The 576,716-nt window shown below is 37.6% G+C and overlaps 19 protein-coding genes and 4 long non-coding RNA genes across 38 annotated transcripts in view; 14 read left to right on the top strand and 9 right to left on the bottom strand.

The window, feature by feature from the left end:
- avl9 (AVL9 homolog (S. cerevisiase)) overlaps positions 1-25,972 on the top strand; it is a 71,559-nt gene extending 45,587 nt beyond the window's left edge. Inside the window, exons 10-16 of the mRNA XM_082152752.1 lie at positions 1,615-2,081; positions 2,938-3,072; positions 5,653-5,872; positions 7,430-7,547; positions 10,263-10,316; positions 11,683-11,771; positions 25,322-25,972. Coding sequence (XP_082008878.1) covers positions 1,615-2,081; positions 2,938-3,072; positions 5,653-5,872; positions 7,430-7,547; positions 10,263-10,316; positions 11,683-11,771; positions 25,322-25,434 — 1,196 coding nt within the window. The 3' untranslated portion in view covers positions 25,435-25,972. The remainder of the gene's footprint in view (positions 1-1,614; positions 2,082-2,937; positions 3,073-5,652; positions 5,873-7,429; positions 7,548-10,262; positions 10,317-11,682; positions 11,772-25,321) is intronic.
- LOC309485895 lies at positions 11,778-24,949 on the top strand. Its single transcript, XR_014201316.1, has 3 exons — positions 11,778-14,899; positions 19,332-20,038; positions 21,390-24,949. It is a non-coding gene; the product is annotated as an uncharacterized lncRNA (long non-coding RNA).
- A 9,954-nt stretch (positions 25,973-35,926) lies between the features above and the next one.
- On the bottom strand, positions 35,927-42,073 carry kbtbd2 (kelch repeat and BTB (POZ) domain containing 2). Its single transcript, XM_082152749.1, has 3 exons — positions 41,682-42,073; positions 38,299-38,464; positions 35,927-37,849 (listed from the first exon to the last, which is right to left on the bottom strand). The coding sequence occupies exons 1-3, from the start codon at positions 41,852-41,854 to the stop codon at positions 36,284-36,286; spliced, it is 1,905 nt and encodes a 634-aa protein (XP_082008875.1). The 5' UTR covers positions 41,855-42,073; the 3' UTR covers positions 35,927-36,283.
- A 2,356-nt stretch (positions 42,074-44,429) lies between these two features.
- On the top strand, positions 44,430-61,744 carry LOC309485727 (uncharacterized protein). 4 transcript variants are annotated; one of them, XM_082152706.1, is made up of 5 exons: positions 44,430-46,409; positions 56,921-57,153; positions 57,587-59,974; positions 60,066-60,146; positions 60,444-61,744. In XM_082152706.1, the coding sequence occupies exons 1-5, from the start codon at positions 46,405-46,407 to the stop codon at positions 60,488-60,490; spliced, it is 2,754 nt and encodes a 917-aa protein (XP_082008832.1). In that variant the 5' UTR covers positions 44,430-46,404; the 3' UTR covers positions 60,491-61,744. The 4 variants fall into 4 exon arrangements, with proteins under 4 accessions (XP_082008832.1, XP_082008833.1, XP_082008834.1 ...); XM_082152707.1 differs by lacking the exon at positions 44,430-46,409 and adding an exon at positions 56,475-56,563 and having other exon boundaries at positions 56,926-57,153; XM_082152708.1 differs by lacking the exon at positions 44,430-46,409 and adding an exon at positions 56,475-56,563.
- A 126-nt stretch (positions 61,745-61,870) lies between these two features.
- LOC309485764 (alanine aminotransferase 2-like) lies at positions 61,871-91,945 on the bottom strand. Its single transcript, XM_082152790.1, has 12 exons — positions 91,821-91,945; positions 88,609-88,788; positions 78,133-78,222; positions 77,936-78,044; positions 71,689-71,822; positions 70,978-71,221; positions 70,275-70,354; positions 70,050-70,186; positions 68,667-68,841; positions 68,426-68,581; positions 66,978-67,090; positions 61,871-64,079 (listed from the first exon to the last, which is right to left on the bottom strand). The coding sequence occupies exons 2-12, from the start codon at positions 88,744-88,746 to the stop codon at positions 63,989-63,991; spliced, it is 1,467 nt and encodes a 488-aa protein (XP_082008916.1). The 5' UTR covers positions 88,747-88,788; positions 91,821-91,945; the 3' UTR covers positions 61,871-63,988.
- Positions 91,946-97,343: 5,398 nt separating this feature from the next.
- aclyb (ATP citrate lyase b) lies at positions 97,344-177,632 on the top strand. 3 transcript variants are annotated; one of them, XM_082152697.1, is made up of 29 exons: positions 97,344-97,497; positions 105,631-105,807; positions 105,886-106,008; positions 111,182-111,244; positions 117,379-117,569; positions 118,943-119,022; positions 135,292-135,422; positions 135,517-135,635; positions 136,817-136,953; positions 138,337-138,398; positions 138,495-138,612; positions 139,662-139,816; positions 140,944-141,037; positions 144,890-144,946; positions 145,991-146,132; positions 146,288-146,456; positions 155,689-155,793; positions 156,299-156,495; positions 158,910-158,991; positions 160,577-160,687; positions 160,996-161,123; positions 161,977-162,070; positions 162,907-163,061; positions 163,188-163,338; positions 163,647-163,790; positions 174,371-174,484; positions 174,582-174,664; positions 175,895-175,971; positions 176,832-177,632. In XM_082152697.1, the coding sequence occupies exons 2-29, from the start codon at positions 105,649-105,651 to the stop codon at positions 176,924-176,926; spliced, it is 3,336 nt and encodes a 1,111-aa protein (XP_082008823.1). In that variant the 5' UTR covers positions 97,344-97,497; positions 105,631-105,648; the 3' UTR covers positions 176,927-177,632. The 3 variants fall into 3 exon arrangements, with proteins under 3 accessions (XP_082008823.1, XP_082008822.1, XP_082008824.1); XM_082152696.1 differs by lacking the exon at positions 97,344-97,497 and adding an exon at positions 99,361-99,518; XM_082152698.1 differs by lacking the exons at positions 97,344-97,497; positions 144,890-144,946 and adding an exon at positions 99,361-99,518.
- Positions 148,253-148,563, top strand: LOC309485593. The gene is made up of 2 exons (XR_014201243.1): positions 148,253-148,328; positions 148,396-148,563. It is a non-coding gene; the product is annotated as an uncharacterized lncRNA (long non-coding RNA).
- Positions 177,633-179,996: 2,364 nt separating the features above from the next.
- klhl11 (kelch-like family member 11) lies at positions 179,997-186,167 on the top strand. Its single transcript, XM_082152741.1, has 2 exons — positions 179,997-180,584; positions 182,759-186,167. Exons 1-2 carry the CDS (start codon positions 180,052-180,054, stop codon positions 184,344-184,346), a joined length of 2,121 nt encoding a protein of 706 aa, XP_082008867.1. The 5' UTR covers positions 179,997-180,051; the 3' UTR covers positions 184,347-186,167.
- A 1,907-nt stretch (positions 186,168-188,074) lies between these two features.
- On the bottom strand, positions 188,075-199,175 carry fkbp10b (FKBP prolyl isomerase 10b). The gene is made up of 10 exons (XM_082152758.1): positions 198,933-199,175; positions 198,106-198,251; positions 196,808-196,997; positions 195,561-195,706; positions 194,599-194,788; positions 194,359-194,504; positions 192,397-192,586; positions 192,121-192,263; positions 189,949-190,112; positions 188,075-188,480 (listed from the first exon to the last, which is right to left on the bottom strand). The coding sequence occupies exons 1-10, from the start codon at positions 199,124-199,126 to the stop codon at positions 188,292-188,294; spliced, it is 1,698 nt and encodes a 565-aa protein (XP_082008884.1). The 5' UTR covers positions 199,127-199,175; the 3' UTR covers positions 188,075-188,291.
- A 5,038-nt stretch (positions 199,176-204,213) lies between these two features.
- Positions 204,214-230,135, top strand: dbf4b (DBF4B-CDC7 kinase regulatory subunit). 2 transcript variants are annotated; one of them, XM_082152718.1, is made up of 12 exons: positions 204,214-204,364; positions 206,952-207,067; positions 207,194-207,322; positions 216,610-216,660; positions 217,314-217,380; positions 218,765-218,814; positions 218,904-218,940; positions 219,098-219,143; positions 223,759-223,896; positions 223,991-224,129; positions 226,345-226,478; positions 226,609-230,135. In XM_082152718.1, the coding sequence occupies exons 1-12, from the start codon at positions 204,346-204,348 to the stop codon at positions 228,248-228,250; spliced, it is 2,568 nt and encodes an 855-aa protein (XP_082008844.1). In that variant the 5' UTR covers positions 204,214-204,345; the 3' UTR covers positions 228,251-230,135. The 2 variants fall into 2 exon arrangements, with proteins under 2 accessions (XP_082008844.1, XP_082008845.1); XM_082152719.1 differs by lacking the exon at positions 226,345-226,478 and having other exon boundaries at positions 226,609-226,793.
- Positions 230,136-230,730: 595 nt separating this feature from the next.
- adam11 (ADAM metallopeptidase domain 11) lies at positions 230,731-297,792 on the top strand. Of its 2 annotated transcripts, XM_082152731.1 has the most exons (27): positions 230,731-231,046; positions 231,345-231,514; positions 237,024-237,100; positions 237,205-237,271; positions 238,564-238,646; positions 240,517-240,580; positions 245,419-245,479; positions 245,935-246,041; positions 253,997-254,071; positions 254,170-254,241; positions 254,349-254,515; positions 254,977-255,061; positions 257,914-258,004; positions 258,103-258,154; positions 259,365-259,464; positions 261,312-261,383; positions 261,564-261,656; positions 263,605-263,685; positions 263,780-263,830; positions 264,491-264,554; positions 270,409-270,514; positions 270,636-270,755; positions 271,474-271,642; positions 288,563-288,677; positions 290,226-290,316; positions 292,061-292,078; positions 293,186-297,792. In XM_082152731.1, the coding sequence occupies exons 1-27, from the start codon at positions 230,986-230,988 to the stop codon at positions 293,199-293,201; spliced, it is 2,328 nt and encodes a 775-aa protein (XP_082008857.1). In that variant the 5' UTR covers positions 230,731-230,985; the 3' UTR covers positions 293,202-297,792. The 2 variants fall into 2 exon arrangements, with proteins under 2 accessions (XP_082008857.1, XP_082008856.1); XM_082152730.1 differs by lacking the exon at positions 293,186-297,792 and having other exon boundaries at positions 292,061-293,132.
- Positions 297,793-304,044: 6,252 nt separating this feature from the next.
- On the bottom strand, positions 304,045-325,906 carry ppp1r16a (protein phosphatase 1, regulatory subunit 16A). Its single transcript, XM_082152769.1, has 11 exons — positions 325,545-325,906; positions 314,444-314,924; positions 312,967-313,037; positions 312,111-312,256; positions 311,904-312,007; positions 310,584-310,708; positions 310,381-310,506; positions 308,338-308,413; positions 308,130-308,259; positions 307,633-307,795; positions 304,045-306,149 (listed from the first exon to the last, which is right to left on the bottom strand). Exons 2-11 carry the CDS (start codon positions 314,676-314,678, stop codon positions 305,664-305,666), a joined length of 1,662 nt encoding a protein of 553 aa, XP_082008895.1. The 5' UTR covers positions 314,679-314,924; positions 325,545-325,906; the 3' UTR covers positions 304,045-305,663.
- Positions 325,907-330,752: 4,846 nt separating this feature from the next.
- foxh1 (forkhead box H1) lies at positions 330,753-335,746 on the top strand. The gene is made up of 4 exons (XM_082152803.1): positions 330,753-330,783; positions 332,109-332,547; positions 333,823-333,927; positions 334,023-335,746. Exons 2-4 carry the CDS (start codon positions 332,182-332,184, stop codon positions 334,968-334,970), a joined length of 1,419 nt encoding a protein of 472 aa, XP_082008929.1. The 5' UTR covers positions 330,753-330,783; positions 332,109-332,181; the 3' UTR covers positions 334,971-335,746.
- An 893-nt stretch (positions 335,747-336,639) lies between these two features.
- Positions 336,640-389,417, bottom strand: oplah (5-oxoprolinase, ATP-hydrolysing). 3 transcript variants are annotated; one of them, XM_082152681.1, is made up of 27 exons: positions 389,209-389,417; positions 383,820-384,003; positions 383,464-383,655; positions 379,192-379,306; positions 378,516-378,639; positions 376,797-376,992; positions 375,922-376,087; positions 371,387-371,525; positions 364,177-364,244; positions 362,247-362,533; positions 360,593-360,705; positions 358,784-358,954; positions 358,503-358,640; positions 358,282-358,420; positions 357,433-357,545; positions 354,152-354,303; positions 353,861-354,021; positions 350,965-351,066; positions 348,964-349,138; positions 348,366-348,550; positions 348,110-348,256; positions 346,686-346,820; positions 344,156-344,305; positions 342,776-342,933; positions 342,526-342,686; positions 340,716-340,813; positions 336,640-339,810 (listed from the first exon to the last, which is right to left on the bottom strand). In XM_082152681.1, the coding sequence occupies exons 2-27, from the start codon at positions 383,988-383,990 to the stop codon at positions 339,691-339,693; spliced, it is 3,876 nt and encodes a 1,291-aa protein (XP_082008807.1). In that variant the 5' UTR covers positions 383,991-384,003; positions 389,209-389,417; the 3' UTR covers positions 336,640-339,690. The 3 variants fall into 3 exon arrangements, with proteins under 3 accessions (XP_082008807.1, XP_082008808.1, XP_082008809.1); XM_082152682.1 differs by lacking the exon at positions 389,209-389,417 and adding an exon at positions 388,733-389,197; XM_082152683.1 differs by lacking the exon at positions 389,209-389,417 and adding an exon at positions 388,134-388,726.
- On the top strand, positions 340,790-341,448 carry LOC309485877. Its single transcript, XR_014201295.1, has 2 exons — positions 340,790-340,917; positions 341,034-341,448. It is a non-coding gene; the product is annotated as an uncharacterized lncRNA (long non-coding RNA).
- A 2,838-nt stretch (positions 389,418-392,255) lies between the features above and the next one.
- stat5b (signal transducer and activator of transcription 5b) lies at positions 392,256-413,928 on the top strand. 4 transcript variants are annotated; one of them, XM_082152726.1, is made up of 20 exons: positions 392,256-392,522; positions 395,284-395,419; positions 396,339-396,495; positions 399,261-399,350; positions 399,452-399,620; positions 400,787-400,917; positions 401,011-401,162; positions 401,958-402,113; positions 402,208-402,387; positions 404,084-404,174; positions 405,197-405,319; positions 405,432-405,524; positions 406,152-406,358; positions 407,778-407,872; positions 407,946-408,088; positions 409,577-409,732; positions 410,763-410,820; positions 412,411-412,515; positions 412,602-412,673; positions 413,506-413,928. In XM_082152726.1, exons 2-20 carry the CDS (start codon positions 395,292-395,294, stop codon positions 413,627-413,629), a joined length of 2,430 nt encoding a protein of 809 aa, XP_082008852.1. In that variant the 5' UTR covers positions 392,256-392,522; positions 395,284-395,291; the 3' UTR covers positions 413,630-413,928. The 4 variants fall into 4 exon arrangements, with proteins under 4 accessions (XP_082008852.1, XP_082008853.1, XP_082008854.1 ...); XM_082152727.1 differs by having other exon boundaries at positions 392,260-392,522; positions 404,087-404,174; XM_082152728.1 differs by lacking the exon at positions 412,602-412,673 and having other exon boundaries at positions 392,265-392,522.
- A 146-nt stretch (positions 413,929-414,074) lies between these two features.
- LOC309485860 lies at positions 414,075-418,404 on the bottom strand. Its single transcript, XR_014201271.1, has 2 exons — positions 414,740-418,404; positions 414,075-414,218 (listed from the first exon to the last, which is right to left on the bottom strand). It is a non-coding gene; the product is annotated as an uncharacterized lncRNA (long non-coding RNA).
- A 3,816-nt stretch (positions 418,405-422,220) lies between these two features.
- Positions 422,221-425,303, top strand: LOC309485828 (uncharacterized protein). Of its 2 annotated transcripts, none has more exons than XM_082152885.1 (4): positions 422,221-422,448; positions 422,649-422,808; positions 422,907-423,134; positions 423,829-425,303. In XM_082152885.1, the coding sequence occupies exons 1-4, from the start codon at positions 422,348-422,350 to the stop codon at positions 423,853-423,855; spliced, it is 516 nt and encodes a 171-aa protein (XP_082009011.1). In that variant the 5' UTR covers positions 422,221-422,347; the 3' UTR covers positions 423,856-425,303. The 2 variants fall into 2 exon arrangements, with proteins under 2 accessions (XP_082009011.1, XP_082009012.1); XM_082152886.1 differs by having other exon boundaries at positions 422,588-422,808.
- Positions 425,304-426,611: 1,308 nt separating this feature from the next.
- Positions 426,612-438,770, top strand: ghdc (GH3 domain containing). The gene is made up of 11 exons (XM_082152753.1): positions 426,612-426,766; positions 427,222-427,485; positions 429,097-429,293; positions 429,652-429,846; positions 431,347-431,466; positions 432,086-432,383; positions 435,319-435,508; positions 436,269-436,340; positions 436,887-437,020; positions 438,094-438,182; positions 438,266-438,770. The coding sequence occupies exons 1-11, from the start codon at positions 426,691-426,693 to the stop codon at positions 438,485-438,487; spliced, it is 1,857 nt and encodes a 618-aa protein (XP_082008879.1). The 5' UTR covers positions 426,612-426,690; the 3' UTR covers positions 438,488-438,770.
- A 9,724-nt stretch (positions 438,771-448,494) lies between these two features.
- On the bottom strand, positions 448,495-497,064 carry kcnh4b (potassium voltage-gated channel, subfamily H (eag-related), member 4b). 2 transcript variants are annotated; one of them, XM_082152686.1, is made up of 17 exons: positions 496,535-497,064; positions 475,879-476,108; positions 473,779-473,910; positions 473,249-473,379; positions 467,615-467,855; positions 467,037-467,194; positions 466,508-466,715; positions 459,440-459,634; positions 458,051-458,250; positions 457,082-457,331; positions 455,432-455,646; positions 454,167-454,573; positions 452,527-452,627; positions 452,380-452,456; positions 451,622-451,883; positions 450,517-451,485; positions 448,495-449,798 (listed from the first exon to the last, which is right to left on the bottom strand). In XM_082152686.1, exons 1-16 carry the CDS (start codon positions 496,663-496,665, stop codon positions 450,797-450,799), a joined length of 3,627 nt encoding a protein of 1,208 aa, XP_082008812.1. In that variant the 5' UTR covers positions 496,666-497,064; the 3' UTR covers positions 448,495-449,798; positions 450,517-450,796. The 2 variants fall into 2 exon arrangements, with proteins under 2 accessions (XP_082008812.1, XP_082008813.1); XM_082152687.1 differs by having other exon boundaries at positions 475,879-476,112; positions 496,535-497,063.
- Positions 497,065-504,023: 6,959 nt separating this feature from the next.
- On the bottom strand, positions 504,024-540,497 carry drosha (drosha ribonuclease III). Of its 2 annotated transcripts, none has more exons than XM_082152684.1 (31): positions 540,345-540,497; positions 538,134-538,876; positions 537,351-537,657; positions 536,112-536,253; positions 534,612-534,772; positions 533,409-533,489; positions 532,371-532,457; positions 531,562-531,648; positions 530,890-530,961; positions 530,521-530,602; positions 530,349-530,420; positions 528,369-528,538; positions 527,180-527,304; positions 526,009-526,108; positions 525,682-525,789; positions 524,916-525,023; positions 523,639-523,777; positions 523,492-523,552; positions 523,248-523,307; positions 522,950-523,049; positions 522,334-522,436; positions 519,935-520,005; positions 517,723-517,767; positions 516,380-516,537; positions 514,331-514,436; positions 513,575-513,716; positions 513,279-513,361; positions 510,521-510,624; positions 508,620-508,712; positions 506,191-506,237; positions 504,024-505,876 (listed from the first exon to the last, which is right to left on the bottom strand). In XM_082152684.1, the coding sequence occupies exons 2-31, from the start codon at positions 538,874-538,876 to the stop codon at positions 505,761-505,763; spliced, it is 3,873 nt and encodes a 1,290-aa protein (XP_082008810.1). In that variant the 5' UTR covers positions 540,345-540,497; the 3' UTR covers positions 504,024-505,760. The 2 variants fall into 2 exon arrangements, with proteins under 2 accessions (XP_082008810.1, XP_082008811.1); XM_082152685.1 differs by having other exon boundaries at positions 534,612-534,769.
- Positions 540,498-542,199: 1,702 nt separating this feature from the next.
- On the top strand, positions 542,200-548,212 carry lsm5 (LSM5 homolog, U6 small nuclear RNA and mRNA degradation associated). Its single transcript, XM_082152908.1, has 5 exons — positions 542,200-542,342; positions 543,343-543,438; positions 543,784-543,811; positions 546,895-546,967; positions 547,979-548,212. Exons 1-5 carry the CDS (start codon positions 542,297-542,299, stop codon positions 548,009-548,011), a joined length of 276 nt encoding a protein of 91 aa, XP_082009034.1. The 5' UTR covers positions 542,200-542,296; the 3' UTR covers positions 548,012-548,212.
- Positions 548,123-552,812, bottom strand: psme2 (proteasome activator subunit 2). The gene is made up of 11 exons (XM_082152875.1): positions 552,654-552,812; positions 552,251-552,283; positions 552,098-552,160; positions 551,815-551,901; positions 551,689-551,734; positions 550,478-550,575; positions 550,323-550,391; positions 550,150-550,217; positions 549,769-549,823; positions 548,861-548,947; positions 548,123-548,709 (listed from the first exon to the last, which is right to left on the bottom strand). The coding sequence occupies exons 1-11, from the start codon at positions 552,699-552,701 to the stop codon at positions 548,629-548,631; spliced, it is 735 nt and encodes a 244-aa protein (XP_082009001.1). The 5' UTR covers positions 552,702-552,812; the 3' UTR covers positions 548,123-548,628.
- Between the last annotated feature and the right edge of the window lie 23,904 nt (positions 552,813-576,716).

Genomic DNA, 576,716 nt, shown 5'->3' with positions numbered 1-576,716 from the left:
GATGCCCTAAATGAAAATGCACATTCATCACTCTCTGACAGCAACTCTGCTGATGGAACAACAGAAAGTGTGATGCAAATAGTTGCCTCAATTTTTTTGAGTAAAACCAAGGCAATATTTTTTACAGTGTACATTATTCAAATTAAAAGTTGTATCTGCTAATATTAATGGACTTGAGATAACATGAACTTTAATATTGTTTTTAATTAACGTTAACAAAGAATAATAACTGATAATAACCAAGCTTTTTCTCATTGTTACTTAATGTTAGCCTACTTAATGCATTAACTAACCAACTAATGGGACCTTATTGTAAAGTGTTACCTATTGTTCTTTATAGTTATTTTGCACTTAAAACTGTTTGGAACATTTGTTTGCTTTATACATTTTTTGTGTATTGTTTTATTGTATATTGAAATGTTCAGAGTTGTTTTATTGTAAGAAAAAAGTTATTAAACCTGTTTAGAGGACAACACTTTATTCTAACCTAATGCAATACATGATACCATATAGGCTACCATTGTAAAAGCTTCAGCAATTATTGTTAAATAAAAATTTGATAACGTCACATGCCTATATATATATATATATATATATATATATATATATATACATACAGAGTTTAAAGTAGGACTATAAATAATACATAATGATTAAAAACAGTTTGAAGCAGAAATACCTTTTCTATTATTTTAATGTCTCTTTATATCCTCTTATTAAGCTAAAACACATTTGAAAAATTAGCATTGTGCCCCTAAAGTTTTTAATGCGCTCCTAAATTTTTCAACTTACGAGCACATATGCTCCTTGGGAAAAAAAAAGGAAGCGGCAATCCCTGAACATCTATTCCAGATAGACCCACCCCTAAAAGCAACATTAAAAACAAAGTGAAACAATCTCTTCCTGTCTAATTTGGCCATTCTTGGCTAGAGTAAACTGCAAAGTAGATTTTATGTTGGTGTTTATGTAGAAGGAATTATTTTAAAAAGTAAACTGAATTCTTTATGAATAATATTCTTAAGTAGGGCTGCACAATATATTGAAATTATCAAAATATCGCAAATGTATATATCGCGATATGCATATTGCAACTGCTTGCAATAACTAGGATCATGAACAAAAGACAAAGAGAAAATCACTTACTGCTCTTGGCTGAATAACTTTTGTAGCTTTAAATAAGAATCAGTATATTTTTAATTCATACAGTGAAAACTAAGCAGTGTTTTATTTTTACATTTGATTATTCAGTTTCTGTTGTTAAATAAACCTAATGTAGGATAACCTGAAACCCTAAACCCCGTGGTTTACACTGATGTTAAAATAACACTTCTTATGCTACAGTAAAACACTGCTGTTCACTTTCAGAAGTTTAGGGATGTTTTCTTGTCACAAAAAGAATGTGAAACAACTATGTAGGCTATATAATTTTTAATATATTTTAAAGATAATTTGTTTATTTTACACACTTTAAGTATTATTGTATCGCATACCGAATATTGCATTATTTAATGAGTTATCGCATATCGCATTTTTCTTCGATTTCGTGCAGCCCTATTCTTGAGTTATATAAAGTGACTCATTAAATTATTATTTTTTATTTGTATTTTTTTTCAGGTATAATAGAGCATGGGCTGGCAGATTCCTCTCACTATCAGCCCCGGAGGAGCATCTCAGAGGACTTCAGTTCACCAGAAATCATATCTGCAGATGAAGAATCATTCTCCATGTCTGCTACAGATGTTACTGACATACCAAAAGAGCTTGAGGGCAGGTATGATGTCAGTGACCAGCCGGATCAATCAAAGGCTTGTAACACTGCTTTGGACACACACTACCTTCAGCCTCACACAGGAAGCTTGCTGGACTCCTCAGAGTGTGAATGGGAGACCCTGGAGCCTCATGTGATGGATGAAATGGAAGAGAATGTGGACATAGATCATTCAGAGATGTTTGACACAGATTCAGGTCTGCCAATAACAGTACAGCCACAGTCAGCCACAGGACAGGGAACGTTGACCTCAGGCATTGTATCTGGATTGCAAGAAGACCAGTATGGACTACCACTCGCTATCTTTACAAAGGTGTGCACACAAGACACATTGTCACATCTACCATACTCTAGAGTAAAACTACACTTGTGCAAGTTCAGTAATTATAAAAAGCTTGAATATATTTGTTAAAACTGTTTATACTATAATTAATGAAATTTGGCATGCTTTTATTTAATTCAGATTCAGAATTTTTATTGTTAATTAAACAATAGGGAAAATGACTGTGAAGATACACTTGCATTTTTTTATTTTAGTCTAACGCAAACATTTTGCAAACGAATGCAAAAGAATTGACTTTTTTTCCCCCTCCCATTTCATATCACCATGTCCCTTTAGGGGCTCTGTAAAAAATGCAGTCGAGGTTAGTTTATAAAGTTTGCAACGTTTTTTGCACCAAAAATGTCCAATATTTATAAAATTCACTCTCTGGGAAAACACTAGGGATCTTACCACTTGCAAAAATGAATGTATAGTCCCACTGCTGTGATTGGCTAACTTCATCGCACTCTATCCACTATCCTCCTTTACAGTATCCTGTGTGTTTTAAAACTTGAGATAGCAAGTACTGTTATAGAGCCATATTTATTGTATCGCCCCAATAAAATTAGTTAATCATAAATATGCAATATGCAATTTAATAAAGTGGCAACAAAAGAAAAACCCCTAATGAAGTAAAAATGTTAGCAGACATGCACATTGAGTAGCAATGTAGTAACTGACAAAATTTCAACAAGAACGAGAATGCAGAAAAGATGCTTTTTACTCCAGAAAGTTGTTAGAACTTCTACCAACAGGGACTAACTGCTAACCAACCGAACCCTGACCACTGGATTAAACATGCAAGTTTGATTTGCATGACCTTTTGACTTCTTTACCCTGTTTCCAGGGTTACCTGTGCATGCCATACATGGCACTCCAACAGCACCACCTGCTATCAGACATAAGTGTTCGAGGTTTTGTTGCCGGAGCGACCAACATCCTCTTCCGTCAACAGCGCCACCTAAGTGATGCCGTTGTGGACGTGAGTCCATCAACTTTTTTTTCTTTGTTCTGTAAACACTCTAATTATGGAGACAGACATATGAGATATTATTAGGTGAATCTCACAAAGCCTGTCAAGAATGTGTGCAGCTCATTTCTTTGCATTGTGACGTTATATTCATGAGAGTTAAGTCTTCTCAATTCTCAATACTTTTGATTGTAATTCTCTTAATTCACGATGATATTTCTCAAGATTAATGTAATATAGTCAGGAAAATCATCCTGTCCAGACATTATAAATGATGAAAAAACTATTTAAAATAATATACATGACCAAAAGTGGACACTTTTCTAATTGATGTGTTTGGCTACATTAGCTACAGCCAATATAACGGGAGCATAAAATAAATACCTCAGACATACATTTTCAGAAGAATGGAGCTTATGACTTAAGACGACATAAAATAATTGCCTAATAGTTTTCTACAGCTATATAGCAGTTTTGTGTGAAAAACAGGCAGAAATTTAAGTTGTTCTTCACTGATACTTCCCCTCTGATGAACTTTTAACTGCTGTAGCTAGGTCTCTGAGAAGATCTGATTCAAATCAAATTTATCTGATTCAAAATCATTCATCCACAAATCAGACATTATCAGAGATGTCCTTATGATGGGTAAATAACAACCTACACGGTTCTACCATCACAGAAATGATAACGGTCAACTTGGATCATGTTGTCTAACCACTTTATAACATTGATGTCACTGAATCGCTTTCAGAGTGCGACATTTAATCACTGTTGTGGAAACCATAGAAATGAATGGGAGGTTGAATATAAGCCAGTAGGCTGTAGATAAGTGATAAGCTGTTTCAAAGTCAGTTTATTCAGCGTTTTGAAGCCATCCGTTAAAATAAAACAGTAAAACAGCATCTTGTCTCCCCACCCCAGTGTTTCTTTTTTTTTTTTTCATGCAGGCTTGCTTTAAAGCAAGTCTGACATTACTATTTATTTTTACAAAGATGTAAAGAATAGATAAGGCTTATTTGAAGATTTTCAGTGAACAATGACTTAAATTACCAGTATGGCTTCAGGAAACTTGGAATATAGCACAAACTGTTTGGCCACTTTTATTATGCTTTTAAGGTACTTTAGCATCCTTTCGAAAACTTGAATGCTTTAGTCCCCATTCATTGTGACTGCTTTGAAAAGAGCGACTGGCAGTCACAGTGATGACCGAATATTTTGTTAATTTGGGTAAACTATTCTTGAACTGTCATAAAAAATTATGTCATGATGCAAAACACAATACGGTGTTAATGGCCCAAACCCCTTAACTGTCACCTGCCCGTATACAGGCAACCTAAATTTACTTCACTATATTACTATTAAATCCTAATCTAGTCATGACAAACTATATATCGTTGGAAAGGTCTAAGACTCCTTAATAGATATTTCAGCATTGTTTTTTGTTACAATTTATGCCGGAACAGTAATAGATTAATTTATGACAAGAGCGCACCTACATCATAACAGGCGTTTCTGGCGTTTGTCACAAAAAGTCGACGCACACACTTTTAATAATTTAAACTTTGGTTTTCATGCTAAAAGTTCATAATAAAACATTGAATCTAGTATTTGTCAATAAAAAAAAATTATAAAATAATATTATCCTCTAAAAAGTATAATATACATATTATCCTCTAAAATATAATATAATCTTTTTTATTGCCTTTTTATTACATCACATATTTTAGTAGTTATCATAAATTAGGTATCATTTGAAAGCTTACGATCTCAGAATTCATCCTGTGATACATTGTGTTACCATAGAAACGGTACTCTAAATTATTTGATCAGGCTCCTCCCCCTTTGGGCGTCATCATGTTTCATAATTTATGATCAAAATATTTTCTAATCTTGACAAAACACATATTGTCGGAAAGGTCTGAGTCTCAAGGTTGCATATTTTGTGACAGAAGTGATATTTGGACAGAAATTTATTAATTTGTTATGGTAGAATGCATACAGTTAAATTCAATGGAATTCAATGACAGCCGGTGGCTATTTTTGGTAATACGCCTAAACAAAATCTCATGGGAACTTCAATTTTTGTGATATCAACTTCAAATTTGGAACACAACTTGGTTAGATATATGGCTTTGATTTTATAGTAATTTTTTTGTAAAATATATATTTTATATAAAAGAAAAATATTAAATAAATTATATTTTATTTAATGTAAATTTAAACTTCCATAACTTTTTCATACTTACATTTTTTGAAGTGCTTTCACCTCAGTAATAATCTGCATTTTCCCCCCTTTAAAACAAGACGAAACTTGGGTCTATACTCCAAAGCATTCTTGAATTACAACCATTTAAGCTTGATAGTGCATTTTAATGTCCATTCTCAAAAAGGGGGGTGACAGCTAAGGGGTTAAAATAGGCTTAATTTTTGTTTGCAATGTATACACATTTTTATTTCCTTATGTTTGAAATATGAAACTGGTCTGTTTTGTAGGGAGAGGTGTTTAAGTTAACCCATGAGGCTGTTAAACCAAATATCTTCTCGGATGTACAGCTGTTGAGAGTTAATTGTTTTAAATTTGCCTGTGTGCAGGTGGATGAAGCCCGTATTCAGATCCATGACCCAGAGCTGCGCAAAATGCTGTCTTTAAGTACAGCTGATCTGCGATTCGCTGATTACCTGGTGAAACATGTCACTGAAAATAAAGAGGATGTGTTTCTTGACGGGACAGGCTGGGAGGGTGGAGACGAGTGGATAAGGGCGCAGTTTGGCCTATATGTACACTCGCTGTTATCTTCTGCTCTACAGCAAGGTGTATTACAACACACACACATTTATATTAATTTGTGTAAAATGTTTTAGAATACCTGTTTGTATTATGAATGAACATGAATTAACAATGAACAATAGTAATTAAAGTGATGGAATAAGGGTGCATATGATGAAATGTTTTGAGTGTTGAAATGGAGACAATCTGTTATCTCGAACTTGTGATGTGATACAGTGACCCAACAATACAGCGCAAAACATCCATGCATCTAATCTCCTACAGTATGTCCATGGATGGATGGCCAGTTGATGTAACACACACATAAACAATCACACTCATATCTAGTTTCCAGTTCACCTAACCTGCATGTCTTTGGATTGTGGGGGAAACTGTAGTACCCAGAGGAAACCAACACCAACACGGGGAGATACAATCTGCACACAGAAATGGTCTCTTGGCTCAGCCAGGACTCAAACCATTGCCCTTTTTGCTTTGAGGCGAGAGTGTTACCCATTGCGCCATATATTTGTTTAAAGGGATAGTTCACCCTAAAATGAAATTTTTCAATTTGAAAAATGAAGTTATAATTTACTCACCCTGGTGTTGTTTGTAATGCCATATGCCCTTCTTTCCTTTTCAAGGAGAATTTCTTAAAAATGTCCCACTCTCTCTAGTCCATACAATGGCTGTGAATAGCGACCAATATCAAGCTTTTAAAAAAGATGCAGAATTATGACAGAATGATCCCATGCGACACGTTGCATGTATTCCATATTGCATATGTTCTGGGGATGTACGATAGGGTTTGGTGGAAAAACAAACCGAAATTTTCCGAAAATCACCAATTTAAACATATCCGAACCAGAACTCCAGGTCTCAGGTGACAGTCAGAATTGACAGATGTGAATGCGATAAAACAACAGATAAATTCACCTCAAAGAAGAAAGTACATGGATTGTATTTCATGTCGTGCTTTTATTCATCTTGATTTCTTGTGTGATTTTTCTGGGCGAATCTGAGTTAACTGCGGCACTAATAAGTGTCATGAACGCTTGCCAATCAGGATTTTCATTAAATAATACAATAAATTTTGATACAATAAAATGTAGTGTTTTTCACCAAACCCTATTGTACACCCCAGAACACTTGGGATGTATTACACGTGTCGTATCACCATTATGTGATACTTTTGCATCTTTTTTTTTTTTTTTTTAAAGCTTCATGCTGGTCGCTGCTCACTGCCATTTTATGGATGAGCACAAGCGAAAAAAAAAAAAAAAAAAATCTGTTTCTGTGGTCCGAAAAAGAAAGTAGGCCATATTACTTTAGAACAACACCAGGGTGAATAAATGATGACTTAATTTTCATTTTAGGGTGACCTATCCCTTTAAATCATCTGTTATCTTTGCCTTAGAGTATCACTATTTTACCACATCCAGGAATTCAGTGCCCCTTTTGTTTAATATTGTTTTGTTTTTTTATAAACAAGGTCAAGTTACCAACTGAACACATCACTCCAGGTTCATGTTCGTGTACTGTTGTGTCGTTGTGACTCTGAGGTTTTATTTAGTTTTTTTGTTGAATATTGTTTGTTATCAGATCATGAGCGGCTGTTGGCGGATTATGGAGCTGCGTTCACATCTGCCTGGAAAATCACACACAACTACAGACTGTGGATCAGCAACAAGCATCCAGCAATGGCCGAGATCACTCCAGGGTATGAGAATTGAGACAAATCAGAATAGATTACTTGCAGTAATTCTGCTACTGCTTAAATAATTTTTATAGTTTGCCAAAATAAAGTCAACCATATTTTAAAAAGGAGCTGGCTCATTCAGAAAAATATGTGAGACTTGGGATGGTGGTAACACATTTTGCTTTAACATTTGTAAATCATTATTGTTGTTTTTTTGGTCTCAAACTTTGATATTAATATTCCCACTATCAGGAGTTGTAACAGAAGGCTGGGTGGGTTGTAACCACCCTAGTGAAAAAATAGTATACTTAAGCACAATTTATTTGTATGTACTTTAGTATAACTAAATGTATTTGTGGCACGCTATAAATTGGTATACTTGAAGTCTGTTAAATTGGAAAAATAATTTTGTACTAAATGCATTTTAGTTGTCCAAAAGCATTGCTGAACTTCAGCTGAAGTTGTATTAAATATACTTGTTTGTGCTAAAGTAAAACTATTTAAAATAGGCTACAATAAAGTAATCTTTATAAATAATGGCACAGCAATGACACGCTTCTAGTATCTGTAAAACCGCATTCTTCCATCTTAAACATATATAAAAATTACGTCATATGCTCTCAATGACAAATGCGGAACAATTAGTTAATGCGTTCATGACATCAAGGCTAGATTATTGTAAAACTATTATGGGTGGTTGCCCTGCACGCTTAACAAATAAACTACAGCTGGTCCAAAATGCAGCAGCTAGAGTTCTTTCTAGAACCAGGAAGTATGACCATATTAGCCCGGTTCTGTCAACACTGCATTGGCTCCCTATTAAACATTGTATAAATTAAAAAATATTGCTGATTACTTACAAAGCACTAAATGGTTTAGCTCCGCAGTACTTGAGCGAGCTCTTAATGCATAATAATCAACCTTCACGTCAATTGCAATCTCAAAATTCCGGCCAGTTGATATTACCTAGAATATCAAAATCGACTGCTGGCGGTAGATCCTTTTCCTATTTAGCACCAAAACTTTGAAACAGTCTTCCTAACATTGTGTCCGGGAAGCAGACACACTCTGTCAGTTTAAATCTAGACTAAAAACACATCTCTTTGGCCTAGCATACACAACACATTATAAACTTATAATTCAGTGTTAGGCTGCATAGATTAGGTCAGCCGGAACCGGGAACACTTTCCATAAATCCTGATGTATTCGTTACATCATAAGAAGAATGGCGTCTATGCAAATATTAGTCTCTCTGTTTATCCCGAGGTTTAACGCACTCCGCCGGAGTGAAGTGTCAACTGGTCTCTCCCCTCTGAAGACCTCCTTCCCTTCCCTTTACCTCTGTACAGATAAAACGTTGTCAAAATAGTTTCAGTTCACATGGCTACGCGGAAGTTATTTGTTGAGGCCAATTTGTAAAGAAAGACTACACGCCTGCGCACATATATATTCAAACGTGCATACCTATAGACTAAACATGTAATACGCATGTAAAACTAACTTTAGCTGGACAATAAATTTATTCTAGAGCTGTTACTTTAATTTCCTATTATCACTGTAAAGCTGCTTTGAAACAATCTATATTGTTAAAAGCGCTATATAAATGAAGGTGAAATGACTTGACAGCTTAAGAATTTGCTTTTTACTGACATTTTTACAGACACCCCAGTATACCAGTAACTCGCTTATCCAGAGAACATCAGTAAGACAATGGGAACAGATATATGTTCATTGAATGTAGGAACCACAACGGACTGGATTCGAACCCAGGTCGCTGCCACACAGCACATTTGGTTTACTAGTTGCGCCACCGTGCAGATATGTATCACGCAAACTGGGGTTACTTTGCGTTCTTTCTATACTGTTACAAGTACTACTATAAGCAAACAGATTTTTCCATCAATGACAGCACAAATTATATGTATTTAAAGACTGCGAATTGCTGAGAAAAGTCTCACGTATCTCAACTTGAAGCTGTTAAAGAAAGCCAGCAGAAACAATATTAAATATCATCTGCAGAATGTTTTGTTTCCCTTTTATCTGACATGATCTGTCATTAACGCTGCAGGAAGCAATTGCATAAATCGGCATAACATTAGGTTTATTCTTGTTTATTCACTGCATTGCAAATTAAATATTAAACCAGATTTTCCCTTTTTCAAACTTCTACTGTAACCTCAAAAGGATGATGGTCATGTTTGATAACAATTTCATCCCTGTCACTAATTTTGAGTATCTAAATTGGTCAAATTGTGTTACAATAGTCCCTGGCCTCCACTATTCAAACATGGAAGACGTGCATTATTATATAAGCAACTCAGAACACTTGGTCACAAATTGTAAGGAACGTTTAAAGAACTGTGTTGTAAACTACCTTCAGTAAAGCATGTGTGGACATGAATGTACTATACAAACATAGTTACAAACTTACTCATTTACAAATGAAAAATGTGTTCAGTGACTTCATGTTCATTTACAAAACATGTTTAACTGCACCCTCGTTCACCAACTACCATTTTACCAATTTCTGGTATTAAGTTTTGTCATCTTTTATGCATCATTAGCACGTGTTGCTCAGTTGGCTTACTTTTCAAATAATTTTGAGGTTTTTAACTCTGCCCAATACAATTTTTTTTAACTTTCGAAGGGAGGTCAAGCATGTTTATCTCAAAAATAATTTTCAACAAATGTTTTACCATAACACAGAAAAATTTAACTTTGACTCTCTGTTCATAGACATCCATTCCAGGGTCAGTACAGTGTGGCCGATGTGAAGATCCGCTTGTCACAGTAAGTGTTACACTACGCTCTGTATACGCTCTTGTTTACATACTCCTTCATAGAGTAGTTTTAATATCCATTTAAAATGTCTGTAGAACTTTACTAGTGAATATGCAGTACTTATAAAAGGTGTTCTCCCCACTTGAGCTTTACATATTTTTTTCAAAGTGGGCCTACGTATACAGTATTGGCCAAAAGTGATGTCCAGAGGGAATATTTGTTTTTAATGACCCTACAAGTTCGATTAAACCATCAAAAATGTGGAAAATCAATATTTTAAATATGAGGAAAGAAAAAACTCTTAACTTGGTTGAGGTATTTATCTGGCAAAATTATTTGGCAAAAAGGCAAAGCTACAGATTTTATTTTACTGTGCAAAAAAGAAAATGCATAGAAAAACTAAAATCTCTCTGGAAAAAGTTCATTTCAGTAAAATGAAAGCAAACCCTGTGTATCATGATGCATTTTGGATCTTCTCTACAGCAAGCTCTTGAAGGCTTTTGAGAGTAGAAGGTACAATAAATGTAATAAAATACATAAAAAATTCTGACAAAGACTGCAAGACACCTTTCACTCAGAGGAACATATGTTTTCAATAGTTCAGTGATGCAAAGTCACTTCATACCACATCTCTAGATATTACTAAAACATTGTCACTAAAACCTGCAGTATTTTCTGTGTAAACATACATATTCTGTGCTTGAAGTGGGTTGGTGCGCACCGGTACGGGGCTTTTCTATTCACCGTTCAGGAAATTCTTCTTCTGAATTAAATTGTGACAACAACCATGTCCTTTTGTACAAAGACCCAACCTTTGAAGACAACAAATCCAAAAGTGAATTGAATGTGTACAGGGCCAGAGTTGCTAATGTATTTATTTATTAAGCTTTTTTTTTTTTTTTTTTTTACCAATTTCGAAATGGGGAACATCACAGGCAATTTTCATAAGAGCAACAATATTCATAGTTGGCCAGTTTAAAGTATAAGCTGCTAGATTAATACAAAAGCTAGAACAGAAGATAATTTAATTATAGTTAGAGTAAGTGCTTTGTTTATGGTTGTGGATTAGTCAAGTGCTTGTGGAAGAGATGTTTCTTCATGAAAGTTGTGGTGGTCTCAGCAGTTTGGATGGAGGTTGGCAGCTCATTCCACCAGAGAAGAACAGAGACAAGTTACTTTGTGCCTTGTTGTGAAAGAACAACCAGGCGCCACTTGTTCACTGGTGGGAGGCGGTAGGGAGCATACAAGTATAGTAGTGCACCCCCATGTATGACAGCTTCTCAGAAGTCTCAGTCTCAGATGGGGTTAATCATGGAATTGTACAAGAAATTGTAAAATTGGGAGTTTTTGTGATGGCTCACTCCTGTTATTTCAGTTCAATGCAGAACAGCGAGCGTGGGAAGAAGATTGGGAATGCTGTGATGTCAACGAGCAGAAGTGTCGTGCAAACAGGAAAGGCTGTCGGTAAGATTAACAATAGATTCATTAGTTCACTTGTTAATTCTTTCTTATTTCACATTGAATTTATTTCCCATACAATCTGTTCCAGCAGTACAAAACAGCCACACTGTGCATGTAGTTCATGCCATTTACAGTGCCTTGTGAAAGTATTCATACCTTGCATTTTTTCCCCCACATTTTGCATGTTGCAACCTTATGCTAAAATGTTTTGTTTTTTTTACATCAATCTGCACTTCATAGCACATAATGACAAAGCAAAATACAAATTTGTGAAAACGTATTGCAAATTTGTTAAAAAGTAAAAACTGAAATGATTACAACACTTAACTCATTGCTTGGTTGAAGCACCCAAACTTTGCATATCTTAATTGGGACCATCAGTGAACAGCCATTTTTAGGTCTTAGGTTTAATTGGGTTCACCTTCAGGATATGGCTTGATAGGATTGATAGGAGTTCAGCCAGAATTAGGGATGCACAATTTAGGGAAATTCGATTAAAAAAATTTATATAAATATATATTATTTTTATAAAAATCTTTGACAATAATTTCTTAATTTTTTGTCAAAAAAAAAAAAAAAAAACTTCTGTAAACCTCTACACTAGAAAAAAACGTATTGATTCGCATATGTCTAAATTCACATATAAATTTATTTAGAGAGAAGTACTATTTTTCCTATTTTCACCCAAAATAGGGTGATGTGATTGTGAGCATTATTGAGTACACATATGTAATGTTTTGTGGGTTTCATTCATGCTGGAAGTCCACAAGTGAGACCCCTTGAAGTCATAAAACTTATGAGGTTTCAGGAAATCCCTTTTATGGACAAAGTCATGCAGATATTGCTGCAGCAGCAGCTGAATAAAACACAGATAGAGACATATTGAACAATGAAATTAAGACAATAAACATACGATTGCGTCAATATATGGTTTATCTTTGTTCTTCAAGCCATCTGGGGTATTTTCATAAGAATAAAATATATTTATAATACAATGCTAATCAACATAGCCTTTATCACTGTAGAATACTTTAAAATAATATAATCTCTGCCTCTTTCTGTGATAGGAAGCCACATCTGATCACAAAAGTTATTTAAAACACTTGACTGATGTTATAAAGTGAATGGAGTAAAAACGTCATTAAATGTTCTCTTTTGTTGGACAACAGGCTTGTAAATGCTTCTCATCACAAGTTGGGATCGATGTTTGGTGCATGTTCCTTTTTCAAATAAATGCACATTGTAAGTGACTTAATCTCACAGGGCTTGCAGAGATGGTGCAGCCTTTACTGCGATCGAGCCGCTCTGAACAGAGTGTTGCGCATATATTTAAAAATCACAGCCTTTGCGATTTTATTATCGCACTAAGCTAAATCACTATTTGGATTTTATTTCGCTTTAATCGTGCTGCCCTAGCCAGAATGACCATCAGGTTATTGGTCACCTCTCTTTCCAAGGCCCTTCTTTCCCTGTTGTTCAGTTTGGCTGGGCAGCCAACTCTTGGAAGAGTACTGGTTGTTCCATACTTCTTCCATTAAGAATCATGGAAGCCACTGTGCTCTCTTCAGTGCAGCGGAAATGTTTTTTTGTAACCTTCCCCAGATCATTGCCTTGACACATTCCTGTCTATGAGCTCTAGACACAGTTCTTTTGACCTTGTGGCGTAGTTTTTGCTCTGATATATGCCTTTTCATCTGTTAGACCTGTATAGTGTCAACATGGTTTGCAAATACTCACAAAGAAGACGGAGTACCAATAAGCAGTCTTTATTATTAACCCACATAAGGAAAAAGCATAGGGAAAAAACAAAAGCATATAATCCATAAACGAGAAATGACCAAAATATGACTGGGGCTATCCACCTTATTTTTTAATGTGGAAGTAAGCTATTTTCTGTGGATGTGCGAGACTTCCAATTCATTAGCTGCTATAGGGAAGTAACGAGAAGAATAACAAAGTGCAGTAAACGGTAAAACTATTTGCGCTACAAAACAATGTGTTTATAATTATGGCAGTACATTAAAATAATATGGTAAGAAATACAAGTTTGCAGTATCAAGCAGGATAACGAGCTGTTTCGTACAGCTAAAAATAATTGTAAGCAGATGACACCGAAAGCCAGACACGACTGAAGGACCGGAAGGCCAAGGCGGAGTCGCTGGGAACCATCTCACAAGGCCTAGCTGTTGGTGGGGAAACCGGAGGCAGAGCCGGAGAGCTGGAGGGAGTTAGCGGTGAGGGCAGAACCGAGGATCTGAGAAACACCAGCAGAGAAGGTGAATCCACATAAGTGGACAGAGAGAACAGAACCAAGGTGTCAGACTGGACCAACGAAAGAGCTAGGATCATAGGAGGAGGAAGGACTCCAGGCAGAACCAGACCATCCAAATTGCTGTGCAGGACCAGAGGAGAAGAAGATAGTTTGAGGGTGGGGACAAGGATGAGACCTGCATCCGTGGACCAAATCAATAAAGGAATTATCCTTCCCTGGCTCTGAGATAGACTGGGGCCACAAGCTCTGATTACTGGATAGACGTAGGCTCTGGCCCCGGGACGGAAATGGTTGGCGGTTCTTGCTCCAGGATGGAAATGGTGGCTGACTCTTGAGTCCATAGCAAGAGTAGGCACTAGTGTGGGGTCCGTGGCAGACTTGTGCGTTGTCTCTGGGTCCGTGGTGGGCGCGGGGCTGACGGAGCTCTTCCTTCTCTGCCTCACAGATGCTGAAGGGATTATTATGTAGGATCACCCACTCTACATATCTAGCAAACATCCCTCAAGGACCTTCTCTAGGCAGGCGTGCCTTGGACCGCCCGTTGAAGCTGGTATTAAAAAACACACAGAGGGAGCAGTCTGGATAGTGTGTTAGGCACACCAGGTCTAAAAAAATCCCTTGTGTTGTCCTTGAGGAAACGATCCTCTGGGTCAAAGAGTAGGAGGCAAGTGGCCGGTAAGTCTATCTTTATATTATGTCTTTGTTGGTTAGTTCTTCTGTCAGCATGGTTTGAAAACACTCACAAAGAAGATAAAAGCAGGAGATCTCAGGAACAAACAAAGGGAAAATGCAAAACCACATAATCCATAAGCGAGAACCGACAAATCACGACTGCAAACCAAGGGCTATAAACACAGTAGTGCAGCAGATTAGTAAAAAAATCGTTCACATTGGTATAGAAGCATGAAATTTGGCACATATACTCTCTAAGGGCCACTATTTTGGAAAAAGGCGTTGGCCACTCAAAAATTCAATATGGCGGCCACTTTTCAAAATGGCCGCCATTGCTATTCAATGCTTAATATAAATTATTCAAACAGTGATCCAAGCATAAAATTTGATACAAATACTCTCTAAAGGACATAGAAAAAGATGAAAGTTAATAGAAAAGTTAATAGAAAAAGATGCTTGTCCCTCAAAAATTCAAGATGGCCGCCATTTTTAAAGATGGCCACCGTTCCTGTCGAATATTAATTATTTTAAGTGTTCAAATGGTGATGCAAGCATAAAATTAGGCAAAAATACTCTTCAAGGAACACTCTTTTGGAAAAAGGTATGTGCCACTCAAAAATTCAGGATGGCCACCATTTTCAAGATGGCCACCATTTCTGTCAAATAGTCATAATGTCTGCTTTGTCTGCCTCCTCTCCTTTGACCTGTCCAGCTTAGTTAAACTTGCCAGGGATATAAAATCCCCGCCGGCATAGGTCTCAGGTTCATTGGAGCACACAAGCCTCTCCACCACGGCAAGGTGTAGTCCACAGAGACGAAGTGCCACTGTTAAAAAAGGATACGCTGCTGGTACAGGTTGCACATACAGTGGGGAGAACAAGTATTTGATACACTGCTGATTTTGAAGGTTTTCCTGCTTACAAAGCATGTAGAGGTCTGTAATTTTTATCATAGGTACATTTCAACTGTGAGAGACGGAATCTAAAACAAAAATCCAGAAAATCACAATGTATGATTTTTAAATAATTAATTTGAATTTTATTGCATGACATAAGTATTTGATCACCTACCAACCAGTAAGAATTTCGGCTCTTACAGACCTGTTAGTTTTTCTTTAAGAAGCCCTCCTGTTCTCCACTCATTACCTGTATTAACTGCATCTGTTTGAACTTGTTACCTCTATAAAAGACCTGTCCACACACTCAATCAAACAGACTCCAACCTCTCCACAATGGCCAAAACCAGAGAGCTAAGGACATCAGGGATACAATTGTAGACATGCACAAGGCTGGGATGGGCTACAGGACAATAGGCAAGCAGCTTGGTGAGAAGGCAACAACTGTTGGCGCAATTATTAAAAAATGGAAGAAGTTCAAGATGACGGTCAATCTCCCTCGGTCTGGGGCACCATGCAAGATCTCACCTCGTGGGGCATCAATGATCATGAGGAAGGTGAGGGATCAACCCAGAACTACACGGCAGGACCTGGTCAATGACCTGAAGAGAGCTGGGACCACAGTCTCAAAGAAAACCTTTAGTAACACACTACGCCGTCATGGATTAAAATCCTGCAGCGCACGCAATGTCCCTCTGCTCAAGCCAGTGCATGTTCAGGCCCATCTGAAGTTTGCCAATGACCATCTGGATGACCCAGAGGAGGAATGGGAGAAGGTCATGTGGTCTGATGAGACAAAAATAGAGCTTTTTGGTCTTAACTCCACTCGCCGTGTTTGGAGGAAGAAGAAGGATGAGTACAACCCCAAGAACACCATCCCAACCGTGAAGCATGGAGGTGGAAACATCATTCTTTGGGCTTGCTTTTCTGCAAAGGGTACAGGACGACTGCACCGCATTGAGGGGAGGATGGATGGGGCCATGTATCGCGAGATCTTGGCCAACAACCTCCTTCCCTCAGTAAGAGCATTGAAGATGGGTCGTGGCTGGGTCTTCCAGCATGACAACGACCCGAAACACACAGCCAGGGCAACTAAGGAGTGGCTTCGTAAGAAGCATCTCAAGGTCCTGGAGTGGCCTAGCCAGTCTCCAGACCTGAACCCAATAGAAAATCTTTGGAGGGAGCTGAAAGTCCGTATTGCCCAGCGACACCCCCGAAACCTGAAAGATCTGGAGAAGGTCTGTATGGAGGAGTGTGCCAAAATCCCTGCTGCAGTGTGTGCAAACCTGGTCAAGAACTACAGGAAACGTAGGTTCTCTATAATTGCAAACAAAGGTTTCTGTACCAAATATTAAGTTCTGCTTTTCTGATGTATCAAATACTTATGTCTTGCAATAAAATGCTAATTAATTACTTAAAAATCATACAATGTGATTTTCTGGATTTTTTTTTTTTTAGATTCCGTCACTCACAGTTGAAGAGTACCTATGATAAAAATTACAGACTTTTACATGCTTTGCAAGTGGGAAAACCTGCAAAATCAGCAGTGTATCAAATACTTGTTCTCCCCACTGTATCTGCGAGATGGAAGGCGGAAGGACCATCAGAATTGAGACTGGTTTCAACAATATAGGCGACCAGTTCAGAAAGAGCCATAGGAAATATGGCTGGTTGAATCGTTTCACTCTGTGACTCTTTCTCAAGCCTTCTGAGGTGCAGTTTCTATCTGTTGTAAAGATGAATGAGACACAAATGATGGTATTTCAGCTCCTGTGTAATGGCATCAGCACCACTTAGTTGAAACAATTTAGCATCATTCCGTGTTTGTGCACATTCATGTAGTCTGTCATTCAGTTGCAGTGTCATTACCTGACGTAGGTCAGATTCAGGAGATATGTTATCACAAAGAAAGCAAACCTGATCATCTAGACTTTTCTGCATCATGGTTCTGCGATGCTTTGTTTGGCCTTCATCTGTCTCACTACATTGAGCATCGGATTGTTGCTTCTGGGCACGAAGTAACTTTGTGTTGTTGAACCGAAGTCGACAATTGTGGTGATACTTCGCTTGGTTCCTTCTCAAAGTAGCTTCTATACCCCCACCTTCATCCAGTCGTTCCAGGTCCAGGGTCATTGTCATTTTGTTCATCTTGTGAAAGAGTGGAATGTTGGTGGCAATCATTTTATAGCCATCATGTTGAGAAACATGATGGGTAGGTGGTGATTGGAGGGTTTCCTTTGTGTCTGTCTGACAAAGACAACATTTCATCCAATCAGTTGGACTCTTGGCTGACATGGGATTTTCATTTGCCATTTTGGGGGTTTGTTGTCTGATTAAGGCCGAGGGGTTATCCTTTTACCACCTCAATCATAGACATAGTACACATTCAGGTATGGGATACCATAGATATCATATAATAAAGGCTAGATGTCTCGTGCGCACTGCTGGCCAATGGAGGTCGACGTCCGCACGTGGCGGCCATCTTACCACAGGGTGCTCGCTCACTCGTAACATGGTGCATGTACTTTTAAATAACCATAACTTGCTCAATTTTCTACCGATTTTCAAACGGTTTGGTTTGTTATAAACGTCAGAGATGTAATTATGATACTGCATACATATGAATAATTATAACAATGGACTTCCATATGAAAGAATTATAGCCACTTTAATAACGTTTGTAAGAAACCAAACCGTTTGTAAATCCGTCAAGATTTCAGTGAGATAAGAGGATTTGTGTGCGTGCTGATCACTCACCTTAATGCACAGCTTCCCTGTGGTAAGATGGCCACCGGTGATGCCGGAAGTGACTCCGCCTTAAGACATCTAGCCTTTATATGGATATCTATGTGGGATACAACTAGGTACGGGTCACCTACACCTAGCCCGATCATTCATCCAGTGCCATTTAAGTCCTGTGTGATCTGTACACCTTCCAGGTAAGCATACATGAACAAGTCATATATTGCCCCGCTTACCCTGGGCTCGGCTCTCCCGCGCTGGCACAACTTGTCAATTCAAATGCAGCTATCTAACTACGTCTATTACTAGCTAATTGATGAGGGACTGTTAGGCAGCATTTGGGACACTAAACTTAGCTATACTATTACTACTAGTCAAGAACTAGTGTAAGTAAAACTAGATCAGCTGACACTGAACCCCATGCTGAGTTCCACAGCAGTGAAGTCACCAGTGTTCCCTGGTTGTGTAATGACGTTCACTCTATTAAACAAAACCTTCCTTAACACATTAAATTGAGCTCTGACAGAAATGGTGGCCATCTTGAAAATGGTCGCCATCTTGAATTTGAGCGGCACACACCTTTTTCCATGATAATGTTCCTTGAAGAATATTTGTACCAAATTTCATGATAGCATCACCATTTGAAAAAAAGATGTAAGGATTCAAGAGAAATGGCGGCCATCTTGAAAAATGGTAGCCATCTTGAATTTTTGAGGGACAAGCACCGTTTTCCAAAAAAACATTCTGAAGAGAGTATTTTCACAAAATGTTATGCCTACATCACTGTTTTAACAATTGACATAATGAGCATTTTATAGAAATAGCGGCCATCTTGAAAAAATGGCCGCCATGTTGAATTTTTCGGTGGCCAACGCCTTTTTCCCAAAAAGTGACCCTTAGAGAGTATCTGTGCCAAATTTCATGCTTTTATACCAATTTGAACGATTCTCTTGAAATATGCCATTAATCTGCTGCACTACAGGGCAAACAAAGAAACTGAACAAAATACTGGTGAAATGGATAAAAATGGAAACTAATGTTACGACTGAGACAGATCAGACACACATATTTGTTATATTTAACATATTTACATTTACATTGTCATTTAGCAGACGCTTTTATCCAAAGCGACTTACAAATTAGGACTAAATTAAGCGAGTCATCATGAAGAAGCAAAAACAACGCAAGAAGTGCTCAAAATACAAAGTTCAGCCATTAGTCAGAGTAGCATAAACCCGATAAGTGAGGTTTTAAAGGGAAGGGGAAGGGATTATTATTATTTATTTTTTTATGAGGTTAAGTGCTCACGGAAGAGATGGGTTTTCAGCTGTCTTTTGAATGTTGTCAGGGATTCTGCATTCCGGATGAGGGTGGGGAGAGCGTTCCACCAGCATGGAACTGTGAATGAGAATGTTCTGGAAAGTGATTTTGTGGCTTTCTGTGATGGAACCACGAGACATTGCTCTTTGACCGATCGTAGGCTTCTGGTAGGGATGTAGACTCGTAGGAGTGAGTGAAAGTAGGAGGGAGCTGAGCCTGTGATAGATCTGTAAGCAAGCGTCAAAGCCTTGAACTTGATGCGAGCAGCAAGAGGTAGCCAGTGCAGAGAGATGAACAGAGGAGTGACGTGGGCCCTCTTGGGCTCGTTGAAGACAAGACGAGCTGAAGCATTCTGAATCATTTGTAGAGGTATAGGCTTGGGCGGTATTCGAATTTTGATACCGTCAAACCTCCTCCCTATTTTACCGGGGTATACGGTATTACCGTGACTAATTAAAAATTATGACATAATGGGCTCAGACGGCGTCACCAAACTGTTGGCTTGTGCCTACACCGTTCAGAAACTGAATGCCAGATCGGGCAAAAAATAAATAAAAAATCAAGCCCAACCCCTGCACGTTGTGTCTGAGTCAGGCCGACGGCATTAACTGTTATTATGAGCCGGAGCCCACCATTATTCAACATAATATCTGTGTGCGTGCAACAAGCAAAAAGTGCCTCTGTAATCCGGTGACACGTGTCCATTGATTTTTATTAATACAACTTTTCTGCAAAGATGGAAGTTGACGATCGCCATCTCTGTAGTGAACGCGCCTATAGAGAGAAATGCACATCATTACACAATCAGAGAGTGGCCTTTTTTTTTTCGTTTTGAATTGTTTCGTTTAAAGAAATTGACGATCGGCATCTGAACGCTATAGAGAGACATGCACATCATGGATTACAGAGAGTACGTTAGGCTAGTCTATTTATTTTCGTTTTGAATGGTTTCGTTTAATGAAATTGACGATCGCATCTCCGTATAAACGCGCCTAGAGAGAAATGCACATCATGGGTTACTCAGCCTAATCAGTGAGTAGCCTATTTCTTTCGTTTTGAATTGTTTCGTTTAAATACATTTCAAGCTTTATTTATATATATTTGCCATGTCTGTGAGGCATAGCCTACACTGAGTTTTGGTTAATTTATGAGATTTCAATGCAAGTGACCGCGGCATGCCCATCATGTCATGATTATCCAGGAAATTGGTTGATGAAAAATGTATTAAAATTAAGAAACAATATATACAAAACGAAATTCGTTTTAAAGAGGCCTTTTACAAAACGAAATTTATTGAAGTGGTCAAATCGTCTGACTCCCGATGCATCCCATCTTATTTGTGCCGTTCACTTTTCATAATCAACAAAGATGGAAAAAATAACATTATAATATTTTAACAAATACGAAACTTAATGCGCTTATTTAATGAACTCGAGAACAAAATGCATCCTGGCAGCAGTGAGTGGGCGGTTGTTTCGGAGATGCGACATTAGGTTAGAGGTGTTTACATCTCTTGTATTTACCGCCTCTCCCTTCTCATGCGGTTGGAACCAGAAATATTGCCAAACTGCAACCACACATAAGCAGTTTTTAGGCAATAAATAAATTATATATATTATAGGCTATATAAGTGCCGGTAATGACGGTATTGAAACTGATACCGGTGCTATTTTAAGATCCCGCGGTATCCGATATTACCGTAATACCGCCCAACCCTAAGTTGCACATGATGGAAGTCCGGCCAGAAGAGCATTGCAGTAGTCAAGCCTAGAAATGACCAGGGCCTGGACGAGAAGTTGTGTTGCATGCTCAGTAAGGAAAAGCCTGATCTTCCTGATGTTGTGCAGTGCAAACCTGCATGATCGAGCTGTCTTTGAAATGTGATCTGTGAAGGTCAGCTGGTCATCAAATGTTACTCCAAGATTTCTGACCGACCTTGATGGGGTGATTGATGATGATTCTAGCTGGATAGTGAAGTCGTGCTGTAGAGACGGATTGGCAGGGAGGACGAGAAGCTCAGTCTTTGCCAGGTTGAGCTGCAGGTGATGTTCCTTCATCCATGTGGAGATGTCCGCCAGACAGCTTGAGATCCGTGCAGCTACTGTGGGATCATCTGGTTGAAATGAGAGGAAGAGCTGTGTGTCATCAGCATAGCAGTGGTAGGAGAAACCATGTGCCTGTATGATGTGTCCCAGTGATGTGGTGTAGATGGAGAAGAGGAGGGGACCAAGAACTGAACCCTGAGGAACCCCTGTGGTCAGTTGATGTGCTCTGGATACCTCGCCTCTCCATGCGACCCTGAAGGACCTACCTGTGAGATAGCCCTCGAACCAGCGGAGGGAAGTTCCTGTGATGCCCAGTGATGAGAGGCTGGACATAAGGATCTGATGATTCACAGTGTCGAAGGCAGCAGACAGATCCAGGAGAATGAGGACTGAAGATTTGGAAGCAGCTTTTGCGATCCGTAGGGCTTCTGTGACCGACAGTAATGCAGTCTCAGTTGAATGCCTTTTCTTGAAGCCAGATTGGTTGACATCCAGCTGGTTGTTTTGAGACAAGAAGGATGTTACTTGGTTGAAAACAGCTCTTTCAAGTGTTTTCGCAATGAATGGTAGGAGAGAGATAGGTCTGTAATTCTCTACAGATGATGTTTAGTGTTGGTTTTTTAAGCAGTGGAGTAACCCGAGCCTGTTTGAATGCTGTAGGGAAAGTGCCAGTATGTAGGGATGAGTTTATGATGTGTGTGAGTGCTGGTAGAAGTGTGGGAGAGATGGCTTGTGGGAGAGATGGCTTGTAGAAGGTGTGAGGGGATGGGGTCTAGAGGGCAGGTGGTAGGATGACTGGAGAGGAGAAGTGTAGATACTTGTTATACAACATATAATCCATCAAGAACATCAGCATTGCGTGACTACATTTAATGCCCTTCCGATATTTATCCTTGTTTTCGCATGGGCCCAGTTGCAGTCTCTCTTTTTTCTGTAGCCACTCCGAAGTCTTTTGCATTTTACAACAGGTGAATCTCCAGTTGTCACTGGTGATTGTCGTTTGAACCTTTCTGGATCCGCCATCAAATTGATAAGTTTATATCAAGTGCTGTGAGAAAAGGCTATAAATCTCCACCTCCAACATCCTCGCACGCAATATAGCCTACTAGCCGAGACACTTTATGTGTACAGATGTGATGTAATGACGCAAAGACATGCTCGAATTTCCCACGAAAATCCACCAGTACCTCTGGAATTAAAAACATTATTACTAGCTTTCCATTTTGAATTGAGCTAAGGCAAGCAAATAGTTTTGGACACTGGCTGGTTATTTACTTGCACCCAAAAAAGCTACGGACTGCAGCTTTAGGTATCCCTACCTCTTTTAAGAAGGGTGTGTTAGAACTAAAAACCGATGGTTTGCTCAAGGCTGTTGATCTGCTGAATTTCAAACAATGCTATAACTTATTGCTTTCCTGTATTCTGCTTCAGCTCTCTCTCCATTGTTAAACTGTATGCATTTATGTGTGTGTATTTTAGATTAGTCTAAGTGTTAAGTCTAGTTAATAAAGTCTTGTTCGTGTCACATGTAAAGTTGTTTGTGGTTCGTGCTCATATACTGGATCATGCAGATTTTAGCTACATGCTCTGAGTAGTACTGTACAGTAAGAAAGTTATTTTCCTTACGCCGGAAATAAAAATTTCTTAAAATTAATAAATAATTTATACTGTATGTCTGCTGCTGGACAAACAGGTTAATTGATTGTGGTCTTAATTCTGCTACATCAAGTTAATTATATTTACTGATCCAAATATTTATAATTAGTTATAATTAATTATTTATAGTTCTCTTGAGCTAATTAGCTACACTAACAAGGAAGTAATGGGTAACTATGGCCATATACTAACGTTATTTTATGGAACATGGAAAATCAGCGTTCTTGAGAGCATCACTCAGCTCACTCTGGTTTTCTCAATATGTATATTATTTTAGACAACAATAAACGAAATATGTAATAAAACACCATTCTGTCTCTTTTCGTTTTCATTAAAAAAATCTTAAACATATTAATAGCCACACAAATGTGGTTCAGGCAAATGTGTACATTGATTATCTTCACTGCTGCATGTATATTATTTATGACAAAATAAAGTATAAAACACAACCCTGACTCTTTCCGTTTACATTTGTATTAAAAAAATATTAAACATATTAATATGTGGTTCAGGCCATGTGTGCACATGTACTCTGATAATCTTCACTGTAATAAAATGAAATATAACATTAAACACAACCCTGTCTCTTTTTGTTAAATGTCAGTTTTAATGATCAATAATAGCCATTATAAAAGTTGAGTAAAGGGTATAAGCTATACAATAAGAAATAAAGACAAGCAAACAATTAAAAAAGTCAGAGCTCTAAGTAGGCTACAACGGTACAGTTAAATAGCTTAAATGTATAACATTATTACACTTTTCTTTGCCCTCAGCCAAAACAATTTGACAGGGAACAAATGATAGATTCATGAGCCCACAGATTGCCCATTAGATATACACAATACAAATTATATCTCATGTTCAACCACTACAGAGACATCGGAGCCAGCGGCAAACGTCAGAAGCACTAGCAGAGGAACGGCTGTTCTCGGTGGGGTACATGAGTGCTGAACGCCTGGTGATCGCCTGGATCTCATAAGTCCAAAAACGTCAGATAGAATTTTCAAAAAAGTGCTGTCTTTCTAACCACAGATTTGAGCTTTAAACAACTATATTCTTGCCTGAAAAACTCTTAAAACTACATTTTGTGACACAATAACAGTAGTATTTTTAAATTACGTGGGTTTTCTCCTCTGCTATTGCTGCATGCTGGTAGGTGCAAGATGCATTCTGGGATACCTGGCTGACTCAAGTCCGCACAAGTCACCTCTCGAATGCATCTTTGATAAAAGGGGCGGATCAAGAACACATCCGGGGATTTAAACTGGACTTGGCTAGATGTGAACTTTGAATTGAAAGAGTACTTGGGCAGCGATTGATGACATTTCACAAGAACACAAGTACAGACAAAAACTAGTATTGAGAAACGGCTTGAAACTAAACAGAGTGGAGAAACAGGAACTAAAGGAAACCGAACAAAATGTCAAAATAAAACATAACAGAACATAATCATGACATTTAAACGCGTGTCTTTTTCAAATCATGTCCAATTAATAGAATTTGTAACAGCTTAACTCCAGTCAAAGTTTGCAATGTAATTATTTTTGTTTTTTAAATACATTTGCTAAGTTATCACTAATCTGGTATTTGCTTTGTCATTATGGGGTATGGAGCGTATATTGATATGAAAAACAAAATTATGATTTAAAGCATTTTAACAAGGTTGCAACATGACAAAATGAAAACAAATTTTTTGAATAGTGCTGAATTGAATAATTCGCAAGTTGCTGAAACAAGGAAAAGGAAATTGTTTGATTTTGAATGTATTAGAATGTGATGCTTTCCATATGTGCTATATAACAGGTCTTGGCTCATACTAGTTGTGATCCTAGAACTTTAAGTAATTATTGGTTTAATGGTTTTATTTATTTATTTATGAGCAACATGTTTTGTAGCTCCAGCAATTATTTCTTGCTTGGCTTAAATGTATTATTATTATTATTATTTTTAGGTCAGTCAGTAGGTGGAGCTTTGACCGTCGCTAAATCAGCCATGTCGTCCTGGTTCTCCATGCTGGCTCAGCCGACCGCAGCAGTCAGTGCATCTCCACAGTCTACGGACTGACGTCTACTTCTAAGTTCTAAAGAGAAGACAATACTGCAGACATTGCACACATCTCTATTGTTAGGAAATATAACAATGAAGATTTTTATAGAGAAAGAGAAAATGTAAAATAAAAAGAGGATTACAGCACCTTGATTTTAGATTTAGTACTCATTGTAGTAGTTTCATGGTAATAAATACTGTAATAAAAGCATTTACCTCTGATAAAATACACTATTTTCAGGTGTTCCGTTTGGGATTGTTAATGGTTATGGGACTGGGAAGTTATGGGAAATCATAAAACCTGTCTATTCTGAGATCAGGTTACCAAATGTTTTATAGGTATTTTTCCTATATGGCACACTGATTATCTCTAATGGCAAATGAAAAATAAACATTATGGTCACAATCGGCCTCTGTTACTTAAAGCTGTCGCTGTCCACTTTTCTCACAAATAAAGAAACAGTGGCACTATAGAGTCCTACAAATTGGACCTACATTGTGTTTAGATCAGTCCTATAATGCAATAAAGAGAATGCTTTAACAAATATAACACAAATCTGTGTGGTTTTCATTTATTGATGAAAATGACCCAGGAGTTACATTGTCCTAACCAGAAGATATGTGATAAGATTCCTGTGACAAGCAATTTGTCTGTCCCCACCTGTGGTCCACACCAGACTCCACACAGCAAAATCATAAAAAAATCACAGCCAATCAGAAGAACATGTGGGCGGGCTCTCTCTGCAAGCACACTGTAATAGATAAGTACATAGTCAAATTCATAAATATTGAACTACTTTAACATTATTAAAAATGCATACTGACTGAAAATATTTTTATAGAATATACTTGTTTGTTCACATAACTAACGTTTATCAGCATTTATTTAAAAACAAATCCATTATGAGTTCTACAAAGAGAAATTGTTGGATAATGTTAGACTAAGCCAGTTTTCCTTGCAAGTATAGATAGATAGATAGATAGATAGATAGATAGATAGATAGATAGATAGATAGATAGATAGATAGATAGATAGATAGATAGATAGATAGATAGATAGATAGATAGATAGATAGATAGATAGATAGACAGACAGACAGATAGACAGACAGACAGACAGACACTCACTTTGTATCATCTGCTGACAGTTATCCAGATAACTTTAATTCTGTCAGGACTACTATTGTCAAAGATGACTGACAATGAAAATTTGTTTACAATTTGGATTGGCGGTATGTTGTGGCAGGAGAGCAGCGATTACCCTCTCTTAGGGTAATCAGAACAGAACCAACATAAATGTATTGCAAATATTATTAATGTTCAGTGATTTATGTACAACATGATTCAAGAAAAAAAGAGTCTGATTTGAAGAGGAATATCAGAAGGACAAGTCCTGATTGGACGAAAGGATGAGTTGGGGAGGGAGGAGGGTAATTAGCTCCTGAGCAATGCGATAAAGCTGCTGATAATACTGAATGGACCTTATAGAGATGCTGTGATAAGCATCATATTCTAGGTAGCCATGGATCAGCTGAGATTCAGCGCATGCTTGAAGTTTCTAAAAAATATATAGCCTTTTGAAACCTCAATCCAGAATATCCATTGATCTCGGCACCATTTTAATTTCACCAACAAATCCTCTCTTTAAGTACAACCAAGTATCAAGTCAGATTTATTTGTATCGTGCTTCACAATACACATCGTTTCCAAGCAGCTTTACAGAAAGTCCTAATAGGTGTGTTCGACTTCATGTGGCTCCTGCGCAGACCGATTGGTATATGAAATCAAAGTACCGTGAGAGCGATTAGAGAGCAGATGGTTTCGTATGCTTTCAAATCGCTCTCGTGGTACTTTGATGTCATACACCGCATGAAGTCGAACACACCTACTGCTATTTCCATAGGTGAAGCATGTGTAAGGCTGGGCCTTCCCCTGGCTACGGGCTCGAGACTAGCGTAGAATTTTCTCACTCAAACCACTGACTGCTGCTACTTCTGATTGCTTTTAGAGGGAAAAGCTGCCCATAACTGCTGGTCTAGGATCAGTTTTCTCTGTAATAATAGCATATTGGCAAAACAAATTTGGTGGTTGTGCTCTTGAGAGCATCAAAGGTTTCTATTTACAACGTTTTTTGCTGTGTTGAGCAATGTAGCCAATCACATCACGTATCTGTTGGAATGTATCCCACCTTAGTGAAAAAAACCTAATTAATAAAACCTAAACCTGTTTAATACATTTATTTCATACTAAGTATACTACAAACCCATTTACATATTTACTAACATTACAGACTTACTGATATAATTATAATTCAACTTTATTTGGAGTACTTCTTTATTGCACAATGCACATTTCTTGATAGTAAGCCTTAAATTGTGTTTAATATTACTATTAGTAAGGATAGTATGATCTCTGTATACTATCAGTCTATTTAGGCGAATTCCAAACGGAAGTGAGCATGCCTACTCCCTTGAAGTGGGGACTTTTGACCGTTTGGAACTCACTTGGTGAAGAAAGCAATGAAAGACAACGTAATTTCTCTTCACCTGAGATGTTCCCATGACAACACAGTGCAGTGTCCATCAGCTGATTAGCTGTTCTTATAAACAGAAATTTCTTATTATTACTGTTAACATAACTGTTGTAAATAAATAAACATTTTATATAAAGTTTTTCAAATGTATGTTATGTGTGTGTGAGTGTATTTCTCTGTGCTCAACTCTAAAACTTGCTGTCTCATCTTTGGACTCTGCATTACCAAACACATTTCTTACCTATGTAACTTATTTAAACATAACATGGCAAAAATGTGTGAAATATATCACAAACAAAACAAAACAACTTGAATTACTTCCTTGAAGTGACCATCGCATGTACCCTTTGCCAACAGCCTTGTGAAGGGCCCTTCGTAAAGGGATCCAGTTGTTGTCCACTTTCATTTGGAACACCCCAACAAATGGTGTCCCCTTCCCAAAGTGCCCTTTAAGGGTGCAAAATGCAGTTTGGAATTTGCAGTTAAAGTATAGGGTACCTAAAGTATACTTGCAATAGTTCCACTTTATCACAATCAAATATAGCCTACTTAAGTATATCTTTAGTTGAACTTCAGCACTATTTCTGGATAACTAAAGTGCATTAAGTACAAAAGTAGTTGTTCCAATTTAGCAGACTTTAAGTATACAAATTTAGTAGGCCTATACAAAAAGTACAATTGCAGGGTATTTATATTAAAGGGATAGTTCACCCAAAAATGAAAATGCTGTCATCATTTACTCTTCCTCAAGTTGTTCCAAACCTGTATGACTTTCTTTCTTCTGCTGAACACAAAAGAAGATATTTTGAAGAAAGTCGGTAACCGAACGACTGATGGACCCCATTGACTTCCATAGTAGGAAAAAAAAAATACTATGGAAATCAATGGGGACCAGCAACTGTTTAATTATTAACCTTCTTTAAAATATCTTCTTTTGTGTTCAGCAGAAGAAAAAAAGTCATACAGGTTTGGAACAACTTGAGGAATAGTAAATGATGACAGCATTTTCATTTTTGGGTGAACTATCCCTTTAAGCACATAAATATGTAAATGTATTTGTAGTATACTTAGCATAAAATAAATGTATTTCAAATACATTTTAGTATATTTTTTTTTCACTAGGGCAATCAGACGTGTTTAAGTTCGAATCACCACTCAAAACGCCAGAGTTTTTGTCCAGTGCGGTGTTCTGCACGCTGCATATCCTCTCCTTATAAATTAACACATAACAAACAAAGTGTCTACATTGTAGTCTAAATAAGATTCATTATGCAGTCAGCGTAATCGATTAGCGGAACTTTGTGAGATCACGATGAACTGAGATAAGTGACAGCATTTTAGTGATTATAGGGAGCGCTCTTCGCACCCTTTCTTCATTTTCCAGTGAATTCCATTCAGAATGTGAAAAAAAACTTGGTTTTGCTGCATTAGGTAAGGCAATGGTTATTTATTATCGGAACTGGCTGCCATGCCTAATCACGCAAACAGTATGCTTGCTTTTCTGTTCAAATTATAGTTTGTGACCATAGCCACAAATAATTTATTAAGAGCGTTTATGCTGGGATGTGTTCGATAGACGACACATATTTCATGACATTCTATTTAAATGCGTTTTTATGGAGAAAGCACATCTAGCCTTGCCGGCATGTAAACCGTTCATCTCTTCCACTTTAATACTAGTTACAGCACCAAATAAACATGCATGAACATCAGAAGGTATGTTGAAAGAACTTACTGAAATGAATCATGTCTCGTGTAATCGCTTAATCGGCAAACAATGTCACGTAACATCACATTTACCTCAGAAAAGCCATTCAGTGACCATAAACTCGATAGTCAGAAAAATGAATTCTACAGAGGACCATTAAAAAAAATATATTTGCACTATACATATTCATTGCCATATAATCTTGAGAAAACAACACCCTGACCATCCTTGATGTGCAGAAAGTGTACAGTACATATGCAAACAAGAGATGGGACATTTGCAAAACATGTTAAATATGATCCAACTGCACTCCAGTAAAAATTTAGGCACAGAGCTGTATTGAATCTCTCTACATTATTTTATCATATGAATAGGTTAGTTAATGTATTTGCCATCCATGTGATCTGATTCATTAACTGGAAAACAATGATTTTACAGTACAGATGTTGTATTTTACTGTTTTAAAATAGTTTTTTGGAGGCGGGCAAGGTGTGTATTAATATCTGTCAAGCAACTGTGCATATAGCCCAGTTAGATTCCTAAGGGTAGGTGTTATGTCTGACTGCCTTAGTGATCACTCGATAGTCTATTGTGTATGGAAAATCAAATTACCTAAATCACCACCAAAACTTATCAGAATCAGACAATATAAGAAACTGAACTCAGATTTATTTATCAATGATTTGATCGCTATAAATTGGGACAGATACCAACTTATACCTAATGTACAAGATGCTTGGGATTTCTTTTATAACGAGTTTATGGATGTTCTGGACAAACATGCTCCTTGGAAAACAGTTATGGTCAAGGGTAAACATCTCCCTTGGATTGACTCGGAACTTATTAGGCTCTTCAGGCAGAGGGATAAAGCATGGTCAATATTCCGCCGTACAAGGGCTAATGTAGATTGGGAAGTATACAGGCAGTTGAGAAATATGACCAAGACTAAAACCCGTAATGCAAAATCCAACTACTATAAGGATAGCCTCAGTAATGATTTTAAGAATCCAAAACAATTCTGGAAAAAAATTAAAAATATTACCAATACATCAGATAAACATTGTATTAATCAAATACGAGCTGCTAACACAATTCTACATGACTCTCTATCTATTGCTCAAGCATTCAATCATCATTTCTCTTCTGTTTGTTCTACCTTAATACCCGAATCTAATCCACGTAATGGTTTTTTTAATAATACTTTGCCCAGTCACAGTTCTTTTCATTTTAGGAAAATTCAACCAGATGAAGTTCAGAATATTATTAATGAATTAAATGTGAACAGTGGTGCTGGACTTGATGGTCTAGAAAATAAGTTTATCAAACTAGCATCCCATATACTTATGTATCCTCTTACTGATTTATTTAATCTCTCTTTGACGTCATGTGAGTTACCAGCTATTTGGAAATGCGCACGCATTACTCCAATACATAAAGGAGGAGATGTATTAGATCTTAACAATTATAGACCCATATCTACACTGTAAAAAAAATCCCGTTGTTTTTACGGAAAAAAAACTGGCAGCTGTGGTTACCAGAACAATACTGTAAAAAACACATCAAACCGTAAACATACTTACGGAGTTACATGTAAATTTAACATTTTAAACATGTATATTTAACATTGGATTTCAGTAATATGATATAATGTTAATTTACCGACCTATTGAAGTATTAATATCTGTGTTGTACCATAGTATTACACTGACAAACCAACATTCTCAGCAGTAATGAGAATCACATGATTAATCAAAGCTCATCACAAGTAGTTCTTCCACAAGACCATTAATATTAATATATAGAAGGTGCACAGTGTCATTCACACAGACATTAAACACCATCATGGTAACACACATGAAATTTTAAAAATACAATAAACATTAATTTAACAACATTAAATGTAATCTAAAACCCTAATGTACATACTGATTATAAAAAAAACTAAGAAAACTATGACGAAACATAGTTATTTCAACAAAAATACATCAAATGTGAAGTGTCACGCAGGGAATTGTGGGAATGTCAATTTACGTTTTTTCACTGTAAATTATATTTAAATTTAACGGTATTTTACAGTAAAATGACATTAAATGTACCATTAGATCTATCACAGTTATTTACCGTATATAGTACGGAAACTTTCTGTTAACCAATTAACAGTTTTTCACTGTAGCATTTTTACAGTCTTTTACTGTTAAAATCACGATAATTTTTTACAGTGTATTATATGCTCTATTGCTAAAGTGTTTGAAAAATTAATTTATAACCAACTCTCACATTTTCTTAGTGCAAATAATATCTTATCACCATTTCAATCTGGTTTTAGGTCTAACCACTCTACATCTACTGCCCTTCTTAAATTCACCAATGATGTGTTCTCTGCTGCAGATAATGGTGAACTTACAGGTGCAATATTTATTGACTTGACTAAAGCATTTTATCTTGTTGATCACTACTTACTTCTAGATAAACTCTATGTTATAGGCCTGTCTAAAAATGCAGTACTGTGGTTTAGTTCATATCTCCACAATAGAAAACAATGTGTCTTCCTACATGGAATTAAATCTAATTTGTTGATTCAACAAAGGGGTGTGCCCCAGGGCTCAACTTTGGGACCACTCCTTTTTTCTATCTATGTTAATAACTTACCATCAATTTTTAATAAATGTTGTGCTCAACTTTATGCCGATGACACTGTCTTATATACATCTAAACCTGATCTTCTACAAATCCAAGCGTGTCTTCAGTATGATTTCAAAATTTTACAAGATTGGCTTTTTCATAACAAATTATTGCTTAATAAAACTAAATCATATTTTATGATTTTTGGTACCAGACAGAAACTCAAATCTGAACCCGATTCTTGTATAATAACTTGCTCTGACTGTACTCCTTTGCTTCAAGTTGAAAAATTTAAATATCTGGGTGTATGGCTCGACTCTGAGCTTTCTTTCAAACCACATATTGATCATGTTTATGGAATTAATGTTCTTTATCGATCGCGTAACTGCTTTACCCAGAGTGTGCGCAAGAAACTTGCCTCTCAACTTATACTTCCGATTTTTGACTATTGTGATGTTGTCTATCAAAACTCCGTAAAATATGATCTTTGTCGTCTTAAAACAGCATACAATAGACTGTGCAGATTTGTCCTTGGATGTCCCTTTCTCACGCATCATTGCACAATGTATAATGCCCTTAATTGGCCATCTCTAAATATAAGAAGACAAATTCATTGGCTTCAACTAGTATTCAAATGTATTCATTTCAATTACCCTTCTTATCTGAAACAGTATTTTGTTCCAATTTCTTCAATTTCTTCAAACTATCAATTGAGGCACTCTGTTCAGCTTTATTTTTCTGTCTGAATATCGACATGTATAATTGTATTTTTGTTTATTTGATTATTGTTCTTTTGTGATGGTTGTGATCATGATTGTGATGTATTTTAAGGACCCCCTCGAAAACGAGATGGTGCATCTCAAGGGGTTTATCCTAATAAATAAATTTGAATATATACAATCACAATGCAGCCATCAGGTTTTAGAACAAGAGACTTTATAGATGTTTTTCTAATAAATGGGTAATTGCATAGTTCCTATTTTAAAACTCAGCCACACCAGGAGGAAATTGTCAGCTGTCAGCAGTCGAAGTCTGGGCCCAATATAATATAAATATGCAGAAAATCTGTTCATGCAAACTTCTTTTGTTGAACACAAATGCTTCAAGGTACACAAGCTTGATTAACACGTTTTCGCATTCAAAAAAATGCTGCGTGCTTACAACTCATATTGACTCGGGTTTCTTTCTTTTTAAAATAATATATTACCATTCATTGAAAAAACACAATGCTGTCAGGAAACACCCATCCATGTGAACCTGATGTTTTGGGCCCATACTCACATGAATGTCCCAAGCAACAGAGAGTCTGCAATATTCTTTTATAACAAGTTATTAAAAACAGTAGTATGAAATAATAATAACCAAAAGTGAGGGTTCAATCTAGCAGGAAAAAACATTTTTGTACACTATTAAACAATAACTGCAGAAAAAAAGTATAATATACACTTATAATATAAAAATATACACACACACACACACATATATATATATATATATATATATATATATGAGCAGCAAATCATCATGTTAGAATGATTACTGAAGGATCATGTGACACTGAAGACTGGAGTAATGATGCTGAAAATTCAGCTTTGACCACAGGAATAAATTACATTTTACAATCTATTCACATAGAAAACAGTTATTTTAAATTGTAATAATATTTGGTGAGCATAAGAGGCTTCCTTTAAAAACATAAAAAATCTTACCGATCCCAAACTTTTGAACGGCAGTGTGTGTGTGTTTTTTCCCCCAGAACATTTCTTAACATATGTAAATATTTGTATGTACATAAAAAGACTCAACAACCAAGACATAAACTGAACAAATTCCACAGACATATGAACAAAAGTGGAATAATGAGTCCTTGAACAAAGGTGGGGTGGGGGTCAATATCAAAAGTAGCAGTCAGTATCTGGTGTGGCCACCAGCTGCGTCAAGTACTACAGTGCATCTCATCCTCATTGACTGCACCAGATTGGCCAGTTCTTGCCGTGAGATGTTACTCCACTCTTCCACCAAGTCACTTGCAAATTCTCGAACACGTCTGCGACTGCCACTGCAAGGACGATCACCTGTCCTTCCTGTAGCAGTTTTAGGTGTCTTACATTACATACACTGCAGTTTATTGCTCTGGCCACATCTGCAGTCCTCATGCTTCCCTGCAGCAGGACTATGGCATATTCATGCAGGTGATCAGGAACCCTGGGCGTCTTTCTCCTGGTGTTTTTCAGAGTCAGTAGATTCCAATCGAGCTTCTCTTTAGTGCCCTAAGTTATTGGAACTGTGACCTTAACTGTATACCATGTGTAAACTGTTAGTGTCTTAAGGACTGTTCCACAGATGCATGTGCAATAATTGTTTAATTAAACATTGAGCATAAACAACATTGTTTAAACTCTTTCAAATCTGTACAATCTGTAAAGCTTAATTACATTTTACAAAATTATCTTTAATACAGTATCTTTTGAAAAAGGGACGTTTCGGATTTACTGAGACTATGGTGGTTGGACATCGGTCCCTCTAGGGTTGCCCCAGAAGACAATTTTGTACATTTTCAAGTTAAATTCAATATCGTGCAGTTCAAATGAAGAGCTCCAACCCATGTTCAATGTGAAAATTTAACTCTATGAATTTTGTACCTGAACATCAAAGGGAACTCAAACCTCTTTTTAGTGCCTCAATCTACATTATGTTCACACTACCTCAATCTACATTATGTTCACACTAGTGTTTTAAGAAGCCAAACAATTAGAATATAATAATAGTAATTTTATATTATTATTATTCCTATGACTGTAATAGTAATGTATTGTAAAGCAAATGCACTGTAAAATAAAAGAAAATTTCATAAGTATGTTATATTACTTTACGCTACAGTAGGGAAAATACAATACTTTTGACCTAATTTCTACACTTGAAAGAGATTTTAGTTTGACGGAAATTGCAGTGGAGCTTTGATTTTGGCTGAGAACTACCGTTTCCGTGAAAATGCGTGTCATTACAAATCTAGTCAAACGCTGTAATCATCTTCCCACAAAAATGTGAAAATAATGTGTAACTGGTACCCGCTACATGCACGCTAAATTCACAGCACATGCAGAAAATGAAGTTCACTGCATTCATTCACTGTGAACCGAGCCGTTCTGAGATGCAGATCACAGACTACATAATTAAATCGCAGTGTTTTTGTGATTTAGTAAGGGCACAAAGCCATATTGTGCTTTTGATTTTAGTTTGGCTGACAGATATGTTGCCAAAGCAATGGCGCAAATCAACGATAGCAACCTTTTATGTTATTATGAGAATTTAAAAAATATTTTCGATTCATTATGAAGCTGTGGCGACACAGATAAGACTATGGCGGGCCACAACAGTGTAGGTAATTAATGGGAAACACTGTATGCATGCATGCATATGCATGTATGCGTGTATATAACATGTGAACTATGATGATACAGACGACAACAACAACAACAACAACAACAACAACAACAACATCAATGTCAAGCAAGTCACCAAACCAGCGGCGAATCAAAACATCAAATAACATTCAGTACGAAATATCTCACCAAACCCTACTGCACCCTGCTGACATTTGGGAGAAAGGTGAGCAATACATTTCTGGAAAATGAACCAGACAAAAGAACAGTGATAAATTTAATAAGTCGGGTGTACAGTTGTCATTTTCCACCAAAGGAGGTTTAATCGCATCATGATCCATTTACACCATCAAATTAAACAGTATGCCAAAACAGAAATGCCGAAACAGAATACCAAACTTGTAATGGTGACAAATGAAATGTTCTCAAACTTGCTATGAGAAAATTAAATCTACACATGTCTGAGGCGGGTCAAAATTAGAAATGAAACGTTTCAGATTCCAATTAAATATTTGATCTTCATGAGCACATTAGGCATTAAGGGAAGTCTGTCCATAAGCTCAATCAACTTTCAGAACAGTGGATAAATTACAGGACAAGTTTCAAAGATGATGCCATTAACTATACATGAGGCAGTAACACCATGCCCTCATCCACCTCAAACTCCTCAGCTCCATCAGGTGAGAAGAGGTAAGTGGGTGGCTTCCAGGGCGATTCATCAAGGCAGGACGGGTATAATTTACCCACGGCACAGCGGAAATCTTTGCCGAGGTCCCAGAGCACACGCTCTGACACAGGCTGCCGCAAGGACCAGCAGTCGAGCTCCAGGTCGTACTGATACAGAGCATACTTTGCCCGTTCGTTTAAGTGCGTCTCGCGTATGAAGATGCATAGCGTATTCAGTAGCACCACAGCACGCACACAGGGGTCAGAGTACCGCTTGGCTGGGATGTTGGCAGCTAGACGCCATTCATTTTTGTTGACATCGTATATCTCTACCGTAACAGAGGACCCATCGATAGTGCTCGTCGGCAAACGCAAACCGGAGTTGCCCACCACATGTAGACCACCAATATAGAAGAGGAGATCCCCTAACGCAGCAGCGGAAGCAAAGCAACGACTTGTCTGCCGCATGGCCATTTCCACCCAAGTGTCAGCACGAGGGAAGTAGCAGTACATGAGATCGTGTGTCATGACGTAAATGCAGTCCCGGGCTGTTACCGCTGTGCTCCAACTCCACGCGCAGGGAAGAGGGCTGGTCACACTCCATTCATCCTGCTCGCAATCGTATCGCTCCATTGTGCGTTTATTCAATTCGCCGCCCACGTTATCACCGCCTATAGCGTAGATGAAACCCTGACAATACACCAGCGACGGTTTAGTGCGAGCGTAAAGCATGGGTGTTTTAGCCACCCATGCATTCTGCTGGGCATCCAGCCAGTAGAAGGTGTCCACTGAACAATAGGCAGCCTGCAGCTTGCCGCTTTTGCTGCTTTTGCTGCCGTGGGTAGCTAGCGCACTCTTCAGTGGTATCTGTCCACCGGCAATGTACACATCATTGTCTGGGGTGACTAATGTCCCAACCTTCTGCAAGTCTCCAGGCAGGCTACACAGTTTATAGACTTTCTCTGCTTGAGGACTATAACAGACCACTGTGTGACGTGGACCTATTACGACCGGGTGGCTTTCAGCTGGCGGTTCGGCCTCCACAAAAATCAGCATTTCTTCCTTGGTCATGCCCAGTCTGGGCTTGAAAAACTTTGGCATTGACTTGTACAGGCCTTGCACTACCACTGATTTGTCATTCGGTGGAAGCCCTTGGAACCAGGCACGTTGGGTCACCTCAGAAAGCGCATCAATTCGAATCTGGCTGAGGACGGAGGAGAGATACTGAGAACGTGCTTCCATGTTGTATTCCAGCCACAGCATGGCCGCCTCACGTACCGTTTCCTCTTTCTCCACGTTGAGATTATCGCTGCTCAGAAGGTCCAGCAAGAGCTCGTGCGAGAGCTGCAGAAAAGCTTCCTGTCTGTAGACGACAGAAAATTTGTGCTCCACCATGCGCTTAGCACTTTGCTTCAACTCTGTGCAACTGAACAGGTCACCGATGCTTAGCATGCGGACGCAGTTTTCAGCTGTGATTTTCTTGACCAAGTATTCTCGACACTGCAGTAAAACATCTTCCACCTGAGAGGAAATCAATGAAAGACAAAAATAAGTAGACATAAAAATTAAACAACTGTACTGTAGATATTGAGATTCTCTAACTGGCCCGCTTCTAAAAAGTAGTTGGTTTTAGTGAGAAACATTTATTGAAAAGCTCCTTTTGGCCAATTCTCAAAATAATTTGGTACACAATGCTTGAACATCCCAAATTTCACGATGATCAGCCATTCACCTTATTGGCTGATGACCATTTGTTTTGTGGACATTTTAGAGACCTCTAAAAATGCCAGACTGTGCTGCTCAAAGTCTGCAACTTGCATGTTGTAACAGTAATATGTGACCCATAGGTTTTGTGATTGAAGCAAATGGAAAACTTGTTAAAACAAGTCAGTGTGAGCATTGTGCGTGTAAACGGATATATTTAACGAGTTAATCTGTGGAAGACTGTGTTGTGTGCATGTCTTTCTAACCTGAAGAAAACAGGCCGTCTCGTACAGAGGTTCCACAGTGGTGTCGTTGATGACCAAGTTGCCGGTGTAAGCATATGTTATGATGGTCTGCAGTGTGATGGGGTCAACGTTTCTAAGATGAACATGGGTCTGTTTGCTCTCACTGAGCCCGCTCATAAACATGGCCCTAGAGGAACACAAACAAAAAACAACACGGGTCAAAACAAATAACTACATTTCATATGGAAAAAACTTGACTCATCAATTAAAGTTCTTCTTTAAATCTGGAGTCTGAGGAAAAAGTTTCTGTAATTTACAAAACCTAAATATTAGGCTACTAAACAAAACATGTTATTTACTAGTAGGCCTGTCACGATAACAAATTTTGCTGGACGATAAATTGTCCAAGAAATGATTGCGATAAACGATAATATTGTCGTTCGAGACCATTTTCATCTAATATAATGATAATGGCATAATAATGCAGGTACACCATTTCAAAGATCTATAAACTTTTATTTCTTAAGAATATTAAACATTGAAAACGGAAAACATTTTAAATATCCACAAAAAAAAAAAAAATAATAATACAATAAAAGCAATGGACTCTCAGTGTCTGTTAACAAAAAAATTCACTTGAATAAATGCCAAAAACAATAAATAAAATGGATGTAAACAAAATTGCACTTCAAAAAATATTAAACATTAGGCTCAGACATAAATAGTGATACATTCCATAACAGGCAAAACTGCCGGTTAGGACCTTTGTAAACAAATAATAAAAAAGCCTCAGCCATATCACACCATTTTGCACTGTTACTTTGTCGACTAAACGCCCGAGTGATTGTGTAACTTACTGTCGGGAAGACGGAGACGCACTTTATTGCGTGTATATGCTACGCACTGAAAATACTTGGTTAGGATTAGGGGTGAGGAGTGCGTGCGTATTACACGCCATAAAGTGCGTATCATATGCACGCAAAAACTATTTTTGGCGTATAAATGGCACGAGAAATAACATTCGTGGTATAGATACGCATTTTCATGAGATCGGGCTCGCTGTCGCGTTTGGCTTTGAAACAAATTCCATCTTTTTATTTATTTTTTTCCCTCCAACTCACAACTAGCGTCTTTTCTCTCTCCCGGCAGTCGCCGCAAGCAGTCGCTTTCCCATACAAAGACCATGTGACTGACAAGCGCCGTGGAGCCGCCTCCCCACACAAAGACCATGCAACTGACAAGAGGGTTCATTCCTCCTATACGCTAAGGAACCGAGAGTGGTCATCCAGTCTCTTTGGTAGAGAGAGAGAGAGAGAGAGAGAGAGAGAGAGAGAGAGAGAGAGAGAGAGAGAGAGAGAGAGAGAGAGAGAGAGAGAGAGACGAGGAAAACAAACCACTCACTGCTCTTGACTGTATAACTTTTGTAGCTTTAACAAGGATTAATCTATTAACCCATGTTAAAGTAAGCTATTTTTAATCTATTTAATTTATAATGTATACATTTAATTTATAAAATCTATCTTTAATTTATACAGTGGAAACTATGCTGTGTTATTTTACTTTTTATTATTCAGTTTCTCTACCTGAATACTGTTAGACATACACTGTATCTTTTAATACTCTCTTAATATTAGGGCCTGTCCACACGGAGACGCGTTTTCGGAGACTGAAACCGCTATTTTTTGAAACCGGGTCCCAAGGTGGATAAATCTGAAAACGCCGCCCTTGCGTTTTCGTGTGTACGGCCAATCCGTACATTTTGTGAAACGATGATGTCATCACACCAAGTGTCAACTAGTCAGACACCGTTAAGTCACAGCAACTACATTTATGGTTTTTCATATTGTTCAACAAAGTTCTTGTTTAAAAAAGAAAAAAGAAAAGAAAAAAAGAAGCTACTGTGCCTAATATTATTGTTGTATACAGCGCGCAAGGTTTATGCTCATGCTTTAAGTCTTCTTCTCCGTTTTTAGTGTATGTCTGTGGCAGAATTACAGCGCCACATACTGGTCTGGCATGTATACTACATCGTTTTGAGTCGGTTTCAGTGGTTTCGTGTACGCAGATATTTCTTGAGACGACGCCGTGTTTTTGGAACGGGAAAAAAAAAAATCGGATAGGGAAAGCTCTGGCTTCGTGTGGATGTGGCCTATCAATTAAAAAAAGGATTGCACTATAGCCTCTAATAGTTAGTGATATGCACCAAGATGTAAATTGCCAGTTTGTTAATCAAATTAGAATCGAATCATGAAATTTGTGTCAATGCCCAGCCCTAGACTTTAATAGAGACGCTGCTGCCGAACACTGTTGAGAGACGCACGCACGCGCACGCGCACGCGCACACACACACACACACACACACACTTAAGTAATCTATCAGTGTCTTCTCTCCAATAACAGCATATCAAAATGCTCAAGCCTCTGTTACCATCTTTTAAATTATGTTTTGGAATTGGCAAAGGAGGCTTGGGATGAGATGCGTAAGAAATTATTACACAAGGGAGTTTAAGGACAAAAACCTGACAAATGTCTTGAAATAAAACATCTGCACAATTTCATGAGCTGTGGTAACCGTAGTATAAAGTGGAATAATTGACTCCGGGCCGTTGTAATATTAGATAAATAATGCAGACCTAATAATAAAGTCCCGTCATCAATTATTCAGTTTGTTAAAAAAATATATATATTTTATCATTTTAATATTTTCTTTACTTAAATTATCATCATCATCATAAACACATTTAATAAAAAATATATACATTTTAAAACAGTTAAATAAAATAGTTTCAACAGTTTTTGCTATGGTACCGAAATTAGTACCAAGAACCATGAAATTGAACTGCCATTGGACCGACTACTGGAATTTTGGTACTGTGACAACACTAGTTAACTTTGAGGCTGGTGAGAGCTGATTAGCAAAAACATTGTCTTCATTTTTGTATTTAGACTAGAGCAACATTTCTGTGATGCAGAAAACTCAAAATTGTGAAATAGCATAATTGAAACCTGTAACACTTTTATACATGTACACAAATTCTAAAGCTTTCTTTTTTGTTTGTTTACAGTTTAACACCATGCCAGCTACCTCAGCTATTTTCATGGTGAGCAAGATGTATTAAAATAGCGATTAAAATAGGTTTTTAAACTTTATCTTAGATAAAAATTCAAAAACTAGATCTGGTCTTACTTCATTAAAAATATTTTCATAAGAGTCAAATAAAAAAATAACGGAAAGTTCAATCTATCACAGTCCATCAAAAATGCTTCAGTAATAATGGATTCTAGCATGAGAGGCATAAAGGAGGATCTTCACCCTTTAATAGAAATATGAGTTAATCTGGAGAGTAGCCTATATAAATGTAACAAATTATTATTGTGTATTCACAAACCCCTGCTCTACCCACCTGAAGTAAGAGCTGCAGGTGGCCAGCACCATCTTATGGCAGGGGAACTCATTCTCCTCCACCAGCAGAGTGATGTCAGTCAACAACTTCTGCTCGTAGAAATACTTCAGCTGTTCCAGCACAGAAACTGCATAATCTGCGTTGACTGGCCGACGCTCTCCAACCTCCGACATGTTCGTATCCCATGAGTTTTCAACCAGCTTTCTGATGTCAAAGCGTAAAGGTTCCTTTCTGCAATGGCCTGTTCCCAGAATACTTAGAAATTAAGGTTATGCCTCTACCATGCTGAGTCACAGCTTTTACAGCACTCCCCGGTGTTCAGCTGTCTTGGAGGATGTTGGGATTTAGAGAAAAGGAAGCATGAGGTATAGGGAGATATCTACATCAGAGAAAAAAAAAATATTTGTTTTTAATAAAAGTATTCAATAATAATAATAATAATAATATTTTATAGAACAAATGTAAAATTACAGTACTAACACTTAATTACATTTTTTTTTTTGCTTTCAAACACTAAAACAGCTTTTTATTTTGGTAGAAGCTTCTCTTTCTGATACAACAGACGCTAAAACACAACATGTGTGGCAGTCCACTCTAATACGTTTTCGTTTGAAAATCCATATTTTGAAAAATTCATATTTCTACTTCCGTCCACACTGAGACAGCGTTTTTGTCCTGTGAAAACTGAGCTTTTTGAAAACGCAGTTTTTGCGTTGTGTGGTATTTGAAAACAATGAAGCATGTTAAGTCACGTGACACATATTGAACCAACAGATACCTCTGTTTATACTGCTATTGTGCCTGTTATGTGCAATTCACTTTCACGCTGTTGCTAAAGATGTTACTTTGTACACTCTTCATATCGCAGTCCTGCAAAGATGACAGAAAATTTACTTGCAATTGCGGTCCTGCGGCAAAACATGAAAGTAGTTGCGTTTAAGACCAAACATATAATGGTGACTGAGTGCAACCTGGACGCATCAGTGAATGGGGAGATATTTTGCTTAAGAAAATGATCCTACCAGAAGAATAGCATGAGAACTTTATAATGTCTGTTCCATCTGTATCATGGTTGTTAATGGAGCACAGGTATGGGGGCACAGTGACTGAGGTGGCCGGGCCCCTCATGGCGCAGACGCTGAAGAAATGGCAATTTTTTCCAGCCGCTGAATGTCAGCTTTTTCTTGTTCCATTAAATGGTAAGTCAAGTGAACATGCAAGTTGAACTTTTTAGTGACAATTACGAAAATGAATCTAAAGATTATTGGATTGTTGCATTTTATATCACAAGGGGTTGAGACAAAAAAAAAAAAAACTGGTTGTAACAAGCTATTTTGGGGATACTAACTGTAATATTATTACTAAATTTTTATTAGTGATTCATTGCATATTTCTGGCTTAAGGCCCTGATATACTTCATGCAAAATTGAAAAACGAACTGATGTAATTTCGAACAAAATCATGCCAAAACGAATTTCGTTTGGAGTTGGAAACAGCTTGCCAAAGCGAACTTTACAGAAAAGTTTGCTTCAGCTGGTAAACACCTTTGTACTACCATTGGTCCATGACGATTACGTAATAGGTAGGTGTGCGCGGAGGCTCTGCCTTTTCACATTCCGTCGAGGTGAGACCGACCCGCGAGTGAAAACATGAGCACACTGCTGTTATACTTCTGATGAAACGAGACACTGAAACCACTTTTCATGTTTAATACGGTAAAAAGCTGCTTGATTTTAAGCAATCTATAAAGTGCTATATAAATAAACGTGACTTTACTAGAGTGCCGAATTGAAGAGCTTTTGCAAACATATCCACATTGCTATGATCAGATGTTTTTCTTATGCTTTATTAAAAAATGCTTGCTGTCAATTTTGTTTTGCGTTTATTTTGATGTTGAGAGGAAAGCGTGCAGCACATATTTACATATTCATCTAAACACTGCTCTCAGCAGTGTGGGCGGCGTCTGATGTTCGATGATAACCATAGACAGTAAAATAAATGGACACAGCGACCCCATAGACTTCAACGGAGACAAGTTAAGTCAATTAGAAGCACTCACTTCCTGATGGCTGAGCGTACACGCAGCCTCAAACTGAGCTTGACGACGTGGATGTGACGTGAGCAACCTGTCTGACAGTTGTAAGTCTTCTAGTAGCTGTGCTAAGAGAAATCTGAATCATTCCCTTCCAAATCTTGCAGAGACGGAGAGCTTGAGTAGGAGCTGTCCATGAGCAACTTTATGACTCTCTATGGGCTTCTCCCTTGCCTTTATCGGACTTTATGCCTCCACGTCCCCCCGATTGCCTGCGAGCTTCTCCTCTTGTCTATCCGGTAATTTCTCTACTCTGTGACAGAGTCTCACGTGGTTATGACACCTATTTTTACAAAAACGGCTTCTACATAGTGTAAGATACAAGGTAATGGAGCCTTTTATACATTGTCGTGTTTCTTTAGAAATAAACAATGGACAAATAGAGTCTTTAAACACCTCAGATGTAAAGTTATTCGCTGTCAAAGTGACGCCAAAATGAATGGGAGTCAATGAAATGCTAACAGCAGGTGATGGCTTGTTAGCCAATGGATGCCCCCATAGAAGGTACGCTTTCTGGGTGCTGGATTACCCCCTTGATGATAACACGCAGCTTTGATGCGTTGACGTAATTTCCACAGAAACAGGAAGCTAAGGCGGGACATATTGAAGTGCTCATGATACGTTGCATTCAGTAGTAGTAGAGGGGGGAGGTTGCTATACAATTAGGGTTGCCAACCGTTCCGTATAATACGGAATCGTTCCGTATTTGACACATAAAAGTCTTGTTCCGTATTGAACTGATACGGAACGCACTTTGTTCCGTATTTTTGAGAATCAATTCAGTGCAAATCCATGACAGACACATAGCTTCTAATATATGTCAGACTATGAACGAAGACATTAGTAGGCTATGATAAGAAAAAAACCGACGGTGCGGTAGATACTAATTTCTAATTTAACATCTTGGAACATCATCAGAGAATGCCCTTTTAATTGGTCGTTTCAGTCATTGTGAGTCACGTATCGTAGCAACGATGACGACAAGTGACAACAGCGGGAAATGTAAAAATGACTACCTCCGAGCGCCTCCGAGCAGCAGGCGAAAAAGAAAAGAGCACAAACATATAGAATTGCATGGGAAAATGACTGCCCGTGGCTGGAATGCGTGAGGGACAATGAATACAAGGCCGATTGTCCGGGCACAGGAGGGAGCGATGTCAAGGTTCCTTGTCCGTCAGACGTCTCCAGAGGCTGATATGGTAGGCTATGTAACGTTAATCATGTGGATTTTTTAAACTCAAATATAGTTGTGAAGAGTGTGATTATATTAAAAGAGATAGTACAGGTTTAGCCTGACATTGTAAAGAAATCAAAAAAGTACACATGGAAAAAATAGCTGCACAATGTGCTTAGTCTGAAGGTTAATTTATTTCTGTGAGATTTTCCATGTGCATACATACAGGTGTTGTATTGCTTGAATGCAGTATTTGAGTGCAATATTTTAGATTTTCTTTATTAGCTGTTTTTTTATGTATTATTGTTTTGCACTGGAAAGAAAGTTAACTATAATGGAAGTATAATTATATAAATATATTTGCACTACACTTCCTTAAAATGTTGTCTAATTAAATTAAAAATATAATTTTTTGCACTGGAAAGAACATTCTAGAAGTCTAATTCTATTGAATAAGTTCGCACAAGGCTACAGAAAACTGTTGTGTTTATTTTTCTTCAAATGCAGTCTAAGCCGATGAGTTTTGAATGTTAGGCTATATGTTGTATTTGTTTAAGTAAAAAATAAAACGTATTATAAACTAAACAAATCCATGGTTCATTGTTGGCAAAATGATCATGATAGCCTTTATAGCCTAAATTTTCTTCCATGGGGGCATGTCACCGTGGATCCGAATTCCCGTGAATAAATGCATAGATCCGCCGCAAGTGTAGATAGATTGTGTATTTTCATGGTCTAGTGATAGAACTTTTGCCAAGCGTGTCAGAGGTTCTGGGTTCTAATCCGCACTCGTATAGGTTTTTTTTCTCTCATCCAAACCGAATGTGTTTAATTAGTGGTTGTCTATCAAGCAGGGACACATTTGTGTGCATATTGTGCGCGAACCACAAAACACTGTATCCATGCCACTGTTAGCAGTGGCAATGAGCACTCTGCAGCTTGATTTAAAAAACAACATTTCAGCGACTTCAAAAAGTGGTGGGGACAATATCGACCCTGGCAAAAATCCATATTGCTCCGTGATGGGTCACACAAGGTGGTATTTATAGCATAGGGGGCGGGACGCTTTACATTCTAGAGAGCATTTGATTGGACAGAAGATGTGACGAAGCTGAAGTTCTTGTGATGTCATAAAAATCAGTGGTCCATTTTAGCTGAGGTGAGGGACTCTAAGTTTTGAATACTTAAATATCTCCTAAAATGCTACATTTTGTCATTGATTTGGATTAACTTATTCATAACCTTAAGGCTAACATATTCATACTAAAAGCAAAAAAATAATTTTGATTTCAGGGGGCCTTTAACCAACCACTGCACCAAACATAAACTAATATGACGTTGTCAGTCGTCGTAGTTATCGACCTCCACTCAGCACGTGAAGGAGAAGTTATGAAAACGTGAGATGCAGCCTATGAAATAATACGTTACATCAGTCGGCATCATCTGCCTCTCTTATCATGAGGTAAGGTTTGTAAATTGGCGGGACATGAGCCTTTTCCGGTGAAAGCTCATTAGTTCAGAGATCAGTAATGTAACAACATGAACTCATTACACCCAAATTTCTCAGTCTCCCCTCTAAATATATGAAAAGCAGTTTAGAAACAACTAGATACACACAGTACAGTAAAATATTATATTATCTTAAATACAGTTTAAGATAAAAGATTAATGTTATATTAGCATAATTTCTTAAGTGATGAACGTGTTTTGCTCCGGCATCATTGCTGATCTCCGATTATAGTGCTTACGCCATACTACAGCATCTTACTGTACTACGCAAACATGCTGAGTTTTAGCTTCAGTAAACATTTGATCACAACTGGAGCCTAGCAGGGATGCTGTTATCCGGATCTTAACCACACTACGCTGTTAAACAGGCCTGCTAGAGGTCACCTTACCTGGAACTCCGGCTGCTGCTGCGCGTTTCTGTCGGATCCACAACACACAAAGACGAAGCTTTTTCTCAGACAGCAGTCGTCTAGAAATGCTCAGTCCTTCCAGTATCGAAACCCGGTGCCTACAACAAACACCTTGACGCCCTGATCATGATTTCAAGCGCATATTACACACTGATCACTGATATAGCATTATGCTGCTAAATATATTAGCAAATCAAGCTACGAACAGCAATACCTTCCTGCAATTAACCAGATCGATATCAATGTATCGAAGATCACTCGTGCACTTAAAACATTTGCATTCAGTATGCAACGATGAAGTGACTTATCCGGGCCTTTAGACGTCGAGTGAGCTACGGCAGCGTTATTTAAGAAGTCGCTTCGATCGGGAAAGCTAGCTGCATGCTAGCAGCCCGAGAATTAAACCAGTAGATAGGAACCAGCGACATGCGTGTCACCGAAGGGGGCGTGGACAAGCTTCTTCCGCCTGGCCCTCTGGATGATCTGCTAAATTATGCTTATACACGTCGTCTGTTTCTGGCATCTTACAGTTCGAGCTATCATTAAGTTGGCAATTAAATCTAATTTGAAATCGAATATATTAAGGCTTATACCACTTACGTGCATGTTACCTTTAGTTCGACTTAAATAGAGTAGCAGCAACCTACAACCTGCATTCTACGTTCGGGGATTTCTCAGTTATCTGGATTTTACTGTTGACGATTTGACATGATCCAGACTCATCCTGGAGTTACTGTCATAGGCAGCAAAAGGAGCACGCTTATTTCATGCAAAAATAATTAGATTGTATTTTTTAAGCGGAGCTGCGAGTCCCAGACTCTGCTACTTCCTTACAAGAGTAGGCCACCTTATTGAACCAGGGAAGATAATAATTTAAAATAATAATAATACTAATAATTATTCCAAAAATAATTGAAAAGAAATATATAATTCATGTAGGCTAGTCTATCATAATATACACTACCATTAAAAAGTTTTGAAACATTACTATTTTAAATGTTTTTTGAAAGTCTCTGCCTTTTTCTGGTAAAAAATTTGACTATTTTGATAAAAAAAAAAAAAAAAATTTGGTTTCTATTTTAAAATACTTTAAAATATAATTTATTTCTGTGATGCAAAGCAGAATTTTCATCAGCTATGACTCCAGTCTTCAGTGTCACATGATCCTTTAACAATCATTCTAATATATTACAGTTTTTGGTTTCATTTTATTTTGATGGTCCATTTAACACATTATATTGACTATAAGTAATATTGCACCTGTCAACTAACTCTCATTAGAGTGTTAGTAGAGTAGGCCTTTTAATAGACTGGTTAGTAAGTTGACATGTAGTTGCAAAGTTACTTATAGTCAGTAGAATGTCTGTTGGAGGAGCATCACAATAAGGAGTTAGCAGATATTAAGCAGATAGTCTACTAATAATCTAATGAGAGTTAGTAACTATTTTTGACAAAAATAAACTAAGTGTTACCTGATCATGGTTTCGAGTATCGATCTATTAGCCCTTAATGAACACAAGAACGTGAAGTAATCTCATACAACTTAATCCAGATATTTTAATCAAATCCACAAATTCGTTTGAAGAACGATATTAGCCAGAGATCAGTTATCACGATTATAAGATCTGGCAGCTGTCAAATCATCTCAGATGTATTAAGTGAGGTACGAAGAATGGACCCCAATAGGATTTTTCCATTGGCTTTTGGATTATTGCAGAAAATAAGCTCTGTGACTAACAAAAGTTAATGATACTCACACGTTTTGTATAATCTTCACAAATGAACACAACTTTTATTAATTTTTTAAGCAAAAGCTAAACACAGGCTATAATAACTACGGAACCAGGGTCTCATGACTTCAATGTCACCATCCCTAAGATTCTGACAACTTTTTCAGTCTTTATTTAAAAAATAAATAAATTTTAAAAAAAATTCCCTGAAAGATGGAGGTAGAGCATGATTATAAACACAATAAGGCTGTTAAATGGGACTAGTTGAGATAGATGAGTTAACCTGTTCAGCGTGATGACGTTTAATGTCCCAGACAACCTCTGTAGTCCCATTTAGCCACTTGTTAGTAACTGCCTTTTTTAAGACAAAAATATATATTTTTAAATCACAAGGGGTGTTACTAATGTATTTTATGTCGTTGAATAAAACTTGAAAATATATTGAGCTTGTGTCCACCACAGACGGCACTTAACCAAAAACCCATTAAAAAAAACCCACTGATTTCAGGACAGTGGAACCGGAAGTGCTAAATTGCTAACTCGTTTCCGGATTTTGGCCTACAAAAATATGTCTTCTCTGCAGCACTCTATAGCCTTGATGTCAATAAGTCTGTGAAAGGGCCTGTCTCTACCCATACATGCAGTCTTTGCACTTGACCACTTGTCCTCTTACGTAGGTTGTATTTCCTGTATTTGGCCCAAGTGTTTAAATGGGAGTGAAGACCGCAAGTGTGTGTAGAACTTTTGATTAGGATTGATTGAATTTATTTAATTTTTTTTGTAAAGGTTTTTATAGAGCTTTATTTACACATTTTCATATTCAATAGTTTGCACTTAAATAAACTTAAATGTCTATTTGTTAGTTTATATGTAACAGATGACACAATGTAGCCTAATTGTGATATTTCTAAACACTAGGTCTTTTGTATAAATTCTAGGGGTGTAACAATACCCTTATGTCACGATTCGATACATATCACAATACTGAACTCACAATACAATATTGTTGCGATACTCCATGACATATGGTATAAGGTTAACAAGATTTTTATTGTTGATTAAAATGTTAAATTTGATATTACATTGTGGGTTTAAATGAATAGGCTTGGACTTGGTGCTGGTAACCCAATGCACAGGACAATGGTGAGACCAAAATAAAAATATTCATGATTCTGAAGCTGAAAATAAAGAATTATTTTAGACGAATATGCTTGCACTCTGTCACTGACTAGATATATATATACTGGAGAGGAGAATCCGGCCGATAGTAGAACCTCGGATTCAGGAGGAACAGTGTGGTTTTCGTCCCGGTCGTGGAACCCTGGACCAGCTCTATACCCTCTACAGGGTGCTGGAGGGCTCATGGGAGTTTGCCCAACCAATCTACATGTGCTTTGTGGATTTGGAGAAGGCATTCGACTGTGTCCCTCGCGGCGGCCTGTGGAGGGTGCTCCGGGAGTATGGGGTCCGGGGCCCTTTGCTAAGGGCTATCCGGTCCCTGTACGACCGGAGCAGGAGCTTGGTTCGTATTGCCAGCAGTAAGTCAGACTTGTTCCCGGTGCGTGTTGGACTCCGGCAGGGCTGCCCTTTGTCGCCGGTTCTGTTCATAATTTTTATGGACAGAATTTCTAGGCGCAGCCAGGGGCCGGAGGGGGTCGGGTTTGGGGACCACACGATTTCATCTCTGCTCTTTGCGGATGATGTTGTCGTGTTGGCCTCATCAGACCAGGACCTCCAGCATGCACTGGGACGGTTTGCAGCCGAGTGTGAAGCGGCTGGGATGAAAATCAGCACCTCCAAGTCCGAGGCCATGGTTCTCAGTCGGAAAAGGGTGGTTTGCCCACTTCAGGTTGGTGGAGAGCTCCTGCCTCAAGTGGAGGAGTTCAAGTATCTTGGGGTCTTGTTCACGAGTGAGGGAAGGATGGAACGGGAGATTGACAGGCGGATCGGTGCAGCTTCTGCAGTAATGCGGTCCCTGCACCGGTCTGTCGTGGTGAAGAAGGAGCTGAGCCGCAAGGCGAAGCTCTCGATTTACCAGTCAATCTACGTTCCTACTCTCACCTATGGTCATGAGCTGTGGGTCATGACCGAAAGGACAAGATCCCGGATACAAGCGGCCGAAATGAGCTTTCTCCGCAGGGTGGCTGGGCGATCCCTTAGAGATAGGGTGAGAAGCTCGGTCACTCGGGAGGAGCTCAGAGTAGAGCCGCTGCTCCTCCACATCGAGAGGGGTCAGTTGAGGTGGCTCGGGCATCTTTTCCGGATGCCTCCTGGACGCCTTCCCGGGAAGGTGTTCCGGGCATGTCCCACCGGGAGGAGACCCCGGGGAAGACCTAGGACACGCTGGAGAGACTATGTCTCCCGGCTGGCCTGGGAACGCCTCGGTGTCCCCCCGGAAGAGCTGGAGGAAGTGTCTAGGGAGAGGGAAGTCTGGGCATCCCTGCTTAGACTGCTGCCCCCGCGACCCGGCCCCGGATAAGCGGTAGAAGATGGATGGATGGATGGATATATATATATATATATATATATATATATATATATATATATATATATATATATATATATATATATATATATATATATATATATATATATTCAACTTTATATGGCAGTGTAATGTATTACCAACACTAAAACTAAAAATTTGATTTTTTTCCGGCATGGGTATTGGGTAAACTATACACAATACATATTGTCACTATCCACGATTCATATTGTTATATTTTTGTATTGTGCTATATTGTGACAAGATATATTGTTTACCCTAGTAAATTCAGTGATTATTTTGTCCTGTGGTCAATATGTAAACATCTGTTACGTGAAATAGCTTATTCTAAAATGATTAGCAGATTCTTATTTTTTTTATATAAAAGTTAATGCTGCCTTTCAATTTACTTTTGGTGCAATAAACAAAGTAGTTTATTTTCTTTCTCAAGTCACATTTGAGAAAGCATTAAATCCTATTCAAATCTAATTGCATTTTATTATGATTCAAAGTTAATCATTCTGAGTTGATTTAAATTCAGAAAAAAACCCCCAGTTCTAGTGACTGACAGGTTAAGGAGAAATACCTTCCCTTCCCTTCAATACCAATACCACAGTCTGCTGCTTGGATCATGCTGGCATAATTTCCTCCATCGCCTGAGCACAGAGATAAGAGAGATGATAGCGGGAAAACACGAGAAGACACATGTGAAGACAGTCATCTTCACCGCTCTGAACGATTCATGTGCTTGGAGAGAGTTCGGTTTAAGTGGGTTTTATCTCAGCTACCAGATGATGAGACTTAAAGCTCAACAGACTAAGGAGAGAAGCGAAGAGTACTGACCATATGGCACATGTTCTGTTGGCTGTATGTTGCTGTAACAATCGAACAAATTGAGCTTTCTGTGTGGGAGAGCAGCGACAGCAAACCACAGCGGTGCACTTACACGTGATTCCACAATCTTTATTACTGGGGAATCAATCTTTATTCATTACCCAGTCTGGTTCCACTGCTCTCTCTTTCAACTACCTGCTCTGTCCAGACGGTGGCACTCACAACACAGCCTATCGGATCCTGTCTGACCTCATCTTCCTGTTTATGCCCGCTCTGGTGGCCTGCCTACATTTGTAACATTTGAATTCATCCTGTTTGTACATCCTGTTTGTCGCAGTTTGGTCCTTCTTGTTTGCTGTGACTGTGTTGAACAATGCCTTCATCTCTTTTTTTTTTTTTGTCTTTATGTCTGTTTTATCTATTACATGATGAAATAGTATGTGCTCAGTGCTCTTTTTTTTGTCAGTGATGTTATGTTTTTTTTATATTTGTACTATCCTAATACTTTGAAGGAGTAACACCGCACTCACGAACAACAAGGTGCCAGACAAACAAAACTGAAGATCTCAAAAAATAAATAAAACTGTCTGCACACTTGAATCCTTTCAGCAAATTTAATAGCCAAGCTTTCAGTCAAACGACCATCCTCAGGGCATACTATCCTAATACTTAAAATGTGCTACAGTTGCAACAAGATCACAGTCTCCATAAGAATGCAAGACAAAAGAACAGCCAATGTCTGCAACTACAAGATATTGTTTAGGGGTCAAATGTGAGATGTGCAATATGGTGAAGTTTAAATCATTAGACGTTTCATAAGCTTAGTTTAATATAAGGCTGGCATCTCCAAATATGGTGCTCTTCTTCTTGGCGTCTTCTTTGCTACTCATTTAAGATGAGCAAAATCTATGCAGAACCAGTTACGGGTAATCATTGTGAGATGCATGCCAGTTAGGAATGTGTCTGAGAATGGTCTGATTTGCTCTGATATTATTCTGAGATGTAGCCTCTCTCTCTCTCTCTCTATATATATATACACTCACCTAAAGGATTATTAGGAACACCATACTAATACTGTGTTTGACCCCCTTTCGCCTTCAGAACTGCCTTTTACGTGGCATTGATTCAACAAGGTGCTGAAAGCATTCTTTAGAAATGTTGGCCCATATTGATAGGATAGCATCTTGCAGTTGATGGAGATTTGTGGGATGCTGGTAATCCCAAATGTGCATCCCACAAATCTCCATCAACTGCAAGATGCTATCCTATCAATATGGCACGAAGCTCCCGTTCCACCACATCCCAAAGATGCTCTATTGGGTTGAGATCTGGTGACTGTGGGGGCCATTTTAGTACAGTGAACTCATTGTCATGTTCAAGAAACCAATTTGAAATGATTCGAGCTTTGTGACATGGTGCATTATCCTGCTGGAAGTAGCCATCAGAGGATGGGTACATGGTGGTCAAACAATGCTCAGGTAGGCCGTGGCATTTAAACGATGCCCAATTGGCACTAAGGGGCCTAAAGTGTGCCAAGAAAACATCCCCCACACCATTACACCACCACCACCAGCCTGCACAGTGGTAACAAGGCATGATGGATTCATGTTCTCATTCTGTTTACGCCAAATTCTGACTCTATCATCTGAATGTCTCAACAGAAATCGAGACTCATCAGACCAGGCAACATTTTTCCAGTCTTCAACTGTCCAATTTTGGTGAGCTCGTGCAAATTGTAGCCTCTTTTTCCTATTTGTAGTGGAGATGAGTGGTACCCGGTGGGGTCTTCTGCTGTTGTAGCCCATCCGCCTCAAGGTTGTGCGTGTTGTGGCTTCACAAATGCTTTGCTGCATACCTCGGTTGTAACGAGTGGTTATTTCAGTCAAAGCTGCTCTTCTATCAGCTTGAATCAGTCGGCCCATTCTCCTCTGACCTCTAGCATCAACAAGGCATTTTCGCCCACAGGACTGCCGCATACTGGATGTTTTTCCCTTTTCACACCATTCTTTGTAAACCCTAGAAATGGTTGTGCGTGAAAATCCCAGTAACTGAGCAGATTGTGAAATACTCAGACCGGCCCGTCTGGCACCAACAACCATGCCACGCTCAAAATTGCTTAAATCACCTTTCTTTCCCATTCTGACATTCAGTTTGGAGTTCAGGAGATTGTCTTGACCAGGACCACACCCCTAAATGCATTGAAGCAACTGCCATGTGATTGGTTGATTAGATCATTGCATTAATGAGAAATTGAACAGGTGTTCCTAATATATATAGCCAGCAGCCATATCGCCCTATAGCCCAGGACTGGTTGCCCACTGAAGCTAAGCAGGGTTGAGCCTGGTCAGTATCTTGATGGGAGACTCCTGGGAAAACCAGGTTGCTGCTGGAAGAGCTGTTAGTGAGGCCAGTAGGGGGTGCTTACCTGTGGTCTGTGTGGGCCCTTACACCCCAGTGTGGGGATGGGGACACTATACTGTCAAAGAGCACTGTCCTTCGGATGAGATGTTAAACCGAGGTCCTAAATCTCTGTGGACACAAATAATCCCAGGATGTCTTTCGAACGAGTAGGGGTGTAACCCCGGTGTCCTGGCCAAATTTGCTCAGTGGCCTCTGTCCACCATGACCTCCTAATCATCCCCATATATATATATATATATATATATATATATATATACAGTGGGGAGAACAAGTATTTGATACACTGCCGATTTTGCAGGTTCCTACTTACAAAGCATGTAGAGGTCTGTTATTTTTATCATAGGTACACTTCAACTGTGAGAGACGGAATCTAAAACAAAAATCCAGAAAATCACATTGTATGATTTTTAAATAATTAATTTGCATTTATTTGCATGACATAAGTATTTGATCACCTACCAACCAGTGAGAATTCCGGCTCTCATAGACCTGTTAGTTTTTCTTTAAGAAGCCCTCCTGTTCTCCACTCCAACCTCTCTACAATGGCCAAGACCAGAAACTTTGAAGTTTGCCAATGACCATCTGGATGATCCAGAGGAGGAATGGGAGAAGGTCATGTGGTCTGATAAGACAAAAATAGAGCTTTTTGGCCTAAACTCCACTCGCCGTGTTTGGAGGAAGAAGAAGGATGAGTACAACCCCAAGAACACCATCCCAACCGTGAAGCATGGAGGTGGAAACATCCTTCTTTGGAGATGCTTTTCTGCAAAGGGGACAGGACGACTGCACCGTATTGAGGGGAGGATGGATGGGGCCATGTATCGCGAGATCTTGGCCAACAACCTCCTTCCCTCAGTAAGAGCATTGAAGATGGGTCGTGGCTGGGTCTTCCAGCATGACAACGACCCGAAACACACAGCCAGGGCAACTAAGGAGTGGCTCCGTAAGAAGCATCTCAAGGTCCTGGAGTGACCTAGCCAGTCTCCAGACCTGAACCCAATAGAAAATCTTTGGAGGGAGCTCAAAGACCGTATTGCCCAGCGACAGCCCCGAAACCTGAAGGATCTGGAGAAGGTCTGTATGGAGGAGTGGGCCAAAATCCCTGCTGCAGTGTGTGCAAACCTGGTCAAGAACTACAGGAAACATATGATCTCTGTAATTGCAAACAAAGGTTTCTGTACCAAATATTAAGTTCTGCTTTTCTGATGTATCAAATACTTATGTCATGCAATAAAATGCAAAATTAATTATTTAAAAATCATACAATGTGATTTTCTGGATTTTTGTTTTAGATTCCGTCACTCACAGTTGAAAAGTACTACCTATGATAAAAAAAATTACAGACTTCTACATGCTTTGTAAGTGGGAAAACCTGCAAAATCGGCAGTGTATCAAATACTTGTTCTCCCCACTGTATATATACTGATTGGCTTCATCACTCTGTCTCCTCTCCACCAATAAGCTGGTGTGTGGTGGACATTCTGGCGCAATATGGCTGGCGTCGCATCATCCAGGTGGATGCTGCACATTGAGATTCCCCCTTCCATATGTAAAGCGCTTTGAGTGCAGAGAAAAGCGCTGTATAAATTTAATGAATTATTATTATTATTATATATGTGTGTGTGTGTTAAAAATCAAACATTTTAGAAGAGAACAAAACATCATGGTTGTTCAAACCATCTATAGATACATAGGCTATATAAAATCCATGTCTTTATTAAACAAAAAATAATAATGGGTGGGGGGTTGAATTTAACAACTTTTACTAAATCACATACAATTTATTAAAACATGGCAAAGGAGTATTAATCAAGAAATATCCACTTATGATCTCGTGGGTGGCTGATCAACTACAAGAACTGTCCATTTTGACTGCATTTTTTTTCGCTCCCCTGACTGCAGCTATCTACTCTTGTCAAAGGTGAGGCATTTGGAATCTCACACAAGCCTATCACTTTTCTGTGTTTGCAGTTGTTGTGCATTAATAGTAAACTAAACTAACACCAAACAACTTTTCTGGAATCAACAGCCTTTCTAATAGAGTCAGCTGGACTGCCTAATCAGCTCATGCTTCATCCTAATTAACGTCATTCTATTTAATAGGTCTAATTATTTGGGTGTGGTTTTCTCTGGGTTCGCAACACACTATTGATTTAAACTTGTGGAAAACTGTGGATTAACTTTTATTGTGATTATTTCTGGTCTGAAAAAGTTTTTCAACTTCAAGGTAAGCTCTATGTGAACTCTAAGCCACCTACTTTGTTTAATTGAAGTTTTAATAGTTTAAACAAACTATTCAGTTGCTATCAACATACTTCTATAATATATATAACATTTGATCACTGTTTGTCATAAAATGCTAAGCTTAAATGCATGTAAAATCAAATTCATAATAAGGTGTGGATTGATAAATAAAAGTTAATCTTGTTTTTGAAAGAATTATATAATATAAGAAAGGTCAAGTAGTCTAAAATCATCCCAAACAAAAATGAGAACTGCTTCAGTTCAACTTCAAAAACAAAACCCTGACTGTAAGGCTATTCTGACCAAATTATTAAAACTCTCTCTTGACTTGTTCTTCAAGTATAGCTGCTTTCGCTACCAACGAGCCCACTGCTGCAATGGCAGGTGTACTGAGTGGATCACTGTATGCACAGGCCCCTCTGCTCCCTGGTCCTCTGTCCTCCAGAGTGTTACACCCAGATGAGCAGCTCCAACAAAACCAACCCTTTTACGTTCCCAATGTCCAGCCTCTCTTCCCATATCAGTGGTCCATGCCAACACCATATGCTCCCTACGGTGGATTTCATGGATTAGGTATCTTCTAAAGCATACCTGTTTCTTTTCTCATTTTACCAGATATAGTTAGGGTTGCTATTTCTTTTTTTCTTCAGAGATGGATTTCAATTGAATTATACTGTTGAGCAATTTTTCAGGATTTTACTTTATTTGCTGTGCCTTTATTTCATTTTACCCGATGAACATGATGTTTTCTAAAAAGTGTTTCTAAAAGTTTCCTGATGGCTGCTTTTCTGGATCTCAAGCACATTAAGCTCACGATTGAAAGTATGGAGGAATCTGCATGTTTTTCATAATATGAAGCGTGATTTTTACTTTACATGATTTAAGTGTGTGATTTGAGGACCTTTGATTTAGGCTAGGATCCAGCTGTTAATGCTATCAAACAGTCTGTTAAAATGTATTCATGGAAACCCACATTTACGTAATATAACTGTTCTTTGTTTTCAAGGTTACGGCATGATGCCACCACTACTTCCCCCGTGTTTGGAAGTCCCTGGATACATGATTCCTCATGCTCAACTGCCCATATTGGACTACAGACGAATGACTCCCCATGTGGCTCCAACTATTGCCCACCAGACCCACCGATCCCATTTCCAAAACCGTGTGCCTGTTGGTCGTGAGATGGTCAGCTCAGAGGTGCAAACTGAACCCCTTTGTCATAGCATAGACTCACATGGACATGCAGCAAGGTCCCAAACTTGTTCTGAATCAGGTAGGGGTACTGGCTGTGGCAGTCCAGTGTCAACATCACCCTGCTCCTCAGATAACAAATCAGTAGCTTGCCCTGAAGGTGCATCCACAATGACTCAAAATTGCAATGCCACCAATACTATTGACATTACTGGTTTATCTGCGGTTCCCAAGAGTGAAGTCCTCCAAGCCGAACGGGTACAAATCAAATGCAATGAAATGCCTTCTGGGCTTAAGATCTTTCAGAACATGGAGCTAGTTAGTCAGAACGAAACTGACCTTTTGCAGTGCAGCTTGGCATCTGTACAATCTTCAGAGGATGTCGTCTTGTGCTCTTACCAGTCATTAGCAGTAAGGAAGGATAAACAGAAGGTTGAAGCTGGGATGTTAAGATACTCCAGTAAGCATTGTCTCCCTGCTTGTACAGAAGTTACTGTGGTGAAAACTTCTCCATCTTGTAGAACTTTTAAAACGTATCCTAAGCCTAGCAGATCTGTTGTTACCCAAAGCCTTAAACCAAAGAAAAAATCAGAGATGCCTTTTCATACAGAGGTAAAGGAAGATGGAAACTCTTCCAATGTTCCCTTCAAGATTCTGCGGCTGCCATTTGACATACAGTACCATAACCAGCCTTGTCAGCTCGAGGCTTCTATCTGGTCGGTAGAGTCTTTTATCCCGTATGTGCCGTCCAGTGAGTGGATGATAGAGAATGGCCTTCTAACCCCTCAGAAACCTTTGAGCCCACTGATTGAATCCAGTCATAGTATCTCAATGCCGAATTGTGTTCCTGTAGGGAAGTATCAACAAACTGATGCATCTACTAAATACCATGGTCTTCCACGTCAACTAGAGACCTCTATCTGGTCGGTAGAGTCTTTGATGCCGTATGTGCCGTCCAGTGAGTGGATGATAGAGAATGGTCTTCTAACCCCTCAGAAACCTCTGAGCCCACTGATTGAACCCAGTCATAGTATCTCAAAGCCAAATTGTGTTCCTGTAGGGAAGTATCAACAAACTGATGCATCTACTAAATACCATTGTCTTCCACATCAACTAGAGACCTCTATCTGGTCGGTAGAGTCTTTAATGCCTCATGTGCCGTCCAGTGAGTGGATGATAGAGAATGGTCTTCTAACCCCTCAGAAACCCTTGAGCCCACCGATTGAACCCAGTGACATAATCTCAAAGCCAAATTGTGTTCCTGTAGGGAAGTATCAACAAACTGATGCATCTACTAAATATCATGGTCTTCCACATCAACTAGAGGCCTCTACCTGGTCGGTAGAGTCTTTGATGCCGTATGTGCCTTCAAATGAGTGGATGGTTGAGAATGGGTTTTTAACTCCTCAGAAACCCCTGAGTCCACAGATTAAATTCAGTGATGTTCTCTCAAAGCCGAATCAGTCTTACACTAATGTTATTCCAGTAGGGGAAAGTCAACAAACTGGTGCATCAACTAAACGTGAAGACTCACCATACCGTCCCTCAACAAGCTGGCTGGCTGACTTTGGTAATGTGTATTACTACAGTAAGTTACCCATTGTACAACAACAGCCTAACATTTCGGAGAGGCGGCTACCAAAGATGTCCCTTGCCATTAGTCTTGAATCTTCTCCTCTCAGAAATGGGAAAGAGACCAGGAACCAAAGACCAGCAATTGGTGTCTCAGATCAGAAGCATAGTTCGTTTCATGCTTGCAAGTGCAAAGCAAAAAGCAGTCCGAGGCTTGCTGGATCTGCAATGACGTGTGGTTTGGTTTCTCATTCCACATTGGAGAAAAAGCTTCCCTTCTGCACATCATGTAGATATAACATGAAAGGAAAGGATCATAGAAAGCTTTCTTTTTCAGATGGTCTTTGCTGCAAAAGAGAAGAGATTGCTGAAATGATAACCTTTGATGATGAGAGGGCTACTGAGGGAGTCCATGATATCCAAAAAAAGATTTTGGGAAGTCATGTGGCAAAATGCTGTGCTGCTTATCAGCCTAAAATCAGAGATCAAACGGGACTGTTTGAAAATTACCAATGCCTTAATGCCAGCCCTGCTCAAGATAAATGTGTTGACCTTGAATGGAGAACTTGGGAAAAGAGTGGGAAAGACTGTATCAACCCAAATGAGAGATTGCTACAGAGACTGCAGAAAGGTAGGGCTGCCAATAGACTTGCCCAAATTCTCTACATTGTGTGTGTGCGTGCGTACATATACTCTATATTGTGACATATGTCTTCTGGTAGACGATGCATGGAAAGGAAGAATGCAGGCACCTAAAACTGAAAGAAGGATCCAGAAAAAAGAAAGAAAAGAGTACTTGCAAGGTAAGAAAGTTAATTCACTAGTTCGCCTGCCCATTCAGCCTTAAATATTAATAGCAAACTAACTTGGCTTGCTGTCCTTGGAGGAGGCTTGAACCCGCTGCTTGTTTAGTATGATTGTAATGATTATTGATAGGACTGAATGTTTAGGCTCCTCCCTAACCTACGTTTTGAACTTCATTTTGTGTCTTGAAAGAATTGTCCCTATTATACACTGTTTATGTATTTAATGCAAATTTCCTTTTATTTAATCACTTCATCTCTTGCTGTTATTTTGTTAATCCCACTTTCTCTCTCCAGAGCTCACACAACAGGGAGACCCAATGCACACCCCATGGAGAGAGTGAAGGCACACTAATGTCACAAATGTTCAAACCCTTTCAACACTCAAATACTAATTTTTACATTTTTATGCAGTGATTTAATAAAGTACTTATGACTGACAACATACTGCATATTGCCTTTTGTCATTGAATCTTCCAAAGTTCCATTTGAAATGAAATGTCACTAAATCATATTTTAATATGTTGTGTGAATAACTATGTATGTAATACACAGTACTGTGCAAATGCTTGTGCAGAATAGATGTGCCAGGAGGAAATGTATATATTTTTTTATATTGTAATATGTAATGAGTCCTACAACAGAAGGTATGATCCACACAGATCTGATCTCACCAACAAGACAGTCTGACAAAGCGGTGCTGTCTAGAGTGACTTAACCCTATGGTGTTTGGTCATTTTAGACTGAAAAAATGGATTATAAATTGCTAGCCTACTTTATCGGAATGGTACGAAACTTGGTGACATTTGTGGCAGTTGCTATTTATAACCTTAATGGTCGTTAAACAATAGTCACATGTTGGCGCAGTGCACCGACACATAGCTCAATTGCGCTTCGGGCGTCCCAAGGTAGAGTCCTGGCTAGTTGATCTTCACCGATCCTGTCCCCCTCTTTCTCTCCAACTTCGCTTCCTATGAGCTAACTGTCCTGTCATAAAGGCAAAAAAAGCCAAACATCAATTTGTATAAAAAAAATGTCATAGGAAGTGAATGGGGGAAATATGTGAAAATACAGAATTTTTCTGTGTGCAATCTAAAAAATCAGCCATGATGATGAAAGACTTGAAATACTTGTATGGATCATTTTAATGATGTTTTTTTTAAAATTTTTAAGCCCCTGGTCCCCTGGATAAGCATGAACATTCTTCAGAACTTCTCCTTTTGCGAAGTCATGCACATTTGTAATGAAAAGGAATTTTATTTAATATAAAATAATAAAATAGCTATTCTTCTAAAAATTTTTGCCAGTATTTGCATTCATAAATTTCATTGGCTGTTTAAATAAAAGCTTATGTGAGCATGATTAATTTGCTTGTAACATTAAAATAAAGAAAAAAACATTTTATTTTTAAATCATTGAGGAAAGATTTATGTTATGGTGACATTTGACATGTACTTTATTGTATTGGTGTAAAAAAAGAAAGCCTATTATTTTTTTCATTGTTAATGTAATGGAGTACAAAAAGTACAAGTATACCTTGAAAATTTACGATCAGAAATCCTGTTGTGTGGGGGGAACCCCGAGGAAAAAAGCGCATGCTCTCTTTCTGATCATGTTTTTTTTTCCAAGCACATTTTACTAATTCCAAACCACATTAATCTTAATAACTGCTATTCATTTTGTATTTAATCATTTATAAGTGATATATAATTATTCATGAAGGATGGAAATGAAAAATGGTTTATATTCAGGTGTGCAGAATTATTAGGCACGTTTTCTTTTACAGATAAAATAAGCCAAAAAAGAGATTTAACTCAGACTGAAAAGTCTTACAAAATTATTACATGCCCATGAGAAGGATGCAATACTAGAAATTGCAGTTAAGGCATGAACATTGGACAGTGAAATGCTCATTGGGTCAGCAGGGTCATACAAAAACAAGAGGAGAAGAAAGTACACATGTTAACTGCAAAATAATTACGAATTAAGGTGAAGCATTAAGTGTGAAGTTCAGCCAGCCTGCTTTGCCCTCTCCATGTAATATAGGCTACATATAGTTCAAAAGACAAAAAAAAGAAAGCTGAATTGACAAAAAAAGATTATATGCACTTTACAGTTTAGATGCACTTGATTCTTAATACTGTTGTTACCTGTGAAATTGGTGTGAATGTTTGTTTCTCTGACTGTTGATGGAACCACAGTTTTGTTTCTTAGTGGATATTATTGTATAACAGCTCTTGACTGCTCTTGTTATGATTTTTAGTTTGAAGTTCTGTCATGTTTCAATTCCCTCAAATTTTTCCAGATTGCAGCTGTTTCTCAATACTAAGAATGCAAAAAAAAAAAAAAACAGAATTGCATTCTTGTAGAGACCAGACTTGCAGGATACCTTAAAATATCTTATTTGGAAGGACAGGAGGACACAGAATGCATCTGTACAAGAATTGAGATGTGCTGTGATCTTCTGTTGCTTAACTGCCAGTCCTAGCACATTTTACTACACTCTTAGAAGAAAAGGTTCTATATAGAACCTGACTGAGGGAATAAAGGATCCTATTCCCATCATGGGATCATTTTATGGATTTTATAAAAAATTATTTTTATTACATTTTATTAATTGAACCACTTGTAAACATACTTTATCACTAGAAAAAACCCTGTTAAACATAAAAGTATTATGCAATCATTTAAAGTAATTTCTCCTTATAGAAACTTTTTGGCCCAATGGTCTATAAATAAACCCCTCTAAACTTTTTGTTCAAAGAGTGTGGCAGAACTGCTGGCAATGACAATGTGTGATGTGATCGTACCACTGTTCACAAGCTCAATAATGTTATTTGAAAAGTATTTAATTAATTCCTCATATTTAATTAAATTGTAAACATTTTACTCATAATAATAATAATAATTCATTACATTTATATAGCGCTTTTCTCGGCACTCAAAGCGCTTTACATGAAAGGGGGGATCTCCTCAACCACCACCAATGTGCAGCATCCACTTGGATGATGCGACGGCAGCCATATTGCGCCAGAACGCCCACCACACACCAGCTTACTGGTGGAGAGGAGACAGTGATGAAGCCAATCAGTATATGGGGATGATTAGGAGGCCATGATGGACAGAGGCCAAGGGGCAAATTTGGCCAGGATGCCGGGGTTACACCCCTACTCTTTTTCGAAGGACATCCTGGGATTTTTAATGACCACAGAGAGTCAGGACCTCGGTTTAACGTCTCATCCGAAGGATGGTGCTCTTTGACAGTATAGTGTCCCCATCACTATACTGGGGTGTTAGGACCCACACAGACCACAGGGTGAGCACCCCCTACTGGCCTCACTAACACCGATATATATATATATACTCATATATATTAACAAACTGCACAATCATATTTTGTAAATAAATGATGTTAACAGGCTGTCTTTTCCAAGTTCACAATGTAATTTTTTTTTTGGCACAGCAAGAATGAACTACAGTATACAGTAAACAAACAAACAAACATTCAATAAACAAATAGAACCAATCTTAATAGAAATGAATAATTCTGTGTTAAAATATTACTAGTAAAATAGCATTAATATTTTAATTGCTCACCACAAATGTAAGTTTGTTTTTTGTCCCCCAAAAACATTTGACATTGCTATTTATAGAACAGCCGGGGTGGATACAATACTGTCCTCTCAGCATGGCTTGTGTTCACCTCACATTTTTCATGCTGTGAGATAGGACTTAATTTGCATTGCAGGTATTTACCCATAGAACACATCTCAAAAGTGCAGTAGCTTTATGTGAGAAATTGAGGATTTGGTTAAGTCTGTCAGAAAATGAGATGGCAAGGGTTAAGAGTATTGGTCCGTGAAATGCTGGTGAAACTCCTTAATCTTGGCCAACACTATCTTCAGTTTCTCTTTTGAAGGAAGGATGGTCATTCTGTAGGAGAAGAATGCAAAAAACAGGTACAGTTAATCAACAAATGGATTGAAAGACTGAGGATGCCAGGAAAAAAACGGATGCTGCTTATTTACGTAAAATATTTTGTGTTATATGTGTTAACGTCATAAATGCGTTTCAAGTTATGCAGAGTTAGACAGACTTGTCACCAATCCACCTTTTCAGTTCCTCCGGAACAACGAGCTTATGCTGAATTCACACCATAACTACTGTAATTTTGAAGAGATGGAAATCCCTGACGTTCATGACTCGAATATATGCATTTCAATGGCAACACTATAAACGCCGAAAGTAATCTGCAGCAGTCAGGTGGTACAGGTCAGTGCTCTATAAGTTGTTTATGTGCATTATTATTGTAATGTTATGTGCTTTGAGACGAAGTAGTTTAACGCCATCTCTTGTGGCGTTCTTATTTGCTTCCTTCTGTACGCGTTCATGGGCTTTGGAGGAGGCATGGCTTTGGGAGCGCGCTGAAGGGAGGGTGGGATCTTATGCTTTCAAAGCTAGCTCGCTATTGCTAGCCTCTCTGAAAATTGCCTAACCTACCTAAATTCACATAATATTTTTATACATTTAATAAATATTGTCTTAATATTTGTTGTTTTTGTTTTTATGTTTGAGCTTATATATCTCAATATTAATAACAGTCTGGTTAATTTTGAGTCTTGAACTGTAAACTCTCAAGGGTTGGCTTTCTAAATATATGTTGGTTTTGTGTCTATTCAGAATGACTTGTGAGCAGCAACCTTTTTATTTTGGGTATGTCATGTATGCCTCACTCGCCCAAATTGGGGGTGATGAGGAAGGGGTTAAGCAACAGTTTGGTCCAACAGGGCCAGCTCAGAGCATAACTATTGTCTTTAGCTCAGGGGCATAATTATTTCCCCCTCCCTTCACATTAATCAACATGCCTTGTTCTCAGTCACATGGTTCCGAATTTTCCCGCTCTTGCAGAGTATAATTTAGACATAATTTCTGTAATGGGAAAACTTAACACAGACTTTATTAACTTGAACTATCATTCACACACGTATGCCCACCAAAAACCACATACTGTAAAGCATATTGTAATGGGTGGTTGACCTGCAGGCTCAAACAACAGCTGGTCCAAAATGCAGCATCTAGAGTTCTTACTAGAACCAGGAAATATAGCCGTATTAGCCCAGATTTATCAACACTGCATTGGTTCCCTATTAAACAAGCCATACATTTTCAAATCTTTCTGATTACTTATAAAACTCTAAATAGTTTAGCTCCTCAGTGCTTGAGCTAGCTCCTATTGGATTACAGTTCTTCACATCAATTACAGTCTCAAAATTCTGGCCAGTTGATAACACCTAGAATATCAAAATCGTCTGTGTATTCCAGACCAGGTGGTGGACCTGCACCCTGAGATGACCACAACACAGCCCTGAATGTCAGAGGATGCCATGACAACTAGACAGACAAGCCTTAGAGACAGATCACCAGCGAAGACCTCATTGACTAGACAACCCTTGGCAAAGATCCTCAGCAAAGACAATGAGAAACAGTCAAGTCCCCTGCACAGAACCTATGGTGTGATGTATCCCGACACAATACGGACACTCAAAGGGGGACATGCCTAAAGAGGAATAGTACAGGGTATTTTGAGCAAACTCAACCCTTGTTTGTCAGCGACCAGATACCTCAGTGGCAGTGTGGCTGCTTGGACTTTACTGAAAAATTCAAGGAGGTCCGTGTATTCTGGGGTGGCTCGGGAGGGCGAGGTGGGGACTTAGTAGTGACAGGTTCCATCCTGGGAATGGCCATGATCTCCGTGAACGGGGCTTTGAGCATTAAGATGGAGTTGTTCTTAGGGTTGTCTGGCAAGAGTTCTTGGAAAGTCTTAATTCGCTCAGAGGGACCGCAGAAAGCAGTATTCGAGATCTGGCAGTTGGTTCCCCACTCTCTGATGACTTTTCAGGACCGTCAATATGTGGGTTGTGAGCAGTCAACCATGGGAAACCAAGGATTATAGAAAATTAATTAAGAAAAACTGTATCCATTCCTAGTGGTCCCCCACCTGTAGCTGAAGAGGCGGAGTGAACTGAGTGATCAGACCTGACCCCAGCAGGCTGCCGTTGACTTCTGTAATGTACGTAAGGGGGTTTGGGAGAATCACAGGGGGAATAGTGGGACTCTGAGCCATCTTAAAGTCCATGAAACTCCCAGAGGCCCCTGCGTCAACAAAGGCACATTTTTGATGGTGTCGCTGGCCCTGGGCCCAGGGTCACAGAGCAGGGGATGGTTCCTAGTCTCACCCCGGCCTTCCTACTCTGGATCACCAGGGGGAGGAGCCAGTTTAACAGGACTTACCTGAGGACTGGTAGCCTCAAGTAAGCTGGTCTCCCACTGACGCTCAGGCTGGCATTCTCTGAGACGATGGTCGACCCGGATGGCCACGTCAATGAGGGACTCAAGATCAGGAGCAGGGTCTCAGAATGCTAAATTGTAAAATGCTTGTGTTTTACTGAGCTGTAGCATTTGCAGTTTCGTTTGGATTGCATTCTTCCTGGATTATCTCCTTGCAGAAGAACCAACCTCAAAGATTGACCTAGAAGCTGTTCAACTTCCTTCCACTTCCCTGACCTGAACTATTGAAGTCAGTTTCATGTGGCAATGTTTGTGTTGTGCTTGAGTGTTGTTTGTGTTGTGTATAGCTTTGTCTTTATTTGTGTTTGACATGTGCTCCGCTTGCCTTCCCTATATATTGTTCTTCCTTTCCTCTTGTGTTGCTGGACATTGTAACTTTGTATGGTCTTTCATTTCAGATGTTAATTCACTGTTAAATACAACCAAACACAAACAAATCAATGGTTGATTTTATTAATCTGGATTGTTTAAAGGGAGAGTAACCTGAAATGGTAGGTGCCATCTCGCTGTCCAAAGCCGCTGCCAGGAACCAAACAGATGCCTGTTTCTTCCAGAAGCTTCATACAGTAGAACATATCTGGAGATTGTCCCTTCTCCTAAATTTGAGGGGATGGAGGATTTCAGTTAGCGTTTTATGATAAAGTTTAATTCAACCGGATAAACAAAAAGAAGTAATGGTTTAACAAAGAAAATATTGTTTTCATTTACTTTAACTCATTGTCATCTATATTTCTATCGTTGTATAGGTCATGTGTAAGTCTTAATGCAAACCATCTTCTCAAATTCTCAATATATATCAGTATATTTCTCACTTTCAGAACCTGATTCTAACATTATACTGATATGAGAATATTGTTCTATTTGAGAAGAATCCTTGGCATGTATCATACTGATAAAGCCTAAAAAATGGATTTGTGCAGTGTTACAGGCAGCAAAAAGTGTGTAGGCCATTTCTCTCTCTCTCTCTCACACACACACACACACACACACACACACACACACACACACACACACACACACACATTGGTATTTATAAATAATAAACATCCACACAATCCTAACCATGTACATTAGTGGCCAAAAGTGATGTCCGGCCTAGGAAATTATTCAAATAAGATTAAAAAGGTGTTAAAGATTTAGTAAGCATATTGCGTAGTTGTGTTTGGAGTCAATACCCGACAAAGTTTCTTTGCCATCTGACGTTGTGGTGTGAATTGGCCTTTAGGGATAGTGTTGGGCTAATGAGCCACGGTTACTTGAAGTGAGTCATGGTAACTTAAAGGGATACTCCACTTTAAAATGAAAATTCTGTCATCATATACTCACCCTTATGTTGTTTCAATCCTTTATGAATTTCTTTCTTCTGGAAGATATTTAGAAGAATATCAGTAACCAGACAGTTTCTGGTCTCATTGACTTCCATAGTATATTTTTTTCCTACTAAGTCAATGAGACCAGAAACTGTCTGGTTACTGATATTCTTCTAAATATCTTCCTTTCTGTTCAGCAGAAGAAAGAAATTCATAAAGGATTGAAACAACATGAGGGTGAGTATATGATGACAGAATTTTCATTTTAAAGTATCCCTTTAAATCTGGAATATGCCCCATGAATCTCAAACAAGTCACTACAAAGGTTAGTTAAGGTGCAGTCACATTAGCACTTTAGCAAAAAAGGTCCATTGTAAATGGTGTAGAGATGTATGAAGCACAGCTCACACAATCACTTTCAAACCAGGCAGCTGTTTGTTAGTCAACATGGCAAATTCACATTGCCAACAGACTCAATGCAAAATCGGCATGGGAAATCTTTTGAAATGATTGGACTTTTCCCATGAAACTTTGCAGAACAGCGGTAAATGTAACCACACCTTTAGAGATGTCCATAAAAAGAACAGATATTAGATTAAACTGAGTACAGGCCGATTCTACCTTGGCCTCCAGGATAGCTTTTGGTGGGAGGTGGATACGTGGGAAAGAGTACATTGCACCCTGCACTGGGTTACATTTTATTCCTGGGACTTGATTCAAGATCTCTTGCGTCATGTTGGCTTTCTCTGCCAGTGTGGCCAACGTTTCTGTGCGTTCCTGAAGACAATGGAGGAAAGGTTTGATTACTTTCTTCTTAACTGGTACAGATCAACAAGGAAACAATCAACGGGACATTATATACCTTGATGAATGTGTCATATGAGGGTTCATCTGGTTGAGGTGGATTGACCACCACATCTAGAAGAGCCTGACCAGGCACTGGAGGACACAGCCGCACAGACACCAGCTTAGTGAGTTGAACTTTCACCTCCGGGTCTAGATTTACCACCTCCATATAACCACCACGAAAACCACACCTTCAAGAAGTAAGACAGACAGGTTTAGAGCTTAACTATTTACTTGACCTGTTTTAGGGCAGTACTAGCCTGGGAAAACCCAGACAACTTCCGGCAAATTTAGATTTGCTCTGCAAGTAGTCTGGCAAAGAGCTCATTCAAGCCCATTTCTAATCCCTCGAAATCGCGGCACCAATCAGAAACGTTGGGGCGGGCTTTACACGATGACGATCGCTCTGATTGGTTTTAGGTCTATCCAATTGCGCCCAGAGGCGCGTCCGTTGGTGAAGCGCAGCAACTTTTAAATGCATTATTATATTAAAATTGCAAACACATGAGGACAGTCTCCATGAAAGACCCACTGGCAGATGAACGTGCTACTACATTTCTCTCCGAAACGGTAGGAAATGAAATTAGATTTAATAGAGGATTTTAACTGTGACAAGATGATTGACAGGGCAGTTTACGTGACAGGATGCACGCGACAGATCCGTCCGATAAAGATGACGAAGTAGTATGTCCCAAAGCTTGCCTACTTTTTTGCTACACATTCAAAAGTAAATACCTTTTCTTCACAAAAAGAGTACATACTTTTATGGCGTAGTGTAACTTAGGCGAATTGGGACGCAGCATATGGCTTTACACGATGACGATCGCTCTGATTGGTTTTAGGTCTATCCAATTGTGCCCAGAGGCATTTGAGCGACATCCGTTGTTAATGAAGTTATTAATGAAGCTTTGCCAGACCATAACTCAGTTACTACTGAGAATGGTCTGGTTTTAACCAGGCTAGGGCACTACTATTTGGTCAAATCAAATAGAAAATACACAACATACACAATATACTTAAAAAAAAAGAGTTAAATGTGATTAAAAGTCTAAATTAATCTGTTCAACATATTAAGTGATCAAGTCTCTTCAAACATCTTGAACCTTTTGAAGTGTCACCTTTTGGTGTGATGGCTTTAGCTTTGAATGGAAAGACAGAAATCTCAGGTTTCAAAATATCTTCATTTGTGTATCAAAGATAAACGAAAGTCTAATAGATTTGGAACGACATGAGGGTGAGTAAATAATGACAGAATTTTTATTTTTAGGTGAGCTAAACCTTTAAGAACAAATAGTTATTAGGAGGAGTCAGATTCATTAAATTCTATAATATTATCAACAGAATACTTCTTCCAAAAAACCTGCAGATAATTTGCACTTCTCTTGTTTTGAACACTCACTCTCCCATGTAGCACTTTGACGTTGAGTGAAATGAAGCTAGTTCCACTTTCTCAGAGTATTCTGGACCCATTTCAAACAGCACCTTCTTAAAGGAGTGAAACTTACACCCGTCTGCATAGACATTGTCCTGATAGACCTGGATGAAGCAGGGCATATTGAAAACATTATCACTGTGTGTTTTATATATTTAAAAAGCGTATGTATAGGCCTATCATACAAATCACCTCGTCAGACATGAGGAAAAGGTTTTCTGTCGCAGCAAATCGGATCACATCTTCAATGCACTGCCGACTTTGCACTTGACCTGTCGAGTAAAGGTAGGCAGTGTTGCCAGATTATTTTTTATGTTTTCCAGTCCGATGATTGTTCACAGCTTTCACCACTGCAACAACAATTTTTAAGCAAATAAGCGCACACATACACTTTTATTTACCCACTCTTCTTATTTACATACTCAGGGTGCTTCTCATTTCTTAAATCGTGCATCATTTCCTTTCCTTGCTTCAAAAAATGCGAGGGAGGGATGCAAGGAATAGAAACAAGGAATCAAAGGTGTATTTGTTATTTCGATTTTTTCTGAATTTGCCTCCAATTTCAGGCATTTGTGTTTTGACAAAAAGAGACTATTTCCTCACTTCTCATCTCTGCATGGTGAATTTAGACAACTGATACATCCTTCATCGTGGTGATCTGTTTCAGGGTCGTCGACTCGAAGATGAAGGAGTGAGGAAAGAGGATGGACAATTTGAAGGGAATGAGAAGCACCCACAGTAATAAAGGAATATACAGTTGTGGCCAAAAGTGATGTCCGGATGTGATATTTGTTTTTAATGATCCTATAAGATGAGGTAAAATATATATCAAGTAACTTATATTGCAAACCCAAACTGGCCACCACAATAAAAGCAGACAGATTTGTCGTAACACCTGTGGGGTTGCCAGGATTGATAATGCACAGTGCTCGAGGGCTGCAGTGCTTCTTTGCTTCCTGCAGGGCGCGCCGTAACTCATTGATGTCCAAACTCCAGCAGTTGTCTTCTTCCAAATAGTAACTGATTTGCACAGCACCCAATTCAGCCAGAGCAGCAGAGTACAGTGGGTACTGAGGGATTGATATCATCACTCCCGTACGAGACATTCCTTCCCCTGACACTAGTAACTTAAGCATAGTCTGACACAGACAAACACAGGCATTTCATTTTCTCATTCATTCTCTAATGCAATGACAATCAAAAATATGAATGATAAGAAAAGTGAATAAATATGAATAAAACTTTGCATAGATTTCAGCATAAAGTTGCCTACTTTTTTTAAAAGGTAGCTTATGCACAAACAAAAAAGTTTTCATAAAGTTATTTGTACACCAGAATTTATGCAATTTATGCACTGTTCATGGACATGCGTATACACATTAGCCTTATGCCCCTGTCTGGTTACACTACGAAATAGGCATACATACGGAGCTGACAATGCCTTTTTTATATCCATGGCCTAATTTGCATATAACTACATTATGTATATTGCCATGCAGATATTTAAACAAGATATGTTGTCTGTGTCTATTTTTTAAAATGAATGTTACATTTAGCATTGTTTTGTCTTCACATTTCTTGTTGTCTGTTTGTAGTATCTGCTTACCACGATCGCATCACTGGCTCCTATTGAGAGGTAAATGTTGTCAGGATCACATGGGATTCCTCCATCTCGCCGTTCAATATAGCGAGCGACGTCCTGCCGAATTATTTCAATTCCCTGACTAGTACTGTAAGCCCCTGAAAGATCCAAAAAGCCAAATCAAAAACACTTGATCAATTGCATTAAAACACAGTGTTTATTAAAATTATTCTCTTGGTAACCCAATAGTTACTGCGTTTATCTAACATTAGCAAAAAATGTGTTACAGTATTTATTGATCTTTGTTAAAGTTAGTTCAAATAAATGCATCTGTTCATTGTTAGTTCATGTTAGCTCAGGTCCATTAAAAAAATATTAACCACTTTGATTTTAATTATGCATCAGTAAATGTTGAAATTAACATGACCTAATATTTATATATACTTTAGAATAATTTTTCATTGTTAGTTTATGTTTACAAGTGTAATGTTAACAAATGCCACCTTATTGTAAAGTGTTACCGTTCTATTAAAGTATTCATGACCTGTGTTTCAACCATAACAAAGTATTGTGGTTGTGCCATGGAACAGTGACAGTCTCAAATGCAAATTTGTAATGTCTCAAAATATTTTTTTAAAGCATGTTAATCTCTAGAAAGGTGCTCTTCTGCTTTTCAATAATGTACTTTGGAGTAGTTCACACAGTTACAGTAACTGATGTTCAAATTCCTCAGTATAGACTGCTTAGATATACTTGCACTGCAAAAAAAAGAAGAAAAAAACTTCCTTTCTTTTAGGCACCATCAAATTCTTGTCTTTTTTTTTTTTTTTTTGTCAAATAAGCAAATGCAAATATTGCATTTTTGTGAGTACATTTAAAATATTGCTGCTTTTACATGAAGATGAATATGATGGGATTACTTAATTATAACAAAATCTGTATTTTGTCATCATGCACACACATGTAAATATGAAATTAATGTTAACAGGCTAAAATGTTGGACTTCCCAGCATTGTTTATGAATCACACTTTGCTATCATATACAGTTTAACCCCTTCAGACCTGAATTATGTTTTAAGTTTCTGAAAAATATAAAAGTACATTTTCCCAGCTCATGAGGCTTCTATAAATGAGACCAAAAAAAAAAAAAAAAAAAATGTTTGGCTTTAATTGTAATTTTTTTTGTCCATTTCAATGGACGTCAGGTCAAAACAGGTGTACTTCACAAAAATGTACCAACATAAAATTAAATAATAAACATAAAAATTGTTAGTATATACTTAAAGCTTTTTCTCAAGGTCAAAAACTTTTCAACAGTATATCATTTCAACTTTAATTTTGAGGCTTTTGTTTTACAGATTGCACATTGTTTGTAACAAACTAAATATCTTAGAATCAATCAATATGGTCATGTTAGAGTCATTTTCTTTGCGCATCTTTCTTTTTTTAGATCAAAAACTTGAACATTACAACATTTCAACTTTAATTGTAAGGTTTTTGCTTTATAGATCGCACATTTGTTTATTCATAACAAAATAAACCTAGGAATCAATCAACGCATTCACGTTAGAGTAATTTACTTTGTGCATCTTTGAAACAATTTCTCTGTTAACGATTTTCTTGTATTTCTACAGTACATTACTGGCAGCACGGTTGCCATGCATGATGCATGTATTTCGATTTCCAGTAACTGTACTGTAATTCACTTTATAGTACACAAGATCAGTAATGTAAACTACCAAATAGTACTTTACTGTATTTGTACTGTATTTCGTCATTTGATCTGCTTTTGCTGTAATTAATTATACGGTATTGTACTGTAATATCTATATTGATACATTACTGATAAATATTATTATAATTTTCAAAATAATTAATAATAATTATAATATTATATCATAATAAATATAATATGTAGTTATTAGGAAATATAGGCTATAGTAGGAAAAAATATGGAAATCAATGGCTATACTGTCAACTGTCTAGTTACCGACATTCTTCAAAATATCTTCTTTTGTGTTCAGCCGAATAAAGAAACTCATACAGATTTGGAACAACATAAGGATGAGTAAGTGATGACAAATAGAATTTTTGGGTGTACTATACCTATAAAGGGATAGTTCACCCAAAAATTTAAATTGGCCCATGATTTACTCACCCTCAAGCCATCCTAGGTGTGTATGACATCGTTCTTCTTTCAGACGAATACAATCGGAGTTATATTAAAAAATGTCCTGGCTTCCAAGCTTTATAATGGCAGTGAATGGTTGTTTCTGTTTTGAAAGTCCATAAACGTGCATCCATCCATGATAAAAGTGCTCCATGCGGCTCTTGGGGGTAAATAAAGGCCTTCTGAAGCGAAGCGATGCGTTTGTGTAAGAAAAATAATTCATTTTCAAGTTACGCTTTAGATTTATGTCAAATCTGTATGTTTTGTACAGTTTCGCCGGAAGCTAGTCATTTTACTTTATAAAGTTTTAAATACGGATATTTTTCTTACATCTCCATCTTCCTCATCATCACTCCACATAAAGTCAACATCTGAGATACTTCCATCAGCTATATGTTCAAGCACTTCAAGAACTATATATTCTGCATATGAAAAAGTAAAAAAAATGTATCGGTACTGTGATATAGATAATTATATAAGAAATTTCAATCAGCATTACTGGACTTCAATTACTGGAATGTGATTTCAGTAACAGGCTTTTGAACCCACTGTCCATTCTAATGGACAGACACATTTGAAAAAATCCTGATTTAAAATTAGAAATTCTACAATCGATTTTTAACTTTAATTAATAAGTTCAATCTTTCTATTTTACATACAAACTATGAAATACTGACAAACATATCAAAAAATGTAAATAAAACCATAGAAAATGTTGCTTGCTTCTGTGTTTGGAGTGAAGTGCTGACATGCTTCTCTTCAAAGTAGTGTTTTTTTTAATAATTACTACATGCAGAGCTTTACTGCCATTTGATTGGATGACAAGCGTCCGATCTAATGGACTGCAGGCTTTAAACTAGGTGAAATGCTCCAGAAGTAAAAAAAAAAGGGGGGGGTTGACATGTGATGTCCATTGTAATGGACGCAGGGTCTGAATGGGTTAAGTCTAGACTGAAGATTCATCTCTTTAACCAAGCATGCTAATTCATCACCTAAACAGTTAGGTCGAATGGAACCGAAAACATAACATAAATCTTTAATATTTTATGAATCAGGCCAGAAGTTTCACTCAACACTACTTGTTACTTTCCATCTACATGCACCTTAGCAGACAATGAAGTATGGACCTTTGAAGGACTTATTCAATCAGTTTGATTAATATCTGTCTGTTGTACATGATTCCTACCAAATATACTGTATCTTACCAAGCTAATATACAACATACTGTATTTATACTATATATTATATCCTGTATACTAACCTTGCGAACTGTCCATGTTTTCTGTCCTTCTTCTACTATCCTGTTCTCACTAGCCATAAGAGCCTGGCTTCTCCAAAAGGTTCTTTCTCATTTATGGCGTTTATTTGTTCCTTACCAGTCATTATTGATCAAATGCTTGGTAAACAATGCTGATGTCATGATGGTCTCAGACACTGAGATGAACACTGCTGAAGACACACCTCTTCCTCAAGCACTTGACTAACCATAAACAAAAGGACTTACTAGGGGTGTAATGATACATTGTTATATCGAGATATTGTGATAAAAAAAATTGACATTTGTATCATTGACACAAACGATGTGATTTGCGATACATAGATTTAGTTTTATCTGAAGCTCAGCTTACTGTGTAATTATAAGGAATAATTCACCCAAAAATTTTAATTCTTTCATCATGTACTCACCACCCTCATATTGTTTCAAACCTATAAGATTTTCGTTCCACTTCCAAACACGAATGAAGAAAATTTTTATGAAACCTGAGAGATTTCTGTCCCTCCATTTAAAGTCCATTCCTCACAAATTTAAAAGATCCAAAAAATGTCATAAAGGCGTTGTAAAATAATCAATAGAGTGGTCTAATCCAAAACCTTCTGACGAGACATGATGACTTTATATGATGAACAACAGATTTACAATGCGCATATACTTACAGCGGGGGAAATAAATATTGAACACGTCATAATTTTTCTCAGTAAATATATTTCCAAAGGTGCTATTGACATGAAATTTTCACCAGATGTTGGTAACAACCCAAGTAAGCCATACATACAAAGAAACAAACAAAAATAAGTTCAGAAATTAAGTTATGTGTAATAATGTGAAATGACACAGGGAAAAAAGTATTGAACACATGAAGAAAGGGAGGCGCAAAAAGGCATGGAAAGCCAAGACAACTGCTGAAAACTTACAGTAATTAAAAAGCAATCCAGCCCCCTGTCAGTGGAAATTAATAACAGCTGGTTCAGTCCCAAATTATGGCCTACAAAAAGGTCTCATTGCCAAGGTGTCACACAAGACACATCTCATGATGAGTAAAGCAAAGAGCTTTCTCAAGACCTTCGCAACCTAATTGTTGCAAAACATAATGATGGCATTGGCATTCTAAACTTATGAATGGTCCAGTGAGCACTTTTGGAGCCATAATACGGAAGTGGAAAGACAATAATTTCACCATAAATTTGCCTCGACCAGTGCTCCTCGCAAGATTTCTGATAGAGGAGTGAAAAGAATAATCAGAAGAGTTGTCCAAGAGCCAATGATCACTTGTGGAGAGCTTCAAAAAGACCTGCAGATAGCAGGTACTGTTGTCTCAAAGAAAACAGTAAGTAATGCACTCCACCGCCATGGCCTGTATGCACGCTCACCACGCAAGACTCCATAACTGAAAAAAAAAAGCATGTTGAAGCTCATTTAAAGTTTGCTGCACAACATTTGGAAAAGCCAGTGAAATACTGGGAGAATATAGTGTGGTCACATGAGAGCAAAATTGAACTGTTTGGATGCCATAATACACACCATATTTGGAGTTGAAATGGCAGTGCACATTACCCTAAAAACACCATACAACTTGGTGTTGGCTCTTGGACAACTCTTCTGATTATTCTTTTCACTCCTCTATCAGAAATCTTGCGAGGAGCACTGGTCGAGGCAAATTTATGGTGAAATGATTGTCTTTCCACTTCCATATTATGGCCCCAAAACATGAGATGTGTCTTGTGTGACACCTTGGCAATGAGACCTTTTTGTAGGCCATAATTTGGGACTGAACCAGCTGTTATTAATTTCCACTGACAGGGGGGCTGGATTGCTTTTTAATTACTGTAAGTTTTCAGCAGTTGTCTTGGCTCTCCATGCCTTTTTGCGCCTCCCTTTCTTCATGTGTTCAATACTTTTTCCCTGTGTCATTTCACATTATTACACATAACTTAATTTCTGAACTTATTTTTGTTTGTTTCTTTGTATGTATGGCTTACTTGGGTTGTTACCAACATCTGGTGAAAATTTCATGTCAATAGCACCTTTGGAAATATATTTACTGAGAAAAATGATGACGTGTTCAATACTTATTTCCCCTGCTGTAAGTAAATATTCAAATGCTTGCGTGTCACATTGCTTTTTTAAAAAGTAATTAAACTCACAGCGTCATGGTTAGTAAAGACATGCACAGACGCAGGTAATTCACACATGCACATACAGTACATCTCTCTCCCTCTTTTAACTTTTGAGTTTTTTGATTATTGCTAAAATACTCTGTAGACCCTTCACACCAAACACAAATATTCACCACAAATGTCCTGCACCAGAAACAGTTTGAATATAAGCAATGGATTCCTATGGAGCTTCACGATTTCACACATGATATAATCATATATACAGAATATGCATATTTGGAGTGCTGTCTGAGGGGAGGGCTCCGAGCTCAGAATTTGGCTCAAACCCAGAGTACCCCGCCTACCATCACACCATCCCTGGCTGGGATAGGAATAATTAAGAGTTTGGGTGGAGGAGGGATGCTGAAAAACTGTTGTTGAACAGAAATAAGTTGGCTATATATAAACATGCATCCTCTCGTGCTGATTGGGTAGATTATTATGAACATACTCCTCTTGAATTTATAAAACATCATTATGTGTAAGCACTATGGTGAAGAGGAATAAAAGGAAGAACATTTAGCAATAACCTGTCCATGTAATGTCAGTCAAAAAGGAAAATCAGAGGCTTAGCATGATACTATGTTTTGGCAATAGGTAAATAGTAAATTTGAATTCATGTTTATTTAAAGTATGTAATATCTAATGGAAAGGATTTTCCAGTACCGAGACTTCCTCCACCACAAGCTTGGAGAATGCGCCGTGCTCTACTTTTGGCATCTTCTGGAAATTTGCTGTCTTCAAGAAGATCTGGATAAGAGCACAATGCCAAGACCTGACAAATAAATGGAGCATACGTACAGTATGTACAAAAACTACTGCTCAGAATACAGCATGACAAGCACAATATCTCATAAACACACCTGTCTGAAGAAGGTGATGGGTTTCTGGCCCATAGCGTGGCAGTCACCGATGTTGGCTTTAATGACCTCTGTGAATGGCTTATTTACACCCTACATTGATGGAGTAGTTAATGGGAAAGGTAGGAAAACAAAGAGAATGAAAGAAAGAGAGACAGGAAAAAGTACAGAAGATTTACAACTGGGTTTTTTAAATAATTAGAGAATTTGCATCCATTTCTTTGCGTTCTCTTAAAAACAAAGCTATGTGGTATACATTGCACATGTTATTGTATTATATGTAGTAAAAATTTAAAAAATGTTGTTGTTTCAGAATGGCAAAAGTAAAGATACAGTGTCAATTTAATATCTTATAAACACAACGTACACTACATTTCTGGATGTCTAAGTGATGTCCGCAGAATAACATAGGTTTTGTAGGTAATTGGAGAAGATTTTGGGGCAGACTTGATCCTTTAAAAATAGAAGGTCTCCATCCTGGGGTGATGCATCACTTTTTTTCTAGAAATCTGGTACATAGTCTTGGTATTAATACTTCACTAACTGGGGTCCAGGTCAGGAAGCATTATAGTGTAAATGATACATTAGTGCAAATGTAACATTAGTGTAAATAATTTTTTTAGACATTTGTACAGGCCTCTGTATACAGGCCACCAGGGCACCACACAGACTTCAGATCAAAGAATAAAATAATTTTCTAGTTAGTACTGGCTGCAGATAAAGTCTTAATTGCTGGTGATTTTAACATCCATGTAGATAATAAAAAAGATGCATTGGGATTGGAATTTACATTCTAAATTCGATTGGACTAAGACCGTGGGCCCTATCTTGCACCCAGCGCAATTGACTTTGTACACCGACGCATGTATCATTCCTATTTTGCACCCGCGCACAGCAGACTTTTCCCTCCACAGACGCACGTCGGTAAGCTAGGAAATGCATTTGCGCTCCCGGGGGCGGTTCAGCGCAAAGAGGAGGCGTGTTCCGGCGCAAACGTTCCCTGATGCTATTTTGCAGGTTTAGAAAACAATTCCGCCACAGACCAGGAAAAACCTAGTCTAAAGTCTATGCATGTTGCGCATGTTATTCATATGCTATTTTAAGGGCGCATGCTTGGCCATAATCAATGTAGCGTGTGCACAACGCGCATGCACTTTGCTTATCTCATCTACACACAGACACAGCAGTTCTCAATTTTAGAAAACCATACATTATAACAAGGAAAAATATTAACACACGAGGGAAAACATTGTTGTGTCCATGAAGATGTGAAAAAAATGTAAATATAAATCTAGCTTACACATTTCATTTACCCAAATTTTTATACGCCTGTTTAACCGAAGCTAATTTGGGTGGGTTTCTCCCATCTCCAATGTCACTTCTCTGTGTTTTACGGCCCTGACGAGAACGTCGGTCTCCTCGCATTAAACTTTCGTTTACAAAGACGTGAAACCCACCGAGTGGTCAGGGGTGTTCACTGATATGCTCACACAAAAATCGCTGCAAAAGATGCTTTCCAACAGGTTTTATCGTAGTTTTTCATCCAATACAAGTCAATGGAGATGGACAAAAACTACGATAAAACCTGTTGGAAAGCATCTTTTGCAGCGATTTTTGTGTGAGCATATCAGTGAACACCCCTGACCACTTGGTGAGTTTCACGTCTTTGTAAACGAAAGTTTAATGCGTTTTAGGAAGGATTATTTGTACCTATGCAACCATTGTGGAGGTGGGGGGGTGCTACCACAGAAACCGAAAATTCTCGGGCCAGCAGCATTTGTCCAAATTTCAATCTTAACCATTGTATTTCATCAGAAACGATCTGAAAACAGGGCTTTAAGTGTAAAATACCGAACTTGTCCTTTAAGCTTTTTGCAATTATTTAAAATGCATCTGATCAGTCTGCACAATAATCTAGAAACAACGTGAATCAACACCACAACAATTAAAGCAGCGAACTTCGCGAAACACAGCATACTCAATTTAACCAAGGCTCCAAAATCAGCTCCTTGTTACAAATATGGCAGAACTGTCACTACTACCACTAAAGATTGCTTTGTTAACAATCTTCCTGAATCGTCTCTACTCCTCAACATATAAGATAACTTAGAACTCGATATTGCAACAGAAACTATGGAGAGCTCTCTCTTTTCTAACACTTTAGACACAGTAGCTAAATTAACAAGAAAAAAAACATCAACAGTTTCAGACATAAAAAACTGAAACTATTTTCATAATATAATGATGAAAACGCATTAATAATGCTGCCCAGCAGCACAGCAGTAGTGACTTTGTTGAATTGCTTTACTTACAAAATTGACACTATCAGAGAGATAATTATAACCATGCTACTATCTGCTATCGCATCAGACAGTGCAATAGACCCCCTAAGAAACAATTATATTTATCTATAGAATAATAATAATTGCCTAAACTTATAAAATCATCTAAATAAATAACCAGTGTTGGGAGTAACGCGTTACAAAAGTAATGCATTACAGAAACGTATTACTTTTTGCTGTAACGCAGTAGTGTAAGGCATTACTAATAAATTTTCAGTAATATTTTACTCGGTACATGTTCAGTAATGCTTGCGTTAAAAAACACTTTTAGCCCAAAATTTAATTGTTCAAAAAAAAAAAAAAAAAAACGACAAAAAACAGCAAGACAAAAAAAGAAAAACAGCAAGTAAGTTATTATCTGTTCGTGGTCAGGCGTATCATGTGCACTTTGTTCATGACAGTTTTGTGTTGTGAACCTCTTGAATTCAAAGAGAATAAAATAATGGCAACAATAAGAAAAGAACAAATGTGCATCTTGTTGTCACATGCCTGTCCTGTCTTGTGCTGCACATGGGTGTTTTGTTATTTTGGGCCATGTGCTCCTGTCTATTGTCTAGCCTCTCCCATCTTGTTATCTCATTATTGGTTTCATTTGTCCCACCTGTTCCTTCATTATCCTGCCTGATTTGTTCCCTTTTATAAGCTCCTTTGTGTTTGCAGTCTTTGTCGGATCGTTGTCTGGTTTATGTCTCCTGCTTCATGTGTAACCCTGGTATGTGTGGTTTCTAAAGTTGTTGTTTTGTTGAGTTCTTGTTTTCCTGAGTTCTTGTTTTCCCCCTTGTGGGTTTTTGGTTTCTATTTCAGTTTGTTAATAAATTCTTTTTCTGCAATTGAGTCCGTCCCTTAGTTTTCTTTAGTTTTCATGACACTTGTCATGGCATTAGAGTTCACATACAGTTCTGTTGTGTCTAATATGAATAGACCCAAGCTATTCCCAGATATTGCCAGATAATCACATTACTTCTACATACTTTTAACAGACTTTGATCGTTTGTGATTCTGTCTGTCATCCTTTCTTGTATTGTCTTGAGCCTTCACTTTGCCAATTATATGCTTTATTGTTAGTAGCCTGGATAGCCCACAGTCATTATGCTACATCTTATTGCCTTTTAATGAAGTTCCTAAACGCAAGTTAGGGAGGAGTGAGCCCATCTAATCTTTCAATCAACAGCCTGAGTATATAAGCAGCCGCTTACCTCTCTCTAGCATCAGCTGTTCCAGTATCCCTCCACCTCCCCAAACTCCACCTTCATCTCAGGTACCTTGCCCTTCAATTATCATATCTTACATTTAGCCACTGGGGGGGTTTATCAGAGCTCGAGTTGAAGCTGCTTCATCGAGCCCCTCTTCAGTGGACAGCAAGCCAAATAAGTTTAACCTAATATTTTAAAGATTTTATGGGCAAGCAAACTCGTTAACTGGATGTAAAATGCTCTGTAGTACATTTTGTCATTTTAGAATTATTAGTTATTTTGGTGAAAGTAACTCAAAAGTAATGCATTACAATTCTGAGACAGTAATATTGTAAGGTAAAGAATTACTTTTAAATAACAGTGACAATTAGTCTATAACATAGTACAGTTTGTAACTTGCACACCACTGTAAACAACATGCATGTTAGACCCAATACCTACCAAGCAAATGAAAGAGATGCTTCTGAAAGTCGTAGATCTGATTTTTTATATCATTAATTTATAATTATCATAAGGATATGTCCCAAAATGTTTCAAGCTGGCTGTTATTAAGCCTCTCATTAAAACCATAACTTAATCCTAGAGAATTAGTCAACGACAGACCAATATCGAATCTCCCTTTTATGTCAAAAATATGATGCCAAATATATAAAAATATTATGTCAATATTCTGAAGGATATAAATCCACAATCTGACTTGTGATGCAGCATAGCATCATAATCAAACCATGTTCGTTCATTTGGCCAGAGGAGGAATGGTCCCCCGACTGAGCCTGGTTTCTCCAAGTTTTTTTTTTTTCTCCATCTCTGTCACCTGATGGAGTTTGGATTCCTTGAAACTGTCACCTTTGGCTCACTTTGTTAGGGACACTTAATATTCAGCAATATTATTGACTTGACTGCACTGACACTATTGGATGAAAAGTAAACAAACTAAATAGTGTTAAATGATGACACTGTTTTCCGCAGAGCTGCTTTATAGCTGTATTAAAATCATTTCATAATTGATTAACTTTTTAAAGTTCTCCAAACTGGCACAATCTGACATATTGACTATCGTAACAGACAAAACGATTGTGTCGTCTGAACCAGGCAAAAAGCGATACAAAACAACACGTTGTTCCAAGAACAGTAAACAAAGCAGCATAATGATATTCCATTGTTTTTGTTTCTTGTTCTAAACTTTACAAGCAATGACATATCCGCTACTTTTCTTCTAATATCATTCCGCGCGAATGCCCTCTAAATGGCACGACCTCAGTGCTACCCTTATGAAAAAGAAGTTTATTCAAGTGTTCTATTAGTATACTTTTAAACTAAGAATAAGAAAGTATACTTTCAGTCTACTTTTTATATACTTCTCAGAAATATACTTCAAATTGCACTTACTGTAAGTATACTTGACTTATACTGACAGAAAAGTCTAAGTATATTTGGCCTATACTTGTTGATCGAGATATACTTAAAAGTATAATTAAGTATTTTAAGTATTCTTGGCTTGTACTTGTGTTTACTATTTTGATTGAGTAGCTTATTAAATACTTTTTTAAAAACATAATATTACACACTGTCTTATAAACTAACATGTTCAGCTTTATATAGTAACAAACTTTCGGGTGGAATAGCTTAGTAAATAAAATAAGCATGGAAAATAAGTTTATTCAAGTGTTCTATTAGTATACTACTTTTCAACTAAAAAGAAGAAAGCATACTTTCAGTCTACATTTTATATACTTCTCAAAAATATACTTAATTACACTTAAGTGTACTTGACTTATACTGAGAGAAAAGTCCAAGTATATTTGGCCTATACTTGTACTCAATCTTTTGATCGAGATATACTTAAAATTTGAATTATTCAAAGTATACTTGGCTTGTAGTTGTGTTAACTCTTTTGATCGAGTAGCCTATTAAATATACTTTTTTTTACATCGTTTTTCATATACAGTCTTATGAAACTTTGTTTGAAAATATTGATTAAAATATTGATATAAAACATATGTTTCTAATTCTGCGTATCTGAATTTTTGTGTAGGCTAGTCCACTGGTAGTGTACATATTTACTTTAATTTAACTTTTCCCCACCATTGAATTAATTTTCCAGCTATCCATGTTTTCACTGTTATACGGTAGGGGGCGCTATGACACATCTTCTAGTACAGAATCTCTGGTTCAAAACACAGGAGAAGAAGAAGCTGAAACAAGTGATAGAAGATTGCTCACTCAAATGTAAAATAATGTAATATCAAACATTAAACAGCTTGTAAATCAAAACTGCTTAATGTTTCCAAATGAAATGAAGCGTAGGCCTAACCCATGAAGAGAAAACGACTGTGAAGCTTTGGGGGTGTTGGACTCGATCTACTCCACCTGTGTTTTGATCATCGTTCTGGATCTGATCAAGGCGTAGTCTTTGACAAAAATTTGATTTTCTCAACTATTTTGTTTAAAATGTTGCCTTTATGAAACTTACTGACATTCAAGTGTTGATAAAAAAGGATGCATGAAGCTAATAAAATGTTTTTAAAATTAAAGTAGAGTTAAAGGTATTTTTCAAGTATAAAAAAATTAAATTTGAACATAGTAGCATAGGCCTACTGCAACTGCAAAAATTTTATATAAATAGTAAACTATAAGTATAATGTTAAGTTCACTTAAAGAAAACTTGTAGAATAAAACTACTAAACTAGTAGTTTACTGGGAGTACATTAAAAGAAAACTTGTAGAATAAAACTACTAAACTAGTAGTTTACTGAGAGTACACTAAAAGAGTAAAAATAATATATAAATGGTAAACTATAAGTATAATGTTAAGTTCACTTAAAGAAAACTTGTATAAAACTACTAAACTAGTTTACTGAGAGTATACTTCAAAGTTGCTACAAGTATTAAAATAGTAAACTACTAGTATACTCATAATTTCACTTGCAGTACAAATGAGAAACATAATTATGAACTAGTTGTGCACTTAAAGTTTACTACTGTTACACTTATAGTACACTTAAACACATACAGTACTTCAAGTGGGCCAATTTAGTCCCAAGCGGTATTAAAATAGTACACTTACAAGTTTACTACTAGTACATATTGACATTAGTACTTACTACATAAAGTATACTTAAATATACTTGAACATTAAGTATACTTCATAAAATGAACTTGAAGTATACTTTTTTTCGTAAGGGTACCTTCTGTCATCTTGTAGAGTAAAGAAAAGCAATTGTACTGCGCATGCGTCAAACTCGTCCATCCGCGCTCATTCGCGGTTGAGAATACTTTGAAAGCTGTGCAGACATGCCTGTGCACGAGACGGAGCGGAACACGGGAAATGTATACCCTAGCCTTTACGCTGTCTCTTTCTAATTTAATAGACTGCTGGCAAACTGGGCTTTCAATACAACATATTAATATCTGTGCTACCTGACTTGAGAACACTGTTGTCTTCCCTTTTTCCAAATGGGTAGGAAAACTTTGACAGCCATAATGCACTGGGCAGTGGTGTAGTCTTTAAAAAAATTACTATTACCCAGGCGTACCCCCCAAATACTTTAACCATAAAATTTGATGTGTATCAAGGCATTATGGTTGTTCCATATCTTTCATAAAATATATTATTAAAATATTAACTTAATATTAAGCACAGATAAGTTTTTAAAAAATATATATAATATGTAAGAAGCAGGAGGAGTCATACATAGAACATGTGCTTGCAGCAGATAAGAGATTGTCATTTGTGAGAAACTGTCTGACAGCAGACAGCCAACAAACAAAGATAAACTACCATTTGCTTTCTAGAACACTGCAGGAATATCACACAAATGTCTAGCTTTCTAAGCAATGTAATATATAACGTAAACAAATAGTAGGTATGCTGCCATAAGCAATGAGATCAAATATATAACATAAACATAAAAACATATAGTAGGTATGCTGCCATTACCATTTTAAATCATCATGAACTCAATTTATGTGTATAAATAATGAGATAATGCAACAGTGCCTGGACTCATTATGTTGTTATTAGGTTCAGTTGTGTGTCATTAGCTTGTTAAGCCCTGACTATAAGCCCTGTGTTTTCAATCTTTCTTTATGATGTCTTCTGCCTGTTTCCTGGATTTCCCTGTTTGACTGTGTTTTCTGCCTGGTTGTTTATTTGGAATATCTGCCCTGTGTTTTGACCATTTGCCTGTTTTTGGATTACGATTCTAGACTACCCTATAAAGCTGCATGTGGATCCTCAACGTGTCAGAGCAGTTTGTGACACTTCTAGTGCTTCTGCATTTGTATGCAGGGCCTAAAATTAACAAATTGCCAAATTCGAGTAAAAATCGACGTTGGCGAGTATATTAACTGGTATCACTCGCCAGTTGGCCGGTCTCTTGAACAAACGTAAACGAGGCTCGGGACAGTTTACGTGCAAGCTCTGCATCTTCACAAAAGTTTAAGCCTTGGCAGTTTAAATATTACTTTGGTATTTTTTTCAAAATAATAAAACGTAGTCAATAAAATCCTTAATTTCTGTATTTATCATGTTATAAATAAAAATTTGATCTCGAAGCACTTGGTATAACCTATCATTTACAGCAATAAACACAAATTACTTCTTTTTGTAATTTTTATGACTACTTTGACTCTCTTAATCGCATAATTAGATTATGTGACTTTAGGCGGGGTTTCTCAGGCGGGGTCACATATTCTTCTTGTTATTTCCCTATAGCGGCTAATAAATCAGAAGTCTCGAACATTCACAAGAAACACCTTACTTGCACGCTGAAAAATAAGGTGGATTGCTAGACCAATCACAAGAGACTGGGCCATCTGGCCAATCAGAGCAGAGTAGGCTCTTGGAAAGGAGGGTTTAAGAGCAGGGGTTTTCAACCAATGCGCCCCCCCAACATTTATCTAATTTCACTCACAAACCCCACCCCCCAACCAATGCGAACATCATTGATATATTACTTGATGCATTCGAACATCATTGCAATATTACTTAATATGCTGCATATAGTATGCAAAAACCGTGTCAAAACCAGACGTAACCATTGTCGAGTCGCACCTTGCCGCAACAGCTTGAGGATGTCTACACTGGACGCAAAGTAGCATTGCAAATCCATTTGTTCTTCATGTAAAAAAGTAGCGCAGGCGCTTTGGAGTATGTCAGAAACAGAACGAGGCATCAGTTTATTGTGTGTTGCATCACGACACTTGTGTGCAGTGACAAATTGGGTAATTATGAGTTAAATTAAGTGTTAAATGTCCAGATATTAAATAAAAAAATTAATGATGTTCAGTTATTCACTTGATAGGCTATTAATATTATTATTTATTACTTAAAGGGGTCATATAATGCCATTTTCACAAGATGTAAAATAAGTCTCTGATGTCCCCAGAGTGTGTATGTGAAGTTTTAGCTCAAAATACCCCACAGATAATTTTTTATAACATGTTAAAATTGTCACTTTTTGTGGGTGAGAAAAAATTCACAGTTTTTGTGTGAGTCCCTTAAATGCAAATGAGCTGCTACTCCTGGCACAGAGGGTGGAGCTTCAAGAGTGTGTGTATTAGCAGCTCCGATTACCTCACATAGACATGCACTGAAAATTTCAAAAACTTTTAGCCTTTTATATTCAAACCAGAGTTGGACAAAGATGGAGAGACTCAAGAAGAAGTGACAACATGTAGAATGCAACAGGATAATTCTGAATGGTTAGTTGATGATTTTATGTAGCTGATAAATCTTCTAGTCATTGATTAGCATATTCTGTCATGATAATCTATAAATCACGTTCCCGGAGTTGGGTTTTATGTAAATTTTAGGGTTAGTGATGTCACTAACCCGTGAAGAAGCACATTGTAGTACCTTCCAACCGTTTGTTGTAGTCCTTTAAAAAGTGATTTCTGTAAAATAAAAGATCTCCCTTTGCTTTGAAAATTGAGCGTCATAACTTTGCAGATGTTGTTTATGCTCAAACAGCAACATACACACTAACTAAAGTTAAATAGTGACCACCCCTTTAACAGTTAATCAAGTGTAAGAAATTACGTTCAATTGGTTTTATTATAAACTAATGTGTTTTCGTACGCATTATATAGTAAGCTATGTGTATTTTAAATTAATATCATTCATATACTTAAGATAATCTTTAACTGACTGTTTGGGGAGACCCGATTTCGAGGAAGGGACCGATTTGTCATAACACCGGTGTAGACAGGGTATTAGTTAATGTTTCACTTTAACTAATAGTGGTGGTGGCGCAATGGGCGCAGTGGTGGTGGTGGTGGCGCAATGGATAAGACACATGCCTTTGGTGTGAGAGACCCGGGTTCGAATCCACTGTGAGACACCAATGTGTCCCTGAGCAAGACACTTAACCCCTAGTTGCTCCAGAGGCGTGCGACCTCTGACATATATAGCAATTGTAAGTTGCTTTGTATAAAAGCGTCAGCTAAATGAATAAATGTAAATGTCAATGTAATAGGTATTAGAAACATAAAAAGTAACAGTTTTATTTAGTGACTACAAATCTTTATTTCTCAATAGTCATTAGCAGGAAATGTATTTATTTATTTAATATGCTCATTCAGGCTGCATTTTATTCTTTCAGGATGTTCTCGGATTCAGACATGCTTACTGTTAACAATAATCCAAAATTGGTTTAAATAATCGAACTATTATTTTTGTTATGATAACTAAACCTGCAACAATGAGGTCAGCTACTGAGTGAATCGCTTGTAGCCTATATGCCATCATGGCATTTTCATACCATTTGAAAAATAAAGGTATTTAGACGGCGCGTCCACTTTTAAAAGCGACTTTAAAATATACAATTTCGATCTGATTGCATTGCATGGCTGTTTGTGACCGTAAGAAAAGAACATAGGCTCTTTGTTTGAACATCCTATACAATTTCATTAATTTTATGAGTAGATGAACTGACACTCACCATCTTGAGTTCTCTTTCGATCTGAGCTGCTCTCTGTACAATGGGACCCCGAACAGCGTATTCCACGCGTTTAATGTTCGGGTTCATCGTGTCCATCGTCAGCACCCTCTCACGGTGCTCACAGCCGTTTTCAGTCATAGTATCTCCGTGTCTTCCGCTTCAGACACTTTCTGGTGTGACCTGCAGATAACAGAACATACGTGCAATACTCAAATAAGACGGCAATAATCAGGGACGTCATGAACAATAAAAAAAAAAAGAAAAAAGAAAAAGTTTTGACCACGAGACATATGTTTCTGAGACTTAGACAGAAAATGTAATTTTTTAAAATATTTAAACCACTTCTATTATTAATTGCTTTCAGGATGTGAAGATTTTTTCATCCAGTAGGCTATAACAAAAAGTGTTTTTAAAAAACATTGCCTATCCTAGCTGTAAAGGTGTTGTATGTAGTTTTTTGGACTGTACTAAAGCATAAAATGGGCTACCATAATATGTTTGCAGATATTTAGGAAAAATGCTATATAACAAATTATACCCGACTGAAAAGCCTCACCATTCATTGTTGAGAAGTGGCTGAGTGACTCATTAATTGTGACTGTTTAGTGTAGCTTTGACAAAACTGTTCAACAAACTGTTGCTCTACTCTACTGTTTTAGCTACAGGAACACAAACAAACTAGGGTGAATTCAGGTTATTTGGGACAGTTTTTGCGATTGAGACTGGTAAAAGTGGGCCAATCAACCTGAATTAACTTTCTTTTCTTTTTTTACTAAAATGACTAAAAAGAGTTGTGGAAATCACAGCCATTTTGTTAACTGTTTTGTGTAAAAATCAGCCAGATCATCATACTCTCACAAAACAGGTAAGTGGTTCAGAACTGGTTGTAGACAGCCAGATCAATCCTAAATGCAAATACTAAAATCCAGCTAACTATATTGTTAATGGTTAGGACAGCACAGTAAATATGCTAATCCACTCCTGTAGAAAATAACTGGTAGAAGCTAGCCAAATTAGCAGATGTCAACATGGCCAGGCTGAACCTGAACATGATTTGAATGTGTTTTGTGCCGTGAATTATAGGACGAGATTAATATTATTTTATTTTTTACATTTACAGTTCGTTGCATGATTTTCTCTATAGAGTGCATATTTTCAAAACTCTTCACATTGTTACCACAAAACCTAGCTATATTAAGTTCCTGCAAGTGAAGGACTTGCATGTGATTTTCTTGTAAGAAAGTAAGACAAATTGGCTATTCCAGAATTTATAGCAGTACAATTTGAAAGCACTACCATCAGAAAATGCAAATAAACTGATAAATCTAAGTTAGAAAGGTTGAGTTAGAATGGTTTGCAAGAAAACAAGTATAAACAAAACAAGGCTTTAAAAGTGGACTTGTGAGTATGTGTTATGCTGTTCAGCATTATAAAATCTAATGTCAATAGGCCACTGCAATAGACCCACAGCCATTTGTTAGCAACAGCCTTTTTTTCAATACACGTAAAAGCTTTAAATGACCAGAGTAGGGTTGTATTTTATGTTGTATAATGAAATGTGAAAATATCTTGAACTTATCAGAACTTTATTTCAGACTTTTAACCAAAAACCCATATTTTTTTGTGAAGCATTGTTTTCAAATTTAATGTCTGTGACTGTACTGATGACATATTGTCAGAGTGTTAATATAACCATGACTCATATTGCTGGTATACTTCGAAAACATGTACAGGGAAATAGAGGGGGGGGGGGGGGGGGGGGGGGATTTCAGTGGTGTTTCTCATTAGATTCTGTAAAATCTTTGTTGCTATAACCTTTAACTGTTGAGGTTGTGTTCTCTTAGAGTAAGAATTCTCTGCCATTCAATCCATGACACGCTATAAACATGCAATAATTAAATTCTCTTTTCCAAGCCATTTCTGCTTAATAACTTTTAAACAGTTGGAGTAAAAATGACTTTAATGGATGTATATGAAGTCAGTTCCCCTCAAGTTGACACAGGAACCACATCATCACATGAACTATTTGGATGTTCCACTAACGTCTAGCAAACAATAATGTTACAATATATACAGGACATTGTATCAAAATATTAATTATTTTTACAAAATAAGAGGGATCATACAAAATGCATGTTATTTTTTTGTTTATTGAATAAGATATTTTACATAAAAGATGTTCATATATAGTCAACAACACAAAATAAAAGTTGAATTTATAAAAATGACCCCGTTTAAAACTGTACAATTGATTTTTTAATATTGTGTGCCGTTTCCTGGATGATCCACGGCTGTTTTTTTGTTTGTTTGTTTTTTGATGGTTGTACATGAGTCCCTTGTTTGTCTTGTTTGTTCCAACGTTCTTCAGAAAAATCCTCCAGGTCCTGTGAATTCTTTGGTTTTCCAGCATTCAATATTTGAACCCTTTCCAGCAGTGACTGTATGATTTTGAGATCATTTCACACCGAGGACAATTGAGGGACTCATTCACAACTATTACAAAAGGTTCAAACATAAACTGATGCTCCAGAAGGAAACACAATGCATTAAGAGCCGGGGAGAACAGGATATAGATGAGTCGATTTTTCTTCAAGATAATATTTAGTACTGCCCTTCCGGAGATACAGAAGATACTGGCTTGTTTCCCAGCAGACAAAATAAGTACATTTACCCTAATCTTCAAATTCAAAAAGTTTTCACCCCCTTGATTTCCAGCCTAAGAAAATGTACATCTTCAACCTTTTTTCAAATATTTGTGATAGATTTTGTGAGCATATTGCGTAGTTGTGTTTGGAGTCAATTGTTTTATTTGTGATAACGCAGTGAATCATGCCAATTATGTGTATATAATTTTTGGCCAGGCTGTCAAACAAGAGAGAAACCAACGAAATATTAATAACTGAGTCAATGTAGGCTTTTAAGACATTTGTTTTTTCATAGTAAAATAAAACCTGTTTCTGTAGTTTGCCTTTTTTGCCAAATAATTTTATCAGATAAATACCTTAACCAAGTTTAGTGTTCTGTTCTTCCCTCACATTTAAAATATTTAATATATATAATTGGTTGGTTTAACTGAACTTGTATAGGGTCATTAAAAACAAACATATCCCCCACATCACTTTTGGCCACTTCTGTATAATGACATTAGCCTTGAAAACTGAGGTGCAAACAATTCATGGTTGAAGCACATATAAAAAAAAATTGCACAATACCTTATTTGATACCCTTTGCTTCTTAATCTCTGTCTTCCAGTTATTTAATCCACTCTTGTTCCCTCTCTTCTTGTGTAAAGTTTGAATGACAGCTCCACAATGTGAAGACCTTGCGTTCATATATGACATCAGATATTTTTTTTCTGCCCACCCCTCTCATTCCATTCTATTCAAGGAAAGTTTCCAAGACATTTCCAAGTGGACATTGGCCTCTTTGGATTGTACCTTCTCATGGGTTAGTGACATTCGATCTTTGTAGACATGTGGTGTTTACCCAGATGACATTTGGTTGAAAGAACGTGCTGCACTCTGACAAAATGTACAAATGCTGCAGTCCATCAGCATAAACATATACTGTCCCATACACCATTACATAGTCTTTTTCAACAGCTGTTGCTCAAACATGAGCCATTAAAACACAGGGACCACTTTCTAAAGATAACACACAGCAACCAACATTTGCTTCATTACATCTGATGGTCATGTGTTGGACATGGAAGAAGAGAGTGTTGAGTCAAGGATTTGTTTACTTTGTTTGTTAACCCTCTGGTACTGTTCGGTCATTAAAAAAAATAACTTTTTGAATTTTTCGATTTATTATTATTTATTTATTTTTTACTTCATCAGAATGGTAAGGATCTTGGTGGTTTTTGTGGCACTTGCCATGTAAACAAAACAATCTTGGACGTGATTCAAAAAGGTCCTAAAAGTTAGGAGCCTAACACTTGTATTGTGTTTGGTCAAAAATGATCACTATATGAAATTAATTGGAAAAAATATGAAAATACAGAGCATTTATTGGGTACAATCTATTTCACAAACAAGAGGCTAAACTCTAAAACATCAATCGTGCAAAATAGACACATACTTATAGGTTTGCCAAAATAAGGTACGTTCTTGTAGTCTGGCTATCACCAGACCAAGCTCAATCTTTTAAGATTAAACATTAGTCTGGGGAGTCTGCTCTGTATTTTCTACAAGAGGCGTGATCAACGGGCATAGTTCAAATGACTCTGTACGCAATTGGATAGTCCTTCAACCAATCAGACCAACGATCCAGCTATCGTACTTTGGAGTGAAAACTCCAGGCAGGAAACGTGTCAACAAACGTGTCGGTTTGGAGCATTGATCAGTGGTTTGCAGAAGCAGCAATGGCATCGAGCAATTTTTGTAGGTTGTGTAAAAAAAAAACATGAAAGTGAGTGGTATTTACACCCACTGGAGCAATTTGTTTGCTAAACTAAAGAAGCCATTGAGCATCGTCGAGAGGTTAAAAGGAATTGGATTGGATTAAACCCGCCAATTGCGCGCCAGGTGGATAAGCCAGTTTGTGATTGGTCCCCGCAAATTTGTAACGGAAGCAGGATAGAAAAATGTACAGGTTTCCAGCCTGAGCTGCAGGACGAAATCAAATTGCCGGCAGATCGGGCTGGGTTTACCCAATCTAACGTTCTTGGTTCTTTAAAGGAAAATAAGGGACAGTATAAGGAACACTTAAAATATTTGTACTGTAGTGTCTCATTCAGTGTCTGCATTTTAGTGTGTATAAAATGTTTTTTTGTTGTTGTTGTTGTTGTCTGAATTAAATGCTAAAATGAATGTTTTGCTTAACATATGCACAATTTTATTTAAAAAAAGATTTATATATACCTACAGACACACACACACACACAAATATAATGTCTATTTCTGTGAGACGCTATACATAAGCCATCCGCCATATTGGAACAGTCAAATCCGGTCCATGACCACTCGAGAGCAAGTTGACTGTGCATCTGGAACCTAGTCATTCACAAGTATGAATATCTGCATCTGCAATAGACATTAGCAGATGATTTTCACAGCATTTAGTTTATAATTCTGTATATTGATATTGCATATTGAGTTACACATAAAAAAAACACAAACCAGCACATTCTCACCTCTGTAAGGTTATCCCACTTCGTTTGGAATTTATAGCTCGGACAGGCTGCACAATTCTGTGACATTTTCAATGAAAATGTATTGAGTTGTTAATGAGTTATGAACAGTGTCATGTTAGCCTACTTATAATATAGGCTACTTATAATTTATTTATATTATTAAATATGATAAAACACACCATGGAACGCAATAACAGCAACATGCAATAACATGATATGAACATTTTACATGTACAATAAAATTGTATTCCATTATTGAGATATAATCAAAATAAAAGATGAACAATCCAATATTCTTTTACAGCCTTCCATTAAACATTAACTGCACAAAGGCTTAGTTAAAAACCTCTCTTCAAAATAAGTACACTTTTAAAAGTTTTTTTTTTGCAACTACCACTTTGACGCTTCAAAAAGTTAATAGAGATCATAAAACTAATCCATATAAATTGAGTGGTTTAGTCCAAATTTTCTGAAGAGACGCAATCACTTTATGTGAACAGATTGAATTTAGGCTTTTATTAACATAAACATTAATCAGCGCACACATCAGTTATGATAAGCATGCATTCTCATGTGTTACTCAACATGTTTGAGCTTCCGCAAGAATCAATGAGGTTCATTCTTCTGTGTTACTCAGCAAGTTTGAGTTTCCACAAGAACCATTTAGGTTCAGTCTCGTGTTACGCAGCATATTTGAGATTCAGCAAGAACCAAGAAGGTTCATTCTTGTGTGTTAGCACGTTTGAGCTCCCGCAAGAACCAGTGAGATTAATTTGTAAAGAAGGACTACACGCCTGCACCCATATTCAAATGCGCATACCTATGGACTGAACACGTGATGCGCATGTGCGCGACATCGGTGTTTGCGCAGAGATAACTGATAATCGTTTGCACCTTGGAACCTATTTCCGGGAGTGCATTCTCGAGCCACCAGGCACTGTTTTGTGAGGATGGGCGGCCGGAGCGCGTTGAGGTTTTTCTGTTAGAACGGTCTCGTGTTAGCGGCCCCAAAGTTAATAACTAATGATCTTCGCAACGATAGTTAATCAATCAATCAAAACTAACTTTAGTGGACAATAACTTTATCCTAGAGCTGCTGTAAAGACAAAACAATCTCTGTTACTGTAATTTCATATCATCTCTGTAAAGCTGCTTTGAAACAATTCATATTGTTAAAAGTGCTAGGCCTATATAAATGAAGGTGAATTGACTTCCCTCAAGTAGATTGGATGTTTTCTTGCGTGGCTGGATGTTGGGCCCATGAACAGTAGCCTAGTTCAAAATGCGGGCAGTGAAAGAGAAATGCCACTTGTGATGCTGCGGTGGAGACAAGGAGAAAGCGGGATCCAAATGCAGTGTAATTTATTAAAGTAACAACATGTAACTTTTCAACCTTCATAATATATTTCCAAGACCCTTGTGATAGTACATCGACTTACAATAGGTTGAATGAGACGTCTGCCAGAGCCTGACGGGGTCTGTATCGCTTTTACTGGCACTATGTAACTTCGGGGTGCGGGTAGTAACCAGCGCTCAAAAAGAACTACAAAATTCGACTGCTTTACGGCATACGTCACTTCGCCCACCACTTCCTCAAATGTGGCCAACCAGCGCGTTTGTTTTCGTACGTCTGTTTTCGTCATGGCTGAAGCAGCAGCGAAACGTAAGAAGCCAAAGGTTTTGTCGGAGTAGAGTCGGAAGAGGAAAAGGGAGAGTGATAAACTGAAAGGCAGGACGAGGATCAATATTGGTCGAGCGTTTGCTCGCTGGCGTGAGCTTATGGAGGAGGAGAGTTAGCAGACCGATGCTGACTTGGCCGTCATGCTGTTGAACTAGTAAGTAACTGTAAATTGCTTGCATACTATCTATAGTTTTTCTAATCTGTTGTCTGCCTGGCTACGTTACGGAAACTATCTGGTCCTCCATTTATTTATCTTCATGAATCAGCTAGCTGCTAGTAGATGAGCGAATTATCAATCTGGTAGCTAGTAAACACTAACATGGTAGTTTTAGATGGTTAGGATGCTATCGCTATCATTCTCGTTCAGATTTGAGCATTGCAATCGACATGCAAATCGCAAATGTTTGAGTTAAAATGTTTAGTCTAATAAACATGTATAAATTATGAAAGGGGGAAGATTAATATTATCATTGCCCATATGAAAAAAACCTGCATGCTTCATATACAGTAACCGTAAATCATTTTACGACAGCGGTAATGGACAATTCCGCTTCCAACCTGTAGGGCGACCGCAGAGGAAAAGTTCCATGTTGTTGCTTTAAATAGACTCTAGACTTTACAAACATAGATTCCGGGAACATGACTCGGGACAGGACAACCTGGAACAGCACTCAACAATGAAACAAGAACTCAAAGACTGAACTCAAACACAGGGCTTAAATACAAGGACAAACAAGCTAAACAAGATAACAAGGGGGCGTGGTCAATCTGAAACACCTGGGGAGACTAATCAACATAATGGGGAACAGATAAACACAGGACATGACAGAGGAACACAGACCTGAATCATTACATAGCCCCCCCCCTTAAGAGTGGCTACCAGACACTCCCCAGAAAACAAAAGTCCAGGAGGGTGGTGAAGCGGAGGAGGTCCCGGGGGAGGGATGGAGGGCCAGACCCGCACAGGGAATGGGACCAAGACCTTGCAAAGGTGGGCCTGGACCATGAAACGGAATAGGGTCTGGAGACTGCGGCAATACGGGAGACCAGGGCGGAGCAGGCAAAGCAGGCAACCAGGGTGGAGCAGGCAATACAGGAGACCAGGGTGGAGCAGGCAGTGCAGGCGACCAGGGCGGAGCAGGCGACCAGGGCGGAGCGGACCCCTCAGGCCACCAGGGCGGAGCAGATGACCAAGGTGGAGTGGACCCCTCAGGCGACCAGGGCGGAGACGACCCTTCAGGCGGCCAGGGAGGAGACGACCCTTCGGCCGACCACGGCATGGCCTTATTGCCCCCCCCCCAAAATTTCCTTGGGGGCGTCCATGGGATCATGGGCAGGAACAGACACCGGCTCAGGAACAGACACCGGCTCGGCAGCGGCCATCTTGTCCAAAGACACCAGCTTGGCGGCGGCCATCTTGTCCAAAGACACCGGCTCGGCGGCGGCCATCTTGTCCAAAGACACCGGCTCGGCGGCGGCCATCTTGTCCAAAGACACCGGCTCGGCGGCGGCCATCTTGTCCAAAGACACCGGCTCGGCAGACGTGACGTGAACAGTCTCTGGATCGGCAGGACTGACGTGAACAGTCTCTGGATCGGCAGGACTGACGTGAACAGTCTCTGGATCGGCAGGACTGACGTGAACAGTCTCTGGATCGGCAGGACTGACGTGAACAGTCTCTGGATCGGCAGGACTGACGTGAAGCTCTGGCTCGGCAGGAATGTACTCAGGCTGGACGGACGGGACGTGAATTGGCTCAGGCTCAGGGGGTACTGTGAGCTTGTGGGGTTCTTCAACTACCAAGCCCACAGTAAATGATGAACCGTCCAGGAGAAGAGCCAGGTTGATATACCCCTCTAGGGTCCATCCGGCATTATCATCCGGCATCAGAGCGATAGGGCAACAGGGCTAGCTCACTCCAAAATATGTCCATGAGCTGAGAGTCCTCTAATGATGCTAAATGACAGCATGTTAAATAGTCCTTAGCATACCTCTCGATGGGCTGGCCATCCTGGAACAGAGAGGATAGCCAACTTCTTAGACCGTTGCTTACAGCTACTGGATCCATTTCGTGGTGAGTTCTTCTGTGATGCTGCGGCGGAGACAAGGAGAAAGCGGGATCCAAATGCAGTGTAATTTATTAAATAGACTCTAGACTTTACAAACATAGATTCCGGGAACATGACTCGGGACTGGACAACCAGGAACAGCACTCAACAATGAAACAAGAACTCACAAAGACTGAACTCAAACACAGGGCTTAAATACAAGGACAAACAAGCTAAACAAGATAACAAGGGGGTCGTGGTCAATCTGAAACAACTGGGGAGACTAATCAACATAATGGGGAACAGATAAACACGGGACATGACAGAGGAACACAGACCTGAATCATTACACCACTAGTGCAAGTCCTGCTGAGATATGTCTAACTGCAGAGTCATACTTCACAGCAGTTTCAAGACAGCAGCACTAGCTGGCAGTCTCAGACCAGAAGTTAGGGCAGAGCAGAGCACTACAACTATTAGCTCCACCCTAGAAAATGCCTAAACCCTAGCCCACAACTATTCCTAACCTTAATTGAGGCTATAATCTCCACTCTAATTACCCCAATTATTGCTGTCCTGAATCTGCTGTGACGTATAGTGTTGTGGCTCTGCAATAGAGTGCTGCAGTGATGATATATTTTTGTAGGCCAACCCAGAAGTTAGCAGCACCCTGTTACAGAAAAAAAAAAAAAAAAAATCTAACTTAGTAGACAGTTTTTGCTGGGATAGTAGGAGTCGTCTCACTGCAATTCAGTCAGATATGCTGATGATGGAGTTTATTAAGCATATTAATAACAAAATTCAGCAAGCTAAAATGCTGAAAATTGGTCTTATGAATGGGGTTTTAAAATATCACAAACAAAATCATGTTATATGATATTTACTAAAAAGAAAACAATACTTTAGACATTCTACTAACTTTGCAACTACATGTCAACTACCAGTCATTATAGTATTAGAAGACTTTCTGCTTAATATCTAGTTTAGTTGCTAATTAATGAGAGTTAGTTGACATGTTGCAAACTTAATTAGGCCTTCTTATAGTTAGTAGAATGTCTGGACTATTGAAAATAAGTGAAATCAAGTTATGAAATGAGATTGTCAGTGCTAATGAAAATATAGAAAGAATTTAAATAGTATTTGGGATTAAAGTTGAAAGAAAAATATACATGGAAAACAAATTGTAAAAATGTACTAAAAAAGTGATTGGCTTGATCACACTCTCTCCTCTCCAGCTGGTGTGTGGTGAGCGCACTGGCGGCTGGCGCCGTTGTACGGTGGCTGCCGTCACATCATTCAAGTGGTGTGCTGGTGGTTGAGGAGAGAAACCTGACATTGTAAAGCGCTTTGGTTGTAGTACATATGAAATACACTATAAATACAAAATTAATTAATTAATTAATTAATTCAACTACCCAGACAGCAACAAAGTGTTGGCCCAGATCCGGCCCACATCGCGTTGAATCCACATGTGCCAGATGTGGCCCGGATCTAGGCCGACACCATCTTGCTGTCTGGGTAGCGATGACTTTTAAATTTACTTCAGTTCTAAATTTAGACAAACTAGGCTAAATGATCAATTCTTTGAATTATCTAATGAAATGAAATAACTCACAAATTGGCAAAAACAGCATTAGAACAGCATTAGCATCAGAAACGTATTGACGAAACGATTCCCCTTAGGAAAGATGAAGGTAGCCTAAATCATTCATTAAAAGCAACATAGAAAAACACTGGCAAAAGACTTGGGATAGCCTACAGATAAAGGTAGAGAATACCACAATAACATATTCTAAAATCAATTAAAGTTAGAACACTTAGAAGAACACTTTTACATGAAACTGGTCTTAGGATAACCTAAGTATCAAGTAACCATGATTTGACACGCCCCAATGTAGGTGGCAGTATGCATCTTTTACGATGGTCCGTAACCCGCCAGGAAATTACAGAAGAAGAAGAACACATCACCATCCAGCAGCAGGAGTCAGACTGTAATCGCGTTTGACAGTTGCGAACTTCAAGAGCGTCAGACTTTGTGTTTTGCCCGGTAAGATTTGGCTTTATTTGGCCGGGCTTATATGTTGTTCCTGGAAGCGCGACAAACTCTATATTCGACGCGTGTCTACAGTGTTAGACCGCGTCATTGAATATAATGGGAGTGTTTGTCCCGTGGCTCGCAGTTAGGTTTCCTAATTTTTAATGTGTGACGGGCCATTCTGTGTCCATTAGGGGAAGTGTGTGTGTGTGTGTGTGTGTATATATGTATGTATATATATATATATATATATATATATATATATATATATATATATATATATATATATATATATATATAACTTTTATTCCAGAATACAGCTGAAATTGTCATTGTTTTGCCTTAATTCTGACCCATGATCACCACAAACAAGCACCAAACCTATGGCAGGGCTGAGAATATTAAAGATCAGATTCAGGAAGTAGCCTACCCTAAACAGGTTTTTTGGGCTTTAGCCTACATAATGTAGATGTGTTTATCAAACATTTCCCAATAAGTGCATACAGTATACATACAGTGTAAAGGCTATATTTTTAAATGCTATATTACAGATATCACTCTTTAATTATTTAGCACTCATGTACCTTGGTACCTGTACCTACCATGTTCATTGCCTACCATGTTCATGTGTTATGGTATTCACTACCTCAAAGCAGGGCCTTGAGGGGCAATACTTTATATTCTTGATGTTGCTCTGTTCAGAATGGAAAATACTTGTATTTTATGGAATATCAGTTTAAATTATTATTTTTTAAACACTTATAGGCTACATTTAAATGTAAGAATTTCACATAAAAGATGATGCATACATTTATAAAGATTGGTAAAAGATGTCCTTGAAAATTCAGTTTAAGGTGGCAAGTATCGCCCCGTAATGGAACATTTTATGTCTGTCATTAATCAGAATGTGGTTCTAAATTTTTCACTGTGCTCCCAATTTTTTAAATCAGGAGCGCAAGTGCTTCTAAAATAAAACATAGATTAGCCTTGCACCAAAGATAAAAAATACCTGTGAACCCACTCTGTGTGATTTACTTAATTTATAGCCTACAGTTTTAATTAGTTGTCAACCTATATATCACCAAGGCCGATATTATCTGACAACATTTTGTATTTTATAATTATTGGCATTGGCAGATGAGCTTTTCTGTTTGGCCCATTAGCAGAAGCGGGACTTTTATTTTTACAGTGTTGGAGAACCCAGCGCCTGAGTGCAGATGCACAGCATCGCCTTTTCTCCATCTTCATTAGTTTACTTTCTTTGTGTAACAGTTCTGTCTAATAATTGAAAGTAAAATGCTGTAATACTTTTCCATATTATCGGCATTTAGCAAATACACATTTTTAATAAGTCTTTGAATATTTAATGATAAACTGATAACATGTACTCTGTGTGTGATGGTCTGTCCATGCGAAGGATTATTTTATTAAATATTATATAAAATAAATACAAATTTAATTGCTGAAATTATGCATGTGTTATTTATTATCTTTAATATTAAATATTGCAATATCATATAGGCCTATATCAGCTTTGTTGTACTGTATCTGCCATGGGCCAGACATCCACACTGCTAGATATTGGCATCGGCTATCCCAAAAAAATCCATATCGGTTGACCTCTAATTTTATTTATAAAAGTAATATTTTAAATAATTTAACATTTATACTTACATGTACACTAAAGGCCCTGATATACTCATGGATAAGTTCTTATTCGTTTTTCGCTTGGGGGGGTAAAAAGAAGTTTATGACCACATATTAACATATTCATCTAAACGCCGCTCTCAGCACTGTTAGAGAACATCCCGACGCCGCCCTCAATGCAGAGCGAATATCAATCCTTACACACCTTAGGTACCTTCTTAAAAGGCCTTGGTAGTTGTCACAACTCTTCTAAAAACACTCTTTTTCCTGCCCACTACAAACTGATGCCTCCAAAAACAGGAATGTCTTTTACTTCAGTTTCAAAGAGATTATATCACTTTTTCAAGCCTGAATGTGATCGCTGGCTAAGTAGCTTTATTTATTTATTTATTTTTAGATTTTATTTTTGGCATTTTATTTTAGATCAGTGGTTCTCAACTGGTTTGGCCATGAGACCCACATTTTCCCATGGTCATTAGGTCACAACCAGGGACGTCACTAGGATTGGAAGACAGGGGGGCTTAGCCCCCAGGGTATTTGTAACTTGCGTTTATAGAAAATCTTACAGTGAATTTGAGTAAAAAACAACTATGTACAGTATATATTTAGCTGTATTTGTCTCTTCAACCCCATTACCATCTTCAACCCTGTTACCCTAGTCTCAACCCCGTCACACCTACATTTGTATTAATTATTTTTTTAAGTTTATGAATAAGTAATTTAATGTTTGTTGAACTTAGTCAGAAATGTTCAGAGCAATCATAAGAATACTGATTTTAGTTCAAATTCTGACGTTAAGCCACATCTTTGATCAAAAATGATAGGGTTGCTGTCACAAAAAGTGCCCATTTCAGGCATTAGTATAGCATAAGTGTAAAATTATATGTAAATTTTATGGTGCATGGTACAATTTCTGGTAAGCTACGCTTTTTTATTATTTCAATTCAATTATTGTGATGTGATTTAATATTGACTCATTTGGATGAATATTAGGTACTCAAGATAGGCGTTAATTTTTCTCAAGAAAAAAACAATTCACCTAATGCTGTAAACATACAGACAGCCCTATCAGCTGGTAGTATTATTTAAGGTTAAAAATAACTCAAATTAAATATAATGCGTTTTTTTTATTATAATAACAACTTTATTTAATGATATAAGTAAAAATATAATAAATATGTAATATAGAACACATATTTAGCAAAATACTCTCTATAGCTCTTTTTTTCTTGCCAACTATATACGTGCTATAGCCTATATTATGTTCATTAAATGGCTTTCACAACCCAGATTTTGAACCGAGCAAATTTAGTTTCTCAAAAATGGTTGACACTTGACACACACAAGTACCGTCCCACTTAACGTACACAAAGAATATTACTAACATTACTAATAAGGCTATTACATAGCAGTCCCAAACTAGTTTTTGTTAATACAATAAAGTTAGTAAGTTGGAATGAACCACCACAGTCATCAAAAATATAGCAAATAACACAAAATGAAAATAAAGTGGTATTTTGGGTTGAGGTTACGGAAACTACATTTACCATGGTAAATACACAATACTAACATGAACTATTCATTTAAAACATAGACACTGTTCCTGATGAATAGAATGGACATCATAAATGCATGCAAATCCTTCCCAGCTAACACACAATGAACCAGTTATGTAATTTATTGGTACTTTTTGGTAATTCCATGTAGTGTTGTCAAAAATATCGATATTTCGATAAATATCGATACTGAAATATCTGAACGATACCAATACTAATTTCCTGAAGTATCGATACTAGCCGAGCTGTCACTTTCACTTCTCTCCAAAGGCGCGTTGACAAACACCACAAGCGCACTCGTCTCATTCGCTCTGGTTAAATAGCAAAAGTGAAGTGAATGGGGCCGATCACACTTGACGTGTTTTTTGCAGTGAGAGGCGCCTATTTTCAATTGGTTTCCAGCGAGCGTTCTGCGCGCTGGTTATGCGCCTGCTGCGCCTCGCGGGCCTTCCGTTTTAATGATGAAAGCTAGTTGCTTGAACGCCCGGAGAGTGCGATGATGGAGGATAAACTTGTGGTGCTCTCGCGGGTTACCAGGAGCTTATAACGACTTCACGAACCGTAACTACCACAATGTTAACAGAAAGTAAATAAAGTTAATAAAAGGCTGATTTGACGTTTACTTGACTGACAGGACAGCGGTTTCAGTGGTTGCCGAGCAACATAACAAACGCAGCGCACTGCTCGTTCTGTGTGATGAGTGCTGTGTGCCTCGCGTGTTCGAACCTGAAAAACGCGTTAGGTGTGATCGGGGCCTAATATAGCTAAGCACCTGAAAGACCGACACCCGGATCTATATAAATAATTTCGAGAGGTTGGTAACTCTTCTCATTTTAACATTTCTGAAACATTAACCAAGATGGCCTAGTATTGTTGTTGATATGAGTGTGTGTTGTCTCGTTTTTTCACCGTAATTCTTAAAGTTAATATAATCTGACTGAGAAATCTTAGACAAGTAACGTTAAATATTTTAACTGTGGTCAAATGTAAATTAACTTGTGCTTATTTAACTTTATTCAAAAATTAGTATTTAATTCTGCAATTTGCCTTCATATCTTATCATCAATTTGATTACACAGATACTAATTAAACTAAACTGAGCTATTGAATGACATCTTTGAATTCAATAATGAAATGCCTTTAACTGAAAATGTTATGTTTTATCTTATTATTATACATTACTGACACTATATCCTCCAATTTGATACTGTTAAGTGCTTTGACACAATCTGTATTGTTAAAAGCACTAATAGTATTGTTTTCGCGTGTAATGCACACACGTTTGTGTTTAAATCTGTTCATCAAATAACGTTAATGTATTAACCAGCATTAATGCTTTTGAACAAGTGCACTACTTCAGGACATTTTTGTTCATGTAAAATATCCCTCATTGTCATGTTCTAGACTTGTTATATTTAGCTTTAAATAATAAAAAAAAAAAACTTAATATTGTGGCAGTTTTTTTCTCCGTGGTATCGAAAATGGTATCGAATATCGATATTTTTCAAGGTATCGTATCGAAGTTAGAAATTCTAGTATCGTGACAACACTAATTCCATGACTTACTAACTGTCAACGTAAGTACGATGCTGTATGCCTGTAATTTCATTAGCTTTTAATATATAGTGAAGTGATATACAGCTTGCGCCAATTGAAGAATGCACACCGTGAACACAGTGTAGTGTCTGACAGGACAGGAAAGTTTTTTTTTTTTCTGAGGCGAGAGACTTTTTATTTCATAACAAGTTACAAAAATAACATTAGAATAATGATCCTGATATATTGTATAGCCTGGCAACATCTCATCTGGCAGCAGATACTGAATCAGGACAACATGTTTTTCTCAGGCACTCTACATAAATTGCGTCTGACAGAAGAGTCAACAGCTTTCACACTTTCAAAATAAAAGTCTCGCATCAGTAAAACATTTGGTAATTTTTGTAGCGAGTTCAATTGAGAAACACTGATTTAGATAGTATAGCTAGGAGTGGGAGAGAGTGAGGCAGGATTGGGAAAAGAATTCGGGTCGGCCAAAGTGCAACCGCGCAACACGATAGAACACTGCCCACGAGGCCTTCAGCTCCGACACTAGGGCTGCACGATGTATAGTTTTAGCATCGATATTGCATTGTGTGCATCCACGATAGTCACATCGCAGGATGTGCAATGTCAAGTATAGTGATCGTAGTTGATCGGTTCCGGTTCGGAACACGTGATTCGCAGATTAATTGCAAAGTTTAATCATCATAGAGTGAAAGTTTATCATTTGCACGCAAAAGTCAAAGTCAGAATGCCCGTCTCGGCGAGTATCCTTGTAAACACAGCCGGTTATGTGTTGTAAACAAGAAAATGGATGCATATCATGATTATATTGGGTCCGTGCATTTGTCTTAAAGTGACAGCAGCCCATTAAAACCGCAGCTGTTTGTGTCACCAATGTTTATCAAACAACAAAAGAGAAAGAGAAAATCACTTTTGTAGTTTTAACAAAGATAAATTGTATTAATTAATTATATTTAATATATACAGTGAAGACTATGCAGTGTTATTTTACATTTGATTCAATATCTGTACCTGAGTACAGTTAGATTTACCTGAAAAATATAAAGCATGCTTATTTAATTTGTATCTTTGTTCTGTTGTATTTATATATACTTGTAATTTGTTTATGATTTAGATAATAAATAATAAAGATGCACTCTCCAAGCTAGTTGACTCCGAGTCAAGTATTCTGATACAGAGATAAATGAGTGTGTCTGAGTGCTTAACGTGCATTAGACAGATTGCATACTCAACAGTATTGTGGACAAAATCACATCAAATGTGCCATTTTTGGCAGTGCAATCCTAATTAAAAGGAGTGGATTTGCAGTTTAAGCTTGAGTTTGTAAAAGCCCTGATTTTTTTTCTGTCTTTCTGTAGTCAGTGTTCTCGGCTGTGATGTCTGCTAAGGCCATTTCTGAGCAGACGGGAAAAGAGTTCCTGTATAAATACATCTGCACCACGGCAGCTGTGCAAAATCGTTTCCGCTGCGCCACCTTCACTGCAGACACCGTCTGGGACCGCCTTGCACAAGACCACCCATGGCTGCTAACAGAAGTGAGTATATGTCTTGTTTTTGGTTCCGTAAAATTGTATCGTTTTCAGTGTAATATATTTGTGTGTCCCTCTGTGCAGAGGCTGGTTGTGAAACCAGATCAGCTGATCAAACGCAGAGGGAAGCTGGGATTGGTGGCAGTTGACCTGAACCTCGAGGGTGTCCAGGAATGGCTGAAATCACATATGATGACAGAAATCACAGTAGGCCTTTTAAAATGTTTGTATTTGTATCCAACTGGAGGAACTGCTTTTCACTCAAGTTTATTATTGTTGTAATTTCACTATACCTATTACTAGGGCTGTGTGTCACCAAGAATCTGGTGATACGATACGTATCACAATACAGGGGTTACTATATGACATATTGAGATTTATTGCAATTGCAAGAAAGGCGATTGATTGTGATATTTCTCCTAGAAGATCTAATAAAAAAACTGTCATAAAAAATACACCACTATATGCATAAAACCTGAGCAAAAAACTATGCATTTGCATTTAAATCACACATTTTTTGTGCAATCTATATATATCATCTATCTATAGATCTATATCTATCTATCTATCTATCTATCTATCTATCTATACACTGAATAAATATTGAGTAGTGTTTTTGAGAAACGATACAGCATCACCAAACATAATATCGTGATATTCACGTGCATTCTGACACCCCTACTTATTACACTAAACTATATCTACAAAATACAGAATACTTTTTCTGGGTGACATTTATATATTTTTAAAACATTACGCATTTTAAAAATCTGCTTTGCTGGTAAAATTAAATTAATTGCTTCTTACATAAAACTTATGACATTGAAAAAAAGCCTGATGAAAATTCTTAGATCATTAAATTAAAAAAACTAAAAACTAGGAATCATGCAACAACCTTGAACTTATAAAGGTCTTATCATTTTTTTTTGATGATACAAAAGGGGGCAAGAAGGCTGAACCCACCTCGTTCCCTCGCTGTTGCAATATGGGACCTGTCTACGGTTACTGTCTACTCCCTTCGAGCCGCTCCAGTTGGCCGAGCTGCTGCCCCTTTCGCTAAAGACTGCCCTTCTGCTAGCCCTAGCATTGGTCAAACGAGTGGGTGACTTACAAGCGGTCTCTGTGAGGGCTTCTTGCCTGGAGTTTGGGCCTAACGACTGTAAAGTCGTCGTTAAACCAAAACACTGCTATGTAGCTAAGGTGCTCTCTACTCCATTCACAGGTCATTACTCTCTCTGCTCTTCCTGCCTCAGAGGATGAGCTAGAGTTGCACTTACTCTGCCCTGTCCGGGCCTTAAGAGTATATATCGAGCCCAGTTCAGGCAGTCAGAGCAGCTCTTCGTGTGCTTTAGAGGACGCACCAAAAGGCATCCGGTCACAGAGCAAAGACTATCCCACTGGATAGTGGACGCGATTGCCCTAGCTTATGCTTCGATGGTCCTTCAGCGCCCCATCGGAGTAAAGGCCCTCTTGGTTCAGCTTGGTTGGGCTTGGTTCAGCGGAGTGTCCATTGTTTAAATGGGCTTTGACCTCTATGCGAGCTCAACCCACTAGAACCCTTTCTTGTGGCTCCGATATAATGGTCAGAGTCTTTTAGTCTCGGGCCTCGCACTACCTTAGCCTTGTTTCCCCTTAGGGCCCTTATTCTCAAGTGTCTTAGGCCAAGGCCATAGAATGATTGTCGTTCCGCTATCATAGCACGGACTGCATTGGACTGAGTTCCCAATACAAGGGATCTATATCGATTGGAAAAGTACTCGGTTACTAATGTAACCTCGGTTCCCTAGGATAACGGTAGCGAGTATTGCGTAGCTGGCAGTGCTGTTATGCTGCACGACTCTGCGTTTTGTCGCTTCAGTCGAATTGATCTGAGATCCTACAGCGGAATGCCCGCTTCTATGGAGGGGTAGCCCCGCCCATTTCAGAGGCCTTTAGCGCCATAGTTTTGTGCAGCTCTGCTGTGCAGCTATTGATTCGTGCAATTCCGTGGCACAACCATTGGCTCGTGCAGTTTCACTGCGTGATTCAATAAGGCTTCAGTAATCAAAGAAAAAGGAGTTTTCCCCATTGCTTCTAGCGACGCAATACTCGTTCCCGTTATCTCAGGGATCCGAGGTTACATTAGTAACCAAGTACATTTACAGTAGGGGTGTAACGGTTCTCGGTAAAAAATCTAACTTTATCGTTCTCCACCCACGGTTTGGGACTCACTTGCACCGCGGTTGATCTCAAATCTGATGACGCATCTATAATATGGTTTGTTGAAAATAACAATATGTAAAACAGTCAGTTCCTCTAATGTATGTTTCTGTCGATTGATGCACATGCTGGCTCCCCAATAATACATTACAACAGCTATAATCAAAAAACGTGGACAGTCACTCTTTGTAAACTTTGTTCAATCCCAGTGCCGTTTGCTCGAACATGACCAGTCATTTACGCAGTGTATGCGCACGCCTGCATGCAACATTGACAACACAACCATCAGCGTGCGCATACACTGACACACACACACACACACCCCTCTCTCTCTCAACAAATCATTTGCACACACATTTCTGTCATTTTTTGCTATCAGAAGCTTTGCCTGCATGCAACATTGACGGTCTCTGTGTTTAGCGCGGAAGCTCACGTGATTGCTGTCGGCTCGGGATAAAATTCGTGCAGGACAGTCGTGCCGTGTACCAGCTGCTTTGACGCGATTATCAGTTAAACTGACTCGCAACGTGTGCAATATCTCACGACCTCCCGAGTGTCCGATCCTGGTCCGAACTCGCACCGTGTACGCCCGCCTTAAGGGAATAACATAGTTTAATATGAAAAAACGGTGGAGTATCCCTTTAAAGGAGAGCGACTTGATTAAATTATGGAAATAATGGATGATGAACACAGAACGGTAACAAAACTCTGAGACATTTACAATTACACACCCACCACAGGTGTAGAGTGCACTGTGCTGACTCAAAATACCTCTGTTACATACCTCAGTTTAAATAGATTTTGTGTGTGGGGTGGGTGGGGGATGGGGTGTTTGGGTTCAAGAATGTTTTGATAACTATAAAGAATGTTCACTTTAAAAAAAATATATATATATATATTTAGCTTATACATCTCAGTTTAAATGTTTCAGTTTGTTTTATATTATATTATATTATAAAACCTGGTAAATAATTTATCTCACAAAGGGGAATTCATGAGCAAAAAGTAAACATTTAATGTTGATGGTTTTATGCTGTCTGTCAATAATTGACCATGCAAAAACACATTATGGTTGTCCCAAACCATCTCAGTGTAACTGCTTAATTTTTTTCATATTATATTATTATATTTAGTGCTCTCAATCGATAAAAAAATGTGCTAATTAATCGCACACTTTTCTGTAATTAATCGTGATTAATTGCACTTAACATTAAAGTTTTTGATATATTTTTGTTGTAATACTTTCACATTTAATCTCTAAAATAATGTAGAAACAACATAAAGACAGTATATTTTAAATATTTGTTAAATGGCATCTTTTTACTATGCACTATGAATGAAGGCCAGGATCACTGATACCAATACTGATGTCTCTATTGCATGGATTTTCTTTCTCAACTTTAGCCATTAATAATAGCCATTAATGAAAGCTATTGATTTTAACATTTTAATAGGCTTTAAATGTTCAAACAATTGTTTTTATTAAAAGTCACTGGATTATACAATAATAAAGAATAATAAAGACTTTGTTTGAACACTTTATTACCTGGATGTTTTAGACATCATGAATCTACATAGACAACTGGCTTAAAAAAAAAATGACAACATTAAATTTAAGTGAACTTAAAGGTGCAGTAGGACATCTGCGGACATCTGCTAACTTTAGCATGATAGCACTAAAAGCGTACGTCCCACCCTCCAAAGCCACGCCTCCTGAAAGCGTGAACACGCACAGCCCAGAAGACCGGAGACAACGTTACTGCAGTACATCATTTGGGGCAGTCATGGCCTAGTGGTTAGGGAGTTGAACTGGTAACCCAAAGGTTGCTGGTTCGATTCCAGAACCGGTGGGAAATGACTGAGGTGCCCTTGAGCTAACCCCTAATCGCTCCCCGGGCGCCACACAAAGGCTGCCCGCTGCTCTGGGTGTGTGTATCCACGTTTGCAGTGTGTGTGTGTTAACTACTCACTACTCTGCTCCTAATGTGTGTGCATTAACTTGGATGGGTTAAATGCAGAGGTCAAATTCCAAGTATGGGTTACCATACTTGGCCGTCACGTGTCACTTTCACTTTCACTTTCATCATGTGTCATTCACCGTTGAGAAAACTTTATAGTACAGTTAGTAACAGTACTACAATACCAAACATAAACAAATTCTTAAAAACGGAATTAGATGCAGCAAGTTTTCGGTTTGTTTAGCTAGCAAAACTTGTCAGGGTGTAATAATATTTCTTGCATGCCAGGGGTTCCACGGTGAGAGTCTGGTTGTTGTTGCTGTTTACCTGCTATTCTTGCTCTGTTTGCAGTGCGTACGTGAAACACGCTGATGACTTATTATGTCTGCGTGAACAGCCTGCACAGTGGTATGCAAACAAACATTGATCGACAGGGAACGCGTGCTATAGGACCGCTCGGACCGAATGCAACGATTAAACGAACATTTTGTGGTCTCATTCCTTCCACAGAAGACATATATATTATAAAAATATATTTAGACCGCTTAACAGAGTGATTGTTATCAGGATACGAGGAGACTTTCAACCAGCATAACAAACAAAATAATTCGGCTGATAATCACCTACGGCACCTTTAAAACAATCTTCACATAAATGTCACATTTAGCTGTGTCTTTAATATATCATGGTTCAACACTAAGGTTTTTTTCCAGATGGGACAGAGATTTTTACCTTCCCTGTTAAAATGCACACATTTTGTTTTTTTGTTTTTTTACCCATGCAACCTTGTAAACAGTGCTTTAAGATTTTCAGGTAGGTCTAACTAGTAGGAACAGAAATTGAATAAAGTTATTAAACACTTCACAGTCTTCATTGCATAAATGATAAATTAAATATAGATGAATCCTTATTAAAGCTATAAACGTTATTCAGTCAAGAGCAGTGAGTGATTTTCTCTTTGCTTCCGAAGCTCCTCCGTGAGAGATACGAGAACGGTGCAGCGTGCATGTGGCGCTCATCATCAATCACGCCACCGGCCTCGCGCCGTTCTCTCACGGCTCTCGGCCCCGCCCTGCTTACCACAATGATTTTAAGGGCTTGTTGCATTTCTATTTAGGTGGTATTAAATTTAGCTTCATTAAACCTGCAATAATCATGAAGCTTAAAGAGTACATAAATAATTTGACATTTGATTGAAAGTGTTTTTTTTCCCTGTTCCTCAGGTTGGGAAGGCGAAAGGGATTTTGAAGAACTTCCTCATTGAGCCGTTTGTGCCTCACTCTAAGGTATTACAAATTCAGTGTAATTTTATCTTTATCAATATCTTTATAAAGTCATTCCACATCGACTCAGTTTCTCTCATTAAAATGATTTGTTTTGTTTTTTTTACATAAATGATGATAAAGTCAAATGTTTCAGCTCATTCATCTATATTTACTAAGTTTTAAGCTAACTAACAAGCATTTAGCTGTTAGCAACAAGTCAACTCTTTCCTGAGGGAAATGTGATGTCAGGTGACATGTTGCTATTAATGCATTTCTGTGGTTGAAATTCTGATTGGGTGATTACATGGGAGATGATGCATTTCAGTTAGGTGTACTGTATCTTTCAACATATCTTCTGATGTTCATTCTTCATGTGCTGTACCTAGTAGTCTAAAGAAGACAAGATGACCGGTTCACACGCACTATGCTGCCACTTGAACTGAGGGACTGCAGCAATATGGCTCACCACATTAAAGAGTGTCAAAATGACATTTATTGTTTGAATTTTGAATAATGAAATTAATCATTTCAAAGTTGAGACTCAAAAATAGCATAAATCACAATATAGGCATTGGTTCAAACCAAATTTTTTATTTAAATTTTACTGCAGTGTCTTAGAATGTGAAGCATAGTCGGACAAGACTGTCCTAGAACTACTATCGTGGAAAGCTGAATTAAACAACCCAGGTGTTAGATCATGCCAGAATGTTAGATCGGATGGATCTCCACATCAGAAATATTGAATATATTAGATATGACCCCAGATGCCAAAGGCATACGTCCAGAAGACATACGTCTTCTATCAGCCTGAGAGTTTGGCTGAGAAAGCCAGGGAAGAGCAGAAGCAGGAGACGAAGTGATGATGATAAAAAGAGCAGAGACACTTACAATTATAACAGATAGTTCCAGCCAGATTTATATTGCGTGACCTCCAACCTTGAGTCAGTGGCAGAAAGGTCTGATATCAACCATAGAATCAACAGAAACACTGAGACCTCTGACAAAACCTGAGGTGTCCAATCAGGGATCTTAACATTAATTAAAAACAAATGCAAATGTGCAATATGGATGTCGCTATAATTGCAATATTCTAATACTGCAATACTGACAGGCCAACTGCAGAGAAATGCAAGTAACCGCGATTATCATGTTTTTTCTTGTTTTACACTTAGTGGATGTGTATTGAATGTTTAATAAGTTAATAATGATAAAAAGTCATTAAGTAATTTTTTTACTTAATTAACACTTAAGTGTTCCAGTGTGATTTTTACAGAGGCTCCGTAGATTTGCACTAAACAAACCTAAATAGACAGCGAGTGAGAGTTCGAGATCGATTGAGTCTTTATTTTTTATAGCGCTTTTTACAGTACAGATTGTTTCAAAGCAGCTTTAGGGCCCTATTTTAACGATATAAGCGCATGGTCTAAAGCGCAGGGCGCAAGTGCACTTAGGGCGTATCTGAATCCACTTTTGCTAGTTTAACGATGGGGAAAATGATCGAAAATGGTCTAAAGGGGTTGTCCCTATTCTCTTAATGAGTAATGGGTGTGTTTTGGGCATAAAGTAAAATAAACCAACCAGAGTCTCATCTCCCATTCCATTTAAAAGCCAGTTGCACTTGCGCCATGGCGGATTGCTATTTACATGACGAAATTTGTAAGCTGAAAGACTGAACGAGTCTCCAGAGCATAAACGGATCTGATCATGCGCGAGGTGAAGCGCGCAATCAGACCATATACAGGACAAGCCGGATTCCACCATATCTTTATGTACACAATATTAATCTTTTACATTGTAATCCTTTTATTTTCTAATATTTGGCTAGTTTGTGTGCTGCTGCTAGTGATGGGGACGAGACCGCCTATGCCGAGTCCGAGTCAAGACCGAGTCTTTGAAGGGTCGAGTCCGAGTCGAGACCGAGTCCGTTGGTTTTCAAATTTAGTCGAGTCCGAGTCAAGACCGAGTCTTTGAAGGGTCGAGTCCGAGTCGAGACCGAGTCCGTTGGTTTTCAAATTCAGTCGAGTCCGAGGGACTCAAAACGGGGGTTGGAGGTAACGGAACAAAAAAATAAAAATTACTTGCGTAGCTTCTCTGCAGGGGCGGCACCAGATAATTTTTAACGCATGTGCTGAGGAGGTGCTAGATCATTGACAGGGGGAGCTGCGCAAAACTTGGCCACTAAATATTTAATATTCAATTATGATTATTAAATTATTATGAATTATGAATTATTATTAAAAGATGTAGGCTATTATTAGTAATAATAATGTTATTTCAACATAATATCTCGTTATTTCGAGATATGTGTGCGTGCAACAAGCAAGATGTACATTTGTAAATCCGGTGACGCGTACATGATTTTTATTAATAAACTAGTGTTTTCTGACACTGTCGGCTGTAAAGATGAAGTTGACGATCGCCATAGGCTATTCATAGTGAACGCGCCCATAGAGAGAAATGCACATAATGGATTTCATAATCAGAGAGTAGCCTTTTTCTTTTTTCGTTTTGAATTATTTCGTTTAAAGACATTTCAAGCTTTGTGTATTTGATGTATTTCTCATGTCTGTGTGAGGCATACACTGAGTTTTGTTAAGTTAGGATGAGATATGCGCGCCAGTTAACGTGCAATGCAAGAGACCGCGTGGGCGCCTCCATGATTATATTGTCTGTTATATTTGCTTATTATTCATTAAATCCAGGCAATTGGTTGATGAAAAATTTATTAAAATTAAGATACAATTTATACAAAACGAAATTCACTTTAAAGAAAGGCTTTTTACAAAACAAAACTTAATGAAGTGGTCAAAATTCACGGATAATTGTGCATGCATTTATTAATCATTATGATACTAAAATCATAACAAAGTAGGCTATGCTATGTACAAAAAATCAGATGAGCCCAGAATATGAACGCAATTACACGTTAAGCATTTTCCTCCCATAGAAAACCATTATTAGAACGCTTAATGTGGCTTAATGCAAATTAGAATGTCCCCTTATTATGTCGAAATAACAAGATATTATGTCGAAATAACAATTCAATGTAATGCAAATGCAAACACAAGATTTTTGTAGAACTTTTTATTTGCTCTGCATGTCCTAACTATGATTAAAAAAGTCAGGGTGGGCTCACATGTTGATGACAGCTTCAGCTTGCGACAGCTTGATCGCAACTTCAATGGCGAAGAAAGACTAACCAGACAAATAACAACATTGAACACTACACAAACAGTAATTTTATTTTTTTCATTTAGGCAATTAATTTTCCATAGTGACACAGGAGGTGCCGGATCCAATAAAAAAGGTTCCGGATCCAACGTCGGAGGTGACGGAACATGTTCCGGCTCAAATTAAGCCCTCTGCCTATTTTTCTAAACTGCTTCAACAGTGCTGCTCTGTCATCAACAAGTTAAGCCCACCCTGACTTTTTTAATCATAGTTAGGACATGCAGAGCAAATACAAATTTTCTAGTGGTATGTATTCTAGTGGACTAGTGATGGGGACGAGACCGCCTATGCCGAGTCAGAGTCAAGACCGAGTCTTTGAAGGGTCGAGTCCGAGTCAAGACCGAGTCTTTGAAGGGTCGAGTCCGAGACGAGTCCGAGAAAGCAGAAATCGGTCTCGAGTCCGAGACCGGACTCGAGTACTACATCACTAGCTGCTGCATGTCCCTGTGTGTGTAATAAGCAGAGTGTACGCGTGTTGTGGACCCGACTATAGGCGCACATTACTAATGTGCTCTTTAAATAACAAAAAAAAAATACTGCGCCATTGACTTTAGACCAGGTTTCAGTTGGTCAATGGCTCAGTGTATTTCAGTTGCCTCAAAATAGCATTGCGCCAATGCGCCTGAGCACACCTCGTTTTCAGACCAGTATGCCCATGGGTGCACAGATGGCCGCAAATGCATTTGCTATTTAAACAACATGGCACCGGACGTAAAATGCAGCACCAAGCGCGACGCAATTGTGTTTTGCTAGTTTACTAGCAAAACACACTTGCGTCGCGCTTGGTGCTGCATTGCGCCGGGTGTATGATGGGGCCCTTACAGTGATAAACAGGAAAATAATGCATTTCAGATGTTGTTCAGCTGAAGTCAGTTCAGTGTTGATTCAGTTCCTTTGTAAAGATCATCAGTTATTATATTAGTTTGTAAGGGTGGTTTTCCTACAGTGGTTCAGGCTGCAGGACTGCCGAATGACTAAAGAAACGTTATCAGCAAGATGGTAGAAAACTGTACATTTCTTGTCTATTACCAGCCACTGCTACTTATACCAACAATGGAAATAAGTACAGTTACAATAGCTAAATATGTGGGAGAGCTTTGCTATAGTATAGACGGTATTGTATTGCAATAGGTAGCACTTCAAATTCAATTCCAAATCAAAACTAGTTGGCACATTATTTGTAATTGAAAGGGTTTAATGACAATATGGTTATGGTTACACCTAAAATAGTTACAAAATGATAAAAACTTATACCATTAATTGTACCCATTATATATGTAAAATTCTATCTGAGGGATATGAGAGAGAGAGAGAAAGAGGGTGAGAAAGTGTAGAGAGAAAGAGACCAAGAAAAGAGGAGGCAAGTTAATTTCTGTTTCCTTTAGTTCCTGTTTCCCCACTCTGTTTAGTTTAAATTTCATTGGTTACTGATTATGTCCTTGTTTGTTGCGTATTAGTTTCACGTATTAGTTACATATTAGTTTCACATATGTCTATTATATAGCATATTAGCCCTATATCTTTAAAAAAGGCAAAAAATAATTAAATTCAAAGGACATCGAAAATGTACACGAAATTACCCGATGTGTACCATTATCTTGTAAACATTGAGTGTATCAAACCAAGAGGCTATGAAAGCATATTATATCGGGGTGGGCAACTCTGGCCCTCAAGGTCAAGTCAAGTCACTTTTATTTATATTGCGCTTTATACAATACAGATTGTTTTAAAGCAGCTTCACGGTAATAAACAGGAAGATGATAATTCAGTGATGCAAACAGAATTAAATTCTGCAGCTCTAAAAAGACATTAGTAAACAATCAGTGTGTGAAGTTAATCAATTATGGAATGAGTTAAATTAATCTATAAAGCAGCTCTGGAGAAAACAGTGATGTCATCATCCAGCTCAGTTCAGTTCTTATCCAATAGTGTCAGTGCAGTCAACAATATTGCTAAATATTAAGTGTCCCAACTAAGCAAGCCAAAAGGCGACAGTGGCAAGGAACCCAAACTCCATCAGTTGCCAAATGGAGAAAAAAAACTTTGGGAGAAACCAGGCTCAGTCTTCGCCAGTCCTGCTGCACTCCACTGGTCCACTGCAGAATTTAGCTCTGGAGCTAAACTCTGCAGGACAGTGGAGTTGCCCACCTCTGGTTAAGATGCTTATTTTATCAGAAACGTTGGGAATATTTATTCGCTCCCATTATAATTAATGGTTGATTTAATTAATTGGTTGTCAAAACTGCAAGCGTGCAACTTTTGCAGCTTAATTTATTATAAATACTTTTAGAGCCTGTGAAAAGAAATATTCTGACTTAACTAGCCAACAAGACTACATTATCAAACTAACAATTACTTGGCAAAAACTATCCCTTACCAGGGATAAAATTGAATGCTATATATCCTACAGTTGTCAGTACTGCACATTCAAACATCTCTCTTCACTGCTGCAGTGTGAGAGTCCATTTGTTGTTTAATTTTTGGAACTTTAAATGTTTTTCGTTCGAGCCATTTATGAGCATCCAGACACCAACATTTTAATGATGACATTTGAATGATGACAGTCATGTTACTGCTACAAGTCACTGTAATTGAATTGCTTCTCTTGAATGAAATGTTCCAGGAACAAAGACGTCACATGAAATACTATTATGAAATGGCCTATACATATCTCTGTGTAAAATAATGATGCTGTGACTTTTCTATAGGACTTTTACACCAAGTCCTATGTGAAAGTTTTGTTTCTGCTTTTCAAAATAATGTATTACTCAGTAAATGTTAATGAATGGCATTTAATATTTTGGCTTTGATCATCGTTTATGTATCTTCCTTTAGAAAAAGTATTAACAAAATCATACATTTCAACCCGGGATTGATTTGATGTTTCTTTATTTATTTGAGCGTTTAATTGTTCTCTTTCACAGGAAGAGGAGTTTTATGTGTGTATATATGCAAGCCGGGAAGGGAGTCAAGTGCTGTTTCATCATGAGGGTGGGGTTGATGTTGGAGACGTGGACACAAGAGCCCAAAAACTATCAGTGAGAATAGATGATAAGCTCACGGAGGAAATGGTTACCCAGCAGTTACTTATACATGTTACAGATGAGAAGAAGGAGTAAGTATGCTGATCAGTTTGAAATGTTCATGTTCAGTTTCTAAATATTCATGAGGGATGAATGGCTTTTATTTCACATTTGTTAGTTTTAAGGTCATCAATGCTAGTGTACTTCGAAACTTATTGCAGACACTCATTTCAAAGTCTTTTCTTCCTGGAAAACTGAAAAAATATTGATAACCTCAAAGCACAAAGGAATTTCTAGCGTCAAGTAATGATAATACATATGCTTTTGTTGAAGCCACAAGTCACTAAGATGATGATCTTTTTCTTCGTATTTATTTTCTAGCTATATAACTCATCCTTTTTTCTTTCCAAACCATGTTTGCAATGTTGTCATTCATCTTGGGCTGTAACTGATGATTTTTCTGATAATTGATTAATCTGTTGATTATATCTTTGATTAATCAAAATGGTATTTTCTGTATTTCAAACAATTTGCAAAGTGAAGGCTGGAAAACCAAACAAATATAGTGTACGTACAATATCTAACAAGATCAGTTTAGAATTCGATGAGCAATCTAGTCATATATAGTGATCAGTGCTGTAGATATTGAAGGACTTAAAAAAAGACATTAAATGAATATCCATGAGTCTCTGTGCTCTGTTTTTAATGATCCTATTTTAATTGCTCCTATTATTATTATTTCACCGATAATTAGATCAATAATGAATCACACTGTATTCTGGGACTAAGATGGCATGCTTTTCTAAAAGTACATTCAAAATAACGAGAGCATAAATGTAATACTGGCATCTGCAAAGACAATGAAGATTGTTTGATTTATAGGTGTTTTGTTGTAATGTTTCGTGTGCATGGTAATTAAGAGACCTTTAGAGGAGAAGACTGGTAATAATAGGATTCACATTAATCAGTAGTATTGTATGCTAACAATTATTTTTTTTATTTTTATTATTTAATAAATACAGAAAAAGGTTTATTTAACAATGGTTTTGAGAATCAATATCAAAACCTAGTTTAAAAAAAAACGATATATATGTGGTGCTTTGCCAGACCCACATCAAGATGTTGGGTCTGGGAACTCACCATTGGCAGGGCTCAATCCGAGGGGCGGGATAAACGGTTGTCTTTCAAATTCCTTCTGCACGCAATAGGATAGTGCTACAACCAACCAGAGCATTTTCCCACCAGCGAAGCTAGTTGATAGATTCAACTTTTGCCGTATCCGGTCGGCAAAACAAAGTGCTCATATATATATATATATATATATATATATAGAGCCATCGCCCAGTCTTATTCAATAGAAAATGTTAAAACAGAAAGAAATGCTAATCTTTAACATAAATTACTTTGATGCAGAAGTTTAAAATGTATTAATTTTTTGTTTTGTTTTGTTTGTTTGTTTTTGCAGAGTTCTAGCAAGCTTCATAATGGGTCTCTTCAATTTGTATGAGGATCTTTACTTCACATATCTGGAGATCAATCCACTTGGTGTGTGCTTTCTTTTTGTCTCAGTTTCCTGTTATTTGAGTTAATGATTTTTAAGGCAAGCATGACTGCTAATATTTACTCATACTTAAAGTTCTAATTAATATGTGATGTGGGGTTTTGAGTCTACTCACTGACCATGTGATGCATATTACACAATTACTTGTCACTATTTTTGATTTTTGGCATGATCGTTTTCATAGTAACCCATCTCTTAATGGCATGTAAAGGTGACAAATATGGTCAGTCACTTTATGAGTCAGTTAGCCCCTTCCTGATGGTTCTTGTCCACAGTAAAGGCCACTCAAGCCAAATCGCCAAATCAAGCGAAATCGAAGAACAAACTGATGTGCATCATTTCACATAAAATGAGGCCAAACCGTAGCCTGGCAAGCCAGACCCACATCAAGATGTTGGGTCTGGGAACTCACCATTGGCAGGGCTCAATCCGAGGGGCGGGATAAACGGTTGTCTTTCAAATTCCTTCTGCACGCAATAGGATAGTGCTACAACCAACCAGAGCATTTTCCCACCAGCGAAGCTAGTTGATAGATTCAACTTTTGCTGTATCCGGTCTGCAAAACTACGAACACATCTTCCTTTTTTAAGAATGACTTAAGTGCTGTTATTTGTTCTTTTCTCAAAGAAAAGCTTAACTCCAAGTCTTTCAGAGTCGCGGCCAAAGCTAATTCAAAAGACCGCTGGTCGCCAGCAGTAGCCATTCTTTGTTTTCAAGTAGCAGGGAATTGTCGCATCTCTATCGTCATTATTTTAAGCCCGCCTGCCGACTCTATACACGATGTGATTGGCCTGACTTGAGTTTGGTTTTTCCAGCTGGAAAGCCAACAGAGAGTTGCTAGATCACCCTAGCTGCAAAATAAAATATGCTGCCGCTAGGGTGCGTCTAGATTTCTAGGCTAGCCAAAACGAACTTTGTTTGGAATTCGTTTGGGAGTTCAAAACGGCTTGCCAAAGCGAACTTTCTGGAAAAGTTCGCTCCGGTTGCTAAACACCTTTGCACCACCATTGGTCTGTGGCGATTACGTAATAGGTAGGTGTGCGCATAGGCTTCGCCTTCTTTCACATAGAAATCTTTTCTGGTCAATTAGTTCTGTTGAGTCTGTAGAGGTTAGACGTACGGAGGTAAAAACATGTACACGCTGGAGAGCTGCTTTATAGTAGAAGTAGTAGATAACTCGACACTGAAACAGTTTTTCATGTTTATTGCGGCAAAGCTGCTTGATTTTAAGCAATCTATTATCAATCACTCTCAAAGTGCTAAACGTGATGTGACTAGAGTGCCGAATTGCAGAGCCCATGCAAACATATCCACGTTGCTATGATCAGATGCTTTTCTTAAGCTTTATTTAAAAAAAATGCTTGCTGTTTTCTTAATTTTGTTGTGTGTTTGTTATTGAGAGGAAAGCGTGCAGCACATATTTACATATTCATCTCTAACCTTTGCTCTGATGTTCGATAACAGTATATCGCTGGTCACGTATTTCAAACTTCATTTTACCCCTTAATAAAGAACTTTGCCGTGAATATATCGGGGCCTTAAGCTGTCATGCAGCAGACTTCATACCTTTAGTCAAATGTGAGAGTACTCCGCACCATTTGAGCTATGGACAAAAGTCTGTTTTGACTTGGGCCAGGAACAGTGGCGGTTCTAGGGCCCCCTCTGGCCCCCCTAAATTTGGAATCGTAAAATCACACCAAACAACTGCGCATTTTATCAGTTGCGCCGCCTTCATCTATAGGCTACACTGCAGCACGACGTATATTCACATCAAATGTTAACGCAGAGGAACGGGACACTGCAGTTCACAAAAGTTCATTATTTGCATGTGCTTTAAAGCCTTGCCGGTTAAACATGTCATTCGCTGCTGATGCGCTGTTCAAATATGCGCTTTACTGTTCTTAAAGAGACAGTAGCCCTAATAATAAACATGCTGCCGCTTGTCCTTAAAGAGATAGTTCACCCAAAACCAAACAGTTGCTGGTCCCCATTGACTTCCATACATAGTAGGAAAAAAATATACTATGGAAGTCACAGGGGTACATCAACTGTTTGGTTACTCACATTCTTTCAAATAACGTTTATTTTCAACAGAAGAAAGAAACTTATTCAGGTTTAAAACAATTTAAGAGAGTAAATTATGACTTTTTGGGGGAGAACTATCCCTTTAATGTTAATAAAACAACAAAACACACAGAGGAAATCATTCACTGCTCTTGACTGAGAACTTTAAGTCTGTTGTGTTTTATTTTCATATTTGTTCATTTAATTACTTTCTTCAATTCTACTGTTAAATACACCTATAGCTGAAAAAATAAAGCACTGTTTATTTCATTTGTATATTAAGTTGTGTATGTGTAATATGTATCTCTGTTCTTAATTTTTAATAACAAAGAAAATAGTGACAAAGATTTTTATTTTCGCCACTTTGGCCTAAATGTCTGCCATTCTTTTTTATTTTAGATTTTGTTACCTATATTTTGTTACCTATAAGGCTTTGCTTTTAAAATAGGGACATTAGTTTGGCTGTAATGCTCAGTCACATGCAAAATAGTAAAACCAACATGAAAAAAGAATCGTGATAAAATCGTGATTTTCCTGAAAAAATAAATAAAATTGTGATATGATATTATTGCCATATCGCCCACCCCAGGTGTAAAAAAGTGCCTAGATGTGCTTAGATGCTAAAAATGTGTTATTATTGATCATTATATCACACTACAATTAAACATAATGAAACATTCATTTGAATTGAAATTGTTTTATTAGCTTAGCTAATATAATTTATTAGCTTTTTCTAGAGATTGCAGTCATGCATGACATGGTGAAAAATGACTTGAAATAATACTGAAAATAGGTTAAGATGAATGTTAAAGGTGTGCCCCCTAAAAGCACAAGTGGCCCCTGCCTGGCCCCCCCAGTTACTGTGGTCTAGAACCGCCACTGACCATCCAGAACGCCCTAGCACAAGGGCTGCAGAGTTTAGCTCCAGGCCTCCTGTCCTAATCAAACTCATTTAAACAAACTCAGAGATCTTCAGGTGTGTTTGATTAGGGTGCCCTTCAAGTGGAGTTGGAAATATCATAATTAAGTGTTACGAACACATGAATCACCAAGTGAAGTCATTTACAAGTGGGAAACTTTAGAATTCTAAATTATATAAACGTTGCTGAGTTGTGCGTTGGAAGGGGTGTGTTGATTGTAACGATGGGGGTCTATGTAGTATTATAGACCAGAGATGTCCAAACCAGGGCCTGTGGGCCAAAGTTGGCCAGTGATAAGCTTTGATTTGGCCTGCCATGCCATGAGAAGAAAAATATAGGCTAGGAAAAAAAACATGCCGTTAAAGTAGACTGCAGGTGTAGACTTGAAAATTAAGCTTTTTCCCCGTTGTGGTTGAATCACAGAAGCAACACCAGTCATTTTGCCAAGAGATCTCTTTTTTATTATTTTATGACAGACAAATGAAAGAAACCGACGAGATGCGGTCTTCATGCCAGCTTCTCTGCTGCTCTGGACACAAAAGCCCTATTCAGACGGGACTAGTTTAACATGGAGAGGTAGGGTAAAGTAATAATTACCAGAGCTTCTCTGTGATTTTAGTCCCATCCGAATGTGCCATCTCAGTAATCATTACGGACAATGTCAGTAAAGATTACGACGACTTTTACCTTCAGTAAAAAGGTCCGGAAAAATTACTTCAGGTAATACTAATCCCGTGCGAATAATGGAAATATTTTGTCATTTCCTGTTTTAAAGTAGTTTTCCAAATTTTTTCAAGTATGGAGACGCTTGAAAAAGCATTCAGTTGCGTTCTAGACGCTGGTACAAGTCTGTGGCAAAACTCACACATGCCATTCAGATCAGAAAGAAGATCGAAAGCACTTGTTAGAGGCACAAAACATCTTTTAGCATTAGGTAAGTGCCTATTACCAACACAATCCAATCTGAAGTTAATTAATACATCGTTTGACCGGACATAACTGTTTTATATATATATAAATATAGGTAATGTGTGTTTGCGCATGTGATATCAGGAAGCAACGTAATACGCACATGACGACAGGAGGGTGGCGGCGATGCGCAAATCGAGTTACCCCTCCCACTTCTGCTAGTTTTACTGAGATATATTATCCCGTGCGAATTGGCCATTAATATTACAGACATCCTGTGGTAAAAGTACATTACTCCATCTACCCTTGTAAAGTTAATCCCATCCGAATAGGGCTAAAGGCTGGGTTTTATAGGCTACTTATAGAAAAGAATTACATTACCAGAAAAACATGTTTACTTTTAACATATACCTCGTGCTTGCACACGGCACTATCATCATCTTTTCTTATAAAGAACAGGCCTGGTGTACTACAGTCGACAATACACATCATCATTGGAAAACCTTTGCATCAGTGGAAAACAACATCATGCTACACACTCCTTCCTTATAGAGAACTTGTGACTTGTGTCATGTGCATAATTGGAAAACATATGCTACAAATTCCAAAATGATCTCCTCTCAGTGTCTCTGCATGGATCCTCACACACATTTTATGTTCACTCTAACTCATGTACTTAAACTTCACAAATACATCTGATTATGTTTTGAACCATCATTTACTACAATTTCTAATTGTTTATATTACTACTAAATACAGCTTACCCAACCCTGACATCGCTAGCTTCCGTTACTACTAGAACAACACGCTAGTAATTCGCTAGCCTGTTAACGCGCCACCCGTGCGCTCAGCTATTTTTATTTATTTATTTTCTCTCGCGCCTTTGAGTTCATAAAAGCTCAGGTGAGTAAGAAACACTCAGCAAACACGGTGAGTAATGTCTTGTCCTGTTATTATCATGCGTTGCGTCTGAATGCGTTGTTGTTTTTGGAGCTCTATCGATTTGATTTATAATTCTTGATTTTTCTCTTTAAACTCGCTTACAACGCACATTTTCTACTTTTCCTCACTGAGAAGCACTAACGTTACTGCTCAAACCTCATAGTTACAACGCGGACTGTTGAGCAGACGCGTTAGTGTCTGCCTATTAGTAGGCAGTACTAGTACTCAAGCCTATTAGTGATCTAACGCTGCATACTCTTAAAGGTTACGTCCGTGGATCACGGCTGAACGCGTCTTCTCCACACTCACTTACAAACAAACATTTTATATCCAAGATTATATCCAAGACTTCAGTCATAAATTAGTATTAATATATTGATAGCATCACTGGTAGCTTCGTTGCTAACTCACTGTCCATCTGTTAAAATGGCGAATATATCAGATGTAAGTAGTCTACCGTTTGGTGCAGGTGAGGACACATTTGAGCTGCACGCACTGCAGTCTGAGCTGGAAGCTGTTGAGAAACAGATCCACGACCTTTTATTGAGACAGGCCGAGCTGAGAGACCGGTGTTTGGCTCTTGAAACATCACGCGCCGATGCACACAAATCAGTGTTTAACGTTACTAACCCGCTGACTCCGACCGTGTCTACTCCATGCGTTCCTCAGCATCGGTCGCGATCAGCCATGGTCTCGTTCACTCCGGCTCCAACACGCCACCACGAAGCCTGGGTGGTTCCGCAGCGGAAGACGCGAGTCAGGTTTAGACCAAGACTTTCTCCGACCCTCCCGGTTTTCGAGTTATCCACACAAAACCGCTTCTCCCCTTTACGCGAAACAGAACGCGATGCTGTGATCATCGGCGATTCCATCGTTCGGCACGTACACGCTACGTTAGGTAAAAGTAAGGTGCAAAGTCACTGCTTTCCTGGTGCTCGTGTTTCTGATATCGCTGCTCGCGTTCCCGAGATCCTGAACGGTGACGAGCGCGTCGGAACTGTGGTCCTGCACGCGGGAGTGAACGACATCAGGCTGCGCCAGACGGAGATTCTGAAGAAAGACTTCAGGAATCTAATCGATACGGTACGCAGCACATCGCCTGAAACAACGATCATTGTGTCAGGACCGCTTCCCACGTACCGATGAGCAGAAACTGCTCTTTGTAAATAATTGGAATCTGTTTTGGGAGCGTCCTAGGCTTTTCCGTGCTGATGGCTTACACCCAAGCAGATTCGGAGCGTATCTTCTGTCAGATAACATCTCCAAAATGTTAAATACCCTTTGACTAGTAACCAAAAGTCCAAATCATAGTCTCTGCTGCACCAATTCAACTGATATAAATACTAGTGTAGAACATTGCATAGAAACCGTGTCTATTCCTCGTTTAGTGAGATCAAATAATAAATCTACTACAGGATCTAGGAAAAATCAAATTGTTATTAAAACAGAAAATGTTGCTATTAGTAAACAAAAACTATTTCTAAAGCTAGGTCTTCTAAACATTAGATCACTCACACCTAAGGCAGTTATTGTAAATGAAATAGTCACAGATAATAGCTTCGATGTACTTTGCCTTACTGAAACTTGGCTTAAACCAAATGATTATTTCGGTATTAATGAGTCTACTCCTCCTGGATACTGTTATAAGCATGAGCCCCGTCTGATTGGTCGTGGCGGAGGTGTTGCAACCATTTATAAAGATTTTCTAAATGTTACTCAGAAAACGGGTTATAAGTTTATTTCATTTGAAGTACTTGTACTAAATGTTACGCTCTTAGATGTTAGAAAAACATCCCTATTATCTCTAGCCTTGGCTACCGTATATAGACCGCCAGGGCCTTACGCTGATTTCCTAAAAGAGTTTGCAGATTTTCTCTCAGACCTATTAGTCAATGTCGATAAAGCATTAATTGTTGGAGATTATAACATACACGTAGATAATCCAAATGATGCGTTAGGAGCTGCGTTTACAGATTTATTAAATTCATTTGGGGTCAAGCAAAACGTCACCGGACCAACACATCGTCTTAATCGTACACTCGATTTAATTATATCACATGGAACCGATCCAACCGATATAGATATCATTCCACAAAGTGAAGAAGTCACTGATCACTACATGGTAACTTGCATATTACGTACTGCTGTAATATGTCATGCGGCGTCGCGTTATCAACCAGGCAGAACAATCCTCCCATCCACCATAGATAATTTCTCAAATTGCTTATCTAATCTGTCTCAGCTGCTGCCTGAACCCAAACAAACAGATGAACTAGAAGAACTAACTAGCACTATGAGCAACATTCTCTCTAGAACATTGGATGTGGTTGCACCTATTAAATTAAAAAAGGTCAGAGAGAAAAATAAAACACCATGGTATAACAATACTACGCATGTTTTAAAGAGAGAAACCCGTATTTTAGAGCGTAAATGGAAACAAACTAATTTAGAGGTCTTTAGAATCGCGTGGAAAGACAGTATGTCACGTTATAAAAAGGCCCTAAAAGCAGCCAGGGCTGAGCACCTCCGCAAACTAATAGAAAACAACCAAAACAATACAAGGTTTTTATTTAACACCGTGGCTAGACTAACAAATAAACAGACGTCACCCGAACAAAATATCCCGCTACAGTTCAGTAGTAATGATTTCATGAACTTCTTCACTGAGAAAATAGAAAGCATCAGAACCACAATTGTAAACGTTCAATCTTCAATCGCGCCTTATAATTCAGCTTCAATTATCACCCCGCAAGAACAATTACAGTGCTTTACAACTATAGAACAAAAAGAGTTAAATAAACTTATCACTTCATCTAAAACAACAACATGTTTATTAGATCCTATACCAACTAAACTACTGAAAGAAGTGTTACCTGTAGTGGATCGTCTTTATCTTTAGGTCATGTTCCAAGAACATTTAAACTGGCAGTTATAAAACCTCTCATTAAGAAACCACAATTAGATCATAATAATCTAGCAAATTATAGGCCCATTTCAAATCTTCCATTTATGTCTAAAATATTAGAAAAAGTGGTGTCCGCTCAACTGGGCTCTTTCTTGCAACAAAATGATATCTATGAAAAGTTTCAGTCTGGATTCAGACCGCACCATAGCACTGAAACTGCGCTTGTTAAAATCACAAATGATTTACTTTTAGCTTCTGACCAAGGCTGTATCTCAATACTAGTTTTACTTGATCTTAGTGCTGCGTTCGATACTATAGATCATACATTACTCTTAGATCGACTACAAAATTATACTGGTGTTCAAGGACAAGCACCAAGCTGGTTCAAATCATACCTATCTGACCGCTACCATTTTGTCTATTTAAATGGAGAAAAATCGATCATAACTCCAGTAAACTATGGAGTGCCGCAGGGATCTGTGTTAGGCCCTCTGTTATTTTCAATATATATGATGCCACTTGGAAATATTATAAGGAAACATGGAATTAGTTTCCATTGTTATGCTGATGACACTCAAATATATATTTCATCACGGCCGGATGAAAACGCTAAATTTTCCAAATTGACAGAGTGTGTTAAAGATATAAAAGATTGGATGACGCGTAATTTTCTTTTATTAAATCCAGACAAGACAGAGGTAATACTTATCGGTTCAAAAAACCGCCCACAAAACCTCGCACAATACAACTTTAACATCATAGGATGTCCTGTTACTTTATCCTCTACAGTAAAAGACCTGGGTGTTATACTCGATTGCAACCTGTCTTTTGAAAATCATATTTCATATGTTACAAAAACAGCCTTTTTCCACCTTAGAAACATTGCTAAACTACGTAATATGCTATCAGTTTCTGATGCAGAAAAGTTAGTTCATGCATTCATGACCTCGAGACTGGATTACTGTAATGCCTTATTAGCTGGTTGTCCTGCATCCTCAATAAACAAGCTACAGTTAGTCCAAAATGCCGCCGCTAGAGTTCTTACGAGATCAAGAAAATATGATCATATAACACCGATTTTATCATCACTGCATTGGTTACCTATAAAGCTCCGTATTAATTATAAGATATTGCTACTGACTTATAAAGCCCTAAACGGCTTAGCTCCAGTCTATTTAACGGATCTTCTATCACCCTATAATCCATCGCGCTCTTTAAGATCACTAAATTCAAGGCTTTTGGTCATACCTAGGATATCCAGAACCACCAAAGGAGGGAGAGCATTTTCACATTTGGCTCCAAAACTCTGGAATAGTCTTCCTGATACTGTTCGTTGCTCAGACTCGCTCTCCCAGTTTAAAACTAGATTAAAGTCGCATCTCTTCAGCCAGGCATTCATATAATCTTATAGTTCAAACTACAATCCGGCCTCTAGCTCATAAATGCCAGAGGAGAACTGGCCCCCGACTGCGCCTGGGTTCTCCCAAGGTTTTTTTTCTCCATTAGGTCACCTGATGGAGTTTTAGGACACCATTAGGTCACTTGATGGAGTTTTTCGGTTCCTTGCTACTGTTGCCTTTGGCTTGCTCAGTTGGGGATATTTAATTTAATTTTATCAATCAATAAATTCCTCTTGAAAAAAAAAACTTTGTTGTATTATTTTAATTTAATACTGTGAAGCTGCTTTGATACAATCTGTATTGTGAAAAGCGCTATACAAATAAACTTGACTTGACTTGACTTGATTATGAATACTAATAAAGAATAATAATACTGATACATAATATTAAATAATACAATTTTAGTCTTCACCGGTATTAGATAATACTGTTTATCGCAGCAATTAATATGCACAATACTGTTACCATGGGCACACAAAATACTGTGAATAATTCTAGATAATTTTTTTCATTTCTCTTTACCTACTGTAGCTTAATTTCCATCAACGATTCAAGATTCAGAGCGCTTTAACGCAAGGCAAGGCAAGGCAAGTTTATTTATATAGCACATTTCATACACAATGGCAATTCAAAGTGCTTTACATAGAAGAAATTAAAATAATAAAAAGAAACAAGAATAATTAAAACAGTTTAGAAAAATAAAATGAAATACAATACAGTACAGTCGGACGAACAGCGGCACAGTGCTCATTCAGTAAATGCATAGCTAAACAGAAGTGTTTTGAGTCTGGATTTGAATGTGACCACTGTAGGAGCACATCTGATCTCTTCTGGAAGCTGGTTCCAGCTGCGGCTGGCATAATAGCTAAAAGCAGACTCACCATGCTTAGAGTGAACCCTTGGTATTTCTAGCTGATGTGATCCTAATGATCTGAGTGATCTGTTGGGTTTATATTCAGTGAGCATATCTGCAATGTATTGAGGTCCTAGGCCATTGAATGATTTATATACCAGTAATAATACTTTGAAATCAATCCTAAATCTAACTGGGAGCCAGTGTAAAGACCTGAGGACTGGTGTGATATGTTCATATTTTCTGGTTCTGCTCAGAATCCTGGCGGCAGCGTTCTGTATGAGCTGCAACTGTCTTATGGTCTTTTTGGGAAGGCCAGTGGTGATGAAAGCATGCACAAGTTTCTCTAAGTCTTGTCTGGAAACAAAGCATCTAATTCTTGCAATATTTTTCAGATGATAGTATGCTGATTTAGTTATTTCTTTGACATGACTACTGAAACTAAGGTCTGACTCTAGTGTCACACCAAGATTCCTGACTTGATGTTTAGTTGTTTGACCCCTAGAGAGAAGGTATGCGTTCACCTTGAGAACTTCATCTTTGTTTCCAAACGCAATAACTTCAGTTTTGTCTTTGTTTAATTGAAGAAAGTTTTGACACATCCAACTGTTGACCTCATCAATGCATTGGCACAGGGAGTCAATGGGGCTGTAATCATTAGGCGATAGAGCTAAGTACAGCTGTGTGTCGTCTGCATAGCTGTGGTAAGCAATTTGGTTGTTTCTCATTATTTGGCTCATTGGGAGCATATACAGGTTGAACAGGAGTGGCGCAAGAATTGAGCCTTGAGGGACTCCGCATGTCATGGATGTCCACTCAGACTTATGGTCTCCTATACTCACATAATAACCTCTCCCATCTAAGTATGACCTGAACCATTTTAGGACTATCCCAGAAAGCCCCACCCAGTTTTCCAGCCTGTCAAGAAGTATGTTATGATCGACAGTGTCAAATGCAGCACTGAGGTCGAGTAGTACCAGCACTGATAATTTGCCTGAATCAGTATTTAAGCGAATATCGTTTATTATCTTTATGAGCGCTGTCTCTGTGCTGTGATGCGGTCGGAAACCAGATTGAAAATTATCAAAGTATCCATTCGAGCTTAAGAATTTGTTCAGCTGATTGAAGATAACTTTTTCAATGATCTTGCCTATGAAAGGAAGATTTGAGATCGGTCTATAGTTGCTTAATATGGTCTTATCCAGATTGCTCTTTTTCAGGAGGGGCTTGACAACTGCAGTTTTCAGGGAGTTTGGAAAATTGTAATGTTTTAAGGTGCTGTACGGTTTCTTCCAAAATTTTGCCATCAATTTCTTTGAAATCAGACATAGTAACTACTTTCTCAGGTGGTCTGATCTGTCTGACCCCAGTGCAACTCAAGGAGCTGATCACCTTTCTGATATTATTGATTTTCTCTGAGAAGAAAGAAGCAAACTCACTGCACTTGTTGTCTGAGAGCATTTCACTGGGAATCTGGCTTGGGGGGTTTGTCAGTCTCTCTACAGTAGCAAAAAGAGTGCGTGTGTTGTTTAAATTGCTGTTTATAATATTTGAGAAGAAAGTCTGTCTAGCTTTGCCTAGTTCCATATTGAAAGCATGCAGGCTGTCTTTGTAGATGTTATAATGGACTACAAGTTTTGTTTTCCGCCACATGCGCTCTGCTTTTCTGCATTGTCTTTTCATAATTTGCACTGCTGTTGAGTTTCTCCAAGGTGCTTTTTGTCTGCCACTCTTCTTCCTGACTTTCACAGGAGCAATATCATCTATTACATTTTTAACTTTTGAGTGAAAAGAATCAAGGAGAAAATCAACAGAGTCTGCAGATATGCTTGGTGTTAAGGATATAGCCTTCATAAATAGTACACTAGTGTTCTCATTTAAGCATCTCTTCTTGACAGACACAGATCTAGCTTCAGTGGCAGGAGAGATCAATATATCAAAGAAAATACAGAAATGATCAGACAGTGCTACATCCTTAATAACAATCGATGAAATGTGTAGACCCTTACTGATAAGTAAATCTAGAGTGTGTCCATGATTGTCATGTAATAAGGTCATGAAACCCATACTGATTATTTCTTCATAAGACTTTTGAAAATTGTATCACGTAGCCTAGAATATTTGCTCTTGAACTATGTGAAAATCATCCTGCCTACTCGTTCAGATAAAACAATATATTGATTTAAAATTTGTAATACATGTTTTGTGTAAGAACGCTTTATGCGAGGAGGGCGTGAATCATTATGAATATTGATGTGTTTCACACCTGAGAAAGACAAAGACCTGCTATCAGGCCATATCATTATGAGGAACCTTGCACAAAGAATGAGGAGAGATTTAAAAAAGAATGGCTTTTCGATTGTTTGGATTTATTTACAACACAACATAATCCAAAGATACACAACAAATGACAAAAAAGCACATTATTGAACACACTGATCTAAAGACAGAGACTTGAACAGTCACACACCTTTGTGCCATTCCTGAAACATAGTACATACCTGTCATTTCCAAGGTGTTTGATTTTTCACTTTACCATGTTCATGTACAGAGACGTATTTCATACGTATTTTTATACATTTTAATCTGACACAAGTTCAACTAGTACAATGTAAAGTTTATGCAACAATAACACGATAACTATTGTAAGTGATAATGCATGTCTTACCTTAAAAATCCTATCTTCAAATCGCATTCTTCCTCTTGTGAGGTAAATCCAGTGTAAAGTCCCAGCGTGTCTTCCAAACTCGAAAAATGATAATGAAAAGCAGATGAATGAAGAAGTTTGATTCTTTGTTTTGAGGTAATGAGGGCATTTACAGGTTCGCGTTCCTTCACGTGGACTATTTGCATGTGAATCCCTCGTGTGCGCGTGGGTGTGGTCACATTAGAGCTAACGAGGACACGCTTGAGAAACTGTATATCTCGTTGCTTTCATACGGATTACTTAAACAGAGAATATTTGTTTTTGACATGATTTACATCATTTAAAAAAAAGACACTTCAAGCTTTCTAAAAACATATCTCTCACATATGTGTGGCAAGTATTCGCTGAGTCACAGTTCATTTTCTGTCGTGTTTCAGAATGATCTTCATCGTTTATTATCTTTATTTTACGAAAAGCAGAACATTTTGTTTTTATTATGAGTGTACACAAATAAAAGTACACATTTAACAGTTTTGAATGATGTATAAAACTTGCGTCTATGACAAAAATAGACAAAGTTATTTGAGTGTCTTTTGCACTGATAAGGAAAAAAGCGAGGTGATCGCACCGGCGCGACCTCCAACCCCATGGGGTTAAATACATCCTCACCCACTCTGGTATCCTAGCTCACTTGTACTCCTCTCATTCCTTCCGCATTGGAGCAGCTACCACTGCAGCCCAAAAAGGTCCGCCTGACTATCAAATAAAATTACTGGGTCGGTGGTCATCAGACGCCTTTCAGCCTTACATTCATTCCTACCTCATCAAACAAGCCCATCTAACTCGCTTCTCTACAAGATAGTTACAATCCACTCAAGACAGCTGCCCCACGAAACTCAATCCAACCAATGCCCGCCTAACTTGATGCTGCCGCTGCAGTGCCTCGCTTAATTTGATACTGTCACTGCAGTCAATGAATGAAACAAGATACAGTGTTGCCATGGGCACCAGTGAATATGTCTGACTACTAAAAAAAAATTACTATAGAAAGCCATGTAACAAATGCCATTTAGTTGTTGATTTAATTATCATGCTTATTTTAAAGATCCCTAATTAATAATAGACTTCATGTGAGTTCTGTTACATGAAATACAAATCTACTTGGCATATTTGCCAATTATAAATAATCATTTATTTGTGGATTAATTTAAACAATCATATAGTTTCTTAAATGTTCAAGATTCTTATCTTTATGTAATTTTTTTTTTTTTTTTTTTTTTAAAAGGTCAGTAACTACAATATCATTAAAAACAGCAATAAAGTTTCATTGTACTATGAAACTGAAATTGTTTTATTAATTAAGCCAGTGGTTCTCAAAACTGGGAGAGATCGGAAGGGGGAGCAAATTGTTTACAAGAAAAAAAAACACAAACAGGGCATTATTTGGCTACTCTGTGTATTTTAATGCTTTTCAAGTAGAATGTTCGTAACTGGTCTGGACTTATCTAGGTTTTTTCTATACAAGTGGTTGCACAGACTAGTCGACTTTAATGCTCTGTCATTATGCTTTAAGCTTGATGTCGACTTGTGGCCTATAGAGGGCTTCTTACAGGATAAGAAATCTTTGAAGTCCACATTTACACTGTTTCCAACAGTTAAAATGACAAATAAATGCATACTCCGAGAGCACTCCATCTGTGAGCAATATAACGACCCAAAGACAAAAGAACGTAACCTTAAGAAAAATAAGCTGTTATGTAGGAGCAATAGCCTTTTGGGCACCACTGTGTCATATCCCATAGCTGTACGTGTACAAGGCAACCCGCATTTGAGTCTCGGCTCGAGGTTCAGGCTTACTGGACTCAACTTTAATCACATAAATGTCGTTCAACCCCTATTCTATACTGTGGAAATTCTAGTTCTTTTTTTATCATCCTTTTTTTAATATAGAAAAAAAGAACATTTGTTGCTGAACTGAATTCAAATTTGTTATTAAAATTAAAAAGTTGTTTTAGCTCATTTTAATGTTTGTTTTGTCTTTGTATTTGTGTAAATAAGTCATGGAAGTTTGCTGAGGCCCCCAAGTGGGCCCTGGCCTTTGGTTGAGAACCACTGCTGTAGACAGTAATTTGTTCCATCCTTTAATTACAATAAATTAATATGTTTATACCATCCAGTGTTTTTGTTGTATTAGTCTTTACCTTCCTTAAAGGTACAATATGTAAGAATTTTGCATTAAAATATCCCAAAATCTCAAGGCCAGTGTTATATATTTTGTTAAGTTGATTACTTACAATATCCCAAATGTTTCCAACTATTTTTAAATCGTGAGAAAATTGCGATTTTAACCAAGGAAACGGGGCGTTAGAGCAGGGGGGAGCTGGGAGTCGCCAGTCAATTGCGTCATATCCGCGTTACCCTCGGTTTCCGCTCGTACTGCGTGGAGTCAGAGAATGTTGGAGTCCTGGACAAATGCGGAAGTTGTAGTTGTAGCGTCTATCAAGCTACAAACTTTAGCTTGTTTCTTGCAGTCGTTATGGTACACAATTATTCTTTACCGATTGCTGCTGGTTCTGTCGACAAAGCATGCTTAATTTTATATTTTCCAAATGTAGCATTCGGTAATAGTTATGTTTATGTAAGGAAAGTATTATTGCTTTAGATTTGTGTTTAGTTTATTGACATTGTTTATCACGTCTGGTGTTTATGGCCATGTAAATAAACATAGCATGTGTTATACATAAAGATTAATCAGTATTTTGGCAAATGATGTGGGCATGTTCGAATGTACTTTTACAACAATTGTTTAGAACATGTAAAACTGCACAGCGTTATCACAACAATGAATTCAACAAATACAGTAACATCTATGAAGTATTAAACCTTACTTTTCTTGCGGTTAATTCATTTTAATGAAATAAAAGTGTGATGAGGTTAAGAGTCAGGAAGGAAGAAGACGCGTCGTCGTGACTGGGACTCGTACTTTATTAAAATAAAGCAAAACAAACAAAAGCCGCGCACAACGCGCATTCACTGTGGCGACGGCTCAAAACAGTTCAAAAATGAGAGCTTGGATCCACCGGTTTTCTTCCTCTGCGTCCAATTTTCTCTCCAGTCTCTCTCTCGTTCCAGCGCGGCTTATAAGCGGTCTCTCCACGCCAATAATACTGCAATAAGACACAGGTGCATTTGCACTTGACCTACTTGCTCGTCTCTTCTCTCTCCCATCACAGACCGCGCTGAACCACGCCCCCCCTCGCCACAAAAAGCATGTCATTTGCAACATTTATAAAAATAGAACTTAGCCTCATCCATGAACATGATTTTTCGATTCCCGTCTGACTGATTTACATCCACGGTGGAGTTTAAAACGACAGTTCCCATCATTCCACGCTCCTTCACATCGTCATCAAGCTACGCCGTTGTTGTTGTTTGGAATGTAGCGCCCTCTAGCGGCAAAAATTCTTGCATATTGTACCTTTAAAAGGACTCAACCTTATAAACTGGAACTGAATAAAAAAGAAAACTAAGAGAAGCTGGTACTAAAATACATGAACAGGATGGTAATGACAGAATGCCAATCATATGTCATTTTCTGTGTCCATATATGCAGTGGTCACTAAGGACGGAGTGTACGTATTGGATATGGCAGCTAAAATTGATGCTGCTGCCGACTACATCTGCAAGCCCAAGTGGGGTGATGTGGAGTTTCCTCCTCCGTTTGGCAGAGAAGCTTATCCTGAGGTAAAAGCGGAATAAGGTCATGCAATTGCACACAACTGTCAGAGAGCGCATGTTCTGTGGCTCATATTTTCTGTGTGTTTTTCTGTGTGTACAGGAAGCGTACATAGCAGATCTCGATGCTAAGAGTGGCGCCAGTCTGAAACTCACCCTGCTGAACCCCAGAGGACGCATTTGGACCATGGTGGCTGGTGGCGGTGCATCAGTGGTTTACAGGTGGTGCTTCCAAAATCTTGTGCCCGGTTGCATAAAGCACCTTTAAGTGTCTAATTTAAACCCTTAAGGGTGAACCCTTAAGTCTAATTTTCCCTTAAAGGGATAGTTCAAACAAAAAGAAAAAATTCTATCATTGTTTACTCACCCTCAAGTTGTTCCAAACCTGTATGAATGTCTTTCTTCTGCTGAACACAAAATAAGATATTTTGAAAAATGTGTGTTACTAAACAGTTGATGGACCCCAATGACTTCCATAGTATGAAAAAAATACTTTGAAAGTCAGTGGGGTCCCAGCAACTGTTTGGTTACCTTCTTTTGTGTTCAGCAGAAGAAAGAAATTCTTACAGGTTTGGAAAAAATTGAGGGTGAGTAAATGATGACAGAATTTTCATTTCAGTAAAGTTGACAGAGTGGATCAGGTAGTCCGAGCTGCTGTGATGTGGGGTGGAGGCGGGGACTAATATGCATATTCATGCATCCGCTTAAACTAAATGAAGCAAGGGTGTAGAGTTATATTTAAGCTATTGTATGCAGACATTTTTTTCACAGGAAAAAAAACGTTTAAATATGTAATTTTGGTGAACAAAGATGAGTTTTAAGGGATAAAATGATTGACTACAGTGGGAGCTTTAATATGTCATCCTGTAAGAATTTTGTTAAAGCACAGTTACATATGTGAAACATTATTGTTATTTACAGTCATTTCATTCCAGGTAAACATGATTGTGTGTTCAATTGATGTAGATACAAATGACTTCTTCAGGTTCCCGCTAATAAATAAGTTCATGTTCCTTTCCTCCTGGTTCAGTACAACATTTTTAAAAGAGGTCTACATGTTCTTTTTGTGTTTTATAATATTTTAATATAAATATACATATTAAAACTGGGATGCATATGTGATCATTGTGGTTAACGCTTCACAATAAGGTTAAATTTTTTCAAGGTTTCATTCAATAACATACTTCTTTAGTATGTACTAATCTTTGTTTAATGTTCATTTCAACATTTAATAATAATTTTTTTAAATCAAATATTGAATCTGTTAACATTACTGAATGCACAGTGAACATGAACTATTTTTATAAACTAACATTGCTTATTGTTAGTTCCTGTTATCTAATGCATTAATGTTAACAAATCAGACCTTAAGACCTTCTAAATTGTTATCCTTGTTTGTTTAGTGACACCATCTGTGATCTGGGTGGAGTAGATGAGCTGGCCAACTATGGGGAATACTCTGGAGCTCCCAGTGAGCAGCAGACGTACGACTACGCCAAGACTATCCTCTCTCTAATGACCCACGAGAAACACCCAGATGGTGAGCTTTTGTGTGTGACAGAATAGCATGCTTTTTAGGACACTAATTGCTGGCATGAAAAATATAGAATAATAATAGAAAAAATTATAATAGTAAATTGTTTTATTTGTGATAATGCAATGAAACATGCCAAATAGTGTGTACATAATTTTTTGGGTAGGCTGTTGTACAAAGAATTTATGGACGCATGCCAAATCAAGAGAGAATCAACAAAATATTAATAATTCTATGCATTTTTTTGCATAGTCAAATAAAACCTGCAGCTGTAGTTTACCTTTTTTGCCACATAATTTTGTCATATAAATGCCTTAAACAAGATTTTACAATATACTTACAATGTATTTATTGTGTTCATATTGTATTGCAAAACACTTTAGCTGCTATTGAGTTGGGAAATGGGTAAGGTTAGGGACAGGTTTGGTGGGTTAAGGTGTAGAAGCTCAACAGTGTAATTATAGATTTAATTACAGAAATTAATTACAGCTGTAATTACCTGCAGGTATTTTTAAAAATATAATTACAATGTAAAACATGTATGTTAATGCAGTCGGGAGACAAGCGCTGACATAAATGCTGGCAGTGAGTGCATGGTTAATCCAGGATACAGGCGAGACTTCTGTCCTTACTCTGCAATGTTTTTTCAGTTGTCCATGCTTGTGCGACTTTCTCTTATTGCCGCTATGCTGCTGAGCTTATAGGTCTCCATTGTATGGAGTTCTTTTAGCTTGGTCAACGGCTTGGCTTGCAGCCGATCTGGACCTTCGCTATCAACATGGCGGGATTTTATAGATCCCCATAGCGCCACCTATCGGTGACGCAGTGTCAAGTGTCCGGTTACCTAACGTAAGCTCGGTTCCCTGAGAGGAGGGAACGAGACACTGCGTACACTGCCGTGCTACATATCTCAGAGTCATATATCTAGATCTTACAGCACTGAAAAAAATTATTCGTTGAATTTAATAAAAAAATTTATGGTAAGTGGTTGCACACAATTGATTTTAGCTACATTTAAACAAATGCATTAAGTTTAACTAAAATTGATTAAGTTCAACTTAATGCATTTTTTTAAATGTAGCTAAAATCAATTGTGTGCAACCACTTACCACAAAAAAAATGTATTAGAGGGGGGAGCCCGCCTCTATTTCGCACGCTTGAGTGCCATTGGTGGGTGAATCCTCTGATTAACCCCAAAGTCTTCAAAATGGAGCCAAACATCAAGTAGCATTTGGCAAAAAAGAAAACTTAAACAGAACATCTAGGAAGTTTTCCGTTGATGCCCATTCTGTCGGACTAATGTTGTTCCTGAATTCAGGAATAGGAATTTGGAATTTTAGAAATTCAGATTTCAAATTCAATTTGTCCCACCCCAATCTTACCTTACAGGAAAGGTGTTGATCATTGGTGGCAGTATTGCTAACTTCACTAATGTAGCAGCTACGTTTAAGGTACGACGACTTCTCTGTCTTGGTATTCATCATTATTAGATCATGTCTTGTTGCTCTTTTTTATCATGTTTCATCACATTTCATGACACTCATCAGGGCATTGTGAGGGCTATCAAAGACTACCAGGGGCCTTTAAAAGAACATGAGGTTACCATCTTTGTCCGACGTGGAGGTCCAAACTACCAGGAAGGGCTGAGAGTGATGGAGGAAGTAGGTAAGTGTTTTTTATTTATTTTTATTTTTGGAAGAGCAGCTTATCAAGGGTGCTGTTTACATCTGGTATTAACATTAACATTGCCTGAAACCAATTTGGATGGTACTAAAAACAGGTGTAAATGGGGTCCAAAATGAGATTTGTCTGGTGCGAACACATTTAGAGGTAGTAGAAAATGACCACCTAGCAGTTAGGGATTAGGGAAATGTGTAGTTAATTATATAATATTTATATCCGCTGTAAGAATTAACTGATGTAGCAGAGTTAATATTATGATTGATTATGATCGACCCTATTTATCCAGCGTACGTTTAGTTTAATTATCTATCAACTCTAAGAAATATTTTTTCTGTGCAAACTAATCTAACCCCAACCAGAGCGGTGCTGACCACATTACTTAATTCGTGTGTGAGACGCGCCAAATTAAATGGAAAAGTGGACAAAGTTTCCTTTTCAAGTGAAATTACATCTTATCAACTACCGAAATATTTGCTAATTTCAGTTATGCGTATGAATGAATTTCACTAAGGTTGATCAATGTTTTTCATTTCACTAGTGTTTGTAAGACAATTTTTTTCAGTAATGCGTATTAATTAATTTCACTAAGGTAGATCAATGTTTTTCATTTTACTGGTGTTTGTAAGAGGATTTTTTCAGTTATGCATATGAATGATTTTTACTAAGGTTGATCAATGTTTTTCGTTTCACTACTGTTTGTAAGAGGCTTTTCAATAATTATGGCCTATACGACCCCTCATACACACACACTCAAAGCACGCACACGCACTGAAAGCTGTCTCTCAGACAGCATGCAATCCTGAATTCGGTTCACTTTCGTGGATTCTTGTGCTTTAATGGTCAAATACACACACAATTATGTCAAAATGTGGAATTTAATTATTTTTGTCACTTTTTCAAGAATGTAATCGCAGTTCAGATTGGAACTTGACAAAATGTCCATGTGTTCACATGTGTGTGAATAGAAGTCATTACACACCATGCACGAGTAATCTCCTATTTCTCTTCTGGTTCCCTTTTCGTTGCAACAGGAAAAACTACTGGAATTCCCATCTACGTTTTCGGCACAGAGACTCACATGACTGCTATTGTTGGCATGGCGTTGGGTCATCGGCCAATTCCCAATCAGCCTCCAGCGGCAGCGCACACTGCCAATTTCCTGTTGAACACCAGTCCTAATGCAGCTGTAAGTGTGGTTTTGTAGTTTATCCCGATGGCTGATATAAGGCTGATTTTTTTCCAGCAATTAATTTACAGTTGGCAGTTTGTGGTGACGTGAGCGAAACCGGCCGTAGGTGAACTTATAAATGAGCAGCAACACAATGCAGTGACTACCAAAAGGAGTGAAGACGTTGGAGCACATGTGGTCTGTCTTTTGTTAGACACACGTCAGAAAATGCTCTGTGATTCATACACTGATAAGTGTTCGTTTCATTCATGTATGTGTGAATATTGTAATACAATAATCATTTCTGTCATTGGATTAGAATACAGTTCAAATTCATACATATTAGAACTATTAAATGAGTAATAACATTGCATTATGGGCTTGAAAACAGAAACAAAATCAGTCGGTTCACTCCGAACAAAATCAATATTTTGGCGTTTCTGTTCTTGCGTTCCTTCTGTAACATTACCTTTCCAAAAACGGTTGATTAGAAAAAAATCTGGTTAATAATTTTTTTTTTTTTGGGGGCTATACTTTATACAAGAGCTTGAACAGAATTGTATACTAAGAACTTGTGACTAAACCTCGTAGCTCTGTGGATCCGCAAACTTTGTAACCTCTAAGTTGATGAAATGCAATGCACTTACTGCCTCAGATGAATCTCCAACATTCACTGGTGAAAAACCTTGTTACTCCATTTGATCTTGATTTTAGTCAAATGTTAATAATATAATGACATATGCAAGTGTCATGGTCTTTGACTTTTATTTTGATATCCTGTTCCATTTCCATTGCTACTTACTTATGATGACTTGAGAACTGAGCGTGGACATTTCACTCAAGTTGGATGCAATTTTTATGCAATGTCACATTTGCATAATTCATGGTTGGTTGACTGCTAAAAAGAAAATATTAAACAGAACAATAAAATAACGTTATTTACCGGTTGAAGGTCATTACAAACGAGCGTTTCTGTTCATAACAATTAAACTTGATTTGGTTTTCGTTTATTTTCCTGTTAAAATTATGTTCGTTTACAGTTTTTGTTTTTGTTCCTTGAACCCTGATTATGGTAATAAATTCTAGATGGCAGTGGCCCATAAACCCTTCCAGAAGTAAGTTCTTTCTTTTGTTCTTTCTTTCAGACACCATCAAGAACCAGAAATCCTTCATTCTCTGAACACAAATTGAGCAATAGTTTCACAGATGTCATGACACCCACAGCAGGTGCTCCACCAGGTATTTGGAGCTCAGTTGATGTTAAAACAATCAGTCACAGCAACTTTTAAAGACAACTTTAGTAGATCCTTAACAAGCTAATTTGCATTGATTCAGAATTGTGCATTAATTCTTTTAACTGTAGCTCAATTTAAAGATGCACTAAGTAACTGATTTTTTTTTTTTTACTTTTAAGTAACTTTTTTGTTTAACTGAACTTTATACTGATGCCAATCAGTGTGGATGCAGATTCACACAAAATTTAAGATTTGCCAGCATCTTGTAATTTGGCATACCTCTAACTAACATGAACAAGTTTAAAATGTTTAAGAAAACATATTAGCCATATCATCTTCCAGGTCGTCTTCCAGGTTCTCCAAAAAGGTACAGTGCATGTCACAAGTGCAAAAAAACACTTTGAGTTGGCCACCACAAACCAGTTATCCCTGAGGTAACTTTTCTGAAAATCAAGATCAAGCAGGAAATTACCCTTTAGAGGTTTATTTTCTCTGAGCTCAACTAGGTTTCTTTTACATTTTTGCACTTGCCTAAGACATAGGCCTGAGCATTTGAATTTATATTTATTTTCAAATATATATTTATTTAATGTAAATTTTTTGTTTATTAATATAAAAGTTCAGTTATTTTCTTAAATTATCAATGTTCTTTTAAAAGTTACACTGTAAAAAATTTACTATAAAATTTACAGTAACTTACTGGCAATTTTGGTTGCCAGCAAGAATTATATGCAGGAGTACCGTAAATCATTAACTACAATTGTACTGCATAAAAACAGTGTACTGCTGTGTACATACTGTAAATATAGCCTTTTTTCTTTCTTTCTTACATTTTGTTTACTATAATATGGGACTGAAATAAAAATGTTCAATTAATGGCAAAATACAATTACAGTGTAACTAACAAAAACAAGATTTTATTTTAATATGTACAATATCTTATTTTACTGTAAAATTTACAGCAATTATTTATCTTGCTCCCACTATTCATAGCATAAAATACAGTAATACTGTAAATTGCAAAAAACAGTAATTGTCAAGTTTTACTGTAAAATTCACAGCAATTGTTTACAGTATACTGTGATTAGTTTAAAAGGCCAATGTAGTGCTTTAGATTTACATTTAGAAATTTAGATGCTGCCATCTTTCTTAAGTTATTTTACCCCCCTGTAATTTGGCTCCAAATCTCTGGGGAAAATTGACATTTTGACCCCCCTCTACAGAATAGTGGATTAACCCTCTGAGGTCTGAGCTGTTTTCTGGGCCATGGAGGTGTTCTGACATGCTCTGACATTTGTGTTTTTTTCTGTTACTAGTGACATTTTCATGGCTAAAGTCTGATTACACTGTATTCAGCACAAACTCTGCTACAATAATATATCAGCAGCATGTATGTAAAAGTTTGTAGTTTTGAGATAATGACATTTATGCGTGGTTTGTGAAAATACAAAAAAAAATTCTCACTGAAATAAGGCCATGAAACCCATACTGATTATTTCTTCACAAGACTTTTGAAAATTGTATGACATAGCCTAGAATATTTGCTCCAAAACTATGTGAAAATCACCCTGACTGCTCATTCAGATAAGACAATATATTGATTTAAAATTTCTAAGACGTGTTTTGTGTGACAAAGCCATATGCGAAAAGGCGTGATCATCTCATGAATATGTAAGGTTTTAACACCTGAGAAAGACAAAGACACTCCCCTAACTGCCCTATTAGGAGCGATCAGGCCCTGTCATTCAGAGCAACCTTGCACAAAGAATGAGGAGATTTAAAAAAGAATGGCTTTTAGATTGTTTGGATTTATTTACAACACAACACAATCCAAAAATACAAATGACAAAAGAGCACATTGAAAACAATGATCCAAAGACAGAGACCTTTGTGCCATTCCTAAAAACATTGTACATACCTTTAATTTCCAGGGTGTTTGATTTTCACTTTACCATGTTCATTGTACAGAGACTCATGTGAATGTTGAAGTCAGCAGGACTCAGTTGCATCTGGTCCCTGAAAGAAAAAAAAAAAGAAAAAACTGTGAACATAATGATATCAAGAGAAACTATAGGGCTGCACGATTTTGGGAATAGATTTGAGATTTTTCTGGTTAAAATTTCTTTTTAAAATTCACAGAATACACACACACACACACGTTTCCAACAATATATAATGAACACCAGGTTTGTTGTGCCTTGTAGGCATAGGCTACGCAGTGCTGCATAAAATAATAATAACAATAAATTAAATCTTCCAAAAGATTTCAAGAACAACTACGCTAGAGAAAAATATATTGATTATCATATGTTACTTCAAATGTTTCCATTCGTTATGATGATATGAAATGAGATAATAGTAAAAACATAAAGCCTAATGTTTGATGCATTTTTCCTTTCAAACGCAATCGCGCTCCAAAATATGATACATTAAAACCCACAGCGCGCTCCAAAATATGATACATTCAAACGCCATCGCGCTCCAAAATATTAAACATTATGGTTATACATATCTATGTTTGAGCAGATATCCACAAACAGTATTTATCAGGAAACACGGGTCTAAATAGTATAATATTCACCATATACAGTATCTAGCAACAGTTCAACTGCAATGTGAAGTTTATGCAACAATACCATAAACTAATAAGTAAGAATTTCTTACCTTACATCTTTCTTGTCTTCAAATCGCGTTCTTCTTCTTCTGGGGGTAAATCCAATGTAAGCTCAGACGTGTCTTCCAAACTCGACGAAAAGCAGAGACTTGTGAAGTGTTTTGGTGTTTTGTGTTTGAGGTAACGAGGGCGTTCGCGTTCCATGTGGAGATTTGCATGTGAATCACTTTTGCGCGAGTGGGCGTGTCGAATTAAAAAGTAATTAGCAAGCGTTTGAGATACTGGACATCCTGTTGGTTTTATACAAATTACTTAAACAGAGAATATTTGTTTTCAGTTTGAATCCGATCATTTAAAAGTACACACTTAAATGTGTATAAAGGTGTATGGCTCATAAATGTGTGAGAAGTATTCGCTGAGTTTTGTTTCAGTTTATAGACGTGCTCAAGAAAAAAAAGTTCACCGCGACGGAGAGGCAGAACGCACACCCTGTTTATTTTCTTTATTTTACAAAAGCACAATGTTTTGATTTGATTGTAAGTGGACACATACAAAAGTAGAAATATCACAGATTATTTTTTTATATTTCTTTTTTCTGTATAACCATAAATGACGGAGTAATTTAAGTTTATGTTGCTGCTATGTGAAAAAAATCCAGCAAAACGCGTCGGCGCGTTTCTCGACCTCAGAGGGTTAATCAGTAAATATACAGTACATCCATATGACATTTAATATTTTGGCTTTCTTCTTCATTTATGTATTTCTTTCGGCAGAAAAAAATTATCAAAATCAAAAGTTTTAGCCGGGGACATCTGGTTGAGTTGACACGGAATGACCCTTTAGAGTTTGGTGATAAATCGATTCATAGTGCTGGTTTCATTTATTTTCTGCTGAGTGTAGAAAAATTGGCTGAAAGTCTACTTGCACCTGTCCATTATGCTTACACGCATGTGATTGTGTGAATGCTGGGAGATATTAAATTCAGATGCTAAAAATGAATACACACTGTTTACGAGTTCTGTGTGAAACTGATAATAACATTTTTATTTATACTGTGAAAAGTTACTTACTGCACCTTTAATTATTTTCCATTTTCTTTGTACATTCTCTTCCCCCCCCCCCCCCCCCACCACACTGTTTTTGTCCTGTTAGTAATTGGTTTATTTTTATTTCACCTCCATTCCGTCTCTTTTCTCTCCTTATGCTGTCATGTTTTCTTTCTCTCTTCATCATAATAATTAGTTTCCACTCTTTGCCATTCGTGGTCTGTGATGGTCATGTTTAATGCAGCGGTTAAAGGTAAGAGCTCAGGGCTGGTCGAATGTTTAGTGTGTTTATTAGTAAATTATATAAAAGCTAGTTCTGGTCCTCTGATTTGATTTGTTCAAGATTGCTGATGTTCAGAATGAGAGAACAGGGACATTTTACTGTTTGTCACTACTCTTAACTGTGTTTGTTAAACCAACATCTGTGAGCAAAGTTGTGTGATTGCTTGGAGCAAAGTGATGATTATTGACTACTTAAAACTAACTGTCTGATGCGTAAATTAGGTGGTTTTCACACTGGCCGATTTTTCCCAGCGTCCCTTGCAGTGTTAAGATTGGTTTCAAACTCACTCGATTGCCAAATTGTTCATTATCTGTACATTACCTGCACTTGTGGTGAACAGGTCTCTGGTTTGATACCGTGGTCCATTTCCTGGTCTGCATGGCAGCTTTCACCATATCAATTGTTCATGCAAACCATGCTCTGTTCGAACAAAGTTGCCAGTGTGAATCTTTGAAAGACATCTAACTCTACATGTGGGCAGTTTTAGAACACCTCAATTTGTACAGTTTTTATTGAAATGTATGCGTATAACTCATGTTGTTCCAAACTTCTATGACTAACTTTCTTCTGTCAAACACACAAGACATTCTGAGGAAAGTTGAAAGTTGGACTCCAATGACTTTCATTGTATGAAAAAAATACATTTTTGTTCAGTTCAAATACCACAAGCTATATATTTGAATTAACATACTGCTTGCATACCACGATACTATCATAGCACCAATATAACACAGAGCAAATCAATGGCAAAACACTACTAGACCATAGACCAGTCTTGTCTCTCTTGTTAAAATGGCTGTCTGTAATTTGATTGGCTGTCTTAAAGCAATTTCAGTGCAGGTCTTTAGGGAAAATAACTAATTGCTGAATTTGTAAAAGCTGTTGCACCTCTCTTTGTGCTTGGCAGAACTGAATGGTCATTTATTTATTTACATAGTTTTGATTTGTGGAATTAAGTAGATAAATGACTGGGAGTTGAATCTAAGTGTAATGTTTGTCTCTCTACCCCTTTAGCTAAACCCACGACTCTCTTCAGCAGGCAGACCAAGGCAATTGTGTGGGGCATGCAGACGCGGGCAGTTCAGGGAATGTTGGACTTTGATTACGTGTGTTCACGTGATGAACCCTCTGTTGTCGCAATGGTCTACCCCTTCACGTAAATACATTTAAAAAACATCTTGTGCTGAGTTTTTACGATCAGACTGTCCAATGTAATATAACTTGTATCATGTCTAATACTTGCTTTATTCAGCTCATCATGGCACTGAGGATTGTCAAATAGGATTTGAGGGAATGTTTTATATGTTTCAGTGGTGACCACAAGCAGAAGTTTTACTGGGGTCATAAGGAGATCTTACTGCCAGTCTACAAGAATATGGCCGATGCTATGAAGAAACATCTAGATGTTGATGTGCTCATAAATTTTGCCTCCCTTCGTTCGGCTTTCGACAGCACCATGGAAACGTTGCATTATCCTCAGGTAAAATCCCATATTGACAGCCCTGGGTTTCTGTTTTCCTGGTAAATACAGCTAATAAAGTTTTTTCATTAGTCACTTCAATGCTGTGTGAGTAGCTAATGCTATGAGAACGCCTCACAGCAGTGATAATCTCTGAAGCCTGTTCAGAATCACATCAATTTATTGCCAGATTGCTCCTTGATGCACATATAAACTAAGCCCAACATTGTTTTATTTCAGAGTTTCTGAATTGATTTCCTTTCAATTTGTGAGTTTGAGTTTGAGTTGGCCACATCCAACTGGAAGTTTCGATTTGTTAAGCATTAGTTCATGCATTAGATATTGGGGATATTATATTAACAAAAAATGACTAACACTTTTAAAGCATTATTTAAAGCATTCTTGGTTGATCCTTGTCTATGTTCTAATAAATTAACAATACATTAATAACCTGGAATTTATAGTGAGCAGTTGAAAATAACCATTAGTTTAATGAATAAATGTAAATATATTTTGTTCATGAACTCACAATGAACAGTTTGTTTTATTTGTCTTGTTCTCTGTCCGTATGGCATATAAACCTCCAAACTTAAAGGCCTTTCAAATGTTTTTCAAAATGTTCAAACAAGGCTTTGTCTAGTTAACATTCAATGTTCAGGGCTCCAGACTAACTTTTTGCCTTGGTTGCACTGGTGCGCCTAACTTTTTTATTTAGGTGCACCAGCACAAAATTTGGGTGCACCGAAAATTTTTCTCGGCTCGCGTCACCTTTAACGCCACAATTTCAAGGTCACCTTTTTATCACGCTCTATATACATTCATATTATGTAAATGATTTTAAACAAGAATAAGGTGTAGGTAAATAAAAAAAATAAAAATAAAAATAAAAGTTTTTAAGTGCTTCACTGAGCTGCCAAACTAAATATTTTGAGTCTCTAGCTCAGGCGCGGTATAGGCTCTACCTCCGTCTCTGAGTCGGATGCCATCTCCGACGAAAGACCAGGGCTTGGCATCTTACCAGGGACTGGGGAGAATGGTGGCTGAAGTAGCTTCATGTCTGGGCTGTTGTCGGAGCATTGACCGGGGAGTAAAGGGTTTTAACGGTATTCCTACTCTTACCGATACTGCTTATCGATCCGGTACTTTAACTGTATTCTTATCGGTTCTTTTTGTTTTTATATATATATATATATATATATACACATATATATATATATATATATATATATATATATTAGGGCTGGGAATCGATTAAAAAAAATTAACTAATTAATTGCACAATTTCTGTAATTAATTGCAATTAATTGCGCTTCCCCCAAGCTTGTAATCATCAATATTTAAACTTAGAATCACCTAATTAAACAACACAGGAAAAAAAAGGGAACAGAAAATAGCCCTATATTAAAATATTAAACATCAATATATCAATATATTATTCTTTTTCAATAATCAATCAACATAATCAATTTAACAGATTATTATTATTATTATTATTTTATTAATTATTAAAACAAAATATAGTCCTAAAAAGCTATTATTACCAGAGCATGTGATCAGAGCAGGTCATTTTACCATTGTTGCCCAGCATGGCTATACCAGCTCAGCAAACAAGTCAACAGAGAAATTTCACGTTACTTGAGTGGACTTTACTTTTCCAGTGCTTAGTACATGATTGAAGCCTTTGGGCCGTTAACGACAGAGCCGCCGACACACACACACACACACACACACACACACACACACACGGAACGGAGAGCTCGCCGCTGCTGGGCCATTAACTATGAGGCGCCGGACTGGACAAAAGAGAAGCGAACTGCGCGAGCGAGCGACAATGCTCGAGAGAGACCGAAAGTGCGCGAGAGAGACCGAGTGTGTCTGCGCGCGCGAGCGAAAGTGCGCGAGAGAGACCGAGTAGTGTCTGCGCGCGAGAGAGACCGAGTAGTGTCCGCGCGCGAGAGAGACCGAGTGTGTCCGCGCGCGAGAGAGACCGAGTGTGTCCGAGCATTAGTTTAGTAGGCTAATTGGTACAAAGTAATATATAATTATTATATAAGAGGCATGGACGTTAGATTAATGGACAGCAATAATCAGTAGGCTGCCTACTACACACGTCTTGCTTTGAACTATTTAATAAATATAAATTATTCGAGCAAAAACTTTCATATACGATTTAATAAGATTGAATTCAGGCAGTAATAGTAAGATTTCATAACCTATATAGTTAATGAACACTGTACCACAACCAGGTTTTACGTTTCTTAAGCGTCAAATAACAATGACTGGATGTTATTCACCGAGATCGAGATCAGTACCACGAGAGCTGTGGAGAGGATAATGGCATCTAGATGGTATATCTGCAAAGACTCCCTTTGATAAGAATGCAGCAAAACATCTAATTGGTCTGATATGTAGCTACAGGAAATAAAGTGTTTTTTTCTTTCTTTTTCTGAGATGTTATCATCTTTAACAAAATGTTTGACATTATTTGACAAGCATACACACATGCACACAAAATACACCAGTGTACATAAACACTATGATTATGATCAGTTAAGTTTGAATTGTATTTTTTAATAAAATATTCGTTAAACTTTCTATTTAGCGTAAAGAAATACATTTGCTTTATCAGACTTAAGATAGCAGTGTCAATTTACTGTTAAAAATAAAATGATTTCAGCCGAAATTACCTGTGTTGTTCTATTTTTTTATATTGGCCCATTTTACCTGAAACTTAGTGCCTTTGCTCACGTACTGTATCACCTGTTGATATTCTAACTCATAATTTACTTTTTCGTGCTTAAATACATATGTTTAAGAGACCAATGCTAATTTATAATAATATCATTATGTCATGCAGGGCTTATTTGATATTATTTAAATAATAATAGGTCATATTAATTGCAATAATAATAATTATAACAGAAGATACTATCTCTAGTCTTTCCTAATATTAATTATAAATACAATGCATATAAAAAATAATTACAATATAAAATAATATTTTTTTTTCGAGCAAAATAGTAATGTTTCTCTGAGTCACTTAGAGTAGGCTAAAGAATGACAAATTCAGTGCTGCAAATTGTAGAAAAAATATTCCCTTGTAGTAGGCTACTTGGGACAGACAAAAAAGTTTTTCCATCTTCTATCTGATTCAAATCACAGTCTGCATAGTCTCTGTTCTCTTTCTTGGTATCCATGAGTTTATGTCGTCCGTTCTCCATTTCCAAGTCTTTATCCAAGTCATGGTCACTGAATCGATATTTTGAAAGAAGTTGTCTCTTTTAATTGTGTAATTTATCAGTAATTTGCCAGTTTTGTGGTTCTATTTAGGGACGGGTTACACTGGGGTTTGGTTTATTGAATAATAATATGAATTGAAGACAACAGTCTGTTAAGAGAGAAAGAAAGTATAAGCTACATCCTGCTAATTCAGTGGTAATAATTTAATTCTTGTTTTTATTTTATATTATATTACACTCGGTCTCTCTCGCGCGCAGACACACTCGGTCTCTCTCGCGCGCAGACACTACTTGGTCTCTCTCGCGCACTTTCGCTCGCGCGCGCAGACACACTCGGTCTCTCTCGCGCGCAGACACTACTCGGTCTCTCTCGCGCACTTTCGCTCGCGCGCGCAGACACACTCGGTCTCTCTCGCGCACTTTCGCTCGCGCGCGCAGACACACTCGGTCTCTCTCGCGCACTTTCGCTCGCGCGCGCAGACACACTCGGTCTCTCTCGCGCACTTTCGGTCTCTCTCGAGCATTGTCGCTCGCTCGCGCAGTTCGCTTCTCTTTTGTCCAGTCCGGCGCCTCATAATACGCTGATTTCACGCAGCCGTTATTTTGAAATCGAAAGCGAGGCTCCGGTGGGCAGAAAACCGGAAGTGTCGCCTTTAATCACAGGAGAGTCGTGAATGCGATGGCATATTGTTGTGTTTAATGATGTTGTGTCAATTCTAAAAATGTACATACATTTCTTTAATACTTTAGACTATATACAGTGAAATTCATTTATAAAGAAAATATTTTTTTTTATACATAATTCAGAAGGTAAAAAAAGAAGCAGGAATGAACTATATACATATCCTATATTGAATATTAACATCCAATAGTGTAAATCGCGGCAGCAGCTTCAGGTTGGTAATCCAAGGCATTGTTGTTTATCTTTACTTCCGGGGTTCTTCCCACCGGAGCCTCACTTTCGATTTCAAAATGGCGGCTGCGTGAAATCAGCGTATTAACGACAGAGCGAGCCGACACACACGCACGCGCGCGCGCGGAGCACAGAGCACGCCGACCAACCGACACACACACACACTCACGCGCGCGGAGCACAGAGCGCGACGCACATACCGAGCGGAAAAGACCCGCTCATGAAAGCTGCCCGAGAATGAAACCTGACCGCCGAACATGGAGGGGCGGGACGGCATATTTCTGCCTTTTTAATAGCAGACGCAACAGGAAATCATTAAAACGAGGCAAAAAAAAAAAGTGCTGCGTCAATTGCGTTATTTTTTTTTAACGCGTTAAACATTTCAAATTAATCGCAAAGATTAACGCGTTAATTCCCCCAGCCCTAATATATATATATATATATATTAGTCTAAAAAGAAATCTAATAAAGTAATCAAATGTAAAATAACACTGCATAATTTTTCATAAATAGATTAATGCTTAATAAAGCTGAAGTTATTCTTTCAAGAGCTTTGTAGTGATTTTTCTCTTGTTGTTTGATTCGCAGTAATGGCGCAATCGTCCGCATGTTTACTAGACTGCGGCCCCTTTAAGACCGAGTGCAGATCTGCTACTGATCTGATGCTCCATATTTTCCCAACTATTTCCATAACTACGTCCATTTAAGACATAAACTGTTTTTAGTGAATCTCCAAGCCGGTCATTTTGACATACTTTTGTGTACATTTGATCGTTTAGACACGCACATTAAACCCAAAGTAGGCTATAATTTGCTTGTCTCGGTTTCGGAGCGCGTGCCGCCTTGCGAACAACATCTCTTGCGCAGATTTTGTGCTTTTAATAGCTCTTTTAATTATTTAACGCGTCTCGCAAGTTAGCAACAGTAGCTAGACTGCATTTTACAACAATCACCGATCGTGCTGATTCTGTCGTTAGGTTTGAGTTTTAGGGAGAAATGACAGTGTAATGCTGCGAAGGGAAGAAGTTGCGCTAGATAGAATGCGGCTATAGTTTTTAATGGTTTTACCTCAATATATTATTTTTTATAATCTTTGGAAGCCGAAATCTAAAATAAAATCAGACTAGTATCACAGACCTTAAGTGTAACCAGGCTACGTTTGAATGTTTAATTCTGTCCTCCGTCATCACTCATTAAGCGTGAGAGAAGAGTGTGAGTTCCCATGAGTGTGTGAGTTCCGTCAAAGGAGAACAAACACTTAGTTCGTGGAGAGGCAGCGGATACGAGGACGTTAGGTGCACCGGTGCGACCTAGGAAAAATTTTAGTCGCACCCTTACAAACTTTGGTCGCACTCTAGAGCCCTGATGTTTATATTGATTGCTTTTCTACATAAAAAGATTAGTTATATGAATTTCTTTAAATCTCTATTTATTTTAATCCCACTTCCTTATATTCAAATCTAAATCACAATTCACCGTTTTGTTTGCGACCTGTGGCTTTTACAGGTAATACTTTTGAGTTAAAAAGAGGGGCAGCAGCATTCACCCTCTGTTATTCATGAGGAGGTTGAATCTAGCCCGCTTGGAGGAATCTATAGCCACTTTTCCACTGCCTGGCCAGTGTGAGCCGTGCGGGGCCAATAGCCTCAGACCTCAAGCACTGAGGCCTAAATTTAGTTCCGCTTCCACTGTCTGGTCAGTAGTCCCGCAGTGCTACCCTCACGTAACACAACCCCACTGTTTCACCAGCTGACTGAAAACTAACAGAAGAGAATGATTTTTACTTAAAGACTTAAAGTCCCCCTGTAGTCAATCATTTTATCTCTTAAAACTCATCTTTGATCCCCAAAATGTTATATTTAAACTTTTTTTTTGCCTTAATATAGCTTGTTAGTTACTCTACACCCTTGCCTCATTTAGTATACGTGGTTCTATGAATATGCAAATTAGCCCTGCCTCCACTCACTCACACCAGCTCCGCGATTTCAAACCGCGTTTTTGAGACTGTCTTTGGTTCACTGCAGTTTTAAGGAGAAAATGCTCAGCAATGGTGTTGACTTATGAATTTGCACATGGTTTGTCTTAAAGCATATTAAAAACACCACATAGACATATAAACAACATTAAAAACTTGATTTTCACCACTGGGGGACTTAAAGATTCCAGCATCGATATTTTACCAATGCTTTACAATAAAAATGTTACAGTAAAAGTAATTTATTAATTTGTGTCAGAAGTGCACATGCTGAATCAAACTGATATTTACCATTTCATATAAAAAGAGAACACATACCTATTCGGTTGCACCTGCTTCCATTTATTTGCTATGACAAGAATGCACAAAGCAACTCCATTAAGTCTTTTAATACAAAGGCTTACACATTTAGAAAAATATTGATAAAATATCATGTTTACGTCACATTTCTGAGGATTTCTATTAAGTTTCCACAGAATTATGTGACGATTGCGATCTGAGGAGGTTTGAGCGATCTCTCCATCTCTCTATATTGTTATCCTTTTAGCCAGAGCAAGAGAGGGAGCTCATGAGAAGAAAGCAGGAGTTATTAGTTATGCGAGTTAACCTTGCGAGTGCATGACATGAGGATGCATTAGTCTGGTATCAACAAAGGCACAGGGAAGAGACAGATAAAACATGAAAACAAATAAATACACGATTATAATCATATTTGATTTGTCTACGTTCTTCAAGCAGTCTCTGGTATTTTCCTTAAACATATGTATTTAATTTCGCAATGGTTAGCATAAGTAGCCTTCAGCATCACATATAGATATATTGTTGCCTCATACGGTGATCAGAATCCCCATCGGATCGCAAGGAAGTTATTTAAAACACTCGCTGGTGTCTGAAAGTGAGTTTTGAGCTGAAAATTGTTTAAAATGTTTTACATTTTGAAGTTAGCTGGTAGCCTGATATAATAACATGGAAAATGAGCAATGGTGTTGACTGTCTCCTGACTCCGCCTCTGTTCATTACAACTTCTCAAGCCCCTGTTGGTCCGCTTTGGACCAAGGTATTCAGCGGGCCAAAAATCCATGGCTGTTGGCCCAGAGGAAGCCCAAATGAGGCCCGATCAAGCCCCGGAACTGACAGTGGAAATGCGACTGGCCCTGGCACGCATTAGTACACTCGCTTTTGGCCCGAAAGGGGCTTCACATGCGGGGCTTAATGGCAGAAACTCCAGGCATTACCCGTTTGGGTAACTTGTCATTCTATAGCCGGACTTTGTGTTGAGGGATGCCTTTACAAAAGTAGTCAGTCCGAGGTCTTTAAGACAGCCAGGTAGACCTTATGGAACATAAAATGCCTGAAGCTTTTGGTAGTACACTTTGCCTTTGGTAGTACACTTGAGAAGCATTTAAGGCAGACATGCAGATTTTTCATTGTCCTCATGAGGACGGACTTCAGTGGTGATGTGCATAAATCGCCAATTGGGGTGCACACACATGCTGGTGCCCTCTTGTCCTTAACTTGTTCCTGTTTAGGACCTATTGCTTGTACTTGAGGCACTCACGGTCCCTCCATTCCAAAGGTTGCTGTCAGCATGTTTGTGGGACTGTGCTGCTATTGCCTCTGGCCTCTGAAAAGCACATTGGTGATTTACAGGTCTTGTCGGTTTAGTCTCCGTGCTTGGAGTGTGTGGACTTTCTAAGGTAGTCCTGCGGACTAGGGTGAGTTGACTAGCGGACATTAACCTTGTTTGGGTCGTGGGGTTGCATCTTTTTGGCCTTCTCCCTTTGGTTTAAACTAGGATGAGAGGTTACATTTATTTTGCCTGGTTAAAGGAGTACCATATTTTCTATAAGAAAGTCGTACTTGTCCTAAATATATATTGCACTGGGAAAAATGCATTGTTGAGAGAGAGAGAAAAAAACACAAGTTGGTGTATAAATCATGTAAATCTCTTAATAGACATTAGTCAGGTTATACACCATATTGAATTTAACGCAGATGAAAACGAGGCTGTGAGGGAAAGACGTGCAGTCTTTACAATGGGGCACAGCGTATAAAGCTCATAGATCACATTATTTTCTTTTTCTTTTTTTCTTTTTCTTTTTTGTCTACTGAAATTTGTTTATTTATTTATTTTTAATTTTGTAAGCTGAACAATCAGATTGTTAAACAACTGTACAATTCATTGAACGCACTGCATTCTATCCCTCACAGCCTCATTTTCATTCCTGTCAAAAAAAATGATATTGCGCTTCACTGACCAAGGTCTATAGCCCTGTACTGTACAGCAGACAATTTAAATTGAGACATTTCGTTTGATAATAAATAGGCTGTACTGTCAATGTTGTGTGTACTTTGCATGCTTGACGTTAATTTAATTTAATAATTCACATTGGAATATAATTCACATTTAACTGTGTGTGTGTGTGTGTGTGTGTGTTCACTATTCACTACTCCTAATGTGTGTGCACTAACTTGGATGGGTTAAATGCGGAGGACAAATTCTGAGTATGGGTTACCATACTTGACCTTCACATGTCACTTTCATTAATAAGAGATTAGGATGCTATGCTACTCTTCTGTGTTGTCTTGCTGCCAAGTGACGGAAAATCGATTCATAATGACACTTTACTCCAGTTACATGTTCATTAAGGCGCATGCCTGAGGGACGCTCTGCGCTATCCTGTGTCTGGAGAACACTGGTGTGCACTGCAGTGGTTTGCCCTCAAGGCAACTTACATTGTCTGAAATCACTATCTATAAATACGTAACATATTTGGATACTTTAAAAAGAAGTTACTTTTAAAAGTAACATTCCCCAAATCCAACATTAATAAATAGATCTGAAACTGTCAACCTTACTTTTCTGAATGTAATTAAATGCTAGCACACATTAGAATTAAGCTTAATGTAATTTATTAACACTTTAAGATATTAAGATATTTAAGATATTCTTTGTTTGCTAGAATGTTTGAAATCTTACATGAGTTTACTGTGAGATTTCAAACATTCAAATGGAAAAGGTACCTTTTAACATTGAACATCATAAGAGGACATTGTGTAAAAAGCGCAGTTGAGCCTGAGTTGTTGTGAATGTTTGCACTGATTTGAGTGATCTTGTGTTATTAGATACACACTATAGCTATAATAGCTGAAGGCATTCCTGAAGCTCTGACCCGCAAACTCATCAAATCAGCCGATGAAAAGGGCGTCACTATCATTGGACCTGCAACTGTGAGTGTTTCAAAATGTTTGAGTATTTGTATAGCTATATAATGTTTAATATACATGTGTGAATATTAACATTATGATAAATCTCAGAAAGCCTGTTGAAAAACATGTCTGTGTCATATTCCATCCCAAAATCAAATGAAAAGTAAGATCAAATACAAATGAGTGCTAATTATTTGCCTAAAGAAAATAAGACCTTTCATTGTGTTTTACTCCAAAACGTTCTGATTGGGGTTTGAACATGACAAAGCCTATTTAGCTATACATTCAACTAGTTGATCAGACAATACTCATATTAGTTGATTTATGAAAACTGGTATTGCACATCTTTACCTGTATTGCAGTAACAGGCAGATCACCACTAATAATAATGAGAATAACAAACAAACAAACTCAAAAGTCCATACAAACATCCATGGGCGTGTAGTAATGTTTTTCGTGGTCCTAAAATTGTCATTCGTTTTCATTTTTGTTTTTTCATGAGATTCTCTCAACCTGTGTGTTTTAGGTTGGCGGTATAAAGCCTGGCTGCTTTAAGATTGGGAACACAGGTGGAATGCTTGACAATATCCTGGCATCAAAGCTGTACAGGCCGGGCAGCGTGGCGTATGTGTCCCGCTCAGGAGGGATGTCCAATGAACTCAACAACATCATCTCACACACTACAGACGGGGTTTATGAGGGAGTTGCTATTGGAGGAGACAGGTGACAAACAGAGCATGTCCTGTCCTTGTGAATCGACCTTATGATAAATAAACGACTGACAGCCCAAATATCCAATCAGATCGCTGCTTGAGAAGCATTGTTGCTATCCGCCATTTTGTCCGTCGAGTTTACTGAACTGTCGGACACATACAAAACTCTTTGTCTAACAAATTCCTTTAACTATGGTTAAAAGGTGTTGTTATGAAATCCAGCCGTAATATCGAAATAGCAAGGATCAGACTTGTCATTCATTATGACTTTATTATCTTTATCTTTATTTTAAACCTTCATTTTAGACTTTCTGTATTATTATTTCTGTATTTTTATTTATTTTACTTATACATGGATTATTTGTTTTTATTTGAAAAACAGAAGTATGCTGAATGGGATCCTGTGTGAACAGTTCAACATCTCTGTGCTCAGTTATAAATAACATGACATGCAACCGAAGTACATTATTTTAAGAAAAATACACACCATTTTTTTTTTGCATAATTAGTGCATCCGTTACACATTTTTCCTGTGTGTTAATGTCAATATTTATGACTGTTCTTGACACTTGGGTGTACTTTTACTGTTTTCTCGTCTTCTACCGTTATATTTTGTGTTTCAGCATAACATCCTGATACAAAAGCTTGTGTTTTCTGATTTTTGCGCAATGATAAACTACAGGGTCCCCGCGGATCCTTAAAAAGTCTTAAAAGGTCTTAAATTAGATTTTTTTTATTTAAGGCCATAAAAAGTCTTAAAAATATATATATATATTTTTTAAATGTCTTATTTTTACTTATGAAAGGTCTTACATTTTAGATGACACTTTGACTTAGACTTATCTAAATGCTTTCGAAATTAAAACTATCTAATTAGCGTAGGCCTACTTATTATTTTTTTAATTCTATCTTTGTGGATTTGCTTGTTCACGTGACAATTCGCGTCACTTACGGCAGCATATTAGCCTACATCTGACTCCTGCACGCGAGAGGAGAGAAGAAAACGAGTAAATGTCAGTTCAGTTGTAAGTTCATTCTTTATGTGCTTAGGAGTGTGCGATATTGTCTATGAACTATGATGATATTGTAATCAGTGTTTTAACTATGTATGAGGCACTGCGAGTGCGAGCTGACATCGCGTTTCTCTCATGCTTACTTTCATTGCGTGATGTGTCAGTGCAGTTATAGATGTGCCCAAATGAGTTTTTGTCTTATATTTATATCATATTATGTTGTCATATTAGAATATCACATGAGCAAGAGTGCCGTTTTCCTGTGCACAATTGCAAATGTGCTATTTATTTTATACAGCAGTTAAATTAACAATAAAGTTAACATTGTGAGTTACTTTTTGGACACAATATTGTCAATTTTCACTTTATATCGCCGACGAGAATTTCATAATGAAGCCAACAGACAGCGATGATTTTTTGTTTTGTTTCACTGAAATCCGCGTTTTGAACGAATCATTTTAACGATTCAATGAACAATCACTTGTTTTTCTGAATGAATCAGCCGTTTGAACAAATCGGTTGAATAAATGACTCCAACAACTCGCTTATTCTTGCCGCCACCTACTGGTGGTTTTAGTTTCATATTTAAAGTATCCTTTAATTAAAACGTTAAAATTATAAATCATTTCATATTTAAATATTGAATAGCTTTATTTATGCAATTGTAAATGAAGTGTAAATATAGTAGGCTAATGCTAGTTTTGATGCCGCTTCTGTGTCACCTCTGCACTGCAAGGATGGATTTTAATTTAATGATTTAATTTGACATTGATACTGTGTTATTCTAATATAATTTAATTTGAATGTTAGAATTTGACATAAAAGGTGATGCATACCTCTAAATACGTTTAGAAACAATGTCCATATATAGGTGAAAATGCCCCTGGAAATCAATTTAAGGTGGCAAATATTGCCCCTTAATAAAAATGTTAATTTCGGTCACAACTGTGACCACTGCATAGAATATAAAAAATATGAATATCGTGGGTTTGCTGTCAACAACAGGCCTAAACCAGCCAGGGTACCAGTACAAAAACACAATCAGTAAAATATCATCGAATTATTATCAACAAAACTTTGAAAATATCGAGACATATTTTTGTCAATATTGCACACCCCTAATGTACGGTATTAATTTTGATTTCTTCAGGTCTTTAAAAAGGTCTTAAAAAGCCTTAAATTTTACTTTAAAAATTGTGCAGAGACCCTGAACTATGATAAACTGTAAAAAAGTAATTTATTCAAAAATCATCAGGTACATCAGCAAAAAAGCTGACTCGCGTCGTTATTTTGTTTGACGGACATACAGTAGATTAATTAAAGCAGGATTCAGAAAGTACTAATTATTACTTGATTGAGCTAATAAACGGATCAGCAACTAAGATGACTACTGTGTCGCTCTTATACTCAGATTCCCAGGCTCAACATTCATGGACCATGTGCTCAGATATCAGGACACTCCAGGCATCAAGATGATTGTCGTTCTGGGAGAGGTGAGATCATGGGAAAGATTTGAGCGCCTCTAATCACGATTAGGTCATATATTCTTATCAAACAAAAAAGCCATTTTCACATAAAATTTATATTTTACACAATTTGTATTAATTAAATGCTAAAACTCCTCAGTGGTCTTGGATGGACAGATTAAGTGTGCAACATGTGGACCTAGTTCTAAGAATTAAATACCTATGATATTGAAGAGACTCTCATAATAATAATAATAGTTCCCTAAATAATACAGTCTCAGAGGCCTGTACATACAGAAACAGTCACAGAATGTTCATATTTTGTCATTGGGGTTATATAAGCGTCTGTATTATTACACTCTGACAAATAACTTCTCAACATGTTATAATTTATTAAAGGGATTATGAAATGGAAAAATGTCCTTGATATGTACGCATATAAGAGGTTTCTCAAATTCTCTACATTAAAAACACACTGCAAGTTTCTACAGCTACAAGCTAATTCTACAGTGTAAAATATGAGTTTTTGTTTTTCACCCTTCTGAAATGCCAGGATTTGAAAACGCCTAATTTGTGACGTAACAATATCAATCAACTACATGTGCCTTAACATGCGTATGTAAATCAAGGAGCTCTTAATAACTCATGTTATCAATCAATCACAAGAATGATACTGCTGTCGAGTAAGACCATCCAATGTTGTTCTGTCCCTGGATGTAGACAAACTGCACCTCCAAAAACTGTGCATACCCTTCCAAAAGATCAAACTGTTAAAAAAAACCCAATGGCTGAAGTTTATTTTTAATGACGTCCCTGAGCAATTGAACGTGATTTTTATTTTTTTATTTTTTATTTTTTTGTCGTCTCATTTCTTAATCATTCTCAACATGTTGCCGATTTTTCTAAATATATTTTATTGAAAGCAATGCCAATGCCAAGTATTGTGTCCTTGGAGGCAATTCTTGTGGTTGTATCGGTTCATTTTAATCTGATACTGGCTCAAATATTTATGGCCCTAATACAGCGCTGGCCATCATGAGCATCAAAACACACATTACATGCTGTAGAGGAGGGCATGGATGTGGTGCGAAAATCAGTGTAGTGTAAGTTTACTTGCGTTTTTGAAAGCGGTAATGCTTCTTAAAAATGATGTGTTTGTGACAGAGTGCAAATGAGATAAATATTTTTTGATGCAAAAAACTTTATACTTTATACTTACTAACGCTATTAGCTAACCTCTAGAAACATAAAATAAAGACCTGAAAATGCATTTCATGACCCTTTAAAAAATGACACCAAAAAAACTCTTATCAATAAATGATTATCATAGACATATGTCAAAATCCAACAAGGTACTCTGACCTTTTGCATCTTTTTTCAATAAAATATCATTTCAAATAATTCACCCCCAATCCTTTTATTTCTCATTGAGATTATTTTAATGTCTGTAAAAAGGGACAGATTTGTTAACATATTCATGTAGAATCCACTGGTGCTCTGTTATTTGTCTAAATCTTTCTTATCATAACTATTCTGTAACTTATGACAATAATATAAGAGTTGAGTAATAAGGCACTGTAATTCTAATGATATTGTGTGTACTGTCTTTTAGATCGGAGGCACCGAGGAGTATAACATCTGCCAGGGCATTGCAGACGGCAGAATCACTAAGCCAGTCGTGTGCTGGTGTATTGGAACGTGTGCCACCATGTTCTCATCCGAGGTACATCTTTTACATGGCTTTAGAGACACTTTTTGCTTATTATCCCTGGCCCAATTGGCACCCTCAGCCCATGTGGTTCTCCACTCTTGTAATTCAAAGGAGGTGTTTGAGAGCACCCTTCTGTCTTAGTAAATGACATAAGGTCTTGTGTGCTTCATGGACATGCCAAAAATGGCAACATGAAGCGCTGCATTGGTGCAAGGCCATTGAATTTGTTGAGACATTTAATGTGTCTATACCTAACCAAGTTAGCGCAAGTTAACCGAATGAACTGTTAACATAGTATTGTGTTAAATTAAATGTTTTAGGTGCAGTTTGGCCATGCGGGAGCATGTGCAAATCAAGAGTCAGAGACCGCTGTGGCCAAAAATCAAGCACTGCGGGAAGCAGGTGCATTTGTGCCCAACAGCTTTGATGAATTGGGTGATGTCATCAAGTGAGTAACAGAAGGAGGAAGCATTAATTTCAGACCCCCTCATTTGAGAAATAAGTTACAGTTATGAGTTTAAATTGTTTAGCCATCAGTTAATGTTTACGGTAAAACAAAGACATTTTTATGTAATTTATAATTTACCTTATGTAATTATAATTTCAGTATTCAGACTCTTTATTATGTACTTTGCGTAGAATGGCTTTGGCAATATAGGAATTTCACAGCTGTATTTTTTTTTTTTTTTTATCAATTTGTTATTGTCTTTAGATATAACAAAATAACTCATTAATAGATGTGTTGGTAATACAAGTTTGCAGTCTGAATTGAATTGACTTGTTTTCTCACTTACACTCAAACAAAAACACTTTTTTTGAACAAATTACTAATTTGAGCTGGTTCTTTTAATGAATAATATTTATTTACATTACTGGTTTGAATCAGTCTGATGAATCCTTATGAATGGTTACTGAGCCAACATCTGCTAAAAAGAGAAAAGCTTCAACAATGGTGAAATATATTTTTTTTTTTTTTTTTTTAAGTAAATATTTATGTTTCTTTGAAATGTTCATGACTGTTAAAAAAAATCAATTGACCAAATTTGTATTAGGTCTACTGTTATGTTGGAAGTTGTCAAAAGGACAATTTCTTTTATATATCGTTATCAAACAAAATATTATTAGATTATTGTAGTAAACATTTTTTGTTTATATTTCCCACCCCTAGTAATCAAAATGTGATTTATTGTCAGATACATTTTTTTATATTTTTTTATATAGTCCAGCAACCATAATTAATACTGTCATTAACCTTTTAATGCTTTAACTAATTTGTTAATTGTCTCTGTTTTGTTGGGAAGGTTTGTGTATGATGATCTTGTTGCAAATGGAATCATTGTTCCTGCACAGGAAGTTCCTCCTCCTACCGTCCCGATGGATTACTCCTGGGCAAGAGTAAGATATGCATTATTGCCTTATTTCTGTACATCAATATTTTCTTTGACTGTAATAAGTCATGAATTGTCACCGGTTGTAAGAACAGATTTGCTTTTGTTTGTAGTATTATGTAAAGTACCTGTCAAAAGTTTGGAAACATAAAATTGTTATATATATATACATATATACATATATATATACAAATTAAAAGAACTGTTTTCTATTTGAATATATTTTAAAATGTAATTTATTTTTGTGATGGCAAAGCTAAATTTCAGCATACATTTTTCTGGTCATATTTTGCTCTCTGACAATATAAGTGTAGCCTGGAAATCCAGACCTAAATCTGAAAGATGAATGGTCTGGCATCGACTAATGAAAATCAGCCAGCTCGAGGGGCGGCACCAAGCATGCATTTTAAAATCTCACTGCACGCAATTGGATAACACTACAACCAATCACAACAATAAGCCCCTATACGCTTAGCTACCAGCGGAGCTAACTGGTAGATTAGACTCTTGCCGTATCCGATCGGCAAAACAGCAAAAACGCCCTTCTTTCAAAGGAACGATTCGAGCGCCGTCTTCTGTTCCTCTTTTAGATAAAAAAACAAGTCTAACTCGTTCATTGTAGCGGTCAAAGCCGTTTCAAACAACTGGTGTTCATCCATAGCCATCTTGCAATGTTAAATGACTACGACGTCACAGCGCTGTCGTCATCTGTTTAGCTCACCTCTGGCCCGCCTATATCAGATAATCCGATGTGATTGGTGCAGCTCGGATACAAGGGCATAATGAGCATCATTACTCGACGCCAGAGTAAAATCGCTGAGGTGTGTGTGTGTGTTTGTGTAGGAGCTGGGGTTGATTCGAAAACCTGCGTCGTTCATGACTAGTATCTGTGATGAAAGGGGTCAGGAGCTCATATATGCCGGTATGCCCATCACAGAGGTGTTCAAAGAGGAAATGGGTCTAGGAGGAGTGCTGGGCCTGCTGTGGTTCCAGAGGAGGTTTGTTACATAAAATTCCTTCATTATGTACATATTTATATTCATATTGAAATGCGTTGACCAGTTATTTGTCTACTTGCATAAAGTTCTGGCCTAGAAACATGAGTGCGTGTGTGTTTTTGACAGATTACCACGTTACGCATGTCAGTTCATTGAGATGTGTTTGATGGTGACTGCGGATCATGGGCCGGCTGTATCTGGTGCTCATAACACCATTGTGTGTGCTCGTGCCGGTAAAGATCTGGTGTCCAGTCTGACCTCTGGACTTCTGACGATAGTAAGATCAGTCACTGTACACTCAACTACAGCTTTACTAACTAAACCAGTTTTGCTACAGTCTGGCAAGAACAAGAGTTCAGTAAACCTCATATCAAATATGAAATATGAGCAAAAAGAGCATGGCCATATTTGATTTTGCTGATATTTGTAATCAATAAACATTAAGAAAACATTGAATTATTTGTTTAATAATAATTATATATGATATTTAACATTGATATGATAAGAAACATTTAAGAAATATAATAATTAAATGAGGAATGTTGTATTTAATCTGAAACTGAATTGTTTGTTCCTGTTCTGCAGGGAGATAGATTCGGTGGCGCTCTGGACGCAGCTGCTAAACAGTTCAGTAAAGCGTTTGACAGCGGCCTGCTACCCATGGAGTTTGTCAACAAAATGAAGAAAGATGGCATGCTTATTATGGGCATCGGACATAGAGTCAAATCAGTAAATACACACAAATACAGAGAGAAACACACTGCATGAGACCAGATTACTGATATGAAGGGATATCAGGGCAAAAATCTTATACCAAAATTTTAGTATTAATTTATTATTCCATGTAATGTTTCAGTTCCCTTTCGAAGTGGAACTCAACATTAGTGGTGCAACGGATCATCATCGATCCGTGATCCGTTCGGATCAATATCTTCGGTTCGGCACTCACGTGATCCGCGGATTGATTGATGAAAAAAAAGTTGTGCGCATGTTCAGTCCACACACAGCGTGGTCATGGCGAGCGTTATGAACCGCAGAGAGCGTGACGCCTCATTCGCGCCGCAAAACCTCCAGACGTGCGTAAACGCGTCTTTACATTGACTTCACATTGAAATCACTCGCGCCAGACGCTCTATTCGCGTTTGGTGTGAACGCAGCATGGGTGACGGCGAGAGAGAAAGAGTGCCTGCGAGTGCGAGCGAGCAAGGTAATACGTTGTCAAATATGTTTAAACTTAAATGAACTAGTCAAGTCAAGTCAAGTCATCTTCATTTATATAGCGCTTTTAACAACGTAGATTGTTTCAAAGCAGCTTCACAGAGATAAGCGTATAATTTAAGGTAACAGAGATTGTTTTGGCTTTATAGCAGAGTTAAGTTATTTTCCATCTAAAGTTAGTTTTGATTGATTTGCTTCCGTCGCAACGATCATTTGTTTTTAAATTAGGGGCCGCTAAGACGACACCATTCCCTCTACACAGACTTTAAACGCGAACCTGTGAGAAACGCTGATGGCGTTCACATGCGCATTTAGAATGGGTTCTATAGTTATGTGCATTTGAAATTACGCAGGTTTGGATTTTCCCTACAAGCCAAGCCTAAAAGCCAAAGTAAAAGTACTTGTCTTTCCTTATAAATTTTGATAAAGAATTTAATTTTATTTTGTCGCTTAGGGGTAGGAACGCGAAACGAATTTTCCCGACAACGCCTTATCTGTAGAGTGGTAGAGGGATCCTCCATAGGGACAGACTAGTTGGCACTTCAGCACTGCGTTGTCATCGGGTCCAGGCGAAGGTCCATCGTCAGATCTGGATACGGCCCGGATCCGGCAGGCTGCAGGAAAACCTCGGGATAAACACAGACACTAAAATTAGCGTAGATGCCATTCTTCTCATGATGTAACGAGTACATCAGGATTTATGGGAAGTGTTCCCGGTTCCGGCTGACCTAATCTATGCAGCCTAACATTAAATTATAGAAGTCTATAATGTATTATGTGAATGCTAGGTCAAAGAGATGTGTCTTTAATCTGGCTTTGAACTGACAGAGTGTGTCTGCTTCCCTGACAATGGTAGGAAGACTGTTCCAGAGTTTTGGTGCTAAATAGGAAAAGGATCTACCGCCAGCAGTCGATTTTGATATTCTAGGTATTATCAACTGGCCGGAATTTTGAGATCGCAATAGACGTGAAGGACTATAATGCGTTAAGAGCTCGCTCAAGTACTGCGGAGCTAAACCATTTAGTGCTTTGTAAGTAATCAGCAATATTTTAAAATTTATGCGATGTTTAATAGGGAGCCAATGCAGTTTTGACAGAACTGGGCTAATATGGTCATACTTCCTGGTTCTGGTAAGAACTCGAGCTGCTGCGTTTTGAACCAGCTGTAGTTTGTTTATTAAACGTGCAGGGCAACCACCCAGTAGAGCATTACAATAATCTAGCCTTGAGGTCATGAACGCATGAACTAATTGTTCCGCATTTGTCAATGAGAGCATATAGCGTAATTTAGATATATTTTTAAGATGGAAAAATGCAGTTTTACAGATACTAGACACGTGACTTTCAAATGAAAGATTGGTATCAAAGAGCACACCCAGGTTCCTAACCGACGACGAAGACTTAACAGAGCAGCCATCGAGTGTTAGACAGTATTCTAGGTTATTACGTGAGGACGTTTTTTGTCCAATAATTAGAAACTCTGTTTTTTCAGAATTTAGAAGTAGGAAATTACGAGTCATCCAATTTTTTATATCTGCTATGCATTCCGTTAATTTTGTGAATTGATTAGTTTCGTTAGGTTTTGAAGAAATATACAGCTGAGTATCATCAGCATAACAGTGAAAACTAATTCCATGTTTCCTAATGATATCTCCTAAGGGTAGCATGTACAGAGTGAACAGCAGCGGTCCTAGTACTGAGCCTTGTGGTACGCCATACTGAACTTGTGATCGATGAGACATCTCATCATTTACTGCTACAAACTGATAACGGTCAGATAAGTATGATTTAAACCATGCTAGTGCATTTCCCGTAATGCCAACATAATGTTCTAATCTATTTAAAAGAACGTTGTGGTCAATGGTGTCAAATGCAGCACTAAGATCGAGTAACACTAATAGCGAGATACAACCACGATCGGATGATAAGAGCAAATCATTTGTGACTCTAACGAGAGCAGTCTCGGTACTATGGTAAGGTCTAAATCCTGACTGGAAATCCTCGCAGATATCATTTCTTTCAAGAAAGGAACACAGTTGTGAGGATACTGCCTTTTCTAATATCTTTGACAGAAAAGGTAGATTAGAGATCGGCCTGTAATTGACTAATTCTGTAGGATCAAGTTGCGTTTTTTTAACAAGCGGTTTAATCATAGCCAGCTTAAAGTTTTTTGGTACGTATCCTAGAGACAAAGATGAATTAATGATATTAAGAAGAGGATCTATGACCTCTGGAAGCATCTCTTTCAGTAGCTTAGTCGGTATAGGGTCTAACATACATGTTGTCGATTTAGATGATTTAATGAGTTTAGTAAATTCTTCCTCTCCTATAGCAACGAACGAATCAAATTTTTCCTCAGGGAGGCTACAATGCACTGCCTGATGCGATACTGTAGTAGACGGTTGCATAGTTATAATTTTGTCCCTGATATTATCAATCTTATAAGTGAAGAAGTTCATAAAGTCATTACTGCTGTGTTGCTTGGAAACTTCTGGGCTTGAAGATTTATTTTTCGTTAGTTTAGCCACCGTTTCAAATAAATACCTAGGATTATGTTTATTTTCTTCTAATAGGGTTGAAAAATAAGCAGATCTAGCAGCTTTTAAAGCCTCTCTGTAAGTAATCGAGCTCTCTTTCCATGAAATGCGAAATACCTCTAGTTTCGTTTTCTTCCAGTTGCGCTCCATTTTTCTGGCTGCTCTCTTAAGGGCCCGAGTGTGCTCGTTGTACCACGGCGTTGGACTATTTTCTTTAATCTTCTTTAAGCGCAACGGAGCAACTGTGTCTAAAGTGCTGGAAAAGAGAGAGTTAAAAGTTTCTGTTGCAATATCAAGTTCTTCTAAGCTATCCGGGATGCTGAGATGATGAAACTGATCAGGAAGATTATTAATAAAGCAATCTTTAGTAGCAGAAGTGATAGGTCTCACATATTTGAAACACGGAGTCGGCTTTGAAGCCTTGGCTAAATGTAATTTACACGAGACTAGATAATGATCTGAGATGTCATCGCTCTGCTGCAGAATTTCAACGGCATCAACATTTATTCCGTGTGATAATATTAGATCTAGAGTATGATTACGACGATGAGTAGGTCCTGACACGTGTTGTCTAACTCCAATTGAATTTACAATGTCTTTAAATGCCAATCCCAATGCATCTTTTTCATTATCGATGTGTATATTAAAATCACCAACAATTAGTACTTTATCTGCAGTCAATATTAATTCTGATAGAAAGTCAGCAAATTCTTTGATAAAGTCTGTATGGTGCCCTGGTGGCCTGTATACAGTAGCCAGCACAAATCTCAAACGTGATTTATCGTTTACACTATATATTTTTACATTAAGCACCAATGCTTCAAAAGAATTATATTTAAAACTTGATTTCTTAGTGGTTTTGAAGCTATTACTATAAATTACAGCAACACCTCCTCCTTTGCATTTCAGACGAGGCTCATGTTTATAACAGTAATCTTGCGGGGTTGATTCATTTAAAGTAATGTAATCGTTTGGTTTTAGCCAGGTTTCTGTCAAACACAGCACATCTAGGTTATTATCTGAAATCATATCATTAACAATGAGTGCTTTTGAAGTAAGCGATCGAATATTCAGCAACCCAAGCTTTAGCATTTGCTCATCTGTATTATAGCTGTTTTTTATTTGTTGAACATCAATTAAATTTTTAACCTTAGATGGGTTAAAACGTTTTTTGGATTTCCAAATTCGGGGAACAGACACAGTCTCTATATGATGATAGCTAGGTGAAAGAGGCTCTATGTGATGTGATTTATCTGACCTGGGTGACGCGAGGCCGCTAGCAGACGGTCGGTTTAGCCAGTCTGTCTGCTTCCTGACCTGAGCCCCAGATTGTCATGTTTGAGCTCTAAGACTATGAGCCATATTACTAGAGAGAAGAGCAGCACCATCCCAGGAGGGATGAATACCATCTCTTTTCAACAGGTCAGGTTTGCCCCAAAAGCTTTTCCAATTGTCTATGAATTCTATATTATGTTGCGGACACCACCGAGACAGCCAACCGTTAAGCGAACACAATCTACTAACTATCTCATCACTCCTGCGAACAGGAAGGGGGCCAGAGCAAATTACAGTCCTTGACATCGTACTTGCAAGTTCACACACCTCTTTAATATTAATTTTGGTGATCTCCGACTGGCGGAGTCGAACATCATTAGTGCCGACATGAATAATGATCTTAGAGAATTTACGATTAGCATTAGCCAGCACTTTTAAATTTGCTTTGATGTCAGGCGCTCTGGCTCCCGGCAAACATGTGACTATGGTGGTTGGTGTCTCTATTTTCACGTTCCGTGTAATAGAATCGCCAATAACTAGGGCACAATCATTCTCAGTGGGTGTTTCACTGAGCGGGGCAAATCGATTTGTTATGGTAATCGGAACGGAAGAGTGGTTTTTAGATCCGCGACTAGAGCGATCCCTCACTGTCACCCATTTGCCCGGCTGCACAGGCTCTACTTCAGCCGGAACCGACTCATGTAAAGTGTTCACTATGCTATGCACATCCAAAACATCTGAAGCTCTAGCACTCTTACTATCCTCAATTAAAGTTTGGATGCGTGTTTCTAATTCTGAAATCTTCTCTGTCAACCTAACTGTCTCCTTACATTTATCACATATAAATCCTATATTGTCGACAGAGAAGGCTATGCTAAACATGTGACATGAAGTGCAGGTGACAATAACAGGACAAGACATTACTCACCGTGTTTGTTGAGTGATTCTTACTCACCTGAGCTTTTATGAACTCAAAGGCGCGGGCGCGCGAGAGAAAAATAAATAAATAAAAATACAGCAGGCAAGGCAACGAGGCAGACAGGAGCAATCGATCAGCGAGGTCTGAGTGAGAGCTGTTTCACCGACCAAGAAGGTTACCAGTCAGGATCAACTACACAAGTAGTTATGTCTCTTTGTATTAATTTGTCCTGTTATTGACATAGGCCTAATGCGCGTCATTGACAAAATGCGCAACCAGATGTTCGAATAATTCAAATATGTGTTTTTTAGAGGGAATATTCGAACGTAATTTTTGAGCAATTTTGACAGCCCTATATGACAGTGGAAACACATAAAGCATTGGTCCATGTTTAAAGGAAGGAGATGCCTTTTTATGTTGCACTTTAAGTTGTTTTTCATTAATTATGTTAAAAAGAAGATATTATGCCTTGTGCACTTTAAGTTGATTTTATATATTTTAATTTAACAATTTAAAAGTGTTAACCCTCTACTGCATAGCGTTGCCCCCAGGCAACGGAAAGTTTTCTTAAGCCCTGTGTTCAGTACATTTTTCTTTAAATGATTGCAACCAATTAGAATGTTTGAAAAAGTATCAAAGAACAGTCCAATAAGGTTTGGGAGTCACTATCAAGCACCATTTGAAGGCGGGACGTCCTTTTCTGACACATGGTCACAGGAGCACATAGTGTGAGATGAAAGCAAGATTATTTGCTTTAGTAATCATATTTAAAATGACATGAACTGTACATAAAAAATATGTGTGTGTGTATGAAGGTGTAGAGAAGCCTTTTGGCAGGTTTTGTGAATTTCTTTTTATTTTGCATGTTCACAAATTCAGTTTTTCTTTTTGTTGCCTCAGGGCAACGTTATGCGATAAGGGGTACTTTTCAAGGATGTCTTGGACAATACCTCACAATGGCAAATAATGTGTTACAAGTAGGGAAGATGTAGGGTTCCTGGGTGCACAGGAACACCCAAAGTCACCAAAGTGACACTAATGTGCAGCATCCACAGTCATGTTAGAACAGAAAGGGGCCATCTACAAACTGTTCCCACAAAGTTGGGAGCATGAAATTGTCCAAATTGTCTTGGTATGCTAAAGCATTAGGAGTTCCTTTCACTGGACCTAAGGGGCAAAGCCCAACCCCTGAAAAACAACCCCACACCATAATCCCCCCTCCACCAAACAACCCCACACCATAATCCCCCCTCCACCAAACAACCCCACACCATAATCCCCCCTCTACAAAACTTTACACTTGGCACAATGCAGTCAGGCAAGTACCGTTTTCCTGCCAAACCCAGATTCGTCCATTGGATTGCCAGTCAGAGTTATTTAAGTGTTTTTCCCTTTTTACTTAAATGGTTTCTTGACATTTTTTAATATTTTTATTTATTTTTGTATTGCTCTCTGAGAATTGTATAATGATCATTTTTCTATGATTCTTTACCATTGTTGCATAACGTTGCCCTCAGGCAACAAAAAAATATTTTGGGGTGGGGGGGTTGGGGGAGGGACATTTTTCAATAAATCAATAAAATGTTCCCAAATGAGCCAGGAAATGATGTGAAATAATTTTTATCATGTGTCATCAAAATTCATGCAGTAGAGGGTTAATAAAAAAATAAAATAAAATTTTGCTGATCCGAAAAATGATCCGATCCGTGACTCTGATCCGAGAAACGATCCGAACCGTGAGTTTTTTGATCCGTTGCACCCCTACTCAACATTGCATCTTGGATTGACACTATGGGGAACACCATCAGCATATCCAGTGTCTGAAGCATGTGTAAACACACGCCAATAAACCATAGGTGAAGGTTGTACTGTCTCCTGAGGCAGATCTAGCCATCTGTGCCCCTATGGTTGGGTCTTAAATTAGGGATAGCACTCCACTTGGAATGACTCTGGTTTGACAATGGTAATAAGTAGAGGAAGTTCGCCTACAGGGTGTCGCTCCTTGTTATCTGTCATCTCCTCTATTTAGTTTGCTTCTCTTTCCTAACTACCATTGGGTCTTTAAGTTGGGGCATTCATTCCCTAAGAGGAGTGGGTCATTGGACACCTTTAGCTGCCTGGCCTTATTTTTCCAATACAACTCTGTAATGGATGTGCCCTGGGTTGAAGCTCTGACTCCAGCTAAAGTAATCTGTTCAGTCAATGTATGTATGCCCACTATGCTTGTGCATATTCTCACCTAGTGAGGCAGGCATTCTTGCAGCATTGTGGAGTTGGTATTTGTTCCCCTTAGCCTCAATCCAAGACACAGTGTTGAGTTCCACTTCGAAAGTTAAAGTCTCAGGATATGACTGTAACCATGGTTCCCTGAGAAGGGGAAAGAGACACTGCGTCTCGTTGCCATGCATTTCAGTCTACCTACACATCTCCCCTTTATACTCATGGGCGATCCGCGTGTGATGTCATGGACTGCCGTCTACCAATGGTTTATTTACGTGTGTTTTCACATGCTTCAGACACCGGTCACGCTGATGGCGTTCCCCATAGCGTCAATCCAAGACGAAGTGTCTCGTTCTCCTTCTCAGAGAACCATGGTTACAGTTGTAATCTGAGATGTTATCTAGGGATGCATTGAAACTCTTGATTTTTAGGGCCTGATTTAAGGCGGGCATACACTGTGCGATTTTTCGTCCGATTTTGAGCCGAATTCTGACTCGTGCGACTCTTTTTCAGGTCGGGCCGATTTTCAGCTTTGTCGTGCGTCGTTTGTCGTGCAGTATTCGTGCAGTGTACAGGGGTAAACGAGAGGCGATTAACCTCTCCCTACCGGCAATCGGATGGTCGGATGAATTTCTGGCATGTCAGAAGCTACGAACCGATTGCCCTTAACTCAGTGTTTTTTCCCTCACTGCCTTTCGCCTGCGCGAAAACAAAAGTTTTGATCATTTCATCTGCAGCAAAAAAAAAAAAAAAAACGAAAAGAGGGAGATCTTTAAGTTCTGTAGTTCAAACTAGCTACAAATTACTGTTGCTTACTTACAGTTCGTGTTGCAAAATGGATGAACTTTTACCCCATGTCTTCCAAGCCACCTACGATGTATCTACGCCGTGCCTCTTTTATTAAATTGTTAAACAATGTTTTTGAAATAAAACTGTTTTTAATTTTCATTGATGACTAATTATTGCAGTGTTAAGGACATATTATAGACTGTTAATAATTAATTATATGCCTATAATTCATTGTAATCGACCTAAATGTTTTAGACAATTTTCAATAAGGAGGAAGCTTCTATGTAATATTTTATTATCCTCACAGCGCGTTGGTTATGCGGTGATGCGCTATGAAATTACTGCGTAGCAAATTAATTATAATAGCCTATCAGTTTAACAATAAAAGTAGCCTATAGGCCTTCCTTAATAATAATAATAATACAAAAATAATAATAATAATTTAATACATAAATTGGAAATGCTAAATCATTTTGATATTGATAGCTGATGCTTGTTTTGACAATATCTCTGGATACATGATATCGTCTATTGTTGCTACCCGGCACGGGGGTTTATCGCACATATTTCACACGTATAGTGTGAGCAGTGAAGTCGCAGCTCGATGATCGGACCATATAGTGTGAGCACATAAATCCCGAGCTTTAGCTTTACATCACATGCGATCTACTCGTTCAGTGTGAGTAGGTAACCTTGCTGAATTCACAGACATTGCACAGTTTATGCCTGCCTTTACTAAACAGGACAAATTAGTATGCGACCGCAATCCCATAAAAGCAGATGGGAGTTCTGCAGCTGATCTACTGACAATGCGCAATTTAAAGAACACAGACGCAGCAGCTCATTTCCATAATTACTAACACAATATACCAAGAGTGGCACAAATTAGTGTTGGGTCACAAACAAGCAAAGCCAATGATAAGCAGGTGCGGGTCATCTACCAACAACACAGGTGTAACAAATAAAAACTTGTCAAATGATATGTTCAGATAATGCCTTCCTCTGGCATTTCAAATACATTGAAACAAATTATCTTCCTTCTACCACATGCTCTCTGGTGTCTGCTGTGCCTCCTCTTACAGCAACTTTTGCAGCCTTGTCAAGAGCAAAAAGTTTTAAGACATGCTTTTTTTGAGGCGTTAAATGATACCAGTAAATTGGCTAGCGCAAACCTTAGTAAATCACATTGCATGGTTTATTTAAACTTTGCATCTGAAAGGGAAACTTCTACAAATGCAAATGCAATAATGTCAGGCCAAAAAAAAAAAAAAAAATCCACAGCTTTTTAACACTAATTTTTCACTGCGTCTTTAGTAAATCCTGACTAGTTTTTTACAGACAAAAGTGGTGCAAGCCCCCTGGCCCTTAGTGTTTAAAGGAAAAATTCCCAAAAAATTCATTCATAAAACAGCCCAAGTCAAAAATAGCTTTGTGTGAGCAACAGACCAAAATTCAAGTCAGAAGACAGTTGTTCAACCCGAAAAGGCATCACCAGGTATTCAGAATGCCCCGTGGGAGTGAGGAACACTGTCTTCCATTCCATTTATAGAGTTTATTTGTGAAGATAGTGACTTCCTTCAAAAAATCAAAACAGAAGAAATAAGAGCCAATGGGTGTATATTACCGTAATGTCATCTGAAGAAGAGGGTCAAATTAGGCCAGCTTGAGTAAAAAAAAAAGTCAGGCCAATACAGCTGTCCTTATATCCTAATGCAATGGAAAATGTCATTAAAGGAATGAAGTTATTGGAAAAAAAATCTAACAATTTGCCATAATATTCTATTAGTATTTCTAAAAAAAATAAATACAAAAATACTTCAGTGATTTGAAAAACCTTTGTCTGCCAAATCAAATTCATAGACAGCAAACAAATAAAATGAAACAAAACAGGAAATAGTCATAGAAAGGACCATTGCACACTCTCATTACTGTCAAAGTCAGAAAGCCTGTTAAAATATCAGAACATTTGACTGATGAGGGAAAGGCAAGGTTGGATCAAGATTTAAATGTGACTCAAAAACGTAAAGGGTCTGTTCACCCAAAACTGAAAATACTGTCGTCATGTATTCACCCTTATGTCGTTCCAATCCAAAACAATAGGACTTCCATTCTTCTTTTGAACACCAAAGATGTTTGTAATATTCTCTCATCATTTTTGTCTAACCATTGAAAGTCTACGCAATCAACAATTTCAAGCTTCAAAAATTATGTAAAGACAGTAAAAGTTATCCAAATCAATTGAGCGTTTTTTTGTGTAAAAATTTGTATTACTCGCAGCTCTTATTCTCATTTCCATACATGCAGCTGTTAATATGTTGTATGTGTTAATTTCTGGCCTTTTTTTGTGACAGATCAATAACCCTGATATGAGGGTGCAGATCCTGAAAGACTTTGTGAAGCAGCATTTCCCATCAACACAGTTACTAGACTATGCCCTCGATGTAGAGAAGATCACCACCTCAAAGGTGACGTTATTACTGATGCCATTTAAATGCATGTATGTTTTGTTGTGTGATCATTTCTCCTCATGATGCTGATATTAAAATCTTTCGCTCTCTGCAGAAACCCAACCTTATTCTAAACGTTGATGGTTTTATTGGTGTGGCTTTTGTCGACCTACTAAGAGCATGTGGTGGATTCACACGGTAAGTCAAGAGTATTGTATTTAAAGGTATTATGGATTGAACTCCATTCCCTAAATCTTTCCAGTGCCAGGATTCTCATTGTCATGGAAACCACAGAAATATCAGGGAGTTTTAACATCGGGATTTCCATTAGGCAGTTGTTTAGATTTAAGAAATGCAACTTGAATCTCTGTTACGCAAGGAGAAAGCTATTCATCAATTCTATGAAGAGATGCTGCTGAGTTCTCTGGGCCAGAGCTCATCTCAGATGATCCAAAAGACAGTGGAAATGTGTGCTGTGGTCAGATGAGTCCACATTTCAGCTTGTTTTAGAGAAAAACGACATTGAGTTCTCAGTCCCAAAGATCATCCAGACTTTCATCAGCAACAGGTGCAAAAGCAAACATCAGTGCAAACGGCATGGTGATTTGTATGTGTGTGAAGGTACCATTGACATGGAGGCGTATATTGGGACTATATTTTGTACAGAGACTTATAATGCCATCAAGATGACATCTTTCCTGGGAAGCAAGACAATGCCAGGCCTCATTCTGCACATGCTAAAACTGAGTGGTTTCTTAGACACTCTACTACACCATAGAATGGATATGCCTGACTGCCTTCCTGCAGTCCAGATCTGTCTCTTATTGAAAATGTATGGCACATCATGAAAAGGAGAATCAGACAACGATGACCTCAGACTGTAGAGCAGCTGTCTTAAGTCAGACGAGATTGGGCAAAAATTCCACTTGTAAAACTGCAACAATTAGTATCCTCAATTCCCAAACATTTAAAAAGAGTAATTAAAAGGAAAGGTGATGTGACGCATGCCGCTGTCCCAACTTTTGTGGAGTGTGTTGCAGCCATCAAAATGAAGATTCGTTTCAGTGACACTTTATAATAACATTCAGTTGTAAGTAATTTATAAGTGGTTAGTTAATGATGAACTAATCGGTTACAAAACATTCATAAATGATTAGTGATGTGCTAAGTCATTTACTAGTGATTAGTAAATGATTAACTAATCATTTATGAAACATGACTATGCGTTCATAAATGATTAATAGTAATATGTTCATTATTTTATGTATGTTTTGTAGATTCAGTTATAAGTCATTTACAATTGATAAGTTAATGATTAACTAATCATTTACAAAATTATAAAGTGTTACCCTGACGGTAATTGAATTTCATTGTACAGATCATGTATCTAAATTGAGTATGTTTATGAGAGCTGATTATGTGTTGCAGGGATGAGGCAGATGAGTTTGTTGAGATCGGTACTCTCAATGGAATCTTCGTTCTGGGACGGAGCATCGGTTTCATCGGTAAACCACTGAATCACCCTTCACTGTTCAGACACTTACATTCCCAACTATTCTAAAATTTAAGATCTGCTGGGAAAATAAGGTGCTTTTACACCATGTTGAGTATGTTTATGAGATACTCATAAACATAAGTCTCATTATACGGTAATGTTGGAATTACCGTAATTATGAGATTCTGACTTGTAAAAAGCATTCACGTCCTCGTAGAACAAGTAATTACAACTTATAAACATCGAATTTTCTGAGAGCTCTGACTTGTACCACCTGACCACTGCAACATCACACGGAAACACTCATGTGGCTTCAGCTGTAAAGTGTAGTAATGTAGTTATCTCATAATATTTATGTTCAATACTTTATATAATTAACTGTTGTACATGTCTTAATAATGCAAGAATAATCTAAAAAACATAATCGAAAGACACAATACAGTTGAATGTAGCTAACACATAAATACTAAAGTTTACTGAACTATAAGTTTGTTTAAGGCTTTTGCAAATGTTACATGATGTATTGTGGTTTTGTCTATTTATTGCTTAAAATTCATAGATTAATTGCAGTTAAGTGTTGACAGTCTGACGACTATAACAGCTCAGAGTACATCACAGTTTGTCATCTAGTAATTACGACATGGGATGAATGCGGCAATATCCTCTATTACCCAAAATGTCTGTTATTCATTTTTATTTTGTAATGTTTTTTTGTTTTTGTTTTTTACACCTAAAGGTAAACATTTGTGTTAAAATTGTAGCCTGTGGGGAGTGTATATAATTTGTGTGGGTCAGGGTATGTAAAAACAAGTTACATTTTATGATGTTTTTTTTCTTTTTCATATTTGTTTTCACTGTCAATCCCCACAGGTCACTATCTGGACCAGAAACGCCTGAAACAGGGTCTCTACCGCCACCCGTGGGATGATATCTCCTACGTACTTCCTGAGCACATGTCTATGTAAACCTGGAACCAATGAGTATTTTGGATAATGTAAAGCTGTGGAAACATGTCTATTTTATTACTTTACCTTAGTGGAAAAGGGAGGGGGTAAATTATTCTGTCATATCCAAAGAGATACACTAGCAAAATACTGAGAGGAGTAGGTAACTTGCGCAAAGCATGGCAATTGTCAAATTAATTTATAAAACAGCTGCTTATAAAGCAAACTTGTCATTGGCCATCTTACATTACTAACACTACCATGAACCTTCCTTTGCTCTGGTTAAAATGAACAAATGTCGTGTTGTGTATGTGTCTTCAGGCTGTGAGTTCTAATAGAATGAATGAAGACACCACAGCCTGTTATGCAAAGCGCCAAATTCTACTGCTTACTCTCAAGTTTTACATGTTACGTTAGCGTATATATTTAAGTTTTATAGTCTCAACAGAGTTTGTAATAAGATCTAAATGCACTTTGAAATGGGATTAGAGAAATGGCACATATTTGTGTTTGTATTTGTCTAAAATATTGGCGAAGCGTTTTTATGCATGACTTCCCACTGCTCTAAAACGAAAATTAAAGTCTTTTCACACTTAACCTTGAGTAAGCAAACTGCTAAGGGCACATTTATCACTATTTGGGAAAAGTGAAACTAAATCAGCTTCTATAGTGTTGTTTTTATGTGCAAAATTATGGTATTTTTAAGAATAAAGTTCTTTATTGGTTATTCGTGTTGTATAATTTTCATATTTTGTGTTACATTCAACCATGGTCATGGGTTTATTGCGAAAACATAATGACATGAATTGCATGTCAGAATTTTCTAAAATGTTGTGAATGAACTGATTTTAATAGAGACACTGCATCTTCACTAACAAATTGATGCCTTGCAAGGAATTGGACGAGTCGACTTGCTGCATTTACAGAGGATTTGTTAATGAATGTGGAGAAATGGACACAGATAAATAATTTAGCACTAAAAATATTGTTAGCACTCAAAGTGTTGTTTTTAAATGGCTCATGTTGGATACATTTCGGATTTTATTTAGAAATGTTAAATAAATTTTTTTTAGTTTTAAATCTAAATTTTGAAAGGGATAGCTGAACAAAATTGTTCAAATGAACAGTTTAACCCTCTGGGAGTCAGTCACACTTGTGTTGTTCGCAGTCAAAATTGACTTTTGACTTTTTTTCAGTTAATTCAGTGTAATGTATTTCTTGTTCAATAATATATTTATTTTTTTTGAGAGAATTTTATGTTACTGTTTAATATTTATGCAATAATTATGATTCAATCAAAGAAGTTGCACTCTTGATATTTTAGAGCGTCACCAAATTAGATTGTGGCTGATTTTTAGATGTAATCCCCCACCCACCCACCCACCCATAATTTTGCTCTCTTTTTTTCATATTTCTCGTATTTCCCATTCATTTCTGACTTCGAACAAGTGTGATTTTCTTTCTTTTTTTTACAACCAGCTTTATCTTTTACGAATGAAGTCCACGATTATTTGTTTTGTTTTTGTGGTCGCGTAGCAACTGCCAAAAAAGTCACTGAGTTTTATACCATTCTGATGAAGTAGCGATTTAAAAAAATTCTTAACTTTTTTTAGGTGTAAAATGACCTAACGACACCAGAGGGTTTAAATAAATTATTAGTAAAAATGAACAGCCGCAGCAGGTGGGGAAGAGGCTCAGAGCCCCACCAAAATATGAATCCAAACATAGACCTCTATATTAAATAATATACATATTATATTATAATATGTATATTTATATTTTGTAAATTTTGTATTTATAAAACGGTTAGTTCCAGTCCTTGATTCTGATTGGTCAATATCTGTGCACTGATAATATAATGTAACAATATATATTTATATGTATATATATGTGTGTGTGTGTGTGTGTGTGTGTGTGTGTGTGTGTGTGTGTGTGTGTGTGTGTGTGTGTGTGTGTGTGTGTGTGTTCAGCATTCTGCACAAATATTTTTCGGATTTTCTAGACTATTTTAAGTCATAAAGTGAGCAGGATATATACAAATTTAGCGCATGGATTCCGCAGGCATATTCATGATACTAGTGGGGCAGCCGGTCTCGGAGCCCTCCCTAGCTCTACAGCGCCCCAAACATTTCCTGTGTAAATCATGGTGTAAATCTGTGGTGGAAAATGGAACTGCAGCGCGCTCGTCTGGCTGCCCCGCTTATTTTCACGTGTCGTGACGTAACCTCACTTTGGCAAAACGTCGCTCCAGATCAGTCGCTTCAGATATGTGTCTGCATTAGGTCAGTTACTAGTTGGCATATCTGTTCTTTTTTTACTTTTTTTTACTGTCTATGGTTCTTCCTATGTGGAGTGGCGTATCAAATTAATCATAAACCTTTTAGATTAAACGCGCTCATGTGAATAGCTTTTATATACGGTAGTTCTGTTGTGTTTGTTTTATGTTTGTTCTAAGATTAGACATGACTTTTTTTCCTCACTGGAATTCCTAACTTGTAATATTCTAAACTACATTCGGACGCAATAAATAAATACTATAAATAAAGGCAATTCTAAGATGGCATTCTATGCTTTTGTGCGTACGCTTAAGTCTGCCAATCATCATTAGAGCGCCACCCTCAGGCTGAATAACGCAAGGACATTAGAAATCTGCCAAACGTGTGGCAAGGCAAACTGTCAAAATAGCGCTAAGACCCAGAATCTGCCCTACCTAAATGTATGGCCAGGAGCCGCTACTGAAAAGAAATAGTTTGATTTAGGAACTTTATCATGTAAGAAGGCAAACTGTCAAACTGTCCTGCTCGCATCTGATTGACAGCCATGCATGATGTGGTAACCATGCGATTTGTTCACAAAAAAATGTGTCAAAAACCAGACTTGTTTTTACATTTTAATTAGAATTTAGAAGTGTGTGTGTGTGTGTGTGTGTGTGTGTACATTACATACACATTTATATGCCCATGTTCTTTCTAAACAATATACCGTTTAATCATGCTTTGGATTTTTACTCTTTTTTTCTTCTTCTTTTGCTATTTCTTTATTTATCCGTTCCCAGATCTGCCCCTCATGTCTCGCGTCAGTTCCTGTAACGTCAACTCTTGCGTTGTATGGTGTATGTGTGCGCATGTGCATGTTGAGCGCTGTTTATGTTTGAGTGTGTGTGTTTGAGTGTGCTCCACCACCTCAAAATACTGCGCACTATACGAACCGACAGCGCGGACACCGAGATGGCCGCAGCCGCCCCGAACCCTGAGGACGCTAGCCGGAACAGCGGCAGTCCGAGCTCGGCGAGCTCTCTATCGGGAGACGGAGAGTCCGAGGAGGCCGAGGAGTTCGCCTCCGCGACCCACTGCTCAGAGCTCTCCCGACGGCAGAACGAGCAGCGGAAGCTCGGGCTCTTCTGCGACGTGACGCTGGCGTTCAGCAGCTCTCCAGGAGCCGCCAACAGCTTCGAGTTCACCGCACACCGCTCAGTCCTGGCCGCGGCCACGGATTACTTCACGCCGCTGCTCGGTGGTCAGTTTTCGGAGTCGGTGACGCGGCGGGTGGAGATGAAGGAGTGGAGCAGCGAGGCAGGCCTCGACCAGGAGACGGTGGAGAGCGTAATCCAGTTCATGTATACGGGCGAGATCCGAGTGAGCACCGCCAATGTGCATGAGGTGCTGGAGCTGGCAGACAGGTGAGAGATAGAGAGAAAGAGACAGGCATGCAGGCCATAGATGTGTCAAAACCCTGCTGGCTAACGTTATCTAGACAGCGTTTTTTTGGTATGTCTGATCACTCAAATGCACATTGGGCATCATAGAAAAAGTCCATGTCCGACGCATTTGGGCATCACCATGGCACCTTCAAACAGCTTCTTTTTTTTTTCTTTTTTTTTGGCATCGTAGCTGCTTGCGGTATTTTGCGGGGGGCAGGTGGGGTTCAAGGCATAAGCGACGAGGATACTCGCAGAGACGGGCATTTTGACATAATTTTGCGGAATTCGGTGATCTTACACTGCATTAAGAAAATCAAATGATCTACCTGCAGATTGTGGCTACCTTGTTATTCAGGTTTGTGCACCCTAGATGTGTATAGTCAAGTTTGGGTGGATGATATGACACATCTTATTTCACTATAACGTCATGATATCATTATTTTGGGTATTTTATCTTTTTTATTTAAAATAAGATCAAATAATAACAAACAACTGTACAAATATAATACAAAAAAATACAAATGAAATAAACAGTGCTTTGCTTTATCAAACTGCTATATTCAAGTAAGAAATTCAATAAGTGATTATCTTTGTCTTTTGCTGTTTGATTAATATTATCAACACAAACAGCAGCAGGTATATTAGGTGAACGTCTGCTGTGAATGTAAAGAGATGGGAAAGAAAAATAACGTGTGTCAGTACATTAGATTCATGCATTATAGGGCTGGATGTTGACAGATTTCACAATTCGATTCAATTCCGATTCACAGGCTTGTGATTTGATTCATTTCAGATTACGATTCAATTCAATATAGATTAATTGGGGTATATGTATCAGGTACAATACATGGGAAATTGAAACAAATGTCAACTAATCCTGTAAATTATTATACAGGGAAGGAACCCCAGTTGGTACATTACAGGTTAAAATTAACTGATTTGTTTAGGCTACTTACATTTAAATTACACAAAGGGAAGTTTTATAATAATAATGATATTATAATAACTTTTTAATGACATAATTTGAAATATAAACATTTAAATATTGTCTGTCATAAAAAAAAAAACATGTTGGATTTATTCAAACATGCATTAAATATTGAAGAGCAGGTTAAGTAAGATTACAATGAATAGCCTATGCTATATAGTGTATATATTTACCATAAGGCTGTGTATGTACGTCAAATTACTTTTCGGAGGTAAATGTAACATTACTTGACATATTTTTTACATGCTGTTTTATTGATGCCTTCCTGCAAATGAAACACCGATTGAGACATGATACAGATTTCTGCAAGTTGTACTGTATCTTCTGTACCTAAAACTTCTGATGTCCTTTCATGTTTTTTTCATGCTATAGGCTAACTAGCAGTAAAGAGGAAGAAATGATCAGTTCATGTATTCTCTGTGCTTTCGCTCGCACTACAGTCAATCCACATTAAAGAGCGTCAGAATTTGTATTTATTGTTTATAAAATAAAATAGATAAATATCATAATAAAATAGATATAAGTCTCAGCTTTCAAATTCTGTCAAAGTAACAAAGCACCAATCTTATTGCGATTTATTAGATTGGGAGTTTTGTTCATTCATCCACTGAAAACAGCATGGACTGAAATATCGATTCTTGGGATTTAAGAATCTATATCAGTTCATTAAAATGAGAATCGATTAAAATCGAGAAATCAATATTTTTATCACAGCCCTAGTGCATTATGTCTTAAGTGGCAGCAGCATGGATCTAATGTACTGAAACACATCCATTTTCATTTCCAACTCTCTACGTTTACACAACGTGAATACTCGCCAAGACAGTCATTTTAACAGTGTTCTGTAATGTTGACCGTTCAAACGCAACTGAATTCTGGATTGCATGCTTTCTAAGATAGGTGACTTTCTGAGCACTTAAAATGTGTGTCAGTTCTTTTCACAGCTTTGCATTTAATAACACTTATTTTAATCATCATATTCATACTGTGAAACAGTATAGCAAAATCTCTGTAAGTGTAAATGGACACTTTATCATTCCCTCGATGTCATCATAATGCCCAGCCCTAGCCGACTACTAGAACAAATATTATATGTCTTGCCTGTAATGTTGTGGGTTTTTTTTTTGTAAGACCTAAAACAATCTATTTTCTTTCCCACTCTCAGGTTCTTGCTTGTGCAATTGAAAGATTTTTGTGGAGAATTTCTTAAGAGGAAGCTCAGCCTTGGCAACTGTGTGGCCGTCCATAGCCTTGCACACATGTACACTTTGGATCAGCTGGCCTTGCGTGCTGCTGACATGATTCGTCGCAACTTTCACAAAGTCATTCAGGATGAGGAATTTTACACGCTTCCGTTCCATCTGGTCAGAGACTGGCTGTCTGACGCAGAGATAACAGTTGACTCTGAGGAGGTTCTGTTTGATGCTGTGGTCAAATGGGTTCAGAAGAGCTCAGAAGAACGCGTGAAGTATTTTGAGGAGCTTTTTCGTCTCCTCAGGCTGCCACAGATAAAGCCGACCTATCTTACGAGAGTTGTGAAGAACGAGCCGTTGGTTGCACAGAACGCAGCCTGCCTACAGCTTGTGTCAGAGGCTGTGGAGGGTCATGCGATCCGCTTCGAGAACCTCAAATCTGCAGATACAGAGTTCTGGGCCTCATACATGGCCACGTTCCAACCAAGATTTGGCCAGAACATGGATGTTATCATGGTTGTCGGTGGGGTCTCTGAAGGAGGTGACTACCTGAGTGAGTGCGTAGGGTACTTTGTATACGAGGACCGTTGGGTCAATTTGCCACACATTCATAACCATCTGGATGGTCACGCTATTGCTGCCACTGATACACATGTATACGTGGCTGGGTCCATGGAACCAGGATTTGCCAAGACGGTGGAGCGCTACAATCCAAATCGCAACACCTGGGAACAAGTGAGCAACCTCACAACACGAAAGCATTCCTTTGGGCTCACCTGCATCAAAAATATTCTGTATAGCATTGGTGGTCATGGCAACTTCAGCCCCGGCTTCAAGGATGTGAGCGTCTACGAACCTGACCAAGACAAGTGGCACAACCTAGAATCTGCCCCTAAGATTTTAAGAGACGTCAAGGCCATTAGTGTCGAAGATCGATATGTTTACGTAACGGCGCGAACACCCGTAGATACCGACAGTGATGACGGGTTGAAGACGGTCACTACTCGCTACGACACCGACAGTCGCCAATGGCAGGAAGTTGACTCCTTACCGCTTATCGACAACTACTGCTTGTTCCAAATGGCTGTGGCGTCGACTAACTTCTACCACACAGCTTCCTGCTGTCCCAAGAGTTATACCAACGTACGTGATGAAGCAGCTCGGCAGAAGATCACCGCAAGGATCTCTGATGATATTCTTGAGAGTCTTCCGCCAGAAGTTACCAGTATTGAAGGGGCAGCTATCTGCTATCTTGGTGATGATGTGTTTGTGATTGGTGGCTGGAAGAACAGTGACGATGTGGATAAGCAGTATCGAAAAGAGGCGTATCGGTATTGCGCTGAGCGCAAGCGCTGGATGCTTCTGCCGCCCATGCCTCAACCTCGCTGTCGTGCCACAGCGTGCCATGTGCGCATTCCCTACCGATTTCTTTATGGGTGTCAGCGCTACCCAATGCCACAGAATTTGGCACGGCAGAGGGACCGTATGCAGCAAATGCAGCAGTTGCATCGTCGCACGTTAACTCTACGCAGGCAGTTACAATCTCAGATTGAATGCTGAGAGCCCTTATTGCTCAATAGAAGAACTGCTGCAAAAAAATGTGATAATATAGCATTCCCATGATCCCATTCTCATTCAAATGTGTGTTATTTGTTTACTTGTGACATTTCATCACTGGGAGAGTGAATGAAATGGCTGATGCTGATAAAGAAGAGAGTATTTTCAATGTGACTGTTTGAATAATAGATTCCTATAAATATTTAAAAAAGATATGTTTGTTAATATCCGTACACATGAAACATTGTTTCATGGCGTTGCATGAATTTGCCTTATTCCCGTTGTCAGCAAGTTGCAGAGCGCTGCACTTAATTTACCTTAGTCATAACGTTCCATGTGGTGATGGTTGTCATTTACATTTGTGGGGTTTTCGATTATTTTGCAGGGAGTGACAGTGTCCTGCTGTAATGAATTGGCAGTTCAAAACCATTCACATTTTTTGAGCAAACCATGAGTTACTACAAGAACCACTGCATCTTCATTCTCCTCACTTTGTTTATTAGTTCCTGGTCTTAATTGTGATGATTTGTTTTTTTTGCAATTGAATGCAATGCTTTCACAGTCTTTGGCTGTATTTGCAAAAAATGCATTCTTCACAAACTACAAGCACTTAATTTCAGCATTAGCCTTCGTCTTAATCTATATTCTTATCATTTTATTTGATTATATTTGTTATTTTTCCTAGTTATGGAGTTATGGCATCAGTTATTGACGCATGAAGGCTACACATTACAGTTGCAAAACCAGACATGTTCAGAATAAAGTCAAGGAACCATTACCTCAGTGTGTGCATGACCATTACAACCTTTCAAAATTATTTTGTCATCAGTCTTACAGTCTGTGCCAGTTCAAGATCTCTCGGTTTTCTTAATTTCATGTTTTTTTTATTAATATTTTTAGCCACCTCTAAGACATTAGTTTGTGTTCTGTCATGCAATTCCTGCCAATAATTGTTATCGTTTGATTTGAACACTTTTTTTTTTCCATTTTTTTTTTTCAGTGAACTATTTTACATTCCCAATTATGATATAGTTCCTACAGATGGTACCATTACTGCATCCTTGTCCTTATTACAAAATATATTTATTATCATAATATTTTTATTCTTTTTACATTCTCTTATCTTTTTCAATGTGTGATGTTTAGTGTCTTACAAGAAATCTCAGTGCACTTCACTGGGAGAAAACTTGTGAAGCAATCATTGGCACCATCAAGACCAGCTTAAACATTCAGAATGTTTGCGTGAAGAACATTTTATGTTATTGTTGTCCATACCAAAGTCTTAAAGAATGTCATCTTAGCTGACCTAATGTTACGCTGCGACGTTAAAATCTTTACTAAATGCAAGATAGAAATGGCTTTTGACAATGTATCTATAGCTCTCGTCTTGACTTGTGCAGTTTCATAGTCATAGCATACGAGAAAAAAAAGAAAAAAGATTGAACATTCATTGATTGAACATGCATTAATAAGCCTTTTTCAAACATTTTCCTGCATATTGGAGACTGTAGAATCGTAGATATTGTATTTACTCAATGGGAAATGTACGTTTTGTGTCTCTCATGTTGAGATGTGGTTTAATAGTGTTTAAACTTATCAGTTTTCTTTCCTTCATGCACAGAGGAAAGGGGTGTGTGTGTATGTATGTGTGCGTGTCGATGGAGAAAGTGTCTGACAATAAGAGTAGCAAGGCTGGGATGTTCCCTTGTCCCGTTCTCGCTGTTGTAAAGTCTTTCAAGGGCGAGTATAGTTTTGTTGCATGTGTTATAAAGTATGCACATGTTGTGGATCTCAGTGATTTGCAATAAATATTTATTAAAAATCTGATATTGTCCATGAGTCGTTCTTCTGCCCAGTTGATTCTCACCCTTGAAGTGCTGTTACTTTTAGGTTTACTAAAATGTTTTATGATGCAGTGTAACTTGCACTACAATGTTAATTATGGATTGATTGAGGCATTTTCAGATAGAATATGATTATTTCCAAACTGGTTTGAGTATCAAACTAGTATGGGAAATAATATGGTGAAATGACAAAGAGAATAATAAAGTTGAACCTTTTCTACAGATGCTTAGAGAATCTTCTCTGTTACAGTAGTCAGGGTTCGACACTAAAAAATGTATGATTAGCAGTGTGAAAAACTTCAACTAGATTACTATTAGGTGCAAAAAGCTTCAGTCGGTTCAAAATGCAGCAGCATCTGAACATGTCAGCCCTCTTTTATCACTGTTACATTACATTGGATACTTGTTACGTTCCAAGTATAGAACAAATAGAGTAAGTCTGGAGTAACGTGCTGATGAATCAATCCATTCTATAAAACCAGGAAAGTCAAACAAGTAAATAGTCAGATAGTTTTGATTTTGTGATCATTCTATAATCCATCATCCTCGAGCAAGGTCACAAAGTTTGCAATAGAAAGTTAATTACAGCCAAAGGGTTTGAGTTAGAGGACCACAGACATTTGCCCGGTCTCACAGACAAGGTTTAAGCCTAGTCCCAGACTAAAATTCATGTTTGAACTGTCTTAACTGAAAGCAACTTGCACTGAAATAGCTCAGTGCCATATACATATTTAAAAAAAAAAAAAGGTCTCAAGATGCACACCAGTAATTTTTTTCTCTTTTTTTTTTCTAAGGCAGTGTACAAATCCTAATTTAACTAACTTCTACTCCTGGCTTAATCTAAGACCTGTCTGTGGAACAGTTGTGTTTGTGTTTTGGTGAACTGCAATATCAGTGTTGCCTGCTGGAACTCTATTTGTTTCTTCAACTACCTAAACATCTTAGGGAGTTTTTCCTTGCCACAGTCTGTTTCACATTAACTCATTAATGCCCAGACTTTTCCCAGAAATGTCACATGAGCATACTGAGCAGACCATTTGGCATTTAAGTGTATTTTTCATTTAAATATTTAATATTTGGCGAAAAGTGGACACAAATCTATATACAGAAAGTCCAACAGAAACCAATGCAAAGATAATAAGGCAGAATGGTACCGTATTAAACAACACTACATCCAACAGGTTGTCAAAAATTCAAATGTCTTCTTATAGGATTAAAACATTACATTCTTCCACTGAAAATATTTATAGCTGGAAAATTATCCATCAGAGAAGAGCATTATAATAGGAAGATTGAACAAATCCATCATCCATGAAGAACCCGTAAAAAAATTAACTTAAGTCCAATTATATTTACCAAGTATACTTCATGTAGAAAGTATTAGTATACTTGTAAGTGTACTATTTCAGTACTTATTTGGGTCTAAATTGGTCTACTTTTTTGTTTATAAAAATTTGTGTACTTTTTGTAAACTTTTGAATACACAATTAGCTTACATCCAAGTATTTCTTTTGTATTGCAACTATACTGTGAACTATACTACAAGGGAAATAGGTACTGTTAGCTATATACTAGCCCACTTTTTAGTTTATGAAAGTACACTTTTAAGTATACTCTCAGTAAACTACTAGTTTATGAGTTTTTATACTGCAAGTATACTTTCTTTAAGTGATTTTAACATCATACTTATAGTTTATTACTTATCATACTATTTTTTCCCCTATTTAGGTATTCATTCAACAAAGTATAATTTCTTTAAGAAGTCCATAAAAACTAGACAAAGTAAACTCACTTATTTTCAGTCCAAAAAATGTAAACAAAAATAGCTCACTTGAATAATATTTTTTTTGTAAGTGTAGTCGTGATGTTCCATTTCAAAACAAAATGTTTGCAAAAACTTTAGTGTGGAACTTTTATTCAATGGGACAAATGAGTTTAGAGATCAGAATTTTTTTTTATGTCTAAAAGTAAAAATATGTAACAATCAAATGTACACTTTTAATACTGGAAAGCTTGTTGGTCTGGTTTTCAGCCTCAGGATTTTGAATCTGTTGCTTTGTTCTCTGTCTGAATGCATGTACATTCACATGTGTTTGTGTATGTTTCACAGTTCTTCGTGACGTGCTTTCTCTGCGTCTTCATCTGATTTTAGTTTGAGTTCGTCCAGAGTGATCAGACCATCAGCGTTCCTGTCCTGGTTCTTGAACATGTCAGCGATGACGCTGTCTGCATCTTGAGCTGGTTTCAGACGACCTTTCCCTTCTGATACCTGCTGTTTGATGAACTGTGAAAACTGTGGAGAGACATGGTAGGAAAGTGAGGTTTAAAACCAAATCATTGCTTTCCTAACATAGGCTGTGACACTTTATAAAACAAGCATTTAAGTTCAAAGAACATGTACCCTAAATAGAAAACAGAGCCAAGAGGTATGAGAGCCAAATACAGTATGTCAGCAATAGTAAAGATAATGCTAATTTAGTAGTGCAAGAGACAAGTCTCATATCTAGCACTGTAACGATACTTACAGTAACTAGTCAAGTCAGTGAGTTTAGTATTATAATGTGAAAAATCAAAGGTCTTATAGATAACCCATCAAAATAAAAGTTCATTTTAACTTTAAGAAATTGTGACAGAAATATATTACTATTGTACAGTAGAATGGAATTGTCAAAGTAATAATATTAATTATAAAATCATTATATTTTATGCCTTCATTTGATTACCACCATTTATGATAATAAATCTGTATCAAAACATAAATTCAGAAACAGGAAACACAAAATTTCTGAAAAAATTTAATATTTAATAGGGCCTTATTGTTGTAAAAATAAATAATAATAATAATAAATTGTTAAAAGTTTTATGAATTCAATTGATTAGACATGCTTTTTGATTATTTACATTTATGTAACAAACAAAATTAAAACAAAATCCATTCTAAAAAAATATTTTAAAAATTGGAATTTGTAAAAAAAAAAAAAAAAATGAAAGGGCCCTAAAAATTTAAATTTTGTTATCTTTTTAATAAATTGTTGTAAAGTTATATAAATTTTATGATTTCAGTTAATTAGACATGCTTTATGATTGCTAAAATGTCTATGCCCCATGATGCTTTGCTCAAATTATGGGAGTAACTTAATATTTCAAAATGATTTCAGTCATTTTGACAGACAATAAATATTGTATTTACCTGCTTCAGAAACATTACAGTAAACAATAGGGATCAGAAGTGAAAAGGGGAGACAATTACATTTTAAAGCATTCGTGTGAAAACAAACCTGGAAAGAGACAAATGTACTGCAGTGAATTATTCATGGGATATATCGTAAGTTAAATCGAGAGAGCAGACCACAACGCTGTATATGTTGTCTTTTTTCATACTGTTACAGCAGAATACAGAGGAAAAGAATTTAGCGACTGAAAAGAGCTCTTGCCGTGTTATACAGTATGTCACATTAAGATACTGTTACGTTATAAACCATTACGTTAAAAAGGGTTACATGATTCTGCTGATGTCTGAAAATAGAACATGAAGGAAATTTTAAAGCTCATTCAGTCAAACTGATGGATAAGGATTATTTGTAGCGCAACCTTATGATTTGAAATTATTTGTTTCTGTCTTTTTGAGTGGAACTTCCACAAACCGCAAGTGCCTCCCATAATGTAAAACGCAGTAGGCTTATTAGGAAATAGTGGGATTAAACAGAGTCCAGAAAAACTCAAATGGATTTCATTAGGCCCTACAAGATCTGTAAACTGACCTCCTCTAAAGGGACCTGTTGGTCCTGGTTGATGTCTAGAGCCTCAAAGAGCTGAATTGGACTATCTTCGAGCCAAACGAACAGGTAGCCTTCAGGAACTCCCTTCTGCAGAGACACCAGCTCCAGTTCGAACCGGAGCACTGCACTGCCAGGGACAATACCAGCTAGGAAAACAAGAGAACAGGGCAATGATGTTTCATTTGACAAGAATTCATTAACTCTATATTACAGTGTTCCTTATTGTTTTGCTGTTTGAAGACTCACATTTCACACACACACACACACACACACACACTATTATATTTTATATATTATATATTTATTATTATAAATGATTTAGAATTGTATCCCCCTCTACCCTCAAATCTGATGACTTGGCATGTTTCAGTTCACCTCGTTTCTTCAGTCACATACAGTAATAGACCTTTATTTTTAGTTCTCGTTTCCACTGTTTCCACTTTCTGCTGTTTCTTGAAATTTTCCTCTATCCACAAATTGGTGGAGATGATCCAGTTTTCCGTCAGACTACCTCAGCCTCTTCTCCAAATCCTCAGTTCGTCTTCTTCACACAAGTATAGGAAATCGTATTTTTCCGATAAACGGCTTCAAATATCTTTGGACATTTCACATAGGAAGATCTCTGTTCTCAGAGCAGAGTAGGTTATTTTTCTCCCTATACTGATACTCTCTTGGAGGCAGTTTTCCTCTTAGCCTTTCATGGGTTTCTTTGTTGTGAGTACTTGAGATCTTCACTTCTCGTGTTGTAGGGTTCTCCAATATTCCTTTCTCTTCTAGCTTATTTCCCCTTTTTCTTAAAAATTCTATAACGGATGAATTGGCCCACAGCCACTTAATCATCATTAACAAAGTGCACACTCCTTTCTGTCCTTTTCTTTAATGATTAAAAATCTTAAATGTCAATCTCAGACCTCAGGTGACTCCACTTTTTCTCACTCTCTCCATGACTCAACAGCGCTTCAGTCAACGCCTCATTAAAGTATTAAAGATCTGACACTTCTCCTCATGACTACACCGGGGCACTCCTTTAGGATAGGTACAGCTACATCAGCCGCAAATAAAAGACTTTTAGAAGATAGATAAATAATGCTGGGCAGGTTGTCCTCTTCAGCCTACAAACATTATATTTGCACTATCTATATAATGTGCAAGCTCTTGCAACCAACAAGTCTCAACAAGGTTATTATACTACATCTCTGATGGGGCGTCCTTCTCTGTCATATTCACCCTTCTCAAGTTAATCAAGTTAAACTGTTATGTGTCATTTACTGATCAGCACATGGTGTTCCCATTATGGACGTATGTGGCGCATTGTCATAGCCCGCTCCCAATTTTACAGTGTCAAGTATATTTAACCGTATTCACTATTCTGTCAACACTGACTTTTACAATGTTTGAGTCCCAGACATAGTCCCAGACATAGTGTCGGCCCAGATCCGGCCCACATCTGGTACACGTGGATTCCACACGGTCCAGATGTGGGCTGGATCAAGGCCGACACTATGTTGGTGTCTGGGGTTTCACAGCACATGGTGGCTTGAGCTAGTGTTAAAGTGGCATTGTTCCTATTTGCAAAGGTAGTCAGTCAACACCGGCTTACATTAGAGTACGACATAAGCCCCTTTCACACAGCGCGTTGATCCCGGGAAATTGCCGTTAAATTTGTTAAAGTGCCTTCTGTGTTAACGCTAACACGTCCCGGGATTGATGCCGGGATGTGGACCTAGTAACATTGCCGGGATCAGTCCCAGAACGCGCCCTGTGTGAACAAAAGCCAGGACCAATGCCGTAAGGGGTGTGTCGTAGTGATGACACGATAACTACGTGCCATCGCAATGACGTAGTTATCGTGCGATTCTATTGCTCGTAGAATAAAGTTTGTGTTCGTCATCAATAAAGAAAGAACGAAAAAATGTCTGCAAACTGGAATGAAGCAGAGACCAGGGAGCTCCTTACTATCAGCGCTGAAGCTGAGATCGTTCGACGCGTACGTCACACGTCACATCCTGACATCACGTGTCTTTACGGGATGTGTGTGAACGCACTCACAGGTTCCGGAAAATCACTGGCAGTGTGAATGAACCAAAATCAAACGAGTGTATTTTCCAGAATCTCTATGTGAAAGGGGCTATAGACACACAAGATAAGACACACCTCCTTTCTCTCCATGTCCAAGGTGTGGCGGCACTAGAACTGTCCGTCTCTCTCCCACACACATGTTCCTAAGGGCCTCATCCAGGCCATCAATTATTTTACCCCCTCCAAGCAGGACATCCTGTGGGGCCTCATAGTCGCTCCTACAATGATCGAAGATCAACAAACAAATCACAAAACCATTAGCACATTGTGTTTTTATGAATTCACTTCAAAAACATGAATAATTTTATAAATATTGAAGATAGATAGACAGACAGACAGATAGAAACTCACGATGTAAAGAGCAATGTGCCGTCCAGCAGTGAGCAGTTGTAGTGGTACTGAATGAAGTCATTCACCTCACTGGTTTCATTACACCCTGAAGATTTATTCATGATCTCCACCTGCACAGGATCTTTGACATTGTGGAAGTCTATCACATGGATGTCAAAGACCAACACGGCCGAACCTGGGATGTCCTTACCTGGGCAAAACACAGCTTCACTTACTGCATATTCACATTTTGAATGCAAACGGGAATTACCAGTATCTATCTTCACTCAGTAACTCTCGCCTAGAGAAGAAAAGCAGGGCCGAGCCTGATCAGCACCTATATGGGAGACCTCCAAACATCCCTACATCTACTAACTGGCTTCATCCCTCGGTCTCCTCTCCACCACTAAGGTGGTACGTGAGATGGGCGTTCTGATGCAGTATGGTTGCTGTCGCATCATTGAGGTAGATGCTGCACTCTGGTGGTTTATTTATTTATTTATATACTTATATACTAATATAATTTTGAAATACACACAAGGGTACTAGCGCTTATGTTTTTTGTCTTTTTGTCTTTAGACCTTTTCTGGTTTTTTGGACGTACAGGTACTGATTCTCCCGTTGACTTCACTGTCTTCTTGGTAAAGCATGAAAATAAATGTGTTCCATTGTCTAATATTCACTTTTTGTATCACCAAACAACACTAGGCTACTAGTGGCAGCCAATGAGTGTGAGGATTCTCTCCAAACCTTTAATGAAACAGTGGGCCATGTCAAAATGGTGAATATATTTATAGAGATGACCCACACTATACATTATTAAAACACTTTTTTATAGAAAATGATACAGTCTTCATCTTATGTGGGTGTATACCAGGGCCAGAAATTATTGGTGCTTTGGGGTAAAAATGCCACCAAAATGAACAAAATCTCTCCCCAAATTCAAGATAAGGAAAAAGTCCCCACACAATTAAACTAAATCTCTTAGAGCTGACACAATTAAAGTGAAAATTAATGAAAAGTGCTGATTTGATTAGATCTGCTCACGTTGCATTATATTTATTTTATACCTTGAGCATTACAACCAATCACAAAGGTTAATGTTGAGCTTATGAATGCAATGGCCAATCAGAGGCGTTCAGATTAGTCAACGCTGAAAATGCCAAAGTTTTATGTCATAGAACATTATCACTGACAGAATTTTTAATCTGCACTCTCTTGAATTCTCTCATCATAAAGAAAGAGCAGATTCGATGTCAGCAACAGATTAGTTTTGCAGATTCTTTGATTCACGAGTTCACACTTACATATAATTGATTTTCTAATGAGTAAAAAGCAATGAACTAATTCATAAACAGATCATAGCTTTTTTTTACTGTATAGACAGAATATGACATACCCCTTCTCCAAAAGTGTCAATGTATTCTTTTAATCTACATTAATAATCATTATTATAATAGAGCAATATTTGACAATAATGATTTTTGTCATAATACTGCAGCCATAACCTGAAATGTTTTTATTTATTTACTTTATGTAAGGCATTTACATTATCCAATTGTGTGTATGCCACCTTAAACAGTATTAAACAGTCCGTGTACATAAACATAAATGCTGTCAGATGCAGCCTCTGTTCCACCTTTGCAGTGTAAAGATGGCATTTTTTGTGTTGATTGATAAAACTTAATTGGTAAATAGTATTCTGATTGATTGATTGATTGATTGATTGATTGATTGATTGATTGATTGATCAGTTCTGAAGTAATTGTTTAAATTGAAGGATTTGACATAAAATGTATAATATTGGCCATTAATGAAAAAGTAAATGTCTAACCCTGGTGTACACCACTGTCTTCACACACACAATTTTTTTTTTAATTGATATTAATATTTAAAACTTTTTAAATTAGCACCAAACAAGCACCAAAATGCACCTTTAAGGCACACACTTTCGTTCCTTTAAATGCATTAAGATCATCTAACCTGCCCCCTGCTGGCCATACGCAAGGTGAGGCGGCAAGATGATTCTTCTCTTCTCTCCTGTACACACACCCTGCAAGCCTTTATCTATGCCTGCGATCATGTAGCCCAGTCCAATGTACGTGTTGTACGTCTTGTTGTGCTGATAACTGTGATATTAGAGTTAATACATCAGAATCTACATCTACTGCAAAACCAAACACAAGGAAACAAATCCAATTTGAAAAAAGTCATGAAATAAACCTGGAGTCAAACGTGATGCCGTTGAGGAAGGAGGCATTGTAGTGGTAGCGGATGTAGTCGCCTGCAACAGATTTGCGTGTACATGATTCAGGCGCCTTCTTGAACTCCACAATGATGTCATCTTTAGGGTTGTGGAGGTCTTCCAGGAGAATGTGATACACCACTGATGCGTGAGGAGGGATGTCTGTGCCTGAGGGAAAGAGAGACGCAAGGATGAAAGAAAGGGAAAGAAGTATGAAAAGTCATGTTGTGTTGTGGGTCCATTTGACCGGCACTCGTTTTTTAAACTGCTTGAAACAGTTTAAACCATTTATTTCTTCTTGATTTTTTTAAATCGCCCTGGAAAAATTCACTGTTTCTTTATCGATTTGAGTTTCAAGGTCAAAGAGTCTGTGAAATGAAGTTTTTGGCTGTTAGTTGTTTGGATTGCAATTTCTAGTCTGTTGCAGCACTGAAAACAAGTGTGTGGAACCCATTTTACCATTTTAGGGGTTTGAGAACCAGACATAAAAGGCAGAGGCTATTTACACCAAGTACAAAAATTTTTAGATACTATTTATACTTTTTACATTTATGTGCAAGTAGTCAATCAAAATGTGTTCTAAATCTGAAATCCTCAGACTGAATCATAATCTGAAGTCTTGTTGTGTATTCCAGTCATAAGCATTTACTAAAACAGGTTGCGTTTTGTAATGTTATCCATCTTGTTGATAAACGAATAAGAACCCAGGGTTTACGAATGTGCAGTGTGAAATCTGGAAACCCCATTACCCAGGAATGAATGAACAAATGAACAGTGTGAAATATGGAACAAGATTAAACAGAATTACATTGACACAATTTCAAGTGTGAAAAGTCCAACATTAAAGAATGGAACCATTTCCAAGATTTTAATTAAAATCAACAATTGATACAGAATAGGATGTTCTTTATATACACATGCAAATGGTTTGCTTGCTTACCATAGCCCTTTTCTCCAAATGCCAGAAATGGGGGGATGATGAAGTGTCGTATTTCTCCCACACACATGCCCAGTAACCCTTCATCCAAGCCTTTTATGAGCAAACCTTCTCCAACCACTGAATCCTGCGTCTGGGAACGCTTGTAGCTGCAAGATTCTCATATAAGATTAGTCTACATACATCTGTGCAACAGTTCACACTGGGTACATCTGATGTATGGCATGTGTCCACTATAGATACTTTAGTTTTTAAATGTTAAAATACATTATCTTTTGCCAGTTTAATGTACAAAGACCACTACTGCTACGCCATATGTAAGGTAATTTGCAAGAAAAGTGTAAAGGTCCTTGCACACAGAGTCCAAAATTTTTGCATGTAAAAAATAAATACAACCTCACGTTGTGTCAATCACGTTTATACTCTGCCTCTGAAACTTTCATCCGTCATAAAAAAATTCTCATTAGGTTCGATTTTGAGAGCATTTTGAGAGGTGTTTTGACAATTCTGAGCCACTGAATGACGAATATGAAAAAAACGCAAACGAAAATTTTGGACCTTAAACCCTGTGGCTCTATCCAGCTAACAAAAAATGTTCTAAGAACGTTTTTCAAACGTTCCTATTAAATTATGCAAATATAATTTCTGAATGTTCACTGAACATTCAAAACTTCCAGTTTAAAACAAAAAAAAAAAAAAAATTTTTTTGCTTAGTTATGCAAACGTTAGGGGAACATTGCATTATTCATTTTGCGAACATAAAGGGAATGTGATTTGAATGTTCTCTAAACATTTTGAAACAAGTAGTAAAAATGTTGGCCAAACACCCAACTTAACGTTTTAGGTAAAACTCCATGAACGATGTATAAATAAAGTTTTATTAAAGACCAGATTAACTTTGTTACTAGAACCTTGCGAGAGTTCTGAGAACGTTCCCTGAAACTTCGTGAGCTTAGAATTATAAGGTTCTATCTCCGTTTAGGGTAGTTCTGAGATATTGAGCATCAAAGTTTTTACATCCCAGCTGGCAATGGAGAGATGGAACCTTTTTATTTTATTAATAACTACTAACAAAATATTTGTTTACAAAAATAACACCACACAGGCATTAATAAACACCTAATGGATCAGATTATGAAAAAACTCAATTTCGACCAAAAGTGGAGATAAAACCTTATAATCGTAAGCTCACGACTTGTTGAAAACAATCACTATTATTTGAGGTAACTGGGACATGAAGTAGCACTAACCTGGAGTCAAACACGGTGCCATCCAGCAATGACGCATTAAAGTGAAAACGCACAAAGTCAGTCCTCATGACTGAGCGCTTGCAGTCTTTAGGTGTACTGATGACTTTGGTCTGAACCTGGTCTGCCCTGTTAAAGATGTCTAGTAGAACCAGATCAAACACTAATGTTGTGTCCGGCGGCACTGTACCACCTAAAACGCCACAGAAAGAATACATATTTCAGTGATCGCAAATGCTAGTGGTTCATAACTTTCTGAATGGTGGTTTGCGAACCTCTGGGGGTTTGTGAGGGAGCTGTAAGAGGTTTGTGAGTTGATAAAAACGAATAATTATATCCAATGAAAACTGTAAATAAATAAATGGGGCTGCATGAGAGTCGTGATATTGTTTAGGGCAATAATCAAATCAAAGGATCTGAATATGAAATCAGATCTGAGAGCTTCTCTGTTCACTGTAAATGCAGCAAACTAAAAAAGTTCACTTTATTTACACATATGCATAATTTCCAATGTTTTTGTGGGCAGTTTACACCATTTTAGTAGTATTCCACCTTAATAAAAGGATTGTTTAAAGCTCAAGGCTTTGAAATTTTGAAAGTTTGTTTTGTAACAAGTAGTGTAAAATACAATTATTATTATTATTATTATTATAATGATCAAATATTTTAAAATATATATTTTACAGTACAATTAAAATTTACAACAGTAATATATTTCTGTATTCATTTGGTAATTGGAGTTAAAACATAATAATAATTGTTATTGATTGGGTTCCTAAAACACCAGTGTGAATGTAATGTATATAGTGTATACACTTATATGTATACACATATACATAATGTAATGAATTTAATTATAGTGTATACGCTACATACACTATAACAACTAAAAAAAGACTATCAGCAATAAAGTCCAAATAAAACAATAAAAGATTGAACATTTTATCCATTTATTTGCTTGTCATGAGACCATTAACCAACATCAGAGAACTATGAACATGCAAATGTGTCACTAAATTATTGAAATATGAACTTAAAATTTCAGGGGGTACTTTAACCAAATGTCAATTATTTTAATAAGCGTTTCACAAAAAGAAGAAAGAAGTGAAAATACAGGAGTTTAAGCTTAATTTGCTTGAACACACTTGCTTTGATATCTAATGCCCAGTCCAAAACATTTTTAAGGCTGTGTGTGTAAGACTTGTGTGTCCAAAAATAGTTTGTTGGTCTGCTTTACAATTTCAAGAAATGAACTATTATGTACATTTTATCAATGTAAAAGGTGTGTTTGGGTATATTACCTGCTGCTTGGCTACTGTAGGTCAGGTGGGGGGGTACAGTGATCCTCCGGCGCTCATTCACACACATACCCAGAATGCCCTTGTCCACACCAGCAATCTGCCACTTATGCCCCACCTGTCCAAAGAATGCAGCCCCCTTATCATAGCTGCAGTAAAAGAGAAAATTACCTTACTTTAAATGTATTCTCAAAGGGACATACAGCACATAAACACACACACACACACACACACTTTGTAAATCACGAAATACCAATCAAGGGTATTTACACAAGTATTTACACAAGGGTATTTACACAACCTGTTTTATTTAAGTAGCTCTTTTGACAATGTACCTCTACACCATTTCAAAGCAGCTTACAGGAAATAAATGCTGCAATGTCTATCATGTATTAAATCCTGGAATTTATAATTGGAGTAGTTGTATAAGTTTGAAAAGATGCATGAGGCTGAGGAGGCCCAAAACCAAGTTTTTTTTTTTGTCCACGTATGATACACCATGACCAAAAAAGCTGTATGAATGAAGCTCACCAGTGTCTGAGACACAGCCATAAGAATATGCAATATATAGTTTTAGCTAAATAGAATTGAGTAAACCATCTTGAACAAACCTAGTATTTGCATAATAAGAAAATTATGAGAAAATCATTTTTTAAGAAAAAAAAAAGCATAATGGTGCATGTCCAGAAAATCATGGTACACTGAAAACCAAAGCCAATTGATGCCTATAGCTTAGTTAATGACAAAAGCAAAAAGTACAAGTGAAATTGTAATGTGCAAGATGCAAAGAATGAACATCACTCAGTAAACACTTGGCTGAATCATCTCACCTAGAGTCAAACCGTTTTCCGTCAGTAAAAGTGCCGTTATAATGATACCGCACGAAATCTCCGGATTTCACTTCTCTGACGCACGGCTTGGGAATGAAATATCGATCAACTGCAATATCATCGATCGGCCCTGGATTACAGTCCACATAGAACCACGTCGCCAGCAATAAACTCAAAACAATCCTCTGTAGCATTTTAAGGAAAGTGTAGTCTGTGAGTGAGGCTTGTGAGGGCTCGACAGAGAGTTGTGGGCTCTTGTAGGAGGAGTTCGGATGTGTAAACGTGGAAGATCCTAAACTGGGATGTTGCTTGCGGGCACTTTTTTCCTTTTCACCAAGTTCTGTATTAGGCCTATTTTATAGGAGTCATCAATTGTTTACTGTACTTATTTTTCATGTTATTGATCAAAATGGTGGGGAAATGACGCATATTAAAGGAAAAATATTTAATGAGATCATATTTCGCGGAAGCGGATGGAGAGGAAGACTGCCGTTCATTAACTGACACACTTTAGCAGCTCTTGACCTATTTATCAGGGACATATGTGGCACTAGTATATTATTTTGTATTGTATCCTAGCTACATTGCTCAATTATGTTTGTTTCATTGAATAAATCTGATAATTTTCTGTCAAATAATGATTTCTGTCAGATAATTTATGACAACATTGCGATTAATATAACTGGATAAGTAACTCAAAATCGTGGTAATGCTGATTCTACAGCAAAATAATATTTCGGAGATTTTCTCAGTATAGTTGCACTGTTGCAGAGCCACTCCCCTATGGGAGAACCAATGGGTGGAGCTTGACGTCCAGCCCCCACACCCTAACCCTACCCATAACCCACAGTGAATGATATCAGAAATTATATTGAAAATGTATGGAACAACAGATTTCTGTGAAAATAAATCATAAATGTGGGTATGGATCACGGGGTAAAAGGCTCATCAGCATGGGGCAACAGGCACAAAGTATTGATGCAAATTCTTTAGCTAAAATATTTTTTTAATAATGTCTAACTTAATACTTGTTTAAAATAATCACTTTAGCAAAGTTTGTACTATTTTCTGTTCATTTTTTATTAAATAATACATTTTTGTTCATTAAATATACTGTCATTAAAATGTGAATATAAAAAATATATATTATATTAAAAAAATACAGAAACTAAAATTCTGAAAGCATTGAAGGAGATCCCATAATAATTTAATATATATTTACAGTGGCAACAATAAATTATATTTTATTATATAATTAATATCATATTTTTAATATATTTATAATTTAATATATCGTTTGCTAGTTACATATTCTGTGTAATTGGATTACTGTACTAATTACTCTAAAAAGCATTGGATTACTTATTACTTTCTAAATCCCATATCAACTTCAACCAGTTGAACAATACAAGGATAAAAACAAGACTGCACTCTTAATTCCTTCAAATAAACAATAGGCCTATTGTCAGCAAGGTGCAGGCAGTAATATTGAAGCAGCAGAAGATGATTCAAAACACAGAGTTTAGTAAAAATCCAAAAGGTAATCCACAGACGGCTTAGAACAAACACTGATGCTAACATAAACGTAGACCGAACAAACACTGAGTGAAGGTGAGGAACTAACATACACATGGTGAAGAAAATGACAAACAGCTGTGATAATGATTATTAGTGTCCATATAGTTTCTATAGAAACTAACGAGTGGCGGGAAATTCAAACAAAGGAACACATGTGACTAATGAAAAGTCTAAAAGTCTGTGACTAGCATCTGAAGCGGAGCCAGAGTGCAGAGGGAAGGAAGGAGGAACCCGCTGTAGCCGTAGGGGTGGAGAGACTGAGCGCAGGGGAAGGCTCGCAAGTCCGTGGCGTAGGCAGAATGACGACTGACCAAGATGGAGCCGGAGGGACGAGAGAACCTGGTGCAGCCGTGAGGTCGAGGGTCTCTGGTGGAGCCGAAAGGTGGGAGGAACCAAGGCGAAGTCGACGGGCCGAGGTGGAGTCACAGGGTCCTCTCGCTCGGGCAAGGCTGGTGGTTGCACGACCTGCGGCTTCACGTTGCAGCAAGGCGTCACTGTGGAAGGCAAAGGGCTGCAGGCATCCAGCAGAGGCAGGGCTGGAGGACTGACTGATCTTTGCAGCTAACTAAGGTGACCGAGGTAAATTGGACGTGATCAATAATGGTAATTCTAATTCCCAGCAGGTCGATGATATGGTCTTACTTCGGTCTTGAAACAGCAAGGATGACGAGCAAACAAATTCGCAGTCCATACAAGTTTCAGTGCTGTCTTGAAACAGCAATGATTTAGAACAGACATATGATACCAGGTGGGATAGGGTGGGTTCAAATCCATCAGCCAGTCCCCTGTGTCCGAATCCATCAGTATTCCCTCTGTTGCTGCTATCGCTGGCTCATACCCCTGGTCAGACTCACTCCTGGGGTACCGGCTCCGAGGCGATGTACGGCGATGTCCTTTCCTCTTTGGGCTCTGACTCACGGATCGCGGCGGGCCCTTGCTCTGCATTTGCAGGGGGCTCTCGTGAAGTCTCTGTGGTCGAGGGTGGTGGGCTGGGCTCAGGGTCTGGCTGTGTCCTGGATCGGGGACAGACACTCTCCAGACACCTGATGATGGCTTCCCTCCAGTTAAGGCCTGAGGTGTCTGGAAGGTCTACATGTTAGTGGTAGCTGGCCCCGATCCAGAACAGCGATTTCAGGGTCTCTTTGTCAGAGGGGCAGGTGACGGCAAGATGACAGAATAGTTCATCTGAGCCACCGCAGTAAATTTTGCAGCGTATTCCGTAATTGGGTCCGGTCTTCTGTCAGCAAGGTGCAGGCAGACGATGAAGAAGCAGAAGAATATGATGATTCAAAACACAGAGTTTAATAAAAAATCCAAAAGGGAGTGATGGGACGGTTGATACCGGGGCTCCGATGCTCCAACATAGTTTTCAAAGCACTATTGTATCACACACTACACCAATGCTTGTATCGAAATGACAGTACCACGTGATTGATGATGTTTGAAGTTTCGAACGTCACGCAGTATCGGAAGGTATGAACAGCTGGTTTGAAAAAAACGTGGCGCTTCACCACCTCATCTGATGCATAAAAAGGGAAATGATTATGAAGGAGGCATTATTTAAATTATTTAACACTACACTTCCCTATAACATAATTGATATATTTTTTAAACAGAACACCCCAAATATTTTTTCAATTACAATTGACCAGTTGACCATGCTACACATGACACGAGCTGTGGTCTCATTGGCACAAATTAATTTAGATGAGATTAGATAGAACTGTATTGATCCCACACTTGTATGTCACAGACTTCCGAAGATTTGCTTGGTCACATGCTTTTTCTGCTCTGCCATGATTTGTTAGATATGGAGAAATGTTGACCACCAGATGTCACTAATGTGCAATTTGATGAAAGCCTCAAATGCTTCAGAAAGCCTTGGTTTCCCACTACCAAAAGGTAATCCACAGATGGCTTAAAACAAACACAGCTAACACTGATGCTAACATAAACCAGACAAACACTGAGTGAAGGTGAGGAAGGAACTAATATACACATGGGGATGAAATGACAAACAGCTGTGATGATGATTAGTGTCCATGGAAACTGATGAGTGGTGGGGAATTCAAACAAAGGAATATGTGACTAATGAAAACAAACAAGGAAAATGTTACATTAAAAACATACATGTTAACATTAGATGTTGAATTTTGATGTTAAATCCACTATTGTTTAGATAGAATTGTTCTATACAGTATTTAATGCAAGTACATCAGAAGTAACTGTAATTAAATTACAGAAAAATTAAGAGTTATTAATTAGCCTACTTTACTTTTCAAGGGAAAATAAATTAAATTACAGTAATTAGATTACTTAGTAATACTGTTATTTAGGATACCGTTATATTGCCTGCCTCGCAACCCGTCACTGTTACTTGCAACAGCCACTCGACCCCCGATTGTAAATCTGACATTTTGAATATAGCGAAATTAAATTATTTTGAAGTGAAATTATACGTTAAATATGAAAGTAAAACAGTGGTGACAAGTTTGTGAGTCATTGAATCAATAATTCAAACAGCTGATTGTGCAATGCAAGTGAAGGGTTGCGTCTGAAAACTGATAAATGCTGCCTTCGGAGGACGCATTCCAAGGTCGGAAGGCATCAAGGCATGTCCAAATGCAATGTTAGTTTCACTTCCTGTCTCCTGAGATACCTTCATCTGATCGATTTTTGAAGGCAGCATAGCCGGATCCTAATTTTCGGGACAATTAGGGCCGGATTCGGAATTTGGGACAACAGCTTAGATTTCGGGACTGTCCCGAATTTTTCGGAACATCTGGTCACCCTATATTCGTGAGGTATACCTTCATGTGCAAACGCTGCCTGCAGGGTCATTGCCTGACAGGACAACGGGGCAACAAGTCAACTGCATAAGTTTTCGGATGCATCCAAGGTCTTTCTAAATGAGTCATTGAATCAATCACTCAACCCCTTCATCACAAATTGTGGATTCAATCAAAACAGTGTTGTGTTGCTAGGAGTCGCAACTGTTCTGCTGTGCCTTTGTTTTTAAATTAATTTTTTTTAAAGCGAAATAGAGCAAAAACAATCAATTTTCACAATATTGTGTTTAAAACTCACTGTTGTATAAAATCATTATCACATTTTCAATCATCCTGATATTCAGGAAAATAGCACTCTTGATCTTGTGATATACAAAAAACAAGTACTCATGAAGGGGCATTTTTATTCATTATGGTGGCATTTTTGCCCCAAGCCCTAATTCATTTCTATCTCTTGTGTCGATTACCACAGTGTAACAAAATGTAAATTTCGCAAAAAAAATAAAACATCACCCTCGATATCATACTGTAGCCTACATGATAGACAAAGCTAGAAATAACAATATGGCATACTGGCATATCTTACTCTTAGTTGAACTGTTGTGCATGAAAAATAGGCTTCATATTAGATTTGAACAACTTTTCTTGTGCAAAAAACAAGAATTGAAGAGGCATCAGTGTCATAGTATTTACATAGTATTTCACTTAAAAAATACAACAACAAAAAATCTAAAAATAGTAGGATTATTGCTTACTGCCGAGCCAAGGGCTACCCCTTACAGCCTCGTTTTCATTCCTGCCCAAAATATAGCGTTACCCATAAGGACCAAATAATTTTTGGAGCAATTGTACTGTAAACGCCAGTGGGTGGCGGTAACGTGTAACCATCGCGCGCTACAGCAGACAGGGAGCGAGCGAAGAAGAGATTCTGGAGGGCCGTTTGAAAAGATTCACAGATCACATTGCGTGTAATATTAGTAACGCTCGAAAACGATACATTTTAGGATGTTTAAATACATTAAAAATCACGACATTTTTTATTCATTATGAGCAAAGGACCTCAAGGTAATGTAAATCTCTTTCTTTTTGTCTAACCTTATGCGATCAGTTCGTGTTTAATGGTTTAACGTTAGCGCTTTTGTGTTTTATACTTTTATTACTAAAGTTACACACGCCGGATGTTGTCGTTTTTTAAAATGTGTTTAACAGTGCAAATGTCCAAATGTTTCACTCCATAATAATTCGAGAAATCGATCATAATATCCTTATGATTTAACATCCGCATTTTATCCTTATTCTTTTTATCAAATTATCAGGTATTAAGTGGCGTAACGTTAGTGTATTACTTTTATTTTTTTATAAAACATGCTAACATGTTCAACGTGTAACGTTATTTGATCATTATTGACCGATGAACACAATCACAAAAAAGGCAAGGCTTGCTTATAACAAGGAGTATGATACCGGTACATTAATACATCACCGTTGAAATGCAGCCTTTTGGGCATCTTGCCATCAAATTTATTGATACATTTGATAAAATAGGTTGGGAGGTGCAAGCTATAAAAGTCCATACAAAAAAAAACTGACGAAAGATCGATATTTGGATCTAGGTCAAATGTACATTGTAATACATCAGAATATTGTAGCGATATTGAATCCACCCCTAGTAACGTTAGATGAAGACTTCAGCTGTATGTAATGTATTATGTAGGGCTGGCTTAAAAATAACAATTTCTCCATTTTAATTTACTCATTTTGATGAGCCAATGTTGATTTTTAACCAAAGAATCGACTTGTTTGCAGTTGATCCTTTCAAATTGTCAATATCATCATGAAATTCAAACATTAAATACCATGAACTTGTTAGTTAGCTAGAAAAATGAACTCAAGAGTGGAGAATTTTGATATATATGATATATATTACATATTCGTTATATTTAACGCTTTTTAAGACCGCTACCATTTCAATGTTTATATTTTAAAAAACTAATTTGAGGAGACAAGAAACATAATCATGTTGTTAAAAATGTATTATAATGTTATTATCATAACAAAATCTTCCTTTTTTTGTAATTTAAATGTTTGTAAACAAATGTTTGTATACAAAGAAAGTTTATTTCTTTTACTTGAGAAATGTTTTACATGCACTGTAGCCTACTGTACTAGATATATATCTACATTTATTTAAATTTAATCAAATTGAATTGAATGAATAATCTTAGTTGTGTCTGTTTCAACTTTCAAGACTTCGTCTAAGCAGCACAAATTCAACATATTATGCCAAAGAAGAAAAAAAATACTGTTTCACTACATTGTCCCTTTAAAACCATAAAGGGATACTCCACTTTAAAATGAAAATTCTGTCATCCTACTCACCCTCATGTTGTTTCAAACCTGTATGAATTTCTTTCTTCTGCTGAACAGAAAGGAAGATATTTAGAAGAATATCAGTAACCAGACAGTTTCTGGTCTCATTGATTTCCATAGTATATATTTTTCCTACTATGGAAGTCAATGAGACCAGAAACTGTCTGGTTACTGACATTCTTCTAAATATCTTCCTTTCTGTTCAGCAGAAGAAAGAAATTCATACAGGTTTGAAACAACATGAGGGTGAGTACATGATGACAGATTTTTCATTTTAAAGTGGAGTATCCCTTTAAAATTGAGACATTCCCTTTATTTGTGAAGGCAACACATCACATAACATAAAATGAAACAATAGCAAGCATTGCAAGAGCAAGCAAAATAACACAGTGGCTAGAATGCATTTTGGAACTCAAGGAATGAGGAATTTGGGAATTACTCCTAAAATGTCATTTTATTGTTATTAATTTTTAAAGCTGCTGTCCGTAACTTTTTTGGGTTAAAAATTATCCAAAATACATTTTTGAGCAAGTACATAACCAGCCAGTGTTCAGAACTATCTGCTTGCCTTAGCTTGATTCAAAACGGTAAGCTTGTAATGTTTTTAATTCCAGTGGTACTGGTGGATTTCTGCGGGAAATTCGAGCATGTCTTTGCGTCATTACGTCACATCTGTACACATAAAGAAGGTGTCTCGGCTAGTAGGCTATAATGTGTGTGAAGATGTTGGAGGTGGAGATTTTTAGCCTTTTCTCACAGCACTTGACATAAACTTATCAATTTGATGGCTGTGCCGTGCCGTGCCGAGAAACAACCTACGTAAAGTTGATAATTCCGCAAATAACTGCAATTGCAGATTTCAAACAGAGATGGTGACAAAGACGAAAAACTTCTGACTGCAGCTTTAAATAAGTCTCTTATGCTCACCAAGGCTGCATTTATTTGACGAATAATACAGTAAAAACAGTAATATTGTGAAATATTAGGCTATTACAATTTAAGAGAAATTGTTTCTTTTTGATTATCATTTAAAATGTAATTTATTGCTGTGGTGGCAAAGCTGAATTTTCAGCACTTCAGTCTTCAGTATCATATGATCCTTCAGAATTGTCCAAGTTTCAAGTCTTTAGGTTTGGTTTTAGGTCACAAAACCAATAGGGTTTCTAGCATTTGCACTTTAACTTACAATAATAATAATAGTCATATTTAATAATGTTATTTGTTATTTTTTAAGGCCCCCATAGATTAACTAACATGCATGGTGCTCATAAACTTGTTTCAGTTAAAAAAATGACAGGAGATCTGTTTGGGGGTGTGAGGAGCCAATCCTTCTACCTGCATGACGTGAAGAGACATCAGTCTGCCACACTCACTGACATCATCATCCGTCTGGGAGGGGTGAGAGATATCATTTTTGTCATTCATCTGTACAGGACAAAGCAGGAAATTGTAGTAATGGTTTCCCTATATGCAAAGTGATTTTAAATAGTGGATCACATTCTGTCTTTTGATTGTTTCGTATAGAAAGTAGACAGTTTCCTCACTAAGGATGTAAATGTGGTCGTGACGGGCACTAAAGAAGCTCATAGTGATTTGCTGGTGGATAGTTCATGTACTGCAGGATGGAAACAATCTGGAACCCCCAAGCCTCTGGTATGTACCCAATCCAATACTTTATAGTGTCTTTAGCTACTTGCATAAGTGCATTGTACCTAGGGGTGGGCGATATGGCAAAAATATCATATCACGATTTTTTTCAGGAAAATCACGATTAACGATTTTATCACGATTCTTTTTATGTTGGTTTATGTTACTATTTTGTGACTTAGCATTACAGCCAATCTAATGTCCATATTTTAAAAACAAAGCCTTAGGTAAAAAAAAAAAAAAAAATGGCAGACAGGGGCGAAGATAAATATATTTGTCATTATATTCTTTGTTATTAAATATTAAGATCAAAGATACACATTACACATACACAACTTAATATACAAATTAAATAGGCTAAACAGTGCTTTACGTTTTCAGCTACAGTAGGTGTATTTAACAGTAGCATTGAAGAAAGTAATTAAATGAACAAATATGAAAATAAAACAAAACAGACTTCACTGTATAAATTATACATTGATACTTATTAAAGCTACTATTAAAGTTATCAGTCAAGAGCAGTGAGTGATTTTCTCTTTGCATTTTGTTGTTTTATTCAAATGATCATAAATTCAAATTATCATAATTTACTCTCTCAAGTTGTTTTAAACTCGAATAAGTTTCTTTCTTCTGTTGAAAATAAAAGTTATTTGGAAGAATGTGGGTAACCAAACAGTTGATATACCCCAGTGACTACCATAGTATATTTTTCTCCTATGGAAGTCAATGGGGACCAGCTATACTGTTTTGATAGCCACATTCTTCAAAATATTAATATTAGAAAAATATTAGAAACTATTAGAAGGAAATTAAAACAGGTTTGGAACAACATTAGAATGCGTAAATGATGAGATTTTTATTTTTGGGTGAACTATCCCTTTAAGGACAAGCGGCAGCGTGTTTATTATTGCTACTGTCTCTTTAAGAGCTGCACGCGACGCGTCTAATATACACGCATTTGACAAGCAGATTTTCTCTCAATTTTCTCAAGTTTGATTTCACTTTAGACATAACCGACTTTGTTTATGTAAACCTTGTGTGTATTTAACAGTATAAGCACAATAAGACTCGAAAGATAACTTAGTCCAGTATCAAGGCACTGGTAGACAGGCTTTTAGTGCATGTGAGCTTCACATGTACGCGCTGAGAAACGCACACTAGAACAGCGCATCAGCACGCGAATTAAATGTTTAACCGACAAGGCATTAAAGCACATGCAAATTGTGAACTGCAGTCCCGTTCCGCTGCGTTAAAATTTTATGTGAATATACGTCGCGTTGTTCAGTATGTTGGGACAGAGGCGCCAGAACAGATATAATGCACGATTCTACGATATTTCTTCAAAAGCAGATCGTGGAGACATTTTAATCGTCCACGATCAAAAATCGTCATATCGCACACCCCTAATTGTACCTAACATTTTTGTGTTTGTTTGTCTGTTCATGTTGTATTGCAAAACACTTTTGCTGCTATTAAGGATATGGGTAAGGTTATGGACAGGTTTGGTGGTATGGTTAGGGTTGAAGGGCTAGTTCACCCAAAAATGAAAATGATTTCATAATTTACTCGCCTTCAAGCCATCCTAGGTGTATATGACTTTCTTCTTTCAGCCAAACACAATTAGAGTTAGGCCATTAAAAAAAATATCCTGGCTGGCTGGCTCTTCCAAGCTTTATAATGGGAGTGAATGTTATCTTAGGCCCTGTTTACACCTGGTATTAAGATGCGTTTTGATCAATTGGATCACAAGTAGACAGAGGGAGACATACCCATTTACACCCATTTATACCGACTAGGGCATGAAAAGTTCAGCAGATTATTTGCGCTAAATGAATGGTTAATGTCATGGTGCAATGAGCAGAAACTGCTCTTTGTAAATAATTGGAATCTGTTTTGGGAGCGTCCTAGGCTTTTCCGTGCTGATGGCTTACACCCAAGCAAATTCGGAGCAGATCTTCTGTCGGATAACATCTCCAAAATGTTAAATACCGTTTGACTAGTAACCAAAAGTCCAAATCATAGTCTCTGCTGCACCAATTTAACTGATATAAATACTAGTGTAGAACATTGCATAGAAACCGTGTCTATTCCTCGTTTAGTGAGATCAAATAATAAATCTACTACAGGATCTAGGAAAAATCTAATTGTTATTAAAACAGAAAATGTTGCTATTAGTAGTGTTGTTTTTGGCAGCCTGTTTTAATTTTAGTTTTAGTCTAGTCTTTGTGTCAAGCTGTCGTTTTAGTTTTTATTAGTTTTAGTCACGTTCATACTCTTTTTAGTCTAGTCAAGTTTTAGTCGACGAAAACTGATGACATTTTAGTCTAGTTTTAGTCGACGAAAACTGATGACATTTTAGTCTAGTTTTAGTCAATGAAAATTGTATTTTAGTCTCTTTTTAGTAATGCAATTCTATTTAACCCAGTCAATATAGAATTTCAAACAAGGTTATCTTATTATATTTAGTATATTTAGGGCTGTGACGGTGGCAGTTTTTTTTTTAACACCGCGGTGGTAATTGACCAACTACCGGCGGTGGTGGGGTTATTTTAAAAAAAATTTAAACTCGTTTTATATTTCCACACAAAGACGCGTGATATAGCCTACCACTCTGCTCTCTGAGAGGGATGTGGGACACGAGCAGGAAAGAGACCATCGATCTCTTTAAATGATAACTTCGTGTTTTCTACTTGATGTAAATTGGTCTGAAGAGCGAATTTTATCCTTCACAAGGGCGAGATATTTAGGCTATGTTTGAGATTGCGCTGCCAGATGAAGTGAAACTAAAAATCACCCGCGCGTGTGAAGCGCGCTTTACAACTAAACTTGACGCGCCCTATGTCTAATATAACAAGCACAAACTGTGTTAAGAATAATTTGACATGCAAGTACAAATGTAGGCTATCTGTCCTACAGCGTTTTTCTACTTTACCACAGTAAATAATACGAATATAATAGGCCTAATTAAAAGCGAACCAATGAAGAAACGTAACCAGAGACGCTGCCAATAACGCACATAACAGCTGTCACAAAGAACCGGCAAAAGTAATGATTATGAATGTGTCAAATATATCAATGAGACATTTTAATAGAATAACTAATGGAGTAATATTGTTAAATTCGCTGATAATCGGGTGACCAGATCGCAAACCAGAATTTAAACCCGACAAAGCTATGGGTTCACACACAATTTTCTCATTCGTCGTGACGTTATAACATTTCGTCTCGTCTCGTTTTGGTCAACGAAAATGAAGAGACATTTTAGCATAGTTTTTATTTTGTAAACCACATTTAGTCTCGTTTTTATTCGTCAACGATATTGCATTATACATGTATTTTAGTCATCGTCACATGACCAGCATTTACGTCTCGTCTCGTCTCGTTTTCGTCAGGTGATAACGGTTCGTTGACGACAATATTTCGTCATCATTTTCGTTGACGAAAGCAACACTAGCTATTAGTAAACAAAAACAATTTCTAAAGCTAGGTCTTCTAAACATTAGATCACTCACACCTAAGGCAGTTATTGTAAATGAAATAGTCACAGATAATAGCTTTGATGTACTTTGCCTTACTGAAACCTGGCTTAAACCAAATGATTATTTCGGTATTAATGAGTCTACTCCTCCTGGATACTGTTATAAGCATGAGCCCCGTCTGATTGGTCGTGGCGGCGGTGTTGCAACAATCTATAGATATATTCTCAATGTTACTCAGAAAACGGGTTATAAGTTTATTTCATTTGAAGTACTTGTACTAAATGTTACGCTCTTAGATGTTAGAAAAACATCCCTATTATCTCTAGCCTTGGCTACCGTATATAGACCGCCTGGGCCTTACGCTGATTTCCTAAAAGAGTTTGCAGATTTTCTCTCAGACCTATTAGTCAATGTCGATAAAGCATTAATTGTTGGAGATTTTAACATACACGTAGATAATTCAAATGATGCGTTAGGTGCTCCGTTTACAGATTTATTAAATTCATTTGGGGTCAAGCAAAACGTCACCGGACCAACTCATCGTCTTAATCATACACTCGATTTAATTATATCGCATGGAACCGATCCAACCGATATAGATATCATTCCACAAAGTGATGGTGTCACTGATCATTACATGGTAACTTGCATATTACGTACTGCTAATATATATGTCATGCGGCGCCGCGTTATCAACCAGGCAGAACAATCCTTCCATCCACCATAGATCATTTCTCAAATTGCTTATCTAATCTGTCTCAGCTGCTGCCTGAACCCAAACAAACAGATGAACTAGAAGAACTAACTAGCACTATGAGCACCATTCTCTCTAGAACATTGGATGTGGTTGCACCTATTAAATTAAAAAAGGTCAGAGAGAAAATTAAAGCACCATGGTACAACAATACTACGCATGTTCTAAAGAGAGAAACCCGTATTTTAGAGCGTAAATGGAAACAAACTAATTTAGAGGTCTTTAGAATCGCGTGGAAAGACAGTATGTCACGTTATAAAAAGGCCCTAAAAGTGGCCAGGGCTGAGCACCTCCGCAAACTAATAGAAAACAACCAAAACAATCCAAGGTTTTTATTTAACACCGTGGCTAGACTAACAAATAAACAGACGTCACCCGAACAAAATATCCCGTTACAGTTCAGTAGTAATGATTTCATGAACAACTTCACTGAGAAAATAGAAAGCATCAGAACCACAATTGTAAACGTTCAATCTTCAATTGCGCCTTATAATTCAGCTTCAATTATCACCCCGCAAGAACAATTACAGTGCTTTACAACTATAGAACAAAAAGAGTTAAATAAACTTATCACTTCATCTAAAACAACAACATGTTTATTAGATCCTATACCAACTAAACTATTGAAAGAAGTGTTACCTGTAGTGGAAGAGCCTCTCCTCAATATTATTAACTCGTCTTTATCTTTAGGTCATGTTCCAAGAACATTTAAACTGGCAGGTATAAATCCTCTCATTAAGAAACCACAATTAGATCATAATAACCTAGCAAATTATAGACCCATTTCAAATCTTCCATTTATGTCTAAAATATTAGAAAAAGTTGTGTCCGCTCAATTGTGCTCTTTCTTGCAACAAAATGATAACTATGAAAAGTTTCAGTCTGGATTCAGACCGCATCATAGCACTGAAACTGCGCTTGTTAAAATCACAAATGATTTACTTTTAGCTTCTGACCAAGGCTGTATCTCAATACTAGTTTTACTTGATCTTAGTGCTGCGTTCGATACTATAGATCACACAATACTCTTAGATCGACTACAAAATTATACTGGTGTTCAAGGACAAGCATTAAGCTGGTTCAAATCATACCTATCTGACCGCTACCATTTTGTCTATTTAAATGGAGAAAAATCGATCATAACTCCAGTAAACTATGGAGTGCCGCAGGTATCTGTGTTAGGCCCTCTGTTATTCTCAATATATATGATGCAACTTGGAAATATTATAAGGAAACATGGAATTAGTTTCCATTGTTATGCTGATGACACTCAAATATATATTTCATCACGGCCGGATGAAAACGCTAAATTTTCCAAATTGACAGAGTGTGTTAAAGATATAAAAGATTGGATGACGCGTAATTTTCTTTTATTAAATCCAGACAAGACAGAGGTAATACTTATCGGTTCAAAAAACCGCCCACAAATCCTCGCACAATACAACTTTAACATCATAGGATGTCCTGTTACTTTATCCTCTACAGTAAAAGACCTGGGCCCGTATTCATAAAGAATCTTAATGCAAAGAGTAGCTCCTAGTGACAAAATTCTAAGAAAATTCTTAGAAATGTGGGCGTTTACTCTTAAAATTAAAGACAAAATCCTAGTAAAGAAAAAAGTAATTCAGAAAGCATCTTAACCCTTAAAAGAGGTTTTAAGGTCAAAATTGTTAGGAGCACGGACGAGGACTTTTAAGAGGCTTAAGAGTTTCTTTAGCAGAGGAGAAAATGGCAGAAAGATGAAGAGGGAGAAGAAATGTGTTGCAGACAATGAATAACAGTGAGTTAATAAGACGCTATAGATTAGATCATGCAGAGATCATGTTTGTGACTGATCTTATTAGAGACACGCTAACATCTCCGACACAGCGCAGAAATGCCATAGCGCCAGAAATGAAAGTAATCACTACATTACGATATTTGGCAACTGGGAAAATTCCATGTTTGATACATTAAAACCAACATTCAAACCACCACTTAAATAGACATGCCAGCAATCAGTGTAATTGGAAAGAGTGGAACAGTTTTTATCATTCTAAGCCAATCAAATACCTTATAGGAAATTAACAGCATGGTAAATAAAATAAAAAAGGATTTATATACACATATATAATGTGTGTGTGTGTGTGTGTGTGACAACGGTCAAATAGGAAAAATGACGCATGTAATTTCAAAGTGAAGGCTTAAAATCACTTTTCTTTTTTTTCCTTCTTGGACAACCAACCAATCACAGTCTTCAAAAGATTGTGTCATACATAGCAACGGGGTCAACCCCGCCTCCTTACTAAGATGAAAGTTTTTGTCTTTTCCTTACTCAGAGTTCCTCTCAGATCGATCCCGAATCGCTTTTAAGCTAAGACTCCTACGTAAAAGTTTTTAAGCTAAATTAAGAGTTTTCTTAGAGGATTCTTAGAATCTTTATGAATACGGGCCCTGGGTGTTATACTCGATTAGAACCTGTCTTTTGAAAATCATATTTCATATGTTACAAAAACAGCCTTTTTCCACCTTAGAAACATTGCTAAGCTACGTAATATGCTATCAGTTTCTGATGCAGAAAAGTTAGTTCATGCATTCATGACCTCGAGACTAGATTACTGTAATGCTTTATTAGCTGGTTGTCCTGCATCCTCAATAAACAAGCTACAGTTAGTCCAAAATGCCGCCGCTAGAGTTCTTACTAGATCAAGAAAATATGATCATATAACACCGATTTTATCATCACTGCATTGGTTACCTATAAAGTTCCGTATTAATTACAAGGTATTGCTACTGACTTATAAAGCCCTAAACGGCTTAGCTCCAGTCTATTTAACGGATCTTCTATCGCCCTATAATCCATCGCACTCTTTAAGATCACTAAATTCAAGGCTTTTGGTCATACCTAGGATATCCAGAACCACCAAAGGAGGGAGAGCATTTTCACATTTGGCTCCAAAACTCTGGAATAGTCTCCTGATACTGTTCGTTGCTCAGACTCGCTCTCCCAGTTTAAAACTAGATTAAAGTCGCATCTCTTCAGCCAGGCATTCATATAATATTTTTAATCTTACAGTTCAAACTACAATCCGGCCTCTAGTTCATAAATGCCAGAGGAGAACTGGCCCCCGACTGAGCCTGGGTTCTCCCAAGGTTTTTTTTCTCCATTAGGTCACCTGATGGAGTTTTAGGACACCATTAGGTCACTTGATGGAGTTTTTCGGTTCCTTGCCACTGTTGCCTTTGGCTTGCTCAGTTGGGGATATTTTGGGGATATTTAATTTTATTTTATCAATCAATAAATTCCACTTGAAACAAACCTTGTTGTATTATTTTAATTTAATACTGTGAAGCTGCTTTGATACAATCTGTATTGTGAAAAGCGCTATACAAATATACTTGACTTGACTTGACACCAGGGCCCGTATTCATAAAGAATCTTAATGCAAAGAGTAGCTCCTAGTGACAAAATTCTAAGAAAATTCTTAGAAATGTGGGCGTTTACTCTTAAAATTAAAGAAAAAATCCTAGTAAAGAAAAAAGTAATTCAGAAAGCATCTTAACCCTTAAAAGAGGTCTTAAGGTCAAAATTGTTAGGAGCACGGACGAGGACTTTTAAGAGGCTTAAGAGTTTCTTTAGCAGAGGAGAAAATGGCAGAAAGACGAAGAGGGAGAAGAAATGTGTTGCAGACAATGAATAACAGTGAGTTAATAAGACGCTATAGATTAGATCGTGCAGGGATCATGTTTGTGACTGATCTTATTAGAGACACGCTAACATCTCCGACACAGCACAGAAAATGCCATAGCGCCAGAAATGAAAGTAATCACTACATTACGATATTTGGCAACTGGGAAAATTCCATGTTTGATACATTAAAACCAACATTCAAACCACCACTTAAATAGACATGCCAGCAATCAGTGGAAAATAATTGGAAAGAGTGGAACAATTTTTATCATTCTAAGCCAAGCAAATACCTTATAGGAAATTAACAGCATGGTAAATAAAAAAAAAAGGATTTATATACACATATATAATGTGTGTGAGTGTGAGAACGGTCAAATAGGAAAAATTACGCATATAATTTCAAAGTGAAGGCTTAGAATAGACCCTATACTTAAAATCACTTTTTTTCCCCCTTCTTGGACAACCAACCAATCAGTCTTCAAAAGATTGTGTCATACATAGCAACGGGGTCAACCCCGCCTCCTTACTAAGATGAACGTTTTTGTCTTTTCCTTACTCAGAGTTGCTCTCAGATTGGTCCCGAATCGCTTTTCAGCTAAGACTCCTACGTAAAAGTTTTTAAGCTAAATTAAGAGTTTTCTTAGAGGATTCTTAGAATCTTTATGAATACGGGCCCTGGTGTTTTAATCCATCTTTTTTTGTCCATTTTCAACCACTTCTGTCCTGATTTCTTCAAAGGGGTGATCATAAACTGTCTTTTAAACCACACAGAATCGTTATTTCTGTATTACAAATATTCAAATGATCACAGAAGTACTTATAGTCTGGATATAAACACTGGTGCCTATGGTAGCGATCAAAATAGAGTAAATCACCTTTTGAAAGTAACTTGGTGCTTCAAATAACGTAATCATTATTGTTATCATTGTTACGCCACTAGGTGGCGACAAGTGACTGTTAAAAAATGTATTTGGCATCGACTTATTCATTCAAGAGATTCATTCCAAAACGCTGAATCATCCAGTAATGAAAAGTATTTATGAATCATTCATTCAAACTGATTTGTTAAAGTAATTTATTTAAATTAATTAAGAATTTTTAAATCCACTGCAGCAATTAATATTTTGTCAGAGACTCTAGTAAGTTACATGTTATTTTGTTTAGTTGTCTGTACAGAATTGTGGGAGAATCGGGATCTCTGTTTGAAATACAGTTTATTGAGGGCCCTCCCGCGCTGAATCCTGATTCCTCCCAAGGTCGCTTTTTAAAACCTGTTTTTTTTTGGGCCACATTCACCTTTGTCATTTTCCATAGAGTGTATGAAAGCTCAAAGTTTGCACAGGGATGTTTAGTAGCTAATAATGGCTTTTAAATGTCTTTTCACCTCAAGATTTGTGGCAGTCGTGGAAGAGCGTTACTGGAAAAAGCCATCCACAGCAATGTAAGTCCACACCTGAATTTATGTGTAGAAAATCCTTCTTTATTTTACTTTAATGCAATGCGTGCATTTGGTCCTACTTGTCATCTCAAAGTTAATCCTTCACAATCTTCATTATATAAAGTTTTTTTTTTTTTTTTTTTTTTAAATATAAAACAATGATGTGACAATAGGTAAATAGGTCAATTTGTGATGTGACCATGTATACTGTCTTGGACAGACAGTCAGATTTTTTTGCTTATATTCAGTCATGCTAGGAAACATTATCATCAGATTTTGCTGTTGTCATTAAAGCAAAAATGGGGACACCTTATACCAATACATTCTCAAATTCACAGTTTTTCAATATTCAGATTGTAATACTGATCATCATAACTATGTGTTATTTCTAATGAAAAATAATTGTATTAAGTTAGGGGAAAAAAGCTAAATATAAGAACATATAGTGGTCTATTCACTATTTACTATAGTGGTCTCTGCCTTTTGAACCCTCCTGAATTTTGTACCAAATGTCTGGTAGCCAGTACATTTTTTGATGTTTCAAAACATGACTAGTATAATAAAAAAAATTGTCTGCCTTTCAGTTTTTTTTTATTTGTCATCAGAATAAGCCAGTGTTATTGTTGTTGACAGTTGAATGTTTGTTGTTGTTGCAGGAGAAGTATCAGAGCAGTGTGCTGGCTAATGCTCGCTCATGGGGAGTCAAGGTCTACAGTGTAGATGGTATCCTTTCATGTAACTGCTGCCAGTGAGCACTTAACTATGTATATCAGTCACACAAGCTGCTTTTAGGCCATGTTCACACACAGCAGCAGAATACAGATGTCAGTCTAGTATTTAAGTCCTTAATACGGTTATGGGAGTAACAACCGCATTCTATAATCAAACTCGCATGCATAATCACAACCGCATTCTTGGAAAACTCTCGCTGAGTGAACGCAACCGGACTGGACTTAATTGTTGTTTGTTACATCATACAGTGTGATAGAGCCACTCTGCGCTGCACAAACTCTTTTTTTTAAAGAATTGACTATTTATGTTTCATGAACAAAGTCAAATGGTTTGAGAAGTATCAGCAATTTCAATATTCAGGTGTACTATTCTTTTCTTGACCCTGTGGCAACTGGAAAGCTTTCCATATGAAGTGTTGCGTAAAGGGTATCACTATTGCCAATTGTTTTAGATAATCTTCAGTCAGAGGTCTGTGACATACTATTTAACTCTTTCCCCGCCATTGACAGAAATGTTCGGCTTTCCGTGTTTTCACTGTTATACGGTAGGGGGCGCCTCTTTTAGGCCTCTTTTAAAAGAGTTCTGAATCTCCTGATCAAAAGACATGTGAAGTGGCAGCAGAAACGAGCGGTATCACATGTAAGCAGACGCATATGTAAAATAACGCGATCATCAACATTAAACAGCATCTAAATCAAAACTGCCTAATGTTACTGAATGAAACGTCGATCCAGGAGGATCGGAACTGGATGTAGTCTTTCACAAAAACACAATTTTCTCAGCTTTTTGCTCAAAATGTAGCTCTTTTAAATGAAACTTACCCACATTTAAGTGTTGATAAAAAAGGAATGAATGAAGCTAGAATAAAACGTGTTTTTAATAAAAAAATAAAATAAAAATTAAGCAGAGGGTCTGTTGTTTCTTTTGATATATTGCATATTCATAAAACAAAATATTCTGGCAACTTTTTTCAAAACCACTGGAAGTGTAAGAGTTAAAGGGGAATGTCATGAGGAATTACATTTTCCTGTTCAAAAGTTTACATCCCTGGCTCTTAAAGAAGTGCGTTTCCTTATTTTAAGCCTCGGTGTGTTAGCCAATGAGAACAGGGGGCATTTAAATATAGACAAATAATTAAAAACCACAGCATAGCAATTTCTTTGAGTGCTAATGAATGGTCTTCTTACTAGAAATCAACACTAGAGATCACTATATATACAATTTGATTTTAAAGTTCAGTGAATGTGATATACTAATATGTACTCATAGGATTATGTTGTGGACCTCCATTATTAAATAAGCTATGATATGAGTTAGAAGCACATTATTTTCTTATGACTGTACTTTCTGTTTTTTTCTTTAACCTAAATGACAGAATTTCTAAAGTTTATCAATCATCTAAATCAGAAAATGAGGACAGCTAAGGTAATGTACTGTACTTAATTTATTGTTTACTGTCAAACATGAGTTTCTTATTCGCACAAACTGATTTCACACACTTTCTTTCCAAACAGAAAAAAAGCAGCAAACTTACAGCTCCTCATGTTAAAGGTTCGTAAACTACATAAACATGTCCTTGTTGTTGTAGTTGTTCTAAAGTTAATATAAGACCAGCTTTAATATTTTTTTGCACACCTCTATACCTGAGAAACCTGAGTGTAGTGGTGGCATTTGCTGTGGAGTGATAATACTGAGTGTCTTCACACAGCTGGAGTCTTGAAGGGTCCTTATCTGAAAGTGGAAGACTTCAGTCGGTGAGTGTTAGGCCTCAGTCTTATTCTCTTAACCCTATTTTCAATTTAGATGGTATTTTATACTTGTATATTGTACCTAATTAATTTTTTTTCAAATGTTAACTGAAATATTACTGAGGTTGTTTCAGCCTCTTGTACTGTGATCAAACAATGAGTCAAGATAATATGATATCACTTTTGATATCATATCATGATATAGATGATATCACTTTTGGTTCTTTCAAGACTGTGGAAATGGGATGTCAAGTCCTGTATACATTGTGTGTACAGTTGTTTTTTGTAGATCATACAGTGTTTTTAATAGATCATACTGAAAACTGCAGAAATATTATGAGTAGTAATATGTTATTCCAATCACAGCCAGTGTCTCTTTAATTAAATTGGTAGGTTGTCTGTTGTCAGATTTTATTTTAATTCGATTATTTTAATATATCTTTATAATCAAAATCCTAATAACTGTCTGTTTTTAATATACACAGTTAGATATATTTGATTGTTTGCATTGTGAAACTTTTTTTTGGTCCCCATGCAGCCCCATTAACAAGGCTAATGTTTCAGCTCAGGTCACTGCAGTTTTAGTAAAGTTAATTATCAAAATGCACGGCGCATCCAAAGGGCCACCCTGAGGCCAGTCTGAAAGGTATCTCTTCCCTCCCCTGCAGAGGATCTGTGTGCACAGGGCAGCTCTTGGCTAATGAAAAGATCTATTGTGTTTAGCGCTGCTGCTGTTGTAGACGTTGATCCTATATATACTAGATCCTGATGCATATGGGTGATTAAGCACATATTATGCATTATATATTATACTGTATATATTACATCAACATAAAGACTACAAGAAATACTACAATGACATATAAATAGTCAGATGAAGTAGCATATCATTTTACTGTCTTCAGCAAAAAAAAAACACCAAGAACTTTTCTTACATTTTCATTATTTGGCTGCATGTCAGATTTTGTCAAACACGTTTAGGGAACCCTTTACAATAAAGTTCTGTATGTTTACATTACTTAAATGCAAAAACTAACACATGATTAATACTTTTGAACATTTATCTATTTTGTTTAATGTTAATTTCTACATACTTACATGATGTGAAACTTGATGTGTTATTGCACTGGTTTCCTGTCAATACTATATCAGTGGTATTGATTTTACTGCTGACAAAAAGTTATCAAAAGATTGAATCATTTTGCAGATGTGGGCCCATATATTTTTGGGATGTGTCAAGTTGCCAAGTTTGCCAAGTTATTAAACTCAAAACACAATAGTTTCACATGGCATTGTTTATTGGAGGCTCAAGTTTGATCATGACAGCAACACTGAGGAATCAGGCTGGTTTACAGGTGCACACACACAATCCTTCACCCTGGCTCTTACAAAGTTTGTGAAGAATGCAGTAGGTCATTACAATTGTGTACAATATCTTCAATATTACAATCACTGTGTTTCTGTGAGCACCACAATCTTACCTTATGGCTGCTAAAACCATTCATTTGCTAGTTTTGTGGTTTATTGCAAGGATTTATTTTGGGATGCACCGATACTATCGGTATCAGGCCCGATACTGCACTTGTGTACTCGTACTCATTAAAATGCTCCAATTCCAACAACCGATTCCACACAGCGTGTACATTACAGTGCTTGTGATAAAGAAACACTGACAACAGAACAAACAGACAGCAGAATGGATATATCAGAGAAGGATGTCTTTGAAGTAAATGTATGTAATTAACAGAATATTAAACAAATGAAATATTCACGCTATAGCTGCTATGCGTGAGCTGATAAGTGACAGCGGCACAGAGGCCCGAGCTTGTCGATCGCATCCCTGTTTCACAGACATCGGTGGAAAGTTTGCAGTTCGGTCGGATATGGCAATAGCAAAGACAGTAAAACGTGGAGCATATGCTAACAATAACTTAACGGAAAAGAGATAGAGAGCGAGAGAGAACTTCTGTTGCATGTTCTTGATTGTTAATCGCTCACTCAGCACACGTGTGTCAATTGGATTAAAACTAAATCTTATGTGCAAGTAAAAACATGAACTGTTACATGATTTATGTATAATGAGTGGTTCCCTACATTATTACAGGAAGGAGATACAGTAATTACATGACTGTTTTCAATACGTTTTCTGTGCGCAAACATCTGAAGAGCGTGTCCAGAAAGCAGTCTCTCGGACGGCACGCATATAATGTCTGCTTCCACGCACCTTGTGAGCTGGTACAGTCGCGCCAGTCCTAACCTTGCTTGAACGGACAAACTCACACAAAATTATGTCAAAATGCCTGTATAGGCATTAGGCAAGTATTGGCACAAATGGGCCAGTAGAAACAAGTTATCATTGAGCCCTGCTGGAGAGGCCCTAAATTTCTCTGTGCTATTAAATTAAAGATAAAAATGATAGCAATAATATGAACCGTGAAAGTAACAGGAGCTCCTACAATACATTTTAACAGGCATAATTAGGAATAAAAAGTAACTGAAGGAAATAACTATTTCCTAAGCCAACTAATTTGATTCATATTCTTTTGGTTTCTCTGCCCAATATTTGTAAAAATTAAAAATGCAATGAAAATACAGGCATCGGTACTCTGTATCGGCAAGTACTAAAAATGAAAGGATCGTATCGGACTTGTTCTGGAAATAGTGGTATTGGTGCATCCCTACTAGTTAGTCTGCACATCTTTTCCAAGTTAAGAAGGATAAAGAAAAACACAATCTTCCATGCAGTGGTCTGTTGTTTTTTGTTTCAAGATGAGTTGCTCAACTGTTGGCAGATTAAACTCAACTCACAGTTATAATTCGTCATATGATTATGTCAGCTAATTGAAATATTGAAGGCTGAGTCCGAAAGCTTAAAAATGTTGTCTTTGGAGGCTGCATTCAAAGGTAGGAAGGCATCAAGGGATGTCTGAATCCAATAGTTAGCTTCACTACCTGTTTCCTGAGATGCCTTCATCTGATCGATTTTTGAAGCCAGTATAGATGTATCCTTCACTATCTTTGATATCCTGTGTGTTGCATTCCGTGACAGTTGATGTGACATGAAAGTTGTGGTTGGTTGCCAGTTTGTGTGTAAATGTAAATTTTTGACTAACGTTTTCTACTTTTTATGTAATTTCTACCCAGAAAGTACTACTGAAGTAATTAAAAAGTCGCTTAGTTATTACCAAAGCTCTCTCTATTTAGTTATAGATCATTAAACCGTTACTCTGCCTCAGAAGTCTGTCCGAAATCAAGTCAAATTACCATTATTTATATAGCGCTTTTTACAATACAGATTGTTTCTGAAGCAGTTTTATAGTGATAACAGGACAATAATGCAACATAGTTTGTTTCTGCTGTACAGCAGATCTAGAAGAAAATAGTGTCATTCATTGTCCAGCTTAAGTAGGTTCAGTGTTGATTCATTTCTGTTGTAAAAAGGTCATTTATCCCTACAGCCGATCTGCTCAGTTCAGTTCTCATATAATGCTGTCATTTGCTCACCCTCAAGTTGTTTCATGAGTTTCTTTCTTCTGCTAAACACAAAAGATATTTTGAAGAATGTCGGTAACCAAACAGTTAATGGACCCCATTGTCTTCCATAGTATTTTTTTCCTACTATGGAAGTCATTGGGGTCCATCAACTGTCTGGTTACCGACATTCTTCAAAATATATTCTTTTGTGTTCAGCAGAAGGAAGAAATTCATAAAGATTTGAAACAACTTGAGGGTGAGTAAAGGATGACAGAATTTAGATTTTTAAGTGAAGTATTCATTTAATAAATGTGGATGCAGCATATTAGAGTCAACAGCGTGTCAGAATAGCTTGAAATGTTCTGTATCGTCACATGCTAAATCTCAACTCAAAATTACTGCCCGTTTGGTACGTAACTGACAATTTAGTCATAACTTTGTCAGCTGCAAAAAAAAAATGGATTGGTCTAATTTAAATGTGAAAAGACCAATTACCCCTTTACTTGTCAGACTAGTTCTTAATATACTGGCTTTATGAAACGAGTCTTTTGTTTAAAAAGCATTTATTTTTATTATAGTTATGCATGGTTTTCATATTACTCATAGTTCTTATAACATTTACATTTATGCATTTGGCAGACGCTTTTATCCAAAGTGACTTACAATGCATTTCTAGGTATACATTTTACATTCTTATCAGTTCTTGCTTTCCTTGGGAATCAAACCCATGACCTTGGCGTTTCAAGCGCCAACGCTCTACTGTTTGAGCTACAGGAAAGCTCAACAACTTTTGTAGTTATTATAGTTATTATAATAATTACAATTATACATAGACATTTTTTTTATCAATTTGAAAATGAATATGAAATGAAGACAAAAGTTGACTAAAAGTTAAATGTTTTCTCCAGTTACAGCAGGTTACGTGTTTTCAATACAAATATATACATTTTAATGTATCCATTTGTCATCTACCTAATACTTTGCAATTTAAATGTTATGTTGTTGTTTCTTAAATTTTCAAAAACAAAAATCTGAGATATGAAGATATGAGATGGGTAGACTTAGTGTCCTCTTGATAGAAAATGAGATGACTTGTTCAAAGAAGCTTGTCATTTTGTTTAATCTATGATTTTGGTTTTATAAACAGGAAGTTCAGACCATTCTATGCACAGACTCTGAGTTTCCCAATGATGATTTACTCAGGCAAATATAGCCCTTTTGAGCCCCTCATTCCTCGTCAGTCTGGTAGAAGCAAGGATGAAGATCCCAGCAAGGACAATTTGAGGTATGTTCTTTGCTTTTTGAGAAGTTGGTAATCAAATCTACATTGTCACTTAAATCTGTAAGGTGTTTTTTTATTTTTTTTATTCTTTTTTTAGGAAGAAGGAAGAACCCAGTAGCAGCTGCCTTAAGTTGCAGACTGTGCCACTTACAGCAAGCGCCACACCCAAAGGCCCAACTAAGAACATTTCAGGCTATTGCGAGTGCTGCCACATGCCATACAAAGACCAGTATGAGGTGAGTTAATTTGGTATTTTGTTTGCAAAAATTGTGATACCAAAAAGATTTTGCAAGACGCTTTAAAGGACAAGTTCGGTATTTTACACTTAAAGCCCTGTTTACAGATCGTATCTGATGAAATAGAACGGTTAAGATTAAAATTTGGACACATGCTCCTGTCCCGAGAATTTTAGGTTTATTTAGCTTTTGTGGACCTATTTTGCCAAACGCGTCACACCCGTGATTCTTCCGTTGAGAGCTTGAATAATAGACACTCCAGCCCAGTTGGTGGCGATAATGCACCTTTGCCAATTGCAAGCAAACCACGGGCATTTCATTGAATACACAGAAGCAGCAGAAGAAGAAGCGGCAGAGTAATACCGTAAAGGTGCTGCGGTCTCAGCACGTCCTATACAAGTCAATGGAGTTGGACAAAAACTACGATAAAACCTGTTGGAATGCATCTTTTGCAGCGATTTTTGAGTGAACATATCAGTGAACACCCCTGACCACTCGGTGAGTTTCACGTCTTTGTAAACGAAAGTTTAATGTGTTTTTAGGAAGGAATCTTCCAGTGCACATAGACAACCATTGTGGGGGTGGGGGGGGAAAGCGAAATAAACCTAAAATTCTCGGGACAGGAGCATGTGTCCAAATTTTAATCTTAACCGTTCTATTTCATCAGATACGATCTGTAAACAGGGCTTTAAGTGTAAAATACCGAAGTTGTCCTTTAATATCAATTAGGGCTGTCACTAATCTTTGATAAATTTCTCGATATAATCCTCTATCTCAATTTGCCCATGTCGAGTAACTGGCAAAATACCGGAAGTGGCACATTCAACGGACAAGAATCCATGAACCTCATCATTAGACGTGCGTCTCAGAGCGGCTCCGTTCACAGTAAATGCTGCTCCACGTGAACTGTTATTTACATGCGTGGAGCGCATCTCAAACTCCATCTCTGCATATCCTCCGAGTTTGGGTTGCATATAAGTTATAACGTTAATCTATGAACGCAATGTGCGCCATTTCATCAGATTTGTAAGGTAAATCATTTATAAACCTACGCAAACACAGGTGAATACATCAATATGTTTCTAAATATGCATCCTGTTCACCACAATTTCAAAAAATAAAGTTTAAACCTGTGTTTGCATGTTTTGATGTCCACATATTCTTGTTCAAGAAAATAAGTAGACAAATATTAAAGATTACGTAAACATTTGAATTAAATATTGTTTGGCCATTATTAAACACTGATTTGATCTGCTTTAAAGTATAACCACATCAGGCCACCGGCACCCTCTGCAAGCATTTCTTAATATACATAATATAAATAATCTTATGTACATTATGTATTATATGTATTTTTTTGCAGTGTTGTTCTATAAAACACTATGACTACTTGCTTTTAATACTTAATTTGAACCAAATAGTATGCCCTTGTTGTTATATATGTATTTTATGTCATTTTAAAGTCATTTTAATTAGTTACCACCCAAAAAAATCTGATTACTCAATTAGTCATCAAAATAATCGATGATTACTCGATTACCAAAATAATCGTTAGTGACAGCCTTAATATCAATTACCAGGAGGCACTGAAATTCATATCCAAACTTGCCTATGAGTGGTGCAACGGATCTGAAAAATTCAAGGTTTGGATCATGTATGGTTTTTGCGTCACGGATCGGATAATTTTTCGGATCAGAAAGAAAAAAGTTAATTCATTACTTAAAGCTCACTTTGGGTATGTCGATACCACAGCAAAAACTGCTAGCCTATCTTATAAAGTTCAAACATTATTAAAGACAAGTGAACAGTCAGTAATAAAATAACAAATACACAAATTACAAGCATAAATTAATTCTATATAACAAAGTTACAAAGTCTAACAGTACTATTCAGGTACATAAATTAATAAGGCCTAAATGTAAAATAACACTTTGTTTACTGTAGAAATTAAATATAGATTTTCTTTGTTGAAGCTGTATTTTGTTGTTTTATTAACATTAATGACATAGACAGCAACAGGAATATTAGGATGTTGTCACTTTAAGACTGAATGCACAAACCGAAAATACTGAAAAGCGGTTTCTTTCTTAACTGTTCAATTAATCTGCGAATCGCATGCATGCTGAACTATGGGGCCTGGTTTGTACGGATCACGGGTCAACTGCGATCTCATTTGATAGACATCAAATTCTTTCTTTCTTTTTTTTTTTTTTAGCACTTGCAATCTGAGAAGCATCGTTCTTTCATTCAAAATGACAGTAACTATGCTGTAGTGGACCAACTAACTGCTGGCATGAATGCTAACTTTGTTTGTAATTCAAATCAAGAAGTGGATCCAACTCTAATCAAGTAAGGGCCTATTTTACAAAAACTTTCTTTGATTGGAAGCAGTTCATGTGATTGACTTTCACTGTTGCCATGTTGACAGTACAACACTGAATGTTTCTCTGTTTTAACTCTGTTTACTCTTTTTCTTCAGGTCATCGGCAGACTTCTCTCCGTTACATTTGAATCATTTAACTGAGATGCAGAATACCGTCAGTGAGGATGAAACATTTCTGCAGTCTCCACTGGTTGAAGACTGTGGTCGTGTACCGCCAATTACTGACATATTTTCTTCAGCTTTAGACAACAGAGAAAACTTTCCTGAACCTAGCCACAGTCCATCTGGTCAACAAAATACGACCTCACATCTTGATAGAATTCAAAATAACTGCCCTGATCCTCTTGATCATGACAAATTAGGCCTTTACATCAGCTGCACCACAAAGGTTCAAGACTTTCAATCTGGTGTTCTCTGCATGGATATAGTCCCACATCAGTTTTTCTCAAAATCCCAGTCTATAGAGAAGAAACTCAAAAGCCTCTCTTCTGATACACCCTCAGAAACTCAGTCTAAAATGCTCATCCTAAGCTCCTCCAGAGATCACAAAATCCCATGCACCATCTCTGTTGATGAATATGTTCCTGAAACTCAGGATCGATGTGAAAGTGGTCATGGTCGACTTGCATTGCATATGTCAGAGAGTCTTACAGGTGCTGTTCTAAACACAGTCTGCTCACAAAATCAAAAACAGACCTGGGACCAAGGTTCAAAAATGTGGTCAAACAGCCCTAAAATGCTACTCCACGGAAGGGAAGATTCTGAAAGTTGTTGCCAGTTTGTGATGGAAAATAGAAAGTTGTCTTCAACAAAACAATCGCTAAAATTGGCCCAAGATATTGTTGGGTCTCCAGAGTTTGGCATCTCTTACTTTTCATTTCCACATTTACTACCATTTCCACATTTGTCAGATTACCAATTCTCTATAGTTAACTTTAAAAAGCGCTGCAGGTCCTTCACTCCAAGTCCAAAACTTGCAAAGAGAAGAAAGATTAGTCAAAGCGAAAAGCCAAAGCTATCCTGGAATTGCAGTGCTCCAAGGATAAGACGGTACTCATCTGTACTTTCCACCATTTCTTGTTTACCAGTCCCCAAGGTGGGTTTTGCAACCAAGATAAATAATCGAACTGGAGGTGCCTTACCGGAAACCCATGAATCATCACTGAAAGAATCTTCTTTGGCAAAGCAGATCCCAACGCAGCCTTCCCTAAAATATTTTACTCCTCCCAATACCCACTATTTGCCTCAAGTTGACCAACAGAACAATGACGCAAGTCAAACTTGTGTCCATGTTGAGCAGTCACATGAATTGTTTCCAATCAAAGATCCAGTGGAATCCCGAGTAACCACTTACTCATCTGATTTGGACCCTCCTCGGTTGGTTCCATTTTTCCATGAAGACCATCGACTCCAGTGCCGTCAATATCATGATCCTCCAGAATTGTTTCCCGAAGATACCTCTCATACACCAGTCAGTAAAGCCTCAAACAGCTCATTCCAGTCACACTCCGGAGCCTCTGTTTGCATTGAATCTGCTCTGCTCCCTAACCTCACGTGGTCCACGGCCTCCTCAGAATCAGATTGGGATTCTGGACTCTTGTCATGGATTGCGACTGCTGTTCCTCTTCAGGCTAAAGGGGGGCATGATGACCTGGGTCAGTTACTACAAAAACCACACACTGCCATGCAGGATGGAAGCTATACATCACGGCTGTGCTCCATACTGCAACCCTCTTGATTCACTTTTATAGGAATAATGTTGCCACAATACACACAATAGGACAATTGCAACTTGATGAATTCAATCCTAAATCGGTCGATTCCTTCACTCTACATTCTCATTAGTGACTCATTTTCTCTCATTTTCACTTATACAATTAAATTAAGATTACTATCACCATTAGTTGAGAAATAAGACTTATTGACTGAATTGTTGTGAAAACCTTTGTATTTTATGTAGAACATTTATTTATAGAGGTGAGCTTCTGTACACCTCTTTGCAGCGAATGTGTAAATAATCCCAGCGTTTTCCACATGTTCTATTTGTTAAAGATTGTAGTGATAATGAATCAGTCATGTCTTACATCAATATTTATACATATTGTCAAGCATATCAGACATTCAATTTCAGTGTTGTATGTTTGTCTCCTAGTATGCGATATCTCACCACAACCAAGCAAACATAGTATTAATCAACAGTTGACAAGTATTTCATGCTCTCCTCTTCGAGTGACCTCCATGACGTCTCTTTTGGCTCTCTCTTTCCCTCGGTTTTGACCATGACTTTTCAGCAGCAATATCCGGGAACATGTGCTGGTATTGAGACTTTAATGAGGCTTTGCTGGAGAGGGCATTATCCAATTAGTTTAAGTGCTGTGCCTGGCCTCTCTCCAGTTTAGAGGCAGTGTTGATGGTAGAACAATGCTGTGGTGGATTTTGAAGAACATGCAGGGTAGAATACACTGTGAAGGCAGAAATGTCCTGTGGTTTCATGAAGGTCTTTGAGGTCATTTTATATAAAATCTTTCCGATTTTCTGCAAATGTGCTTTAAAAGGTTTAGTGGTATAATGGACAATGTTTTAATTATTCGATGCTAATTAATGTTTAATGTCATCTATTAGTGACTGAACTATGTGCATTCATATTATTAGTTCTGAAAGGAGTATGTGGAGCATGTACCACTGATGTCTCTGTAGCATGACTAAAATCTTGAACTTGTATGATTTTCCATAAACACTGGAAATTAGCTTTATAAAGAAGGCCTATGGGCAATTATACACGTTTTAAGACCAATTCCTGAATAAATTTAGAGTTCTACAATATATATTTTTTATTATATAATTTTTTTTGGTGGTATTTGTACAGTTCTATATTAAAAGCTGTTTACTTCAAGAAGTTGCTAATTTACTAGTATTGAGTTTCATGCATTCTTATTAAAATCAGACAAAATCAGTTTGTGTGTTTATTTATGTAAAACATTAACTTGTGTTGAATGATGTTATCTCCTAATGTTTGCTAGTCTTTAGTTTCAGGTAGATGTGTTTGTTTATTACAGGGAGTTTTTTTTTATGAATGGGTCTGTTATGTTGAAGGAGCTATAGGGCAATGGCAAGTGTTTTGATTATTATTATTATTATTTACACAATCATTTCTTCTGTAATTTATGTAATTATTGAAATAAATAATCTGTAGAATAGTTATGTTTTTAGTATTTCGGATAATCAGTCAATGCTTAGTAATGCTGTAGTGACTCACAGGTACCACGGGAGGGCATGTTGCCATGTGTTTTTATAAATCATGTACTGTGGTAATAACAATGTAATAACAAGGATCTTTAAAGTTAATTTGATTGCCATGTAATTCAACTGTTCCTACGCTATAAGAGATAATGTATTCCACAATGAAGTGTACTTGACCTGACCTTTCATTTCCAATGTGACATAGGAACATTAGGAACTTCAGAGGTTTTTGAATTTTTCTTGACTCGTTGTTTGATCAGACAATGAAAAGTTAAGGCGTTTTCGCACAAGTGAATTGGAAATTGGTTTTTGATGTCTTAAGAAAACTGGATACCACTTACACCATATGCATATTGAAATGTGTCGTCCATACATCATTTTTATTTAATGAAAAAAAGTATAGGCAACATGCAGTGTATTGTGTGCAGTTAGCAGCATGCAATTGTTCCATTCAGCCATAGTTCTACATAAAAATGTGTATTCTACAATAGCAAATTCCTTGCCCATCAGATCTGTCTTTCCTATGTTCTCTAAATAGTGTGCCATGTGCTGTTCACTATATAGTCTATGAATGATTTAGAGTGTTGGAGATGGGAACGGTTTTTAAAGTAACTAAGGGTTAGTACAGATCGATTTAGTCCTCAGGCATGAGAGATATTGCTGAGGATGAGAATATTTGATATGCTTTTATCTCTCAGATGACGTGATCTCTCACTCACACATCGAGCTTGCACTTGACAGAACTGTAATATAGGCTTATATGCTATAGCCTATTAGTATAGTTAGGCTATATATATATATATATATATATATATATAACAATAAAATATTTCGTTTTATATTATTATATATGTGATGTGCATTTATTGCTGCGTTTTTGGTATTTGCATTGTAATATTTTATATTTTTTAACATAATATTTGTTAAGTGGAATCTGATGTTGCATGTGAGTGCGGTGTGAAGTGAAGGGGAGGAGAGGAGAGTGGGAGGAGGTGCTGATGGGAGTCCCGCAGAAGGAGCGTTTCAATCCCAACATGAATTCCGCCCGCAATCTCTGACCGACAAAAGCGGACATCACGGACACTTTCTAAACTCTTTCCCTTCAGCGTCGTCTTGTTTTCCACGGATGCCCTTAACGTCTTCCTCGTGACTTGTTGTGCAGAACGGGATGAGGCGGTAAATGTCGCGTTTCGAATCTTTTCGCTCCGGTTGAAGCCGCAGGAGTATGTGATCATGTTGGCGACGCGCTGCCTCCTCCTGTGGGCTGCGGTTACCGCGCGACTCGCCGTGACAGGTGAGCGACGGACGCCGCGTTGGGAGCGGATTCGTGATATTAGTATAAGCTCCATCGGTGTAGCTATTTATGTATAATGTGCGCCAACAGGTGCAACGAATTCTTCATTTCACGGATGGCCCCGTTTTCTATCACGGGCATGGCTGTGAATTTTCAGTGTCGCGTCAGAATACGCAAATGATGCCGCAGGCTAGATAAAGTGTAGCGGCTGTAAACGCATTAGAATTACTAATACATCGAATCAATGCTTTGACGGTTGTCGTGCAGATTTTTTTATGAATGTGTCCTATATTGAAAGGCTGGGGCAGCAGCATCAAACGGGACGGAGCGGAACGGGGACGCGAGCAGAACGCGTTTGCTGAGGAGCGCACGAAGCCTCAGCGCCTGCTGCAGCGAACTGACGCGGAGGAGGAGCTGCCGCACGGGCACCTGGGTACCCTAGTAAAGAGTGATGCTGATGGAGCGCATGTAAGTAACTCTCCACCGATACATAAAAAATAAAAACCGACCCCATTTACGTTCTTAATGCTCATGTTGTCGTATTGTTTACGGTCCACGTGGCTCGTTATTCCAGTGAAAAACAGACATCTAATTTCTTCCTAAACTTTAACCAAAATATAGCCTAATAACTTGTTTTTGAAATTACTTATTTGCCTCATTTCACCGAACCCCTCTTATTTTTCATCCCCTCCCTTCCATCCACCTGCCCCGTCCTAATTTGCGCATCATTGTCCAGCTTTTGATGAAGAACTTCTCGAGTGTGAATAATATAGTATATTTTTTTCAATGCCGGCATAAAAAGTTGCGATGTAATGTAGGCTAGACCATTTACCATGTTGGCAATGCCATCAATCTGTAACCATGTGATTATTTTTTTTGGCTTTTACGAATACATACACTTTCTTGGCCTCTGGTGATAGACAAGTTCCATTGTTCTGCTCATTTGAAAATGCCCCCCCCCCCCCCCCCCCCCAAATAGCCCCCCCCCCCCCCCCCCCCCCCAAATAGGCCTATCAGGCATATTGACATATTCAGATGCAGACCTGTCCAATCAGTTCCCCATTTTTTTCAAGTTACATGTTCTTTCTCACTTTGAGACATTAAAGGATGTTAAATGTTGTGCAGAATACTCTTTTATGTTTTATTATTTTTTAAAGAGGCCGTGAATTGAAAATTCTAGTTTTGTGGCTTTTGTGTGTGTGTGTCAATGAAATATTATGCTCAATTTGATTTTGTGTCTGGCTGCCAATAACAGAGTAGTATTCTCAGCTCTTTGCTCATCTCTCCATCTGGGCCTGCTGCACCAGATGCAATCCATAGATGTACAAAAATCTCAGAATCTTCCAAATACCATGGCATCTAATCTCTAATACTCATATTAATGATTGACTGATATGTTTTTTTTGTTTGTTTTTTTGCGATTGATCCCTAAATCAATGAATTTGACTCCCAATATCATGAAAATGCACTTATGGCCTTGATAAAAAAATAAAATAAAATAAAAAACATTCTTAGGAAACTCCATCTGTTATGAAGACTGTAGGGCAGAGAGAGAATTGGCATCAAGCCCTTTTCAGAGAGGTAAAGTGCACATTAAAGGTTATACTTGTAAATGTATACTTTAATGTAATATTGACTTCTTGCTGTAGAGGAGAGTGGAATGTAAACAGCTGGGGGAAGAGTAAACGGGCCTGTCTCAGTGCAGGTATAGACTGAATCTGTGTGACTGAATAATGAAGGGTTAGTTCACCCAAAATTTGTATCATTTACCTCATCTTTGAAACACAAATGAAGATAATTTAATGAAACCTGAGAGATTTCTGTCCCCATATTGAAATCATGTAACCAAAACTTTGCAGATACAAAACATTTATAAAAACACTCTTAACATAATCCATGTGAATGGATAATTCTTCTGAAGGAAGCTCAACAGTACTTGCTTGACACGTGAAAACAAACCTTATTGGTTCTTGTTAGGTGTCAAGCAAGCATGTTTGGAGCTTCCGTTTACCATATTTGTTGTCTTCTATGTTTGTGAGTCAATCAATGGTTATATGTGAATAAAAGCCTAAATTAAATCTGTTCATCATATAAAGCGATCGTGTTAATATCAGTACATTACATGCAGTTTTTTTCATCCACCATCAAAAAATAGTTTCAAAAGAAGGCAGAGCATCATCTTATGGATCATACAAAACAGTACAAAAGAGGCTACCACCAAAAACATGACACTGAATGCTGACACCAGACTCGTTTAAACTTCAATAAACCCATTTTATTGATTAGACCACTTACCAACAATTGTTTGAAGAGTTCTACCGTGGTTTTCCAGCTCGGCTCCTCATTCTCAATTTCCTGCTCCTCACTCACTGGTAAAAACACTCACATACTCTGGTCCAGAATGACACAATCAGAATAAAATGCAGTGATACAAACAGTGAAACAGTGTGAAGTCCCAGTGCTGTTGGACTGGTCATATCAGTACACGCTGCCTGGCCAATCAAATTAGAGGACTGAAACTAAGATTTAACCTTTTTATTCGAACCTTTCAGCATTCAAAGAAATACTGTATTGTACCCTTAAAGGGACAACTCTATACACAAAGCCCCTAAAAGGTTAATATTAGTACCTTAGAGTAGTAATATATAACCTACACTACTATGAACCTTTTAGGGGTTTAAGGTGTTCCTTAAGTTTATTTTTACTGTTTGGATGAAATTTTCTGTGAAACCACTAAAATCGCCATAAACCTCTTGTCTCGTAGCATTTTGCATAGTGATTCGATTTCAGATTCATGATTTTTGAACTGATAAGTGGTTCTGGTGGCCATCTTGATTTTTGGAGGTTGATTCATGATTGAGGGAGATTCATATATTTTTTTCCCCCCTGTTATTGATATTGAGGTTATGATTTTTGCTGTTGTTTGTTCTGATATTACTGATTTAATATTGCTGATATTATTGATTATTGGTATAATGCAGCTATAACAGACTTACTGTGCAAATTTAGTATGCAATGGGACCCGGGTTCAAATCCTTGTTTAACATTTAATTAGGGGTTCAAACACGTAACGCTGAAACACTATTGTGATTGTTAATAATTAATCAAAAAAGGTCAAAATTTCGATTCATGTCCACATGGGACACCAAAACATTCAAAGTAAGTGTGGCCACTTTGACTAAAATGGCTATTCCTCTTGAACGACATGAGATCATTTCACCAAACTCTGTACATCTATGTATGGGCTCGATCTGTGGTTCCGTGGAAAAAGGTGCTGCGACTGGCCGCTTGGTGGCGTTGTAAAATGAACTCCCCCCCCACAAAAACAGCTATAGCTGCGCAACAGTAAGTCCGATTGATTTGAAAACTGGCATGCGGTGTCTTTGTCCACAGTGCCACGATTGTCTATGAGGACTTTCGTGTATCTCGAAAAACACGGCTGCCGTCGGTCAGTGAAGTTTGAGCGACTGTCAGACGAGGTTAACGGAGGCCGTTCGGAACGAAACTCGCTGGGCCTGTTTGAGGCCCTAGAGGCCTATGAGAAATTAGAAAGAAATCGGCCACCGGGGGCGCCTTCGCATTTTGTATATCTCAAGAGTTTTTTGCACATGCCCACAACATTCATACCATATGGTAGAACTCCTCATTCTGAGCAACTTTTTCTCTAGGACCACCGCTGTCAATCGAATCGTCCGTTATATATTGGAGATTATTTCAAAATCCTCACATCACCTTCCGTAAACTAGAAACTAGGTTTTTGGCGCAACCTCGATAACTGTTAAAAAGTTTTAAAACATACAGTATATTTCCTTAGTAAATTTTGGCTTTTCCTATGATCTAGGTGGTTACAGGCTTGCTAAATAAAACATTATAATTTTTTTTGCATGTGCTTAAAGCGCCTGAATGCCTTGTTAATTGGTGCTTGTGACAATATTTATATATTTTAATTATAAACCAAGCAAAATTTCAACTGCATCGATCCTGTGTATTATATACAGTGAAGAATGGATTTAAACCATCAGCTTATCTCTGTGTTTGGAAGCGTGTGAAAACAGTTTTCTACAGAATATCCAAAGGAAACGCCATGTTCCTGTGTTTAACCATTCAGTCTGCCAAGCAAAGGGCATTTTCACGTATGGATAAATAATGAATATCTTGTTAAATGCTAAAACTCTTCAGTGGTCTTATATTGACAAATTAATCTTTTGTAAAATTTTGGAGAGATGTGCCCAACCACAAAAACAAATAAATAAATAGCTAATTTTGACAAAAAGCAATGAGTTTGTACCATTGATAATTTAACAACAAAAAAATTTGTAAAACTTATTTATCAAAGGGAACTGCTAGGAACTTGCTGGGAATAGTTTTTCTCTGTGGAAGCAAAGAGTTTATTGGAAGTGAGCTAATAAAATATATAAAACACGAATCAATATTTTGTGCCCAAATAGCTGTGCTATCGCTTTACAATGGGGTCCTGAGCATTTATTTGCTTTGACATATGGTTTTGTTTTACCTTCCCTGGCTGCATTTGATCTGACCTTGTGTACAGTGTGAGACTTAAGTTTTTGAATGATTTATTTAGTAAAATAAATGAGTGTGGATGCACTCCCCGCTTTCTTGCATTCAGATAGGTATTCGTTTTCATGCCTTCGACTGCAAGTATTGCAAGGTGATCACATTTCACACCCACACCGTTTCGTCTCCTGTAACCATGGGTGCAATATATACCACCTGTCTGTCAAAGGCCATTTTATATCCTCATAACCTTGAGCTGTCTCACCTGACACTGGTGCAGAGCACACGCCAACCCTACGTGACCGTCCTTCAGGCGCTGGACCCGATGACTTCTGTCTGAATCTGTCCTGTGACACCTAATCTCCATTGACCTTTCTCATTCTCATAAAGGCAAAAAAGTCTAAATGTAGGGATGGACTTGATTTTTAATCAGGAATTTGATTGGCTGGTGAATGTGTTCTCTATATGACAAGTATTTGGAGCGGAAGGGGTTTATGATATCTGTTTGAAACAGAAAAACTGTTTCAGAGGGAGAGCATTTAAAAGATTTGAAGAAAGATTTGTTGGATGAAAGCCAGTTAACTTGCTGGAGGTCGCCGAGTGTATACACTGTTGGTTTCTAGGAGGCATTCTTGTTTTGATGTATTATCCAGTTCAGAGACTCGCTGCAAATCGCTAAACTCTTATGAAGCATCTGAACTGAATTTAATCCTAAGAAGTTGCTGATTTGGAACACTATACACAGCTCTATGTGATTCCAAATGAGTGTCCTTAACTAGGTTACTATGTACTTACATTTTTTTTTTTTTATTGTTAAGTACAATGTACTTGTGTTTATGTTGTATTGCAAAACTCTTTTGCTGCTATTGAGGTGGGATACGGGTAAGAGTCGGGACAGGTTTGGTGGTATGGTTAGGTTAAAGCAGGGGGTTCAAACTCAGTTCCTAGAGGGCCACATACCTGCAGAGTTTAAATTCACCTGATCCAGCTAATAAAGTCCTTCATGCTTATTTGAAAACTCCAGGTATGTGTGTTGGGGCAGGGTTGGAACTTAACACTGTTGGACTTTAGACCTCCAGGAACTGAGTTTGAAACCCATGGGTTAAAAGGGAGGGTTTAGGAGTAAGAGAAGGGTCAACAGTGTAATTATAGATATAATTATAGAAATTAATTACAGCTGTAATTAGATGCAGGTATTTTTAAAATAAGTACAAATGTAAAAATGCATGTAGCCATGCACAACTGCATTGTATACAATTATTAATTTAAATGTTAGGCCAGGTTTGGAACTTTTCTTTTATTATTTTTTTTATTATTTGCCATTGGGCTAGTTTGTTTCACAGACTTGGCAACCCTGTTACATACTTTTTTTTTTTGATGATGTCCTGTCAACCCCAGTTGATGAGGAATGGCTCCTTTAATATGTAACCAACATGCCTTTATCTGTTTTTCTTTCTCTCAGCCCATTCATTTGGCTCAGATCTCATTCCTGGTGAAGGCCTTTGGAATCCAGTTTGTTCTAGACCTGGAGCTCAATCAGTATGTGCAAAATCACACACTAGCAGAGACACATATGTTCTCATTCCCTCTAAACTGTATATTAATGATGATGATGGTGTGTGTGTGTGTGTGCGCACCTACAGCGATCTTTTGTCGTCTAACTATGTTGAACGCCACTTCGATAAGGACGGGCGACCTTTTAAGAGTCCGGTAAGGAAAACAATCACTCTTTTTCTATTTGTATCCCTTTATATTGATTTTGTTAGGGATTGATATCATAATGACCAAACATTTTTTATTAATATTAGATCTCCTGTTACAAAGAGTATCTTTGTGTCTGTTTGTAATTGTAGTTAACCCCTAATACACACAGGATTGTGTACCATAATACCGTGGTAATATGGCTTTATCAGTTTTTGTTACACACACACATACTGTACAGACACACACAAAAAAACACTTCTTTGTCTTCTCTGCATTGCTCCTCTTCTCTTGCTTGATTCCTAGTCTAGTTGTCTAATAAACCAGGCATTGTTTATTACGAATATTGTTGGCTCTTTGACAAATTGCAATTGCTCCTCTTTTGTATGTCGCTTTGGATAAGTCTCGGATAAATGTATACATTTAAATGTTATTGAATAACAATGATTTTTGAGTAAAATGAGACATGTAATTAACAGATTCCTTAATATTTCTATTTCACTGGCACTCTTAATGAAAACTTCTGCGGTATCATCTGTGGGTCTGGGAATATACCCACTCCCTTTCTTAGTGCTTGACTTTGATGCAGCAAGGCAAAGGAGCCTGGGAAAGCATCCGCCCCTCCTGTTCAGTGTCAGCCGTGTTTGACCAATCGCAACGCTGTTGCCATGACAACTGATTATAGACAGTTCTAGTCCACTTTGGCCAACTGAGTCAGAGAGAGAGAGACACACACACGCAGGAAGAATGAAGCATTGAGTGGAGAAGCTGAAGTCATTAAGCAACTACACTGCAGCAGAGACACAGAGGATCCAGGACTGCAGTGCAGAAAACTACATCCAGACTGGTCAAATGAAATCCCAGCAACAGTTGCAAATATTCCTCGGATACGCCAATCACACCACTGCCATGAACGTCTCCCACGCGTTCAGTGTGTGTGGGTGCCCGCTTACAGACCCCACGGCTCTTAAATTTGATTGAGAGTGTGGCTGCAGAAATGATGAATGATTCTTCAAATCCTGTGTCTTGTCGAGTAGAGGTGTGCTGTTACTTTACTAAGCGATTAGATGCAATATTTTCACTATAGAGGCATATAGACCAGAATATCATCGAGACTTGAGCGAGGGGTGGGTGGGGCTCATTCTAAAAGCGTTTAATGGACATAGGAAAAGTGATCTGATGAATTTTAATGGGGGAATGTTGCCTTGGTTACTGTCATATTTGAGGGCTGTTCAGCATTCACTGTGTAATCATTTCACTTCGGTGCAATGTGTGATGGTTTGATGTGTGTGAGATTTCAGGGAGGAGAGCACTGTTACTATCACGGTCACGTGAGAGGAGTTCAGAGGTCATGGGCAGCTCTCTCCACCTGTCAAGGCCTACAGTGAGACGCAACCATTTAACTGTTTTAACAATACAATCAATGTGTTTATTACCCTTAAAGAAACACTCCATTACCTCAGCTGCTTTTTATGGAAGCTTGTTTCCAACACGGGCTATAAAAAAAATCTCACAATTCAGACTTTCTTTCCTTCCAATTGGGAGTTTATATCTCACAGTTCTGACTTTATTTCTTACAATTCTGACTTTATTTCTTACAGTTCTGAGTTTATAACTCACAATTCTGGCTTTTTTATATATAAACTGTGTGATATATAAACTTCCAATTGCAAGTCGCAATTAATTTTTTTAAATGTATTATTCCATGGTGGAAACAAGCTTCTATAATTTTTTACTGTTGTTTTCACACTTACACTTCAGTGACATCAATATCAAAATGTCTGTTTGGGCATTTTTGGACACTTATGCACTTATACAAAGCACTGTTCCACACTTGTTTTTTTTTGGTTAAATAGGTGCATCATCCAGGGATTTTAAGTTTTTTTTTTTTTACAATAGGCCTACACTATTTATACAACAAAATGATACAATAGTGCATAAGTACACAAATTGGGACACACAATGTGTTTTTTGTACATGTCCCATGTTAATACTATGTTTTTGTTGAACATGTAGCAACTTTTTTTAGTACTTACCTGTTTTTTTAAACATGTAACAGTAATTGCATGGTTTTCCAAACATTTCCTAAAGTAAGTCAAGAGAGATTCATTTTCATAGCACTTTTCACAATACAAATTGTTTTAAAGCTGCTTAACACAAAAGTCATGATGTTGATGTTTATAATATCTCAATATCTTCATGCCTTATAATTGCATTTAGCAGATTAGAGCTGTGCAATAATATAGTTTACACTTTGCGATGATACAAGCAATCAAAACATTAAAATATGCTATGTAGTTATCATCCTACACTAGTATACTGTATGTATCTGGATAAAGTTGGACATACTTATATATCCAAATTTAAATAAAGAGCTGGGCGATAATATAGTTCCATTTTAATTTCATTTCATTTTCTCTTGCTTGCCCTCTTCAATGACAATAAAGTTGATCTAAAATAAATAAATTTTGCAACAAAATAAGTCAAGCAGCAGTTATATATATATATATATATATATATATATATATTAGTATAAATGGCTATACACACTGTATGTACAGTTTAGTGTACTGTATGTATGCAGATATGTTTTATAACAATAAATGGTAACACTTTGCAATAAGGTCCCATTCATTAACTTTACTAATGCAATTTTTTACAGTATTTATTCATCTTTGTTAATGTTAGTTAATAAAAACACAACTGTTCATTGTTAGTTCATGTTAACTCCGGTCCATTCAATAATATAACAGATACATATGTCATGGTGGGTTGTAGAGAAGTGCATGACGTTTTTTATTAAACGCACACACAGGAGATCGTAGAAGAAACCCTAAACACAACCACGTATTACATAGACAATACCGGACACAGAACTAAGGAAACTCAGGGCTTAAATACATGGGAAACGTAATAAAAGAGAAACAGAACAGGTGTGTGGAAACCATTAACAGCCAGGGAAACTAACTAGGAACTCAGGCAAATAGGAACATAATCATAACAGAACATACACGTTAAAACAACTTACTTTTAATCGATTTCAATTATGTATTAGTAAATGTTAAATTTAACATTATCTGAGATTACTAAAAGTATTTTTCATTGTTAGTTCATCAACTTATTTTAGCAAATTAAACCTTATTGTAAAATGTTACCCAATAAATCCTTCTCATTGAAAGAGTCTGCATTTTTAGGCTTTATTGGGGTTGTTGTCGTTGGAGTGTCTCACATTTGTGATGTTGGTGTGTCTACAGAGGGATGTTCTCAGATGGCAACTTTTCCTACAGCATCGAGCCCTTGCACAACAGCAGCGAGCAGGTCAGTACGCAGCTGAAATATTCATCTCTCTCATCTTTCTCATCTGCATGTTGCAGCCTGGAAAAACAAATAGATACACAGTCCTGCTCAATGAGAGACAGAAGAGACAGCGAAGCACTGAATTTTAGCCACATGCTCAGAAATGTGCATTACTGCCGTTGACTGACAGGTGAATCAGCAGACGCCTGTATGTGGGACGGAGGTGAAGAGCAGAAGGAGGGTGTCGAGTGAGAAAATATGAGACAGAGCAGCTTATGCGTGATATTAGCAGCGCTGCATTATCATATAGAAATCTGTCACTTTAAAATGAATGAAGAAATTCGATTTAAAGGGATACTTCAGGATTTAGCATTAAGCTTTGTATTAGTAGAAAACCTGTAGTATTTTCGAATTACTTTGCTTTCCTCCCTCATATCCCCCTGAGACGAGAGATTTATGTATTTTTTGTCTGGAAAAAATCCTCAGATGACGCAAAAATCGTCATTTTGCGTCATCGGAGGATTTTTTGGCCAGAGGCTAAAGACTACAGCCAGTAGGAGGGGCTGTCCCGCATGTTCTCAACCCGCCCATAGAGGGTGGGATCTCACTCACATAATGTACACAGTGTTAGCCGTCTTTCTTTGGAAGCTAAGCTAACAGGCTCTTGTTCTGTGGAGAAAGCTGAGTTGTAGGAGAAAGCTGAGTAGTAGGGGTTACCATCCTCTTTTTCCCAGACATGTCCGGCCGTCGAGATCGTCCAAAATGTCCGGGATTCGGCTTTTGCTTTCTGCAGTCGCCATTCATTGTTTACATGCACACCTTTTGTTTCAATCTAACTGAATTCATTCCGATTGGTGAATCTGAATGTAGTGTTTACATGAACGCTAAACAAGTGATCGGTTGATGTGCGTTTTAACATTGCTAAGAAAATTCCCGCTCCTCCGTGAGAGATACGAGATCGGTGCGTCTCAGTAATCACGCCACCGGCCTCGCGCCGTTCTCCCGCGGCCCTCAGCCTCGTCCTGCTCGCCACAGTAAACATAATGAATGGCGACTGTAGAAGGCAAAAGCCGAATCCCGGACATTTTGGGCGATCTAGAAATCCCGGGCAAACTCGTCAGAGTCTCACTAGTAGCCTAGCCTTGTTGTTTTCAATTGCGCTCTCTTACCGGTAGGCGTGGCTTGGGAGTGGCCTCGTAGGGCAGCGAAGTAAGTGCATTCTGGGAGTTGTTGTCTTTCATCCACATAAGCCAAAAATACATTTTCTGGCTTTTCTCAGTCTAGAAAGCTCCAAATTAAAAAATAATTTCACATTTCTTCTACATAAATGACCTATTTTAAATACACATTCATCTTTCCAGAGGTGAAGTATCCCTTTAATAATAAGAATGCCTATTTGACATTATTTTTCTGTCAAGTAATTGATTCGTACTTTTTAATTTAGACATTAAAAGTATAAGAACTTATTTATGAGTTTAATATAGACTACTATTCCTGGTTAACTACAGGTTAAACTCTGTCGACAGCATCTGTGGTCTGAAGTCGAATACCAGAGAACATCATTCCACTCGTCTCTCAGTTCAAATACATTTACAGTCATGCCATTGTGATGGAAGCATAACAGGAACGGCAGGTGGAGGGTGTAAAAGCAGTAATGTGACGTTTGTATTTTGGTCAAAACAGCCTCATTCGATTTTCATTTGTCCTTTCGGCTCTGATGCTGTTTGAATGGTTGATTTGAGGCAGGGCTACTTTTTCAAGATGGAGGAATAGATCTCTGCAGTGATTCAAGATTTTCCCATTGGCTTTTGGATTATTACAAAAAATACGCTCTGACCAGCAAAAATGAATTTTATGAATTTTGAAGCCTAAACAAGAAGTTAAAAGGCTAAAAACGAACTACACCACGGTTGCATGACTTGAACATCACAAAGAATAGTTTGAAAGTGTGTGATTATAAACACAATGAGGCTGTGAAAGCAGACTAGTGAGTAGATGAGTTTACCTGTTCGGTTTGATGATAAAGTCCCCATGAGATCAAAATTGGCTTTTAGTATGAATATGTTAAACTTTACTGTTATCTCTTGAATCTAAAGTGTCCCGCCCTCTACATTATAAATACACAATGAAAATCGGTCACACAGTGTAATATATAGGGGATAGGGAACGATTCAGACAGTGTAAATATGCTTTCCATTGGGGTGAATGAACTCTGGTTTGACGTTTGTGTCACACTAACCGCTGCAGTGCATACACACAGTCTGCTCCGGTCCAGAGACACAATAGCACAGAGCAGATCATATGCAGGTCAGTACAGTGCAGAAAACGTATCGGACCCATTTGAATTCTGCACAGAATGCTATTTTTTTAAGCGATTCGATTTAGAGATTTGGAGGAAACTGCGGCTTTACCGAGCTCAACGGCTCTGGCCGAGCTGTGATAGAAACAAAATGTTTTTGTCTATTTTAAAAAGGGGGAGGAGCTGTACGATATGTCCTGCTCTGTCTTCCTCTTTCAGTGGAAATGACCAACCTTTGTAGTGCTATGTAGACACTTGTTAACAACTGCTTTTTTTTTCAAGACAAGTAAAAGCTTAAAAACAAATCACAAGGCAGTATTACTGGTGTATTATGTCGTAGAATAAAATGTGCAAATATCTTGAGCTTCTGTGAACTACAGACCTTTTTTCAGGCTAAAATTCATTCCAAAAACCCAATGACTTTGGGACGATGAAACTGGAAGTCCTAAATGCTGACTTTTGGCCTAGAAAAAAAGACATTATCCTTGCAGCACTCTATTCCAGTAATGTCATTTCTGTGGGAGGAGTTTGTTCCAAGACAATTAGAGAAGCCTCAAAAGTAACCAAGCTTATTTTAAGCATGATGAAGATGAATCCTTAATTTGTGTGAATTAAATTATCTAAGAATTACTATTGCAATTCTTGTTGCATTGAAATAGCATGTCAAATGTGTCTGAGCGATTCTCTCTTCTTTCATTTCACCTTTCTTTTTGCTGTTTTTCTTGGTCCTTTCATCTGTATTTGTTATTTATCTCTCTTTCACTCTCTCTCCACTCCTCTTTCACTTCTCTTAAATGGGTCATTTTCATAAAGTATTCAAAGCCACATGTAAAGTGTCTCTCTCTGTCTGGGTAGATGGGAGATTAATAATGAATAGTTGTGTAATAGCCTTACGTGGCAGAGCTCAGTACATCAGCGAGCCTTTCATCTGAGAGGAAACGTTACCCAACAGCAGGAAATAATTCAGCCAGAAATTAGCACATTTATCAACAACATTTTCATACAATTTGGTACCAAAATATACTGTATGTACCAAATATTGTGAGTTCAATTACAACATGACTTTTCAGCAGGACTAGATAAGGGTGTGGCCTACTTTTCTCAAAAGGCCACAAAAATGGTTATGACGAAGTTGTGATTCTGAGAATCCATGTAAAAAATGAATGCTGATAAAACAATGTGGTAAACGTGAAAAATGCTGCATCTGCCTAAATTTGGAAATCAAACACAAGGACATTATGAGGATACAAGCAACATTGTGTAAACTTTCACCCATAAGGCACACTACAACAACAACATGATAACTATGTTTGGGGATGTGCTTACATTCTAACTCAGCAGCTAATAAATATGTTTGAACAGGCTGATGGCTGATTTTAATGAAATTTGGCAGATACTATGTAGACGGCATGTAGAGTAGGTACCAAATTTGGATGAAAATTTGCCACAAGGTAACGCTATAAAAAGCGAATTTACATATGGACTGTGCCAGCAAAAATATTACCATTTATTTATGATTAACATTAAGACAACTGCAGGAATATTAGGCTGCTGTCACTTTAAGGCCGATTGCACAAACCGTACCTGACACACATCCGGTTTCTTTCTAAACTGTTCACTTATGATATAACCGAGAGAATACTTGCCGAGACGGGTATTTTGCCGTAATTTTTTGTATATGTGTAAGTTCAAGTTCAAGTAAACGTGAAAGAGGAATCAATTCTGTGTTCGCACACTATATGAAACGCGCCTCTCTCTCTCTGTGTGCATGCGCTTCGAGTAAAAAAACTGAAAACAGCTCGCAAAAAAATCGTTTGAATGTGTAAATTGGCAAGAAAAAACACGTCCAAATAATAATCTTTCACTCTATGATAGTTAAACTTAGCAGTTAATCCTCGAATCACATTGTGCCTGGTCTGTACGGATCATGGATAAACTGCGATCCAATGCAACCCTAATAATTAATGAACACGCTTATCATCGTGATTGCTATCTTACAAAAGATGGAGAAAAATCCTACTCCAGTAAGTAAAAATGTCCCTGTCCCCAAATATTTTTTGGACTCAAAAGCACTTCACTCCACATTCTGCTGCGCCTCGTTTATTTTTTACCATGCATGCACACCAGTTATGTGCACCCCTGGATATAACTATATTTTCAGACAAAGTCTGAAATTTTTCTTGAGTAACAGTATGTTCATTCACACTTATCATTACTCATAGATCCCCAAACCCTAACAATCCACAATCCACAATACTGTCACATAAAATAAAATACAAAATTCCACAATGAACATTACCGAACCTCTAAACCTTTAAACTGTGTGTTGACATTTACCATAATTCCACTGGTTCAACAGCATCAGCAGCTTGTTTTCTTTCAAATTTGATCTATTATCTCTAGTCTACTGAACTGCTTAGACCCTAGTAATTGTCGATTGCGGCTATGTGAAACCTTACAGGAAAAACCCGTCATGTGACTAATGTCAAGAGAAAAATGCTGCATGCAGTATTTATGAAGGTTTCATACAGTAGGTGACTTCCATGATTCTGTCACACAGGATGCAAATACTCATGTTGTATACAGAATGGCAGACATCCGGCTGATGCCACAAAACTCAGGTAAGACATAGATTCGTCTTACATGCACATAAAATGACCTTCATGTCAATTGTATGACTTTCTTTCTTTAGTGGAGCTGAAGATGTTTTGAAGAGTAAAGGCAAAATGCAAAAAGTCACCATGCATCACATCATCTCTAATGAACAGCCTAATAATAGCAAAAATCACTATTCACATTTGTTGTATGGAAAGATCACCTTGACAAAATGATTATTCCTTTAATACAGTTAGACATAGTAGATGTCTTATATGACCTATACTAAGGTGTTTTTTTTTTAGCATTCAGACTGTATCCTTCCTGCTCTCTCTCTTTCTCCATCTGCTGCATATTGATTTTTTGCATGGATCATTTTTCAGTAATAGACATCTTTATCGATCTACTGAAAGCTGACGACTGGGAACTTTTTGTTCGGGATGGTTTTAGGCCGTATAACCAATGGCTTCTTCTCTTCCAGGAAGCACCAGGAACGGCAGTGACTCTGACATTAACAGTGACTATCCCGTTTCTATGGAGACGAATGAATCGGAGCTCACAGATGGGCTGAGACGGGCAAAAAGACAGGTGAGAGTTTTTATTTTTGACATCAGTTGATTTTTCTTGAAGATTCGTCATGCGTAGCAAGCTGCCAAAAAGGGCATCCAGAAATCGGTTTCAACCAAGGGAGGGCTGTGGTGATGGTTTTGTACCCGGCCCAAGAATTCCTAACTGTGGCCCTGCATAGACATATCAGAGTCCTGGTCTCACGTTATATTAGTATGTCTTTCACTACTAATGCACTTAAACTACCGGTCAAAAGTTTGGAATTAAGATTTTTTATGTGTTTTTTTCTACCTGATTCTGTGCTCACCAAACATTTTGATATTGTTGTTGAAACTACACCTGGGACTAAACAAAATGATGGGACCTCAATTAGTTTTTTTTAGTCAAGTTTCTTTAAATACTGGGTTGATATGCAATGACTGATGGGTACATTTCCTTCTGCACTTCCTGTGAAGTGATGTATCTATGTACCCTTATTCCCTTTGTTGTTCTTAATTTCTTTTGAACTGAACATGTATTCTCCCTTTGGATTGGAATCTCACTTAAGATGGCATATGAAGATTGGCTGTCAATCCATTAAGCAATGAGAAGTTTCCTCACAAAGTAGTTTATTCAGCGTACTGAAGCCTCTTCAGTTAACGTAATGAATGTAGCATTTTTTTCTTTACTTTTTCTCAGATACACTTTACACTTCAACCTGAAGTACTTCAAATACTATATATCTGAATATACTCTTGCATAAACACACGTACACCTACACATATAGGTGTGTGTGTGTGTGTGTGTGTGTGTGTGTGTGTGTGTGTGTGTGTGTGTGTGTATGTATATACACAGTACAGTTGTGCTTGCCGTACATCTATTCATTAGAAATATATACAAAAAGGAGAGGAAAAAAGAAAGAAGAGAAATAAATATGTATATAGGGAGTAATGTATGTATATAGGGAGTATTCTTTTTGTACATCATAAACATTAACTAAAAAATCAAATCGGGTCTATTAGATGTTGCATAGTTGGTCCATTTTTCCCAGTACAAAGCAAATTGCTCCAGTTTATGATTTACAAATGCGGTTATCTTCTCCATTTTATAGATGTCAATTGTGATTTACATCCATGCATTTAGAGGGTAGGGCTCTCCTGTGACAACCTTTTTTTTTTTTTTTTAAGCTCTTCATTCATTAAATCATTTTCATTAAATATTTATCTCTTTTTTTAAACATTGTTGAGGTATATATCCAAAATATAAAGGTTTACCATCAAAGGAAAGTTTTTTATTTTATTTTTTTTACATAAACCGTAGTCTGATCATTTGCAAATATATTGTTGAATGACTATAATCAGTAATTTTAGCCTCAGCATTTAAAAAAATAGACTGTTGGTATTGACTATCACTAGTAAAAAGATGCCATTCGACAAAACAGTTTCTAAGCTGTTTTATTGATACATCATAGTGTTGGCAATACGTTTCTGTACTGAATGATTCCGCCTTACAGTGCAGCACGCATTAGTTTAAAATGGCGATTAACTTGCGTGTACAATAAGCTTTTTATAACGTTCAATTTTGAGCATCCAGATGGTATAATCAAACATGTCTTGTGGAGTGCTCTCTGAGTATGCATTTATTTGTCATTTTAACTGTTTGACTTCGAAGATTTCTTATCCTGTTGCGCCCTCTATAGGCCATGACTAGCGACTAGTCGACATCAAACTTAAAACATCATGGCAGAGCATTTTAGTCGACTTATCTACTAGTCTTTGTATTTTTGCTGTGGAGCCCTAGGAGCGATTGGTGGTTAGGTGTTTTGCTCAAGGGGACCTCAGTCATTTCCTGCCAGTATTGAGATTTGAACCCGCAACCTTTGGGGTACCAGTCTGACTCTTTAACCATTAGGCCCCCCCCCAAAAAAAAGAAAAAAAAAAGAATTATCATCCAGGATTATGTTAATTATGTTAATTTTACATAACTGATTGAACATATATTAACATATAATGTGAAAAGGAACAATTAGTAATGGTTGCACTGCTTTTGGACTTTTTTTAGACAGTGTATATTTGGAAATTGTCTTCCCAGCATTATAAACTGGTTGAACCAGTGCACTGATCCACAAGTTACTCAATTATAGTTCACTTTCAAATATGCATTACAGTCACTCCGACTCAAAATTATCCAGTATCCTGGAGTATATTATTATACAATTTCAATTTGCCCAATGATGACAGATTATGCCAACTCGCAACTAGCAGTCTTGTGATGTCTTTTGCTGAACAGGAGAAAGTATAACAAATAAAATCTACTGTAAATATATTTATGGCATGATTACATCAGTATTTGATCTGGCTGATGTAACAGTGGTCTGGTGGCAGTAACTGTCAAGTCAAAAGTACACTGATACTATGACAGGCAGGGTTTGTAAATGAATGTTTAATAGTAAACACGCTGAAGATTAACATGCAAGCTGTCAATTCAAAAAGCATTCAGCTGTTTCCAGGGCTGGACTAGGACTAAAATGAGGCCCTACATTTGTGGCACAGAAACATGTAGTATTTAAAAATATGTGAGTGAAACAACATTAAATGCATTGATATATTTGTATGTATTAATATTTGTCTAGTCTTTGGTGTATGACAAATAGAATTTTGAAGAATTTTTACATGGCTCTTTTCCATCCAGGGACAGTTTAATATCACTAAAGTTGTAGTACACCATAAAATTAGTCTAATGACACAACGCTCATGTATCGTGTTAGTATATGTTAATGGAAAACTTGTCTCATTGAAAGCAATGGGTTTACCAGCAGCATCGGAATACAGACACTTTGTTTTGCTAATATTGGAGGCCGATAGCATGCAAAGTAATAGAACATAATCATAACCTTAAAATTTGGCTAGTGAGCTTATTGCGTTACTCACCATGGTTGATTTTCACCTGCAGTTTGACAGTTGGCCGGTGTTCATTTCAAATCCTGGTAACAGCAGTTCTCGGGTTAAGAGCTGGTTCCAGCCAGTGGTTGTAACAGTCTCAGATTCGGACATGTCTGCATGAACCGATGAGTGAGATGCTGATACTATCAGCATTCTTATACAGAGAACTTGAAGGAGGGAAAGAAATGTTTCCTTAAAGGGTTAGTTCACCCAAAAATGAAAATTCTGTCAGTAATTACTCACCCTCATGTTGTTCCAACCCTGTAAGACCTTCGTTCATCTTCGGAACACAAATTAAGATATTTTTGATTAAATCTGAGAGCTGGCTCACTTCTCCATAGGCTTCTAAGACACTATAACTTGCTGGCCCAGAAAATGCATTAAAGAGATCGTTAATATAGTCCAAGTGACTACAGTGGCTCAATCTTAAGTTTATAAAGCGACGAGAATACTTTTTGTGCGCAAAAAAACACAAAAATAACGACTTTATTCCACTATTCATTTCCTTCTCTCTGGGCCTCGAGTTTTTTCACGTAGTGTAACTGCGTAGCGCTTCTGTGTTGCACGTCACACGCATCACACACATGACCAGCGTCGGCCAATAGTGAGCCTACGTGTGACGTACAACACAGACGCGCTGTGCTAAAACACTACGTGAACTAACTCGAGGCACAGAGAGAAGGAAATGAATAGTGGAATAATGTCGTTCTTTTTTTATTTTTTTTCGGTCAGATGGCCCAGATGGCCCAGATTGGTCAGATGGCCCAGTCTTGTGATTGGTCTTCCACTTACAGTGCGTGTCGGAAACGAAACAACCATTACCATAAACTTCAGCTCCGTCCGGAGGCCTCCTAAAGCTTAGCGATTGTACACACTGTAAAGACAGTAATGATGCCAATGATTTTACCTTATCAATTCGAGCTCGAGTCCGATGATGAAACATTGAAAGAACTAGTAATTCAACCCCATTGTAAGGATAACTGAGCATGTTTCTCAGTGATGAACTACTCAGTTTGACGTACATTATGAGATGTTGCAACTGTAATTCCTCTCCATCAGTATTAACAAGTGCATGTCCATCAACAAACTGATGTGTATATTTCTCATTTATTGCTGTGCACATGTGGGAACTGCATCATTAACTGTATCATAACAGCGTAAACATTAGCCGAGCACTAACGTGAATTACTGATGTAACATTAAAGTTTGTGAAACAAATCTAGCTCCATCCTCTATCGTTACTCAAAGTAGTAAAAACAACATGCAATCTGCATTAATGGACACGATTTTTGGTAGCAGGCCCACAGCTGCTTAGCAGAAGTATTTCAGTAAGACAGTAATAACGTGAGTTAGCCGGTTAGCCAGAGACCTACACAATATAAAACACAACGATGTATTTTGAACACCCGGTAGAAAATATATACATAAAAAATGTATCATACTTACAGGTTGTGAATCTGAGGAGCAAGTTGGTCCAAATAAAGTGGGTACTGTCCCATCTTTAATAGATAAGCGTTTTGAAAATCCTATTTAGACTTCATGAAGATTTGAGAAGCAATCGTTAAAAGGTTATACTGCTGTTGTATTGCTGTGGTAATTTTAACCACTGAGTCTTCACATCCTCATCCTTTGGAAGTGTTTACAAAGAGAATTTGCTGCTTTTGCTGAGCAAAAAAAGGCATCTTCGACATATTCACAACACGAACCAACAGTGTTTGAGGGCAGGTCAAAGTAGACATACAAAATGTACAGTGCTGGTCCTCAAGGACAGGTTTGAAAACCTCATGTGTTAGACAACCAATCCAAAGAGCTATATGAATATCACATCGAGACACCAGCAGCATGTCATAACCAGAGCAGTCTGATAGCGGGACAGTGCTGGAGAGCAAGAGCAGCCACGAATAATCACCAGACAAGACAAAACACTCGAAAGTTGACAGGACTAGACTCAAACAAAATGCAGGCGAGTAAGCAGACACAGGGCACAATCTGGCAATGCAACAGAGAAAGAGAGAAACTTGGTAAATACAGCCAAACAGCTTAGAATTGTTCAGTTCGTAACACCAGTTCTGTGTACAACATGTATCAGACACTCTGCGAACAGACTGTGGGCGATCAGTGGGTGTGACGTCTGAAGCTGAGACTATCCTGTTAAAGGGTCATGGAATCACCGGCCTATTTTAGCACAGATCATTTGTCTAAGATTTGAAAAAGGCAAAAGAAAATTGTGCTAAGGTTGTGGAAAGGTGGGAAGAGGAGAGGGAGTCACACAAGAATCAATATAACACAGAACTGCAGAACTCAATATACAGATGAATGAATATTAAAATGTAAATGGAGACAAAAAAAAACATCTGGGGACACTTTGCTGTATTTTACAAATATAACCGTATGGCTAGGGGTGTGTAGTATGACAAAAACTATCAATAACAATAATGTTTTTGTGTTGGTACTGTCGTGGTCATCTGACTCCCACTGGGACAAAAATTAACTTTTTCCATTTAGGGGCAATAGATGCCACCTTAAATTGATTTCCAATGGCATTTTTACCTATTGAGGGCAATTTCTTATAACCTTATTGGATGTATATATTTATCTCCTGTGCATGGCCCTCTTCTGATATTGTCGCTGTTGTGCTATACTTTCTCCACTTGTTGATGACTGTTTTTTCAGTTTTCCATGTTTTTTTTTGTTTTTTGTTCAGTTTTTTTGTAGCCCTCATCTGAGCATTACCTTTCAACACTGAGACCCTTTTGTGGTCAATGGCTCTGTAGTATGGCCTATTTACATTTGTCACTTTATGCATTTTTACTGATCAGATAGCTATCCAATTTGTTAAAACTGTTGCATTTACACTTGAAAACATAAATGTGTCTCTGCAAAACTATACTATAAATCCAATCTTCAATTCCCACACTATATGCGAATTCAACTGAGTTTACACAAACAAAAGCAACAGATATGAACTGCATTGTATTCATCATCAGCTAATTTCAAGATCAAAGGCTACAATAGGAGAGAAAGCTATCAGCAGCCATATCACCCTGTAGCCCAAGATTGGTTGCCCACTGAAGTTAAGCAGGGCTGAGCCTGGTTAGTACCTGGATGGGAGACCTCCTAGGAAAACTAGGTTGCCGGTGGAAGAGGTTTTAGTGAGGCTAGCAGGGGGTGCTCACCCTGTGGTCTGTGTGGGTCCTAGCGCTCCAGGATGATGGGGACACTTTATGACTTTCTGTGGTCATAAAAAAAAAATCCCAGGATGTCCTTCGAAAAAGAGTAGGGGTGTAACCTTGGCATCCTGGCCAAATTTGCCCACTGGCCTCTGTCCATCATGGCCTCCTAATCATCCCCATATACTAATTGGCTTCACCACTCTTGTCTCCTCTCCATCAGTAAGCTGGTTGAAGAGATTTCCCCCTTCCAAATGTAAAGCGCTTTGAGTGCAGAGAAAAGCGCTATATAAATGTAACAAATTATTATTAATTATTATTAAAGTGACATCAGCATAGGTACTCTCTCAGGACTTTCTAAAGAGATAGGCTACTCGCCTGCGGCGGCCCATATCTGTGGTGATGTATGTTGTAGTAGCACTGTGGTAGACTACCTGGAGCTGGTATAACTTGCTCTCACACTTTTGTTTTTTACAGTTTTGGGTGGAGTAAAATTAAAGTCCAATTCACACTGCACATACCAATGCAAATGCCAGCATACACGTTTGTTGGGTTTTGACGGATAACTGTGTTACCCCTGTCGGCGTTGGTCTGGGTTTGTTTTCACCAGACTGAACATGTTCAATCAGCGCATGTCAGTGTCTGCTGAGGCAGTGTGAATATGACAGTTATTTTTCATAAAATTCTAAATTCAACGGCCAACTTGTTTGTTGGTGTTTGTTGCCGTTTGTCTGTGCGGTGTGAATTGACCTTTACATATATGGCTTTAACTACCAGATGCATTTGCTCTGATCCAGTTGCAGTTCCATTTACACCTGTTGTTTTCACAATCGGAAACTATCCGATCAAAGAAAATGCATGAAGTGACCAGGCGTAAATAACCCCGTAGCATGCAACCAAGAAGATGTCTAAAATCTTACTTGAACAGCTGAGATTTATTTGGAGTCACTTCAAGCGATGACAGCCTGTTGTGAACTATTTCACATGAACTTGATGATTAGTTCATTCTGAACAGGCACCTACTCAATTATAAAAAGGTTAGGGTTTATTTTGATCTTTTTTTCTCTGAAATGTGTCACTGGTTTTCAGCGGCATTCATTTTCTACATTACAAAAAACAGCTGTTTTAACAGGGGTGTGTAGATTTTTTTTTTCCAAATCTATGACTGTAACCATAGAGACACTGACTAAAGTAATACCAAAGATGGTGATGTAAATAAAACTGTAAAGTCTTATCAACTGTTAAGTCTAGCAGAAATATATAAAAAGGAAATGATCAGATTAGTTTAAAGTATTACTTTAAAAGGATGGCATAAGATTATTTGAGAAATTATTCCTTTAGAATTTCGTGTTCCTTTAGAATGTGTTACTCATCTGTCAACTGAAGATTTCCATCCAGTCTGGACCCCATATCTTGATTGTATTGATGTTTCTTTAAGTAATATTTAGAGGTTTGGTATATTATAATGCTACCGTTTCATTTTTTATTTTATTTCATGTCCTTTTTATTTTTTTATTTTTTTTTTACTGTAATTGCCGGGCTTTCTTTGTTTGGTTTTTGCTTGGGTTGTTAATGGTTCGAAATGTTGATAAAAAGCTGCAAAAAACCCCCCCAAAAACATTACAATAGGAATTAATGAAATTGATTGATTAGTTTGATAAAAGAATCATAAAAGTTTCCATATTCCTTAAACACTCTTTTAAAAACAAAAAATCATTTGATTCTCCATCAAAACATTTCCATCACAATATGTTGTGTAATTCACACTTGCTGTATCATTGAACTGTACACTAACATGTCATGTCACGTCACATTCTGTTATGTTGCTTCAACCCTTTAAAGACATCGGTTTGGTTAAACTGTGATTCCCTGTGTCCCCCTGCAGGTTCGGAGGGGTCCGCGCACAGTTCAGAGTGAAACAAAGTATGTAGAGTTACTAGTGGTCAATGATTACGAACTGGTAAGATCTGAAAATAGTACATTTATTTAACAGTTATTCTTTTCTGTATTTATTTTTGCATGTGGTGTGTAATATTTGTATTGATGTTCTCTCTGTAGTTTGTACAGATGCGAAGATCGACCTCTCAGACGAGAAACTTTGCTAAAGCTGTAGTGAACATGGCTGATGCTGTACGTCCTGAAGTTTGACAGACATATTCATGATTTTTTCTCATGATGTCTTCTTTGAGTAAGTACTGTAGCAATTTTTATACTTAAAACATCCTATTAAATTCCAGATTTACAAGGAGCAGCTGAACACTAGAATAGTGCTTGTCGCCATGGAGACGTGGTCAACTCAGAACATGGTTTCTGTTGGCGACGACCCTTTGGTGACCCTGCGTGACTTTATGAAATACAGGAAGGAGAATATCAAAGAGAAGAGTGATGCAGCTCACCTGCTCTCGTATGTTATGCTTCCTTCTTAGACGACACATTTTTTACACGCTCGGTCATAGAATTTGACACATGCAATATAATTAAAGCCCCATGAAATCAACTTTGTTTGTGTTTTTGTTAGCCTATATGCTAGTGTACTACAAAAAGTAGCCTTTTTAAAACCTTTCTCTTCCTAAGAAATGGACTGAAAATATGTAATTGTCTCCTGTGTAGTGGCATCTACAAATTTTTGCTCCTGAGAATGAGAATATCCTTCCCCCTAAACACTTTTGGTTTCAATCGGAAATGCGTCAACAGAGGAAAGAAAATTTACTTTGTCAAACCATTTCATGGGGCCTTATGCAACACATTTGCATCACACTAGTGGCATTTCAATTTAAGATTGCATATGACTTTCATGATAACCAACTCTGTAAGAAGTTCAAAACCTTTGTAAGGTAAATATTCTGTGAACTATTTGACCCGTAGGGGACGCACGTTTCAGAGCAGTCGCAGTGGCACTGCATACATCGAGGGGATCTGCTCACCGACACGAGGTGGAGGAGTCAATGAGGTGAGAGCTTAAAGCAGCACTCAGTAACTTCGGGACTTCTTCGCTGTATTCTCGCTTTTTGCTCGCAGGTTTCTCTCTAGAGCTCCCCCCACAGCTTCGGAATAGATATTTGACAACACTGTCGTAAAAACTCGTTGTTGATTCTCAGACACCAGAGGCTATAGATCAACGACATCAAAGCAGATGGGACGTTCTTTAAAACGTCTTCTTCATTCGGGTTCGGACAGCGTGAGGGAGCGCAATAATGACAGCATTTTAGCAGATTTCTTTTGGCCGTAAAGCAATTGTTTACATCGCGAGACCTGATATCACGCGAGACTTCCTGACGCGGCGGCCGGCGGCCCGCCGGCTCAAAGTTGCAAGTGCGTATTTTCCGCTCACGGGCACCAGGGGGGTGCGAAACGACCACCATTCAACCCGAAATAAGTAATATAACCATTCCAATGACTCCGAAGCTGTTCAGTTAAGGTAAAAAAAGTTACTTAGTTCACCTTTAATGGCTAAAGCTCAGAGCTACTTTTGCTAAAACTTTATTTTGATCGTCCACTTTCAACTTGACATTCTACTAACTTTGCAACTACATGTCAGCTACCAGCCATTCGAGTATTAGTAGACTGTCTGCTTAAAGGTAGGGTAGGTTTTTTGTTATACTGGTTGAAACTCTCTTCACATCCAAATAGAAATCAATAATAGAAGTGGTCTAAATAAAAAAATAAAAAAATACATTTATCTTCTGTGGACGTCTCAGGACCAAAAAAAATTTGTCCAATCATTGTATTCGGTCCAAATGATAGGATGCCCTACCTGCCTGTCAAACTATGTATTCCCATACCTCTGCACACTCTGCTTGCGCAGCATGTTCCATTAAGCTATGCAGAGTTGTAGACAGAAAGTCAACGAGCACCGCAAACAAACAGCAGTCAGCTTTTACAGTTCCTTCTGAACCAAAACAACGAGCTTATGCTGCTTTCACGCCATATCTTAATTTTATTGTGACATTCTACTTGGAGCTATGCATTTCTATGGCAACACTATCAATGGCTAAATTAATCTGCAGCAGTCAGTTGGTACAAGTCAGAGCTCTTTAACTTGTTTACGTTAATTTTTATTGTGATGTTATGTGCTTTGAAACAACTTAATTTAACGCTGTCTCTTGTGACGCTTTGCTTACTCTGCTCTGGCTGTGTGTGTTCATGTGTTTTGGAGGAGGCGTGGCTTTGGAGAGCGCTCTGAGAGGAGTGAGGGATCTTATGTTTTTAAAACTAGCTTGCTATTGCTAGCCTCTTTGAAATTGCCTACCCTACCTTTAAAATATGTTTACACTTTATTTTGATGGTCCCACAACACATTCTACAGACTATAGGTAACTTTGCAAGTACGTTCCAGCTTATTCTACTTACCTAAACCCTAAGCAAACAGTCTACTTATGTTCTATTGAGAGTTAGTTGACATGTAGTTGCAAAGTTACTTATAGTTAATAGAATGTCTAAAGTGGACTATCGAAATAAAGTGCAACGTCTTGGTTACTGACGTAACCTCCGTTCCCTGATAGAGGGAACGAGACATTGTGTTGATGTAGTGACACTAGGGTTCGCACTTGAGAGCCACAAATACCTCTGACACTTTAGAAAAGGCAAATGAGAATTAGCGAGTGGAATTTGCATGCCACTCCCCCAGACATACGGGTATAAAATGAGATGGTATCTCTCATCCACTCATTCAGGTTTGTGCTGAGGAGCCGAAACAGTGTCCTGGCCATTTTAACAGGTAGTTCAGTGTTGTGGCAGGAGGCAAACAAGTCTACCTGAGCTTCGACTAATCGGCTCCAAATCAGCTGGACTACACAGGGATGGATTCTCTACTCTCTTTGAAGCTTGTCCTCACGACAGTGCATTCACTGCATTATTGAGTTTGTCTGTTTTCTGTCTGAATAACTTCAGATAGTTCTGTGCTTGCTTCTTCCCAGTTGACCCGAACCCCCCCACCTGGCTAAGGTGTCTAAGCACCAGGCCCCTGTATACACGCAATAGATCGTAAGAGTGTGCTAGTATTAGCCAGATTTGAATACCCACTTCTCTGGGCGGGGCAAGGACATCCTCCATGCCTTCCGTGATCAAGGATACAAACCGGAGAAATGAGACATGAGAGTACGCATTTTTCAGGTCTATTGGCATGAACCACAACCATGACCGCAACATTCCCATGTTCACACTCTCGCAATGAGAGAATGCACCATTCACAAAAGATGCTCCAGCATGGGCATGGCCCACACTGCAGTAGCAATCGTGGCCGTCTAATGGAGACAGGCCTTGACCTTATCCAGAAATACACGGGCAAAAAAGCATCTTTAAAAAGATGTTCTTCGTCCGTGATTGCTCTTTTAGAGGAAATCTCTCTTTTATAAAGAAACTCTCTTGTTAGAGAATTTTCTCTTTTGGATTTTTTTTTTTTTCTACTTGCTCATTGAAGTGCCCATGGGAACTCTCTGAGTTCTTATCTGTGTGTATAATAGAAACAACTGTTGAAATGTGCAGTAGGAAACCAATGAAGCTTCTAGGCAGAGGTGAATGAAGTGGCATGCAAATTCCACTCGCCAATTCTCATTGGCCTTTTCTGAAGTATCAGAGGTGTTTGGGGCTCCCAAGTGCGAACCCCTAGTGTCACTACATCGACACAACGCCGAAGTGATTGACAGATAGGGAAAAAAAGTTTCTTCATAATCTTAATCAAATAACTGACTGCAAACGCACTTTTAAATATATTTATAATAAGCGTACTGTTAGTTATTTTGTATTAAAGCATCTGCTAAATGAGTGCTAACATACCATCTACCAACTTTGTGTTAATGTCAGTATGGAAATGTGGGACCCATGGCTATCACATTATGTCAGAGTTTGGGACAGAACCTTGGAATGATGTGGAACAAAGACCGTGCTACTGCAGGTAACCATCCTTCCACTCCTGACAAAATATAACAAAAAAAAGGGGGTACTGTTGTTTTAATGTGTGTGTGTGTGTGTGTGTGTGTGTGTGTGTGGTAGGAGACTGCAGATGTCCAGATCCGTGGTTAGGCTGCATCATGGAGGATACTGGGTGAGTCAAGTTTTTGGGTCTTTGTGTAAGTATATTTTTATTGCAACATTCATGCTGGAAATATACACTATGCAAGTGCACAAGCTCAGTCACAAATGTTTGGCAAATGGATTGCAAGCATGAGGCCCTATTGTATATGATGTGAATTCTTGCCAGAGTAAGCAAAATACAGAATTGAGGATTTTTTTATTAACCATGACCCACAGGATAACTGGAAGAGGAATTCATTAATTGCAATTCAAAGAAATTCAACAAAGGTTAAAGCATTCTATAAGAGTTCTCCCATCATGGTCCACTAAAGCTAAATAATTTAATACAATGAAATTATATTTGTATAATTATTTATTTTGGCCATAAGGCGTATAAACCTTGAAACGTCTAATTATTTTGCAAACAATGCTTTATCAAGCCAACAAATCGTATCTTATTTAGTTACAGTTAATTAGTTACAGTAACAGTATGTGAATTTCTTTGAATTTCAGTTCATTCTACTTGCTTACATTGAAATTTGAATAGAATCATGTATTCAGTCTTAATTCAAATTCACTTCAAATTTAGAAACTGAATTGAAATTTTAAAAGCATTCTCAATTAATTTCTGAATTGCATACAACCTTGCTTCTTGCTTTACTGTAATCTCAGTACTCAAATTAGTGATGGACATCAATTGTCTTTACTTTTACTAAGTTACTATTAAGATTGCTAGCTAACTTGCTCTGTAAGATTCTTTTTAAACTTGCTTCACCATGGAGTGTATTTTTCAAGTATTTTCAAGTCAGCTAAATAGTTTAGCTCTACCGGCACAACTGGTAGAGCATGGCACTAGTAGTACTAGTGATAGATTCGATTCCCATGATCACTCATAATGTATACCTTGAATGCACTGGTTAAAGGCCAATTCACACACTGCACCGACCAATGGCGACAGTCACCAGATTACAGTGTCACATTTTCAAGACCTGACAAATGTAGATTCAGCATGTTTCTACAAAATTAAAAGCCAATTAATGCCGAAAGGTGTGTCACTGTTCCGCCAAAACCTGACGAATGTGGCTCATGTTAGTGCAGTGTGAACTGGCCTCAAGTTGCTTTGGATAAAAGTGTCTGTCAAATATAAATTACATTTTGCTGTTCCTTCTCTAATAGTTTTACACACTGTTTCCATGTAAGGGTAACTGAACAGTATTAACTCTATTATGTGATCCTGACAGATACTATCTACCCAGAAAGTTTTCACGGTGCAGTATAGAGGAGTACATTCAGTTCCTCCAGCAAGGAGGAGGGAGCTGCCTCTTCAATAAACCTAACAAGGTTTGTCTGGAACATCCAGTTAAATGAAAGAAAAAAAAGTTTTTGAAAAAAGTTTCCATGGCCCCCAGAATATTTTGTTGTATGAATATCTGAATGAGCAATATATCAAAGGAAAGAACAGACTATCTGCTTTTAAACAAAATTCTAGCTTCATGCATTCCTTTTTTTATCAACACTTGCATGTGGGTAAGTTTAATAAAAATGCAACATTTTGAGCAAAAAGCTAAGAAAATCACGTTTTTGTCAAAGACTACATTCCGTTTGAGATCCAGATTCAGAACGATGATCAAAACATACAGTAGATGCAGTCGATCAAGTCCATCAACACCCCCAAATCTTGCACAGTCCTATAGTTCCTCCTGGGTTGACATTTCATTCTGTAACATTTGGCAGTTTTTATTTATATGCTGTTTAATTTTGACGTTATTTTACATATGCATCTCCTTACGTATGATATCGCTTGTTTCTGCACAGTTGAGCACACAAGCCTTTCAATGTATACTCCTTTGCCCGTGAGCGTGTAGAGACACATTCTAGTGGACTGTCCATTTTTAGTGCTCAAACCACTTGCTCATGCTCTGTTGTCTGCTCACAAGTCTGTGCGGATACAAAAATCTGGCTGCATGCGGACGTGTGGACAGACATCAGCAAACTGTGTTGATAACGAAATTACATCAAGTGGACTGTCTGCGAGCCAGAGCAGAACGCGGACAAGGGAAGTATACTTTAGGCTTTAGAGCTTAGCAATCCCACACTCCCACACATATACTTGGTGATTCACAAGGTGATGCCACAGTCTTAGATGGACCTCTATGAGGGGCTGCTTTTCCCAGAAGCATCCACAATCTACAATGCAATGCTTCTGGGAAATGCAGCCATGGGCATGTAGGAGTAACTTTCTGGCTGCACTTAACATGTTAGTTGGACATGGTAAGCCATTCCTGAGATCCATTCTACAACTTCTCAAGGCTCCTGCACTGGAAATTCTCTCTGGGCAGTACACCAATACCATGTTTCATGGGCAAAATCTTTCCCTTTAGTGAAAACCTTTTTGCTTGCCTGCATAAGCCATGGACCACTCTGAACTGCTTTCAGAGTTGGACGAAGTACTCCTCCTTTGCTTCCAGTGGTACATCTGGCTGTAGTGGTAACCCAAACACCAAATCTTAAGTGTCTGAATGTCTTGTCCAAACATGAGGGATGTTGGTGTGTTTTTTCTGGATTCCTGCACTGTCAAACAAAACGATATGCCCAAAGGACCAGGGGGGATAGTGGGCCCAGTCACGCTGATGTTGTTCAACCAAGATGCCAAGTTAGGTGGTAAGGGTACAGTTGAAATGCTCTACCAGTCCATCACTTTGGGGGTTCAGGGGTGTAGTGTAGGTCTCCTGGGCCTCAAGTTCTTGACAGACCTTTCATGAACACCTGTGCTTCAAAGTTCCTCCTCTGGACACTGTGCAGCTCCTCGTGTACTGAGTGTTACCCAGAAGGTGGCCAGGATGTCCACCCCTACAGTGCATGCCCCAGTGATGACCCACTGCACTTGGTCCCTTTTGGGATGTGCGGAGGTCACAGCAGTAGACAAATTGTTCTGTATCCTGAAGGCACCATAGTCAGTAAAAATGCCGCATTGCATTCTCGGAAAAGGAACCTCGCCTCCAAAAACACAGACATAACAATACATGTATGAAGTAGCTTGTATTTAGCTACTTTAACTGTGTGGCTTATTGTGGAATTAGCTTTTATGTTAATTGATAGAGAGCTTGATGCATTTTTGAGTAGCTTGCTTAACACTGCATATCTATTATAAATATCTGGCAGCGACATGATATTTTCTGTCACTACAGTTGTTGGATCCTCCTGAATGTGGCAATGGTTTCGTGGAACAGGGAGAAGAATGCGACTGTGGCTCTCAAGTGGTGGGTGACAGAAACAGAAATCCAACAGAAACAGAAATAATTATCTGAGTATTAATTAATTAAATCCTTGAAGTGATACCTGCCTTGAAGTGTGTTAGTACAAGAGAACAGGAAGGTGACGGTTGCAATGCTTTTTTTTTAAGCTAACAGGTTGTTTTTATTGGTTGTGCACTCTTGTAGGATTGCTCTCGCGCTGGGGGTGCATGCTGTAAAAAATGCACTTTGACCCATGATGCAATGTGTAGCAATGGACTCTGTTGTAGCCGTTGCAAGGTAAGTTGTATTAGAATTGTTCACCCAAAACTTTTCTGCCATCATTTACTTGATGGGATCATTACATCTGTACAACATTACATCATTTACCAAGGGCTGTCAGTTCTTTTCCCTGTCTTCGGCCTAGGATACTGGGATAGGCTCCACTTTTCAGCAGTGGCGCTTCAATTCAAGCATATCGCAAAATAATGGCAAATAAAACACGTCTTTCTAGAAATTGTCCTAGTGGATGGCACGTGGATGCAGCGCGCACAGTGTAGTCAGCTTCATTAACAAATGACTCTTATGAACCAGTTCTTTGTGAGTCAAAAACACAGTGCTGCCCAGTTACAAATTGACCGGTATTCTATTTGTTCGTGAATTGGTCAGAAATTTACTGTGAAATGAATGCTTGTTGTGTCATTTTCTTACGAATTATTGTGAATCAACAGCAGAATGATGCTAACATCACAGTAATTTGCTGCTCTTGTTTTACTGTGAATTCACATGATAATTTAAAGTCAAACTATTCTTACCATCAATATGAAGATTTACCAATATCTTATTTTAAATTCATAACTGTTTGTACTGTACCGTAATAATCTATTCTTGCTGCATTGCATGCACCTTTATAGTAGCCTGCATATGCACTGTAGAAATATAGAATGATATTGTTTGTTTATAGTAATTTTTGTGTTTTCTAATAATGTAAACTCACAGTAAAACTATGCTTTTTTACAGTACAATTCTAAAAACTTGACAATTTTGTTTGATTAAAATACTGTAGATTTTACAAGAAATGTCAGAGAGTCAAGTCACATTTATTTATCTAGCGTTTTTTACAATGTAGATTGTTTCAAAGCAGCTTTACAGTGATAACAGGAAAATAATTAAACAAAATTTGTTTCGGCTGTCCAGCAGAGCTAGAAAATAGTATCATAGTCCAGCTTAAGTGATGGTTAATTTCTGTTGTAGAAAAGTTATTAATTTAGTTCATTTATATATACAGCCGCTCTGGAGAAAACAGTGATGTCATCATCATCAGTTCACATATAATGTTGTCAATACAGGCAGATCAATAATATTGTTGAATATTATGTGTCCCCAACTAAGCAAGGCAAAAGCCATTGGCTGCTCTCTCTCGCTTTTTAAATCTGGTAAACGGAATCCAGATAGTCTAATCATATACTGTAACTATGCCAGGAAGGAAAAAAATGAATACATCTTTTTAGCATGTTAAACTAAATAGTAACTGTTCAAATGAACACATTATTTCTGACAGCCAATAATAAACTGACGTATATTTACACAAATGCTTCGATTCTTTAAAAGAACCAAAGTGATTTGTTTAAGATGTTACCTGAGGACTACACTGGTTGCATTGTATGTTTTTTATTCACTAAAAATAACTGGTTCATTAGAGTCATTTGTTTGGACTAGATTGGGTGAACTGCATGAGCCATTGAGAATATTTGTTTTTGTCATTATTTCCCAGCTCAATGTCTTTTCATCTCATCACACTGGAGCTCCACTGCTGTAAATCGGTCCAAGAAACTACTTACATTTATATTTTATACATTGGGATACCTTTTATTTTTTTTGCCACTGTATCAGTTGATCTGATTTACAAAACAGCCTGAATGATTCATTCACTTATCAGACTATATTCAGTCAGGTGACTCTATTATCCAGTCACAGTGGTTCTTGAGCTGTGCGCTCACTAGAGAAAAGGATTATCTGTGAATAACTTTCTTTTACATTTGTAAAATTTTGCTTAGAATTTATCTTATTGTGTTCCACAGAAGAAAGAAAGTCATACAGGTTTGAAAAAGCATGAGCGTGACTTTTTATTTTCAAAGGGACAAATCCCAAGTCAACAGTCAAAACATTTTTTATTAAATTTTTTTGCGTTATTAATTGTGTATATTTTTGTTGTGTATTTAACTCACAGAAAGATTGTGTGTTTCAGTATGAGCAGAGAGGAGTGGTCTGCAGGGATGCAGTGAATGACTGTGATGTGCCAGAAACGTGCACTGGCGATTCGAGTAAAGTAATGATACATTTATATGAAATCATCATTACCATCATACTAGTCCTAATAACATAAGAGATTTACATGTGCTTCTCATTCATTTCTCAAACAGTGTCCACATAATGTCCACAAACTGGATGGTTACATGTGCGATGCTGGACTGGTAAAATATTCAGTTTTTCTATCTAATATGAAAATTTCTTGCTACAATAGTACAGTACTAACCATTGTCACTGTATTTTGTTTGCATGAATTACTGCATGACACTGGCAGTCTTATTTTTTAAAACTATTACTGTACATGAACTATGGTTTAAATTGAAAATGTTTCAATGATTAAAAGGGCGGTCTGCAATTTTATTTAGTTTTTTTATTGTGCTGGCTTATTTTGGCCTTATAGTTACACATAGTTGTGTGTAGATACATAAGTGTTCAGTTCCCAATGTCATTAATTGTAGAAATGTGGTGTTTACACTATACATTATTTACTATTCATTTATCCAAGCAAATCTCTCCAATAACAAAGTTGTTTTTGACTGGTTGTGTGATCTCAGCATGTCTGAACACATGAGGCTACTGATATAACTGCAATAAGTGTATATGCTTTTAACGGTATTTTATTATTATTATTATTTTATTAATGATTTATTATGTAAGGTATTTTTACGTATTCATTTCATTCACCTTTATTCTTTTATGTGACTGTAGTCACAGAGGACATCAGCCAAGTGTCTTTTTTTGTCAGGCTTAGAGTGTGTGTGCGTAGAGTGTGTGTATACTGTATGCATTCTATAAGCTGATGTACTCTCTTCTGGCTCTCTCAGGGCCGCTGCTATGGGGGCCGCTGTAAGACCAGAGATGCCCAGTGTCAGGCGCTCTGGGGCCACAGTGAGTAATATTGTACATTATCGTGTTTAAAAACCTCAAAACAAATAATGAATATTAATTACAGATGTAGACATTATGGTTGGTTTTGTTTTTTGTTAGTATAAACCTTTAGTAAAAAAAAGAAAGAAAGTAGAATAGTATTCATAATTAAATCTCCAGTTTTGAAATTTACGGGTCAAGTAATGCTTCATCAGGAATAAAAAAATTATCATGAAAAAATGACAAAACTGTTTCATAATTTGGTGCACTTCTGGCAGTTGTTCCTAACTTTTAAATGAAGACTGTTCCTGCACTTATCTGGTGACTTTCCGCACAACAGTCCAGTTGATGATGCTTTGTATGATCCCTGCAGCACTCATATATCTTGAAGATTTGGGCTGTTGTTGTTGTTGTAGAAAGTGTGATGATACAGGCACAGACGAGCAGCAGCAACTCGGCTGCCAATATTCATAACCTGCATCAGACAGGATATTAGCTAAATTGTCTGAATTTGTCAGATGACTGTCTCCTCGTTTCTAGCTAATCAGATATTGGTCTGTGTGACATTGAATGATGGCTGTGATTACCATGTTCATTTTAAATTAGTCCAATGAATCATTGGTGTGATCAAAAAGTGCCCCTATTATGCTTTTTTTGGATATTACCTTTCATGTAGTAATACAGCTGTGAATCTAAAAGGTCTGCAAAGTTTCAAAGATGCACTTCAAATGGAGTTACTGTCTTCCAAAATAAAGAACTGATTCTGAACTGCCTGAAACGAGACATCAGTAATTCCAGTCTGATTTCCTGCGTAAACCGAAATATGTTTGTAACAAATTTACATAATGCTTGTCAATGGTCTTCAATAGCCTCTTTTCCACTGTCCGGTCATTCCACTCTCAGACATCGAGCTGTGAGGCCAAAATCAAGCTGCATTTCCACTTTTGTGCCAGTAGCCCTGCAGCACTACACTAGAACACACCCCTATAGAACAACAATATGACGTTACACCATTTCACCAGCATCGGGCTTGCTGACTGAAAACTAGCTAGAGCATGATAGAAGCGGACGTTTCGTCTTTACTTAAAGACTTAAGACTCCAGCATCGATATTTGACCAGTGATTTACAATAAAAAATGTTCGTGACAGTAATTTATTAATTTGTGTCAGGACTGCACATCAATAATTCTGAATCAAACTGGTATTTATTAGCTCAAATAAAATGAGAATTGTGATCACAGGAATGCACAAAACAACTCCATGAAGGCTTTTAAGTCCAAAGGCTTACACATTTAGAAATAAATATTGACAAAATATCAAATGTTTCACATTTCTTTATAAAGAATGAGCTTTTCTATTTTCCACAAAATTCTGTGATCTGAGGAGAACACATTAGCACCCTCGATTTTGGCTTGGCAGTGGAAACATGGCTAATGGCTGCCCACGAATAATGTTTACTTTGACCTGCCCTCAAATAACTTTTCAAATCCACTTTTCATGCTCTGGCTCTAATTGATTTGATAAAACCGACGCCATCGTGGAAGCAGAAGTGTGAAGAAGCAGAAGTATTATAGCGGGTAGGCAAGGAAGATGTAGAGGTGGATCTATATTGCAACGCTAAACTTTTTTAAACAAACTAATCCAAAACAAAACTTGATTTAAACTCAATGAGAGTGTCTGCTTCCCAAACAAAGCTAGAAAGACCAGCACTAAATAGGAAAAGGATCTACCTCTACCATTATCAATTGGCTGGAATTTTGAGACCACAATAGACGTGAATGACTAAAAGGCATTAAGAGCTTGCTCAAGTACTGAGGAGCTAAACCATTTAGTGCTTTGTAAGTAAATTATCAAGATTTTAAAAATGTATACAATGTTTAATAGGAAACCAATGAAGTGTTGACAGGACCGTGCTAAAATGGTCATACTTCCTAAGAACACGAGCTGCTGGGTTTTGGACCAGCTGTAGTTTGTTTATTAAGCGTGCAGGGCAACCACCCAGTTGAGCATTACAATAATCTAGCCTTGAGGTCATGAACGCATGAACTAACTGTTATGCATTTTTCATTGAAAGCTGAAAATTGTTGTAATTTATATATATTTTTATGATGGAAAAATTTGGTTTTACAGATGCTAGAAATGTGGATTTCAAATGAAAGATTGGTATCAAATAACACATTCAGGTTCCTAACTGACAATGACGACTTGACAGAGCAGCCATCAAGTGTTAGACAGTATTCTAGGTTATTACGTGCAGAGGTTTTTGGTCCAATAATTAAAACCTTTTTTACTATAGACTAAAATTACTAGTCATCCAATTTTTTTATACCAACTATGCATTCTGTCAATATTGTGAATAGGTATGTTTTGTCAGGGCAAAGAAATATACAGCTGAGTATCATCAGCATAACAGTGAAAAGGAACGCTATGCTTCCTAATGATATCATACAAGAGTACAATGTACATAGTGAAAAGCAACAGTCCTAGTACTGAGCCTTGCTGTACTCCATACTGAACTTGTGATCAATAAGACATCTCTTCATTTACTGCTACCAATTAATACTGGTCAGATAAGTATGATTTGAACCATGCCAATGCAATTCCACTATTGCCAGTGTAATTGCTGAGTCTATTCAAAAGAACGTTGTGTTCCATAGTATCAAATGCATCACTAAGATTGAGTAACACTAATAGTCAAGTCAAGTCAAGTTTATTTGTATAGCGCTTTTCACAATACAGATTGCATCAAAGCAGCTTCACAGTATTAAATTAAAATAATACAACAAAGTTTGTTTCAAGAGGAATTTATTGATTGATAAAATTAAATTAAATATCCCCAAAATATCCCCAACTGAGCAAGCCAAAGGCAACAGTGGCAAGGAACCGAAAAACTCCATCAAGTGACCTAATGGTGTCCTAAAACTCCATCAGGTGCCTTAATGGAGAAAAAAAAAACCTTGGGAGAACCCAGGCTCAGTCGGGGGCCAGTTCTCCTCTGGCATTGGATAGAGGCCGGATTGTAGTTTGAACTGTAGGATTATATGAATGCCTGGCTGAAGAGATGCGACTTTAATCTAGTTTTAAACTGGGAGAGCGAGTCTGAGCAACGAACAGTATCAGGAAGACTATTCCAGAGTTTTGGAGCCAAATGTGAAAATGCTCTCCCTCCTTTGGTGGTTCTGGATATCCTAGGTATGACCAAAAGCCTTGAATTTAGTGATCTTAAAGAGCGCGATGGATTATAGGGCGACAGAAGATCCGTTAAATAGACTGGAGCTAAGCCGTTTAGGGCTTTATAAGTCAGTAGCAATACCTTGTAATTAATACGGAACTTTATAGGTAACCAATGCAGTGATGATAAAATCGGTGTTATATGATCATATTTTCTTGATCTCGTAAGAACTCTAGCGGCGGCATTTTGGACTAACTGTAGCTTGTTTATTGAGGATGCAGGACAACCAGCTAATAAAGCATTACAGTAATCCAGTCTCGAGGTCATGAATGCATGAACTAACTTTTCTGCATCAGAAACTGATAGCATATTACGTAGCTTAGCAATGTTTCTAAGGTGGAAAAGGCTGTTTTTGTAACATAAGAAATATGATTTTCAAAAGACAGGTTGCAATCGAGTATAACACCCAGGTCTTTTACTGTAGAGGATAAAGTAACAGGACATCCTATGATGTTAAAGTTGTATTGTGCGAGGTTTTGTGGGCGTTTTTTTTTAATAAATCTCTGTAATACAGAGATACAACCACGATCGGATGATAAGAGCAAATCATTTGTAACTCTAATGAGAGCAGTCTCAGTACTATGATACGGTCTAAATCCTGACTGGAAATCCTTGCAGATACCATTTCTTTCTACAAAAGGAACACAGTTGTGAGGATACTGCCTTTTCCAGTACTTTTGACAGAAAAGGGAGATTTAAGATCGGTCTGTAATTAACTAGTTCTAGGATCAAGTTGCGTTTTTTTAATAAGAGATTTAATAATAGCCAGCTTTAAGGTTTTAACTTAGTCGGTATAGGGTCTAACATTAATGTTGTTGATTTTGATGATTTAACAAGTTTAGACAATTGATTCTTTGCTATAGGAGAGGAAGAATGGATTTTTTCCTCAGGGAGTCTATAGCACGTCACCTGATACTTAGACGTTGCATGGTAATATTTTTCTCTTTAATAATATCAATCTTGCAAGTAGAAAAATTCATAAAGTCTTTACTGTTGTGCTGTTTGGAAACGTTTGAAGTTGAAGCTTTATTTCTTGTTAATTTAGCCACTGTTTCAAATAAATACCTAGGGTTTCACCCAGAATGCGAAAGGATCATTTTTCAGTTATATTTGTCATGGAAAGTGTCACATGTTACTTGAAGTAATTTTATGTCAATTTAATAAGTATCATGTTATGCCCAGTACTTAAAAAGGGCATTGTATCAATTTAGTTAACATACATTTTGTACATGGATGATTATGGCTGTTGTCTATAAAATCAAATCATTGTCAAATGCAGTAGCTGTAAATAATTAAGAAATGTATGTCTCTGAGACAGAGACAGTAAATGCATAACAAACCTATAGCTACACGTCACTACTCTGTCTGCAGAAACATTAAACTACTAAACCCATCACTAGAATAAAATATTATGAAACATATGAAAGGTTAAATAAAATCAGACAAATTCACTATAGGAATATTTTTGCCCTGGACATTGACATTTCTCAGACATATTTTGGGAGCATTTCATCCCTGCTCCCTGGTTAATTTTTTATCCTGGATAAGACCATTAAAAGATTCACTGTAAAAGATTATTTAAAATTTTAACTGTAATTGTAGCCAAAAAAAAAAAAAAAAGGCTACTGTAGAAACCTTTCCTAGAAGTTTGTATGTGGCACATGACATGTTTACAGTATATATTATATAAATAATTTAGTTTCTTCTTATTTGTGTTATTAGTAATGTACATTAGGGTGTTTTGTGTTGCAGTTTCTGTTATTTAATTAATGTTTATTGCATTATTTTCATCTCATGCATGTTACCCTAATGGTATTTTGTCTTTGTGTGCATGACACTGTACAGCGATTAGGCCATGTTTTATGGACAGGCCATTCTCTTATTCAGCATGTGCCTGTTCTGTTGTACTATCTGTATTATAATGGTAGTTTTCAGTAAATTTTAAGGTAAAAATATATATTTTTGTGGCTTAGTTATTTGTAAAAAATATACATTATGCCATCCCATAATTCTGGATAAAGATTTTTTTTTTTAAGTGAAATTCTGGCAACCAAAGTGGCCATTTTGTGTTTACTGTAAATTCACCAAGTATTTTTTCTGCACATTTACCATATTTTTTAAAGTGTATAGTAATGTTTAATAAATAAATAAAAATCACTAAATTGTAACAATGATAGAAAGATCTATGAAAAATCTACTTCATACAAATCCATACAAAGTCATTTAGAGAAAAATGGATACTTCTCTTCCAAACTACAGAAAAGTTCTATATTTTAACCACACATCACAATTATTAGTGAATACAAACATATAAGGTTTGTCATATAAACCTGGTGGTGGCGCAATGGATAAGACACATGCCTTTGGTGTGAGAGACCCGGGTTCGAATCCACTGTGAGACACCAATGTGTCCCTGAGCAAGACACTTAACCCCTAGTTGCTCCAGAGGCGTGCGACCTCTGACATATATAGCAATTGTAAGTCGCTTTGGATAAAAGCGTCAGCTAAATGAATAAATCTAAATGTAAATATAAGGAATAAGGAATCAGTGCCTATCTGAATCATGTACACTTCACTTGTTTAATTCTAATACTGAGATCGCACATGCACAATGCTCAGTTATTTGACTGTGTGTGCCATTAGATGCAGCAGATCGCATGTGTTATGAGAAGCTGAACATCGAGGGTACGGAGCGTGGCAACTGCGGTCAGGACAGCAGCTCGCGCAACTGGATTCAGTGCAATAAACAGTGAGTAACAACCAGAACACAGCTTCACAACCTTTTCAGTGGCATCGTTTCTCTCTTTGCTGGAACAATCCTTCTCTTTCTTCTTTATCTGTCTTTCACTGTTGTGTGTTTTCTTTCACAGGGATGTGTTGTGTGGATTTTTATTGTGTACTAATATCACAGTGAAACCACGGTATGGAGACTCACATGGAGAAATCACAAGTCTCACCATCTACCATCAGAACAAGTACCTGGATTGTCGGTAAATGCATATATTTTCTTCTTCTGTATAATTAATATATTTAAAGCATGCTCAGATATTTTTACTGGAAAACAGTATACTGGTTAAGGTGAATTTAGGACAGCCCGAATACTCTGGGGTTTTGGGTCAGATGGAGGTCTTTTCGCTTGTCTATGGAGTCTCTCTGCTTTTTCAGAATCCTTCACATTTTTAAGGCACAGTCAAGTAAAAAAAAAAGTTATTTTAGTTTAAGTAAATAACCTTATCCCATTAGAAAATGTAAAAATGTATGCATTTTTATGATGTGTTTTGAATGAAAACATATGATTTTTTAGAAAGGTCCACACCTAAAATGAACCATAAGTGAGGCATAAGCAAATTGTAAAAAATGTATGGATGAGATTGTAAGAATTTCCAAAGCGATACATTTATTATCCAATAAATAAACTACATAAACTACGATGTAAACACATTTACCAAATGAATCCCTCGATGCGCAACTAAAAACTCACGTGACTTTGGCTAAACAGTGGATGCGATCTGGACTATCCAGTAGACTAATTTTATTGCACAGCATCTCAAATGTTGGTTGGATGATTCTGAAATGCCTGAACCAAAGTCTGTCATCAGAATGATTTGGGATAAGGACCTCCCAGAACTGTCTCACATGACAAAATCACATTTTCAGTGTGTGTGTGTGTGTGTGTGTAACACTGAGCTGTTGTTTGTGTGTGTTCAGTGGGGGTCATGCAGTGCTAGAGGACGGCACTGATCTCGGGTACGTAGAGGACGGCACACCGTGTGGCCCTAATATGATGTGCCTGGACCATCGTTGTCTGCCGGTAACCACCTTCAACCTGTCATCCTGTCCCGGTTCAACATTCTCTCAAGTGTGCTCTGATCACGGGGTGAGCTGCTCATCTCTGACAAATCTAATATCACAGTCACATACTGTCTGTTTTGAGGTCAGTGCTGTTTTTTTAAATGAGATGCAGTGACACAGATAAAATATGCAACGTTACATTTGCCAGAGGCTGGTACATTTGACAAAAGGGTAGACTCATTCTTAAAGGGATTGTTTACTCACCCTCATGTCATCCCAAACCTACAAGATTGTCGTTCATCTTCAAAACACAAAAACATATATTTTTTATATGCTCTTATCCTTTTTTTCTTCCATTGAAAGTCTATAAATTCAAAATTTTCAGCCTTAAAAAAGTACATAAAGACAACATAAACCTGCACGCTTGACGTGAGAATCAGTGAGGTTTGTTCTTGTGTGTCATGCAAGTACATATTTGATGTGCTCCATTTATGCGCGTTGATCAATGTTTATATGTGAACAAACACTAAATTAAATCTGGTCATCATATAAAGCGATTGTGTACATGGGTTAAACGACTTGATGCATATGGATTACTTTTTCAATGTCTTCATGAACTTTTTATCTTCTTTCAATGGATGGACAAAAATTATGTGAGAATATTAAAAATATCTTCATTTGTGTTCCTAAGATTAGCAAAAGGGTTTGGAATGACATGAGAGTGAGTAAATAATTGATATTTTTGGGTGAACTTACCCTTGATTCACATTCTTCTGTATAAAGTCCAAAATAAAATTCTGCTTTAATAACGAATACTGTGGTAAAACAAAAGAGAGTGAAAAGAGAGATTGGATTTATTCATTCACCATTGTCTGAAAAACTTTAGGCAAGGCAAGGCAAGTTTATTTAAATAGCACATTTCATACACAATGGCAATTCAAAGTGCTTTACATAGAAGAAATTAAAATAATGAAAAGAAATAAGAATAATTAAAACAGTTTAGAAAAATAAAATAAAATACAGTACTTTTAAAAAATTAAAAAAGAATATTATTATAGATCTTTCCTTCAAAGGATTCCCTTAAGACTTAAATCTTTCAACCTTCTTTTAACCTTCAATCTTCTTACGACTTCCATCTATCAACTTTCCTTTAACTTTCTTTTCTCCCTCATTTACTCACACGTTCTTTTCACTTTCTTTAGCACTTTAGCACTGCGTTCACATTCTTTCTCAGACGAAAACTTTAATATCGTCATTTAAATACTGTTCTACTTTCAAACCCACATTAATACACGTCACTTTCACATTATCACCTTCTGAGTGGGCATTTACAGTTTCGGGCTAAATGCCCTGCTGACATAGGAGAAATTAAAATAATTAAAAGAAATAAGAATAATTAAAACAGTTTAGAAAAATAGAGTAAAATACAGTACAGTACAAACAGTCGGACGAACAGCGGCACAGTGCTCATTCAGTAAATGCACAGCTAAACAGAAGTGTTTTGAGACTGGATTTGAATGTGACCACTGTAGGAGCACATCTGATCTCTTCTGGAAGCTGGTTCCAGCTGCGGCTGGCATAATAGCTAAAAGCAGACTCACCATGTTTAGAGTGAACCCTTGGTATTTCTAGCTGATATGATCCTAATGATCTGAGTGATCTGTTGGGTTTATATTCAGTGAGCATATCTGCCATGTATTGAGGTCCTAGGCCATTGAATGATTTATATACCAGTAATAATACTTTAAAATCAATCCTAAATCTAACTGGGAGCCAGTGTAAAGACCTGAGGACTGGTGTGATATGTTCATATTTTCTGGTTCTGCTCAGAATCCTGGCGGCAGCGTTCTGTATGAGCTGCAACTGTCTTATGGTCTTTTTGGGAAGGCCAGTGAGGAGTCCATTACAATAATCCACCCTGCTGGTGATGAAAGCATGCACAAGTTTCTCTAAGTCTTGTCTGGAAACAAAGCATCTAATTCTTGCAATATTTTTCAGATGATAGTATGCTGATTTAGTTATTGCTTTGACATGACTACTGAAACTAAGGTCTGACTCTAGTGTCACACCAAGATTCCTGACTTGATGTTTAGTTGTTTGACCCCTAGAGTGAAGGTATGCGTTCACCTTGAGAACTTCATCTTTGTTTCCAAACGCAATAACTTCAGTTTTGTCTTTGTTTAATTGAAGAAAGTTTTGACACATCCAACTGTTGACTTCGTCAATGCATCGGCACAGGGAGTCAATGGGGCTGTAATCGTTAGGCGATAGGGCTAAGTAGAGCTGTGTGTCGTCTGCATAGCTGTGGTAAGCAATTTGGTTCTTTCTCATTATTTGGCTCATTGGGAGCATATACAGGTTGAACAAGAGTGGCGCAAGAATGGAGCCTTGAGGGACTCCGCATGTCATGGATGTCCACTCAGACTTATGGTCTCCTATACTCACATAATAACCTCTCCCATCTAAGTATGACCTGAACCATTTTAGGACTATCCCAGAAAGCCCCACCCAGTTTTCCAGCCTGTCAAGAAGTATGTTATGATCGACAGTGTCAAATGCAGCACTGAGGTCGAGTAGTACCAGCACTGATAATTTTCCTGAATCAGTATTTAAGCGAATATCGTTTATTATCTTTATGAGCGCTGTCTCTGTGCTGTGGTGCGGTCGGAAACCAGATTGAAAATTGTCAAAGTATCCATTCGAGCTTAAGAATTTGTTCAGCTGATTGAAGATAACTTTTTCAATGAGCTTGCCTATGAAAGGAAGATTTGAGATCGGTCTATAGTTGCTTAATATGGTCTTATCCAGATTGCTCTTTTTCAGGAGGGGCTTGACAACTGCAGTTTTCAGGGAGTTTGGAAAACTCCCAGAGAGAAGTGAGGCATTTACCACTTCTAGAAGATCTGCTTCTAAACTGTTTAGCACACTTTTGAAAAAAGATGTGGGAAGTGTGTCAAGGGCGCATGTTGATGTTTTAAGGTGTTGTACGGTTTCTTCCAAAATTTTGCCATCAATTTCTTTGAAGTCAGACATAGTAACTACTTTCTCAGGTGGTCTGATCTGTCTGACCCCAGCACAACTCAAGGATGTGCTGATCACCTTTCTGATATTATTGATTTTCTCAGAGAAGAAAGAAGCAAACTCACTGCACTTGCTGTTTGAGAGCATTTCACTGGGAATCTGGCTTGGGGGGTTTGTCAGTCTCTCTACAGTAGCAAAAAGAGTGCGTGTGTTGTTTAAATTGCTGTTTATAATATTTGAGAAGAAAGTCTGTCTAGCTTTGCCTAGTTCCATATTGAAAGCATGCAGGCTGTCTTTGTAGATGTTATAATGGACTACAAGTTTTGTCTTCCGCCACATGTGCTCTGCTTTTCAGCATTGTCTTTTCATATGTTGCACTGCTGTTGAGTTTCTCCAAGGTGCTTTTTGTCTGCCACTCTTCTTCCTGACTTTAACAGGAGCAATATCATCAATTATATTTTTAACTTTTGAGTTAAAAGAATCAAGGAGAAAATCAACAGAGTCAGCAGATATGCTTGGTGTTAAGGATATAGCCTTCATAAATAGTACACTAGTGTTCTCATTTAAGCATCTCTTCTTGACAGACACAGATCTAGCTTCAGTGGCAGGAGAGATCAATATATCAAAGAAAATACAGAAATGATCAGACAGTGCTACATCCTTAATAAAAATCGATGAAATGTTTAGACCCTTACTGATAAGTAAATCTAGAGTGTGTCCATGATTGTGTGTGGGTCCATGTACATGCTGAGTCAGATCAAAAGTTTTTAAAACAGTTTTGATTTCTTTTGCCATATTGTTTTCTGCATTATCTATGTGAATGTTAAAATCTCCAGCAATGGCAAAACAGTCAAACTCTGAGGTAATTGTTGATAACAGTTCTGTAAAGTCCTCAGCAAAGGCTGGAGAATATTTTGGAGGCCTGTAAATAATGATAAGTAAAATGCGAGGAGCACCTTTTAACACAGTACCCAGATATTCGAAAGACGGGTAATTCCCAAATGATATTTGCTTACATTGATAGATATCTTTAAAAAGAGCAGCTAGACCCCCACCTCTCTTAACAGCTCTGCAGACACTCATAAAAGTAAAGTTAGGAGGGGCTGTTTCATTGAGGATTGTTGCACTGCAGCTGTCTTCTAGCCAGGTTTCATTTAGAAACATAAAGTCCAGGTTGTTTGTGGTTATTAAGTCGTTGACTAGAAGTGATTTATTTTTAAGTGAGCGAATGTTTAAAAGTGCTAACTTAACAGTCTTACTTTTTGTCCCCACAGCAATCTTAGTTTGACATGTAATAGGCACCAGATTAGTTGGGTTTGCTATACGGCTATTGAAGGCCTTAGACTTTCTATCTTGTAATAGAACAGCAATAGAGAAAGATACAGGCACACTGGGTTCCCGCTTGTTCTGTAAACATTTGAGAAAGTTACTGTTATCATAGTAGGAACCCAAAACACGTCACTGAGAGCTGGTATCAGTTGTTTTTGGTTCACCTCGAGCAGGTGGAGGAGGGTGTGGGCCCTGGCGTTTTGGCCGAAGAGGCCGAAGAGCTCTCACAGGAGGAGGGGGCGGGCGAGCTCGGCGCGCAGGCTTCGGTGTTTGAGGTGCCTGATGATTTTTGGTTGGTATCTGGGGGCTTGCAGCAAAAGAGTGGGATAGTCTGGTTCCAGCATGCACTAGTTCTTCCATTTTACATTTACATTACATTTAGTCATTTAGCAGACGCCTTTATCCAAAGCGACTTACAAATTAGGACAAAAATTCAGCGAGTCATCATAAAGAGTTAAAAACAACAACAACGCAAGAAGTGCTCAAAATACGAAGTTCAGGTATTATTCAGAGTAGCATAAGCCTGATAAGTGATGTTTCAAAGGGAAAGGATTTTTTTTTATTTATTTTTTTATTTTTTTTATAAGGTTAAGTGCTCACGGAAGAGATGGGTTTTCAGCTGTCTTTTGAATGTTGTCAGGGATTCTGCATTCCGGATGAGGGTGGGGAGAGCGTTCCACCAGCATGGAACTGTGAATGAGAATGTTCTGGAAAGTGATTTTGTGGCTTTCTGTGATGGAACCACGAGACGTCGCTCGTTGACCGATCGTAGGTGTCTGGTAGGGATGTAGACTCGTAGGAGTGAGTGAAAGTAGGAGGGAGCTGAGCCTGTGATGGATCTGTAAGCAAGCGTCAGTGCCTTGAACTTGATGCGAGCAGCGAGAGGTAGCCAGTGCAGAGAGGTGAACAGAGGAGTGACGTGGGCCCTCTTGGGCTCGTTGAAGACAAGACGAGCTGCAGCATTCTGGATCATCTGTAGGGGTTTGGTCGCACATGCTGGAAGTCCAGCCAGAAGAGCATTGCAGTAGTCGAGCCTAGAGATGACCAGGGCCTGGACGAGAAGTTGCGTTGCATGCTCAGTTAGGAAAGGCCTGATCTTCCTGATGTTGTGCAGTGCAAACCTGCATGATCGAGCTGTCTTTGAAATGTGATCAGTGAAGGTCAGCTGGTCATCAAACGTTACTCCAAGATTTCTGACCGATCTTGATGGGGTGATTAATGATGACTCTAGCTGGATGGTGAAGTCGTGCTGTAGAGACGGATTGGCAGGGAGGACGAGAAGCTCAGTCTTTGCCAGGTTGAGCTGCAGGTGATGTTCCTTCATCCATGTGGAGATGTCCGCCAGACAGCTTGAGACCCGTGCAGCTACTGTGGGATCATCTGGTTGAAATGAGAGGAAGAGCTGCGTGTCATCAGCATAGCAGTGGTAGGAAAAACCGTGTGCCTGTATGATGTGTCCCAGTGATGTGGTGTAGATGGAGAAGAGGAGGGGACCAAGAACTGAACCCTGGGGAACACCTGTGGTCAGCTGATGTGCTCTGGATACCTCACCTCTCCATGCGACCTTGAAGGACCTACCTGTGAGATAGGACTCAAACCAGTGGAGTGAAGTTCCTGTGATGCCCAGTGATGAGAGGGTGGACAGAAGGATCTGATGATTCACAGTGTCGAAGGCAGCAGACAGATCCAGGAGAATGAGGACTGAAGATTTGGAAGCAGCTTTTGCGATCCGTAGGGCTTCTGTGACTGACAGTAATGCAGTCTCAGTTGAATGCCCTTTCTTGAAGCCAGATTGGTTGACATCCAGCTGGTTGTTTAGAGACAAGAAGGATGTTAGTTGGTTGAAGACAGCTCTTTCAAGTGTCTTCGCAATGAATGGTAGGAGAGAGATAGGTCTGTAATTCTCTACAAATGATGTGTTTAGCGTTGGTTTTTTGAGCAGTGGAGTAACCCGAGCCTGCTTGAATGCTGTAGGGAAGGTGCCAGTATGGAGGGATGAGTTGATGATGTGTGTGAGTGATGGTAGAAGTGTGGGAGAGATTTTCTGTGAGAAGCACAGAAGTGGAGTTGCTGGCGAGAGTGAGAAAGTATCTGGTGAAAGGGGCTGTTGCTCAGGTGTTATCGGAGGCTGGGATATGCTGTCCTGGCTTCCCTGGCTGTTTTCCAGGAAGTCGTCCTTGGGTGCTGAATCTTGGAGCAGTTCTAATATGTCTGTATTGAGCTCTGTGGGCATGGCTCAGCTGAGATTGTGTCCGTGAGCAGAGGTTGTTGTGGCTCAGTGGTGTTATCATTGTCCTTGTGTGATATGTCAACCGCATGTCCATTTTGCTGCTGAAGTGAAGTCCCGTGTTCATTCATACTGTTTCCAGGTGTGTGTGTGTGTCGTTCAGATTGACACACACTGCAGAAGGATGATTGAGGGAGAAGGAGAACTTTAGTAGTACTAATAAACTAGATTTTAGATACACCGTCTGGTGCACCTGGACATATCATCAGTGATGTAAAGGATCACGGGGGGTTTCGGGTCTTTCAACAATCAGACCCCCTCCCCTAGGCGACCCAGCCGGGGTGATCAGGTCCCAGCTTATGTCCAGGTAGCGCTACTACCCTACACGCCATACCTCTCCTCTCCTGATCCACAGCCACCTTGATGCTACTTCTGCAGCATCAGTGGCCAACTTGATGGCCCTTCGCTGGCTCGCCCCTGTGATGCCAAGCATTTTGTAGGCCCTGCAAAGGGATTGGCCCACAAACCCTCGACATCCCACTTCAACGGGTTGGCATATTGCCCGCCACCCATTGCTCCGGCAACCCTCCACAAGCTGGGAGTACTTTGCCCTCTTTCTTTCATTGGCCTCCTCCATGCGGTCCTCCCAAGGCACTGTGAGCTCCAAGAGAATTACCTGCTTGGAGGCCTCTGAGGTGAGCACAATGTCTGGCCTTAATGTTGTTATGGCAACTGCTTCAGGGAACTTCAGCTGCTTGCCCAGATCAACTGACAGCTCCCAGTCGCGCGCCGTTGCCAACAGGCCAGAGGAGGTGCCCCGGGCAGCTGGTGTTGACTTCTCCCCAGCTCTGACAAAAGCTGTGGTCTTCACTGGGCGGAGGCTCTTGCTGTGGCTAATTCCACTGCAGATAGAATCCGCTACGGCTTTTAGGACCTGGTCATGCCGCCAGCGGTAACGCCCTTCGCCCAGGGCTTTTGGACAGCAGCTGTGTTCCAACGTTCCTCTCCTCTGGCAGAGGGGGCATGCTGGTGTCTCCACCTTTCCCCAGGAGAAGAGGTTGGATGGACTTGGCAACACGTCATAGACCGCCTGGATCAGGAATTTTATCCTGTAGGGTTCAGCCTTCCAAAGCTCAGTCCATGTGACTTTGCGCTCCGCTGTTTGCTCCCATCTTGTCCAGGCGCCCTGTTGCCGCATCCCAGCCATCTGGCAAGCTCGCTTCTCCTCAACTCCTGCATGCACCTCCTCCAGGATCAGCGACCTCCTCTCTTTCCCTTCCGCCTTGTCGTAGTTTCGTAGTTTCGTAGTTCTTCTGCTGCCCAGGCCAGCTCTCCCCTGTGCCACTGAGCCCACCAACACCTTTTGCCGTAGCCTTGACTCTGCGTCGTCCACTGCCACGGCAGCCCTCCACTTCCGCCCTGTCCTGACCTCAATCCCAGCCTGGGCAACCTTTGGATCACTGGAATCCCGATACTGTAGGACCTCCCTGGACCGCGTCACCATGAACTCCTCGCTCAGGCTGCTCATGGGAAGCTTCAGCTTGTTGTTCTGCCCATATAGAGCGATGCTGCTCAGGCTTCGAGGCAGTCCCAGCCACCTGCACAGAAACCTGCTGATCCTCATCTCAAAGCCTTCCACCGTTGAAATGGGGACTTCATACACCTGGAGGGGCCAGAGGATCCGAGGGAGAATACCGTGCTGGTAAATCCAGGCCTTGAACTTGCCAGGAAGGCCAGACTTGTCCACCACGGCCAGCCAGGTCTCCAGGTCCTGGTTGGTTGCTTTTGTGGAAGCTGCGTCTCTCAGGCTGCAATTGAACACCTTCCCCAGGCTCTTCACAGGTTCCTCTGTCAGTGATGGTATCTTGGTGGTGCCAAGTGAGAAGTGGAACTTGTCAGTAACCTTCCCTTTCTTCAGCACGAGGGACCTTGACTTAGCCGGCTTGAAGTTCATGCGAGCCCAGGACATCAGCTCCTGAAGACCGTTCAGGATCCACCTGCAGCCTGGGACAGATGTTGTGGTCACTGTCAGGTCATCCATGAAGGCTCGGATGGGTGGCTGTCTAACTCCAGACTTAGAGAGGGGCCCCCTACACTGCATTTCCGCAGATTTCACCAGCATGTTCATGGCGAGTGCAAAAAGGATGACTGAGATTGTACAGCCCGTGATGATCCCCTTCTCAAGCTTGTGCCAGTCTGAGGTTGTTGCAGCAGTGAGATGGTCCGGAACTGATCGATTTTCTGAGACTTCTCCTCCTTCGGGATCCAAACACCCTCTGCCTGTCTCCACTGGTCTGCTACCTTTCCCCTCCTCCAAATCACCTTCAGGATCTTCCAGAGTCTGTGGAGTAGTCTTGGACAGTTCTTATAAACCTTATAAGGTACTCCACTGGGCCCTGGAGCGGAGTTTGCCCTTGCCCTTCTAACCACCTCCTGGATCTCCTTCCAGCCGGGCTCTTTCCCATCAAAGTCCAGAGCCGGTGCAGGTGGATTGATCAAGAACCTGCAGGGGCCTAGGTCTTGCTCTCTGCACTTCTCTCTGTACTCATGTACTCTCTGTACTCAACTATAGTATACTGATCTAAAACTATAAAGTTCATTTAATTACATTCAAAACTTGCGCCTCTACTCTTCAATTGTATATGCTCTCATATCATACCATATCATTCAAAACAACAATATTGCTTATCACAGCTATGCAGATGACACCCAAATCTACCTTGCTCAATCACAACGCGACTTCAGTCTCTTAGACTCCCTATGTCAGTGCTTGCATGAAATTCAGTTTGTTCAACTACAGTAGTCAACATTTGAAGTGGATCAAAAAAGTTCATCAAAGTTGTCCTAAGAACGGTAATTGTTCAAAATTCATGTATAACTTTGATGAAAGGTTTTGATCCACTTCTAATGTTGACGACTGTACCATCATGGTACTGTATTTGCTCAACCCCTTTGTTGTTAATTAGTAGGGGTGTGACGAGATCTCGTGTTACGAGATCTCGCGAGATTAAAACGCGACGAGATTTCTCGTCGAGGTGAAACTTTGTCTCGTGAGTTGTTGTGATGTCAGTGATGGAGCGTGAGGGTGAAATTAGTATTGAAGATGCCCCTGCCACTTTTAAATCATTTGTGTGCCGGGCCAATCACACACACACTCCGCGCACACACACACACTGTCCCTCGCTCACTCACTCACGCACACACACACACACACACACACGCACGCACACTCTCGCTCGCACTCAACCCGTCGTGGAGGATCGTTAAAATTAAACATGCTAGTCTTTCTGTCGTGATGTCCTGAAGCGTCGCAGACGCGTAGGTTATCGCCCACTATACGAAATGAAACGATCGAATCTTGCGTCCCGACGCCCGTTGTCCGAATCTCCACGAAACGGATCGTGCCAAAATCGTGCTAAAATAGTGTAATCTGAACCAGGCAGGTACTAAACATTTGACCTATCGGGCAAAGAACCTATTAAAGCACTAATACATGGGAACAGTATAGCTAACATTCACATATCACAAGTCATATCGACATCGCAATATTAAACAATGTAATCGCACATCGCAGCTTTTCCTCATATCGTGCAGCCCTGCCCAAAGGTCTCAACTGCTGCCAGAAATCATCGACATGCTTATATTCTTGAAAAAGACCATGACCATAATCTTAGGCTGTTCTGTGTAGTTAATTTATCTCTTATTCATGCTTGAAGAAAAAATGTGTTTCTGTTTGAACTTGTAGTTTTGAGAGAGCAGTACTTTGATTATGGATACACACTTACGGCGCTGATCCACTTGTCCGTGCGACACTTCTGTCGCGCCGCGCTCCACTATATTCCTATGGGTGACGTCACGCGACTTTGTCGCACCCGCAAAGCATTCCGGGAAGGCGGCGCTTCATTTGAAAAAGTGCTGCGCGTCAAAAAGCTGGCCGATGCCCATCTTTATGCAAATGAAGTCCGTCAAACGCGGCGCGTCTATCCAATAGAAGTAGAGCATATGGAGACGGAGGGAAGTCTCTCGCAGGTCCTCTGTTCTGATACGCTACATTTCCCGCTGGGTCAAAACCACGCCCATAGCGGTAAACCCCCATCAACGTACCAATGTGGGGAGGCGTCGCGACACCACGCGACAGTCGTGTCGGACAAGTGGATCAGCGCCGATACTGTTTGCATTTAAAGTGTTATTTTAGTTAGATTTCTCATGTGAAATCGTACAGGGGAGAAGCCAGACAGTAGAGTTTATAGCAAAAATTTTGCAGTGTTTGCATGTCCTTTACTGCATAGAATTAATTAAAATAGAAGTAAAATAACATTCATTACAAGTTGATTTCAAAATGCACCTAAATTGTTTTGCATTTTGTGATTTTCAGTTGAATAAAAGACTATTTTCCATTCATATATTTCATCATTGAGGATTTTTAAAAAATGGTGTAAAAATCTCGTCTTGTCTCGTTCTCGTGAACCCAATCTCGTGTCTCGTCTCGTCTCGTGGAGTAAGCGTCTCGTCACACCCCTATTAATTAGCTCTACACACCTGTTTCTGTTCAGTTGATTACTCTCTCTTGTATTTAAGCCGGTTTCATTGTCCGGCATTGATTATGTTAAGTGTGGTTATTTCCTGAGCTTCTTCCCTGTGATTCTCCTGTGTGTTCTTGCGGAATTTATTATTGAAGACTCCTTTTGAATTACAACTGTGTGAAATGTGCTATATAAATAAACTTGCCTTACCTACAGCTGCTTTTCAGTCAAACTCATTGAATATCTTCTACTCCTAATATTTTATGTGAAATGAAATAAGGATTTATATAGCGCTTCAATGTACTACTACAGCCCAAGCGCTTTACAATCATATCAGGGGTCTCTCCTTAAGCACTCCATTGCCAAACCATGTTTTATTGCTGTGAGTGACTTACAGAAATGTACTGTGTTGCCCTGGAATTGGAAGGCCAATATTCTTGGCAATAAAGTCATTTGGTATAATCTTTTCTTATTATCTTACAATGTATGGCATAACAAATATGGAGGAATCCATTTTGTTGCCATGTGACAAGAAAACCACAAAACAGGAAAGTATCATCCTTGTAGACCCTTATGGCTGTGTGTAAATGTTATAAAGCCTCTTATGAAAACATAAGATAATTTAACCTTGTTCTGACATGCTATGGTCAGTTCAGATTGTCAGAAGTGACTTAAATACTTTTATGTAAAAATAGTTCAATTTTTTAATGATGATTATGATATCCACACACATGGAAAATATAAGGATGTAAGAAAAGCATGTCTTTTTACTTAGTTTACGCCATGTCATGTCAAGTCAAGTCAAATTTATTTGTATAGCACTTTCCCATCGTTTCAAAGCAGCTTCACAGAAATTCACACTGATAATGTATGTCTGCAATGCCTTATTGCTTTACCATTTTAAATTGGTTTAAGTCCTATTTAACTAACAGGGCCCGTATTCATAAAGATTCTAAGAATCCTCTCAGAAAACTCTTAATTTAGCTTAAAAACTTTTACGTAGGAGTCTTAGCTTAAGAGCAATTCGGGACCGATCTGAGAGCAACTCTGAGTAAGGAAAAGAAAAAAACTTTCATCTTAGTGAGGAGGCGGGGCTGACCCCGTTGCTATGTATGACACAATCTTTTGAAGACTGTGATTGGTTGGTTGTCCAAGAAGGGGGAAAAAAGTGATTTTAAGTATAGGGTCTATTCTAAGCCTTCACTTTGAAATTACATGCGTATTTTTTCCTATTTGACATTTCACACACACACACACACACACACACACACACACACACACACACCAGAGTTTCCGCTAGAAAAAAATGGTGCCGGTCAAAGTGACCGGCAGAGATTTCGTTTTCCGGACATTTTGATGATATGCCGGTCAAATATCGCCTCTTAATTAGTCAAGTTGAGGAAAACTGGAGGCAGGCTATGTAACTTAAAAAAATGACATAATCAAGACTAATAGAATCGTAATAGAATGCAACATGTTTATTAGCCTAACTTTCAAATAGACGGAAAAAAAACATGAACGTCCGTTTGGCGTCAATCAACGCCAATTGTTTTTACTATGGTTTCACATTCATAGTTTAACAAACCAATCCCCCTTCCCCACATAAAATATCTGAATATCTCGCGGTGTAAATAGCCGCATTTCCATTACAGATTTGCGCAAATGTTTTGCGCTATTATCTAAATATCGATAAAAAACTATTGCGAAATGACGGCGTTTCCATTAACCGATGTTATGCGACTAAACGTCCTTTTTTCTCTCACGATAAGTCATTTAAAAAATCACGGCAACGGACGTTGGTTTATATAATATCACAGCCATCGCATTAGACATTATTATTATTATTAATGGAAGGAGACGTGGCGTGTTATCCAAGCATTAATGGCAGGGAAAGACCCTTGTAGCCTACTGCGAACGACACATAAGGAGTTTCTGGGTGTTTCGCCCTCATTTCTGCTCCGAGGTTTTGATTGTGGCATTTATTTGAGATTTAGAATCCAGTATTCCTATAGGCTAATTATTGTTTCTTTTATGAATTTAATAAAGAACTCTGTCTCGTATTCTGTCCAAACGATCCATGTAGGCTACTTTTGTCCATTCGTTTTTCCTTTTTTAACCCGTAATTGAAAAACGAAAAATGAACGGTTGTTGTCTTTTTAAAACGCAAAGTTGAACACCAACATTTTTATTTGAACTTGCTACACAAACTGCTGCGCAAAAAAGTAAATACCGACGCATTTTCTGATTTTTGTTTATGACTTTTTGCCCCTTTACTAAACATTTAAAATATTCACAAATTAATATGGAAAACATGTCGATTTTACTGGTTTTCAAAGGCCAAATTAGAACCTGGAATTGATGTTTTTCCCGCAGTGCTGAATGAGAAGAGCCATTAATATTATGAATAAACGATTGTTCTCTAAGTGTCGGCTAAAATCACATCTCCATCTCCGCTGTTAAGCAGATGCGCTTTTAGAGAGAAATGCACCTTTCATACGAATTAGGTACATAATCAGAAGGTATTAGCTTTCGATTCTAATTTGTTCGTTTTGAAGTGGACATTTCAAGCTTTAGCCTACATATAGGCTATATTTTGTTTCAGTTCTCGCGCTCCAGTTTATGGAGATCATGAAAGTGCGTCTGATTGTTTTATTTTATTTTACAAAAGCACAACGTTTTCTTGTTATTGTGAGTTTACACAAATAAAAGTAGTTGAGAATAATGTATTATTATTTTCTGTATGACCAGAAATGATAGAGTATTTTAAGTTGTTTCCACTGTTAATAGGAAAATGCAAGTGGTCACGCCCGCTCCTCCGTGCCATGCAGTGCGCGCTCCACACTCAGCTTTGTTCCTTTTTTGCATAAAAGCGTCTTCTAAATATAGCTTATTAAATGTTATAATATAATAAAATAATATAAAATTATTATTATTTGCGTAGCTATACATGGACCTCAAACACACCGCGTCTTCTAAGTCAGGTGACTGCAAATGCGCAAAAACTGTTTCCATTGCAGTTTTGCGAAATATTCCTTTTTCGAATTGCCTGAAAAACCTCCTCATGCGAGCATAAAAACGTTCTTGCGATAAACGGGAGTTTCTGCGAAATGAACGTGTTTCCATTGTGCGTATTTTTAATTCGCAATTTCAATTTGTGCAATTTGAAGGGTAGCCTAATGGAAACGCGGCTAGTGTCTCTCCACAACTTGCAATGCGCATAAGCCGCGTAACGTAACCTTGTTCTCCGCAAGGCGACTTCGCTGCTTCGTCTTGATCCGATTCTGGTTTTTCTCCGGTGGTGGTGGAGCTGTCTGGACATCTGAGGCTTCAGGCGTTCCTGATTCACCATCGTCCGTCGCGTCTGGCCTCTAAAAAAGCCTGGCCATATTTGAAACGTCTCACTCATTCGCTCGTTGTTTAGGTCTATATAGAAAACAGCCGTTTTAGGCGTGCGCTTTATTTGAAATGCAGCATGCGATGTTGTTTAATAACTTTCAAACGGTAGAGCCTGTTCCTTTATAACATAGCCAAAGGTCGGTGTATTTTTGTTTTATACATTTTAGGCTTATTCTCAAATTCAGATTGTGTTAGGGGGGCGGGATTATTAGGTAATTTTAATCGGACAATTTGACCGGAGAGATTTAATTTTGTCGGACATTTCATTTTTTTTTCGGCCAATGTCCGGCAATTACCGAACCCTGACACACACACACACACACACACACACACACACACACACACACACACACACACACACACACACACACACACACACACACACACACACACACACACACACACACACACATTATATATATAAATCCTTTTTTTTTATTTACCATGCTGTTAATTTCCTATAAGGTATTTGCTTGGCTTAGAATGATAAAAATTGTTCCACTCTTTCCAATTACACTGATTGCTGGCATGTCTATTTAAGTGGTGGTTTGAATGTTGGTTTTAATGTATCAAACATGGAATTTTCCCAGTTGCCAAATATCGTAATGTAGTGATTACTTTCATTTCTGGCGCTATGGCATTTTCTGTGCTGTGTCGGAGATGTTAGCGTGTCTCTAAAAACATCTGTCACATACATGATCCCTGCACGATCTAATCTATAGCGTCTTATTAACTCACTGTCATCCACTGTCTGCAACACATTTCTTCTCCTTCGTCTTTCTGCCATTTTCTCCTCTGCTAAAGAAACTCTTAAGCCTCTTAAAAGTCCTCGTCTGTGCTCCTAACAATTTTGACCTTAAGACCTCTTTTAAGGGTTAAGATGCTTTCTGAATTACTTTTTTCTTTACTAGGATTTTTTCTTTAATTTTAAGAGTAAACGCCCACATTTCTAAGAATTTTCTTAGAATTTTGTCACTAGGAGCTACTCTTTGCATTAAGATTCTTTATGAATACGGGCCCAGAAGTTTTTCAGTCACCATGGGGGAATTTACATCTTTGTCTGTCCCTCTTAAATGTGGGATACCTCAAGGGTCCATTTTGGGACCCATTCTGTTTTAGTTATACATGCTTCCAATTGGCGCTATCTTTTAAAAACACAGAGTATCATTCCATTGTTATGCGGATGATACACAGATATATATGGCAGTAAAAAAGGAAGATAATTCATTAGGGCCTCTTTTAGCATGTCTGAATGATTTGAAAACCTGGCTGGCTGCTAATTTTCTGCATCTAAATGAATGCAAAACCGAGATTATTGTGTTTGCACCCTCTAATGTATCTGAGCTCCCCTGTGTTGATTTAGGCCCTTTATCTATTTATGGTAAATCCATGGTGAAAAACTTGGGGGTAATTTTTGATAACTCCCTAAAATTTGACAAACAAGTTAACGCTGTTGTTCGATCAGGCTTCTTTCAATTAAGAACCTTGACAAAAGTCAAGCTATTTTTGTCATTTGAGGATTTAGAGAGAGTGATGCACACATTTAGACCTCACGTTTAGACTACTGTAATGCCCTGTATGCAGGGATTAATCAGTCGACGTTGAGACGCTTGCAAATTGTTCAAAATGCCGCAGCTACATTGCTGACAGGTTCTCGAAAGCAGAACCATATCACTCCAATTTTGCTTTCATTACATTGGTTGCCAATCCGTTACAGGATTGATATTAAGATTTTGTTGTTTGTTTTTAAATCTCTAAATGGTATGGCACCACCCTATCTCTCAGATTTGTTGCAGATATACTCACCATCAAGATCACTTAGGTCTTCTGACCAGAAACTCTTAACTGTCCCAAGGTCTAGACGCAAATTTTGGGGTGATCGTTCTTTTTCAGTGTTGGCTCCGAAACTCTGGAATAGTCTGCCTTTGAATATTAGAACTGTCTTTTAAATCTCTTTTAAAAACTCATCTTTTTTCTCTGGCTTTTCTGTCTAACTCTAATTGCTGATATGTTAGTAGCTTGTTTGCTTTGTGAGAGTAGTTAGATATATGTATTACACTGAATGTTTTGTACATTCGCTCTTTGTATGTTTTCTACAAACTGTACAGCACATTGGTCAACTACCCGTTGTTTTTAATTGTGCTTTATAAATAAATTACCTTACCTTACCTTACCTTACCATAGAGCAAGTTTTAGGTCTGGGTGATATGACGATATAAAATGATGATACGGGTGATACTCTGGATTTTTGAAATAACTATATTCACGCAGGGACAAAGTAATTAAGCGATTTAGACAACGGTTGGTTTTGTTGTAAGCAGAAAACATCTAAGTGAAAAATAGCCGATTTCACCATGTGACGTAAAGTAACAAAATTGTCATTCATCCTTAATTCTCATTGTAACTTTGACTGCTATTCCAGATAGTTTTGTTATACTGTAATAATATGAGGCAAGATGTTTTTTCCAGGTTTTGGCTTATCTAGATATTTTCTGCCTCTCCTTTCCAGACGTGCAGTAATGAGGTGAAGTGTATCTGTGACTCCGACTACACTGGGAAGGACTGCAGTGTGTATGACCCCATTCCAGACCCCCAGCCTCTAGACGGTCCTGAGAAATACAAAGGTTCACAACACCACACATTTAGTGTTTCGAATGTAATACTAGCATGTTTAGTGGTGTAACTGGGATCGTAAGGGCCCCAGGTGTCTATTTAACTTAAAATAAAGATAAAATGTATGTTCAAAATGGGGATAAATCATGTCCATGGGAAAAGTGTCAGAAGAAAAGGGGGGATTCGTTGTCCTTGTTGTGAATGCTGAGGGGAGTTTGGTTCAGGTGAGGACGGGGTCCAGTGGACACAATTGTGAGAGCCACTAACTTAATTTTTTAATTAGGTGGACGTGTGTAGCGCTCAGCACCATATAAAGAAAAATCTTAATATGCAGAAAAAAAAGAAGAAAAAAAATGCTTGGGGTGGGACTAATACATTGCAGACATTATTGTATGAAAACTTGAGACTTTTTCTTTATTCCCCTAATTGCAGAGTAGGAGTGACAGTGAATGGAAAACTGTAGAATTTGTATTAAAAAAATTACCAAACACATTTGGAAACTAGAATCTCCAATAAAAGTGATGTATATTGCCCTAATATAAAATATTGACTGTAAGTATAACAGTAATTATTATTATAAATATATACCATGACCCTACAGAGGATAAGGAGTTTGGAGAATAGATGGATGTATAGATATATACATATATATATATATATATATATATATATATATATATATATATATATATATATATATATATATATGTGTATATGTGTGTGTGTGTGTATATATATATATATATATATATATATATATACATATGGATAAATAGGCCTATATATTTCTGCTGAAACAAGTTTCAATTTTCTGAAAACGTTATCACACCGTGAAAATCTCATACCGTTACAACCCTATTTTACACAAATTATTTACAATTAAATGAAAATGTATTATAGATAAACATCATGCCATATGTTTGGGAGGTGCTTGTTCATCTAATCCAGCCAATCACGCTTCAAGGGTATATAAACAGTAACTCAGCCTATCATCCTCCAGTGATGATTTCTCCGGATCTCAATTCAACATTAAATTTCCAGTAATGGACAGCATGCTCTCGGATTATAGGATCAAGTGCACTCATGAATATACATTTATATTAAACGCAGTAACTTCAAAATGAAAATTCTGTCATAATTTACTCAATCTCAAGTTGTTTCAAACCTGTATGAATTTCTTTCTTGTGCTGAACTCAAAAGAAGATATTTTGAAGAATGTCGGTAACCAAACAGTTGATGGACCCCATTGACTTCCATAGTTTGGAAAAAAAATTGTCCTGTTCCACTAAATGAAAGCCTATATTTAGAAACATTGATTGCCTTTGAGAGGCAGGTTCTTCATATCTCAAATAAACAAATAACAAAACCAAATGTTACCACAAGATGTCACTGCCGCTTCTTCCAGGGAGCATGAAGCTAAAACTAATCAGTACAGGTAACAGGAAGATGGGTTTTCAAAATGAAAGCACTTGACAAAATAAAAGTCATGAATAAAAACAAAAAACGAGAATATAACTGAAACCCACGTGACAGATATGCTTTTACCTGTCTGTCCACAGGTCCGAGCGGTACAAACATCATCATTGGCTCCATAGCAGGAGCGATACTGCTGGCAGCTATAGTACTGGGAGGAACAGGCTGGGGCTTCAAGTAAGGCATCCACAACAAACTGCATTTATAAATATATGTTCAAGTAGCATTTTCCTCATTCAGTATAAATTATTTATGCTTTATTAATATATACGTTTTTTTGTGGTTTACTGTATTGTCCTATCACTTAAAATAGACTTCAATAAATAATTTTGTCATAGGATGCTTGTGTAATGTATCTGTTTGTGCATTTACAAGCTCGTAGACTCCCACTAAAGATTTAAACACTAATCCAGACCTGCCTAAAACGTCTCGATTAAAGTCCAGATGTAAACGCTGTGTTTTTAGGATGCAAAAGCTAAATCAGTGGTTAAGATTTATTTATAATGCTGTTCCTGAGCAGTACAACCCAAAAGTTAGCTTGTGTACAGCACTTTTTAAAGAATACAGATTCCAGCTCGTACAACGCTGGCTGCACACACCTAAATAAACTAGAAAAACACACTTCAGTATTTTTTTTTTTAAACAGTATTTTATGCTGTCACTTCAGGACATAAAGTTGTTAGGGTGAAGATGACAAATGAAACCACGTAAAATCGTATCTGAAAGGTAAGAGATAAAAACTCACCACTGTGAAACGCTCTGCTTAAGTTGTGCTTGGTTCTGGTCTATCTGCTCGATCCTTTCAGAATCTGACTCTGGATTGAACTCGTATGGTAATACCATCGACATTATTAACTGTGTGTTTACAATTACTTAAAGGGGTGGTATAATGCATGGTTTAAGATGTAAAATAAGTATTTGATGTCCCCAGAGTGTGTATGTGAGGTTTTAGCTCAAAATACCCTACAGATATTTTTATATAGCATGTTAAAGTTGTCACTTTTTGAGGGTGAGCAAAAACGCACCGTTTTTGTGTCTGTGCCTTTAAATGCAAATGAGCTGCTGCTCCCGGCACAGAGGCGGAGCTTCAAGAGCTTGTGTCCTTTTACCTCACACAGACATGCACTGAAAATTTCTAAAACTTTTAGCCTTTTATGTTCAAACCGAAGTCAGAAAGATGGAGAGACTCAAGAAGAAGTAACAACATGTAGACAACATTTCTGAATGGTTAGTTGGTGAATTTATGTAGCTTATGTGTAGTTATCTTTGTGTATTTATGTAGCTTATGTGTAATTATCTTCTAGTACTTGATTAGCATATTCTGTCTTGATAATCTATAAATCGCGTCCCCAGGGGCGGGTTTATGTGAATTTTAGGGTTGGTAATGTCACTAACCCGGGAGGAATGCAGTGTAGTCCCTACCAGCCATTTGTTGTAGTCCTTAAAAAGAAATTCTTTAAAAGAAAATATCTCCATTTGCTTGGAACTTTGAGCATTATAACTTTGCAGATGTTGTTTAAGCTCAAACAGCAACATTACACACTAACTAAAGTTAGAAAAGTGAAATCATATTCAACCACCCCTTTAAAGCCTTGGAACCTGAAGCTTCATTTCCGACACACATTCGAGGTTTTTGGCCAATCACAGTGCAATGGGTCAGCTGGCCAGTCAGAGCACCGTGGAGTTTTCGGAAGGAGGGGCTTTGTTCTTGCATAATAGATACTGCAATAATGTACACTATGTGCAAATAATGTGTTTTTTGAACATTAAAACATGTTACCCTATTCTGTTAATAGCATCATGACCCTTTAATTATCTTGACTGCTTGTCTTATTTTTATTGTAAATGCAGCACAGTGTTTTAATGTGACAGATACACAAATACATTCCTATTCTCTCTCTGTTTTCTTTCTTGACAACAGAAATATCAGAAGAGGAAGGTATGAACCCGCCCAACAAGACATGTGATATCATACACCCATGTCCACCTAACATATATCACACAGGCTGTTTTTTCACATCTTAGTTTCTCCATTTAGTTTGTTTTTATTTTATAAAAAAAAAAAAAAGAAAGATTGAAAGAAACGTGGTCCCACTTTATATTAAGTGTCTTTACCATTTAAATTCATAATTTTATATAATGTACTTATCGTGTACATACGATTTTACGTTGTACTTATATTTTTAAATGACCTGCATATAATTACAGCTGTCATTATTTCTGCAATTACAATGTTAACCGTTCCATTACACCTTAACCTAATACAATAAGTCGTTGTTCTTAAAGGGATAGTTCACTTTGAAATAAAATTTTGGTATGTTTTAGCTTACCTCAAGGGCATCCAAGATGTAGGTGTCTTTTTTTCCGCAGTAGTTTCAATTTTGATATTTTTAGGTCAAACCGTTCTTGTCTGTCAGTCATATAATGCAGGTCGATGGTCACTGTCTCAAAGAGCATGCACAGAGTCCAAATTAAAACAATTCCCTATCGTCCAAATTAAACAATTCCCCATCGTAAGTACACATTGATGGCCTAAGACACGAAACGAGCGGTTTGTGTGAGAAAACGAACAGTATTTATATCGTTTTTACCTCTTGAACACAGCTGCGTCCAAGTGATCTGAGAGCGCGGGCGGGTATAGATAGATACATAAATACATAGCAATTAAAGACACCTAATACAAAGTGTGACCAAAAATGTTTGCAATGTTTTTTTTACATATTCATATCAATATACCAATAAATAGACACCACATTTATTCACAAATTCCAGTTAGTAGACATAATGCAGACCTCATTGGATTACCAATACAGAAACAATCCCATAACCTCATAAAACGTATATATTTGAGCTGGTAACAATAAATGACCCTTGCCATTTTAATCATATAATTGCTTCAGTAACTTTTGAAGTATTTGAAGTTACTCGTGTGGTCTACATTTTGGAGGCAAATAAAGAATATAAACTACAATACATAGTGAATTGCATCATTTAACATATTCTTTCTCTTCCTATATTTTCCTTCTTTTCTGTGTCTATTCTTCAGATCTGGAGGGGGATAAAGCATGTCATCTGCTCTCCTGTGCTTCTGCGCTGTGTTCTTTAAACTTTGAGGGAAACAGAAGAAACTACCAATGTCTTCCACTCTCTCACTAAACTCCAGTGTCACTCCCTTCTGTCTCTTCCACTTCCTGTTACTGCCTGTCACCTGTTGCCTCGAAACACTCCAGTACATCCCATGGTAACATTCTTAAACTGATTTCAGTTTTGAAGATGTTAGTTATTAGTAATCAGTTTTGGTCTTTTAAACCTCGCACAGAAAATGAAAAAAGTCATAATTTGCTCACCCTTATGTTGTTTTGAACACATATGACTTTCTTTCTTTCTTTCTTTCTTTCTTTCTTTCTTTCTTTCTTTCTTTCTTTCTTTCTTTCGCGGAGCACAAAATGAGATGTTGAGCAGAAATGTCACATTGTTGAGTTCCGGAAAAGGACCTTAAAGCACCATCGAGATTGCTTGTGCGCTATATGCAGATATATTACTGCATATTCAAACATGGCGCCTCGAGACGCATCACATCAGGTCAATAGTCCGAATTATCAGTTCATTATTTTTTCCACAAAAACAAAAATGTTATTAAAATTATTAGAAATTGTTATGTATTATACTGGTCCTAATCAGCGAGCTGCCACATTAATCGAAACAGACACTGAGAAGCCGTGACTTTTCAAGTTGTTCCATGCGGATAGACAGATTCTTCCCCAAACATTTTGGAGAAAATCTCTCAAAATATATATGGATTTCCCAGAAGAAATCTACCTAAAAAAATGTATATCTTGCAATGGAATGTCTGCTTGCATTCCATGTTTACCCTCATACAAGTCTGATATCTATACTCTTACTGCTTTTAATATCATCCATAATAGTTAAAAAAACATGCATAACCATATGAATGTACTTTTATGTAACAAAAAATAAGGCATTGCTTGTATGAGTTTAATGTAGTATATACTTTTCATAAGCACATAGCTGAGTGAGGCAAGGCCAGGTAATTTTAGTAAAATATGTATAATTTGTAAATCTTATAAGAGGAACACTGAGCTGAGGATACATATGTATGTATATAATGTATATGACAGCACTATTTTGCCCTTCGACTGTAAAAATAACACTGTCAGATAAAAGCACAAACAAATTTATAGGGGTCGAGAATGAAGACAACGTTGACAGATGGGCAAAACAACAATACTCAAAAGTCATATTTCCAATAATTTTTATGTTACAACAATTGTGTCCACTATATAGTGACTTTGTGACTCACTAAGTGACTTTGTTTTTCTGTTCTGCTGGCTGATGTCACAGAGCTCTTAGACTTTATATTCACACCTATCAGTGTGGATCAAGGTTATCATTTTACATTTTCAAATTATTAACTTTATTTTATTTATTTATTTTTAAGTACTTTTAGTTACTTGTAGTTTTGATAGATAATAGGTCATTGTATTTTAGTTTTTTATTTTATGGACATATAGTACTTTTGTTTCAAACATTCAGAAACAAGCAAGACTTTAGAGGAAAGAAACATTTGTATTTACAATAAATCATACAAAACAACATATCAGCTCCATGCTCATGTTCATTGATTGTCGTGCACAGCCAGCAGAAAACCAGTAGGCCGGCAATTTGTTTACACACAAAAGGTGAAGAGTCAGACTGGGTCATTTCTACTCTCTTGTACGTTTTCATGTCGCACGTAATGAAAGATCAAACTCACAAATTGTACTGATGGACATTACATTAGTTTTCTTCAATCATTTTCCATCCTGTTAGACTTTATATCAAAATCCAGTTCTTAAATGACATCATCCTTCAAGAAGTTTTGGTGGGAAAAATAGGACGTATTAGCATTGGATTTGATGATGCGATGCTCTGCACTCTTAGAAAAAAGGTTCAGTGGGGTTCTAGAATTCGTGACGGAAAGAATGCTTGGTTACACTTTATTTTAAGGTGCCCTTAGTGTAATTACAAATAAGTACTGAGTAATATTAATTAACAACATGTACTTACTATGTAATTAGGGTTAGTTGCTCGTAATTATATATATAACATTATTACTATGTTATTACTATGTTATTACAAGATGTGTAACAGGTACACTGTCAAAGTGTTACCGAACGCTTTATGCCAAAAAGGTTCTACATAAGGAGAAATGTTGTAATACTTTCATGTTTAACAAGTTATTTAATCTTTTTCATTTTTCATTAAGTGTTTACAAGCTGCTTAATTCATGAAAGTGAATTAATTCAAACTAAATCCATAAAATGATCCCATGACTGAACCCTTTTAAGGTTCTATATATAACCCTTTCTTCTAAGAGTGTGTTAGTGTAGCTCACTTACAGTTTCATTCTGAAAATCTGTATGATAATATAACAATTTAGTATATGCAGTATATATATATAAAAACTAACTTTTTAAAACCCTCTTATGAGCTAACCCGCAGTGTCTCTCGGCTATGTCAAGAACTTTAACTTTATTTCTAACTTGTTAGGCATGATGGAGACCTGTTCATGATTATTGTGTAAATAATCAAGCTGTGCTGAATAATGTTTAAGACTGAGACAGATCAGAACATATTTGTAGAAGAGTCTAATATACTTTATTATAGAACTACCTTCAATTACAACTTAAGCATTTTTAACCTTTTCAAGTTTTAAAAATGAATAAAAGTACTGTAGAAGAGGAATGAGCCAGTTACTGAATAATACACAGTGGATACTTTACAGTGATCACAGGAATTTGGGTGCTTTTCCATAAAAACATGCTTGCAAATATTGTCTCATCTTAGTCATTTAAAAAGTATCCATGCAGCCTTTTGTTTTAATAGAATCAAGTAACGATTAATTAGCAATATTTATTTCTTCAGACTAAATGTTTGGTCGTATTTTCCTGTGCCTTCAAAAATACTTCATAATCAAAGTTACATTCACCAATGATCAGCCTGTTCCAAAAGTTACTATGGAGGTACATGTGGTCATGTGTAATGTTATCAAATACAGTACAGCCAAAAATCAGATATGAACATACAGTATTAAATTAAAGACATGTATACATTTATATTTGTCTTTAATTATCTGATAATGTAAATATATCGGGTCCTTTAAAAACACAATCACACGTCTACACCAAATATAGAGCATGTGCAAGATTCCAAAGAATGGGTTTTTTCATTTGAATGTATTTATTGATTGATTGATTTTGGGGTTAAAAGTTGTAGTGCAGTCCACCCTACATCTTGTGCCACGTTTTCATCCAACTGATTGTTTAGGTTGCATGTTGTTGGACCACTAAAGAACCTCTGTGAAAAAAAACATCACCTTGATAGATGCTGAGAGGAATTTTTAAGGACAATCTATAACGTAGCCAATAACGTGTTTTTAATATATTGCCTTCAGTCACATTCCAACGTTTTATTAAAATCACTGTGTCTTTCATTCACTGAGTTCCAGTGTTTTAGAAGTTTTCTCTTTGAGTGTGATTTTTAAACTTCTTATAGATTTCTATGTCTAGGGTTATTATGGAAATATTATACTTTGTAATAAATTTTAGACAATTTGATTGATAGATTCAATGACATCTAAGTAATATCAGGTTCAGCTAAAGCTCACTGCAAATAAGAATTTTCCTCAATGATGCGACACTATCTAATTTCCAATGGTTTGTATTAAACATCTCAATAACATCGATTAGCACTGTGGTAAAAAAAAAAAATAATAAAAAAAAAACATCCCAGAAAAATGTTCTTCTTTCCATGACTTGCTTGGTGATTTGTTGTATTGCCAAGAACAGGCTGGCAGCAAATTAAAGCTTTTTTTTCTGCTTTTTTTTAATGTTTCTGTCACTAATGTTTGGGAAGTAAATTTTTTTCAGAATGTATCAGCTGAGAGCAGAACAATGTTTCTTTTATGTATATTATTATTGTCTGTATGCAAAGGTCTAAATGTATTTGTAACACAGAAAACACAAATGTACTAGACAATTTTTGTCATGATTTGTCAAATTTCACAAATACAAGTATCTACTGTGTATCAATATGTAGTTAAAAAAAAAAAAAAAAAAACTTCGAAAGCATTCAAGAGTAGCAATGTTTTATTGTATATTTGTGTATAACAACTGCCATAAAAAACAAGAATTCCTGGAGAAATGTCTTCCGGGGTGTGAGACTGTGTACATTTTGTAATAGCTTACCTGAAGCTTAAACTAACTGAATGGCGGAGAGGTAGACACATCAGTGATTTTGTCTAAATTGCCATACAAAAAAAAAAATTGAATCTACTCAGCATGCGTGTGAGTGAAATGTTGAAAACAACTCATTTCTATTCTTTTTCTCAGACGAGATGCAATGTAATTCTTTTTTTTTAATCTTCAAAAAACACTGGGAATGTTGACGAGACTTGCAAGTTACGAAGCTTAAATAAAGAAAGACTTGAACATTTCTTGCATTGTTTTTAATAAACCATTTCAAGTATATAAAAAAGCCACCTTTCTTTAGTCCCACTCAGCTCTACTTTTATCCAATGTTCCTGTGCTGATGAGCCAATCACAGAAGACTTGATAATTAGTAGGAGGATCTCCTGACTTAGGGGAGGAAAATTCAGTTAGCCAGGCACCTGAGACACATGCAATCCATGTCCACAGGCGTAACAATACATACATGTTCCAAAGCAGCTTTACAGATATGATCTATGTAGTGTTATTAGACTATAACTTTTCTTGGTGATTATGCTTTGTTTTAGTTTTTATTCAATTATGTGTGTGTGTGTGTGTGTGTGTGTGTGTGTGTGTGTGTGTGTGTGTGTGTGTGTGTGTGTGTGTGTGTGTGTGTGTGTGTGTGTGTGTGTGTGTGTGTGTGTGTGTGTGTGTGTGTGTGTGTGTGTGTGTGTGTGTTTTTTACTGAACTGTAGCTTTGGGGAGAAAGAACTATATACTTTATGTAAATTCACATAATTACATAAACACCTTTTTACACTTTCATTTTTGGAAAGTATACAGCAAGAAAAAATATTATGCTGTATAGAGGGTACATGGGAGACCAAAGAAAATATTATTTTTACATTCCCATTTGCTGTAACTGAAAAAGCAAATAAAAAAATCCAGTATTGCATCCCCTTGACTTTCCTAAAAAGGACAAAATATATAGAGAGAAGTATAATGGCAGTGAGATGAGATGTCAAATACAGGTTTCCCCTCAGCAGCTTTATTAGGAACCCCATTACAGCAGTGTTTATTGTTATTACCAGTTTATTGTAATTTAATGCCAGCATCATACAACATAAACTACTGGTATATACATGTAAATGTTTTTCAGTAGATTTATTTTTTTATTTGGTCTGATGAAGAGTATTTTTGTAGGCCAGAACCCAGGAATGAGTTTTAGCACCCTTTGTGTTTTTGAAGTTTTTACTTGTCTTGAAAAAGACGGTTGCTAACAAATGGCTAAATGGGACTATTGGTGACATTAAACAGGTAAACTCTTCTCATCTAATCTACTCATCTACTAGTCCGCTTCCACAGTCTTGTTGTGTTATACTCTTGCAAACTACTCTAACTTAAGCTTTCAAGGAAAATGTTTAAATAAAGACTGAAAGAGCTGATGGAAGCTTAATGACGATGATGTTGAAGTCATTCAACTGTGGTGTAGTTCCTTTTTAGCTTTTTACTTTTGCCAATTGCATTTAGCCTTCAAAACATAAGAATTGCGTTCAATTGTGAAGATCATCATGATCGTTTTACTTCTGCCAATTGCATTTAACCTTCAAAACATAATTGTGAAGATCATCATGATCTGTTGTTGGTCACAGAGCTTATTTTCTACTATAAAGAAAATGCCAGTGGGGAAAAAAAAATGTTTTGGGAACTTCCAGGTATTGTATATGGAGACACAATAAATCTGTCATTGCCATACTGTATAAAATTAGACGACTTCAAATTCTGCTATAAAGCAGCTGTGCAGAAGACAATTGTCTCATTATTCAGCTCAAGTCAGTTCAGTGTTGATTCAGTTAATCAATTATTCAATTCAGCTATTAGAAGCTCTACAGAAGACAATAGTTCATATAAGTCAGTTCAATGTTGATTTTATTCAGTTTAATAAGAGTGTTAATGTTGCAGGATTCATCAATTATTAAACAAATTCGATTTAGATATTAAGCAAAAAACCTTTAGAGAAATCAGACTCAGTAAAGGGGGCCAGTTCTCCTCTTGACAAAAGAACGAACATGGTGTGATTTATGATTCCTGGCTGCATCACAAGTCAGACTGTGTATTGATAACATTCAACATTTTCATCCAGCTCCTTTTGCTTGAAGATCAGGATACATCACGCTGGAATTTGATGGGACGAGTAGCATGTAGTCTGTAGCATGTACAGGGTGAAAAGCAATAGTTCTAGTACTGAGCCTTGTGGTACTCCACACTGAACTCTGATCTTCATCCAGATGGAACTGGATAATATTCTGAATGTTCTAATCCAATCTGACTTCTGACCTATAATGCTGCCTGAATCATAAGCACACACTGTTCGTTCGTTGGCCCCAGGACAACTTTTAGGAGAATTTTAGGAGATTTTCTAAATCTGCTGTACAGCAGAAACAAACTCTGTTGCATTATTTTCCTGTTATCACCGTAAAGGTGATTTGAAATAATCTGTATTGTAAAAAGCACTGTATAAATTAAGGTGACTTGACTGAACTTTTGATTGATATGGTACCTCTTTGTTTACTGCCACAAATTGATAATGGTCAAGTAAATACAACTTAAACCATCCTAAATGCAATTCCACTAGAATTCCACTAGAGTCTACCTGAGAATGTTGTGGTCTATAGTATCAAAGGCTGCACAGTCCAGTAAAACCAATAGAGAGATGAAATGGTCTAAATCCCAACTGGAATTCAGCATAGATACCATTTATTATTATTATTATTACGAGTTCACACTTACATAATCAGAAATAGTGTAAAATATGCGTATTTGACCTTCTGTTCAAGGAGAGGACTCCGAGCTCGGAATTTGGCCCGAACTTCAGAGTACTTTTGTTGAGAATTTCAATGTCATCAATGTGACAATATTAAATCATAAGTATGATTATGACAATGAGTGGGTACTGGGCACATGTTGTCCAACTCCAATAGTTTAGAAGGTCTATAAATGCCAATCTAACAGCCAGTACTAATTCTAAAATCAGCAAATTCCTTGATAAAGTCTGTGTGGTGCCCTGGTGGCCTGCATACAAGTCAAGTCAAGTCAAGTCAAGTTTATTTGTATAGCGCTTTTCACAATACAGATTGTATCAAAGCAGCTTCACAGTATTAAATTAAAATAATACAACAAAGTTTGTTTCAAGAGGAATTTATTGATTGATAAAATTAAATTAAATATCCCCAAAATATCCCCAACTGAGCAAGCCAGTACAAACGCCAAAATGCATGTATCATTTACACTAGTCAATGTTATATAAAGCACCATCACTTCAAAAGAACTATACTTGAAGCCTAGACATTTCTTTGGGGTGTAGAGACATTTAAATGAATGGAATTGTCTGGTTAGCCAGGTTTTTCAAACAGAGCACAACTAGGTTGAATAATGTTAATGATCATTATCATTAATAAAGTGCTTTAGTAGAAATAGATCTCAAATTCATCAAGCTAAGCTTTATAAATTGTTCATTTGTCTTATCTTTCCCCTCAGTCTGTTCACCACCGGTGCGGTCCCACTAGTTTGGACCCAAGGCCGAACTACATCTATGTTTCTCCTCACCACGGTAATCAGGGAGGGGGTTAGAGCATATTACGGTGTATGACATTATACTAGCAAGTTAACACACCTCTTTTAACCTCTTCTAATTTTAGTGATCTAACTGACAAAGTTTGACATCATTAGTGCCGACATGGATAATTTTGCTGAGTTTATGTTTAGATTTAGCCAGTGCAGTGATGTTAGGTGCTCTGCACTGTTATAAAAAAAGTTCAATGGGTTTCCATATACACTCACCTAAAGGATTATTAGGAACACCTGTTCAATTTCTCATTAATGCAATTATCTAATCAACCAATCACATGGCAGTTGCTTCAATGCATTTAGGGGTGTGGTCCTGGTCAAGACAATCTCCTGAACTCCAAACTGAATGTCAGAATGGGAAAGAAAGGTGATTTAAGCAATTTTGAGCGTGGCATGGTTGTTGGTGCCAGACGGGCCGGTCTGAGTATTTCACAATCTGCTCAGTTACTGGGATTTTCACGCACAACCATTTCTAGGGTTTACAAAGAATGGTGTGAAAAGGGAAAAACATCCAGTATGCGGCAGTCCTGTGAGCGAAAATGCCTTGTTGATGCTAGAGGTCAGAGGAGAATGGGCCGACTGATTCAAGCTGATAGAAGAGCAACTTTGACTGAAATAACCACTCGTTACAACCGAGGTATGCAGCAAAGCATTTGTGAAGCCACAACACGCACAACCTTGAGGCGGATGGGCTACAACAGCAGAAGACCCCACCGGGTACCACTCATCTCCACTACAAATAGGAAAAAGAGGCTACAATTTGCACGAGCTCACCAAAATTGGACAGTTGAAGACTGGAAAAATGTTGCCTGGTCTGATGAGTCTCGATTTCTGTTGAGACATTCAGATGGTAGAGTCAGAATTTGGCGTAAACAGAATGAGAACATGGATCCATCATGCCTTGTTACCACTGTGCAGGCTGGTGGTGGTGGTGTAATGGTGTGGGGGATGTTTTCTTGGCACACTTTAGGCCCCTTAGTGCCAATTGGGCATCGTTTAAATGCCACGGCCTACCTGAGCATTGTTTCTGACCATGTCCATCCCTTTATGACCACCATGTACCCATCCTCTGATGGCTACTTCCAGCAGGATAATGCACCATGTCACAAAGCTCGAATCATTTCAAATTGGTTTCTTGAACATGACAATGAGTTCACTGTACTAAAATGGCCCCCACAGACACCAGATCTCAACCCAATAGAGCATCTTTGGGATGTGGTGGAACAGGAGCTTCGTGCCCTGGATGTGCATCCCACAAATCTCCATCAACTGAAAGATGCTATCCTATCAATATGGGCCAACATTTCTAAAGAATGCTTTCAGCACCTTGTTGAATCAATGCCACGTAGAATTAAGGCAGTTCTGAAGGCGAAAGGGGGTCAAACACAGTATTAGTATGGTGTTCCTAATAATCCTTTAGGTGAGTGTAGATCCCTAGGGTTCTTGACTCAATTTTATGCCAAAAAGGTTCTATACAAGGAGAAATGTCTTAAATGACTGCATAATACTTTCATGTTTAACTGGTTATTTCAATTTGTTTGACTTCTGATTTGACATTTGACTATGGTGGTTGGTCTCCCTCTGTTTTTATATTCTACTACTATATTCTACTACTCTAGGGTTTATATGGGCATGACTTTCACCCCTTTTAAAGCCACAAATCTAACAAACTTTTATCCAGTTCAGGACACAGAGGCAACAATTCTCAAGAACTGAATTATTCATAAACTTTCAATATGCATGTATAATTTATTCAAACTTTTATGTCTCTGAATATATTTACAGACACCAGTGTTAAATTTAACAGATCAAGTAGATGACATAGAAAAGGAACATGTATAAAACGGATTTTATGACATTTACAATTAAGGCATTTCACAATGTGAAAAGTGCTGTCCAGTAGTAAACACTGCATGTCAAGATTAAATGTTGCACGTGTTTCGTGGTAGAGTTCAGATTACGTAGTCCAGAGATATTTTAATTTCAAATATATAAAAATTGCCCAAATAAAATATCCCTGAAAAAGTGTGTATCAGTTTAAATACAGACTTCTGCATCCAAATTGATCATTGCAGTTACTTGAATGCAAATTGAACCTACAGTTACTTGTTACCCAGTTAGTGCCACGTTAACGTCACATTGTAGAATATCAATTTTATACAGTTGTCTAGAATATAAAGCTCAGGTAATTCCCCAATTATCATGATAAGCTTCTAGATATTTGATAAATGTGAAATGTTTGACATTCATGGAGTTCATGTAATCTCTCAATAATGTCATTAAGCATCTGCTCTTCATTGAGTCTCTATATCCTAACACATCTAAAACATGTCACACAAACGGTTCAAAGTTCATTAAATAAAAATAAATCAAAAATCAATTAAATCCATGAAACCATTTTTACAGTTCATAATTTGAAAAACAGAGATTTACAAGTAATGCATATGCATGTAAGACAGAGTAAATTATGTAATTTTTTTTAGTAAAACACATTGGAAAGCCAAACTGCATAAAACAAATCTCTTCTGTAGTTGCATTTAGGACACTGACACACATTCTTTACATTTTAAGACTGGAGCATCATAGCAAAGAACAAGAGCACTTGATGTGATCAGAAAAGGTAAACAAAGTGCAAAAAGGTGCAAGACTTTGCAGGTGTGTTCCTGAAGAAAAGAATGGCTGTCATTTACACAAAACTATTAGATGTTAAATCTGCTTGTAAATAAAGCACTACTATAGAACTATTTCTTGTGAAATACAGTCTTAAGGCTCAAAGTGCAAACGCTAAAGATATTTGGAAAATCATCCATCCATTTCTTCCAGTCATAACAAAAACTTAGTGTTTCTTTCACATTTACATTTACATTTTACATTTATTCATTTAGCTGACGCTTTTATCCGAAGCGACTTACAATTGCTATATATATGTCAGAGGTCGCACGCCTCTGGAGCAACTAGGGGTTAAGTGTCTTGCTCAGGGACACATTGGTGTCTCACAGTCGATTCGAACCCGGGTCTCTCACACCAAAGGCATGTGTCTTATCCATTGCGCCACCACCACCCCTTTCACTCATTCTATTCAAATCTCACTGAACATTTGAGCATAAACTAATTAAACCTGCACTGTTATGAAAAAATAAAAAAATAACTAAACAACTTAAACCAGTCACTTACACCATAAAGATTATTTATATTTCATTTCTGGTTTAAAACAATGATGAATAGAATATGCAGATACGCTCATTTTCCTTATACAAAATTCTTTATTCAAAATCATAGAAATGATAATAATAATAATTATAAATATAAATTTCTTGGGCATGTTTAGGGTTCAAATATAAATTCACATGGGTCATAAATTCACATGGGACTATATGGGTTTATGACACATGGAAAAAACACAGAATGAGAGCTTCCTGCCATTTTGGGCACTTTTCATGGTTGTGCTTGGTTATGTTCAGGCATGTGTTAAATATAACACCGGCTATTCACAAACACTCATAATGGTTTAGATTTTTTTTTCTGCCAGTGTTTTTATGACCCCTTAAACATGACATATGAGACAAAACACATGAAAGCGCCAGATCCAAGTTCTATCTACACGATTCAGGTAGGCTGTTTACAACCATTTTTAAGTTTGTTAAAATGATCATTGTAAAGCGAGATGGAGCGGGTGACCATTGAAAAGCGGTGTTTCAGTGCCGTCCACATGTGTGCATAAAATATTCAAGCTGTAAACTCATGCGTTTACTTATGAACAAACAAAAAACTCAAAATCAAGCCGAATTATAATTTTCCAGTTTTAAACTGTTTTTTTGTTTGTTTTTTTACATGGAAAATGAAATGGCTAGAAGGTGTTCAGACCAAAAAGTCTTAACTTCATAATTGGATTTTTTTTTTTTTTTTTTTTTTGATGCATTAAAACAAAGAGAGAAATAAGAGATGAGATGGTTTATGTTTGAAGTAAACAAACTATCTGAAGGTAAACTGACCTTAGTGCATCTTTTTATTTCTAAATGATTATTTTTACATTAATATAAAATTAGCTTAAGAACTTCAGTCTCAAAGGCAATAAACATCATGAAGCTTGGATTCGAGGGTTTTGAGAGCAGCAAGCAAATGGTGCAACCAGGTGTTGAAGTGCAAGCGTACTAGTTGTTAGATTACAGCCCTTAAAAATGCAAGAACGGTTAATGAAATGACTTACTTTGATCAGTGCAATTCAAATGAGCTTATTTGTACCAATATACTTTTACATAGTACATATATCTATTAAAGTTATTAAGATTGCTGAAAGTTTGGTCAAGTAAAGTGCTGTGTCGGGTTTTTTTTCTGTATTGAACAGAGCCTTTGAAACTTTAATGACCAAAACAACTAAATAAAATAAAAGGATTAGCATAATAGAGTGAAATACTGAAAATAATGTAAGTTTTGAAAACATGGGCTCTTTTTTTCTTCTTCTTATTTCTTCACGTGTTATTCAATCAAGAAGCTGTGTAGTCTGTCATTATTCCTAGGTGCTATTATTTATATTAGTGTTGAAAATGTGAGTTCACTCAATCCATGAGAGAAAGCTTGACTTGGACATAAAAACTCATTTCCACATACCTGCCTGATATTTTTAGTTCGTCCATGTAGCACATAAGAACTGCGCGATCATATGAAGCCAAACGTGTTCATTTGCTGCTTCTACATGAGTCCACAGCACGGCTCTTTTGTGTTAGTCGTGTCCTCTTCTGGTGCTCTCAGCTTCAGTAGAGGTGGATCTCCACTAGCTTTGGTAAAGTACACTGCATTGGGGGATGCATCCTGCTGTACCGATTCAGGGGGTTCCAGTGGCCCTTGGGGTCCTTCAGGGACGAGCTCATCCTGAGGGCCTGCAGACAGGGGTAAAGGAGGTGCTGGGTGTTTCTGTAGTTTAGCTGCAGCTCTCTGCCGCTTGAGATCTGCGAGCGTGTGGTGAGATCTCTCTCTGCTCATGCTGTCCCCGCCGGTAGCATCCGAATCCGGAGTGAGCTGATAGGAGGCGCTGCGATCCCTGCGCCCCCCGCCCTGGAGTTCTCCAGGAAGCGAGGAAGAAAAGGATGCTGTGCTGCCATTCCCCAAAACCTGAGCTCCATTTTCCACCTCGACAACCTCTAATGGAGGAACAGGGGTGGCATTAGTGCCGGACACCTAAAGTGAAGGAGGGAAAAGTACAAGAAAATTTCACCAAGGATGGTCAAATCTATATATCTATATGTAAGACACAAACACATTCCTGAGCTCAATAGAGGCTCTCAAACACAAGATCAGGTCGCTATTTACACAATCATTCTATTTTTCATGCAATCATTAAATTAAAAATAGCCATAAGCAGGCTGAAGATGCAAATTTTTCAGCAACACTTGATCCATTAATACTAACGCTTTCTTTTCTTTTCTTTTCTTTTCTCTTTAAATCTATATCCATTTATAAAAATTATGTATACTGCGTTAGACTAAAGTGAGAAGAGTCACAGCACTTGCATATTGTTGTCCTATTGTTAGTTTAATTGCTTCTATTGCTCTCCATATTTGTAAGTCACCTGGGATAAAAGCGTCTGCTAAATGATTAAATGTAAATGTCTAAAGTGAACATAACCAGTTGGGGGAAAAAAGATGTCTAACATTATATAAGATCTGTGCATTAGGTCTTATTATCAGTGTGTCGAAATACTACTGGGTAAATTGGCAGTGGGCAGGATAACAGACCCAAACAAAAACAGACATTCCGACACAGAACGCACATTTCAAAGTAGAATAACTGGCTATAGCATTTTTTTCAGAGAAAATCATATTTCCTAAATATATCTGCAAACATAATTCATAATCCTGTTTGTTATTTGCATCTTTTGTCTTATTTTTAATAAGAAATAGAAAATAGAAAAGCAACTACATTGTGATTATTAATAGTATTCTGAATAGTAATTATTATTAATAAAAGAATTGAAGGAAAAGATGGACTGAGAATTGTATCAAATCGTTACCCTCTGAATCGTAAACGAATCGTGCGGATTGTGAAGAATCGAGGCAAGTGAAGCAAAAGTAATCGTGAAATATTATTACAATTTAAAATTTGATTACGTTGGTCATAAGAGAGAAAGATGTCAACATTTTAAAAAAAATACATAGATATGAAAACCTTTACTAGATTTGCAAAGTTGACAACTGTGCAAACGGTCCATAGAAGGTGTAGGAGTTTTTAGAATAAACATACATTTTTATTAGAAAGTGGACTAAAGGGGACCTAGGAGATAAATATTTAAAACATCTGTACATCTGTATATGCTTCTTTCATTGTACCCCTCTGTAATATTTTGATAAAGCTCTTTTCTTTTGTCTTTAATTTCATCTTGATCACTTGGCCCCAATCAACGTTTTTATGCAGACGACAAACAGATCTATACAATTTTGAAATCTGGTCAAAATGCGACATCTTCCTTTCTTTCAAGCTGCATTTTCAAAATTAAAAAAACGTATTTTGTCTTAATAGTAATAAGACCAAAGTAACCAAAAAGAATAATGTCTTCTTTTTTTTAATAACCATGATCTTCCCAAACCATGATCTTAGAGTGTTCCCAAACTGTCATATTTCATATTTCAGAAGGTTTTAAACACTGAATAAGCCCATTTCTCACCAGTGCAGCGTGCAGGTTCAGTTCTGCATCCGTCTGTCTGTCTTCATCATCATCCAGAGCATCTGTCTGTCTTCCTCTCTCTTTCCACACCATGGCTTCCTTCTGATGCTCTCTGCGGTACAGACTGCTGCGCTCATTCACACTGCTGCGCCTCACTACTTTACTGTAAACACAATTCACACACACTGTTTCAGAGGGGTTCTTTATATCATCATTATTAACTGTATATTGGGCATCACAATGGGCATAATCTAATCATGAAAAATACCAACTACAGCATTCCATTGTAAACGAAACAGCAACTGAGCGATTCCAATCACAGTCAGCAAGGCTGTTTCCATGGTTTTTATGTATGCTCTGGTACAAATGATAATTTTTTATGCTGTAGTAACAGTTTCTTCTTAAATATAAAGGGGGAATCAGTTCGATTTTTAATACAACTGTCACTGTCGCAAGCTGTCAAGTGCAGATGCTTTTGTTGTGCTGTTAGTACTCACCCTCTGCTGCCCGTGCTGGACACTCGTCTCTGCAATGTGTTCTTGTGTTTGTCCTGACCCTTCATGATGGCATCATGCTTGTGTTTCAACTCCATCATTTTGGCCCGGACCTCCTCATCAGTGCACACATCTGCAAAACAACACAAGTAGTATCGTGAAGTCTCCTGCCAAGTCACTCCTGATCAAAAATGTGGGATGTGTCGTATACCCAGAGGCGTCTCGTCCAGCTCAGACTTGGCGTTTAAACTCGCACCATTAGCCACCAGCAACTCCACCATATGGATCTATAAGAGCAGAAAGACGGACACGACAATCACGGAAGAATAAACATCAATTTTGCCATTAAAGTCAATATAATCATTTCAACTAACAGTTTTATGATTTAAAGGTCCATTACATGTTTGAAATGACTAAGTTTACCATTTATTACTTCCTAAACAGAAGGTGGGGCAGGACATTTAAATTAAGGCCAAGAGCCTTTCCTTAATTTGTCAGTCATGAACTATTATTGGTTAGTTGTTATAGCCAGTTAAAAGGTAGACAATTTTTTTTATACTGGTTGAAACGCTCTTCACATCCTGATAGTAATCGATAATAGATCAATAAATGGTCGAAATGCTAAAATATGTACATATCTCTTCTATGGAAGTCACAGGACCAAAAACCTGTCAACATATGCATTTCCATACCTCGCGCAGACATCACACATCATCAGCGCGTTCAGTAAGGCTATGCAGAAAGACAGTCACTGATCGCGACAAACAGCAGCCGCCTCCTGAACCAAAACAACGAGCTAATGCTGCGTTCACGCTATGCCGTAATCGTTACAGGGTGGCAACCTGTGACGTTCTACTCACAGAGGTTCACGTCTTCAGACTTATGCGTTTCTATGTCAACACTATCAATTGCGAAATTAATCTACAGCAGTCAGGTGGTACAAACAGAGTAAGTAGTTTATGTTCATTATTATTGTAATGTTATGTGCTTTGAGACATGAGGTAATTTAACGCTGTCTCTCATTTCGTGACACTTTGCAGATGCTGTAGTGTTTTCAAGGAAGGCTTTGGAGAGTGCACTGTAGGGAGGGTGGGATCTTATGCTTTCAAAGCTATCTTACTATTGCTAATCTGTTTGAATTTGCCAACCCTTCCTTTAATGGCAGGTTGTATTAAGGCAGGGGTGCTCAATCCTGTTCCTGGGGATCTACCTTCCAACAAAGTTTAGCTCCAATCCTAATCAAACACATCTGTATCAGCAAATTAAGATCTTCAGGAACATTTCATAAATTACAGAGAGGTGTGTTGGAGCAGAGAGTGTTTACCAGTTGTTGTTTTTTACCCGCCTTCCAAAAAAAGCATAGTCTGTTCTGATTGGCCAGCTGGTCCCAGTCTGTTGTGATTCGTCAAGTCACATACATATACATATACATATATACATATATATATATATATATATATATATATATATATATATATATATATATATAAACCGTGATGTCATCGTCCAGCTATATAATAGTATAATAATGCACTTATAATAAAGTGCAAGTATAATAGTGTCAATGCAGGCAGATCAATATTCTTGTTGAATATTAAATTTAATGTTAAATTTAATGATCCCAACTAAGCAAGCCAAGCCAATGGCAAAAAAGGTGGAAAAAGGCAACAGTGGCAAGGAACCAAAACTCCATCAGTTGGCAGAATGGAGAAAAATAAGAAAAAAATGTGTCCACTGCTTAGAGCATACCAGAAATGTAACTCTTACCATAACCGGCTCGTTTCAGCACTGGAAATACTACTGTAATAACTACGCTAACTATGCCATCAGTTTTGCCATATCAGTTCAAGCCCTAAATCCAATAATGACAGTCAGAGAACAAGTGAAGAAGCTGATCGACCCAAACCACATTTCGCAAGCATGACTTCACAGTGGCCTTTTTTAAATTTTATACCTCTCTTACATTTCAGATGTGATGTTATAACTGTGTCATTTCTCTACACCATGGTTAAAATGTGTCTGTTAACACACAAACTCTTTACTACTCCCTATGAAACTTTGCTTTGTGATGGTGTATTTTAGATAATTTAAGTCGGCATGAAAACTAGATATTTATATTTTGCTTAAAGGTCTTTACAAAAAAATATTTAAAAACTACAATAAGACCAGTAACATGCATTAAGAAAACAAATGGGGTACATTTAGATTTTATAGAGGCTGCAGACTATAAACCCTCATGAGTGTCAGTATTCACCTGTCCCCAGCAGGCGGCAGCATGGAGCGGCGTCCACCCGTCAGCATCCCGGTCGTCAGGAGACATCCTGTGCTCCAGCAACAGCTCCCCCACTGACATGTATCCATTAGCAGCAGCTATATGCAGCTACACAGAGAACTGGAACTTTAGTTTTTGCAATATTATAAATGATCGTCCTGTCTGTATGCACTGCGGTCTCTCACCAGAGTGGCCCCATGCTCGTCCTTCACATTCAGATCAGCTCCGCTCGCCACCAGCTCTCGGAGGTCAGACAGCATCGCTTTCTCCTTGGCTCCGCGACATTCGTCAATTCTCTCCTGAGTAATCCCTAATTAAAAACATATGGATAATAGACTTATGTGAGATGATTAGGAAACCACTGTTTAAATGTGTTGGACTGCAATAACTAATCTATAAAAATCATCAGTTTAAAATGCTACAAAACAGTTACAGTAATTATGATTTAGTTGGGTCTGTGCTTTTATAGTTATAAGTAGCAAGTGCTATACAATCGAATTTTGCTGTAAATCCGTAACATACCGTAAAGTTCCTTTTTCAAATACGTAACCTGTTGCAAAATCTAGTTTTGCTGTGTCAAACCTCTTGTTCTCAGTGTAGATTGGTATTAAATTTAGCCTGTGTCATGAGTCCGTCTTGTTTTCTGCCAGCTGTGCACTCAACACAGATGTATCTTTAGTTTTAATACAACCCCAATTCCAGAAAAGTTGGGACATTTTGTAAAATGCAATAACATAAAAAATCTGTAATTTGTTAATTCTCTTTAACCTTTATTTAACTGACAAAAGTATGTTATCCAATGTTTTCACTGGCCAAATAAATTGTATTTGTAAATTTTGATTTTGATGCTGCAACACACTCCAAAAAACATATGGGTCTGGCAATACCAACATTTCCCTCTAGCATTTTGAGTGCTGTTGAACAGATTCTTAAACACCTCTGATTGGCCATTGTGTTGACGTACTCAACATATATGTCTCTGATTGGCTACAATGATCAACAATGACATCTTTGACGCTTTTCATTAAACACTTACACAGATACACACGGAAGCGTTTTAAAGCAGGCGTCTATCAGCGGATCCCTAATATAGCCGCTGATAGACGGATCCACTTAAAGACGCCGCTTTCAAATGCTCCTGTGTGTATCTCTGTAAGCGTTCGATGAAGATCGTCAAAAATGTAATTGTTGATCATTGTAGCCAATCACAGACAAATATGTTGAGCGCGTCAAAGCAATGGCCAATCAGAAACATATGTTGAGCGCATCATCACAATGGCCAATCAGAGGTGTTTAAGAATCTGTTCAACCGCGCTCAAAATGCTAGTACAGACTTGGTACCAAAGTCAGTACTTTTTGACAACTCTAAATGCATTTCTATCCAAGTAACAGTGTAAAACATAACTAGTTTATGAGCTTTTATCTTTTAAAGGTAATGTCCATCAACACTGCACATAAGAGGTTTGATTTAGCTCAATATTAAGTAAATTATAGGCAACCCTCACCCTGCTCTGCCATGATCATCTCTATGAGCTCTAGCGTAGCCTCGTCCTCACACAGATCATACGGCATGTTTCCATCTGCATTCACCGCCAACAGATCTGCACCCCTAAACACATGAACTCAGACAGTCTGTGTCACAGTTTTAAAGAATAAAAGTTGTGTATGACAAAACGCAGTAAGATCTGCATGACAAATAAACTGAGACTTACGCTTCTATCAGCATCTGGACGAGGTCAGTGTGCCCGCAGGTGGCCGCTGCATGTAAAGGAGTCCACAGCTCACTGTCACACGCATTCACGTTTGCGCCCGCGTCCAGAAGACAGCGAGCTACGTCCAAAAAATCATCTATGCAGCTCTGCGGAGAAACAGTTGTCTGAATTCTTGGCTGTAGAAAACATGATTCAATAGTAGGGATGTGCCAAGACAGTCGGCCAAGTCCTCCAACAACCAAATAGTTGATTTGTGTAGTGGTTGATAAGGCTGATATTTCGGCAGATATTTGGCATTTTTTTAATCAATGATTTTCTGTTCATTAAGTGTCTGAAGCAGACTTTAATTTTGATGGTGCCAAGACTTTTGTTTTGACAAAAATTCACAAATAACTGCAAAACTGAAATCTCTTTCTTTGCACAGTACACGACATTTGCGCAGTTCCTCCATTTTTTCACACAGACATGCCAATGAACGAAATGTACACGTATCCTTCCTTTTTGGTTGAACTAATCCTTTAAGTGTGTATATTTTTGTATTTAAATATAATATAATTGTATTAATTAATAATATAATAGCAGTATTAATGCATCAGTTTGAATGCAGATACTGCATTATGTGAAAATTATATTGAAAAGAAGATGAAACTCTCAAATTAGTCAGTCAAATTAACTGAAAATATTACTTCTGGGAAGGTGAACTCTTTTGTCATGACTTACACCAAATTTCGTTTCTGACTTCTACATTTTTGCTTGTGCTCCTAAATTTAAATGATGCTTTGTCACAGCAATACCTTAATGGTCACATACACACAGATTATGTATATGTGTGTTGTTTGTGTCGATGAATGTGTACCTGATGTAGCGCAGTGAGCCCGTCCTCATTGTACAGGTCTGGACTGACTCCATTATTCAGCAACTCTCGTACTGCCAACAGACACAAATGCTCTAAAGTCACCAAGCCTACAAACTCTAAACATTTTGAACAAATGATGATATGAAAGGGAAAGTTCATCCAACAAAAAATTTTTATTCTGTTATAATTTACTCACCCTCATGTGAGTAAATGACAGAATTTTCATTTACTTGCATCGTCTTTTCTTAAAAAGTTTTTTCCCCATACAAAAGGAAGTCAAGAGGGTTGTTTGGACCTATTTAGAAATTTGTAATTATGGTTTATAAACCAAATTGTAAATATACATATTAAAAAAACATATTTTCAAAAATGTGCCCAATGTGTGAAATTATTTTGACATAAAAAAAAAAAAAAAAATTAAACTAAAATGTTCACATTTTTGGCTATGTCTAAATTAATCCGGATAAATTTTAAAACTGCATTTACGTTTCAAAACGCTCTCCGTCCACACTAGCATCTTCAAACGTTTTCCAAAAGTCTCTCATCCACACTGAAACATCGGAAAAAGCTAAATTCACCTTACTGCGCATGCATAAAACCTTATAAAATCTCATAGAGTTGATATAGACAGAAGAACAGACATACTAAAGTTCTCTTCTGCTGAATCATTTTATTTAGCAAAATATCTCACCATTCACTGATGCGTCCAAGGTCACACTCATTATATGTTTGGTCTAAAACGCAACTGCTCACATGTTTTGCCACAGGACAGCAATTGCGAGTACAATTTTGTCATCTTTTCAGGACTGCGATATGAAGATTGTATAAAGATTGTGAAAGTGAATAGCACATAACTGGCACAATACCGGTATAAACATAGATATCTTTTGGTTGAATATGCGTCACATGACTAAACATGCATCATCATTTTTAAATACCTCCCTTTTCACAGTCCACACTAAAAAGCAAAAATGGCGTTTTCAAATTTGTCCACTTGGGAAAGAGTTTTCAAAAAAGCTCAGTTTTCGCAGAACAAAAACGCAGTCTCAGTGTGGACGGAAGACCAAAATGGAGAGAAAAAGATGCGTTTTCAAATGTATTAGTGTGGACAATGCCTTTATAGCATACCAATCAACTTCAGTTGAAAATATAGTAGGATTTTATTTACTAAAGATTTGCTGTTTTGAACTTGTGTTAAAGTGTATAATCTTGATTTAACAGCTGATGAAACAGTGTCATTGGGTGAGAGAGGAAGAGGAGGGTCATTTTTAATGGTCATTAAAAAACTAAATTTATAACTGCTTTTAATATCACATTACAGAGAAGATCTAGCAAAAGAAAAAAAGATCTAGCAAGATTTATCTTGGATTATTTTTTACATTTAAGAACCTGCAGTTTTATTAAAAGGGGTGTGTAGACTTTCTACAGCCACTGTAATAAGGGAAAGAGATTTGCAGTATTGCTACTCTACTCTTACCCTCCTCTATGTCATTCCTGGCTGAAGCCTCCAGTAACGTCACGTTGGTGTGGAAGGTCACCCTTCTGCTTTTCTTCACCCCATCTCCCTTGTGACCACGGGCACTGTCCTTGTCCATCTGATCCCAGCCTTTCAGCTGCTGCACGCGTCTCTTCTGTGCCTGCTTCAGGCGCTCAGTGGCCGAAAGACGGCCGATAGTTGCCATTTCTGCTAGCAGCTCTGCATGCTCTGCCATATCTTCCAAGTCAAGACTCTCAACGTCTTCACAGTCCCTTCTGACACCACGAAGACTGCTTGGACCTTCTGCTGTCTCCTATCATAGACATTCGACTCTCTCACAGCTGCAGTTCTGATGTCCAAGTGCCTGATGAGAGCTGCATACAAACTCGAGATCCAATGGGATAATGAAGAGGTGTGGATGACAACCAAAGACGGACCATATTCTTGATAACTTTTCCTATGTGGACCAGGAGGACAAGTTCTGCAAAGAAAGAGGGAAAAGTTCTGATGTCTTGCATTTTAAGTGAATTTACATACCAAAAATACAGAATGAAAGATGCATAAATATTCTTTTTGAACTGTGCTATAGATAAAACTAGTTTGAATGAGATCATATTTACCACTCAAAATACAAAAGGAAGGAGCTTCGAGAACAGATCTCAAGAGATATAAACCAATGAATGAGTTTACTACACATTTATAAGTAACTTTAATAAATGCATGTTTTTCAATAGTTATACAGGCTTAGATGTGCTCTCCAAGCATGTCTTCATGGGTGTTAAGTTCTCAATATTCACTGGAGGAAAACAACTGGAGGGATGAACTTAGCAAAAACTTCTTACAGACGATGGGAAACTATCTTGTATTGCTCCCGCATTAAGGAATACGCTCATGCTGAATAACGCTGACTAAAAGAAGGGGAAGAGCTGAAGCCTGCCGTTTTCTATGTGATTTAAAGGGACTGAGGCAATTATAAATTAATGTACAGATTTAATCACAATTATTTTAGGGTGGCTTGGTAGAAATTTAGGGGCTGAAGCCCCCCTAAAAAGGGCCAACTGTCCACTGTCCTGTCCACAGCCTTGCAGAGTTTACGCTGCGTGCGTTCACGGCATGTCGTACTTACAGTAGTCTCAAGATGACAACACGTGATGTTATATTCTGAGCTGTTCACATCCTCGGACAGGGCTTTATGTGTTTCTATAGCACTGCTATCAACGCCTAAATGAATCAGCGGTCAGCGGTCATGTTACAAGCTGCAATTACAATCTCAGGAAATGAACACTTCTTTTCTACGAGTTAAACACATAATTGCAGTAATCATGACATGATGTGAACGCACCTTTAGCTCCAACCCCGCTCCAACTGTAGTTTTTTAAATAAGCCTAAAGGTCTTGATTAGCTGGATCAGGTACGGTTAATTAGGGTTGAACCTTTATTCTGCAGGACTCTGCTGGCCTTCCAGGAACTAAGAATATTTAAAGTTCCCATGTAGTCAATAGTTGTATTCCTTAAGCCCTTAAGTAAAAAATATTATGTAAAATACATATTTTATAAAAAAGAAAAAATATTAAGTACCGTATATTTGATTTACTGTAAGTTAAAACTTCCATTACTTTTTCATACTTTCATTTTTTGAAGTGTTTTCACTTCAGCAATAATCTGCTGAGTGTGTTTTTTTAAAGACCAAACTTGGGTCTATATTCCAAAGCATTCTTGAATTACAACCATTTAAGTTTGAATAGTGCATTTTAACGTCCATTCTCAAAAAGGGGGGTGACAGTTATCTTTGATCACCAAAATTATACATTCAAATGTTTTTTTTTCCTGTGAAATTCGTCATGCCTTAAAATAGCTTGAATGTAACTCTACACCCTTGCTTCACTTAGTACATGCAAACCATGAATATGCAAATTAGCCCCGCCTCCACTCAGTCACACTCGTGTCAAATTTACTGTAGTAAACACTGCACCATTGTATCGCTCTTTACAACGTAGCTGTCGTAGCAGTAATTAATATGATTAGCCTTTTTGGCTTGACTACATTATCAATCAGCTACTAATGTGTTGCTAATGTTACACAAAACATTTTCCCATTCACAAGCTCAGAGTCAGACAGCTGCCTTCTAAAAATCAGTATACTTAGAAACACTTTTAAAAACTCAGAATGTAAGTGGAGAAAGGCATATAGTTCATCTTAACATCGTGATATACATAATTCACTGGCTATATTGCTAAATGTTTCATATCAACAGAAAAATATACCGAGATAACCTGGTTTCTACTTAATAAGCTAAAGCCAGCCAGCACAACAAGGTAGTTTGTGGTGTAAGAAACACTGTTGATTTCAACAACCACATTTTTGAGACGGTCTTTAATTCACTGCAGTTTTAAGGAGAAAATGGTGTTGACTTATGATTTTGCCCATGGTTTGTCTAAAGCATATTAAAACACCACATAGACATAAAAACAACATTAAAACTTGATTTTCACCACAGGGGGTCTTTAATATATTTGGGTGAAATTTAATGACAGATACATCAGATTACTTGTTCATTATGTTAGTCTCATGTAAAATGAAATACAGATATGACAAATTACCAACCGATAACTGATAATGTGCCGATATATCATGCATCCCTAAAAGGCACACATTTCTTGTTGGTTTGTTGTCAATGAAGGGGTAAGTATTGGTGGGGCTGTGGGTGTACCAAAGATATATATATATTTTTTTAAGTTAAGAAACACTCCCTTAGGTCATGCTGTGCTCACTTAAAAATAAATCAAATTTACCTTCACTATTTAGGTGAAATTAATGATCATCAAAGCAAGCAACACAAAAGTTATTGGACGGACTTTCATTCAGTGATGCCTCAACAAAGCAAAAAATGAGGAAGAGAGACCGAGTCTCACTCACTAATAACTGCAAAATAAGTACATCTACATATTTATTAAAATCCACTGAATCAACGCAGTGCAGGACCAATAAGTACAAACTCAATAGCCTATTATAAACAGAACTCCTAAAACTAAAAGGTATATCAATATGAAAAATACAGGTATGAAAAATAACTTTACACATGGCTGGCAGGTGGACAAAATAGAAGAAAAGCTTGATAGTACAGGCAACTATACATTATTTAGGAGTATTCTATTCGTTAGGATATTGATACAGGATCAGTTGTTGTAAAGTAAGTTTCTATTATAATGGTGCCCCTTAAAATTTTTATAAAATACTATTTTCCCTCAAAACCGTTATTATAACAAGCCTAAAAGCAAGCCTAATTGTTATATGCCAGTTTGACATGACAAAAAAAAGAATGTTGAGTCGAAACACTCCCTCACCTTGCTTGTCTTCTGAGTGGACATTTCTCTGAGCCTGCCATGAGTGACAGAGAAAACAAATGCATGCAAACTCTGAGTTCTGAGGTCAAATTAAATGATTTTGTTTTCCGCTCCAGATATGGTCTACAATAAAATAAAATAAAATAATTAATTATTATTATTAACATAACAGTAATTTAAACGTAGCCTTTGTAAAACGAGCAGGCAAATATCATGACGATTTTTTTTTTTCGCTCCAGATATAGTCTACAATAAAATAAAATAAAATAATTAATTATTATTATTAACATAACAGTAATTTGAACGTAGCCTGTAAAACGAGCAGGCAAATATCATGCCGATTTTTTTTTTATTAATCGAGAGAGGCAGATATCGTTATCGCGATTAAAATACGATTAATCGTGCAGCCCTAGCCATTGTTACTGTTTGCATCACTGTGTAGCTATACAAGTGCTGAGGAAGCCTCTGGAGATGAAATTTAGATCCGGTAATAAATAACAATATTCAGTGTACAAAGTCAGGTTTATTAGAAAACAAGGAAACAAGCTAGAGCAGAGGTTAAATGCAAAGGAGAGAAACATTTGTGTGAGTGTGTGTATGTGTATGTGTATGTGTATGTGTATGTGTATGTGTATGTGCCTTAGTTTAAGGTTATATGTACAATGAGGATGTGAACAAAAATATTTAGAATCATGCTATAATATAATATAAGAATATGCTATAATAAGCTAATTTCCAATTTTGCCTTAGAGCCCTAGAGGTAGGGGAATGTGCCAGAAACCGTTACAACTGTCCCACTGTGGTGGTGAAGTAGCACCAGTGGTGAGGCGCACCAGTGGTGAGGCGCACATCACTTGGCAAATCCATTTTTGCACATGTAAATGTTGCTGGTTTAGGTGCCCACTGGGTCAAGAGTGAAGTATACAGTAAGCAATTAAGACTGCAACTAACAATTATTTTTGAGCCGGTTACTCTAAAAAAGAAGAAGTAGATAATTTAAGGCCATCATTCACTTTAAAGACGGTTCCTAAGTCCAGAATAAATTCAGCCAGACATAAATAGGGCAAACAAATATTTTAAGGCATCACTCACTTTAAAAACAATATAAATAAGTCACAACTAGGGCTGCACGATATTGGGAAAAAAACTTGACATTGCGAAATAAGTTGGACAATTTATTTTTAATACAATAATTTGTCAGGTATATTACAAATTTTAATACTCTTCAAACTTTCCGCAGCTCACATTTTGCAAAACAATAAGCACCAAATAGTGAGAATGATTTTGAAGCAGGTCGGTCCAAAATATATGTTGAGGGAATGACAACTTATCTTCTTAAGCAAAACATATAACCTCCAAATACATCTGCATAAACCCACGTTCACTCTGTCTCACACGCACTTGTTAATGCCAAAATCTAACATTTTGTGATTTCAACTAAGGAGGGCCCACAGCAATAACATCCCCGATTACCCTAGCAATAGCCCAGCTTATACAGAACGCTGCTGCCCGGATTCTGAACAGAACACCACCAAATCACACCAGTCCTCAGGTCTTTACTGGCTTCCAGTTACAATTGATTTTAAAGTACAGAGAGGCCTTAAAAACTGCTAGATCTGCTTATTTTTCAACCCTATTAAAAGAAAATGAACAAAACCCTAGGTATTTATTTGAAACAGTGGCTAAATTAACGAAAAATAAAGCTTCAACCCCAGACATTTCCAAGCAGCACAGCAGTAATGACTTTATGAACTTCTTTACTTACAAGATTGATAATATCAGGGAGAAAATTATAACTATGCAACCGTCTACTACAGTATCGCATCAGACTGTGCATTGTAGTCTCCCTGAGGAAAAATTCGATTCATTCATTGCTATAGAAGAGGAAGAATTTTCTAAACTCGTTAAATCATCTAAATCGACAATATGTATGTTAGACCCTTTACCGACAAAGCTATTGAAAGAGATGCTTCCAGAGGTCATAGATCCTCTTCTTAATATCATTAATTCATCTTTGTCATTAGGATACGTACCAAAAACTTTTAAGCTGGCTATGATTAAACCGCTTGTTAAAAAAACGCAACTTGATTCTACAGAATTAGTCAATTACAGGCCAATCTCGAATCTACCTTTTCTGTCAAAGATACTAGAAAAGGCAGTATTCTCGTCTGTGTTTCTTTTTAGAAAGAAATGGTATCTGCGAGGATTTCCAGTCAGGATTTAGACCATACCATAGTACTGAGAACACTCGCATTAGAGTCACAAATTATTTGCTCTAATCATCCGATTGTGGTTGTATCTCTCTATTAGTGTTACTCGATCTTAGTGCTGCATTTGATACTATTGACCACAACGTTCTTTCAAATAGACTCGAAAATTATGTTGGCATTAGTGGAATTATATTAGCATGGTTTAAATCATACTTAACTGACCGTTATCAGTTTGTAGCAGTAAATGAAGAGATGTCTTATCGATCACAAGTTCAGTATGGCGTACCACAAGGCTCAGTACTAGGACCGTTGCTGTTCACTCTGTACATGCTACCCTTAGGAGATATCATTAGGAAGCATGGCACTAGTTTTCATTGTTATGCTGATGATACTCAGCTCTATATTTCTTTCACGCCCTGACGAAACTTACCAATTCACCAAATTAATGGAATGCATAGTTGATATAAAAAACTGGATGACTAGTAATTTCCTACTACTTAACTCTGAAAAAACAGAGATTCTAATTATTGGACAAAAAACGTCCTCAAGTAATAACCTAGAATACTATCTAACACTTGATGGCTGCTCTGTCAAACCTTCGTCGTCGGTTAGGAACCTGGGTCTGCTCTTTGATACCAATCTTTCATTTTGAAAGTCACATGTCTAGAATCTGTAAAACCGCATTCTTCCATTTTAAAAATATAACTAAATTACGTCATATGCTCTCAATGACAAATGCGGAACAATTAGTTCATGCGTTCATGACATCAAGGCTAGATTATTGTAATGCTCTTATGGGTGGTTGCCCTGCACGCTTAATAAATAAACACGCTTAATAAGCAGCTCAAGTTCTTACTAGTACTCAGGAAGTACAATGCCACTGCATTGGCTCCTATTAAACATTGTATAAATTTTAAAATATTACTGATTACTTACAAAGCACTAAATGGTTTAGCTCCGCAGTACTTGAGCAAGCTTTTAATGCATTATATTCCTTCAAGTCTATTGCAATCTCAAAATTCAGGCCAGTTGATAATACCTAGAATATCAAAATCAACTGCTGGCGGTAGATCCTTTTCCTATTTAGCACCAAAACTCTGGAACAATCTTCCTAACATTGCCCGGGAAGCAGACACACTCTGTCAGTTTAAATCTAGACTAAAAACACATCTCTTTGACCTAGCATACACATAACACATTAGAAACTTCTATAATTCAACCGAGAACAGAACACTCCCCATAAATCCTGATGTACTCGTTACATCATAAGAAGAATGGCGTCTACGCTAATATTAGTCTCTCTGTTTATCCCGAGGTTTACCGCAGTCCGCCGTATCCAGGCCGTATCCAGATCTGATGAAGGACCTGCGCCTGCACCCGACGACAACACAGCCCTGAAGTGTCAACTAATCGCTCCCCTGTGAAGACCTCCTTCCCTTCCCTTTACCACTATACAGATAAAACGGTCAAAATAGTTACCGTTCACATGGCTACTCGGAAGCGATAAATAATTCTGTATTATACGTTTTTAAGGCCAGACAAGTAATTTGTTGTGATCAATTTGTAAAGAAACATATATAACACACATATATATATATTCAAACGTGCATACCTATAGACTAAACACATAATATGCACGCCGTCATTATATATATATATATATATAAAATTCTTCAAGGCTTGCACCTTGGACCCTATTTCAAGGTTTGCGTTCTTGACTTGACACGTGTGTAAGGTGTGAATCTGAGATGGTAAAAGTTGGTGCTGATAACAGCCAGACAAAGCTACAACAGATGCATAATAAAAATGTTCACTCACTTCAAGGGGGTGACTTAACAAGGCTCCTCTAGAAGAAGCATTTTACAGGTGTAGTTGCCCTAATTTAAAAAGTTTTCAGAGGTTGTATTGTTGACAAATGTAAAAAAAATAAAAATAAAAAAAACACAGTAAGTATGCACGTGATAAGCCAGCTCCTTTTGAGCCCAGTTTTAATACAAGAGTAAACCACCAAGCAAAGAGATTCATTATTCATAGGCACTAAGCAGATTTAGAGGCAGAACAGCAAGAGTGAGAAGTTCTCCTAATCCAAATGTTCTGGACAGGATCAGCACAGCAGTATAAAGACTCATTCACAGCAAGAGCCAAACGAAAAGCATGTCACATGCTTTAATGTCAGACACTTGCCATCTGACCATACAGATCTCACTCACTGAGATAGCGTGATATAGGAATATCACAGTTTAATGACAATAACAGAAGTTCACTATAAGTAATAATAGTACAGCTGTTGTAATTAAAAAGATTAGTATAGAACACATTCTAAATTCTTTGTTCTTTCTTACTGCTTTTACTTCTTTTTGCTAATCAACCGAAAGTGTTATGTCATCCATGATTTTTAATCTCTTGATCTCTTTAAATAGTTTGATCTGCCTGCTAAAAATACAAACATTTCAACATAAAACTGAATTAAAAAATATTTTGAGATGACTCAATACCAACGATTTGAGGTCAAGTGACAATGTAGCACATTGTTTGAAACATTTATCATTGCATACTACATCACATTGAAACATACTATTCGTTTTAAAAACATCAGGAAGTAGTATACATTATAGGCTATAGTACGTGCAGTAAATATTTTGAAGAATTCAATGTCAAACACAGTCTGTCACTTTATTGAGAACAGCATTATGAAAACGCCCACATACAGCATATATTTTCAACAGCTAAAAAATATTCTAGGTTCAGTACAAGCTCAATCGACAGAAATTGTAATGTTGATTGACAAAAACTTTTTAAAGAGCAAAGATCATTATAGTTACAGTAAGGCACTTAAAATAGTGAACGGGACTTATATTCAATTTTCAACTCTCAGCATAACAACATAACCAAAACAACTCTGACTGTAAAAATGCTGATTTAAACAGCTTTACAGATGATATATTTGAACAGATGAATTAATGTACTGCGAGTGTATTTATAACAGAATGCTGTTCTGTTAACATGGGCACGGGAAATATGCACTGCAAACGGAGTATGTGTGAAACAGGCGTAAGGATGGCCCATTGATCTTGCACATCCATTTTTTATGTCCCACCTCTGTTCCCGACTGAATATGTCCAAGTGCTTCTCATTTCAACTCTGACCTGCTGTAATGCTCTGTTGGACAGCCTTCAAGGTGCCTCTGTAGATGATCCAGAACACAGCAGCATATCTGATCTTCAATCATGCTGCCACTAGAACTGCACCCTATCTCAACACGCTCATACGCGTATATATTATCTCCCACTCCCACTATCTATCAGAGAGGGAGCAGCACCTGGTGTTTCTTTTGCAACCAGGTACAAAGGCACTTTCCAAGACTAGCTGCACAAGGGTTCATTGTACAGCAAGATAATGACTCAAAACAGTTTAGACAGTATCAGAACTGCCTTAGAAGAGAAGATTTCCAGACTTAGCCCTGGGCTGATTTGGGACGAACTGGACAATATTTCTGGGAACTTCTAATATAGGCCTATATGCAGCTGTGTGTGGCTGCGTGTGAGCAGACAAAAACCTCTTGAATCTTATTCACACTGCTTGTCTGAATACTGATCGTGAAAGATGGCGGGCACTAGTTGCACGATTAATAGTTAAAAGATTGCGATCTCGATTCAAACACCCACACAAACTCACATGACAACGATTCGACTGTATATTAATTATTTTGACAAGTACGATCACAGCCAACATTGACCCAGAGAGCAGTTGTTTCAAAAAAGTATTTAACAGCTTCCCAATCAGTCTTTTAAACCACATAGTATCATTATTTCTGTTTCAGTTATTCAAATTATCACCAAAGTGCTGGGGTAAAAGTTTATAGTAAGGATATAAACACTGATGACTACAGTAGCAATCAAAATAGAGTAAATCACCATTTGAAACTAACAAATAAAGACTGTATCAATTACATCGTTACACCAGTAGGTGGCGACAAGTGACTGTTAAAAATGTATTTGTCATTGAATCATTCATTCAAACATAAGTTCAAAAACATTGATTCATCCAGTAATGAAACAAGTGAAGTCTTTATGAGTGAGTCACTGAAACATTCATAACAAACCAATTTTAAAAAAAGAAGTTATTCAAAATAATTAAATATTTTAGAAAAAAATTGTGATTCTCAATTTATCCAGAATCATGCAGCTCTAGCGGGCACTATTTGTTCCACTGCTTTTAATTGTTTCTTTGTGCAATTATTGCCATCCATTTGTCTTTTTTCATGCCACGAAGTTATGTACTCTTTACTAATATTAATTTATTTACATTAATATTTACCTTTAAAAAGTTCAAAGGCATTTGTTCAATAGCACTTTTTGGTATCAAAGTAGGTATAGGTATAGGACAACTAAAATTTCAGTATCATGGCACTAAGCCTAAGACAAGCGCATATTGCTGAATATGATACATTGCTGTATAAAATGTCTGCTAAATGAGTAAAGGCAAGATCATTTTAGATTTCTTGTCATGTCGGAGACCTAATATAAACCTTAAACATAAACCTTACATTGACAAATCCTTTCAACATAAACACTGATGATGAATCAACGTTACTCATGGTGCTGCTGTTATAATATCTAGATTAGTTTACTGACTCAGGGTTCCCATTGTCATGGAAAACCCATTTCTAATATTGCAGGTTCCAGGCCAAAAAATAAATAAATAAAATGGAAATAAAATAAATCCTTCCCAAAAAAATCATGGAATTTCCTAGTGAAATGTGGTAGGCCTATATTTGTTCTGGTTAAGCAGAGCTGAAAATGTGATTGGCACAGTGCACAGATAGGCTATTCAAAGTCTCCACTAGAATGTTTCCTTTCAGATGACTGTTTGTTGGGGCAGTAATTCGCCTTCCTTCTTTTTCTTGCTTAAAATACACTACACAAAGTATTTAACAATTATTTTAATTTATATTCTTATCTCATTTCATTACGAATCGAAGTGAATCGTTATGAATTTGCAATAACTGCTTTTGAATTTAATCGAAAACCTATGAATATGAGTATAACCAACCATTACAAGCCAATGCTTGGTTATGCCAAAAGCATGGTACTTTGGTATACCATGGTAATGAAGGCTTACCATACATTCAAGAACTGACATTAGGCTACCATGCTACTTCAAGGGGGCAAGAGTGGTAGGCTACTATTTTAAAAAATAAAAAATAAAAAATAAATAAAAAATGGCAACACTATCTACCATGTCGAAAACGTGGTAATACGAAGGACCATGTTAAAAAAAAACATTATTCGAAATGTTCTATTTCCTGTTTACTAGCATAATGCTAACCTGTCTGAAGACCAGAGTTCATTCCAACTTCATCCCTCATACGAAAAAAAAAAAAAACCGATACAAGAATACCTGATCATTGTATTGAATCAGTCATTCAGTAATAAAGCCATTTTAGCGTTAATTTTAATGTGTGTGTCAGTGGCCTGTGAACGCACCTGAGTACACACACCTGTCATTTGACCACCTGTTTGTCATGTCACAACGCTTCTTTCTCACCTGTTGCTTCAGCTGAACTCAATCGGTAAATTCATGTCCGTCTGATCACGTTTAAATCCTTTTCGTCAGCTTTTGGGATAAATGAAATAAAACATGACACTCCATAACAGCCGTTGCGCCCTTTGGTCCGTCTACTCGCTCAACGCATCCCGACAGTCGGCGCTACACTAACACACACACACTGGGAGTTTGCACAGAAAGGGAATGTGCTGGCAAAGCCTTTAAGGTTTTAAGAAATGGGCGGGTTGGTCTGAAAAATAATGATTCTATTTTATCGCTTCGGAGTATATTTCTAATTAAATTTCTGTGCCAGTGTTATTGTTCAGGTGTAACTTCTGGTCCAGATCTCCGATGTTGCAATAGACAGCGTTATTCCGTGATACCTGTTACTTTTTTCAGCGCAGGTCAAGTTGAACCAATCACATTCGTTATGATTATCAAATAGCGATTTTTGTTTAACCATTTTATAGAGATAGCTGGGCGGAATTTTATTTATGTCAGACAGCAATCCTTTGCACAGTGGTTTAACAAATGTATTTTTTGTGTGTGTTCAAATTCCTAATAAGACAAAAGACGTCCTGAGATGTGAATGGCTCTCATTGGGAATAATGCCATCTGAGCCGTCAAGCGCCCCCTGTTTGTTTATTAAAGGGATATTTCTCCCAAAAATGAAACTTTTGTCACTTACTCACCCTCAAGTTGTTCCAGACCTTTATGAGTTTCTTTCTTTTGTTGAACAAAATAATATATTTTAAAGAGTGAACAGTGTAAAGAGTGTGACAGTAGCCATTGACAGACTTTTTTTTTTTCTTACTGTGGAAGTCAATTAAGCCTATACCATCAACTGTCTGGTTAGCAAAATTCTTTAAAATATATTATTTTGTGTTCAACAAAAGAAAAAACTCATACAGGTTTGAAAAAACTTAGGGAGAGTAAAAATTACAGAATTTTGGAAATACTTTTGGAATTTTCATTTTGGGTGAAATAGCCTTTGTTTGCAACGCGTTAAAAACTGGGGGTGTTACCATAAAAAATCATGACTGTGAAGATAACGGAGAGAAATATCGTTTTGTGTCGTTACAAATAGCCTTTGCCAGAAGACATTCTACTGTAGCCGCTTGGAGTCGCAAGCATCCTCCATTGTCAACACGATGCTCAAAATCTTATGATATTTCTCGAATTTTGAGATCTTTGAGGAAAAGAATGAACATTTTATGCAAGGGACATCCTATAGTGTCATCACTCTTAATATGAAGTCTGTATACTGTAGCAGATGTAACCATCCAAATTCAACAAAATGCTCAAAGATATAATATTTAGTCAATTTAAAGACCTGTAGAAAGCTTATAAATATATAGAAAAGTTTATTACCACCGTAACCATCAGCACACCTAATATTTACTGTTATAGTCATGCATTATGGTGACTTGTAATTGTAAATGGACTGTTTCTTATTCCTTACTATTGGCACACCTCATGGAAGCCAGTTCAATGGCAGTTTGAGTATTTGTTTGTGAGGCAAAGAGTCTAGCTTCCACATGCTCAGAGCTAAACCAGGGGTTCAAACTATTATGACGGAGTGTCTCAGGATAGCCACTAAATTAATGTAATGATACCACAGAATTATATGCCTTTATAGTGCATGACAGATAATAAAAGACCTGTGGCACCAGCAGGGAGCAGAACGACAAGCACTGCCTCTTGTGCACAAAATCCATCTAACTTGAGAACTTGGGGCAATTACTTACAGACCACCTGACTCTGGATAAAGTTTTTAGATTTAATTGGATTTTATGCACATTTACTCTCTTTGAAAATCAACACTCAATACATGACTCTCTTAAAAATAAAGGCTCATTATTGGCATCAAGGGTTTCACCTTTGACATCCAACCTTTCCATTGCACAAAAAGTTTTTAATAGACATTTTTTAGATTATTCAAATATAATATGGTTCTTTTAAGAAGTGTTCCTTGAAAGGTTCTTTGGAGAACTCAAATGGTTCCTATATGGCATGGCTGTGAAAACCTATTTTGGTTTTTAAGAGGGACTTGGGCCTATATTGTCCATAGGTTTCTGTGAAGTTAAAGTCTATCTTTCAGAAATATACAAAACCGTAATTATTTGAGATTGTTGTTTTTCAAAGGGTAAAGGATTTTGTATTTTATATGTATTTTTTACCATAACAAAGTGACTTCCATAGCTCAAATTGGTTGGCAAAGCAGTATCACATTAATTTAATGACATATCCACTATTTTTCAATGCAAAATAAAGCTTTTCTGTGAATTTGTGAGACTTCCGATTCATTAGTCGCGCTTTAGGTAAATAACTAAGAATAACAAAATGCAGTAAACGTTAAAACTATTTGCGTAACAAATCAGTGAGTTTATGATTACAATAATAGATTAGTGATAGCAAATACTAGTTTGCAACATCAAGCAACATAACAGAAATGTTTTTGTACTGTGTTTTGTGACACCGGAAGCATCGCACATTCAAGCTACAAATTGCTATTCCCGCTCTAACAAAAAAATAAGGTGGATACATAGGAATTATGAAATATACAGTCACCAAAATGCTTGAAACTGTATTTTGAGGCAAAGAACCATAAAGAAAACACAATGAACCAGATCTGTGAGTTTGTGTGTGTATTTCAAATGTGTTTTCAAATGTCATTGTTTGGAGCAAGAAAAAAATTGACAATTCAATAAAAGAAAATAATATATTTTATCAATATTTTATGCTGTGTCCTCTCTACAGGACACCAGCAATAAGTTATTGTGAAAACAAAACAATTTATTATTATTATTATTATTTACCTATACATTTTTAGGTTTCAGGCAATTTTTAACCAAACTTATAAAGATGATTCTCTACTATGTTATGAAAGAGACAACAGAATGATTTGATATACTATTTTACATATGCAATATGTGTGTAAAATGGCCATAAATGGGTAGTCCCATTCAATACAATGTATCTATATATAGTAATTTGCATATTAATGGGTTCTTGGGTCAACATGTAATGAAAAAAAGAAGTGTATAATAGGAGTAATAACTTGGCAACATTTTCATAAACTGTCTCATAATTCAGGAATATTGTTATCTAATGTCTTTCCCTATTCACTTGTTGTGTCTCCCTAAAATGCCTGATAAAACATGCAATAAGTCCTGATGTCTTCTACACAGGTCATGTATGAAATCAATGCCCTGTTTCGTAACAGTAAGTCATATTCTGATTTGAAACCCCATAACGTTTTCCTGATAGATTTAAAGTGTGCTAAATTTGATCAATCAGTCAATGTCAGTCATTTTTAAAGGAGAGGGAGTTGTCATTTTCAAACATTTGGTATCTATGAAAAGCCCTGAATGTGCTCTTTACAGGACTTAAAACTGTGACATGCATGGTCACAGAGAAATTGGCTGAAATATAATGTCCTCTACAGAGGAAAAAAGTCTGTGCCTGGGTCTCAGGTGGATATAGTAGAATTAACTGTTGTTTTAACTAAGTAATGTTGATCAGTGTCCCACATTTTGTGCTGATCTCATTACCACATCATTTCCCCATAACAAATGAATGAATGAATGATGAATGAATGAATGAATAAATAAAATGGTAAAATCCAAGAAATTACATCATGCCATAATCCAGTCCCTTACTCAGCATGCTGGGAAGACAAATAAATCATCTCATTCCATTTTCTATATTTTCCAGTACTTATATGCCCCAAATTTTGGTAACAACTAGGACTGCAAAAGTTGCTCATAGAAACTCTTATATTTCCTGACAAATTAACAAAACAACATACAGTTCTATCCTGTTCAGGACTGAAAATTCAAATCAAATCTTTATCACACAAGCTTAAAACAAATAAACCTTGAAGAATCCAGAGCAAATCGAATGACAATATGACATATTTCTTGCAATTTCCAACTATTTACCTACCCATTACAAATAAGAAAATAGATCCTTGGTGAAAATGGTACCTAACCCTATTATAATTTTGATTTAGATTGAGTTAGCACATGGACAGCCCTCACAGCAGGCAGGTTACACACGGCTTATCTGTTTATTAACTCGCAGGGCTCGTAAAAGGGTCATCATGACCACTAGTCAGCAATAACTGCTGAATAATAGCGGAACATTGGGTCATATAAACCAGAATCAGGCAAAAGTGTAATGATGAGCTTCAGGTTCGAAATACTTTTAATGTTGAACTGAAATTGGAAAAACTATTTAAGGGGAAAGATTAAAATTGAAATGTCTATCTGAGATCACTAAACTCATCTCAAGTGTTTAATCTGGTGACCCCTGAAATGACCTCACAGCTTCTTCTGATCTTTTCCAGAGGGACGCAGGAAATAGAGTCCTCTGCTTTTCTTTACATGGCTGAAGTGAAGACAGTTCCGCTTTACTGATTACAAGAAGATGTAGCCTATATTCCTCATCATGAGTATTTTATTATGTAGCTAAATCTTTGGCAAATCAACATGCTGCCACTTCTGTTAATTAGGCCTACATCTCAAATTGAATTACTAACTCACTAATGGTTCAGGCGATGTGTGGCAATTTTTTCCATTTGCTAGTTATGAATTAATGCAAGAAACAAAGTTTCTTAAAGTTGTGCAGTTATAAATGCAAAACCTCCCATATATTTTTCACAAGCTTCATTGTTTTTCTTATCTTTCCCCACACAAGAATCTGTTTGCGTTATAGTGCACAAATCTAGAGATTATTCTAAATTTAAAATAGCATGTACTTTTCATCAGCATGATCTATTATACCACTTTTTACACTGTTTTTACACCAGTGAAGAACCAGCACTGATTTCATACAACAGAATAACTGAATCTAAACAGTAGGCTACAGCTAGGCTACAGATCCCGATTAAAAAACAATATCAAAATCTTATGTGCAAAATAGTTTAGTAATTTTGATTATTTGTGTCATAGCCTATATTGTATTTGTTTTGTTTTGCTCTTATTTTATTAAATGTTCAATAAAAACTCTTAGTGTCAGGACTTACGAATAACTGTGTATTTTATTGTTTTAAAATATTAAATTAGATTTAAAATAAATTAGATTTTGCAGCGAATGTTTGGTTTGGACAGGTTCGTAGTAAATGACGGGTTGTTCGTCCAATCAACGTTTAGCGTTCGTTTGATTAGAGCTTCACGTCATCATTACGCAAACGAGCTGCAGATTCTTCTCAAACAATCAGAAAGCGCGTGATCAGGTAAGACACGCGTTCATTCATTCACCTTTAACAGCAATAGCAGCTCCTTTGACATCACTTCAAATGTTTCTTTGTTATATTTCAAACAAATGTGTAAGGTAAAGTGGAAAATAAACCAAGCATATCCTAATGTGAAATAAATGAATCGCGTCTGAGTTAACACTGTTAACTTAACAGAAAATTCCCTTAAAAACACGTAGGCCTGCACCATTAATGTTCCGTAATAAAAAAATAAAAAAAGTCCAGTTTAGGTCTACACATTGTAACCTGCTACGAATGTGGAACCAGTGATTCAAGAGATGTGCATATGAAAGACGAGTATCCCAATAAACGTGCTACAATAGTCAGTATGTTGTCAATCTGTTTTCAAGGCGATTATCAGACTCTCGGTGTGATAAACTTAGTTCTCATCCCACTATTGTGTTTTTGAGCCCCCGGGACGGAAAAGATTCTCTCTAATCCAACTTGTTTTCTCTGTCTTGCTGAGATTTGAGAGTCCTGCTTTAAACCCAACCCAATCCCCAAAAGCTTTCTTTCGGCCGGGGGAAATTCACATAAGCTAGTTTCCACATTTCGATGTTTAATCCGGCTAACTATTTATTTTTTAAACGCAATAAGCATCAGATGCGTGTATTGATATGTGACAATATGCTGCCTATAAAGTAGTTTGCAGTTATTTCCTGATTGTGGATTGGGTGTTAATCTGTGTATTGCTGTTTCCATTATTTTATTATTCACACCTCTTAATATCGGACATACAGTAGCCTACATGGGAATGTGTTTTTCCTCAACAATAATATTTATTTATTTATTTATTTTATTTTTTTGCTTTTGTTGGCAGTTCATTCCAGTAGCTTTTGTGATGTTGGCAATGGATACAATACGCTAATAAAACAGTTTTCACTAAACTATCGTTGTAGATGGAGAGTAGGCTATCATGTCACACATGCACTGTCATGGCATGTCAGCTACCCAAAAATCTGAAATCTTTATTTGGATCTCACTAGTTGGTGCACTTTTTCTGCTGTGACATTGATTCGTTTTAACAGTAACAGAAGCTTACTTTAGTATTTAGGCCATTATCTTCCACCCAGCACAATCGCCTAAGGACCAACTTCGAGATTTTGTTTTGTGGAGAAAGGTCTACACATGTAGGACATATCATGGATAGGCCACTTAAGATGTCTTTCAGGTAATCTGAGCGCTGATTTTGATCGTGTCCTCCCCCTCCTCCCCCGCGGTGATCGCGCATCGCGCCTCATTCTCACTCCCATTACGCAGCGGGATTGACATGAAACTGTGAATTGTTTGCTGCTCAAATATAGTTGACCTGGAGCCAGCAGTCTGAGGGGTTGAGGAGCGACCATCCCTGCCTCCCTCCTCCCCCTCTACATCAGCATGACAAAGCACTGGGGGGGTCCGGGCTTGTTGGCACCACCCGTGATCATTGTAGGAGCAGGAGCCCAACGCGACCATCACCTTGACTGCAAAACCAGCTTTTCCTCATCCAACCCAAGCTGTCATTGCACCACAAACCCACGGCTGGAGTTCGGCGGCCGACTGGATAAGTCCACAGGGATGGCGCAGGACTCCTGTTATAAAGGCAAACCGTCGGATCGGAGCGCATGGGAACTGCAGGATGGAAACTCCAGCGGAGGAAAGAAGAAGAACTATCAGCGTTATCCCAAACCACCGTACTCTTACCTTGCTATGATTGCCATGGTCATCCAGAACTCTCCGGAGAAGAAGCTCACTCTATCAGAGGTTGGTCACTTTCACATGCGCGCAGCGCAACCTTTTTTTGTTGTTGTTGTCTTGGTCAGAATCCAACAGGGAATGCAAATTAAGTTTCGTAATCACAGTTAATTGCGAAAAAAAGATGCAGAAACAATTCTCGATCAGGAACTGTAATTTCACAATTGATTACAAAGAAACGGCACATTGATTTTTAAAAACGTGACATTTTTGAAGTAGCCTATATTTTCTTGTAAAGTAGCCTACTCCAATAATTTACTTTTATTACAACTTCAAAATATATATTTGTAGCCTACATGTAATGTTTCGTCATCAATTATTTTCCAATTTAAGAGTTTTCAGCGTTTCAACTGAAACTATTAGTGCCGCGCAACGTGTATACACTTTTAATTTAAGTTGTGAGGCAGCAGAATTACTTTTTAATTTTGTCTAAGATCTTATTAGATCCTCTCAGAATTAAGGTTCCAAATGAATATACGTTGTAGGCCTATTAGTGTTATAGGCTACTTGAAACTTTGATTCAAAGGAATTACCTGAAAATGAATATAAAACTTAGCCTAATTGTACCATCACAACACTGGCGTTTATTTCCACAAAGAAACTACATTCAGTTTCCATGTGACGTGAGTTTTAGTGCGGGTTGCCTGGGGCGCGTAATCTGTCTCGTGTCTGGATCTCGATGGGGTTTGTGTTGTGAATAGTGAAAGCAGAGGGCGATACTCTATCATGCTGATAGCTGTGGCTGGAATCACACTGTGCCACAATTACTACGCGATTGTTTCGAAATGTCGCAATGTGTAAAAATCCACGATCGGGATTAACAGTGTGCTGACTATTCAAGAGTGACTCCTGTGAATTTTTGTTGATGAATTGAGGTAACCTGTTACAGGTGATCGGACTCGACATTTTATTTGATTAAAATGGCACTTAGATTCTGTATTTGGTCATTTAGGCAAACAATAGGCTATATTTATGTATTTATTCCCATTTTAAACGTAGGCAAATTCGTTAATTATAATTTTTTTTAACGTTTTTACATATATAAAATATATAAAATGTCACCCCACAGAAAATAACACTTTTTAAAATGTGATTTCTATATATTTATATATGCAAGCACAGATTGTTGATTTCTTTTTTCAGGAAGTTAACATTTATGTATTTTCAGTAATATAGTAATCCGATGTCTGTTTTGAATCTGTGCAGTTTGGAAGTTGTGGCCAATAATAATAATCATGATGATATGTTTGAAATAACTATCAATAAATTGTCTTCATGGAGCAGATTCTGAAGGAGATCAGCACTCTCTTTCCATTCTTCAAGGGGAATTACAAAGGCTGGAGGGACTCGGTCCGACACAACCTGTCCTCGTACGACTGCTTTGTGAAGGTGTGTGTTTGACTTCAAGTAAATGATACATGACTTTATATGTTAGTTTAATGTTAGTTTGACGTTATCCTGTTGCGCTCTCCTCCTCTCTCTAGGTTCTGAAGGATCCTGGTAAACCCCAAGGTAAAGGTAACTTTTGGACTGTAGAAGTGAACAGAATACCCCTGGAGCTGCTGAAAAGACAAAATACGGCAGTGTCCCGTCAGGATGAAACCATCTTTGCTCAGGACCTGGCCCCGTACATCTTTCAAGGTTATGCTCCGTCGAACAAGTCCAAACCTCTGCCCGCTGACCTCTCATTACCCCCTGTTCCCACCCGTCACAGCCCGGCCCCATCAGAAGACCCCTATCGTCCCAAACTGGACTCTACGTTTGCCATAGATTCTCTCCTGCATAGCCTCAGGCCTGCCAGTTCTGCTGGGGAGGGGGTTCGAGAGAGGGAATGTTGGGGTGTTGGACCCCCTCCACACACTCGCTCTGCCACTCCACCTCGCCCTTGTAACGCCTCGTACAACTGCAGTTCGTCGGCCAGCTCCGTCAGTCCCGCGTCAGATTTGTCCGACGAGGACTGGAGAGGGGTGACGCTTGTCGGGAAAAGGTCAAGTGATCGAAGATCGACTTCAGATGGATACAGTGACTCTTGCCCCCCGCCAAACAAAAGCTCCAAGCGTGGTATCACTCCTCCGTGGGAGCTGCCGACCTCCTACGCCAAATACACTCCCCCCAATGCGGTAGCCCCTCCTAGCATGCGCTTTAACGGAAACCCGTTTATGCCACTGGGCGGGATTCCGTTCTACAGTTACGGTGGTGCGCACGTCACATCATCACACTTGATCGGTCACCCTTATTGGCCCATTCTACCAAGTGGGCCGGTTTCCATTCAAGCGCCTCCCGTTCTCATGGATTTGGACAGCATGCTGCAATCTGTTCCTCCCAATAAGAGTGTGTTCGATGCGCTTGGCTCCAACAATCAGACTTCTCACCCAACTCCAAACCAGTATGCCCTTCAGAACGGACCTTCCCTTTGCAAATATTCTCTTTAAACTGTCCATCTCATAATAGTCCTGGAAAAACTTCCCATCTTTGGCACTGGCCAGGTTTACACACACAGATTTGCAAGCATTAATGCTGCTCAACACAAAATACTCAATCTGTGAATTGTCTCAGGGAATTCTTTGAGAAAATCCCTCTGTATTACTGAACTGTTACTGGAGTTAAGACGGGCCAATATTGACCAAAGATTCTACCCGACCAATGTTGACACTGTTCGTCCACTCATGTGACTTTCTTTGACACAATTACTACCTCAGACTTTTAATGTCAGTGAAGAGATTTACATTTCTACATCTACATTTCGCTGCTCTTGTTTCCTGAATGGACCCTTGTAGTGTTTGGGGATCATGCAATGCAATACTTCACATGATCAATTGAATGTTGTCTGTTTATAAGCCTGAAATATTGTGTGTGGCTGCTTTAACTTCCTACGAATCAACCAGAAATATTGTGCTGGACATTTGTAGGGATTAGGGATGTGTTTGTGTGTGAATGTGTACTTTTGAATCTGTAAGGAACCTGCAATGTTTACATAAAGACTGGCTTTTCTGCCATGAATGCGTCACTTTTTATATGTTGCAGAGTAAACATGCATTTTTTTTAAATCTTGACTTTTGTATGGCTTTTCTGACCTGATTCTCTTCCCCTAATTTGTGTGTTTAAAACTTTCATTTCACCCCCACTCGACTTGGTAAAAGTCCAATCTCAGGCTCTGATAAGAACTGTGGAGGCCTGACAGATCTGATAAGATCCAGTCTTGCGCGTTTTTTTCTGGCATGCATTCACTTTGAAGAACTGTAATTAGAGCCATTTTTTATCAGTCCACTGTGTCTCTAAGCCTTATCAACAACTCTGTGTCCCTGTGTAGTATAGGTGCTGTAACTATGATTTATTTTTATTTTTTTATAATCTGGTCATCAAATGAATGTTTGTCACCTTTTAATCATGCAATGTCTGCATAAAACTGTCCAGAAGCTCATATTGAGCAATTTGATGAGTAATTGAATGTACGGGTCATTTAACTGGTGGTCTGTGGTTGTGTCCCTCCGTCTGGTGCATGTCACCTCACCACCTCCTGCTGTTTTTTTCTGTCCTGTCCTCCCTCAAATCACTCATTCACACCCCCAACACTTCCACTCTCTTACAGGTCCATTTCTTTATAATGGACCTTAGTATGAGCATTTGTGGCTGATTAATTGGCTCCACTGAAGAGTTAGTAGAGTCTTTCTTTATTGTATTATTATTGTCATGGTAGCAGTCAGACTGTGCTTAAAGTGTGTCCATTTTAGGTGGAATCCCATGGAAACATGTCCAGAAGCCTCCCGTATATAGCTTTATAGATTTCATCTTTAAAGTGTGTATACATGTTTTCAGTTTGCAAGGGAAAGTGGACCAAAGATTATTTTTTTATTTTTGGGGGGAAATGTCAATTACAAAGCAAAGAGACATTCTCACAGCAAATACATGTTTGTTGTTGTTATTTTGCTGTTGTATTTCGTCAGTCAAATGTTCGGTTCTTGAGTTCATGTGTTACTGCCAGACAGTAACATCATAACTTTTTGGTTTGAGAAGCCCTGCAAATCGCTATTTTACTTGAACCCAGTGATGAAATAGACTGGAATTAAAAAAAAAGAAAGAGATTAATAAATCAAATGCAACCTGATTTGAATTATTTTCTTGGTATTTTTAAAACAATATTCTGTATTTCACAAAGAAAAATGCAGTGGAACAACAAGAATCTATAAAAATTATATTTAAAACCACAGTAAATAAAAAGGCCCAATCAACACTGAACCTCATTTAAAACTAAGTTCGTTTTGCTCAGCATGCATCCTTTAATTCAGAAACTTCACCCACTATCCACATTGTTTTCATTGCGGAGACAAAATGGGCACTCTAAGAAAACTAACTGGACCTGAGAACAAAATAAGAATGAACAAATCAAATTTAAATAAAATCACAACTAATTGACCAAATCGTAAAATTACATATTATTGCTTTGAACATGATACAGAACATAGAAAATAGAATTGGTGGTAGTATTGCTTGAAAATGTACAATTATGAAAATAGAACTGTAGGATTATTAGTATTATTATTATTATTATTTTTTTTTTTTTGAAAATGCATAATAAAACGCTATATTAACTTTTTAAGGGTCAGGATCAAATACATGTATTTTTAAAAATCCTTCATGATGTAATCCATAAACAGCCTATGTATTTCCATAGCTGCTGTGAGTAGCCTATACTGGTATTACCAAAATAAATGAAAAGAAGAAGAAATGTGTGGAAGAAATTATATTCTCGGAAAAATAACAACCTTATAAAAAAAATTTTTCTCAAAATAAATCTAGTAGCCCATCATAAATCTCGTGTTAGACAAAGGACCTTTATATAAATAATGTTTTAATGAATAATTAATCAAATATATATCTAGCCTATAATAAAATGCACCAAAATCCGTCTTCTCCCCGAAATAGCAATGCGTATAGCGTAGCCTATCTCAATATGCATATTATTTTCTAATGCATACGCTATTGAATATCCAGACAAGTGATATTACAAGGAAAAAATTTAATAAGAACTATAAATGTCGCTTAAACTGAAAAGATCCGCCCATCCATTATCCAAACCGCTTGTCTTAGGCTATTTCGCGTTCTCAAAGCATTTCGTTTTCAATAAAACACACAATACAGAAAACAATCAAGTAGCCTACAAAAAAATATACAAATAAAATAAAAATAAAATACATTTTAACAAACACGCAACCAATATAACAAACAAAAAGTATAGGCTATTACCGCCAAATGGCCACATAGAGGCCATAAAAAGATTGGTAGTTTAGCATTAATTAAAGCATGAGCAGCTTCAAAATAAACCATCCATGTTAAACATATTAGGCCTATGTTATGCCAATGATATACGTTTGAAGATAAATTATTCATGCTTTCTGTCCGATTAGCTTGCTTTTAGATTGCCTTTTGTTTTGAACTTTTGTAAATAGGAAATCAAATCACATTTAAAAAAAAAACCGTCAACCAATGAATCTATTTCATATTAAGTGGAGGCATTTAAGTGAGTTAAATAAAACCAATAATAGCTAATAAAATAAATAAAAATAAAACATTTAGAAAAAGTAACCAAAACACAACACAATAATTCGAAATGGTAAAACGTATGAAAAATCAATACGGAAAATTCCTTCATTTTAGTAATGTGCACCATTTTTACAGACTTTAGAGTGTAAAGAGGTTTAGAAGTAAAAAACAACAAAAACAAAAACAACAACAACTAAATTGAACATAGGCTATTGCCTATTTGTCATGAGCCATAGCCAAGCCGTATATTTGGGGTGAAAAGCGCATCTACATGCAGGGGCAAAAGGCGCAATAATAAATGCCTTCAGTGCTTTCATAATCTTTACTTTTTAAAATTATTTTGTTTCTGTATTTTTAAAATACATTTTTATGTTAACATACCCTATATTTAATGACAGTAGCCAATATTTATTAAACAAGAATGAATTATTTTATTTACCAAAATAAACAGAAAATAGTACAAACTTTTCTAAAGTGATTGTTTTGAACAAGTATTAACTTAGACATTAAAACAATATTATTTTAGTTCAAGTAGCCTATACTGTATCAAGACTGTGTGTCCCATGCTGATGAGCCTTTTACCCCGTGATCCATGCTCCGTTTATACGATTTTTAAACAAAATGAACCCCTTTTCACATTTAAAAATGTGTTGCTCCATCAATGTTCAATAAACATACATTTTTATACGCAACCTTTCGGTCCCATGACTTCATCAGGCAAACACAAACAGACAATTACAAGATGTAGCCTACAATTTAAAACCTAACACGACCAATCGTTTCTTGGCCACATCTTGTCATTAACATATTAGAACGTAACGTAGGCTATAATAGAAGGCATTGAGAAAAGGGTTTCAAAAGCAGTAGCCTACACATAACAGAATATGCATTTAGGCTACAGCTTAATGGAATGTAAGTCGCTTTTTGATCTAGACAGCCTTTTGTTATGAATAATCTTGATAATTTAAGATTTAGAACTTTACATTTTGGTTTTCCTTTTGCATTTCCCCAACTTTTATATTGTCTCATTATGCATTTATTTGTGAGGCTAACCTTATAAAGCTTGTAAGTCTTCTTAATTAGCCTATCTTTTTTCCACCTATCTATTTATTTATGCACGAATATGTAGGCCTAAATGTAGGCTATTTGTTAAAATGCTTGCAGTTAGCGCATAACAGTTTATTTTTAATACACTCCGATGTTTGTGCTGGAAATGGCATACGCACAAATAAGAAAATGCTTTAGATTGAAGCGGGTGCTGAAGTCTATCTCAGCGTCTCGGACCATAAACAGGTTAACACCTCTTGCCAGTAGGCTACATACAAAATGTCACTCATAAGCGTAGGCCTACTGTAATTTCATTATCGATGATTCTTATCCAGTGCATGCTAATAGCATAACCTGTTATTGAAATACACTGATTGATTTTCTCATCACTTTATATAGCCTACTGTACATTAAGTATAACCAACCTTTGTAAAACACCATGTAGCAGAACAGAAAAAAATACACTTTATAAGAGGTTGCATTAGACTTTATTACAGCTTTCTTAAAAAAAAATGTTTCTATGTTCCAATGCTTTGTTCACTAAAATGAATCAATGAGGTCTTCTTAAACTGTGTCCTGTGGCTTATGCAGGCAACGACGTTTAGAGGGAATGGTTTGGTCTTCATCCTGTTCATCCACACCTCCATATCCACCTCCTCCAGGGGTGAACAGACTGAACATGTCCTGTCAGGAATGCCATAGGTTACGCAAGTACATTTTATCTATCTATCTATCTATCTATCTATCTATCTATCTATCTATCTATCTATCTATCTATCTATCTATCTATCTATCTATCTATCTATCTATCTATCTATCTATCCATCCATCCATCCATCCATCCATCCATCCATCCATCCATCCATCCATCCATCCATCCATCCATCCATCCATCCATCCATCCATCCATCCATCCATCCATCCATCCATCCATCCATCAACATTTTTAAGGCTTTGTTAAATGAACATTCAAATTACAGAATTTTCATTTATTTTAATTGAACTTCCTTGCATTCAAAATTGAGATAACAAACAGGATGCATTTCAGTTTTTCAAATGGCAATTCTGCATCCTGTTTGCTATTCAGGAACTGAATTGGAATTCAAATGGCATTCTCACTTCAGTTCTGAATGGCAAAGATGCCTGGGAAATTCTTTAGAAGTCAGCCATCAAATGGCATGAAGTGACCACTGTTTGTGCCCTTCTCTAACATTCAGTTTCTCACTTTTGTTTTAAGCAACCCCCCCCCCCCTCACCTGTCTCCTCTTATTGCTTGTTTTCTATGCTATATCTGTGCTTCGTTCTCTGCCAGTGTGTTCTGTCCTTCTTGCTGCTCACCTGCCTGTTTTTTCTTGTCTAGTTATGTTAATTTATTTGGGTTTTTTTTACACATATTTTTTCTCTGCCAGGTTGTTGTGGTTCCCTGTTCTTCTCCAGACCATTTGGACTGTTACAGGTGCTGTATCTTTATTATTGTTTCAATAAATTGAAGTTAAGCATTCTTCTGCTTTTGGGTCCTCTCTCAGATCATCACATTATTGATTTGGAGGTATTTAGAAGTATACAAAAACACACACAGTTTGTCTTACCCCAGGATCCAGGCTGATAGTATTCTTGGCCCCTAAATTTAAGACTCTGCCGTCCGTTCTATGTAACAAATTCAGCCCTGGTGCTCCATTTTTACCTCCTAGACAAGACAGAATTATGTGCATGTAGCAGTAAGCACATAGATGAAAGCATATATATTAGTGCTGTCAAAATTAAAGCGTTAACACGTGATTAATCTTTTCAGTTTAATGCGTTAAAAATATTTAACGCAATTAACGCAGCATCCGTTTGAAAAGCGCTTGAAAAGACAAAAACACAAAATTATGCCAAAATGCCCATTTTGTAGAGTATCCTCTGAGTTAATGAGTTAAATTAATTCTTAAATGAACAGTAAAGATTTGTGAGAAAATGGGATGCGTGTCAGATCCATGTCACACGTGGCAGCTCTTAAAGTGACAGCAGCCTAAATAAACCTGCTGCTGTCTGTCATTAAAGGAGTAGTTCACTTTAAAATGGGGTGGTGGTGGCGCAATGGATAAGACACATGCCTTTGGTGTGAGAGACCCGGGTTCGAATCCACTGTGAGACACCAATGTGTCCCTGAGCAAGACACTTAACCCCTAGTTGCTCCAGAGGCGTGCGACCTCTGACATATATAGCAATTGTAAGTCGCTTTGGATAAAAGCGTCAGCTAAATGAATAAATGTAAATGTAAAATGAAAATTAGCCCATGATTTACTCACCCTCAAGCCATCCTAGGTGTATATGACTTTTTTTCTTTCAGACGAACACAATCAGAGTAATATTAATAAATGTCCTGGCTCTTTAGCTAATTATTTTACTTTATAAAGTTTTAAATATGAATATTTTTCTTTTATTAAACCCCCGGAGCCGTTTGGAGTTCGTTTATGATGGATGGATGCACTTTTTTGAGCTTCAATCTGTTGGTTGCAATCCACTGCCATTATAAAGCTCGGGAGAGCCAGGACATTTATTAATATAACTCTGATTGTATTCATTTGAAAGAAGAAAGTCATATACACATAGGATGGCTTGAGGGTGAGTAAATCATGGGCTAATTTTCATTTTAAAGTGAACTACTCCTTTAAGGATAATCAAAGGACAAAAGAAAAGAAAATCACTCACTGCTCTTGACTGAATAACTTTTGTAGCTTTAATAAGGATTAATCTGTATTTAATTTATAACTTATGCAGTGAAGACTGTGATACTTTAATAGTTTAATAACTGTTCTGTACATATCCTACCTGTCAGACCTACCTGAAAATCTTAAAGCACTGTTTACAAGGTTACATGGGTCAAAAATGACAAAAACTTTTTGTGCATTTTGACAGGGCAAGTCAAAATCTGATCTGGCCAAAAAAATTGAGCCCTGATTTATTGAAGGGCATTTATTATAATGGGTTATTTGAAATGTGATTGTTTTAATCTAACTTAATTTAAAAGTTGTAGTATATTTTAAAGCTAAATAAATGTTCAAATGTATAGCTCTCAATTATACTGTAATGCTGAATGGCTATAATTAATGGCTAAAATTGAGAAATAATCTATTACATAGAGAAATCAATATTGGTATCGGTGATGCATTCCTTCATAAAAAGATGTCATTAAACAAATATAATAAAGGCTACAGTCTTTATGTTGTTTCTACATTACATTAATTTGGAGTTTAAATCTGAAATGAATAAAATACAAAAATATACTAAAACCTTTAATGTTAGGTGTGATTAATTGCGATTAATTACAGAAAATTAGCCGTTAATTAGAAATGTTTTCAATCGATTGACAGCACTAATATATATATATATATATATAAATGCAGATGAAGCTACCATGTAGGCCGTAGGGTCGTGTAGAGCGCCTCTCTGTCAATACTGACAGAACCACTGGACTACGAAATCGAAGTTTCCGGATCACACCATCACCGCCATGGTACAGACCTTTCCCTCCAGAACCGGTCCGGAGAGAAAACTGCTCAAGAATCACTGGATACCTGAGACGACGACATCAACTCGACTTCAAATATCTCTTTCACGTTGTTAATGAATGTAATGTTTCTATAATGCTGTTAAACACTCAGACCTGCTCTCCAGGATCTCAGGGTCGGTGATGCGAGTGTTGGTCATGTGAGTGTGAACGCCCCCACGCCCATTCCAGCTTGGCCCCGCCCCCGCACCACCGGCAACCGTCTCATAGTAACCGCTTTTCTCACAGCCGAACGACACGTTGTTCATGCAACCCTTAAAAGAGAATATGAGAGAAAGCACAAAGTAGGATCATAAATGGCATCTAAATTGACTCAAATGGCCATTTCATTCCTTGCCACAGATGCCTTTTGCTTACACTAAATAAAGATATTATGTACTATGTACAACATTTTATGTATAAGTTTTATGCCATGCAATAGCCTCATCACTTCTATGCATAACCAAATGGTAATTAGGCTTGTCGCCACACCAAATTGTTTTAAAATTGAACAAAACCTTACATGTTTCATAATTCTCAATATTACCACTTAATGAATAAAAACATTATTTAATGAATATATAATTAATAACAAATTATACGATTACTACAAATATATCCAACTTTACCTGAATATATACAGTACACTCATGTTAAGCGTTATGTACTGCTTGATTGTAAAATCTTCAAAAATGTTAACTATATAGTCCAGCGATATATTAAAAGTTGGTTATATGTCTTTCTTCACCTGCAAAGATACAGTATTCTCATGTAAAGCAACACATACAATACAGCAAATATCGGCTGCATGATTGTTTTTATCGTCCCAAAATGTCCCCAACTATATTATCAACAAATTTGTAACTATTTTATGTTTTGGTGAGTTAATTGCTATTTGTATAATTTACATTCATTTTCATATGATCTACTTACACCCAGTGAAAGGTATGTTTAGGGCTGGGGTTAGGGGTATATCTATATAACTGCCTGATTGCTTGTATTGTTGCAAAATGTAAACTATATTATTGCCCAGCTCTAATCTGCTAAATGCGAATAGAAGGCATGAATATATTAAGATATTCTAAACATTAAAATTATGATTTTCTGTAAAGATGCTTTAAGACAATGTCAAGTCAAGTCAAGTCAAGTTTATTTGTATAGCGCTTTTCACAATACAGATTGTATCAAAGCAGCTTCACAGTATTAAATTAAAATAATACAACAAAGTTTGTTTCAAGAGGAATTTATTGATTGATAAAATTAAATTAAATATCCCCAAAATATCCCCAACTGAGCAAGCCAAAGGCAACAGTGGCAAGGAACCGAAAAACTCCATCAAGTGACCTAATATGTGTATTGTGAAAAGCGCTATACAAATAATTGGACTTGACTCAAACAGCCAAAAGCGTATGGTCTGAAATCCAGGTCTGGATTTTTTGCTTTGCGAGTTCAGAAGCTGCTGTAGATACAGATCATTCTGTTTGATAAAACACACACCTGTGAGGCCGCACACACTTGGAAGGCTCTGAAGATGACGTCCACCACTCTCTGTGAGGTCAGCACATTACCGCCCACTACTGCAGCATTCTCAGACGGCTGCAGGATCGAGCCGGGGGGGATGAGGACTTTAACAGGGGTCAGACAGCCCTGGAACACAAAACAAATCATGACACAAAATGGCAAATAATGATATTCAAAAAGATTTATTAAATTAGAAATTATATTTGTAAAAAGTGCAATAACACTTTTATTTTATAATGTTCTTGTTACATGTTACAAGTCAAGTCACATTTATTTATATAGTGCTTTTTACAATACAGATTGTTACAGAGATAACAGGAAAATAATGCAAAATAGTTTGTTTCCAGAAGAAAATAGCGTCACAGTCCAGCTTATATAACTTTAATAACTTTTTTTTTAAACAAAAATGAAACATCACTGTTACTTATTTAGTTCATTTATATTTATATTTATATATATATATATATATATATATATATATATATATATATATATATATATATATATATATACACTGTATATATAGCCGCTCTGGAGAAAACCGTGATGTCATCATCCAGCTCAATTCAGTTCTTGTATAATAGTGTCAATGCAGGCAGATCAATATTATTGTTGAATATTACATTAAATGTTAAATTTAACATTATTTTTTTGTACTACACAGTAATAACAGTTAATTATGCATAATTACAACCCTAAACCCTATAGTAAGTACATGTTGTTAATTAATATTACTCAGTACTTATTTGTGTAACACTGTAACAATGACACACATAAACTAGAGTAACCTAACACACATATTCTGAATGTGCGAAGATAAGTGTCATTTTAAACTCATTGAAACCATAAACGCCGAATTGTCTATGATGATATTAGGTTAAAATGCATCTAAATGCATGAGTGAATTTAAGTGACAGGTAAACTACCCACGCAACTATGTGTATAAATATTAGTGCAACAAGTCAATGTAAACAAAAAGGGGAGCAGACCCATGGCAGTGAGGTATAGCAACTGATGTCATTGTTCTTGCACACCAAGCATGCATGCTTGAGCTTCCGTTTACCATATTTGATGTGCTCTATATATGTGCTTTGATCAATGTTTATATTTGAATAAAAGATAAATATGTTCATCATATAAAGCAATTGTGTCTCTTCAAAAGGCTTGGATTAAACTACTTGTTTCATATGGATTACTTTCACGATGTCTTCATGAACATTTTGAAACTTGAAAATGTTGATTACATTACACTTTCAATGGATGGGCAAAAAATAATCTGTGTTCTGAAAATGAAAGTCTTATGGGTTTGGAACGAGACAAGCGTGAGTAACTAATGAAAGAATACATTTTTTTGGGTGAATTTTAACGATAAAAGACAGGATGCTCTATGTCTCTATTTCTTGTGTGAACAGCAGATATGATGTATTTACCAGAAATTTTACAGTAATTTATTGAGTTTAATGTGTGCAAGTGGCTATGAGACCAAATATGTGCATGTGTGCACACACATAACACGCACAAACCACCGCTGTCGGTCAGTCTGTTTTCAACATTGATAATAATAATAAATGTTTCCTGAGCAATGATGCTGAAAATTCTTTATGGTAACTAGTTGTAAACAAAGACAAAAATGTTTTTTTAGCAGTGACGGAAAAATCTGAAAGCCGTCCGTCATTTTGGCAGATTACACAGGGTGATTTATTGTAAATTGTGTTCTCAACCCTGACCACTTCGTACGGATTTCGGTAAGTTGGACTGTATCTTTCATCATATTTTCTGATGTTCATTTATGTTTATTTCATTCTGTAACATAGTAAAGTGGAAGGGATGATCGTGTTCACTCACGCTCCGCTTCACTTAAACTGAGGCGTTACAGTGATCTCTTGCGTTACATTAAAGGGCACCAACACAGCATTTATTCTTTGAAAGCTGAGACTTTGTTTCAAATCAAAAGTAACAAAGCACAAAGATTATTGCGATATATTGGACCAACATTCATGATGAAACCTGAAAAGTGACCCACAGTCTCTGTTCAACTTTCTCTTCATAAATAAATGAATGAATAATCTAGCCTATATGTTTGTCCTGTAAGTTCATGGATGGAAATGAAAATGTAAACAAAAACAGCCTATTAAATGGCTTATTATCATTAAAATATGAAAATTGAAATGACTGGTGATAATAGATTATGGCCATTTTTTTATGACCCTGTGTCAAAATGACAGACAATGCGGAAGTCTAACGCGACCTCTGATATATATATATATATAATTTACTGTTATCATTACTATACATGTAAGATGTGTAACAGGGATACTGTAAAATAAAGGGTTACCTAAAATATATTTAAATAGGAAAGGTTATTTTCAATTGTAATAATATTTCACATAATTACCTTGTTTTTCCTCTTTTTTTCTCTGTTTTACTCCACTAATGTAGCTTTAGAGAGCATAAGACACTTTTTTCAACAACATTTTATTGAGCATAATCCACCAAAGTGTGTCACCTGGTTGAGGGGGATGTCCTGGCCCACCATGCATCTCAGACAGTATATGAGGGCCGAGAGGGTGATGGCACGAGGAGCATTACAGTTGCCCCACACTTCTGTCCCAGTGCCGGTGAAATCAAACACTGCGCTGCCCTGCAGACAGACACAAAGATGGACAGAGGTATTGATCATCACTGTACTGCACCTTTGTCTGTCAAATTGTCTGCAGAAAACTGCAAGTGCAACAGTTGTACTGTTTGTACAGTTTTACATTCTTTACCATTAAATGAGGACGAGCATGTTCTTACACGCTTTACTGTCCGCTGTCATGCCTGCCATCAATTCTCAGAAGAAAAGGTTCTAGATAGAACCTCAAACTGAATATTTCCATTTTGCATAAAGGCTCGTCCTGACAGTATGCGAGTCTTCACAGACTTCAGAGAATGAGCTCCAGTGTACATAAATGTCGATCAGATGGGGTGCAATAGAATAGGAGTGCAATAATTCTGACTAAAATATACTAATTGTATTTTTTTAGATAATAGACTATTGTAAATTAGTATAAATGTAATATATTCAGATGAGTGAATGAATTTTCCTTCAACTTTGTACCAGTTAACATTTAGTCTGTGCTTTAGCTTTTCTTTATTAGAATTCATCATTTAAAAATTAATTGATTGTAACTTCTACTTTCAAATGGTAAGCAATTGGTTTATTATTATTTTTTTGCACGTTTAATCATACATGGCTTACATTAATACATTCAGTATATTTGCTTTCATTGTTTTCAAATTGTACATTGTTTGGAGGACAACACTGGGCAGGAAGTAGAATAACAATTTTGTAAATTACAGATTAAAATTTTATTTAAAAAAAATTTATTTACATTTTTTATTTTTTTTTGTATAATTAATGAATCATCTTTCTTTGTTTATCTGATTAACCAATTAATCGAATAAATAATTAACATATTTATCGTTAGTTGCAGACCTACATGTAACAGAACCACATATGCACACATCAATCCGCAAATGCAACAAATCCTTGTGCTTGAAGAATGAACAAATGAACAAATGTCATGCTGTATGTGTAATTTAACAAGTAAAATGCATTCATAAATGCAGCCATTTTAATCGGTATTCTTCCACAAGAATGTATGTTCTACTTCATATTTTAAACCTAATAAACTTCAATTTGTGAAATGTTTTGATTGCAAAGTATTTAAAATAAATGCCACTTGTTTTGATATTTTGTTACATAATGTAAAGAGATTTATACATGTTTAAATGCTGCTCAAGCGTCCAAATATCTCAATATTAAGTACAGTATGAAATCTAGAAGGGTGAAAGGATCAAAATGCAAGTAACAACAAAAGAAGTTTCAGTTCTAATATAGAAACTGATTTTAATTTGAAAATGTAAAAAGTTACAATTATTTCTTACCTGTTGTTCATTGATCTGGACCTTCAATCTGATTGGTGTCCCATCGTCCATTTGATCTTCTGCTTCAACCTCGAGGGAGCCTGTTTCCTGTCGCCGCCGACGGGCGAAATCTTTCAGCATGTCACGAACTGCAAGCTCTGCGTTACTCTAGATATACACAGGGCGTTTCATTGATCAACATATGGCAATCCCTGACATAAACATCAAGCTGAGATTTTCACCACCCATATTTAATACATCACACCAATGTCCACACCTGAATGTACCCCATGTACGCCTGGACGACCTCCAGGCCGTAGCTGGTGATTATCTCCCCCACAAGCTGACAGCCCCTCTGATTGGCTGCTACCTGAGCTCGAAGGTCCGACAGGTTGTCACGGAGATTGCGTGTCCCAGAACATCCTGGGTATTGAGCAGGTGCCATGAGGGCTTCTGTCACAGCTGATAGACATAAAGATGACAATGAATAATGACAAAAATGAAAATAAACACCACCAATCTTATATAGACTGACCATGGAAATACCCGTGTATAACAATAGTCAAGTCAAGTCAAGTCAAGTTTATTTGTATAGCGCTTTTCACAATACAGATTGTATCAAAGCAGCTTCACAGTATTAAATTAAAATAATACAACAAAGTTTGTTTCAAGAGGAATTTATTGATTGATAAAATTAAATATTAAATATCTCCAAAATATCCCCAACTGAGCAAGCCAAAGGCAACAGTGGCAAGGAACCGAAAAACTCCATCAAGTGACCTAATGGTGTCCTAAAACTCCATCAGGTGATAATAATTGACAATATGGTGATAATAATTCAGTAGCCTACTATCTGTTACATTGTTTTTTCTAACCTTTCTCCTGAAAGACTCCACCCGTAACCAGTTTAAAGGAAGTGAAGACAGCACCCTCCTGCTGTAGAGAGGTGGAGTGGGGGGGCATGGAGCCTGGAGTGATGCCCCCTATATCAGCATGATGCCCTCTACTGGCCACAAAGAACACCGGTGCACTCATGCCATCACGAAACACCTGCAGAAGACAGAGCCAATCGCATCAAGTTATGCTGCAAATGAATGTCTAACTTAATATCTGCATATATATATATAACATAGATATATATATAGTATATATACAATATATATATATATATATATATATAGATAGATAGATAGATAGATAGATAGATAGATAGATATTTAAATATTGTGATATATTATTACAATTTAAAATAATTGGTTTTCAATTAATTATACTTTAAATTATCATTTATTTCTGTGATGCAAAGCTGAATTTTCAGGATCATTACTCCAGTCTATCACATGATCCTTTAGAAATCATAATCTAATCTAATATAAGGATTCATTATCAAAGTTGGAAACAGTTCTGCTGCTTAATATTTTTTCATAACCTGTGATACTTTTTTAGGATACTTTGATGAATAAAAAGAGAAAAATTAAATAAAAAAAAAGAAGCAAATGTTTTAAAAATAGAAATCTTTTTTAATAACAATATACACTACTGGTCAGTAATTTGGGGTCAGCAATTTTTTTCTTTCTTTTTTTGAAATAAATCAATACTTTTATTCAGCAAGGATGTGTTAAATTGATAAAAAGTGATAGTAAAGAAGATTTATATTATTAGAAAATATTTTTTTATTTTGAATAAATGCAGTTCTTTTTCATCAATTTCATCTATTCATCAAATATATTAGGCAGCAGAACTGTTTCCAACACTCATAATGAATCAGAATATTAGAATGATTTCTAAAGGATCATGTGATAGACTGGATGTCACATGTGACACTAAAGACTGGAGTAATGATCCTAAAAATTCAGCTTTGTATCACAGGAATAAATTATTTTTTAAAGTATATTCAAATAGAAAACTATTATTTTAAGTTGTAATAATACTTCACAACATAAAAAAAAAAATCTGTATTTTTTATCAAATAAATGCAGGTTTGATGAGCAGAAGAAACTTCTTCAAAAACATAAAAAATAGTAATGTTTCCAAACTTTTGACCTGTACTATATATATATATATATATATATATATATATATATACATACATCTATATATATATATATATTAGTGCTGTCAATCGATTAACAAAATTAATTGCACATTTTTCTTTAATTAATTGCACCTATCATTTAAGATTTTTATATATTTTTGTAATACTTTCACACTGAATCTCCAAAATGATGTAGAAACAACATAAATACAGTATATTTTAAATATTTGTTTCATGGCATTTATTTACTAAGCACTATGAATAAAGGCCAGTATCACTGATACCAGTACTGCTACCGATGTCTCTATTAAATTATTTTTTTCCAAAATTTTTGTCATTAATTACAGCCATTCACCATTACACTATAATTGAAATCTATCAATTTAAACATTAAATAGGCTTTAAAAAAATATAACAGCTTTGCCATTACAGGAATAAATTACAGAAAATATATTACAGAAAAACAGTTATTGACAGTTAAAACAGTTATTTTAAATTGTAATATTTCAAATATTTCAAAACCTATTTTAAATATTTCATAATATTACTGTTTTTACTGTATTTTTAATCAAATAAATGCAGCCTCTGTGAACATAAGACACTTCTTTAAACATATTAAAACATGTTATTTATCCCAAATATACCATTTGAAATTGTGTTTGTTACCCTGAATGACTGTATTGCAGTAATGATGTCAAAAGTAAAGCATCCAGAACATTACAGTAATGAAAAACAGGGATTCATTTTCAATTTTGGTGTGAAAATGAGTCAAACATGTTGGTGACAGCCTTAGCATATCATTTAAAATGAAACTGCATAAAGTTCATCATGAGCAACCTACAGGAGTGATGACGGTGAGGTCTGGTAGATGACTGCCGCCCGCACACGGATGGTTACTGAGAATCACATCTCCCTCCTGCATGCTGCCTCCTGACGCCTTTATCTAGCATAAATCAAACTTACAGTTATTACAACGCTTTCGTATGTTAATTTATTCAAAATACAACACCAAGCATGCACATCTGCATCATTCGGATAATAGTGTAAAAACATCTGAGAAACAGAAAATTCTGATACATTCAAATTCACAACTTCACAAAAACTGATCATCTGCTAAGAGTGAGCAGATGTAAGTGTGCTATCAGGCATCTCTGAGTTTCCTTGAGTCAATCTAAACATGCCACAATATATTAGGCTGTGTGTATGTAACAATCATTGACAATTATTGATAATGCAAAGCGAAGAAGCTGTTGCACCTCACGTGTGCATTCATTTTCAATAGTTCAAAGGGTGAATTATTCCGCTTATACCATGGTTTTGCATTTAAAATGTTTTTTCTCAAAACTCAAAAACTTTTTGTTAGGTTTTCAGCACAGATTAAGCATATCTAATAGGAACAGCTCAGTCTGACAAATTCTGTGTGTGTGTGTGTGTGTGTGTGTGAGAGAGAGAGAGAGAGAGAGAGAGAAGAGAGAGAGAGAGAGAGAGAGAGAGAGAGAGAGAGAGAGAGATATTTTGTGTTATTTCCAGTATGTGTTCTCAGTATGTGTTCAGTAGTGTGTGTGTGAGACTTTGAGTGTGCCATTGAGCGTGTTGCATACACATTAATATGACGATAATAACTATCAAACATCCGTTTATGGTAACACTATTTTACAGTATCTTTGTTACACGTTACATGCAGTTACTGTAGTAACAACTATAAATTATGCATAATTACATGCAACTTACCATAAACCAAACCCCAGACCTAACCCTAACCCTATAGTAAGTACATGTAGTTAATTATTATTGCACAATACTTAAATGCATAATTACACTGTAACACTGACACATTAAAATAAAGGGTTACACTTTATTTTAAGGTGTCATTGTTACAGTGTAATTATATATTTAAGTACTGAGTAATAGTACTTAACATGTACTTACTATAGGGTTAGGGGAGGATTAGGATTTGGTAGAGGGTTAGTTGCATGTAATTATGCATAATTTACTGTTATTACAATGGTAAGTACATACAAACATAATGTAACAAGGTTACAATATAAATAATGTGTAACCCTGTTTATTATACAGATTAGTTTTAAAGGTTTAAAAGCAAACAATAAACAGACTATGCAAGAAATCACATTGATAAAAGACTTTGAAATGATCTGATATTTCTTCGGTAGTGATGTCAAAACAAGCATTATCTGGTGTCCTAAAAATGACTGTATGAATTTTCATTCTCTCATGTCTAAACTGTTGATACATTCTTTCATAATGTTTTATCAATAAAACAGTCTCTTCATTGTCCAAGAAGAGCTGTTGCTTAACAGCCGTGACTGGAACGTCCTACTTCAGATATTTTGTGACATTTTCATGCACAATGAATGAGAAGGCAGAAAGCAGGGCAAAAGTTGACGTAATGAGTGACAACCAGTGTTGGGGGTAATGCATTAAAAGTAAGGCAAGTTACATAATCAGATTACTGTAATATAACTAATAATGTAACACATTTTAAATTTACAATTAAAATATCTAAGTTACTTTTTCAAATAAGTAATGCAAGTTACTTTGTTTTCCTATTTATTGACTGAGACCTCTTCTGTCCCCATGTTGAGAGAAGTGAGATGATGCATTGTAAATATGTGAACCTGGATCACAAAACCAGTCATGAGTCACATGGGTATATTTGTGGCAATAGAAAATAATGTATTGTATGGGTCAAAATTATCGATTTTTCTTTTATGCCAAAAATAATTAGGATATCAAGTAAAGATCATGTTCCATGAAAATATTTTGTAAATTTCCTACTGTAAATATATAAAACATTTATTTTTTGTGAGTGAATGCAGCACTATCGCGAACATAAATGGATAAAGTTTAAAGGCGATTTTCTCAATGTTTCAATTTTTTTGCACTCTCAGATTACAGATTTTCAAATAGTTGTATCTCTGCCAAATATTGTCCTATTCTAACAAACCATACACCAATAAAAAGCTTATTTATTCAGCTTTCAGATGATGTATAAATCTCAATTTCAACAAACTGACCCATGTGACTGGTTTTGTGGTCCAGGGTCACATATGTATGAGTAATATGATGAGTTATTGTAGATCTAAACTAATTGTGAGCATGCATTTATTCATCTCTCTTGCACAAAAACATATTCAGTATTCCTCAAAATGAATAAAAACAGTGAAATGCAAACCTGCGATAATTCAAATTTAAACTACATAAATATACTTTATGTATTTCATCTCACTTTATTAACCAATGTCTTTGCTGATGACATTCGATGATCCAATTTAACCATACTGAAGCATACTGAAGCAAAAACTACTTTAGATAATTTTCTCAGATAAGTTTCTTTTTGGTTTTTATTACTGAAAAGTGTTGAACTTTATTCTCCTGCGTCCTATTCTTCTGCAATCCAGAATGGCAGCACAGCTGAAAGGTTTGTTGAATTTGTATTTCCTTCAGCCTGAGGTTTATTCATTTCACTTTTGATGTGAAATGGCCTTTACATTAGCCAAATATACATATATATTTTGTTATTATAAAACAAAAAAGCAAGCCCAGCCCAGGTTAGAAAAAGAGTAGTGTAAAAAAGTTATGTAATTAGTCACTTTTTTTTGGGACTAACGAAATATTGTAATACATTACTTTTTTAAAAAGTAACGTAACCCAACACTGGCTACAACAATCAAGAATTCAACAATTGTAATTTGTTGTTTATTTGTGTGTTTGTGCACCTGGAACTGTACAGTCTCCTGCATGGCCCCTAGATGAACAGGGATGTGAGGAGCATTAGACACCAAACCTCCATCTGGACCAAACACAGCACAGGAAAAATCCAGACGCTCCTTTATATTGGTGGATATGGAGGTTCTCTGCAGGACACGACCCATCTGCTCTGTGTTTGAGGAACCAGAAAGCATCAGTGCACTTACAGATAATAACATAGACAGCCCACTATACACTGATCAGAATTTCACATTTACACACTCTTCATTCATTCCAAACTTTTTTCTGTCCCATCAAACCTGCGATGCTCATGAAGCGATGGGAGAAGATGGACAACTGGATGGTGTTGAGTTCAGTTCCTACGACACACTGCGTTCCCATACCGACATCAATACACACATCATCATCTTCTGTCAGATGAGCCACACACGCCGGCTCCACGAGAATCGTGCTGGCAAAAGAATAAATATTATTATTATTATACATAAAAAAAAATGTTTTTATTGAAAATGTATGGTTACAGAAACAATGAGAATATTTCTAAATGTCTTAGTTAGATCAACCCTCAATTGGCAAATTCACAGATTACGATGGAAGAGCTGGAGACAGAAACAGATAGTGACAGCTTCCCTTTGAAAAGACATCGGCAGTTTAGAGCAGAGTTAAACCAACTACTTTACTGGAAGCTTGAAGAGGGGCAAAAGCTGTCACCATTATGTTCTGTTCATAGACTTTTAGTTGTTTTCATTCCTCACTTGTTTCCCTGTCTGTTTCCCGCCACTAATCTGTTACCATGGACACTGATCACTTCCTCACAGCTGCCTGTCGTTTGTGTTAATCATCACTGTGTATTTAAGTTCCTGCCTGTATTCTGTTCATGGTCCGGTATTGTTTGTTCATGTCTCACCTGTTCGTCTGTTCCTGAGTTTATATTATTAAAGAAAGTGTTTGAACTACTTTCATCTCCGTCTTCCTTGCTACGAGCCGTGACAAAAGCCATCATAACATTTATTGTTATGGGCGTGGGGGGGTGTAGTCCCACAAGTTCATGAAAACTTAAATTAAACATTCAAACGTTCAAAAGTTAAGCCATGTTTAAGAATCGTTTGGCTTGGAGATAGGTGCTAGGTCCTAAGCGTGATGTTCTGCTGATGATGCTTCTGTACCTCTTCCCTGATGGCAGAAGAGTAAAAAGGTGATGTGCTGGGTGGTAGGGGTCGGTGGTGATGTTTCTCGCCTTCCTGATAATTCTGCTGTCATAGTGAGAGGCTCTGGTAGGCAGACTACAGCCAATGATCTTGGAGGATCTGCGCACTACTTTCTCTAGCTGTTGCTCATCCTGACTGGTCACGTTACCGTACCAGGACAGGATAGAGAAGGTCAGCACGCATTCTATGACGGCTCGGTAGAAATGAGTCATGCCTTTCTGGCTAACCCCAAATTTCCTGACTGAGGAAATAGTGTCTCTGATGGGCTTTGCTTACAATGAGACTGATGTTCAGGTCCCATGAGAGGGACCGGTGTATGGTGGTGCCCAAGAAGCAGAAGGAGGAGACCCTCTCAACAACCTGACCATTGGTGGAGAGGGGAAGGTGCTGGACTGCCTTCTTTCTAAAGTCCACTATCATCTCTTTGGACTTAGATGTATTGAGGATTAGGTTATTGTCCTCGCACCACCTCACCAGCTGTTCCACATCACCCCGGTAAACAGATTCATCCCCATCAGAGATAACAACATTTATTATAGGTGTACGATAGTGATTCAGGATAAGACAAAAACGCGGTTAGGAAAATGGATTCATGATGTATTTGCTCATTATATAGTTTTTGCAAATTTTGAACACAAAACATTTTCTTTTTTACGGACTGCAGCTAAGGTGACATTGTTATTACTATAGGAAGTACATGTTACGTTTAACTGTTTATTTTGCATAATTACAAGTAACTAACCTAAACCAAATCCTATCCCAAACCTTAACCCTATAGTAAGTACATGTAGTTAATTAATATTACGCAGTGCTTATTTGTGTAATTACTGTACACTGTAACAATATCACCTTTAAATAAAGTGCAGCCCAATTATTCCCAAAGAAGGTAAAGAACACGGTAGGCTACTGTGCAGAATTTTTTGGCATGCTAGTTTGTTTACCAAAAATAAATAAATAAATAAATTGTTTTAAGACACAAGTTATTTATATATTTTGCTTTAGTGTGCCAGTAATATAAGTTTACACTTACAAAATGGCAAAATTCTTTATTTTGGCAATAATAATTCAGTAAAAACATTTTTGTTAATTAAAATAAAGCTGAAATAAACAAAAAAACAAACTAAACAAAAAGAATGAAATAAAAAGTTTAAGTTGAAGCACTAAAATTACTAACTATAAATAAATAAAAGCTCAATTTAAACTAAAACTGAAAAAGAATATATATAGCAATATTTAAAAAACCTAAATCTTTTACATTAAACTACAAAAAAACAAATGAAAACTGTAAATATAAAAAGAAATGCTAAATCAAAATATGAATGAAAACTATATTATATAAATAATCCTAAAATAACTGTTATGATCACCAGCTGTAATGCCCTTGAGAGCCACAAGAGGGCACTCCACAACAGACGTCATTCCCTCATATTGTCATTCCCTCACAAACTACATCTCCCATATTTCTCTGCCTGGACTCATCAGCACTCATTGTTTTCACCAGTTTCTCATCTTCTTGTTTGCTCACCCTATATAAGCCTGGTTCTTTCTTTCATTCCCTGTGAAGTCTTGTTTAGTGTTTATACTGCATTTCTTAGCATTCTCCCTGGTTTCTTTGTCTCTTGGTTCTTGGATTTTTGCCTGTTTCTTGGATTCCCTTTTTGCCTCTGACCCCTGCCTGTTTGTTTGTTTGTTTGTTTGGACTGCCTTCCTGTGCTTCCTACCCTTTGTCTGTTTGATTATGATTCTGGATTACTCAAACTGCATTTGCATCCTCAACTTTGTGTCTCAGTGCAGTACGTGACAATAACACTGATAACTTGCTGCTATATATACCTTAAACTAAAACCAGAAAGAAGAGGCAAAGGAGTATGTTGAATTTTCTCACTGAAGCTGCACGTAAGCAAATGCACATCTTAATTCAGTCCATTTTTATGATCACATTGTGCTCTTGTTCTTTTCTTGCAAACCTCATGTGACCGGAAAAGAGAAAAGTCTGAGGCAGTCTGTCAGCCATGTGCCATTTTTAACAGACGTCCAACATAGGGTGAGATCTGCATGTGTGGTTCAGATCAATCGTGGGCTTTGTTACGCGGGTTGGGCCGGATACAAAATGAAATTAGTGCTGCTGTCAGATAATGGTCTGGTGTTCTTTCAAGTACTGTGGGTGCAGCTCCCCAAATCTCCTCAACAAGACACATGATCTGAGGAATCATTCATTATTCATCATATCTGGAGCAAATGCTGCAGGATGACACACATACTGAACTTTAACAGGTTTGATCAAACCCCCAAAATTAGCTAAAGTTTAAAGTGGCAAGCATAATGACTATGTATATTATAATATTTAGATACTTTCAGGAAATCACACACACCTGTTCTTATCAATAATGATGGCTGGTCCCTGGATGCTGTGATCACAGGAAAGATTCTCCCACAGATACACACTGGTGTCCAGATAACGGTCCTCAAAGTAACACTGGGTTACCTGGGTCCGAAAAATGTTAAAAAGTTGATCAATAACATTCCGGTATAAGTCCTTTTTATTAATAACAGCCAAAATAATAAAATCTAATATGTGTAAAGCATCTTGGCAAGTGGTAATCTATGGTAAAGCAAGATGCACTACTAAGAATGTTTCTTATACGATCTTAAAAACCTTTTTATTAAAGTCTTCTATTAAAACGCTTACAATTTGTTTTGTAGACAAATATTTTTTCAATAATTTAAATCAAAAAGCGCTTTGCATGCATGTGAACATCTTCAATACCTCAAGAAGTTGGTGTAATGACCAAAGAGAGCAGAGGTGGAATCTGGGATGGCAGCACAAATATGTCCCAAACTTTGACTGTTAAGGGGATCGCACACCAGACGAGAAGCGCAGCAGGTGACTTCACCCTGGGCTGAAAGATTGTGCGTTGTGTGGCTAGAATAAAGTCTATATCCTTCATATAGAGAACTATAATAATATAGATCATTCTTTCTATTTTTTTGTTTGCGCTGTTTTTAAAACACCAACCTTCAAACTTTGATGCCATTTTATTCACTCTTTAAGTGAACTTTTGCCTGTTTGAGGATTAGCATTGCTTTGGAATGGAATTTCCACAGAAATGTGAAAAGGGACTTGACTTCCTAACATCTACAGCTATCTGAGGAGCAGTTTCAGTATTTTATTTTTTATTCTTTTAAAACGTATGGTTAGGTTTGCATTTGTTTTTTAATACCTTAATAGGTCTTGGAGATTTCTGCTCTGCTTTTGATTGAACTTTTGACCTAATTCCAGACTTCCCAGAACCACGGACACGGATATCGTCCACCATGATTGGCCGATCTGTGATGGTGAAGCCAAACTCTTTCAGATATCTGATGTAGAAGCAGAAAGAGTGAGAAACAGAAGAGGATGCATCAAGTCATTTTTGACCATTCACAATATAAACAGCAGTACCGTTTAGTGAAGGCTGTGCGAAAGTCTCCCGAGCGACAGGAGTGGGCGTTACTGGGGTGACCTGCAGCCGTGATCATGAGCGCGCAATCTGTACCCTCATAGCGCAGGTGCAGGAACACTTCTATACTGATCTGAGAACTGTACAGACACAATCATGTAATTATCAACTTGTTATTACAATAATATTTTGTTGCATTTTCATTTGTGTTTGTTAAAGTGTAATGATACACCAGATGAGCAAAGAGAGAGGCTTTCAATGTGACTTTATCCTTGAGATTGACCTGCTAAAGCCTTGTTTGCTCAGTATTTGGTCGCAGCGTTGAGAGAGTTCCTCTATCCTGCGGTCCAGCTTGGAGTATGAGCCGGCCTCATACTGTAGAGAACACGGTTCCTGAACCTCCTCCACCACATCAGCCAAAGCCAAACCATATGCTGACAGCACTCCGCTGTATCTAACAGTAAAAAAAGAAAGAGTATTGTACTATTTACAAATTCATTTAAAAAAAAACTTCTGCACTTCATGCCAGTGTTCTTATTCTAAATGGCTCATAAAGACTCCCCAGCAGGCATGGTTGTCAGTTCTCATAAAGCACTTAATTTTTAAATACAGTACATATTATATGTACAAATATACATATGAAATACAGCCAATCAGGGCCTAAAACTAGCTTTTTGCCACACATGACAATGGCAATGAAATTGTTTTTGCAAAAGCGGGCAGTAATGACACCATACCAGTAAAAATTCACTATTCTCTATTCCAATTTCGAGACCAAAGCTAAAACTAGTAGCCTAACTAATATAAATTTAAAACATTTTTAAGTAAACAATAAAAAGTAATCAAATTACAAGCAAACTACATAAATACAGTAGAACAAAGATACAAAAATTAAACAGTGCTTTTAAGGTTTTTCAGGTAGCTCTAACAGTAGTTTTCAGGTATATAAATTGAATAAGGTAATTGAATGTAAAATAAAACTGCATATAGTCTTCACTGTATAAATTAAACAGATGAATCCTTAATAAAGTTACACAAGTTTTTCAGTCAAGAGCAAGGAGAGATTTTTTTCTTTGTCTTTTGTTGTTTGATTAACATTAAAAACAGACATCAGTGGGAATATTAGGCTGCTGTCACTTTAAGACATAATGCAGGGATCCAATTTACTGATACTGTATATATGTGTTGTCTTTCTTGACTGTTTACGTTCACTTAAGCCATAACTGAACATGTTTACTAGGATACTCGCCAAGACGGGCATTTTTTTTAAACATAATTTTGTATAACACATAATACATAATTATAATTTTACATAATTTCATCTTCTTGAATATTTAAATTGGCAAGGCTCAAACTTTCATGACAATGCAGCACTGCCCCATCAACTGTCCTGAGCGTAGTTCACGTTTATGTTCTCACATCATTGCATTAGGATTCATAAAAATGTTACTGGCCAACTGGCGATTGACTCGCATTTGGCGCTTGGTGAGAGTTAATTTTAGGCTCTGAAGCCAATCGTTGGGGTCTAAGGACATGAGAAGAGAACATGATGTGAACACAGTTTTTCAATGTCATTAAAACTTTTGTGATCACAGTTGCACAATTCTTCATCTTCTTAAGTTATAGTGCACACTGTTATTAAAAACTAATGAGATTTTCCATGTGTACCACAAGATACAGAGCAATCAGTCATTATGGACCACATCCGCCAATGAATTGACTTGAGGGTAGATGATAAACCAAACTTCAAGCGAGTCAGATAAATGACCTAGGAGGAGTTCAAACAAAGTTCACAATGGCAGGAAGAAAAAAGATTCTGAGTCAGGTCCACCCATAGATTCAGAATAACAGGTGATTGAGATTATTGATATATTATATAAATTTTTGTGAGCCAATCACAAAATTTGGTAGACAGCGTCATGCACACACCCTGCGTGTATAAGACAAATTTGATGACCATCAGCCATTCACAAATTAATTTACTCACAGAACAACAGATTAGCATCTCATTGTCATCCCATTCAAGCATGCGACAAATGCTGAACACACTGAAACACACAGATACTGCACATATATAAACATATAGACATACTTGTGTATGAAGACAGTCTTCATGCCTAAGGCTCTTGCGATGGCACAAGCGTGTTGACCACCAGCTCCTCCAAAACATGCCAGCACATGCTTAGATGTATCATGCCCTTTAGCCTGTTGAGAGAGAGCTGATATTCAAAACACAAATTTAGATACCCATCCTGTAAAGCAGCAATTGTTGGATGGTGGGCTTTACATTCCAAAATTGTAAAAAAAGAAATAAAAAAAAAGCTGTTGGGCAACTGGTTTATATCAGTGAAATAATTCCTTTCATAAGGATAACGAGGAACAAGTACATGGTCAACTCTGATCTGATGTTATGTTAAACTACTTTACAGAGGTACATTCCTTGTTTAAAAGGTTGCATACGACAGATAATTTAGATGTGCAGAGGTGTTGCTGTAGCTCAAAAAGTAGCACAATGGTTATTGGTTCGATTCTCAGGAAACTGATGCCATGAAGTGTCAGCAAATGCATGAAACTAAGTATGAAATTAAGGCCACGTACACACTGCAGCTGAATTCGGTTCTCAATTCACCTTTTACTGCTTAATCCTGTTCTGTAGACACACAAACCAGTCATTTATGGGAGTGAATACTACAACCGCATTAACTCCTGAAAAATGCTATACAAAAATTATATGCAGTGTGTACGGAACCGAACTGAACAACTAGTTGCTAATGACGTATTTTAACGTGCATCAGAGATGTTTCTCTCTTCTGTATGTGCTTAAATAACAGTGAAAGTGGTACAAGCCTTGACTCATTCGTGTTCCAGATCTTGCAAGAAAAACAGCAAACAAGAACAAGCCCACAATAAACCAACATAAATCCAAGTGCTTTATACTGAAAATAATACCTAAATTTCACAACCTACACCTGCTCACTTTAATAACTTCATAAACTCAATAGCTTTATGAGCAAAACAACAAGCCCAAAAACGATTATAATAAGTGGACATGCAAAACTGCAAGTATGAGCAGCCTTTCCAAGCATAAGCCATACAAAACACCTCCACTGACTGTGCTTAAGTATAATTGCTGAGCATAACAAGTCTTTTGACGCTATACTGTTTCTTTAGTCAGAATTGCGGAGACCAAACACCTGAGACGCAAGAACTCGCAGTTTCGGGAGTGAGTCGTGTTCCGTACATTTAAATGCATTTGTCACTTCTGAAACTTTAGTCTGTACATGGCCATAACACCCATCACCCAGCCAAATGTGAAATCTATGTCAACTCACTAGCCGATTTGACAGGTTATGATTCTGAAATGAAATTCTGTTACTAGTATGTAAATATCAGCGGATTGGTTATACTGTATGTGCAGTGCACAAATTCTGTTCACAGAAACAGGAACTATTAATGCAGTGTATGAGAGCTGCCCGTGTTCGCTTTGTCCTCAGTGTAATCTTGTTATCAAATCAACAAGTGGCTCCCTAGATAAGTTCAGTGGCTAAGTATCTAAACAAGTTTATTTTGTGCAGACTCTGGTTTTTCAGTCTCAAGAAGGTTGAATGTTTTTATTGGTGGTGGTAACTTATTTCTCATTTTGTCACAACAACCAGCCTGGAAATTCCTGCTAAAGGATAGAAAGACCACACATATTCTCTTATCTAAACTATAAAAACAGAATATAACAGAATAGTGTGCTGTACCTGTGTCAGCGCTCTGATTGGCCGGCACATGGCCTCATTGGCCACACTGATGAAGCCCATAGCAACATCCTCTACACTCATTTCTGAGTGGTGTCTTCCAGAAGCACTACTAGATGATTGGTTAGTTGAAAGGAAGAGGTTAATTTCTTGTGTGAGTTTGCGGAAATGCTTCATGGTTTCCTCAGATGAGAGAGGCTCATTTTCTCCAGGGCCAAAGATTTTTGGGAAGAAGGAAGGCAGCAGGCGGCCAAGGGCTAGATTTGCATCAGTGACAGTCAGAGGACCACCTGAACCAAAAGAGAGACAGAATAAGCATGTGCCATAGAGTGAGTGAGGCTTTGAGCCTTTCACAGACCCAATGGCCACCAAAGCGCTTTACAATATTGCCTCACATTCACCCATTCACTCACTCATTCATACACCGACGGCGGTGTCAGCCATGCAAGGCGATCCAGCTCGTCGGGAGCAGCTGGGGTTAGGTGTCTTGCTCAAGGACACCTCGACACTTGGTCAGGTGGATCCGGGGATTGAACCACCAACCTTCCGGTTTGTAAACAATCTACATGAACCACTGAGCCACTGCCGCCCCTTTTACAATTTCTGATACACTATTTTGCCATTTTATTCATAATTATTATATTACTACTATATTATACTCAAACTCAATAGTATTTTCAAGCTATTATTATTATTATTAATAACAATAATATTGCCTACAATCATGACATATGACATAAACATGACATAGCAGATTAATCATCAAACTTAAGAAACTACTTGGCTTTATGGGTTAACATTACATTATATTTCTGACCAATTTTTTTTCCAGTGGTACAAATTGAATTTGTCATTAAGTGTTAATACTCTGTCAAATAATTTTATAACTAATACTGGAATACTGGAAAAAAAGTGGTCAGAAATATATTCATGACACAGTTATAATGGCCTCATGACAGCCAATGTCAAAACCAACCACATGACAAGTTTAATGTAATGTTAACCCATAAAGCTAAGTAGTTTCTGAAGTTTGATAATGAATCTGCTATGTCATGTTTATGACACATTTATGATAGGTTATGATGTATTGGTTAATGTTAAGTTGTCATGACAAAGACACTGGCAGGTTATGATGTATTGGTTTATGTCAAGTTGGCATAACAAAGACATCTCTTACAATGTCATATTTACATAAAAAATGTCATAATTGAGTGAATGACACTTAATGACAGTTGTCATAAACATGCATAAAACCTCCTTCATATTCATGACATGTGTCATGTCATGATAATGAAGGTGTCATGTCAGTCTTATGCACACCCCTTCAAGTAAAGTGTTACCAAACAGATTATAAAAAAGAAAAGATAAATGCTTTAAATAAATAAGGTATTGAGCGTCAAATTATCTTCACATTTATTTGAAATTGTCCTGTGACATCCTATGAAGTGATTCAAGCGAAAAAGCTAAAGGCACAAGAGAAAAAGCTAAAATGAAGGTGTGCGGAAAAGCCATAATTAAAAAAGAAGTGAGCATTTCATGAACATTACGTTTTATTACATTAAGGATGTCTCCACAATTATTAACCAAGAAAAAAAAAACTAAATCTATGCTTGACAAACGTGAGTTTTCACAATTCCTTATGACAATGAATAATTTTCAATTTCTAACTAGCGAGATTCAGAGTAATTGGAGACAGAATCTTTTTCGTACTCCACGCAGATCATAAACCGTTGAAATCGGTTGAGAAATGTAAACTTTTTTTGCTGCTTTTTGCAGCTCTCCGTTTACTTGTATTTGTTTATTGGTCTTGCCCGGACCAATATGGCAGACTCGTTGGCGTATCATAACAACGGTCCAAAGCGGCCAATGAGGCGTCAATGTATTTTATTTTTCTATGAGTCTGATAAGAACCTAACATTTGCTCGCCTCTTACCCTTCCTATAGCAGGCCGGTCCGGGATGAGCACCAGCAGACTCTGGCCCCACAACAAACAACCCTGACCTGAAATACAGACAGACAAAAGAAATGTTCAACTTTCCTAACTTACACAGGGTTAATATTAAGCTCTCATTCTTTATGGTTGTAAATGTACTATGACATGTTAATGTTTTGTATGGCACATAAAATGTACTCTCTGGAAGTGATCCAGGGTGGTAATTAATTTTAAAGCTAGATGGCGGGATAGTTCAAGTTCACGTACAAAATGAGTTCAAGTTATTTTTTGTGATATATGATACACATTTTTGTCATGCATGAAAATATTTGAATAGGTTTAAACAAGGTCTGTATGTAAGAAATGTGTTTAATAGTAGATACATTAGATAAAAGGGTAACACTTTACAATAAGGTCTCATGTGTTAACACATTCATTAACTAACATACTAACAATAAACTAACATAATATCAACTAACAATGATCAATTTGTTCCCACAGAATTTATTATCCTTTGTTGATGTTAGTAAATAAAAATATTCATGTTCATGTTGGTTTAAAGTGAATTAACTATTGTCAGCTGACACAACTTTTCATCTTAAATGTTTTAGTAAATGTTGAGATGAACATGAACTAAGAATAATAAATGCTGTGGAAATATTGTCCATTGTTAATTCAGGTTAACTAATATAGTTATTAAAGTCCCCCTGTGGTGAAAATCAACCGTTTAATGTTGTTTATATGTCTATGTGGTGTTTTTAATATGCTTTAAGACAAACCATGAGCAAATACATAAGTCAACACCATTGCTGAGTATTTTCTCCTTAAAACTGCAGTGAACCAAAGACAGTCTCAAAAACGCAGTTTGAAATCGCTGGTGTTTCTGACGTCACAAGCTACCTTGTAACCAATCACGTCAACGAGTGGATCTCTGAGCTGGTGTGAGTGAGTGGAGGCAGGTATAATTTGCATATTCATAGAACCGCGTTTATTAAACGAGGCAAGGGTGTAGAGTTTTCAAGGAAAAAACTTTTAAATATGTAATTTTGGTGATCAAAGATGAGTTTTCATAATAATAATAATAATAATAATAATTCATTACATTTATATAGCGCTTTTCTCGGCACTCAAAGCGCTTTACATAGAAGGGGGGAATCTCCTCAACCACCACCAATGTGCAGCATCCACTTGGGATACATTTTAAGGGATACAATTATTGACTGCCTTGCTGCTGGTTTGTGCCTGTAAGCTCTGTATAGCTTTCTGTTTTGAATCTCTATTTACTATCATTCCTTGTTGTTTTTATTTGCTAAATTTAACTTACTCATCAACATATATTAGATATTGTCTAATATTGCCTATCACAATAATCTGACATCGCTAGCTTTTAACTTAATCGTTACTGCTAGCAAAACACGCTAATATCTCGCTAGCCTGTTAACCTGCCATCCGTGCTTGCAGTCTTTTTTTTACTCTTTTACGAGTCTGTCAAACAACTGTGGTGAGTAGGATCAGTCAACAAACACGGTGAGTAATGTCTTCTCCTGTTATTGGCACTTTTTGTTTATATAGTCACTATTGTCAGTGTTTGTTTACTGTGCTCACAAGCTGAAATCTCGTTGGTGAAGTCTCGTTTGTTCTCGTTTAGTCACAAGGTAAACAGTTTGGCTAGTGAGGCATGGCCTAAACCAGCTTGCGCTATTTATACAGTGTGTTTTTGTAGCACTTATTAGAAAGAAGCACTCACGCACATCATAAACACCTCTCTTCACACTGGTACTTTTCCCACAGCATTTAAGCAGGCTCAAGTAACCCCACTGCTTAAGAAACCCACTCTAAATCCAGCACATCTGGAAAATTACAGACCGGTATCCCTTCTTCCATTTCGCGAAAACACTTGAACGAGTTGTTTTCAACCAGATCTCTTCCTTTCTTCCTTTCAACTGAGACTCCCCTGCTCTCGCTAATTGAAGCTCTGAGACTGGCAAGAGCAGCTTCCAAATCCTCAGTTCTCATCCTGCTGGATCTGTCTACTGCCTTTGACACAGTTAACCACCAGATCCTCCTGTCAATTTTAAAGACGAAGGGCATCTTGTGAACCGCACTACAATGGTTCAAGTCTTACCTCTCAGGTAGGTCCTTCAGGGTGTCATGGAGGTTTGAGGTGTCCAAGACCCAACATCTACCTACTGGGGTTCCTCAGGGCTCATTGCTTGCACCACTTCTCTTCTCCCTCTACATGACATCACTAGGATCTGTGATTCAGAAACATGGCTTTTCCTATCACTGCTACGCTAATGACACACAACTCTACCTCTCATTCCAGCCTGATGATCCGACGGTTGCTGCTCGCATCTCAGCCTGCCTGACAGACAGTTGCTTGTGGTCCCGGTCAACCCAACACTACACCACAACTTCTCCATTCAGCTAGGTTTGTCATCCATAACTCCATCAAGGTCAGCCAGGAACCTTGGAGTTGTGATTGATGATCAATTGAACTTTACAGACCACATTGCTAGAACTGCCCGGTCCTGCAGATTTGCCTCATACAACATTAGGAGGATCAGGCCCTTCCTATCAGAGCATGCTACACAACTCCTTGTCCAAACACTTGTTTTATCCAGACTGAACTATTGTAATTCTCTCCTAGTAGGTCTTCCAGCTTGCACTGTCAGACCTCTGCAACCGATACAAAATGCTGCAGCTAGAGTGGTCTTTAACGAGCCGTAGAGAGCACAGGTCACTCTTCTTCTCACAAAATTGCACTGGTCGCCAGTTGCTGCTCGCATCAAATTCAAGTCAATTTGATGCGAGCAACTCAACTCAACCAACTCAACCAGAGCTGCTGAGTCCCAGGCCATTTTCAAGAAAATGCTGAAGACTTTTTCGGTAACACTTCATCCATTAATACTAACACTTTATCTTCTATTCTTTATCTATTATCTTTATAAAAAAAAAACTGGGATTAAACTGGGAAGGGTCACAGCACTTGCATATTGTTGTCCTATTGATAGTTTAACCACTTCTATTGTTCTCATTTGTAAGTCGCTTTGGATAAAAGCGTCTGCTAAATGAATAAATGAATAAATGTAAATGTCACTTGCACTTCATGTCACATGTATAGTATAGCATTCTCTGTCAGCAATGAGGGATTTAAATGTGATAAATGCAGAGAGATAGTCAGGCTGATGGAGAAGATTTCAGAACTAGAGACACGAGAAACATTTTAGGTTTCTTTCGCTTCTCCCCCCCACCTACAGAATGGCTGCATATGGGCACTGGAACAATCCTTCCAAAAAACGCATTAAACTTTCGTTTACAAAGACTTGAAACTCACCGAGTGGTCAGGGGTGTTTACTGATATGCTCACACAAAAATCACTGCAAAAGATGCTTTCCAAAAGGTTTTATCGTAGTTTTTGTCAAACACACAAAAAAAAAACTTGGACAAAAACTACGATAAAACCTGTTGGAAAGCATCTTTTGCAGTGATTTTTGTGTGAGCATATCAGTAAACACCCCTGACCACTCGGTGAGTTTCACGTCTTTGTAAACGAAAGTTTAATGCGTTTTTTGGAAGGATTGTCCCAGTGCCCATATGCAGCCATTCTGTAGGTGGGGGGGGAGAAGCGAAAGAAACCTAAAATTCTCGGGACAGCAGCATGTGTCCAAATTAATCTTAACCGTTCTATTTCATCAGAAACGATCTGTAAACAGGGCTTTAAGTGTAAAATACCGAACTTGTCCTTTAATCGAGGATAGTAAGTGGGTGGTAGTGGCGCGGTAGTGGCGCAAAGGATAAGACACATGCCTTTGGTGTGAGAGACCCGGGTTCGAATCCACTGTGAGACACCAATGTGTCCCTGAGCAAGACACTTAACCCCTAGTTGCTCCAGAGGTGTGCGACCTCTGACATATATAGCAATTGTAAGTCGCTTTGGATAGAAGCGTCAGCTAAATGAATAAATGTAAAATGTAAATGTAGTAAGAGTGCAAGGGCTTTAGATACTGCTTTGGATGTGACTAGCTTAGTGAACTATGTACATTGTTCGGTTCCAGCTGTAGAGCCCATGCAGCTGTAGAGCCCGTACAGCAGGGCAACTTTGTGACCGTGAGACGCTGTAGTTGCGGAACAAAACACAGCTCTTCCGTGAAACACCCAAAGTGAATCCTGTTGAATGTGGCCTAGTTATTGGCGATTCTATTACACGGAATGTGAAAATAGAGATGCCAGCCACCATAGTCACATGTTTGCCGGGAGCCAGAGCGCCTGATATCAAAGCTAATTTAAAAGTTTATTATTCACGTCGGCACTAATGACGTTCGACTTCGCCAGTCGGAGATCACTAAAATTAATGTTAAAGAGGTGTGTGAACTCGCAAGTACTCTGGCCCCCTTCCTGTTCGCCGGAGTGATGAGATACTTAGTAGACTCTCCTCACTCAATGGCTGGCTGTCTAAGTGGTGTCCGCAAAATAATACTGAAATCATAGACAATTGGAAAAGTTTTTGGGGCAGACTTGACCTGTTGAAAAGAGATGGTATTCATCCCTCCTGGGATGGTGCTGCTCTTCTCTCTAGTAATATGGCACATAGTCTTAGAGCTCAAACATGAATTGGGGCTCAGTTCAGGAAGCAGACAGACTGGCTAAACCGACCGTCTGCTAGCTGTCTCACGTCACTGAGATCAGATAAATCCCATCACATAGAGACTCTTTCCCCTAGATATCATCATATAGAGACTGTGTCTGTTCCCCGAATTAGGAAATACAAAAAACCAAACCCATTTAAGGGTAAAACTTTTATTGATGTTCAACAAATAAAAAACAGATATAATACAGATGAACAAATGATAAAGCTTGGGTTGCTGAATATTTGATCCCTTACTTCAAAAGCACTTATTGTTAATGATATGATTACAGATTATAACCTAGATGTGCTGTGTTTGACAGAAACCTGGCTAAAACCAGACGATTACATTACTTTAAATGAGTCCACCCCCCAAGATTACTGATATAAACATGAGCCTCATCTGAAAGGCAAAGGGGGAAGTGTTGCTGTAACTTATAGTAATATCTTCAGAATTACAGAGAAGTCTTGTTTTAAATATAATACTTTTGAAGTGTTGGAGCTTAATGTAACACTATCTAGTGTAAATGATAAATCACGTTTGAGATTTGTGCTGGCTACTGTCTACAGGCCACCAGGGCACCATACAGACTCTATCAAAGAATTTGCAGATTCTCTATCAGAGTTAGTACTGGCTGCAGATAAAAGTCCTAATTGTTGGTGATTTTAATATACATATAGATGACAAAAAAGATGCATTGGGATTGGCATTTAAAGACATTCTGAACTCTATTGGAGTTAGACAACACGTGTCAGGACCTACTCATTGTCGTAATCATACTCTAGATCTAATACTATCACATGGAATCATTGTTGATCCCATTGAAATTCTATAGCAGAGCGATGACAAATCAGATCATTATCTAGTCTCGTGTATACTCCATCTAGCCAAGGTTGCGAAGCCGACTCAGTATTACAAATATGTTAGACCTATCACTTCTGCTATCACTAAAGATTGCTTTATTAATAATATTCCTGATCAGTTTCATCTCCTCAGCATCCCAGATAGCTTAGAAGAACTCGATATTGCGACAGAAACTTTTGACACTCTCTATTTTCCAGCACTTTAGACACAGTTGCTCCTTTGCGCTTAAAGAAGATTAAAGAAAATAGTCCAACGCCATGGTACAACGAGCACACTCCAGTGATCATAAATGCAGTTTCTCTGTCCAGAGTTCCCACTTCAAGGGCTTTGGAGAGAGTAATGCATTGAGATGATCACTAGTTATCACTAGTTAACCGATTTATCGCTAAAGCATATATTTGACCGATATTTGCCATGTTTAAAAATTATTTCAAATTAATTAACTTTTCTTTTTCTGTTTGGCCAATAACTGTTTAAAGAAACACTTTTATTTTGACAGTGGTGATTTACTTTTTATCAAGTGCAAATATTTTTCTTATTATTTATTTCTAATTATTTATACATTGTATGTATAAATACATACTATGTAAAATAAATACAAATTTCACAACATCAAATGTTGTGAGTTTATTTTATTTACTGATAAAATAAATAATGATTAATAAATAGTGATATCGGCTTTATTTCTTGCCACCATACTCTCCAAGATATCAGCATCAGTCAACCACTAATTATCATTCCCGATTGGAATTCGCACATGGAAATGGAAAGAAGTCAGGAGAGGGGGTTGTAACAAACAAGGGGGGTAAAGGGCAAGATGCCAGACTGGGAGCAAATAGTGACAGAACAGAAAATATGCCATTTGCTTGAACACAGAAAACTAGATACCAAACATAAAAATTAAATCATGACCTAAATTAGCGGTTCTCAACGGGGGCAGTACCGGAAGCAAGATTTTTGAAAGGGGGGCGTTCAGATGTTTATGGGGGATGTTCACGAATGTTTTCTTTGTTACCAACTAATTTACTGGTCAGGCATTATTGTTAACTCGCAAGACTGTAAGGAGAAAATCATAATTTGATGGATAATTTAAATATATTCTGTAATCACATTTTGGTAATGTATTAATTCCGCCGTCACATCTGAGCGCAAGACGCTGCTTGGATAGTTTCAAGATTGGTAAAAATAATAGAATAATAATTTAATTGTTCATATGTGTTTATTCTTGTCACATCCACATGCAGTCTAAGTACCGCAATCGCTTAGATAATGCATAGGGGCGCTGGCACAAAAAAGGTTTAAGAACCACTGACCTAAATGATAGGCTCCTGTCAGGGATGTTTGCAGTGAACATAATCTTTATTTATAGAGACACATTCCAAAACTGAGTGGGCACACTAGCTTCGGATGATTGCACAGTCAGTGTTTGCATGAATGCATTTGTGCTGGCATTGATTAATCGGTAATCTTAACCAATTAAATTATTAACAACAAAACAATTGGTCATTGATTTAGCATGAACAACCCCATGTAAACCACTGGTTCTTACTTATCTGTCTTATGAAAAATCACAATGAGAACAACTGAACCAACCTATCTAAATCTAAAAGAATGTTTTACAATGTGTAAAAATAATTTTAAAAAGCATTACAATATCAGAGCACAGACTCAACAAATCAATAATGACATTTTCTATATTAATATTGTATGTTTGTTACCGAAAGAACAGTCGAGAGCCTCCACCTGCTGCTACAGTGCTGATGTCAAGCTGTGGTGCCTGCAGGGTGATGCCAGCGACAGTTGCTTCAAACACATGTTCATACTGTCCAGCGTATCGGCTCACATCTGTTGATGTGCCTGTACAAATAAATCTATCATCAGTAATGTCAAAGTGCTCAAATGTTTCTTTCTGAAATCAGCTCAACCAGTTCAAACCTCCTTCACTGCATGCTAAGAATGAGCAAATAAATACATAAAGTATAAGATTTGAGAGCTGTGTGTCAGGGTTATACTTCGGTTTTGCTTAGTTTCAGTATTCTGGTTCAGTCTTCCCTGTTTGCCTGTGTTCCTGCTCATTAGTTTCCCTGACTGTTTATTAATCCGACACCTGTTTCAGTTTTACTCAATTACTTCCTGTAATTGAACCCTTAGGCTATGTTTACGCGACAACAATATGCTTAAAACTGAGAAGTTTTTCCTTTGAGTTTTCCACGTACAGACGACATCATTGTCAAAACGATCCCCATTCACTCGGATCCGCGAAAACTACTAAACACCCTGTATTCCGCTGCCAAGCCATTAGATGGCAATGAAGCACTATAGACTGAACACGTAATACGCATGTGCATGACGTCATCGCCTTTAGAGATTCGCATTTTTGTTGTTTTACACCGTTTTCAAAAACTTGCACTTTGAAACTCGTATTCAAAAGTTTGCATTTTCAGGCATGCAAAACGCCGTTGTCGTGAAAACGAAAGGCCAAATCGCATAAAAATTTTACGTTTTCAGTTGAAAATGGTTTTGCTGATCCTCGAGTCATGCATGTGTGACTATACGACAGAATACTGGACCTTAAAAAGGAGTAATTTTTGCGCCGTTTTCTTTTCTCCCCTTTTTGTTTCCTTTTTCACTATGGACCTTACCACCACCCAACTGCTCTGCCTGGAGCAAAAGGACCGCTCACTGGAGGACCACACCCGGGACTTTTTAGAACTGGTGTGCCTCACCCACTATTCGGTCCAAGGCACGCCTTCCGGTGAGCAGTCCCAGAAATGATTTCGTCACATTTGTGGAGGGGGTGCTGGTAAATAACGGATCAGCATTTTGAGTCTGCCGCTATGCACAAGCCCGAGTCTGAAAGGAGGACTGAGCCAATCATTGCCGTGGGAATTGTAGTGGAGTACAAGGGAATGGAGGAAGACTCCGCCCACACTCCCAAAGCTGAGGAGTTCCCACCCAGCCTCCCTCTCCGGCCTCCTCTTCCAAAGAAAGCCAGTTCTCCAGCCCTTCCTCCGCTGGTTCCCTTCAGCCCCTCAACTCCTCCTCTAATGCTACTCTGTATGGATCTGACTCGGGTCTTCTGGTCGGTCTCCAGCTCAGCTCAGTCAAGGGACCCGGCCCCACGTCCAGCCACTGTTCCTGTCACTCCACCTCGGCCCATCGCCCTGACTCCTCTACTTTGGCTCCTCCCTCCCTCTGCTCCACCTGGGACCATCGAACTCCACCGGGTTCTCTCGACCCTCCGGCTCCACCTCGGTCAGACGTCGCCTTGCATGCGCCACAGACTTGCAAGCTGTCCGCTGCGCTCTTTCTCTTCACCCCTCCCTGGTCCATCTTGTTCCTCAGTCGCTCCGGCTCCACCTCCAACTCGGGGGGTTGTCGCTACGGCTCCGTCGCAGCCTCCGGAGCCTGCGGTGTCATTTTTGGTACATCTGCTCTCCGTCTGCGCTCTGGGCTCCCTGTCCATCGGCTCCATCTCCATTCGCCGTGCCAATGTCTTTCGACGAGGAGATCTCCACCACGGCTGCACCTTTCCTCGACTCCACCATGGGGCTTCGTCCTGGCTGGACTCTGGGTTTCCATCTGGGTCCTCTGCTCCTGGCTCCTCTCACCCTCCACTCCCCCATGGACTGTTTTGCCAGCCCTTCTTTGGTTACACCCCTCTCCAGCTCCACATCCTCGACCAGATCTCCCTCCCTCCTCAGATTGACTCTTTACGGCATGAGGACGTGCCTTCTGGGAAGGGGAGCTACTGTCAGGGTTATGCTTCTGTTTGTTTAGTTTCAGTGTTTTGGTTCAGTCCTCCCTGTTTGCCTGTGTTCCTGCTCATTAGTTTTTATTAAAAAGACTTTTGTTTGTCCTGGACTTGTGCATGTGTGACAAACGCGTGACACTGTGTCAGAAGGCAAGATTTTCATTGAATAACCTACTAATTTAAATTTCAGTCAGTTCCTCACACAGGGCATCATATGAATGCAGAAGACTTGGACTATAGTGCACAAGTTACATTACTGTTACAGTATGATACTTGTATGGTATGGTATGATTTTGTCCTATTAGAATCTTAACAGCTTCTGGGAACTGTGATTTCATTGTATGTTATAAAGTAGAACATTAGACTAGCCACTATATTATAATGTTCACATAAATGTAATTTTTATATATTTCTAACTTAACAAATATAACCTAATTTAAAAATAAACTGCAATCCGATTCAATTGTGCACTGCTCATCAAACCTCAACCAACACACAGAATTCACTCTTTGTTCGGGAATCAAGCATTCAAATTTTCCAAAATGCTATGACATAGTTGAATAAACAAGCACTGCACGTTTGAAAGTCAAAATGTGGCGCAGGTGTTTTTATATTAACATGGTTCCCACACCTTGGTTAACTTCAAATTCAAGGACTTTTCAAGGACTTTCCAGGTCCAATACCCTCAAATTCAAGGACTTAATGTGGGGACACATTTTAAGTGAGAGCAAGATTACATCGTGTTACCTTGTAAGATACATTGTTACAGTTTTGCACGTTTGAATGTCATGGCAACGTACAACACAAAGTACATCACAAGGGAAACACTTAACGTAATGCGTAAATGTGCGTAACTAGCATAAATCAAGCAAGCTAGTATGCATAGGGCATGAAGTGTTATAACACATTAGCAGACCGTAGGGAATAATATGGAATTTTTTCCAGAAAACTTCTTGCACAAAATAAATTCAAGCGCTTTCAAGGACCTGTATCTATGTATGTTTATTTTCAAAAACTTTCCAGGGCCTTGACATTTTCAGATTCACAAACTTTCAAGGATTTCAAGGACCCGTGGAAACCCTGTATTAATGTGTCTTTGAAGGGAACAGACTGTCTTATTTTCATTAAATTTTTCTTTATCTTTCATGATAAAGCAGCGTTTATGAGCAGAGCACAGCGCTGCTTTGTGTACAGCAGTTACCTGGGAAACTGCTATTTCTGCCGTTCCGAAAAATAAATACAAATACCGTCACATACCGTGAAACCGGTATAATTTTGAAAATACCGTGATATACATTTTTGGTCATACTGCCCAGCACTAGGTCTTTGGTTCTAAATGTGGTTATATTAATACCTTCACTGTGTTTGATCCACTGTAAATAATATTTTGCACACTAGGATGTATGTTGTGTAACCAGATTATGACTCACTGACTTTTATGCTGCTTCTGTCAAAAAAAAAAAAGGTAACATGCAATGCTGGCTATGTAATTCTGATATGTCAGTAAAGATCATCTGGCGGTTCATTATCATAGGTCGCAATTTCTTCTTTAGGCAACTATATATTATTTACCAGTATTCTGTTCATTAGGGTATTTATATAGGAACTGTTATTATTAATTAGGGATGGCAATCATCACATAAAATTCAGGATTGTCCCTATTTACAGATGAAATGATACATCCTGTATTGAATCACATGACATTATGATTTGTCCCATATTTTTCCTATACCCTATTTTGCTATTTCTTGTGAAATTGATTTGGTTATTCTCCTTTCTGCAGAGAAGAAAAAATTCACTTGGCAGTGATAAGTGTGACTTGTGTTTTGTCTTTTCTCTCTCTCTCTCTCTCTCTCTCTCTCTCTCTCTCTCTCTCTCTCTTTACTTTAGTTTTTAGCAGGTTGACACAGATATTTAATAGGCTCATTCATTTGTCAATCATGGAGGCGCATACTGACGACAACACATGTCTCCACCAATGAGGGCGGGTTATGCGAGTATAACAGAGAACGCTTGTGTGGGAAGCGGAATGATTTTCTTTGTTTGATTCATGCCTGTGCACCTGTTGTTAATGTTTGCCCAGAATCATCTTGACTATATATAATGTTTATGGTAAAGTCTGTGTTCTTTGATCCCTTAGTGTATGACGGCTCATTCGTTCCTTTTTCTTTGTGTTAATAATTCACAGTTTGTTTGTTTTGTTATTAAACGGGGAAAAGAAAAAGGACAGGTAAGATATCACGTGATATACATGTCCCACAATGAGGTTTCAATTGTGTTAGAACACTAGGTTTGTGACATGTGCCACCCCTTGTATTGTTTTTTTTTGTTTGTTGTAGTGAGAGTAGTTCATTTAGGGCATTTCGACGCTGAAGATTTTCTTTTGATTTGGGTTTCTTGTGAATCACCTGTATCGTAGTGAAAATCTCCTTTTGTGTTTCATAGAAAAAAGTCAGTCATAGGAGTTTTAAACAATATGAGTTAATGATGATCTCTTACCTCCCATGTCGAAACCAATGACGGGCTTCTTTTCCGTAAACCCATAACATGTGACAGCATAGCCCACAACTCCTCCAGCAGGACCAGAGAGAACTGCCCGAGAGCCACAGAACTGCTCCATTGGTGTCAGCCCACCATCTGACTGCATGAACAACACATCCACACCCTGAGAGAGAGAGAGAAATGGGGCATTAAATTAAAGGTGCAGGAAGCGATTTCTGAGAAACACTGTTGAAAGTGGTTCGGACCAAGCACCACAACACACTTGTAGCCAATCAGCAGTAAGGGGCGTATACAGTCATGATGGGGGAGGAGAGAAAGTAAGCAAGAGGGAGATTTGTGGAAAGACTGCAGAAAGAGAGATGGCTGAGAGACATTACAAAAGAGAAAAGGTCAGAGGAATATAACAGGAAAAAGAAGGTTTATGATCAGGCAAGAGCTTTAGGACCCAAGCAAACATTAGAAAAGCTTTCCAGCGTTGGAGAGACCTAAGCAGGAAGGCATGAAAAATGGACGGTGAGGTTGTCTTGTTTCTGCTCCATACGTGAGTTACATCAGTTTTGCTATGTTTCACAGAACCAAGATACACTGTTGTTGTAATGTTAGCTACAGTAACAGGACAGTTTTGAGTGTTATTGTTTGTCTGGAGCTGGTGTGCTGCTGGCGACTCTAGCTTGTATATAATTGTGTGTACAGTACAGTATATTCATTTTTTGTTCTTGTCATTCATTCGTCATCCACTCTTGCATTGCGTATTTGTGCATTTTGGGGATGGAGCAATGAAGGGAGGGGTGTGTTTGTTTGGCTTGATTTCAAGTATCGACAGTATTCAACAATGTTTCTCAGAAATTGCTAACTGCAACACACACACATACCTTCAAGCCTCCTTTAAAGCCTGCAGTGAATTCAGTGAGGTAAAGGTGTATTTTTGGTGTGAGGTAGGCGTCAGCACAAACAGTGTACCCACGAGGCACTGCTCGCACCATAGGCATAACCTCACTGGAAAGAGACACCTGAGTGAAACCAAGACGCTTCGCCAAAGACCCAACAGCCTTCTCATGAGCCGCCCATCTGAAACACACAATGAGGAATGATAAATATGATTTCAATCAATATAATCAAATGTCTCTGTGCGTTTTAATTATTTCAGTGTTTGATATAATGGCACATTGGGCATTAGGAAATTTCATCTCCACACCAACTACTCCAACTAAACTGGTGTTCCACAGGGCTCAGTGCACAGGCCACTTTCACTCCCTCTTTATACCAAGTCATGAGTATTTGTGAGCCATTCTTACACAGATAATAATCAAATAACTCTCTCGTCCACCTTTTGGCTCTCAGGTATCCTCTCATGACACTGCATTGCAAGATCCTGCACCTTGCAGTGTTTATGTTGATCTGTGTTTAGTGGTTCTTGCAGATGAATCAGCATACTGGTTAGACTAGTAGACCAACAGGCCTGTTTGCAGGAAAATGTTAATTTAATGAAAAAAAATTTTTTTTACCCACTCACTGTCCCACTCCTCAGTATAATCTCAGGTAGTGTGATAAATGTTTTATTACACTACCTAAGATTAGAATGAGGGGTGAGAGTTAAAGTGGTAAAACATTTTAAATACTTATGATTATTGACAATGATTTGCAGAAATTGTAGGAACAGTAAAATATAATATTGAGCAATTTAAATTGATTATAAAATGAAATAAGCAATGAAGCAGGCAAAGATATATATGTACTCCATGATACTGTCACATTTTCCTATTGTATTACAACAGGCAAGCTGTACCATTATGAATCTTTTGCATAATCTCTAAAAAACAAACACTTATAGTGTTAGACAAGAAAACAAAATTTTACCAATGTAAGATTACTTTATACAATTTTCAAAATATAACGTTGATATATTATATATAACATTGTCTTGCTCCATCACCTCTTAAACAACTCATAACACGTTATACTACTGCAACTATCTTAACAAGTTCATCTTCTAGAGGTGATTGCTACATTAAATTTAGATTAAAAAAGGTGGTAGATTAAAATCCATACCGTACAATATTAGAATTCCTTGTTGAGTACTATTAGAGAGTGCAATACTCTAAAAATGCTTAAATTAAAATCACACAACAATTTAAGCTAATATTGTTACAGTATACTGTGAATTGTCTCTGAACAAAAAAAGATGGATAATTAAAAACAATAAATTAAATTAAATTAAAATAAATTCTTTGAGAGAATGGTAATGTGCATTATCTGTGATAGTACATTGATCACTTATAAATGTCAAATGATCAAGGAAAATTTTATTTCTTAATTCATGACCCCTTCAATACTAAAGTCCTCCAATTTAATTTGCAATATAATAGATAAATGAAATGTATTAATGGCACTAGTTCCATTTGTATGAAACAAGACAGTAGTGCCGTTTTCTGTTAATCAGGTGAGCGGTTCTGATATACAGCACTGCTATGGATTACAGTCATTATTAAGAAATATCAGATCACAGAATGCTGCAATTGACCAAATAGAAAAAACATATTCCAGAGAGCCATGTAATAAATACAGGAGAAGATATAATGATCTATACAAACGTGTAAGAATGCAGAAGCAGCACCGCCAGACTTCTGATGCCTTTGGATTGCACATGTCTCAAATCCTGCTCAACACGTTGAAGATCCAACTCACGCCACACCTCAAGACTTTCTCCAGTACTGCCTGAGAGAAACAGAGATTCCATGCTTAGATTAATGCAGTTGACATTAGTGATACTTTTCTGAGATTGTATAAACCGACAAAACGAGTTTCATATGACATAAACATACAATGTTAGCCAAGGTTTCTTACACTCCAAATAGCTTTAATGGCCATTTAACACTCTCTCTCTCTCTGACCATATGAATTACACATGCCATTTCTGTTGCAATGCCTTTAGAATGTCTAGAGGTAATTTACCTCTGTAATAACCTTGACAATGGTTCTGAATCGGCATCATAGATATTAATGTTAATGCATTCATTTTTGTGACAAGTTGTGGAATTTCAGACCAAGTAGTGTTTGCAGCTCAGTTTCAATAATTGCCTTTCTGCACTGAGGATAATGCTTTGACCTCTAAAACTAACAATACATCGTTTGTGATAGAATTAATTTGATGTAGAATAGTCCTTATATATAAAGTCTTTTACCACAAAAGATCAAGAAAACCTTAATCCCTCATGATATGACCTGTTAAAATGAGGTGTATGTAGTAGATGTTGACATGTTGTTCACCTGTTACTATTCGTTTGGGCTCGTTTCTGGGAAGCTGACAGGAATCTTGTCTGAGAATAACCCTCTCTTCCACTTCAATCACCTCCTCGTACAGCACATCCGGCATACACACCTCCTAAAACAACAACACACACTTTGAAACACTCACAAGCCCCTACAACAACAAAATGATCTTGATTATCTTGGAATTTCATCAAAGCATTGTTGGTTGTGAACAGTTTTTCAGTGGTGAACATATTTTCAGTGGTGAGATGAAACACTGTTAAAAGACTAACCTAATTTAGTATTATCATTCATTCTCTTCTGGGGTTTCATACAGCTACATTTCCAGTGTGTACTTTGATTTTCTCTGAAAAATACAGTTTTTGAGCAAAAACTACTGTGTTTTAAGAGGTGGGGTGAAACCGGAGAACCTGCAACATCATTACAACATCAATATTGACCAAAAACTGGTATGGTTCCAATATACTGTGTTTCCCAAATGGATACCCTTGTCCTGAGAACAGAGTTTAAACTTTCTGTTAAGATTTAACTTACTTCATTATATAGTTGACCCTTGCCAGACTATAAATCAGTGTGGTTTCATCATGTTCCCCTTTTAGCCAAGAGCTTTTACAAAAATATGATACTGGAATTTTACAATTCAGAATACACAAACATTATTCCAATTTAAGAATTTTACTCTACTATAGAAAACAAACAGCTGTAACATTTGACTCAAAACTTTTTAAAATATACTTTTTGGGACAAGAAGTCTTTTTTGATAAAAAAAAGAAAGAAGTGTTTTTGTGAGATGGACAGTTTGAAGGACAACGTACCCGAATAATGGCACAGACATTTGTAGGTATATACAGCTTTCCTGTAGCTCAGTGGTAAGAGCATTGCGTTAACAACGCAAGGTTGTGGGTTTGATCCCAGGGGATTGCACATACCCATGTATAAATGTATAGGATAACGCAATGTAAGTCGCTTTGGATAAGCGTCTGCCAAATGCATAAAATATACTCTATTGGCCAAGAACTCATGTAGGCATTTGCATAGTTATGTAACATATGTTTCTGGACTCAGCGATTCAAACCACTAGTAACATCAGGTCCGTTTCTCCATCTCCAACTCACTTTTAATCATCCCTCCCACTAATCTGTATGTGTAATATTACTGATGGTCAGTTGAAATGACATTCAAAAGTTTGGGGATCAGTAAAGTTTTTTTATTTTATTTTAAAGAAATTAATACTTTTATCCATCAATGATGCATTAAATTGATCAAACGTCAAGGTAAAAACATTTATGTTACAAAAGATTTCTTCTACAAATAAATGCTGTTCTTTTGAACTTTTTCATAAAAGAATGCTAAAAAAAAATGTATCAAGGTGTCTGAAAAATAAGCAGCACACTGTTGACGCGAATGGCTGTAATGTGATGCGCATGACGAAGGAGTAGAAAACAAAAACAGTTTTTGTTTAATCCACAAACTAAAACTTTAACTAAAGTCCCCCTGTAGACTCAAGTCTAGTTTATTTCTAGAGTCCTTTCCACTACAAAGTAGACCAAAGGGCTGTACAGTTAAAAGCAGTCTACAGATAATAGCAAATAATAATAAAACAGAACAACAGTCACAAAGTGTAACAAAAACAAACAAACAAAAATAACAAAAGCAGCGAGGAAAAGACATATACACATAATGGGTCTCATTCATGAAACATTCGTAAATATACGAGTAAATATGTGAGTGATTTGCGCGTAAAGAGACATTCCCGAAAATTCTTCTCCTGATTCACAAATACTTCGTAAACGTCAGATTTGATAGTGAAATGTGTGTGTGGGTTAATGAATTCCAATCAGTCGTAAATGGGTGCACGTTCATTCTCTCAATTACCATAAATCCCGCCCATTAAAACCGACTGACAACTATATATGGGCAATATATTATGACACGAAACGAAGGATTTCATATGTTTTCTCAAAAGCGAATGAAGAAGATAAATTTCTCAGATACATTTTATTTTCAAGCGTAGGCTACATAGTGGCGTATCAGGTCCTAAAAAAAAGGATTTTTTAGGTAATAATGCTTTTAATCGAACAGTCCCAGAAGTGAAAAGAAAATGGTTCGACATGAAGCTTGACTGCAACACTTGTGACTTGCGGACTTAAAAATGAATAAACAGCTTGAATATAAAAAAAAAAAAAAAAGACTTGTGTTCTGTTTGCAGATGCTATTACTGGCTCTCGTAATAAAAGTAAAAAGAAAACCCGTATGTAATTACTATATATAATATTTTTTTCAAAATGCTGTGTAAATATGTACCCGATTAAGGTGAATTAAAATGCAGCCTTATTAATGAGCAAAACGTTCGGATGTTAAACGCACTATTTACGCGTGGCTGGGAGCAGGTGTAGATTTCTTTCGTACCAGCTAACATTTGGAAAATACGAACATTTTAATGAATCCGAAAATTTACGCCAGAACCACTTTACACACGATTTACACAAAAATTCGTTCTGCTCGTGTTTCATGAATGAGACCCAATAAAACAAAATACAACTGCCAAAATATAAAAAATGTAAAAGCCATAGAAAACAAATGTGTTTTCAATCGAGATTTAAAAATATTAATTTAGGGTGCAGATCTAATGTCAGGTGGAAGGGTATTCCACAGTCTTGAGTCGGCAACAGAAAAAGCCCGATCCCCTTTAGTTTTCAAGCGAGTTTTAGGAATTGCGAGAAGTAAACAATTAAAGGAGCTGTATGTAAGAAATGTATTTCAATTAATCATAAAATGGCCCTGATATGTCACTAGACATTAAGAAATCATGTTCATTTCAAATACTTATATCACTGACAACAGTAGTCCGGCCAGGATATTGTCATTTAAAAAGTGAAGTTGCAGCCCTCAACTGATGTTGATGTTGTCATCTTGTGTTTTGGCATGAAGCGCCACCCTCCACCTATCTACCAATCACAAAGTAAGTAGTGTTTCGGCATCGGGGTTGCCAGCTCTGCTCTAGTTACCACAGCTACGTAGCAGCCTACGTTCCTGCTGGATCCTGCAGCCTATCTGGCAACCTCGAGTCAGGGGGGGAGGGGGAGGGGATACACCGCTCTACAGTAATTTGAAAGTGATTGCAGTACCAGTTTTGGCCACAATCTTCCATACGGCTCCTTTAAGTGATAGTTGAGGTCTACATTGACCTGATTGGTTACAAGGTAGTTTGTGACGTCAGAAACACCAGCGATTTCAAATCGGTCTTTGGTTCACTGCAGTTTTAAGGAGAAAATACTCAGCAATGGTGTTGACTTATGAATTTGTACATGGTTTGTCTTAAAGGTGCTGTCTGTAAGAATGAGTGGTCGAAATAGATACTGCAGTCCAAATTAAACATTTCAGAGATCGTTGTTTTTCTCAATACTCCACTTTCGTGGCATCTTTGAGGCTGCCACGTTACAGCTATAGAAGAGCGCAACATCCGGTTGGTGAAGCTTGCTCGCTCTCATTGGCTAGCGCGGATATCACTTCAGAGGCTTACGATTTGGGGCTGTGCGGGCTCCAACACAATCGGGAGCAGTAAAATAATCGCAATGACACCACACATTTGAGGATTTTTTGGACAACAAGACGGTTACGAGAAGCCTTGAATCGGGCCACATCCACCAGATCATTGGGGGTTGCATATAGGGCTTAAAATCTTCAAGTGTGTGGCCAGCCTAAGACGATGCCGGATAAAGGAACAGAAAGAAACTCAGGGCATGAATACATGGGGAAAATAATTCAACTGAACAGTAACAGGTGTGAGGGACTAATTAATAATCAAGGAAACTAACTAGGAACTCAGGCAGGTAAAACAGGAACAGAACACATGTAAACGAAACCAAAACTGAACATACATGTTACAACTGTTTTCAACATTGATTATAATAAGAAATGTTTCTTGAGCACCAAATCAGCATATTAGAATAATTTCTGAAGGATCATGTGACACTGAAGACTGGAGTAATAGCTGCTGATAATTCAGCTTTGCCGTCAGAGGAATAAAAAATTTTAAATAGTAGTGTAAGGCCCAGTAACAGAACTGTCATGCTTGAAAAGCATTTCTCGAGTATCTTGTGTGCACATGCCCATTGTAATAAAGTATCATGATGTAAAGAACTGTTGTGAGTTTGAATGAATCTGTTGAGTGAATGATTCATCATTCAAAGGCTCAGCTCTTATAAAGACCCCTTTTTAGTCAACACCAAGTCTCTGGGATGAATTTACATCATCATTTTTACTCACCAGATCAAACAGGTCAGGTCGCGCTTGCGTGCCGATATGTAGAAGGTCCCGAAATCCGCGTGTCACCAGTAGTGCTGTTCTCTCACCCTGTCGCTCTAGTAAGGCATTGGTCGCCACTGTGGTGCCCATCCGAATCCAGCCAATCTGAGAAGTGTCCAAGGGCTGATCTCGAGCAAAGCTCTGTCCCGTTTCCTGTTCAATACACAAACCCAACAGACAAAGTGGACTTTTATGCGATACTTCAGTGATGTGCAGACTTCTGTTCTCTACATTCTAAACTATCCTCCCCAGATCTAATCCATAACCAAAAAAAACCCAAAAAACTACATCCAAATATGTTACGGTTTTCTCCTCACCTCCTGCAGTACTCGCCGAATCCCCTCAGTAGGGGCGTCTTTGTAGTTCTGGGGGTCATGTGACAGCAGTTTTAGGACTCTCTCTCTACCATCGGGTAAACGGGCAAACACATCCGTAAAGGTTCCTCCCCGATCAATAGCAAAATCAAACTTCCCTTTAGTTTCAGCCATGCTGGGACACAGACTGCAATGAATACAACATTTAAAAGTGACACACTGGCTGGATCTCAAAATTTATTAAACCTACCGGTACTTAAAGGGATAGTTAACCCTTCATTAATTTACTCACAATTGATTTCTTTCTTCAGTGAAACCAAAAAGAAGCTACTCTGTCTTTCATTCAGTGGACAAAAACGTTATTTAATTGATATCTTCTTTTAGTTTTCATTCTTTCTTTAGTTTTTTTTTTTTTTTTTAGCTACTCTGTTTTTCATTCAGTGGACAAAAACGTTATTTAAATGATAATATCTTCTTTGGTTTTCTTTCTTGCAAAACAACATTAGAAATCAAGAACAAGTAGCGGAATACAGAGGGGAAAAATACCATTCCGACTTTTTTAAATGATATTAGTAAACAAATCCCAAGCAAATACTTTATGGTTGGGTTTAAATTTAAGGTATCTTGCTTTGTGAATGTGGCATTTGCCCATCATACAAATGAAGTCTATGACATCATCTAGCTCCTTATTGCCAGAAACTAGTGATGGGCACTTTCAAAACACTGCTTCATGAAGCTTCATGAAAGCTTTACGAATCTTTTGTTTCGAATCAGTGGTTCGGGGTGTGTTTCAAACTGCCAAAGTCATGTGATTTCAGTAATCATTGAACAAGTGTCTATGTCGATCATAGACATAATAAATAAATAGACGCCCTATGTGCCGCTGGATCGAATGTCAACGGCACCGCCATATTGCGGAGGGCAACTTTCCAATTCCTAGTTAATTTAGCTGTGAAAGTTGAGACATAAGTTGACATGATTTATATTATAGTTTTAGCTTATATAATATTTTATTTTATAAAGTAAATTTCCTGAAATCGAAATATTAATCTAATTTTCTTAAAACCGACTTTTATGACAAGTACTCGTTTCGGGTAGGTAGGGTAGTCACTATTTCATTTACTATTTTTATTATTGTCTATATCATTCTGCAATTGATTTTACATTGTATTTGCTGTTATTATTATTATTGTTATTATAACATTATATCACTTGCGATTATCAATCTATTATAGTTATGCTGTTAAATTATTGTACTATTCACTAGTCACTATTTAACTTTATTTTTAATTGTTTTAATTATTTTTTATTGTCTATATTATGTAATTGATATTTCATATTCTATTGCTATTATTATAATATATACATAAACTATATGCTATTATCAATATATTATTATTATATTATTGTACTCATGATATTATATAATTATTAGTGGTGGGAGAAAAAATCGATCCATCGATGCATCGCGATTCTCTCTCCAACGATTCTGGATCGATTCTGAGAATTTCAGAATCGATTCTGAGCTTAGTTTTTTACCAGATGTGCGATGACGCTGAGTTTGCTTTAGGAACACCCGTCTTCTGCTTGCTAACAATTCCTCACACACGTACACAACTCGAACCTTCCGTAAAATAATCTTTCATAAAGTTCGGAAAGGTTGAAGCGAATTACAAGGACATTCACAGGCTTCGTTGCACAGGATGCGCTGTGAGAGACGCGCGCTTGTTTTGATGTTACACTTAAAGTGTGCTGTCTCACGTCACCCGTCTGTATTTTCCTTACAAATGCTCTACGAAGTCATCATTTATGTGGTTTGGAATGCAGTGGACTTATATATTTAAAATATGAATCTCACTAACAGAAGGCTGCTTTCAATTTTAAATGCTGACGCGCGCTTTGTTTGTGTACGAGACTGCTCGCGCAAGCGGCTGTGCGACTCCATGTAAGTGGTTTAATATACTTGTGCAAAATGAACGTAAACACAGCCAGTTATGTCTTAAGGGATTAAACGGACAGGACAAACCACATTACTTCTTATATTTCAAAAGAGATCCGAGCGTGAATGCAGCTTAAAGCTGCCGTCGGCAAGTCTGGCAGATTGGGTCGATTAGCCAAAATTTTGAATGTTTACAACTCTCATGCCCCTCCCCACTACCAGCGAGCACCCTCCCATCGAGGTCGTGCTCGTCAGTGCGTCACTGTGCGTGTGTACCTGATTTTATGTGAACGCGTCCGTCTCTTCAGCATCTATCAACACCATGGACTCGGAGGTAGGCTGCCCTGGCTAATCTAGCCATAGATAGCAATAACCGAGGAATTGGAAGCTTGTTAGTAGATTTTCTCTCCGCCATCACGCTTCATGCAATCTCCAGGCGAACTTCAGGCGTGGCGTGTGCATGTGATATTAACGTGCGCGAGTGAGGGGGGATCTGTGGCGTGTGCACGACCTGTGATTGACAGTCAGATCTCACACCCCCCTGCGCTGATTGGACCTGATGAAGCGGGAGCGCTGGATTTTTGCAAAACAAATAACACGCTCCAGGTGGAGTTAGAAGCTCGGGTTTTTTTCTAAAACCACCTTATTTATGTTGTTCTGTCGGATTATAGTGTCGATTACACTGAATATGATCAAAAAAATGTTGCCGACGGCAGCTTTAATAGATCTCCCGCAGTCTATGTCATAGTAAAATACAAAAGTACGATGAAGAAAAATCACTCACAGTTCTTGAATGGAAAATGTTCAGATAATCTTAAATACTGAAAGCACTCTTTGTTTGTTGTTTGTCATGTTTCTATGCTCCTCTTTATTATTTGCTACTTGCTTGTATGTTTTGAAGTTATATAAGTTTAAAATTCTTAAAATACAACTGTTTTAATTCTTTTTTTAAATTTGTAATTCTTTTTAAAAAAGTACTTAATTACTTATGTAAACTAATGAATTAATAAGGGGGGAAAAGTAGATAAAGAATCGATCTGGAATCGGATCGTGACCTCCAGAATCGGAATCGGATCGGATCGTGAGGTGACTAAAGATTCCCACCTCTAATAATTATACTATTCGTTACCATTTTATTTGCTGTATACTGTTTGTTTATTTTATTGACTATACACTAAACTATTTACTATTAGCCTACTTCTCATTTTATCTTATATTTACTATTTGCATTGCACTGTAGTTGTACCATATCATATGTATTACCATAATAAAGGATCCATCAGTTATCTTTGTTATTGCTCAAATTTTAAAAATAAAAACTTTATTTCATTTAATGAGAAAATTAACAATGTATTTTCAAAATTCTTATCCAAGAATAAAAAGCCAAATACAAGACAAGCCTGAGCTTTGACAATTCCTTATTAAAAAAATATTTTATAAGTCTAACTATCGAAATTTTAAATAACTAGAGATGGAACTTTTTGTACACCACATACAAACCACTGAAATTGGTTGATAGATGTAAACGTTAGTTTTGTTTTTATCCAGAAAAACCGCAGCTCACCCGTTTACTTGCATTTGTTTACAGCGCAGTCTTGCCCTCCGCAATATGGCGGACACATTGACGTATCGCAGCAACGTTCCAAAGCGGCCAATAGGGCGTCTATGTATTTATTATGTCTGCGATGTCGATTACCTGAGTATGAAGTGTCTAAGTGTCTATTTCCTGATCTCTGAGGAGTTTTATACATTTGTAAACGTTTTAATGAGGTATTTGTATAATTCAAATGAATAATAGTATTTTATAGTCTCTGTTTAGCTGACCCATCCATAGAACAAACAAAACAAGCCCTGAAAATTTATAAAATAAGACATATTATTAGGGCTGCTCGCTAATATTCGACTAATCGTTAGTCGACTAGAAGAGGTTTGGTCGACCAAAATTGTATTAGTCAGAAGAATATATATATTTTTTTTTTTTCAAATAATTAAAACATACAAGGATGTGATTTCTGCCGTCTCGTTCTCCCTGAACTTGAGCACGTCGCAAAAAATTTACCGAAATTCAGGGTATACTTGCCTCACAGACATGAGAATTATATCTATAGAAAGCTTGAAATGTCTACTTTTAAATAAACCAAACAAATATTCTGAGAGAATGTAATCTGTAAAAAACTGAGATGACGAGTCAGCATCGTTGACTTAATCTAGAAAAATCTTTAGTCGAGGGCAGCCCTACATATTAAACACTTAATATTTAATGTTATTAAATGATCAGTTAATTGCATCAGATAGATTATACTTTCAATAAAACATTTGCAATGGGTTTGTAAAAGCTGTTTTTATGCATGTTTGGCATGAGTTTTTGTTGCATTTACACTGTTTTGACCAGCAGGCGTCACGAGCGTGTTTCTCCCATCACCAAGGCTGGATTAGTACCCCCCAGGGGCCCCTGGGCACTGAAGCTCATGGGCCCCCCTCCCCTACCTGACAACCACACCCTCCAAAGGAACACACACACACACACACACACACACAATTCTAAGGCCCTCCAGCTGTACAAAGGCCCACCAGGTGTGGGATTTGACATGCCAAATCACTATTGGTCAAAAGCTAAATGACTAGTTCACAAGACACATGACAATGATAAAAATAAAACAATCCTGAAAAGTAGGGCTGCACAATTTGGAGAAAATGTCATATTGCGATTATTGAGGTCAATATTTCGATTACAATATAATAAACAAATGGTTTCATGAGTCAACTTGCTTGGTTCTCAAGTAAAATGCACACACAGATTAGTGATAATGCTAAAATGTGTATTTCTCAACTCAAACTAGAAACAACATCTAAATGCACTGTGTTTTCAAATTAAAATAATATTTTTTACAAAATTAAATATTGACATCTTGGCATTACTGCAAACTTGTTATTTGTCTCAATAATACAATAGTAAAAAAATAAATGTCATATTTACCGGGCCAGCCCATCACTACCAGAAAAACATCAGTGAAAAACAACAGTAATGACAGAAATATCACACGAAAAACACAAGAAATAAGGATGCTGACATGTTTGGTGTAAGAAGAACAGGAATAAAATAAGTGAGAGAAAGATTCTTCCTCCTCTTGGCAAACAGAAGAGAATAAATTAAATCATACAGGTTTGGAACAACATTTTTTGAACTATCATTTTAAATTAGAACGTGCATATGCAAATAATAAATTAACATTTAAATTCTATGATAAAACGCTGTCTGAGCGCTGTGCTGTCTGCAGATGCTCAGCTGTTATAAATAGGTGCACATTAGACTAAAAGCTTATAGGGCAGCAGAATCCTTTAAACCTTAACTAGGCTAAAGATCACTGACAATATAGTACACGTGTAAATGCATTGCATACATGAACAATCAGGCAATTACAAGATGAGCATGTTCTGCTGTAGGCTACTTACACTTGAAGCACCAGTGAAACAAGAAACGAATAGACGATTCCTCTCGTGTCGCACTGACTGTTCACAAATATGAAGCCACACTTCACCGCTATGATATTGAGAAGTTCAGTAGATCAGTTAGTACCACCTCTTTCTGCTACACTGGCTCCGCCTTCTGAGATATATCACGTGACTGAGCAGGGGGCGGTGGATAGTATTGGCGCGTGATTGCTCAAGAAGAAAGGCGAATCAGGCGAATCCTTAGTTCATCATGTTGTCCCAAACCTGTATGACTTTATTTCGTCTGCGGAACACAAAAGAAGATATTTATATTAATTTAACTCGGTTACATTAATGTTTTTTGTGTATTTGCCCCCTTTTGTGCTATGTATGCATATTAATGCCCTATGTTAAAGGTGCATTAAGCAAGATTCTGAGTTTTTGCAGAACTATGCCACCTCTGGCGGCAAATGAAACTGCAGCCAGAGATGTGCACGCTCATGGACCACACGCACACGCACGCTTGCACGAGCACGAGCTGTTCATAACCAAAGGAGCATCAGCCGCAAATCTTTTGTTTACAATCATAATGTCTTCAGAGGTAATAAAGTTATAAATCTGCAAGTCATTTTAAATATGTGAAAGGAAAGGCAATTGAGTAAATTACACACTTATGTGTGAGGGAAAAACGGGGGTAGTAGAAAACTTCGTTTTTTATTTCCATCTATCTCCATGTTGAACTGTGTTATGTGTTTACTGTATCCACTTATGATTGTATTATTATGGAAACACGTTCATGAACAATATAAGTTGTTACTTTGTAAAAGCTCAAAGCACAGTCGGTCAAAAAAGTACACTCAATTGTCTCAAGGTAATAAACAATTAAATGGCACTGACGTTACCATAAAACGTTACCAAACAGGCTAATCCGCCGAAGATTTGCGGGGGTTTAGCCTGTTTTATTGATCTGCTAAGTAGCATATTCCAATAGCAATACATCCTAATTAAGTAGTAATTTGCTCAAAATTTGTGTCTAATTATCTAACTTATATATCAGCATTTTATATCACACTCAAGATATTTGAACTGTTTTAATCGAATAGCAAATCATTAAACTACATGTAGTGCAGATTTATTTAGATATTTTGCCAGGGACAATACACAATGATGAACATTTATGTGAATTTATGTGATGTGTCAATACTTTTCAACTGCTGTCCCTGGGCAAGGTCACAGTAGTTCATACATTTATAAGACAAAAAAAGGGTAACTATACACAACATCTATACACTTCCCTATGTTTACTCTCGTCTTATTCCGACGCCTGTCTGAGTCCAATTTTGCCCTTTTGGTTGCACTAGAGAGAAGTTTTCTTTTTTTTATCTTGCGTGGAGTTTGCGTTAGTGTTTGAAATGAACTACAAGCAGGTCTCTTACAATCATAGACAATCCATCTTCTACGGAGAAAGCCGGCGAATACACAAACCTGCCAGACATAGCTATGTGAGCGTGCCGTGAACGCACATGACGTCACGCCCAGTCTAAAATTCCGGCCCGAATCCCTCTTATTTATTTTACTTTACAGGATTATAGAGACAATCTCAGTGATCAGAGAAGGGCTCATTCAGCCCATCAGGCAATTGTTTAAGCATGTATGGGTTAGAAAACGGGTATTTTTAACATGAAAAGTTGCTTAATGCACCTTTAAGGTAGTAGGCTATAGGCCTATTTAATGTCTGTGTTGAAGTAACTGTTTATTAGATGAATCTTATCTGACCAATAAAAACCTGTTCTGTTAGCTACACATTAAATTGACTAACCATTGCATTATTTAAAAAACTTTAAAAGGATTGACAGAAGGACTGATTAATTGACTAGGCCTATTTATTCGGAGATGTCTTTTGAATGTAGTCTATTTTTAATTAGGCTACTAATGCATTATTCATTATAACGACTAGCTATTTAACTAAATTAATTATATTTCATTTATATTTCATTGAAAATAAAATAACTTGACTAAATTAAATGTGTTATGTATAGCACATTTACTATTTGTTATAACACATTTAACCCATCAACAGGCAAATTAACAAAACAATATTAAACTCTACAAAAAAAAAAAAGTGTCAGAAAAGATACTCAAAATTCACATTTCAAAGTACATGTGTTTTCAGCAGAGACTTATTGTGGAGCCACAATACATTACAGTGTAGTGCTTTAAAAACATGTCAATTCGTAAATTAAAGTCATTCCCAAATTTAAGAGTCACCATGGTCAGCATATGTTAGTGTACAGAGGGGTGTAATACTGCAAAATTTGGTTTCGATCCCATACCAAGCAAATAGGCTACAGGGCCAGTATCATCGATATTGATACCGATACCAATACCAATAAAAGCATGCACTTGAACTTATACTTTCCAGTAGGGGAGACCAGTGTGCCATCGTTTATGAGGTGAATATGCTAAGTCTGAATATTTTTTCACCACTAAAAGATTGTGTGATTTGTACTCTCAACTCGCCTAATTACTCATGTGTAGGGTTGCTGTATAGTAAAACCACTGTAAAGGGCTGCCAGTGACAGATGTGTACCACTAAAGGTAAAACTTTTGCACATATTTTTTCCCCTGACAGATTTATTAACAACAATTACAGAACATAACACATTCCATTTTAACAATCAATTTAAAAAAATGAATTGCACAAACTAGCTTAATTATAGTAAATGCAATTCTGTACAGTACTGCTCAAAAGTTTAGGGTCAGTAAGATTTTTAATGTTTTTGAAATAATTCTCTTCTGCATATTTGATCAAAAATACAGTAAAAACTGTAATTTTGTGAAATATTATTATAATTTAAAACAGCTACTAGAACTCGTTTTCCCAGAAAGTTTGAGTTAGAAGTGTTTATAAGCAGAGTTTACCGGCGTGATGACGTTTAATCTCCTCGACAGCCTCTGTAGTCCCATTTAGCCACTTGTTAGCAACCGCCCTTTTCAAGACACGTAACAGCTTACAAAAAATCACGAGTGGGGTGTATTTTATGTTGTAAAATAAAACGTGAAAGTGTCTTGAGCTTGTATTCACCACAGACCTTATTTCAGCCATTTAACAAAAATCAAATTGACTTCGTGACGATGGAACAGGAAGTCCTAAAATGTTTACTCTTTTCCGCGTTTTGGCCTACAAAGTGATGTCATACCTGCACCACTCAGTTTAGAGTTGCTGTAGTAGTGTATTTTTATGCAGTGGAGCTCATGGATGGATAAACGCTGTCAAACTTTGAAAATCCACAAGTCATCATCACATCTTCCTGCTGCAGGTCTCCTTTGATGCTGTGAGCACATGTTTTATCACCTTTATTATTCAGTTGTTCTCATGTGACTGCTTTGAGCTGCTTCAGATGTTAAACTGCTCCCGTGGGTGATAATTCACCATGTTTCCGGACTCTAATACACTTTTAAATCGTTCATGGCACAGGTAAACTGTCTGATGTTAACGCGACGCTTTGAAACACTTGTGTTTGTATGTTTGATCCTTAAGGTTAAGCTAATGCTAGCTGCCAATGCTAACTTCTAATGCTAACTAAACAACCCACGAGTACTCAAATTCATAATTGAAAATAAATGTGTAGTGTAGTGTTTCATTTTGTAAAACATGATTTTTGGGATATTTAATTTCAGTTTGCCTGTTGTCTTCCAGTTAACTTAACTTAGCTCTTGAGGTTAAAGCAACAGGTTTATGTTGATGCTAATTGTATGTGCTAATTTAATATAGTCTGCTTCAAAAACAGCAATACGAACAAATTTTTTTTTTTTTAAAGAACAAAGTAATGTTAGTAAGTTTTATTAAAACGTGTATTTCAAATCTAATTTATTTGGCAACCTAAATACCCGTTTTTGGCGTCAGGAAGAGTAGCCTACATGTGATTTACCATGGTGCAGTGATGGTATTAAATGATTACCATACTCGTGCATCATGGTTTTTACATGGTTCGTCTAAAATATTATCGCACTCTTTAGTATGTGTGGGCACAGACATGCAGCATGTTAAGGCAAAAACATATGATTAGATGTAGTGTAATGCCATACTGTTCTATTTCTACAATATGTATAACTTTAAGGCCGTTTTAAACAAAATGCTACTTTGATTGTCTCTGCAGTATATAGTACAAAAACTGTGCACATTTTGTGTATGCATAGAATACTTGGATGTCCTTTGACAAAAATATGTATCCTATAAATCCTACATTTTACTAGACATTCCATTTGTTGAGCCTGTAGTGACGTCAGCTATAGTTCGATGGCACTGACAGAAGTTCAGATGTTTTATGCATAAAAATTAACCATGTGCATTCCCAAGATGATTTCTAAATGGTGATTTAAACATGCAACAAGAGGTCATGTGACTACGATGTAGCACATTTGAAATATTTGTGGAATGATGACTTTTCCTCTACATTGTGAGTGTATCCACCTTATTCCTGATTAGCTTACTGGGTTTTGAATTATGGGTGGCACTTCTGGTTTGAGGAACTTCCTTTCAAAAAGACTGAAACTAATCATTTCAAATCATAATGTTGCCCTACAAATAGGCTAAAGCTTATCCGTCAGTTTGACTCAATGCGCTATCAGTTTTCTTTCATGTTTTATTTAAGAATAAGATGAGAATAATGTAACACTTGGTATTTTAACGTGACAGAATATCTATGGCAAGAGCTCTTTTCAGTCACTGCATTCTTTTCCTCGTGATTATTTTATTTTTTCCTTTTGCATTTCGCTGTAATAGTATGAAAAAGGTCAACATATACTGCACATTTGAGGTCTCTTCTGCCATTAATAAATGCACAAAGAATCTCTTTTTTTTCTCCCCAAATCCTCACGTGTCTTTCCAGGTTTGTTTTCACAGGTATACAGTTCAGTATACAATTTATTATCTGTCAAAATGACTGAAATCACTTTGAAATAGTATCACACAATGCTGACAAAAAAAAAAAAAAAAATTATATTTATTATTATTTTATTTTTTTTACAAATTAAGTCAAGTCACCTTTATTTATATAGCACTTTTTACAATACAGATTGCATCAAAGCAGCTTCACAGTGATAACATGAAAATAATACAACAAAGTTTGTTTCTAGAAGAAAATTGTGTCATCGTCCACCTTGAGGCAGATCAATAATATTGTTGAATATTAAATGTCCCCAACTAAGCAAGCCAATAGCCAAGTCAACATATGGACAACGTATTAAGGCAGTGTATGTTACATAATACAGATTACCACAATTATATTTAACCGTCCGATTTTGCTGTGTAAAGATTCACGCTTTTGGGGTTATGTCACATTATTGTAGGCCAGCCCGGAAATTAGCATCACCTTGATTTCCTCAACAAAAACCCAATATATGATTTTTTTATGATTTCATGAAAATTCTGTTATCATTTACTCACCCTCAAGTTGTTCCAAACCTGTATGATTTTCGTTCTTCTGCTGAACACAAAAGTAGATATTTTGAAGAATGTCGGTAACCAAACAGTTGATGGGACACCATTGACTTCCATAGTATATGGAATTGTCCATCAACTGTTTGGTTACCCATATTCTTCTTATAGTTATTCTGTGGGAATTATGACTATTCACATCCTGCACATGAGCAAAAATCTAAAACTGATTAGTCAGATTTAGCCATTTTAACAATAACAATTGGTTGCAGAGGACAGCTCCTTCCATCTTGGCATTTTCACAAAAAAACAAAAAACATTTTAATGATAATATAGCTAATGACACTTGCCATATAGTGATTTATTGAATTATAGTCTGGGGATAATGAGTGCAAGATTGGTATGACCACTTGGCCAAAAACGACGTCCACACAATTCAGTATGTTTCATTGCATCATGATGACAAATGATACAACTCTGAAATGTGGAACACGTACATTAGTTTTATGCTCCAGGCATAACTTCACAGTCAAGAGCAAGATATTTCTTTTGGTTAATTTGTCAAACAGAAGGTCAAGTTGAGCACATTTTCATTGTGGGATACAGTTTTCATACTATTCTTAATGTTGCAAATGCACATCTGTCTATCTGTCCAGAGCCAGGAATGGCGCTGTGGATTCAGGCACAGCAGCTGCAGGGGGATGCCCTGCATCAGATGCAATCTCTCTATGGGCAGCACTTCCCCATTGAGGTGCGGCACTACCTGGCACAGTGGCTGGAGGCTCAGCCGTGGTGAGTGTCTCCTCCCATAAAAGCTCAGATCTATGTATGTAATAGACCAGGTTAGATGCCATATTGAATTTAACACAGATGAAAACCAGGCTGTGAGGGATAGACAAACAGTCTTTACCAGGAGTGTAGCAATATATCGTGTCACAATAGCCTATATCCCAATACAAAACTGCAACAATATGTATCGTGGATAGTTCACCCAAAATAAAAAATAACTCTGTGTGAAAAAAATTCAAGTTTTCAGAGTTTTAGTGTCAGTACTACATTAAACTACTATATAGAATGTTGAATATGATGTATATGCAATGGGGGAATATTTGTGGGTCCTGATAATGTCAAATGTCAGTGACAGATTGAAAGCATATTTTTCTAAAATAATTCTTTATTTTCAGCTTCAGAATCATGAATATTTTTATTCTAGTGTCACTATCGTCCTGTGCATTGGGTTACCACCACCAAGTCCAAACCTATTCATTTAAACCCACAATGTAATATCAAATTTAGCATTTTAATCAACAGTAACATTTTTGTTAACCTTTTATCATGTGTCTTGGAGTATCGCAGTAGTATCGTATTGTGAGTTCAGTATTGTGATATGTATCGAATTGTGACATGAGGGTATTGCTATAGCCCTAGTCTTTACAATGACATACACTGTATAAAATTCTACATCACGTAATTTTCACAACTCTTAAAACTGTTTCATGGAGTTTTTGACTCTAGGTTTTTCTTTTTTCGGAATGGTGTTTCATTAGTTCACAACAGTACAGTCCATTGAATACACTGTTCTAACCCTCACAGCCTTGTTTTCATTCCTGTAAAAAAGGAATATGATACTACCCTGACTAAGGTCTATAAAGTCTGTGTACTATTGTAGCAGGGCATGAAATGGACTGAAGCACGTTTATGTCGTGTGCAGGGATGCCATCGACCTGGAGAACCAGCTGGACGAGTTTAAAGCCAAGCGTCTGCTGGAGGGTCTGATCCAGGAGCTGCAGAGGAAGGCAGAGCATCAGATGGGTGAAGATGGCTTCTTGCTGAAGATCAAACTGGGCCATTATGCCACACAGCTGAAGGTATGAGAACCAGATGCAGATATATGAGGCAAACCCGACAGGATGAAACATCAGGGTTTCTTGGTTGCTTTCCTGTGAAAAAGTACAGGAGACGGAGAGTTTCTGAAATGGTTTTACATTTCCTTGCAATAGACCCTTAATAAAGAAAAATGATTAAACTTAATGTGACATCTCACAACAGGCAACTGTGCTAGACGGTGTACTCCCGTCTAGATCGGCCTAAAGGCGGTTTCCGATAGAACGGGTGAAGGTCTCTGCGTGTTACTGTCTTTCCGCATGGCAGAGTTATTACATTTTATTTAAGCTTTTATCTGACTCCATTTTATCACGACTTTGAATTTAGGTTAGATTGCCCAATTGGTTATTGGTCAATTATATAATAGTTTGGCAATACATTTGATTATTCTATTTAACTCTTTACTTTATATTTTACTCGTTCATTAGGAATCTGTGTCGCTCAGAGAGCCCCCTACCCATGTTGCCCCCTACCCATGTTGCCCCCTACAGTCGCCCATATAACAACTTAGGTAAAGCCCAAACAATAACCAGAAGTTATGGCTAGTACATTAAGATAATGCCGCTTCAACGCTTGCTATTACCTTAATAGTATTTTTATCTAGCCCCCTATTTGCGACTTCATAACCCCCTATTTGCGACTTCATAACAACTTAGTTAAAATCAAGCAGTTAGTCAGGAATCTAGAATCCCACCAGATTTGCCTCACGTTCCATCTACACTGGGATCTGGTAATTCAGAATAAAATCAAATGTAACAATTTATTATGTCAGGTAAATGTATCATGCCAATTTCATAATCAGTTCAAAGATAATCAATACAATAACATCAAATGCTCAGAGATAAAGAGTAAAAGATGTAGGTTAAACCCGACATTTAGAAAAATACATAATGCAGAAGTCTTTGAGATCCTTCATCATTATGGGCTGATCTGAGTTGCAGAATCGCCCTGAGCCTCCTTTGCAAGAAACTTCTTTCACGTGGAAACATTTGCTAACAATTGGAAATTGCATTCAGAGTTTACACCTTTGGGGAGCAGAATGACATTTGCCTGGAAGACGCACCCTCCTCTGTGTGCAAGTTATCTCTAAACTCTTAAGAACTTTATTACCTTTTGGTTTACTTCTTTGGGAATGAGACATTTGTACCACTCGCACTGAGACATTTCAAATGATACCAAACATGTTTAATACTGTATGATAATAATTTACATTTTTGGTCTATATGGTTTATGGTTACTGGCCCTTTAAGCCTGCTCTTTCTAGAACGTGCTCTTCTGCAGAGGGAGAGTTGAATCCTCCATTTTGTGACGAGGTGCCAGAGCAGAGCTGCTGCAGATAAATGTGCCTAAATATCTATATACCTAACTTTGAGACTAAATATTTATAAAATCATCATTTAACACGGATTTGGTCAGTTTTTTTTTTTGTTCCTCTGGAAACAAGAGTTCTGGAAATTCAATTGATGGCGAGCCCCATGGATTTGGACACTAGATTGACTGACTGAGTAGGCCTAAACGTCATAACATGAACTCTACCGTTTCTTCTACTTGAGGATTCAAACTTCTTGAACTGTTGGTCTTCCTTAATTTTTTTTTTCCTGAGGAAATAAACTAACTAATTTGGAGCTAAATAGACTAGAGAAAACAAACAAACATTTGATTTGGAAAGAATTGACTGGAAACAAATAACTGAAAATTGTTGAACTAAATCTTTATTGATTTTAAGAAACAAAACTGATTCACATTGTGAATTTGTGCAATCCAAATTTAGATGGATATGAACCAAATTGATTTGACATAATAAAACGGTATATTGTTTATCCTGTTGTTATCTTTATATCTGATTTACAGATTTTTCATTATTTACCATTTACCATTTCAAATAGTAAATAACCAGTGAAAAAAAGCTCTGATCATTTTATCTGCACAAGTCTTTAATTACATTAATCACAGGCTCTATAGTCGAACCTAACTGGTCTAAAAAAAAATCACTTACTGTTGAAAAGATTTCAAATAATATTCATAGCTATTATAAGAGCAAAAGAGGTGCTACAAATAATTCAGTCTTTTTATTCATTTTAAGGAATACTGAATCTGTTTATGCTCACATTTAGTCCAGAACTATGATATTAGACTACATAGCCTATAATAAAAGATAATGAATTTCAAACCTGAACCAAAACATATTTTTATTCAAAAATCAACAGTCTGTCATTAGTCTTTAGTCTGGCACAAAAAAACAACATTAAAATCATGAACTCAAATGTCATTGTAAAAAAAAAGGAAAAAAGGATGTTGTAACAGTGCATAAATCAGACCTTTCAGGCTATAGCGCCAAAATTATTATTACAACTAAATTGTCGGTCATTAAATAAGAAAACGAAATAATTGTGTAGATGATTTGCTTTGTGTAACCCGACATCAGACTGAAGTCTTTTTTTGCACACAGCTTAGATTTCGAGTAACAAAATATGCTGTATTCATACTGTTTAGTTCATATTTCTTTAGAAATAATAATTTATTTAAATTTTCCTCTAAATTATGCGAAATGAGTATGAAGCGGCTTCAAAGGCACTTTGACTGTTCACACTGTCAGTCCAAATCCGATTATTTGTTTGTCCATTTAGAATCTGATCTTAATGATTGAGAATTGAGGTCAATCGCATGTTTTATTTCAAAAGATTTGTTCCTCTGATGAATTGAGTTCATACCCACGATGATGTGATTTTGATAATCCTATGTTTTGTAGAGCTCGTATGACCCTTGCCCTTTGGAGCTTGTGCGGTGTGTGAAACACATTCTGTACACTGAGCAAAGACTTGTACAGGAAGCATCCAATGTAAGTCACACACACAGTTTATTTGGTTGTTGATCTACACTGAGGATGTAATGATTGGAATGTGACAATTTAATGATATTTTGTATGTTTGTGGTGATCAGGCCAGCAGTTCGGGTCCGGTGGACGGGACCCCTCAGAGATACCAGCAGATCAACCAGACATTTGAGGAGCTGCGTGTCATGACGCAGGACACAGACAACGACCTCCGCAAGCTGCAGCACAGTCAAGAATACTTCATCATTCAATACCAGGAGAGCTTGAGGATACAGGGTATGAACATATAAGTCATCTCATCCTGCACATATCATTTAGGGTTTTTCTATATTATACCACAAAACCGCTGAATGCTTGATTCTGCAAGCACAACCTTTTTAGAGTAAATTTCAAATGGAGTACATGCCGTTGATGTCTACTGATAAAGTGAGTATATATTTTATCTCTTGGAGATTTAGCAAGTTAAAGCAGCCTAATGGCTACGCAAAGTGATTATCAAGTCTCAAATCTAGTTTAATTATAGAGCAATTTACAACTACACAGCAGAGTAAAGGACTGTACACTCAGTAAAAATACAGAGATAAAATTAGCAACAAAATCAAACATTATTATGGGTTACATTTTATTTTAAGGTGTCCTTGTTAGTGTAGTTCTCCATTTAAGTACTGAGTAATATTAATCAACTACATGTACTTACTATAGTTTTAGGGTTAGTTGCATGTAATTACAGTATGCATAATTTATAGTTATCACTATAGTAACTACATGTAACATTTTACATTTACATTTTACATTTACATTTATTCATTTAGCTGACGCTTTAATCCAAAGCGACTTACAATGGGGTTAAGTGTCTTGCTCAGGGACACATTGGTGTCTCACAGTGGATTCGAACCCGGGTCTCTCACACCAAAGGCATGTGTCTTATCCATTGCGCCACCACCACCCCAAATTTTACAACAACACTGTAAAATAAAGTGTTACCTGATTATGCATTAATATGGAACTTGCAGTTCAGTGAGCTCTGGGGTGCTTTTCCATACAACAATGTAAGTCGCTGCGTACTTATCTACCATGGTACGATGCATCGGTGCAGGTGAGGGAGTTATAACTTCTGCTAATTAATCAATTCAAGATTGCAATTAATGTCAGATTGTTCTAGTTAATATACACAAAACAACAGAATGCCGTTCCTTTTTTTAATCAAGTTAACATGCGGTATGTAGTTGGTGTACACTTTACTCCCGTAGGCTATATATGTGGTTGACGCTGTCAACAGCTTTCTCCACAATGTCATTTCTCTTGATTGAACTCAAGCTGAGTGAAAATGGCAAAGACATGTCATATCTAACGCAGGGCTTTCTGGGAACGCTTTTGAGTACTCATTGAACTGTAGCTTGTATTTTTAACCGATTCATTGAGGGTTTATCTGTGTCGAGTAGCACAGATGAGTAGCTTGGCCAGCCTTCCTCCAGCCGAGCGTGTTCAGAGAGAGTCGGGTCTGCAGAGCAGGAAGTCCACGCTAGAGGCCTGGCTCACACGAGAGGCCAACACCTTACAGAAATACAGACAGGTACACTCAATCCCCATGATAAGCATGTCTTTTTTTACTTACTACACAAATATTTTCCAGCAGTTGAATAATATAATGTGTGTTTGTGTATAGGAATTGGCGGAGAAGCATCAGAGAACACTAGCTCTGTTGAGGAAACAGCAAACCGTGATCGTGGATGATGAACTGATCCAGTGGAAGAGACGACAGCAGCTCGCAGGAAACGGAGGACCATCAGAGGGAGGACTGGACATACTGCAAGCCTGGTACTGATGCACAATATACACACACTCACACATATTTACTGAGGGGGTACCGTAGGCTCGTTTTTCTTTTTATAAGCTAATTAATATGAAGTACCCTTATACAAACCTTAAGGCCACACCATACACAAAAGCAGCCCATTTGTTTTTTGGATCTATTGGCATATTTAAATGTTAGTTATCAAAGTGCAAATCAATATATATTACCATAGATTCCGGGAAAAATGCATCTGAATACAAGTCGCAAGGTAAGTCACATTGGTATATAAGTTGAATTTCATTTTTTGATACATAAATATTATGACATTATAACACTAGAAACATGTATTTTAGTTCCCCTCACTTCACAAAAATCCATCATATTTAACGGTATACAGAACTAGAATGTAATATTTATATAAATTGAACTTAAACAATGTTTAATTGCGTTTATTATAAACACCAAGCCTAAACGAATTACTGGTTACAACTACAAATATACTAGACTTGCCTTACTTTGCCTAACAAACACAAACTTAAATGTGATGAGGTCAAAAAAACATCTATGAAATAAAACATTTCTGTATGAACACACAGACCAGTAATGTCTAATTCGCCTACAGTTGACTTGCATTGACTGATATTTAGTCATTTACCAAAATCTAAAAACATATAAAAGATAATTAATGATTTCTGTTATTTTGACAAGTAAACCTCATTAAAGAATGCAAATATTGGGATTAAAAGAATAAAAAGAATGCATTGCTTTATACAGGTTCCTCTTGAACAGTATTTTATGTTCTTGTTTTGTGAATGCAGGTGTGAGAAGTTGGCCGATATGATCTGGCAAAACAGACAGCAGATTCGTCGAGTTGAACACCTGACACAGCAGCTGCCCATACCTGGACCCACAGAAGAACTTCTCACTGAACTCAACGCTACCGTCACTGATGTCATATCAGCACTCGTCACCAGGTGCGTAAGCAGTCGCTGTCGTCATTGGACACAATTGCCTCTCTCCGAGAAGCAAAGTTTTGAGCGGTGTCTTTTTCTTCTGGTCTCTCTGCAGCACATTTATTATTGAGAAACAGCCTCCTCAAGTGCTGAAGACTCAGACAAAATTTTCGGCGACGGTTCGCTTGCTGGTCGGTGGAAAACTCAACGTCCACATGAATCCTCCTCAGGTTAAGGCCACAATCATCAGCGAACAGCAGGCCAAGGCATTACTCAAGAACGAGAACACCCGCAAGTAAGTTTTTTTAGCTATAGAAATAAATAACAAGCAACTTTGACTAAAACTTAACATGGAAGAGATTTAGTACTTGTTCCTTTATCTCATCTGGGGTAGGGATCCCATCCTCATCTTTGGGATCTGCCACATTGTCCAAAATATTACAAACATTACTGAAGTGGCGGAGCTCCTATTTTATTATGTCCACTAGGGGTAAGATGTAATAAATAAATAAAAACACCTAAAGGCTTCCATCAAGCCATCAGACCAAAAGGACCAGGGAAAACACTTGTAAACAAAAAATTATAATAGTTTTTTTGTAAATAGCTGAAGGAAGTAAAAACAAAAAAAAATGCTGGAATTCATTGAAGAGATCCACAGCGTAAACAAAAGAAAGTAACAATAAAGTGGTATGATTTGTTGAACAAAATAAAATCAATAAAGTGGTATTTTTCATCAAAGAGACCCAAGGCCCAAAAAACCCCCCCAAAAAACAAACAATCTAACGAAATTAAACAGCAATGTAACTAACCTATCATAAAGAGAAAAAAAATACAATCAACCTTATCTATACTCTTACAAAAAAAAAAAAAACACTGACCAACCAGGTTTCAAACAAAAGGGCAGGTCTCTCCTACATTACTACCACATTCTAAACGAGTCAAACGAGTCAAAGAAAAACTCAAAGTACTATAAAACCCTTTTGGTCTGGCTTCTGGAAGTGCAACCGCCCCGGAGTCGCAGCAGCTCCCTTTTGTGCAGCGGAAGAGGTGTTTTAAAAGAACCACTTGCTGAGCGTCCAATAACCGCTGACAGGCAACAGCGATCAGCAGTGATCTGATAACTCAAAAGACAGGAAACAAAAGAAGAAAGGTAGAAACAGTTAACAAAATACAAAAATGCACACAACGTAACACTGGCTGAGAATAATCATAACGGTTCAAATTGAATTGAATACCTAATTATCATCCAAAATAGAATTAATTGGTAGATTTACATATAACAGCCATAAAAGGCTACCACAGCTATCACACAGCATGGAGGATAAAACTGATACCAGAGTGGACCTATCATAAAAAAATAAAAAAAGTGAAAAGTAGCCTACTTCATACGATACAAATTTTTTATTTTCTAGGGGAAAATAGTAAGACAACTGCAGATGCACATTTGGAAAACAACTTTCTTTTTTAATTTCCCAGAAGAAATATTCCGTTGTCCATTTCTATTGAATTGTATGACATTCTTAATCCACCTTTCATTTCTTTGAAAGAGGGTTACTCGAAACCAATCCTGTAACCCTGAATTTGTTTAACTAGCTTTGTGGTACAGGCATCTGGATAAGTCGCGTATGTTTGAGTTCAGTTTGATCTTCTCATGATTGATTTTTGATTATTATGAACAGTGTAGAACTGTCTGCTAAAGTACTCTCTGAGATGCCGCATCTATAAATGTTTTGAGAATTTGCATCTCTGCACCACCGTAATATTAAACCATTTGACTAGATGATTGTTGGATGACCAGTCAAACAGTTCACCTGGCACATCTCTAGACACCACACTGTAACTGTAGTCGCGTACCGCATACAGCACGTGCATCTGAATCACACATGTCTACCATATTATACAGTTTTATGGACGTCTCCACCAAGGCCTGTCGAGAAACACTGTTTTGTTCCTGCATGTGTACATGACTTGTTTGTCCTTTCTTTATACTGAAGTGACAGCAGTGGAGAGATTCTGAACAACAACTGTGTGATGGAGTACCATCAAACCACTGGCACCCTGAGCGCACACTTCAGGACCATGGTAAACTGCGCTTAAATGCTTCATGTTACACATTGAGTGTGTTTGCACACACCACAAAATGCTGTTAACCCTATAAAGCCTACTGTATCATATTTGATGCGCAAAGGCCTCAATTATCAACATGATCAAAACATTGCTGAAAGGCAATATGGTTTTAGTTGAAAAATAAAGTCCCCCTGTATTCAGTCATTTTATCCCTTAAAATTCATCTTTGATCACCAAAATTACACATTGAAAAATGTTTAGTCATGCCTTAAAGTAGCTTGAATGTAACTCTACACCCTTGCCTCATTTAGTATACGCAGTTCTATGAATATTCAAATTAGCCCTGCCTCCACTCACTCAAACCATTTCAGAGATCCACTCGTTGAAGTTCACACATTGACGTGATTGGTTACAAGGTAGTTTGCGTCAGCGAATTCAAACCACATTTTTGAGACTGTCTTTGGTTCACTGCAGTTTTCAGGAGAAAATACTCAGAAAATACTCATGTTGACATGAATTTGCACATGGTTTGTCTTAAAGGATATTAAAAACACCACTTAGACATATAAACTACATTAAACACTTGATTATCACCACAGGGGTAATAAGTTATGACTGTTTAATAAGCTTACTTTCCACAGGGTCCAAACGGACATGGGAATGCAACAGGTGTATACAGTATTTTTTATTTTATTAAATTTTTTACTTTTTTTAATCTATTACAAGGGTTAACATGTTGTTAGTAATATTTCATGAGAAATTAGGTTAACTTGATTATCCATACATCAATTTATTTTAGAAAAAATCATGTTAATTTGCAAGTATCAAATATGATACACCAGACTTTTGAGGAATGTTCATCTCTCAATCATCATTGTATTGCATTGTTTTGCAGAGCTTGCTTCCATTTAAAAAAATTCTGACTATTATTTCAGTAATTAATTTTTATTTTACCGTTAACTTTTATTTGATTCAGTGGATGTTTTGATGAATCAAGCCTATTGTTTTTTTATGACTATTTTTCCTCTTGTTTGCAGTCTCTGAAGCGTATTAAGCGTTCAGATCGCCGTGGGGCGGAGTCAGTGACTGAAGAGAAGTTTACTGTTCTGTTTGAGTCTCAGTTCAGTGTGGGAGGAAATGAACTTGTGTTTCACGTGAAGGTGAAACATTGAACTAAAAAAGAAATGTTGTCATAGTCATTCCTATTTGTTGTCTTATTCAACATTGTATCATAAATGCATTTGTTCCTTTTTGTTTCTCTCTCTAATGCAGACATTATCCCTGCCTGTTGTGGTCATCGTTCATGGGAGTCAAGACAATAACGCTACAGCGACAGTATTGTGGGATAATGCTTTCTCTGAGCCGGTTAGGACACATCATTTACATATTGTTTGCATATTTGAATGAAATGTACTGTTCTCAGTTGAAACCTCATCAATAGTATCTTTTAGTGATGCACCAAAAAAACTAAAAAATTATATATATATTGGCGGTAATAACTTGTTTTCATGACAGATTTATTCAAACATTAAATAATGAAGACAACATGTTAAGTAAAAATACAATGAATATCTAATATAGTGCATATATTTTGCAAGATGTTCTTCTCTAGGGTTATTTTGTCTAGTTAACTAACAAGCTTTTGAAATTTGTTTGAATTTCGTTATAAAATTGATAGAATTTGAAAGCTCAGACAGATTTGTTTCAAATCAGAATTATCAAAGGACAAAGCTTATTGCAATTATTGGATGGGAGGCGCTACAAATAATGTTTAGTGAAGTATTATTCACGCATCAACTGAAATCAGCATAGATTAAAAGATCTCTGTTCAACCCAGCCCTGGCTTTCACACTGTTGTTTGTCGGGGAAATGTCTTTAAATCCTTTTACATGACCAAAATGCAATAAAGTGAAACATTTGTGCTTTGCCACGTACTACAGTGTTCACAACAGAATGTACCTGTGTTCATTAGGTTCTTCGTTGTCTCCTTAGGGTCGAGTGCCGTTCGTAGTGCCTGATAAGGTGCTGTGGCCGCAGTTGTGCGAGGCTCTGAACATGAAATATAAATCAGAGGTTCAGAGCGATCGAGGCCTGTCAGAAGACAATCTGGTGTTCCTCGCTCAGAAAGCCTTCAGCAGTTCCAGCAATAACCCTGAGGACTACTGCAACATGACCATCACCTGGTCTCAGTTCAATAGGGTAACCATCACCAATACACAAACCAGTGTCTGCACATGCTTATCACCTGAAGATGTTTTTCTTTAAATGTATTCTTTTCAATGGTTGGCAAATCAGACTGAACGATTCGGGCGGAATCAGTTGAATTGTCTGAATCAGCCTTTTGGTCATGTGGGACTCTAAATGAGCAGAGAATCATAATAATGTTGCGACACACATATGAAGCCGAGTTTAGTTTTAATAAAGAGCATTTTAGAGGCATGCATTAGTGTCTCCCATAGGATTTTGTGAGACTATGGGGATGGACCTCGGTCCCTCTGGTGAGGTATGGGGGCATACCAGTTTACATTACATTAACACCGGTATTTTAGGAAGCCAAACAATTACAATATTATAATAGTAAAAATAATATTATAATATCATTATTATTACTATAATTATTATCCCTAAGACAGTAATGTGTTAGTATTGTAATACAGCTGCACTGTAAAATACATTTTATTTTATTATATTGTATACATAATGTTAAGTATTGTTTTACTGTGTTTTTTCACTTGCAAGAGTTAAACCCTAGAAAAAGTTTCTGTGAAAACATGTTTACCGAATCACCCAAATGCTTTAATCATATGTACAAAAAGTTAGAAACTGTGAAAATAAAGTATAACTTGTGCTGTTTGCTTTTACATTTTACATTTATTCATTTAGCTGACGCTTTTATCCAAAGCGACTTACAATTGCTATATATGTCAGAGGTCGCACGCCTCTGGAGCAACTAGGGGTTAAGTGTCTTGCTCAGGGACACATTGGTGTCTCACAGTGGATTCGAACCCGGGTCTCTCACACCAAAGGCATGTGTCTTATCCATTGCGCCACCACCACCCCTATGTGCTTTTCTAAATGCACATTAAACTCACAGCACATGCAGCAATCGCTATAGTTTAGTATGAAAGATGCATTCAGTGTGAATCTGAGACATGGAAAACACAGGATCACGAGCTGATCGTGCGAGCAAAGTGCACGCTTCGCTTTGAAACTCGCAGTGCAATAGACTATGTAGTTCTTTCATTAAATCGCAGTCTTTTGTGATTTGATAAGGACACTAAGCCATATCGTGCTTTAGATTTTATTTCAGTTGACCAATGCTTTGCCAAAGCAATGGTGCAAAACTCAACGTTAGAGACCTTTTATGTTATTGTGAGAAATGTAAAAATATTTTTGGTTCATTATGAAACTGGTGGGAGAGATTAAACGGGTGGGACAGAATAAACTTGCGGGTCACCAGAGCTGTCAATATAAATAAGTTGGACTTCCCAAGGCTAGTGTTCAGCATTCATTTCCATTATGCGTTGTCTCACTTTAGAGCCATTACGTTAGTTTTTTTCTCAGAACATGAAATGAATGCAATGCAGTATCCAGTCTTGGCTGTTTTTGTGTTGACAGGAGAGTTTGCCAGGCAGGAACTTCACATTCTGGCAGTGGTTTGATGGAGTCATTGAGCTAATGAAAAGACACCTGAAGTCTCACTGGAATGATGGGTAAAGACTGATTCAACACACTTCAGTCAGTAATAAGAGTACATTTGGTAAAATGTTGTATGTTCCTCTGCAGAGCAATTCTGGGTTTTCTTAACAAGCAGCAAGCTCAGGACATGTTGATGTCCAAACCAAACGGCACGTTCCTCCTGCGCTTCAGCGACTCTGAAATCGGAGGCATCACCATTGCATGGGTCGCAGAAAACCCAAACAAAGCAGGTAAGAAGCACAGTAAATGGTTAGTAAAGACAATATTCATCAGAACCCAGTTGCGTGCAGTAGGGCTGTACTCAACCAAAGAAAATCTTGGTCGACTGAAGTCCTGAAATTTTCGACTAAAAATCGACTAAAATCGACTAAAAATGACGGTAAAAAACAAACAAAAAAAAACCGTTACATTAATTAGATGCGCACTGTGCGCAGTACTTGGTAGCCTTGTTGTCCGCCTAAATGAATTATAAATAAACATAAAAAACTAGTAGGCTATTTGCAGTATATTAAATCGTTTTTGACCTAATTATTTTGCACTGAAATGAGTCTGACACTCTGACAGCGTTGCATCACGTGCACCTGCGCAATATCATAGCTTATGATTTCCGAAAATAGTATGTTGTCAACTAGTGATATCATCACAAGAACTGTTGAGGAATATGCAACATAATTTAGACAATTATTTTTGTCATATGTTATAATAAGTTATAACTGTCAGACACTATCATTTCACCGTGCATGTCCTCGCACCGAGCGAGGCTGAACATGAGCTGACAGCTTCGCAGCTGAGACACGAATAGACTATTAACTTAAAGCTTTTACTCTTAATAAACACAAAAGGCACGTCCACTTTAATAAAAAAAGAATATTTATTAAACAAACCAGATCAAGAGCAGAAACGAAATAAAGTGCATAACTGAAAAATAAAGCATCCTAGGCTCAAAACTAACACAACCAACAGCACAGCGCAATTGCGCATTAGGCTCCAAATAAAAAATAAAAAAGTTAGGTTATCATCACACTAAAACATTGAAATATGCAAATTCTGATATGTTCATATAGCCTACTCAAAACAGACAGGGCAAGCTAACGCAGACAAGTGAGCTTACCACTTTTAGATGATATGTCATGTTTGTCGTCGAGCTGTGGAAAACTGTTGCTTGCAAACTTTGCATTCGACCTTTTTCCTGTTATCAATTTTAACAAAATGCTGCCACACTGTCGATTTCTTTGTTGTTGACATGTTAGAAGAGGACTGACTATTAAACGCTCTCACAATTAAATGAATAATATTCAGCATTAAACCTTCTATAGTTATCGCGCTCTCTCTTGGGTTGGGCTAATCCAAAAAAGGTGAAAACAAGGGGGGTGTTCTGAAGACAGACTGTTACAGTGAAACAAGGGTACTCTGAAAACACCCCCATTAGCAGTTAGTGCTTTCCACCTGATGAAATGAGCGCGCCTCAGCGCGGCAAAACTGATGAAATGAACGCGGCAAAACTGATGAAATGAACGCGGCAAAAAATCGACCAATCAGAATTTTGGTCGAACCAGAACGTATCGACCAATTAATCGACTAATCGACTGGGACAGTACAGCCCTAGCGTGCAGCCAAACGTGGGTCAGAGCTGAACAGAAATGCGTGACTTTGCTTTACTTTAAAATGCTTTACCCAGCATCCATCATATTATTGAGTATGTGTGTTTCGTTGTGCAGGAGAACGGATGGTGTGGAACCTGATGCCCTTTACTACTAAAGATTTCTCCATCCGCTCTCTGGCCGATCGGATCAGTGATCTGAACCATCTGCTCTTCCTCTATCCCAACCAGCCCAAAGAGGAAGTCTTCTCCCGTTACTGCACCCCTCCAAACTGTATGCATGCCGCCTTTTGCAAATGTATCAGAAATGTTATGATTGCTATTTAGCATAGTTACAATTACTTAGCAGAGACAACTACTTAGTGTAGATCCGACTTCTGCAATAATGGTAGTATGATTAAATTCGGTAGCAGCTGCTTTCAAAAACTTTCATGCACATTCTATTAAGAGCGACAAGTTCCCATTTACATGTTTTTTCAGTGTTGAGCTTTAGAGCCAATCACAGACATGTCTGTTGAGTGTGTGAATCTGAGTTAGTGTGCGAGTCAGAATCCACTCAAAACGGCAGTACAAGTTCTGCACACTCACAAATCCTTTTATTATAACCAACAAATGATGACAAACCAAAAACATTATGTAAAAATATTTTTTTATTTTTATTTATTGTGCAATGTAGAGGAGATAAGATAAGAGGAGTGAGGGGAACTATGTCAGTGAGTTTGTGCTGAACTGAAATGACAGTTTCAACGATAATAAAGGGTGCGATCTTTGCATGTATAATTTATTATCATTATAATTTTTTCAAATATTCCAATAAAATAATGTAGGGCATCGCCAGCTAAACTTCGTAAGATGAAGAGCAAATGAACACCAGTAAACTTGTAGCACTTGATTAACAGGATAATAAACTCACTAAAATGCATCCTATATGAGATTATTCAGATATATACAGTACATAAACTAGAACTTACATCTGCACAAAAGAATGCAAATGCACAAGTGAACTTGAACCATGCTAGTCACAATATGTGACTCCCATTGTGGATGTGCTTAACGCACTAAACCACAGGCAGATAAAGCACAAATCATTTACTGCATTCTATTACACTATTCGTGTAGTGACAAAATGATATTTTGACTGCTCTAATCAGGAGTGCTTAATTAGGGAGTCATACAAAATGTGCAGTGTTGGGGACCAGTATCAGAATAATGCTCTGTCTAGATGAAAAATGCTCACTTTGGGTCTTGTGAATGTAAGAGTTTCCAGTAGCAAGTCTTTAATGAACATGATCTTGCTTTTCCAGCAAAGGCAGTGGGGGATGGATACGTCAAACCAGAGATCAAGCAGGTGGTGAAGGTTGAGTGAGTATTTTTTTTCTTCTCTCAGATTTTTATTTTACAAAAAGCCAAAAATAATCCAAATCAAATCCACATGATTATCATCAGCATTTTGTAAATATTAGAGAAATTTTCCCACTTCATATGCCAATATATACAAATGGATCTATTATGAAATACTGTATCTGCTGTCTTTGCAACAACTATGTCAGCGTATTTATTTGTATTCCTGACCAAAGCATTTTCACCTCATGTCAGGGTATTTATTTGTATTCCTGACCAAAGCATTTTCACCTCAGAAGCTAGTGCTCTAATACTGGCACTGAGTGCACCACAACTAAAAATATCTGACTCAAAAACATCTCTGTAAACACTGGGATCTGTTAAAACAGATGACCCAACACTTGTGAACACATTAATCAAATTTTCATCTCTTGAATATGAAATTTGCACATTATGTGGGATCTTTGGAAATGAGGAAGCAGATAATGCTGTCAAAGAAGCATTATCTACAGAACAGAGAAAATGCTCTATATTTGTGTCGTACTGTGACTTTTGGTTTCAGTTAAAAAGTCATTATGATGCATGTAATCATCAGTCCCCCCCCCCCAAAAAAAAAAAAAAAAACGCTCCGTAACATTTGCATTTGCAGAATGATGCATGTAATCATCAGTCCAATTTTACAGCATGCTCAGTGCTTAAATAGTCCACATGTGATTAGAAATCAGGTGAAGGAGAAAATTGAATGCATATGTAATATAGTCCATGTTTAGGTACTTCCACACTGACAACCAGCTTTTCTTAAGGTCCTTGTTATGCACCTAAATAGTCATAAACTGCACAACCCAAAATATTTAAAAATGCCAACTTGGCGTGTATTTGTGTAAACACATTTGGTTATGTCTTAAGTGAACATAAGCAGTTAAGATAAAATCGAATGTGCATATTGGATACAATATATTGGATTTGTCCTTTAGGTCTGACAGCAGCCTATTATAGAATCAACATAAGTTTAATTCATACAGTGAAGACTGTGCAGTGTTTTATTATTATATTTGATTACTGTACTCAATTTCTGTTGTATTTCCTCTGTTAGATATTACCTGATGTACTATCAAAAATTAAAGTGCTGTTTATTACATTTGCATCTTTGTTCTGTTATATTTCTTTGTCTAATTGTTTGCAATTTGGAAACCTTTTTTCCAACAAAAAATGTATTATATCATGATATTTATCATTATTGTCAAATAAACGTACTCCTATTGTAATATAAGATTTTGGTAATTTGCCCCTCGCATATTCTGTTAAATAATCGTGACCTTAATATGGACCAAAATAATCATAATTTGTTCCATAGTCGAGAAGCCCTATTATGGACCCATTTATATATATCAGTATATTATAATAATTTAATTAAATAATGGGAAACTAGATGCAAACAAAATGTTGGAAGTTGAACACTTATTCGACACAATATTATAATGTGTATTTAAATGCATATACCAGAAGCATTACAAATTCTCAGTATATTACAAGAATGACTTGAGAAAAACATCAAATATTAATACAGACCTTAGGTTAAATGACCTGCTTGTATTTTCTTTTCCTTCTCAGGTTTTCTTCACCCAATCCTGAACCGTCTTCCGGGAATTCATTCATGGAGCACGGAGCATCGCCCACTGTCAATCAAAACCATAACTTCACAATCTATCCATCAATGTGAGTTCTAAGAAACATTTAAGTATTTTTCCCCCATGCTATTAGTGTCATTCTCTCCAATAACATGATTGCATGATTGTATGCAGTACCGGGGGAAGTAGGGGTGCTGAGGGTGCTGCAGTGGTGCTCCCCTGCCGTGGAGCCCAAGAAAAAATTAGGTGGGGGTGTTAAAGATAAATAGCTAAAATTGTTTTAACAAAAAAAAAAGAGAAAAAATTATTGTATTAATTAATCTATTAATTAGAATTCATTGCAAACATTAATGACTTGACTGTAAAAAGTCAACCTGTAACATAATTCTATAGCCAACATTAACAATTAACAAGAATTTCTAGTCATTGCAAAGAGAGAGCAGAAAAAGAGCAAGACTCTGTTTGTCCCACAGTAGCAACTAATCTCGCATTCTAGTTATTTACTTAAGCGTCTAGGCTTTACACTAGGGATGTGCCAAGTTTCCTACCGATTAATAAACAAATTCTGTCATAATTTACTCACCCTCAAGTTGTTCCAAACCTGTATGAATTTCTTTCTTCTGTTGAATACAAAAGAAGATATTTTGAAGAATGCTGGTAATGCGACCCCATTGCCGCCTTTTTTTTTTTTTTGTCATGCAATGTAAGTCAATGGGTCCCATCAACTGTTTCGTTACCAATATTCTTCAAAATATCTTCTGTGTTCATCAGAAGAAAGAAATTCATACAGATTTGGAACAACTTGAGGGTGAGTAAAGGATGACAGAATTTTCATTTTTGGGTGAACTATCCCTTTAACCAAAGATAACTTTTATAAACAAAAGTTCTCTTGCGCTTTTGCCTTTGCCATCGTCCTGTCAGTCATCGCGCATCACTCTAGTCCTGTAGCTCTGCGCCCCCCCCCCCCCCCCCCCCCCCCCCCCCCCTCTTGTTTTCACAGCCACCCCTGCTCAAAATATGTTCCTGCAGCTATGATTGTCTGTTTGTATGATTGTATGATTGCTGTGTGTCTCTCAAGGAATGAATCCATGTTAGACACTGAAGGTGAATTCGATCTGGATGAGACCATGGACATGGCCCGGCAGGTGGAGGAGTTCCTTCGACAGCCCATGGAAACCCAATGGAGTGGACAACAGTCATGACCTTTAACCCTGTGATCTCTCATCCCAACTACACAAACACTTTATGGTTGCATTCCATATTTTTATTTTAACAAATGTGAAATGTTATGTTTGTCACAGCTGATTATTGGATGTCTATCTGCCTTTGCATTTTTAGTATACTTTGTGTAATTTCCTATCATTAACCAGCAAAGCACAGAATATCATGTCATATACAGTGATACACATTGTGGACTTCACAATGTAAACTTTTATTTGGCTGGATATGAGTGGCTGCATTACTAGCCCAATGTGGGTTTTCCACTTTCATTACCCTTAACCTTTTATGTTACAGTCATCTTATAAAAACCTACTTAACCTACCTAAAATCTCCAATCAGACGGTTGGCACATTGAAGACATTTAGCGGTCAGTATATAGTCTTCTCAATTTGTCCACTTCCAATTAGAATGCTATACAGCTGTGTCTTTTCTGTGGTGTGCCAGTGGTGCACAAAACAACAATGTAAAAAGAAAACAGAATTTAACACAGGAGAATCAAGCCACAACAGAAGGGAATCAAGTGACAACACAATGGAAGTGCTCCTGCACACTAGTGTGCTAAACTAACTACTTGCAGTATCAGTGTTGCCAGATTAGAAATGTCGAAGTATCGTACCAAAACCTCAAAATTATCGTACACGAACCAAACCCATAAAATATAGCTATTTTCCAAATAATTTTACAGCCAATTTAAACAAGCTGTGTAATGCGCTCACACTAACTGGAGGAAGTCTGGCTACTTAACTTTTTTTTTGCCAAAGTGCAAAAGATATGCCGACAGTCCACATTTTGAACTAGAAAATTGTAATTGAACATAATTAAAATTGTAGTGTAGTGTAAAAAAAATGTTAGTGCAAAACTGTAGTGTAGTGTTGACCGTGTGGTGTGTGTGTATACGTGCTTGCGTGCAGGCAGGCGAGCCTGCAAAATGATTCGGGGTCAGAGAGAGGCGGTAGGATGTGTGTTTGGACGAACGACTGAAAACTCTGAAATTATCGTACATTATGGGATTTTTTTCATTATTGATCGTACATCGTACAGAGGTCAAAATTATCGTACAAATACGATAATTATCGTACATCTGGCAACACTGTGCAGAATGTAATATTGACAGCTAGAGGTTGAAATGGGTACTGCAGTCAAAATATTGTAGAGAGTTGTTTGCCCCACCTCTCCTTCTCAGATTAAAGTGGGTTGCCAGTTTGAGGACACGCAACATGGAAGGCAACGAACCTGACGATGTAAGTTGATGAATTGATTTATCCACGTTTTAATATGCCTCTGGTCATAGAGCTTTTTAGATGGATGACGAGGTAGAATCTGGGGTAGAATCTGCTGTCTCTGACCCAGTTTGTTTGCTGGCTTGTGTTTTCCGCCAACTGGCAACCCAGGGTGTCGAAATACTACTGGGTAAATTGGCAGTGGGCGGGACCTCACAGACCAAGAATGTGAACTTAGCATGTTTACGTACTGTTAGGAGTTAAAATGGCCAAGTCAGAATTTCTCCACCTGTAAATGGTATGTTAAATCCAACAAAGCAGGGTCTAATTATCTTTTTTTAGTTTTTATTGCACCAATCTTTTTTTTAATGGACACTTCAATTGGTTCATTTAAATGTAATAATTAGTTCATGCAAAGTTCAAGGCAGCCTCTCATATAACATACACTTTCTAACGGTAAAAAAAAGCAACTTTTGAATTGTTTTTACTGTACTAATCTTTTTTTTATGAACACTTAGACTTCCCATGAGGGACAATACACATTGAGCCGTCCTATTGCCTATCAGCCCATTTCAAAGTGCCGTTTCTCAGCCACAACGGAGCGTGCATTAAATCTTAGCACAAGTGCTTCATACTAGGAATAATTGCCTAACAAAATCTAAATATACAGTTTTTACTGTACTAGTATTTTTTATGAACCCTTGGACCTTGAACAGAGCCACATATTGCACAATCAGCCAATTTCGCAGCATTGTTTCTCAGCCACCATAGAGGCCGTGTTGAAGTTAACATAAATGCTTTATACTATAGTTAATGGACTAACAAAACCAAAGTTTTTACTGTACCAATATTTTTTATAGACACTTGAACTGTTTACCGGAATGTTTAACCCACCCCTTTATGGTGGCCGAGAAACTTTTGTAGTTTGTTTCCATTGTGTTGTGGCTTGGCCCTTTCATTGTTTACCAAAAAGGTAGTTCTGGCTGTCTTGGTTAATATTAAAGTGGTGTTATTTCTCCCCAACTTTAGTTACAGCATTTCCTAGCTTTGAAAATGTATGAAATTTGACTCAGAATATCTATGTTTTGTAAAGTTTGTATTTTGAGTTTGTGTGTTAGTATTTATGAGCCTGAGCCACACCCGACAACTCAGACAAACAGCCTATGACTAAAGTTTAAAAAAGAAAAGACAAATCCAAGTGGTGAAAAACAAAAAACTTTTAGAAATGTATATGCATATGTATATCCATTTGATTTGGGGGAACTGAAGGAATTTGGTTAATCTTTGTGAATGCTGTTCATCTTGCCTGTGCAGTTCCAGATATATAAAGAAGCTAAAATATCAATTAGCTTGCTATAGGCCTAGTGTCACTATGTGGCTGATTCTCACCAGCCACACACCATATGTGTCAGCTATGTAGCAGTTAATAGCTGCTGATATTTGATTGTATGATTAGTCTGATAGATTGGTAATATTATCTTAACATTAACACCTCCTGTCAAACAGTTGCTGAGTTATGATGATTTTTAATTAATAACACCTTTGGGTAGAGTTTAGCAAAGTTTGGCTTGAATTTTCAGTATGTCCTGTTTATCTGCACCAAGTTTTGATCAATTTAGACTTGCATCTCTAAACTCTTTTGCTAACTTTTTGAGATTTGCTATTAGGCCCTTGGTTAAGGTTTAAATGCGTAGGTTTTGTAATGTTTAGATATCCTCTTCTATCCTGTCTTAAATTGCAGAGACAAAGTCAACCATTATTAAGCGAGTCCCCAAAAAGTACTGTGACTTTGTGGTGCTTTCTAAATATCACTCAGCAACCAGCCCCACATAGCAATATTTGCTCAACCAATGGTGTGAGTTTTTCAGATCTGATTGTCTGACCAATGGAAGATGGGGTGAATACGTGAAAAACGTGTGAATACGTGGAAAACGTGTTGTGGAAATATAGTTTGATACTAGTGGTGCAGTAATTCTCCTTTATGGACTGTAAAAGATTGCATTGAAAGAGAAAGATGACCGCAGTGTCTAGATTCAACATATTTAACACACAACCTTGAGTTTGACTCAAACAGTTTACTTATGTTACTCATAAACGGCATGTTCTCTGATATAAACAGGCAATGATGTTATGGTGGTGGTACGCGTTTAACTTGAAAGGTGACAATCAGTTAAAAGCTTTTATTATCAGTGTCTAATCTATCCAGCATCTTTTGGCCATTTCTTAAAAACTGACTCCACCCTACTTTAGTTTCTTCATTTTACCTGAGCCATTGTCATTTCCTCTTCCTGTGCCTTAAACAGCTGAGGTTTGTCCAGTAGTTATACCAAAGTATAGTGTTAGCTTTCAGATTGTCTGCCACTTTCAAATTTAGCTTTCAGAAATACTGATCTAAACATTAACTCAACACTGCAAAACATCTTAATCCCATTTACTTGATAGGCAAAGTTGCATAAAATATCAAGTTTATTTTCCTTAGCCCATTGGCAAATGTTCCTCTAAATTGAAATGGGTTTACCATGTTTATCAAAAAATGTTGTCTTTAAAGGGCCAATCCATAAAAAAATTAAATATAAAAAACATACACACACAAAAAACCCACCTGAGTAATGAAAAATTCATTTCCGTCAAGATAAAGTTACTCCCCCAAGAATAGATCTCAGGAACATAAACATCAAAGAGATGTCTTTATAGTACCTATGCAGACACAGAATTTTATATAAAAATAAACATATATATATATATATATATATATATATATATATATACATATACATATATTGAGAAAGTTATAATTATCTAAAAATATATAATGTTGCAATGCAAATAAATTGTGCTTGAATTGTCTTTAAAGCAACTGTAACTTGTTTTTAATGTGAACCTAATGTGATGGTTTGGCTTTTTTTCTCTCTCCTTTAAAATCTACTCTTTCGAACATTATTTGTACTTTTATTGTGTTGGAAGTAACATCACATTTTGTTCTGTATGTAAGAGGATGATGTCCAGTCAGCCATTCATCACAACATGAACTCCCACAGGGTGATCAGGACCCCATCACTAAGTGCAGGGGTTGTCCTGGAATTGTATTTTATTTTTTGATGATGATTGGCTGGCTATATGCTAACCCTCTTATTATATGGCTGCCTGACTAATAAAAATATAAATGAATGGATTTGAGTTGAAATGATTTTATCTTCAAGAGAGTGGAAAAACACCACAGTCCTCCGCTTTACAGTCATGATCAAATATTTCACAGAGCCATGTGAATGCTGATAATAACTCAAGTCAGTTCTTTTGGAAAGTGTGCTGTTGCCTTGAGACAGGATTATGGATTTACTTAGCAGTACTACTGTGTGGTAAGATTCAAACCAGCAAAGGGGAGTTCCTGTGATGCCCACGACCCTATGATCCAATCAGTTCCTGCTGGACAAAATCAAGTCCCGCCCTACTGTTGTTTTTCTCATTTAAGAAGCCATTTCACTTGGATACACATCTCAATAAGGAAGAAAATACATGCCCATTGAACACTAGTGAGATCAATTCATAACACTAACAAAAATCTTATTAGGATTTAAGAATAATTTTGCAGCTTAAGGTCTATTGTTACAGTATATACGATATTACAGTATACAGTACTATAGAGTTTCTTGGTCTTCTGACAAAAAAATACTTTATCTAACTTTACCTCCCTTAGGCAGTCATTTCTCAGTTCTGCAAAAAAATACTTTAGACTACATGGGAAAAAAAATTGCTACAAATAAATTTGACAATCATGAGTTTGAGGATGTAGTGCAGTTTGCTGTACACAGAGTAATGCAATTGCCCTCATGTTAAGTAGCCTAGTCAAGTCAAGTCACATTTATTTATATAGCACTTTTTACAATACAGATTTTTTCAAAGCAGCTTTACAGAGATAACAGGAAAATAATGCAACAAAGTTTGTTTCCAGAAGAAAATAGCGTCACAGTCCTGCTTAAGTAGGTTCAATGATGTTTCATTTTTGTTGTAAAAAAGTTATTAATTTAGTTCATTTATATATAGCCGCTCTGGAGAAAACCGTGATGTCATTGTTTAGCTCGGTTCAGTTCTCATGTAATTGTTTCAATGCAGGCAGATCAATATTATTGTTGAATATTAAATTAAATGTCCTAAGCAAGGCAAAAGCCAATGGCAACAAAGGTGAAAAAAGGCGAAATAAAAATCAGAAATATTTTATAAAAATGTTTTATTTGCTTTAAAAGTTTTTCATTGTATATTTTCTTGATGCTCAGATGATGATAGTGAGACCACAGCATTTAACTTGCTGAACTTGTTGTGTTTGTTGATAAGCAGGTGTTTCATGGATGGATCATTGACGTATTTTTCGTACAGTAACTGCCTTTGTATTTTCTCTTTTCTGATCTTTCTCTTCCTTTCTGAGTACTCCCCCCGTATGTAAGTGTTTAGGACTAGAAGCGTGGAGAAGGATGCTGCAAAACTGTCAATGGATTGAGGTGAGACTGCTGAGTGTATATATACCTCTTACCATTGATTGCTGAGTGCTCTCCACTTGTGTTAATTATCTGAACGTGCTCCTCCCGAACTTTGTTAATAAAACATCATTAATTGTTTCATTTTCATTACAGGAGTTTTATCTTCAACCTCTCTCTCCTTTTTTATCGTCTCTTCCTCAGCCTTGAAGGACTTGCAGGACTGACATACATCCAAGCATGTTTTGGCTTTGCTGGTGGAGTTGCAGCTGGAAGTTTTATAGTTGAAGAGTCTGTCTGTCTCTCCTTCTTTGTCTTTCTCCTCCCTCGCCTTTCAGGTGGATGCTCTTGCTCCACCTCAGCTGGTGCCATCTGAACCATCAGTGGTTCTGCCACAGTGGAGAAAGATATTTCCTCCACAGCAGGTGGAGTGAGATGCCACTCATCAGTGTTTCTGCCACTTCAGTGAAGGAACTTGGTGATTCTTTTTCAGGTTCTTCGAACTGAGCCATCAATGGTTCTGCCACAGTGGAGAAAAATGGCAGTATTTTCTCCTCAGCATGTGCCTCTTGAACCATTAGTGTTTCTGCTCCTTTAGTGGAGGAACATGGCAATTTATTCACCTCATCAGGGGAGTTTCATTTTCAGCCATCAGTGGTTCTGCCACAATGGAGAAAGAGGTCCATGTTTCCACCTCATCTGGAAGAGGGTGTAGCGGTGACACCTGGATCAGCAATGGTTTTGCCACTGTGGTCGAGGAACGTGGAAATATTTTCACTCCAGCATGTGGAGTTTGAGATTCAGGCTCCTCCACTGGAATCATCAGTGGTTCTGCCGCAGTGGAGAAATCTGGCAATATTTCCAGCTCAACAGTCCTCGTAGTCCATCTCTTCCTCCATGTCTGTATCTTCTGGAGGTCTCTGCTACATCCTAGGTTACCATCACTGCACTGTCTTGACAAGTGGTGTCTTGGCAAGAAGAATACCTGCACCCGAAAAGTTTGCTCAGTAATGTCATTTTCGCAATGGATCACAATGGATTGACAATTAGGCACTTATCCAAAAATCCAATATGACTATGGCAATCAATTCTCTGATATGTCTGTTATGGTACTTCTGCAATAGATTGATAAAATATCCCAAAATCCAATTTGAACTACTTTTTACCCCGCGTTACTTTGTGCCCCGCGCTCCCCTACTTGGGACTGCCGTTACTGTGTAGGCCTAGGCTACTGTAATTTTGTCCAAGTGGTAGCAGTATAGGCTATAAAAACCCAGTAGATGATTTTCCAGCTCTCTGACAGTGTTAGGATGCATTTTCTAAAGCACAATCACCTTGTGTTTTTGTTTTGAGAACTGAATGAATGGTTTGGGAAACTCTGCAACTGAATCAGGAAAAACTGTAAAATAGCCTACTTTAAGATAATTTACAACTTTACTTGTTTTATCACCGATGAGGTAGACATTGCCGGGCCGGCCAAGATAATCGACCTTCTTATCAGAGCTCAGCTATCGCTCCTCTTCAATGTCAAAATATTTGAGATGACCAATCAAATCAAAGTAGGCGGAGTTCATGTCCACAGAAGCTGCTGAGCGCGAGAAAATTCCAGAGCAGCGCGACGCTTCAGGTAAGTTAACGGTTATAAAGTGCGAGGTCAGATCAGATGTATGTAGCCAAACTAAATATTTTATATTTGGCCATGTTTTAGGACAGATGTTAAACGACCGACTAGTCAGGGGTGCTAACTAATAAACTCTTGTCTAATTTGGCCATTTTGAATTGAAAATATTTACGTGATTCATGTAACGTAAGTTACGTTAGGCCCAATAATTAGTAGGCTAACTGTCAACTGTCATTAACGAAGCCGTTTTCATCATATTAGACATGCGATTAATAATGAATGTACACATATTGTGAATGAATTTAATAGTTAAGTTACATAGCTTACCTGGTAACGTAGACTAACCATGTTCCGTACACAACGATGTTCCGTACAGATAACCTTTTACCGCCTATCGCTTAATAAATACTTCCAGGTCATACATAAACTATCTATATATTTGTGTCATATTAATTTCTCCCTCTTTCACCCCAATCAAGACAGAGACATATCGTTGAAGTTGCACCAGAGGACTAGTAACCTTTTTCTTCCTCGCATCCGATGGCTATCCTTTGCCAGATTTGTGCGGGCCCCATCGACCCGCCCGACTGTGATATGAATTGAATATATTTTAACATTTTAAATGGTCATTCTTTAACAAATTAAACATGAACTATAACTCAATTGATTGTGAGGTTATTTCATAGCCAACTTTTCATAAAAAAGTACGTTTTTTTTATTATTATTTTTTTATTCAATATTCGCACATATATTCAAACGCGCATACCAATAGACTGAACTCGTAATACGCATGTGCACGCCATCAGCGTTCTCACAGGTTTCGCGTTTAAAGTCTGTGTAGAGTTTTCTGTTAAAACGGTGTTGTGCGGGCCCCTAAGTTAATAACTAATGATCGTTGCGACCGAAGTGAATCAATCAGATTAACTTTAGATGGAAAATAACTTTATTCAAGAACTGCTATAAAGCTGAAACAATCTCTGTACTTAAACTATCCTTGTATCTCTGTAAAGCCGCTTTGGAACAATCTACATTGTTAAAAGCGCTATATAAATGAAGATGCAAGACAGACCTCACAGACGACAGATTCCCAGGACAAAGCTGGAGGCCATTGAAGGTTTCTTCAGCTTGAATTAGGCCCTCTATGTGAAGCACAGTTTGGAGGAAAAGCCACAGCTTATCCACACCTGTGATGAGACTGACTTTGGAGACAAGCCTCAGTCCAGGGAGAAGGTCCTATGCCAGACTGGGAGGAAATATATGCCAGACTGGGAGGAAATATATACCAGCAGCAGCAGACAACCAGGGAGCACATCACGGTGCACTGCTGTGTGATTGCAGCCGGGGACAACATTCCACCCTTCATCATTTACCCCGGCTGCCACCCAAGTAATGCCTATAGGCTGGATAGGCCCCCCAGTCTCTATGGCATCCATGAGAAGGGTTACATGGACTCAAGAGCTCTTACTGAAATTGCTCCGGCATTTGATCAGGTATGATCCTGAGGTGAGACCACTTACTTTAATCATAGACCAACATGAGACACATGTCTCAAAAGATTTAATCATGTACTGCAGGGAAAATAAAATTTAAATTCTCTGCCTACCTGCCCACACCACACACATCATTCAGCCCCTGGATATTGCTCTCTTCAACCCACTGAAGACTGCTTTTTCTCCACCATGGCTTCCAGGATGGGTCTGGTGCAAAGGGATCTTGTTGTGGGGAAGAAGCAGTTTTCAACTCTCCTCAAAAATTTTTACCCCACTGCTGTCACAGCTCAAAATGTCAAGGCTGGGTTCAGCAAGGCTGGCATCTTTCCTCTGTCCAGGGGTGCTGCTGCCACAACCCAGGTCATTTTAACATTAATATAATGATAATTCATCCTGTAAGCTACTTGAATTTCTTTTCAAGTGTGCTAATGGGTTTTACATATGTTTTACTTTCTTAGGTGGTGAGAATGCTCCCATCTGCAGATGGAAGTGACGCCACTCCATCCATCACTCCCGCCACTCACACATCCAGCACTCAACCTACTGACACAACATCAGCCACTCTTTCCACCACTCAAACACCTGGCCCCACCTGTAATAGAGTGGCTCCCAAAAATGACCTTGTGGCAGCAGGTGTAATCTCTGAGAGCCTGGCTAACGACCTCATGAGTCCAGCCCTGGAGAAGGTGAGGCATCTGATTTTTCTCAATTATAGCCATTCAGCTTTAAAGTCTAATTGAAAGCTATCAATATAGCATTTTTTAGGCTTTAAAAAAATATAACAACTTTCAATTTAAGTGAACTTAAAACAATCTTCACATAAACCCATTGTAATAAATGTAATTTACCTGTTCCCTTCAATATATCAGGGCTGCATTTTTTTTCTATTGGCCTAGTTATTGTTTTTGTAGTTTTTTTTTTTTGAGTTAAACCTGATCAAAAGTTACAGTAAAGACATTTATAATGTTAGAAAATATTCTATTTTAAATAAATGCTGTTCTTTTGAACTTTCTATCCATCAAAGAATTTTGTTTTGTTTTCAACGTTGAAAATAATAATGAATGTTTTTTGAGCATAAAATCAGCATATTAGAATGATTTCTGAAGGATCATGTGACACTGAAGACTGGAGTAATGATGCTGAAAATTCAGCTTTCATCTGAGGAATAAATTACATTTTAAAATATATTAAAATAGAAAACAGTCATTTTAAATTGTCATAATATTTCACAATAATACTGTTTTATTTATTTATTGTTTTTTATCAAATAAATGCAGCCTTGATAAGCAGAAGAGACTACTTTTAAAAACATAAAAAATCTTACCGATCTAAAACTTTTGACCAGTAGTGTATACAAATTTTATTTTTTATTATTTGCAGATCCCCAAGCAAGCAGATCTCCACTGAGATGTCAGCCTGCCAAATGCATACCTGAGTGAAGACAGAAACCAACAGGGTGGCCATGACAGGAGTTGTTTGCTGATGTTCTCCATGTCTTATTTCATCAACCAGTCATGGAGACACATCTCCTTCAGAATGAGTCTCTTCTGTGCCTTAGGCTGCAAACAAGCACAAATCATATCGCAGCATTCTGTGCAAAAAGGCAAGTGAGATGTCTGATTATAGCTTTTACTTTACACCTGCTCTCTTTGAAGCTATTAGTCTTTTTTGTATGATTTATAAAATGTTCCTTTTTTTGGTCTTTGATGAAGATCTCACCTTGTGACAGGATAGGACCGAGGATGTAGTCATCTGTATCATCCAGCCTGTCCAGCAGTTTAATTGTCTGAGGAACGCTGCGTCCCTTATTGGCCATCAATGTAAGGCCATTTGTAGTCTGAGATGAACATGAGTATAAGATGTTATAAATTCTAAACAGTGACTGTGAAGCAATAACAGAGAGTGCAGCCTACTCACCACTTTTATATTTGGCATGTTTGGCATCACTGAAAATTTCACAGCCACCTGATCAACAAAACAAAGAATCAACAATTAACATTTGCACAGAGATCTGTCATATCATGCCAAACACGATGCCAAACAGATATGGTCAATTTTGTTAGTCAAAAACAATAACTGAAGTCCATCCGTTCAATCGAGTCCCTTCAAATACAAAGCCAAATCCTCCTACGCCTGCAACAGCTCTGGGACACTTCCAGAAGCTCTTCTTCCACTTTTCTGCTCTCTTCCTCCATCAATCTCAGGAACACCAACAGGAATCTCATCAAACAGATGACGAGGTTTCTCTGCCGTGTTGGTGGTGCATTTGAGTTGTAAACAGGGTTTGTGTACACTCCATATCAAACACTTTGTTTGGTTGTGCTTTCAAAAGCTTTTACACTTTTACACTACACTGTGCTTTCACACTTTTAAATACTGTAATAGGTGACAATTTATTTGTGACGTCATAAAGGCTGACGCAGAGATGCTGATGCTTAAAGAGAATGGCAAAACATTTTTTTTTTTTATGAGATTGCGTCACTTCAACTGGAAATTTTGCATGATATAATTCCCATTTAATTATATTTTAAATTAATTATAACATTTGCTGTTGTTTATACCGTGGCATGTAAATATAGCCGCGCTATATATAGTAAATATATTGATGTGTTAAAGCGATAAAGCATTAGTTCTTTAAGTGAACAGCCTAATAAAGCTGCTGCTGTCTGTCCTCATTGTTAATTAAACAAAAGAAAAAGAGAAAAACACTCACTGCTCTTGACTGAATACCTTTAGTAGCTTTAAAATGAATGTATATTTGTTTAATACTGTGAAGGCAATGCTGTTTTATTTTTAATATTTCATTATTCACTTTCTGTATTACTTGATTTCTACTGTTAAATAGACTTGTACATGAAAAACTCAAAGCCCTGCTCATTTCATTTGCATCTTTCTTATATTGCATTTGTCCTAAGTGTTTTTGTATCTTTGTTCTTATTTTTAATAACAAAGATAGAATAAGATAACCAAAATAACTATATTGTGAACTATATTGTAAAACTAGAGATACATCTATTTAACAGTAAAAAAAAGAAAAAAAAAAAAGGTGGTTAGTATAGGGGGTAGGGTGCTTTTGATTCTAAAGAGCTTTTGATTGGACATAAAATCATGTCATTATTTTTTTTTATATGATTTTATATTGTATATATTATAATTATTCCCTTAATCCAAAATTAGTTTAACAATTGATTTTATAATTTTAGTTTTACAAATAAGCTTTAGAATCAATATATAAAGTCAAGCTTTAAAATTACATGTTTGGGTTGCTGTGTACCTATAAATATTATCTATATAAAATCTAATTAAATAAATTAACTTATTTTACTGATATTTGTTCATCATCCTTTTTCATCAACTCTTTTCTTCTTACTGTGTAAATACATTTAAATTCTTCAGTTTTCATAAACACATACATTTTTAGCAGTGAGAAGTTACATTATGCTTGCGCTCCATAGTTACTCTCATGAACTCATGATCAAAGTCTGATTTGATAGAAAAAGTTGATCAGCAGTATCATGGTACCAGCAAAGCATTATTGGTTTGGTTTTGTCAACTTGAAACATCTCCTGTAACCCTGAGTTTGTTCAGCTAGCTTCATGGGTTCTGTAAAGGCTGAAGTTCAACTGAACTTCAGAGGCTGCTCACTGCAGAGCCATGGGTGGAGAATGAAGTCCAGCTCCCCCTCTCTGGACGTCCAGCTCTCTAGATGTAATTTGGGTGCATCATAATGGGTGGAGCTAGAAGGTCCAACCACACCCTAACCCCATCCCTCTACCCGTTAGATCCTCGGAGGAAAGCTGGACTAGGTCAAGCTCAACCCATGACATCCAGAGAAGGGGAGCTGTGGCCGGTTGCATAAACTGCTTAGACTAGTCTTAAAAGTTAGTCATTTCATTTGATTCTTTTAAGACTAGTCCTAACTATTTTAAGTCAATTACATAAAAAAAGTATATTGGTCTAATTTGAACTGGAAAAGTAAGACTGATAACCGCTTATATAACTGCTAGTTGGTCAAACTATTTCTTTAGACATAGTCTTTAACATAGTGGCTAAGTTTATGCAACTGGCCCCTGGACATCCTTTGGTTCTGCAGTGAGCAGCACTTGCCTTTTCATGGTCTTTGGTGGCAGCACTGAACACGAACAGTAGGTGGCGCGCTTGATCCTACCGTGTTGCACAGAAGAAGAAGAAGTAGTTGGTGTTAGTGTTTGGTTTCAGTTTTCAATAATACTGTCCGTCACAATGATTCGGACACCTCAACATTTGTGGATCATTTTACCATGTTTTATTGCTTTATTGGCCGTGACCATTACATGTGGTGAGTTTGTTTCTGTGATAACAATATAGTTTATTATTGGTAACGTTAGCTCTGTCCGTTACAGACAATATCAAAAAGAAACATGATAATCATACTATATGTACATTCAAATTGGTTTGGTCCCTTTTGCTTATGTCAAGGTATTGCCATCACTGTACGTACTATGGTACTGCTACAGCACTTCTTGGTGAGGAGCTGTCAATCCAAAAATGAATTTGTTACTTGTTACTTAGAATAGTCAATTGACCAGGCTTTCTTTGAGTACACCTAAATGGTTGTTTTATGTTTTGGCTATAAATGATTAATACATATATACATAATTGTAAAGTTGAATACATTTTATATTTACATATACATAAACCCTGTGCTATCTGTGGTTAAATGTTAATGTTAACATTGGCGCCCTCTTTCGTTCGGGAAGAGTCATTGCTATACGTTATGTTCTTGTGTAACAGCTCCTGCATGGTCATTTTTGCTCCTGTGTCTTTGCTGTATGGCTCTTCTATGGAAGATAAAGATCGAGAATCGGTCCATATCGAGTCTTCTGACTCAGTATGCTGCTATGAAGGCAGTGTGCTGGCTGGGGAATCGCCAGAGAAACAAACTGGAGAAAGACACTCAGGACGTTTATCGCGTTCAGGAGGAAACTCTGCTCAAGCGCCTGCGCAAACACTCCGACACAGTCTACGGCAAACTCTACGACTTCGGATCAATTAAAGGTGATTGATTTCGAAGCGTGTAACTTACAGTATAATAAATGTTAAAAGTACTCTTTTTATTTATTCATATCAAAACAGGGGTGTTCAATTTTAGATTTGATACTCACTTTATTTCGATTTAATAATTGAGTATTTAATCAAATATTATAATCACTCATGTCATGTTTTTTTGTGTTTAAATGTAAAAGCTTCACTTTATTCTTAAGCAAACTTTATTTTTGATTATTTTCGATGACCAAACTTACTGTAACTGATCAGTCTAAACGTTTGATCTGGATGTATCTTTAAATCTGATGTTCTTATGTCTTATGAGAGTCTGCCATTTTTTTTATTTTTTTTATTATTATTTTTTTGGCTGAGTATCAGGACTACCTATCCGGTCTTTCACTCTGTCTTGCCAGGTTGGGAAAATGAAGTATAACCCTGCAGGCTATTTTGATGTTGTACAAGTATAAAACTCTGATTGGGGTATTGCACCTCTTGATATCAGGCAATTCCCTAAAGCTTTATTTGATATACTTTTACAAATATTATCAGGATCAGCGAGTCAAGATAAATGCCCAAAACAGCTATTTCTGCACCCATCTGTCTCAAATTTCACTGACTCCTATAAAAAGTTGAGAGGGTGAACTTTTTCTTTACAGGTGGCTGAACATGATGCCACTTTTCCTCAGAGTGAATTTGTGAAACCCAGATGTTTCAACTCATTGGGGCAAACTAGGTGTAAAACTATTACTGTCAACATTCATCTTGACTAGGGGAAGGATAGTCTGGGTGAGGGGGCCCTATTTTTAAAGTCCCTACTCTTGACATAATGTTTCTCTGGCATGGACGATTATAAGATAAATCCTCTGATTTCAGTCCCTCGTTTTGATTTCAGTCCACCCACTGTATTAACAGGGTGACAGTTTTTAGTTGTCCATTAGGCTAAATGTTTAACCTCTGTTACATTTTTATTTATTTAGCTAATGGCCAGTTTCTACCACTGTTTCTGTCACATTTGTGTTTTGTGGCAGCCATCCTGTAATTTCTGTAAAGTAGTAACCTTGATAGACTGGCCATCTGTCCAGGGTATTTCCCTGTCTATGGTTTTTATGCTAAAAAGCTTAAATTCACATTTTTCACATCTACTCAATACCTCATAATGACAATTTTTATTTGTCATAACTTTGCAAATTTATGAAAAATATAACATTGAAATATTACATTAATATACTTATTTATTCATTTAAATAAGTTTATAATTTATGCATTAGTAAATTATTAAATGCATAAGGTTTTTATTGAAAGTGCAAAATATAGTTTCATAGCTTTTGAATCTATAATGTTTTATCGCCCTTCTCCCGAAGCATTTGAAGGCTCTGACTGCATGCCACAGATATTCTGTATAGTTAATTTACGTATATTAGATATATAGTTAATTTTATTTAGGCTACATATATTAGAATCTTAGACAATAGTATATTTTCATTGAAAAAAAACACACAAAAAAAACAGTTGTTGTGGAGCAATTCTTTTTTACTTCTTGTCTCTAGGCAATGGAAATTACCATGTGGGACATGCCACCATCTTGTCATGAAATGTATGACAGTTTTTATTGTATCATTTCAGACACAGAAACATTTCGACAGCGCCATCCGGTCACGGATTATGACCATTATGAAAAGTATGTGGAGCGTGTGGCTAAAGGTGAGCAGAAGGTTTTAATATCGGAGAAGCCTCTTATTCTGGCAATGACATCAGGAACGTCTGGAACCAGCCGGATGCTTCTGAGCACCAGAGACACCAACACGGAATTCTTTCTACAGGTCACACATAAACATTTTTTACAAGTACAAAGTTATGTCAGCATTACACCAAAGTTTTTAAACAGGTTTTCCAAACACTCCCCCTGTCTTTCTATCGGTCAGAGTATTTATCATTTATTATTGTAGAAATGCATTATTCAGTATGATTGTTTGCACAGAAGGCAGTGAAAAAACATGGAGAAACCTGCCAGATTCCTTAACACATGTTTAGGAGCAGAATAGAATTTTAGAAGTAATGGGCCAATGCAGACCGACTGGCAACAAGTTTGGGGTTGTTGCAAGGGTCTTTGTACATTTCCCAGATGGCAATTATTATTGTAATTATTGTAATTATTATTTTTGTGCACTTTTCTGGCAGGGGGTGACTGTTTGTCTAGATGCTATGAGTCGAGCCTTTCCAGCCACCAACTGTCTCCAGAAGACCCTGAAGCTTTTTTACTCGCCCCTTTTTCGTCAGAGTGAGGCAGGTATTCCCATTGGCCCCAACTCCTCAACCCCTGCCTCCTCTAGACACATGCTGCATCTGTACACCACACCAGCACCCGTCTATCAGGTAGGGGATGGATGAATATGAATTTAACATGATATTCAGTGATAATATTTGTAAATGTTAAGGTGAAAAGAGAGACAAATCATGAGAGGTTCCTCTGTTTTCCACTGTTTTAGATTTGTAATTGTAATCAAACAATTCATAACAGGTTAAAGCGCATGTTGTCAGGTTTTATTAAAGGGCATTTTCATAGATTTGCTTTCAACTTGTACAAATGACAATACTTTTTATACATAGTACCCCACCCCCATTACAGGGTGCTATAATGTCCTTGTCTAATCAAACACACCTGGCTGTAATTTTCAAGTAATCCTCAAAATATTAATTAGATTTTTCTTGTATGTTTGATTAGTGTTGGATCTAAATTATACTCATGTGAAAGTATGGAGCAGCAGTGGTTATACAGTATTGTCATCGACTTTTTCAAACTAGCTAATGGACAGTTCTACCACGGAACGAAAGTGTGCATCATTGATCATTTTTCACGTTGAGAAATATTTTCTCAGAGGATGAGTTCTGCAATTTAGTTTCAAGAGGAATTATTATGTGCAAGATCCACATCTTCCTCTGGTTACGTCCGAGTGATGCTCGAGTGATTAAGAATATTCCAATTTAAAATAAGATTTCCTTTGATTCCTCTGTCCTCATTTTCTTCCCTTGCATCCTAAGGCGGTGGAGCTGAGACACGAGGAAAGGAAACAAAGATGCACAAATTAGAAATGAGAAGCACCCCTAGTGTGTGCTTGTCACATGATGTCTCTGTTTTTCAAGTTTCCCTGTGTTATTTCTTGACTCCTCTGTTGTCAGGTTTTCTGAGTATGTCCAGTTGTTTCTATATTTACTCATTTGTTAAATGATTAATCCTACCTTGTTTTCTCCCTTTACTTAGTCTTTAATAATAGAATTAGTTTGTTTACTGTGGCAGCCATAAAATATTAAAAGTATTATAAAAACTAAATGAACGGAAACTAAATTTAAAATGTAAAATTTCAAAACTATAACACTGATGAACATACTTATTTCTGTCACACTTGTTTCTGCAGTTTTAATTCCAATGCTGAGAACAAATAAAATCATTGCCTGCATAATTTAATATAATAAATAGCAGTCTGTCAGAACTGTGTGCCTTCAAAAAAAGCCTTGACTGCTGTCAGTGAATCACTGATTTGCTGCATTCATTTATGCACGTAATAGAAAACTAAAACAACACAATTTTAGTTGTTGGAATAAATTCATATGAATATCATTCATGAGTTTTCGTACAATCTGCTTACGAGTCTATTTAATTTGAATCCCAAGTCTTCTTTGATTATGTTTAATTATGCTGTTGTTCCTCAAGTACAAGTCATGCAGCTGGAGTCCACAAAGCTGCTGTGCATGCAATGGAAGTAACTTTGGATAAAAGTATCTGCCAACTAAAATGAAATGTGTTTAACCATAGGCTCTGTATGATCAGAACACTAGTATACAGAATCTAAAAGATACTGTTTGTTTTGTCTCTAGGTGCTGAATGAGAGAGACGCCTTGTATCTGCATCTGCTGTTTGGGCTGAAGGACCGCAATCTCGGCACGCTGGAATCCAACTTCTGCTCTACCGTCTTTTATGCCTTCAGAGCCCTGCAGGTATAATGAGGACCAAAGGTCTGAGATCCCTTATGAAAATGCTTCTATATTACATTATTCATTGAATAATTATATAATCAGCATTCAAATTTGAGGGATCACCTAGAAGTTGTGCACAATCTCAGATAGTTGTCATTTGCTTTACATCATAACTTCTCTTTGTTAATAAAGCTTTAAAAAACGTTGTTTTTAAAGGTTTAAATACAAGGCCTCAGATCACACGGACCACACTGTATAAAGCCATCTGATGAACAGAAATGTTTAGTGACCAAGGAATAATGCAGAATTCTTTTTAAATCATAATTCAAAACTTTGTTTATTTCCTGGTTTAAAGAGAGAAAAATAATTCCAGGTTTTCAGTGTTGTTGGACCGCACTGCTCATGTTCAAAAGGAAAAAAAGATAGAAAAAAAACACACACAGTAGTGATACCATGAATACTTTTTTGTAATGAGTTGTTCAAATATGTTCTAACATTGAATACAGCTAGATAGAATACAACATATAATATGCTTGAGATTCTTGTCCCGCTCTTAGATTTGTCTGATCAACTCATTGTTTTATATCTGACTCTGAATATATCAGATAGACCCCATGACCCTGTGTTCATCTGCATTTAGGAACATTGGAAAGATCTTGTTGTGGATGTGGAAGTGGGCAGGATCAACTCCGGTCTGAACCTGAAGGCTGATGTACGCTGTGCTCTAGAGAAGCTGATGAAGCCAGATCCAGTGAGAGCCACTGAGCTCACAGCCCAGTTTGAGAAAGGCTTTGAGGGGATCGCACTCAGACTATGGCCCAAGTTACACCTGGTCCTGGCAGTGGACTCGGGCTCAAACCAGATTTATGGGGAGATGTTAAGACAGAACTACTGTAAAGATGTCCCGTTCTACTCCCCTTTCTACGCTGCCACTGAAGGTGTGTTTCTGTGTGTGTGTGTGTGTATGTGTTTACCAGTATTGTGCAGTGGTGTTCAAAAATGAGGAGTCAAACTTCACACTGTTTTATGTTCCAGTTACGCTTAATTTTGACACATTTTTTCAGGTTAAATAAACATTACTTAGAATTGTATTAGTTGTTGTTTTCTTAATAGTGTAAGTAATGTTTCATTTATTTAAAAAAATCTAATATAATTCTCATCAAGTTAGTGCTTTTAAAGCATTTAAAAAAAAACATTTATTCAAAACAATAACTACAAGAACACAGTAAGACTTTTTATTTATGCACTGATGTTAAGCTGTTCTTATGCACTGATGTTAAACATTTCCGTAAACACTGCAGGTGTCGTGATGGTCACAGACATAGAGATATATCTTTAATTTCATCAAACTGATTGTTCACTAAAAAACCCTCACAGATCATGTCAGGTTCGAATGTGACATGACATAAACCAGCGTTTATTTGGTTATGCATGAGATAAAAGGGGAGGCAAGAGGGACGCTGCCTCCTTCCGAGTTTTATACACTTTTTAATGTAATATTTTTTGTACTGTAGATTATTTTCTCATTCAGTTTTTTTTAAAAAGACGCAATGCCTCCCCTTTCACCTCGGAAGAAAAAAAACCCTGGTGTGTACATTTCTTAATTGGATTGTGATATATTAAAGAAATAAGCCATGATAAGCATTGGTTTTTAATATTTTATGTGTTATTCATAACATATTCCCTAAGATTGCTGAAGGTAATGTCATGCACTGAATTCTGACTTAGAGAATTATCTAAATGAAATTCAAAATCAAACAGTTGTGTCTGGAATCCTTCACAATCCACTACCTGAAGTTGTAATAGAGATAAATACATGTTTATCTATGTGTCTTTATTAACAGTAATACGTTAAATACAGTTATTTGAACTAAATTCCTGCTATATGTAGTTTCAATGTATTTAAATACAGCACTGGAAAATACTATCACTACATATATTTTTTTATACATTTTAATAGCAGAGACCTCATTTTCTATTATTTTCTCATTTTCAATTGACTCTTAGTTACTAGTTTTGGACGTGTTGAGCTTTTCAGCAAACTTTATGCCAATGCAGAGCAACTTGATGCAGCGACAGCTATTATAGTGGAGTGTCTTATTCCTTGCAGTAAGCAGTGTATCTCTGTCCAGGTACAAACATTGTTGAGAACTAGCAATGCCTAATATTCAGTACAGCAAACATTCAGCAGCAAAGTTGTGAATGGAGCATATACTTGCAGCGAGTAGAGCTCACATACAGTGCCCTCCACAATTATTGAACCCCCTGGTAAATATGATCAAAATTGGCTGTAAAAAATAAATCTGCATCGATTATCCTTGTGATTTTTCATTCAAAAAATGTGCAAAATTCTAACCTTTCATTGAAGTAAAAGAATTGAAAGTGGGGGGAAATCACATTATGAAATAAATGTTTTTCTCCAAAACATGTTGGCCACAATTATTGAAACCCCTAGAATTTTTTACGAGTAAAATATCTCTGAAGTATATTCCCATTAATATTTACCTTTTTTAGTACACCAGGGGGACTAGGAACATGAAACTGTCCAGCTATGACTTCGTGTTTCACAGGAGTTTAAATATGAGGAAACACAAAGGCCAAATCCCCTTAATCATCCATCACAATGAGTAAAACCAAAGAATATAGTTCTGATGCGTAGCAAAAGATTGTTGAGCATCACAAACTAGAAAGTGGCTGTAAGACAATAGCTAAAGAATTGAAAATCCCCATTTTGACCATCAGGGCAATAATTAAGAAGTTATAACCAACTAAAGATGTTATGAATCTGCCAGGAAAAGGACGTGTGTCTATACTGTCTTAATGCACGGCGAGTATGAAAGTTTGAGTGGCCAAAGACTCTCCAAGGATCACAGATGGAGAATTGCAGAGATTAGTTGAGTCTTAGGGTCAGAAAGCCTAAAAAAAAAATTATCAAACAACCCCTACATCCCCACATGTTGTTTGGGAGGGTTTTAAAAAAAACCTCCTCGCTCATCCAAAAACAAATTCCAGCAAATTTAATTGTCAGACACGACTGGATCTTCAAACAACACAGGGTTCTGTGGTCAGATGAGACTAAAACAGAGCTTTTTGGCAGCAAACACACTAGATGGGTTTGGTGAACACAAGGATAAAAAGTACCCCATGTGTACAATTTAATTTACCAGTGGATCTTTAATGTTGTGGGCATATTTTTCTGCTGGAGGTCCTGGACTTCTTGTTCAGATACATGGCATTGTGGATTCTATCAAATATCAACAGATAAAAAATCTAAACCTGACGCCTTCTGCTAGAAATCTTATAATGGGCCGAGGTGGGATCTTCCATCAGGACAACGATCCAAAACAAACATCAAAATCAAAACAAAAATTTGTTGTGGAGCACAAAATGAAGCTTCTGCCATGACCGTCTCAGTTCCCTGACCTGATGAGTGGGCTGAACTGAAGAGGAGAAGCACCAACATGGATCTGGGAATCTGAAGGATCTGGAGAGATTCTGTGTGGAGGAATGGTCTCTGATCTCTTGTCAGTTATTCTCCAAACTCATCAGGCATTATAGGAGAAGACTCAGAGCTGTTATCTTGGCAAAAGGAGATTGCAAAAAGTATTTAATAAAAGGGTTTCAATAATTGTGGCCAACATGTTTTGGAGAAAAACATTTATTTCATAATGTGATTTCCCCCCACTTTCAATTCTTTTACTTCAATGAAAGGTTAGAATTTTGCACATTTTTTGAATGAAAAATCACAAGGATAATCGATGCAGATTTATTTTTTACAGCCAATTTTGATCATATTTACCAGGGGGTTCAATAATTGTGGAGGGCACTGTACATGCATTAGTTGTGTGTAATAGTCTGTAATTCATGTTTCAGGCTTGATAGGTGTGAACCTGTGGCCTCTGCAGGAGAGCAGACAGTATCTCCTGTGTCCCCGCTCCATGTTCTGTGAGTTTATACCAGAGGAGGATCTGGATTTAGAGCAGCCCAAAACTCTCCTGATTGAGCAGCTTCAAGAAGGAAACAACTATGAGCTGCTGGTCACCAATGCCTCAGGATTATTCAGGTCAGGTACATGATCCTGCTGCTTAACATTTATTTGGTTTTCTTTTCACACCCTGTTTTCACTGCTCTTATACCATCTGTCTGTTCAGTTCTTAATAGTCTTAAGTAGGAATAAAAATGTTTTTGTGTCCAAAAAAATAACTGATTTTACCATGGAGATATTACGTTACTTTCCTCAGTTATAATTACACGGATGATCATTTGAGGGTAAAAACAAAGTGAATGTCAAAGTACATTTTCATTCGATGTTAAGAGTTTTGCAGAAGTGGATGTTGTTAAAATATCTGAATGGACAATTTCTAGAAATGTACCTGATCTTCACTAAACTCTGAACAACACTTACGCTGCAAATAGGCTACAACTAATTAAATTAATCTTTTTTTAATGGCATCATGTATTGGTGCAGTGCTGCTTCCTCAATTCATATAAAATGTTTAGTCTTTTGGATCTTTGTACAATTCATCCTCCAACAGTTTTTTTTTTTTTTTTTTTTGCTTAAGCCCAAAGTATACTTCAGTTTTGACAGATACTCTTTGTGTGTGTACAGCAGACGCTTAGCTTTTCAAAGTATGTTCGATTTCATACACATATACAACAATTTAATCTTTGTACAGTGTCTCCGTTATTTCTCTCCAGACGGCTTCTATTGTTGTTCTGTCTTTTCAGAGAAACAATAAACAGATTTTAGAAACTTAGAAAAGTAAAATATTGGTAAAATTATGTACTAGACGTTTACTTAAGTGTTTATCTATGTTTTTCAGGTATCGCATTGGAGATGTTGTGAAAGTAGTCGGGTTTCATAACCAGTGTCCAAAAGTGGAGTTTCAGTATAGGTACTCATGTTTATTATACATTATCTAATCAAGTGGTTCTTTAACTGTGATACACAGTGGTACACAGCACAACACTATTTCACACTGTTATTTATATATATATATATATATATATATATATATATATATATATATATGTATATATAAATAATATATATATTTTTAGTTGCTGTAGCTCCATTCCTGTAGAACAAACTACACTTGCACTTGCAACGCTGAGATCATGGGTTCATGTCCCAGGGAATGCATGAAATTGATGGAATGTGTTCCTTAAATGCAGGATAAATACGCTGCCAAATGCATTAATGTAATGTATTATCTAATGGTGTGATTAGATAATGCTGAACAGATTCATTATTATTCTGTTTGCTTCTGCAGCAGAATATGGCATTATGTATGCTGCTCACAGTCCTCACACTACAAATTCTTACTTAAATGCTGGAAAATTTTTATCAAAGTTAGTACCTGTCCTGAATGTTTGAGAAGCACTGATCTAATCAATTAAAAACATATTTCTATGTTATCGTTTCTTTAACGTGTGTTCAGGCGTGGTCAGATGCTGAGCGTGCGTGGTGAGAAAGTGTCTGAATCGCTGTTTTTGAGGGCCCTTAAGAGGACAGTGACGCAGTGGCCAGGATCCAGACTCATAGACTACAGCTGTGTTGAGAGTGGCATTCTAGGTAATGTTTGAGTTTCATTGTCATTTAAAGGAATGTTCCAAGTTCATTACAATTAAAACAAATATATACAACAGCGGATATTCACCTACAAGCAATTGAGACACGAGGCTAACTTCATTTTTGAGAGGTTACTTCATTTTCAGAGAGAATTGTCAAGTGAATAAGTGACCATTCAAACCAAAAGGATTTTTGTGTCACCTACGGCGTTTTTCAGTTGTTTTCATGTGAACATGCACTAGATGGGTGTTTTTTTTTGTTTTTGTTTTTTTTGTGCCATTTTGTTTTAAAACGTGTCTAGAGGCGCCTTTATTCTGCTCAGGTGTACAGAGTCTTATTGAAGTGTCCAATAATAGTTACATTAATGCTAGATATACTCCAAAAAAAAAAAAAAGAACTAAAATGTTAACACAAGCAAGTTTCTCCACTTTTTATTGTTTTTTCCCATCTGTGCATACCCTCAGATAAAATCCTACAAGCGCCGCTGATATACAGCCTAGGCAATTTTATTTAAGTAGCACTTTACAATACAGATTGCTTCAAAGCAGCTTAACAAGGGTAAACAGGAAACACAGCATCAGTTCATCAATAATGAAATGATTTCAATTCAGCTATAAACAGCTCTACAGAAAACAATAGTGTCATTATTCAGCTTGAGTCAGTTTAATGTCCCCAACTAAGCAAGCCAAAGGCGACAATGTCAGGGAACCCAAACTCCATCAGGTGACAGAGATGGGGGGGGTGGGGAAATCATGGAAGAAACCAGGCTCAGTCGAGGGGCCAGTCTCCTCTGGCCATATGAGCAAACATGGTGTGATTTATGATTCCAGGCTGCATCCAGCACCTCAAGGACTGGAATTTCGTTTCAACCCTCTCCGGACTGCAGAACATTATACATGTCAGCATGAGACTAGTGTGATTGAATTTTGACCCTTTCTGCAACGTAAATAGTGTACAAGTTGTAATGAATCTGGAACATAACTTGAATTTTCCTAAGGTCGATCTTGCGTATAATACTGAAATGGAAATACGTGCAGTAAACCTTTCATTTAATTAGTTATTTGTGTTTGCTGTAGGCAATGCATCTGGAATATCTCAGCCGCATTATCTTGTGTTTGTTGAGCTAAAGGGTGTGAGGAACCTCTCAGAGGAACAAAGATACAAGGTGACTATAATGTTCATTAAAAAACTTTTAAGAATCCTTCTCTTTAACTGCTCATATTCTAGATATCTTTTCAAATCCAACAGTTAGACCACTGCCTACAGGAGGACTCTGACATCTACAGATCCTTCAGGATGAAGGGCAGCATCGGACCAATGAGAGTTCAGCTCGTTCGCGATGGAACTTTCCAAGAACTGAAAGATCGCATGATGGCCTTCTCTAGTGTTTCGTCCAACACCTTCAAAATGCAGCGTGTGATTCGTAGGAGAGAGTTTGCAGACTTTCTACTGCAGAGGGCTTTCTCATGAGCATTTCAATTAGAGATGAAGGCTCTGATACAAAGCTGAGGTGTCATTTTTGGCCGTTAAAATAGTTTCTCCTATCCTATTTGTATATGCAGAGACAACTGTAAATAACCCATTGGCGATTCCCTGAAAAGTGTAACAGTGTAAATGTGCCCCTGTCGCATTTTCAAAGCAGACCTCTGGAACAGGCTCAACCAGGGGCATGAGTTGTCCATCCGATGGAGGTGTAGGATTACAAATTAAAGATCTGCTTATCCTACATCCTTACATAACATCACATGAAAAACTAAGGTGAACTACACTGTATTGGGCATCAATTTACTGATCAGATCCATTGAAGGGGTTTTGTCAGTCTTTGATCTTCCTACTGAGTCAAACTATGTGTGAATGTTTACATAGTCTTAGTTCTTGTGGCCATGTGATGTTTATACAATTGAGGGGTACCATTATCTTCAGTCAGGTTTTTTTTAGTCGAAGGCAATTGCCTGTATTGTCTTTTAAATTATTTGATTTAGTTGTCATCTCTAAGGCTGTGTGTAAGGTCAACACTTTTAAGGACTGTCAACACCTTTAAGGACTGCCCACTGAATGCCTATAAGATACCATGTAAAGTTCCCGTAGTCAGACTTGATGACTGCAGCTACCGAAAGCTAGTATTCTCAGTAAAGAATCCTGCTGAAGATACAACCAAGTCTCCTGGTCATCGTTTCTGAGTGTCCTTCAGAGATCACAAGGATCATTTTGGAAACTTGTCTGCAGATCTGCTTGGGGCTGATGGTTGAGTGATGGTTCTTGATCCTGCAGGACCACAATACTGGACATTTCGGATGTGTCCCTTATTTACTGTAGCACAGCAGATTTCTATCATTAGGAGGTATTCAAGAAAGGAGATTTAGCAGTTTAACTAGTTAAGTTAATTTAGAGTAAGCGCTAACCCAAATGTTCGGTTCCTGAGTAACTTTCAGGCCATGTTCATGCAAATGTTGCAGGGATATGTATGGAGCTAATAATATGACAAAACGATTTGAATTTGAATAGTGTAAATTTGAATTATTTGCAAGTGAAATCTAACAAAATTGAATTTTAGGTGGTAGTTTAAATAGTTCTGAATTTGATTTTTTTAAAACGAATATTGAACATTTGAAATTTAACAAACTGAAATGTTTTTATGGCTGAATTTTATAGACATGTATTTTCCAACAGCTAGTTTTTTTGTTCTGAATTCGTATACTGCAAATATTCAGTTTAAAAAAATACAGATTCAAGTTTTCAAGATGAAGAAATTCGTAACTTCAAATTCAGTTTTCTAAAATTCAAGTTCAAAAATTCAAGTTCAAAAATTCAAGTTCAAAAATTCAGATCTTACAGAAAGTAGGTCACAGGTCATCCACAGGGAAGAGTAAAGGATCTCAGATAAGTCGAACAGAGCATTTTGGCTGCACTGCAGTAGTTTTCTGCCACAAACGCGGTGGTGGTTCAAGAGAATCCGTGTATCTTTCGTTCAGTCGTTTTTTTATTTAATATTAAGAGTAGAAAAATGAGAAAACAGCTTGAGTATTAGATTTCTAATATTCTAGTAATAATAGTCCGCTGTTGCACGGAGCTTACAAAAATTGTGTATTGCAACTATAGGCTATATTTCATTTCCTCATCAAACAACTAGACTAACGAATGGCTCGGCACAACAGAAGAGCCCAGAAAGGGCTTTTTCTCTGAGTAGACCAGCAGTTGGTCTGAATTTGCTATAGCCTATTTTCCGGACTGTATAGGCCAAGTCACGTTTTATGAAACACGCTGTGATTTATTCCAAAGTGACTCTGGCATATATAATGCATTTAACGTCAAATAATATAAATGTTGACTTTCAAAAGTAGGCGCGCCAAGAAGGCTATTCTCTGTATTTTGGTTCATTTTTGGTGAGCGCCAGAAAGATCTAAAGAGACCGAGACGCGCTAAAGCAGCGCATCATGTTGTTTTATTTATTTTTCAATGGCATTATATTTTGTAGTCATTTTGAATGTATACAAATATAAAAATACATTTTACTGTTTCGAATTATGTCATATTATCTGTAGCCTATAGTTATTTCCCAGCAGTGGAACAAATCCAAGTGATGGCGCTCGCGCATCGCGCTCTCACACAACATACTATCAGACCTGACGTTACTACTTCATATCGCAGACTGTTCATTATCAAAATGAAACACAGTCAACCAAACATATAAAAAGTTATTCTGCCTAATTTTATTGGTCTGTTGTACAATATAAAGGGCAAGCTGTGCCGCACACAGTCCTACTCCAAACATTTCCCTTGCTGTGAAGACGCTGATTTAGCCTATACGTGTATTTTGGGATTCGACTGAAGTATGACGCCTTCTTTATATTAATAGTTAGCATCCACGTGTTACATTGCAAATATGAAAACTTTTGACTGAATGAGAGATGCGCGACCGTTTCGATTTAAATAAATTTGTTTAGGCTTGGCGTTTAAAATAGGCTAAATGTTGTTTGTAATAAAGGGCACAATATAGCCTCTTTTATAGGCTATGTAGCCTATATTATTTTATTAGGCCTATACATGGCTACTTATTTTTCATTCTTGTTGTTTTTTCTTGGTGGAGACCATTTGGGCAAAAGAAGAAAAAAAAAAAGAAAAAAAAAACATATTGTGTTCATTACCCCCACCCACATTTGGGCTAAATCACTGTTATAATTAGGGGTTCCTTGGAAATGTATTTAGGTGTAGACAAAATCAGTTATGTTTATTTCATAAATATGAACGCATCTCCCGGACACTAGCCGTTAGTCTACTTCCTTGGCCTATTTTTTTAGCTGGCCAATTCTCAAAATCTGTGTGGAAAAGCTGCGGAGCTTTTTTTTTATTATTATTTTTTATTTATTTATTTTGGAAGTTTAGTTGCCATAGAAAATAACACAGTTTTGTTTAACATCAACTGATACTCAATATTAATGGAATAAATAAATGTAATGTCAGAGAATGCACAAAGCGCATCCTTTTGAGATGTAAATTACAATACATTTTAATTTAAATAAAACACAAAAGGCCTAGCTACATCATAAAACTCAGAAGATGATGTATTTTAATATATTATATTATAATACAAATAAAAAGGCGTCATACTTCAGTCGAGTCCCAAAATACACGTAGCCTAGGCTATAGGCTAAATCAGCGTCTTCAAGGGAAATGTTTGGACTGTAGGCTACTGTGTGCGGCACAGCTTGCCTTTTATATTGTACAACAGACCAATTAAATTAGGCAGAATACCTTTTTATATGTTTGTTTGACTGTGTTTCATTTTGATAATGAGCAGTTTGCGATATGAAGCAACGCCAGGTCTGATAGTAGGCTATGTTGTGTGAGAGCGCGATGCGCTGGCGCCATCACTTGGATTTGTTCCACTGCTGGGAAATAACTTAATACTCTGTTATTTATAGTCAATTTGTGTACATTCAAAATGACTACAAAATATAATGCCATTGAAATATAAATAAAACAACATGATGCGCTGCTTTAGCGCGTCTCGGTCTCTTTAGATCTTTCTGGCGCTCACCAAAAATGAACCAAAATACAGAGAATAGCCTTCTTGGCGCGCCTACTTTTGAAAGTCAACATTTATATTATTTAATGTTAAATGCATTATATATGCCAGAGTCACTTTGGAATAAATCACAGCGTGTTTCATAAAACGTGACTTGGCCTATACAGTCCGGAAAATAGGCTATAGCAAATTCAGACCAACTGCTGGTCTACTCAGAGAAAAAGCCCTTTCTGGGCTCTTCTGTTGTGCCGAGCCATTCGTTAGTCTAGTTGTTTGATGAGGAAATGAAATATAGCCTATAGTTGCAATACACAATTTTTGTAAGCTCCGTGCAACAGCGGACTATTATTACTAGAATATTAGAAATCTAATACTCAAGCTGTTTTCTCATTTTTCTACTCTTAATATTAAATAAAAAAACGACTGAACGAAAGATACACGGATTCTCTTGAACCACCACCGCGTTTGTGGCAGAAAACTACTGCAGTGCAGCCAAAATGCTCTGTTCGACTTATCTGAGATCCTTTACTCTTCCCTGTGGATGACCTGTGACCTACTTTCTGTAAGATCTGAATTTTTGAACTTGAATTTTTGAACTTGAATTTTTGAACTTGAATTTTTGAACTTGAATTTTTGAACTTGAATTTTAGAAAACTGAATTTGAAGTTACGAATTTCTTCATCTTGAAAACTTGAATCTGTATTTTTTTAAACTGAATATTTGCAGTATACGAATTCAGAACAAAAAAACTAGCTGTTGGAAAATACATGTCTATAAAATTCAGCCATAAAAACATTTCAGTTTGTTAAATTTCAAATGTTCAATATTCGTTTTAAAAAAATCAATTCAGAACTATTTAAACTACCACCTAAAATTCAATTTTGTTAGATTTCACTTGCAAATAATTCAAATTTACACAATTCAAATTCAAATCGTTTTGTCATATTATAAGCTCCATAGATATGTAGCAAATTAAACTATGTATTTTTCATAACATGCTTTGAACAACATAAATAAAAAACAACGTCAGAAATAATTCTGGCCTGTCTGTTGTTGATCAACCATTGGACAAAATGGCATTATTCTAATATTATATTATATTATATTATATTATATTATATTATATTATATTATATTATATTATATTATATTATATTATATTATATTATATTATATTATATTAATTATATTATATTATATTATATTATGTATCTCTTTTTTCAGTTAATGTTTGGTTACACTTTTACAAGTGTCCTTGTTACAATGCAATTGTACATCTAAATACTGAGTAATTTTACTTTATTGTGTATTTTAGGGTTATCATAAGGGTTTGGTTTAGGGTTAGTTGTTGTATGTAATTGTGCATAATTTACTGTTATTACTGCAGTAAGTACATGTAACAAGGACACTGTAAAATAGTGTTACCTAATGTTGAATTTTTTTTTTTTTTGTAAATGCCTGACAATCATGCCAGTAAAGCTTTGACACTATATGTGACTTTCTGTAGGCCTATGTGAATAGGTGGCGATAATTGACCACCGTTTTGTCTTATTAGCATGTCATTAAATCATCAATTCAAGTGCAACAATGGACCTGAACGTAACAATTTCACTTTTACGATTCATTCAAAAGCATTGATTCATTAGCTAACAAAGCACCACTAATTATATCTTTATAATTATTCTTAGTAATAATATATCATTTCTAGAATAAATGAAATGAAATATTATGATATAAATTTTTAATTCCTGCAAAGAGAAGGAAAAACTGTGGCATTGTGGAAGAAAGTCATTCATTAAAAGTTATGTGCTCTCATATTTATTAATTTTCATTTTTGATTGACCATTCTTTTTTTATTATATTATTATGGTATGGTTGTATCACAAAAAAAACGTTCTCCCACTTATCAACTCCATTTATCTGCTGGTAATAATGCTCTGAAGCCTTTTATTCTGAGACGCAATGATGTTCTCTTTCATAGGTTCACTCATGACAATGGGAAATGCCCTTGGGGCGGTGCTGATTGTCTGAACCCGTATAGAATCACGCCAATATACTGGCTTTTGGCGCGGGCGCCGCCTTCAGCAGCACTAAGTAACTCGCTCTTGATATAGTGAACGCACCATCTGCTCCTCAGATTTTCCAAATGCCTCGGTCTGTCGCATGCTCGCAAGGCTATTTATGGCGCCCCTGGCTGCAGGTTTTGTGAGAATTTTAACCATAAAAACTAACCGACGCGAGGCTTGCTTGCTTGTTTTCTTGCTTTGAGATGGATTTATCCACTCTCCCCCGTTGCTCTGTGGCAATGAATCGGCTAAGGCCCTTCATGAATCCGAGGCTCGAGGATAAGATGTCGAGTGCGAGGCTATGAAGAGCAAGCAGGCCGGTTTCTCCCTCTCTCTCTCGCCCAAGCGCTCGCACCGCACTGATTCTCCTGTGGAATTTCTCCATGATTATTATTTATGCCCCAGTCCAGAGGCACACAACGCTGTTTCCTTTGGAATGGAGGATATTTTATTTACTGTGGCATCTGATTCTGGGGATTTTGGGCCCGCGGCCGACACCCTCCCATCTAACGGTTAGGAAGGCTTCTATCGCTGCATGTCGGGGCATAGACCAGGTCCCCTTAGGTAGGCTCTTTCTGTGAGTGGGCCTTGCATGGACTTGTGAAGGTGTTTTTGCGACCCAGGCCTGGTTATGTCCCCAAAGTTGTATCCACATAATTTAGGCTCCATTTGCTTTGCCCTGTTCGGGCTTTAAAGGTGTATGTGGACTGCTCTGGCCAGTGGCGCAAGTCCTCTCAGTTGTTTGAATGTTTTTGGGCCGGCCACAGAGGGCTCGCTTCCTCTATTCACAAGATCTCTCATTGGTGAGAGATGCAATTTCTTTGGCTTATGAGGTGCGGAAGCTCCCTTCACCTCTGGGCATTAGAGCTCACTCTACTAGGAGTGTTGCATCTTCCCAGGCTCTTTCAAGGTTATGAGATGTATTATGTGAATGCTTGGCTAAAGAGATGTGTCTTTAGTCTTAGATTTAAACTGGGATAGTGCATCTGAGCTCCGACCATCATCAGGAAGGCTATTCCAGAGTTTAGGATCCAAATGCAAAAACGCTCCCCCTCCTTTAGTGGACTTGGATATCCTAGGTACTACCAAAAGCTTAGAGTTTCGTGACCTTAAAGAGTGTGATGGATAGAAGGGCGATATACGATTGTTATTAGGTAACTAATGTATATATGATAAAACTGGTGTTAAATTATCATATTTTCTTGACCCGGTAAGAACTCTAGCGGCTGCATATTGGACTAATTGTAGCTTGTTTATTGAGGATGCAGGACAACCGCCTAATAATGCATTTCATTAATCTAGTCTAGAGGTCATGAATGCATGAACTAACTTTTCTGGATCAGAAATAGATAGCATGTTCAATAGCTTAGTGATGTTTCTGAGGTGGAAGCCTGATCCATATCCATTCACAGATCTGTACATGCTTAATGACTGCTGTTTGTGACAACAATATATACAGATTTACCTACTGAGGTATAAATGAATGCATTGGTGAAAATTCTACATTTCAGGATCATGTATGCCTAGGTTAATCTGGAAGTAGTTTGAAAAGTAAATAATGCTGGTAAAAATTTTAAGTCAGTCTTCAATCTGCAAACTTTATACAATACAAATAAAAGTGGGCACCACAGGCCATACTGTGACTAGCTCTTATAACAACAGCCAATCACGTTGCTGGAACAGAATTTCGCCCAAACTGCAATTCCTGTAATGAATGGATAAAAGTATCATTGAGTTCAGTTACAGGTTCTGAAAAAGTGTTGTGAAAGAAGGTAAATTCATTTGGATACAGTAACAATGACAACAAGCTTATGACCCTCAGGTTGAAGATTAACAGAAAGGCTGTCAATTCATAAAGTAATCAGCTGTTTACTTACAAATAATTGACATACTGAACTCTATGAAGCCTCTCCTCCAATGACATCCATTCAAAAAGACAACCTGTTCTTAATCTTAAGGCATCTGATCATGAAATTATACCACAAAATATCATGCCGTGATGACAAAATCATTTTATGATAATACAATTTCCATGCCCTTTCCATCAGCATATTATTGAATGTTTCTCACTGAATGCAGTGGGTTTACCAGCAGTGTCGCAATAAAGATGCTAGAGGTCAATTTTGGCAAACTGTTGTACCAAAGTGATACTCATTGTTTTTTGGCTAATGTTAAAGGCTCTGATAGCAATGACATCCAAAGTGATAGAATATAATCATTACCTGCCAAAATGAGTATACATATGTAAGCTCGCGCTCGATCGGCCCAAAGCCGGCATCCGACCAGTGAGGAAGGTCTTTACGTGTTACTGTCTTTTTCTCGAGGCAAAGTATTTTTTGATTAAATGCAATACATTTGAATATGTATTCTCTTGTTATTTTATCTGACTCCATAAATGAAAAGGTTTTAATGATATCTGTGCATCATTAAATGTGAGCGAATCAGCTTGACTATTCTTTTTAACTCTTCAATGAAAATAATGTCAAAGTCAGTTAGAATAATCAAATGTGACAATTTATTATGTCAGGTAAATGTATCATGCCAATTACATAATCAATTCAAAGATAATCGATACAAAACATCAAATGCTCTGGAATAAAGAGAAGAGATGCAAACCTAACATTAAGATACACGATGCTAAATTCTTTGAGGTCCTTCAACATCATGGGCTCATCTGAGTAACAGAAGGCCCCGAACCCTTTGCTGCATTCCATTATATAGACAGAACCTCTTTCACATGGAAACATGTGCTAACAATGGAAATTTGCATTCAGATGTTACACCTTTTGGGGGTATGAGACCATTTGCCTGGAGACCAACCCTCCTTTGTGTGCCAGCTATCTCTAAACTCTTAAAACCTTATTACCTTTTGTTTTACTTATTTGGAAATGAGACATTTGTACCAGTCGCACTGAGACATTTCAAATGATACCAAAAATGTACAATACTCGATGATAATCATTCACTTTAAAACTATGTATTTTCTTGGGTGAATTCAGGTGATCTGAGTATGAGAGAGAGAGGGGGTGAGGGATTTGTCTCAAATGGTGAGTTCAAATGGTAATTTCCAGCAAGATCCTGTCTTCTCAGGGTCTGGTCGCTCCTTAACCAGACTGTCCGGAATTTTCTCATTTCTCAAGTCTTACACATACAAGCATATTATATTTATTACATCTGACATGCCTGTTCTGACCCACCCCAAAAAGACAGTTGTTTTAGTTCTGTGTAAATGAAAAGAGGCATCAGAGCAACCTGAAACTTTTGGTTATGATAGATTTATATTTTTATAATTTATATACTTTATGTATATAAAATAACATTAATTTCACCACATTATGCAATTATTGTGTATACATGTTTGCTACATTTGGGCAACATACAAACATGTTAATAAACAATGTCAGACCGTAGAGTACACCGCTCTACAGTAATTTGAAAGTGATTGCAGTACCAGTTTTGGCCACAATCTTACATACGGCTCCTTTAAATAAATTTGACAACACAGATACATTTTATAAGGTTATTATAAAAATGCCCTTATAAAGGTAAAACAATGCCCCATGGAAATAATTTTCAGGGGGGCAATATATTACCCCTTAATGCAAAAGTTAATTTCTGACCCTGCCCAAAACAGGTCAGGATTCTTCCTGTGCCCCAATCCAGCATGTTTGTCTTGTGGAAATGGAAGTTGAGACAACGATATTTAGAACATACTTAAGGAAAAACTCTTTTATTGGAATCCTCATAATGTAATATAATTGCATGCACAAAAACCAAGCAAATTTACAATTGAAATAAGTTACCATGCAAAATAAATATGGTAAAATAAGAAAAACTACCATTTTATAAAAGATGCACGGTTATATAAATGAGAACAACGAAAGAGTTTAACAATCAAGAGATGTTTTCTAAAACTGTCAATCAAATAAAAGCATTAACAGTCCTCTATACAGAATGATAAAAATCTGTATTTAGTATTCAGTGTCATAGTTTTGGACTAAAAAAAATCAGGTTTCCCCAGTCTGCCACTGCAATGCTACTTTTAAGACCACTCAAATGTTTAAACATTAAAGGATCAACCAAATAAAACGTTATTATTACATAAGGTGTCATTTGTTAACATTAGTTATACTGTACCTACTGGCCAATTTGAACATTTGCATACTCTTTTCAAAACTGTTAAACTTTTGTTCAAATCCTAACAGACAGAAGACAGAATTTTGCTAAATTGTACAGTAATACTATATATTATATTACGAACTATATTATTATTATTATATATAACTATATTACGAATCAAAAAAATAAAATACTATCAAAACAATTAGATGTAGATTAACACAGTGTTAGTCTTACAATTTTATTACTATCTATACAAAAGGGGAAAACTTAGAAATAATTTTGTACTGTAAAGTCAGTGTTTAAAAAAGAAGATATTTTACAAAAGAAAAGGTGTAATGCTCTTGTTTTCAGTGTTTATAGGTCATTGTTTTGAGTGGCAAAACAAATAATAAAAGTTGTTTAACTAAATTCTGTAGTAAATTTTCCCTTACTTAATGCATTAAATAAAACATTGCCAGTGACCAATATATTTGATTACACTTATTAATCTTAACAAATAATGTAAACAAATACAACTTTTGATTAAATTTTTTTTTAAGTAAATGTTGAAATTAACATCAATAAATGCTGTGGAAGTATTGGTTATTCTTAATTCCATGTTAAATAATGTAGTTAACTAATGTTAACAAATTAAACCTTATTGTAAAGTGTTACCACATAAACTGTAATTACATGCATAAGTCATAGTATTAGTCAATACATAGTCAATTATAATAGCTCCTAATCATTGCAGTGGTCACATATTGTGCAAATAAAAAAATCAACCCTGAGTCTCATTAATCCAAGTATTAAATTCAGTTATTTAGTGCAATAGAGTACTACTGGAATTCTGGCAGCAGATGTTTAAAGCATCACATGTTTTAATGGAATTCCAACAACATGCAAAATTCACAGATTTACCAATGACAGCATTACTCAGCATATTTTAAAATGCATACATTTTTAATAAGCTTTACTAATTTGTCATGCAGTATTTAGTAATTTCGTTGGCAATTGTGCATATAGATTTTAAAGTGGCTTTCTTTATATCTGTAAATTGGCTACATGAGGTCATCTGATTGAAATATTAAAATGAAGCTGGTCCATCACGGGCATAGATTATAGCAGTTTGTCAGAACAGTCTGCTGCCAAAACTATTCCTTAAGTGCACTTGACTGTTTTTTTATTTTATTTTATTTTTTATTACATGTCCCATCTGTATAAACAGTCAAGATCTACAGGAAAATGATAAATTATGTAAATGTTTTTAGATGTATGCAAACATTTAGAATATTCATTCAACATTTCAGAATACATTTTCTTTAGGAAAAATAATTAACAACTATACAAGTCAGGAGAAAAAAAAAGTACCATCTAAATCATAGTTTAATAAAAGTGATTCTTGAAATGTCTTTAAAATTATGTGAATTACAGCTGATGTCCACAGTAACAAACTAACAAGTTTAGTTTACTGTACTCATGAACACCTAGACAAAACAGTCATTTTTAGTAGAGTTGCTCTCCATTTAATGACATTGCATAGTTTTACAGTTTTTGAGAAAGTGATGGAATACCAGGAACCACGTTTCTGAAAAGAAAAAAAGCAGTTTTCAGATTAGTTTGCATTTAAATCCAGTGTGATGAGTGTGCTCAGATAATGGAAAATGAGTTCATATTTATGTACAGTCTGTAAGTTTGTAAAACTTATTAAAAAAGATTTCATAGAAACAACTTCAAACAGACAATTTTCAAAGAACCATCTCTTTAAAAATTTTTTTTTTTGTGTGTGTCCTGCATCGAGAACTGAGCAGAATTATGTCTGCAATTGAAGCGTTCACACACACATTCTTTCCTGCAAAATTACTGATTATTGTTTAGAGATAATGTGTTAACAGAACCAATTGAGAATACTGGTGAATCAGTTCTGGCTATTTCTACACTGTTTACAGCGTAGGCATTCAACCTTAGGTCTTCAAAAGTAAATCTTTTCATTGTGTCTCTTCGGAAGACTTGGATTACTTCATGAACTTTTTGATGCCTGAAATTTTTGGCTTTGGACGATGACAGTGACAAATGATGACAGAATATTACAAATATCTTCGTTTGTGTTTCAAACATGAATAAAAGTCTTGTGGATTTAAAATGACGTGGGTCATTAAATGATTGTTTTTCATAGAATGTGATCCACAGAATTATGTGTGATGTACATCAACTGAATAGGCATACTATTAACAATGATAATAGCTTCATTTATTGTGTCTGTGTGAGTGTCATTTGCATGAGTTGTTGTAGTTTTGTAAACTTACTTGGAAAGAACATCCGGCCCCCAGATTCTGATATTTTGTGGTTTTTCGTTTAAGACCAGCAGGTTTTAGAGGCTAATGCGGAGCCAAATTTTCAACACCAGAACTGCCTTTTTCTGCAGTACAACAGGAAAAGGTTAATTGCTGTGCTGCTAGTTCCCATTAATCATACTCATGAAGTTATGAAATTCACAATGAAAGGACTGTTGTGTCAATCGAAATTCAAACTGAAATTGTGGCTGCAGAATCTGTTTGAGTTGTCTTGATTTGAGTCTTTCTTATATCATTCTATCAGATCCAAGCACCATGTGGTCTCTGAGCTCTCCGATTGGCTTTGAAGTCCTGCACTGGATCCACTAGACCTGCTCTCTGATATCTCACCGTCTTCGCCCAGCCTTCGATTACCCAGTAGGCACTCCTCACTGGTGTGCTCTATCTCAGATGACTCCCCAAGAGAACAGTGAACACCCGATTCCTTTGGAGAAGGTGGAGAATTATCTGGTAGGAAAGTGGAAGGAACCACATTTTGGTTCTGATTGAGGGCCACTTCTGGAGTCTTGTTCACCTCACCCAGGGTTGGAGTGGAGTTGGAAAACGCTGGTTCTGTGGAAAGGTGTAGGTGTGAATATGAGCTAGGTGTGACCTTGCAGGACAAAGAGGAACCGCCCAAGTTTTGTGAAAGAAATGGATGCAAAACAGGCTGCGATTGGCTGATATTGGCATGAGCTCCAGCACAAACGCCCAGTGATAAGCCCTCTGCTCGGGGGCCTTCTCCAGGTTTTGGCCCATGGGTTCCTGGGCTGATGCCAAGGAAGGTGGAGCCAGTGGAGAAGTGATGGTGGCCGGTTGAGGAGTGGATGGAGCTCCAGTCATGGGAACAGGGGTCATTTGCTGTGACGGGACAGTGTTGATTAGACTCATGCTGGTGAAAGTGTCCCTGTTTCTCAGTGTGCTGAGCAAAACCAGATCCACCTGCACATACCAGAGAAACTTTTTAATCAAATGATGCCAAAGATTGTGTAAAGTCTCTTACAAAGTAAACTTGTGTAGAGAAATGTAAATAGTTTATTCAATGAAAAAACGAAAACTATACAGTTTTTGGTCATACCACCAGCTCTGCTATGACTCCATGATGTGGACCCCAAGTGACTCTCAGGGACAACATGGTCTTTGTGCTGCATGTGGATGCTGGAACCCAAGATGTAGGCCGGAGACAAACTGACAGAAGAATTGGACATCATGTGGACTCCATGGGGATAGGAAGACATAGGAGCTGCGTAATGACGAACGGCCATCTGTGCTTGCAGCAGGTGCATTATGTGATGCAGATCCTTTGTTAGAATTGACACTTCCTCTTTCAGATTGCCCATCTGGAGAGAGTTATAGAGTAATTGTATTAAAATATATTAAAAAGTAGTACATTGACATGGTATTTGAGGGTGTCGTGTAATATTTTCATGAACTGTTGGATTGATCTGGCATCTGTTGGATGATCATCTGTTGGGTCATCATTTACACTCAAGTTTTTCCCAAACCTGTATGAAATAATTTTTTACTGCTGAACACAAAAGAAGATATTTTGAAAAATATGACCAAACAGTTGATGGGCCCCATTGACTTCCATAGGGGAAAAAATACTATGGAAGTCAGTTGTTTGGAACAACTTGAGAGTGAGTAAAGGATGGCAGAAAATATATGGGTGAACTATCCCTTTAACTTCAACTGTTAATATAATAATGTTTGTAACCTAATGTGTGTCCTTCATTTTCATTTGAATGCACCTCATGCCAATTCTGATTACTGAGCTTATAAACGTTTTAGAAGGATTTAAAATCTGAGTTTAGGAATGATAGAATGTCACTGTACCTTCTTGTTGAGTTGGGTAATGGTCTCTCTCACTTCTTTTGTCTCCTGAAGCAGTGAAGCATTCACCTGACCAGACCCTGAAATAAAACAAAGAAGCAATGACCCAAATGATCTGTTACTTAGATACTAAGATTAAAATAGTCTTACCGTCCAGTGTCTTACTACCCAATGATGTCACTGTTTTGCCAGTTTTGTCCTCCACATTGAAATGAAATGCATGTCCGTTGTCCTCTATACCATCTACAACTCTATAAAAAGCCATACAGTCAGTTACAGAGTCTTTTACGAAATATAAATTGTACAAAAACTCTACATTTCTTTAAATGACTCAATAAAATGCAATTATTGATTAAAACTGACTCATACATGCCTTTCATTTTCAACCTTAAGTACCTTAAGGACCAAAGTTGCCCAGCCCTGATCTAATACCATTAAATTCCCCATCAAATCAGAGTTAGACTTTTATGTCTTTATGCAGATGTAAACCAACTTGTAGCAGATATTTAAAATGTACAGTTTTGTACACTTTCTCTTCACTTCAGTTTTTGAGCTTCAGAGCTATGGCACGAATGCCAAAAATGTTGCTTCTTTAAAAAAAAAATAGGAAATACTACAACACAGGAAAAAGAAATGTATTCATCAAACCATTTAATGGGGTCTTTAAGATGATGTAATACAGTTTTTACAGTTGGACCTATTTCTCAATACTTAAGTCACTCTTCACACAGCACAACATCAGTCAAGTCAAGTCACATTTATTTATATAGGCCTAGCACTTTTTACAATACAGATTGTTTCAAAGCAGCTTTACAGAGATAACAGGAACATAATGAAAAAAAGTTTGTTTCCAGAAGAAAATAGCATCACAGTCCAGCTTAAGTAAGTTCAATGATGTTTCATTTTTGTTTAAAAAAAAAAAGTTAATTTAGTTAATTTATCTATATATAGCCGCTCTGGAGTAAACCGTGATGTCATTGTCCAGCTCAGTTCAGTTCTTGTGTAATGGTGTCAATGCAGGCAGAGCAATATTATTGTTGAATATTAAATTAAATGTTAAATTTAATGTCCCAAACTAACCAAGCCAATCAGTCTATGTGGGCTAAACTGTGGACAATTTTCCATTGCTTTGACCCAAAATACATTTAATAACTACATCTTTCAAATTACATGAATTCAATTCTCACTTAGACACAACTACCACCAAAACTCTTATTTACCACAGGCACGTTTACATGCTTAAACTCAAGTTCAAAATACAAAACTGAACAAGACTACCATATTGAAATGTATGAAATAGGCCTACTATTAAATATATTACATTAAAAATTAAATTACATTAAAGCAATTAGCTGAACACGTACATGGTTGTTAGTCTTTCAATTTCATTACCATCTATAAAAAAGGTGACGACTTAGGAATAATTTGAACTGTAATGTAAACATGGATCACGTAACACACTGCAGTTAATTACAAACAGTAGATAGTCATTCTTGTTTTGTAAAGGCATTGTGTACCGGTTAGTGTTTATGTACCTGTTAGTGTTTAGAGTAACAAAGAATGTTTGTTGGTTGACAACCTTTGCTAGTGTTATGGAAGAATGACTTAATTTGAGACATGAATGAAGTGTTTTGGTGGTTTTAGTGCATTTTGGATGTGAAATTTACTGCTGTGCCAAACTGAAATTTGGTAAGGAAAACTGTGCGAAGAGTTTTGAAAAAGTGATCTAAGTATTGAGAAATGTGTCCTAGTGATTGTAAAAATCTGTAAATCTTAAGACTGTTTGTTACCTTGGACTAAGATCTGGTGGTCCAAAGCAGTTGAAAGTGGGGATGAGCAGTTTGGCAGGTTTGCGTCCTGTACCTTCAGAATCTGTCTGTGTCCTATGGCTGGGTTTAGGTGTAGATGAGGGAGGATGGGTTTGTTTCTGTTCTTTGGTCTGTGGTTTAGGGGAGGGGTTTGGACTCCAACCCCTGACAGGTGAACGGCAATGTCTCAGGGCATTGAATTGCAGTAACTCCTCCCCTAAAAGGTTACTCAAGGATGTACGTCGCACTGGGCTGCCCAGATTTGGCAGAAGAAGATTCCGGCATGTATTGGAAGAAGGTGGGATGTGGAAGTACTTGTTTGCATCATCAGCCTTTTCTACAATGGATGGACGCTTATTCTCAGTTGATGCACAGGAATCTGGGTAGTTCTGCGGCAGGGAGAAGACAAAGAAATGACAACAGTGGTTACATTTTTGGTGGTTACACCAAATCAAAAAAGCTTTTTTTCCTTTTTTTTCCTGTTTTTCTTTGTATTCTGCTATAACAATATGAAAAAGACAACAGATACTGTGAAGACTGCTGAATCGTTTTCTCCCCAAACCTTCGCTCATGTCTCTCTCCTGGTTTGTTTTCACACGGGTGCTATACATTTTCAAATATCTATTAGCATTATTTACTGAAATGTTTCTAAAGCATTTATCTTTCAAAATTAGGGAAAGCACTTTGAAATATCCATCAGTTCCAATTAATTAACGTTTTTGATTAGTGGAATAAAACACGTTACATTAGACATACATGTTACTACAGTAATACTTAACACTCATATGAGATTTTGCTTTTTATTCATGGTCTCCTAAAAATAATTTGTTAATACTATTACACTTAAAATACATTGACTACTTTAATTTTTTTTCAAAAATTATGATAAAATGTTTAAAACATTGAATAAAGTCCATTGGTGTTTCACCCTTTACTGTACTGGTCTGAATTAGCATTTTCAGTAGGACGCTTAAAGGCCTGTTTACACCAACGCACAATTGTATGGAGAGGTGTTCTAATCTCTTTTCCATTCCACTAAGAAAAAAAAACTGCCTAAACAATAAGATTTGCTCTTTTGGTCATAGAGCCTGTTACATAAAGACTGGGCACTCACAAACAAGACTATTTTGTGACAGTGACATGCAAGTACATGAATCATTTAAAAAAAAAAAAAACTATATGACAGATTTGATTATGATAATTATGACTATGTATGTAAGTATGTGTGTTAGAGATCATAGCCATACCTCAGTCTCACTGCCCTCTCTCAGATTATATGTGAGGTTACAGTGGATGTCGGTAGTAAAGATGCTGGCATACTCAGGATATAGTTCAAGAACATCACTTAAACCTTTCACACTGATGTACTGCAGGTCACAATATGTCAGTGCCTTCACATCTGCATTTGTCTTGATCACATGATTCTTACTTGGCAGGTCTGAGCCAATCAGGTCTCCTTTTCCTGTAATGACATCAACGACATCAATGACATCGATTCCATATCAATCTAATGCTTAATGTTTTTTATCTATGTATAATACTATAGTTGTTAAAAGAATGTTTTGGGTTCAATATACTTTTTACAGTAATGCACTTACAAAGGAACTCTAAAGGGCAAGGTATTGCACTAGAATACACTACACATTGTTTAAAAAGTATAACAAGACATAGACTTACATTTAACATTAAACAATTCCGTAAACTAAACACTAAATTACACTTAACTATATAGACCATTAATCCCACTACTAGAAGTATATTTCTGACAACTGTACAGCATAAACAACACACATTTTTATACAAAATGTAACTGGTCCTACTCCCAACACTACCAACGGGATTCGAAACAGTGTCACAGGCATGGGAGGTGGGCGTGCTAACAAAGATGCTAAATTTGCCCATTGGCCTCCTAATCATCCCCATATGAACTGATTGACTTCATCACTCTGTCTCCTCTGGTGTGTGGTGGGCGTTCTGGTGTAATTATGGCTGCCGTCACATCATCTAGGTGGATGCTGTACATTGGTGGTGGTTGAGGAGATTCCCCATTCCATGTAACGCCCTTTGAGTGCCAAGAAAAGCGCTATATAAATGTAACGAATTATTATTACTAGCTTGACTCCGTTTCACTCAACCCTCTTAACCTTACTTCCATCCAAGTCACAGCACCAATTTAACTGGTCCAACTTGCACCGCTCTTGCACCATGGGAGGTGGGTGCGCTAACAAGGATGCTAAAGGCCACAGGATCTAATCCCTGCTACAATTTCGGCAATCCTATAAGATCATTACATCACACTGTACAACATGGATCTAATAAAGTTGGGTGCGACATGCATGTATGTAGACTGTACGGGGATGACACCTATTCAATCGTAGGCTATGAGTTAGTATAGAAGAATAAAACGTCATCAAGCATGCACTAGTGGTAAACAAATAGAGCAAGATGAATCGCACTTTGGCAATTGTGGTTTTTATGTGCGCTGAAAAAAAGTAAGTGAAAGGGAGAATATGGACGCAGTCATGGCTAGGGAAAAGAGGCCAACATGGAGCTTGAGGTAATAGTTTTGTCGCTTGATCAACAGAATTTCATGTTGCATTTTTATTGGCTAGTCAGTAGGTCGTAGCAGCAAACACACTTGATTTTAATTTGTTTTCACAAACTGGAGAACAGTTGAAAGTGGTGTTGTGGTAATTGACAGCATGTCACACATGCTGTACATTGATCCTGAAACATTCCTTCAACATACTGTTTATTAGTACTATTACACTGTGCCAGTTGCATTAGTAAATCAGGTGATGTGTTCAGAAGGAAAGTCAATATAGAATGTAGAAAAAACAAGTAAAAAGGTAACAAAGCATCAAAGAAATGTTACAAACCCAAAGTGTGTTACAAACCCAGAATAGCCAAGACCATGTTGTCCTTTAGAACCTCCAGTGACCCAGAACAGACAAAGTAGTTGGCCTGCAATGCGTCCCCCTGTCTGATGAGATATTCTCCCGGCGTACAGAAAGAGGTTTTGATGTGAAGGGAGAGAGAGCGCAGGCAACCCCTACTAGCACCCTCAAACACAGGCAGTTGCAGGATGTCTTTGTTTAAGTGCATGGCTATGTCAGCACGTAACTCATCAGGAAAGTCACGCAAGAGCTGCAGAAAAGACAGAAAACCTCCTTTACAATTGTTTGAAAAGAATTATATAAAACAAAATATAATTGTTGTTGTTTATGTTGGTTCAGAGTTCCTCTGGCTGGAGAATGCATTAAAATATTCCTGTCACAAACCCATCTCAGAGTGCCTACTAAACCCCCTCTCCCTCTCCCCCTCCCGCCAAAAAATACAGGAAAGCTTGTAAGGCTTGCAATGCCCCACTCGAGTGAGAGCTCATTCAAAAGATATGGGCAACATCTGCCTGATAGCGGGCTGAGCTTCACCAAACATGCCTCCAGTTACTCTTAAACTCAGTTACAAGGGAACGAAGCTTTGCCTAAGCTGGACACATTAGAGTGCTTGAATATTTGTATCGAGCATATCACTCTCTGTCCTTCAGTCCAAAGTACCTGTTCCCCACCACTTTCTATAGATCACAGCTACTGATGCAATGTCTTGATCTGAATTTCTAAAGAGTTCATGAACACAAAATGAGCACTTCATCATATGATGCATGGCCGTGGATTAGTATGACTGCCATCAAATGCTAGGAACCATAGTTACCTAACACAAATTTATTATTAGGAAATTTAAGAGAAATATGTAGATTTTAAATAAGTATATTTAGCTGTTTATAAGAAAAAATGTGTTCAAAATGTAAAAAAAAAAAAAAAGGAAAAAAGATATCCCTGCATAGATAAAACCAAGGACAATCTCACCTCATTGACATCAATGCCATTATTCACAGACCAGGTGGTCTGGAAATATTCCAGCATGCGTTGTTTCAGCTGCCGTGGCAGCCGGTGAACACGAATGAAGTCCTTCAGATCTTTCATGCGCGTGTGATATTGTGAGCGACGTGAGTACATGCGCTGGATGATGGCTGTCACATTCCCAAACACCACAGCGTGCATGAGAGCTGTGTTTGAGAAAGAACCAATATGATTTATGATCTAGCAAATAAGCGACAAGGTCGTTAAACAGGCTAATGTAAAAAATGTAATGTTAAACATGCAAACCTGTACAATACTATGAAAAAAGTAAGTGATCCTGTTTTTGGCTGTTATTAGGAGGTTCTGGCTGCGGATGATTTTATGTTCACATGGTGAAAATTATTGTGTTAATTGTGTTCAGTTTGTGCGGATCAAGGGTCATGAAACACTCAATTACATTTTCAGAGATGTTAACAAAGATGTTTGTGTTACATCATAGAAGATTTTTTAAATAGATATAAAATCCTAAATCTCGATTAAAATCGACATAAGATGTGTCTCATTTTGAAGACTTCATTATTGCTCTTCTTCAATGAGACATCCTCAATAATCTATGCGGCTGACAAATTCTACCTCTGTATGATAATGAGACACAGCAAACACGTCACTGTCACAGGATGTGACGTTTTGAAGCACTGTATACTTCAATGATCGTCTGTGTCTTATAACTAATCGTGAGACTGAATGTCCTTATCCTGAGAAGACATTTTCGCAATTATACATGACAGCCTGTGGCGATTTCCTATGACTTGCACTTTAGATCATGTACAGCAGTTGAGAGATGCATTCATGGGTCTCAAGTAAATAGTATTTGTTTCTGCGGTCTAAGACTTCAAGATGATTGCATGGCTTTCCCCGCAGTCATTGTTCCCATGTAATTGATTACATTTCAGTGTGTCATAAATTCTTGTCCATAGACGCTGAGTCTCTGACATAAATGCAATTCATCCATAAGTGTAACCAGTCTTTAAATCTCCTTGAGAATAACATTGCACTGACACTGCAAACAGCATAAACCTACTGTTTGGATATTCAAATTAGTGTTTTGTGAAAAACTGTAAAATAGTGTTAAATTAAGTGTTTTCTGTTACTCTTTAGGATAACGGTCTGTAATATGGAAACAATATTAACTAATCAGTAATAGCCAATTAGTTACCTACTGCATAGTTACCTATTAATGACAGACCATTATTGAAAGTGTTGCTGTGTTTAAGCAATTGTCAAATACTGTAAAAATGGAGCAGCATGTTGTGATGGAACAGAATGAGATATTCCAAAGTGCTTCCACGAATGAAATTGTATAGAATTTTGAGGAGGAATTCTGTTACTGCTTACCTCCAATGAGCATAGTACAAACAGAAAAGATCTTCTCAGCATCAGTGTTGGCACACACATTGCCAAAGCCCACACTGGTCAGACTGCTCAAGGTGAAATACAGAGAGGCGATGTAGGCACTGCGAACTGAAGGACCGCCAACTGTACTGTTCAGATAGGGCTTGTCTAAACGTCTGCCCAACTCATGCAGCCAACCTGATGTAAAGAAAGAAACAAATGTTAAACTGCATGTCAGCGCTGCACAATTTGGCCAAAAACTCATATGGCAATTATTTTGTTAAACAGAAAATTGTGATCTCCAGAATGTGGAACAAAGAGAACACACCCTGCCCTGCCAGTAGAAATAGTTGTTTTTTAAGAGTGTTCAACCTTCACAAAAGTAAAGTAAGAGTAAACTATTTACAAGAATCAACCAAGAAAATTTTCAGTGACCACAAAGTCAGAGTTAAAAAATGCTCTATGCATTCATATTATAATGGTGATTATGATGATAAAATAGAATATGTATTATAATTTATTGTACAGTACATTTTTAGTAAAATTGCAATACTATTTACTAATATTTATTTATTTTTTAAATAGTATTTATTTCAACATTTAACCATCAAGCTTTTATTTTGGTGGAAAACTGCATGGAGACTTCAAATATACACTTTTATTTAAATGTAAGTGTTAATTTGACAAAAGGTACATGTACATGCTTCTCATTACAAACGTGCTAAAAATGCTCTATTCACAAAATTGTTGGAACGATATAAATGGTAGAAATTAACCTGGCATGTTGCGTACCCAAATGCATGTTATAAGTGCAGAGATAACTGTGAACTGAACTACTTGTTGTGAGACAGTGTTTCAGCCAGAAGACATCTCACCTCTATGTACCTACAGACCAATTTGCACATTTACATACTGTACTCATTTCAAAACTGGTAAGCATAATACAAATCTAAAAACATTTTAGTGCATTTTGGATGTGAAATTTACTGCTGTACCAAGCTGAAAGTTGGTAAGGAGAACTGTGTGAGGAGTTTTGAAAAATTGACCTAAGTATCGTAAAATATGTCCTCGAAATGGTAAAAATCTGTAAAAAGAGACTGTTCCCACGGTTGACATTGAGGCACAAAATGGGTGGATAGTTGAGTAGCAGTCCCCTATGTTTACATAGCAGAGCCTCTAACTGTGGCATTTTCAACCAATGGTCAAGGAAGTTCAGAACATGAACGCTGCTCAATGTGCACTTTGAGTGAATTAGCTTTTTAGCACTTCTGGTTGCATCATCTTGTGTTCAGTGGGTTTTTGGTTAAATGCATGAAATAAGGTCTGTGGTTAACACACATTCAAGATATCACACATTTTATTGTACAACATAAAATACATTCGTAACACCCAACTCATGTTTTTTTTAAAACTTTTTCTTGTCTTGAAGAAGGCAGTTGAACAAGTGGCTGGTACTACAGAGGTTGTAGGGACATTAAATGACAGGTAGCCTACACTCACAGCTTTCACAGCCTCATTGTGTTTTTAATCACGCTCTTGCAAAACTATATTAATTCAAATATTTCAGGGAAATGTTTTTTTTAAGTAAAAACTTGAACAGGTACAGTGATTTTTGTATAACTAGTGGTCCAATACATTATTACAGAACATGTACACAGGACATAAAGTTTACTGTGCGCAAACAACCGAAGCGTATGCCCACACTACTTGAAACCTGCATTGAATTCTCTTTCATGTCTTCTTGAGCTCGAACTGACGAATTCACACAAAATTATGTAAAAACGCCCATCTTGGAGAGAAAACATAGTTGGTTATGTCTTAATTGAATGTAAACAGTTGAGATAAAAAACTTAATAAATCTGCTGCAGTTCTTTAATGTTAATCAAACAACAAAGAACAAAAAAATCACTCACTGCTCTTGACTGAATGACTTTCGTAACTTTAATAATGATTCATCTATATTTAATTAAAATGCTGCATATGGAGTAACACTGGGGTGTCCAGCCGCAGGTGGAATATTTCAACCCCAGGGGTGGCAAGGTGGCTTGCAGAGGGAAAGACACATGCTCAGAGAGGCTTACAGTGGAAATACATATGTGGGGGTCGCCCAGAGGGGGAACCATGCACATGGAGGCACCTAGCCAAGCGCGAAAGCTGCCGGTGGCATAACTCTGGCGTTGACGTCGACAGTGCTGGAGGAGACTCAGGGCTTATTAGGCTCACCTGAGGAGAATATCGCACGTATCCCGTCCGTGGAGAGGAATGGCGAGCAAGCGAAGACACCTAAGCAGAATCTAGTACCGGCTAGTTGAAGCGAGTACATGAGAAGAAACTGGCTCCACTCTGAGATTATAGAATCTCGCGAATGTGTTAGGTGTCGCCCAGCCTGCAGCTCTACAAATCTCTGTTAGCGAGGCGCCATGCGCTAGAGCCCAAGAGGATGCCACACTCCGAGTGGAGTGGGCCGTCACACCAAGGGGGCATGGTCGACCTTGCTGCTGGTATGCCAAAGCAATGGCGTCCACTATCCAGTGGGACAACCTTTGCTTAGAGAGAGCCTTTCCCTTCAGCTTCCCACCATAACAGACAAAGAGCTGGTCTGAGATCCTGAAACACCGCGTTCTGTCTACGTAAGCACGGAGGGCGCGTACTGGACAGAGCAGTGCCAAGGCTGGGTCTGCCTCCTCCAAGGGCAGCGGTTGCAGGTTCACTACCTGGTCTCGAAAGGGTGTGGTAGGAACCTTGGGCACATATCCAGGCCGGGGTCTCAGGATCACGTGAGAGTTAGCCGGCCCGAATTCCAGGCACGCTTCGTCAACCGAAAATGCCTGCAGGTCCCCTAGCCTCTTGATGGAGGCCAATGCAACCAGGAGCGCTGTCTTAATTGACAGGAACTTAAGCTCCACTGATTGCAGAGGCTCAAAAGGAGCACTCTGCAGGGCAGTTAAAACCACTGAGAGGTCCCAAGAGGGTACGAGGGGAGGACGAGGAGGATTCAGTCTCCTCGCTCCCCTCAGGAACCTGATGATCAGGTCGTGCTTTCCCAGAGACTTACCATCAACTGTGTCGTGATGTGCGGCAATGGCGGCAACATACACTTTCAGGGTGGAGGGAGACAGCCTTCGCTCCAACCCTTCTTGCAGGAAGGAAAGCACGACACTGATTGGGCATTTCGTGGGATCTTGATGGGTTCACCGAACACCAGTTGACGAAGAGGTTCCACTACAACGCATAGGCATGTCTCGTGGACGATGCTCTAGCGGAAGTGATGGTTGCCACCACCGCTGGTGGTAGGGTACTCAAACCTGCCTCGTCCCGTCCAGGAGCCACACGTGGAGGTTCCAAAGATCGGGACGAGGGTGCTAAAGGGTGCCCCGTCCCTGAGAAAGCAGGTCCTTCCTCAGGGGAATTGGCCAGGGAGGTGCTGTCGCGAGGAGCACTAGTTCTGAGAACCAGTGCCAATATGGGGCAACCAAAATGACCTGCTCCTCGTCCTCCCTGATCTTGCGCAAGGTCTGCACAAGGAGGCTCACTGGGGGAAACGCATACTTGCGTAGGCCCCGCGGCCAGCTGTGCGCCAGTGCATCCGTGCCGAGCGTGCCCTCGGTCAGGGAATAAAACAGGTCGCAGTTGGACGAGTCGTGGGAGGCAAACAGGTCTGATCCCAAATCGAACTGATCCCAAATCAGCTGGACCAACTGGGGATGGAGTCTCCATTCTCCAGCGAGAGGCCGAAGCCGAGGCAGCTCGTCAGCCGCCTGGTTCAGGTCTCCCGGGATATAAATGGCTCGGAGCGACCTCAGATGCTTCTGACTCCATATGAGGAGGTGGCGAGCGAGTTGCGACATACGGCGGGAGCGTAGACCACCTTGATGGTTGATGTACGCTACAGTCGCGGTCTTGTCTGATCGGACTAGTACGTGCTGACCCTTGAGCAACGCACGGAAGCGGTGCAGGGCGAGACGTACAGCCAGCAACTCGAGGCAATTGACATGCCAAAGGCGCTGGGGTCCTGTCCAGGAGCCCGCGGCAGAATGTCCATTGCACATGGCGCCCCAGCCTGTGGTGGAGGCATCTGTTGAAACAACAACATGCCGGGAAACTCGTTCTAAGGGCACTCTGGCCCGTAGAAAACTGAGGTTCGACCACGGGGTGAAGGTCTGACGGCAGCCCGGAGTCACTGGAACTCGGAGCGTGCCGTGATGCCATGCCCACCTCGGGACTCGATCGCGAAGCCAAAGCTGAAGCGATCTCATATGAAGCAATCCGAGCGGCATTACTGTGGCTGCGGATGCCATATGCCCCAGGAGCCTCTTAAATAGTTTCAGTGGAACCGCACTCTTGTCCTCGAACTGGCGAAGACAAGTCAGCAGTGACTGCGCGCGCTCGCTCGTAAGCTGCGCGCACATGGCGACCGAGTCGATCTCCATACCGAGAAAAGAGATCCTCTGCACGGTGCAGAGTTTGCTCTTCTCCCAGTTGACCCGAAGGCCCAGACGAGCTAGGTGCCGGAGCACTAGGTCCCTGTGTTTGTAAACCTGGTCTCGAGAGTGAGCTAGGATAAGCCAGTCGTCGAGATAGTTCAGGATGCGAACACCGTGTTCCCGGAGGGGAACAAGGGTTGCCTCGACGACTTTCGTGAAGACGCGAGGAAACAGGGCTAGCCTGAATGGGAGAACCGCGTTTTTTTTTTGGTCGAGAACTGTTGGGCGAAGTCCTCGAGAGGCCGGCCTGGGATATGGGGGTGTCGAGCAGACGAGTCTACTCGGCCTCCCGCATATCAGCCAGGTTCAGCCACAGGTGTCTCTCCTGGACCACAGTTGAGGACATCACCTGACCCAGGGAGCGTGCGGTCACCTTCGTCGCTCGGAGAGCAAGGTCGGTGGCGGCACGCAGCTCATCAAAGAGCCCTGGGTCAGTCCTGCCCTCGTGCATGTCCCTGAGCATCTGGGCCTGGTAGACCTGCAAGATGGCCATGGCATGCAAAGAGGCAGCTGCCTGTCCCGCCGCACTGTAAGACTTCGCCACCAGGGTAGACAAAAATCTACAGGCTTTGGATGGGTGCTTAGGGTCACCACGAGAGGAAGCGCTTGCCGGACACAGCTGCATCGCGACAGAACGCTCCACCGGGGGAACCCCAGTGTACCCACAAGCAGCAGCCTTATTGAGGGGAGGAAAGGCGGAAGAGGTCGACGAACGATCGCGGGAAGACAATGGTGTCTTCCAGGACCGCGTGACCTCCTCATGCACATCCGGGAAGAAAGGCATTGGGGTTGGATGCCGACGGGGGTCAGCAGCCGCACCCAAAAACCAATCGTCCAGCCGCGAGCGCACTGGGTCGGGTGGCGGGGACCACTCGAGCCCAATGGCCGCGGCTGCCCGGGAAAGCATGGCCGTCATCTCGGGATCAGACTCGGGCAATGCTGGCACACCCAAAGGTGGCAGCACAGCCGAATCCTCACTTCCTGAGGACTCCTGCCCTCCTTGTGATGCAGCGATCGACATTGCATCCTCATCTGGAGCGCCAAACGAGATTCGCGGGGCCTCCGTAGAGGGACCAGCGGTCTCAGTTTGGACACTCGCAGGTACCAGCGCTGGAGAGGGGGGTGTGGACCGTGGACGAATCGGCGGTTTGTTCCACACCGTCACCCTCAGGTCACCCTGGCCATCAGCCGAAGTACAGCCTCTCGGGGAGACCGTAGATCGGGGTGTGGATGAGGGGACTCTCGCTCAAGTGAGCTCATTGAGTCTCGACCGAAGCGCGGAGATGGTCATGTTCCCACAGTGAGAACATGAGTCATCCACAAGCACTGCTTTAGCGTGATCAATGCCCAAACACACAAAGCAGCGATTGTGCCCATCAGATGAAGACACATTGCGACCGCAACCAGAAGTGCACGGGCGAGGCATCTTTAAAAAGACGTGCAAGCTCTTTTTGTGAGAGGAAAAACTCTGCGGATGTTGAAGCGACCAGGGAGAAACACACTATCTGTCAGATCACTGACCAGATCAGCAGGGTAATGTGCACTCGCTGGAAATCGCCGTCACACCAACACCGGAGAGTTCGCTCGTCTCGAAGGATACAGAGATGAAGAGTGACTCAGGAATCAGTCTTCAGTGGAGTGAAGAGTAGCTCTCGGCTCCGAAGCGAAAACATATCTGCATGTTGCCAGCATACTTCCTTATATACCCCCAGGGTGGGGCGGAGTTACGCTATGCAAATTCCGCAGACCCATGGCATTTCATTGCCATTGGCTCGTTTTATATACTCGAAGGTGATAGGCTTTCTAAGCGAAACCCCATTCGTCGTCATCCGACGTAACTCGGAGTGACCACGAAAGGGAACTACTGTGAACTACTGAACTACCTGAAAACCTGAAAAGCACTTTGTTTCTTTGTTCTATTGTATTAATTTGTGCTATTTGTTATTGGATTAGTTTGTTTTTATTTTATTACTGACTGTTTACATGTTTTTAATAATGTTTTAAGTAGTTTTTGGAGTTACCCTAACCCAGAATTGTGATATTTCACTGGGATCTAAAAATGTTAACCACTGACCCAACCAGGCCAGAAAAAGTGGTATCAGTGCATCCCTGGTAAGAATTATAGACTTTTGTTGGTCACAAAGCATATTTTCTGCTTTAGTCCAAAAGACACTGGAAAAATAGGAAAGAGAGAGGTGACAATTCATATTAAAGTTAAGTCAAGGTTAAGCCGTGTCTCTGCCTTTTTTATACACTGTACAACAATAAAAGTAATGAAACTGCGGCTGACTTCTCTGACTTTCTTTGTCAGGCACAAATTATACTATTTAACACCTTATACTGTAAATTTTGGGCCTGTAAGAGCAATGTCTATCAACAGCTGTAAACCTCCTCCCTCCACACTGTTTGCAATAGCCAGTGCCAACCTGATTGGGTTGCATTATGCAAATTCTGGGAATCAGGGGCACAGAAATGGGCTGTTTTTATCAGTCTGTCATGTTTAGATGGCTTTATTAGACTTGCTCTGATTGAGTGGTTTTTCTATTCAAACATCCCATATAGTGATCAAAGTTTGTGAATATCTCACCAATGTCCCAGACTCCATTGGAATTGATCTCCATCTCTTTGCGCCCGATGATATACCAGATGCAGGCCATCCAGTGAGCCAGCAGAGCGAACATCGACATGAGCAGTGTTAGCACCATGGCGCTGTACTGCGAATACCTGTCCAACTTCTGCAGCAGTCTTAACAGACGCAACAATCGCACAGTTTTCAGCAGGTGCACTAGAGATGTCTTGAACAAGCACAAACATGTGTGGTGTGTCAGTAGCCTATATACATATTGATAACTTGTAATCACATATTTTGCTGTTATTATAAAAAATGGAATGTCATGATAATTGAACATGGCAATCATTCTGTACCATGGCATATATAAGTATATATAAGTTTACATTTTTGTAAAGGACCTCTGGAGATTTCATTTGAATCTTCATACCTTATCCTTTCTACTATTTTAAATAAGCAATATGATTCTACAATAGTTTCTACAATCACACATGTGAACAAAATAGTTAATACAAATTAGTTTCTACAATCACACATTGGAACTTACAACAGTAACGTTAAATGCATAGAGCAGGTCAAAGGGCAGCGCGGCCACCAGATCCACAAAGAACCACGTGGTAGCATAATGTAGACAGATGGAGCGAGGCTCGTACACCACCTGCCCTGATTGACTCACGTAGGTGGTGCGAAAGTTAATAATGATGTCTGAAAGAGAAAGCAGGTTAATGACTCTTGCTTGGAAGTCTCATTTTGGAAGTCACATTTTATAAAGAAAAATGATCTTTCGAGGCATTTTTTTTGCCAATCTATCCCTGATTAGATAGATAGATAGATAGATAGATAGATAGATAGATAGATAGATAGATAGATAGATAGATAGATAGATAGATAGATAGATAGATGGATGGATTGGAAAAACAATTGGATCATCATATGTTCAAGTTTTTGCATCATATTCTTAGTATGATAAATATAAAATATAGCCCAACACAACTGCAAGACAAACTTGTGATGCTAAATTACTGGTGATGACTGCAGTTTGATGTGCTGATGGTAAACCATCTGATGCTACAAGTTCACTCAAATGTTCTATAGTTCAGATTATTGCTTTCTTAGTAAACTCACCCAGAATAAAAAGCATTTCCACTGCGATGTCGCTAACTATGGTGCTTCTGCCAGCAGTCTCCAGATCGCTGTACGGAGTGAAACACACATTGTACGGCACGGTCACAGCAACATAGAATGTAGCCAGCAGAATCATCCAATCCCACAATGCCTTGGACACACTGTAATGCAGCAGGATGAATCGAGACTTCTGGACTGCTGCCACTTTGTACTCAGGGAGGGACGGTTTTTCAAATATATCCTGAGGAGGGAAAGAAAGCCACAGCTGAGCTCATATCTCAATGTCTTCAAGGCAGCTGTGAGATTAAATGAGCAAATAAGGAGTTTTTCTGAAGTCTCTTGCTTCTCATGTGTTTCTCCTGTGAAAGTTTGTTAATACCACATTAACAAAAGTACTTTTATACTGCATATATGCAGTACTTAAAAATATGAAAGAATTATCAAATATTTTAATGTATGTATAGACTTCTTATGATGTCAGTTGATTATTATTCAGTAATTAATCTCTAAATATCCTGTTCAAATGTCACAAAAAAATTATCTACAGTAAGTAATGTTGACCTTTGGAGAAATAGATTAGCAGAACTGACAGAATAATCTTATTCATTAAACAAAAGAAACCACATTGGTAACACTTTCTATTAAGCCTGTATTTATAACGCATTATTAAGGGTATTCTTAATACATTATAATACATGCATAATGCCTTACAAATAACCTTATAACATGTTGTACCATCTGATAAATAATCATAACAACTTACAATACATTATTATAATACTTATTTGTGGTTATTACTTTTAAAACTACAATGGTAACATCAGCCTGCATTTGTGGTTAACATTTTAAAAGTATGATTTATAACACCCAATGGACATCATTTTTTACCACTTAAGTTATAATGGATTATACAGTATATCCCATAGTATATATCCTCATATCTTGACATTGTTTGCTTAAGATCTGCACAGTATAATGTGTAACAGTATAACTACATCTTGTTAATGCTCTTTCACTGCTTAAAGTAAAGTGACAAAAACAGTCTTCTTTTAAACATCTAAAAAGCTTTATAATGTGGTCATAATATTTATAAGTGGTCTTTTGTCTGCAGTCCGTAACTTTTATGGGTTAAAAATTATCCAAAATACATTTTTGAGCAAGTACATATAACCAGCCAGTGTTCAGAACTATCTGCTTGCCTTAGCTTGATTCAAAACGGTAAGCTTGTAATGTTTTTAATTCCAGTGGTACTGGTGGATTTCCACGGGAAATTCGAGCATGTCTTTGCGTCATTACGTCACATCTGTACACATAAAGAAGGTGTCTCGGCTAGTAGGCTATATTGTGTGTGAGGATGTTGGAGGAGATTTATCATAGACAGTAAAAGAAAGAGATTTATAGACTTTTGTAACAGCACTTGATATAATTAAACATCAATTTGATGGCGAATCCAGAAAGGTTCAAATGACAATCACCAGTGACAACTGGAGATTCACCCATTGTAAAATGCAAAAGACTTCGGACTTTGCGGTGGCTACAGAAAAAAAGAGACTGCAATCGGGCCCATGCGAAAACAAGAATAATATCGGAAGGGCATTAAATGTAGTTACGCAATGCTGATGTTGTTAACATTAACAATTTGAGAACAAAGTATAATTTGCACGGTTTGACGTGATATGATAAGATAAGCGATCGTTAGATTTAATCAGCGATTTACTGATCGTTGCGATTTACTGCAATGCTTTTTTTTCCCATAGTTAGTCAGAACAAAAGTGGACGTTACTTCTTCAGATGACATTTTCCAGTGAAAATTCTTATGTTGGTCATACTTCCAAAAAGTAGAATCTGTGATTCCGAATGTGAGTATCCACACCGGCGCGGCGACTGACAGCCGCACATTCTCCTCAAAACATTGGATTCATCCGTGCTGTGCCATGCCGAGGCACAACCCACGTAAAGTTGATAATTCTGCGAATCACTGCAATTGCAGATTTCTAACAGAGATGGTGACAAAGAGGAAAAACTACGGACTGCAGTTTTAATTAAACTGACAATAGTTAAGTGAACAGCCATAAGATGCGATTATTCATGCAATGATATAACACATTATAAGGTTGTTTATTAGGCATTATGCATGCATTATAATGCATTATGAATATCCTTATGATGCATTATAAATGCAGGCTTCATCTGGTGTTATAATGCATTATACTCTTGAAAGATATAACACAAATAGGTAATATATTGTAACTGTTGTTAAGATTATTTATCAGATGATACAACATATTATAAGGTTGTTTATAAGGCAGTATGCATAATTTTTGAGACATTGAGAATAACTTATAATGCATTATAAATACGGGCTTCATAGAAAGTGTTACCACTACATTTAATCTTTATTTGCAAAGACAGCACATGACAGATGACAAATCTTGGTGTTTCTTTAATTTAACTTTTACATCACGAAGGTCAGGGGAAGGGTCAAACTAATGGTCTTTGCTCAGGATTAGTTTGAGGCAGCAAATCAAGTCGTTTCTAATCCAGGATGCTCTCATCTGCCGCACTCTTCATTAAGATTTAAGAACAGACCCATGATGCAGCTGAACACACGTCAGTACATCATGCCTTTATTACTCTCTCTGAAGATAATGTGCATTGGGATTCTGACATTATTCCTTTAATATAGTGAAATATAGTCTAGGTCCCTAAATCCATCAAATCTTTTCTCAATAATTAATGTTCAGTTTGTCAAGTTAAAATTTGTCAAGGGGTTGAAAGATGTGTTAGGCAACCTTTAATCTTATTTAAATCAAAGCTGCACCTCCTTGCAAGCAACCGTTATTACACTTAAGGTGTTTGCTGAGAATTTGATGAGTTCTGGGATGAAAAGAAGTTTACTAGTATACTAGTAATGAATTTCCAGACAGGTTTGGAAAACATTATTTCCTATATTGAGTAGTTATATAACAACATTCTTAATATATAGACATTAACAGAATTACCGGCTTTAATATAAGTGTACATAAATTATAGCAAATCTCAAATGAATGATCGTTCTCATTTCCCAGCTCTAGAGTGTTATGGCCAATAAGGCATTAATGTATTATACACATTAATGTTATAAATGCTTTGAAGCAATGTGTATTTTGCTAATCACTGTACAAATAAAACTGATTTGAACAGAGTTCCCTGGTCTGATGGTCATAATGCTAAATCAATGATCTCAGTTGTTGCGTTTTCACTTAATCTGGCTAAAGTAATCAAAAACACTCAAAATCATAAACATTTGTTTGTTCTGTTTATATTGAACATCTAGCTGGCTGATATATGAGGTTTTGATCACATCAGTAATGCAGGCTGAATATATTTTTATTTTATTTTACTGGAAGGCAGGGGAGGGAGAGGGGAAATATGATAATATAACATGGAAACTGGATCCCCTATGTGGAATTTACAGCTTTATTTGGTAATTATAATTTATTTAAAACCACATACAAATTTCTGACACTGGCATGTTGCTAAGAGAATTTTTTATTTTGTTTTGTTATTACTTATGGGGCCAGTGAAAATATTGGCAGGCACATTCATGAACTACTGGGCCAAAAATCCTTCTTGTTGAGCACTGCTCATGATGCTTTTGTTTGCCTATTTTTCTCTCAGTCAGTTGGAGTGTGATAGAACGAAGCCAGGTGGCTCTGCTGAGAGCAAAGTCGAGCTGAAAACATGGCCATCTGTTACCAGGAGTGATCGGAAGTGTGACCTGCCAGTATGCCATCCTGTTCCGCCATTGCCATGTGACATGTGACATGGAGGATTAGACATCCTAAAAACTTCTCGGCCTGCACTTTTCACACTGTTTGAACAACAAGTCAAATTGTCACTGGAAAATAGGATCCTGCACACAGATCCTTAGCTGGACTGAGCACCACAACACACTTGTAGCCAATCAGCAGTAAGGGGCCTATACACTCATAATGGGGGAGGAGAGAGAGTGAGCAAGAAGGAAAATGAAAGAAAAGACTGTAGAAACAGAGATGGCTGAGAGACATTACCAAGAGCAAAGGTCAGAGGTATATCACCGGGAAAAGAAGGGAAGATCAGGCAAGAGCTTTAGGACCCGCGCTAATATTAGAAAAGCTTTCCATCGCTGACAAGACCTAAGTCTGAAAACACACTGGGGTTGCACTGTTTCTGCTCCATAAGTGAGTAACATCGGTTTTACTTTTTCAAAGAACTGAGATATGCTGTTGTTGTAATGTTAGCTATAGTAACAGGACAGTTTTGAGTGTCATTGAAGCTTTATTTTGCTTTGCTTCAGCTGTGATAAAGGGACATCCACTCTTGCATTGTGTGTTCGTGCATTTTGGGGGCGGAGCAATGAAGGGAGGGGTGTGTTTGTCTGGGTTGATGTCAAATAGAGTGGTGCTGGTATGACATCACTTTGTAGGCCAAAACGCGGAAGTGAGTTAGCGTTTTAGCACGTGCTGTTCCACCGTCCCGAAGTCATTGGGTTTTTTGAATGGGGTTTTGGTTAAATGAAATAAGGTCTGTGGTGAACACAAGCTCAAGACACTTTGATGTTTTATTCTACAACATAGAATAATCAGTATTATTCAGTATTACCCCACTTGTGATTTTTTCAAGCTGTTGAAAAAGGCGATTGCTGACAAGTGGCTAAATGGGATTACAGAGGCTGTCGAGGAGATTAAACGTCATCACGCCGAAGAGGTAAACTCTGTCTGCTTTTACAGCCTTGTTATAATTGTGATCTTACAAAGTATTCTAACTCAAATGTTCTGGATTTTTTTATTTTTTTATAAAGATTAAAAGAGATGGTGGAAGCTTAGTGGTGGTGACATTAAATTTGTGGGACTGTGGTGTAGTTCGTTTATAACCTACCTTTAGCTTTTTACTTCTGGCGACTGTATTCAGCCTTCAAAATTCATAAAAATGTTGTTCATCTGTGATAATTATCTTGATGGACAAAACCATCAAGTATCATAAACTTTTGTTGATCACAGAGCTTGTTTTTAGTGATAATCCAAAAGCCAGGGAAAATCCTATTTGGTTTTTATCGAGGGAACCAGTGTGATGCTAAATGTCGGTTGGCCTACAAAGTGACGTCAATCCTGCACCACTCTAAACAGTGTTTCTCAGAAATCTCTTACTGCATCTTTAAGAATGATTTAAAAATCTTAACAGATCAGTATCATGCACATACTATACATTTGAAGACATTAATGGCCTGTTTATCATTATATAATGCATGTTATTGGTGTGATGTTATCAATGCTCTTTATGTAGGGTTGGTGATTTGAACAAACCCCAGTCCTAAGCACGCAGCTTGTCCCATCCCAGAAAACCCTACAATAACATATCAATGTCACCATCATTGCAGCACATTGTGCAAAGGCAAGGCAATTCTCACAGTTTGTATTGTAAAGTCCAAGCCTACTCTCAAACTGTATTTAAGTAAACGACTTGATAACATAATTTTTGCCGTAGTGCAATGAGACATTGTAACAATGCAAAATGCTACAAACAGGAAACTTGAATTTGTTAAGTGCTGACTAAGTATGTCCTCTTTCTAGGTATTACAAATAAATAAAAAAAGAAGTTCATTCATGTACTCACCCGACTTAGGCTGACGTCATTTTTGCTGTCACGGGTAAACTGGCTGGTTAGCTGGTAAATCATGGTGCGACCCCTCCTTCTGGCTTTACTGATATGAGAGTTTCCAGTGGTCCTGCTGAATGGCTTATTATCTGCACAACATTAAAATAGCCTTAATAGCCTTGTAACAGTTTACAAATTAAAAAATAAGATTGTGCCAGTGTGTCCATGAGTGATGTTCCCTGTGTTTTAGCAGTTCTGTGCGTTTTGTAGATGTAACCACCAGTTTGTGAAGACAATATAAAACATTGATTTTATTGGATTATATAGTATCTAAAATGGTTTTCTTTTCCACATATAATTTTTAATCCGATCTTATAGTATTTTCATTATACAGTACATGTGCCCTCTAGCTTCTAAACTTGCTATTTCTTATCAAATGTCGAAAAACAATGATAAGCGTTGACATCGAAATAAGTGTTTTCAAGGCTATTTATTTGATCAACATTTAAAAGACTGGTGAGAATAATGTTTTTTAGTGAAGACAGTACCATCAGTTCTGCTGCTGTGATGGCTCTTGCCATATGTTTCTGTGATATCCTTGAATGAAAAGAGAAAAAGCACCATCTCCCCCTTCTCATTCTTTATGGGCACGATGTCCAACAGACACCAGAACGAACTTCCTGTGATAACACACCAAAAAGAAGAGTTACACAGAAATATATGGCTACCTCTAAATCTGGGACAAACCTCAAAGACACTTAACTCTTACAATCCAAACAATATAGTAACATAGCGAGCTAATGCTGACATTGTGTTTAAATTCTATAGCCAGAAGAGAACTGGTCCCCCAATATATCAATATTTTCGTGTATGTAACATCAAAATGTAGTTTTTTGCAACAGTGCTCATTGGGGGACTAAAGAATTATGGAATTACTTTTCAAGCAGCTCCCTGATAAGAATATACCTAGAGGTGGGTGATATAACATATCTTGTTGGCTACCAAAAGACAGGTCATTTTCTATCATAGTAATGGTAATATAACAATTCATTCTGTAAAGCTCCTTTAAACCACCAAGGTTGGAGTCTTTCCCCTGACGCAGTGAAAACGAGTTGCGCCGCACTACAGATTAGCTCTCCGGGCCACCAAACAAACAGCCGGACGAACTCGAGGTCTACAGGTTGAACAGTAGACCTCGGTTCCCTGTTAGAAAGTATTAAGGGGTGTGTTAGGTAGGGTGGCGAGCCAGCCCTGAAGTTCCCATATATAGGTAGGCTATGCATACCCTTCCCATAGGCCTCCTCTGATTTAGAGTCTGAGCCAATCTGTGGTAGTGAACAGGTTGGCCTTATTAAACGGAAGATTTTTAGTCTGGCCACCGTTCATCTGAGCATCAAACAGACATTCTGTGTGAGATGGCTTCCTCCCTATCGGGAGTTTTTCTACTGAGGCCACCATTCTGTCAGATAGAACTACAAAATCAAGCATTGGCCTTCGTCGGGCCACCTTGAAAGCCACCTTATACTAGAGCTGTAGTTCTCCTCTCATTTTAGAGAGTCGTTTTGATATTATAGCTCTGAACTTCAGACATATAATATCCGTGTGCCTCTCAGTATCTGAGTGTAGGTTCCTTAGACCATCAAGAGATTTTATTCCTGTAAATCTATTTTTTTCTAGTACTGGCCTCCTCTTACTACAAGAGTAGTACAAACCGTGTGTTTGCGGCACTCTTTGCGCACTGATCGTTGTTGAAAATGTGTAAAAATTGGGGGACGGTGAGGCGCCATTGTGTACGTTGTGTCAAAAAGGAGACCCACTGTCTTTGACTTTGAAAACCCCTGTGCTACAGTATATAAATAAACCTGACTATACTTGATATTGGACAAGGCCTAAAAACCTCAAGCAACCGCAAACCAAGCAAACACCCAGAAACCCCATTGTAGTGACAAGATCTGCGAACACTACTCACATTTCATTCAGAAAATGTAAAAATCAAGTTAAGTCCAGTTTATTTATTGTATATACCACTTTATACAATACAAATTGCTTCAAATCAGCTTTACAATTGTAACAACAATTGTAACAGTTGTAACTTTACAACAGGGGAACACCATCAATTTCACAATGGTCTTCAGTGAAAGAGTAGAATCAGTTTCAGTAGAATCAGTTTCAGTTAAAATTATAAATCTATGTTACCTGCAATTTTTAAGTACTTTTGAAAACCTTGATTAGCTTGTTCAGGTGGGTTTTAATTTGGATGCTTCAGGATGCATCTTCTCATTCATTCCTACCTTGAACTCAGAGTAACGTATACTCTTTAATCTAGCAGTTCAATAACTATAGTAACAGAGATATCTATTTTTTACTTTTAACTGTATAGCCAGAGGAGAACTGACATCCTGGTGTTGCCTGTTTTCGCTAAAGGTTTTTTCTCCATTTTCCAACAACAAAAGTTTTACATTCCTTGCCACAGTTGCATTTGGCTTGCACAATGGGCAGGGCAACTTAACTTCTTTATGAAACTGCTAAGGGTTGGGCGATATGCCTAAATGTATATGCATTGTTTTGTTTTTTATCATGGCAGTGATTATCCAACATATTAGTTGTCAATTGAAGTTAGTACAGTATTATTACTACAGTATTATTACCATTCTTCTTGTAGAACTGCACCTCAGCCTGGTACTCCTCCTTGCCCTCCAGAGCTTTCTCCACACTCTGAGTAACCTGCTCACTAGTGCCCAAGCCATATAGGAAATGACAGCTGCAGTTCTTCTGCATCACCTCTGTTCGTCCGAACCCCGTCAACTCACAGAATCCATCGGAACAGTATACAATGGGATAGCCACGGTGACCCTGAGCATTCCCAAGGAGGAAGTTGCTGTCTGAGGAACAAAAATGTGATCATGAATAATAATGTTTTGAAAGACATTGTAAAGTTAGTTTTGAGTATTGTGTTTTGTGCAGTACTGTTGCTGTACCGTTTTATCATTTCCAAATCAATATCCCCACGTGGGATATTTGCATTTCTACTTAGGCTACATGACGTATTTCTGGTATTAAGTTCAAGTCTATTTGTTATTTTGTTCAAGTGGATGTGAATACCCCTTACGAAAAAGAAGTTTATTCAAGTGTACTATTAGTAGGCTATACTTTTAAACTAAAAATAAGAAAGTATACTTTCAGTCTACTTTGTATGTTTTCAGAAATATACTTTATGTACTTAAAATTGCACTTATAGCCTACTCCGCTGACTTATATATGACCAATAACGTGACATGAGAATATGTGTGTATTTTTACGTAAAGTGTAGCCTACCACACGTACATTTACTTAAGTTTTCATACACACTGAAATGTAGAATAATGACATATTGACAGCACTAAAACATAAAATATTTTGCCTACATATTGACAGCACTAAAATGTAAATTATTTACTTATGAACAACTTTACAGACGTACAAATTTGTAAGCATTGCTATTTAGTAATATTTAAATTGTGGCATTAATGTTTTGACTCTATTGTATTCAATTGTCATATCAATGACATGTTTTTAGTTGGATTTATTAAATGCAGTTTACTCATCTACTTAATAAAAAATAAAAACATTTCGCTCTGCTCGTGACTTCTACTGCAAACTCGCTTCAGCAGGGACCGTAGGCTACGTCAAATCCTGCTCTCGTTATGATGAATTCAAATTAAAAAATATACATTTGAAATTGGTAAATGCGCACCTTCACAGTGAAGCCGGATTAACATTTTCATGGATTAATAATTTAAATTATGCTCTGTACCTCATACAAAACTATTACATACCGCCAGAGAGGACAGCGACTGCAACACATCGTCATTTGAACGCCTTTTGGTATCTCTTTTGACATTTTTTGCAAAAAATAAATTGTGATTACACTTGTCTGTCTGTTACATTTTTCTTTATAACTGTACAAAGTTTTAAGAAATGGTTATGGGTAGGTGTCACAGATAAACAGGAGAAGGAACACAGGTATCGTTGAACAGGTACTTTATTGAAGAGGTAATGAGTAATTTGCAGATAGGTTGCAGACAGTCACACTTAGCTCATTGATCTTTCTTTCTTTTGCAGGTGATAAAGCAGTATACGGATGAGATGGGGAACATAGGTCCAAGGATGTGTGTAGTGAGTAGAAGGTGAGCATACAGGTAAGTAGGAGTCAGGCAAGAGCGCTCTCATGTAGAGATTGACCAGACCAAACAGGTGAGTGTGGATGGTGAGTATATGGCTGTTTCTCAATATGTATTCTTGTCTGTACTTGTGTTCTTGTGGACTTGTGAAACGTCATCAGTCTGTTCCAGACTGATGTACGTTTTCGTTTTCGTAACACCAAGTACTGTTCCAATTCAAAGTTCACATCTAGCCATAGACAGTATATAAACTGGACACAGCGACCCCATTGGATTCAACAGAGACAAGTGAAATCAATTAGAAGCACTCATTTCCTGATGGTCGAGCATACTGCGCAGACTCAAACTGAGCTTGACGACGTAGATGTGACGTGAGCAACCCGTCTGTCTTCTAGTAGCTGTGCCAAGAGAAATATGAATCATTCCCTTCCGAAACTTGCAGAGACGGAGAGCGTGAGTAGGTGGTGTCCATGAGCTTGGAGCAGGAGAAAATTTTGCTAAGTATTCTGATTAATTACTTTGTAATTTTCCTCCACGTCCCCCCGATTGCCGCGAGCTTCTCCTGCCGCGAGTCGCGTGGTTATGACGCAATCGTTAGCCTATTTTTACAAAAATTGCTTCTACGGGGCCGTAACGTAAGATACAAGGTAATGGAGCATTTTATACATTTTCGTGTTTCTTTAGAAATAAATAATGGACAAATGGAGTCTTTAAACGCCTCAGATGTAAAATTATTCGCTGTCAAAGTGACGCCAAAATGAATGGGAGTCAATGGAATGCTAACAGCAGGTGATGGTCCGCTAATCAATGAGGGTGCCCGGGGAAGCTTCAATATTTTTTGAAACCCTGCCCCCCTGCATCTAGCCAAGTCCAGTTAAAATCCCCGGATGTGTTCTTGATCCGCCCCTTTTATCGACGATGCATCAAGAGGTGACTTGTGGGGACTTGAGACAGCCAGGTATCCCAAAATGCATCTCGCACCAACCAGCAAGCATCCATAGCAGAGGAGAAACCCTGCGTAATTTCAAAATACTCCTGTTATTGTGTGACGAAATGTAGTTTTAAGAGTTTTTCAGGCGAGAATGTAGTTGATTAAAGCTCAAATCTGTGGTTTATTTATAAGGATAGCGCCTATTTTAAAATTTGATCTGACGTTTTCGGAGTTGTGAGATCCAGGTGATCACCGGGCGCTCAGGGCTTATATACCCCGCCTGGAACAGCCCTTCCTTGGCTAGTCCTTGACGTTTGCCGCTGGCTCTGATGTCTCTAGTCCAGGGGTCTCCAACCTTTTTTCATTTGAGAGCTACTTTTTAAAAAGGAAAGTGGCCGAGAGCTACTCATGTAATACAATACTTAAATCTCTTAAATAATGTCTCATAACTCTCATATTAACAACTATCAAAACTGTTTTAGAAATAAAAGTTTTTGTAGGCCTAAATATGTCACCCTTAAATGTCAGAGAAAAGAAAAGAATCAGAGAATTTTATTTTTTTCATAGAAAATTGTACTTTGCATATTATACTGTAAAAACACAATTATAGTTGATTTTAGTTGATCATAACTAGAGATGAAATGGCATGAACATTTCATTTCATGGTTATAGTGACAAAAATGATCACGGTTATCACAGAAACCTGTTCAAAAAGTACTAACACTACACAATGACATCAATTCACCAAGTTTGATGTTGAAAACCAGCAAATAACAAATAAAATTAGCATCAATATGCACTTTTTGTTTACATAAACATTAATAATAGCATTAAAAATGATAGCCAGATTTTAAAAGTGTCTTCTTGCAACATGTTATCTACTAACATGCATCAAGTTCAAATCAAGTTTTGACAAAAAAGGTTTTATAAAAAGATAAACCTCACATATTTCAGCCTTTAAATCATTTTTTATAAAAAGAATGAGTCAAAAAAGATGAATTACTGACATTTACAATGCACATGATTAGCTTATCTTTTATTATTAGTAGTAAGATTCGGTCCGATTTGCCCGTGGCGTCTGTCGTTACTATGCAACCATGCACTGTGCTCTCCACAACGACAAAGAAGTTTTAGTAGCTAATGGATTTCCACCACCGAGAAACGCTTGCTGTAGCTCTGCTTCAAGATTTATTTACGGAGAAGAGAAAAACACCTGTAGTGTTTGGGTGCACCCCCATCCTTCATGTTGACTGAGCTTTCAATGTTGTTACGGAGAGGGTGAAGCTGATTGGTTGGTTCTTGTCATATGACCGCGGTGCGTTTGTGGCATTCTGAAAAGTTGCGATTTTTTTTTTCATCTCGCTGCTCCTGGAAAAAATGAGCGAGTCACTTCAATTATGAGCGAGCTTGCCGCGCGCCTACATTTTAACGAACTTGAAATATGTGAACGGCCCCTTGGCGAGCTACCTCCAATCAGGCCACGAGCTACTGGTAGCTCGCGAGCGACGTGTTGGAGACCCCTCTAGTCTATAGTCTCTATAACTTGTATAGTCTAGTCTCGAGATAGGCTATAATTCATTCTTTTGTATATCTAACAGGTGATCTTTGGTCTCTTTAATCTATAATTTGTTTCCTTGCAAATCTTTTGGCTGAGGGCAAAGTGAAGTTTCATAACTTTATATATTTAGGCAAGGCAAGGCAAGGCAAGTTTATTTATATAGCACATTTCATACACAATGGCAATTCAAAGTGCTTTACATAGAAGAAATTAAAATAATAAAAAGAAATAAGAATAATTAAAACAGTTTAGAAAAATAAAATGAAATACAGTACAGTACAGTACAGTCGGACGAACAGTGGCACAGTGCTCATTCAGTAAATGCATAGCTAAACAAAAGTGTTTTGAGTCTGGATTTGAATGTGACCACTGTAGGAGCACATCTGATCTCTTCTGGAAGCTGGTTCCAGCTGCGGCTGGCATAATAGCTAAAAGCAGACTCACCATGCTTAGAGTGAACCCTTGGTATTTCTAGCTGATATGATCCTAATGATCTGAGTGATCTGTTGGGTTTATATTCAGTGAGCATATCTGCAATGTATTGAGGTCCTAGGCCATTGAATGATTTATATACCAGTAATAATACTTTAAAATCAATCCTAAATCTAACTGGGAGCCAGTGTAGAGATCTGAGGACTGGTGTGATATGTTAATATTTTCTGGTTCTGCTCAGAATCCTGGCAGCAGTGTTCTGTATGAGCTGCAACTGTCTTATGGTCTTTTTGGGAAGGCCAGTGAGGAGTCCATTACAATAATCCACCCTGCTGGTGATGAAAGCATGCACAAGTTTCTCTAAGTCTTGTCTGGAAACAAAGCATCTAATTCTTGCAATATTTTTTAGATGATAGTATGCTGATTTAGTTATTGCTTTGACATGACTACTGAAACTAAGGTCTGACTCTAGTGTCACACCAAGATTCCTGACTTGATTTTTAGTTGTTTGACCCCTGGAGTGAAGGTATGCGTTCACCTTGAGAACTTCATCTTTGTTTCCAAATGCAATGACTTCAGTTTTATCTTTGTTTAACTGAAGAAAGTTTTGGCACATCCAACTGTTGACTTCATCAATGCATTGGCACAGGGAGTCAATTGGGCTGTAATCGTTAGGCGATAGGGCTAAGTACAGCTGTGTATCGTCGTCTGCATAGCTGTGGTAAGCAATTTGGTTCTTTCTCATTATTTGGCTCATTGGGAGCATATACAGGTTGAACAGGAGTGGCGCAAGAATTGAGCCTTGAGGGACTCCGCATGTCATGGATGTCCACTCAGACTTATGGTCTCCTATACTCACATAATAACCTCTCTCATCTAAGTATGACCTGAACCATTTTAGGACAATCCCAGAAAGCCCCACCCAGTTTTCCAGCCTGTCAAGAAGTATGTTATGATCGACAGTGTCAAATGCAGCACTGAGGTCGAGTAGTACCAGCACTGATAATTTGCCTGAATCAGTATTTAAGCGAATATCGTTTATTATCTTTATGAGCGCTGTCTCTGTGCTGTGATGCGGTCGGAAACCAGATTGAAAATTGTCAAAGTATCCATTCGAGCTTAAGAATTTGTTCAGCTGATTGAAGACAACTTTTTCTATGATCTTGCCTATTTAGGCTATTTAACTTTAATGTTGTAGCCTACTAGAGAGGTGACTTATGTTTTACTGAATCGGTTGCTTTATTTCTTATTGTATAGTTTCTTATACCTTTTAGGCTACTTATACTTTTATAATGGCTATTATTGATCATTAAAACTGATATTTAACAAAAAGGGTTTTGTCATTTTACTTTATATATTCAAAATATGTAGGCTATGTACATTCTCATCTCAAATAAAATTACACAACCCTGTCTCTTTTTGTTAAATGTCAGTTTTAATGATCAATATTATAATGTTTCATATTTTTTTAAATGAAAACAAAAAAAGGCAGGGATGTGTTTTATAGTTAGTGTGAAGATAATCATTGTAGCTACTCGTTGCCTGAACCACATTTGTGTGGTTATTAATGTTTAAGATTTTTTTAATGAAAATGAAAAGAGGCAGCGTGGTGTTTTATAACATATTTTGTTTTATTGTAGCCTAAATATACATAACCAGCCAGAGCGAGCTGAGTGACACTATCAAGAACGCTGCTGTTCCATTTGCAGAATTACCGGACTTGAGTCCTTCCGTCCTCGGGAGTTTGTTCTCCTGAGTCGAACTTGGCAAGTTTGAACTACCAAGAATGAAAGTCCGAAGTCTGCGTACTTGGTATTGAGAAACGGCCTATGACAGGGAGGTAATCAAGTGGTGACAGATGTGACTGGTTAGAATACGGGTGATTGTGAACGGATGGGTGGAGCTGAAGGACCTAGTGCTAAAGACATCTTTAGACAGAATCTGTGACAGAAACTGCGATGATGAAGGTATCGGGTGGGATAGGATAGGAGTGAACACCTCCGTGTTGAAGTCAATTAGCCAGTCGATGGAGCTTCACTTCCGGGGCGAGGGTCAGCTCTGTCCTCTTCTCATCTGGCTCTGGCTGATGCGTCGCGGCAGGTGGTAGCTCTCCGTCTGCAGGGGGCTCACACGAATTCTCTGCGGTCAATGGTAGTGTTTCGGGCTCTGGGTCTGGCTGTGTCCTAGATCGGGGGAAGGACATTCTCCAGACACCGGATGATGGCTTCTTTCCAGGTCAGTCCGGTGGTGTCTGGGAGGTCAATGGGATGACGGTAATTTGCCCCAATCCAGAACAGAGACTTCAGGGTCTCGTTGTCATAGTCAAGTCAAGTCAAGTCACCTTTATTTATATAGCGCTTTTTACAATACTGATTGTTTCAAAGCAGCTTTACAGAGATAACAGGAAAATAATGCAACAAAGTTTGTTTCGGCTGTACAGGAGATTTAGAAGTAAATAGCGTCATAGTCCAGCTTAATTAAGTTCAGTGATTGTAACGGATGACAGAACAGGATGTAAATGCAATAACGCTCTTTATTGGAAAACACACAATGGTCAGAACTTTGAGCACAGATGGACGCCAACACAGCGGGACAGGCGGACGGACACAAACGCTGGTGGGATGGTGACGCAGGGACCTCGGTGGGCAACGGTGCTGGTGCTGTAGTCCTGTGATGATCCCTCGTGATGGTGCTCTGGTGCGGTGAATGATTCCTCGGGGTGGTGCTCAGTAATCCAGTGCAGAGTGCGGGTAATCCAACGAAGACACGACACGGGAACTCAAGAGATCACGGGGAACACAGGAACAGGCTCGGGAAACACACCGGGAAACCACAACGATCTGACAACATGAGACACCAGTTACTGAACATATAAAGGGACGAACAATTGGATCCAGCTGGCGCTACTGATCACTGATGATTAGTGACCACGCCTACAGACACACACACACAACAGCACGTCAGACGAGAGAGAGACAGTGAATTCATGAACCGTGACAGTGATGGTTCATTTTTTTATATATTTTTTTTAAAATTTTGTTCATTTATATATATATAGCCGCTCTGGAGAAAGAATGGCTGTCATCGTCCAGCTCAGTTCAGTTCTCATGTAATGAGAATAGGGGCTGGTGATGGCAAGACGACAAAAACGTTCAGTAAAACTAAAAAAATCGTGGCTCTCCTGAGCCGCAACAGCGTAATCCATTTTTAGCCCGGTCATCTGTCATGTGTGGTTGCAGGTTAACAGACGAAGATGAAGGAGGAGGTTCCAACACGATATTAAAAGGGTCATTGGATGCCCATTTTCCACAAGTTGGTATGATTCTTTAGGGTCTTCATCAGGGGCGTCATGCAAGCCAAAATTCTGGGGGGGCACAATCTGAGACGTTGCAGTTGTTTTCTGACGGGTGATATGGATCATGTTAGGAGGGGTCAGGGGGTTTCTCCCCCTGAAATTTTTTTAATTCTGGCTGCTAAACATACCATTTCAATGCAGTTTGGGAGGGACAGAAATACCTTAACGGAGCAAGCAGCAATCCTCCTCTATCCGAGGACTAAGTTAAAGTATCTATTTTGTAAGTTTATGTAAAAGACAGGTTGATGAAAGAACTGTAAGCTCAAATTCAAAAGCTTTTGAAGTCTACTTCATTAAAGCATGTTTACACACACACTTACTGTACACTTAGGCCTACTACACATGATTTTAAAAACAGTACCATTGCAGGTTTTATGTTATGATAATTGGTATGTGACCTAAGAACGATCTTACATTAAAGGTACATAAAGGTGCTGAGGTCTGACTTTGTGGTGCTCTGAAATTAAGTTATTTTAATATTAATATGTGATGAAGGACTTTGAAAGAAGTTTGACAGATTTCAGTGCTGAATAAGGTTAACACTACCCCGTTTATTTGAAAATGGTTAATTTTTGACAGAAATGTAAAAAAGTAATCAAAACCGATCAGATAACGTTACTATGGCTTTGTATGGCAGTAACGTTAGCCAACTAGTTTACGGTTAGACTAGGCTAGCTATCGATAACGTTACACTGACACAACTTAGGTTAATGCTCTGAATTCGCAGCTAATATCAAATCCATAACTTTTTGATCAAGTTAAAATTTCCAGGTCAACCACAAATAATCCCACTACCTTTTAATATCATCCGATAACTAATTCAATGCCGATTTGTTGCTTTGCCCACTTACCACTTCAAGACCATCTGTAAAACATTACCAGCTCAACGTGCGAGACGAGTGAGTTGCTTGAACATACACAGCAAAGATTCGCGTAGCGCTCTAGATTTGATATACACAGACACCATATTAGGAAAAAGGGGCGGGCTGATGCATTGCTGTCCGATTAATTACACATCCAGAAGAATACATTTGAGTCGTTATAGGCTCTGGTATATTATGGAGCATAATAGGAATAAAGTTGTGACAAAAAAATTATCAGGGAGGAAAAATCTGAGGGGGCACATGCCCCCTCACTTTGAATGGGCATGACGCCACTGGTCTTAATGTAAAGTTTGTACCATACGTTGGTTAAAATTCCTTAATGGTTGTGTAAAACACCCTTTTTACCTCCTCAAAAGCAGCTCTGTTCATAGCGACCGGTTTCGGTGCATGTCTCCCGTGCCCGTGCAAAATCAGTTTTTGTGTGTTTTTAGTAATTGTTGGTTCGGTGTGTTTGAGTGCTCATTGTTACAATTACACAGCAAAAGTTCAGTGACATTTTTATTTGTGCATGGTAGAAAGCAAATACTGATACTGACATAATGACATGCAATAAATATGGAATATTGAACTACACGATTGAGGGAGCAGGCTACACAGTGAACTTGAGCAAACAGTTTGTGAATAGGCTACTACAAATGATGGCCGTGAAAGAGAATGTGAACACATTGAATAGGATATGTTTAGTTGGTGAATAGCATAGGCTACTATTACACAGTAGCGATAACGTTAAGCGCACCAGAATAAAATATAATATTCAGAAATAAACAGTGTTAGCTGACTTACAGATTCAGTTAACATCCACAAATGAATAAGCTTGACGATTCAGGGAGCAGACTACACAGTGAACTCCGAGAAAACGCTACGCTTGAGCAAACAGTTTGTGAATAGGCTACTACAAATGATGGCCGTGAATAAAATATAATATTCAGAAGTAAACAGTGTAGCTTACTTAATGTTTAGCTGACAGTGTAAATGTCACAACCCTCTAATGTCAGAATGTTTCTTTTTAAACCACAACCTTCTAACTGCTTCTTTTACCAATATATTTACCGATATCTTTTACATTTCTAATCCGAACAACATCCGTGACACTGCACTTACTCATGCCCGTAGCAAGACACCTGTCAAGTTTGAAATCTATCGGACTAACGGTTCGAGAGATATGCGAATAACAGACACACACACACACACACACACACACACACACACACACACACACACACACACACACACACACACACACACACACACACACACACACACACACACACACACACACACACACACACACACACACACAGAGAGAGAGAGAGATAGACAGACAGAAAGATGTTCCTATAATTTATAAATAGATATAATATTCAGAAGTAAACAGCGTAGCTGACTTACAGATTCAGTTAACATCCACAAATGAATAAGCGCGACTATTGAGGGAGCAGGCTACACAGTGAACAACGAAAAAACGCTACGCTTGAGCAAACAGTTTGTGAATAAGCTACTACAAATGATGGCCGTGATTTACCGATAAATACCGATATATTTACATTTCTAATCCAAACAACGTCAAACTGCACTTACACTGCACTTACTCGTGCCCGTGGCAAGACATCTGTCAAGTTTGAAATCCATCGGACAAACGGTTCGAGAGATATGTGAATAACAGACACAGACAGACAGACAGACAGACGTTTCTGTAATTTATAGATAGATTAGCAACTCCTCACCCCACCCCTCTCTTCCATGGGGGGTGTCAACACAAGACTCATAAAGTGCTGCCATGGCAACCTGCCTTGCGGAAATATGCTAATACGGGACAGTCCGTCAGTGGTCGTGGCGGAGCATGATCAAAATGACATCATATTGCTCAGAAAATCCAAAAAGCTTGATTATTGAGAGTGTTTAGACGTTTTGAGGATTAAAAAAAGGATTGAATGGATGTTTTTCATTGTATGAAATGTTGGTTGTGTCCACACACTGCAAAGACACATTTATATGCGTCACTTTTATATAACACCACATAAAAGTGAATTTAGCATCTGTTGACCCTTTTAATATCAAATATTCACAAGGTTAACAGAAGGTAGCGACACACAGTAAATGTGAACGTGACCAGACAGAGAATGAACCTGAGGGTACAACTTAAACTAATTAATTATTCTAATTAATAGAACACTGCTGAACCAAACAAACTCATAGTGACGGGGACCATGGTAACAAAAAATGTAAAACAAACTAAAAGTCCATTAAAATTAAGACAAACTGGACATAACTGTGACGGTTCCTAATCTGTATCTGAATTTATGTGTAGGCTAGTCGGTAACACTTTGCAATAAGGTTTCATTGGGTTCATAAGGTTTCATACACTGGAATTTACTTCTACTTTACTCTTTCCCCACAACTGTGAAGCTTTGGGGGTGTTGATGGACTCAATCTACTCCATCTGTGTTTTGATCATCATTCTGAATCCCATCCAGGCATAGTCTTTGACAATAATGTGATTTTCTTAGCTTTTTGTTTAAAATGTTGTATACTTAAAAATATACTTGAACGTTACATGAACTTGAAGTATACTAAGTGTGTGCATGTGCATGTGCGTGTGTGTGTGTGTGTGTGTGAATAAATTGTAATAATTCGATTTTCAGTACTTTGTATTTATTTTAACAATTTAAATATTTTCAGTTTGTAAGTTTAATTATTGCAGTGCATTGTGAAATATACTGTAAGTTGTTTCTTTTCAGATTTTACAAGTTAAAATATTTGTCAATGACACCCAGGATCTGTTGCACACCAAATCCTCTGACATCATCCTGTCAGTCATTTCTCAAACTATCTTCACGAGATAAGTGAAATCTGATGTACTGTAATGTAATTGACTACTGCAGCAACCCTGTTCCTGCATTCTGTGTGACTGGTCGTAATTGATCGAAAGATAAACAGCGCATTCTTTTTTCAGTGTTGTTATTTAAGGAGAGTACATTCAGTTTAACAGCATTAACAGCATGCCAAAGAGAGAAAGGTTTCAACTTAACTATGCATATGCATTTTAAACACTTACATTATGTTTTTGCTCCATCCATCCATGCAATAGGCTAATGTATGTAGTCTAAATTTCACCTACGAGGTAAGAAACTTTATTGTGGGTTTTCTCTTATTTTGGGAGGGGTGAAATCATTTGAAATTGATGCACTATTCGTGCTTTTATTGTACTTTTATTTCAGGTGCGGCCCAAGAGTGCTAGCTGCTGTTTCGTATACCTGTTTTGTGCTGCTGTTTTGTGCTGCCGTCTTGTATACCTGTTTTGTGCTGCCGTTTCGTATACCCGTTTTGTGCTGCTGTTTTATATACCTGTTTATATTGCTGTTTCACCGTCCTGTTCGTACGGCTGACTGTGTCAGACTGCGGTGGACATTGCTGTTTTGAACCGCTGAGCGACAAGAGTGTTTAAAGACGATTCTGCCCTATCGCTCTGTAATCTGTATATGTGATGAAGTATTGGCCATTTTTGTCTTTTGGGCTATTAAATTAAACTAATACGCCTGTTGTCTGGTTCCTTAAAACAGCTTGAACGATTTTAAATATAAATTGTGTATATAAATATTAAATATTGTGTCGTTTGGATTGCTTATGTATTCTTGACCCTTCTTTTTCTTTTCTTTTTTTTTTGGTATGACAGGTTTCTTTGCCAGTGTATATCTAAATGTGAATGCTTGATGACTGTGATACTGAAGCTTAACAGAAGGGGAGAGTGTATTTTTTTTTTCTTTTCTTTTGGTATTGTTTTTTATTTATTTATTTTCCTGGGTGAAGAAATAACCTAGGTGGCGTAGTCAGGTTTCTTAAGTACTTTTAGCCAAAGGTTACATGTGCATCACTTTTTCTTAGCCAGTCTGAACATCCTTAATCCTGTACACATCAATCTCTGGTCTCACTGACTGTACCTCATACAGAACAGAGTCCCACTTTCTGCAACTTTCCTCATGCCTTTCTCTCCACGGTTAGCCAGCAAAGCTCTATCTCCCACTGCTAAGGGTGAGCCTCTGACCTTCCAATTGTAAAGAATGGCATGACGGTTCTGCTCTTTGAGACTGTGTTTCTAGGCAATTTTTGCAGCTGTGCTCAGGTCTCTTCTCAGTGCAGTAACAAACTAAAGCTGGCTGATCATCTTCAATCAGCAGCCTTGGAATACTCCCAAACATAAGATAAAAAGGAACGAACCCAGTTGTTTCATGTACAGTACAATTTATTGTAGCTGAATGTTAACGTCTTTAGAAGCTGTGGCCACCTTGACTTGGATTTGACTGGGATAACTCTTATCATATTCCCTAGCCATCACCAAGCAAGTTCTTAATGATTTTTCTTTCAAAATAAGCACCTTGGTCCGAATACATTCTCTTTGGAAATTCATAAATGCAGAAGAGGTCATTCCAAAGGCGATTGGCAACTTTCTTAGCAGACTGGTTGTGATGTGTGAGGGGAAGTCATGTGCCATCTTAGAAAATCTGTCACTACTAGGACATCAACCACCTTCCCTGAAGTCTATTCAGCACTCCAAAAGTCTATGCATATTAGTTCCATAGGTTCAGAGGTGCGACGGGGCGCACAAGCATCTGTTTCTGGAGTTTTCCCGACAACACACCTCTGGCAGTTCTTCACATAAAGCTTGATGTCCTCACTCATCCCTGGCCAAAATAATCTTCCATCTGCGAGGGAGTGAGTTCTTACACTACTCTGATGTCCAGCTGCGTCATGAACACCACAGAGAATGTCATGCTTCAGGGAATCAGGAACAACATATTGAAAGAGTTTCTTATTCATCAGACGATCCTTCTTTACTCTGTACAGCACACGATTACGAATCTTTAGCTTTTTCCAGTGCTTCAAAAGGTTTGTCACAGAGCTGGGTTCCTTTGCTCTCTCACTCTTTGAAGGACATTTATGTCTCAGAACATAGTTGATGACTCTACCAACTATGTTGTCCTGCTCTTGGAGATGGACAAGTCTGGAAAATGGGATCGCAACAGATGGATCTTCAGCAGGGAGCTGAAGTGTCGTTGGACTGGCCACGGTCAACGGACTAACTCCACCATCGCAGTGAGCACCCAAGACAGGAGAAACTTCAGCAGCATCGAAGGATCCAGGACATGAGCCATTCACGTCATCCTGCAGCTCGTTCTCAGCTTCGTTGACAGTTTTCTGACAGTTTTTAGTGACACGAAAGGCATCATGCACAGTTCCAGTAACAACACCATTGACCTCATCCAAGAGAGAAACATAAGGTTCTTTCAACAGACGATGGCTGACACAAGACTTAACAAAGAGCTCTCTGCTCTAGGTATCTGCAACAATGTTTTTTGTGACTGGCACATACTTCAGCTTCGCCACCCATCGCTGTTCAATCGCATCCAATCTGGGTTTGGTTAGAATATAGGACAAGGGATTATTATCAGACCATGCTGTGAAATGTCTCCCTTTTAGCCAATGGCTAATCTTGTCGCAAATGGCCCACTTTAAAGCCTGAAATTCGAGTCTATGTGCTGAGTAGTTCATCTGGGACTTGGAGAGTGTTTTGCTTGCAAAAGCAAATGGGCATGCAATATTCTCACCAGGCGGCACCTGAGATAACACAGCACCTATGTCATTCAATGTAACATCAACAGAGAGAATAAAGAGATGACTGAAATCTGGGTGTTCAAGAATTTAGAGTTTCAAAAGCCATTCGACACTCACTAGTCCAATTCTCTGGTGAAAGCTTCATGACACTGAGTGGCCTCCTCATTCGACCACACTTCCTTTGAGCTATGTTCTGTGACCGATCTGATAGGGGACTGAAAACTGGTTTTGCCTTAGCAGAACAGTCCTTAATGAAATGCTGATAATATAAAATCATGTCCAGGAAAGATCTGATCTTCTTTTGAGAAGGGGTTATACCATCTGTATACCATCACCAAAAATGGACATCCTCATCCTCATAAAGGTTGCTGGACTGTTGGTCAGTCCCTGAGGTAGCCGATTGTACTCATGGAGACCGAAAGAAGAGAAAAAAGTGGTGTACTTCTTATGCTCTTCAAACAAGGGAACATTATAAAACCCAGAAGTCAAGTCCATATAAAACCTTGCCTCTCAGCCATCTAAAATCTGTACAAATACGAAGGTCAACATTTTTTTTCCACACTAAAACTAGCGGAGATGCATATTCATTCTGAGATTTCCTTATAATGCCCTTCAATTCAATCTCATTTAAGACAGTGCACAGCTTATCGTAGTGACAGGGAGCTGTACACTACGTACACTACGTCGATTCTTGTCCACCAAGTGGATTTTGTGGACAAAGTCGGTGGCTTCCCCACAGTCGGCTTCCCCAAAGGTCGACTCATACTTCTCAATTAAATTCAGAGGCCCATTCTAGTTTCTTAGCCCTTTGAGAAGACAGAGATTTCACTCTCTCAGGACAAACAAAGCAGGAGGGGTCAGGAGAGCGACACTGGAAACACAACTTTTTGTCATGACAATGTGTGAGACCAGAATGAAATGACCATGAACAGACAGTGCATGGCAGGTCATTGAAACCTTTTATTCGAACAAACAAGAAGGAATTGTTATGTAACTGCTCAGAGTTTTGGGTTGAAGATAAAAATGCTGCTTTATTGTGACAATCCAGAATCGTAATCCATAAAACAGGCAAAATGTCAAACACATAGGCAAACAATCCAGACAAGCAACAGGGCAGAAAACACAGGCAAAAAACAAGGGTAGTCCAGAAAACAGGCAGAGAATTAAAAACCAAGACACATGAAACTAGGCAGAAATGCAGTGTAACACATACAAGAAAATCAAATCATAACTTACTAACTTGATAACTTAGAACTGCTAAAATTGATGTTTGCTGCATATTAAGGATGGAGCACATTTAAGTTCACCTGTTTAAGTTACATTTGCGTATGTTCACAGCGCTTTTGTTGTGGAAGTACATGGATAGGATAATCAATATATATTACAATTCAATTAACAAATTATTTTAATGACAATAAAACAAACCCCCTTTATGTATGTGTGTCTGTTACATGTGCTGAAACGTTATGAATGTAAGTAAGCCAATAATTAATGTAAGACATGTTTTCAAGCAACAAATCAGTGTGTACTTTTACAAAACAATAAAAATAATAAAAATAATTGTTTTGCCTTTTTGACCTTTTCCAGACTAATAAGCTTTAGTATTTATTTATTATTATTTATTTATTTTGTCAAGGCATTCCTGTAGCTCAAACAGTAGGGCATGGCATGGCACTATCAACACCAATGTCATGTATACCAAATGTATACCCTAAATGCAAGGTAAGTCATCTTGGATAAATGCATGGGCTAAATATGTAAATGTAAATTCAATCTAATTAAGGCAATAGTCTGGTTTATATTGGGCAGGGCCAGACAAATAAAAGCTGTTCATTAACCAAAACAATCAAAAACAACCCACCACAATTTAGCTCTTTGTGATGTTTTATTAACAAAATTCAGAAGGAGCACATTCAGATAATCTACCCAATCAGCACAAGGAGGCCTATATATAGGCTAAATAGCAGACTCACCTCTGTCCCATGACAGCTTTCGAGCATCCCTCCTCCACCCCAACTCACTCCTCACATCTGTTCTTATCCCAGCCAGGGGGAAGTACTCTGGGTTGTAAGTGTGAACTCGTGAACTGGTGGAAGACTTTTGAAACCACCTGACTCTATTTATATACTACCACAATCTATAATAAAATCTCAACTCATACAATATTAAAAAATGAGCACAAACTCACAAATACAGATGGGGACAAACACTTTATTTGTCGCCCAAACAGTTTGATAGGTTGTATAACATTTTTTCTTAATAATAATCTACAATTTTGCTGTAAGGCTGTTTACTGTAACTTTTCTATTGTGATAAATTACCCAATATAGTGTGACAACATGCCCCAATAGCAGGGTCAATATGTGTTAAATGAACTGCATGTTTCTTCCTGGTCATTAACGGTGGAAATGTTCAATAGTGTTTTCTGTAGCTACTAGCACGGTATATACCTATTCAGAAATGGACATTCAAATATAAACTACCCTGAGAAATATTCACTGAAGTAAATTGTGTGACAGCTAGCCCTGATCTACATGATATATTTTAATGAAATTAAAGGTTATATAAACAATGATAAACAGTTTTTTTTTTACTTTTTTTACTTTTTATACTATTTTTATTTTATTTTATTTTTTTATATATTTTATTCTTAGAATTTGTATTACTATGTTTCTTGTTGTATTTGTATTTGTATATGTGCACTGGAAGCTTCAGTACCAAGAAAAATTCCTTGTGGGTGCAAGCACACTTGGCAATAAAGCTCTTTCTGATTCTGATTCTGATTCTGAAAGTGAAATGATCAACATCTATTGTTTGTAGAAGCGTCTTCAGTAAGTCATTGGTTAGTACCACAAGCTCAGCTTCACTGCGTCTACTGCGCAGGAAAGCTGGTCTCTACGGCAACAAGAGGGCAGCTATTTTGGGCCGTGAGTAAACTGGTGCTCTGTTACCCAGAAACATCCAGCATTGTGAAGAAAGAGCAAAAGAAATGTATCTCAAGAGGAGAAGTTAACATTAACGACACATCTCCTCTATATTCTTCATCTCAAACTGTTGTTAGAAATAAAGACCCATGTGAGAAATCATCCTTATAATGTCAAATGAATCCTCATGTGAAGAACATGACATAAGTAAAGTGAAGAAAAAGGAAATGAATCCACAAGCACATAAAATGCCGCCTTCTTCATGCTGAGAGTCAATGGCAGCCCACAGAACCATGTGGTAAAAAGTGGAAAAGTGAAATTTGGCACATTGAAAGAGGAGATTCTGAACATTCCTGACGGCCCCTTCTCAAACACTTCAGCATCACCAACAAGTCAAAGTTGCACTTTTTTAAACCAGCACTTGGTCACCTTGATAAATGTTGTTGTGATTATGCTCTGAGGTTGTGTGAGCATTGAGTGCTAAACATTTTTTTATATATATGTCCTAGGTCAAGTCACATTTATTTATTTAGTGCTTTATACATGGAATTAGTTTCCATTGTTATGCTGATGACACTCAAATATATATTTCATCACGGCCGGATGAAAACGCTAAATTTTCCAAATTGACAGAGTGTGTTAAAGATATAAAAGATTGGATGACGCGTAATTTTCTTTTATTAAATCCAGACAAGACAGAGGTAATACTTATAAAAACCGCCCACAAAACCTCTCACAATACAACTTTAACATCATAGGATGTCCTGTTACTTTATCCTCTACAGTAAAAGACCTGGGTGTTATACTCGATTGCAACCTGTCTTTTGAAAATCATATTTCATATGTTACAAAAACAGCCTTTTTCCACCTTAGAAACATTGCTAAGCTACGTAATATGCTATCAGTTTCTGATGCAGAAAAGTTAGTTCATGCATTCATGACCTCGAGACTGGATTACTGTAATGCTTTATTAGCTGGTTGTCCTGCATCCTCAATAAACAAGCTACAGTTAGTCCAAAATGCCGCCGCTAGAGTTTACGAGATCAAGAAAATATGATCATATAACACAGATTTTATCATCACTGCATTGGTTACCTATAAAGCTCCGTATTAATTACAAGGTATTGCTACTGACTTATAAAGCCCTAAACGGCTTAGCTCCAGTCTATTTAACGGATCTTCTATCGCCCTATAATCCATCGCGCTCTTTAAGATCACTAAATTCAAGGCTTTTGGTCATACCTAGGATATCCAGAACCACCAAAGGAGGGAGAGCATTTTCACATTTGGCTCCAAAACTCTGGAATAGTCTTCCTGATACTGTTCGTTGCTCAGACTCGCTCTCCCAGTTTAAAACTAGATTAAAGTCGCATCTCTTCAGCCAGGCATTCATATAATCCTACAGTTCAAACTACAATCCGGCCTCTAGCTCATAAATGCCAGAGGAGAACTGGCCCCCGACTGAGCCTGGGTTCTCCCAAGGTTTTTTTTTCTCCATTAGGTCACCTGATGGAGTTTTAGGACACCATTAGGTCACTTGATGGAGTTTTTCGGTTCCTTGCCACTGTTGCCTTTGGCTTGCTCAGTTGGGGATATTTTGGGGATATTTAATTTAATTTTATCAATCAATAAATTCCTCTTGAAACAAACTTTGTTGTATTATTTTAATTTAATACTGTGAAGCTGCTTTGATACAATCTGTATTGTGAAAAGCGCTATACAAATAAACTTGACTTGACTTTATACAAAACTGATTGTTGCTAAACAGCTTCATATTAATAATCAGGAAAATAACAGTGTAAATGTTGTCGAATTCAGTTAATCACACACTCATGCAGAGTGCAATTATATCTTGCAACAGCATATGATTAGAATAAGAAGCTGTGAATATGCATGAACATGCAGTTGTGGGTTTGTGTGAGAGAGGTGTTATCTAACAGAAGAGATTAAGTTTGCATGTAAGCTGTGTGAAGGGTTTTCTTCATTACTATGGTAAGAAAGCACAGATGGGAGGATTGTAGGCTACTTTTATGTCATCAGATTTATGTGGTATGGCTCCCCATAATCTTGGTACAAATACTGTTATGGAAGAATATTATCAAATTTCTTCAGATTTGAAAACTTTGTTGAATTGTGAATTTTTTTTGCTTTATGACTATATTTTAGTATTTTGTGTTGTAATGCTAAAAATCGTAGTCATTTGATAGATATTTCGATGCAATAGAGTAAAATTCACATCCTGATTTTATTATTATGAATGAGAACCTTAATCTGTAATCAGTCTTTTAACTAGTGGCTTAGAAGGTTCAGGATAAAAGGATTACACAAACAGCTATGTCCCTTGACATCCACTTTTCCCATGGCACACATGTATCTCAAAGACAAATGCCATGAGAGAACTCCAGCTACTGCAAAACACGAGATTTATCTCCCATGATAAAACAAGAACAAACACACAAGAGTATGGTATCTGTGTATTAACTGCTTTCGCAGTTATTTTCACTTTAAAGCTTATGCCTTCATTTTGCTGTTAAATAAACAGTAAAATAACAATAAAAAACCAATATATTCATATTCAAGATTGATCCAGCCATCTATAAAAATGTTGATGGCACTTTATTTTACACCACGTGTACTTACACGTACTTACGCAGGTGTACTTACCTAAGAAAATACTGGGTAATATAAAGTACCTACAGGGGTAAAAGTTAGGTTTAAGAGTATAGGTTCAGGGTTAGTACCAAGTTATTACCCAGTTATTGTAATTACTGTAATAAGTTAATTGTATGTACATGGATAACTGGACTGTAAAATGAAGTGCTACCTAAATGATAGTCATTTGAACAGAAAATGCTACAGTAAAAAATATTTTTGGTTAACTTTAATTTACTGTATATGGTAAAAAAAATACATACAATTTTAGCTGATCATGCAATCTCTTAGGAACGAAACCATGACCTTGGCGTTGCTAGCACTATGAGCTATGCGATTGCAGAGAATGATTTAAAATGGTAAATTATTTATGACTGAATCAACCACACAACATTAGTTTGCCTAACGGAAGTTATTTTTAAGGGTCAGTTCAGTTAAGTCACTTTATTTTCAGGCCAAAAACACTTCAAAAGTGCAGTGTACAGTGAGTACATAATTAATGTGTGCTCTTGCGCTACTATGGCAGTATCACACCTCAGTGCTCAAGGGGGTCATTAAACCAGATGTGTTATAATTCTGGTAGCAGTTATAAACATGTCAATAGTAAATGGCAAGACTCTATGACGGTATAAGTTTGTTCAAGACACATGTTTGAAAAAAGCCATTATTTTTGCACATCCATTTGATGACCCTACAGAAATGAAAAACCTTCACCTTCAAGGTACCAAGTGTATTTTTTCAGCTTGAGTGTTCTCTCTCATATGGGTTTGGTGTATGTGCATTTGTGCCAGTACTTACGAGTGCCATCGAAACGAGTTGCAATGGTGTCCAGGAAGGTGTTCTGGGGTGCCAGCAGCCCCTTCATCACTGGCATGATGCCAGGTTTCCAGAGTCAGCAGATGTTTAGGGGAAAAGCCTGTATGAAGCATCAATCTTCTCTACATCCCAAAGAAAGGGTGGCCAGGGCAGATGTGAGGTACAGCAGAGAGAGCGCATCCTAAAAGAGCGAACGTCCCCCCCCAAATGATGACTCCTCACTGTATACTTCCTCAGTCCAGTGAATGAATGACCAAGAAACAAACAAATCCCTTTCCTTATTAATGCATACCGTGATGAACACTTCCACTTAGTTCCTTATCCTCTGTCTTCCCTGGTGAGTCTCTCTCAGCTGTGTACACCTGCATGACAGGAGAATTCACAAGCCGTGCATCTCTAAAACGGTCTGGGCTTGTTTTTGTTCTGTAATACACTGTGGCAGAGCTACAGAGACAGTTACATTTGTCTTCACCCCTCCTTCTCTGGCTCTTTCTCTCTTTATCCACACCCACTATTCATTTCCTCCAGTTCTCTTCAGCCACTGAGAGCACACACACATTCTTGAAAGAAATCTATCCCACATACTCATCTTTACATATCATTCCTGTACAGTCATAATAAAAGTCTTAATAATGGTAATAATAGGTATTTTTTTATGTCCTCTGCCTTTTCAAATTATATTACAAAAACATTCATGTAATAATGAGAGAAATAACTGTCATAGGAATATTGTTATTTTTTGCTTATTCTTTAATGCCAATGCTTTTCCTGGATAGCAACAGTCAAAGGAAAAAAAAGGTTCAGTTGAGTTCAGTAGAACCTTAGGTTTCTCAACTCAATTTTAAAGAACACTTTATGCCAAAAAGATTCTAAATGAGGAATAATGTCTATATGGAGAAAATGTATAATACGTTGCATCATCTCATGAATAGTCCATTATAATACTTTTATGATAATATTAACACACAATGAAGCATGTATTATCCACGTATTAAGGTGTAATTGATTATATTTATAGTTAATGTTAGGCTCCAGCATCCCACAACCCTACAGAAAACAAACAGTTATAAATAGTTATAATGTATTATAAGTCTCATGCCTCTACATTGTTTATCTAAGATCTGAACAGTACATCATGAGTGAAAATTGGTTGTTCATTTGAGTACTTCCTGTATGTTATAATGAATTATAGCTCCATTTAAAGGGGTGGTATAATGCCCTTTTTTTAAAAACAATATGTAAAATAAGTCTCTGTTGTAACCATAACCCTAACCCTTTTAGCTCAAAATACCCCACAGATATTTTTTTAGGATGTTAAAATTGTCCCTTTTTGAGGGTCAGTAAAAACGCGTTGTTTCGTGTGTGTCCCTTTAAATGCAAATGAGCTGCTGCTCCCAGCACAGAGGGCGGAGCTTCAAGAGCTTGTGTGTTAGCAGCTAAGATTCCCTGCACAAGCTACACAAGCACTAAAATGTCAGAAACTGTTCTGCCTTTTATGTTTAAACTGGAGTAGGACAATGATGGAGAGACTCAAGAAGAAAAGAAGAGACTCTTCCTCTTCTACTAAATTTAATAAAATTACTTGATCTTGTGTGATAGGTGTTATGAACCACATAAAGAAGAGATGACATATAGAGAGGTGTCTTGCCCAGGATTGTCTTGTATATGAAGAGAAACCAATGATGGAGCCGCCGGGTATGAAGGGAGGGCCAGCCCACCAGTTTACACAGGTCACAGTGATGAGTGTGAAAGGGTGCATTAGTGGCAAAACGGATAGCTGAATGATAGAGTGTGTCAAGTTTTTTAGGGCTGTGTTTGTTGCCATTCTGTAGATAATATCGCCATAGTCCAAAATTGCCAGTACTGTCATCTTAACGAGGGTGCATTTGGTTGCATGAGTAAAGGAAGTTTTATTGCGGAAAAGAAAGGCTAGTCTAGCTTTGACTTTTGTTTGAAGGTTACTGATGTGTGTAATGAATGACAGGGATGAATCCAACCAGATGCCTAGGTATTTATATGTTTTGACATACTCCAGAGCCATACCGTTCATGCGGGTGATTGTAAGTGGAGTCTTTGTAACCGTTTTTTGGCTAAAAAGGATACATTTTGTCTTACTGGTGTTAATACGGAGGTGGAGATTGTCAAAGAACTGCTCTATAGAGGTGAAGCTGAGTTTAAGACGGGAAGCCGCAGAATTGGGAGAGGAACCAACTGAGTACAAAATGGTGTCATCTGCATAAAGATGAATCCGGGAGGTGCCAGCAGCTCTGGCTATATCATTGATGTAGATAGAAAAAAGGGCTGGGCCCAGGATGGAGCCTTGAGGCACACCTTTAGAGATAATAAGTGGGTCTGACATGATGTTTTCAACCTTCAATTGCTGGACACAGTTGGTGAGATGGTGAGATGAGTCATGCATTTTCTTTTTCAATGCACATACTAAATCCATTATACACTGATTTATAAGAATTAACTAGGCAGTCGTATGATTCCATTAATGTATTTATAAAGATGCAACCAGCATTGCTAAAATGTTATTATATTATAGTTACAATGACTTTTTAGTAATTCAGATTTATTTTTGTCAAATAAGAGAAAACATTGTTATTAATATCCGTGTTGTGTTCTTATAAATACTTATTGTGAGTGATAATACAGTTACCAACCTCTATAAATTCATCACTGATGGCTTTAAGTAAAGTGAAAACATAAGATGCAATTTTCCTAAAGCAAATGTTAAGAAATCATGAAAATTTGCTCATTATACATTTTAAGTTGTTTACTTGTACAATACCATGCATATGGCTGAGGAGAAATTGATTTTAACAAATCAAAATGACCATTCATGACCTCTAATGCAAAAATTAGCCATTAAAGACATAATTGATAACTAATTGGTATACAGCAAACAAGTGTCTCTGGATCTATTTTATATTTGATCATTTATAAATTATTGTATAATGGATTATAAGTATGCACATTGAAAAAGCAAATGCATGACAATTAATTATAAAAATAATATAAATGTAACTTTAACTGTTCTTATTATGAGACTTTATAAAAATATTTATAGAATAGTAATACTTCCTTATAAATAAGTATAAATGGGGCTATAATTCATTATAAGCATGGTCTTCATAGAAAATGTTGCCAAAACAAAACATCTGTTCATATGAACCAAAGATTTAAATTTCTTGGAAATCCCTGGAATGACTTTGCACAGTATCCATTGACAGATGCACTCTTGTAAATCCTCTGTCTGGGTCACCAAAGGATACCCACACTATGTGCTCAGGACATTCAACCCTGCCTCATTTATACAGCAAATGGATCTTATGCAGAATGAGAAATTTCATTATGAATAAAAGCACTTAGTTAATGGTAGGTCCAATGTCGATGTCAAATGTATTAATATAACACTATTAAAAACAACATGAGTTTACTTGAGTCAATGTACTTTACAACAATAAATCAAGAGCCTTAAAATAATAATTAGTGAGATCTTTGGACAAAGGTGAAGCTGGCCAATTAGGAAACTGAGACTGAGCCAGTGGGATTGCGGACCAATGCAGAGCCAGAGGGATGGCTCTGGAAGGATTGGAGACCCAAGACGAAGCCAGAAAAATGGAGGTCCGAGGTGGAGCCAGGGGATCACAGGCCAAAGTGGAGGATGGGGAATGAGTGACCCCAGTAGAGACAACAGGATGGAGGACCACAGTGGAGCCGAGGGACTGAAGAGCCAAGGTGGAGCTGAAGGATTAAAGGGCCAATGTGGAGACAAGATCACAGAAGTTTTGGCGGGGCAGGAAACCATGATAGAGTGGGGTGAAGCTGGAGGTCCTTGGTCTTTGGTTCATCACCCCTGGAGGGATGGAGCCACAGTTGGATGGAACCAGAGAAGGAGGAGGGGCTGGGTCTTGGCAGGACTAGGGAGTATATCATGCTGGACATAACCAGCGGAGGATGAAGGGTAAGAGTTAATTAAGCCAGACTGAACCATCAGACAATGAGGAAAAACTGCTTTTATGGCTGGGATAATGAGAATTGTATCTACCTCAAGCAGGATTATAGGGCTGGGCATAACAGGGCTCCAGACTAACATTTGAGAGCAGTGTCATTGGTGTCACCAAGTTTTAAAGATGATGCCTACAACACCTGGTTTGGTAGCACTGGAGGGGAGGCATAATATTAATCATAAAATTGTTGTATGTAAGGGTCTATGGCAGGCTCAGGGTCTGTTGTAGACATTTGCGCAGGCTTACGGTTCATGGTAGGCATGTGTGCTACTGTAGCTCGAGGCCCATAGCTGTGTGTGCTGGCTCGAGGTCTGTAGTGAAGAAGATTGAGAGATCCTGGGCTGGAGTGGCTCAGGGATGAGCTCTGGGGAGCAGTGAATTGGAGGTCATCCTCCACCATCCCATCATTTGAAGAGCCAATTGACAATTTTTTTTACAAAAATTACAAAACACCATTGCCAAAAACCATCGGCATATACTAATTACATCAGAGGGTGCTTTAAACCTTTAAATCAAATTAGGAGGATAAGCTGGACAGCCACTAATCAGTTATAGTCATTGATCTAATTGCAGACGTTTTATTAACAAACACAAGAGGATAATCCTAGTATGTGCAAACATACCATCTTAACAAAAGCATGTTAAGGAAAGATTAGACACTAAACTGAGGAAACAAAGGGATATTTATACAACGAGCTCAACTAGAAACAAGTGATGAATAATGAAATATTTTTGTAGGCCAACCCAGAGTTTCACTCTGCAAAAGAAACTATAGGACTTTTCCATTGACTTTTGGATAATTACAGAAAATAAGCTCTGTGACTAGCAAAAGTTTATGATTGTTTCACATTTTGTTCACGTTATAATCTTCACAATCAAACATTTTTAGTTGTACATTGCACCACGGAATCATCCAATTTCTAGAGCCCTAAGACACCTGCTTGGATTAGATATAAGCAATACAAATAAAAGTTCCCAGCACCGCGCTCCTGCTACTTGAAGGATTTTCTGCTTATCTCACAAACGCTGCAGCCAAGAACCCCGAAACATGGGTCGATCAGAGGTCCCTTTGGCCCCATCCGAAAACCATTCATCGCAAGCTCTGAGATCCCCCAGGTGACACAACAACCGATTTATTAGCAAACAAATCTATTTCAATATCAAATATCAAAATCAATATCAATTTGCGTATTATAGCAGCAACTTGTGGTCGATTCTCACCAAATTTGGTACATGGCCATGTTTTTATATGATGTAGGAACTTGTCAATTTTTTTAATGGTAAGCCATTTAAATGTGACGCAATTAACAGTGATTGGCTTCTGGCAGTCATGTTTGTTGGTGTATTTGAGTGAAATTTAAGAAAATGCTAGCATTTTCCCCAAAGAAGACTTGATTAAACATATGGTTGCAGAGTCATAAGGGTTGTTCAGTTGTAGTGCCCCCAATGAGCATAATTTCATGCGACTTGTCATGCATCCTCATAGTGTGCTATGGTCTTGTGTATCAAATTTAGTTAAAGGAACACTCCACCGTTTTTTGAAATAGGGCTTATTCACTTTCTTTCCTACATTTAGATAGGTGGGCAAATGCATTTTTGTCTCAGTGCATGCATTGTTTTAGTTTGACAGGGTCGGCGCTAGCTTAGCTTAGCACAATGAATGGAATCCTTTGTTGCCAGCTAGCATGTCCTGAGTAAAAGTGATATAAAAAATATAAAAAACCCACCTAATTACTTCTTGTGACCTACGTATTCACAACAAGTACAAATAGTGATGCAGATTAACACTAGGCGATTTCCTAGGCAGATATTGACTTATATATTAAGGACTATATTAGGGGGAAGCACAGGCGAAGCACTGCTACTTGGGCGTGATATCTCTGCGCCCAAGTAGCAGTGCTTCACCTGTGCTTCCCCCTAATATAGTCCCAAGTCAATATCTGCATAGGAAATCGTCTAGTGTTAATCTGCATTGCTATTTGTACTTGTTGTGAATACGCAGGCCACAAGAAGTAATTAGGTGGGTTTTTTTATTTTTTTTATATCACTTTTACTCAGGACATGCTAGCTGGCAACAAAGGATTCCATTCATTATGCCAAGCTAAGCTAGCGCCGACCCTGTCAAACTAAAACAATGCATGCACTGAGACAAAAATGCATTTGCCCACCTATCTAAATGTAGGAAAGAAGGTGAATAAGCCCTATTTCAAAAAACGGTGGAGTGTTCCTTTAAATTCGGACTATTAGTCAAAATTAAGCAACACCCCAATTATTCATTGGCTTATATCTTTGCAATGCTTAGATGCATCTAAAATCTGTTGATCACATTTTGTCATGACGCTCTCAAGAGCCAAATTGCACATCAGATCAATGGCCTTAGAGGAGTTTAAAAAAGCAGATTTTTCAGAAAATGGACAAAAAGTTAGGCCCAAACAGCTGAAAGGCATTCAGAATCAACTAGAAAGATTTATTATAAATCTTTATTATAATTTAACATAATATAATCAGAAATAGTGCAAATATGTGAAAATGATTATAACATGCTATCGCTGTCAAACTGAAAAATAAAACATTTAAGATTTCAGTCTGCAACCCAATGTCAAGATTCTAATATACAGTTCTCCATTCACTGGTAAAAGAGAAGTTCTCGCTGTTTCTTGTGGTGGTAATTTTAGCCAGGGTCATTTTTATCAGGGTTTGGTCTAATCACAGAAAACCACTAGAATAAAGCAACCAACAGAAATAGGGCATTGCTAAAAATATTAACCTACATACAGTGAAGAACAGAGGACCTCAGCCAGCAGAAGAACAAGGGCACAAACCTACAGCACACTCCTCAAGGGGTCTGTGCAGCACAAGCCTCTTCGTGTCTAATAATGCTTTCCACACCACCAGTACAGATTTTCAAGAAACTAGAGAAAAAAAGTGCTCTGTGAAATTCAAAGATATACACTATGGTAACTGCAGGTTACTTGCAGATAAGCTATATTTTAATAATAATGTGAGTTTGGGCTTTGGCTCAGTTTTTCAGTGTGGATAAATGTGAAGGTTTGAGGTATGCAGTACCATGTACCCATGGTTATAGATTTTTTTTTTTTATTAGAGCAAATGTCATTAATGACGTCAAAACTTGCACCTTCCAAAGACGAAAAAAGAGAATTATGGTTTATGATGGGGATTATGATTTTGTGACTGGTAACGCTTTACAACAATATTATACTACATTACCATTTACGTATGCAACATATATTTTCCTACATTCTAGACTATGCATTTAATGAATATCTGTTTTCATAATATACGTTCATCTTGGTTAATGTTATTTTAATAAAATACAATTTGTTCATTGTTAAATCGTGTTATTTCTTAATTATTTGCTTTACATCACTTTAATATTTAAATGAATTAGTACTCCATAAGGTGTTGAGACATTGGAGAGAGAGAGAAAAAGAATATATATTCGTTTGTTTTTAATGAGAATTTGTCACTGTTCTATCATCACTGTTGTTACAACATTTCATTATGATCATAAATGTAATTCGATATAAAACAAAATAAAAGAACAAAAGTCAATTAATCCAACATGTTTCCAAAAATCCAATATGGTTGAACTTGCATTTTTCCAACGTGTTAAACTATGGGGTATCAGACAGGGATTGGAAGCATGAGCATCTTTCATTGCCAACATTAGACCATTATGAATTTTGTTTCCATGAGTCATGGTCAAATTTCTGCATACAGTGTAGGAACAGTATATTCGATTTATGTCCATTTTGTCAAGGCACATTTATGTGGTCAAGTGTAATTTGAATGTACATAGACAATCAGACATCTTTTTGGTCCATAAAAATGGATATGAAGTGACCAAAAGTAAATACGAAGAAAAAAATTCAACAGGATTCTAGCAAAATCTGTGTTTGGACCATGAACAAAGAGAAAATCTGGAGTGATTTCCCCCCCCTTTATTCACCTGTCTCCATGTTGGCATGTAACAGCCACTTTTCACAATAAAAAAAAAATCTGTTCTATATTATGATCACGGTTTCATGTTGATCTACAAAAGACTGTTTGACCAAATGATGCGCTCTCTAGTCAAATCAATCTTCACCTTTGATTCATGATTAACACTTATCCTCTCCTCCTGTACCTGTAACAAATCCTTCCCTCGCAGTTCAGAATGACCCCAAAGCCATAAAATTATACTACTTTTTTTTTTGTCCATAAAGCTTATATAATGTTTATAATTTATTTTTTCATTTTTGAAATAAAACAATCACAAATAATACAAATACAGATTGTTTTTGGAGATGTTTTATTTACCTCTAAATTACTAGATTTTATCAATAATTCAGAATACTTCATATTATTTCACTTAAATACAAAACAACAGCTCAAAAAGTATCTAGGTGTCTCTGCCGACCTCTTTTATAAAATAAATAAATATATAACATTTCATAGCTCTTGCCTTTAGATGGCCTTATAGCTCTATATGGAGCAAATGAACTGTTCCCCTTGGTCCTAAAGTCAGTTTTTCATTTTTTTTTTAATGCATAAATTTAAACATTATCAAATAATTTTTGGGTAAAGTTGTAGCATTTTTAGTTTTAATTTTGAGAATTGTTTAGGTTTGTATTTATAATGTGTGTGTGTTGTGTGTGTGTGTTGTGTGTGTGTCCCGGACTGAGCCAGATTTTGTTTTATATAATTTTTTTTTTTTTTTTTAAACACTCCCCCCCCCAATTCCTATGGGGGTCAAATTCACCTGCAAGGGAAGGATTTATTACTATTTTTATTACAATCACATAAACTCCTTTAAACCAGTAAAAAAAAAAAAAAAAGATATATATATTTTAATATTGTGTATTTAAAATTGTGTATTCCAAGCTCAAGAGCAACAATTCTCCCAAGGTGTTAGACCACACCGATGAACACTCAATGTTTAAAACTGAAAGGAAAATGAATTTCGGGTCAACAATTCTAGGCTTCAGTATGCACACAATCAAACATAATATGGTTTGGTTTATTTGACAATTTTTTTTCTCTTTTTAAAACATATCAACAGTGTGAATTAGATTAACAAACAAAGCAGATTTATACACAAAACAACAACCAAGAAAGATAATTAAGCCCTCATTAAGGGATGCAACTCCCTTCCTAAAACATCCTACTTTTTTCTTTCACTTTCTGCTGCCCTACCCTTCATCACTATCTCTCTCCTGACGCTCTCGCTCTCGTCTCATCTCCTTCAGTTCTTGCCGGTACTTCCTTTCGATGAAGCGCTTCTGATGAGCCATCTGAGGAAAGTTATCTGCAGAAGACAAGAAAAAAACGTGTAAATTAGAAAATCTGCACTGTAACATTATTTCCATTACATGTTTGCTACAGTGCACTTAAACCTAAAGTGTCATTTCTGCACCACTAGCAGCACCAAATTAAATTGCAAAAGTAACTTCCACTGCTCCCGCCCCATCAAACAGGTGTCATTTGGCACAAGACACTGTGGTATTTTGCACAAAACTGTAAATGGTTTTAAAAGAAACATTCTCATGTAGGAATGATTAATAGCTGTGATTATTGATGGAGAATGACAATGTTTTTGAAGCTTTTCACAAAATCACCCACATTTCTCCAGGGCATCCATGGCTGCACCCATCTCGGCTTGTTGAATACTGTTGGGATAAAATGGAAAGTTATAAATGTTTAGTTGCTCAAAAAATGGATCATTATCATTCTACTGAAAGGATTACATCCAGCATGGATTTAATGACCCAAATAATCTACGGTAGGGATCTTTATCCACTTTATCTTGACAGCCAGATATTATAAATTAAAATTCAAGAGAGGCCAAACATTTTAATGCATCTAAATACCAAATTCTTGGTTATAGAGCCTTCAAACATGGCAAACTGATGACATGGTTTGCAATTAGAATGTTTTGTAAAGTTTAAAGATTTTGACATTTGCCAATGAGCTCACAAGATACTGGTAACGCCTGTCGCAGAAGCTGTGTGTATGCAGAGCGGGAGCAGCACACACACATTGTGCTTTCACACGGGCAGTGTTTGTCACGCACAGGACTGCGGCTTTTGTACTGCATACAGATGAGTACTGTCCGTTCTGTCACGTTTTTCAGGTGTTCTCTGACGACCACTGTCTGTCGTGTATTATGATTATATCATTATATTTATGATGGGCAGCATACTCTGCTGCGATGCGACCGTGTTCCCCTCCTACTGTCCCATACACATATGTATATAAAATGTGTGTACACACACACACATACATATATACATATATACACATATACATATATATATATATATATATATATATATATATATATATATATATATATATATATATATATATATATATATATATATATATATAATTCTTTTTTTTTTACGTGATAAAAGTAATCTTCAAGTTAAGATATACCTCTAGTTTTATTCATTTAAACAGACTGTTTAAGTATGGGCAAAATCTCCTGGCCATGATGTTTTCTAGTTTTTTTTCTTTTCTTCTTTCACAGAGCTGTATGTAATATGGTGATTGTGAAACACTGAAAACCTCACTTATATGATTTTATGGTGACATTTGTTATTTTTCATGTTAACTCTCTATGCACTCTGGCTTTAATTCAGATTGATCGGTGCAGCAAAAATAAACTCTCCCCCGAAACGATCGTGGCACAGCTGCTTCTGCTCTGCACTGCTGTTTCACCTCAGCGTCAGTGTGAATGCTCTAATCTGTTAATATGCGTAGTGAAAATATGCTCCGTTTAGGTGTCCAGTGTGAAAATCTAATTTGTGAGTTAGTGGATTGTCCATAGTATGTGTGTGATGAGAGTTTTTTTTGTTTTGTTTTTTGGTGTTGAAGTTAGGGTTTCAATTATGCCATTTTCAGGTGTGAAAGCCAAAAACCAAACACTGCACTTCAAAAGAACCACCTCAGTCACACAAGATGGTAGTTTGATAGTCTGGGGATATTTGCACAGTATTTGCAGTTCTGCTTTAAATTCTGACTTAAATAGAAACAGAAAAAAGTTTCGCTAAAGCTGACGAGACTCCGAAGTAGAGAGTTAGAATAAAGTATAGAATCAAGATTGTATGACCTCCTAAGGATATTGAAAACTGAAGTCTGATTGTGTCAACATAAAAAAACTGAAACAATCAGAAGACCATATAATATCTTGGAATAAATGAGGTAGATGGAAAAATGTATGCATCAGTGGTTTGTGTGAGGGAATTGAAGGTGAAAGTGAAGGTTTTCAGATCTTCTGAAAGAAGAAAGGATGGAAATAATGAGTTATAAACTCAGTATCTGTACAGTCAAAGAAGCAGAAAAGGGCTGAAGCCAGAAGACAAAGACACAAAATTAGCATAAACATTGGTATGGTGTGGAAAGATTAGATGACAAAGAAAAAGCTGCTTCTTTTTTGTATGACAAGGGAATCAATAGTAGTTTAGACCACTCTTTAAAATGCACCAGTATCAGTGTAATTTACATAAAACCCATAAAAGTTTCCTTTGATTCGATCATGCAGATCCATGTCTATAAACGGCATTGTGGTATTAGTACTTAAAGTACACGATCAGAGGTAGAAAGAGTATATAAAAATATACTCAAGTAAAAGTACAATTACTTTACAAAAAATGTAGTGCGAGTAGAGTAAAATTACTTTTCCAAAAACCCAACAACCATCTTGAGTCAGAGTAAAAGAGTAGCTTATTTAAAAGTGCTCGAGTAGTGAGTACTGAGCTGCGTATTATACCCCCTTATAATAAACACTGTACACTGCAATTTAAAAATGTAGAAACAGTGCACATACTGTATTTCATATTATCTTTTGTTGTTTGTCAGAAAGAATGAAGAAAATCTATCGTCCAACAGTTTTAATTTTGACTGCCAACATTTATAAGAGGAGATATCCAGCAATGTAGCAATGAGGGCAAATATATTAGATTAGATTTAGATTAGATTCAACTTTGTCATTACACAAGTACAGGTACAAGGCAACGAAATGCAGTATATGAGTGTATTATTAGTACCTTGGTCCTTTTCCACAGCCAATACGTTCACCTTTGAAATACACTGCCACTGTGTAGGTCCTGGCATGAGAGGGTCCAACTGTCTGAAGTGTTCTGTAAAACAAGATGAGGAGCATCACACTGGAGATGAGCCAAACCACTTAACCGGAACAATTAAGTGGATTTGTGGTCACATTATACTATTATTATATCAGAATAAAAAAAGAGAGGATAGGACTTTAAACAGTCCAGTGGCCTTACAGCAGTAAATGTAAGTAAACGTATAACAACATGCCTTAAAGCTACAGAAAAAGTATCACAACTCAACCATTGAATATCCAATGTTTATAAAACGGTTAGTTCCAATCCTTGATTCTGTTTGGTCAATAGCTGTGTTTTATTCAGGATAAAACACGGCTATGACCGCTTCAACCAACGGTTCTATGTATTACTACACAACACCCCTAGCAACCACTCTTGCACTCTCAACCACTCTTGCAGTAAAGTTATACACTCCCGCAAGTGTATAACTTTATCCCACATACATACAGTATAGCAAGAGTTCTCAAGGTCCACTTTGAAGGTTACCTCCAACCCTAATCAAACACACCTGAACAAGCTAATCAAGGTCTTCAGGTTTACTGGAAAGTTACAGGCAGGTGAGTTTGATCAAGGTTGGAGCAAAACTCTACAGGAAAGTGGACCTCGAGGGCCAGAGTTTAGAACCCTTTCAGTATAGTCACATAGCGATATACTATATAGCAAGTCTCAACTCTCCAGAGATGTTTGATTAGGTTCAAGTCTGGGCCACTTTCATAGAGTTTGCAGTTTTGCGGTCATTATCCTGTCGGAAGGTGAATGTCTGGCCCAGTTTTTAGCACTCTGGACCAGGTTTTCATTAATATCTCTGTATTTTGCTGTATTCAGCAGCATTTTCTACTGTGACTAGTTCCTGCCACTGAAAAACACCCACAGAATAATGCTACCACCACCATTCTTCACTTCTGGGATGGTATTGAAAATGTGATGAGCTGTGCCTGGTTTCCATCAGACATGACGATTCGAATCGAGGCCTCAATTCCAAGAATCTTATTCTCAGAGTCAAAGTGGGATTTAATTTTTATTACGGATTAGAGGCTTCCATCTGGCCACTCTGCCTTAAAGCCTGGATTGCTGGATCGTTGCAGAGATGGTTGTCCTTCAGCAAGGTTCTCCGATCTCCACGCATGAACTCTGGAGCTCAACCAGATTGACCATCAGATTATTGGTCACCTCTTACCAAGGCCCTTTTCCTAGTTTTGCTCAGTTTGGCTGGACGACTAGCCCTAGGAAGAGTCCTGGTCCATCCAAACTTCTTCCATTTAAGAATGATGGAGGCTACTGTGTTCTTGGAAAACTTCAATGCAGCAGAACATTTTTGTAGCCTTCCTCAGATCTGTGCCTCTACACAATGCTGTCTCTGAGCTTTGCAGTCAGTTCCTTTGTCCTTGTGGCTTGGTTTTTGTTCTGATATGTATTTTCAGCTGTTAGACCTTATATAGACAGGTGTACACCTTTTCAAAGTGTAGAAACATCTCAAAGATAATCCAGAGAAATGGGATTTTATTACAAGTGTAGCAAAGGACTTGAGTACGGATTCAGTTTTATTCTTTCTAATAAATTTGCAAAGTTATCAATAATCTGGTTTTTGCAGTCATTTTGGGGTATAGAGTGTAAACTGATGTGGAAAAACAGCATAAGGCTGCAACAAAAAATGCGTAAAAAATAAAGGGGTTTGAATAATTTCACATGGCACGGTGTTCATATAGACTGTATAGATGTGCTACTATACAGCTCATGTCTTTTCTGTGCAGCAACATGCCGTGTGAAAATGCAGGACCTGATTTCCTATCAAAGGATGTTTATGGACAGAAGCTTCTTACTTGTATAGAGGAATGTCTGGCTCTTTGCCCTCTGTCCGCAAGGTTAAACAGCACTGCTGTAGCTGCGATTTTGGATCATTCCAGTCCTGGTTCAAGATGAACTCCTGAAACAATAATTAAACTGGTCAAACAGCAGTACATTGAAAAATTTAACATTTTTATATACAAATACAAAACAATCACAAGATACAGCAGTTATTTTAGGACAAAAGCAGACACAGGCACATGTCCACTGGCGCAGAGCTGAAGGCTTTGAATGTGGATTTGGATGTGTAGGCTAAGACCAGAAACGTCTCATGATGAATTCCTATAGATCAGTCTACAAACTTTGCAGTGTATGCGTAGTAAGTGCAGACAGCAAGCCGGTTCTGTGTTGCTGTGTGTCGAGTAGCAAGCTAGCTAATTATATTTTAAGTCAGGGTTTCTCAAACTCGGTCCTGAAGGGCCACTGTCCTGCACAGTTTAGCTCCAACACTGATCAAACACACCTGAGCAAGCTAATCAGTGTCTTCAGGATCACTAGAAACTCACAGCTAAGTGCGTTTGATCAGGGTTGGAGCTAAACTGTGCAGGACAGTGGCCCTTCAGGACCGAGTTTGAGAAACCCTGTTTTAAGTGATCTTTAAAAAAAAAGTAGAATATTCACTTTTTGGTTTAATCACAGTTCATTTTTACAAGGTAACATGTTCTTGCCTTTTTTCCCAACCACAAGTGCTTTATCGGGTGATTTATTACTTTTAACTTGACACAGTGTCTTAAAAATGTGTTCACAGCAATAGACTATGACAATTAAAAACAGCCAGGTTAGAATACAAGACCATGTCCTGTGTAAACGGCACCTTATTTCAGTGTTTTTTTGTTTTGTTTTTAGATAGAAAACACAGTGGAGTGGAGCTGTGAATCTTTGGATAAACAGTAAATCGATTCAATTTGCGAGTCATAGGTTTTCGATTTGATTCAAGAATGATATTTGCAAATTCAGAACGATTAGATTTGAGACGATTCTCAGTGAGATTCAATGTGATTCGATTAACAATTTGATTCTGCATTTTTTAAGTGCATTCATAAAATTATTTACTGCTTCCCCAAATGTATCTTGGTCAGGGTGCAAATTAGACAGCGACCTTCATGGGGTCAGAGAGTGAGGGCCAAAAAACCCTTATGTCCATTGTTAAATGTTAGTTCATTTATTTATTTATTTATTTATCCTTTATTTTACCAGGATAGTCCCATTGAGATATAAAATCTCTTCTTCCAGGGAGTCCTGGCCAAAATGGCAGCACAGAAAGTTTCACATAAACAACATACAAACATAAAAAAACCTCAGAATCTTTCATAAAATTTTGTCCAGCACTCGAAATAACAACAAAAGCTACTTAACCAAACATACACACGTTTCCCTTAAATTGGTCAATAAGAGATTTTTAAAAACTTTTAAAGAGGGGAGTGCTTCTATCATTATTATACTCTGCAGCTCATTCCATAACCAGGGAGCATAGGAAGAGAAGGCAGTTTTACCAAACTCTGAACGTACTCTCGGAACCTTTAAAAGCAATTTAGCACTAGATCTAGTGCTATAAGTACAGGTGTAATACGATAAAAGACGACAGATATAAACTGGTAGTTTTCCTAACAATGCCTTAGCAATAAACATCAACATGTGTATTTTTCTCCTTTGAAACAAAGAAGTCCAACCCACCAATTCGTACAAGGTACAATGATGAGTGCGTGAAGAGGCACTCGTCACAAAGCGCAAGGCAGCATGGTACACACAATCCAACTTTTTTAGAGAAGAAAACTTTTTTTCATGTAAGTTCTTAATGATTCTACATTTCTTTAACAGCCTATGAAAATAGGTATATGCAGAAATGTACATAAAACAAGTTCAAGATTATGTAGCCCCGCCCCTTTTCAACACTGCACTTCTTGTGTTGTCTTCCGGTTTGTATTTCCACAGCATGAAGGTAAGATCTTACGGATTTATGAATGAGCCGCAATAATTTTTAAATCTTTCCGGTCTACTGACATTTGTTATGACATCCACTTCAAACATTACAATGCTCATGATAACTTCAGTTAACTCTACAATAAGTAAATCCACTTCACTAGCTAATTACTCTTTGACAGAATGCCATAGAAATACAAAGCTACCACAAAAACAGAAGTTCAACTTCAAACACAAAATTCTAAAGATAGCAGCATGCTTGTTTCTCTGGCGCATAAGACCTATAGTCCACATGGCCTTATTACAGTGTTCCAGATGCATTAATGCTTACATGGATAGACTACACTAGTATATCATGCACTTTCCCAACTATTCCTAAACTAACTTTTATTCACTGAATAGTAAAGAAGCCCTCTTTGTTCTCTTTCTCTTGCTCATGTCTTCATTTGTGATTGAAAGCTTAGTGCATTATTCTTAAAGTATTCATAAAATGGATAGTTCCGGTTCTTGATTATGATTTGTTTAGCCTACAAATGTTTTAATTTGCCTCCGCATGACGTGAGGTTCTTTATCTTATTTTAAATAAAATACTACAGTTTTTTTTACTTTTCCTCTCTACCAGCCAATGATGATTCTGAAATAAAATGTGCCAGGTGTCTATTGTTGCCATCCACATTTTTCCAAGACTGAAAGACTGAAACAAAACATTTCAAATCATAAGATTGTGCTCCAGATAAGTGCAGATGTGTAAATATGGGTAAAAAATATCAAGTAACCTGATTCTTTGTTAATCTCCAAATAAGTTTGCCATACCTTGAGTCGTGGGAAGAAGCAAACATTCATAAATGTGTGCACAAACTCCAGGTCTTTATCGATGTAAAGAGCTGCAATGAATGCTGAAAAAAAAAAAAAGTACAGTGAATAAATAAATAAAAATAACAGTGCTTGCACCAAATCATTTATATAATAAATAACAAAACATTCTGTAGGACCGCAGGGATTTGTAAGGATTTCACTTCTTGTAATTTTAATTTGACTTTTCGTTCCTCTGATAATTATTATATTATTTATAGTAAATACATATATATATATATATATGTCAAACTTACACTCCAGTAGATCGGCTAAAGTCTTGGTCCGCAGGGCAACAGGCCGTTTGGTCTTGTCGTTGGTGATGGCATATTCCTGCATGCCCAATTCCTCTGCAACCTTTGCCTGAGTCCGGTTATTCACCAAAGAGCTGCGCAGGAGCTAAAAATCACACAAAACAATGTTATACTTTGACTAAACAGATCTCATCATCTTGATTATATCATTCCCTAACACATTCTGTGGTGTTGTCCCCCTATGTTCTGGGTGGGATGGCCAACCAGTGACTGAAGTGGCTGGATTTTTTTTTTGTACTATATAGTAGGGGAGACCAGGGAGTTTGTTGGCACAGGATTCACATATTTACAATTTAAAAACTATGGTAGATAGATGTAGATCCCTATCACGGTTTCCTCTAACATCACTTATGATGTTGAGCCTCGTAAGGTGGTGTGCAAAGTTCAAATAATTTCCTGGTTTAAAACCTGGTTTCATTCCTGAAAGATTCTGCCATTTTGAAAAAACTCTTTCCCCGCCAGCATTTTTTTAAAACGTTGCCAGCTACCGCCAGGGTTTTTGATCATTTTCACAAAATCTTCATGACCCCAGAATATTTTTTTAAATGGCTCTATATCAGCATGGCTGTGATTTGGCCATAACATAATAATAATAATAATAATAATAATAATTTGTTACATTTATATAGCGCTTTTCTAGGTACTCAAAGCGCTTTACATGGAAGGGGGACATGAGCACCAGATGATGGATATACTCACTGTCAAATGTCCTTCATGATGGTCTGGGAAGTGGATGAACAGATATTCAGTTGCCACCAACTGCATGATAGAATCTCCCAGGAACTCCATCCTCTGGTTGTGGCCTCTGCAGACACATAAATTGGCTTCATGAAGCTCTAGTCGATAGTTAACTAATAGGACTGCATGATATTGAAGAAAAATGCAATATGGTTTAACACGTTAAATAATGCGATATTTGATTTACAATACGATAATGATTTAATTATGTAAAATAAATTACATTTATATTTAAATATACCAGTATTTAAAAACTAAAATTGATATAACCAACATACATTTTTTCACATTATTTATGTGAGAAGAAATCATCCCTTCAACTTCTGAAAGTGTACAGGAGTGTTTTACTGTAGCATTAGCTACATAAAAAGTAAGCGTCATTTTTACATCAGTGTAAACCAGGGAGTTTAGGGTTTCAGGTAGGCCAACATTAGGGTTATTTAGCAACAGAAATGTAATAAATCAAATGTAAAAATAAAACACTGTTTAGACTTCACTGAATGAATTAAGGCTATCTATTCACTGGGTATTCTTGTTAAAGCTACAAAAGTATTATTTATTATCATCAATATTATTTATCAATTATTTATTATCAATAAATGAGCTAACAGCATATGAAACTGAAACCACTCCGACTTTGAAAAGCAAAACAAGTTATTTTACAAAAGTCATCAAATTGCAAAAAGCAGGAGGGCATGCACTATCCTCCGATCACCTGTGTTTACTGTCAATTGTTGTTTGATTAACATTGAGAAAATCACTTACTGCTCTTGACGGAACAATAATAATGGGTTTGTTTGGGGTTTGTTTTTTAAGCGGTGGTTACTTATTTGATTTTTCAAAGTAATGAAAAATTATTTAGTTCAGTTAGAGAACAGAGTAAAAAAAAAAAAAAGGCGGCGTTTGATCAATTTAGACTTTTCCTAATGAGAGTTGCAGCACAGATCAGCAGCAGTCGTCAAATTTCACCTCACTTCGCCTCACTCTTGGCTGAATTTGAAAGCGAAAGTAAAATGTGCACGGCCATTCAGGTGTGTTTTATAACGGTGTGTTTCACTTAAAGACATTTGTGCAGCAGCGACATGGTCCTCTCCTTGTACATTTGCGAGGTTCTACTACATCGTCATTGTTGCTGCTTCACAGGATGTAAGTTACTTTCCTCGTGACTTTGTTGGTGTAGGTCATCCACTAATATACGACCGTCTCTGGCGGTCAGGAGGAATGAAACAGAACGCTGGTTACATTTGTAACCGTGGTTCTGTGAATTCTGGATGACCCCCAGAGTTCCCTATCACTGCGAGAGGTGCTTCGAGGTGGGGCGCTGAGCTGCAGTGGCTTAGATTCCTTCAGCTCACGTCACTACGTGACTTTGTTGGTAAATATTTTTTTTGCCACTGCGATTATCCACTAAAATAAACCGGTTAGTTCCAATCCTTGATTCTGATTGGTCAATAGCTGCGTTTTATTCACAATAAAACACGGCTATGACCACTTCACCCAACGGTTCTATGTATCACTACACAACACCCCTAGCAATCACTCTTAGCAACGCAAACATATGTTCTCATTGATATCGTTCATTGAAGCTTATAGAGTATTGTGAGAGATTGAGTAAGCGAGTGTACCTGCATTTACAGTAGACATAGCATTTTCCTTCAGGTCAGTCCTATATTCGTAATAAAAAATCTGTTTGAATGTCCGTTTCGATATCATGTTTCTGACTCACTCATAAAGACAGTCTTTGCCTCCATCTAATGGCGAAATAATGTAACTTCTGTTGCTATTCGCTTCACGTCGTGCCTAACAACGCCCTTGCGGTGCCAACATATAACACCGTCTCTGGGGGTCATCCGGACTTCACAGAACCACGTTTACATACGTAACCAGCGGTTTGAAGCCAAAAGAGGGTCCAACCCGGTATTAGTAAAGTGTCCCTAATAAGGTGGCCAAGTGAGTGTTCATTATATACATTATATCATTACAATGTCCCAGACGCACTGAAGCACTCACAGGGTGAGGTGGTTGAAGCCCACTGTACGCAGAGTGAAGGCCCGTGCGAGGAGACGGACATGAGTGAACAGCACTCCAATGGCGTCCTCAAAACTAGTGAGTTTCTGCAGAACCGGAGACGACTCGATCAACTGCCTGTCTGTCAGTGTCTCCTGCACCTAAACATACAACAGAACATGAAGTGTGAGCTTTCATGCATTAAATAAACTGAACTACTTTATTAATACAATGAATGTTACAGTTTTCTGATAACACTTTAGAATTAGGTTCATTAGTTAACATTAGTTAATGTATTAACTAATATGAACTAGTAATGAGCAATACATCTGTTACAGTACTTATTAATCTTTGTTCATGTTAGTTCACAGTGCATTCACTTAACAAATAAAACTTTTGATTTTAATAACATATTAGTAAATGTTGAGATTAATATTAACAAAGATTAATAAATTAACAAAGTATTGTTTATTCTTAGTTCATGTTAACTAAGGTAGTTAAACTAATGAACCGTATTGTAAACTGTTACCAGTTTTCTTTAATAAAAAATTAAAAAACTGCTGAAATGTCATTAGTTTATAATAAAACTTTCTATTTCTATTTCTTCAGTACAAAATGTTGTCCTAATTCATGTTTGAAACATAAGACCTCATTCATCTAATATTTTTTTCTTTTTTGTCCATCCATTAAAAGTCTAGGCAATCAACATTTTCAAGATTTAAAAAAAGTTCAGAAAGAAAATCCATATGAATTAGGCAGTTTTATTTCAAGCACTCCATTATTTCCCTGTGCATCAAGCATGCATGTTTGAGATTCCATTTTGGTCTCGTCACAAGATTTGGATTATACCGCTCAATTCATATGGACTTCTTGTACAATGTTTTTATGTACTTTTTGAAGCTTGAACATTTTGCCTGCATGGATTCTCAATGGATTGACAAACATGATTACAGAATATAAAAAATATCTTCACTTGTGACTTTTTAGATAAATAAAAGACTTGTGAGTTTAGAGCAACAAGAGTAAGTAAATGACGACAATATTAATTTTGGGGTAAACTGCCTTTAAATTACCCTGCACAAACGAACATTAGCAAATATTGAAACAATATATATCCACGTTATTTTTAATGTCAGAGCAGGCACAGCCATTTTGAACTTGAATGTGTGAGGCTTTTGGTCTCAGCCAGTTCCAGTTATAAACACACTGGTTTGTAGCACACATATTTTGACCATTTACTGCACTTTGTTATTTTTCTAGATATTTACCCAAGTGTCTGATGAATGTGTATGTATGTGTTTTTACACTGGTGCATGACGAACATTAAAAATCAAGTCTGCTCACACCTGTAAAGGATGAGGTGGGTAGTTGAGCCAAACATCCCTCAGGTCCTGAAAGACAAAGAGAGAGGAAATTAACTGAATAAAAGATGACAGTCCACTTGAGAAGAATCTGAGTATATTTGATGACACCAATAAAGTTACTCACAGATCATATTAAATTACATTTGTGCTCTTCGAGCTATCACTCTGCTGTGCTTCTCATTTTCATCATAACAAAACAATAACTATGCTGAAAAAACTTGACTGTTCTCTACCATAACAAATTAACATTTTAATGACAGCAGTATGAGTACAAAATAATTGCTTTAAAGTCCCCATGTAGTCAATAATTTTATCCCTTAAAATTCATCTTTGATCACCAAAATTACATATTTAAATGTTTTTTTCCTGCAATTTTTTTTCTTTTCTTAATGCCTTAAAATAGCTTGAATGTAACTCTACACCCTTGCTTCATTTAGTATACGCGAAACCATAAATATATGCATATTAGCCCCGCCTCCACTCACACCGGCTCAGAGACCCACTCGGTTACTCAAGTTACTGTAGTAAACACTGCACAATTGTATCGCTCTTTACAACGTCGGACACATAAAGGTAATTAATATGATTAGCCTTTGGTTTGCCTATGTTATCAAACAGCTAATAATTTGCTGCTAATGTTACACGAACCATGTTCCCGTTCACCATCTCAGAGTCAGACAGCTGCCTTCTAACAGTCAGTATCCTTAGAAACTCAGAACGTCAGTAGAGAAAGGCATATAGTTCATCATAACATCGTGATATACATCATATACATATTTCACCCGCTATATTGCTAAATGTACCTGATTTTTCATATCAACAGAAAAATATACCTGGCTTCACTTGAGACTCCCCTGCATAGTTAATAATATGCTAGAGCCCGCCGGCACGTTGACGTGATTGTTTACAAGGTAGTTTGTGATGTAAGAAACACCAATGATTTCAAACCATGTTTTTGAGACTCCACATAGACATATAAACAACATTAAAAACTTGATATCCATCACAGGGGGTCTGCAAATACCATACGGACATGATTTGTTTTCTTTTTACATCTTATAAAAAGTATGTTAACACTACAAATTATACTGGGGATGTTTCAAGAGTCTGGGTAGGAGAAAAACCCCAATATAGAAATAACTTCTGAAGTAGGAAAAAAATATTTTAGAGAGACAAAAAGTTATAAAACTATTATAGACTATCCTTCAAACTTGGATGATTTTTTTAAGCTTTAATCCCCCCCTCTAATAGACTGTCTGCATAATATCTGCTAAATCTTTATTGTCATGCTCCTCCAACAGGCATTCTACTGCCTTTAAGTAACTTTGCAACTGCATATCAACTCATTCTATCCCTAACCCTACCAGTCTACTAATACTATACTACCACACTAATGAAAGTAAGTAGACATGTAGTTGCAACGTTACTTATAGTCAACAGAATGTGTTTAAGGAACCATCAAAATAAAGTCAAACCAAAGAATCTGTTAAGGGAATAGATTTTTCACAAAAGATTTATATTAAAACTGTGGCATGTTGTTAGCTATAGTTTCTAAACACGTAGGTTGCTGTTTTTCATAACAAATGCTATAGATAAAAAAAAAAGAACGAAAAAAGTTAACATTGGCCTAAGCTTGGTAATAAGGAGCCATCAGTGGTCTTGCCTGTAGACTAATTGTATCCTTATTGTAAAAAATGCTATGGATAAACAATTACAAGAACGGTTACTTTTTCATAAGGCCAAGTACAAGTTAGATTTAGAATCAAGACTCAAGAGCTTTAAAGTATGGACCTTCTTGAATTATTCTCCATATGTACAATATGTGTCCTGCTAATACTGAAAGATATTAGGAAAAATCTGCTTTCAGATATCCCAAGAGATGACAGGAAATTAACATGTTCAGTATAAGAACATTTTAAGTAAAGATAGTTTGACTTCCCATGACACTTTGTAAACAAGTGATTGTTAACTATATGCTATTAGTTTATTGCAGTCATGTTATCAACCAACTTCCAATGTGTGGACCATTTTGCAAAAGACCATTTTGCAAAAACAAACAAATAAACCTCACAAGGAAGCATGCCCTGGGAACCTGTTAAACGGTTCACACTTCAACCCCCCAGTGTTGAAATCAAAACTACGTAAATCCAAGTTTATAAATGTTTGTTTTTAATGCAAACCAAAAAAAACTCACCTCACTGTTGAACAGCAGTCTCCCAAAGAGTAGTTTGGCTTCCTTTAAACCACCTTCTAGGTAAACGGCCCCTAAAAATGAATAAAAAATTACCACAGAAGAAATACTGAATAAAAAAAATTAAATAAAAAAAAACTCATTTACTGCTAAAGCAAATCAAATTTAAGATCAAAGAGAGTTCAAGTTTACTCAAACAAAAATTAAACAAATACACCACCGTTCAAAAGTTTGGGATCTCTATCATTTAAAAAAAAGAAAAGAAATGATACATTTATTCAGCAAGGACACATTAAATTGATCAAAGTGACCATAGAGACAATATTTCTATTTCAAATAAATTATCCCCAAAAAACACCCTTCATTTAGTTGCACAAACATTTTTTCTTTAACTGTGAAAATAATAAAATTATGAGCAGCAAATCAGATTGGATTTTCTACAGTTTTAGAATGTATTAGATCTGGTATTAGAATGTTTTCTGAAGGATCATGTGACTGAAAACTGGAGTAGCTTTGTATTGAAATAATATTTGACTGTTTACAAAAATACAAAATACTTTGACTATTTCTGATTAAATAAATACAGTCTTGGTGAACACAAAACAATCTTCTTTTAAAAACATTTAAAAAGTATAGATCTAAAAACCACAATCTTTAAATTCAGTGAAAAGTGAATATTCATTTTGCTCTGGAAATGACCTCACTATCTTCAAACAGATGAATTCAATAAAGACTGTCTCTCACTCATCCAAACTTACATGCATCATATGTACATGAGGAAAAAAGTTCAGTTCAATACAATACAGTTCAGTGTAGAATACTGAGTAGAATACAAATTAAACCAAGAAGCGTTGTTAACCTATACACCTAGTAATGTTAAGAAATTAGCCTATTCATAAACAAATGTTAACAAATGCAACCTTTCTGTAAAGGGTTACTACAACTTTTAGGCTTAAATTAAATACCACATTTGCTGTAATGAATAATTAATCATTTATAGAAGAAAAGTCTGCTACTACTAATAGGACAACATTGTATTAGAAGTTCCCATCAGGTTTTAGTGGAAATATGTAGGCTGTGCTATAATCAGTCGTGACTTTGTTGTTATATTTTCTCGACCTATCTAGCTGGCACTTCAATCATCCACCAGTGAAGTGGGTTTCAATCCTGGTTCTGGGGACCAACAGCTCTGCATATTTTGTATGTCTCTTTTTTAACACACCTGGTATTAGGTAACAGCTCCATGAACTGAATGTTCATGAGCTACGTTCAGACTGCAGGCAAAAGTGTCCCAAGTCAGATTTTTTTGCTCATATAGACTCAGATAGGTTTTTATTTTTATTTTTTTTTATAACAGCACAAACCACATGAATCTGATCTTTTCAATTCTGATTTGGGCCACTTCTATGTGTGGTCCTAAATCAGATACAGGTCTGATGTTTTGCAATGCGACCTCAGTCTAAACAGTCATACCGGAATTCATGCGACTCTAGATCAACATTCGTCACAATTCTGCACACATTTTACATACTGGTGGTTCTTTGGTCGGACGGGAGCCAAGCTAGTCAGTGGAGAGATGGTGAGCTGTAATATTAATAAATATTACAGAGACAACTCTATACAAACAAAAATGTAAGGTTACACTTTATTTTAAAGTGTCATTGTTACAGTGTAATTATATATTTAAGTACTGAGTAATATTAAGCAACTACATGTACTTACTCTAGGGTTAGGTTAGGATTAGGATTTGGTTAAGGGTTAGTTGCATGTAATTATGCATAATTTACTGTTATTACTATGGTAAGTACATGTAGCATTTGTAACAAGGACACTGTAAAATAAAGTGTTACCAAATGTAAGTAAAATCTGTACGAGAAAAACTTCTCATCCTCGTCTGCTTCCTCCTTATAGCCGGCGCACATCCGCGGTACATCACCTTATATATGAACACGTAAATGTTGATTTAAGTAACCTCTGTTTACTTCAGTATAATTCCATGCAGCGTGCCGTCTTTGTTATTGTTCTTTTGCGTGTGAGGGTCAGTTCAGGATTGTGACCTGTTCAGACTCGAACCGGATACTGGCAACATTTAAAAAAATAACGTGACCAGCCAAAAAAAGAAAATGCATAAATCAGATCATAGCCTAAGTGTGTCAGATAAGAGAGACAAACAAAATGTGCAGAATGATGGGTCCCCAGGTCCAGGATTAAAAACCCCTCACTAGTGATTTGCACTGCCTCTGGCGGTGATCCAGAGTTCACAGAACCACAGATACATGTGTAACCTTTTTTTTGTGCGGCTTAATTCACTTAACTTTTTTTTTTAACAAGCACATCAAGTACCTTTAGTGTGTTGAAATACAGTATGAAATAAAGAAAGACATGCATGAGAAAGCACTTACCTATCAGGGCTTCAAAACAGTTTGCCATAGCATGTCGGAGGTCTGACTCTCGGCAAAGGTCAGGGCCGTGAGCATATAACATGAACCGATCCAACTCCAATTTCTGGGGATTCAAAACAATGATAAAAATTAAATAAACACAAATATGAAATTATGTGCTAAAAATGCACTCACCAATGCCTTCCAATTAAAATTCATTAAAGTTATTGAATTTCATTAAAAAGTCTAACATTAATACAATTATACAAAAATCAGCTAATTTTAAATAAGCAATAAATAATTTTAAAAAAGCATTTTCGGTTTCGATTTCGGTTCTCTGCCAAGAACATCCAGATTTTGCGGTTTCTGCCCAGAATTTACATTTGGGTGAATCCCTAACTGAGATATCTTAAAATATGTCAGTGCCATTGTTGTCTCAAGATGCACCTCAGTAATGTTTTTTTTAAGGCATGTTAATAACAGCTGATTGAAGCAAGAAAAGGTCAAATCCGGGCTTAATCTAAACCCTGTCTGTGAAATCAGGCCTTACAGAGTGTTTTTTGAGAGAGGCTTAACGAACATACTTATTACACTTTCTCTCCAAAAGCACAGCTTTGAACATCTAGTAAACAGTCACCTTAGCAAGCATAGCAAGATGCTGATTCTGAACGATTGCTGTGCGATATGTGGCGAGTCCTCCCTCCTCCAGACTTGGGAATAGGTAGTAGAGATGCACACTGGAAAAGACAGTATGACAAATATAAGACTTGCAACAGGCAGACAAACGAAAGCTTGAGAGAACAACAGACTGATTGCAATCTGTGCAACAGCTCTAAAATCATAAAGACTTCAAAATCACTTAAAAAGTTAAACTCAGTGAGAATGCTCTATGTAGCCACAGATTTATAGCAATGATGAAAGGTCAGAGAACTCACCTGGTCAGGAACTCAACAACTGCATCACCAAGAAACTCTAACCGCTCATTATGATTGATTCTGTTAAAGACACCGGGATCACACATTTACAAAATACACCTATTTGCTTGTTTGAGTTGTTATAATGGTTATAATGCCTTTTCATGGACAAAACATATAAATTTGATTAACACTACATGGACAAAGTTACAACAAATACATTTCTTTCACAAAAAAAGAAAAAGAAAAAAGAAATAAAAAAAACCTGGAGGGTGATGGGTCATCCTGGCCCAACCGTGACATAATATTGATTAAGGTGTTGATTCCTAATGGAAAAGGGACAGAACCGTCAGCAGAGTGGGACTTCTACCAAAAAATGCTCTCACATACATGAACAGAGAGATTTGCAAACCTTTTTTCCTCATGTACATATGATGCACTTTCCGGTCTCCATATTTGGGCTGGCGTATGCCACAGTTGGACAGAGAGTTGCGAGCATGGTCAGGATTCATCCCAAAATTAAGATGATGACTGGGGTGAGTCATTGCCAACTTACCAAGAAAGAAAAGCAAAAGAGAAACAAAGTGAGAATTATAATACATGATGTGAATCACAGCACAGGCTGTTGAACACAGTGTGCTTTAATTAACTTTTATGGCCATTAGACACTTTAAAGCAAGGCTAAATGCTAACACATAGTAGTAATTACATTGATCCTGCAGAACAGTTTTCAGTTCTTAACACGTTGTTGGGTGTTTAGTTCAAAGACAGAGGCTTAGATTAAGCACGGATTAGGCCTTGGTTCAATTAGCTGTTCAATTAGCCTTAGAAAAAAACATTACTGATGTGCATCTTGAGACAAAACAATGACACCGACATATTTTAAGATGTCAGTGTAAGTTTCTTTCAGGTAAAACAACTCAAACATGCATTTTAGTCCAGGGGTTAGTCTTTTTATAGTCTATCAAAGACTTAGGCCACATTCCAGACACTATCAAGAAAACAGCAAATATTGTACTATTTTGTATTTTAACATTGCTAATGTAATGTTATACTTATTAAAAGTTTATTTCTCATCAAGTTGGTACTTTCTTAGCATTTTTTACATTTATTCCAAAATTAAAAATTACGGGATGTGTGTGAACGCACTCACAGATGTGTGTAGGGGCTTAAGGGGCCATTTACAAAACCACCGTTTTCAAATAATAACAGAAATTTGTATGTGTTTAGGCCATTCATATACACAACAACAGTGTTTTGAGGGCCTGAAAATGCTAACTTTTGAAAACGGGGTTCAAAGTGCAAGTTTTTAAAAACGACACCATTATTGCAAACTACAAAATCATGAATTTGAGAAAACGGTGACGTCACACACATAAGTATTACGTGTTTAGTCTATAGGTGAGTAGCTTCTTCACAGAGTGACCAACTACTGAATGCCAACTACTGGCCTGGCATGCATAATACACTGTTTTTATCATTTTGGCAACATTGTCGTCTGTATGAGAAAAACACAAAGGAAAAACTTTTCCACTTTTAGTACATCGTTGTCATGTAAACGTACCATAAGCACAATTTTGTAGAAGGATATAATGCCCAAGAACTATGACATTTTCCTGGACATACTAAAAACACACAATATTACAGGAAGAAAAACAAACCTACAAAAGTCTTTACACTTTCTCTCACCTGCAGCAAGCATCGTTCCTTGAACTTGTAACCGATCAGCTTGTCCAAATGCATCAGGCACTGGTGGTAGCGGATGTGGTGGGTGAGAACTGGAAGCATCATGGCGTGCTGCAAAAAAAGCAAAACCTAAGTCCTCTGAACACTCTTAAGACAACAGCATGTGCGAGGAAAAGTGTTTTGCACAACACATTGAATATCTACAATAAAACAGAATAATAAAATATTATAATATTATAAATATTATAATATGGACAAATATTTGGTCCAGATCATTATTTATGTGCTTTGATTTAAATATTTAGTGCAATAATTTAAATATTGCTCAATTCACAGATAACTCAACTACCAAGATTTGAATGATGAATCATTTGTCTTTTTTCATGCATATTTATAATACAGTCCGCAATTGCAATGAAATGCCAATCAAGTAGTTGTCCTATAGATTTTTTTTACTTTAAGGTTTTAATTTTGAGACAAGCACAATAATGAGTAAAGTGACATAGTGAACTTAATCAGGAACCACCATTTTTTTACATTTTGCCGATTCTCACAACGATCTACACTCCATATAATGTAAAATACTAATAATTTAAAGCATTTTAGCATAGAGCTGCAACATAACAAAATGTGAAGAAGAATTGTATTATTATTCACTATTAAAAAAAAAAATTCTTAAATTCAAATGTGCAAGTTTATCTGGAGAAAAATTCAACGTTTGATTTTGACATCCCTAGCTCACACACTGTATGGGAGTGTGTGTGTATACCTGGCAGACATCAGAGCGGATACCAGTCTTCCAGAAACTCTGACTGCTGAGCTCCACTGTGACCTCCCTTCTCATCGTATTCTTCTGCCTGATCTTCTGCAGAGCTTCCTGTAAATCACAGTTTTTGGACACAGTATCCACACCATTAAGACAATGTACTTACACTTAATGCACAGCCTTGATGTGGTATTTAAAAAAAAAAAGAATTTCTATTAAAAAAATTAAAGTAAATCATGCTACCCTTCCATCGTGGCCATATTTATTATTTGAATGCGTCTGTCACATTAGCTATTTCTAAATACATAAACAGCACATGCAGACACTTACCTCCCTTTGCGTTAACTTCTGTTTGTCAATTTGTTTAACCTTCGGGCTGTTGGCCAGCAGGTGCCGCAATTTCACGTAACTCTTCCACAACTTTTGATACCTGCAATGAAAGCAGTAATCTGCAGTATTTAATCTATTTCATCATTATAATCCATAAATCATTATTGTGAAATTATACAGTGAAATTATCAAATTATACTTCTAGGCTGCCCTTTTATAAAATAAATAAAAGTGTTTCAGAGTGAAGTGCAGCACTGTGTTCATTTAAACACAAGCAGCTCATGATCCAGTGTCAGGATGTCTGTTCACAGAGCAGAGTTACTGAGTTTGGGTTGCTTATAACATGCATTTGGGAGTGCAACATGCAATTCCCACAGATTAGTAATGAAAGGCGTTTATAAACTTGTTGCCAACAAAAGAGAATCTTTAAGGGCTCCTTGCAGTTTTACACCAAAATAAAAGCTTGAAGATTTTATTTAAATATTAGTATTGTAATTTTACAGCTGTACTGCAAAATAAATGATTTTTATAAACACTTTTTTATTTTACAGAATAGCATTATCACAAAAGCAAAATAAATATTATTATAAATTGAGCAAAATAAGGTCACAATAATATTTTTTTTTTTTAAAACATACTCCTAATGATTATCTTATAATCATACTGGATGGGTCAAAAACACTGGGAATGTGGCCTAAGATAACTGAATATTTTTTTTAACTCTTCCCTTTTTCCCCTGAACTGAAAAAGGTTTGAGTTGGATGCATTTGATCTGTGCAGCTTGCGGTGGGCTCAAGATAAATATTCACTCAGAAGATGAACTTTCGTATAGGCTTGGTATACTACCGGTTATGAGGGACAATAGAAGTATGAAATTGTATACAGGTTTGAAAGGGAAACTATGTTTATGAACTATTTAGGGCCTATTTTTCAGTGGCATTCAGTGTGGGATTTGTCTGTTTGATTCATATTAAATAGGACATTTCAAATGGATACAGTTTTTTCTTCTAGGGGTTTGTTAGACTAATCAGCTGCAAAATTTCGGTTTAAACTTTAATGAAATTAGTTGTGGCGCACATCCCTAATTATAAGAAACACTTCAGAAAACCCTTACCATCAGAAGTTAACCTAACAAGCAAGAAGAGAAGTAGCGAGTGCTCGTCACACTTACTGTGGGTCTCCGGCATAGCTAAGCTGAGCGGGTCGGATACCAAAGTGCACAATGATGGGGAAAGTGATGACACTGGAGTTGAACTGCTCACGGTCTAACTGGTCAATCCTCACGGAGCTGGGTTTCTGTGTGAGTATAAGCACACACATAAAAACACATTAAAAGACATGACAGCGGTATTGAACTTATAGACTGCAAGAGTCAGGTTGCAAATTGCACCAAAAGAGCCTTGCGGTAAACAGCTTCTCCCATGAAAATTTCACCATCAGTTTTCATTCGATTACCATTCGCAATGCTTGGGGTTGTAGTTAATTCCTTCACTGAAGTAGTTCTTTTTGTATTACTTTTTTCACCTCGTTGCTGATTGGCTTGGTTCATAGCTCATAATGCTTTAACAAAGGGTGCGATTCAATCAGCTCTCTAGCTTGATAGGCCGTGAAGCAGCATATCATGTTCACGAATTCGGGCACTGGTAAGGACAATATAAAACGCCGGCTCACTAGACATTGGTACCTCAGTGACTATTTCCCACAACATGACAATGCCCTCAATGTGCAACATCACTACTGGTATTTATAAACAACAGCAGAACTGAGATCTTTCTGACATCATTTTTTTATGCTATTTAAAGTACAATATGATAAATACTTTGTTATGTGTTAGCTAGACCTGTCTATCGATGTATGTTTATGCTGAAATATAATTAAATAATGGTTTGTATGAAAAACATCTTTCACATTTCATTATGCAAATTAAGTTCACAATTTTAAAAAATGTATGGTTTTCAGGGTGCATTGTGGGACTTTTTAGGGACTATTTTGGCCGACACTATAATCAGTGCCTTGACTACTGAACTAAGGAGATGATTGAGATGCACCAAAAGATTTGAAAAGATGAAAATAATATTTCCCAGACCAACTAAACTGAAAAAGTGGATGGCCATTAATGCACACTTTTGACACGCAGAATCTTTTAAGCAGAACGTTTTTAGCTACTGATGTCAGTGTATTCTGACACTATTCACAGTGAGATGCGCATCTCACCCATTTCTTATTTTATTCCACAATTTTTCATCACATTGAAAAAAAGGTTAATTGACTTCCTCTGTGCCATTATCTCACAGAGGCATTTAAATATTCAGTCTGCTCCTGACTTGACATCATGCCATGTTTGTGTAAATGTGTTTTACCATGCCAGGGTTGGTGACAATCATGCCCTTGCACTCCTCAGCATATTTCTGCCACTCCAGCTCCTCCCACTGTAGCATATTTGCGATCTCCTCTTCGGGAACAAGAGGCGTGCTGCTGCGCAGCAAATACAGCAGCACCTGGTGCATTGACAGCACCTCCTTTCCTCCATCTGACACACATGAGTAGACAGGGAAACCACTGTAAAATGGATTATAATTTTATGATAAACGGAGCAATTCGCTCCTTCACAACAGTGGTGCTCGGGCCCTAAACAATATTTTAAAACACATTGTGTGGACATGTACATTATTAAGCTGAATTGGCAACCAAATTTCTACATGCGAGTTTGAATAAAACAGTGGGTTTCATTTGTATAAAAGCTCATTGGTGTTTACACAAGAATCTTACTAATTACTACTACCATGTCAAAAAAAAAAAAAAAAAAAAATCTGTCATTTACTATTTTTATTTACTTTCCCCAGCAGCACTCAAAAGGAGATAATACAATGAATATGCTGATGGGTTAATTCAGTACAACACATCATGATTCACTGTAACGCTTTATAAAGCACTGAGAGTGTCAAAAGAAAACTACATGCAGCTCGCTGATAAATCACCACATTCATTTTCAATCATATTCTTCTTCTGGTGCTCAATACGCTGATTTCACGCAGCCGTTATTTTGAAATCGAAAGCGAGGCTCCGGTGGGAAGAAAACCGGAAGTGTCGCCTTTAATCACAGGAGAGTCGTGAATGCGATGGCGTATTGTTGTGTTTAATGATGTTGTGTCAATTCTAAAAATGTACATACATTTCTTTCATACTTTAGATTATATACAGTGAAATTAATTTATAAATAAAATATTTTTTTTATATATAATTCAGAATGTAAAAAAAGAAGCAGGAATGAACTATATACATATCCTATATTGGATATTAACATCCAATAGTGTAAATCGCGGCAGCAGCTTCAGGTTGGTAATCCAAGGCATTGTTGTTTATCGTTACTTCCGGGGTTCTTCCCACCGGAGCCTCACTTTCGATTTCAAAAACGTGAAATCAGCGTATGGCAGTTTCAAACCACCCTTAAAGGTTAATCTCCACCACTATGATTTTACTGTAAAACTACTTAAATATAGTTTGGTTTACAACTTTTAATTTTTTATTTTTTTTATAATGCAATGCAATTCAATGATGATTGAACATTCCTCAAAAGCCTGTGGTATTATATTTGACACTTAAAATTTTAAATGTTTTTCTCTAAAAAAAAATGTATGGATAATCAAGAAAATCCAAGTTAATTCAGTTTAGTAAGTGTTTCTCTTGAAATAATACTAAAATTATAAAATATATTCTTGATTACTTTATAAATATCAGTAAAGATTTCACAGCAAAAAGACATGTGTACCACGACCTGACTGAGGACATTTTTATAATTATACTAAAGGCTTTTTTTGCTATCAATCAGACAGCAGAAGGCATGTAGTAGATTGTTTTGTAGTAGAACATGTTGAGAATTTAGAGGCCTTAGAAATTTGTGTATCAAATATGATACAGTCTGCTTTGCAGGGTTATCATAAAATTAATAACATTTTTACATAAAAACTTTTATTTTATTTATCTTTATTTAACTTTTTCATTTATTTTACAAAGTGGATAGCAGCTTTACATTGCTTCTGTCATTAGTCATTCCATTTAAGTCATAAGTTCACACAAATAAATTGTTAAAAATATTTTTTTAAAGAATGCCAGTAATAATAAATAAAAATCAATCAAGTAAATGTCTTTTAAATGGTTAGCAAAATTACATTTTGTTCTTTAAGACTTTTAAATCAGCCATCTACCAATCATTTGGCATCTGCATATGAGGAAATGTTCACTTTCAGCTGTAGTGTATTTGCCCACTTTAACAAGCTGTTTGACTGACACAATCACAAAGCAACATCAATCAAATGGAGAGAGGGGCATTTAAAACTCACCTGGGAGGAACCGAACAAACCGTGGCATGAAATGAAACTTCTGACAATCTGAGGGGCCGTTTTCTTCAGGACCTGTATGACAGCAAAACTATATTACTATGGCTATATGGCAGGAGTTTGCACCCCTGGCCAATAATGTGTTTATGTATAGCTGTGTGCATGTGCTTGTTACCTGTGAGGTTCCAATCGTACAACTCTAAAATGTCTTTAAAGAGGTATGAGGAAAACAGCTCCAGGCCTTTAACGCAGTAGTTCTGGTCAAACACATTACAATAGCAGAGCATTTGGGTCACTTCACATGTGCTAGAAACAACCAAGATGTCTAAAGTAGCACTCAAATTACAAAGTGATCGGTAAGGACAGCAAGAAAATGAAACTGCCATAAAATTCATTTTCATTAATAATTGTTAACAGTTAAAAGTGTCAAGATATGTTTGTTTCATTATGAGAATGTTAATTGTATATATAAAGAGAAAATTATAACAAATTATAACCATTTGAACTGGAGAAGATGTGGACAGTGTCAAATTTGATAACAGACCTCAGGTGACATCTCTTCTATAAAGTGGATGGTGTAATCAATGTTGAAGCGAATAACCCGACACAAAGGGATCTAAAACGGGGAGGAAAACACGTGTCGGCATGTTAAATCTCATCAACACTCACCCCCATCGATACTGATTTTACTCCATAAGCACTTTTGAGTTTATGAACTTAAATACAACTGATGATATACAACAGTATCTGTGGAATGTTGTCAATTGCCACTGAACCTCCTTTTCACACTTCCCTCTACAAAAAATCCATTCACAAAAGTTTAAAATCAGAGATCTACAGAACAGAAGAATTTTTCAAGGTATGCAAGAACCAAAAAGCACTGCAAACATTCTACTAAACATTTTCTTTTGTGCTCCACAGAAGAAAATAAGTCATACGAGTTTGAAATATCATATAAATGAGTGAATGATGAACTAGAGCATCAAGAGTTATTTTAGCTGTTGGACTAGTCATAAGCAGAAAAACTTCTTATGTGTTGCTGATGTAATAACTATTAGTGGAGTTTGCTTTTCTGACAGTCAGAGCATGGCTCATCTGCTGTCCTTGTGTATATCATGACAAAGTTAGATTATTTTTTTAACTATTACATAAACCACATAAGTAGATCATGTGGTTATCTAGTTTGAATGCAACCATGCAGCAGTCGTATGCTTACATTATTAAGTGGTGTGTGAGAAAAGCAGGAAAAGCCCTCAAACAGGTACTCGTGATCATCATACTCAATAACCGTGGGTCTATCTGTCTGAAAGAGAGAGCAACGGTTACATTGAATGGTAGAAACAATATGAAAACATAAAACATTGAAAACATTGATTGAATTTGTTAGTTTAAAGGGACTGTTCCCCCAAAAGTGAAAATTCTGTCATTAATTGCTCACCCTCATGTTGTTCCAAACCCGCAAGACCTTTGTTCATCTTGGGAACACAAGTTAAGATATATTTTTTTTAATCAGAGAGATTTCTGACCCAGTGGTGTGCACAGGGGGCGCTTGAGCCCCTGCCCCTTTAATCGTGAAAGCAAAAGTGCCCGTTTCGGTCGTATAGCACGATTTCCGCCTATCCGCCTGTGCACGCCATGATTGTTTTTACCCCACATACACTGAAACGTTATCACCACTTTCAAGGCCCAGAAAGGTAGTAAAGACATCGATAAAATAGTCCATGTGGTTCAACCTCAATTTTATGAAGTGACAAGAATACTATTTTTATGCCCAAAAAAACAAACACAAGGTCACATGGACTATTTTAACGCTATCTTTACTACCTTTCTGGGTCTTGAAAGTGGTGATAACGTTGCAGTCTATGGGGGGTCAGAAAGCTCTCGGATTTCATCAAAAATATCTTAATTCGTGTTCCGAAAATGAACGAAGGTCTTACAGGTTTGGAACAACATGAGGGTGAGTAATTATTGACAGAATTTTCATTTTTGGGTGAACTAACCCTTTAAGACAGCACAGAAACCTACCAGGAAGTTGGTAGGTGGGGACACGGTTATTCTGTAGTGGAACAGCTTGCCGGCATTGTTATTCATCGGACGACACTGTTTCACCGGCTGTAAGAGAGAGAGAAAATCACCAATCCAATCAGCTTGATATCCCAGACAGATGATTGACATTTCAAAATGCTGCTGGGGTTAAACACAACATTTTATTCTCAGAAAAAACCTGAATACCAAGAACAGCACAATTATGATAACACTGTAATCACCATTATGTCTAGAATTTACATTAAAAGTTATTTTTTACAACTGCATGTCAAATTCTTCATATAGCTACACATCTAAAATAAAATGAGAACAGTTCCTAAATTATTGTATTTGTTTTATACACCAGTGAAAATTAACAAAGGCAACAATGTCTAACATCAGACAAAAAAAAAAAGAGCTAAAAGTCTGTGAAGTATCCTAGAAATAAACGGACACAACATAAGTGAAATCCGAAACTTGCTGCACTGTGCTGCAACTCTGCAGCTAAGTTTATAAGTGTAGCATCCGATTATCTAACTGAACTAAACGGTTTTTACTTCTATAAAAAAGAAAAACGGCAGTGGGGCAGTGCCCAGGTAATGTAATCGCTGTACGGCCGGTAACACCAACTACAGCAGCAAGCCTATGCTGATAGGCGAGCGATGCATTGTTCAACCAAAGTACTACATGTGAGAATATTTACTACCAAGTGCTCGCAATCCTAGGTACATCATTGTCTCGCAATCATTTAGCCCATTCATGTAAAAATCTAGATCATTGTTAAGGGTTCACAACTGTATCATTTCAGAATATTACATCTTTTTCTAACTCCTCAGCACAGGCTTCTAAAGCTTCTCTCTCCAGTACCCATCTTGTTTGCGCTTTACATATATTTTACAGAAGTTTTTTTTCCTTTCCAGTTGTCTTATTAATTCTAAACTTCAGAAACATTCAATGCATATGACAGCGTCAAACCGAATTCTAAACTAGGTTTTTAAAACAGATGAGGTGACTCAATAAAGGCATGTAGGCCTATACCTGTTCACCAGGGTAAATACTGTGTCGAATTCCAGTTCGTCTGGCTTTGGCACTGCACTTGCATAATGGTCCATCATTCATCTGAGATTTAAGCATATGATCAAGAAAATAAGAATACATGTAACTTCATTTTAAACCATAGAAATACACTTACATTAAACAATTTAGAATTAGTGGTTAATTCAGCAACTCTTTAGATTACTTTTCCTCTCCAGATTTGAAATCAGTTCTGAGTGAACATCACTGGCTGTGGCATAGATGTTTAATATTGCTTAAAGAGATCCTTGCAGAGCAAGTCAGTTAAAAGTGTTTATTGATAAAAAAATATAATATTAATAGAATTTGTTTAGGTATTCCAAAATTTTAATTAGTATTTCTGGATTCATTTTCTGGCCTATAGTGTCCAGAATGGCCTGGTTTCAGTTATTTTAATTTTGATGCATCACTAGTTTAAAGGGGTCATGAACAGCATCTTTTCTAAATCTTATAATGTTCTTGGAGGTCCTCTTATAATGTTAGCAAGATTTTTTTAAATATCCTAATTTAGAAGAAATATGCTATTTTCTGTCTAATTTTTGACACTCCGTTTTGATGCCACATTTGACAAGTTTTGAAAGTAAACACCCACTGCTATGATTAGGTAACAATAATTTTTGCATATTAAAATTATTTTCAACATTCCCACCATTACACGGGGAATTGTTTTGAAAATGGCAACCACCAAAGTCTGATCCTGAATTGGAAGCCAACTAATCAACCTACAGATCAAATTCTAAGGATACTCCAGTCTGCAACAGCTTGGTAATTAATTAAGTATTTGTAAGGTAGTTATTATATTAGTGTTTAAACAAAGACAATATAGAAAGGTGTTTATTTTGTTACATAGTTGAAACATTTTCTTAATGTTAGAATCACAAAAAGGGCAATGCAAAGACTATGTTTTCCCACAACTTGGCAAAACGTCTTGTAACGTCTACTTCTAGGAGCTCTGTTTCAATAAAAGCTGTTTTTTTTTACTTACGAGGAAGTTTTGAGTTCTGAAACTTACAGGATATGTTTATAGTACAATGACCTCTTACATGTCAAAAAGATCAAGGAAATTTTGATTTCTCAATTCATGACCCCTATAAAATGGATTTGAGCAAAACATACAATAAAACCAAAATTTCTCAGCAAAGAGTCTGCAGTGAAGGTGAAGCATACCTGTCCGGGGTCATTATACCACAGCTCTTCATGGAGGCGGTCAGGGTGCGCTTTCTTCCTCTTGATCTCAGCGATGACATCAAACACATCAGAGTCAGAGCTACTGGAGCAGCTGCTACCACCTCCATCAGACTCACACTCTGATTCGCTGGAGCTCTCTTCTTTTAAAACAAACAGACAATCATCTTTTACAGCATGCCATTTTTGATTGTATAAAATCTCATCTTAAACAATCTCTTGTCCTAAACATCTGCTTAAACGTTGATAATATTCTTTAAGGTCTTAAGAGGTCATGAAACACTAAACTTTAATAAGGATATGTGTGTTGCACATCACAGAAGACCATGTAACAACCATCCGTTAGTTTTAATTGTTTAATTTTAAAGCTAGGCTGTGCAGTTTCGCAATGATTGGACAAACCTTTTTTGGTCCTGAGACTTCCAAAGAAGATATACATACATATTTGTTTAAATATTCAGACAACTTTAATTATTGATTGCTATCAGGACGTGAAGAGACGTTCAACAAGTATAGTGTTATTTTCATTTTCCAGGTTTAAAATCTTCTTGTTAGCGCCACAGGATGTGATATTTTCTTACACCTATATTACATCGATGACTCATTGGTGTCTGTAAGAGGTGCATTAACGGATCAAAATGAGTGTTTGTTTTTTGCTTTGTAAGAGTAATAAGTTCTCTTCCATAGACCCTGAGTCCTCGACAAATGCAATTCATCCACATTGTGGCTGCAATCGGTCTTTATGGCTCCATGATATATCCAATCAAACGGCGCAAAATAGGCCTCAAAAGTTATTAAAGATGCAACAGTAAATTCATTTATTTTCAATGAAGAGTACAAATGTGAGCAGATGTGCATTTATTTTTGCATTAAATTGTAGTTGTCACATGATAAGTAAAGTATGTTTAATTTACGGTGAGCTTACAAAACCATATAAAATAAACGTTCAAATTTATTGCGTGTAATGGTAAATTGCAGTGTGAGGGAAGCTTTGATGCTTTAACTTAATTTGAGTTAAATAAAACTGTTTGAATTAGAAGCCTTTTTGTGGATTGTAGCACTTTTTGTAGCAACTGGTGCTGAGACAGGGGGTCTCATGACCCTTTAACAGACAGGATGAAACCCTCACTCGGTTTTGAAGTCCATATGAACCACTTAGTCATGTCTTCACCTTTCACCTCAACACCCTTAGTATAACAGCACTGGGAAGTTTTACTCCTCTCGACTATGCTTGTGGCTTTCAAATGACTACATTTCCAAATCAAGCAAAACCTTTTTTTTTTTTGCTTTTTTTTTTGCTTTATTTTACATACAGATTGAAATAAAAAATGGAATAAACAATATTATGAATTATAAAATAAATATTTCGTATGGAAACTATATATGGAACCGAGTTGTTTAGAAATGGATTTGAGCCATATTATGTTATATTATGTACATAACTGTGCACATTTGAAATAGTAAAATCTTGGGACACGATACCCTGATCCTGGTCCAGTTTGGTCTTGGGTGGATCCCATTTAGGCCTGGTGGATTTGGCCCGCTCCTGCCTTCGGCCAAGCTCTTCCTCAAAGCGCTCATACAGATCTCTCAACTTACTGGTTCCCACGACTGTAGAGTCACCCTATGAATGAATAATAACACGTGAAAGATAAGTAAGAGCTCCTGAAGTCAAAGTATCTGATGTATTTTGGTCACAACACCATCACAATATTTGGTACAAAACTCTTCTGGATCATCTATAGTGCACATTTTAAAGGTGTAGTGTGTAATTTTGTTTAATGGATTAGGTCACTTCAGAATGAAAATTTCCTGATAATTTACATCCAAGTCATCCAACATATTCATGTCTTTCTTTTTTAAGTCAAAAAGAAATGTATATTTTTGAGGAAAACATTCCAGGATTTTTCTCCATATAGTGGAGCAGGTTGAAGGTCCAAATTACAGTTTCAATGCAGCTTCAGGGCTCTACACGATCCCAGCCGAGGAATAAGGGTCTCATCCAGAGAAACGATCTGTCATTTTCTAAAAAAATAAATAAACATTTATATACTTTTTAACCACAAAAGCTCCTCTTGCACTAGCTGTGATGTGCCACACATTTCGTAATAACGTTGAAAGGACACGCGTGACCGCTTGCGGAAGTACCGACCTAGTGTTTACAAAGCGAATGTGCAAAGACTAAGTCAAAAGCCTTTTCCAAAATAAATAAATAAGTAAAAGGTAAAACAACGATGTTGGACGATTTTGAAGTTGGAGGAGAAAATGAGATGGAGTTTTTTGCCCTACCCTTCATTTTCCGCCTACGTCAGCTTACCGCCTGTCCTTTCCATCGTGATTACGTGGACGTGCAAGACGAGCTTTTGTGGTTAAATATATATTTATTTTTAGAAAATGACAGATCGCTTTGCTAGATAAGAACCTTATTCCTCAGCTGGGATCATGTAGAGCCCTTTGAAGCTGCATTGAAACTGAAAATTGGGCCTTCAACCCGTTGGTTCCCGTTGAAGTCCACAATTTGGAGAAAAATCCTGGAATGTTTTCCTCAAAAACATTTATTTTCGACGGACAGACATGAACGATTTAAGACAGACATGAACATCTTGGATGACATTGGGGTGAGTAAATTATCAGGAAATTTTAATTCTGAAGTGAACTACTCCTTTAATGAGTCTCTATAAGTAAATCATTGATATTTTGATAGTTCACTCCTGTGATTACCACTTGGTCCATTGGGTCATTGGAGTAGTAGTTCTCAGCATGTGTGCAGCGGATCCAGGCAGGTTTGAGTAACTCTTCCTCTCCTTTCTCCTCCTCGTGGCGGTCAGTGGACGTCTCCTCTGCCTCTCTACTCCTGCTAGAGTTCACAGATCTCTCTCGACTGCTGGAGGCTCCATCTGTTCTCCTCTCTTTCTCCTCCTCCACACGCCGGCGCTTTCTCTCTCGACTGCCTGAGCGACTGTGAATGTGTTTCCTGTGTCTGTCTGAGGGGGGCGAACCTGGCTCGTCTCTATGGCGATATCGTTCTCTGGTGGATGAAGGCAATATTACTGTGGTAAAAAATAACGGAACAGACAACCCAGCGAAAGTACTTATTAAACTAAGTCTATAAAAGTGAGTATGTGTGTGTTTGAAGGGGTTTAAACAACTGAAATCACACACAAGATGTCATTACTTGGTCACCTGTAATAGTGTCAAAAGGACCCAGAGATGACACAAGCAATACTTCTTTTCTTTGCATAAATAAAAAATTCATGCAGTAACGGTAGTGTACTAATGACTCACAACTGGTGTTTAAACATAAAAACTGTGGGTCCCAAATGTCGTGTCACCACTTACTGTTGGGAGCAACTTGCAAAATGAAAGGCACAAGAAAAAATATTAATAGAGAGCAGTGAAGCGCATTACCTGCTGCGATGTCGTCTCACCACTTACTGTTGGGAGCAACTTTCAAAATGAAAGGCACAAGAAAAAATATTAATAGAGAGCAGTGAAGCGCATTACCTGCTGCGGTGTCTTGATGGAACGCGCCCTCTATCGTAGTCCGCTTTACACCGTGGGCTGTCTGACCGCCTGCGCTCTGAACTGCACCCTCTGTCCCGGTCCCGCTTCTCTCCTCCAAACTCACGGTTATGTCGACTTCCATATCCTCCGTAGCTGTGGCCTCTGTGCCGGTGATCGTCATGGTGACGGAGTCTCTCGGGCGAGCGGGAGGATGTGTCCGTCTTGTATTGAGTGTTCGGGCGGGAGCGTTCAGATTTGAAGGAACCTCCGGGCTGCACGTAAGATGGGTTGAAACTGGGTGGAGGGGGAAGCTGTGGCTGTGGAGGGTAGCTCATGGGATATGATGGCGAGTAGGGCATGGAAGGTGGCACTGATGGGGGCTGAGGGGGCAACGGTGGAGGGGGGACGGTGGACATCATGTAGGGGTAAGAGCTCTGAACCGGGACGGGAGCCGAGCCGTCTGAGCTGCGAGGAGCAGGTGGAGGAAAAGGGGGCGGATCTGGGAAGACCGGTGGGCGTAAGGGACATTGGGGCAGAACGTTAGAACCCTGTGATGGTGGAGGGAAGTGGAAAGGCATGAAGTCAGGATGAGGTGGCATGTAGCCACTGCCTCCCTGAGGGTTATAGACAGGACCGGGAGCAGCTGGAGGGTCGTAGTGATAGCGTGGTGGAGGGGGCCGGTACATTTGGCCTGGAGCGGGTGGTCTTCCCCATGGGCATCCGCGGCCCGCGTGAAAAGACATCTGTAAAGAAGACATGGACGTAAGAAAGATATGGATATAGAAGATTTTCATACAAGGATGGGTTACACTATTTCAATGGTCCACTTTATACATTCTACTACTATAAGTAACGTTACAACTACATGTCATTAGAGTAGACTTAAGTTATTAGTAGACTTTAGAATACTATTAGGTTAGGGTTAGATGTGAGGCCTGGTTGTGGAATGGAAGTTGACATGTACCGGTAGTTGCATTGTTACTTAGTCGTAGTAGAATGTCTGGCGGGGCACCATGAAAATAATAATACGTTTTAGCAGATATTAAGCAGACAGACAGTCTACTAATACTCTAATGAGGGTTAGATTAGCAAAGTTACTTAGTTAGTGGAATGTTTAAGTGAACCATCAAAAACAAAAATGTTACCCAAGTAGGCACTTGAACTAATCAGTCAGAACTGGAGAAAACCACATCTGAATTTGTTATTGACTGTTTACTTGTCTTCAATAAATCCTTGGTCATTTTTTTTAGTATAGTATAGTTTATTACATTAGTTAGCCTATAATTCGCTGTGCGGTGTTATCAAAGTTGGTACCAAGAATTGTGAAGTTTCATGAGTATCTAAAATTTTGACAATGTAACAATTTGCAGCAAAACTAACTACTGTGATACAGCCTTATCGTGAGATAAAATTACTTAGGCCTATAGCGTGATATTTTAGTCATCTTAAAAGTAGTTTTCTACTACTTTAATGAATGTTGTGAACACCATTGATTTAAAGGGATAGTTCATCAAAATGTTTTAATTCTGTCATAATTTACTCACCCTCATGTCTTTCCAAACCTTGATGAATTTTTATATTTTGTGGCACATAAAATAATGTCCATAAAGTGGAAGTCAATGGTAACCAACAGTCCAACAGGGTTTGATTACCAACATTCTTCAAAATAGAAGAATAGCATATTTAGGTAAGAAACGGCATAAGGGTAGACGCCATAAGAGTTATTTACGACATACGAGTAAATAACAGAATATTTTTTTTTATGTGAACTGTCCCTTTAAATAAAATACCTCGTACCGATTAGAGCGAAAGATATTTCTTTCGACATAAAGGCATTTTGTAATAATGAGGCCAAAAGAAAACGACGTTTCTAGCGTCGTGGATGCAGCGATTTACATGGGCCCAGGTTTTTTGTTCGCTTTTGTGGTTGAGACAGTGACAATTTTGACATGGCAAGTGAAAAATTGAAACACTGGCCCTGTAAACACAGGGTTTTGGCCGAGTCACGTCTTGTAGGCGTCTCGAAACAATTTATTATCCCTCTCAAATGCGTCTTTTCTAATGCATTTTCACCTGGTGTTTTAACACACTGAAAACGCATTGAAATATATCTAAGCTAACGTTACATCAATTTCAGCATCTCTTATGATTCAATGACAGAACAGCACTTTAATAATGATGACGAAAAACTTCCTGAAGAATAAATCTTACCTTTAGAAGTCTTTGCTAAAGCTTGGGAAATAAATCAGTGATGCTGTTTATAATGTTTTATGTTTACAGGGGATAAAATGCTCAGTTTATGACGCTGGCAACGCGGTGTATGCTGCTGCCAATCAGATTTAGGCTGTGTGACAAGTGACCAATGAGAACGCGAGAAATTATCCCTCGCTAAAATAGTCTTCTTCTTGTTCTTTTGGTTCATCACTGCCACCAACTGAACCGGAGTGTGAAGAGTCGCTGCAGAAAGACATCTCATATAAGAGGGAACAAAACAAATGCGTATTATATTCTTAATTCGAGTAAATTTTCGCTTTGACATCAATCTCCCTATTTGTACATCGAAGGACAGTTTTTTGTTCACCCATACTCCCACAAATTACACCACATCAATATGTTCATTATATGCACACACACACATATTTTAAGGAAGTCCTTTTTTCTCTTTCTACAGAAACACTTGTGTCTTTGCTATTCATAATCATAAACCTGATGTATTTCTATCTGAATCTTTATCTCAGTGTATGTAATAGTCTGCTCTCTCTTCTACAGTTGTGTTCTCTGCATAGTGATCATCCAATCATAACAGTTTTAGTAGATCATTCTCTTATCAGATTTCTCAGCAGTCCAGCCATGATGGATTTTTGGATGCTTGAGCAAACACAAGGGTAAACAATTCATAATTGGATTTTATATTGCAAGTTTGTATTGATTGTATGGTTTCAAAAGCATCAGACCATGTGTGTAGAACTTTATCAGCATTTCAATCTGAGTGATAAACTCAATTGTCAAATTTCAGAATAACTAAAAAAATATGTTCTAAGAACGGTTTGCGAACGTTCTCATCAAGTCATGATACCATTGTTTCTGGATGTTCTCAGAACATTAAAAAAGTAAATAATAATAATAAAAAAAACTTTTGCTTGGTTATACAAAAGTTAAGGAAACATTACATTTTATCATGTTTCAAAAATTATGAGAATGATACTGTTGAAATTTTCTCAGAAACGAGTAGTAGGCTAACATTTAATAAAAAAAATAAAATAAAAAAAAGTTATTTGAACATCCGACTAAAACATTTCAGTAAAAATGTTCCATGAACGATATATTATAATGTTTTTGTGCTAACATTTTGAGGACATTATTAATCTTTAAATGCACATTCTATTAATGTTACTGGAAGAAAACTTTAAGAGAACCTTGCCAGAATATTTCCCAAAGTTCTGAAAACATTCCCTGTTAGCGGGGACATTTCTTGTCTTATTTTCATTTTAAAAGTTTCAAAATCCTAAAACTTTCCAGGTTTAAAAAATTCAATTCATTTTCCCAACTCATCAGTACAATATATTTTTTCAGTATCATTGAAAAGTTCATGCTGAGTAAAACTACAGTAGCATTTCTGTATTACAATAATTAACATGGGTCAAGAGACAAGACATCCAGCCTGCTCTTAATGGAAGGCCAAAGGACTTTACATTTCATTGAAGAAGTAAAAAATTATTGGTACCATGCACATTACAGTTAATGAATAAATGACAGATTACATTACATTAGCATGTAGGCCTATTCATTTACAGACGCTTTGGTCCACAATGAATTTGTTAGTGCAAACTAAAGTGATGAATTGTAAAGGAAAAATGTACTACAACTGAACAGTGTCATCTTGTACAGGTGAAAACACAAAACAACGAACTATGGAGACAAATGCACACAGAAAAATGGTACCAAAAAAAAAGGAACCTGTTATTGGAGAATGTTTGCTAAATTGCTAATGACTGTCTACTATCTTCTGTCTTGAACGACGAACTCAAACTTCGGAAGAGCCGCAGCACCTCCTGCTGGTGAGTGGGGTGAGTCCCAGCCAAGCGCGTTCCAAACTATCTGACATCGATTTCTCGTGTCTGTCATTCGTTTCCTGTGACCGATTATTCAGGTCTAATATCAAAATGGCGGCAGTAGCAGCTACAAACCCTTCGCAGCTTTTACCTCTCGGTATGTGCGACTTTCATTTTAATTGAATGTTTGCTTTATTGGATTGAGTTTGTAGTTGTTGTAGTAGGGAGCATAGAGTTCCCTGTAAGTCGCATTCAAACCTCAGTACTTTTTATTATATTTTATTGGACACACGTGTAGCTACACAAACGGTTTATATAGGCATAATCGTTGAAACATTTTATTTAATTCAAATGAATCGTAGGATATAAACTGAAATCAGACCCTGCAGTCAGTATGGGTGAATTCTGTTAAAGTGCCTGCATCACCGTGTCTGTGTCCGAATTCGCACCCATAGCCTCATTCACAATTAGGCTATTTCATTCATTTATGTGCCTTTCAGGTATAACGGTTAATTACGAGTTACAAGCACATGTATGACCAAGCATGACTAAAAGTCGTTTTACAAGTGAGTAATCTCAGAATTCTAGATGATAGACGACCAGTTGCTGAGTTTTGAAGTTGAAAGGGGCGTGTTGATTTAAAACATTGTTAAATGCAATTCTGTATGAATGATTTAGTACTCATACTCACACACATACAGGTTGGACCATCGGCGAAAGCCTTAAAACTGCTACTGATAGAATGTGCACTGTAGCACAACACTAGACCTCTCTGTAAAGGCGGGTCTTGGAGACATTTTAATGTTCACAATATTGTCATATCACACGCACCTTCTTGTTACAAAATTGTCTGTGACTTCTCTAATAATGGCAAACTCCAAATATAATTAACAAAAAAATGAGTATTAATGTCAAACTTTTTGAAGATTAAATTATACATTTGTAGTTCATAAACCCTTCAAACTATAGGCGTAACCGTGACAGCCGATATAACTGCTTTATTATTCACCGTTTCGGTATGTTGTGAGATAATGTGTCTTTGCATCTGTTAGGTTTTACAGATTCTTAACAGTATGCACACTGCAAACATCACACAGCCTCACACTGCTTCTATTGTCTTTGATTGTGTTTGTCTTGACTTGTATGATGTCTTTCAGAGCTGGTGGATAAATGCATTGGCTCTCGGATTCACATCGTCATGAAGAACGATAAAGAGATTGTGGGAACTCTGCTCGGGTTCGATGACTTTGTCAGTATCCTTTAACAGCTGGGAAAAACGCTGACACCTATTTGTGATGGTTAATATTTTAGGATTAGATTTAACTTAATTGAGCAAAACACAAGTGGCCAATAATACAGGTACACATTCACTTATTTGTTGTGTAAATGTAAGAGACTCCATTTTTGTTACTGTTTTAATTAAGTGAAATAAAAAGCAAATTACCTCTGCAGCAATTCTGCTGACATGATGTAAAGAAAGAGAAGGTGCATTGAATTCAAAGAGTGTGGCAGGAATGTGCTAAAGATTCTCATTTCATAATGTAATTATATTCTTAATTCTTTGTGATGTTTTTCATTTTCTTGATTCTTTTGATCAGACATGGTCCTTGAGGATGTGACAGAGTTGTAAGTAGATGTTCCTATCCACAACATGTCAAATATATGCCTAATAATTTATGCCAAATAACTTTTTACCATATTTATGCATCCAACTTCTTTGACTTCAACTTCACAAACATACAAGTAAATATACATGATATAAAACATATTCTTATGTAGGCTAGATGTTTCTCTGGGATATTTGGGGGCCAGACACCATGGCGTTCTTATTAACAGGGTTCAAAAAGTGTTTGGAGAATGCCACATTTTTTTAATCTCCTTAAAGGTCCCATGACATGAAATTTCCACTTTCTGAGTTTTTTTAACATTAATATGAGTTCCCCTAGCCTGAATATGGTCCCCAAGTTTCTAAAAATTTTAATCGGTTTAAATCGAGCTTTTGCTATCTTTCTCTGCCTTTGAGAAAATGGAAGCTCAACCGGGCTGATCTTGAATCTCCTCCTTATGACGTCATAAGGAGAAATGTTACCTCCCCTTTCTCTGCTTTGCCCGCCCAGAGAATATTTCTCGCCCATGAGAAAATTAGCTTGGAAGTAGAACGCGCGTGAGCGATTTTAGTTTGTCCACGAGAGATATCATGGCTTTTGAGCGAGCGAAGCATAATAATTGCTCAATAATTGGATGTACAAATGAACATCGAATGGTCAATACAGAGCTGGGCTTGCTGAATGTCGGACAAGTAAGTAAAAAAAAATTATATATAAGTGTGTTGCTTTACTGTTTATGGTTACCTAGCTTCTTACACGTAGAATGTGGCTGTCACATTAGCTATGCAGCTAACGTTATGCAGTTACTTGCGCTAATGTAAAGGTAGACAGCATCAAGTTACACATACTGTAACGCGAGTGTTGTACATTTCTTTGTTATTTGGATAACGTTAACCGTTTTCCTGTTGGTTATATGGCGCGCGCGATATCCGCATTTCAAGATCGCAGAGCTTGATGTAATTGTAATAAGATAAATTACAGACGTTACAGATCTCTCATGAAAAGGCAACAGTAGGTTCGCGTTAGATACATGATGATAACTGTAAACCATCCGAATAAAGTACTGTATCCAGACATAATATTTTAAACTAACCATTCGGAAACGTTCTGCTGGAGCCGCTGAGTTGCAACTTCTTCATCCGTTGCTTCTCCCTCTGGAATTATGGACCAGATTCTGGGTCAAACTGAAATGCTTGAACGACTGCGTGTCTTCGTGCCATTGCAATATATCCAACATAAACAAACATGCATGGTACCGTTGCGCAAGATGGTCAAGGCCACACCCACCCTCCACCTTGCGCCGCCTTTCTCCTCCTCATTAGTATTTAAAGCTACAGACACCGAAACGGCCTGTCTGAAGGAAGCTCATTCTGGGACTGGCTTGTAGTGGCTATAATTCTGCACCGAGGCTGAATTTTTGGAAAGAGATTTCAGATACAGTACTAAGGACCACTAAGGACTATATTAAAGCCTACAAAAAGTAGCATGTCATGGGACCTTTAAAGCCACAATATGTAACTTTTTTGCTTTAAAAATAGCAAAAATCTCTATATCTATGTTATATTTTTTTTAGTTGTGTACTTACATTATCCCGACTGTTTCCAACAACTTTCAAACCAGGAGAAATTTGTAATTTAATTCGAGAAACGTCCCGTTTCTTTATTTCCGTTTTGTCGCCGTCAATGGGGTCATATCCGCGTTGTCCCTGGTTTCCGCTCGTACTGCCATGGCAACCAGAGCTATGAACCAGAGCCCTCTGATAGTAACCAAAGCGACTGACGGTAGTTCGCAATGTCTATTTGCACGCTGTTGTTGTTTCGTTCAAACATTATGGACCATGGCAAGCAGACTTTGGATACAAAAGGAGAACTAAAACGAGAATCAATATCAGCGCGGTGTTTTCGAGATGCCTAGAGCTCCCATAGACAGTATATAAACGAGAGCTCCACGTCCGAGACTTCGACCGCTTCTACATGTACTTTATTAAACAGGTGAGCACATTTACATAAAACTAATCAATGTTATATAGCTCAACATGATGAAATGTTAGAATATGATCTGTATGTTATTCTAATGTTGATCTAGCTTACTGCTAGTCTCATACAGACAAACTAACACATACATTTCAACACATTCAAATGCAGTTTAGTGTGATAGTGTAATGTTAGACCAAGTGAAACAACGCTGCGTTACCTCACAAGTTTAATTTGTCTAATAAACTGACCTGTGACTGTGAGTAGTAATTCTGCACTCGCGTGTAACGTTAGTTCGGTAGAATGAAATGTCCATATTCCTTATGCGGGACTCGTGTCACGTGTGGAGCTGATAGCTGTCTCTTAGCAATCCCGAACTGCTTCATATCACAGTCATGATAAAAGCATCGATGTTATTCAGTCATCCATAAACATTATTAGATCCATAGATTAGATCGGTCGGCTTGACGTTGACGACAAGATCCATAATTCTTAGCAAATGTTGCGTCATCAAACTACGCCTTTGTTATTGTAAATAGGTTAGCGACCCCTAGTGGCGAAAAATTCCATACTGTACGTTTAAAACATCCAGCGTTAAAAAGAAGAAGAAAAATTTAAGAAATGCTGTCGTCACTTGAGGTTCCCTTGTGTCTTGTGAGTGTCTTTGCTTTGTTTCCACTAAAAATGGCATCCACCTGTCTTGTCTCCAACATATCAGTGTACGTTTCAAAAGCATATTGCTTAGTATTGCAAAAAACGTTTGTGACGAAGAAGCCTTTCCATTCAATGTAAACATGTTCATGTTTACATTGTTCAGGTTATATTAAGTAACCCCATGGGAACCTTATTATTATATTTTATTATATAATAAGGTGATACTATATTATATATTTATGATTCAGAAACTTACTTGGAATTTGTATTGGAAGTGTACATTTTCAAGTTGTAAGGAAAATATACTACTTTTTTTGTGTGGTCCCACATTTTTTAGAATGATGAAATCAAGTATGTAATTCGATAATCATTTTGCAAAAAATTATGAAATTTACATTTGTGAAAACTTACTTTATTTTTAATCTGAAACATTATTTGTTATTGAGCCATAGCTAAAGTTGTTGTTGTGTCACAGTGAAATCACTCCAGAGGGAAGAAGAATCACAAAACTGGATCAGATTCTTCTCAATGGCAATAACATCACAATGGTATGATCATTGAGTTCTTCTTTAAATCGTCATCTTTAAATATCAATCCACACTTCATGAATTGACAACATTTGCTTTGAGATGGATTTAGTGTATGAATATGCATACAGGTGATATGAGTAAAGCTCTTATGCAAGTTTATTTTTTGTTTAGTTATAGTATTTTGCTTAATTTTATGTGTAACCTGAATTTATCAAACATTTAAGCCCTAAAGAACGCTGTCTCTTTAATTTGACCGATTTGTAATTCTGTAATTCCAATTTAATCTGTTAGTCACTTGATAATAATACCATCAGCATGCAAATTAAAGATAGTCGCAATGCACCAAATTTACACTGACAACCAACTGTTAGGATTCAGTTGAGCTTGGTCATTTGGAAAAATATGTTTCCACCCACCTATTTTTATTCAGGCTGGAAGGAAATGCCAAGATGCGCATAAACGTAAAAAATGCGCATTTAAAAAACGTATGCTCTCAATTCACCCTTTGTTGGGAGTTTGATTGACAGGCCATCTGAAAAAAAGAGCCACAGTTTCTTCTCCGATTTCAGCTATTTACATTCTTATTGCAGATATTTTTGCACCAATGTCCTAGGAAGACGATTTTTTTCTCTTGAACACATGGGATGAAAACGGTGCTTTATTCACAAATGTTTTATGTTATATTCCTATTTTGCGATTAAGTTAAATTTGCAACTTGCAAACATAGCTAATGATACGGAGTCATTTTCTTTTATATGGACTTGTAAAACTAAACATAATAATTAACAGAAATACTTGCCTAGATCTATAAAGGCTATAGAAAGACTAGTTAACCCATTCCAGATTTCATGTTGTTTGATTTGTTACATCTGTCGAAATGCGGTTTTAATTATTTGGACCATATATTCCATTTAATAACATTACCAAAACTCAACACAATTAAAAATTGCATTAATAGATGAACGATAATCAACATGGCACATCACTTTGTTATATATGACAAAACCATGTGTTTCTGCTGTTTTCCAGTTGATTCCAGGAGGAGAAGGACCAGAAGTTTGAGAAACGTGTAGCACATTACAGAAAATAAATGTACAAATTATGTTCCTGTTTCATGGAAGAATTGATCACTTCTTGTTTTTTTAAAGAGGCATTTTCATTTCATGAGGGGAGTTTTTCCACAATAGTTATTTTATTCTTTAAGTGATCCAAAATGGTTTTGTAAACATTTGTTGCTTGTTACAATAAAACAAATAAAATTAACTGGACTGTGTTGTCATTCATTGTATAACAGCATTTTGTGTTATATTCCTGAAGTGGAATCTGTAGATAAAGAAACTGAAGATCTTTTGTGAAATCATTGTTGGTTTTAATGTTTTTTTTTATTTTATTTTTTATGCTTTAAGAACATGTCCTACGAGTGAATTTGCTATTAGGTTTTCCTTATTTAATTTTGTATATGCTGAAATAGATGTACATGTAGCTTTGAATTCCACTACCACTGTGACTAATTTAAAAAACAAGTTTAGTAACAAACCCATTTAAAAGATGAATCTACTGTCAAAAGTGTCATGCAACTACTGTATCTAGAATGGCAAAAATGAAAAGAAATGAGAAATTCTTAAAACTGGTCTAGTTGTACAACTGTATGTATATTAAGATCCCAGTAAGTATCTGTCTCAGTACATGGATGGCTTCTCTTCTCCTTTGGGGTTTGTCACTTTCTCCAGGTTCTTGCTGATGACGTCATATAGTTCAGCCTGAGTACAAACAACAGCAATCTGAATATACAGCCGTACAGAGGATTCCACAATTATCGTGATTCATTCATAAAGGCCATATCCTTCACTTGTGTTGTAGCGTTTCTCATTTAGAAGCTGTTTGCTAAATAAATAAATGTAAACAACTCACGTAGAATCCGCGTATATCAAGCACAATCACTCTGATCTCAGAATATGCTGCTTCATCCTTCTCGTGCACCAGAGAGCGATAATCCATCTATCAAAAGAACATGTCCTTTATTATTACACAAAACCTGTAACCTGAACCTGATGTAAACCAGGGTGTGTCCAAAATCGCCCCCATATTTCGCACATATCGCACTATTTGAGGGGACAGCCATTTGTAGGTGCAAACCCACTACAAGTGCACTATCGAGTATACTCATTCAATCCCATAATGCACCACAATAATGAGCGTACGACGGATGAACACTCAACAGCTAGAGACTACCCATAATGCACTTTATTAAATTATTATTAAACAGCAAGCACAAACTATGAAAGAGCAGAAGCCCTTTCAGCACAGTCAGTGTCCAAATTCGCTCACTCGTTTTCATTCACTCCTTCAAGAGCATATTAGTGGATTAATGTAGGGAACAGTAAATGAGGGTATAGGGGGTGATTTCGTTGCTCAGGTTGGATTTGCATGGTTTTGTCAACTCTAAACCTATTCTGAAACTCAGAGTTTGTTCAGCTAGCTTCATGCAACAGGCCACTGGTGATTTACCCCCAAACAGTTAACATGCAAATCATGTAATAATCATGTATTATTTTAAAGCAAACTTCAGATAAAACTTATTAAATGAAATAAATAATATACATTTTAATCATTAAAAAGGATTTCATTGCTGTGTACACGGCACGCCTTTTCATATTCTTAAAAGGTGGGTGAGAGTGATGTTTAATGTGTGTGAAAATACAAAAAAATCTACTAAAAATACTAAAACCCCCTGAGAATATGATATTGAAAGCCCTATTTAATAACTGTAGCTATACAAAAAAGTTTACACTTATAAGTGGATTGGATAGGTAACTCACCACATGTGTATCTTTGGAAGCTTTGGCCACTGCATCACCTCTCTCTGAGAAGTACCTGCAGATAAACACACTTTGATTACCAACATGAATAATTCAGGGCAGTGTAAAACATGTAAACAATGAAAGCTTGTTTCCGCCACAGAATAAAAAAAATAAAAAAGCTAATTGAGGACTTTTTTCTCGCAATTGCGAGTTTATATCTCAAAATTCTGATTTGTTTTCTCGCAATTGCAAGAAACCAAGTCAAAATTATAAGATTAAAGTTGCAATTGCAAGAAAAAAATTGCAATTACTTTTATCCTTTTTTTTTATTACGTGCCTGAAACAAGCTTCCATAGTTTGCATAATCAATTAACTGAAATAGTTAGGAATTGTGCATACTTGTTAATGTTGGTCTGAAAACCCTCCACCTTGGTCTTCACAGCAGTAATCCTCTCAAGGATTTTTTCCTAAAATTTCAACCAGTCATGTTAACCATTCAAAAACATTATATGCCATAGTCGATCACAGTCTATAAACCAGCCATCTTCAAAGAAGAATTAAGGGTTAATAACCTGAATTGCAACTCCAAAATCATTTCCATCTTCAATTTTTGGAATCAGATGAGCAATCCAGCAAGAGACCTGAAGAAAAGTAAAGAAAAAAGCTGCCAAACTACAGTCTTGGAAAATGCTGAAAACGTATCTACGAGTCAATTTTGCCCACTTACAGTGATGCATGTCTCCTTCAGAGCCATTATCTCCGGTTTTACAATATCCAGCAACTTCACAATCCGCTCATTTCCTTTGATGAAGCCACACTTGGGAGCTGGCACAAGAAAATGTAACGTTACAACAATATTCCATATTTACAGTTAAGGTTGCACTTCCTATTTTATCTACATTTCTTCTTACATTATCATCACTCTGGTAAACATACATTTTCATCTAATCAGTGCATAACCCTTTTACCCACTGTTTTAGCAGATTCTCCAGTCATTCTCTTTTGTTGATTACCAGGTATTTTTGGTGCTGTTAACTTCACCAGTGTCGGACTGCTTCAATAATCCACCATCATGAATATATATGCTTTTCATTTTCTCTTTTCACTTATTTTCTGTCACTATTCACAAGGATAAAGGTGCACAAAGTAACTTTACTATGGTAAAACCCCACCTACGTCAGCACTCCGACATGTGGTGCGGAAACCCCCACCTCCCCTTCCTGTCCCATGCAAAAAAAATACATTTTAAAAAGGTATTCCACCTATTCTAAAATGCATCGATGGAAACAAAAAGAAAGAATACCAGGATCATAATAAACAAATTTATTAAAATTGATTCAAGGTTTTTAACGTCACAGGACGATGTTGTGAAGCAGTAATTTTCCATTGCTTTTGGTTTGGTATAGTAACACTTGTTTGATTTGTGCTGGTTAGATGAAGTAAAGGACAACATTTAGATGGTGTACAGATGAAGAAGAGAAAAAAGTACAACCCCATTCCCAGAGACGTTGGGACATTATGTTAAATTGACTAAAATTCTAAATCTGTAATTTGTCCATTATGAATTCTATAATTGATAGAATTAATATTTAAGTATGAACGTTTCCCACTTGTAATTACGACTTTGCTTAGTCAATCATGTGCCCGGAACTAATAATTGCACTATTGCCTCTACTTGAAGGGCACATGCCTTTCTGTAAAGTTCAGCAATCCTTATTAAACACACTTAAACTAGCTAATTAAGATCTTCAAGAACATTTGATATTTACAGACATGTGTGTTGAAGCAGGGTTGGAACTGAACTCTGCAGGAAGGAGGATATGCAGGAACAGGATTGGCACTCCTGGTCAAGACAAAGCCTTTATTCTCCACCCTCATCATAATCGAGATCACATGACTAACCAGTTAAATCTCATTTACGTGTGTGTGCAAAATTACCTTTCTTCTTTTTCTCATCATCTTCATTTTTATCTGTCTCCATCTCCTATTAAAATATTTTAATAAATGTTAGGGTAAGGGACATCTATTTCTAGAATTATTATGAATCCTGATCCGGATGCCAACCTCCTCCTCTGCAGCAGGGGGGTCAGGAATGGGAATGTCCAGGGGTGCATGGAGAGACGAAAGGTCAGTGATACTGAATTCATCCCCCTAAAACCATAAAAGAGAAGCATTTTTCATTTCACTTGATGCTGGAGTAAAATTTCTCAACTGGTAACCATGGGCAGCAAAACCAAGGTCACGAATTAATTTCCCAAGGACACACATACAGACTGACATGAATACCTAAAGGTACAGGTCACTTTGGATACAAATCTACCAAAAACAAAAACAAAAAAAGATGTACCTTCAGCAGGTTGTCAAGCTGTGAGATCTTCAAAGGTATGTGATTGGAGAACAGCTCTTCTGCCTACCAATACAGTGAATATTGTAAGCACAAACAGCCACAGTGCACGATCTCAAATAGCCTATGTGTGTATTATTTCAAGTGAATTCATACCTGCTTATACAGTGACTGGCGGTAATTTTCTATCTGGATGAAGGTAACACAGATGAACAATTATTTTTTTTTTTTTATATATTTAAATGAAATATTTAGGTTGTCTTTGTCCATGAAAATGATCGCGCCTTCAGGTAATGGCCATGTTTACTTTCACTTTCAACATTCGTGGATGAGGAAGTGTGACTCAGGGTTTTTTCTTTTTTTGTTTGTTTTTACATATAAACATCGATTTCCAGTAGGTTTTTATTTTCAACAATCATTAAACAACCAACAAAGAGCCCTTTAAATCTTCTTAGGAGCCATACCGTCACAGCTCAAACAGACGCAAACGCGTTTACTTTAAATTTGTTCGACTCTGTTGACAGTGGAGATACTATAAAATCTATAGAGATGAACTTACCCTCACTGCATTATCAGAGTTTATCTTCAGTACTTTAGCTCTGGACATAATGAAAGCAATTCTGCGTTATTTTCAGAGGAAAAGATCACGGTACACTTAGCAGCAGACGTTCAGGTGGCTCGCGCAATTCACTTTCACTTCGCGACACTTTCGATTTAATAATGACGCCCACAATCCACTACTAAAGGATACAGTGAAATAGGCTACGCATTTTTTTCATCATTATTAATATTTAAATTTTTGTATTTACGTTTTTAGATTAATGTGTTAAGCTTTGCATAATTAATTTACACATTCCTCATTATTTCATTTAAAAAGCGCCGTTTTGTGCACACACATGCAAGGCATGCGTCCACCAGACGCTAGAGGGATCCAAAAACACCACTTTGGAATTAATTTTAATAGTTTATTTCTGTATCTTACACACATGAACACGTTTTAACCATTAATAGTGAAGTGAAATAAAATGTGAAATTAGAAATTTTTCGAATTTGAAAATAAAAATGGTAAATAGAGAGTGATAAATAAAAGTTAACCCATTCTCCCTATACTGTACAAAATAAAGCGCGAAGAAGAATAACATGATGGACGGAAAGACAAGAGGCTCTTGTTTTAACAGTGAGTAGATGATGCTGTATTTCTAAACATACTGAGCACACACACACACACACACACACACACACACACACACACACACACACACACACACACACACACACACACACACACACACACTCACGTTGGTCTACTCATTATCATAATGGTTTTTATACTGGACAAACTATATATTCTATTCCCCAACACTAAACCTAACCATCACAGAAAACTTTCTGCATTTTTACATTTTTAATAAAACATTGTTTAGCATGTTTTTCATGCCATTTTAATCACGCCATTTTAATCCCTCGGGAAATGTCCACATAAACAGCGTTTATGTTGTAATCAATCTTTGTACTGCTGCCACTGTCATCGGTAATGTCAAAAATAACAGCAGAGCAGTGCACACCTCACCATAGGTGGATGTTATGGAGTCCACAATCAACATCTTGGCAAGTTGATAGATTGAGGACTGCTGAGAAATTTTTTGCTCTAAAACAGGCCCTGAATGACAGTAGTTGTGCAGGAAATGTAAATCCTATGTCCCTGTTGTAGTGGTCAGACAGAAGTTTTGCCTTGACATACAGCTCATCATCACTTGCGAGCTGAAGAGTCATGGGGTGTAGGGCCTCAACATGTCAGAGGTTGCTGGCATACTGTTGAATCTTTGAGAGAGCTGGTTGATTATTGTGTCTAGATTAGCGTTAAAAATGTTGACTCTGAAATAACGTTCTGTGTTGGACAGGCGCTCTTCTTCACACAACTAGTCATAATGACATTTCATTCTTCTGACTCTCAAATGTTCAAAAGTTGTCTGAGATCCCCATTTTTCTGCGAGCGCCTGTGCCTTAACCTTTGCCTGGTCAAAAGCGCCACAATACTCAGACAAGCTCTGAATGGTGTTGTCCAGCAATGTTACAGCCGTCTGCATGTCAGCGTTTGTAGCTTTAAGCATTGTAGATATACAGCATTCACACTCTCCAAAATCTTTGTATGTAGAATCACTAGAAAATTAAAGGGAATTTCTTAATTGTTTTTCTTTATTCCTGCTGCTTCACCACGCTCATGCTTCTTGTCACTTGTTAAATATATTTTTGTCAGTGCTTTCATTACATCCACATATCTGTACCGAATAGCAACAATGGATTCATATCTAGAGGACCAGCAGGTGGAACATAGTCCCACAAAATCTAAATGAGCTTATTTTGGATAGAGGGACTGAGGTATTTAATTGACCCCTTGGGCCGTTTGATCTGCTCTTGCAGCACAGCCACAGGGTCATAGGTCAATAATGCTCAATAATGGCAAGGAAATTCCCATTGTTTGGCTGTCCCAAAATGTCTCTGTGTCCCCGGAACGCTAGGTTGCACAATGCACTTTAGCACCTGTTTAAAAAAAAGCGCAGCATCATGCATGTCCCTCTCCAACTGCGCATCAATGGTGCCATTAAGTTTCCACTGTTCATACAACTAGTAAAAGTTGTGAAACTGTATAACTTTACACAAAAATTCTTAGCGAGTCATTTTTTAACACTAAAATCCACGTTAACAACCACATTATTTATGTCTGTGGCTTTATCTTTGAAACTGAGATTACTAGTATAAGGTTTGGTCCCATTCAGGATACTTCCATTTTCTCACTGTCACACAAATGCCCGTAAACTAAAGTTTGTCCAGAATCATCCAGTTGTGCGCTCAGGAACCCATACATCACCATTTCATTCATAAAGTAGACTACAAACTCATGACAAATATGGAGTTATAGTGCTTGTAACTTGTAAATACATAACTTGTAAAAAATAACTTGTAAAATAAGATAATTATTTTGCCATTAATTTTGGGCGTATCAAATACTCCTTTTTTAAGTATTTCACAGGACAGTTAATATACAACATAGGCCTATTTATATTTTCATTTTTATAATTTGTTAAAACTATTTTATTATAATAATATCAATAGGCCCTATACTCGCAGCCCTATATTACAATAAAACCAAATAAAATTAAATAAGTAAACTTAAAATAAAGAAAAGATTAAATATTTAATCTGTTTGCTTCCATGTCTCTTTTGACCGTTCCCAACGTCGGAAACCCATGAACATGCGAATGTATGTGGAATTATTGAAATATTAAGTTAAAATCTGAGCGTTTGGCTGACAAAAAAAGGTTTGGGAATATCTGGTCTAATTGAAGCTGAGGAAAGGAGCGGGTTACAAAAGAACAAGCGCTCAGAGTTCTGTGTTGCTTGTAGACTGAGAGAGAAAAAAGCCTGTCGATCGCCCCCTGGAGGAGGAAGAAATAATGACGAGCCTGAGCTGTCCTTTGCTCACCGAAAACAGACAGAAGCCAGAGAGAAAGCAAAATAAAAGACAAATAAATGAAGCAATTGAATTTGAAAGGATAAAGGAACAACCGAGCCGAGCCATGAAGTGTATTAGTGAAGATAAAGCAAAAGCTTACAGCACCTGGTATTCCCAAGCAAATTCCCCTCCAAGTACCTAAGCGATCGTCAGCCGTCCAATGGTTGAGCGATGCTGAGCAGAGCTGAGCAGCGATCAGCCAATGGTTGAGCAATGCTGAGCAGAGCTCAGCGCTCAACAGACCAATCATTGAGCGAGGATCGGAAAACGTCATCTAGCTGTGTGAGCGTGGCGTTATTGATGACCGATTGGACTGTTTTGTTTTTGCTCTCAGGTACGTTTGGTATAATTATGTGCTAAGTAATGAATGAAACTCGATATATTTTTGGATAATTTGCCTGATATGATAATATCTCGTTAGCGCCGTACTGACACAAATTTTCTGCCACCAATTGGCTAACGTTAGGCAAGCACCGCTTGTTTACATTAAAATAGCTAGGTTTGATCTCTCTGAAATGCGTTTAAAATGCGACCAGACTATTGATTTTACATGTTGAGACCATGAAGAATGTACTACTACTGTGTGGACGCGCCGGCGCGTTTTGCTGGATTTTCTTCACATAGTAACTGTTAGCACAATAAACTTAAATTACTCCGTCATTTATTGTCATACAGAAAAAAGAAATATGAAAAAAAGAATCTGTGATATGTCTATTTTTGTATGTGTCCACTTACAATCAAATCAAAACATTGTGCTTTTGTAAAATAAAGAAAATAAACAGGGTGTGCTTTCTGCCTCTCCAGCACGTCTATAAACTGAACATGATGCTCCTGGTCCAGGCGGTCAGGAACGGTAACCCAGAGCTCTACGGCAGGTACTGCCCAACTTGAACGCCAAGTCCATCTCGACCTTCGCTGCCAAGGAGGAGAAAAAGGCTAACTACGGGGCGACGGTACTGCCGAAGGTGACGCCTCACCTGAAAGTGCTGTCGGACGCACCGTTCCCGGAAGCTCCTGCGCTGCCAACATCCCTCCCACCGCCAGACCGGCCTCAGGTCCAGTACCAGCACGTTCATCACGAGGCTGGAAAAAGGCGTGGTGAGAAGCGGAGGTAAGTTGTCATAAGCACTTTGTTTCACCTGTTGGCTGTGGAAAGCAAATAACACACACATCATATCAATACTTATTACATGTGTATTTTATATTTCCAGATTATTTGTTGAAGAGCCAGAGCCCGTGCCTCCTGTGAACCAGCCCGTTCAGCCCACGGCGTCGTCCTCCTCCACTCGGCCAAAGCCTGCTGCGCCCACCCACCTCCAGCCAAAGCCTGCTGCGCCCACCTATGGACCACCCCCTGTGTCGGCAGCACCCATACTGCTGGTTCTCCCCGCACAGCCACAGGCTCCCTCCGTCCTGTTTCGTGGGCCATCGTACAGCCAGAGCTTTGTACCTCCTGCACCAACAGTCAAGGCATTCATGCCGAACAAGTCCTCGCGGCCATGTGGGGCTTGCCACGTGCCTAATTGTGGTGGACAGCGGAAGAGGTACACACCTTCCAAGGACAAAGTGGCTGGAAGCACCCTGAAGATATTTTCCTACTGTCCATCCACTAGGAAATCCACCACCTCTGGTTCTGACAATGTGGTGTATGACAGCTTTGAACACTTTAAAAGTGTGGTGGATGCGGAGTTGGAAAAGAGGAGAACTGTGTAAATAACTGTAAATAACTGTGTAAATAACTTACCTGTGTGATGCCACTTCTCCTGTGCCATCTGTAGGAGAGAGAAAGAGGCTTGTTTGTGTTTGTTTGTTTGTGTGTTTGTTTGTGTTTCAAAGTGCTTCAAGTACAATCTATTTATTTATATAGTTAAAAAGTTCAAAAAATGCACTTTACAGTTTTACTTAAGAATGTTCTTGTTTGTTTTTTATTATTATTTACGTTGCTGTTAAAATGCACTTTGTAGTATCTTTATTTTAATACAAACATGTTCTGGCCTATGTTCAATATCAAGGCTAATCTAACCTCAATCATTTTAACCTTAATCAGTTCTGATCTAACACAATCAGTTTACATACCCTTTAGTGGTTGTTAATGTTCAAATAATCTGTGTTTTTGTCATGCGTGTTGTTTGTTTGTCTTTGTCAGCTTCATGTCTTTGTGATGTTTGTATGTCTTTGTCTGCTTCATGTTTAACAAAAGTTTACCAAAGAAAACACACACAAAATGTAACAGACAGGAATGGCTTGAGCCTTTATTTGTTGATTGGTGACCTGAGTCTTTGGATAATCCTGTTCTTTATTGGGCTTTGGCCTGTACAAACCAATTGTTAATTTTTATCTTAAGTACAAGTTTGTGTTTTTAATTGTTAAGTGTTTTTGATTGTTATTAATGTTATTTATGTGTGCGTGTCCTTGTGATGTTTGTATGTCTGTCATCTCCATGTTTAACTAAATGTTTGCAAATGGTAGTAAATGTTTGTTTCTTGTCTTGTCTCGTGTTCTCGCTCGTAGATCTGTACCTTGTCGTGGTGAGCGAGCTTTAAACCAAACAGATCTTGTTTACTTGTGTTTTCATGCATTGTCTTTTAAATGAAACATTCTGGGTGAAAAATAAAAGTTGTAAAAGTATTTCAAGTATTTTGGAGTCTCTGTATGCTTGGGTTTCAGAAGGGGTGGGATAGTGAAAAAAAAAAAAAAAAAACATCAAAGCAATTAGAAGCCCTTGTTTCTTCTCCGTCACTACCAGAGGTGTGAATACACCCCACTGTGCGCTGGCTGTACCCCCTGGGTGGTCACAAAAACGAGTTCTGTGAACGGCTCTGATGTCTTCCAGACAAAGTGAGAGGGCACTGATACATTACACCCTTTCTTAATTCAGCCCAAAAATGTGACAATTGCACACTTTTCCACTTGACTATATGAATCTCATCAGCTACATCAACTCAAACTATGAAAATAATAAACAAAACATTCAGCAGACAAGTGGATTTCAATAAACTAGACCTTGTACATGACAATTTCTGTAAAAAACACTTCAGGACGTTGACCACCAGATGGCACCATCCGTTTTGATCATTTTCGATCGATCCCAGGGTTGAGGATATGTACTTGGGGGGGTCATGAGCCATTCCCAGGCGGTCTCCCATCCAAGTACTAACCAGGCCCGACCCTGCTTAGCTTCCGAGATCGGACGAGATCGGGCGTGTTCAGGGTGGTATGGCCGTAAGCGAGAGTCTCAGCCAATAAAGAGCTATTTAAAGAAGGGACACCGGGGCTCGGCCCGCATTCACACACATCCAGGACTGCAGCTGAAAGACAAACAGGAAGCACCAAGTGTTTTCATGCAGGCTTGATCATGAAACTGAGAGGACTTGTGTATTTAAAAAAAAAAATCTGACAAATGGCCCCAATCTCTGACTCCCTTCACCCATGCATTATTGTAGTGGGGTGAACTGCGGTCTCCAAATAGCCAACAGGGTTCACTGTATGCACTGTCACACTCATTCATTCATGGACAGTGGTTCCACGTGATTAAAACAAGTAATCTTAACAAAACAGGAACAAATAAAACGCAATAAAATCAACCATGTAAAATCAGCTAGAACCAATGGTGTTCATTTAACTTGAATGAAAGGTTTTAGTTATTTAGTAGACAAGCTCTGAATGGTGCTGTCAAGCAATGTCACGGCCTTCTGCATGTCAGTGTTTGTAGCTTGAAGCATTATACAGCATTCACACTCTCCAAAATGTTTGTATGTAGAATCACTTGAAAAATGAAAGGGAATTTATTTTTTTTCTTATTTTTTTCCCTGCTGCTTCACCACACTCGTCCTTGAAATGAAAAAGGACGAGGATGTAATGGATGTGTGTGGATGTAATGAAAGCACTGACAAAAATATATATGATATATCTCATTACATCCTCGTCCTTTGTCATTTCAAGGACAAATGTGGTGAAGCAGCAGGGAAAAAAAGAAGAAAAAATAAATAAATTCCCTTTCATTTTTCAAGTGATTCTACATACAAAGATTTTGGAGAGTGTGAATGCTGTATATCTACAATGCTTCAAGCTACAAACGCTGACATGCAGACGGCTGTAACATTGCTGGACAACACCATTCAGAGCTTGTCTGAGTATTGTGGCGCTTTTGACCAGGCAAAGGTTAAGGCACAGGCGCTCACAGAAAAATGGGGATCTCAGACAACTTTTGAACATTTGAGAGTCAGAAGAATGAAATGTCATTATGACTATTTGTGTGAAGAAGAGCGCCTGTCCAACACAGAACGTTATTTCAGAGTCAACATTTTTTTTATATATCATTTATTTATAAACTTTTTCAAAGCATTAACAGAAAGTTTCATACAATTTAAGTTATAGGTTTTCCCCCCTTTATAACCCTTTCCGCCAAAATAATTAACCATACATTACATAAAGTAAGACAATAATAATACTCATAATAAAAAAAATAATAAAAATAAAAAAAAATAATACAAAAAAAAAGATTATATATAAAATAACAATAAGAAATGTAGATGTATACACAAATACATAGCCAATGATACAATTTCCTGACATATTCGTGGTCCGTACACAATTATAAAACAAAACTCCAATTAATATTAGGTGATTAATATTTAACATTGATCAATAAGTGGGAGAGTCTTCATCTTCTCAAAATATATAATCATGGGTTGCCAAGTCTTATAAAAAATTTGGACAGATCCTTTCATTAAATATTTAATTTTCTCTAATTTTAAGTATGATACTAGATCACATAACCACATTGAGGCTTTAGGCGGGCTTGTTGACTTCCACTCCAATAATATTCTTCTTCTTGCTAATAAGGTGGCAAAAGCAATAACATTTTTTACTTTATTTGTCAGTGGTACTCCGTGTTCTGGTACTCCAAAAATAGCAACTTCAACACTGGGTTTTAAATCCAAACTAAAGGCCTCATTTAATGTTTTAAATATGAATGTCCAATAGTCACTCAACTTTTCACAAGCCCAAAACATATGAAAAAAGTCTACCTTGTCACCTTTACATCGATCACACAAATCATCAACATTTGGGTACATTTTTGAAAGTCTACATTTTGTGTAGTAGGCACGATGGAGGACTTTAAGTTGTATAAGGCTGAGGCGTGCACAAGAGGTTGATCCATTTACTCATACCATTTACCCTCTGCCATTGTGCATACGTGAGATCTATTTTACCAGCAGGAAACAAATGGTTATTACAGAGAGGGCTTAGCATAGAAGAGTTACTGAGTTTAAGCCTTTGTCTAAACTGTGACCAAATTTTAAGTGTAGACCGTACAACTGGGCTCGATGAGTATTTAGAGGGAGAGAGTGGTAGCTTCATTGTTATTAGAGCAGAAAGCGATGTAGAAATACAAGTATTTGCCTCCGCCTTACACCAATCAACCTCAGGGGAAGTATACCAACAAATAATTTTTTGAAGATTTGCAACCCAGTAGTAGCCCATAAAATTAGGAAGAGCTAAGCCTCCCTGGGGCCTTTGCCTTTCGAGGAGCTCCTTACAAATTCTAGGGTTCCTTCCCCCCCACAAGAATGATAGTATGGGTTTATTTACGGAACTGAAAAATGTTTTTGGAAGAAAAACTGGAAGTGACTGAAATAAGTATAAGAATCTGGGTAAGATATTCATTTTTATACAATTTACTCTGCCTGCTAGAGACAAGTGCAATGCATCCCATCTCTGAAGATCAGACTTAATATTACTAATGAGTGGTAAACATTTTTTTGCATATAAACCTGAGAAAGTACGAGTAATATGAACTCCTAAATATTTAAAACCAGATTGAGAGATGCGAAATGGGAGGGATGCAGCATTAATTTGTAAAGCAAGAGGGTTAATTGGGAAACATTCACTTTTAGAAAGGTTAAGTTTGTATCCTGAAAAACTGCCAAAAATGGATAGTTTCCGCACTATTTTTTGGACGTTTTCAACTGGATTTGAAATGTATAACAGAAGGTCATCCGCATATAAAGAAACCCTGTGTTCCATCCCCATTCGATCAATGCCCTGTATAGACTGCAAGGATTTAAGCATAATGGAAAGTGGCTCTATCGCTAATGCAAAAAGAAGAGGGCTTAAAGGGCAACCCTGTCTTGTACCCCTTAGTATTGGAAAAAATTGTGAACGTATTTTGTTTGTTATAACAGATACTTTAGGGTTAAAATACAGCAATTGGACCCAGGATATATATTTTGGGCCAAAACCAAATATCTCCAATTCTGCAAATAGCTCCACTCCACTCTATCAAATGCATTCTCTGCATCCAGGGATACCACCACCTCTGGGACCTCCCTGGATGCAGGAGAATACAAAATACCAAGAAGCCTACTTAAGTTGGTAAATGAGTGGCGACCCCTAATAAAGCCCGTCTGATCTGGGGATATTATTTCTGGTATAACAGTATCTATTCTAGAGGCCAACAATTTGGCAAGAATTTTAACATCAACATTCAGCAAAGAGATTGGCCTGTAGGGAATTGCACTCTAGTGGATCTTTTCCAGGCTTCAGAATGAGTGTAAGAAATGCTTCTGTGAGAGACTGTGGCAATTCTGTATTGTTTAAAGAATTCTCAAACATTCTCAGGAGAAGCGGGGCTAATTTGGGAGCAAAAGCTTTATAAAATTCGACAGGATAACCGTCAGGGCCGGGGGTCTTGCCATTTTGCATTGCTTTAATAGAATCTAAAATCTCTTGCAGCTCAATTGGTTGTTCTAATCTTTCTTTATGGTCTGGATTAATGGTCTGGATATTCAGGTCATTCAAAAAGGTTGACATGCCTCATATATCCCCACGCAATTCTGAAGTATATAAATTTGAATAAAATGTTTTAAAAGTTTCATTAATTTCTTTAGGATCCACTGTCAGTTGTGATGCGTTGCGAATCTGTGGAATTAACATGGAAGCAGATTGACACTTTATCTGATGTGATAATAAACGGCCCGCTTTTTCCCCATGTTCATAAAAATTCCCTTTAGACCAAAGCAAATTTTGTTGAGTTTTTTCAATTGATATCTGATCATATTGTGCTTTAATTTCCACTCTCTTTTTAAGCAGTTCTTCAGAAGGGGACAGAGAGAGTTGTTGATCTAATTTTTCTATCGAATCAATTAGTTGTTGTAGTTTTGCATTTCTCTTTTTATTACTGGATACAGAATAAGATATAATTTCACCTCTGATGACAACTTTAAATGTCTCCCATAAAGTCAGTGGTGACACCATTTCTGAATCATTTGTGGGCAAGAAGTTATCTATCGCCACTGATATATGTCTGTGGAAATTTTTATCTGCCAACAGAGTAGAGTTTAATCGTCAAGTAGGGCGCTGTGTACAATGCTGAATAAAACGTAGGTCAAGAAGTAATGGTGCGTGATCTGATATTATAATTGCTGAATATTGAGTATTTTCCACTGAAGGAAGTATTGTTTTATCAATAAAAAAATAATCTATTCTTGAGTATGAAGAATGGACAGGGGAAAAATAAGAGAATTCTTTCTTTCGCTGTTCCTCTTGCCTTACTGTTGAAGTGGGAATGAAAGACTTGACCAATCCATGGTTTTTTGAGTCTCATATGATCTGCTACCTGTAAATGTGTTTCTTGCAGGAATGCTATTTCAGTATTCAGTTTTTTAAGATGAGCAAAGATACGAGCTCTTTTATTTGGGCCATTCATACCTTTAACGTTCCAGCTAGTGAACCGAATGGTAGACCCTCCTGTACTGTTTGAATCACACATTAATCAATCATTAGGTTATAAAACAATAATGAATAAGACCACGTCTCCATTGCATGCCAGGCAAGTAAAGAGAGAAAAAAACAAAAACAAAAAAAAAATCTTGGCGTTTACCCTCCCAACCCAGAAGAAACTGAACTTTTCCTATATTTGTCTCAAGAACAGAGACAAATTGCAGGCCCCTATTATCAAACCCCCAGTAATCCCTCAACTGACTTAGAACCATTCCAACCTCTAGGGAGCAACCCAACCTTTACCCTTATGAAACATTCTCAGTGGTTAAAACGCTTTTATGAATAACTTGGTAACTTTTTTAACTTAATAAAACTGTCTAGAAATCATTTGAATGGTTAAACAACCTGTTCTGGTGATATTGGTGACTTTCCCCGCTCCCCCCAGCGTTCCCAGGCGGAAAACCAACCTTGCAACTTGGGGACTACCGTCCCGGCAATATAGAAATTGGAAGTCTCGTGAGAAGCGAGAACTAGAACGAGAACGAGCGCGAAACACAAATTGCTTTACGGCAATTCGACATAAACACACACGCATGTATGATGTATTACCAGATTACCCACCTCGGTAGACATAGCTCCACACGATACAGTTGGCTTGCTCTGATCAAAACAAACGCACATGAGCAGCGGTAGAGAGGGGGAGGAGGCCGCCGCAAGTGAGTTTTTTACGACTGTGTTGTGAAATATACGCCCTCCCACAGCTGTAGGGGGAGCTCGTGGGGAAAACACGCGACAACAAAAGGGAAAATCAGCGAAGAAGTGACTAGAGTTCGCTAGAGTTGCAGAGTTCTCCTTTAACTCAGTGGAGTATCAGTCTATGTCACAGAACCATTAGCTTGTTTGAGTTAGGTTTAGAACAACAAACTATTTTCGAAGTCACAAAAAATGAAAGTGTTTATACCTTTTCCAACCGTCTCAAGAAAAATAAATAATTATCCGTCATCCTTCGCTCAAAAGGGAGACCTTGAACGTAAGAAAATAATTAAAGAAATAATCCAGGAAATCCTAAACATTGATACGCTGATCGTAGAACTGTTTCGCCTCCTCCGGTGTGTTGAATATGAAAGTTTCTTCATTAAAAGTCACTCTCAGACGAGCCGGGTAGAGCAATTGAAATCGAATGCTCTTCTGGTAGAATGATTGCTTAATGGCATTGAAAGACGCGCGTTTCCTTGATAGGATAGCGCTGAGATCTGGGTAGATTCTGACTGGATTCCCCTTGTATTTCGCCTCATGCCGCCTTGCCCATCGCAGTAATTGCTCCTTTTCTTGGAACCTGTGAAAGCACACCACAAATGGACGTGGTTTACAGCCATCAGCTGGCTTTTGACCGGGTGATCGATGCGCTCTCTCAAGTGCTGGTGGCTTGTCGAAGACCTCCGTGCCCGTCATCTCTAGCAGCATCTCGGCAATGAACTTAACGGGATCTTGACCGTTTTCGCTCCCTTCTGGAACGTTCACAATCCTCAGGTTAGCCCTTCGCGATCTATTCACCAAATCTTCAATGCGGTCAAGGAGAGATGTGTTCTGCGCTTGCAAAGTTTTTATTGTGTTTTCGGCCACTGTCAGCTTTTCGAAATTCTCCCCAACCAGGGATTCTGTCGCGGCCAAACGGCTTTGAAAGCCATCCACAGTCTCTCTCAGTGCATTTACAGAGCTTTGTAAAGGACCGATAGATTCCCGAATCAAGTCAGAAATGTCTTCCCTGATACTAATGCGCTGTTTAGTTAATTCAGAAATCAACTGGTCCATGGAGACAGATTCAAAAGTTTCCGTCATGGCCTGTTTTTCGAGATTGGAGGTAGCGGCAATGGCTGCCAACTTACCGGCAATGCTAGCAGTAGCTCTCGTGGTCGGTGGGGCTGAGGAGTGCGGTTGTTTCTGCTTAGTATGACTCATAATTCACCAAGCGATGTTCTAAACGCGTATATCAACCATGACTGACGCTATATGGCGTGTAACAAGTTTAGTTTGAAAATGTAGGTCGGGAGCCCTTCTTCCTTCGACCTCACGCCTTCATGGCTATACCGGAACCAGAGTCAACATTTTTAACGCTAATCTAGACACAATAATCAACCAGCTCTCTCAAAGATTCAACAGTATGCCAGCAACCTCTGACATGTTGAGGCCCTACACCCCATGACTCTTCAGCTCGCAAGTGATGATGAGCTGTATGTCAAGGCAAAACTTCTTTCTGACCACTACAACAGGGACATAGGATTTACATTTCCTGCACAACTACTGTCATTCAGGGCCTGTTTTAGAGCAAAAATTTCTCAGCAGTCCTCAATCTATCAACTTGCCAAGATGTTGATTTTGGTCTCCATAACATCCACCTATGGTGAGGTGTGCACTGCTCTCTTATTTTTGACAAACCTTTCATTCAAGTTAAATGAACACCATTGGTTGTAGTTGGTTTTACATGGTTGATTTTATTGCGTTTTATTTGTTCCTGTTTTGTTAAGATTACTTGTTTTAATCACATGGAACCACTGTCCATGAATGAATGAGTGTGACAGTGCATACAGTGAACCCTGTTGGCTATTTGGAGACCGCAGTTCACCCCACTACAATAATGCATGGGTGAAGGGAGTCAGAGATTGGGGCCATTTGTCAGATTTTTTTTTTTAAATACACAAGTCCTCTCAGTTTCATGATCAAGCCTGCATGAAAACACTTGGTGCTTCCTGTTTGTCTTTCAGCTGCAGTCCTGGATGTGTGTGAATGCGGGCCGAGCCCCGGTGTCCCTTCTTTAAATAGCTCTTTATTGGCTGAGACTCTCGCTTACGGCCATACCACCCTGAACACGCCCGATCTCGTCCGATCTCGGAAGCTAAGCAGGGTCGGGCCTGGTTAGTACTTGGATGGGAGACCGCCTGGGAATACCAGGTGCTGTAAGCTTTTGCTTTATCTTCACTAATACACTTCATGGCTCGGCTTCCACGGTCGTTCCTTTATCCTTTTAAATTCAATTGCTTCATTTATTTGTCTTTTATTTTGCTTTCTCTCTGGCTTCTGTTCTGTCTGTTTTCGGTGAGCAAAGGACAGCTCGGCCTCGTCATTATTTCTTCCTCCTCCAGGGGGCGATCGACAGGCTTTTTTCTCTCTCAGTCTACAAGCAACACAGAACTCTGAGCGCTTGTTCTTTTGTAACCCGCTCCTTTCCTCAGCATTAATTAGACCAGATATTCCCAAACCTTTTTTGTCAGCCAAACGCTCAGATTTTAACTTAATATTTCAATAATTCCACACACATTCGCATGTTCATGGTTTTCTGACGTTGGGAACAGTCAGAAGAGACATGCAAGTAAACAGATGAAATATTGAATATTTTCTTTATTTTGGGTTTACTTGTTTAATTTAATTTGGTTTTATTTTAATATAGGGCTGCGAGTATAGGGCCTATTGATATTACTATTATAAAATAGTTTTAACTCTAATTATAATTTTTTTTCACCCCACTACAATAATGCATGGGTGAAGGGAGTCAGAGATTGGGGCCATTTGTGTGAATTTTTTTTTTTAAATACACGAGTCCTCTCAGTTTCATGATCAAGCCTGCATGAAAACACTTGGTGCTTCCTGTTTGTCTTTCAGCTGCAGTCCTGGATGTGTGTGAATGCGGGCCGAGCCCCGGTGTCCCTTCTTTAAATAGCTCTTTGTTGGCTGAGACTCTCGCTTACGGCCATACCACCCTGAACACGCCCGATCTCGTCCGATCTCGGAAGCTAAGCAGGGTCGGGCCTGGTTAGTACTTGGATGGGAGACCGCCTGGGAATACCAGGTGCTGTAAGCTTTTGCTTTATCTTCACTAATACACTTCATGGCTCGGCTCCCACGGTTGTTCCTTTATCCTTTTAAATTCAATTGCTTCTTTTATTTTGCTTTCTCTCTGGCTTCTGTCTGTTTTCGGTGAGCAAAGGACAGCTCAGCCTCGTCATTATTTCTTCCTCCTCCAGGGGGCGATCGACAGGCTTTTTTCTCTCTCAGTCTACAAGCAACACAGAACTCTGAGCGCTTGTTCTTTTGTAACCCGCTCCTTTCCTCAGCTTCAATTAGACCAGATGTTCCCAAACCTTTTTTTGTCAGCCGAACGCTCAGATTTTAACTTAATATTTCAACTTAATATTTCAATAATTCCACATACATTCGCATGTTCATGGTTTTCTGACGTTGGGAACGGTCAAAAGAGACATGCAAGCAAACAGATAGGCCGCTGTCGGTAGCCTAAAAGAGGCCTAGAAATAGGGTTTCGTTCCACCAAGTGGGGCACTACCTACTTTTTTTATATTTAACATCAGAAATATATAGAGATTCCTTGGGAAAAAGTTCTCCACACACAACCTTGCAGTTTTTGAGAAAAATTATGCTAATGGTGCCCATTTTGAAAAAAAGGGAAACCATAGGGAATTTTGCACTTTCAAACCTGTTTATCATATAAACCCAAAAATGCCGAATTACCACTTGAAATACAAAATAAACCAGTTTGAAATGTGTGATATACCTGAAGTTGCTATCTAGGGACAGTAAACATGATAAGATTATCAAGAAAACTTCTACTGCATTAACATTCTAATTACTTCTCATTATGTTGTTCCAATTCAAAGGTAATATTTGAGGTAAAATCTGAATAACAAATAGAATTAAGCCAAAATATAATAACAGACTATAAGCTGTAAGCTGCCAACTCTCATGCATTCACCGTGAGACTCACGCAATTGACACTTTTCACACGCTCTCACGCCACACATCCATTTTCTCATGCACAGAAAAATCGCAAAGCAAAGAGGACACGGAGACCGACAGACTGGACAGAGCAGGTTAGTTATGATATGAAAAAAAATCTCAGCTCTCAGATTCTGTCAATTTTATTACGAAATTCAAACAATAAATACCGTTTTGGCGCTTGTAATTGTGACGCGACAGATCCCTAGCGGCACGTGACCCGATCATCTCTACTAGCTATAGTAAATAAACACGAATGAACAATGTTGAAATAAACAGTACAGCTTACCAAAATGTAGCCTATATTCTTCATACATAATATCGATCAATCAATCAAACAAAGGGGTCAATAAAACAGCTGGAGAACAATTATGTCACATAACATTTACCTCAGGAAAGCCATTTAATGACCATAATATAGGCACGTTAGTTGGCTAGAAAAAGAGCTATAGAGAGTATTTTGCTAAATATGTGTACTATATTACATATTTATTATATTTGTAGCCTACTTATATCATTAAATAAAGTTGTTATTATAATAAAAACGCATTATATTTAATTTGAGTTATTTTTAACCTTAAATAATAGGCCTATTACCAGCTGATAGGGCTGTCTAGCCTACGTATTTTTTTTCTTGAGAAAAATGAATGCCTATCTTGTGTACCTAACATTTATCCAAATGAGTCAATATTATATCAAATCGCAAGAATTTAATTGAAATCGTGACATTTGTTTCAAGAAATTTGTAAAAAAAAAAAAAAAAGAGTAGCTTACCAGAAATTGTACCATATAAACATTGTAACATGTTGTCACTAAACCTAATAAAATTCAGTTTAGTTACTAAAATGTTTTGACAATCACAATACACTTATTGTGATGCAAGTTTTTTTTGCAAATAAAAATAAAACGTTTTTTTTTGTCTATAAAACGCCGATAGCAGGCCGGGTGAAACCCCTAGTTGTTGGGACATCAGAGACCGGTTTGTCCAGGAGGGCAACATGTTTATTTGCAATAGCTAAAGTGTCCGACGTTTTGAGCCATTCCTACGCACATTGCTTGATTTTTTTCCCCATCGGACTTCAGTAAAGGGCTGCGGACCTTTCCCACCATCTTTTCCGACATAAAGAATACACTTTACGGGTGTTAATCGAGCTTGATCGCCGCTATCAGATGAAGATGCGCTGCTTACGTCCTCCTCCATGTTTACATGTGCGTAGTGATATTGTCTTGATTTCGGCTGTGACCTACTTACATTTTCGATGCTGATTGGTTGAAAATCTAGCTCAACAGTTTTATATGTCTCAATACGCAGTCAATATAGTGCGCCAATAAATTACAATTTCTCATTAACTGCAGGATAATGCGTGGAGAACTTTTTGCTTGGATAACTTTTATTTACGTTGAACATATTGAGCAAAAGAAAAAGTAGTGCCCCGTTTGTCGGAACGAAACTGAACGATACAGCTCACGTAGGCCTACAGCGGCCTAAGATGAAATATTTAATCTTTTCTTTATTTTGGGTTTACTTGTTTAATTTAATTGATTTTATTTTATTTTAATATAGGGCTGCGAGTATAGGGCCTATTGATATTATTATTATAAAATAGTTTTAACTCTAATTATAATTTTTTTTATATAAATATGTTGTATATTAGGTACAACTGTCCTGTGAAATACTTTAAAAAGGAGTATTTGATACGCCTAATTAATGGCAAAATAATTATTTGATTTTACAAGTTATTGTTTACAAGTTATATATTTACAAGTTAAAAGCACTATAACTCCATATTTGTCATGAGTTCGTAGTCTACTTTATGAATGAAATGGTGATGTATGACAACTTTTTCACTTGTCAGATATATTTTTGTCAGTATTTTCATTACATCCACATATTTGTACCGAATAGCAACAATGTGTAACCTGCGTCGCGGCGACAATGCAACCCTCACTTACAAATAGCGAAATATGCAAATGAGCGTGAAGTGCACCGCTTCAAAATTTGGACCAGTGACCAGAAGACCAGAATCGCTCAAGAGACTGCGTTAACAGCAAGGGGAGAAAGAATTTATGACAAGCACTCGTTGCGTTAGAAAATTTGGAATGATGTATTAAGGAATTAAATGATAAAGCAGTGAAATTTGAAACATCACATCACACAGGAGGAAAAAAAAAAATATATATAATGACCAGGAGAACAGCAAAGATTTGCCGTGGAACAAATAAATGTAACCTTAATATAACCCTAATTTATATTTCCTATTTAGTTTATAATTATTATTGTTTCTCTCTTTTTTTTTATTACCTATTTAGTTTCAAGCTAATAAATTTAATTGACCCTTATTCTATTAATATATGTATATAATTTATTTGTTTACCTATTTATTCAATTTGTTTCTAATTGGCTTATTTAAGGTTAAGTAAACGTTTTAAATTCAAATTCAATCCTTCCAAATGATAACCCTATAAGAATACCCTTTTTACTCTCGTTCTCCAAGAAAAATAAATAAAAATAAAATATAAAATCAAAATGAATTGAAATGAAATACAATGGAATTTGAAAAAAAAAAAAATAACAGTAGAGAAAATAAAATACAGGTCAAAATGTACTGCTTAATTAGCAGTCTCAAATTCAATACAATTCAGATTCCTCTTTTTTTATATGTATATAATTTATATACACACTAATTCTCAGTTCCAGTTCGAATGCCGCTCTCACAAGATCCTTCTTCCGCAATGTATCTCGGATCAACACAGTTCAATTCAGATGTGTGCACAATCATACCACTCCGTTCGTTTCTTGATTCATAAACTCGGTCCTTCCTTATATGGGCAAATGGCTCGCCAGTTCCCGCTCGCAACGTTTTTTTTCCCGATGTGAAGCAAGCAGGGACAATTCACATACAATTCTCCAAAATCGTCCGGTGTCCAGGAAATGTGCAGCATCCGACTCAGAAAAGACAAAAAAGTAGAAAAGAAGGAAAAAAAACAAGAAAAAAGGGGAAAAGGAAAGAAAGAAAAAAGACCCAACCTTGCAAAGACAAGGCCAAAAATACAATTAGACATTCGATCCTTTCAAAAAATATACATCATTAGAGCAGTTAGCCTGCATATAAACAACATTCAACTTTTTTTTCTTTTACTGCAATTCCGTCTTACTTTAGCACATATAGTTTGTATGTGCAAAGAGCTATTTTTCCGATGACGCACTTAGGCCTCATCTGCCCGTATTACATGTGCGTCATGACCGCGCATTAACTCATAGCTCAAATACACGACGAAATTCGTTAAAATAACCTCTATTAACCACTCGAGGTGGCTTTTAACTCTGAAACATTAATTATTCAACACATACATGCAATACTCTTCCCATTATAAACGAAAGGGTCAACTCTTTTACATACAACAGCATATTTCATCAGAATTTAGTAATTCAATACAATTTATCAAGTATTTTACACACAAAAAGAATTATTTAATTACAACACTCACCAAGAGAACTCAATTCATCGGCTATGAAGGGCAAAACTTCCAACTTTGGAAAATGTATTCTCTTCGTAGCAGTCAATATCACGTTCACTCGTAACGTTTGACTGATGAATCTCAATCCGCACTTTAATCTAAAAGTTTCTCTATTGTTTCTCTGATTTAAATCTTGGTTTGTTTGTTCTAATTCTCGTTTCTTTCTTTAGGATCGCACCAGCAGCTTCTGTAACTTGAACTAGCCGCTTCAGTGTCTCGCAAAAAGTGTTGCATCACCCTTGCCCTGAGTCCACCTATTAAGGCGGGGCTAACTCCCACTCGTTGAATTGAACAGGCAAGAAATCCAAAAAACCAAGAGACATGAAAACAGGGAAAACGCTCAGAAATGCAGTTTGACACACACAAGACTTCGCCGTGAGTGAATGAATGAACATGGTATAAATAGACAGACTAACAGGATGAGACAGGTGAATGCAATCAGTGAATGAGGTACAGGTGAATGTGATCAGTGATAAGTGATGATGAGTCCGGGCAGTGAGTTATGGGAAATGTAGTTTGTGAGTGAAACATGATAGTCTGGTGTGGAGTGCCCTCTGGAGGCTTTCAAGGGCACTCCAGCTGGTTATCGTTACATAGCCCCTCCCCAAAGAGCGGCTTCCAGACGCTCCAAAACTCTCCAGGTGGGAGGTGGCCCGGAGGCGGATCCGGGGGCGGGATGGAGGGCCAGGTCCGTGGAGCGGAAGAGGACCTTGAGACTGCGGTAATACGGGAGGCCAGAATGGAGCAGGCAGAGCAGGCGACCAGGGCGGAGCAGGCGGAGCAGGCTGTGCAGGCGACCAGGGCGGAGCAGGCTGTGCAGGCGACCAGGGCGGAGCAGGCTGTGCAGGCGACCAGGGCGGAGACGACCCTTCAGGCGGCCAGGGAGGAGACGACCCTTCAGGCGGCCAGGGAGGAGACGACCCTTCAGGCGGCCAGGGAGGAGACGACCCTTCAGGCGGCCAGGGCGGAGACGACCCTTCAGGCGGCCATGGCACAGGAACAGACACCGGCTCAGGGACAGACACCGGCTCAGGGACAGACACCGGCTCAGGGACAGACACCGGCTCAGGGACAGACACCGGCTCAGGGACAGACACCGTGGTAGCGGCTACTATCTTGTCCTGAGACACTGGCTCGGCGGCGACCATCTTGTCCTGAGACACTGGCTCGGCGGAGACCATCTTGTCCTGAGACACTGGCTCGGCGGTGGCCATCTTGTCCTGAGACACTGGCTCGGCGGTGGCCATCTTGTCCTGAGACACAGGCGTGGTTTCGGCCATCTTGTCCGAAGACACAGGCGTGGAGTCGGCCATCTTGTCCGAAGACACAGGCGTGGAGTCGGCCATCTTGTCCGAAGACACAGGCGTGGAGTCGGCCATCTTGTCCGAAGACACAGGCGTGGAGTCGGCCATCTTGTCCGAAGACACAGGCGTGGAGTCGGCCATCTTGTCCGAAGACACAGGCGTGGAGTCGGCCATCTTGTCCGAAGACACAGGCGTGGAGTCGGCCATCTTGTCCGAAGACACAGGCGTGAAGTCGGCCATCTTGTCCGAAGACACAGGCGCAGAAAGAGGAAGAGGAACAGATTCATGCTCAGTATCAGGATCAGATTCAGGCTCAGGAACAGATTCAGTCTCGGCGGGACGAGACTCTTGATGGGCGGACGTGATGTGAAGCTCAGTCTCTGGATCGGCTGACGTGACGTGAAGCTCAGTCTCTGGATCGGCAGAAGTGACGTGAAGCTCAGTCTCTGGGTCGGCAGAAGTGACGTGAAGCTCAGTCTCTGGGTCGGCAGAAGTGACGTGAAGCTCAGTCTCTGGGTCGGCAGAAGTGACGTGAAGCTCAGTCTCTGGATCAGGATCAGCGCGCTCTGAGCTTGACGGGACCAGTGACGGCGAGGGCTTTGAGCTGGGCAGGACCAGCGGCGAAGAGGACTCTGAGCTGGACAGGACCAGCAATGAAGAGGGCTCTGAGCTGGACAGGACCAGCGGCGAAGAGGGCTCTGGGCTGGACAGGACCAGCGGTGAAGAGGGCTCTGAGCTGGACAGGACCAGCGGCGAAGAGGGCTCTGAGCTGGACAGGACCAGCGGTGAAGAGGGCTCTGAGCTGGACAGGACCAGCGGTGAAGAGGGCTCTGAGCTGGACAGGACCAGCGGCAATGAAGAAGGCTCTGTGCTGGACGAGACCAGCGGTGAAGAGGGCTCTGAGCTGGACAGGACCAGCGATGAAGAGGGCTCTGAGCTGGACGAGACCAGCGGTGAAGAGGGCTCTGTGCTGGACGGGACCAGCGGTGAAGAGGGCTCTGTGCTGGAGGGCTCTGTGCTGGACGGGACCAGCGGTGAAGAGGGCTCTGTGCTGGACGGGACCAGCGGTGAAGGCTCTAGCTTGGCGGGCATGTCGCTTGCTGTCTCAGGCGCGGCGGGCATGACGCTCTCAGTCTCAGGGGCGGCGGGCATGACGCATACTGCCTTGGCTTCGGCAGATTTGGCGTGAAGTGCGGGCTAGGCTGGACTGGCGTGAAGTGCGGGCTCGGCTGGACTGGCGTGAAGTGCAGGCTCAGGGGATGCTGTGAGATTGTAGGACCCCTCATCCACAAAGCCCACAGTAAACGACGAGCCGCTTATCCGAAGAGCGAGGTCGACATATTGTATAAAAGTCCATTGAGGGGTGTTGTCAGGCATGAGGTACTCTAACATGTCCTCAAGCCCATAGCGGAACATGTCTTTTAAGACCGCATCGTTGAGGTCCACCCCATGGCAGAGCTCACAAAACTCCTCCACATAGTTCTCAATCGGGCGGTCACCTTGGCTTAGACGGAAGAGACGGATTACTGGGTCCATGGTTTGCATCGCTGCTGGATCTTGATGTGGCGAAGTCTTCTGTCACGTACTGCTCCGAGACTCGAAGGTTCAGATCCAAATGCAGCTTTTATTTAAGGCACAATCCAAAGGCGTAATCCAAAGTACAGGCAATGGGTCAAAACACAGGTAGGCAGTCCAAACAAACAAATAAACAAACAAACAAACAAACAAACAAACAAACAAACAAAAAAGGCAGGGGTCAGAGGCAAAAGAGTAATCCAGGGAACAGGCAAGAAATCCAAAAAACCAAGAGACATGAAAACAGGGAAAACGCTCAGAAATGCAGTTTGACACACACAAGACTTCGCCGTGAGTGAATGAATGAACATGGTATAAATAGACAGACTAACAGGATGAGACAGGTGAATGCAATCAGTGAATGAGGTACAGGTGAATGTGATCAGTGATAAGTGATGATGAGTCCGGGCAGTGAGTTATGGGAAATGTAGTTTGTGAGTGAAACATGATAGTCTGGTGTGGAGTGCCCTCTGGAGGCTTTCAAGGGCACTCCAGCTGGTTATCGTTACAGGAACGCTAGGTTGCACAATGCGCTTTAGCACCTGTTTTTAAAAAAGCGCAGCATCATGCATGTCCCTCTCCAACTGCGCATCAATGGTGCCATTAAGTTTCCACTGTTCATACAACTAGTAAAAGTTGTGAAACTGTATAACTTTACACAAAAATTCTTAGCGAGACATTTTTTAACACTAAAATCCACGTTAACAACCACATTATTTATGTCTGTGGCTTTATCTTTGAAACTGAGATTACTAGTATAAGGTTTGGTCCCATTTAGGATACTTCCATTTTCCCACTGTCACGCAAATGCCCGTAAACTAAACATCAGTTGTACGCTCAGGAACCCATACATCACCATTTCATTCATAAAGTAGACAACAAACTCATGACAAATATGGAGTTATAGTGCTTGTAACTTGTAAACAATAACTTGTAAAATCAGATAATTATTTTGCCATTAATTAGGCATATCAAATACTCCTTTTTTAAATATTTCACAGGACAGTTGTAGGCTACCTAATATACAACATATTTATATTTTCATTTTTATAATTTGTTAAAACTATTTTATAATAGTAATATCAATAGGCCCTATACTCGCAACCCTATGTTACAATAAAACCAAATAAAATTAAACAAGTATACCCAAAATAAAGAAAAGATTCAATATTGAATCTGTTTACTTGCATAAAAACCATGAACATGCGAATGTGTGTGGAATTATTGAAATATTAAGTTAAAATCTGAGCGTTTGGCTGACAAAAAAGGTTTGGGAACATCTGGTCTAATTGAAGCTGAGGAAAGGAGCGGGTTACAAAAGAACAAGCGCTCAGAGTTCTGTGTTGCTTGTAGACTGAGAGAGAAAAAAGCCTGTCGATCGCCCCCTGGAGGAGGAAGAAATAATGACGAGGCTGAGCTGTCCTTTGCTCACCGAAAACAGACAGAAGCCAGAGAGAAAGCAAAATAAAAGAAGCAATTGAATTTAAAAGGATAAAGAAACAACCGTGGGAGCCGAGCCATGAAGTGTATTAGTGAAGATAAAGCAAAAGCTTACAGCACCTGGTATTCCCAGGCGGTCTCCCATCCAAGTACTAACCAGGCCCGACCCTGCTTAGCTTCCGAGATCGGACGAGATCGGGCGTGTTCAGGGTGGTATGGCCGTAAGCTAGAGTCTCAGCCAATAAAGAGTTATTTAAAGAAGGGACACACATCCAGGACTGCAGCTGAAAGACAAACAGGAAGCACCAAGTGTTTTCATGCAGGCTTGATCATGAAACTGAGAGGACTTGTGTATTTAAAAAAAAAAATTCTGACAAATGGCCCCAATCTCTGACTCCCTTCACCCATGCATTATTGTAGTGGGGTGAACTGCGGTCTCCAAATAGCCAACAGGGTTCACTGTATGCACTGTCACACTCATTCATTCATGGACAGTGGTTCCACGTGATTAAAACAAGTAATCTTAACAAAACAGGAACAAATAAAACGCAATAAAATCAACCATGTAAAACCAACTACAACCAATGGTGTTCATTTAACTTGAATGAAAGGTATAGTTATTTAGTAGACAAGCTCTGAATGGTGTTGTCCAGCAATGTCAATGCTTTCTGCATTTCAGTGTTTGTAGCTTGAAGCATTGTAGATACAGCATTCACACTCTCCCAAATTTTTGTCTGCGGAATCACTTGAAAAATGAAAG

This window comes from Leuciscus leuciscus (genome assembly GCF_965113295.1).
Source record: "Leuciscus leuciscus genome assembly, chromosome: 21".
NCBI lineage: Eukaryota > Metazoa > Chordata > Actinopteri > Cypriniformes > Leuciscidae > Leuciscus > Leuciscus leuciscus.
This window is presented reverse-complemented; position numbering and strand designations above follow the sequence as displayed.

What these genes read in the sequence shown, in the direction of transcription:
- kbtbd2 (XM_082152749.1), bottom strand. Translation starts at nt 41,854, where the DNA reads ATGTCGGAGGTTGGAGAGCGTCGGCCAGTCAACGCAGATTATGCAGTT. An exon ending in ACCTGCAGCTCTTACTTCAG is followed by an intron (nt 38,465 to 41,681) that starts GTGGGTAGAGCA and finishes GTGTTCCTCTAG; the next exon opens with GGCCATGTTTATGAGCGGGC. An exon ending in AGACGGCCTGTTTTCTTCAG is followed by an intron (nt 37,850 to 38,298) that starts GTTAGAAAGACA and finishes ATTTCCTCTCAG; the next exon opens with GTGGAAGATGTTTTACTGCA.
- LOC309485727 (XM_082152706.1), top strand. An exon ending in GCTACAGAGACTGCAGAAAG is followed by an intron (nt 59,975 to 60,065) that starts GTAGGGCTGCCA and finishes GTCTTCTGGTAG; the next exon opens with ACGATGCATGGAAAGGAAGA. An exon ending in AAGAAAAGAGTACTTGCAAG is followed by an intron (nt 60,147 to 60,443) that starts GTAAGAAAGTTA and finishes TTCTCTCTCCAG; the next exon opens with AGCTCACACAACAGGGAGAC.
- LOC309485764 (XM_082152790.1), bottom strand. Translation starts at nt 88,746, where the DNA reads ATGACTGAAAACGGCTGTGAGCACCGTGAGAGGGTGCTGACGATGGAC. An exon ending in CCATCACCTTCTTCAGACAG is followed by an intron (nt 78,045 to 78,132) that starts GTGTGTTTATGA and finishes TTTATTTGTCAG; the next exon opens with GTCTTGGCATTGTGCTCTTA. An exon ending in CAATCCTGGCAACCCCACAG is followed by an intron (nt 70,355 to 70,977) that starts GTGTTACGACAA and finishes TTTACTCGACAG; the next exon opens with GTCAAGTGCAAAGTCGGCAG.
- aclyb (XM_082152697.1), top strand. Translation starts at nt 105,649, where the DNA reads ATGTCTGCTAAGGCCATTTCTGAGCAGACGGGAAAAGAGTTCCTGTAT. An exon ending in ACCCATGGCTGCTAACAGAA is followed by an intron (nt 105,808 to 105,885) that starts GTGAGTATATGT and finishes CCCTCTGTGCAG; the next exon opens with AGGCTGGTTGTGAAACCAGA. An exon ending in TGGATTACTCCTGGGCAAGA is followed by an intron (nt 162,071 to 162,906) that starts GTAAGATATGCA and finishes GTGTTTGTGTAG; the next exon opens with GAGCTGGGGTTGATTCGAAA.
- klhl11 (XM_082152741.1), top strand. Translation starts at nt 180,052, where the DNA reads ATGTTTGAGTGTGTGTGTTTGAGTGTGCTCCACCACCTCAAAATACTG. An exon ending in GTGCTGGAGCTGGCAGACAG is followed by an intron (nt 180,585 to 182,758) that starts GTGAGAGATAGA and finishes TCCCACTCTCAG; the next exon opens with GTTCTTGCTTGTGCAATTGA.
- fkbp10b (XM_082152758.1), bottom strand. Translation starts at nt 199,126, where the DNA reads ATGCTACAGAGGATTGTTTTGAGTTTATTGCTGGCGACGTGGTTCTAT. An exon ending in TGGACATGGAGAGAAAGGAG is followed by an intron (nt 190,113 to 192,120) that starts GTGTGTCTTATC and finishes TTGTTTTCCTAG; the next exon opens with CTGGTATTGTCCCTGGCAGT. An exon ending in AACAGGTCCCTTTAGAGGAG is followed by an intron (nt 188,481 to 189,948) that starts GTCAGTTTACAG and finishes GTCTCTCCACAG; the next exon opens with TTTTCACAGTTCATCAAACA.
- dbf4b (XM_082152718.1), top strand. An exon ending in CTGGAACCCCCAAGCCTCTG is followed by an intron (nt 207,323 to 216,609) that starts GTATGTACCCAA and finishes TTTCACCTCAAG; the next exon opens with ATTTGTGGCAGTCGTGGAAG. An exon ending in AAAGTGGAAGACTTCAGTCG is followed by an intron (nt 219,144 to 223,758) that starts GTGAGTGTTAGG and finishes TTTTATAAACAG; the next exon opens with GAAGTTCAGACCATTCTATG.
- adam11 (XM_082152730.1), top strand. Translation starts at nt 230,986, where the DNA reads ATGTTGGCGACGCGCTGCCTCCTCCTGTGGGCTGCGGTTACCGCGCGA. An exon ending in GGCGACCTTTTAAGAGTCCG is followed by an intron (nt 237,272 to 238,563) that starts GTAAGGAAAACA and finishes GTGAGATTTCAG; the next exon opens with GGAGGAGAGCACTGTTACTA. An exon ending in GCTGATGCCACAAAACTCAG is followed by an intron (nt 245,480 to 245,934) that starts GTAAGACATAGA and finishes CTTCTCTTCCAG; the next exon opens with GAAGCACCAGGAACGGCAGT.
- ppp1r16a (XM_082152769.1), bottom strand. Translation starts at nt 314,678, where the DNA reads ATGGCAGAGCATGCAGAGCTGCTAGCAGAAATGGCAACTATCGGCCGT. An exon ending in GCTGGACGAGACGCCTCTGG is followed by an intron (nt 308,260 to 308,337) that starts GTATACGACACA and finishes GTTGTTTTGCAG; the next exon opens with ATGTGTGCACTGATGAGGAG. An exon ending in TCCAGCACGGGCAGCAGAGG is followed by an intron (nt 307,796 to 308,129) that starts GTGAGTACTAAC and finishes TTGTGTTTACAG; the next exon opens with TAAAGTAGTGAGGCGCAGCA.
- foxh1 (XM_082152803.1), top strand. Translation starts at nt 332,182, where the DNA reads ATGACAAAGCACTGGGGGGGTCCGGGCTTGTTGGCACCACCCGTGATC. An exon ending in AGAAGCTCACTCTATCAGAG is followed by an intron (nt 332,548 to 333,822) that starts GTTGGTCACTTT and finishes TTCATGGAGCAG; the next exon opens with ATTCTGAAGGAGATCAGCAC. An exon ending in CGTACGACTGCTTTGTGAAG is followed by an intron (nt 333,928 to 334,022) that starts GTGTGTGTTTGA and finishes TCCTCTCTCTAG; the next exon opens with GTTCTGAAGGATCCTGGTAA.
- oplah (XM_082152681.1), bottom strand. Translation starts at nt 383,990, where the DNA reads ATGGCTGAAACTAAAGGGAAGTTTGATTTTGCTATTGATCGGGGAGGA. An exon ending in GGCTCTCGACTGTTCTTTCG is followed by an intron (nt 364,245 to 371,386) that starts GTAACAAACATA and finishes TCTGTATTTCAG; the next exon opens with GTCAGGGTTGTTTGTTGTGG. An exon ending in ACGACCCTACGGCCTACATG is followed by an intron (nt 340,814 to 342,525) that starts GTAGCTTCATCT and finishes TGTCTTGTCTAG; the next exon opens with GAGGTAAAAATGGAGCACCA.
- stat5b (XM_082152726.1), top strand. Translation starts at nt 395,292, where the DNA reads ATGGCGCTGTGGATTCAGGCACAGCAGCTGCAGGGGGATGCCCTGCAT. An exon ending in AAGAACGAGAACACCCGCAA is followed by an intron (nt 402,388 to 404,083) that starts GTAAGTTTTTTT and finishes TTCTTTATACTG; the next exon opens with AAGTGACAGCAGTGGAGAGA. An exon ending in TTCACAATCTATCCATCAAT is followed by an intron (nt 412,516 to 412,601) that starts GTGAGTTCTAAG and finishes GATTGTATGCAG; the next exon opens with TACCGGGGGAAGTAGGGGTG.
- LOC309485828 (XM_082152885.1), top strand. Translation starts at nt 422,348, where the DNA reads ATGCCTATAGGCTGGATAGGCCCCCCAGTCTCTATGGCATCCATGAGA. An exon ending in TTGCTCCGGCATTTGATCAG is followed by an intron (nt 422,449 to 422,648) that starts GTATGATCCTGA and finishes CATGGCTTCCAG; the next exon opens with GATGGGTCTGGTGCAAAGGG. An exon ending in TGAGTCCAGCCCTGGAGAAG is followed by an intron (nt 423,135 to 423,828) that starts GTGAGGCATCTG and finishes TATTATTTGCAG; the next exon opens with ATCCCCAAGCAAGCAGATCT.
- ghdc (XM_082152753.1), top strand. Translation starts at nt 426,691, where the DNA reads ATGATTCGGACACCTCAACATTTGTGGATCATTTTACCATGTTTTATT. An exon ending in CACCAGCACCCGTCTATCAG is followed by an intron (nt 429,847 to 431,346) that starts GTAGGGGATGGA and finishes TTTTGTCTCTAG; the next exon opens with GTGCTGAATGAGAGAGACGC. An exon ending in TTTCTACGCTGCCACTGAAG is followed by an intron (nt 432,384 to 435,318) that starts GTGTGTTTCTGT and finishes TTCATGTTTCAG; the next exon opens with GCTTGATAGGTGTGAACCTG.
- kcnh4b (XM_082152686.1), bottom strand. Translation starts at nt 496,665, where the DNA reads ATGCTTCATACAGGCTTTTCCCCTAAACATCTGCTGACTCTGGAAACC. An exon ending in TTGTACTATGCTCATTGGAG is followed by an intron (nt 458,251 to 459,439) that starts GTAAGCAGTAAC and finishes TCTCAAACACAG; the next exon opens with CTCTCATGCACGCTGTGGTG. An exon ending in GAGAGGGCAGTGAGACTGAG is followed by an intron (nt 454,574 to 455,431) that starts GTATGGCTATGA and finishes TCCCTGCCGCAG; the next exon opens with AACTACCCAGATTCCTGTGC.
- drosha (XM_082152684.1), bottom strand. Translation starts at nt 538,876, where the DNA reads ATGTCTTTTCACGCGGGCCGCGGATGCCCATGGGGAAGACCACCCGCT. An exon ending in AGAAGTTAACGCAAAGGGAG is followed by an intron (nt 525,790 to 526,008) that starts GTAAGTGTCTGC and finishes TGTGATTTACAG; the next exon opens with GAAGCTCTGCAGAAGATCAG. An exon ending in CCAGACATTCCTCTATACAA is followed by an intron (nt 508,713 to 510,520) that starts GTAAGAAGCTTC and finishes CTTGTTTTACAG; the next exon opens with AACACTTCAGACAGTTGGAC.
- lsm5 (XM_082152908.1), top strand. Translation starts at nt 542,297, where the DNA reads ATGGCGGCAGTAGCAGCTACAAACCCTTCGCAGCTTTTACCTCTCG. An exon ending in TTCGCAGCTTTTACCTCTCG is followed by an intron (nt 542,343 to 543,342) that starts GTATGTGCGACT and finishes GATGTCTTTCAG; the next exon opens with AGCTGGTGGATAAATGCATT. An exon ending in ATGGCAATAACATCACAATG is followed by an intron (nt 546,968 to 547,978) that starts GTATGATCATTG and finishes GCTGTTTTCCAG; the next exon opens with TTGATTCCAGGAGGAGAAGG.
- psme2 (XM_082152875.1), bottom strand. Translation starts at nt 552,701, where the DNA reads ATGTCCAGAGCTAAAGTACTGAAGATAAACTCTGATAATGCAGTGAGG. An exon ending in CCCCTGCTGCAGAGGAGGAG is followed by an intron (nt 551,735 to 551,814) that starts GTTGGCATCCGG and finishes ATATTTTAATAG; the next exon opens with GAGATGGAGACAGATAAAAA. An exon ending in CTTCCAAAGATACACATGTG is followed by an intron (nt 548,948 to 549,768) that starts GTGAGTTACCTA and finishes TTCTTTTGATAG; the next exon opens with ATGGATTATCGCTCTCTGGT.